Genomic DNA, 470,393 nt, shown 5'->3' on the forward strand with positions numbered 1-470,393 from the left:
TAAATGAAAGAGGATATATCAAACGACATTTGTTGTATAAAAAATTTGTCCACGGCGAACAGAAACAAAATTAGTTCTGATTATGTTCTGATATACTTAAGACATTAAATCTAGATTTTACAATGATATAAGTAATATCTGTGGGTCGTGGGAATAACGAGATAGATAGACTTAAACAAAACTATTAAGTACTTAATTATTATTTATTTATTTATGAACACTTTATTATTTTCATTTTCTAAAGTAACAAGAAACAAGAGCATAAAATTAAAAGAAATTCAGACAATGTACGGTGGCCTGCGCCTAAAAGTATACAGGCGGAGTTTTTAAAATAGCGATCCTTGATTATGAAGGGACCAGCTACATCTGTTATAAATCCGGGGACGTAATGTGTATGACGTGTGTGTTTATGTGGATGTGCTTGAGCAGCATGTGAGCTTGAGATCGCTATTTTATAAACTCCGCCTGTATACTTTTAGGCGCAGGCCACCGTACAAAGGCTAATTGCCAAAAATCAATTTCTTCCAGCCAACCCTTGATACTCGTAGTGGAAGAAGAAGATGATGATAATTAATCATCATTATTTCGTCTAAAATCACTGCAGGTGCGAGAAATTATTCTTGGTATACTGCCTAAGGTATAGGTTTGCAGCTTCACTCACACCTGTAATCAAAGAAAAATTAAGATTATATACTTTCATCACGACCCATCCCGTCCCCACTGCTGGGGTACGGGTCTCTCGGGAAAATATTAATAAAATTACATGTGAGTATATGGGTAAAATTATTCGTCATATTTGGCAACACTAACCTGTAACCACTGCAACTCGTTCTTCCAATTTTTCAAACGGAATTAATGGCGCCTGAATAACTACGTTATCCTTCTTGCATAAAAGCCAATATATCTACTATTACTTTTCTTGCATCAATTTTCAGCGCTTTTGGCATTATTACACCCAGAAAATCACAAAACAAATTAAATAACGTAGCGTCAGCCTCTTCGCAGAAATTGACAACTCAAATAACGCACAGAGTATGAAATGACGTTTGACAATGACGTCTCGTTAGTACACATTTTGACCACCGGAACAGATAAGATTGTGGCACTATAATTAACTCTAACGAGAAGTGGGCTGCGTCCCCAGTAGGAAATCTACTAGACACGCGTAACTAGGCTGCATATTGCGTAAAGTCAGCGCAAAACTAGTAAACTGTGAACATTTGACATAGGAACTATACTCCTATACCTTTACCTTTATAAACCGATCAGCGAACAGTTTGCACACTGGGACTGAATATTATATACAATACTCTTTATTTGTACACCAAAATGAATATGTAAAATTAACGAGTTGTAACTTAACTAGGGCATAAAAGGCGATCTTATCACTGAAAGCGATAGAAGTAGGTTTATCATCATCATCTTCACATCGTATCCGGCGACGGCGACTCCTGTATGTTCAATCCGGGTTGTTGTTTTGGTGGGCTCTGATGTGACTTGCAAAGCCAAACTTCGTCTTGAAAACACGGCTACAAGGCGCACAGTACAGTTGGCCAGACGAGTACGTTTATATAGGGGTAGGGAAGGTGTTTACAAACTTGTGGCGTCCTATCCTATAGCCATCCAAATCTCCATAGTAGGTATTATTATTAACGTAATTCCCAAGTACCTACATACCACCTCTCTACCTATAGGTATACATAGATATAGTAAAGCATAATTTATCTTCGCAACCGCTCTCACCACACTCTCTTAGACAAACCTCTTCATTTTACTAAACACTCCGGATTTAATGGATTGAACCTCACACTTCACTCGAGAGCAACATACAAGGCAATGTAGGGCGTCTACTTAGGTAGGTATAACGAGTGGAAAGTTATCAAAATGTTCAACTACTAACTAAGTTATGATATAACCTGACCACGCCTAACCAACGTAAAAAATCTCTCGACTTTCATCACTAAAAGTCGTAAGTATAACTTTTAAATGGCTTAGCGTATTTGGAATAAATATGGCTAAAAATACTCGGCTTACATAATCCATGACCCTATAAAGAAACAAAACGAAAATCGGTTCAGCAGTTTGGGAGCTACGCTACCACATACTGATACACAGACAAACTTATAACACCCCTCTTTTTGCCATCGAGGGGGTTAAAAAGGGAAATACGTCAATCGTCAACGCATGTTTACCTACATTTACAGCTATTAAACCAATAGTCTGTGTTCACAAATCGTTATAGCAGCCACAGCAATTAGTTGAAGTGACTACTCACGGGCTGTACAAAGGGCCAAACAAAGAGACACTTTAGGAGAAACCGGGTGCGAATAGGCAAAATATCTGTTTTCCAAATAAGTATTCCTAGTTACCTAGTTTTATTATATTTCATACACGAGTATGATGTATTGACGACCGAATGGCGTAGTGGTTAGTGAACCTGACTACTGAGCCGATGGTCCCGGGTTCGATTCCCGGCTGGGGCAGATATTTGTTTAAACACAGATATTTGTTCTCGGGTCTTGGATGTGCCCGTAAAATGGCAATAGGCCCGCCCCCTATTACATTGGGACTAACATAACACTCTGGCGAAAAGTGGGTGCAGCAATGCACCTCTGCCTACCCCGCAAGGGAGTACATTAGTACAAGGCGTGAGTGCGTGTTTTTTTTTTTTTTCATACACGAGTTAATTAAGCCTGAGGTGTTGAAGCAGAGCTTTTTTCTCTTTTCTTTAACTTTAAAACGTAGCCCAGTTTATGTACTAAGGCCTACCCACATTAGGTGAATAAGTAGACTTACATCCTTCATATCCAATTATCCAGCCTACTTCATATTATTAGGTATATTGTATGTATACCAATCAAACACATTACACCAGTTTCTCACTTGAATAAATCAACCTAAGCATGAACCTAAGTTCTAGTACCTACTTAAGGCCCGGTACAGGGTGACGTGCCGCGCCAAATTTGGGTTTTCAATGCTCTTCACACAGCACACGCAGTGACACGCACACATGTAAGTTTGCACAGTGGGTCATAAACTTTTACTCACCAACTTTATTGACAATTATTTTCAAGTAGTGATTTGAGGGTAAGTATAATTTTTAATTACACTGGTAAGCACCAGGAAAGAGTAGAAATTAATAGGGGTGCCACTTTTCTCCATACTCGGAACCGCGTGTTTTGAAACTATACAAGGCCAGAACGTACCCATAGTGTACTAGCACTGTATAGTTTCAAGTGAAAAAAAATATTATTTTACTTGAAAATATACACTGTTTGTGCGTACTAATCGCGTATACTTTCAAGTTGGGATTTACTGAATCGTTCTTGAAAATATACATTGCTATTACGCACATTGCTTGATTGGCGTACTTGTCGCATATAATTTATACCTACATGCTGATTCTGATTTACTTAACTATTTCGGTAAATGTACATGACTACAATTTACTTGTTCTGCCTGTCATACCTATAGAAAGTTAATAAATAAAGATTAACAAACTCTAATTTAATTGATATTAACAGCCATTATACTTGCAAGTAAGAATACTAATATCTTATTATTTATATGAATTAAGAGTAATACCTACTACACTCACGAGAAATAAAAAAGTTCCAGTGACGATAGCTCCTGAACCAAAAAGACTAGCTTAATGACGCCGCGCCGTCGGCAATATTAAAGTACATTTAACAACGCATCAAAATATTAAATAACCAACTAAAAACGTAAATTTTGATCAAATTCTAAATGAAATGTTTTTAAAATTGGGGTCATTTGGTGTTGACATTTTGCAACTTAGACTTATTGATTGCTCGTGAGTGTATTAGGTACCCTATAAACCTATTAGAGACATATTTTTCATCAAGTTTTTCATCAAGCCTACCCTGTCTATCTATGGGTATTAAATATAAAAACCTACTAGCTGGTAACTAATCACGTATAGTTTCAAGTGCTCCCATTGCCGCTTGGCACTTGAAAATATACACAATTAGTACGCAGTGGTAACGGCTGCAGTATATTTTCAAGCCATAATTTTGGCCCAACTTACTTGAAAATATACGCTATTAGTGCGTAATGGCCTTGTATACTTTCAAGTAAATCATGGCACCATTTTAATTTGAAACTATACGTGAGCAGTCCCACCCTCTGCGTTCTGGCCTTGTATAGTTTCAAAACACGCCTCGGAACCCGATTACCTTTCTAAACAAATGTAGTATTTACTTACTTGTAGAAAGGTAACTACAGGTATTAAAGTGTAGATACTAAGGGTATACTAGTCACGTGTCATCAAAGTTTCTATGAAAAAGGTTTTTTTTGTTAATTTTTAAAACTCGTAGAACAAAAGTTCAGAATGAATCCCTGTCTCACTTGTTTTTACCCGACTGCCGAAGGAGGAGTGTAATATTATTCGATTGTATGTATGTATGTTTGTAAGTATATTTTTGGTAGCCAAATAATATTATATTTTATTTTTAGGGTTTCGTACCTCAAAAGGAAAAAGCAACAGACCTCTTTGTTGTCCGTCTGTCTGACTGACTGTCTGTCACCGCCCTTTTTCTCAGAAACGGGTAAAGATATCAAGCTGATATTTTGCATAGATATGGGGAGTACCCCAAAAAATATTGGGGTACTCCCTCTCCCATACAAGTAAATTGGGGCTGATATTTTTTCCGGTTATTTTGATGGTGTAGGTAGGGTATCGTTGAACAGGTCTTTTAATATAATAGGTATAAAAAAGGTTAAAATATTATTATTTTGCTTTTACCCTTAAATTTGGGGACCACACCATAGACAAATCCTAAATAAAAAATGATTTCAATAGATGGCGTGTTTTTATGTTGGGTAACTCAGAATAAGAAGTGATGATATCTCAGAATAATAATGGTCAATGGTGCTATTCCGCTGAGCACTGAAACCGGTGGGACACAAGTGAAAAGTGGTCATGGAAATGCACTAGGGTAGACCCTGCTCCTAGAACAAGGCATGAGTTTGTGATTTGTGTGCGAGGATGGAAACTTTCAATATTTTCTTGTTTTTTTATTATTGATGCAATAACATATAGTATTTTTTCTGAGTTACCAACCGAAGTCACCCCGTGACAGGGTGACTAGATAGGTACTTCTGCAAATTACACCATCTATCGTTGGTTTTTTTAGTAACTACTGTCTATAGAAGAAATTCCGTCATTGTCAATTTTACGTTACGAATGAATTTAGTAAACCCAGTAAACCTAACTAATCCAGAGGAAACCTAAAATATCTTTCTGTCTCTCTGAAAAACATACTTAATAGCTCAAACTCGATGCTTTTAGCTATTAACATCTTTGAAATAAAATTCAGTCACCACCTTGTTACTGCCCTCATCAGATCCTCACGAGACCATACCTCAACCAGCACCATGAGACTGTGTTTTTGAATCCTAATCTAATGTTCCTACGTTTTGTCATCACTTAGATCCATTCGCTATATTCCAGCTCCTCATCGGTACTTTACGAGACTGTAATGTCACGCGAGAACATTGCCCACTATCTAATTTAATTTAATGTATTGAATATAGTGTAAGAATTATGCTTCCTCAATTTCAAATCAAATTATGTTGGTGTCATAAAAGTTGAAAAAGTGCAATGACAACCAATGTGCAGTGATTTTGTATCTGTACACGAAAAGATCGCGAGCTGTCAGTGCTGCCTAAACCGACGTGACCCTTCTTTGGAGGCCAGCGGCCGACTGAGTCAAACGTCGCTTGTGTTTATGATTTTATAACACATAAAGCCGCCATAGATATTTGTATGAAGATTTGAGGGAAAAAAATTGCTCAAGTTTGTTATTAATTTACACAAAATAGGTGTGTGTTTATTTAAAAACAAGGTATTTAGCGCCTAGTCCAAGCATTTATCTTTATAATTTGATAAGAATCATGTGAAAATTCTTTATAATTACGACACAGTTGTTACAATACGGGAGTATCATTTCCTGGTTTTTCGTGATATTCTGAATTTATTTTACAGTTATCCATAATCATTTACTTAAATTCGAATAATTCAGCACCTAGCTAGACTCTTCGGCTACCTGTGTGATTTTTTTCAAGGCTGTAGAGCATCGTTTACTACATAATTCTATGACAATGCCAACCCTCGATTCCCTATTGCAGACCCTTAAGTTAGTTCCGTTTTATCAAATAACCCCTTTTTGCGCTGTTTCCTAGAGGTAGATTATTATATAAGAACAATGTAATAATAAAAGTGTCCGCTAGTTAGTCTTTGCTTTAGTTAGTGCTCTAGGTCCGATGGAGTCCGTCTCGGCTGCGACAATCAATTTACTGAACCAACAGGAGGCCTCAGAATAAACAACTGCCGTCTGGGGTCACTGCAGTTTACGGAAAACTAACGAACAAAATAAATAGGCGTTCTCACACTGCCCCGCATTACAAATAATCACAATACAATACTCTTTATTTGCACCAAAAGTAACTAATACAAAAAACAACTTATAAACAAAACAGTACAGAAAGGCGGCCTTATTTCTTAAAGCAATAGGTATCTACCAGACAAATCTTCGCATCACACTGAACATTTTATCTCACATGGACTTGTTTGTACCTCAATGCACTACACACACAATATTAGTCTAGGCCTCAATGATGCACGATGTAGAACTTAGGTGCATTGTCTATATTGTATAATATACATGTTTGACGTCGATAAATTCGCCTTCCACCAACCACAAGTGCCTATTTATGGCGAATCGCGATATTGTGTCGTTTATCGGCGGCGATAACGAACCCGTGTAGCGGCAGCAGTCGTTGGGTGGTTTATCGTAAGCGAGAGTGACCCCGCTGGTACCTTCTACTTTACAGTTGGTTCATTTTTCAGAGTGCCTTCAAGGATATGTTTGATTTCTTTCGTACCTGTTCTTTTGCTAGCCTTTTCCTGCTAGCTTCGCTTTAATAATAATAATAAACGTTTATTTCAGCAAAAGCCATATTTTGTTAGTAACAATTAAACTTAACCTATTTTAGTATAATAAAAAAGACAATTTTAGGACTACATTAAACAAAACGAAAAAAATAATTACCTTGAATGCGGGATTTCTGTAAATAACCTAACTAACGTTAAAAACCCCAGACATTCAACACAAAAATTCGCATAACTTTTGAACGGCTAAGTCGATTTTGATAAAATATGGCTAAGAACAATCGGGGTAACATTCCCTATGACCCAAAGAAATTGGTTCAACGTTAAGCTTACAACAGCCCCCTTTTTCGTCAGGGGTTAAAAATATAAAATAGTTAGCAACATTAGTAAATGAATCCTGAAGTGGTCCATTACATCTCGCCTCTCCCAACCAATTTTTTCCTACGGTTCTTTAAATTCTACGATGAAAATTGGCGAACATCTACAGTAAAAGTCCCGAAAACGGAAGTGGATTCTAACTAATTGTTACAGACCATATTTAATCGATGAATTAAATTTTTCAAACGACAAATTCGTTAAAAAGCCATAAAGAAACGGTCTTTTATTTTTAAAATTTATGTAAATGTAAGTAAATAACTGATAGTGATAAAAAGTCTTAGCAAAATCGCACTTTTTATTGTCATGACTTTAGTTGGACTGTATCTAGTTTTCGCTAACGTAAATGATTTCACCAACTTTGCATAGAGTCCGAGAGCGCTACATTTGAAAACACTAACATGGGAAAGTAAATCGTATGTATATTTTCAGCTTTGTCGCGAACAAATTCTCTTGTTTTTGCTATTTCAGTACCCGCATGGGGCGATGCAAACATTTGGTTTAAGAGTAGGGATGGGGACGAAACAGATACCCGAGGGTTTTGTCTGAAACTGATATAAGTAGCTTACGAGTATTCAATATACACTTCATTAAGTATTTTTGTTAAGTGGTCGCTAAATTTAAATACTTACCTACTTCTATTGCTCTGGTTGACTGGAAGAGTACTTTTAGTAATAAGGCCCCCGATTGTACTTTAATGAAAAAGTTTCAGTGACATACCTACTACTAAACGAAAAAAACTTTTGCCATCTCTATTTTCACAGCAAGAACTGGTAGGTGAAGGTGGTTGATGAGGAAGGCCGAGGACAGAGTGCTCAGTGGTGTTCCTTGGGAGAGGCCTAAGTCCAGCAGTGGACTGTTACAGTGATGATGATACAAAAAAAGATAAAAAAACATTACTTTGACATTTTGTCAGCAACAAAATACAGAAAATAATACAACTCAAAAAAACAACAATACAAAAGGTTCTGTCCAGAGAATCAAAAAGGCACCAGCTCAGCCGGTGCTGTAGGCCCTTATTGATGATATAATGATGATGGTTGAGGATCCTCTACAGCCACAGCCCAGCCCTAGCCGCGAGCAAATATGTAAATAACGAGGGATTTATTCCCGCCGCGGCCGCGTGGTTCACACAATAAATAGCGCCAGATAAGAGAGCTCAGGCACCGAAAAACGGTTCGCACAATTAGAGTAGTGTGTGCGGTTTGCGAAGGCCTGTCAACACGATGACAAACCCTAGACTTGCTCTAGACTTGACCGACATGCTAGAAATATGACTTGACCTTGACGGCCGAATGGCGTATTGGTTAGTGGCCCTGACTGCTATGCCGAAGGTCCCGGGTTCGATTCCCGGCTGGGGCAGATATTTGTTTAAAGGCCGATATTTGTACTCGGGTCTTGGGTGTTGATATTTATATTTAATATGTATCTATCTATGTATTTGTGTAGATATTTCAGCTGTCCGATACCCATAATACAGGCTCTGCCTAGCTTGGGGTCGGATGGCCGTGTGTGACATGTCCCCACATATTATTATTATTTATTATATATATTAATAGTGCAATTTTTACAGTTATTGAAAACTATTACGTCGTATTTCGATTAGCCACAAACAACTAATTAAGGCCTGATTCAATGGTTATATAAATGTTATCTGAAGAATAAAATAGTTGTTGTCACTGTCTAACTCTAACACTAATGTTCAGACGCGATAACATCAGAATTATTATTCCTCTAAAGATAGGATAACTTTATTTTAGAAATTATCGCTACATGAAAACGCTACGCGGCGCTACGACGCGTCGTAGCAATGGTCGTAGCGGCTACGGCGCGGCGTAGGCCAATGGGAAACTTTTTTGTACAAGTTATTTTAGTATGATATCGATTGAAAGTCTATTAGTGTATGGAACTATACTATACCTATACCTACACAAAACACAAGTAGTATTTTTGCCAAATTAGACATGCAATTAAGTAATATACCTATAATATGCCGCTTCCATAAACATTTTAGAATTGTAATAAGTAAAGAACTCTCACATGGTTTTATAATTTTTAATGTAAGTTAAAATTACTTGTTTATTAAAAATTTACGAATATGTTGAGTATGAATAATGATTGTGGGTTTCAGTATTTAAAATTAAATAGGTAGATATTTTGTTTTATTTACATTTACAAAATAAGGTTAAAGTGGGTCACTACATGAAATAAACATTATACCTACCTTTTAAAATAAACATAAACACAAAGATTTTTAATTAAAAAGGCTTCGCAAGTAATGTGAGCATCAACATTATAAAATTCATTCGAATATAAAACCGGCCAGGATTTAATTACTCGGATTACAAAAAAGATTCCGAGTAAGTACCTTGTAAATGTATTTCATTACAAAATTATGTGGTGAAAATTATAGGTATATTAAAATATACAGGGTGGAATTTTGATATGGTACTTGCAAGAGAAATATTTATAATAATGTAGATAGAAATTTTTACTCAAAGAAATCATTATTTTATTGGTTTGGGCATGTCATGAGAAGAGAAGATGATTATGTGACAAAGAAAGTGTTGGAAATGAGACCCGAAGGAAGGCGCAAGAGAGGAAGACCAAGAAAGACGTGGCTTGATTGCGTGAAAGAAAATATGAGAGAGTGTGGAGTGAATGAGGATATGACAGAGGATAGGGTAAAATGGCGTGACATGACCAACAAAGCCGACCCTAAATAAGGATAAGGCAAGGAAGAAGAAGAAGAAGAGAAATCATTATTTTATTTTGGAAAATAAGGCTAAAGTGGGAAAAAAACTGCATTTATATATTTTTTTAACTTACATGTCTTGCCAAGACTCAAACATACAATAAAATAAAAATAAACAGATACACAAACATTCTCAAGAGGCAACAGACAAACACAGATACTCTAATCAAACTTACTTCACCCCTCTTACGCCAACAGCACCCATACCTGCCGCTTCGATTCTAATCACTCTCAACAATTCCCGTTCTACCAAGTTAGATGCAGTTGTGTGCAAAAACAACACGTTATCTGTAAATCTATGGCGGTAGATACAAATTGTGCGCCTAAAGTGTAGCTCTTGAGTTAATTACAGGCGCTCACGTGTTCAATCGCCGTTTAGATTGAGATCTCGGAATAAAGATGCGCGATTTGAGGTGTAGCCGCTGAGCGGGACGTTAAAAATAAAAATGAAATTAAAATCGGTTTAGCCGTTTAGGAGCTACGCTAGTACAGACAGGATTACACACAGTTGGCCGTGCCTGGCATAGGTATCGAAGAATGGTATTGGTGAAAATGACCTGTAAATTACTTAATTAAAACTCTTTATTTTGTTTGATCCATACTTTCAAGGTAACCCTATCTTATCATTTACAAATTAATGATTTATGAAATGGATATATTACTGAATAGGTACGTTGTCGTCTGAAGAATTCATAATTCGTACCCTTTTCGTATCCCTATCAGAATGACAATACTACTTGAAATAAGTAAGGTTTCTTGGCCCAAGACTAGGTTTTAAAATGCATCTAAGATGTAAACTTAGTCAATAAAATCATTATTTCATTAACAAAAACTCTGCTACCATTAGACATAACAATTGCATCTGGTAAAATCGCTTTCCCCCATAAGCTCGCCCCACACAACGCGGTTGGCCAACATTTTCCAACTGATAAAGTGAAGCGAGTTATGTTCCGTACATCGCGGCAAATTGTTAACTTGTCTTACTCTGTTGTGTGTCCGCAGGGGGTCAGGTGTCTCTACAGCCCACAGTACCTACTGACCCCCTGCAGCAATGTTACTTTAAGAGCGGCCAGATTCTTTGCAGGCCTGTAAAGTCTGTTTTTTAATCTCCAATACTAAATTGATAGATTCTGAACGGTGAAACGGCCTAAACGTCTAACGGTCCGAATAGAACGATGCGTCACTATGGCGGGACAATCGACTGTTGATAAACCGTTCAGAATCTGCATATTTACCCCCTTATTCAAAGAAAAGTTAGAGAACGTTTTAACTATTGAACTGTTTTGTCCCTATCTCTCAAAGAAAAAATTGCTCTTTGACCGAGAGGGACAAAACAGTTCAATAGCTAAAACGTTCTCTAACTTTTCTATGAATAAAGGATTTAGTATCTGACGTTAAAAAACAGACTTTAGCGCGATCGAGGCAATCTGGCTCTTAGCCTTCCATATAAATATGACATAAATTTATTTTTTCATGTAAGTACTTATAGAAATTCAGACCTAAACAATAGCTATAACTAAACGGTCGTCCGGAGCGAGTAGACTTGCTTCTGCCCGCATTCCGTGACACGCGAGTTGTACACACAACTCACTTCACTTGAACAAATCACGTCGGTACAGTGGGGTTATGTGCTAGGTGATTCTGTAAAAAATTGGTTCATTCGCAGACTTCGCGGCCATAAAAACATTGAAGTCTAGGGATAAAATATTTAAAAACATTGTAGGTAGCTCAGGAGCTGATTAACCGCCATGGATGCATTTACCCGTTTAAAAAGGTATCATGATTAGTTCTAGGAAGTTATTTGTAAAACACGTTGACAGTGTTGGCCAGTAACTACTGAAAAATAGTGTTTTTTTTTTTTGGTATGATCAGTACACCATAAAACCAGCTATAAACATTGTGTGTACCTTAAAACAATCATAATTGGTCGAATATGCTGTTTAGTGCCAGGAAACACAGTAACTGAATAAAGTAAATGATGATGTTATTACTAAGAAACTGATTCACTGTTCGCATTTTACACCGCCGTTAACCATCCGTGTAAAACTTTCTTGTCTTTACCTTTCTTACCCTCTTACCAACATAAATAATACACTTTGACATGGAAAAGTATACCTTAACTACATAACAACAAGAGCCGAGGCGAGATAAGGTGTAGTTTTGTCGATAAAATATAAATAAGTAGTGAACTTTTTTCTGAGTTTTTTCGATAGTTGGACACAATGTCGTTGTGTGTTCGTTTCTGTGTAATGATGTGAAGGCATTCTCAATGTTATACTAGAAAAGAGGACTTACACGTAACTTCCTTTCGTTAAATAAGATACACTCACAAGCAATGACTATTTTGATGCGCTGTAAAATGCAGGTACTTCAATATTGCAGACGGCGTCATTAAGCTAGCTTTTTCCGTTTAGGAGTAATTTGGTGCTATCGTCACTGAAACCTTTTCATTGCTCGCGAGTGTAAGTACTTACACAACTTAAATACAACATCCTGTATATATCTAGTTTATTTAGGTTAAAGTATCTTTTTCTCATTTATATGTATAACAATTCTGTTCTTAGTTACATTAACTTACCAATGAGTACGAGTAAACAAACCGTCCTAATCCGGTATTATCGTATCGCGTGCCTCGAATGTTCTGTCTGAGTTTTAGATTATTAACAAAATACGGACTAGATGGAGTGTCAGTGAAAAAGAAACGTCTCGACAAATACCCCACTTGTACCACTGAGCTCTTATTTTGAGTTAGTTCGGTTAGAAGATTTGTGACTTTATTCAATGGTTGTCATTAGGTTAACTTAAAACGCGTTGACAGTATCTAAAAAAAATGTGGGTGTTTTTGCTTTGTATGTAAAACACACACTCTCATCACATCACACCATATTTTTGTAATATTGTTAATCAAAGGTCCGAATACATAACTTGTAATATTGTACCTAATGTAATGTAGTGAAGGACTTGGGAAGGTTCTTTCAGGGCAGTTCGTGTGGTTGTTGCTGTTATGTAACTTTCAGGCAAGCAACAGGCACTACACGTAGAGTGTGCTAGGTCTGAAAACGCTAACTTTGCACCGTGTAAAAGATGGGCAACTATTTGTTTTCTTCAAATTAGTAATAGCCCAAAATTTCTTAAGCTCTTGTTTCTGTTGCAAAGCTATCGTTGTCCTACACTACACAGTATCATTTCAACATATAAGTTACAATATAATAGAATAGTATAGGTATTTTATGTGGCACTTGGAAACTGTAATTTGTAACAGAGATCACTATAGTTACCTACCTACCATGTTCCACTGAAGTAATACCTGGACAGCGTACAAATGTTGACCGATCATATCCGACAGACGATAAAAGGATATCTTTATCATCTTTATCACTGGTAACTATATTAACTGAACTGTATTAATAAGTCTGGTTTAAGTTGGTATAGCAAAGGTTATGCCATCTGTGCGGTCTGTGCCTGAAACATACATTAATTAAAAAAGGTGGAACTTTTTCATGTGCATTAATATGCCATGTACGTAAGGATATGTCTCTATCTGTGGTCTATGTATAGTATATATCTAAACAACAGCTTTAACCCTCCACACCGCCTCGCTGATTCGTTTACAATCGCCCATAGACAACGGAAATAGAACCAGAGACAAAGCGACTTCCTCCGCATTGTCTATGCATTTTACCACCGGATATTGCCGCTCTATGACGTTAGGGGGGGTTAAAACCGGTAATATTAATATTGGGTGTAATGTTATTTATCAGTCAAATTGTTCGCGAGTGCGGCGTCTCGGTAAATTAGTTTTATTAGGAGGTTAAGTAGTTGAGGGGTGTTGTTTTGACTGTGATGGAATACCTACATCCTAACTAATATTATAAATGCGAAAGTAACTGTGTCTGTCTGTCTGTTACTCATTCACGCCAAAACTACTGAACGGATTTGAATGAAACTTGGTATACATACCTTCTAGACACTGGGAAAGAACATAGGCTACTTTTTATCCCGAAATTCCCACGGGGAAACTTTTTAAGGCGAAGCGAAGCGCGCGGGAACGGCTAGTACAGGATATGTTTAACTATGTTATTTAAAAAAAATAGTATGTCCCAGGCTTGGCCGATGCTAGCAAGCTCAAAAATCTTAAGACAAATGAGCTGACCGATAACCATATTACCTATTAGGCTCTACCTAGCTTGGGGTCGGATGGCCGTGTGTGAGATGATGTTGGTAAGTATTATTATTATAACTGGTAATCAACGATTTCAAAAGGAAGGATACGCCCGTCAGAACGTTTTGTCAAAAGAAAATGACACCCGCGCGCTAGCCCTAATTCATACAAATTATGACCGATTTATGAGATTTTAGGGCCAACGCGAGGGTGCCATTTTCTAGAGCGGTTGGGCCTGTCCTTACGCTAGTAATATATAAGTCAATGCTGGTAATGTTTATTTTCGATCATCATCACTTACATGGCCACGCCGTATAATTATACGAATATTATTACAATTGAATGTAAGTACTAATCAATTACTAAAAGGGGCATGTAGAGAACAAACAACATGGGACAAGAAACAGAAATTCCACCCTTTCCCCGCTCATAATTACTTTAATTACTTTTAATAATATTGTCCAGATCCCGACAAACTTATTAATTAACGATCTAGAACGAACAGAATAATTATTAATTACGATTATGAGGAAAGGAAGGATTAAATTGCCACTTTCTGCTAAAAACCCTTTGAAATTCAATTTAAATTTTAGTTTTTGCCCTAGAATTTCTTCGCGTCTAGGGTTTGTCAGTCTGTCACCGTGGTAAAAGGATTAGGTAGGTACTGCCACTTTCTCCATAGTCGGTTAGATCATAACCATTAGGTGTTGACTTTTGACACACCTGTCAAGAATTTATATGGAGATGACGAATTAAATACAAATTGATCAACCTTTCCCTGGTTACGCTCTAACCTACTATGGAGAAATCGGCACTTAGCCAGTCAGAATAGCGCCAGTCGCTGACTGCCCAGCCGGGTGCGCCGGACGTATGTAAATACAGTTGATACATCACTCATAGAGACTCCTTTCCCTTTAAATACACTCACGTGCAAAGAAACAGTTCCACTTTCGAAATGCAGACACCAAATGGTATCTTTTTAAACAAATAATAGCATATTCGAACAAAATAATTACCTTTTTTAGTTGGTAATATTCTGATGCATCGTAAAATGTAGGTACAAAAATATTGCAAAAGGCGCCATTAAGTTAGTTTTTTTTCGTTAAGGAGTAATTAGGTGTTTTTCTCACTGGAACTTTTTCATTGCCGTTAGTGTATTATTTGACTGTTAAGTATCTCTAATATAGTAATAGAATCTAATATAATAATAGAGCTGGTTAGAAAACTTGTATTTCCCTCCCTCTCCCCCCTTCCCTAGGGATAAGAACTGTCTGTACCCATACACATTGACGGACGTAGCTGGAGGAAACAGTAGTAATTGTATTCCACTAATGTAATAGTAGAATAATTGTGTTTGCTTCTGTTTGGTCCGACATTGCAAATAATGAGGCTTCGTTATTTCGAACGATGGGCTGAAAAATAGGTGTTGTTAGTTTCATGAAAGTTTCTGTCAATTTACGAATAAGTATCATTATGAAAAATGCACGTAAGTATACCATTTAGGGCGGATTTTTCAATAATCAGATAAATCAGAGGATAAAAATTGATGCTGTCACTGTCTTATACCACAGATAATACAAAGACCCGACAGCATCAGAATTATATCGCAGAACTTTATCTGACTATAGAAAAATCTGCTCTAAATCAAAACAACTTACTAAGTACCTAGCATGTTATTACATAACTGAACATGTGAAACTAGGATAAACCAATAATTTGTTTTTGCCAGGCTCTGGCTGATTAAACTAACAAAGTATTAATATTATTTTATGTACCTAATTACGGGTTTCAAACATAGCTATTATAATTCATCGTAATTATGTAATCAGATTGGTTAACAAATTAAACCAGCAGCCGCTACACGGGTTCGTTATCGCCGTCGATATGTATAGTGTACTCGTTTAATACCTGTTCCACCAATCAGAGCCATATTTGTGTTGAATTTCGATATAGTGACGTTTATCAACGGCGATGACGAACCCGTGTAGCGGCAGCTAACAATTGAAAAATCAGCTCTACATTTAAACCAATTTATTATGTACCGTACCTTCCATAACTGTACAATCTATACATCTGAAACTAGGATAGTGCAATAATTAGTTTTTGTCAGGCTCAAACTAACCGAGAACCTAACGAAAACGAACTAAACTACGTATGTATATTAATATAGCTGTTCGCTTTAAAAAGTTTTCCTGTGGGAATTCCGGGATAAAAACTAGCCTATGTTCTTTCCCAGGGTCTAGACCGTATGTATACCAAATTTCATTCAAATCCGTTCAGTAGTTTTGGCGTGAAAGAGTAACAGACAGACTTTCGCATTTATAATATTACTTAATAATAATATATATTACAGTTAGGATTAATATTATTTTACGAGTATGTACCTTATTACGATGTTAAAATTAAAACAGGTAACTAGAGATGCCTCTCCCGGTATAGTTCAGATCTCTCACTAGTTCACTCGCTCTCTAGATCACCGGATCAGAGGGTCAGTGATAAATCACGCGGGCGATAAGAGAACGACCGCAGATAAGCAGCTATTTGTTTAATCGGACTGTGCTGTGTTGCAGCGGCGTGGTTTCAAAACGTATTGTACTTTGTGCAGTAAATTATATTATGTGTAGGCGTTTAGTATTTAATTGAAATGTGATGTTGGTTGCTAGCTCAGCTTCGCCTGAAATAGTTTTTTCCATGTGAAAGGCTGGTTGTTGGCTGATGATGATGATGATTTTTTATCGGCCATATTATCTGGTTAATAAGTAAAATAACAATATAGCTCATTTAATTCAGTGTGCACTTGTGCAGTGGATGGGCCCTACAGATGTGAAAGGAAAATGTTTCCCCCACTGTACCTAAAGCATGAATCAATCACTCAATCAATACACGATTCTTTCAAAAGACCCACTCAGAACCACGATTCGTCACAGACTCATTCCACGCACAATCAATCAACCAGGAAAGAAAAAAATCTACCACACACACTTTTGCTAACGACGCCAAATAACTTACCTTTTGTACCGAAAATGGTTCCCGCGTAAAATTCAAAAGCCGCCATTTTGAATCATAAATTTCTCGAATCTTCGAATCCCCAGATATAAGGCAAAGGAATCGGGCGGAATAATGCCAACGGTAAAGATTGAACGAGAATTCGATTCAACAGACAAATGGGGGGGACGGAGGGTGCTTAGCCAGTATTTATTGTCTTAGTCGCCTGTCATGGTTTGTCTTTGTAAATGGCTTAGGGAAATAGAATGTTCGAGACTTTACGTTGCAAGTGTCTTGTGTGACGCCATGTTTGTTTGTTTGTAATTAAGTTTGACAACCCTTGCAGATCAAAGATCTTGTATGGATGCATGGTAACTATCGTGCCGATGTAAACCCCACTTGTCATTAATATAATAGTTATATGTAGGGACATCTCACACACGGCCATCCGATCCCAAACTAGGATTAGCCCGTAATATTGGTATCAGACAGCTGATAGATAGGTACACAGATACATAGGTAGACTCATAGCCTCCAGTAGGTACATAATAATGTTAAACATCCAAGTACTTACACAAATACTTTAAATAATCATTTTGCCCCAGCCGGGAATCGAACCCGGGACCCTCGGCATAGCAGTAAGGGTCACTAACCACTACACCATTAGGTCGTCAAGTTGATCCTTAACGAAAACAAACTCTTTAGTACTTTTTGCGTTAGAGGCTAAAAACAGATAAGCTAAGACCGCCCTGTCTTTTCCCATTCCTTCGGGGAAGTCCCTAATATATTCGCGTGTCTTACTCTACTGGTTTATTGCCTGTTTAAAGCCGCAACGCCGACGCAAATGTGTTCATCCTCGTATCATTATTCCGAGGAATTTCTTACTCTGGTGTTTTGAAAACTGGTAAAAAAATATTCTACGAAGATGTAGCGGGGCGGGGTTTGCTTTGCAAGTTGTACTTAAATAGGGATGACCAGGCTGAAATAATGGCCTAAAGTCAAATTAAATCTACAATAAGGGTGAGAGTTAGGGCCTTATCACACTTATCCCTCAGTAATCAGATGCGTTTACTTAATCATCAGCCTGTAATCATCCACTGCTGTACACATGCCTCTCCCAAGGAGCTCCACAACACTCTGTCTTCGACCTTCCGCACCCAGTGACTACCCGTCTAAGATCATCGGTCACTAGGCCACACGGCGTCCCACGCTACGCTTTCCCGTTCCTCACTCGAGAATTAGTTTCCCCCCCGAAATCACTCCATTGGTGTACAAAAAAGAAACATTTAGGTCTTCCTTCTTCACCATTAACTTTATTGCACACAAAAAATACAAATGTCACACCATAGGTTGTGTGAACAAAAACAATTTTGCGTTCAAACTCTCATTACAAGAAAGCCATTTCCTCCAGCCAACTTCCCCTCCCCTTACTCCTCAGCAGCCCAGGTACGACTGCCGGCAGCAGTCCTTGCAGCACGGGTAGGTCCTCCCTTTACCCTCCTTCCCCGTGCGCGGGCACCGCTCCGGCCCTTTTGGATCTTTTTTACCGTCCTTGGTGGCGCCAGCTGTTGGGTGGAGGAAGTATTAAAATATTGGAGAAGCGTGGTGGAAAAGATTGCTGCTATCACTATGAAAATGATAGTGCGTAATGGTCATACGTATGGAATAACCCTGCAGTCTTGGAGGAAACCCATATATGTCCTTCAGCGGATTATTAAAGAGGCTGTGCGTGCGCGTTTTTACATATCAATACAGAATGTTGTAATAGTGGTAAGTATACTAAGCCGAAAGGGGCGACAGGACTCTTATTTATATCTAAAAAAAAGTTTGTTCTAAGAAAGTCAAAGTCAAAGTCAAATATTTTTATTCATCGTAAAAATATAAAATTTTCTGATGAACGTCAATTTTTACAAACTACTCTCCGTTCGGATAAGGGGGGGCTCTTTCTGTCTAAGGAAGAGTAAGACTTCTGGAAATTCCCAGAATTTAGACAATTTGGTATACCACTTTTGCAACACCCTGTATAAATATATATTTAGTTTTTAACGCCGACGACCGAATGGCGTAGTGGTTGGTGATCCGACTACTGAGCCGAAGGTCCCGGGTTCGATTCCCGGCTGGGGCAGATATTTGTTTGAACACAGATATTTGTTCCCGGGTCTTGGATGTGCCCGTAAAATGGCAATAGGCCCGCCCCCTATTACATTGTGACTAACGTAACACTCTGGCGAAAAGTGGGTGCAGCAATGCATCTCTGCCTACCCCGCAAGGGAGTACATTAGTACAAGGCGTGAGTGTGTGTGTGTGTTAGTTTTTAACGCATTAATTTACCTTTCTTCTTAATCTTCTTGGTCTTCAGCCATTCGTCGAACTTGAGCTTCACATCGCTCTTCGTCACTCTCTGTCGGAGTGAAGCCTTGTCTTGTAACGGTGAGTCAGGGACGGCCATTTCTTCTTCCGCTGGAGGTGAGAAGTGAGATTTTAACGCTGAGTTACAGAAAGGGAGAGTGTCGACCTTAAACGTATTGCTGCCTTGCTTTGATAGTGTACAGACAGAAAGAGACAGACATAGATTTAATGCCGACTTTAGCTTAATGTTCGTTTTTGTAACTCAGTGTAATAATGTTGGAAGTGATTCTGAACTTGGCATCAAGATAATGCTGGCATTAACTTCTTTTTTCAATTCTAAATTCCATTGCAAAATTTAGAAGAAGATAAGACGCTTATCGTAACTATGGCTATGTCCAACAGACTAGATGTATTTTTTTGCTGTTGATGATGATAATGAAGGTGAACCAGGGATAACGTGAACCCATTTTGTTAACTATTGCTTTCGAATACCTAATTGTAAAATAATTAATGAAAGTAAACCTGAAGGACTAGCACGGGGCGCTACGTGACAAAAGTTTTCCGTCGCGCTCGCTCTTGAAGGCTGCGCGATGTGAGTGAGCGCGATGCAAAACTTTCTGTTCTGTTTCCTTCTGTTCTGGCTTACCAATGTCACGTCGCGTGATATTCTCCGACTTGGATACAATATCTTTGAAGTCATCCTTAAGCAAGTCCAGATATTTCAAACCTATCTCCCCATCTTTTCCTGTAACATTCTCCAGAGCTTTTAGACTATCGTCTATTCCTGTTGTTATATTCTTATACAAGTCTTGTTCTTCTTTTTCTAGTGCTTGTATTTGTTTGTTTAATTCTTCATTTGTTAGTTTTGTTTCGTTTTTTGCTGTGTCGTTTTTCGGTGATGCGTTGGAGAGAGATAGATGAAGAGTGACAAAGACTACTACTGGCCTTAGTAGCGTTTTCATCTGTGAAGGAAAGTAGATACTTCGCAATCAAATTACTTATGATATATAAGATTAGGTGACAAATTAACAGTCCAAGTCGAAAACATTGAATCCAACAACGAAGCAGCTAGAGTCCGAAAAATCTTAGACTGCGGTCAAAATAAAAACCTTGGCTGCCTAAAAAAAGCCGATAAAACCTATACTAACAACGATAAAGAAACGTGCCAAGTACTCCTTGAAACGCATTTCCCAGACTGCCGCCTCGTTGATGATCTGACCTGGGATAATAGCGAGCACTCGAACCCGTCAATATCTGATTGGATAACCGCCCAAGAATTAGTAACCGTTGAAAAAATTGAATGGGCCATAAACAGCTTTCTACCTTTCAAATCAGCTGGTTTGGATGGTATATTCCCCGCGCTCCTAGTGTGGGGACAACAGGTTATCGTGCAAAGCTTAGCGAATATTTTTAAGGCTTGCTTAGCACATAACTACATTCCTAAACAGTGGAGAGAGGTGAAAGCAACCTTTATTCCTAAATCAGGAAAAAGTGACTACACGGATCCAAAGTCCTACAGACCTATTAGTTTAACGTCGTTTCTACTAAAGACCCTAGAAAGACTTTGTGACAGACACATACGAGATAATAATCTCAAACGAAAACCATTACATAACAGCCAACATGCCTATACCGCTGGCAAATCGACCGAAACAGCACTCCATAGCGTAGTGAACAAAATCGAGTGTGCGCTAACAAACAAAGAATCAACACTAGGTGCCTTTATAGACATAGAAGGGGCCTTTGATAAAACAAACTTCGATAGTATCAACATTGCCTTAACCAAATATAATGTTAATCCTACTCTACGGGGTTGGATAAATAATATGTTAAAGTTAAGAGCAGTACAACTCAACCTAAACGGGACAACCAGATGCATTGTAGCTAAAGGCTGCCCTCAAGGCGGGGTCCTTTCACCTCTACTGTGGAATCTGGTAGTTGACGACCTCCTTAGACGACTCAACAGCAGCGGCTTCTATACAGTCGGCTATGCAGATGACCTCACCATCCTCATTAGTGGGAAATTCGAGAACCTTCATTGTAGCGTTATGCAGGCCGCAATGAAGATTGTCGAGCAATGGTGCATGGAGTATCGACTAAAAGTCAATCCCAGTAAAACAGAATTAGTCCTATTTACTAACAAGAGAAAACTCAATAACATGAGCTTGCCTACATTATTTGGTACTCAACTAACACTTTCAACCGAAGTGAAATATCTTGGCATAACGCTAGATAACAAGTTGAACTGGAATAAACATCTCGATAACAAAATAAAACAGGCCACGATCGCTTTTTGGCAGTGTAAGCGAATGTTAGGAAAAACCTGGGGCCTTAAACCAAAATTAACATTATGGCTGTACAAAGCTGTCATACGACCTACCATAACTTACGGTTCTGTAGTCTGGTGGCCCAGAACAGAACTTAGCTCAGTAAAAAACAAGCTGCAAAAGCTACAAAGGCTTGCATGTGTAGCCATCACAGGATGCATGAAATCAACACCCACGGCCGCACTCGAGGTACTTCTCGACCTTCCACCATTACATCTCGTGGTGAAACAGGAAGCAGCTGCCGCCGCTTTTAGACTAAGAGTAGCTGGCCTGTGGGCAAATAACTCAACAGCGTCACACACATCCATTATGTTGGAAGCCATAAAACATCAACCAATGATGGCAGCGATTGGTGATCGAATACCGCTTATCCATATATTTAATAGGCACTACAACATTCAATTGCATGAAGAACCAAGAGATCAGTCCAGTATATATGAACTGAGAATATACACTGATGGATCCAAAAAAACGTCAGGTACGGGTGCTGGTGTCCACTCGGATGACCTAAACATCCATTTTTCACTGGCACTAGGCAAATACAACACAATCTTTCAGGCTGAATGTGTTGCTATTACACGGGCCGCTAACGCAGTCAAATCTAGAAAGGTTACGAATCAACGTATTCGTATCCTATCTGATAGTGCTGCAGTTCTGCTAGCTTTGTCTAGCAAAACTATAACTTCGGGGCTAGTACTAGAGTGTCACTCAGCTCTAGAATCGCTTGCCTCACAAAACAATACCATAACCCTCCAGTGGATAAAAGGGCACAGCGGGTCGCTGGGGAACGACGCTGCTGATGAACTTGCACGAAAGGGATCTGACACTGCACCAATAGGCCCAGAGCCGATAGTACCGATCCCTTTCAACCAAATTCGCTCTTGGTTGCGTTCCCGAACGACAGAATGCCACACCAATCTCTGTAGTAACAGTGCCGAGTGCAAACAAACAAAAGCTTTTGTACCACTAATTAATACTAAACTAACACGCAAATTATTATGCTTGGACAGAGCAAACTTACGTGTCGTGATAAGTACCATAACAGGCCACTGCCGGTTAAATAAACACCTATATCGCATGAAAATCTCCACCACTCCTCTTTGCAGAAGTTGCATGGAGGAAGATGAAACAGCTTCCCATGTCTTGTTACATTGCAAAGGCGTGGAGACACTACGATCAAAAATCCTCGGATCTCCGGGGTCCCTCCGGGAAGTCATGAGCAACCTAGGTCGTCTACTGGCTTTCTGGCGTGAGCTTGGGTGGCTTAATAGCTAGTCACCCCATAGGTATTTCACGCATAATGGCCCACCTTGGAGGCTAAATGCGGAAAATCAGCTCGCCATGATAGATAGATAGATAGAACAGTCCAAGTCACATTAAACTTAGCCCCTGTTTCACAATATCTGGTTAGTCGCTACCTGTCAGATAAAATACATGCTGACACTGTCTAACAAATAATAACAGAGATTGACAGCACCTATTTTATCCGTCAGGTAGCCTCTAACCAGATATTGTGAAACAAGCCCTTAATGTTATTAAAATTATTAAAATAAAGATAAAGATAAAAAGTCTTTATTCGGTGTCTAGCAATGCAAAGCAACTATTAATGTAGTTAAAGAAGGTAATGTCTTACCTCGACAATGCACTGGCCTACTGTATTATTCAAACATGATATAATTCACATCGAAACGAATAAAAGTCAGTTTTATGCGATTTTGAAATAAAAATATTTATGGTGCGCAGTAAAATGTTATTACTTCACTTTTTAACACCATCTACAGCGATATAGGTTTTAAACCATTTCCAAAACGAGGATTAGTGTGGCGCGAGTGAGTTCTGATAGTTAACGTATAGTTATTGTGAGAAATATTAAACCCTCATGTTTTTTTTAGAATACCTATATGTTTTTTAATTTTTTTAGATCTGCCTATATCGGATTGTGTGACGTAAAAACTACAGAACAGATATTCATGAAATTTGGTGTGATGATGTGGTGGATAAACATATTTATCCTACCTTTTATCTCTTACTAGCTGTTCCCGCGCGCTTCGCTTCGCCTTAAAAAGTTTTCCCGTGGGAATTCCGGGATAAAAAGTAGCCTATGTTCTTTCCCAGGGTCTAGACCGTATGTATACCAAATTTCATTCAAATCCGTTCAGTAGTTTTGGCGTGAAAGAGTAACAGACAGACAGACAGACAGACAGACAGACACAGTTACTTTCGCATTTATAATATTAGTTAGGATTAGGATAACCTTCTTATTACTTATTTAATTGCCATAGTTTATCCCCCTTATTCATAAAAAAAATTAGTGGACGCTTTAGATATTGAACTGTTTTGTCACTCTCTGACAGAAAACAATTTGGTATTTTAAGGGGGTATGTATATTACATTATAAACTAATAGGTACTGAGTATGTCTCTCGCACATTTTCGATATTAACAGAGTGATATGGGTTATCGTTAGGACACATTATAAAAATTTCAGTACTTACCCGTTAAAATAAATAGAGTAAGTATAGTTGTTCAGAAACTCTAAAGAAGTAATTATATACCTAGGTACATGTCACGGCCGGGATTCGTACCCGCATATCTGTGGTAAGAAGCTGGCGCTTACCCACTGAGCCACCACCGCTTCCCTGATTTAGTGGATGTCTTGTCAAGTCTTGTGTAAGCTAGCATTCATAAACTTAGAGCGACTTTTCAGTACACTATAAGTACACAGTTCGTTCCCGTCACACCCATCTAATTTAAGTACTGTCTAAATAATATGAAAAGGTCTCATATGCATTTTTTCTTCTCTTTAGCACCCAACGTTTAACTAAATATGTAATAAATGCATTATTTTTAGAACACGAATAGTTGCATGAATTATTATTATTATTAAATTCTTTATTGCACAAAACATAAATAATAATATGTACACAGGCGAACTTAATGCTAACAGCATTCTCTTCCAGCTAACCTTGGGTGTTGTGGAGAAAGTGATAGGTAGTGCGATAGACTGAGAGGAAAAGATAATTTGAATCAGTTTTACATAAAATTAGGCTTAACTTAAGTATGGAATGCAGCGCTGTGATTAACATGATGAAATTGTCGTTGTGTAGTATTACTTAAGTTCAAACTTGGCTAACTTTTATGCAATGCGTTGTTTCGTATTAAAGGAAAGCAAAAAATAAATAAAAATATGTAGAATTACACTCAAGTGAGAAACTAGTCATGTATCATTTAGGAACTAACCACGAATCGAAGTTTCTTATTATAAGTACTCGTAGGGAAAGTTGGTCGAACACCAATAATTGGAAAAGTTATTTTTTCCCCTCCATGATGCCCATCTTACTGAGAGCTTCGCAACAACATCACACAATGACCCACTAACCTATGAATAATAATTTGTCGTAACTCTGAACAACAGGGGCGACCGAATGGCGTAGTGGTTAGTGACCCTGACTTCTGAGCCGAAGGTCCCGGGTTCGATTCCCGGCTGGGGCAGATATTTGTTTAAGGACAGATATTTGTACTCGGGTCTTGGGTGTTGATATTTATATTTAGTATCTATCTATCTATGTATTTGTGTAGATATATCAGCTGTCCGACACCCATAACACAGGTTCTGCCTAGCTTGGGGTCGGATGGCCGTGTGTGAGATGTCCCCACATATTTATTTATTTATTTTATTTATTTATGTTTCAAACTTTTCATGAGAACAAGATAACAACGATATTTTAATACGGACTAGATAGTGTGTCAGTGCAAAATAAACGTCTAACGAGAACGAACCGTTGCCGAACCGCAGATGTCTTTTTCCGGTCTATCTATTCTATTCTATTCTATTCTCTGTTGGGGTGTAAGTACCTGCACCTGGCTCTCTCGAATCGAACCTTTGTGCACATCCCCAAGGTCTTAACTGCCTTCCTAAGCTTGGACCATTTTCCACCACGCTGGTCCACTGCGGGTTGGCGTGTTCACATATCTAGATGTGCTAAATAATAATAATAATTATCTAGATACAGATTATGCAGGTTTCCTCACGATGTTTTCCTTCACCGTAAGAGCGATGGTATAAATTGTAGGTATTTAAGTTAAAAGAACTCATTGGTACATGTCAGCGCCGGGATTCGAACCCGCACCTCTTGCGTGAGAAGCGGGCGCTTACCCGACTGAGCTACCACCGCTCGGTCTATATACCTTACCTACCTATAATCCGTTTTTATTTAGCATACCTATTATCTACTGTTGCTGCCCCATCTATCTTTTCCAGCACCCTGTACTGTATAGTTAGTAGGCATTTGAAAGAAAATATTAAATTAAACACATTGTATTCGTCGATTGTGCTGTCAAAGAGATCGGCGAAGCAAAAAAATAATGAGGAAGACACAGATATAGAGAGATGGCGATCAGAAGAGCCATGGGGTCCCGGGTTTGATGCCTTTTCATAATTATGTACTTACGAAGTTCCTGCTTATTGTTAATAGTTTTGTTTCTAAGAAAAAGTTGCATTCGGAACTCGAGGTCAAAAGTTTCGTAGTCCATTCCATTGGTAGGTACATAATTTACTAGGTATAAAATTTACTTTGTAGGTAATGATTAAAATAGTAGGTACATTACATAGCATCTTTATCGACGTTTAACTACGGCATTAAATGTCATCGTTTACATAATATTGCACGTTCCAATAATCAAATTGCCGTGTTTATCGAAGTTCGCCATATAGAGACGTTTATCTACGTCGATAAGGGTGCCAGGTTTAAAGATATTCTACATATTCGTATACTTACTCGTATACTTGAATAATAATAACATGTAGCGGTCGCACTGAAGTCTCATTACGGCTGTTCGATTGAGCGCAACAATTTAATCAAAAGAAAAACTATTGAAAACATTTTTAAGGGTACGGATAAAAAAGATTTTGAATAGAAATAAATGCTTATATTTTCTCGATATTTTGGCAAGACGTCATAACATAAGCATTAAAATACCTATGTGTTGCATACTTACAAATAATATGTAGTTGAAATCAGGTTTAACTGTTGTTTAACAATTTAACAAAATCAATATGATAGGTAAGAATTACAGACTAAGTAGTAAAAGATCCATGCATCTCAAAAATCTTTACAAATCTCATAAGTACTTACCTAACATCACTCAACAGTCAAATCTCCTTCAACAACACCAAAAAACGACCATTTAGAAATGCTCCTCCCCCTTATAATGAACCAATCGCATTCGCCCAATATGGCTGCTATCTCATGCTGCGCTGTGATTGGTCCAGAGGTGACAGGTCGACTAATAAATCACGGCCATTGGAGGGACTGATTTGGGTTGGGACGTGCGCGTGGGCATATTTTGTCTTATTTCTCATAACTCATAATAATTATGCACATCATCTTGTGTTATTTTTAGTCAATAAAGTAGTATTCTATTCTATTCTATTCTATTCTATCATCTATGTAAGAATGTCAGGGGAGCGTTGCTATAATATAAGAACACAATGGGCAGGTTAATTAAAGATATACCACTTAGAGATACTCAATCATGCACACAAAACAAACGTTTAAAAAATATTTGCTATTAGTAGGTAGTACCTTTCTAAAAAATAATTAAATAATATTTCAAGAGTGTTGGAAAAGGTTTTGACGGGTGTACTTAGACAATTTTTTACATAAATATAACACGTCTTTACTACTTACTTTTTGGACCCCGGACACCATTGATAAACGGTTATTAGGTACACTCGCGAACAATTAAAATGTTTCTGTGACAAAGCACCAAATTACCTACCTACTCCGAAACAGAAATGACTAGTACGTATGCAATATTGAAGTATACCTACATTTATTTATCGCATGAGAATATTAATAACTAAAAACGTTAGTACCCACTTGCGTCTTTTGTACCTACATACGACTATACGATATAAAGACATGCTGCTATGAAGCTTTATTGTATTCACTCAAGCAGTAACTATCTAGGGACACACTATCACAGATAATAATAATATAATATAATAATAATAAACTTTATTTCAAAAATTTTACACAAAAAGTACCACAATAATAGTTACAATTGCTAGAATGAACTTATATTATAGAAGTATAATAAATTACTTAATAATTAATTTAATCATGTAAATATTCCTTGTAACAATAAGGTTTTTAGATAATCACATAATGTAATAGTCCGTATGCGGTAATCCTCTGATGTCTAAACTAGGGAAACCCTGTAATATAGACATCAGTGACTTTCTCAGAAATAATCAATGATGCAGTTATCTATCAGATGTTCACACTCTTAAACAATTAATTAAACAATGTACATTCAGTAAAGTAGCAATAACAGTTGATAATAATGAAATTGTAATATAAACTTGTACTATATTATGGGTACTTACTAATTTAAAATTAACATTAAGGCATGCGTACAGAAAAATGAGAATTTAATAATTAATTTTAGCTAGTTGATGTTAGTAGACTTTCAGTTGACTGATAATCAAGGGATTTTAGGTATTTCGTTACAGTAATCGTAAAATTATGTCTGTTAAGATTAACAATATTCAATGCCCTGTTTAATTTGTTATAAAGAAAACTTTCAAGATAACACGAAAAATGTTGCGCAAATGCTGTTCTATAACACTTCAAATTGCAGACTTTGTACGATCTTCGGTTATTTAGGGAGGGTTGGGAAATCTTTTTGTGTTGGTCAGTCACAATTTTCAGAATGAAAAGTTGGCGAACGGTTAAAACATCAGCTTTTTTATACAAGGTAGAGGTTGAATAAAGGTTGGGAAGGGATAGCATCGCTTTGAGGTTCGCTCTTTGTGCTCTTTCCATTACTATTAGGCGTGTTTTGACTATACCACCCCAGGTACCAATGCAGTAGCTTATCAGTGACTGGCATAGCGCATAATATATTGACAAGAGGATGTTTTTGTTAGCAATGTCTCGAATTTTCCTAAAGGTGGCTATGACTTTACGAATTCTGTTGGCCAAACTAACTACATGATATTGGTAAGTGAGTTTGTTGTCAAGTAATATACCGAGGTATTTTACCTTAGAGGACCTATCAAGCTTTTCACATGTGCAGGCGTCGTATTGTCTACACTGAGGTTCGTGGGCAATAAGACTATAGTCAGCATGAGATGGTTGAGTTGATTCTGAAATTGAAAATGTTAGATAAGTTGTCTTGTTAATGTTTAGTTTTAGGTGGTTGTTATTAAGCCAATTAGTTACGATATTAAGACCATGTTGCGATTTTTCAAATACCTCATTCCAGTTTTTTCCTTTGAATATCAAGGCCGTATCATCGGCAAATGAAACAATTGAACCACTTTGTAGTTTCAGATTACAAAGGTCATTAATAAAAATGAGGAATAGTGTTGGTCCAAGAATACTGCCCTGAGGGACGCCCACTGTGATTTCATGCGGTTCACTTATAAAATCACCAACCTTCACTGTCTGAGTCCTATTCTTGAGATAATTTTCGAATAACTTTAATTGCAGCCCGCGCACACCTACGTTTTGCAGTTTCTGTAGTAGTAGAGGAGTTGATACGGTGTCAAAGGCCTTCGCGAGATCCAAAAATACTCCAAGGCATCTTTCACCAGCATCAAGCCCCTCGACAATGTTATTGTTAAGCATGGAAACTGCATCGGATGTGGATTTTTGTTTACGGAAGCCGAATTGGTTTGGGGATAATATATTATTTTTTTCCAAGTATTGTACTAATTGTTTATTTATTATGCGCTCTAGTATTTTTGATATAGTGGGGAGAAGGGATATGGGCCTATAATTTCCAATGTCTTTTTTATTTGATGATTTATGTATTGGTATAATAATTGATCTTTTAAATATGTCTGGGAAACTTCCAGAATTAATTGATAGGTTACAGATATGGACCAAGAGACCACTCAGTAATTCCTTGTTTTGTTTTAATACTATTGCCGGAATATTATCATGACCAGTTGAAGATGTAGATTTTAATGAATTAATTATGGATATAACTTCAGTAATGTCCGTCTCTAACAAAACTAATGAGTACGGAATAATTTTAGGCAAATTAAGAGCATTATTGTGAAATTCATCATTTATCGGTTGTAATGATACGCCAACTCTAGAAAAGTATTTATTAATTTCGTTGACTGATGCCAACGGAGAATGTGCCAAAGAAAGGAGCTCCGTAGAATTTTGTTTTTTATTTTTATAGTTTGATATATTATTTATTATTTCCCAAGTTTTTTTAATATTTGTTTTACCTGCTTTTTCCAATTCAGTTTTATGATATTGATTTTTGAGGTTTTTGGTTATGTTATTACAGTAGTTTCTATATCTAGTGTAAGTCAGCTTTAAAATTGAATTTTCGGGATCTTTTTTTAATTTCAAATGCATTCTGTCTCTATGTGAAATACACCGTAGAAGTCCTTGTGTGATCCAGGGTTTTATAGTTGACTTTCGTCTAGAGATAGTTTTGCAGGTGGTGTTAGCGTTCATTATGTCTGATATAGAGTTAACTAATAGTGACGTCGCTACATTGACATCACTAGATTCAAGTACGGGCCGAAAATCAAAGTTTTGTAAGTCTATCGAAATTTTTTCATAGTTAATAGAAGTTTTTGTTTGCTTATTTAAAATTTTATGCATTTTAGTATTTAAGGCAAAAAGAATAGTGTCATGATCAGTTAGTGAGTTTTTTACCACAAGAGTAGTGGAGGAAAGGTTGGTAAGTATATTGACGTGGTCCAAACAGGAATTTAATCTCGTCGGAAACTGGTGAGCAGGTAAAAGTCCATGTAAAGCTATGAGCTCTAGGTAACGTAAAGAATTATTATCATTAGTTGTCTGCTTTATATCAATATTTATGTCACCGGTTAGTATGATATTTTTATATGATTGAAGAGATATTAAAACTTGATCGAGGGATTCTAAAAATGGATCTAACTGATTGTACGACGGCGACCTATAGATTGATACCACCGCAATACTTTCATTTACAGTAGTAACTACACAGTTAGCTTCCTTCATAATATATTCATACGTAGATGACTTTAGGTCGCTTTTTTCGTATATAACGACACCATCATTTTGGAGAATGTTATTTTTAGAAGAAAATCTTCGAAAGTTACCAATTTCCGGCAGTGTAAAATTAGTTGGACTGTTAAGCCAGCATTCTGTAAAAACAATAATATCCACGTCTGTATCAATTCTTGCAAGTAGAGTATAGAAACCGGGTAGATTATGATTAATACTTCTAATATTTTGTGTTATTAATTTTAATTGTTTATGAGGAGCATTAAGGTACTTTCGGCAATTCTCCGGATCACATTCGAATGCATCAGATATTTTATATTGCTCAATTTCTTGCATTAAGTTAATTGTATCATCCATTTATATATTTTTAAAAACAAAAATGCATAGGAGAGACAACAAGTGGGTGAAAATCGATGGGGTTTTGAATTTCACGGTAAACAGAAACGTACAAAGCTGTGAAAGACCGAAAATATCTAGAGTAGTTTAGTGTTAGTGAAAGCTTTCGGCATTGGCACAAAATAATTTGGTTTAAATGACAAGTTTTGCATAGGTACGCAATTAAATTACTATTAACAGATAAGCATGCAACGTAAACAAGGTATAATATAGCTGGATTGACATAAACAAATTTATACAAGGCTAGTCACTTAGTAGATTCCTTTTTAATATTTTCCTTTATAATCCTAGATAAATCCTAGATAACCGTGATACCACAAAAAACTTTAAACACTGTTTAACAAGTGTTTAAAACGAAATTTGACAGATTTTGTAGGCGTTTGACAGCGGTAAACACCTGTTAAATACTGTCTAAGTTTTTGTGGTAAGGCCCTAATAGTTTTAGACACGCCAACGATTTTGACAAACTATCTTCGCTTTCCATCGTCGCTCAACGGTATGTCAACAAGTTCCGCAAACTGCCACTAGATGTCGCCACGAGTTCAAAATGGCCGCTCCTTCCTAGTGCAAACAAAGCTCAAATTAAACACGTAATAGTCAGGTGGAGACATAAATCCAGGTGTTAATGCGTTATACATTGATAAATGGGTGTGGGACGTCGGTAAATAAATTATGGCGATACAAGCTTGAAATATTTGGATTGGTGACACCTAAATTACTGTACTTAGCTTTAGCTAACATGTCAAGTACCTACCTATATAGTATATACCGATATTTGTAAATATAGTACGGTTTGTGATAGTTTGCGCAGCGTATGAAAGTTTACGATTTCTAGCTTAGAGACAGACAGAAAATGTATGAAACAAAAATATCCTATGTAGAGTTATAGCAACCACTGAAGTATTCCGGTAAAATCGGGAACCAATCTGCCTATCATACTATCTGACATACATATTATTTCTATGACTGCAGCCAAATAGTAATGATTACTACGTTGAGTACAGCGCCGAGGCTATTGGACTTAATTCAGTATTATAAAGTCTGTTTCTTAATCTCAGATACTGAATTGACAGATTCTGAGCGGTTTATCAACAGTCGATTGACCCGCGATAAGTGAGGAGCGACAATCGACTGTTGATGAACCGTCCAGAATCTGAAAATTTAGTATCTGTGATTAAAAAAACAGACTTTACCCAGGTTGTTTGTCATTTTTCAAAATGTCTATATCCTATAGTCATCTAGGTACACAAGTTAGGTAACCTAGGTAGTGTTGTGGTCACCATCTCATCTCGCAGGTGGGAGGTGGTTGTTGAGTACTTTGATAATTGAGTTCCGCGGCGCTCGGCGGGCAAATGAGTTTCTAAGACTTGGGGCGGATGTCCACTACAGTCGACACGGGGCGAGCATGGGAATTTAAAGGCTTTGTCAAACAGGACGCGTTACTATAGCGCGCGTCAGAGCACTAGCTTGACGTGTTGTACTACTATTGTAAAATAATGTAACATCAAACAGAGCATCAGTGCAAGCAGTAGGTACGCAAAGGAACGCTAGCGCTGGCGCTCTGTTTGACAAAACCTTTAATTTCCCATGGACGACGCCCCGTCGGCGGCGAAAAATACGAGGTTGCAGCAAACGATGTCCAAAACGTTACCAAATGCCATGTTATTGAGGTATGTCTTCTTTAATATCGGATAGCACACACACCTCAACATAACACAGCAAAGCACTGTGGTGGTAAGACCAATTTATTTATTATATTACTTTCTTACTGCTCTACCAAACTCTTCGCGTGACGGCGGCGGTGGATAAACTGACGCGATCCCGGCACAGAAGGGTTACTCTATACTGACGGTAAACGAACGAACGAGAGCTGTCGTGCAATCGGCACGTTTAATACAACGAGATAGAGTCGTGGCTCGCACATCAGCTCTCCGAAACTTCGTTTTTCGATATATAGAGTGACCCCGCAGTGCAGGAAAGGTTAACGTTTAAATTGTTTTATGTGTATGACATCAGAGTTATATTTCCTTCGTAAGCAAAAAACTCAAAAAACAGAACTTGGCCAAATTTGGCATCCCGCTTACACCACCACTTTTGCAAAACACACACACACAACACACGCACTCACGCCTTGTACTAATGTACTCCCTTGCGGGGTAGGCAGAGGTGCATTGCTGCACCCACTATTCGCCAGAGTGTTATGTTAGTCCCAATGTAATAGGGGGCGGGCCTATTGCCATTATACGGCCTTAATAGGTTTAAGAGCACTGTGTATATTATTAAGAAATATTATAAATAAATGAGCAATAAACAATAAACAAAACAATCCAAGACCCGAGAACAAATATCAGTGTTTAAACAAATATCTGCCCCAGCCGGGAATCGAACCCGGGACCATCGGCTCAGTAGTCAGGGTCACTAACCACTACGCCAATCGGGCGACTACTTTTGCAACACCCTGTAGCTACGTTTTTAAATTTCAGCAAAAAAATCAACGTAACTAAATACTGCAGTTTATTTCCATCCATTCCTCGTCTGGGCAAGGCCACGGGAAGTATTAAACTCATTTCTGTACCCATCTTACGAAGACCAGTTGTCCTTCACCTCAACTAGATACAAGCTATTATAGTCCGTATTCTAGAAGTAGAAGGGTTGTGGGTTGAAGCTATGAGGGACAAGGTTGAGGAATGGTGTATCGGTAAATTTATATTGTAGATTTGTGACGTTCGTGAAACGTGAACGAAACAGTTATGGATTTGAGTTATGTATAATTATTAGTTGGAAAAAAAATATTGGTACCTACCTAATAATATTAAATAAAATAAATAGGTATGGAAAATAGCAATACAGCAAGCCCAAAAAGACCAAATGAACTGATAAAGATTAAATACAGGATGCATCTCTGATAAGTTTTTGAATATCGTAAAAATAAAAAAATAAAAAGTCACGTGACTAACACAGTTTCTATGCAAATCCAAAAACAAAAGTTGATGGGAATGACCTCCTGCTTCTTGAGTCACCCCATTACAGCAAATATAGTATATAGGCCTTCCTACAGACCCTAATTCTGATAATTATTATGAACAAAGTTGCTGTTGAGTCGCAGTCTCACCATAATCTCAAAGTATGTATAACAGTCATGATGCCCAGTGACTTGTTTATTTATGACAGTTTGTCAATACCATTAGTGTAGGTAGTTTTGAAAGATTTTGGTCAGACTGTGACTGATTAATTAATTAAAACAAAAACAAAATAAACACTCACACCTTGTACTAATGTACTCCCTTGCGGGGTAGGCGGTGGTGCATTGCTGCACCCACTTTTCGCCAGTGTTATGTTAGTCCCAATGTAATAGGGGGCGGGCCTATTGCCATTTTACGGGCACATCTGTAAGGTTTTCTATATTTTATATAAATTATTAAATTACCCATTTAAAACAAACGCAAATTTAAAGGAAATTGTATATTTATAATACTAATACTTAATAAAATTAAATAGGTACGTTTTGTATTAGACCGTTGGTAGCACTGGATTGGAATGTAAAATTGCTATATAAGCGACGAGACCGTTTGCAACGGGCTCAGTCTTGTGGTGTATTTCGAGTGGAATTGTTGAAATAAATATTATAATCAGTGAACAAGTGGATTTTATTATACTTCAGAAGTGGGATAATGTAAGTACACGCACACAATTATTATTATTATCTTTTTATTCTGATTTTTACTTTTAATTTTTCAAAGTAAGTTTGTTTTTGATGTGATGTCTATCATGCTGAGAATAAAAAGCGAGGAGCAGATAGCCCACCAAATACAGCCATCGGTTAGCACTGATAAACATAGTGAATCGAGATAATTTGTTCCCAAAAGCAAAACACGTGTGAATTTTTTATTATGTCCTCGAAAGACTAGAGGGCTTATGTTTTCAGCATGCAAGAACCCTAATTTTAAAAAATGATAAATATCTCGAAAACCGTGCGTCGTAGGCAAAATCTGAGCAAATTTTTGATCCCCTTTGAAACCCCCTAGCTCGGCAAAATGCCTAAAATGAAATTGAAAAAAATTTAAAAGTACCCTCAAATATTTTTTTTTCCTAGATTTTTTTTTCCTTATTTTGCCAAACACGTGCTAATAACGTATTTCGTTCCACCCATCACACAATCCATTAAATTAAGTTAAAGAAAGTTATTTCGTGACTAGATTCTTATAAACTATTACTTTGGTGGTCATAAAAAGTGAATCACATGTAATTTCATCCTTCCCCTTTGTTTACTATTCACATCAAAGTCTCATTCAATATGTGTGCTATGCACGATAGTTATAGTTTGTTATTATAGCATTTACAATTGTTTCTTTTCTCTTTTTACGAGATCCTGGGTCATGGCGGATCATACCAGGTCTGCTGACCATGAGAATCAGCGCAGACTGCGAACACCTGGTGAAGAATCGTCCCGACACCGACGTGACGCATCAGTGGGACACTCCAGTCGTCCCGTCAACCCGCAGGATCTGAATGAGCACGAAAACCAAATACAACGTGAAAGGGAAAGCCGAACGAGGAACGACCGGCAGGTTGCCGACCACGTGGTAGCGCGCAGCCGCAGCCGTGGCCGCCGCTGCAGTCGCAGCCAGCGCCACAGCCGCCGCCGCGGCCGCAGCCGCAGCTGCAGTCGCAGCCAGCGCTGTAGCCGCAGCCGACGCCACAGCCAGCGCCGCAGCCGCAGCCGGCGCCACAGCCAGCGCCGCAGCCGCAGCCGGCGCCACAGCCAGCGCCGCAGCCCGCATGGCCGCAAGCGCAGTCGGAGCTGCAGTCTGGTGGCAGAAGCTGAGCAACGAAAGCAGCACGAGGACGACGTACCAAGGAATAAAAGGTCACGTACCCCAACTTTTTCTGTTAAGGATGTAGTTGATATTGTTAACACAATGAAGGGTGGCTTTGCATCTCAGCCGTTACCAGTTGCACAAGCACCGAAAAATATAGATACTAAAAACATTCTCCCAAATTTTGACCCATCGACAAAGAATCAACGTATAGATGTTTGGATACGTAAAGTCAACGAATGTGCTAGTGTATACGGCTGGGATGAAAGGACAACCATTCTGTTTGCTATGCAAAGGCTTTAGGGTTTGGCCAGGGTATGGTACGAAAGTTTGAGTACTATTCTACATACGTGGGTAGAATGGCAAGAAAAATTGCTAAGCGCGTTTCCCTGTGACCATAACTACGGCCAAATCCTGGAGGAGATGCTGAAAAGGAAAACTAAGTTCGGTGAACCAATCGAGAATTACTTTTACGAAAAACTCGCGCTAATTAATCAGTGTGACATTTCGGGTAAGCGAGCAGTTGACTGCTTGATACATGGTATTACGGATCGGACATTAAGATCCAGTGCTTTGGCCTTGAGTTGTTCTCAGCCCGACCAGCTACTTCAGTTTTTAATTAGCAACAAGGAAGTACAATCTTCAGATCACAGTTTCAATAGGAATAAAAGCTGGGCTGATAACAATTCAGGACAAAGAAATTTTTGTTTCAATTGCAAGGAACGCGGCCATGTCTACACGGATTGTCAAAAACCGATAGTCAAATGTCTAAAGTGTAATAAGGTTGGTCACATTAAAGAAAATTGCCGTAGTAGACCGGATAACTTAGCTAAAAATGAACCTTCCAAGACATTGTGCATCACAAGCTCTGCTCCAAATTCGAAATTCATTAAAGACATTCAAGTTAACAATACGTCAGTACAAGCATTTATCGATTTTGGTAGTGAGGTGACGTTAGTAAAACAAACACTAGTTGCAAATCTAGGTCTGGATCACAATCATTTACCGTCAAGTATGAAAGGTTTTGGGAATGGCATAGTTCAGTCGTTAGGTGCAGTTTCGTTAGACCTGGCAGTGGACGGAGTCGAGGCAAGAGTTGTTTGCAGAGTTGTCGATGACAATTTATTAGATAAACCAATTTTGATTGGCCAATCCTATACCGAACAACCTCATATAATTGTTATCAAAGATTCGAAATCTTTACAATTCCGAAAAATTGACTGTGAGATACCTACGTGTGATTTTGACACAAACGATCATGAGCTCCACGAGGTGAGGGTAGATGTTGATGTTGAGCTATTTGGGCCTGCGTCGATTAGGGCACGTGTAGATCCCGTGTATGATGGATGTATTTTGTTGAGCAACAAGGTGATTGGGAGTCCAACGAAGGAATGTGTTATATCAGGAGGTGTATATCATGTCCGTGGTGGTTGTTTGGACGTTTCTGTATGCCCAAGCTCACATCCGTACAAAATGTCTCAAAATTTTGTAATAGGCAGAGGAGAAAAGGTAGAGTTTGTTCAGCGTATAATGATACAAGCACCAGGAGTTGCCGAAACAGAACCGGTATCCACTTGTGAGAGGATTATTGGGGAGGATGAGGTTCGAGTAGGTAGTTCTACGACAAAGGAAGACAAAGAAAGATTGATGACTATCTTACACAAATACAAACACTGTTTCGCGGACAATCTTAAGGACTTGGGGTGTACAGATTTGACACAAATGACTATCGAAATAAATAGTCAGCGCCCCGTTGTTTACCGTCCTTACAGATTATCTCATCACGAACGGGACAAGGTACAGTCGATGATAGGTGAAATGATGGAAGCAGGGATAGTTCGGGAATCTGTGTCTGAATACGCAAGCCCAGTTATACTTGTGCGTAAGAAAGATGGCAATTTCAGAATGTGCATCGATTACAGGATGCTCAATTCGATCACAGTTAAAGAAAGATATCCGATGCCGATCATAGACGATGAAATTGCTAGATTGTCTGGTCAGGCTTGTTTTATATCTTTAGACTTGACATCTGGGTATTACCAAGTACCAATATCAGAACAGAGCAAACACCTGACAGCGTTTGTTACTCCGGATGGCTTATACGAATTTAATCGCATGCCATTCGGCTTAGCAAATGCACCAGCTGTTTTTCAGCGCTTAATTAATAGAGTCTTAGGATCTACCCGTTTTACTAAAGCTACTGCTTACATGGACGATATTCTCGTTTTTGGCAAAAATTCTGACGAATGTCTAGCAAGATTTGAAGAGGTTTTGCAGTTATTAGAAAAGGCAAAGCTAACTCTAAACTTGTCAAAGTGTGACTTTTTGCGCTCTAATGTTGACTATTTAGGGAATGAAATTAGTGCGTTAGGAGTTCGACCAGGTGAAAAGAAAATTCAATCAGTAATGAATTTTCCAAGACCAGAAAACCTGCACGCTGTCCGCCAGTTTCTAGGGCTCGCCAGTTATTTTCGGAAATTTATTTTGAATTTCGCTCAAATTGCTTCTCCATTGACAGATCTTTTGAAAAAGGGTCGAGTATGGGAATGGAGTGACAAACAGGAAAATTCGTTTCAGGTATTGAAATCCAAATTGATAGAGAGACCGATATTATCAATATATGATCGCGAAGCGGATACCGAATTGCACACCGATGCGAGTAAGGAAGGAGTGGGTGGTATACTGATGCAGCGGTCAAAGATCGATGGCAGTTTCCGGCCGGTAGCTTATTGTAGTAGGCGAACATCACCCGAAGAACGGTACTACCATTCGTATGAACTCGAAACTTTGGCTGTTATTCGTGCATTGGAAAAGTTTCGGGTATATTTGTTAGGCAAGGAATTTAAAATAGTTTCAGACTGCAGTGCTCTTCGATCCACGTTCATGAAAAGGGACTTGATTCCCAGGATTGCACGATGGTGGCTTTTGCTACAAGAGTACGATTGCTCGATCGAATACAGGCCAGGTACGAAAATGTCCCACGTGGATGCGCTATCGCGTAATCCTGAACTTGATGACGTCGTCGGTAGCGCAGAAACTACACAGGTCATGGTAATAAGCGATGAAGATTGGCTTCTTACCTTGCAGTTAGGTGACTGTGAGTTAGACAAGATAAGACAAATGTTAGACAGTGAATTAGATCCAAAAGGGCTTCAATATATGAGAGACAATTACATTTTACGCGATAATAGGTTGTTTCGATGTGTAGGTGGTGACCGGGAAAATCTGCGTTTTGTGGTTCCAAAGGGAGCGAGGTGGCAAATATGTAGGATGAATCACGATGACATAGGTCATCTTGGATTAGAAAAAACTTTAGAGAGGATTAAGAAAAGTTATTGGTTTCCTAAATTAAATCGTTTTGTAAAAAAATACGTGACTGCATGTCTTGATTGTGCTTACGCCAAGAAGTCTGCTACAGGCAATGAAGGTTTATTACACCCTATAGATAAAGTAGAGATCCCGTTTCATACTCTACGTATAGACCACCTCGGCCCCTTTGTAAAATCAAAAAGAGGCAATTCGTATTTGCTAGTAATCGTTGATGCATTCACCAAGTTCATCTTTATTAAACCCGTTCGAAACACAAACACTCAAAATGTGATTCGCATTCTTGATGATATATTTTATACGTTTAGAGTGCCGGACCGTTTGATTAGCGACCGTGGTAGTTGTTACACTTCAAATGCTTTCAGGAAGTATTGCTACCATAAAGGAATAAAACACATATTGAATGCTGTTGCGAGTCCTAAATCCAACGGTCAGGTAGAGAGGTATAATAGGACAATTCTCAATTCATTAAAAGCGCAGAACTTAAGACATGATGAGCGGGACTGGGATAATCAAATTGGTAGGGTACAGTGGGGTTTGAATAATAGTGTTCAAAAAACCACTGGTAGGAGGCCAACTGAAGTTATGTTTGGCACTTGTATGAATAGCGAGATCAATCCTTGTTTAAACGAGATATTAGAAGAAGTTCGTGACGATGTTGACGTATCCGATATTAGGTCTCAGGTTAAGGATAGAATTGATACGGAGCAGGAGAAGCAAAAAGAGCGATACGACCGAAATAAACGGCCTGCTCGGACGTATAATGTAGGAGATTTAGTTAAAATTACTAATGTATCGCTGAATAATGACGGGAAAAGTAAAAAACTTCTTCCATCTTATGTTGGACCATACCGCGTTATTAAAGTTCTAGGACAGGATAGATATAGAATTTCATCTATTCCTGGATTTAATGGTAGAACCATTAAACGAATATCCACCGTAGCAGCAGATCGTATGGTACCGTGGGTACACATAGCTGCATTACAATTAGATAACGATGAATCCGATGCCTATAAATCAAGCGATGACGATCGTGAGCAGAGCTCCTAAACATGCCTGTGTAATAAGCATTTCATTAATCGTAATTATTTACTGCAGACTTGTTATTATTGTAAGTCAAGAGGCGAGGACTTGCTGGCTCTCGTTCTGGTAGAAATAATAAACTATGAAGTGAACGACAACGAAGATTGATTGGTTCGTGTGTCGAATATTTATATTTATTATGAGTTAAAAAAAGAGATATGTTCTTATTGATAAAGTACAGTAGGTATTTGATTCTAGTGAAGATTGATTGGTTCACTAAAATTATAAATATTATGTAGCATGATTTCTATCGGTGTTTGATTAGACCGATAGACTTTAAACAGAAAAATTATTAATAGACGAAGACTGACTGGTTCGTCCATATTACAAAAAGTTGCATATATGTCTGATTATTGATTTATGATCATTAAGTTATTATTAGACGAAGACTGATTGGTTCGTCCATACTATAAATAATTCGTATATGTGTGTGATATTTATGAACGCTGTATTTATTTTGGATTTTTTTTTGTCAATCTTTATAGATCTTCTTACTGTATTCTTATACGAATTGTTATTTTAATAATACTTATGTATTTTTTTTTTCTCTTCATTGTATAATATTTGATGAACTGCATGTAATTATAGGCCAAGTGTAAGGTTGCCACCTGGCGCGTGTATGGGGACATACACGTCGTCAGGATGGTCGAGTGTAAGGTTTTCTATATTTTATATAAATTATTAAATTACCCATTTAAAACAAACGCAAATTTAAAGGAAATTGTATATTTATAATACTAATACTTAATAAAATTAAATAGGTACGTTTTGTATTAGACCGTTGGTAACACTGGATTGGAATGTAAAATTGCTATATAAGCGACGAGACCGTTTGCAACGGGCTCAGTCTTGTGGTGTATTTCGAGTGGAATTGTTGAAATAAATATTATAATCAGTGAACAAGTGGATTTTATTATACATCCAAGCGAGAACAAATATCTGTTAATTAATTAATTAGTAATATCAATTTTGTTCATCCGAGCATCAGGGCTCTGGAATTCCCAGAACCCTTTTGCTAGGACAAAGCTAGTCTAGAACTGGCTAGTACACGAGTATTTGAACACTGTAGTAAGTAAATTTAATCACGCTACTAATACATCCCTCGCGAAGTAATTGCACAACAGATGGTGTGTTGTGACGACAAAATATATTATGCTGCGCTGACATAAAGGTGAAAATTGGCGACAGACGACAGGAGGTTGCAGCAAACGACTGGTCACTACGATACTACTGATTTCTATAGAAGTATTTGAAAGAAAGAACGAAACATTTTGAACCTCAAGTCGTTCCGCCGCCAATTTGCAGCTTTAGCCTCAATTTCTCCATAGTCGGTTATCTAACCGACCAGGGATTAAACGTCATCTCCATATAAAATTCATGACAGATGTGTCAAAAGTCAACCACTAATACCTGGTTATGCTCTAACCGACTATGGAGAAATTGGCACTGAGTGCTATGGAATGACTTTCACTTAAGTGAACTTAATGCTTGCAATAACAGGCTACACTATTTATACAGGGTGTTTCAATTAAGTATAAATGACAGTTTAATATCGAGAACATAAGTCACCTCGTTCCATCTTCCTTTAATACTATTGCACCACGTAATGTACGAAGATAGATTACGTATTTAGTAGTGTGCAAATTTTAATTGCGAATTCCTTCCAAAATTATTAACAAACCGTCACCCTCTCACATTATCACTCGCTAATAACTAAAAACAACAGATGTGTGCGAGCGAGACGGCTGCACCTGCGTCTGTCTCTCTCGCTCACACCTGCGGGGACTATGACAGGTGCGGGGCGGCCGTTGAGTAAACAGCTGACGGGGTAACTCATCGTCTAGAGTCAAGGAACATATTCAATACTTCTCTAATGAGAAGCATAGTCATAGAAATTCATCCATTGCTAGTGTAATACCTTGAAGGGTAGGCAGAAGTGCAATACTTACTGCATATTTGCATACTTCCTATATACCTTACGATACGATACATAAACGGTAAGTACGAAAAATAAATTATTTATAAATAAAATCTTTTCGACAGTGTAAGGGTGCCTTACATGGATGGAGCATTCCTGCTAGCCTAGCACGGGGTGCAAGACGCTCGTGATGTGAATGGGCGCGACGCAAAACAACGACAAATAAATTTGACGTAAACAGCCTTAAAACATACACACAGCCAACTTATAACCTTTTTGTGTCCGGAGTTCAATACCGAATGTTACTCGTACCCTGTTATCCATAAAAAAGTTATGGAACATACTAGGTAGCTATTGACCTGTTTGGTCACTCTCTCAAAGAACTTATTGTTACGAATAACAGGGTTAGAGTTTAATAAAGTATGACAATACTTCTAGGTTCAATACACCATTAGCAACCTAGTTCTTAGACGTCTATATTTATCTAAAACAACAGGTGACATACGATACTAGCATTCTTCCACATTATAGAGACTCTAATATACCTTGTCCAAGTTACCGAAGAGTCCTAAGTCCTTTATCAACCATAATAGAAAAGCTTTAAGGGTTCTTTTCGCGTAAATTATAACGACAGGTGCGTGACGCGTGCGGCCAAGCGTGAATACAGGATGTTTAAAAAAAGAGGCACTTTTTTATCGGTAATTTTTTTATTAATACTTGATGTCTTTAGGGTGAAGACATAATGTAGAATGTCTTCTTGAGCAATTAATTTAGACAGATAGCCAGTGGCTGGGTGGTAAGGCCGAGGACCGAGAGGTTATGTTCAGAAATGAACTCTGATAGGCTTGACTTTACGTGGACACTTCAAAAATTTCGAATTAATATCCTATTCTATTTTGGTGTGCAGAGTAATAGGGAGAAACGTACAATACTCCTTAATTTCAGTTGGTCTGGAGGGCGTTGTAGGCAGCAATGGAAACCTGAGGTAGTGAGGTCAGCAGATGACACTAATCTGACAGTCTTACCTTCCCCCTGTAAAAACTAGTAAAAACCAAGTGAACAAAAAAACTACACTCACGGGCAATGAAAAGGTTCCACTGAGAAAAGCACCAAATTAAATCCTGCGAGGATTATTGTAGTATCTTTAAGCTTGTTTTTTATGTATTAATTCATACCTATAATTCAATAAATAAATAAATAACTCCTAAACGGAAAAGGCTGGCTTAATTATGGTTTCTGCAACATTGAATTACATATTTTAACAGAACATCACGATATTACCAACTAAAACGGTAGTATTTTGTTGAAATTTTAAATGGCATGTTTGAAAAAATGATTTGATCGTTTGGTGTGGGCATTTTATGAGTGGAACTATTTCATTGCCCGTGAGTGTATTAACCTTTAAAAAGTTACTTTTTAGCAGTTCTTAAAATGAATGAGAAGATACAAACAAGAAGGAAAAACATACAAACTTACTAATATTTACTTACATAATATTATTATTTTTTGGAGATTCAAAAAGTTGTACAAATATTCGTAAACTCATAAAACGCCAGCCAGCCCGTAAACATGAAAATCCCGTGGGAACCGAAATTCCGGAAAATCTTATGCCTTCCTTTTAAAAGCTTTCTGACATGCACTTGGGAAAAGTTTCCAAGCATAAAAGCAAAGTCATAATGATTCTTATTTGGTCCACAGTAGAATCTACTTTCGTTTGACTGAAAACCCCGGATCTACAAATGGTATTGTCAATCAAGAAGAAAAGTATTGTTGAAGGTTCTGTCGAATGGTTTTCACCTCTATGATCAAAGGAAAAAGGTCGAGTTTGGTTAAATAGGATATTTCCATTGTTGAGTCAATTGTGCGCTGTTGATTTTTTTATTGTATGTAAACGAAAATAGAATTATTTTATTTTAGGAATACGTAAATATCCTTGATATCTTAAGCTCCCGGAACCCGAAATAAACAATTATTATTATTAAACTTCCTTATTTTTTGTAAAATGCATTTGTTCTGAGTTATTTTAAAATACTGAAAATAAAAATCAATGAACATCCTACAGACACTAACATTTTATTAAGGACAATATATATATATTTTTTACATCTCTACATAATAATAATAATAAAATTCTTTATTTCAGGCAATAAACCATAAGTCTTACACTTTCTTATTTAAAGGTTGTTCAAAATATCCACCTGAGTCACCTCCTTCCTGCTCACTTATACCGTTTTTCTAACACCTTGTATAACGTCTAGCTTGACCCATATTGAGAGTACACCTACTTAATACTGTTTTTGCAATATTCCTCAAATAAATGGCTCCAAAATCTAGGTCCCTATTTATCTCTCTCGAAGTCTGGATCACAAGGGTGCTTAGGTTCAGACAAGAGTTTTTCAAGTATTATTCCACTTTATCCTTAGATTTACAATATATGAACAAGATGGAGTGTCCGTGCTAAAGAAACGTCTTGGCAAAATAACTCCCCAGTGACCTCTTATTTTGAATTAGATCGGTTAGACCATTTGTACCTTAAGTGCCAATTTCTCCATTCTCGGTGATGGCGAAGACTCGAAGACAAGGGTGACGTGCGGTGATGATGAAGATTGTAGATAGTGATAAATAATCTTGTTGTCTTGTTACTAGTAATAATAAATTTGTATTAAGGAATTTAAGATAGTATAATGTCTTCAACACTCGGTTAGAGCATAACCAGGGAGTAGTGGTGAACTTTTGACTCATCTGTCATGAATTTTATATGGAGATGACTTTTAATTTATAAATCAATCCCTGCCGGTTAGATAACCGACAGTGGAGAAATTGGCACTAATTCATTCTCATTGATGGTTGTCATTGAGTTGAACTTAAAACGATTTGACAGTAAACAAAATGCGGTCAGTTTATGGTTTGATTTTGTATGTGGCAAACCATCTAGTTCGTTTATTGTTAGTCCTCAGACATTTTTTCAAGTATTATTCCACTTTATCTGATATTTTGAAACAGATTTTTCTGCGACCTAATTCTGGGGTCTCGTACTTAATTAGGATTTAATATTATGTATACTTAAAGGCTTCAAAGATATAATTATACGCCTACCTGAGCCCAGTGCTTAATTATAATGTTTTTTTAAACATACGTACGTTTTTATTTAAGACATGAGCTTTGTTGAAGGCATACTTACATACAAAGGTAAACATTACAGAGTTACACATTAAAAAACACAGATAAATGTATACATATGCTATGGTCGGATTTGCCCTTATTTTCATAAATGTATGGAGAAACTGGATGCACAATCGCACTTGTGTGAATTTCTATACAAAGAATACTGAATGCGATGCGTCCGTTGCGTGTAATGCCGGAAGTTGGACGCTTACCTCAAATCGAACATTATTAAGAAAAATATGAAACGGTAAATCGTTGTGGAATTTAAGTTACAAACAAGAAAAATATTGTTTTCCTTTAATTAAGAAAGAGTTTAGAATTGCTAACAATGTCGACGGCGGTGGTGGAAAATAATTGTTTTCTTAATGGTGATTCCGGAAGGGAGGAAATAAATTTACATTGTCAACTTTTATCATTGAGCGTGGCTCAGGTGGCTTTTAAAAGCTCTGAATGCCCCATCGGGGATTACAGTCGTGGGCATAAATATGTGGGGGGCAGAGGTTTTTGAGCAATAACCTAATAAGGGAATGACACTATTCTCACAGGCTAAGTGCCAATTTCTCCATAGTCGGTTATCTAACCGCCAGGGATGTGTTAATCAATTATACGTCATCTCCATATAAAATTCTTGACAGATATGTCAAAAGTCAACCACTACTCCCTGGTTATGCTCTAACCGACTATGGAGAAATTGGCACTAATACTTTCACTTACCATGCACTTTGACTGTCGCAGAATAAAAGTTATTTATTCAAAATTACCCCTTAGTCACCCCCCTTTCAGATTACTATACCAAATTTTGCTACATCCTGTACTTATGCACAGATTCTCTGCTGAAAGATTTATACATTTTCCTTCAGCATATTCGAAAACAATATCAAGTTTTAAATTAAGTTTCTTTTAAGTGCTAAATTAGTACTTAGGCTAAGTATTAAGTTAAGTACGTAAGCTTTTGCTGGTACTTGCAAGAAAATCTTGTTAGTGCTTATAATTAGTTAAGTAACTTCAGGGGTTGCTAACGAAAAAATAACTAGAGCTTTCGGCTTATTTTGAATACAGAAAAGCTCAAGGTGATAAAAAGCTTCTTAGCTAGGAATTTCAGTATTTAAGTTCGTTTCTACAGAATTGCAATTGCAATGCACAAAGTATAGTATTATAATTCTTCATTCTGAACAACCTTTGTTGACACAGTCATATTGACTGACTGTATACGAAAGCTTAATGACAATAAAAAAAGCTCTGTCTTCTATTACTTAAACGTTTCAACATACGAGTCTCCAAGCAGAAACATAAAGCTCCCTGTTATCATATACCAATGCGATGACAACGAAACCAAATTACACCCCTGAAAAGATCCGAATCCGGGAACCCCATTTCGAAACCACTGCACCACCGGTCATCGTCAGTTCCCCACTCGGGGGTTAATACCAGAAGTCGAAGGTCAAAAAAAAATAGGACGGCAACTCTTGAAAACGCTGTCTTAAAATTGGTGACCTGTGAGCGCACACACACACGCCACTCCCGTGTATACACACAGATACACGACACCCACACACGCGCAAGGCCCAGGCGAGCTCAGTGTCGGTCGATCCCTCGCCGCGAACGCGCGCGCCAACGATTCCAAATTTTAAATTTCCGAACGTGATTCGAACGTCGCGTGTGTTTTTAAAGTGCGTTTTCTGAGGATTAACTCCCGAATACAGTGCAGTGAATACTCTTTGGATTACTGTTGTGACGTCGAATGCGTGTGAGTATTTTTTTTCCGTACGTTTTCACGGTTGACGTGACGGCGTGTGAGAGGTTAAAGACAACAGTGTGGGAGTGGGGTTTTTTTACGTTAAATGTAACGCTTCGGTAACGATATAATGCAGGTTAAAGTTTCAGGCTGGAAAAGCGTCGATGGAGCTCGAAATGCCCATTAATTCATAGTGTCACTGACATAGATACGCTCGCAATAAAAAAAATAAGTGGACGCTTTCAGCGTTTATTTTTGTAAATGAACCGATCGAGGTTGGAAAAAAAATTACATGAGAATGCGAGGAAACTGTGATAAATAATGTTTATTATTTAAAAACCTACGGTATTGAAATGTTTTACGTTTACCTGAGGTCCGATGGCAAGCTGAAACTTTCAGGAATTTCAGCAATGTTTCATTTTGAAAGCTGAAACTAAATTGTAGGTATTTCAAGATATCTGTATACCTTACCTTAAAAACTTTTATATAGAAGTATTATAAGAAATGTATTATTTTTACCCATATTATATGGCAGAGGTTTACATGTTTCTTTTTCACAATGTTAATACTTCGGACGAAAATAAAAAAGTCATAGATAGATAAATTGTCTCCTTTCCGTAGTGGAATTTGATAAATAGATAGATAGATTATTTATTTATTCGTTTATTGCACAATATAATACAGTAATTATGTATAATCAGGTGGACTTAATGCTAAAAGCATTTTCTACCTGCAGGAGGTACAGGGAGCAAATTGTATGGGAGTGCAAAAAAAACATTATTCATATATATACTTATGTACAAAATTAAACACGGTAATTGTCTTTATACTTAAAAACAAAATTTTAAAGTTATTACATTGAAAGATTCTTTATTTAATAACTATAAAGCTGCTCACATTCTTCGTAAATACTGTAAACGCAGTTTCATTGCTCAAACGCCGTATACAAATATGGAGCAAGTAACTTTGAATGTAAAGGAAAAAAGATACAGACCTACATCTTTCTGAGGTACTCGAGTAAACATTAATGTTCTTTGAAATATCACGTAAAAGTTCCAGACTCAAACACAATTTTAATAAGATGTTGTTACTTACTTTTTGTGACGGAAAAATCCTGCAATAAAAGTGTAGGTAGTTGAAATGTTCTTGTAAATAAACTTGGAAACAAATTATATTTGTACTTAAATTAGTTTTTTTTTTAACACTGTGTATGCATTTAATTATGTTCATATTCATTATGAATGTAGTAATTTAGGTGTGTTAGTGCAGGGTATAATTTTTGTAAATAGTTTATACGTATTCAGTAGGACACTCTTTAGCTGTAAAATGAGGCAAACTTTTTGAGACGGTGTTGAAATCTCTAGATCTACAAAAAACTATTTTAAAAACTCATACTTGTATTAAACCACGTATTTAAGCTTATTTTTACTTAGAAATATGGAAAACTTTTAAAGGGAAGTTCTTTTGCACATTATATTTTAAATTTAAAATATCACATGAAAATACCTACGAGGAGTTAATAGTTAATTTTGCTCTCGTTGTTGTTAAACTAAAATTTCCAATATAATTTACAACACAATTAATATGTAGCTTTAAAATAATACCTTGTTTACTGTATTAACAGGGTGATTCCCTGCGAAGACTTTGCTCTTCTCTTGTTTACTTCACATTTATATTTCCCGGGGGATTGTGACTTCTCTCAAGGTAGGTTACTTTACTATGGACACTATGTTCATCGTAAAAATTTACAGATAAAATATATTTTTATACATTCATTTTGTTACTCTATCGTATTCCATACTAATTGTATGGAATTCTGATTTCATGTTATAAATTGACAAGTTGCACAGGCACGAAGTACGGAAAAATAACCCCTTATTTTTTCAAAGATTTACCTAATTGAGAAATCGACAAAAATATTTACTATATTCTGATGCATACTTCAATATTGCAGACGGCGTCATTAAGCTAGCCTTTTCCGATTAGGAGTAGTTTGCTGCTTTTCTCACTGGAACTTTTTCATTGCTCGTGAGTGTAATTACATAAGATGGATCCTATATCAATGCGCCACCCTGTAGATAGTGAAGGCTTCAAATATTCATCCTCACACGGGAAATACTGAGAGAGTGCGATATTTCAACTACAACATGTGTGAGAGTGTTTCACTTGAGCGTGCATTATTAGTTATTCATGTGGCAGTTATAGACATGAAAAACGATGCTGAATCTATATACAAAAAGAAAATCGTGTAAAGGTAAGCGTCCACCTATCGGTATCCTACGTATCGGACCAAACGGATTGTTATAAATGTACGGAGAAACGGCTCGAAGGACCGCATGAAAAGACTTGTCTTATGATCGGATCGCTGATAGTAGAAGCAATGTTTATTGATATATAACATAGGGTCAAGATAACTTAACACCGCAATATAGGCTGAAGGATAGTGACAGTCATCTATTATAGCTACTTGACAACTGAACATTGTCCAACTACATTCGCAACCTATAAAAACGGTGGTTATTATTTGATATTTGATATATCAGTGCCTGTTAAAAATGCTTTTTTCCATTAAAATAGCTCTTAAAAGCTGTTTTGCTCAAACTGAATGCAGAGATTAAGTTAATTAATATTCCGAGCATTTGAAGATAAACTCCCTGAGTTTTGACTTTGACTGGGTTTCTCTCAGCTAAGAAAAAACTTCAGTTAGCGAGTAATTAAGTAGTGATTTTAATTATGTAGATACCTAAATGGGTTTAAAACTTCTTTAGAGTTAAAAAAAATTAGATTTTCTTCGTACAACTCATAATTATCTATATAAATATTATAATGTTTGGTTGCGTACAGATGTTTAAATTACCTACCTACTTAAAAAGTAATTGCAGTAATGTGCATCACGACTCCCTTGTTAGAAATTACAGGTGTAAACGTACAGTTTATAATAAAAAATTTACCCTTTTTTATATTGTGTAGCTTTTTATATCCTACTCTTCTGAAAGTTTCAGAGATCACGCTAAGCGGATAAACGCTGAAGCAATAGGTTACGGAATGTATTTTGCTGAAAATGTTAAGCTTCTTATACATAAACACTATGGAATAATATTGAGAAAGTCTAAGTACTAAAATATGAAATATGTTTAAAAATTAATAAGTCCCCAGTTCATCATCATCATCATCAGCATAATAGCAGTCCACTGCTGGACGTAGGCCTCTTCCAAAGCACGCCACTGGATGCGATCTTTAGCTTTCCGCATCCAATCATAACCAGCCACCTTTCGCAAGTCTCACTCCATCTAGCCGGAGGGCGTCCAACACTACGTTTGCCTAGTCGCGGCCTCCACTCCAGAACACGTTTACCCCATCGGTCATCGGTTCTTCGACTGATGTGACCAGCCCACTGCCACTTAAGCTTACTAACTCGGTGAGCTATGTCGGTGACTTTAGTTCTCTGTCCGATGCCAAAGTTACACTAGTGAAATATTTGCAAAAAGTCACCAAATATTTGCTTCCGAAAAATGTTTTCGTATAATCCGACGGGTTTGTCAATAAAATAATTTTCACAGGAAAACCTTTTAAGGCGATTAAAAAGAATAAGAAGAATGGAAAAAAAGAAAATACATTTATTTAGAAGGACACACAAAAAATGGAATACAGACAGAGAAAACTTAAACGACGTTAAAAACCCCCGAAATTCAACATTAAAAGTCGTATAACCTTGAAGAGCTAAGCCGATTTTGGTAAAACATGGCTAAGAATACTCGGGTTAACACAACATATGCGCAAATCGGTTAAGCCCTTTGGGAGCTACGCCGCTACATACAGTTGCACAGATAAGTTAATCTTACAAAAGCCCTCTTTTTAGTCAGTGGTTAAAATTGGAAGAACTCGAGAAGGTCACGCGAAAACCTAGTTGTTAATGTATCCAACTTTTCTTTAGAACATTCGGGTGACCCACATTCCCTGCCCGCCAGAGTCATCTCTTTAACACATTAATCTAAATAAGAATTTGTGTGAGTAATTTCCCCGAAATGTATAAAAGGTTTTACAACATACTCGTGTAACACAGCCGTATCTGTGCATCAAACAAATATGATAAAGGGAAAATTGTTACGTTATTTATAACCTTAAACCAATATATACTCATTATATGTATAAGAGGGTTTAAAAGACTACGGTATATATTATTTATATACAATGGCCCAGTGGCTGGCAATATAGACTATTCGATCTAAATTTACTGTTATAAAAGGACTTACTTTGTATTTTTATGCCCAATTTCTCCATAGTCGGTTATCTAACCGACCAGGGACTAACTAACCAGTCAGTAAATATACGTTATCTCCATATAAAATTCTTGACAGATGTGTCAAAAGTCAACCACTAAATCCTGGTTCTGCTCTAACTGACTATGGAGAAATTGGCACTTAATCTCAAATAGTGCCGGTTGATGTAACAAACAACGCATGTTAAACTACTACCTCTTTGGTGGCAGCAGCTTATGCAACCCAAGATTCGCCCGTTCACCTAACTCTCTCCAACTCCATATTCTAAGGATGCAGCTCTGAAATATTATTCCGAACGTGATTTTTTAAGGCACCGGTCGTCGTCCATTCCGCCACGCCGCCGCCGCCATATTTTCCCCTTTACTTCGCGCGCTTTGGAAGCTGCAGGGTTACTCTATACTGACGAAAAACGGACGAACGAGAGCTGTCGTGCAATCGGCACGTTTAATACAACGAGATAGAGTCGTGGCTCGCGCAGCAGCGCTCCTAGACTTCGTTTTTCGTCATATAGAGTGACCCGCTTTAGAAGCTGGGAAGTGTTTGAAAATCCGTTCGGTAAATCTGAAGATAAGCTGGAGAACAAGAACAAACAAACAGACCAAACTTTTAATAGGAAAAGTAGCTGTTAAGTTGGGAAAAAGGGTGCATAATTATGGAGCACATTTGCTTTCGAAATGGTCGTAAGCCGCGAAAAGAGTTTGGAATTTAAATGGTTCTTTTTTCAAATATTTCTCTAAATTTCCAGGAACAAAGTTTAGCAAAAAGTATAATTTCATATTTTACAAACGTAACCCTAAAATTGAAACGTATTTAGGGTCTTTCAGCATAATAGGAGTTCACTGAAAGTTTTATGGGGTACTTAAAATTGCAAAGATTCGTTCAGTCGGAAACCGTTTGAAAAAAGTTGAAAACATTTATATTTTTCTTCTTTTACGAGTTCAGTTTGATACCTAGTAATACCTACACATTATAAAAAGTTTTTTTTTATATTACTGGCCACTAAAGGACAAATTAAATAATATCCTAATCCTAACTAATATGATAAATGCGAAAGTAACTGTGTCTGTCTGTCTGTTACGCTTTGACCCCAAAATTACTGAACGGATTAGAATGAAATTTGGTATACAGATGGTCTAGACTCTGCGAAAGAACATGGGCTAATTTTTATCCCGGAATTCCCACGGGAAAACTTTTTAAGGCGAAGCGAAGCTCGCGGAAACAGCTAGTTATTTATAAATCGAATGTTTGTACTGCCATTATTGAATAAACTAACCCGAATTATTTGTACAACAGTGCAATTAGTAGTTCCTACCGATGTCTGACTATTTCAGTGTTAATTGTAACACCAACAGCCAGTTCACTCGTTCAATGATCCTTAACACATACATAATATGGATTAAATTAGCACTGAAGCTGTGTATAGAGTTTACCCCAAGTTGAGTATAAACTAAACTAATGTTTGTTGGTTGGAAAAGGAACTTTTGTGGATATTCTGTCGTTTTCAACAGTCAGTGAGAGGTGATGAACGAATGATGACCGGATGGTGTAGTGGTTAGTGACTACTGAGCCGAAGGTCCCGGGTTCGATTCCCGGCCGGGCAGATATTTGTTTTGATACACATTCAGGTGTGTTTTTTATTGTTTATTGTTTATTGTTCATTTATTTATAACATTTCTTAATAATACATGCAGTGCTCTTAAACCTATTAAGGTTTGAATGGGCACTCATCACTCATGGTTGCCATTCATAGTTAGGTAGGTAAGTATTATGTAGGTATCTAAAGGTACGATACAATATTAATATGGGTAGGTTCTTAATACAATACAAAATGCAAGACCAATACGTATTTGAACATTTTAAATATACAACACATTCTAGCCAAAGTAAATAAGAAGAATAACACATTAACAAATAAAAGCGTCATGCTCACGCATCTTCACTATAAATTACCTATGCATATGCACATATAGGTCGGTACACACGCTAAATATTTATCGTAGTTTTGGACACTGCGCGATCGGCACGGTGAGTGATACCGGTTCCTTATCAGCGCCGTGCGGGTTTCGTCGTCGCCGGGTCTTTCCTGTTTGGTCTATTATGTCTGTGGAATTATGAGCGGTTTTTTTTTTAAGTTTTAAGGTAATGATAGGAAGTGTTGTTTTAATTTGATTTTTAGGTTCTTGTTGTTAATAGTTTTTTTTAGAGTTTGAGGTAGGTCGTTAATAAGTCTAGGTATTAAATATTTATCTGTTCTTTTACCGTAAGTGTTTGTGCACCTATATGTTGTAAGTTCTTTATTGGTCACTTTTCTAGTTATAATTTTATGTTGTATGGGTTTTATGAGATCTTGGCGATTATATTGTTCAGCGAGAAGTGCGTATTTTACTTTTTTGGATATCGGAATAACTTTGCAATGTTTGAACAGTTTAGCGTAGTCGTCCCTATATTTAATTTTGACATGATTAGGAACTATTTGTTTAAGTATTCTAATCTGTAAGAGTTCAATTTGATCCAAATATGTTTTATATGTGCGGCCATAGCTAGTCAAGCCATAACTTACTATGGACTCGGCAAGAGATTTATATATGTTTAAAAGGATATTGTAAGGTGTTCTATATTTTATAATTTTAAGTTTAGCCATCAGCGCACGTAGCTTGTTACACACTTTGTTTATATGGGGGCCCCAATTGAACCGACTATCTACTGTGACTCCAAGGTATGTGGCCTCGTCCACTAGGTCAATTGTTGTACAATCCCTGCAAGAACGGTTGTTGTTGTGGAGGCACTTGTGGCATTGAGATAAAAGCTTGGGTGATATGTCACTCATATTGTGGCTGGATCGTATGTGCATCATCTGGGTCTTTTTAGCGTTGAGTACCAGACCGGCATCATGCGACCATGCACAAATAGTCGTGAAGTCTGACTGGAGTTTTTTCATCGCTACTCTGATATTCTTATCCGAAGCAATAAGACAGGTGTCGTCGGCAAACTGATACAGGGAACAGTGTTTTATAACTTCAGCCACGTCATTTACATACACTAGGTAATGTAACGGGCCCAACACTGATCCTTGGGCCGTACCTATAGACACGTCTACTTCTCTGCTAGATGAATTTCCGATTTGGACCATATAAGTGCGATTTTCCAAGTATTTTTTGCACCAGTTTAGTAACGGGCCGCGAATTCCGGTGTTATCTAGCTTCTGAATTAGCTGATCGTGTCGCAGCGTGTCAAATGCCTTGCTGTAATCTATGAAGACTAGCAGCACGTGTTCTTTATTGTCCAGGCATTTATTAATTTCGTCTGTGAATTTAGAGAGCAATAGGCTAGTGCTTTTGTTTTGTCTAAATCCATATTGGGTATCTGTTAGGGTATCATACTCGTTATAGTAACCATGAATCAAGCCCGCTATGTATTTTTCAAATATTTTATTTAAAATAGGTAGGATAGTTATTGGTCTATAGTTTGCGTAGTTACTTTCTGTACCATTTTTATATATAGGTCTGACTAGTCCTTTTTTTAGGTCGTTTGGATACACGCCTTTATTGACACTTATATTTATAAGTTTGGTTATGGTTGAGATTAAGTTGTCACAGGCGCTTTTAATATCTATTGGTCTTATGTGGTCCTGACCAGCTGATTTACGAACGCTGATTTTATCAATGATGCTTTTTATTCGTTTTGTTGTGGCTTTTTTAAAGAGTATTGAATTGTTGGACATTTTAGTTTTGCTTAGATTAAGTACAGGAGTATTACAGTTTGGTATTATATCAGCGACATTTTTTTCGAACGCATTTGCAAAGTTGTTTGCAATGACAGTTTCATCCTTCCTTTCCATACGGAAAGCTTTACTGATCACTTCATCAACAGACCTCGTGATACGACCAGTCATATTGTTTAGAATCTGCCATAGTTTCCGTGGGTTATTCTCATTTTCTTTTATTTGTTCTTTATAGTAATTATTTCGGGAGTTTTGTATAAGTTTGTTTGTTTTATTTCTTTGCTTATTGTATTCTAATCTTAAGATGTAATTGTTAGGTGTATTTTTTAACTGTATAAATAATTCGTCTCTTTTGTTACATTGCATTATAATTTTATTATTTAACCATTTTTCTTGCTTTCTAAATTTGTACTTATTGGTTTGTGTATAAGATGCTTTTTTATATGCGTTGTTCAGGGTAATTTTTATTTTATCGTATAGCTTGATAGGGCATTCTATTTTCTTTATTTCATCCCATTGTGCATGGCTGATTTCCTCATTGAATATTTTATTGTTTATTTTAGTTACCGTTTTAGGAACAACCCGAGCGCTCGGCACACCAATAGCCGACAGCACGGTCGCGCGGTGGTCAGCCAATACTGTGCCGAGCGCCGCGGAGTAAAGGTCTTCCGTGGAGTTTCTGATAAATATATGGTCAATACAACTTTTTGAGATTTTACCATCCCTTTCTTCTATTCGTGTGTAATCAGAAATTCCACACATAAGACCTTTTTCCGCCATTAAGTTCGAGTACAGCTCTTTGATTATGCTTTCTGTCTTTAAGTCAATGTTAATATCGCCCGCTAGTATGAAATATGGTGATTTTTCGTAGTGTGTTAATATTTTTGAAAGTTCATTTAGGAATTTGTGCTTGTTTTTATCCGGAGGTCTATAAAGTGCACACAAAACTAAATCGTGTTGTTTTGATATAGTGATTTTACCTAGTAGACATTCACAGTGTAATGTGGAAGTTTTATTTATGCATGGTTCAAAATTATATGGTTTCTTCACATATATAATTATACCGCCTCCTTTGCGTTTAGATCTTAGTTTCGTGTGCATTTCATACCCGTCGATATAAAATAATGTACTTATTGAATGGGGAATGTTGGCTTCTGTAATTATGATAACCTCTGGTTGGTACTTAGATTCATTTATGCATTGTAATAGTTTAGGGAAGTTTTTGGTAATTGAGCGTAGGTTGATGTGAAAAACAGTAAATTTATTTTTAGTTGTAGGGATTATGGATAAAAAATTACTTAGGTGGGGACAATCAAATATTTCTGTAATGTTAGCCATTAGTATAGTAAAAAAGTTAATACTGGTTGAGTAGGTAGTTAATGTGAACTATTTTATTGGGGAATCAATTTCTTAATATCGTCCACCGATTTAATATTAGAAATTTTGGCCTTTTCGTTTTTACGTACCAGAATTCTGCCTTCAGAGTTGCACCAAATAAACTTATAGTGGTCTTTTAGCGCAATCCTAGTCTCATACAGTAGTTTTTTGTTAGTGGATGTGAGAGCATGACGCACAAATATTCTGTTGGAGGCAGACTCGAGGTTAGGGTTAGACGGCAGCACATCGGACACGAGTAGCTCGGCGGCGCGACCTGCCCTCACCCACGGGCTGGTCTCATGCTCCTTCTTCAGCTCCACTTGCAGGATCCCGTCGCTCTGTCCAGCCTTTCCTCGTAATCTCTGTACCGTTTTGATTGCAGTGTGGTCCATTTTCAGTTTGATTGCTATGTCTTTGGTTATCGCATCGGCATTTTCATCTTCTTTGTATGGTACACCGGCAATTTCAATGTATTGATCAAGTTTTTTTTGTTCTTGTTCCTGCAGTTGTTGTTCATAGGCACACATTTTAATCAAAAGGTTTTGGTTTGTATTACCTAAGTGTTCATTTTTCTTTTCTAACATCTTGACCTTTGTTTTCAGTTCTTCCATATCCTCTTCATATTCTTCCATCTTACTGCAGCAGAATTCAACTGATTGTTGTAGTTCCGACATTTGTTTTTTTATTGTTTTTTCAATGTCTCTAGATATGTCTTGTAGAAGCTTCTTTATGTCGATAGATACTGGTTTAGACTTGCTACCTTGAATATTGCTATCAGGAACCTCATCATCCTGGTCTTCCTCCGGTGCAATGAATGATTTTCTTTTAGGTGAGCTACTGAGACAGGCGTCACAGGACCATTCGAAGTTCTCCACGGCACGAAGGGCAGAGATTTGCTTGTTCGTAAGACCAGCACATTCTAGCGTAGCATGTAGGGACATTTCGCACTTGCTGCATTCAAGGCCTGGTGCTCTCTTGGTGATGTTCTTCTGGCAGTTATCGCACTTGGGTAGTTTAGGTGGCATATTGCGGGTAGTTATGAGTATTCTGCAGATATATGACACACAACTTATCCGTACAAATGACAACCGACGAATGTGTGAACCCACCAACCCGCAGTGGACCAACGTGGTGGGAAATGGTCCAAGCTTAGGAAAGCAGTCTAGACCTTGGTGATATTATGCACAAAGGTTCCAATCGAGAGAGCCTTACACCCTCACATATATAGAATAGAAGTCTAGAATAGAAGTGTCAGTACATAATAAACGCCTCACCAATAACACCCCACTTCTACCACTCAGCTTTTATTTTGAACTAGATGTTCCCGCGCGCTTCGCTTCGCCTTAAAAAGTTTTCCCGTGGGAATTCCGGGATAAAAAGTAGCCTATGTTCTTTCCCAGGGTCTAGACCGTATGTACCTATACCAAATTTCATTCAAATCCGTTCAGTAGTTTTGGCGTGAAAGAGTAACAGACAGACAGACAGACAGACAGACAGACAGACACAGTTACTTTCGCATTTATAGTATTAGTTAGGATTAGGATTAGTTCGGTTAGAAGATTTTTTACTTTATTGGTGCAATGGTTGTCATTAGGTTGAACTTAAAACGGTTTGACTGTAAACACAATGCGGATAGTTTTTCCTTTGTTTTTGTATGTATATGATACACCATCTTGTCGTATATTGTTAATCTAAGGTCAATAGATATTCCTGGGAGTAGGTTCAACATAACACCACCTAGCAAATTTAACTGCGTGCCAGCAAAATTAACTTTAGCTACCGAAAGTTTGTTCCTAGCTGCCTGCTAACTAAACTAGAACTTTTACAGTAGGGTATGTAAAAGGTACAGTATACAGGGTGTCCCAGGTTAAGGTGGACAACCGAAAGATAGTGACACATCTCGTCATTCTAAACAACTTTTGTTTGTGACTTTATTGATTGATACAATGGTTGTCATTAGGTTGAACTATTTATCTCTGTTTGACAGTAAACAAGTTGTGGACAGTTAACTTTGTTTTTGTTTCTTATATTGTTTATCAAAATGCTGTGGTCTTATGGGCAGCAAATGCTGAGCTGGTGCCTTTTATGTTCTGTTTGTGTAATATTATAATATTTCCTATATTTTCCTTGTTGTCAGTGTGTAAAATACATATTCTTATCTTTATCTTCGTTAATAAAACTCTTCAATCCCTAGGGAATACCACCTTGCTCAATAACACATACTTTTTGTTCACATTTCTCCACGCTCCGCTGGTCGCGTGGGTAAGGACTGGCTCGAAGGTCGGGGTTCAAGTCCCGCGTGGGAAACATTCTCGTGAAGCAGTTAATAGGCTATTGTTTCTAAAGTTGATTCTAAGTTTACTGTCTATGGAGTTTCTTGGAACTGAGATTTGATAGGTTGGTAATATTTGAAAACTATCGATCAAGAGTTGGCTTGAAGAATTTTCTGTTCGGCAATAAGTCCTTCCTACTCCTAGACCTCTGTAGTTTCAGTGGGTGCGTATTGCGACGTATAAAAATGAAATGTATAATTTCACATTAATAACGTTCACAACATATAATGAACGTTACGTATAACAACAACATCTATATTTTCATGAGGTATAAGATTCAATTGGTATAACGTACATTTCATATAATATCAAAATAACTAACACTCACGAGGACTAATATCAATTCGTATAACATACATTACGTATATCAATTAAAATATATACTATCATTTTGTATAAAGTTCTTCTCATATCACATAATCTGTGTTTAATTAGCTAACGCCGTCAAACCCCCTAGCACCAAAACCTAAAGATAGGTGCGACGACGAGCCAAGCGAGGAGGAGCGTGTTAGGTGCACATGTTCGTTAAAAGCAAAGCGAAGCGGAGCGGAGCGTCTCCCAACATAACTCCAATAATAATATATTATTTTGTTCATTATACATAATGATATTATATCCGTTGAATAATATATGTTATAAACGTTATATATTATGAACTTTATGCATTTTAATCGTTATATCAATTGAAATTATACTTTTTGAACGTTATTCTTTACGAAATTATGTATTTAGTAATTATACCTTCCGTTTGTTATACACAGTGAACGTTATACTTAACAAATTTATATAATATGGGCGTATACCTTGTCAATGTTATACTATTCGTTTTTATACCTCGTATTACTTACCCTTTTTATAAATAAATAAACTTAAGACCTAACTGGTAATTACGTAGGTGTAGGCAATTAATTACCATCAGTCGCAATTCTTGCTTTGCAAGACTTAGAACCTTGGAATAAGGAGCGACCCAAAAAAATCATCCCTTAAAATCTCTACTATATCACCCCTTATAAAGAATAGACCCCCAAATAGACACACATTTACACAAAACTAACCTATAACGGATCTCTTTTTCGTCTGGAGTTAAACACTATTATGCGTCACAAGAGCCCATAAACCCCGTAATATCTTCGAAGCAAAACCGCCGATAAAAACTCCACTAATAAAGGATGCGCTATCACTCAATAAAAAAAACTATAATATCGAAGGATATTGAAGTCAAAAATAAAGTATAAAAAGCGTCAGTAACCGCACACCCTAGCAAGGAGGTTCAGTGGCGCGTGAAGGTTTTTTATACACTTCCGGACCTTAAGGTCTGGTGGGCCCAACGGTTTTGAGACGTCTCAGCAGAAATAGGGGTCGTATACGTTGAATGGCTACCATACAATTTTCTCCCTGTACTTCCTTCAGGTTGACTGGTAGAAAATGCTTTTAGCATTAAGTCCACCTGATTGTTCATAATTACATTTGTATATTGTGCAATAAAATAATAATAATAATAATAATGACGTTTGGGTGTTAGGTAGAGGGGGAGTTTGCTTGGTGTTAAAATGATGTACGCAATTTATATTATCATAAGAGTATATTTTTAACTTTGTATTGTCTTAGGTTTATTCCTTTCATAAGCTTAGTTGTTACTAAAGCAATGTTTAATAAAAAATACGGTTCATAGTTAGTACCTACCTTGTTTAATTTGGCAATTTGGTGTAATTTTGTATGGACGAAGGAAACTTTGGGAATCTTTGTGCAAAGCTCTAGTGAAATGGAACCGGATTTTTGAGGTTTATCAATAACTGCAAATGGCCATCTATTAACTGTATCAAAATTATATTGACAGTATTACTAAATTATTCTCCAAATTACCTACTGTAATGACAACATTTTGATACAGTCGTAATTAGTCGTGAATTTAATATTATGTTAATGCAATTTGTTGATAAAATAAGCTTTTATATACTTTGTGCGTTTTGCAAACTATAATTTTCAATTGATTGGCAAATGACTAACTTTCGGTTGAATATACACAAACATTTTTATTGGTGAAAATGAAACTACTACACACTAATAATACAATTTCATACATAAATATACAAAATGTCTTTCCATGATACATTATACATCCTAACTAATATTATAAATGCGAAAGTAACTGTTTCTGTCTGTCTGTTACTCTTTCACGCCAAAACTACTGAACGGATTTGAATGAAATTTGGTATACATATGGTCTAGACCCTGAGAAAGAAGATAAGCTACTTTTTATACCGGAATTCCCACGGGAAAACTTTTTGAGGCGAAGCGAAGCTCGCGGGAACAGCTATATTATTATGAAAATATATTAATTTAAAACATAGTTAAATTCGCAGTAATAACCTAGTAAGTACTCGTATATTCAATAATCATAAATCACTATAATTTCTTTACCTCAATTTATGTCCGTTCATAAAAATGGCTTCCACTAAAGAATGATAAATTATATTTTCTGCCATAACGTATCCTAAAGGGTCCCCCACTTCGGCCTATTGTATCTTCAATCACAATCCGGCGGACGTATGGCCGCCATTCGGAGTTAGGCTCCTAGGATTTCAATAGTCTACATCCTAGATCCGTTTTGTCAGACTAAAGAGCTGAAATACTGAAATATAGCCTCGTTTTCGAAGGTAATGCGAGGTGGTCGGATAAAGTGGCTTATAGGTATTTTATATGCCTTTAATATTATTGTGACTCTTAAAATTAAAACAGAAAATGTTTTTTTACAACTTGTATTTGGATCCCTTTTAACCCATGGCAAAAAGGGGGGGTGTTAGTTAAAGTTTAACGTGTCTGTGTATCTGTATGTGCGTCTATCTGTGATAATGTAGCTCCCAAACGGCTGAATTTGTTTGATTTTCAATGAATTTTTTTGGGTCTTAGGTAATTTTACCCTGAGTAGCCATAATTATTTTATCAATATCGATCTTTACCTTTGGTCAGGTTGTTTTAAAACTTGTATTTGTATCCCTTTTTTTATGAATTAGTTTCATGACATAAACTGAAACTGAATAAAAGCTATCTGAACAGCAAACACAACGATAATAATCTATCAGAACCGGCTATTAGTCATTTGAAGTTGAAATCAATGGTCTACACCTACAGTAAGAATCTAAGTTCAAGAGTAATGCTTGTTCCAACAGTGATAAATAGTCGTTGTCAGCTCATAGACGCTTGTTGAATAATCACGCTGACTGAAGCAGAAAGAGAGAGAGAGAGAGAGAGAGAGAGAGAGAGAGAGAGAGGTGGTAGCTCAGTAGGTAAGCGCGCGCTTCTCACGACAGAGATAGATATGTCTTCTTCTTCAGGTGCCATCTACTATCGTAGGTCGGCTATCATTATGGCCACTTGGGCCCGGGAAGTCGCAGCTCGGAATAGCTCTACGGTGGACATATTGAACCATTCGGCGAGGTTCTGTAGCCAGTGGGTTCTTCTACGGTCAGGTCTTCTTATGCCCTGTATTTTCGCTTGCAGTAGGTATGTCACTCAGGCGCAAACACTTTAAATTTTTATTATACACTGACGGGTGTGACATGGAAAATGCATAGATTACTACATAGGCTGTTTGTGTTTATCGATAAAATAGTAATTGATTCATCTATCTATGTATTTGTGTAGATATATCAGCTGTCCGACACCCATAACACAGGTTCTGCCTAGCTTGGGGTCGGATGGCCGTATGTGAGATGTCCACACATATTTATTTATCTTCCTTTCATTTAAATCTGTCGGCAGTTCCAAATGTATTAATTTGACACCCGTAATTATCGTCCATTCTACCTACTCCAGTTGGGTTAATATTAGGCCGAAATAAGTTTTTTTCTCAGCAAAATTACTTCTAAATCCGGGTATTTTCTGGGCTGAAGCTGAAATTTGCATGCGGGGATAAGATCGTTTGCGACGTCTTCACTCGAGCGCCCTTTTGTGCAAATTGTGGTGCGAATGTGGCAACCCTGGCCGGATTGAGAAAACAAAGGGAATTTGTGTCGCTTTTATTTTGTTGCAGCCGATTGGTTAAGGTAGGAGAAATAATATAACATAATCACCTACTTACTGCTGTAATTACATAATAAACACAAAATTTCTAAAATGATAATCTTAAAACATCGATGGGGTAAACGTGGCTGGTTATGATTGGATCTCTCTCTCTCTCTCAGCCTTCTGTAGTCCACTGTTGGACATAGGCCTCTCCTAACGATCGCCACCCCAAACGGTCACCCGCCATCTGCATCCAGCGGCTTCCCGCTACCTTCCGCAGATCATCAGACCAACGGGTTGGGGGGCGACCGACACGCCGTTTGCCGACACGGGGTCTCCACTCCAGAACCTTTCTGCTCCAGCGGTCGTCGGCTCTGCGGGCTACGTGGCCAGCCCATTGCCACTTCAGCGTGCTAATCCTTTTGGCTATGTCGGTAACTTTAGTTCTCCTGCGGATTTCTTCATTGCGAATCCTATCTCGCAGGGACACGCCTAACATAGCCCTTTCCATAGCACGCTGAGCAACTCTGAGCTTGTGGATAAGCCCTTTGGTGAAGCACCACGTCTCGGCTCCGTAAGTCATCACTGGCAACACGCACTGATTGAAAACTTTTGCTTTCAGACACTGAGGTATGTTTTCGGTGAAGATGTGTCGTAATTTCCCGAACGCTGCCCATCCGAGTTGGATTCTACGAGCTACCTCTTTATCGAAGTTGGATTTACCTAATCGGATCACTTGTCCTAGGTAGGGATACTGATCGACAACTTCGATGGTGACACCTCCTACAGTTACGGGCGATGATGAAACATGTTCGTTCGACATGACCTTTGTCTTGTCCATGTTCATTTTCAGCCCAACTTGTTTAGAGGCATCATTGAGGTCTGTGAGCATTTCGCCCAACTCCTCCAGCGTTTCCGCCATAATAACTATGTCATCAGCAAATCGTAGATGAGAGATATATTCGCCATTGACGTTAATGCCCAGTCTTTTCCACTCTACAAGCTTAAAAACATCTTCCAGTGCACAGGTGAACAGTTTCGGAGAAATAACATCTCCCTGTCTCACGCCCCTTTGCAACTGGATCGGTTTTGTGCTATGTTCGTGTAATCGAACTGACATTGTGGCAGCATTGTACATACATCTCAACACCTCGATATAGCGATAGTCTATATGGCACCGCTGAAGGGATTGAAGCATCGCCCAGAGCTCAATAGAATCAAAGGCTTTCTCATAGTCCACAAACGCTATGATTGGATGCGGAAAGCTAAAGATCGCATCCAGTGGCGTGGTTTGAGAGAGGCCTACGTCCAGCCGTGGACTGCTATAGGCTGATAATGATGATGAATCTTAAAACACACTCACAAGCAATGAAAAAGCTCAAGTGACAACAGCACCAAATTACTCCTGAACGGAAAAGGCTAGCTTAATGGCGCCGTCTGCAATATTGAAGTACATTTTAACAGTGCGTAAGAACCAACGAAAAACGTAAATATTGTGTTAAAATTCAAAATTAAATATTTAAAAAATGGGGTCATTTGGTGTCGACATTATTTTGTAAGTGGAACTCTGTCATTGCTAGCCAGTGTATATTTTTCAACATCTATAAAATTTACATTCTCCATCGTGAAAAATAACCAAAATTCCCTCGCGAATTTCTCCCAAAAGTGAATCAGGCATGTTGAATGAAGCTCCACAAATAGGTTAATGACTGAAGAAATACTAGAACTGGCAGAGATTGTGCCAAATTCAATCAACATTATAAATAACGCGCAAGGTCAACCGGTTCCGAGAAACTTTGAGGTTATGTCGTGACGTCACCGTTGCAACAGTTATAAATAACCTAACCAACGTTAAAAACGCCCGATTTAACAAGCCGTTTGAAAGTCGCATAACTTTTGAACGGGTACACTACATAATTCCGAATTACTTTTTTACGAATGTGAAAATAACGATTTTTATAATTACGAATTTCAAAGTTCCGAATAATTCAAAATCCCGATTTTCAAGTTTCCGAATAATGAAAATCACGAATGGTCGATAAAACTAAATTTCAAACAACAGATTTATTAGAATGACGAAAGTAAAATTTCCGAATGTTATAATTTCGATGTTTCAAATGTACGATTTTGTATTATATCGAATTGTTAAAATTACGAATCCCGAAGTTTTAATATTCCGAAAATACAAATCCCCGAATGTAATTTAGTTGACAAGAAATAAGTAGTTATCTATTATACATGTATTTTTAAGCTATATTATGTGAAACGCTCCGCTCCGCTTCGCTGCGCTCCGCTTTGTTTTTCAATATCTATGTGCACCTAACACGCTCCTCCTCGCTTTGCTCGTCGTCGCACCTATCTTTAGGTTTTGGTACTAGGGGTTTTGACATTATTATTATTATTATTGGCGCTATGGGGAGACGCTCCGCTCCGCTCCGCTGCGCTCCGCTTTGGTTTCGACGAACATGTGCACCTAACACGCTCCTCCTCGCTTTGCTCGTCGTCGCACCTATCTTTAGGTTTAGGTCCCAAGTTTTTTAAGGTTAAACACAATAAAAATCCGAGCAAACACAATAAAAATCCGAGCAATTGTATTTCTTTCTTGTGTTACTTAACAACAAATACTACAAATAGTTTTCTATTTAACAATTGTTTTGCTCTATATTTGAAACGCTCCGCTCCGCTTTGTTTTTCGATATCTATATGCACCTAACACGCTCCTCCTCTCTTTGCTCGTCGTCGCACCTACCTTTTGGTTTTGGGTCTAAGGTTTATAAAACGTTTATGTTTTTTTGACAAAATCACGAATTATCATATTTCCGATCGGGATTTGAATTTTTCGTGATTTTAATAAATCGGTATTATATTTTTCGTATATTAAAGTAATCGTATTTTTTTACGTTCGTATATTTGACAATCGTAATAACAAATCTTCGTGATTATAATATTCGAAATTATAATTTTCGTGATTTTTATAATTCGGTATTTTAAAAAATCGGTATTGCAATATTTCGTAAATTACATATTCGGTGTTATCAAATTCGGAAAAAAGTTTTTCGGAATATTTGGGTGTTCCCCTTTTGAACGCCTACACCGATTCTGATGAATTATTATGGCTAAAAAAAATCGGGATAACATTACCATGACCCAAAAATAAACAAATAGAATAGAATTGGTTCAACGGTTTGGGAGCTATGCTACTACAGACAGATACACAGACACGTTAAACTTACAGCACCCCTCTTTTTTGTCGTGGTTAATAATCTAACAATAACGGCCGCATGGCGCAGTGGTTAGTAACTCTGGTTGTGGTGTTGAAGGGCCGATTTCGATCCAGCCAGGACAGATATTTGTTCAAACACAGTACAGATTTAACCCTAGCTCATAGTTGGAAGATGTTGGGAGAGTAGCCGTCAAATTCATAGAGCGTATTGTAAATTAACAACAAGGTTAAAATTGACTTTGAAACACACGAGTTTCGACTCTTTATGTCAATCAAAAAGTTGCAATTCGTATATCACAACGTCAATTTTAAACCTATTGTAAGTGTCAAAGAGTTCTATGAATTTGGGGGTTAGAGTTTTGCTTCTCCATAGAAACTTATGGCCACGTGACTTTTTTACTATGGGGAAGCAACGTTTTTGTTTCGTGAATTCCCAATAGTCGTTAGGTAAAAGTTGTTCGGATTGACCCTCTGAGTCACCCCCTTTCGGCTTAGTATACCAGTTTTGCAACACCCTGTATAAGGTACAGGCTGATCATTATGCTATAGTCACAAAAGATGTAGGTATATGAAGTAGCTACATAATAAGACGTGAGTAGTGAGCGCGAGACTAAAGTCTGTCTATTTCAGTCTGAGGTGATATCACGCTTTCATATAGCGCAGGGCAGACCAAGCGAGGGCCGCGGGCTATTGTGTTGAAAAATAGAATATTGCCAGCCATATGTAAAAAAAGAAAGTTTTTGGAAGCTGATTATGAACACGTAAAAATATATTACATTTAAGTGTAAACAAACTTTGAATTTCTGAACAACTTAAGTACTTTATTGAGAATATATTAAATGAAATGTAAATAAACAAACTTAAATTGACTCATCAAAATTCTCACATCAAAGACAGCATATAAATTTGGATATGAACATTTAATTAAATACATTCACGAGCATTAGTGGGGAAAGGGGACGGAAATAATCTCACATCTCGTAACATCTGAAACACGCATTCATAATCACTGCAAACGCAAATATATTAAAATTACATACAAAACGCACCCCACGGTCGGTTTTCCACTGCCGCCGACATTTAGTTTATTTATTATTTTATTGCACAGTTTACAGAAGTGATAATGCTCAATTGGGTGGACTTAATGCTAAAAGCTATAATAAATAAAAATAAATACGATACTATCCTTTTCTTTCCAAAAGACCTAGGTGATTTGTGAAATGTAGTAAAAGTAATATTTTAGTTACAAAACTTTCTTTTATATGTTTTGTTAATTTTTTCATCAACAGAGCACAGAGACGATTTTAATAAAAAAATAAATAATTCAAAGTAGGTATACGATATGTTCTTTCTAATGACCTGCTATTTAGTCAATCACTGGTAATGCACCGACCCGTGTCGACCGCAGTGGACAACCGCCGCTACTCCACGAGGGTGCGTTTGAATACCGAAGCGCACATTTTGAATGTATTAATGTTTTTAGAGATTACATAGCAGTGTGGTCAGACAGACGTTCGAATACCCCGTACTTGCGTTATTACAGTCATAAATTGGTAGAGGTTAAGTCATCGGGTGAACTATGAAGTGGGATTAGGGGATATTTAATTATTGGGGAAGTTAACGATAGACTTGGACACACTTTGCTCAGTTATTAAATTATTCTATAAGTGAAAAAGATGCTTGTTATAAGTCAATATAATTTTTTAACATATTACCTACAGCTGAGTAAATACCTATAATTAACTTATTCAATTTTGGATTTGAATTTTGGAGTTTAATAAATAATTTGGTACGTAATTTCTTAATCAGTTCCTACTAGATTCAAATTTATAAAAATATCATATTTGGTATGGGTTATGATGTGCTACGTATTATAAGTATGTATAAGTGTACATAAATAGCATTTAGGTACTTACATTTATAAAAATATATTTAAAAAAAACAAAAGTTACGTGGCCCAATATTATTGAGCCTTGAGAACCCCTGTCGAGGAGAAATGTGTCCGATATTATTATAGCTCGCTCGCACCGACTTTTATATTTTCAACAAAATTACTTTTTACTTTTAGTATCTGCATGGGTTTCCGTTCGGCTCATGCATTTTGTATTGAATTTTAGATCAATCCTGCTGCTACTACACGAGGTCGTTATTGACGTCGATAAACTCGTTTAATACGCGTTCCACCAATCACATCGCCGTAGCTATGGTAAATCGCGATATAGTGACGTTTAACTGCTTCGATAACGAACCCGTGTAGCGGCTCAGGCGCTTTAGCATGGCACACGTGACAAAATGTGTTAAAAAGTTATTCGATTTTGTAGTTTGCAACAATTATGTATATGTCTTGTCTTGTGTTACAATATTTTATAGTTATATGAATAAGTAAATATTCAATTTTATTCCCAAACCATTAGGTATACTTTTTTAAACGAAAACTCTAAAATACATTTCTATCTCAAAGATTTTTTCTTTATTTAGCGAACAAAAATTCAATCTCACTTTCAGACTGTCTTTAACTCGGAGACAAATAACATTGAAAGGTTATTTAGTTCGATAACAATTTTATTTATTCCACAGAGGTTATTAGGTAAAGAAGACCCTTTTAATTTAAAATAATAAGGTCTTATAGACGTCCTATGATAATACTTTCTAAAGTTTTCCTTTTGTTCTGAATGTTAGAGTAACCTAAGTTGAATCCTAACTTAATTTTATAAATGCGAAAGTAACTGTGTCTGTCTGTCTGTATGTCTGTCTGTTACTCTTTTACGCCAAAAGTACTGAACGGATTTGAATGAAATTTAGTATACATACGGTCTAGACCCTGGGAAAAACATAGACTACTTTTTATCTCCGAATTCCCACGGGAAAACTTTTTAAGGCGAAGCGAAGCTCGCGGGAACAGCTAGTACTTCAATAAAAATAGACTTAGGCCTGGTTTCACTATACTCTGTTAGGTCATTAACACCACTGTTACATCATAGCAAAGGATTAGCTGTTGATTTTTGACACATCTGTCAAGATATTAAGACGGACATAGCGTATAATTTTATTTTAGATGACACTAACAATGTTACAGGGGTGTTAATGATCTAACAGACTATGGTGAAACTAGGCCTTATCCTATTATTAAATATTATAAACGTGAGGCGAATCCTATGTAAAATAAATTGTTTTTTGGGTGTTTAACAAAAATATTAAAAAGTAAGATTACTTTTCGTGACTTTTAAACGTCATTTAGACCGTGAAATCTAGTGTTTCTAGAAAAATTAGGCTAACAAACAATGCTACAATAGGGACCCGGCTTAACAAAACAATTTAGAATAATATCGTTCTTAATTTGCTTGTCTTAAGAGCTAAAATCGAACCACAAGTAGACACTTCGACTGTAGTACAAACAATACCTCTTTCGTGTCATCACAATGTTTAACTGCACGCGAATGTAAGCTTTGTGCAATGACGTTTGTAATCACTTTTGAATGACAAAGCAGTTGGCGTTTCCAATTTAATACTGATTGGGTTTTAATTGGCGATCAAAGTTTTTCCTGTTTTCCAAAGTTTCAGAATCAATTTTCACTGTGGAATATTGTTATTGTAAGTTTTATGGAACGGGGAATACCTTAGATGAGGAAGGCCTAGCAGTGGATGATTACGGGCTGATGATGATGATAATCATGAATAGATATTTTATCGGTTGTATACATATTCTCAAGAATATCTTGGATAAGGACATTAGCCCAGGAGATCAAGTCGATCAACATGAGCTGGCCAGAAGTTGTGGCTGCTGCCTCTGATCGTCGAAAGTGGAAAACTGTAGTTGCGGCCCTATGCTCCACTAGGAGTTAAAGGACTTAAGAAGAAGAAGAAGAAGAAGAAGATACATATGCACTCACGACTGTAATCCCCGAAGGGGTAGTCAGAGGTGGCTCACGAGCGAGCCACCCACTTTTCGCAGCACATTTGTACTCACGTGATAGTTTGCGAACCATATCGCCGTTTTGTAATAAGTACAATGCACTTAGGATACACATCCAGAATCTAGATGTGCAGGTTTCCTCACGATGTTTTCCATCACCGTAAGAGCACGTGGTATTATTGTAAGTACTTAAACTCCTTAATTAAAAACACAATTGAAAGAATTCATGATAATGATGATTAGATATTTTATCGGTTGTCTACCTATCCTAATCCTAACTAATATTATAAATGCGAAAGTAACTGTGTCTGTCTGTCTGTCTGTCTGTCTGTCTGTCTGTTACTCTTTCACGCCAAAACTACTGAACGGATTTGAATGAAATTTGGTATACATACGGTCTAGACCCTGGGAAAGAACATAGGCTACTTTTTATCCCGGAATTCCCACGGGAAAACTTATTGAGGCGAAGCAAAGCGCGCGGGAACAGCTAGTTAACCATATACGAACAAGATGAAGAACAGAAGTGTATGTCACATTTAAAAACAAAGCAAAAAACTGTCCGCATTTTTTTAACTGTCAAACCGTTATAAGTTCTACCTAATGACAACCAATGTACACAATGGATAAAGTTCTACATCTTCTAACCGAACTGATTAAAAATAAGAGCTCAGATGTAGAAATGGGGTGTTATTTTTTGTCGAGTGATTTCTTATGCACTGACACTATATCTAGTTCGTATATTGTAAATCTGAGCTTCACATGCTATTATTTCACGAGTGTAAAACGACTTCAAAGTCAGCCCTGTGAAGTGGATCTCGCGAGAACCATTAATTACTACAGCACACACAGCTTTCAGGAAAGTTTCAGTTTCAGGGTTACTTTATCCTCTTTCTATATCTTTTCTATTTCCTGTGTGTCTGGAAGAGATTACTTTTAGTAATAAGGCCGCCGATTGTACGCCGATTTATTTTATTTTCTACTAGCTATTCCCGCGAGCTTCGCTTTGCCTCAAGAAGTTTTCCCGTGGGAATTCCGGGATAAAAAGTAGCCTATGTTCTTTCTCAAGGTCTAGACCATATGGATACCAAATTTCATTCAAATCCATTCAGTAGTTTGGCGTGAAAGAGTAACAGACAGACAGACATACATAGTTACTTTCGCAATTATAATATTAGTTAGGATTAGGATTTTATGTGTGTCTTGAAGATATTACTTTTACTGCCAGTTTCTATAACTCTATCTATCTATATATAGTTTCTATAACTGGTAGTTACTTTCATACAATTTGACAGATTGTTATTTTTGATTATGTCAAAATCGTATGAAAGTAACTACCAGTTATGGATAGATAGAGATATAGAAACTGGCAGTTAGTAATAAGGCCGCCGATTGTACGCCGATTTATTTTATTTTCTATGTTTGTATAATTTTTTTCTGTTTGTGTGCAATAAATAGTATTTTATCTTTATCTTTTTTGTAACACCCGGCGCGCTTAAATTATGTTTTTCATAAGGTAGAGAAGCCCCCAGCGTCAGACGCGAAGTTATTTTAAGATTTCCCTCATTCAGGATTCATCAATAATTTAAGATCAATTTGTTAAGATTAAGTTTTGCCGCGAGCTTGTTGTTTGTTAATATAAGACGGATATGAAGTTCCCAATCAAACAAGCCGTAACTTTAAATCATTTTAATATTACTTTTTGAACTGTTGAACCAGTTTTCTTTATTATCTCTTGTCTTTTATATCATTTCACTAAATGAATACTGCATTCTTATCGGTTTCTGTCCTACATGGATGGCCACAGACACACACAGATATACACAATACACTCAGTTTTTCCTTAGTGGGTAAAACATGACATATTTTTGTTAGTGTCTAGTATATTAAACAATATTTCTTTTGAGTATGTACTTTGCAGTGTGTGCAAAGTTTGCACACAGTCTCAATCTCTTATTCAATCTATCCAAAAGTTGTCTGGCAGAGATCACTAAAGTAATAAGACCGCCTTTTGCACTACATGATAGTATCCATGCCATAACATAATAATAGCATGGAATTCTCCGTCGTATGTGTATTGAGGTCACAGCGGCTATTTTCCGCAACACGCATTCAGACTATCGAACTGGATCGTAGCGTGGGACGCCCTCCGGCCCGCTGGAGTTATGACCATAGACAGGTGCCCGGTGGTGGCTGGATGAGGAAGGCCGAGGACAGAGTTGTGGCGCTCCTTGGGAGAGACCTAAGTCCAGCAGTGGATGATTATTGACTGATGATGATGATGATGATTAACGATAAAGCCCTGGGGATTTCCTGGGTTCGATTCCCGCCGTGGCAGATATTTGTTTAAGCTTTAAGCGCAGATATATTATTATTTTGATACCAGACCTTTGTCGAGCCCTAAAACGTTACAGGCCCTATATGTAGGTACACAGTAACTTTAGTATGGCACGATTGTTTGTCCTGGGCGGGATTCGAACCCGCGTCCCATAAATCCAGATGCTTCACTACCGCCCGACCTACAAACGACCTACAAATACTCCAGCACCGAACAACAAACTGTCTACAAACATCCTGTTGCATTAAACACTAGCCAGTATTACACCCTGTATATGCATTAGCATAATCAGTATAATCGCACTTCAGTATCCATCATAGATAATCCGCCAATAATGCCCAGTTAAAAACAACACGCACGGAGCAGCCTGTATATCGGTGATCGCGCTTGCACAAATCTGTGACGCGCATACAACTATACAGGGTGTCCGTGTAAGTGTCAGTTGGAACAGTAAGTTAGAGAAGATGTGCTCATATTAATGTGATATAGAAGGTTGCTCATGAAAAGTTACCGTGGGTCCCGGTTGCTGTTTCGGCAGCAGTCGTTGGTCAGGGTCCTTCGGACAATACATCTGACAGTCGGGTTGCCCACTTACCCGACAACTCTCTCAGAACTAGCTTGCTTGTGTTGGGGTCCACCAACCCGCACTAGGCCAGCGTGGTGGACTAGGCCTAAAACCCTTGCTTCATTGGAAGGAGACCCGTGCCCCAGCAGTGGGGACGTGATGGGTGGTGATGTTGATGTTACTCTTATATCTTATCCCTAACCGCTGATCTCCCGTCCATGTGCCGGGCGCCAAACATAATTAATATCGTGTCAACAGTATTTACCCTTGATCAGCCTATATCTGTAACTACCCATCTTCGATAAACACCACCTATGTATAATATTACATCATGTACTTACGTATGTAATTACAAGCTCGACTTTACGTAATGTTAATCTAAATTAAGGACAGAGTCGTACGGACCACGTAGCATGGATGGCATGACGCGCACGACATGACAGGATAAAAGATTTGTTACGCAAATCCTGCTAAATCTCTAATACGTTCTTCAAGTGGTCGAGTGTATGCCATTGCCACCCCAAGTCTAAACAAATAAAATTAAAACAATAAAGTTGTATCAGATTTTATTCTATTTCACATTTGCACTAGTCAATTTAGTTTAGTGTCTGAGATAAAAGCATAGGCGTTTTAAATTTAATTTAAATTATATTAAGATTAGTGTATGTGAATTTTGTAATTATAATCAGGTTGAAAATGATTTTCCATACGTGGATGTTTAGGCAAGTACATAATATGTAGATGTATTTAACGACCTGAACCAACAAATCGTGTTTTCATTAGTTCGTAAATAAATTAGCGATCGCATACCGTTAGAGAAGGGTAAATATCATTTTAACGGGGTTTTATGTAACTAAGTGGGGTTATTTGTACTTAACACGAAATAACATTTGGGCGGGTAATTAGCAATTACAAATTGAATATTTGACAAATGGACCGTTGTGGCTGATATTACTTTTTTATTTACATAAATTATAGTACACTTTAATCAAAATATCCTTCCACCCTAAGGTTGTCTTGAAAAAATCGCTTTAAGCGATAAGACCGCCATTTTTGTACATAGTTTATAGTATTTAAGTTATGTAAGTTTCTTTTATGTGTGTATGTACAAATAAAGAATATTCTATCTATCTATCTACACTAATAAAATTTAATTGTGTGATTACTTTTTTAGGACTAGCCGCTTGAAACAAACTAAAGGTATAAATTGGTAGTGAGCGACATAATTACGTCTAGTACTTACGGGTTTCATAGTTTGTCGAAAACTATAAAAGTTTACGTTTTGTCGCTTACAAAGTGCCACCTGTAGCGGAAACTACCATAAGTACACATTTTTGACAGATAATGTATGCAGGTGACAGAAGAAAACGAAATACGTTTTCATTTGCGTAAATTTTTAAACCCTCTATAGGCTCTTATGTCGTCTACCTACTTCCAATTTTCACCTTAAGTTAGCACACCTTTTATCACAGGTACTCGCTCCATACCACGGTTTCTGTGTAAGCCACAACATTGATTGATCAATATAATTTATAACCCCGTATGTGTTAGGTGAACCACTTTATTCTGTTCTAGAAAATATATTTTTTCCAATATGGCGTCCGACCCTCCCGGGGGATCGCGTGAACAAAATAGGAAAATATCGGCGAAGCAAACCTTTATTACCTTTAGCCAACGATATTATAATAAGGACTAGATGGAGTGTCAGTGCGAAAGAAACATCTCGACAAATAACACGCCACTTCTACTACTGAGTTCATAATATATTTTGAATTAGTTCGGTTAAAAGATTTGTGTCTTTATTCATTGGTACAATGGTTGTTATTAGTTTGAACTTAAAACGGCTTGACAGTTAACAAAATGCGGACAATGATGTCGATTCTGAAGGCAGAAATTCTAAATTTAGAGCTGTCAAAACCTTAATTTCTTTGTTTAAAATTCGACTCTATGATTGTTTCCGTAAATGTCATTTTATGCTAGCAAATTTTTAAGTTTGACAGCGTTAAAATTAGAATTTCTGCCTTCAGAATCGACATCAATGTTTATCTTTGATTTTGTATGTGAAACACCATGTTGTTCGTATATCGTTACTCTAAGCTTTTAGCGTCAAGTCTAGTTTTGTTTTATTAACCCGAGAATAGTTCCTACTATAAATACGGGCTTGGCCAGTCTGACCTTGAAAGGAGTTTATTTTTGAAATTTGGAGATCCTGTTTTCCATTTTATCTTTAATGGAACGAAGTTAAAACTATTATTTACACAATATCCAGAAATAAACGATTTAAAATAAATTCATATAATTATGTTTATCTAACTATATCTGTTTCTTAGACTTCCTAAATAAAACAAAACCGTAAGCATCTAACGCTCGCTAACGGTCGCTGCGGAGTAAGTAAGTAAGCATCTAACACATTGAAGATCTAAGTAGGTACCTACTATCAAATAAAAACACACATACAGAATGCAAACACTAGTACACTTTACCCTTTGCATCGCAATATCCTTCCACCCAAAGGTTGCCTGGAAGAAATCGCTTTAAGCGATAAGGCCGCCATTTGTACATATGTGTTAGATTAAGTTTTTTGTAATTTTTGTCCATGTTTTTGTGTACAAATAAAGAGTATCTATCTATCTATCTATCTATCAAACACATAGCACGTCTCATTTTCGTTTAGTGGTAAAAAAGCTCTGCGAAAACAAAGCTCTTTGACACGGCCGCTGAATTACCGCCTCGCCCAATGAGAGTGCTTTGATAAAATTCGAAGGGACTTTATGAAGTTTTGAGCCAAACGTCAAAATTGACACTTCTGGATAAACGTCAGGAGTGAACTCGGAAGGAAAGGAAACTTGGCAATTAATTAGAGATGTTATTTTAGGCAAACCCTTCGCGGTTTTTGTAGGTTGGTTCCGTTATTTGCCGGCAGGATTGTACCTTATTTATTTATACTTTTATTTCAAAATTTACAAAAGTAGATCTACAATTAGGTGGACTTATTGCTAAGAGCATTCTCTACCAGTCAACCTACAAGAGGTTCAGGAGCAGAAAGTAGGGAAGTGCAAAAAAATTACAAAACATTTATAACCTTCATCGATTTAGGTATGGGAGGTTTTTCAAAGTGTTGTTCGCAGTATTGAAACTACACTAACGAGAAATAAAAAAGTTCCATTGACAATAGCACCAAATTACTCCGTTTTAAACGGAAAATATTAGCTTAATGACGCCGTCTGTAATATTGAAGCGTATCAGAATATTATTATCAACTAAAAACAACATTTTGATAGATCTACTTAATTCTAAATGAAATGTTTAGAAAAAATAGGGGTCCATTTTCTTTGTACAACTTTTTCTTTGCTCCTTTACATGTATTTTTAATATTTAAGTTAGGTACTTAGATTAAATAGGTATTCTAAAGCCACAAGTAGGTAGTGGCTTTATTAGTTAATATACTGTAGACATTTTATTATTTAGTTTAGTTAAAATACAGTTATTTGTATTTATTTAATAAGATTATGAATATATAACTAATACAATTTAACACAAAACTTATAACTAGTTATAAGTTTAGTATAGTTACTTGTTTCCAGAAAGAAATTATTGCTTTTTGCTCTGCTTTATATTTTGTAACAATGGTTTGTATACACATAAATTAGAATATCCTCTAATATAAACCCAACTCTGGAGCTCCAACCAGCCTTTGGTCCTGAAATGAAATGGAAGTGGCTGTAAGCCCTTAATTTTCACAGAGTTTTGACGGACTTTAGACACAACCGATGGATTCACTCAAGGAACAAACAATTTGAGAAGTGACAATTAAATACACAATTTGCATTATTTGCACACCATAAAACAACTTAAATAACAGAAATGCACAAATGGCGGTGTTATCGCTAAAAGCGATCTCTTCCAGACAACCGTTGTAACTAAGAAAATACGATTTCATAGTTAGAAGTTGATGATGATTGATGATCATTTTCCATTTAGACCCCAAACAAACGCGACGTCTTCGAGGCTACGTACAGAAAAGTTTATGTTATAGAATTAATGCAATTAGTAGTCTAGTAGATTTTCGGAATACAATAAGCCTTTTTAAAATCTTTGTTCGATTTTCGATATTGAGAAATAAAAGGGCGTGAGTGTTGCGTTTTAAAAAGCGTTTCTGAAACCTCCGTGAGAATGAATCTAGTTTAACGGTTCTATTATTGTCGTACAGCTGTGTTTGTGACATGAGAATCTTTTAGGTTTCAGTAAATAAATACATCCTAATCCTAACTAATATTATAAATGCCAAAGTAACTGTGTCTGTTTGTCTATCTGTCTGTCTGTTACTCTTTCACGCCAAAACTACTGAACGGATTTGAATGAAATTTGGTATACATACGGTCTAGACCCTGGGAAAGAACATAGGCTACTTTTTATCCTGGAATTCCCACGGGAAAACTTTTTAAGGCGAAGCGAAGAGCGCGGGAACAGCTAGTAAAATATAAATATGTGGGGACACCTCACACATGGCCACCCGACTCCAAACTAGGCACAGCATATGGGTGTCAGACAGCTGATATATCTTTAACAAATACTTATTTAGATGCATATTTAATAGACAAACGTCAACAAGAGAGAAGGCAAACAAATGCTCATCACACACATGTTTGCCCTGGGATTCGAACCCGCGGCCCCAAGCTTCGGAAGCAGCTTCACTACCGCTTTAGCTAATTCTCTTACTATCCAATGTTCCTGCCAACTCCTCTAAGTGAGGTTGTTTGATATTGTCTGGAGCTGCCAGTCTCTTTGAACTCCGAGTGAGGACTGTAACTTTCAACGGGGCCCTCTGTAACACGTATGCGTGTTTTAACTACGAATTAGATGGATTTCAGTAGTGTTTAGGTATAGTTTTAGGTGTATTACACTATGTACACTCACGGCCAATGAAAAGGTTGCACTGAGAAAAGCACCAAATTACTTCTAAACGGAAAAGGCTAGCTTAATGCCGTCTTCTGCAACATTGAAGTACATTTAACAGGATATTGCCAACTAAAACGGCAATATTTAGGTCAAATTTTAAATAAGATCTTTGAAAAAATTGGTTTGGTCAAGGTTCAGTTTTGCCGACGGATTTCGGCTTAATAATGGTCATATCATGGAATAGCCTAAAACCCTTCCATCGTTGGAAGGAGACCAGTGCCCCAGCAGGGGGGACGTGATGGGTTGTGATGTGTAATCATTTTCTTGATGATGTTGCGTGAAATTTTGTCAGCCTTTTACTGGACTGCCAAACTTTACTTGTGCTTATTGTGACATCTGTAGATTCACTCAACTGAAAAACTTTATAGATAGTACTCAATAGACCTCTAGAACTCCAAAAAAACAGTCCTATAATTCAAACCGTCACAACCAGTCACAACCATTTTAAACGTCAACACAAACAAACAAAGCAAACATGCGTCATTTTCGATCGTTTTAAAAACTCTCAAATCGCATGTGGACACCCGACATTGTCAAATACACAACGCAAACAGCACATTCGTATGGGCAAAAAGAATCCTCATATCGTGAACTCATTCGCATAGACATTGCAAACAAAGCTACAACGGTATGTTATCATTGCTTTTCAAATGGGCTTGAATAATAGACCGCTGGCTTTCACATTGGAAGCTCGCTGTAAAAATGACGTTTTAAAACTTGTGATGTCATGTGTAGCTTTGCAGATCATGTATGCTGTATGTTAAAATACAGGGTGTTTAACTTCGAAAGTTTTTTTGACACATTAATATGGCTGTGTGTGGAATGTTTTACGGCATTTTGAGAAATCGTTTTGGTTAAGACGAAAAATATAAGGTCACATATAAAAACAAAGCATAAAACTGTCAGCAAAAAAGAGCTCAGTGTCAGAATGCTTGGCTTACTACAATCTCAGAAAACTAGAGTCAGTAACATAACGTAAGATTTCTGTGTTTTATGAGCAAAAAGGTATGAAGCAACCTACTTACAGACACAAAAGTTATGAAATACTATCTGGGTTTTAGTGTTATGACAAAGAATACTTTTTCTACTTCTCTTTTTATTGTGTTGGAGGAATTTTATCATTGATCCTGACTTCTAACGATGAATAAGTTTCTTAGATTTATTGAGGTGAATTTAACGTCTGTCAGTTCATACAAAATCTAAGTTTATAGTCGTTCGGCTTCTCCAAACCTATTTTAACATCCTGTATACAAATCAGTGACAAATAAGATTTTCCGCCTCATCAACACAATAAAATCGGCAAGATAATTTTTATAAATAAACGCGTGAGACTAAAATATCAGTTCGGCGGCCAACCGCTCCGTAACCGCTATATATAACTGTGACAGACTGACAACTCTCAACCAGGGTTGCCAGCGATGAAAACTATAAACACTTTACTTGTCAATAATTTGAAAAAAAAGTAACAAGTTTTAAAACTACCTAAATTAAAAAGTCCAGTGTTAGGTTCCTTTTTAAAAGTTAGATACTTAAAGAGATAAAAGTTGTTTGTTTGAAAGGTTTTTTCGAAAATAAAACACTTAAAGTCATTATTTTCAAGGTGTCTCGGAAGATTTTTTCTTTTACCTTATTTAAGACCAATTAAGGATATCCAAGAATACATTGTTTTGTTTCCTTATTCTAGGAAAAACATATCCCAGAATTAGAAACTCAACATCGCCAATTTTTAAACTGGATTGTATTCTTTATTTATCTATTGATTTTTAATAAAACCGAAAATTATGGTAGCTCTGACAACCCTATACAGAAACATGTGTTTCAGCATAACTGGATCTGAATAATCTAGGCGGAAATCTAGATTTTCAGCGAATCTATGCGGGCTTCACGTACAGTTGTTGACATTTTTTTTCACTTCCGAGATAAAAATTGGCTTTAAATTGGACATAGTCATATCTACGGATATGTGTGTAGGTATCTATCTGTAACTATTTAGCTCCGAAAGTTGTTGAATTTTAAAACCAAAATTTCCTGTCATTTTAAGAGCTTTATTCAAATACGTATAAATACCATGTAACCCCAAAGTATTACAGTTCAGGAATACATTTTATGTTATTACTTAGAAGATAGTCATACTGTATACATGTGAACCAAAGTGCGTTAATACCTAATATCATTCAAACACACGTTACTAAAGTATAATTTAGTTCATGAAACACAAATTTTTGGTACCTTATTTGGGGCATAAATTACGCAAAATGGAGGTATTTTCTGACTCCGAGGGATAATTTAAGATAATTTACGCCAAGTTATAAAACTAAATCATAATTTCGAAGTAATAAAACAATTGCCCTGCGGTTTTTATTGCGAGTGTCGTAAAGTTTAAATTGGAATGCAAAAGGTACAAATTTAATTGTGATTGACGACGAAAATGGTATAATGTCCTAATATCGACGCTGGAACGGCAAAATGTATAAAGCAAATTTATTGATACACTCACGGGCAATGAAAATGTTACATTGATAAAATCATCAAAATTCTTTTAATTGGATAAAATTAACTTAATGACGCCTTCTGCAATATTTAAGTGTATCAGAATATTACCAACTAAAACGGTAATATTTTGTTAAAATTTAAAATTAAATGTTTCAAAAAATTTTGTTCGTTTGGTGTCGGGTTTGTGTGAGTGGAACTGTTTCTTTGCACGAGAGTGTATTTTTTTATCAAGATCATTATTATTATTATTATTATTAAATTATTTATTGCACATAAACCAATTTGTACATAGGTGAACTTAATGCTAAAAACATTCTCTTCCAGTTAACCTTGGGCGTTGTGGAGAAAGTGATAGATAGTGCGAAAGACAGTGAGGACAGTTTAATGTTGTTTAATAATAATATTGTCAAAATTAGAATAGGTAGGTACTTGTTTAGATTGTTTTTTATACTTGATATGGCTTAATGCGTCGAATGAGCGCCCTAACAATCTGTCTTCGGCCTTCCTCATCCAGGCACTACCGGCTACCTGCTTAAGGACGTCGAACCAGCAGCCCAGACGGTGTCCCACGCTACGCTTAAGCTTATAATAGAAGTTCCAGAACTAAGAAAACAATATGCGAAACTAAACAGCTAAATTATTATTTAGGTCAATACTAGAATTCACACTCCGGCTATTTGGGTCCGCTCCAGCGCACCAGAAATAAATGTGTGTACGCGGGTTGCCAGATGAAAAAATATTGCCGGATCAAAGAATTGATTTGCGGAATTTCTCCATGTTTTTTCTACTTTCTTATATGAGTTTTTGTATAATTTTAACATTGATAGACAAGGTGGAAAAGGTGAAGTAAACTAAGTTTAAGTATTCTATTTACGAAAAAATTAAGTAGCAAAGCCTATTAAGCAGGTTTTCTAGAGGAGCTCCGCATTAATAGTCAATGAGACTCAGAAATAACAATGTTTTATACATATAAGCAACAGCTACATGATAAAATGATTCAGTACATACTTCCATTGAACATTTTCTACCACACTACTCACAATCTTTTCCACTTTATTTGAGTATAATGTACCTATAAATATAGTTTTATAAACTTTTACTTTCTTTTGTTACAGATAATTGACCCGAAAGAAAAAAGCGACTAACCATGTTATAGTTTAAAAACCTTATTTTAAAAAGTGCAAAAAAGTAATACAATCGTAAAATAGTCTTTACAGTGATGTGTTTAAGTGTGATTTTGTAATGGTGTGACGTACGAGTGGCGAGCGCTGTGATTGGTCAGACGCTTCAAGATGGCGTCTGTAATCTTGACAGTTCTCTGTCTTTTGGCGGGAATATCCGGCGCGGTCTACGCTGAAACAGGTGAGTTTTTTAAACAGTTTTTTTTCTACACAGGTCATTAACAACTTTGTTGTTTCTAAAGTGAAAGTTTCTAGACGTAAAGCTAAATTGACCTGGCAACGACACTGATAAATCTCCACCCTGTATAGTTTTAGAAGGATTTCAAAGTTTCATCCCGAAGTCAGAATACCTTCAGCCTTCCATTATAATTGGACAGCGATTGGACGGAATCTACATGACTTTTCAGAAGGAATTATAGCCAAATAGTCTCTCAAACTAGAGGTTAATGAATGTGTCTGATTGCCATACTCCTGAAGCACGGAGGCTTCACTGAAGGCTGCATAACGTCCGCGTTTCACCGAACATTGAATCGGACCTGAGTGTTGGAATTATAAATCTGTTCTCTGTACCGTCGCTACACCGCGCCAGTTGCTGGCATGGTGGTGTGGTGCTAGTGGCATGGAAATTATGTTTTGAATTCTACATAGATCCACTCTAATATCTCGTGCCTGTTACCGACACGATAAAAAGAAGACTTATGAAAAATCTTTTTCATGCCACGGCGTCATTTTAAAGCTTGGCAATTTATGTCGTATTTCTGTATCATTACGGTAGAATGCACATTATTAAAAATTAAAATCCCTTGCCATGCCGTCCTGATCTGCGTAGGCCATTAGAAAAATGTAGGAATATAAAAAAAACAAAAACACTTACGTCACTTGTAAGTAGGTATTATACTGAAATCCTAACGCGTATAAACTTGACCCAGAAATTAGGCAGAAGGCGCTTAGCCCATTTTTATTTCATTTAGATTCCAGAAATACCTGATAATATTATAACAACATTAAAATCTCAATGCTTTAAAGCAAGTTACTAGCACCGTCTGAAACCGGCTGAAATCTGCAATGTATTCGTCATGAATACATATTCAAACGAGCAATACCATACGATCTATTGATGGTTCGAAATAGCTACTCACGCTAGCGAATGTAAATTTGCCGATAGACCTCAAATGGCCTTTCAATGTAGGTTCAAATTGTTAAAATTAATAATCCATGAGTGTTGGATTGCTTTGTTCAATCGGATTAGTCGTGATTAGCGTATTGTATGGTAGAGTCCGACAAAACTAACTTTGCAGCTACTCAATTGTCTGAGGGTCACTTTTACCAACCCAAGCGAGCCACCCGCTTTTTGTGTACATTTGTATGAATGAGTACAATGCACAATGCTTCTAGAATGTAGAGGTTTCTTCATGATGTTTTTACTTCACCGTAATTAACCGTAATACAAAAATTATATTTCAATTCCGTATTTCTAAAGGATTCATTGGTCCATGGCAAAATAATTATAAGTTTACATCGCCGTTGTATGGATGTGACCTCGTCATGATTTCAGTTTTATCTAAATTAGGCTCATTTGGAGCAATATCACTTGAATTCATATCAATAATGATTTCCGACATAAATTATGTAGATTTCACTTTAGCTCTTAAGTTTGTTAATCATATTGGTATTATAAGTACTTTCATGTGTATATAGTTTAACATAAGGATAGGAAGGTTTTAAGTAGGGTTACTCATATAGGTATCTACACATATATTTAATGTATACACTCACGATCAATGGTCTACATATATTTAATGTATATCAATACTAGTATATTCTTCAATGAATAAGCCAACTGTCAGACATTGGTAAATACTTTAGAATTAAACTCCTTAACAGACTACTCACGATACAGGCCTGGCCTAGTGTGAGGATCACTGACACACTCATAGGAAATACATCACCAATATTATTTTTTGTATAAAGTTTTCTTTTTGTTACACTCGCAAGCAATGAAACAGTTCCACACACAAAATGCCGAACTAAAAATTGCCGCAATTTTTTATAAAATTATTGTTTTTTAAACTTGGATACAATATTTACGTTTTCGTTTTTAACACTCTGATGCGCTGTTAAATGTACATGAATACTGCAGAAAGCGGCATTAAGCTTGTCTTTTCTGTTAAGGAATAATTTGGTGCTATAATTATTATCACTGGAACTTTTTCATGAACGAAAAAAAATACTTTTATAAATGAAATGTAATAATAATAATAATAAATATGTGGGGACATCTCACACACGGCCATCCGACCCCAAGCTAGGCAGAACCTGTGTTATGGGTGTCGGACAGCTGATATATCTACACAAATACATAGATAGATAGATACTAAATATAAATATCAACACCCAAGACCCGAGTACAAATATCTGTCTTTAAACAAATATCTGCCGTAGCCGGGAATCGAACCCGGGACCATCGCCTCAGTAGTCAGGTCACTAACCACTACGCCATTCGGTCGTCATGTTTTGATTGGTACCGGTATTTTGTTAGTGGATTGTGAAACTTTTCCATTGATCCTGAGTGTATACATGTAACACCGAAAGTAAATTCAGTTTCAGTCCCCGCCCCCTGAAACCAAAACCTCTGAAATAAAATGGCTGCTCCATTAATTTACGTTATAAATAAACATGGCGTCTTGATTGCTTCCCGTCTTCAAAGACTTCCCTAACCTGATGTAGTTAGCAAGGAGTGTATTGCAAAATAACTTTAGGTACTTACACTAATTTTGTATGATACACGTGAAATTGTATCAGTGATTGTTGAATGTAATTAATACTTTTGTGTTTATGTTGAGATATAATAATAATAATAATATGTGGGGACATCTCACACACGGCCATCCGACCCCAAGCTAGACAGAGCCTGTGTTATAGGTATCGGACAGCTGATATATCTACACAAATACATAGATGGATATATATTAAATATAAATATCAACACCCAAGACCCGAGAACAAATATCTGTGTTTAAACAAATATCTGCCCCAGCCGGGAATCGAACCCGGGACCTTCGGCTCAGTAGTCAGGGTCACTAACCACTACGCCATTCGGTCGATATGTGATCAACTCTGAAAAATCAACAAGCAAACAGCTATTTTTAAATAGCTCCCATTCCACGGGGAAAGACATCTGATACAAACAAAAACTACCCTTATTCGAATGTAATAAGGGTTATGTCAGATGTCTTTCCCCGTGACATAGGATATAACCAACGTCAAAACTCCCGACATTCAACACCAAAAGTCGCATAACTTTTGAACGGCTAAACCGATTTTCGTGAAACATGACTACGAACACTCGAGTAGCTTTCCTTATGACTCCAAAAATCAAAATCAAAATCAGTTAAGTCATTTCGGAGCTATGCTACCACAGACAGATACACAGACAAATACACAGAAATGTTAAACTTATAACCCCGTGGTATGGTTGCCTAACCCGGATGCCAGTTCATACTATGTAGTTCATACCTGGGGGTCACTCTCTAATCGACGATCGAACGAACGAGAATCGGCACGCTGAATACAACAAGATAGAGTCGTGTAGCTTTGTTTTTCCTAAGTTTCTAGGCTCTATCTCGTCTTACTCGTATCAAGCTTGCCGATTGCGTAATAATTCTTGTTCGTTCATGAGTTGTTTGACTGCCACAGTGTCAATAACTCTATCGATAGCTGACAGTTACCATCATACGATTTTGACACATAAAAAAGTAGCATTCCGTCAAAATCATACTATACAGGGTGTTGCAAAAAGGGTATACTAACTACTACCGTAACCTACATGTGCAGCATGTTATACCTATCTAAACCCGAAAATGAAATCAGAATTTCAAAATTCGCCAAAAAAAAACATTGTCCATAGTAAAAAAGTCACGTGACCAACAAAGTTTCTATGAAAAAAAACATTTTTTTTCTTTTGTAACACCCTGTAGTAACAGTCAGCTATCGATAGAGTTATTGAAACTGGGTGAAACTGGCAGATAGAGAGTGACCTCAGTATACCGGAGTGAGCGTCAGAGATATTCAATTCGCGATGTCGGCGGAATGCGCGCTTTCAGGGGTCCGCCGTGGAAACCGGCGTTGAACGCTGCAATAGAGGGATGTTGTAGGTTTGCAGTTTATGTTGGTTTGTGTCTGCGAAGACTCAGAATATTATAACAGCTGTGAGAGAAAATAAACTTTGGAATTTGACATTACTGAAAAATTTCCATCTGCCTTTGACGTTCCATATAATTATTATTCAATGACGAAGGAATTTATTATTATGTCACTGGAACTTCTTCATTGCTCGCAACTGTATGAATATGTACTTACCTCTAAGTATTTGTGTCTCAAATTATTATCACGATTGTCTATTTTACACATCGTTTCCCTCCACCCCCGCACCGCAGTGGCGGGAGTGATTCGCGCCGTCACGCCATTTATCGGATTTCGCACGAGACCACAAAATCATTCCAACTACACTCACCTGCGAAATAAGTACTACACTTATTCTACATTACTATTCTATTCTCTTTGGGGGTGTAAGTACCTGCACCTGGCTCTCTCGAATGGAATAGGTCTAAACTGCCTTCCTATGCTTGGACCATTGCCCTCCACGCTGGTCCACTGCGGGTTGGTGGGTTCATGTCTAGATTTGCTAGATCTAGCTATGCAGGTTTCCTCACGATTTTTTTTCTTCACCGTAAGAGCGATGGTATACATTGCACTTAAGTTAAAAGAACTCATTGGTACATGTCAGCGCCGGGATTCGAACCCGCATCTCTGGCCTGAGAAGCGGGCGCTTACCCGACTGAGCTACCACCGCTCTATATATATATGCAGGTTCCTCCCATGTTTACTTATTCTCGCAGGCCAGTGCACATTCATTTACTACAAAATATAAAACAATCGGGACAGAATGTCGCATTGTTAGTATTGCATTACCTTTGTTTATTCAATTCCCATGTACAATGGATTTAATTAAATTATTTTAATGTATCAACAATGGGTATTAATTAATTGAGCCAATAGAAAGGCAATTGTGGGTCCAAATAGCAGAATTGGATGACAGAAAATGAAGTGAACTGAAATAATTTCACCGCTTCAAAAAAAAAACAAACACTCACACCTTGTACTAATGTACTCCCTTGCGGGGTAGGCAGAGGTGCATTGCTGCACCCACTTTATGTTAGTCCCAATGTAAAAGAGGGCGGGCCTATTGCCATTTTACGGGCACATCCAAGACCCGAGAACAAATATCTGTGTTTAAACAAATATATGCCCCAGAAACTGCCTCTGTGGTCTAGTGGTAGAAGCTTCGCTTCATGACCCAGAGGTCCAGGGTTCGATTCCCGGGTGGGACCATCAATTTGTGTTTCTAAATTGTGGTTCTAAGTTTGGTTAGGACATAGAAGGCTGATCACCTGATGTCCGAAACAGTGAAACGATCCATGCTGTCGGATGGGCATGTAAAGCAGTCGGTCCTGCGCCTAGCTCTCTCCAGTCGTGTCGGTCAATCCGTCCCATGAGAGTGATGGAACAGAGAGTGCCCCTGTGTACTGCGCACACACTTGGGCACTATAATCTACTCCTGCGTAGATGGCTGATCTCAATTGAGATTGGCCGCCGTGGCCGAAATTCGGCTAGGAGGACACATGCCCCAGCCAGGATTCGAACCCGGGACCTTCGGCTCAGTAGTCAGGGTCACTAACCACTACGCCATTCGGTCGTCACAATTCACCGCTTCAGTGGCAATAGAATTTGTCAAAGCTAACTTTGCATTAGAAACCAGTGACCCAAAAAATACTTTTATCAGGGCAACATGCTTTGTAATGAGTCAAAGGAAAAATAATCTGCCATATTTTAACCTGTTGCATATTATTTAGCTTTTTCGGACTCTGTAATCATCGCTTCATTTATTTAGTAAAAGTTCATATTCTAAGATAAAATTTATTTTTTCTTAAAAAAGTCTCGCCTCACAAATTAAAATACACACTTGGCAGTTTTGCTTCTTTTTTCACAACGACGAGAAAAAAAACAACACCGTAGGAGGATGGATACAGATTCGTATGTAACTGTGTTTGTGTTTCATATTTTGGCTGGTGTTTTTTCACTATCGCCGCTTTTAACAACACTAGGGATGGGCCGAAATTCGGTAGACATTCGGTTTAACCGAACTTCGGCAGGTTTAACCGAACTTCGGTATTCGGCCGAAATTCGGTTCAAAAGCCGAACATTCGGCACACCTATTTCTACAATTTTGTATGAAATACAGTGTGAAATTTTGTCACCAACGTTTTTTTTATCGGTTACCGAGTTACCGACCTACCGAGTCTACCTGTTTAACTGTAAAGGCCGAATCGCACATATCAGTTTTGATTCAGTGCCGGCACAGGTACACCGCAGTTCAGTGTCAGTGATTCTATTCACACATGTCAGTGGAGCTTAATGATAATTTTACGTTAATTCATAATTTTATCAATTCAATTTTTTATTGTTTTAACTAAATCTTACTTGCACGCAACAAATGATAAAAAACACATATTTTCATTTCCTTCGTTGCATTTTTTAGTTTTTAATTAAATTTCAATCAATTTGTATTCATATTTATAATCAATGTACTTTGCATGCGACAAATCATACAAAACCACATTTTTACGAAGTCTATCAAATCCTTATCCTCGATTTTGTCAACAGCAGTGCTGCTACAGTGTTTCTTCAGTGCTCCGGCAAAGAATATCGGTGGCAAACAATCCTTCCGCGAATGCCAGCGTTGGAACTGACACTGACAGCACTGAAGCAACACTGACAAGTGTGAATACGTTCATAGATAATGTATGAAAGAATATTTATCTCTGACACTGAACTGCGCCGGACCAGTGCCGGCCTGAAGCAACACTGATATGTGTAAATCGGCCTCAATGCTTGGACACTTTTTGAATGGCTCGGAAATCGAAATAGCGAAAAAAACAATTGTTTCATAGTAAAGTTAGATACTTACTAATGTGATTAACAAACTTAAATTTATATAGAACTGTATTGTATTTTTTCGGGATTTTATTGTCAATTTATAAAGCTGTTCAGTATTTATCGGGCACATTTCCTTGCCTTCGGGAGCTTTACTGAGGAAATTCCACCCTGTATACCTACTAATTCTAATAATTTTCTAGTAATTCGATAATTACAAAGGCAACAAATTTAACCGAATGTTCGGCCGAACTTCGGCCGAATTTTTAATTTTAACCGAATGTTCGGCCGAAGCCGAACTTCGGTTCAAACCACATTCGGCCCATCACTAAACAACACACATAAACTAAGAAAACAAGTGTTGTTGTGTGTGTGTCACTATGTGTGTGTTGGTGGAATGACAAGAAAGCCATTGACAAAGGAATAAAGAGAGGACATGGCATATCCACAAAAAAAATGCGCCTACCTAAACTTTGGTTTCAGTTAAAATGGCAAAGACAAAACTACTGTTGTCCTTTTTTACGTAGGATTACACCAATAAGTTAAAAAGAGACGACGATATATTTTTAAGTACCGATTTTTATGCCAAGTCCTCTCTTTATTCCTTTGTCAATGCAAGAAAGCACACTCACGAGCAGTGAAAACAGTTTCACTTACAAAATGCCCCAATTTCATAAAACATTTAATTTAGAATGTGATTTAAATATTCACGTTTATAGTTGTTAATATTCTGATGAGCTGTTAAATGTACTTCAATATTGAAGACGACACCTTTAAGCTAGCCTTTTCCGTTTAGAAAGAAAGAAAGAAAATACAATATTTGGTAAAATACAAACATACACCACACACACAAAAAATACTTACAATTAATTTAGTTAGTTTCGTTGGAACATTTTTATTGCTCCCCAGTTTATTTTCGGTACAAATAAACGGGTAAACGGGGCCATAACCGGAGTATAAATACTGCACTGGACCCGTCGGACTTTGGAATTTGACCCGCATGCCTCGCGGCCTGCAAGACCTGACGAGTCACTTTATCTTCAACGTCAAAGTCAAAGTCAAATGGTTTAATCGACGTAAAATTTTAAAATTACTTGCCGATACTATACGATTTGTCTTTACTAAATCAACGAGATAAAGTAATAGTTAGTCTGATGGAATTTGTCACAATCACTTGGTAACACCGATAACCGTTGGGGTAGACGAGTTCTCGAGTGGAGACCACGAACAGACTAAGCGTAGGACGCTAGGCGGGTAGCCGGTAGTGGCTGGTTGAGGACTGCCGAGGACCGAGTGTTGTGGCGCTCCTTGGGAGAGGCCTATGTCCAACAGTGGATGGTTATTGGCTGATGATGGTAACACCAACTAGCTAAGAAGAAGTAGCGTGATAGCAAATATTTCTATTAATTTTAATAGTAAAAACGTTAAATATTAAGTTATAAATAAACAATTAGCCACAGTTCTCTAATTATGCAACTGATCTAGCTGCAGCCGTCTGCCAAACCGCATTGATGTTTCTGCAACTATTGTACATAATATTGCACAGGGTGGAAAATTATCAGTGATATTCCAGTAAGAAGCCTCCTCGAGTGACCTCATTCACTGAAACAATGACTGAAAAGTTGCTATGACTGACTCATCCTTTCTATAGTTGAATTTACCAATATTTCTAAGCAATTATCACTATTAATGTCCCTAGCTCAGTATAACACTAATTTTGCCACGATCTCAATAGGTATGAACGGTTTTACTGGTAGCCCTAAATTATTGAACCTAACTTGTACCACGTTTATGTTGAACTCGTACCACGTTTTTGTCGTCCTAGTAATTTTTTTGGCTCTAGAACTAATTGTTGCTACATTAACTGTGCCACACAGTATACCCCGGCCATCTCTATCACTGATAATCTCCCACCCTGTAGACCATCTAGTTATAGCTATCCCGGCTACAACGGTTAGTTCCACAGCCAGGGTTGCGCCCGGGTCCGTAGCATTGCTACTCGGTTAGAAACCACGCTCCGTCGGTATTCCTTGTGCATAGTTATAACGAGCTGTGTAGCTGGGAAGTTTCATTATTTAAATAAATATTGTTTAGGTATACACAGAGGGTATCATTAACTTAGTCTTAGGGTAACTTGCACCAAACATTTTAACGATTTAAACATTGCTCTCTATGCTTTGACAGTATACCGTCAGAGCAGGACAGCGATAGATTTAAACTATTTGAAATAACAACGAAATTCAAAGAACTAAGCAGAATGTTTTAAAAGCGGTTTATGAATTTCCAAGTCTTTGAATTGAAGTTGCTCTGATTTATGAACAACTAGCTGATCCCGCGCGCTTCGCTTTGCCTTAAAAAAATTCTCGTGGGAATTCCGGGATAAAAAGTAGCCTATGTTCTTTCCCAGGGTCTGGACCTTATGTAGGTATACCAAATTTCATTCAAATCCGTTCAGTAGTTTTGGCGTGAAAGAGTAACAGACAGACAGACAGACAGACAGACAGACACAGTTACTTTCGCATTTATAATATTAGTTAGGATATGTAACGTCTGCAATACTCCTTAATATAGATATAGGTATAGCTAGTAAGGTCACGATATTTCCCTAATTTAATATGAAAAATATATAAATTAAAGTACTGTTTCTACAGTTTCACTTAGTCTCAAAATACCAAAACCAGTAGCTGTGCGTTTAATAACTTTTACGGGATTTGAACTGGCGACCCCAAAAGGAAGACATCTAAATAGGCTCCGTGGCGATGGCCCGTTTGACCCAAATTCTTACACGAACACCCTTTGACTCAAATATGGAGTGGATGATGAAATATTCAGGATTTTCATTACCTCTACACCGAAAAATAGGAGACTTATTGCTGGTTCATAGTAAATTTAAATTCCTACTCTACCAGAATGTATGGAATAGAATTGTATTCAGAATTGGTCGCATTAAGCATAATTAGGATCCACTTCCTTTTTCACGACTTTGTGGCTGGACTGTACGTGGTGTAATTTACGTAGGTAACTTAATTGGACAATGTTTACCCAAGTAACAATAATTTTAATTTTAATAGCAGTAAGTAATGTTAAACTAACACCTATCTATAAGTAGAACCTATAAGTGTATACTAAATTAATTTGTAAAACCTCTGAAGCTGTCTGCGATAAAAATAAAATACTTACCTACTTAGGTAATGTTATGTACCTACTTACTTAGCCTGTACGAAACGTATATTCATTTTAACAGTTTTGATTTTACCCTAAGTACCTACGCGAAAGATGCCTGCTACCCATAGCACAGGGTATCCTAGTTTGGGAGCCAGGAACCAAAATGTAAAACTACTTATGGCAAATAAACGTTTTTCATTTTCATTTTCATTTTTCATGCAAGATGCTTAGTAATAAAATGGTGTAGTGGTTAGTGACCCTGACTGCTATGCTGAAGGGCCCGGATTCGATTTTCGGCCGGGGCAGACCCCCGTATTACATACAGGCTCCGCCTAGTTAGGGGTTAAGTGGCCGTGTGTGAGTTGTCCACACATATTATATTTTAGCTTCACTGACTCGCTAAAAAGGAGTCTTGTCACGGGCAGGTCATTTCAAAGTCAAAGTCAAAGTCAAAGTCAAAATTTTTTATTCATCGTACAAATATAAAATTTTTTGATGAACGTCAATTTTTACAAATTACTCTCCGTTCGGATAAGGGGGGGCTCTTTCTGTCTAAGGAGAAGAACGGAGGCAAGAAACTCCTGAGCCATCTTTTCAAAAAAAAGACTTAAAACTAGTTGGTATACAATAGGTACTTATAAGCTTATTGATGAAAGTATTAACCTCAAAATTTCACACGATTCTTTTACAGTGCAGCGATCACAGGATTCGATACTACTTTCGAAACTACACAAACATAATGGAAAAAACAGATGTCATTTTTGGAACTGACAAATTTGCCTTATATTTTGACAGTGACAGTTGACGATACTGTTTTTTACATATGTTTGTGTAGTTTCAAAAATAGTATAGAATTCTGTGATCACTGCACAGGTTATACCTGGTTTATTTTTACCTTCCCAAGTTAGTTGAAACATTTCCTCTCTCTCAATCCCCATCTATATTTACTCGTCAAAGGCTATGCGGACTATTGCGGACCGGGGGTCACTCTATACAGGGTGTTGCAAAATTGGTATACTAAGCCGAAACCTACATGTGCAGCATGTTATATCTAAGCCCGAAACTGAAATCAGAATTTGGAAATTCGCGAAAAAAAAAAAACCATAGTAAAAGTCTCGTGACCAACAAAGTTTCTATGGAAAAAGATTTTTTTTTTTCGCGAATTTTCAAATTCTGATTTCAGTTTCGGGCTTAGATATAACATGCTGCACATGTAGGTTTCGGCTTAGTATACCCTTTTTGCAACACCCTGTATAACGAAAAACTAAGTTTCGAAACACTGCTGCGCGAGCCACGACTCTATCTCGTTGTATTAAACGTGTCGATTGCACGACAGCTCTCGTTAGTTTTTCGTCAGTATAGAGTGACCCCGTCGATATTCCATCACGACGCATCATGCATGCGAGCTGAACCGACACTTACTTAGGGTTGCCACACGCTGTTGTGTTACAGTGGCTTAGGGTTGCCACTACTGTGACATTTCCTAGGGTTGCCACACGTTAACTGACCTGCTATCGTGCTACCACCGACGAATTAGCAATTATGGCTACTAATAATAAACCTCGTGGCTCGCCTGTCAAACATCTGTCAGTTCCAGATCCGTCCTGCGAAGGTGCGGTGGTGGTAGCCCCGTTGGGGTAGTCAGGGTGGTTTAGGATATTTATGCAAAGGACAATAACGTAGCTGACACCCATATTACAGGCAGTGTACTGACGTCAGAAATTTTTTCAAGTAACACTGACGCACAACCCGTAAATAATCCACAAGAGGGGTATTGCCATAATCTCCACGCTTGGTAGGCGGGATGAAGATGTCAGTATTCACCAAGACCCTATAATAATCTCTGCCCCGGCCGGGAATTGAACCCGGGACCTCCGGCATGGCAGTCAGAGTCACTTACCACTACACATTCTGAAGTCAATAGATCGGTCACAGTTTCACAATCAAGCGATACATGTCACTGTCACCACTGCATCTAGTCAGAAGGTGTGACAAGTTGGTAACCCTGACACTGGCAACACCATCCCCGCTGGGAAACCAAATAGTGTGACGTCACGCACTCGCTCCGACATGTCACCCGAAAAGATACAGGATGCTCGCGGAATTCAGAGTGGAAATTGACGCCGTGGGTGAAAATAGGGTTATGCCCGGAAAGGAAGGTTTAGGTATTTACATAGATAGGTAAGTGTAAAACATAAAAATAATTATAATCAAGTATTTAATTAATAATAATTAATCACAATGGCAATATATTCGATGTTAGTAGCCTATTTTATTACGATAGGAATAGGAATTTAGAATTACTAGTGCTGGGTCCAGGGTCGGATTCTTTAACGAAAAATAAAAATTAATCACTAAAGGTTTGTGTGTCCCATCTTATAGTGGAAGCCAGGTGCAGAATGTTGCCAACTAAAACAGTGCAGCAATTAACATATGATTAAAAATTTACCATTAAAATATTAATGCATATAGGATATTTTCGTTATTTAAACCATCCGAATCCAAAAGCACGTTATGTGATTTGATATTCACTGACCGTCCAGAGTACACCCTGTATATATGAACATTTATTTGGTCCGTGTTCCGAGGTTTAACCGACTGGCGTGTCAAAGCGACGTCATAATGAAATTTTGAAGCTCGCATCTCTCTTATTGGATTTTAAATGTCGATAATTTTTGGCTTTTTTAAACGTAAAATATGGTTTTAGCGGATTTGGGTAGGTGTGTGAGATGTTCCCACATATTATTATTATTATATTAATATAAAGGCTAATAGTTAGTCATTATAGATATATAAAGGGTGTTGCAAAATAGGTATGAAGGATGACTTTGTTTTCGCGAATTTTGAAATTCTGATTCATTTTCGGGCTTAGACATACCATGCTGGACATGTAGGTTTCGGTTTAGCATACCCTTTTTGCAACACCCTGTATTGCTTATAATCAGCATACATTATGCACAATAATTGCACATAATTATTATTCTTCATTTTTTGTGAACCACACAATCTGACAATCCTTGGTAGTTATGTGCGTACATAAATAAAATAAAAAAATTGTCGATGTTTATTCAGATAACTCCCCTATCACGCCACATTCAATCTTCGGATGAGCACCGCACCTAAACCACTGACAGTTGCGTTTTGTTGTAAAACTTCATCGATCAAAAACCTGTCAAAGTTGCTCTCAACTCGCACACACTCGACGCAACTTATAAACCAAACAAAAGCGTGAGTGGTGCTGTGTTTGAGTTTGTCTAGTAGCTTGAATACTGACGGATACCGTTTTGTATCATTTAATTGCGGCAACAGTTAGTGATACCTAGGTACTCAAAGTCAAATTCATCGCATAATTATTTTTTTTCTGATGAACGTTATATATTTTTTTATTATATATACATTTAATAGCTTTTCTAAGCTGTCATTGAAATAATATTTTTTTTCACATATAAAATTTAAAAGAGGTGCCTGACTTGTTTTGCTAAACATTAAAGAAAGAAGAACCTAATTAAAATTTCTCAACCAACCTTTTATTGCCTTCCGGTGCAGCGAGAGGCTCGACCTCTCTTATGAACTCTAGCGCTTGCTACCAGGTTAGTTACGTCTATTTACTATTTTACAATCACAGTTTAAGAGACAGTCCGAACTGGAGCAAGTGACTTGCCTCCATCACTTGCCTGTCTAAACGCAGCACAAACCACAGTGATGCGAAATAAGTTTAAATTAAACAATTCAACTCCCCTAAAATGTACGCAAAGTTTGGCTAATTTTAGTTTAATTACAGAACATAGCAAAGAACTTTATTGTGACAGCGCGAGGGTTGGTTTCACTTTGTTTTTCTACCGTTTCTATTAAGTAATGTATTAACACTTGCCTTGCAAAAGTTTTTAGAACACATTAGGTATTCACATTACATTAAAGTTTTATATTGATAAATAAAGCAACTTTGTAAACAGAACCATGCATTGTAAAAAAAGTTAAAACAGATAAAATAATTAGTAGCGTCGCATAACTTTCAAAGGCTAAGCTGATTTTGTTAAAATGTGGCTGTACCTGCGGGGTTAAATAAGTTTTTAGTTATTTCGGTATTAGGTAAGCTCTAATAAAACAAATTCTGCCTTGGTTGGGAATCGAATCCCCTTGTCAGGTTCTTGTTTGACACACTTCAGCGCAACACCTTGCTCCTAATCCTAAACTGGGTTTAGCTCAAAGGGTTCAAGTTTTAATCGTTCTAGTCTAAAGCAAACAAACTGCGCGACAGTCCCGTGGGTACCTCATGATTCGACCCTCTTTTTAATATAAGACCCCTCCTAGAGTGATATTGCTACTGAGAGGGGTCACTTTATCTAAATGCAGAAAATCTAATCTTCTTATTCTTCTTATTATGTTATAGGACGTTTTAGCTATTGAAATGTTTTGTCCCTCTCTGTCAGAGAATGTCTCTGTCCTCTAACTTTTCTATGATTTTTTCTTACATAGTACGTAAATCAGCTGAAATAAAAATTGGCCTGATTATCTACCCTAAATAACCTAACCAACGTTAAAAACCCCTGAGATTCATCATTAAAAGTAGCACAACTTTTGAATGGCTAAGCTAAGATTTTCATAAAATATAGCTAAGAAAACTCATTGACCAAAAAAAAAAAACAGGCGTTCGGGACCTACGCTACTACAGACACACTTAAATACACAGATACAGACAGACGTTAAACTTTAAACACCCCTCTTATTTGTCAGGTTTAAAAAAACCGTCATGTGCTTAGATTGACCAGTGGGTCATAGATTCTTACTGGTTAAATTTTAGATCGTAGAAACCACCCTCTTTTAACGCACTACGATTCATTGTGTAGTATTAAATTAAAGGAGCTAGGTACTTGCATTGCCGCAGTATTAACCTGAACAATAACACATAGCTAATAGCTAGGAACAATATTGTGACCTAGAATTTAGTTTCTCATACACACACATAAACACGGGTTCAACAATGCAACATAACTTTACACAAACATACAAACTAACTTGTAGTATTAAAAGTAAGCAGTATACGAAAATTACTAGGCACTATTGTTAATTTCCAAAAAGACGAATGGGAAACATTTTTTAATATATTATATACAGGGTGTTACACACACGGTATACTCAAAACTCATTTACTGCCTCTGTGGTCTAGTGGTAGAAGCTTCGCTTCACGACCCAGAGGTCCCGGGTTCGATTCCCGGGTGGGAACATCAATTTTTGTTTCTAAATTGTGGTTCCAAGTTTGATTAGGACATATAAGGCTGATCACCTGATGTCCGAAACAGTGAAACGATCCATGCTGTCGGATGGGCATGTAAAGCAGTCGGTCCTGCGCCTAGCTCTCTCCAGTCGTGTCGGTCAATCCGTCCCATTGGGCTATGAGAGTGATGGAACAGAGAGTGCTCCTGTGTACTGCGCACACACTTGGGCACTATAATCTACTCCTGCGTAGATGGCTGATCTCAAATGAGATTGGCCGCCGTGGTCGAAATTTGGCTAGGAGGACATTTATACTCAAAAGGAGGTGACTCAGGGGGTCGCTACTTGCGTCTTTTATAATACTAAACTTATTCTTCTTTGCTGCGTGTCGGTGACAAAGACTGCAGATAGACTAGGATTGGTCACCGTGGTGAAAGGATTGGTCAGACAGCCAAGGGTGCGACAAACGTATTGGTATACAGGGTGTTGCAAAAAGGGTATACTAAGCCGAAACCAGCATGTGCAGCATGTTATATATTAAAATATTAATTTTCCATACAAACTCGAAATTTTTCTCTGAAATTCTGATTTTAGATTCGGGCTTAGATATAACATGCTGCACATGCTGGTTTCGGCTTAGTATACCCTTTTTGCAACACCCTGTATTAAGTAACTCGCGGAGTCTCCTGTTCGCTTCTATATAACTTCCTAACACTGTGGTAATTCAATGAAAACAACAATACGTCATAATAAACATTTTCTACTGCAGTTGTTAGTTATATGAGACAAAGAATAGTGCTTAAATAAACTTGCATTGTATATCAAGTTTGTTGTACACTATTACAATAAATACACATACCGACACTAAATAGCCTTCACGCTCTTCGAAGGGCGTCCCACGCTACGTCACGAACCAATCCCAACTCTCCAATCCAAAGGGTTCAATCTCTTAGTCCCAGTTGGTTTCACACCTAAAACCACGTTGAACCATGGTGTACAGTTCTGTTCACTAGTTGGAGTTCGCGTCACACTCGCGATCACTCGCACGAACTGATAAGTGGTATACAGGGTGCTCGGGTGCGAGGATGCGGTTATACAGGGTGGTGCGAAATTAAATAGTCTCGGAAATTAGTGGGAAACTAAGTTAAGCGATAGAATATGATTTAATATTATTTTCCTGTATAGAATGTTTATACATCAAAAAAGTATACCAGAAGTGAAAAGTAATAAAGTAAGATTGGTGCTATAAACAAAAAAAGTACAGAATAGCGATGCTTAAACCTCCTGAAAATGTATGGAAAATATTATTAGACCGCCTTTCTTTGTTCCGAAATATGTTATGTACGTACAGACTGAACTGATTTGGATGGCAGATGATTAGGTAAATACTATCTATCACCATCGCATCATGATATAACCACTAAAAATTAAAACCGATCGTCATTATTATCTACAGCCACCACGACACCACTACTATGCTTATTTTACAAAGAGCCTTATTGCCAGGAGAAATGTCTCCCACCCAATCTTACTTATATTATTATTACCGTCAATACCAAATTTGCGACACCCTGTATACGAGGTGTTATCGACTATACAGGGGGAGCGGGTAATCAATATTGCAGAAACTTGGCAATAGTAAGTTGGCAATTGCTCAGTTTTGGGGGTTAATCAAGTATTCAACGACGCGAGTGTGTGGTGGTTTGAGTTTGACGAGCGAGGTGAAGGGTTCGATTCCCGGCCTGGGAATATTATATTTAGGAGCAATGAAAAAGTTCCAAATTACTCCTAAACGGAAAAGGCTGGCTTATGGCTGCAATACTGAATTGTAATTAACAGGGCATCAGAAAATAAACCAATACTGAACGTGAATATTTAGATACAATTTTAAATGAAATGTTTTTTTTATAATTGGGGCTATTAATTTGATGTCTGAATTTTCACTACTTGTGAGTGTGTTATATTTTTTTATCATTTATATTTTTTCGGGTCTATGCTTGTCCCTGATTGGAGACTACGAACAGACAATCGTAGCGTTGGACACCCTTCCACTGGATCGAAGACCTCACATACCACACAGATTGCAAGTAGTGGATGGATGAGGAAGGCCGAGGACTGAGTGGCCCAAGTTCATATCCTCTGTTTTGTGACATTAATTAAACGATATTTTCATTTACCATGAGTACCATGGTTACAATTAAGTAGATTAATTATTGAGTTTAATTAATATTTGTACGGTCCTGGCAATTGTTAGTAAATTTGGAGGTGTTATAATTTTGTCATAAGTTGTTTCTTTGCTTGATGGTGATATGATCAAGTTTCTTTAGGCAAGTTACATCCCAACCAATCAAGGGTTAGCTGGAAGAAATTGCCATTCGGCAATAAGCCTTTGTACATTCTCTGTATTTTTATGTTATATGCATGTGTTTTTTTACTTTTTATATTTTAATTTACAATACACCATAAGTAAATAAATGTTACCTAAATTCTCAATTTCTCACCTGATTTTCTGTAAAACGAATAACCTCAATACGTAATAATTTATTACTTTTATGACGAGATGTGCCCGGGGTGAGAGATTAGGAAGTCATTTTGTAAATATAATCTGTGGCGCTGACGCTGAGTTATTAAATTTATAAAATTTACGTTACAGATGTAGCTTCAGGCAAATTCTACATCTAGGGAATTTACGTATTTACTTATTTAATAAATTGAAAAGTATGTATGTTTGTGTATCTGCAAGATTTTTCTTCTTTTTTTTATATAACAATGTTTGCGTAATTATTTGTTGGCAGGGCACTTGCAGCTCTAACCAATAAAATCCAAGTAAAAACACCCTACTTTTTACTTTAATTATTGCACAATGCACACCTAACAGCAGTTATAATGTACAGTCAGCTGGACCTAATCCTACAAGCATTTTCTGCCAGTCAACCTACACGAGGTTCAAAGAGTGTTACCACTTCAGTAAGGGTGTGCAAAAAAAAATCATTTATTGAAGTTTTAAAGGTGTGTAAAAAATCATTATTTGAAGTTTTAACGAACAACATTACACGAGCGAAGCCGAACGCGCGCGCTGGTGCTAGTCCCCTGGAGGAGAAACTCCGAGTAATCGCATTTTTCACCGCAAGATGTCGCCAGGTTGTGTGTGTTTGATACAGGGAGGGCAGAAGTGGAGCTTTCAGTAAAATCTGCAAGAAATGTGAATGGGCAGAATGATGATGTCATTGAAATGAATGGTGTTATTACAGATAACGTGTCTGTGTACTCGTATTTGTGTCAGTGCAGTCTGTGATAGCGTAGCTCCCAAATGGCTTATCAGATTTTCTATTTGTTTTTGTTTTTTAGGGTAATAGTTTAATGTTGTGTTATTCTTAGCCATATTTTATTAAAATTTGCTTAGCCATTCAAAAGTTAGATGACTTTTTGTGTTGGATGTCGGCGGTTTTTAACCTTGGTTAGGTTAGTTATTTTATTTTAGTTTACCCGTCCCAATAATTAAACCAGTAAGCCCGGCCATAAGTGTTATTTACAATACGGTATTAAATTTGATTCTAATAATCCAAATTATAGTAGCAAGCATAACGTAAGCTTTACTTCTTTACTCTTTACTCTACAACACGATGCGATCAAGTTATATAAGTTAAAAGGTGAGGAATTCAACCTAAATATTTGATAAGTTATTTATATCATTACGTATTTGGATGCGCGCCTTGCTTGATTCAATTTAGGAATAAATTTACATGCTCACCCTCAATATGATGAGGAGTGGGGCGTGGGACGCCCCCCAGCTAGTTATGTTTACGTTTTGAGGAAAATGGCAGGTAAAGAATAGATGCAAGGAACTTTTGTGGGGTTAGCACCACCGAAATTGAGCAAAAATCCGTCGCTAGCTTATGAAATCTGACGTTACTTGTATGCATCTGACAGATGTTTGACTGGTGTATGATGCTGCTTATGGATTGTTGATTGCTAATGTGTAGGTGGTGGTACGGTAGCTGATCGAATTTTGTGCCTTATAAGAAGCCCACGTTCAGTAGTGCAATGGCATTGGGTGAAATAAATTAATCTCATTGTAAAGTTTACCTGATATGCGTAAATTAAAAATTATCATCTACATACCAAGTGGGCACTTTTATATCAGTACGCTTTTGGCAATGAGACTTCCCCTTATCCGAAGGATTAAACTAGATATTATGTAAATCCCACTCTATTAATATTTGGTAGCGCCTATACAAAGCTGTCTTACTATTGTGACATCTACCCTAAAATGTCTCACGAACAAAAACCTTTTTCACAAACACTCAAAAGCTTACTACACCCCCCCTTTCTCCCCTAAAGTTCCTTAAACATGCACCATCAGTAGTAGGTACCAACGTCACTTGACAAGACATTTAATTCAAATACCTTGTAAATCTCGAATCGAATAAATGATTCACCCCATCTGGAAATGTCCTTCTAAAGAGCACCTCCTATACAGGGTGTTGCAAAAAGGGTATACTAAGCCGAAACCTACATATGCAGCATGGTATATCTAAGCTCAAAAATAAAAAAAAGAATTTCGAAATTCGCGAAAAAAAATTATCATTTCCCATAGAAGCTATGTTGGTGACGTGACTTTTTAGGTACTATGGAAAATGAGATATTTTTTACGCGAATTTTGAAATTCTGATTTTAATTTCGGGTTTAGATATACCATGCTGCACATGTAGGTTTCGGCTTAGTATACCCTTTTTGCAACACCCTGTAGAATACGTATACTCATTTCACGCATGCATGTAAGCTGGTTGTTAACGGAATTTAGTCCTTAAGTCTGAGGGATTGGGGTGTGTAGGGTAAACATGCCTAGTGGGGACGTAAACCTCTTAATCAGGAAAAATGAAACACTTAGTGCAATGAGCGTGCATTGTGAGGGGTTCCGCATTTGTTTTTTATTTTTATTTTTCTGCTTAAGCCCTTGCAAAGCCGGTTGCACCTTAGTGTATTGGGGATTTCGTTTTATTTATCGTGTCAGGCAGAAGTGTTGGTTACTATTTATTTTACGTATTTTAAGCCAGTATTTTACACTCACGAGCAATGAAAATATGCGTGAGTGTATTTTACGTTCTAGTTTTTTTTACACGGAATGAAACACTTATCCTGTTAGTGTACCTACTCCCTTGTGAGGAAGGCGCAGGTGCATCGTCGCATGCAAAAATGCTTGGTCTAGGCGATTGTCATTATTTCTAGCTGTTTATAAGCGCAAGAACCCTGACTGTTTAAGAAATATTTCACCCGAACGAAAATAGAACAGTGATCTAATGATCACTGTATTGTGACGACCGATATAGTGTAATCACAATATCGGTTTTTACGGTGATAAAGATACAATACTCCTTATCGCACACAAACAGAAACAGTTTCACAAACATAAAACAGAAAAACAGGCGGCCTTATTGCTAAAAGTAATATTTTCCAGACAACTACATAGATAGGAAAAAACGTTAATAAAATGGGTAACGTATGAAAACAAGAGATATATAAATACCTACTTACAATAATACCCAAAACCACGATAAATTAAACACACACGTAGTATCTACAAAATATTAAGACACACGACGCCGACGCCAGCACCCCGCGATAATCTTACCCCGCCCGAGACGCCGTTGAACCGAGCAAGCGAAGCGGTTCCAGTAATGGCTACCTTCACCCTAGTCCGGTTGTAAAAGTGGGTGATAGCAGGCACTTTACTCTTGCGATTAAAAAATAATGTTCTAGGGATATACTTCTGTAGTTATAAACAGAGTTTTGTAAAAAACTGGGCCAATGTTTTTTTTATTTGCGTAATTATACTTTTAGAATCTTTAGATAAATAAGTAGTACCTATAATATTAATTATTATTTATTTGTACAAAAATACAAACAGAAGTTACTCTCCCACACAACAACCAAATGGTGGTCGTAGCTCAGTGTACCAGGATTATGCTAGAGGACAAAATCCTAGCAAAAGCGGAAACCATTAACGCTACCTGGAATAGCTGGACGATGCCCACCATCGCTTGGGTGAACGGGGTACCTGGATGTGGGAAGACAACCTGGGTGGTAAATAACTTCGATGTGAGCAAAGACACCATTATCACCACGACAACTGAGGCGGCCGTCGATATACGAAACAGGCTAGCGCATAGGATCGGGGACATGGTTAGAACTAGGGTACGTACGATGGCATCAGTCCTAGTAAACGGCTTTAGAGAACATGTCGGATGCCAACGCCTGATAATTGACGAGGCCCTGATGAACCATTTCGGGGCAATCGTAATTGCCGCCCGCCTGTCCCGTGCCAGTGATATTGCTCTAATCGGAGACATCAACCAGCTACCGTACATAGACAGAGAGAACCTATTCGAACTAAGGTACAGTCGCCCAACACTGGTAGCAAACATCACCCAGGAGCTGTTGTGCTCATACAGAAACCCCATGGATGTTGCATACGCCCTAAGAGAAGTATACTCAGGCATATACGCAGCCACAACGCGTATCCAATCCCTGCAGCTGAAAAGGTTTACAGACGCAGCAATTCCAAAATCCCAAACCAACACTCTATTCCTGACGCATACACAGGAAGAAAAAGAGACCCTGACCAGCCAAGGGTTTGGAGAAGGAACGGGATCACGCGTCTTAACCATACACGAAGCACAGGGATTGACGTACGAATCCGTCATTATCATAAAAACAAAAGATAAAATAAAGTTGCACGATAGCATACCTCACGCAGTAGTGGCGCTGTCGAGGCACACCTCCGCCTGCACCTACTATGCGGATGACACCGAGGACGCTATCGGCAACCTCGCTAAAACGGCAATAACAGCACCGAAGAAACGGATCCTCGAGTACAACCTAAAGATGGCAATAAAAAATCGGGACAAAGAGGTCGTTGCCCAGCAATCAAGGCTTTTGGCAACGCAAAATGGAGCGGAATAGGAGAATTTTGATTTTAATTTTATATTGACGGCCAAACCGTATTGCATGTATTTTATAGTTTTGTTATGTATAGTATATAGCATGTATTGTATAGTTTCGATATGTAGGTATTGTATAGTATATCATGAATTAATATTATCTGTATAAGAACTAACCAATAAAATTAAGATAGTTTTAAGAACACTGTCACACATTAACACCAGGCAAAACAACAGCGATGACAACAGGAGTGTGTGGCCACTGACAGGCGTCTGTTAAGTTCTCTGAAGACAGCTGACACTGGCCCTACCCTTCAAATGTTTGTTGCCATTATAATTGTAAGTGTGACTGTGTGAAACAAAGAAAAAAAAAAAAAAAAAAAAAACAAGAAATGCACAACTGGGGGTTTTTAGTCGGTTAAAGGCCGACACTACCTGGGTCCCCTTCCCAGGTGTCTATGTAGATTTTCCTCCAGGAGTGCAAAAAAAAAAAAAAAAATTATTAATAATATATAGGTATATATATATAAAAGATAAAATATATATATTATAAGCTTCCACATTGAGTAGTGAGTAGTTAAAAGATGAAGACAAAAAACAACCAAACTCTCACAATATATTGATCTCTCAAAAAGGCACGGACATAAAGTCTGTGGAGTGATAATAAAATCTTTAAAAAAAAAAAAAAAAAAAACAGAAGTTACTTACATAACTTATATATAAACATTAGTACAAAAATGGCGGCCTTACTGCTTAAAGTTTTATGTTTGTTTTTTTAAATTTACGATAAAAATATATAATGGTGTCCTCCCATGCATAGTCATCATCATCAGGTCCTGGGATCCCTAATCAGGGACATAGGGCTCGAAGTGTAGATTTCCACTCTGACCGGTCCTGTGCCATGCCTTCGACTTCGTGCCAGCTCATGCCGAGGGCGGCTGCCTCCTGCACGACAGTGCGACGCCACGTGGTTTTTGGCAGTCCCCTCTTTCGCTTGCCAGATGCAGCCCACTTTGTCAGGGCGATTTTGGATGGATGGTCTTCGGATCTCCGCAGCGTATGGCCAATCCAGCTCCACTTCTTAAGCCGGATTTCCGAGTCAATTCTCCTCTGGTTGGTCAGTCTCCATAACTCCGTATTCGAGATGGTTCGTGGCCAGAATATAATAATAATAAAATAATAATAAAATATTTATTGATCAAAAAATAATGTAAGATAGACATACATCGACAATGGAACAAGATTATATAGGGTAACCTTGCCACCTAAACTAGGTTTATGGCCTGTACGATAGGTGACAAGCTCTTCCTTTACAAATATTGATATGTAATTAACGTGAGAGTATGAAAGATATATGAAGCAGTTTTAATAGGTAAATATACTAAAAGTGAGTTACAAATTAACCTTAATTACTATTAAAAACTATTAAAAAATCTGATAGTTTACATACTTAGTTTAGTAAATTTTATCTTATATACAGAAAATTACCTTAATTTATAAGAGAAAAACAAAATAAAAGTTACTATAATATAACAATGATTGTGAAACTGTAGAATGTACGATCTTGCATGCAGATTTATGATAAAAGGTGAACTTTACAATTTTAAGAATTTTAAGAATATTAATTAATAATAACAATAAAGATAATGCTATTCCCGATATACGGAGATTAACAAATTCTCGGACTCAACATAATTTAACGGGAGGAGCCACTTAAATAGTATACTTTTAACTTCGTATCTGTTAAGAGTATGAATAGAATGGAGCTTGTTAGCTAAGTTATACAAAAAACCACCAAGATAAAATTCAAATCTTTTAGCAAAGGATGTCTTATAAAAGTCAGTAGATACCACTGCATACGAACGCCGGCTAGAGCAGGAGATTGTGGAAGATGGGAAAACGGAAGTTGAGTGAATCCTTAGGATGGAGTTCATGATAAATAGTTGTCTAACAGTTAAAATACCACATTCTTTATGTATTTTTGCGGTCGGGAACCGAATCGGTTTGAACGTGCTGACCTTCAGGATAGCTCTCTGGGCTCGTTCCAGTGGTAGTAGAAATGTCTTACATGTACCGCCCCAAGAAGTAATACAGTACGTAAGTATAGACTGACAGAGTGTGTAGTAAACCATTTTGAGTAAGCGAGGATCTGCTATATGTCGGAGAGTCCCGAAAATTGCCATCAATCTCCGGACTCTTACAGTGAGGGCGGCAATGTGAGATTTGAACGTAAGTTTCGAGTCAATGATTACACCTAAATATTTAATTTCATTTACTTGATCAATGTTTGGGCAGTCGCATCCTTGAGTGGTTGGGCGATTGAAGCAAGTGTGGGCTAGAATTTTAAAAGATGGGTTGATTACTCGCGGTTTCCGGATAGAAAACGTCATATATTTTGTCTTGTCAGCGTTTAGTGTCAGGGTGTTCGATAACAGCCAAGCATTTACTTTATCAAAACCGATTTGGGCACTGTTAAATGTATCAATCCAGTTTTCACCCTGGAACAAAAGCGCTGTGTCATCAGCGAATGTGACAATTTTGCCTTTATGTAGAGGAAGGTTGCACAATTCGTTAACATAGAGCAAGAACAGGGTTGGACCAAGGATGCTGCCCTGGGGGACGCCGTAAGTAACTGGAAGTGGGTCACTCACTAACTTACCAATCCTGACAACTTGCACTCGATTACTGAGATAGTCTCCAAATAGTTCCAGAGGGATACCCCGAACACCGCTATGCTCCAACTTCCTTATCAGTAACGGGACCGACACAGTGTCAAACGCTTTAGCCAGATCTAGAAAGATGCCCAAGCATTTTTTACCCCTGTCTAGACCTGAAGCTATAAAGTTTGTCAATTGGGACACTGCATCGGCCGTAGATTTACCGCTTCGGAATCCGAATTGATTCGCTGATAATAGTGATCTAGACTCTAGGAATGCCACAAGACGTTTGTTTAAAAGACGTTCCAATATTTTGGATAAAGTAGGCAAGATAGAAATAGGCCTGTAGTTATTTACCAAAGCCCTGTCGCCAGTCTTATGAACAGGTATTATTATAGCTTTTTTGAAGGCTGTTGGAAATTTTCCTGAAGTAAAAGAAAGATTGCAGATGTGAGCAAGGGGGCCTATCAATAACATTTTATTTTGCTTAACAACTGCCGCAGGAATGTTGTCCCACCCGACTGAACCAAGTGGTTTGAGCGAATCAATAACTAAACTAATTTCATATGGATCGGTGGGACTTAGAGAAAGGGAGTCTGAAGGGCTCGTGAGTTGGCAGGAATACTGAGGCACAACATCCTTGTGCTTGACTGCGATTTTATCTGCTAGGTTTTTGCCAATATTGGCAAAGAAAGCATTTGTTTTATTAATTGCAACTACCGCCGAGCTTTCGGATGATAAAATATCTTGGGCAGAAACCGTTTTTGATTTCCGATTTGTGATCTTATTGATTACTTCCCATGTTTTCTTAAGTCCAGAATTACCAGCATGTTCTAATTCGCAGCGATTATACTGCTTTTTCATTTTCTTAATCAATTTTCCAAAGAAATTTCTGTATCTACAGTACGTTATTCTTAAAACAGTATTATCTGGATCACGTTTTAGTTTAAGGTGTAGTTTGTCCCTATGTTTAACGCATCTCAGAAGTCCCGGTGTCATCCAAGGTTTTAAAGCTACTTTGTTTCTGGGTATCTTGACTAGGGTTGTATTTCTAGCCACTATTTCCGAGACACAGCGTACCATGTAATCCGTAGCAAAATTGCAATCTTCTGAATCCATAATGGGACCAAAATCTATGTTTGAGAGTTCATCACTGACAGCTGCATAGTTTATTTTCGGATTGGTCATGTCTCGTTTCCTTGTAACTAAATCAGAATTTAACGAAAATAAAATTGTATCATGATCTGTAATAGTGGTTTCCATGACCAACGTCAAAGTGGTGTTTACACTTTTAACAATGACATGATCGAGACAACTTTTATCTCTAGTAGGTACAGTATGAGAAGGCCAAAAACCATGAAAACTAAGCATATTTAGGTAGTCCTCTGCATGTCGGTCATTAGAATTCGGCTTAATATCAATATTTATATCGCCAATGATGATTTGGTTTTTGTACTTACGAAGGGATTCAAGTAGGGAATTAATTGAAGCTAAAAATTTATCAATGGATTTGTAGGAAGGAGACCTGTATATAGACACTATAGCAGTTGATTCTATGATTGTAACCAAACAGTTAGCTTCGTGAAAACTTGGTTCAAAAGATTGGCTGGGAATGTTATTTTTTATGTAAACGATTACGCCATCATTCTGAAGGGTGTTGTTATTCGAGATACTAGCTATATATCCATCAAGTGGAGGAGGGTGGTGGTTTATTGACAACCAACACTCAGTAAGGACGACGACGTCCGGAAGTAGACCAATTCTCGCTAGAACCGTAGAGAAACTATCAAAGTTACACCAAGCACTTCTTATATTTTGAGTGAGTATAGTTAGCGACTTATCCATAGTGGTAAGGTACTTAGGGCAGTCTTCAGGGCAACATACCAATGCAGAAGGATTAGCTAGGTTATCGAGAATATTAGTGTTTAGAGTAAAATTGTCATCCATTGGTGTTTTTAGTAAAATAAATAGTTACAAGGTGGAAGATCACTTTGGGTAATTCTAATAGGTTGCTAGCAAAATTTACATATAAAATAATAATAATATCATTAAGGCTGACCTCGCGATAACAACTAACTATAACAAGGCATCATTTGCACAGATCTACTGCAGGAACTGTAAAGGGTGGGGTAAAAAGTATGCACGGAACGGTATGTGAGGCGAGCGCCGTCGGATGAATCACTTGCTAACATTGTCATTAGTATCATTACAAATAAAAACAGTATCTCTGCATGAATAGTTTGACTATAGGTACATAATAATAATAAGTCAATATCAATAAGTTCAGGAAAAACTAAGTAGGTAATTATTGGCATCAGTAAAGTACTTAATTTGTAAATATTTCTATTACATAACGATATAAAAATTAATGAAATAAAAATTATCATGCAAGTTAATACTAATAAATCAATGTCCAGTCACTTTTCCAAATCATTGGCCTTTTTTTGAAGCTCTTCCAAGTGGGCTTCACTTCTTAATATAATATGAGGGTTACCCTCTTCCTTACGTAGGTAGACACGTCCGTTTGACGACCAAGCGTAGGCATAGTTGTGTCTCTTAGCAAACTCGCGGGCGAGAAAGAATAGGCGCTTGGTACTTGCAGTTAGAAGTTCGGAGGCATAAATCGTTTGCTTTTGGCTATTTATACCCAGGTGTAGTGAATTAAGCCTGTCATTAGCATTCGATTTATTGTACTGTTTTATTCCTTCTAGTACTTGCGTCTTCTTTAGTGTGTTGCATAGATCGATGCAGAGTGACGAAGAGGTTCTTTCCTTCTTTGAAGGTAATCTATAAACGTCTCGGATATCATTCTCTCCCAAGGTCACCTTCAGTGAGTCACAAAGTTTGTAGGCATAGTTGAATAAGTCATCCTTTTTTTCTTTGGAGACCTTAGGGACGTTTCGCAGCTCAATAGATGTTTTAAGTAACGAAATTTCCAGGTTATCTATTTTTGATTCCATCAGTGAAAAATTTACGAGAATGCTTTTCTTCTCCTGTTCAAGAGTAGTAAGTTGCGCCTCAATATTTTTGATGTCATCACTCAGATGATTCATCGCTTTTTCGATTTCCTTGTTAGATGACTGGATATTATTGTTTTGGTCATGAATGGAGATAAGGCGGTCTTCCAGCTTATCGAGACGAATAGAATGATTGGCCATCAGTGTTTTCATCGATGTAAGAAGTTCCTCCTTAAACGCATTCAAGTCCTCGTGAATATCCGTACTATCTGATCGCGGGCGTTTTGCGCTTTTTCGATGCGATGTGCTACCACCCAAGTCAGTTTTAGGAGAAACTGATGATGATGATGATAGCGTTTTATCGGTCTTGGATACAGGATTTTTCTGGGCAGGCGGCGATCTCTTAGTCATCGGCATTTTATGAAACGTAACTTTCTCAGTAACACTATTTGGTGCTGTGTCTATATTTACAGGCGCTGAGTTACCGTGCGGTAGTTGGCAAATAAGTAAACAAAATAACAAACCGTGTTATAATTTTCGATTTGAAATACACCAAAATCCACGAAACTGCACTTGTTTAAAATCACTTTACTTGGTACTTTAGGGTATAAAAACTTGGTTGTTATTGTTATTGCGTGACACTACTAACTATTATCGATGTATTAAAATTAAAACTGCAGGAGCAAAACAAACACGTCCAATACAAATGGGTGCGGGGGGGAGGAGAATACCTTTAGTATCTGTCTAAGGCATTTGTTGACAAATACTTGTAGCCTTCTTGTTAGGTCATCTCTTACGAACCACGTTTCGCAACCATATAAGAGTACTGACTTGACGTTTGACTCGAAAATCCGAACTTTAGTGCGGCGAGCGATGACGGAGGAGTCCCAGACGGGCTTGAGTTGCGCAAAGGCTGACCGGGCCTTGTTGATGCGGGCGTCGATGTCGGCCTCGGTTCCGCCGTGAGGGTCCACGACGCTGCCGAGGTACGTGAATTTGTTCACTCTCTCCACAGCCTCCCCGTTTACATGCACGGCGCAATCATCCGACGTGTTGAGACGCATCTCTTTAGTTTTGGAGCAGTTTATGCGTAGTCCATCCTTTTCTGCTTCTCTGGTGAGGTCGTCAATTTTGGACTGCAGGTGTTGGCGTTTAGTCGACAGCAGACAAAGATCGTCTGCAAAGTCGATGTCCTCTAATTGCTGTTCCTGTGTCCATGGCAGACCTCTCTGCGATTCGCATGTGGCTCTACGCATTACGTCGTCTAGAACCGTTATAAAGAGGAGGGGTGATAGTAAACAGCCTTGCTTGACGCCCGCGGTAACATGTATAGGTTCAGTGAGCTCGCCACAGTGCAGAACTCTGCATGAGGAACCTGTGTATAGGCATCGTATCATCGATATGATTTTCTCCGGGATACCTTTCTTCCTTAAGATTTTCCAGATGCTAGACCACTTCACTCTGTCGAACGCTTTTTCGAAGTCTACGAAGAGAGTAAACACTTCGCACTGCATTTCGCTGCACTGTTCCAGAACTGTGCGTAACAGGTTTATTTGGTCAGTACACGATCGACCTGCCCTGAAACCAGCTTGCTCCTTGCGCAGTCCTTCGTCAATAGGAGCCGCCATACGGTGCAATAGCACCTTGCACAGTATTTTTAAGCATGTCGGCAACAGGTTTATGCCTCTCCAGTTTCCACAGTTAGTCAGGTCACCTTTCTAGGGCCGTTTGATAATAAGGCCTTCTTTCCAACTTTCTGGCACCTCTTCTTTCTCCCAGATCTTTTGGAAGAGCGAAAACAGGACATCAGCAGACACATCAGCATTCGCTTTAAAAGCTTCTACTGGAATTCCGTCATTGCCTGGTGCTTTGCCATTCTTCAGTGATTGTATCGCTCTTGCTATTTCAATCTTCGTAGGTGGCCTTGTGTCAATGTTGAGTAGTGCCTGAGATTCCTCTGCCTCGCTTTCAACAGATGAGTCTGGAGCTTTGAAGACTTCGGAGAAGTGCTCGTACCATCTGGATAGCTGGTCCTTAACTGTGACTAGGAGATGTCCGTCTCTGCCTCTAATGGGTTTTGTGACTATAGGTCTACTGCATAACTGTTTCGCGGCTCTATACAGTTCTTTCATGTTCCCTGTTGACGCAGCGGCTTGTGCTCTTCGTGATATGCCATCGGCCCAGGAGCGCTTGTCTTTCTTCAGACTGCGTTTGATATCTCTTTCACACAGGAAATATTCGTATGCCAGGGACTCTTTCACATGATAGTCAGTTTCGGCGTTTAGACTAGCCTTGATGGACTTTCTTACAGCTATCTTGTTCCAAGTCTCCCTTGACATCCACTCTTTTTTGGACTGTTCCCTGTAGCCCATCAATTCCTGGCAGCAATTCTGAAGTGTGTCCTTGACGTGTTCCCAGTGAGTTTCTAGCGTGGAGTCCTCCACATTGAGCTGATGGTACCTGTTGTGTAATTCGACACTGAATGATCTCATGTTATCGGCATCCTGTAGCTTTGTGATGTCATAGCGTTTCGAGGGGGCTTTTGCTCTTGTTTGGACCCTTGCTATTTTGAGGTGGATTTTCGCGACTACTAGGTGATGGTCACTGTTGACATCTGCTCCTCTTTTGTTCCTTACGTCTTGTAGTGAGTGCCTCCACTTTCGACTGATCATGACATGGTCAATTTGGTTCTCTGTTTTGCGGTCCGGAGAGACCCAGGTGACCTTGTGGCAGTTATTATGTGGGAATATAGACCCACCAATGACGAAGTCGTTTTGACAGCAGAAGTCAATCAGCATGTTTCCATTTTCAGTTCTTTGACCAATGGCATGTTTGCCTAGCCAAGATTCTATACCTTGGTTATCGCTCCCGAGTTGCGCGTTGTAGTCACCAATACATATCACTATGTCTTGTTTCTTGACAGAACGTAATGTTGCTGTAAGCTGGTTGTAGAATGCTTCATGCATAGTAAAGAATAGAATATAAAAGTACCTACATAAAACAGAAAAAAACATCTTTAAAAAATATATCTTTGATTATTTTTCAAGAAAAGTAGCAGCGAGCCACATGGACACTAGCTTTTAAAACTCTAAACTATGTAATATAGAAGAAATATACGACATTTTGTCGTCCTAAAGCTAGAATGCAACGGACCTTAAACCCAAGCTGTTCTCAGTAGGGATGGGACAACACTGGGAATTTTCCACGATCTTTCCCGAGTAGAAATATTTGATTGCGAAGTAATTTTTACCTAGAAAATTATAGGAATTATTCCTTTGAACCTGCTGTAAATTGAAGATGCGATGTTTTGATTAAACAATATTTTTATTGTACATACTGCAAATAATGAAATATTTTAAAAAAAAAAACATCAAAATGTATTCTTTTTGGCAGTGTCTGACGGTGATCAACACTAGAAATGTTAGGGATTAGCCGGTTAAATTACCGTCAGTCACTGATCGTCCATGGGATTCTTTAGATAGAAATACATACAAACAAATCCTGATGTAGCGCCGTGTGCAGTCACCTCAAGCCTCCCAAATGGCAAATTTACGCTTAGTAATCAATAAAAGGATGTTATTATAAGTATTTTATATTATTATCTTTTTTATTTGTAAAATATATAGATAGTTTAGTATAAGTACTTTTACACATATTGAAGTATATCGTTATAATTAATTAAGATACCTAACTTTACCTATATCCATCAATAAAAGATCACACATTAATAAGCAATAAAACATTTCCTATAAAGAGTTAACAGGGAAATTTCCCGTAATTTCCCGCTACACCCACCCCTACTCATAAACCGCTCCCCCATGGTTTAAAGCAATAAAAAACGTGCTTTTGTTAAGAAAGTTTTATTTTTAAAACCCCTTTACGGTCTGTTAAGATCGTTGTATAAGCCTGTTTAAATGTTTAAACCAAGAAGCGTATACGCAACCTGTCGACATTCAAGGAAAAATTCCCGTCGTCTGAAAATTTCAGATGTTGTTTAATGATTTTATGAAAAACCAGCTACCGTACAACGTCTGACGTATTAGCTATCAACAATTCAAAGGCACTATCGCTTATCTGACATACACCTGTCAGATTCATAAAAGTAACGAGAGATTTGACAAGCGAGCGACGCTGTTTAATATTGTTAGATAGATAGATATTCTTTATTTGTACACATGGACACCATTACAAAAATTTAATCTAACACATATTATATTTAAAATGTTAATTGCAAATATTTGGTGGTGGTAGCCCCTCTGATTCATCTTAATGATATCCGTGGTACCAACTTACTGAAAAGGTACACATAAAATTAAATGCAGTCAGCGTATTTGAGGATTTTCCTCAAAACGAGTCACATTTTAAGAAAATTGCTTAAATATTTTAGGTTAAGGTGGAGATGGAATAAGGAAATTAAATATTTTATTATTTATTTGAAATAAAACAGCGGCGCACAGTATTCTGCTTATAAAAATACAAAACATTTAATGAAAATTAGGCGTTGCATTAGCATCGGGTAGGAATCGTATCTTATTATTATTAGTTAGGTTGGTAAAGTTATTAAATAAATGTAGGTATCAATCGTTTTGTAAAATAATATTTTTTTAATCGCAAAAATTTACTAGGATATCTAGTTGTATGATTATACCTTACATATAAGGTATTTGTGAAATAATCACAGTTAACAGAGGACTCTTACTTCTACCAATAGGCTATAATACTGTTCGTTTCTTTCATATTTTGGAATTCGAACCACGCGTTCCAAGTTTAAACCCGCGCGCTATGAATGGCGGGAAAAATATAACGACTTTTTGAATTCCTTTATTTTGAAGTGTTTGATTTTCCATGAATCTCTGCGAGTTTTATTTTTGGCCTCAACATTTTTATTGTTTCATTTTAGCAATGATTAGGTTAGACGGGCAAGCCAAGACATGAAAATAGAAAAGTCTTACAGGTTCCTTCTTGCTTGCATAGCGTAGCCATGAGAACGACATAAAACTTTTGTCACGTCTTATGCATCTTTCACCCCGTGCTTGATAGGTATGCAGGTATAGGACGGATAACAATAAATACAACGGTTCCGTTCTTTAACCACCGAGGATCTTTTTGTGGTAGCGTTACGAAGCTCCCAAACATCTTAACCGATTTTTGTTTTTTTTTTTGAGTCACAGCAATGTTACTCGGAGTATTTTTAGTCATATTTTATAAAAATCATCTTAGCCGTTTAAAAGTTATGCGACATTTAGTTTTGAATAACGAGGGTTTCTAACGTTCGTTAGGCTATACCATTTCTTCATTGCTGGATTTTCAACCATCGGTCTATTTAACCATACCTAAAGAACTGCTTGAGAATCACAATTATTGTACGGAACCCTAAAAAAGTATCAATAACGCCGAATAAAACTGATTTGTCAATAACCCCCCCCCCCCCGGGTCGTGTCATGTCAGGATTACACGGAGTTGTAGGACTTCGCCTTAAGCTGTTTAACAGAGATGCCGTACAAATGTTCACGAATAATATAAATCACTTTTTTCTTTGTCGATGACTTCCTCGTCCAAACACTACCGACCTATCAGACCATACAAAGTGTTGCAAAAGTGGTTTCCTATGCCGAAGAAAGGTTGCTCAGGAGGAAAATTAAACAAAAACTGATTTCCATAGTAAAAAGTCACGTGACCAACCAAGTTTCTAAGTAGAAGCAATATTTTTATTGCCAGTTTCCAAAAGTCGTAGACCAAAAGTTGCAAAGAATAATTGACCAATATTTGACCGGTTTGACTGCCCAATGTATAAACATTGGGTAGCCAAACATGTCGGCCTAAATAAATAATAGTTTTAAGTTATAAATATTTTAAGTACTTACTAACACACTGTATTTTAATATGTCTACTAACAAAATTGGATCTTAGTAATCTGAATAAAGAAATTATTATTATATTATAATGCCCCATGTCAACCCCTTTGGCCTAATATACCAATTTTGAAACAACCTGTATAATTGGCGCTGTAGTAACGCCTTTTAGGAGCACTAACTGAACATTATTTTGCTAAGCTAGTATATTTTGTAGTAATAATTATCAAAATATGGGCGCCCTATAATAATACAATAATAAACGATTTCCATAGTTCAAAACTATTAGGTTCACAAAACAGTTGCTAAGTACATAACCTAGGAAAGTTAGTATATAAGCCTATTTCCATATCATATGAAGCAACTTTAGGGTACTTAGCAATTACTTATATACTTTAAGAGTTAAGTTAGTTCATGTGGAAACTATGTAAGTATATAACAGGTAGACAGATACTGTCAACTCGCAAAAATAGGTCGACTTTTTTGCCTAAAAATATATAAAAAAATATATTTTTTTTTTTAGTTCTGAGAAAGTAACTTGTAAGTAATAAACTAAACCAGCTGTTGCAAAATAAACCGAACACAAAATTCTTGTTTTAATTTTTTTTCATAACTTATTTTAACAAAAAGTATGCTGAAATCCTTATGAAACCCAAACCTTAGACTTTTCGAATATAGTATGATACAGTATGTTTTTAACGCAGCAGTTGTTTTATTTTTTTGATTTTTCTAATTTTATTTGAAAATGATTTAGAGTGAGACAGTTTATTTGACATAATTTATAATAGAAAAGGCATCAAGTTGACTTTAACATTCTCTTGTATTTTTTTCACCGATATTTTTCTAAAATTATGAATTTTGACCTTTTGTCTCCAGGGAAAAAGAATTACGTATAATATTATTATACCTACACCGTTTTTCATGATATTTTCATGCAGAAATTATTTAATTAAGTTCCTTAAAACCGTCCAGCCACGGAAATTACGAGACATTTCCACCCACACGCATAAAACACAGGCCCAAAACTATCTCATTATACAACAGACATCCTGTAGGTAGGCAAAATTTTGGAATACGAAATTTATTAGTCCCTTAACCGACACCGAAAATTATGAGGCGCGTTTAAGTATCTTTCATTTATAAATGCGAAGCCATTTTGAGGATTTCCCAGAGGAACGGGGCGATGGGAAAGAATGTCGAAATTTGAATAAAAGTCCGTTAAGACGCGGAATTAAGAATGTCAGAAGAATTACCGATGTAATTTTTTTTCGTTTTAATAGATTATTTATTTTGGAATTGAGTCGTGATAGAGATTGCTGTGAGCTGTGGGGAAATTAAATTGACGACCGAATGGCGTAGTGGTTAGTGACCCTGACTACTGAGCCGAAGGTCCCGGGTTCGATCCCCGGCTGGGGCAGATATTTGTTTAAACACAGATATTTGTTCTCGGGTCTTGGGTGTTGATATTTATATTTAGTATCTATCTATCTATGTATTTGTGTAAATATATCAGCTGTCCGACACCCATAACACAGGTTCTACCTAGCTTGGGGTCGGATGGCCGTGTGTGAGATGTCCCCACATATTATTATTAGTTAAGTACAGTAAAAAAAAAAAAAAAAAATTTAATTGAAAACATTTTAAAATTTACATAAATAAAAAAGAAATTATTTTGCCTGTTTCTGCATCAGCTCCGTGGAAAGATTGTCCAAAGATACTTTAATAAAATAAAATGTATTATTTTAAGTTAGAATATTTTAGTATAATTTTAAATACAAAAAAAAATATGTAAAATATTATGAAACAACTTTCCTTTAATCCAGTTCTGGTATTCATCCCACAAAGCATTTTAATGACAATGTGAAACCCGCTGACCTCAAAAATAACTTCCTTTAAAGGGTTAAAATAACTAAGAATACCTTAAATATCCTGTATCCGGTATTAACAGGGTGTTCCAAAAGTGGTAAATAGTGAGCCAAAACGTTTTTCACGAATTTATGACGTCGTAGGACATAATATTGGATTTGATTTGACCCCCCGAGTCACCTTTTTTTGTCTATACCCTTTTTGAAACACCCTGTATTGTACTGTGGGTTCCTCGAAAGGGGCCAATGTCCATTAGATACACACATACACACACATATTGATCAAGAAAAAAAATCGAGGAGCTGAAATCTAATAATTATCTACCACGGTTGGGAATTGAACCAGGGACTTTCGGCACAACAGTAAGTGACTAACCAATGCGCTATCCGGTCTCTTATATTAACATGTTTTAGCTGAAATTTAATCAACCCTGAAAGTTTTATAATATAATGTGTAATATTTAACTCAATTTAAAGGGTCACTTTTGACGGACATACATTATAAAAACAGTTTGAAAAGTTTTCCCGTAACGTCAAAACAGGGTCTATTTTGAACATAATTACGTAACTAATTTAATTTTTAATCCAGCAACGAAATTAAGGCATTAGGCTAGGCACACACGAGTTAAATAAAGTTTTCATAAATGTATTCATATAAGAACTTTACTTGCCAAACTGCTGAAGTTTGTTGGCATCCCACGCTTGCAGTATGAAGTAGGTAATTTGTGTAATCTTATTTTTGGAGTTTGGCAATTTACGTTGTAGAAACGAACCATGAAGTATCATAAGGACATAAGACGCTAACCACACGTTTTTTTTTATGATTTTTATGTTTACGCGTATTTTGAATGGGGCTTCTATTGCTTATCTGTCAGTCTTACGTAACTTACATGGATCTGACCAGATCTGACTGATTTTTTACAGATAAACGGATTTATCAAAAGTGTAAGTGGTGATACGGTAGACAATCTACCTCACCACTGAGGCTCTAGTATTTATTATCCGACTTCAAAAAGTAGGAGTTTGTGTATGTGTGTTTTTTTGTTTAGAAAACTAGTTACATCCCTTTTTTCAGTAGTGAGATTAAAACCACGAAGTTGAGCTTCCTTTCAGCGGCTAAGTCCGCTCCAACCAGCGACCTCAATTTATAAAAGTTGTAGTGACATGTTTACGACGGAGCAGAACGTATAACCCTCCTTGTGAGTTCACCGGCAATGAATGGACGAGGGCATGTGGAGACAAGTTGGGAGGTTCTATTTGGGAGGTAAAGACTGGTGGTTGCAATAACTGACCAAAATGTGTCGTGGCGTGGTTAAAAGTTGTTGTGTGTCTTTTTTACCCGGCTGCCGAAGGAGGAGGGCAATGTTTTTCGATTGTATGTATGTATGTTTGTCTGTTTCTTTGTGGCCTCCTGTCGCCTAATTTGTCCGTATACTGCCAATGCAAGCAAGGCAGCAATACATTCAAGGTTGACATTAGATTACAGTTCCTTTGTGCAACTCAACGTAAGGTTATTATTGTTTTTCTTATAAAAAAATATTTAGATAAACTTATTAGGCTCTAACATGAAAATATAGAATTATTTAAAGGATTTTAAATAAATATAGATGTCTATAAATTGCACTTAATAAATAAACGAGAAAGCTAATTTGTTAGAAACCCTTCTAATGTCAAGCAATAGCAAACTGGCTACAAAGCTACTTTAAAATTAACGAGGTAATACTTACATTTATAATAAAGTTAATTATACTTTCATTTTCATTGTAGCCCTGAAACAATGCCTCGATCCGATCCATTCATTAAAAAACAAAGATCAGTAAATAGCTTGTCGTTGAGTTAATTTAATGTAAATAATTATTAATTAATAGACCACGAACAGGCAAACGCAGCGTTGGACGCCCTCCTGCCCGCTGGACTGACGACCTTAGGCGAGTAGTGGTTGGATGAGGAAGGCCGAGGACCGAGTGTTGTGGCGCTCCTTGGGAGAGGCTTATGTCCAGCAGTGGATGATTATTGGCTGATGATGATAATGATGAAATAAATAATGAAAAAGAGTTACTTAAAGAGTTACTCGGTCTAAAGGTGCTAATTGGCTGTTGGCGACATGAAGTTTCAGGACACGTATCGCAATACTCCCACCGTCACTACAGTGGGGTTATCGCGAAGTCAAAACGAAGTTACATTTACGAAATAATTAGTGTCCAATTGAAAGAATGAAACATTTATTTGACACACTTAAAACAAAAAAAAAGGTTACAAAACCACAACAAAATACCGATAATAATATAATACCGAATGCGATGAGTCTGTTGCGATACGACGCCGAAAGGTGGTCGCTTACCTTAACTCAGCTAATATTACTTTTTACAGTCAAATTACCTTAGCAATTTGCTTTAAATCTGTTACATAATATTGATTGATAGGCCAGTATCTCCCCCTAAAAGTAACGTCAGGTTTAAACTAAATGATTCATAAAATCAATCAAAACGGCCCCCTTTCTAAAAATGTGACCTCAAGGGAACGCAATATCTCGGATTACGCAATTTAGCAATTCTAAAGATTAAGTTATTTTACACCGACTTCCCCCAATGGGCCGATTCTAGTAATAAATTGGGACTTGGTTGTTACTTAGTGGAGTGGCTTGCATAATTTTAAAACCATGTTACAAAATGGACCTTGAAAGCACAAGAAGTTCCTTCTTCTTCTCTTGTATGGGTATTATTTTAAAAATGGTGATACGGTTCGCAATCTATCACGTCAGCGCAAATTTACGAGGAAAAGGGGATCGCTCACTTGCGAGTCACCTCTGACTATCCCTTCGAGAATGATATACTTAGTATATGTACTTCTTCTTCTTTCGTGTCAGTGAGTGAAATGCGATTTTTTATATTTGTCCAGACCAAAAAGAAGCAACTTTGATAGCATTCTGGTTGGCCTGGAGTAAGTCTTCCCGTGTGCAGGTGGAAGGGCACAGGGGACAGGAGAGTAAATGCTCCATAGTCTGGGGGGCGGTACCACAGTCGCATAGGTTGGTACCAACGGTATAGCCCCACTTACAGAGATTGTCCTTGCAGCAGCCTACCTCTGCTCGCAACCGATTTAGAGTCTTCCAGATGTGCCAGGGAAGACTGTTACCGGGAGCAAGTTTTTCCTCAAGAGGTAGGAAAGGATCCTGGGGCTGCTTTTATAGTATATGTACTATGTAGGTACTATGTATTCGTTATACATGAATACATACTATTGTAAAACTTCTTCCGTACCTACTTAATTTTTTTTGAGTATTTCGCTGACCGACCACTTTTTTATATAGTCTGGTTACTGCTGGGCAAAGGCCTCCTTATAAGGACCATATTTGGAATAACATAATAAATTCCTTATATTATTGTAACAATAGACCGTATGTTAGCTGTCTACCTGTTATATATAAATTAAGAATAGTTATTAATATGTTAATTTTATATATTTACCTTTAATACGTAGTTCGCATGGAAAAGCTAGTGCCACAGATAATAATTTAGCAGAATGGTGCGCAATAGTCGTTATGTTGGGGTTCGGTACAAAACGATCTCAAGTGACAATCGCGGGGGGGGGGGGGGAGGGTGTATCGATTTGTCACGTGCGCCTTATTTGAATTTGTCTTTAGTGTTTAGGCTATGTACAGTCAGCAAGAGAGATTTGTGTGCCACCGTTGTACTAACAGTTTTATGTTAATGTTAAGACTCATGGGTGGAAGAATATAATAGAATAATAATAATATTATGTGAGGACATCTCACACACCGCCACCGGACCCTAGGCAAGGCAGAGCTTTATTATGGGTATCGGACAGCTGATATATTTTTATACATATTAACACTCAAGTCCAGAGTACAAATATCTGTCTTTAAACAATCATCGGCCCCGACCGGTGATAGAACCTGGGACCTTCGGCATGTCAGTCAGGGTCATTAACCACCACACCATTCGGTTGTCGAACAGTTAGTGCCAATTTCGTCATAGTGGGTTAGACCATAACCAGGGATTTTTGACACATCTGTCAAGAATTTAATATGGAGATGACGTATAATTGATTAACCTTTCCATGGTTATGATTTAACCGACTATGGAGAAATTGGAGCTTAACCAAACCTATTTCATAACGGTGTCAGATAAATAAATAATCAATACTTAAAACACAGAATATTGTTTCATTCGAAAACAATAAATCTGATCGTCTTTTGTTTACGTAAAAGTCACATTAGAAAAGCGAAACTAAATCCCTCAGTGACACATACACTGTAAACTTTAGCGCAGTTGATACAGATCTTAATTCTTCCGGCATAAGAGTGATTTTTGCATTGCAAGTGTTGCATTTAGCGAGGGTTACTCTATACTGACGAAAAACGATTGAACGAGAGCTGTCGTGCAATCGGCACGTTTAATACAACGAGATAGAGTCGTGGCTCGCGCAGCAGTGTTTCGAAACTTAGTTTTTCGTGTTATAGAGTGACCCGATTGCACGGACCTCCCCTCGTTTCGCGTCACGGGACAAATCGGATCAACCTCCCCTCTCCCCTTCTTCAACTTGCATACTGACTGGACAGGAATTGGCGGTGCACTCCCGAATACTTCAATAATTGATGCATATTTTTGCTAACTAACGATCGAATGGTGTAGTGGTTAGTGACCCTGACTGCTATGCGGAAGGTCCCGGGTTCGATTCCCGGCCGGGGCAGATGTTTGTTTAGAGATATATATTTGCACTCGGATCTTGGGTGTTCATATATTATTATGTAGGTATATAGGTACCAATAATACGAGTATATGTATGTATCTATGTTTTTGTTGTGTAGATATTTCAGAGGTCAACAAATGGCATGAATTTGAATTTAAGTATTAAAGAAAAATAATAATAATTAGGTAACTATGTGGGGTACATAGACCTGTGGTCAGTAACTACACTGCTAAAAATTCACTCTGTTTACAGAATGTAGCAAAAGGGGGTTTTTAGTATCCCCATTATTACCTACTTTTCGGACACAAAGTGTATAGAATGTAGAGATAAAAATAAGTATAATAGCCTTAAGTCCACCTGATTGTACATAAACTCTTTGTAAATTGCGCTATAAAATTATCAATAAATAAATATATTTTTTTTTATTTAAAAATTTTAAAAAACCTAAACCTTACGCAAACGGGAAGCGCCCAAACCAAATCAAATTGTCTCAGTCTGCTTCACCGGAGATCGAACTCGGGACCGTGAGCCGAGCCGGTGCGCACCCACCCATTGTGTTGTTACATCTAATTGAGAACCTATTGAAAATTGGTTTAGCAATTTCGGGGGAGAGGATTTCGCCTCGCGCGTACCATCTATTGTGTTATCTTTGACTCTGTTGGTAAAAGAGAGGTGTTATACGATGGAAAAGTGTATCTGTGTACACTGTCCAGTATGGGTCACATAAACATAGGGCCTCTCAGAGGGACAATGCTGAAGGTCAGATTTCAGAAATATTGCAAAATGACAACGTATAAATAAAACGGTACAAAAAGGAACCCTACCCTTTGGAGTGGAATTATTTATGATATTATAAATTTTCACTGACATTTACATAATTTCCCTAATTTTGTTTCAGGTATGTACGAGTATAATTAATGTACTTCTAGAGAACACGAGTACGATATGTAAGTTATAGATAGTACTTAGTTTAAAGAATTATTTATTTACGTACACTTTATTATATTATTATGTATATAGTTATGGGTGCATTTTAAACATGGTGAAACCTATTTTATTTAAGATGAAAAATAAATCACAATGAATGCAGAATTATAGAGAAAAGCTTCATAACCCATTTTCTCAAATATCTGTCTATATACCTAGGGTGTAATTTTATCAATGACTATTCCTTTGTGTTATTAACGTACATATACTTACAAAAACGATAAAAAAATCATAAATTTATGTTTTGGATGAGTAGAGATATTTCTCTACCGTATTTTTATTTTAACATAATTCCTCCATTTTGATATATTTATTTCTAGGCTTGAAGTAATTAACTTTGATCATTAATTAGTTTCTATAAATACGCTTCTATTTACGTGCCTGTAAATAACATTATTGTGAATCAGGATAACCCAGTTTAGGTTTATTATAAATAAAGTTTTATCGATAGGTACCTAAGTAATTCAGTGCGTAGGTAGTTTTTATTATCAATGTTTTGATACAAAAACAAATATCAGTCGTTCATAGACTTAATTAAAAGTTATTGTTACCAAGTTTTTACTTATTATTCAAATAAACACATTTGTAAAATTTCATATTATACATATATTTATTAAGCCATCAGCATGTACAATGTAAAACACACCTCTACATGGTTTTAAAAAATAATGGTTTTAACTTTTTTCTGAACCACATTTATTTTCCTCTACTGTATTAAAAAAAATACTTTAAACTAAATAAACAGTTAAATACGTAAGTGGCCAAGAAAGTGCCAAATACTTATACATGAAACCAAAATAAAAGTATTTGGTGCACTTTTAATGCTCGTTAAGAATAGCCATGTCTGAAATTCACCCCCATTCGGCTAACAATAACAGCCCCCTGTTCCAACACCCTGTATATTCAATCGTCTCGGCAATGGGTCGCTCAAAGCATCCGTAATGTTCAATAAGCAGTGGGGTCACTCTATATCACCAAAAACTTACGGCATCGTAGCTTAGGCGGTAGTGAAGCTGCTTCCGAAGCTTGTGGCCGCGGGTTCGAATCCCGCCCAGGGCAAACATTCGTGTGATGAGCACTTGTGTTTGCCATGTGTCTGGTTGTCGTTTATCTATTTAATATGTATCTGTGTAGATATATCAGCTGCCCGACACCCATAACACAGGTTCTGCCTAGCTTGGGGTCGGATGGCCGTGTTTTAGATGTCCCCACATATTTATATTTATTTATTTACTTCAACAAGTTTCGAAGCGCTGCTGCGCGAGCCACAACTCTATCTCGTTGTGTTAAACGTGCCGATTGCACGACAGCTCTCGTTCGTTAGTTTTGCATCTTTATAGAGTGACCCCCCAGTGCCTCGTCAGCGCCCCGGCAGGGGGCGTGCATGAGATTTACCGCCCCCGTCTCTGCCCACTCGAAATAAATACAAAAACGTTGGGAAAAACGTGGTGCCTTATTGAGGAGAAGTGAGCGTTTTTCAGAAGTAAAAAATACTCACGAGTAAAATGAAAATTTTTCACTCTTTTTTAAGAATTTGATTAATATGTTTACTTACGTTTTTAATTGGCAATATTCTGATGCACAATTAAATAGGTATACTTACTTACTATAAAATTGCAGTTGGCGTTATTATATAACCTAGCCATTTCCGTTTATGATTAATTTGGTGCTATGTCACCGGAAGTTTTTAATTTTTTGTGTATTTACATTGTGGACCATAATATTACTATAACTATAAGGGCGAGTGTCCTTATTCGCGTTTTGGCGACAAACACAAAACCTAGACTAGGGTTTGTCACCGTGGTGACAAAATGAATTAGCCAGTCAAATTAGGACGACCGAATGGCGTAGTGGTTAGTGACCCTGACTACTGAGCCGATGGTCCCGGGTTCGATTCCCGGCTGGGGCAGATATTTGTTTAAACACAGATATTTGTTCTCGGGTCTTGGATGTGCCCGTAAAATGGCAATAGGCCCGCCCCCTATTACATTGGGACTAACATAACACTCTGGCGAAAAGTGGGTGCAGCAATGCACCTCTGCCTACCCCGCAAGGGAGTACATAAGTACAAGGCGTGAGTGCGTGTTTTTTTTTTTTTGTTTTTTCAAATTAGTTGTCAGTCGCTGACTGCCTAGGACCTCAACGATCCCCTTCTCTCACAAAATACCCCATTTGCCCCACAAAATAAAACCCCAAATCCGTATCTGTTTAGGGGCCAAAGTGTTAGGGCTTACGTTGCAGAATATTTATAAAACATACAATTGGAAAAGCACTTGGTTTGGGGCGAAAATTGGAATCGTATTCGTGATTTTCCCGTTTTTGGGGATACATGGGACAGGGTGGCGTGGTGTAACGGTTAAGTGTCTGTCTTCTCGTTTGAGAAGTCGTGGGTTCAAATCCTGGCATAGATTTCAAGTGTAATAAATTATAAGTAATCATAGAAAATGTTTGATACATGAATTAAATCTTATATAAAATTAAATTTTACTTAGGTACTAATTTGAATTATAACAAATGAAAATTTTATTTATTTATTTACACTTTATTGTACACAAAATTATATATTTACATACGAAAAAAATATACAAGAACATTTAATAAATATACAAATTTAAAATTCAATTGCAAAATAGTTGCTTAAATAATAGAGTAAGTGAATAAGTGCCTCTTTTGTGAGGCACAGCAGTTAAACTTTTCAAAGTAGGTATAAAATTCAAAACAATGACAGATGGTACCTACTTATGTACTTGTAATAAACTACTATCAAAGATTTTAAGGCTCCAAAGAACTTAAAAACTTAACAATTCAGACACGCAAGTTTCGAAAGTAGATATAAGTCTTATGAAAGTTTTTAACACCTTAACAGATTTTACATAAATATTTTATTGTAATACTAGCATATCCCACGAGCTTTGTTTCTCCTTACTACACACCAAATAAAAAATGGTCCAGCCATTTTATTGTCAACGAACCATCACCCATCCATGCAAACTTACAAACTTTATACCGTTTATAATATTAGTCGAATAGCTTAATCTATAACTCATGTCAAACTTACAACACCCCTCTTGTTACGTTGAGATAAAAACACGCTAAAATCCCCGTCTTGCATAAATGGAAGTTTCAAAATTGAATTAGTCACTTATTGTAGGGGCCCAAAAAGTATAAATTGAACGCATAAATTAAGAGCGCTCGAGATAACAAGATGAAATGAATTAATTGCCATTACGGATATTCGAAATTTTCTCGATAATTTTTAGATGTGGCCAGCACTGAATGGATAGATCAATTTTCATTATTTTTTGGCTTTTTAGCCAACTTTGGGGTGCACGACAGGAACCTGATGTAGACAACTGGGCAACTCCCATTGATTTATTTATTTAAGGATCCGCACATATACTTCTGTTCTTAGCTTCTCTACAGGGTGTTGCAAAATTGGTATACTAAGCCGAAACCTACATGTGCAGCATGGTATATCTAAGCCCGAAACTGAAATCAGAATTATTTCACATTCGCGAAAAAAAAATAATTCCATAGTAAAAAGGTCACGTGACCAACAAAGTTTCTATGGAAAAGGATTTTTTTTTTCGCGAATTTTCAAATTCTGATTTCAGTTTCAGGCTTAGATATACCATGCTGCACATGTAGGTTTCGGCTTAGTATACCCTTTTTGCAACACCCTGTATAGTTGTGTTATTCTTAGCGTGTCGGTGACAAACACTAGAGCGCGTGTACGGTCTGTTACCGTGGTGACAGATTAGACAGTGAGAATAGCGTCAGTCGCTGACTGCCTAGTGTACGCCTGACCTATAAGTATACACTAAACGTATATAAACTACAGTTTATAGGTCACTCGCCGAAGGTGCGTAAAAAATCGCTGGTATTTTTGGATTCTTCTTCTTCTAGTGCCGTCTTCTAGCGAAGGTTGGATATCATCCTGCTCATTTCCGTCTTTTTGGATGCGGTAAGCTATAGATCCCATCCAATGGCGTGCTTTGGGAGAGGCCTACGTCCAGCAGTAGACTGCTATATAAACTGAGCAAGAAGAAGGTATGTCACTCGATGCGTCTTTTGGGATCTAACTCAATTATTTCTAAAATAGACAGCCGCTCTATATGTATTAAGTATAGAAGATAGGTAATTCGCAGATATTCGGAATACGTCCGTTTTCCGATCCACTCCTAATATTTCAGGAATAAAGAAGAGGGAGACAAATCTAATTAGTCAATGTCCCTCCGTGTCGTGGAGACAGGACCAGCCATAACAATCTTTATAAAATGAAAATCCGAGTGCTTGACGAAAATATATTTTTTACTGGTAGGTAAAAATTGTTAATCTAGATTCTAAAGGCATAAATTTATAGTTTTTTTTTTACAAACGGATACCTACAGAAAAATATTACAAACCTTAATACCTAAAAAAACATACCTTATCAGTAATAAAAAAAAACACGCCACGGCAGGATTTACTAGTCAGACTAGTATGTATCAGTCGCCAACTTATTTTAACTCTTTAATGTAAAGATACATACACATACATTAATACAATTAAAACACGGCACAAAAAGTTCTTAGGTAACTGAGTAGGTATACAAGGATGGACTTATAGCCTAAACGCGTAATTTCTTTCAGTCAACCCTATACAAGTTTCTGAAATAAGGTTTTACGACACTTAAGAAGTCTCTTTCCGTTAATTCCACTGTTAGAGGATATATTACAGAAACTAAAAGCATTCAAGCAAACGAATCGAATTATTAACCTCAGAGTGAGAACATTATCTGAACAATACAGAGTGCTCCGAAAATGATCATTTTCTACTCGAATCCATCCAAGCGTTAACATGAAGACATCTTTACCTATTTATAAAGATTAAAGAAAAATCACATCAAAGATTTCGGACCAACAATACGAAATTTGCCCTTAAAACTTCACATAGAAGGCTCGAAATCGCTTGAGAGCTAAAATTGGCTCAATAAACTTGGATTCTTTCAGTATTTACCTATCAGTTTTTTCTCTCTTTTGTAAAAAATAAGTAGGTAAGTATAATAGAGCAATAATCTATCATTCGTCTGTTATGAATGCTTTTGAGGGTAAGTTTTTCCAGTGAATAGTCGGCAAGATATATATTATATTTGTTCGGGTGATGTATTTGTTGTGAAACCCGTATTTAGGTGAACAACAAAAGAGACTGTGATATTATAGCTACACAATGGCAGTCTGGGAATGTTATTGAATTGTAAATGTAAAGTGGTCAACAAAGAAAATAAATAAAAGCCTCATGTTAAGTTATACCTTTGTCACCAATACCTACTAACTAATATACTTACTTAATATTATAAATCAGACGAGGAGCGAGTCTAATCACCACAACATGCCCTAATAGTATACGTGCACCAATCCCCATCGTACGTATCGCACCAAACGGATTTTCATAAATGTATATGGAGAACCTGCGTCGGCAAATGCCGATGAACACATGTGTGTGTGCACATTTCTATACAAAGAATACTGAATCCGATGCGTCCGTTGCGTACAATGCCAATAGGCTCTTACCTTAAGAGTCCTAAGTCCAGTCTGTGCACTGAACCTGTCACCCCTCGCCGTAAGTCCGTCATTTCTCGGCTCACCGCACTCGGTATTACCGGGGGAGTATTCAGTTACTGTCACAGGCGATGTGGTTTTAACCGACGTTTTGAATTAACTACACAAATAGGCTTTACCTTCGTTTGCCTTCGATTAAAAAGAAGGGATTGTAATGGTGGTTGCAAAAAAGGTGTAGAATACTTGGGTACGCAAAACAGGTACACTTACAACGGTAATTTTTAGGGTTCCAATTTTTAGGGTACAAAAGGTAAAAATGGAACCCTTATACGATCACTTTGTCATGTATATGTCTGTTTGTCTGTCGACTCGAACCCTTTTATAGCGGGAACGCTTTACCAAAAAAATATATTTGATATTAACAAGTTGTCTTCTTTACCGAAGACTTGAGTGCTAATTATACATACGGCTGTATTAGCTAAGTACAAGATCACTATGTAGGTATCGGTCACGCTTCCTCGCCCTAAGCACTCGTTGTCACATAAATCTATTATGCTAAGTGCATTCATTATTATGGTAATTGGGATTAGCCACAAGTGTGTAGTGTGTAGTGTCTGCGGAGTCAAGCCAAAGGGGCTCAAAGCTAGTGTGTATAATATCTATAATGGCGGATGTAGGAGCAGATAAAGATATAGGATAAAGAAACTGACAACAAATACAGAAAATAATATAGGGTAACGTAACGTACCTAGGGACATTTTCGACTACCCCAACTTTGAATGAAGCTATCGCAGCGTACAACTAAGATATTAATGTGAAATTTTCTTTATTTGGTAGGATATATAATCTATTATCACTAGTATTTGTGCTAAAGCTTTAGTGTGGCCAGATTTTATTTAATTAAGATCAAAGTAAAAATGCTTGTTTTGACCCAAGGTACGTTACACGTTTGTACCTTGGGACACTGTTTCCTATAGCTTTGTACTATGGAAAATGCAAACTTCTAAATAACGCCTTATATCTCTGTTCTTATTGATTTACTGCATCTCTCTTCTGTCTAGTTTCACTCTGGCACTAATAAGAACAGAGATATAAGGCGTTATTTAGATGTTTGCATTTTCCATAGTACAAAGCCATAGGAAACAGTGTCCCAAGGTACAAATTTAATCGTGTCCCAAGGTACAAAAAAGCAATATTTAAACAAAATTTAAATATCTTTATTTTTAATTAATAGGAATCTTTCAGATAATTGCCATGTCATAAAATTAAATAACTGAAAAGTTATACGTGACATCCATGTCTTTATTTTGAGCATGCCTCAGTGAGATAAAGCAACACAAAAAACTATACAAAAGCTACTTTTGACTCCAAAAAACTTCATATTGTCTTCACCACACACTCGATGCTGGTATGATCACGAGACTCACTAGTTTTGCCAAGCGAGTAAAATACTATGCCTAGGGTAGAATTTTAATGTGTTTATTTAGCCGGTTTTTAAAATACAATCAATGTCCCGAGGTACAAGCGTCCCAAGGTACGTTACGTTACCCTAATGCTAAACAGCAACAACAACAAAAAATATAGAGAATAATACAACACTAAACAAACAATAACAGCATGTGCTGTAACAATAATGCCCATCGCTGGTTTTCAGCTGGACCTGGTTACTTCAGTCACAAATACGAGGTAGGTATTAATTTATCCCTTTAATTTTAGCTCAGCCAGCAGCAAGCCTGGGTGTTGCAATAGCTAAGATAGGCGCCCTGTAGAAAAAAACAGTTATGTTTTACCTATTTCAAAGTTAGCGTTCAGTGACTCTAGTATATTTTTTCCTATCACAGGAGTAATACCCAATTCTCTCCACCTTGCCGAAAATTGTAACTAAGTCACAGAAAATCGAGACGATACCAAACCAATCCAATTTAGTGAACACCAGGCTGGCAGCCGAGTTGAATTCAATTGAATTGGAATGAAACATTGATGTTGAGATTTACGTGGTTCCAGTATTTCGGGGAATTCCCGAAAGAAGTTCCTGTTAGATAAGTATCTATTGTGACGAAGTGTTAATGTAATTGAACAAGTAATTGTAGGATACAGTGTATACTTACATTATTGTAAACAGTTAGTGGAAAATTATAAACTAAACGTATAAGTCTTCGTAACCTAAGGTATTCCGCCCACTGGTCGAGGTCGCTAGGGTTATATAGTATAAGTATAGTATTGCCACTCCGAGTGTTTTTAGCTATATTTTATCAAAACCAGCTCAGCCGTTCAAAAGTTATGGATGATGGCTAAGAACACATTTAGTGTTTAAAGTCAGGGTTTTTAAACGTTTGTTAGGTTACATCACTGACTACTTCATCAGCCAATCACGGCACTAAATGTTACACTGAAGTTGTTAATTACTTAACAGTCTCTGTTGTGAAAGCATTCATTTTTGCTTTTAGAAAACCTATGTTTGTATCACGTTTGTATGATAAAATTCCGCGCGTTTCATATTCTAGAATTCTAGGATACCTGAGCTCCAGTTAATAACGTAGCTGGGTCAAATATATAAAAGTTTATAAGGAAATTCTCTTTATTTTAGTATGCACAAGGCATAAAGCACCTACAATATGCATTATATGGGCCACACGTGCATTCTCGCTAGACATGTCTGTTGGTACATACATAGTATATATATGTATTATACAGGGTGAGTCTTTCATGGGTGCACATCCGGAAGTATGTCACAGAGCTTTTCATCCTGAACAACTTTTGTTATGATGACCTTGGGATATTCCCGAAAAAAAATATCTACTCCCCATACACAGTGTCACGTAAACAACCAATTTTAGTATGGGGAAGCATCCCAAGGTCGTTATAACAAAATTTGTTCAGAATGAAGAGCTCTGTAACATGCTTCCGGATATGCACCTAAGCAAGACTCACCCTGTATATACGTCTCGCTTTTATATGGTTAGTGCGCTATTCCGGCTAACTCGGCGTTTCTAAAGCGAGAGTGCATTCGTAATGCATTTCTGCTCTGCAATATAGTGGTAGATTCTCCGTTCAATTGTGACGGTTGATCGACATTGTTATACGAATTCATTGTATGGTGTCTTTGATTTCACGCTATTTTAACCACTGACGGAAAAAGAGGGGTGCTGTAAGTTCAACGTGTCTGTGTATCTGTCTGTGGTGTTGTAGCTCCCAAACGGCTGAATAGATTTTCGTTTGTTTTTTTAATAAGTAAGTAATGTTACCCCGAATATTCTTAGCTAAGTTTCATGAAAATCGATTCAGCAGCTCAAAAGTAATGCGACTTTGACTGTCGGGGTTTTTAACGCGAATAAAAGCCCTATTTCACTAGTACGCAACGGACGCATCGCATTCAGTATTCTTTGTATAGAAATTCACACAAGGCCGACGCCGTTTCTCCAAACATTTATGACAATCCTTTTGGTACGATACGTACGATGCTGATAGGTAGAGGCTTACCTTTAGCCAGCAATTGCACATTGAGTAGGTATTAGGGCATGCAATACCGGTAATATTTTCAATACCGGTATTGAGTTCCGGTATTAGAACTCAATACCGGGATCCCGGTATTAATACCGGTATTAGACTTTCTTGTTATAAATGGCATATATTTTGTTTAAAGGTCGTATGGGGCAAAATACAACAAGAAAAAGCAATCAAATTCTGTATTATGTAATACCTATTTTTTACGAGAATTGAGTATTAGAGTTAAAATTTTAGAACGCATGGACAACAAGTAGGTTTCCAAAAGCCAAAAACCGCATGTAACGGTTGAAAACAAGTACACTTTCATAGTATATAGGAGCACAAGGCTAACTATATCTTAATCGCTTGATTTATAGCCTAAAAAATGTCCGATTCCGGTATTACATCAATACCGGTATTAACTTTCAATACCGTTATTGAAAAAGCGTGGATTTTGTCCGGGATCCCGGTATTACGCAATACCGGTATTGCGGTTTTGCATGCCCTAGTAGTCTAGTAGGTATTCCTCTGCCTACCATGATGCAGTGAATTCGATAGAATACCTCCACGGCAGGGCGTGCATCGTTCACCAGTATTATATTGCATTGCATGGCATTTGTCATGTGTATGTAAAGGTATGTATGATGTGCGTATATTGAAATGTATAGATAGACTGCTAGAGATAGAATAGTCTTAATTTGTACACCAAAAAGAATAATTAAATTTACCAGTTGTCACTTCATTAGGGTACAAACTGCGGTCTTATCACTTAAAGCGATCACTGCCAGACAGCCTGTATACTGTATGTAAAGAATACAACATGTATTGTTTCATATAAAAGTTGAACTATCACTATTTTTTTATATTCCATTCATCATCACGTAAATAATACTGATAAAATTTCTCTCTATACATTTTGTTGCAAAAGTGGTATAAGTACTTAAGCGAATTCCCAAACATTTTACGACGAAAATTGTTCAGAACGACCTCCTGAGTCACCTCGGCTTAGTACACCAATTTAGCAACACCCTGTACAGCGGTAAGACAGACGGACATCGCATTTTATAACACCCATAAACAAGGATCGCAGGGAGCATGCAAAGTGCAGGAGGTGACAACTTGACTAGTGAAGAACATAAATACTGTACTTTACCGCTCTGAGATTCAAGACCTAACGGACGGATGGACAGTTGGGTGTAAAGAGATGTGACGACACCATTTATAGTCATATACTAGCTGTTCCCGCGCGCTTCGCTTCGCCTTCAAAAGTTTTCCCGTGGGAATTCCGGCATAAAAATTAGCCTATCTTCTTTCCCAGGGCCTAGACTATATGTATACCCAATTTCATTCAAATCCGTTTAGTAGTTTTGGCGTGAAAGAGTAACAGACAGATAGACAGACACAGTTATTTTGGAATTTAAAATATTAGTTAGGATTAGGATACATACGTAACATTATATGCTCACGACTGTAATTCCCGAAGGGGTAGTCAGAGGTGACTCGTAAGCGAGCATTTGTACTCACGTGATAGGTCGCGAGCCGTATCACCGTATCGCTGTGGCTGTTTTGGAATGAGTACAATGCACTTTATGGTTTCCCACATCATCAGGAAATCTAGATGTGCAAGATTTTTTCCTTCACTGTGAGAGTGCGTGGTACGAGTACGTAATCCTAATCCTAACTAATATTATAAATGCGAAAGTAACTGTGTCTGTCTGTCTGTCTGTCTGTCTGTCTGTTACTCTTTCACGCTAAAACTACAGAACGGATTTGAATGAAATTTGGTACACATACGGTCTAGACCCTGGGAAAAAACATAGGCTACTTTTTATCCCGGAATTCCCATGGGAATTTTTTTAAGGCGAAGCGAAGCGCGCGGGAACAGCTAGTTATATACTTATGTTTATCGTATGTAGGTACGGGCTTTTGATACTGACACGACACCACCACAAATACGCATTTGTATACTGAAACTTGTGGTATGCTGAAACTATCGTGTATACGCGCCATAATATACTTAAGTCTGAAATCGTTCTAAGAAGAAGATTAGGTACACTTCTCCCACATCGCCTGTGCCAGGTGTCAACCTGCAAACTACTGTCAGTCTCTCCATTACTTTGAAAGCGTTCACGACCAAGTCAGAATGTTAAATAAAATTATACCGATTTGCACTAGAATATAGAACAGAATATCATTTATTTATGAGTCTACCACCATTTCACAAAGGCTAGGTCGATGAAATGGCGAAAAACTATTATATATTAGTACTACCTCAGTTTTGTTATAAAAGTTATAGTCTTTTAAAATGGTATTACAGTAAGCCAAAAGAGGGTTACGTACTAAGGCAAGATAAAAGGTTAGGTACACTACTCCAATAGTACCTACACATTACACGTAAAACTTATAATTCCCCTTTGTACGTGGGTGGTTAATAGATTGCACAGGAGATTAGATCCTCCTTTGTCAAAACTTCATGACTGACTTCGGATTGTAAAGAAAATAAACTTATGAAACTTTTAGTTTAGGGCTGTCTAAACTAAGATATCGTAGTGGTTGTATTTACGATTCGACAGAACCTAATATGGTTGATAACATAATTATAATGGTGTATTACAATAACGAGTTTCATCATCAGCCTATGTCAAACCACGGCAGGGTTAAGGATACGTATTAAAATTTTAACTGTAATTTTAGTTCCACAGAATCTTTCTAACAGAAAGTCTGTATACAGGGTGTTGCAAAAAGGGTATACTAAGCCGAAACCAGCATGTGCAGCATGTTATCCTTACTAATATTATAAATGCGAAAGTAATTGTGTCTGTCTGTCTGTCTGTCTGTCTGTCTGTCTGTCTGTTACTCTTTCACGCCAAAACTACTGAACGGATTTGAATGAAATTTGGTATACATACGGTCTAGACCCTGGGAAAGAACATAGGCTACTTTTTATCCCGGAATTCCCACGGGAAAACTTTTTAAGGCGAAGCGAAGCGCGCGGGAACAGCTAGTACCTATATAAGCCCGAATCTGAAATCAGAATATCAAAATTCGCGAAAAAAAAAACATTCTCCGTAGTAAAAAGTCACGTGACCAACTAAGTTTCTATGGATATTTTTTTTCACATGCTGGTTTCGGCTTAGTATACCCCATTTTGCAACACCCTGTATACATAGGCATAATGTAAGTGTTCCCTCGACTGAGCTAATCTTCTCCCGATTTCCGAATGGCGGAGACAAAGAAAAAACCAATTCACACATTGCGGAAACCTTATTTATTCGCTAAACAAATAAACAGATAAACAGAAGAACGGAGGAAATCTTCTAAAAGGAGGAATTGAGAAAACATAACCCAACTTTATTTCTGCAATGATTGAAACTGAAGTCCCTTATTTTGGGTCGTAGGGGTGGGACAAAAACAGTGAAAACAAAATAATGAATTTTTTTTTAAAGAAAAAGCCATTTGTTTTAAAAAATATAAACCTAAAAAAAACTTATAAAGGATCTATGTTTACGATGGAATAAGCATGTGCATTAAATGTGACATTAAAAAAAGTAAACCACATTTTAAAGCGTGTTAACATATTTATTTATTTGGCGTTTGACGGCAAAGTGACAGCGCTTAGCAGGTGTCTAAGTTATTTATTTATTTATTTATTATTTATGAAGCTAATAAGATCCCAATTTTCTAAAACAGAGGGCCTCTGCTGGTCTAATGGATTTATCATCATCAGGATGCTGAACATAGGCCTCCTCGGCCTTTTATAGATCCATTACTTAACTGTCTAAGGTTTTCGGTCCAGCCGGAGGGCGCCCCACGCTACGCTTGCCTGTACGAAAGTACGTGGTCTCCACTCAATAACTCGTTGACCCCATCGGTCATACATTTATTTGGCATATATTTCCGGGTAACTACCACTTCAGCTTACAGATGGCTAAAAGCAGATACAAATTAATTTATACTCTACCAAAAAAATAACAAAACACAAAATAGCAACTTGCCCCATCCCTAAACAGAGAAAAATACTGCCCCACAAATATACACTCTAAACAACTGTCCATAAAGTCTACATCCCTCTGACACCAGCCTCACAATACGATGTCGAAATCTCGTTCTTTCCTCAAAATTAGGTCATGTCTTGTGAACGAACCAATGCACTTTGCGTCCCATTGTTTTAGCGTCCTGTGGCCTTTATTAGTCACGTACAGGGTCGGTTTTAGAATGACAGGATTACGTGAGAGGGGACTAAGTATTGTGAACAGTGGTTGGGGGCAAGTCCAGTGCTTTATTGTTTTTCTAATATATTTTTCGTCTGAAAATTTTCGTGAGGAATTTTGTGGTTAGGTTGAATAAATAGATTTGTTACAGTTGAGGTTTAGATAGAAAAATCGTAGGCCTGTAAGTATTTAGATGGTAACCTTTTTCAACTACTGCAGTAATGGAATATTGGGAAGCCAGATTTTTTTTTAAGTTAAAAAAATGCGTGCAAATTTAATAGCCATAGCTATTGTTCCAGCTACCGTTCCACCACAGAAATATTAGTAATTAACAATCCAAGAGCAGCTTCGCTCGCCTCTCAAACATCTGTCAGATCCTTACAAGTTACGTCAGATTTGACAAGCGAGCGACGTTGCTAATGTTCGATGGTGCTAACCCCACAGGTAAAGCGAAGTACACAGAGAAAATTTTTATTTATTTATTTATTTATTTATTTAATAACTTAAACCTATCATTACAGCTACTCCAATGCGATAGGCAAGCAAACAATTTTTAGTTAAAATTAAACCCTATATCTTATTATTTATAACATAACACAGCACGTATGAACAATTCCTATTGAATTCGACCAGAGAACAGTGAAACAAATCCACCCCCTCCGCTACAATGTTAAGCGCGCGCAGGGCGCGGGTGAGGGGGGCCTCCCGCAGCAGGTTGGTCCTCGCCGCCGGCTCCGCCAGCAGCCGCGGCCGCCGCCGCCGCTCCACGTACCTGTCCGGGACATTTAAACTAATCCTACCCAATATTGCAGAGTTTGATGTTCTACCATTTAATAATCTAAATAAATATGTCATCAACGCTAGTTCCCTTCTTACCCGTAGTTCGTTGTAGCCCACCATGCCTAATACGAACAGTGTTGGATACATCAGGGGATAAAAAGGGTAAACTCCATACTGTCTTAAGTATATATACCGAATAAATTTATTTTGAATTCGCTCCAACATAAGACCATACTTCATCTCATGTGGGGCCCAGATGACTGCATTGAACTCTAAGTGGCTCCTTACCAACGCATTATATAGCGCGATAATGGTTCTAATGTTATTAAAGCCCTGCACCCGGCGCAGTACGAAGCCCAAATTTCTAAATGCCTTTTTACAGATATTAGTGATGTGATCACGAAACGTAAGCTGTGCGGTCAATCGTACTCCTAGATCTCTCACCTCTGAGACTCTTGCCATAGGTGTACCGGCCACCAGGTACTTGTGGCAATGTGGTGATTGAGCTCGACTAAACGAAATGATGACGCACTTCGCAGAGTTGAACTGTAGCTTGTTGCGCTCGCTCCACTCCACCACCCGGTCGATGTCCTGCTGCAGTCTCTCGCAGTCTGCGCGCGAGCTCACCCGCAGGTACAGCTTCAGGTCGTCTGCAAACAGGAGACATGAAGCGTTCTGGACAACCTTGGGCAAGTCGTTTATCATTAGGATAAATTCTAGAGGCCCAAGGTTGCTTCCTTGGCTCACCCCTGATCTGGTTTTATATGGCTGCGACTGATGTCCTCTGTATTCGACATACTGCCGACGGTTCCGCATATAGCTCGCAAAGAATTGCAGCAAGTGTGGGGTGCAGCCGACGCTCGCTAACTTCATTAGCAGCACATCGTTGTCAACGACGTCAAACGCCTTACGGAAGTCGAAATAGGCGGCGTCGACCTGCACGCCCGCGTCCACGGCCGGCAGCACGTCCGCCATGTAGGCCAGCAGGTTACTGCTGGTGCTGTGTCCGGGACGGAACCCGTGCTGCGCATCCGACAACTGAGATCGTACCTGGAGAAACATATTTCTTTGAATAGCTGCCTCAAATACCTTCGCCGGGGTTGATAACACAGCAACCGGCCTGTACCCATCTACGTTAGCAGACGCACTTCCTTTCGGAACCGGTATTACTCGCGTGAGCTTCCATACTTCCGGGTACTCTTTAACCCTGAGGCTTAAATTAAAAATATACACTAGTGCATCCAAAAGTGCATATCTACAATCTTTAAAAATGAAGGCGGGTATGTGATCGGGCCCGGCGGAGCGTTTGGGAGGCAAGCGCTGCAGCGCGGCGCGCACGTCGCCGAGCTGCAGCCGCTGCAGCTGCACGCGCGCGCCCGCGTTGCCGCCCCCCGCGCCCCGCACCGCCGCCTCCACGTCCAGCTCCGGCTCAGCACTGCTATACACGGATTGGAAATATGTAGCAAATTCTATGGCGCACTCATTCTCGGTTAGTGTTACCCCGTTCTTTTGGATATTTTGAGTGCTACGTGATCCCCGTTTCGACTTTACATAATTCCAAAATGATTTGGGATCTTCTATCAAGTGGTTCTCTATTCTACCTAGGTACTGCGCTTGTACTGTATCTATTAGAGATTTGACGTTGGCCCTATAATCAGAAAACGCCTCGTAATCACACCTCAACTTGGATTCTTTGTAACGTTTATGCAGCTTTGCTTTAATTCGAATGTTTCGGATTATATCTGGCGTGTACCACTCGGGGTAATTGTATCTCGAGTTTACACGCTTCCGATTTTTTTTGGGAACACAGTCATCGAAAATTTTGTAAATAGTATCATAAAAATAATTTAATGCCAATTCGATATTATCCAATTCATACAATGGAGACCAATCAATCGAAGCTACCGTGGAATATAGTAAAGGGTAGTTAGCCTTATTAAAGTTCCAACCCCTGTGTGTTGGTACGGGAATAAGTTAAAAATGTCAAAATAATAGCTTTCTTAGCAATTATTTTTAATTAGCCTCTTTTATGTTGTCCCACTGGACACATATACCTAGTTTTTTTTTATAAATAAATAAAAATAAAACGGCTACGACTGTTTTCGGAACACCCTGTATAGCAACTCAATAAATGTGAGTTTCATTGCTGATTGGTCGAAGTGCGCGCCGACTTTTTAAACAACTTGTGCAGTCAAGTCATAGTAGTTTGTCACTGCTACTGCTTATCATCAGTCTGGAAGAAATTACTACATATACATACATATGCTCACTACTGTAATCCCCGAAGGGGTAGTCAGAGGTGACTCGCAAGCGAGTCACCCGCTTTCCGCTGTACATTTGTACGCACGTGATAGGTCGCGAGCCGTATCGCCGTTTTGATGAGTACAATGAAGAGATTACTCTTACTAATAAAGCCGCCAATTGTACCGTCTATGTTGTGCATTTCCTGTTGTAATTTCTGTGTTTGTGTGCAATAAAGAATTATCCATCTATCTATATATCATCATCATCATCTTCATCAGCCAGGGGGTACGAAAGGGGCCTTCCCGACGTATCAGCGCAGTACTTCATTATATGTTCAGCGCACCCTGTTGCCGCTTCATAGATTCTTTATAGACGTACATAAACGTCACTATATCGTGATTCGCTATAAATACGTCTCTGTGAATGGTGGTATGCGCATTATACGCTATAGTTTATCGACGTCGATAAAGAACCCGTGTAGCGGCTGCAGGCTTGTAAATAGAAATAAAGTTAATTTGAGACACGGCATCTGGTGCAACCTCTTGTAATTAGCTACCCACTTAAATTTTTCTTTAAGGCGGTTTCAGAATCGATCGGACAATATTGACAAGTGACAATGCCCGGCCTGCACCGGGACTCAAACCCCTAACAGTGTTGTGGCGAGGCGTTAAGTCCGCTTGTTTGTGTTCACACCTATTCTGTTAGTTTTGCTGACGGTACCGGTTACTGCACTGGTCTAGCGTGCTTGCTGACGGTATTGGGGGTCATTCTCTAATGCCTAGTTGCAGAAAGTAATATTAGCCCCAGTTTCGTCGTACTCTGTTAGATTACAAGGTTAGTTCATTCATCTTCGTATTAAATTCTTGACAGATGTGTCAAAAGTCAACAACTAGATAATGTCTGGTTATGATCTAACCGAGTATGATGAAACTGGGGCTAAGGTATGGATTGGGATTAAATGTATGTGTATCTTTCTGTCTGTATACTGTCAATAAAAGACAGCAATACATTTGCATGCAACATTAGCTTAAGTGCCAATTTCTCCATAGTCGGTTAAAGCATAACCAGGTATTAGTGGTGGACTTTTGTCACTTCTGTCAAGAATTTTGTATGGAGATGACGTATAATTGATGAACCATCCCTGGTCGGTTAAATAACCGACTATGGAGAAATTGGAGCTAAATTCCTTGGGTTCGTTCGTCGATTTAGAAAGTAACCCCCTGGACCTAGCGGTGGGAATCAAACTAGTTTGCTATTTTATAAACTTTGTTGCAGCTTTTTAACCCCTAGCGTGCAGAGGGGTGCTATGCTATAGAGGTATATTATTGTGTGGTCAATGTTTTTGAGTGATTATTCAGGGACTGTCTTTAGATCTCATAAAGTAAATTAAAAAGAGGCAAACAAACAGGCAAGTCAACAAAATAACTTAAAAATTCAGAGAGTGAAATACATATTTTTTTTATCCCACGTAAGTGTACATCCACAAACCCTACATTACTTCTAGTCTTTATCACAGACACGGTTACAAGAAAAATCAACCCAAAATTTCCAAAACTCACTTACATTTACAACCAAACCAGAGTCGAATGAAAGGTTTATAAACGAGTACTTTCCAATAAAAAAGGCTTGTTTTCCCATTTTCCTATCATCGTTGGGATCACGTTTTTCATATAGAAAAGGAAATTGTGTTGATCGCTAAGATATAGCCTGTGCGTGACCAAAGAAAATAACTTGAAAAGAGACGTTTTGTTTTGTTTAAAATTGTTCAAATATCGGAATTATGAAAAGATGCTCGAGTAGTTTCTTTCGCCGTTTCTTCTCCTCAGTGACTGAGCCTTTGTGAAATGTGAAATTAACAAATAATTGCAAAATTTTACGTTGAATAAATATTATTAAGTAGTATTCTATTCGGTAATGAATATTATTAGAGTCTTTGTGGCGTTACGGATAAGGTTTCGGCTTTCCTTCGTGAGGCCTGAAAATCATGTCATGTACCGATGAATTCTTTAGAAACTTTAATAAGGATTTACATACATACATAATGCTCACGACTGTATTTCCCGAAGGGGTAGTCAGGGGTGACTCGCAAGCGAGCCACCCGCTTTTCGCTGTACATTTGTACTCATGTGATAAGTTGCGAGCCGTATCGCCGTATAAGGAATTATATAGGTACAATTGCACCGCGTGCACTTACAGTGAAGGAAAACATTGTGAGGAAACCTTTATATCTAGGTTACAGTTCTTAAGAATTAAATATCTTTTCGCTGTTCAACACTTCATTCTTGAAACTGATGTGACTTACATACAAACCAAGATCAGCTGTTATGTTTTTAGGATTTCAAAGTCTTAGTGATAGTATTTAGAGTCACTGATAAATTTTCACCCTATACAGCTAGTGTGAGTCAATGCACGATTCTCGTTCAACATTTTAAATTTATTTCCCGACGTCATTTAACTTTCATAACCCACAAAATGGTAGGCAGTTAAGGAAAACTTTGTGATGGTAACACATAAAAATATACGGATGAAACTAACATTAGTTGGCTGGAAGAAATGGCTTTTTGGACATTATCAAAATATATAATATGCTACGAGCCAGTGATAAGTTATTATAAATTGGCCATCAAAATAACTCAAAAATATTATAGCTTTAACCCTCACGGATAAAGAGGTGTAGAGGTGAGGTTATAAGTTTTACATGTCTGTGTATCGGTCTGTGGTAGCGTAGCTGCAAAACTGCTGACCCGATTTTCCCGATTTTCAATTAGTATTTTTTGGGCCATAGTTTATGTTACCCCCTAGTGTTCTATTTTATCAAAATTGGCTGAGGCGTTCAAATGTTATGCGACTTTTGAATTTTGCGTACTAAATGCCATTTTTTTATCGTTGATAAAGTGCAGCGAAACCCTGGGAAAATCGTATGTGTATATGTATATATATAGCAACGTTAACTAAATGAAGTAAGTAGTTTACATTAACCCAAGCGGGATCTAGTAAATCGATGTTTTGTTTGGTTTAGACACGAGGACCTGTTTTTGTTGGACCCACTCTGAACCGGCAAGGGGTTAATGTTAACACTGCCGGGTTTATTTATATTATTGCTGGTTTCTTGAGAAAATATCGGTACCTTACTATCTTTATTTAAATTTTAGGTTGCATGATACATTGTTTTTGGCCAGTACTTAAAAAAATTAGAAGTTGAGACTTTAGTAATATTTTAAATCATTGAGTAAATATTGATTTATGTCTTAAGCGAGATTTATCGTGAATAAGACTATTTATTGCATAATTTCCTGTTTATAAAGGAACATCAGTTTATTCCTTACTTTACTCACCCATTTGTTCGTATACAGGATGTAATTTTCTGCATACATAGAACAGTAGAGAGATAGTGACGTTGCGACACCCCGTTTGTTACATCCTCATGTTGACAGCCGCCAATTGGCACCTTTAGGCCCAGTTTTACAATATTCTGTAAGATCATTAACACCCCTGTTACATGGTGTCATTTAAAATAAAATTTTCATATTTTCATATTCTTGACGGATGTGTCAAAAGCCTACAACTAACAAATCCCTTTTATAATGTAACAGGGTGTTAATGGTCTAACAGACTATGGCGAAACTACGCCTTAGTCAGCATACTAACCGTTGTATTATACCTATAATTTGTATCAATACATTTCCACATACGAGTAGTTAACAAGCAATGTACACGGAATGACATAAACACACAATTCTTATGGGAAAGCAGTAACCTAAAGGTTTTTTTGCCCCGTAACTCCGACATTTAAATTCAAATCGTATTCTAAAAGCCATAGACCATAAAATCGTTCACATTATAGCTCACCGGACTATTACATTGCAAAATAGACATTAAGATTAGCTGGTTAGAGTTGATTTATCTTGGCTAGATATTTCTATGGGTTAGCAGGGTGGACGTGGGAAGTTTTAAGCATTGTTTTTCCAGCACTTTCTATGACTTTGGGTTCAATAAAGTTCATTCACATGTTTCTAGGTCTATTTATAGAAGTCTAGGAAATGTAGGGATTAAAATGAGGGGTTATTATAACGAACTTAAACGGTGCAAAAAACCGACAAATGTGTATGATATAAAATGAGCCTTAACCAATTTTAAACTTTCTACTAATTATTATTATTATTATTATTATCTTTATTATCAAAAATACATGCTGAGTATTACAATTATTAAATGTCTGCCAAACTGTGAAAACAGTTTGTTGGCAGGTTACTCTCATTTCTAATTAAGCACAATAACTAATGACACTTATATTTATGTAGCACGGTACAACACAGTTGAAATAGGTATAGACAGGTAATTAAATAGGCATAGCTATGTCATTGACATTTGATTCAATAGGTGTTTTTTAACTTTGGTTTTAAACAGTTGGCTATTATTGCAGTTAAATAATTCTAATGGTAGCTTGTTATAGATTTAATATAATAGGTAATCACGAAAGTTTGTGAGTATGTTTGTCGCTCTTTCACAAAAAAGGCTGATTCGATTATTTAGATCAAATTTGGTATCCAGGAAGATACCCAAGATTCATTTTTATCCTGAAATTTGCAAATAAAACTATTTAAGGCAAAGCGAAGAAGTTCGCGCGTTAGCTAGTATGCGTTAAAACAAATTTGAAAGGGTACCCCAACTACACAAACTTAGATAAGTGGCCGTTAGTGGCTGGACGTGGAAAGCCGAGGACAGAGTGTTGTGGCGCTCCTTGGGAGAGGCCTATGGCCAGCAGTGGACAACTACTGCAGACACATACCCACAGACACGACTATATAACACCCCTCTTTATTAAACATTGCTCTTTAAACGCAGCACTTTGGTTGTACGGTAATTTTAATTATCAAAATACTTAAAGAAGGAGCATTTACTGTTATCAAGTCGAATAGAACGAGTTATTCAACAGGACATGAAATTATTTGTCTTATAATTTTTGCAAATTGCTCGAGGTGAATTTTATCACTAAATTATTTGAAACCAAGGTGTCGGGGTTAATATTAATATTATATTTTCACAGAGAATCTCTGAGAACTCTAGCAGTTTTGTTTAGATAGATAGATAGATATTTTCTAATACAACTATACAATACGCTTGAAACTTCGGAAAACCAAATCTGCTGCGCTTGTAGTAGTATAGTAGTAATTTTATTATTATTATATCGACTGGAGCGAGTGACTCGTCCGCGAGAAGCCGTCACGGCTTCACCTACAAACTTAATCTTGATTTAACAAGTGATTAATCAGAGTTAGTGGTTGCGCGTAAATTGTGTATATTGTCTAAAGGCTGTTCACCGAGGCTGTTGGTGGCCTTGATGGGATATGTGTTGTTTAATATGTTCACGATAATATAATATGGATATTTATGTATAATACATAATAATATTATATACCTACATGTGGGTCTTGAAATAAAATACTTTTCACGTAACAGCTAACAAGTTATTTTAGAAAATAGTAGTAGTATAATGCCAATATAAGTTTCTCCTAACTCTTTATACCTAACTAGCTGTTCCCGCGAGCTTCGCTTCGCCTTTAAAAGTTTTCCCGTGGGAATTACGGTATAAAAAGTAGCCTATGTTCTTGCTCAGGGTCTAGACCATATGTATACCAAATGTATATTTCATTCAAATCCAATCAGTAGTTTTGACGTGAAAGAGTAACAGACAGACAGACACAGTTACTTTCGCATTAATAATATAGGATTACTTATAAGAGTTCCTTCTAAACCCAATCGAATTTCCATGGAAGGATCAAAATAAATTATAGATTCACCAAAGTGGCTGAGAAATCTAAGATACTGGCAGAATGGGAGATTTTCTTTCGACGTTTAAAAGTACCAAAATCGACCAATAGATGGCATCCGGCTTGTCGTTTTTTATGAGCTGCATTCTTCTGTGAAGACGAAAGAGGTCATAAACTCAAACTCAAACTCAAACTCAAATTTTTTTATTCATCGTACAAATATAAAATTTTCTGATGAACGTCAATTTTTACAAATTACTCTCCGTTCGGATAAGGGGGGGCTCTTTCTGTCTAAGGAGAAGAACGGAGGCAAGAAACTCCTGAGCCATCTTTTCAAAAAAAGACTTAAAACTAGTTGGTATACAATACATATAAGCTTAATAATTATTATTATAATAATATGAGCAGAGCTAACTACTTATCACAGCCATGCATTAACGTCCTCTAAGTAATCATCAATTTTATAATAAGCTTTTTTACTGAGTTTCTCTTTAATGTAACACTTAAACTTATTCTCTGGCATTTGAGCAACTTCTGCTGGAAGCTTATTATAAAATCTAATACAGTACCCTAAAAACGATTTATTAACTTTCGCCAGACGCATCGCTGGAAAAGCCAGCTTATGCTTGTTCCTAGTATTAATGTCATGATTACTGCCAATTGTATCAAAAGTTGAAATATTCTTTCGTACATACATTAAATTGGAAAAAATGAACTGACATGGAACTGTAAGGATGTTAATTTCTTTAAATAGTTCTCTCAATGAATCCCTGGAACCAAGTTTGTATATAGAGCGGATGGCTCTTTTCTGTAATACAAATATAGTTTCAATATCAGCTGCTCTACCCCAAAGCAAAATGCCATACGATAATAAGCTGTGGAAATAACTAAAGTAAACTAATCTGGCGGTTTCAACGTCGGTCAGCTGTCTAATTTTCCGTACAGCAAAAGCTGCGGAGCTCAACCTTCCAGACAATTTTTCAATGTGAGGTCCCCACTGTAACTTTGAATCTATAGTCATCCCAAGAAAGACAGTATCATTAACTAGGTCCAATTTATTCCCATCTAGAATAATGTTAGTATCGCATTGTCTAACATTCGGCAGTGTAAATTTAATACATTTCGTTTTCTTAGAATTCAATAGAAGATTATTAACGGTAAACCAATCGTGTATGTCAGATAGAATTGAATTAATTTCATTAAAATTATTTTCTCTTCTTTTAACTTTAAAAAGCAAAGAAGTATCGTCAGCAAATAAAACTATATTAGTCAATTTTTCAACCATAAAAGGCAAGTCATTAATATAAATGAGGAATAAAAATGGTCCTAGAATAGATCCTTGAGGGACGCCTATTTTTACATGAGCCCCCTGTGATTTAGTATTGTTAATATCGACCCTTTGTTGTCTCTTGTCTAAATATGAAGATATCAAATCTAAAGCCTTTCCTCCTATTCCATAGTATCTAAGTTTCGAAATTAAAGTCTGATGGTCTACACAATCAAACGCCTTCCAGATCACAGAAGACTCCAATAGCATCGTGATGGTCTTCCCAGGCGTCAAATATGTGCTTAATCAACGCAGTACCGGCATCGGCTGTTGATTTGCCTTTTGTAAAACCATACTGCTGGCTATGAAACAATCGAGCATCATTGAAATGCAAAAGCATCTGACTGAGTATGACCCTCTCAAATATTTTACTCAAAACTGGAAGAACCGAGACAGGCCTGAAATTTGCAGGGTCCTCCATATCCCCACTTTTGAACAGAGGTATAATTTTACTAAATTTCATAAGATCTGGGAACACACCTTCAGCGATACATTTATTAAAGATGTTAGCTAAAATTGGGGCGATTTTATTAATAATAGAAAGAACAAATTTAACTGACATTCCCCACAAGTCTTCAGTTTTCTTCATATTTAATGACTTAAATGTTTTTATAATAGTTAATGTATTAATATATCTGAATTTAAATTCCTTATCGGTTGAAGGTGCGTTCTCCTTCGTCAGGGTTTCAGCTGCTGCAGCCGAAGAATCCAGGTTACACGTAGTCTCTAAAGGAATGTTCGTAAAAAACTCTTCAAATACCCTCGCCACCGCATCATTCGATGTTATAATGTCATTGCCTACCTTCAAAGATAAATTTGTCTCGCGTGTTCGATTCTTCCCCGTTTCGTTATTAATAATAGTCCAAACGGCCTTAGATTTGTTAGCAGAGTCTTTAATCTTGTTATTAATAAAAATTGTCTTCGCACAGTGACAGACACATTTATACATCTTGCTATATTTCTTCACATAAGATTGAAAGTCAGGTCGGAGTATGAATGTTTTCATCTCATACAGATCATATAATGTCGCCCTGCTTTTGCGAATACCCTCTGTAGCCCAGTCACAAAATTTAATTTTATTGTCAATCAAAACTTCCTTCGTTTCAAAATTACTCTCAAACTCATCAGCTATTATCTTAAACAAGTTACTATACATCTCATTAGAATTGCAATCTAATTTAACATTCGGAAGTTTTTCGTCTAGTTTCTTTAAGTAATTGTCAATTTTCTTTGTAGTAATCGGTCTGCATCTCACCTTAGTTTTATTTGTCTTGTCAGTGTTTACTAAGGTAATGGTCTGCCCACTGTGGTCTGACCTCAGACAATTAATCACACTACTGTCTTTAAACTCACAGTTACAGAATATGTTATCTAGACAAGTGGCTGACGTGGGTGTAATTCTAGTTGGTTCCAGAAAAACATTAAAAAGATTAAATGATTTAAAAAGTAACAACAATTTCGACCTATTAGGAGAGTCACCTAATAGGTCAACATTAAAGTCACCACACACTATTACTTCCTTTTTACTATTGGAAGCTAACCTTAGAACATCCTCCATGACAGTCTCAAAGGTAATAAAATCACCAGTAGGTGGCCTGTAGGTACATACTATTATATACTTATTAAGCTCTGCACATGAAATTTCTATATGGTGTTTAACAGAAAGAGCAACTATATCCTTTCGTTCTTTACATTTACAATTTTCTTTAAGAAATATAAGTGACCCACCATGCTCGTTGATATTTCTGTTAAAACAGCTTATAAGTTTGTAATTTTTTAATTGGAACATCATTTTATTCTCGTCTAACCAATGTTCTGTGATACATAAACAATCAATGTTAAATTTTTCCGAAAATAGTTCTATTTCTAACAATTTAGAAGAAATACTCTGAATATTCTGATGTACCAATTTAAATTCATTCTTAAATGTCTTGTCCTTCGATAGTTTTGAGCCGAGAGAGCAGTGAACTGAATCAATCTTTATATCAACGCTATGATGCTCTCCCGTTGTCTGAAAATCTAATTTAAATCTACTGTACTATTTTCAGTATTACTACTGACGGTGTCAATAGGGACACAAGTTTTCTTCGTTATAATGCTTATAACTGAGTTAATAAGAGGAGCTACTTCTGTAGCTAAACGTCGTTTCTGATTTAAGGACAGAAATAAACTGTCCCAGGTCAACTTAAAATTATCTACATACAAATTAGTATCAAAGAAATTGATACAGTCAGATTTATAACACGCATTGTACATATTTTTATTTAGGCTACATGTCATATAATTGTATTTGTCAGGCAGTGTGCAAGAATAAGGAAATGCACAAACAAATATATGTTTTGCAGGAATGCTTTCTAATATAGCAAAACTTCTATTTATATCAGAATTTGACACACCTAAACTATTTCCCACCATAATTAATATAGTAGTTTTTTCGGTGTACGACCTCTCTGAAATCAGTTGTACTATTTGTGCGAATGAAAGCTCTGGGTAACAATGATTAACAACATTTCCAGTTACATGATTACCCAACATGTGCCCGAAATCCTTGCCAAGCCTATCGGAGAATACAACTGTGCTGTAATCCTTGGCTGAACTGCTACTACTTGTATCAGTAGTAAGCCTTGTCAAGTAAGTGGGTGACATCTTAGGTAACTGCTTATTACCTACTATTCTACTAGCTGCCTGAGCATAGGTGGGTATCCTATGTAATTTATTATTGGAGGTCGGAAAAACATCTGCTGTAGCCGATTTACTCTGGATGACCCTTGAGGATGGCGTGGCCGTCGGGAGGCTGGTGGTGGCCCTCGGGAGGATGGTGGTGGCCCTCGGGAGGATGGTGGTGGTCCCCGAGAGTCTGGTGGTGATCCCCGAGAGTCCAGTGGTGGCCAACGGGATGCTGTTTGTGGCCTCCGAGGTGGTGGTGGCCCTCGGGAGGATGGTGGTGGTCCCCGAGAGTCCAGTGGTGGCCAGCGGGATGCTGTTTTTGGCCTCCGAGGTGGTGGTGGCCCTCGGGAGGATGGTGGTGGTCCCCGAGAGTCCAGTGGTGGCCAGCGGGATGCTGTTTGTGGCCTCCGAGGTGGTGGTGGTGGCCTCCGGAGATGCGGTGGTGGCTTCAGCAGGTGAAGACTTCTCCGGCAGCATCTCAACCCGAACTAAGCCCACACTACTCAGCACCAGCAGCTGGTTTTCGTATTCCAGAGTTCTCTGTTCTAGGGCAGACTTCAGTGTGGCCAGCCTAGACTGTAGCATGGCAATGTTGAACTCGCACTCCTGGTTGTTGTCTGCGAGCTTCTGGTTGTAGTCTGACATCTCTTGTTCATATTTATTCACCAGTAGTTGAAGTCTCACTCTATCCTTTGTCAATGGAAGGTGCGTCTTATGCTTTTTCAATGCTCGCTCAGACTTCCTGATATATTTCTTTATTTTAATATATTTTTTAAGCCTGTTTGCACCTGTGATATTGGTTGATTTTCTTGGAGTTGTGAGGTCTATTGTTGGCATAGGGGTGGGGTGTAGGGTGACTAATTCATCGTACAATGCCATTGTCTTATCTGTTTCCTCGCTTGCATGTGCTTCATTTATTTGCTGGATCTCTGCGTGTGCTTCAGCCAATTGCTGCTCTAGGCTATAGATCTTAGACAAGGCAGCTTCATGTAAATCCTGACACTCTTTGTATGATCTAAGTACAATCTGTAGCTCATCACATTTGCCTTGCAAGTCTTGGTATTGGATGTCCATTTCAGCTATGTCATTCTTTAAGTCCGAGTTCTTTTTTAAAAGGGAATCAAATTCCTTTTCATTGTCCTCCCGCTCTGCCATCAGTTGGCTTGAGAGGTCACGAGATGCCTTGAGATCCTCCAAAGCTGGTAAATGGTACAAAGCTGCCTTAATCTAGTTAACACTTAAAATTATGCATAATATAACAGCTTGTTATTGCATATGGTTGAATTTACATCCATTGGGTTTTTGTATTGGCTGAAAGGACTGGAATCCAAGCCGGATAAAAAAAAATGCAGTGCTCTTGAGTATGAAGTTTACTAGCGCCATCTATAATCGGATTTTGTCTATGGTTGTTGTCTATGGTTGAAAATCTCCCATTATTCAAAATCTCCGTTGAACGAAGACGTAACTTTCCGTCCTGAAACTTTCATAAACCCAACTTCCCTGAAACAATTGATCGGCCATTAAATGTGGTGGAATTGAGGGTAGGTTTATAAAAAAAACAAAATAAATCGACGGCCATTCTTGGAACAATCGCGCATAAGCTGAGGCCACAGCGTTTTGCAGTAGACCTACTTAACCACCGTAAAAAATAGGGGTATTATAAGTTTTACGTATGTGTATCTGCATTTGGTAGCGTGAGCTCCTAAACGGCTTAACGATTTTCGTTACGTTTTTTGGACCTATTTATTTATTTATTTTTATCTTAGCTTAAGATATAATATTGACTTTTTGGTTTTATTAATACCTATAATAATAATAATATTAATGTGCGGACATTATCTCATACACGGCCATCCGACCCCAAACTAGGCAGAGCCTGCGATATGGGAATCATGTTTGCAACCTGCCTCCACTATTGACTACTGGCGCTGTAACGCGAGTAGGTATGTTGTTTTTTATTGCTTTTTGATGGCTTCGCCATAATTCCCGCAATTTTCAGTACATTTCCCGAATGATTTATAAAAACGGCGTCCCACGGGAACGTAACGTTTGCATGAATTAACACTAACATGTGAATGGAGGGATTCTTACTTACCAAGGTGTTTTTCAGCTAAGAAATAACGTAATTTAACAAAAGACCACAAATGGGATACACAGAGAATAAATATTATCACGACTATAATATTATAGTCAGAGGTGACTAGCATAGGCTGCGAGACGTATCGACGTTTTTGAAAAGTAATATTCGCATGTTTAGTGACACGAAAGAAGAAGAAGAAGTACATTGCACTTAGGGATCTAGATGCAGGTTTCCTCACGATGTTTTCCGTCACCGCAAGTGTACGTGCTTTACTTACTTAATAGGTTTAAGAGCACTGTATGTATTATTAAGAAATATTATAAATAAATGAACAATAAACAATAAACAATAAACCAATAACATAATTGTACTTAAGTAAATTCCTAATTTCTCTTAAGATTTCATTGGTACAAGGTAGGTCGAACTCACGGCCTCACGAATGAGAACCTTGGACTATCCGTTACACCACCACTACTATTAGATATTAGAACTCATATTTCGTGCCCTAAACTACTATACAGGGTGTTGCAAAAAGGGTATATCAAGCCGAAACCAGCATGTGCAGCATGTTATATCTAAGCCCGAAACTGAAATCAGAATTTCAAAAAAGTTTACCGTTTTCGAGTTATTGACGATTGAAGTTTCAAAAAATCACGCAGAAAAAAAGTGGTCTAACAACCCTAAAACAGCTGATGACAAGACCCACTGACCTACATGTCAATGAACTCTGTCTCTGTTACTAGGACATCATGTACAAAATTTGAATAATTGCCATTTTACCCCATTTTCTCTTTTCCCTAAAAGTAGGGAAAACTAATTCACAACAGAATTTGAACTTAGCTACATTTAAGTAAGGGCTTACATGTAGTGTTCAGGAAATGTAAAACTAAGATAATTTACGTCATAGGTACCTAGACTACCTACAATTGCCTACTACAGCCTAGAATCAAATTAATCGTGTAACTAGGTAGGTACTTACGTGCGACATCCAACATCCCGAATATTCTGATAAACACAAAACACAATCACACTTACCCACTATCACTTGGTTTTAACGCACAATAAATTTACCTACCTATTTCTTCCATAGTAGGTACTAAATAAATTAAAAACTGTCTTTACAACAAACATTTCGCGACAGAAATATGTAAAAGCATTACACAGTCTACACTACACTTGTGTATGCTTAAAAGTTTGCAATGTGACTAAATCAAAGTACCTAAATAACAACAAAATGTGCATTTGTCAAAGCCGCCGCCCTTGGCTTTGATATCGCCGCCTGACGCTGCCGACCGCCGCGCCGCGCCGCGGAACTTCTTTGATCTAGTTAGAAGAGTTACGTATTTCCTATTCATACCTACCTACTGATTTTCTGTTAATCGCGAGCGCAACACACGGGTCAATGCAGGTGTGTGTACTTTACTTACTAATTAATCATATCTCCCAACGATCGGGTTCTGCCAAAACTAGTTTCAGGTAATTTATTTATTTGATTCTGGTATCCCATAGGCACTATCTTATCTAAAGCATTATTAAACAAAGATAGAAAGAAGATAAAAAGAGAGACGAGAGTTTTGACCAATAGAAAAACCAATAAAAATTTATTACTTTTGACCAATGGCTCTCAAACTTTAAGAATTCGCGCGCGAGCAGCGCATAATGGTCTCCTGGTAGTCAGTCGCCACGCGACGCTTGTTCAAACTGATAATCACCGAAAGAATTGCATGAAAAAAGGCATTGAGCTCGTTTCATAGCACAGTGACGTGAGGGAATATTTTGATTGGTGATGTAGGTACTTAAGGATAACTCTGCTACTAAATAAGCTTTCACCACTTAGGTAACAGAACAATGTGCAATGTACTATTGTAGGTATTTTATTCACGAATTCGATTCGATTGAGTGAATTACTACTTACTTTCATAGTGTGAGTAATGAGTATTAATACGTACTTTTACCTTCATAATCATAACCAATACCAACACGACAGTGACAAACCCTAGTTCAGCTCTAATATTTTCACCGACACGCTTAGGAGAAGAAGTAGGTACTTACCTACCTCAACGTATCTACGGTATCCACTTTACCTGAAAAAACTTTGAGAACCAATGAACTCAGATTGTCCTAGTAAAAGTAACTACATTATTAAGATAAAAAAAGAAAAAAGATATAACTTATCTATGAAGTAAAAGAGAGATAGATACTTCTTTATTTGTATTACTTTAAAGTATTTTAATGTCTAATTGTCTATGTATGTGTTAATATGATGATTTGCGTAAGAAAGAGATAAAACTTATCGTTGTTAATAGCCTTTGCGTGAAATAGAAAGAAACAGCATAATAACATGCATTTTCGTCCTTAAAGCTAAGCCATTTGTCAACACAACTGCATTTCCTCAGTGACGCTATGATTGGTTCGCAGCGCGTCAATATTTTCGGCGCGAAATTAGAAATCAAAGGACTCAAAGGAATGCCGCCGGCCGCCGGGCGGTCTCTCAATCAGTTCAGTTGCCCTGGCGCATAGCACCGCGAAGCATTGTTTTGCTAATTTAATTAGTTATTTGGGTTTCTTCGCGTAATATTGGTGGCGTAATCCGTGTAATGTGAAGTGAGAGTTCATAAACAACCTGATTGTGTTATTTGATACGGCGATAATTAGGTATCTAAGCATTATCTTTAAAAGTGTAGTGAAAAACCTAATATCGTATGGTAGACCTTGGAGTGAAAAGGAAAAGGACAATTAAGTGTCCAAGTTCAGTTGTAATGTGAAGTGTTAATAATGATAAACAAAATCAATGTGCCGGCCGGCGTTATTTCACGGTTACCAGAGGATTTTCCTCTTACCTACTATTGGATGTAAGAGGTATGTTACCTATCTTTATTTAATGTACGTAGGTAGTATTTTTTTATTATCTATGGTAATTATTTTGGTATGAAATTCGTTTGATGAAGTCATTAGTAGGCAACTGGTTAGGTATCTAAGGCTTGTCTAATGCAAATCCACGTTTAACGTAAAAAAAATGGTAGGTACCAGGGTGGTTGAGCCGTGTCCGCCAGCCAGGAGATGCGTGCTTGTGCTATAGTGCATCTAATACTTATACAGAAGTGGGGTACTAGGGTTATAGCGTATAAGGTCGTCTGGTATGTCATGTTTGTAGTTATACGGAAGTAGGGTACCAGGGCTACCAGAAACAATCATCAGGGTTGTCAAAAAAGTTACAAGTAAAATATGGATTAAGTTTTGTATGGAACTTTTTTTTTATTCGTGAGCCCAAATCTGACATCGCCAATGACTTTTCCAGAACGAGTTGTGTGGACCCTTTTCGGCTTGATATACCAATTTTGCAACACCCTGTACATATTTGGTGTCGGCACTTATTTCTGTTGCTAAGTTAGCGAGGTTAGATTCTAGATTCGTTTTTATTTATACCCACTTATCGTTCAAATACCTCACAATAGTATTTCATGGAAAAATCTAAGAATACGTATTGTATTGCAACGTCTGTGCTCAGATATAAATTGGAGGACATTGTTCAGAATAATGTCGAGAAATAAATAAAAATGATAGTTTGGAATGAATGAAATTGGAGATATATAACAGATATACATCCCTATCTATTTGTATGATGATTTTAAAGGTGATGTTCGGTGTATTTTTTTTAAATACATACATATATACCTATGCACTTACGACTGTAAACCCCGAAGGGGTAGTCAGAGGTGGCTCACACACGCAGCACATTTGTACTCACGTGATAGGTTGCGCACCATATCGCCGTTTTGAGATAAGTACAATGCACTTAGGATACACATCTAGAACCTAGATGTGCAGGTTTCCTCACGATTTCTTATAAATAAGTAGGTACATTAAATTAAAATAAGGGCTAAGAAATCTTCGTTGACCGTACAATACTACCTTAAGTCTTGGAGGTCCTACAAATTATGATAGTCGCCCTCTTGGGAAGTCAACTTGATAGGCAGTGAATATACTGGTTTCAGTGACTGTAATAGCTTAGCATATTATAGTTAGAGGGTGGAAATTTATCAGTGAACGAAGGCAGGTGCGGAAACGATGTATTTAAAACTTTGAGTACTTACGTAAAAATACAGTTCCATAAACGTTAAATATTTGTACCCAATCTAAATACAAAGAATAATTATTTATTTTATCGCAATCTTAAAATGTGTCCCATCCCATTATTGTGTCGGTAATATTGACCTACTACCGTATAATCCCGGCACATTATAGCGATTAACAATCCATAAGCAGCGTCGCTCGCTTGTCAAACATCTGTCATATTGATACAAGTTACGTCAGATTTGAGAAGCGAGCGACGAGCGACGCTGATTAAGGAATGTTAATGGCTGGTGCATGGAAGTAAAAAAAAATACGGAAGGAATTTAGCTTACTAAAACACTGAGGCACCACAATGGCGGCGACATGAGAGTGTCTGGGTCCGTAGGTGCGCCGTGATTGGCACGCGGCGGCGGACTGACTTACTTTGAGTGTGAATGTGTGTGTGTGTTGGGCTCGTCGTAACAAAGAAAGTGACTTACTTATGGTGCCTCAGTTTTTAGTTTGCGATATTCCTTCCTCCTTTTTTTCTACTTCCATGGGGTTATGTTTATAATGCCGGTAACATTGACCTGTCTTCCGAAAGCCCACTGATAATATCCCACCCTAAATATGATGGCGGATGCAAATGAGCGCCCTCGAGACCGGCAGGTGCTACAGGGCGGGCGGCAACTTTTGCGCTTCAGGAGGACCGGGCCCTTCCCATACAACCCAATATTCTGAGTAAGAAAGAAATAATATGAAGGGTACAGAAAATTCTGAAGGCATATTGCTAATTTTAGTGCTGTCAAACTATTTTTTTTTTTGAGAAAAAAGAGATTTACGGAGACATTCATAGAGTCGAATTTTAAACAAAAACTTAAGAATTTATGCCTTCAGAATCGACGGCCCCGTCTTTTCCTGTACCCTTCAAATAAATTTATTTTGTACCATGCCAGTTAAGTATGCCATCATTGACGACCAAAGCGGTGGTAAGCGACAGAATGGTGTAGTGGTAAGTGCTGACTCTCACTGTTTTGTCAAATGTCCCGAGTTCAATTTCAAGCCGGGGCGGTATTTGTTTAAAAATATATATTTGACCTCGGGCATTGAGTGTTAATATTCATATAATTTATATCTATCTATGTATTTGTGTAGATATATTAGGTGTACGATACCTATTTGTTTGTGAAAAGTATAGACTCATCCATAGACTAACCACACTGAAATTTTCATATTCCCTCCAAAAATGCAGAACCAAGTCGATGCAGCGTCAGGAACGACCCGCAAAATTGGGAGACTTCAGATAATTTATTCAAAATGTCCACCAAGGAGCGGAGCTTACGGACTGAAGTGTGGATTTATGTGTCTCCGTATGTTCTGCTATGAGACGGAGAGTGGACCAATCAGAAGACGGGCTTCTGAGGGGTTATTCTATACTGACGAAAAACAAATGAACAAGAGCTGTCGTGCAATCGGCACGTTTAATACAACGAGATAGAGTCGTGGCTCGCGCAGCAGCGCTTTGATACTTTGTTTTTTGTTATATAGAGTGACCCCCCAGGAAAGCCGCAAGTCTCTTGGCTGTAGGACGTCATTATGCAATAATAATAGTGACCATTATGCAATGATTTTTGCATAAAGGCGTTTGGAAAGGCCTGTGCATGAAAATGTAGGCTTGATCATCAAATAAAAACTAGCTTTATTACGTCGTTTGCAATATTGAAGTACATTTTTACAGCGCATCAGAATACTACCAACTAAAAACGTAGGTAAATATTTTGTTCAAATATTAAATAAAATTAAATGTTTGAGAAAATTGGGGTTTGGTGTTGCATTTAGTCAGTCCAACATTTTCATTGCTCGTGAGTGTCATATAGAGTCATAATAAACCAACGTTTCAACTTTATTTTGTTTTACCTGTATGTTAGGTAAAAAAACCGGCCAAGTGCGAGTCGGGCTCGCGCACAAAGGGTTCCGTAGCAGCAAATATAATAAACTTATTATGTCACCTATCTCAAAAACTATAAGAGATACTTTGATCAAACCAAAAATCGTTGAAAGAGTTAATTAGCATGCATCACCTCTATTTTTTTTAGAATTTTATACCCCGTAGTTATAAAAATAGAGGGGGGGGGACATACTTTTTACGACTTTGAGAGCTGATATCTCAAAAACCGTTCACTTTAAGAAAAATGTTTTTAGAAAACTTTATATCATTTTAAAAGACCTTTCCATTGATACCCCACACGGGTATGTACATCGAAAAAAAAAATTTCATCCCTCAGTTACATGTATGGGGGGCCCCACCCCCAATTCTTTTTTTTACTATTTAGTGTCATATTTTTGTAGCGGTTCATACAACACATATTCCCATCAAATTTCATCACTGTAGTACTTATAGTTTCCGAGTAAATCGGCTGTGACAGACGGACAGACGGACAGACGGACAGACGGACATGACGAAACTATAAGGGTTCCGTTTTTGCCATTTTGGCTACGGAACCCTAAAAAGTACATTGACAGATTCTGACCGGTTATTCAACAGTCGATTGTCCCACGATTAAGTGACATATCTTTCTATTGGCGGGACAATCGACTGTTTACGAACCGTTCAGAATCTGTCAATTAATTATCTTAGATTAATTAAATAAAATAATAATTAAAAAAATTAAAAAACCGACTTCAAAAAACCACTAAAATTTAAGAAATAATTTAAGGTTTACACAAATTCTACTCGTATGAGACAGTACAAATATACCTAAGCAGGAACTGTTCTTTTTTGATGTTGGTGCGGTGACAAAGTAATCTGAAGAAATATGGCACCAACTTCAAAAAAGAACAGTTCCTGCTTAGGTATATTTGTACTGTCTCATACGAGTAGAATTTGTGTAAACCTTAAATTATTTCTTACATTTTAGTGGTTTTTTGAAGTCAGTTTTTTATTTTTTTTAATTATTATTTTATTTAATAGTTTTTAGTTTATTTGTAATAATTTTCAATCAAAAGTAAGGTGCAAATGATACCAAAAAGTCCTACTAATCAATACGAATCATTCAAGCCTAAACACGAAGTAGTTGCTATATACCGTTGAGGAGTTCCCCTGACTGCCTTCCGTTTCCATCATCAGATCAGCTCAAGGTCACCATCATATTTTTTTGTTATAAGAACTATATTTACGTTCTTAATTTAATTAGAATCGGTTAATATGTGCCCAAAATGGAAATTCATACCCTGTTTTTACCCCTTTACCCACCCTTGGGGGTGAGATGAAATTCTGGAAAAAAAATGGGACCACCTGGGAGCTCAACCCAATACAACAAAAAAAGAATTTTCAAAATCGGTTCATAAACGGCGGAGTAATCGGTGAACATACATAAAAAAATATATATATAAAAAAAAAAAGATCCCGACGAATTGAGAACCTCCTCCTTTTTTTGAAGTCGGTTAAAAAACCAGTACTTTCTAGTCAGTATCTCCCCTAAATCTGCAAGGAAACCATCACCTCCTCCACTGATCTCCACCGCGCCTCCCCTCTCGGCAGATTGGGGGCTCCACTGGATGTAAATCTTGCTCCGTGGCGGGCGGCCAACTGTATATACGTAGTCGAGAGGTTCTGGGTTTGGACCCGTTGTACCATGGGGTTGGGATCGGGTGTATTATTTTATTTACGTCGCAGGTCTTGAAAACATAAACCTTCTTATTATAAAACAAAGACTAGATATAATTAAGTCTAGTTTATTTATTTATACTTTTATTGCACAATTTGACGACCGAATGGCGTAGTGGTTAGTGACCCTGACTACTGAGCCGATGGTCCCGGGTTCGATTCCCGGCTGGGGCAGATATTTGTTTAAACACAGATATTTGTTCTCGGGTCTTGGATGTGCCCGTAAAATGGCAATAGGCCCGCCCCCTATTACATTGGGACAACATAACACTCTGGCGAAAAGTGGGTGCAGCAATGCACCTCTGCCTACCCCGCAAGGGAGTACATTAGTACAAGGCGTGAGTGCGTGTTTTGTTTTTTTTTTTTTTTTTTGCACAATTTACAAAAGTAGATGTACAATCTCTACCAGTCTAGTTCTAGTTTAAATCCGGATTTAGTCGACTGATTTATATGAAATCTCTGGACTACAACCGGTTCTAAACCAGAACTATCTTTAGTCTACGTTTTACAATAAGGGGCAAATAATTTAAAGTGAAGCAAAAGACTAGAGCAATTTACATTTTGTAGGACAGGACAACTCTGTTCGTTTTGGAGGTATGTGGTTTCAATGTTGGCAAATAAATAATTAAAAAAGAATACAAAAAGGTTTTATGGTGAACGAAAACATCTTCTTGGTAAATTTGTGAAATAACTTCATAAACATGTACAGAGATTTAGGCTTTAGAAAAGCAATTTTTTTATGATATCAAAAGATAACAAAAAAACCATACTTATGTATCAGCAATTAAGTGTTTTCAGGGCACAATAACTTCATCCGACACAGTAACAGCCCAAGAGCTTAACTTTGCTTGAAGACTTGACTAGTTTAGTACCGTTGGCAAAAACAGCTGCGCAGAATTGTCGACTTAATTATATAAGTTTTAGTGTTTAAAACTATTTCTAGTTTTGTTCTCTCTTGGTCGGTATTTCCGGGCGGCTCTGAGCGCCATCTTTAAATTATTATTTTTTATTTCTTATACCTTTTTTTTCTGAGACCCCCATGAAAGTATAAGCCTACAGATACCTAACCCCCTTATTCCTAAAAAAGTTACTGGACGCTTTAGTTATTGAACTGTTTTGTAACTCTCTGTCAAAGAACAAATTGTTCTCTGTCAGAGAGTGACAAAACAGTTCATTAGCTAAAGCATCCAGTAAGCTCTTAAATCCTAGGTAAAAAAGTTACCGACGAATTTCCCCAAGGTAGAATGACCCAATATACCTACTCAAGAACTTTTGTTATGGGACCAACCATGATAACGTTAAAGACAAAACAGCTATGGTGTTTATACTTTAGACTAACAATATACGACCAAGATGTCCGCATTTAATTTAATGTCAAACCATTTGACGTTAAACCTAACACTCACAACCAAACACACAAACATTCTAACCGATCTGATTCAAAATAAGATCTCAGTGTTAGAAGTGGGGTGTTATTTTTTAAGAGGTAGGTTTTAATATAATAAATTTTCTCTTACGGGAACATAATATATTTAAAAGTAACTCTATATCGTATCTGCATTGAATACGTATAAATCACCGAAGCATTTCTCAACCGTCTCTAGGATAAGTCTCGATTTATTCTGCATTAGGCAGTATTTTCTGCACAAAATAATTCTTCTTTAGGCAAAATGCTGTTAGCATGTATCTTTGAAAATTGAGGTAAAATTTATCTAAAGCTTGCCTCTATTCTATTCTAAAGTATTAGTGGCTACATTTGGATCAATCGAATGGAACCTTTGAACATATGCCTTTAAGATAAGCGTCCATCTTTTGGCATCGTACGCAACGGACGCATCGCATTCAGTATTCTTTGTATAGAAATTCACACAAGTGCGTCCACTTCATCGGCATTGCCGACGCCGTTTCTACATACATTTATGAAAATCCGTTTGGTGCAATACGTACGACACCGATAGATGGTTTACCTTTTAGTTTCCCTTGGAGATGGAGATGCAGCAAAGGTGCCATTATGTGTCAATATGGGTGTAATATGATACCTATGAATCTTTCTATGTATATCACATCTGTGTAGATTCATCAGCTGTCTGATACCCATATTTCAGACAAGATAGGGGTCGGATGGCCGTGTGTGAGATGGCCCCACATAATACATTTTTCGTATTAAAAAAACCGCGCGACGCCATTGGTCGTTGACACGCCGCTCGGCCGCTATTCGTCCATTGCTTGGACGCATTCCGAATCCTCTCTTATCATTCGCTAAAACCAGAAATATTAAAACGTTAAAATTGCAAAACACTTTATCTCATTCAATTAAAAACACTGGTCATTTGCAGAAGTCACTTATTAAGAACTTAACAGATTGCAGCAACCAAGTTTTCTCATCACCGTGTTAGTACCGTCGGCAAAAAAGGCTGCGAATGAGTAATGAGCGGAGACGGGCGTGGCGGCGACGGATTCTATGACAAATCGCCGGTATGGTTAGCAGATAAATTGGCACGGAACTGCAGAAGTGGAAAAATATTTTTTAGGAGAAATTATTCTTGAATTTTTAAATTTTCAGAAATTTTAGAAGTCATTTTTCTAAGGTTTTCTTGATGAATAACTAGTATTCAATAGCAACATACCTAAATGATATTGTGAAAATAAAGATTACTTTTAAGTTGTACACAAAACGACGTCCAATGTTATGTTCTTATGAGGCTAATGCAATGAAAAACAAAACCTATTGTATGCATAATCATTAATTAATGCTTATATAATGTAAAATATTAGTCGCAACGCAACGTCTAAGTGCGTTTAGACAAATTTTGTGACTAATATTTTACAATCGAACTGTTTTAGTTTGTATGTCAACTGCAATAAATATAAACAATTTCCACATAACCCAAAACTCTTGAAGACCCATTCACACCACCTAAACTCTAAAAAAACAGCAGTGAACCTAAACACACACCCCCCACAGTTAGTATCTTAATGTAACATGTTGGGAATGCGAAATGCAAGAAGGCAGGGGAACGGAGGAGAGAGGGGGGGGAAGAGATAAGGAGGAAATGGACAGGTACTTACAGGGGGGGGTACACTTGTACATAAGGTGTGCAGTAGAGAGTTTTGTTCAGGTTCGTACTTCATAGGAATTTGAAGGAGATTTTCGGAGAGAAACCAAGCAATAAAACTTTGTTGATGGTTATTAAAATCAAAATTTGACTAATTTATGAGGCTTTTGACAGCCAACTGACAGTTTTTCTTCTTATAGTGCCTCTCCATCATTGTAGGTTGGCAGTCAGCTCTTTGCAGCGCTCTCTTTTTCTGGCTAGTTTAAAGATTTCTTCCACGGTTTTTATACCGGTCCACTCTTTGATGTTGCACAGCCAGTTTTCAGCAGTGTCTAAGTTTTGGTGGTAAGGCCCTTTATGTTTTAATTTCTTTATACACTCTGTAGAAACCAAACCCAACTTTATTAATGAACATCCCTCTTTATTAATCACAGACCACGTTTCCCCTGAAACGACAAAATTCAAAAATAAAGTTATTCGAATATTATTTTAATGACCCCTCAACCGTTATTTGTGATAAGGCGCTAAACGCCCGAAGTGCCCCGATATCCTCATTCCCAATAATAAATTATTTCGCGTCAACTTCCCCATTCTCCCCTAATCGCTTGAGCTTCGCCAAAGGAATTTGAGCCCTTCGCCGTCAATTATAAAGTCAAAAATCCCACGTCGTAAGCCTGTCAATAACGCGCGACCTAAATTTTACAAAATTGAACCTTCTTTTTAACGGTTTTGTAAAAATTCTATGAAGGTGTTTTTTTTAAGTACTTACAAAGAATTTGGAGGGGGTGTATTTGTATAAAAAATTACAATGCAAAGAATAAATTTTTTGATTATTTGTTGTAAGTTTCTTGCTAGACTTTTTTACTATATTTTACACAAAACCAGATCCCAGGCAGCTAATTTGAAGCAAGTAATATGTAAAGTAGGTATAAGAAGTTATTTAGTTAAACGTAGAACTTAAATAATAAAACATATTAGGTACTTCTAAATTAAAATAAAATATTTTTTTTCTTTTTCGAGATTGCTAAGTAAATGTTATTACTAATGTTATGACGACTTTAAAACACATTATTTTAATAATAATCCGTATAAATGTTGTAATTAGTGACCGTAACACACGCTACCGTCACATACACAATGTAGTAAAGCCTCAAACCTCAACCCGGCAAAAACACAAAAGGGCGGAATGTTCACACACCACGCGACATTTATCATCCTCGTCCCAGAAGCCCTTATTAATAGAAACATTTGGCGAACTTTAACCGTGGCACGGACAAAATAACAAATGACGCAATCAAGTGTTTAACCGCCGCATGATATGCGGGCTATTGTTATGAATAATTGTTGAAAGGCCGTTTCTTGTTTGTGTGATACGGTGGTCGTTTCCACTGACATTTTGTATACGTTATTATATTTATTTTATCGTTGGTTATAGGACTCATTCGTTAGCCTATACAGTCAGAGGTCTTCGGGCAACTTGAAAACATCTGACAGTCGGGTTGCCCACTTACCCGACAACTCTCTCAGAACTAGCTTGTTTGGGCCATTATTTTATTTTGGGTACAATTTGACATACTTTTACAGATATTTTTTTCAAAAATAAACTTCTTATTAATTAACCTTTTAATATTTATTTATGTTAATTAACATTTATATTATTCATTAAATACATTTGCAGCGATGTTTTCTTGCTATTTCTTAAAGTTATTGACGTTTAATCGAGGAACGATGAGAAAAAAATACTACTGCGTTACTTTCATACAAAATTATGTTTTATTGTTAGGAACATATATTTTGGTTCGTAAACATATACCAGATAAAAAGTAAGAAAAAAACATTAATCTAACAGTTTAAATTACAAAATATTCTCAGTTTTGTTATTCATTCTATAATAAAGTTTCCCACTGCGTTACCAATCAATAAGTTTTAATGCAATACTTTTCGAAAAAAGGACAAAATAATCATAATTTTTTGCTCAAAGTTTTAGAAATAGCTCTAAATAAGGTGAATTATAATTATTATATTTAGTTTAACATTCTTTCTAATATAGAGTAGCTAAAATGTTTGTGAATACTCTCAGGAAACGAGGGACAAATAGATAACGCAGTGGTTAATTGGTAACACAGTGGTTTCTCAATCACAATCTTTATACTTTCTTCAATTAAAACTAATCATAATGTGAAAAAAACTATCAAACTAAAATTAACAGAACTCTTTGTTTAATATCAAACATTAAAATTGCTGAAAATATAACAACTTAATACTAAGAAATATTTCTCATTTTTTTTGCCTATAAAGCCGTTGTTTTTCAGCCGCTGTTTACGCCATTGCGTCTGAAATGTTATACTGTAACAATATAATATGCTCAAATGTTATATTTGTACCATAAATTGAGTAACAGATACCTGAAAACTATAAGAAAAACCCCTGAGTTACTATAGCTACAACTGCGTTACTGAAAAAGTAACGAAGTGTAGCGGTAACGCAGTTGTAAAACAATAACCTATTTGAAGTTAGTACTTAAATGAATTCACATACATGGGATATCAAAATGCCCTAATAATTGTTACTAATTATTACATATATTGCATGAAATAAAATAATAAATATCTATAAAACTCACCGTATGTCGCCGGTAACTCAGTGGCGTCACAATAAATACACGCGCTTCTCTCCAGGACTCTCATCCGAAAGACTTGTTCATTTTATCCGTCCCGCTCTCCTTCCTGCACTCCGATACAAATACACAGCCATTCAAATGATCTTAGGTGTAAGAAAGTGAAAAAAAGTTTATTTATGATTGAATTTCCTAGGGTAACCTAGTGTAGGTGGATTTTTTCTTAGGCTTGGGGACTCGGCCAGGAATATTTATTGTCCCATAATATGTTCATATAAAATCATGAATATTACCGTGAAGTAAAGTTTAAATAATGACAAATTCGTTATAATATTCAAAAAAATTGTTTCCATTATAATTTTTTACACACGTTGTGCTTGTTTCATATGACTCGCTCCGAGGGACAGACAATTTTTGTATGAAAAGCAATTGCGTTACCAAAAACAACAACAGAGTTACCGTAATTTGTAAATAAATAAAGTATTTTACATAAATTCATTATATTTTCTGTGACCGGTGTCTTATTTAATTGCTACAGACGGTAGCTATATTCCTGAATTTCATTATTAAATTTTTTAAAAATGTTTCTTTGTAGGGGACCGATAATTGTCCCTAAAATAAAATAATGGCCCGTTTGTGTTGGGGTCCACCAACCCGCACTAGGCCAGCGTGGTGGACTAGGCCTAAACCCTTCCTTCATTGGAAGGAGACCCATGCCCCAGCAGTGGGGACTTGATGGGTTGTGATGATGATGCTGATAAGACTCATGCTATATTTTACAAAGTAGGTATAGTATAAAGGTAAGCGCCCACCTAACGGTATCGTATGTATCGAACTAAACGGATCGTCTTAAATGTATGGAGAAACGGCGTCGGCAATGCCGATGAAGTGGAGACACTTGTGTGAATTTCTGTACAAAGAATACTGAATGCGATGCGTCCGTTGCGTACGAGGCCTAAAGGTTGACGCTTACCTTAATTTCACAAACATACAATATCAAAACAACGTACCCCGTGTAACGGAATAACAATTAGTTTGACGCCTAATCGCACAAATATTATTAAATGGCGGCGCCAGCCACAAATTGGTTCACCGAGTTTTAATACGAATGTAGTGTTTATTTTGAAACGTTGCGATATAATTTTGTTTCGCGGCGGTTTTTAATGATAATTGCACTAGTTTTGGCGATAATTTATTGCGATTGCAACACTAAATTTGGATTTAAATGTTTGTTTGGTGATGCGGCGTTGTGATTGTAACATTTATAACTAAATACGTGAACAGGAATGATTGGCGCAGTGGTCTGATAAGGACACATTCAAATAAAATATTAATTTATTGGTGCTCATCAATTAATACTACTAAGTACAGTCGTCGTAACATAATAGGCCCGTTTGGACACAAATGGTGGTGGTGGCTACACAAATTTCCTGTTTACTCTTGATTTACTTGATGAAATACACAAAAAGACACATATATATTAATGGTCTAAAGGAAAAAGAACTTTGATGCACCAAAAGTTACTTATTGTTTAGATATTTAATGATTTTGATTTGATATTAGCTGTCATCCCATACATTTTGTAGCTGACCAAACGGGCCTATTATATTTCGACGACTGTAATAGTACCTATCTCTACTAATAATTAAAAACTGGTATATACGAGTATGTTGCAAGTATAAATGAATATTTATATATTGCAAACACGGCGTTTCAAATTCCGAATAATTGGATTGGAAAGTTTTTTTTAAGTACCTAAAAATATTGTTTCTTGAACCCTGATTGAGATATAGAGCTGTCATAAGTTTTACATCGGCAATTTTTTTTTAGCTTGTTTTTCACTTGATCTTTATTTTTAAATATTAAAATTAATATATGTAATCAGACGGTCGAATGGCGTAGTGGTTAGTGGCCCTGACTGCTATGCCGAAGGTCCCGGGTTCGATTCCCGGCTGGGGCAGATATTTGTTTAAAGACAGATATTTGTACTCGGGTCTTGGGTGTTGATATTTATATTTAATATGTATCTATCTATGTATTTGTGTAGATATATCAGCTGTGCGATACCCATAACACAGGGCTCTGCCTAGCTTGGGGTCGGATGGCCGTGTGTGAATATGTCCCCACGTATTATTATTATTATTATTATGTTGTGTCTTTACCATCACGGGACCATGGGGTCCCGGGCATTTGGAAGGCGTGCATGGGGCCGAAACCAACATGTAGAGGCCCGTTTGACAACATTAATCTATATGAAATGTGACACCAACCGACGATTTTCCCTGTGTAAACTATGGAGTAAACCCAAGGAAAATCCCCGGTTAGTGCAGAACTATTGTAGGATATGGCAAAGCTAATACAGGGTTATGGAAGGGGGTGCTAAATGGACTGGGTAACTGGGACTATGGAAGGACTATGGCCCCTGCCTGACCTATATGTTTCACACACGGATAAAAAGGCAGGGGGTGACTCGCACACACAGTAAATGGGCCCCCCAAAACAGTCGCTAGCACATAACAGTGACGTAGCAACAAGGGGGCAACATGGCATGAGGTGCTAAGGATGGAGAGGTATTCCACGGCTCTCAGGACAATCGCGTTATCGGTCAAGATCCCTACAAGCACCTTACTGGGTAATACATCCTTCCTCGAATTATTATTATTGCATATTAATATATTTTTTGCTTAAAAACTTAAAATTTTATTTCAATTGTTTCAGGTATGTGCAAATTCTACGACTACAAGTCTACTTCATTTATTTAATGCCGAGTTCCAAATTTATGGTGCGTATGTATGTATACAAAAGTATAAACATAATGTCTTCAGTAGTTGATCACATAACATATTATATTATTGACTTTTACTGTTGAATATTTAGGTTATTCGTGATATTTTTAGACTATTAATATAAGTACATATAAAAAGGACACTAAACCATACACCATAACAGGCCCACATAAATAAAATGAAAATAATGATGGCAAACGTAAGTACCGTTAAAGTTTTTATGACGGAAAAAACAACGATTTTCATGTTAAGTTTGAACATTCCATCATAGTAGTTTACCCGTAACATGGGTTTATTATTAACTTCCCAAAAACTTCTGTCAGAGAAGGGAAGAAAGTTGGACTTTTCGACAAAAAACCAGATTATATTTTGATGCTGGCTTTTGTAGTTATATTAGTTAAAATGATTGATCATGAATATAAAAGTACCAATGTAGTGTAGACAGCTTCTTAGGGAAAAAAGGTTTAAATACCTAGGTATTATTATGATTGTGAAGAAATAATACTATATATCTATAGCTTTAGTAATAGTGTAAATGACAGATATAAACGTGTTTACGTAACTGACCGAAAACAAAACAGAGTAACCAAACTAGCCCCCTAACAACAATAAATCAATAAAAAATAACCGGCTTAAACTGGAAAAATCCCCTTCAAAGCGGTTATAGCCAGATCAAACCAGCCAGCACGTGAGTGGAATACACTGCGCCATAGTGCTGCCCTTAGATTAAAAATAAACGTACAAGATGGCGTGGCTCATACAAAAACAAAACAAAAAAATGTCCGCATCTAGTTTACTGTCAAACTGTGTTAATTTCATCGTAATGACAACTATTTTACCTATGAATAAAGTCACATATCTTCTAACCGAATTAATTTAAAGCTCAGTGATACAAGTTGGATGTTTTTTGTCGATACCTTTGTTTTAAAATACCGTCGATCGAAACTATCGAACTATCGATATTCCTTCAACTATCGACATTTTATCGATAGAGGACTCAGCCAACACTACCACAGCCATAAGATAGCACTCCAGTGGGAACATATAAATCATACATTTTCATAAGAATGAAACGTTTGGAAAACGATAAATTTGCGCGAACAATTCAACGGGCAAAAGTTTTTTGGGCGGAACTGTCAAAAGTTTCCCACTGTGTACTGTGGAGGACACATCCTGTTGCCATTTCCACAACAAATTTTAGCTCTATTCACACACAGTTTAGTAAGAGTGTTTACCCAACAAGCAAACTAGTCTAGGAGTACGACGCTTATAACATTCTTATATTGATATTGGTGTTCGCAATTACTCTAGATGCGTCTTAGAAAATGTTATTTAGTATTTGATCACGATTACTTATTTTGCTTGCACACACACATGAAATAAACTTGTATAACTTAAAAAATGCACTTAACCACTCTAAATACATATCGTTTTTTGGCGCTCGGGAAATACGAGCGCTGCCGAACAATGGCGATGATTTCTATGCGCATTATCAATTTTGGGGAACTGTACCTATGTATGTAAAATTTCGAAAAATTTAAAAGACTATATTAGACGTGTATGTCAGACAGTATTTAAAAAAAATATATGTAACAATTCAAAATATCATCCTCAACTGTACGCATACGTGTATTGATGGGAATAAAATTGTAATTTCAGTTGTGAAGTTTATATTTGTGCTCTACTTTGTACCTATTGCATTGGATTTATGACGAGTCTTTTTAAACCTTGACCAAAATGGCTTCTTATATTTGCCAAGTTTATTTGCGAGAATGTTCTTTATGTTAAAATAATAGAATACAGCATAAAATTCGATTTTATCTTTAAAATGTTAAGTAAGTATAACACTAAGTACTGACAGTGGACGAAAGAACAAACAACACCAACCATTTCTTGCCAGTAATAACTTTTTACAATTGCTACTTCCTCTCAAAATGCCGGCTTCTACCAATTTCCTTAGCTTCAACACTTCACAATTAACCGGGACGCAATCAGTCAAAAGTTAAAAGTCTACTTTATTCAAACAATTTCGTACCGAATGACTTTAGGACGGAAAATAGAGAAAAAACAGCACCTATCAGTTCTTATTTAAAAACAATAACTCAACGGGTAACTTTGTGAAAACTCAGTTAAAATTTAATAGGCATAGTAGCGTTGGCAAAAAAAGTGGATTGTTCCAGCGATATATCACCGGCCGACGCGGTAGGGTCAGCAAATCCGTCGGCCTAGGTCATGGAATAAAGTTGTTTTTATTTATTTTTTGTACATTCGTTTTTTAGTGTCAGGAATCTGGACCTCGTGAGTTACTATTGGGGTATGATTTTGGAATCTTTTAACTATGGTCTCGATAAAAGTAAGGGTTCCGCTTAACATAATTTTAATTCTTTCAACTATAATTAAAATGGATCGTAATTTACCTACCTACAATCACTTTCTGTAAAACTAAGTCGGTTATTTTAAAAGGCAGACTGGCCTCTACTCTACTGGACATCTACAGTGTCCGTAAGCAATTTTTTTCCACATTAAAAAAAACTTTTTTTATTTTTACTAACTAACCTACACACAAAAGTGATTAATAATAATAATAATAATAAGTTTATTAGACAAATAACAAAACAATAAAATAAATGCCCAATGTGTATTTTACAAATACGTAGGTACAAAGTAGGTAATTGAATTATACCCACACAATACCATATACATAAAGAAACCGACGCCAAAGGATCCCTAAACCCGACAGCCGAATCACCTATCATATTGAAACTGCGAAGTTATTTTTTATTCAAAGTTCTTTTTTCCTTTTATCTGTCATGTCTGACCACTCGTCACTGGGGGTTACTCTATACTGACGAAAAACGGACGAACGAGAGCTGTCGTGCAATCGGCACGTTTAATACAACGAGATAGAGTCTTGGCTCGCGCAGCAGCCTTCCGAAACTTCGTTTTTCGTCATTATAGAGTGACCCTCCTGGACGGGTTATACGCGATTCTTTCTAAAATTATCTTTCTTTTTTAATCCAATCCGTCTGTCCTTCCCTATTCATGTTTGCTTAGTGACATTGTTATTTTTGCAAAAAAGATTTTTTGTACAAAAATATACCGATGTGTGTTTGGGTGGAAACGTTTTGTGACATCCAGGAAATTTCTAGAACTGTTTAAAATCAATAAAAAAATTAAAAAACCGACTTCAAAAAACCACTAAAATGTAAGAAATAATTTAAGGTTTACACAAATTCTACTCGTATGAGACAGTACAAATATACCTAAGCAGGAACTGTTCTTTTTTGATGTTGGTGCGGTGACAAAGTAATCTGAAGAAATATGGCACCAACTTCAAAAAAGAACAGTTCCTGCTTAGGTATATTTGTACTGTCTCATACGAGTAGAATTTGTGTAAACCTTAAATTATTTCTTACATTTTAGTGGTTTTTTGAAGTCGGTTTTTTAATTTTTTTAATTATTATTTTATTTAATAGTTTTTAGTTTATTTGTAATAATTTTCAATCAAAAGTAAGGTGCAAATGATACCAAAATGTCCTACTAATCAATACGAATCATTCAAGCCTAAACACGAAGTAGTTGCTATATACCGTTGAGGAGTTCCCCTGACTGCCTTCCGTTTCCATCATCAGATCAGCTCAAGGTCACCATCATATTTTTTTGTTATAAGAACTATATTTACGTTCTTAATTTCATTAGAATCGGTTAATATGTGCCCAAAATTGAAATTCATACCCTGTTTTTACCCCTTTACCCACCCTTGGGGGTGAGATAAAATTCTGAAAAAAAAATGGGACCACCTGGAAGCTCAACCCAATACAACAAAAAAAGAATTTTCAAAATCGGTTCATAAACGGCGGAGTAATCGGTGAACATACATAAAAAAAAATATAAAAAAAAAAGATCCCGACGAATTGAGAACCTCCTCCTTTTTTTGAAGTCGGTTAAAAACTAATAAGAGAATGCACTAGATAATTAGAATTTTGAGCCATTTTCATTATTACCGTACTTGGGTTACAACATACTACTTTTGCAATATTCTGTAGATATATCAAACAAATAATCTTCATCTGCTTTCAAAATCTTGTGCTTAAAACTGTATTTTATAGCCATTTACTTGACAGGAAACAATACCCATTCACTAATTCCTGGATAAATATCAAAGTTAATAAAGCTTCTAGAGATAACTTTTCTATAGATTTCTTGTTATAGATTTTTAGCGTCTTGTGTGTGTGCAAAATGAATAAATTATGTTCTTACGACCCTTACAAATAAAAGAGGTATTATGATGTTTGTCATATTATAATCTATTCTAATTATCTGTCTGTTTATGAAACTTGTTAGGGGAATCATCTGAAAAAGCAAAAATATAAGACTTCTTATTTCTTCTTATTTACTCAGTTTTTTAAATTACTTATTTAAAAATTAGATAATTTTGCATTAGAATAAAATCTTTTTATTTAAGTAGGTAGTCAGTTTTTAAAATATATTACATATTTAAAAATTAGCTAATTTTGTTAACCCTACACATCTGTCACAAGGCACGGCCGATCAGTGGCAAAATGTCGATGCCGCGACGATCGATCATGTCGCGACGAGAAAAAAAAATGACAACCCTGTGAGTGTACTCAAACATAGATTCCTCGCGTGACAACCCTGGACTAGATGGATTCCAATGATGATTAATGGCGAGGTTATATTGCCAGCCCTAGTGGCGTGATTTGAGACTTTGACAGGTTTTGAAAATGCACTCGGGAGTTAATACAGGGTAGACCTCGACAACGATAATTTTGCAACAAAACAAGACGTGACAACACTAAAATAAATTATTCTTTGTAATTTCTTACACTGACATGGTACGTGTAAAGTTATCTAAATCTTCTAGAGTAATTTAAGGCTACCAGCTACCGTTAACACCACCAACACATTAGCAATAAAACTAACAATCCATAACCTGAGTTGCTCGGCTGTCAAACATCCGTCAGATCCATACAAATTACGACACATTTGGCAAGCAGACGACGCTGCTTCAGGATTGTTAATGGCTAATGTTCGGTGGTGGTAACCCCACACTGGACGATTGTTAGTTGGGCCATTATTTTATTTTAGGTACCATTGTCGGTCCCCTACAAAGAAACATTTTAAAAAAATTAAATAATGAAATTCAGGAATATAGCTACCGTCTGTAGCAATTAAATAAGACACCGGTCACAGAAAATATAATGAATTTATGTAAAATACTTTATTTATTTACAAATTACGGTAACTCTGTTGTTGTTTTTGGTAACGCAATTGTTTTTCATACAAAAATTGTCTGTCCCTCGGAGCGAGTCATGTGAAACAAGCACAACGTGTGTAAAAAATTATTATGGAAACAATTTTTTTGAATATTATAACGAATATGTCATTATTTAAACTTTACTTCACGGTAATAATCATGATTTTATATGAACATATTATGGGAAAATTAATATTCCTGGCCGAGTCCCCAAGCCTAAGCAAAAATACACCTACACTAGGTTACCCTAGGAAACTCAATCATAAATAAACTTTTTTTCACTTTCTTACACCTAAGATCATTTGAATGGCTGTGTATTTGTATCGGAGTGCAGGAAGGAGAGCGGGACGGATAAAATGACCAAGTCTTTCGGATGAGAGTCCTGGAGAGAAGCGTGTGTATTTATTGTGACGCCACTGAGTTACCGGCGACATACGGTGAGTTTTATAGATATTTATTATTTTATTTCATGCAATATATGTAATAATTAGTAACAATTATGAGGGCATTTTGATATCCCATGTATGTGTATTCATTTAAGTACTAACTTCAAATAGGTTAGTGTTTTACAACTGCGTTACCGCTACACTTCGTTACTTTTTCAGTAACGCAGTTGTAGCTATAGTAACTCAGGGGTTTTTCTTATAGTTTTCAGGTATCTGTTACTCAATTTATGGTACAAATATAACATTTGAGCATATTATATTGTTACAGTATAACATTTCAGACTCAATGGCGTAAACAGCGGCTGAAAAACAACGGCTTTATAGGCAAAAAAAATGAGAAATATTTCTTAGTATTAAGTTGTTATATTTTCAGCGATTTTAATATTTGTTATTAAACAAAGAGTTCTGTTAATTTTAGTTTGATAGTTTTTTTCACATTATGATTAGTTTTAATTGAAGAAAGTATAAAGATTGTGATTGAGATACCACTGTGTTACCAATTAACCACAGCGTTATCCATTTGTCCCTCGTTTCCTGAGAGTATTCACAAACATTTTAGCTACTCTATATTAGAAAGAATGTTAAACTAAATATAATAATTATAATTCACCTTATTTAGAGCTATTTCTAAAACTTTGAGCAAAAAAATTATGATTATTTTGTCCTTTTTTCGAAAAGTATTGCATTAAAACTTATTGATTGGTAACGCAGTGGGAAACTTTATTATAGAATGAATAACAAAACTGAGAATATTTTGTAATTTAAACTGTTAGATTAATGTTTTTTTTTCTTACTTTTTATCTGGTATATGTTTACGAACCAAAATATATGTTCCTAACAATAAAACATAATTTTGTATGAAAGTAACGCAGTAGTATTTTTTCTCATCGTTCCTCGATTAAACGTCAATAACTTTAAGAAATAGCAAGAAAACATCGCTGCAAATGTATTTAATGAATAATATAAATGTTAATTAACATAAATAAATATTGAAAGGTTAATTAATAAGAAGTTTATTTTTGAAAAAAATATCTGTAAAAGTATGCCAAATTGTACCCAAAATAAAATAATGGCCCAGTTGATGATGACGTTTCAAATCGCAGCAATGATTGTAATTGAATATAGAACTACCAAAATTGTCACATAACGAATGTAATTAACTAAGTATTTCATTAGCTGTGAAAACGGAGTTTCGCTATATAAATAGGTATAACTACAAAGTGCATTTCACAGAATCGGCCATTTTGTCACATCATCGGGACATGACCTGGCTGTTTGTGCTATCGGATATCCTTATTCTGGATTACCTAACCAACGTTAAAACCCCCCCAAAATTCATCACTTTATAATTATTATACAACTTTTTAACCGCTAAGCCGATTGTGATAAAAATATGTCTAAGAACACTCGAAGTAGTATTAATTACCTATGACCCAAAACAAACAAATAAAAAATCAGCTCAACCGTTTATGAGCTATGCTACCTACCACATAGTACCTACAGACAATATACAGACACGTTAAACTTATGTATTTGTGATACCCCTCTTTTTCGTCAGGGGTTAAAATTCCAGAATATTCTCCCTCGAAAAGTAACAATTCCGCACAATGCAGCTACAATTACAGTTACAATTACAATTAAACTACGTGTGAAGTTGTTTTCGCTCGCGAGGCGCCTTTGAGAGCTCCAATTAATAGTTGCATTATAAAATAACCTGAGTCCTTATTTAGGTGCCTTTAAAAGATAAAGAAAAAAATAGTTTACACATGGACAAAAACCAAAATACAGAAAAGAATGAGTTCTTTTAACTAAAGTACAATGTGTACCATCGCTCTGACGGTGAAGGAAAACATCGTGAGGAAACCTGCATATCTAGATTTAGCACATCTTGATATGTGAACTCACCAACCCGCAGTGGACCAGCGTGGTGGGAAATGATCCAAGCTTAGGAAGGCAGTTTAGACCTTGGGAATATGCACAAAGGTTCCACTCGAGAGAGCCAGGTACTTACACCCCCACAGAGAATAGAATAGAATCGAATAGAATAACATAAAACCTGGCTGTCAAAAGCGCTAACTACAGTAGTTTTTTCCGGTGTAAAATGTAGCATTATAAAGGTATCAATTAGACGCGTCTCATCTTCACTATCTGATTTCTATGTAGGTGTAACAATTTGCATATATATATGTGGAACAATTTACAAAATTTTCCATCTCAAGAATTATAGACACCTACCATTTATTCATTCTAAAATGGTGTGAGCATTAACAAAACATGAATTACCAATCATTCTAATACCTTAAGTTCTAATTTCTCCATAGTGGGTTAGAGCACAACCAGGGATTATTGCTTGACTTTTGACACAATGACGTATATTAATATTAATCAATCTTTCAGAGAAATTGGAGCTAATCAATAGTGTTTAAAGGTTACAAGATGGTCACTAACATAGTTACCCAAATGCAGTTACCCAAATGCTGTTATAATAGCAATTAATTGCTTATTTGCACTAACTGTTAGCTAAGGAAGAGCGGTGCTTCCTGTCACAGGCTCTGCTTAAAAGGAGGCACCAATCACGGTTAATGTATGCATGTTCCTATTTATCGCAAATAAACATTTTTGAATTTTTTTTTTGAATTTTGAACATAACTATGTTTGTGAAACTAGAATTACCCTTCAGATTTAAAGCGATATCAAATAATAGTGATAGATATTTCAATGAAACAATAAGGCTGCTGATTCCAACTGACAATTAAAATGACTCGCCAATAACCAGGCACAAACAGGCTGTAAAATTAATTGAATTGGACCGAAATCAATGTAATTGTTTTCTGGTGCAGGTATTTATGCCAGTGGATGAAGAGGTAACGACTGACGTTTATTATTATTATGTTTTTCCAGAAATAATCTGGTTCAATGGGTCACGAGTTCGTGAAATTGATTGTCAGTGGAGGGACGTACAGTCAGCTGCATAAGTAGTTATACACTTTTGTACCTTGTCAAACTCACTAACTGCCTATTTAAACATTTTATGTATGGTTCGTTATGTAGATAGTTTCCAAGGTACTAAAGTAAATAGCTACTTATGCAGCTGACTGTACCTAAGAGTCCATTCACACTATTCGGCTCGGATAGGAGAGCAGATGTCAGTAGGGCATATAACTAACAGAATTATACTACAGTCACGGGCAATGAAATATGTAGTTCCACTCACAAAAAGCCGACACCAAACGACCCCAATTTTTTCCAACATTTAATTTAAAATTTGAACAAAATAATATGATTGTTTTAGTTGGTAATATCCTGATGCTCCGTTAAATGTACTTGAATGTTGCAGAAGGCATCATAAAGCTAGCTTATTCCGTTTAGCAGTAATTTGGTGTTTTTCTCAGTGGAACCTTTTCATTGCCCGTCAGTGTATTTGGAAAATTAATGTCAAAGCACTGGTACACCAGCTAAAACAAACCTTGCTGAAATGGTAGGGTTAGGCAAGGTTCTATTTAAAATTTGATGAAAACATTTTCCCTTCTCTGACTCTCTCTTATAGTTTTAAATACTTACATTGGACTTACATTGATAAAATTAATATAACTAGTTAGTAAATAATAAATAAACACTCACACCTTGTACTAATGTAATCCCTTGCGGTGTAGGCAGAGGTGCATTGCTGCAATCACTTTTCTCCAGTGTTATGTTAGTCTCAATGTAATATAGGGCGGGCCTATTGCCATTTTACGGGCACCTAGTTAGTATACTTACATAATATAATACCCATTATGTAAGCTATAGGTACATAAATATACAGCGTGTCCAAACTAGGCATGCTGAATCATGCCTTCAGAGGATATCGACTGACCCTGGATCAAAGAGGAATGAATAGCTTACGAAGATTTATTATCACCCTTTAATATATCTTGGAGGAAACGAGACGGCAATAGCACAAGCTTTATTGTAAGAGTGAGACATAAAACGTAAGTAACACAGTCACTATTTCATTTTCCGCCTTGCCTTTGGATTGACTGGTAGAGAGTGCTTATAGCCTTAAGACCATAATTTATATTGTGGAGGCTATTGGTAATGTAATAAAATACCTACCTCAATTTATTCAATATATGAACTTACAATTTTATTATACGTATGTACATAATAGTCCAGTGATAAGCTAGTGTTTGTCGCCACACTGTAAGAAGATACTATATGTAGGTTCTTACTATTTTGTACAACTATTGGATGACTAGCTGTTCCCGCGAGCTTCGCTTCGCCTAAAAAAGTTTTCCCGTGGGAATTCCGCGTTAAACTGAAGAACTTTCATCCTCTATTTTACCCCTTTAGGGGTGGAGTTTCTAAAAATCCTTTCTTAGTGCTCACCTACACTACCTAAGGAACCTACGTGCCAAGTTTCATGATTGTAGCTTGAGCCGTTTGTGCTGTGCGTTGATGCCCAATCAGTCACTTTCTTCTTTTATATATACAGATTATTTAAGAATACATTACAAAATGTACCTACATCCATATTACTATACAGCTTTTATATACAAAATCAGTAATATACCGCTTTTTTCCCGTGTTTTACCATCAAGAAGTATTGAGACAAAAATAATGTATGTCTTTCGCCCTCTAATCACGCGTCATCGCAAAACAGTAAAGATAAGTAACGGGACATCCCCCCTCGAGGGTGTGAGTGTGATAAAGAACGCGATATGTGATAAATGGGATCGCGTTAAGTGTCTTGCTGTGTACAGGATGTTGCAAAAAGCCTAGTGATTCAAAAAGGGGGGCTTTACATGCCTTTTTTGAGAGTGAGCGCAAAACTAGCAAAATGTTAACACTCGGCATACTCAGTTTAGACTTCAGAGTGGTGTAGTTATAGAGGCCCTGATTGCTAAGCTGAAGGTCGCGGGTTCGATTCCCGGGCAGATATTTGTACTCGGGTCTTGGGTGATAAATGACATAGATATGTAGATATGTCAGAATCAGATGTCTGATACCCGTATGACAGACTCTGACTAGCTTGTGGCCGGATGGTCGTGTGTTATAATAATAAACTCAAAGGCAATGAATAATTAATCCTAACTATCCTAATCCAACTTCTTAACTAATATTATAAGTAAATGCGAAAGTAACTGTGTCTGTTTGTCTGCCTGTTACTCTTTCACGCCAAAACTACTGAACGGATTTGAATGAAATTTGGTCTAGACCCTGAGAAAGAACATAGGTTAATCCCGGAATTCTCACGGAAAAACTTTTTAAGGCGAAGCGAAGCTCGCGGGAACAGCTAGTAATAAATAAAATGACAGGTGGAACTGTTTCATTGCTCGTGAGTGAACATATTATTATTATTATTAAACCCATATAACAGTTTGCCTACTTGAGACACAGCCTGAACAGTAAAGAGCAAGAACGAATTACCCCCACGAAGAAAATATTCGCAAATTGCAAAACACTTTCCGTTCAAATGTAACTCTTGCAACGCAGGTATTAAGATCCATGCGAGACTGTACTTAATAAGATTTATAGTATTGGGACAATTTATTTCCTTTAGGGGAAACTGGGAGAAGATATCGCCATAATGTTTTTTTTTTTCATGGTCAGTGCCGAAATGCCACATAAAGTGTCAAGAATCACGACTGTTAACATCACATGAAATGAAATATAGTAGGGCCTTTCTGATTCGGACAATAACCTTACCAACTTTTGAACAGCTGGGCTATGATTTTGATAAAATATGGCTAAAAACACTTGCAACAATATCTACCTATGACCCAAAAACAGAAATCGAAAATTGGTTCAGCCGTTTGTGAGCTCCGCTACCACAGACAGACACAGGCACCTCAAACTTATAACACCCCTCTTTTTGTCGGGGTTACTTTACCTAATTAGCGTGACCACCTTATAATCAGCTCTCCTACACATTGCCTTAGAGAGGATCATTGATAAAAGTCCTCCTTACCTAATAGAGAACATAATGAATAGTACAATCACGTCCGTAAGAGAATCAGGTCATTGACCTCCCGCAGGGCGTCCCACGGGACGGCAGGTCGATAAGAGGATTAGCCTAATCTCTCACTGCTAGATAGTTTTGGATGGAATCAGCTTAAAGCCTTAAATGCTTATACAAAGGACGGCACACATTTGATTTAAAACTGCCAATAGATGCCAAAGTGCTACGTAAAGACGATAAAGCTACGTCAAAACAGTATAATTTTGAGGGGTAGTATAATTTTGACTTGTGATTTATATCCACACTTTTCATATTGTTATGAAAGTGCAAATCGATATAATAGTACCTATCGCTATCTACTAACTAGAAAACACTGACCATCTAAAGGTAGAAACATAAATAATTATATGAGGTATAATTATTCTGCAAGAAAAAGTAACATAATTTCAAACACTACCACTTTTAAGCAAAACCAACGTATAACGCCATTCTTTTTAGCCGCTAAAGTAACAAAAGCCCAGGTCACTGCCCTGTAGGGGGTGAGAGAAAGTGGGGGGATGATAAGAAGATCTAACTAATCCTGTAGTGATGGATCGCCTCTCGAGCCCTCGCCATTTTAGGTGTAAAGCTAATAGCTTAAAAGAACGGTTATTATGAGAAAGTGTTGTTTTAGGTTGTGTAAAACGATGGCCAATGATGATGTTTTATTATAAGACAAGATTATTATTATTATTTTTATCTTCTTTTTTTTGTTTATAGTTAGGCTAGGTACCTATAGTCATATTTTTTCTTAAGTTTAGAATAAGTTATTTAGATTGTATTGTGTACATAGATATTTACAGTTTGATTAAATGATTTAGATAACCTAAGATAAGAAAACTTTTTCACAGTCAACCGACACAGTCACAAAGAACCTACAATGAATACCCAAGACCCGAGAACAAATTGGTTTTTTAACGAATATAATTATCTGCCCCGGCTGTTGATCGAATCTAGGGCCTTCGGCTTAGTAGCTAGGGTCACTAACCACTACACCATCCGGTCTTCCAGTATTTTGATGTGCCCGAAATCTATCTATCAATTTAACTAACATAAAACTACGATATAATAGGGTAAAAGGTGGCAGGCGTGGTCTTTTCATCAAAAGCATACAATACTAAACACGAACCCATAGAAATATTCCATCGGTCATTCATACGAACACAAATAAACTCCCTCACATTACCCGTAAGTATTAGACCATTGCCATAATAAATCATAATTAATTTAGTACAAAAGTATCTATTATCGTATTAACATGTTACTTGGATGTCATAAACATAATATACGTATACACATGGCTGGTCTTTACGATACTTTGGGTATCCAACTTTACCCCTTACGACCCTCAAATTAAGGTGGTTTACAGTTTTACAAATTGCCCCGCATTTGGCAGCGTGCTGCGTGAAATGAGAAAAGAAGAAAGACTAACCCCCTTATTCAAAAAAAAATATTTATAGGACGTTTTAGCTATTGAACGATTTAGTTATTGAAGGAACTAATATCAGTAATTTCCAAGGTATTTGAAAAATATATTTATAATTCTTTGACATCATTTTTTGACAAGCACAATATTATTATAGACGAGCAAAAGGGGTTTCGAAAAAATATGACTATAAATTTAGCAATTTTTGAATTCTTAAGTAAAGTAATGACATGTATAGATGAAAAAACTCCCGTATGTGCCATATACATGGACTTGACTAAAGCCTTTGACTACGTAAATCATAATATATTAATTAGTAAACTGAAATCATACGGTATCAGGGGCAACGTTATTGAACTCATAAAGTCATACTTAAGCAATAGGAAACAATGTACACAAATAACCAAAATGTGTCCTAAAACTAAAATGGAAATAAAATACCTTTCGGATAATAGAGAAATACTACATGGAGTTCCTCAGGGCAGTGTACTGGGCCCACTGTTATTCCTGACTTATATTAATGACCTTCCTAAACATGTTTCCAATCCCATGATCCTTTTCGCAGATGATAGCACTGTCATAATAAAATGCACAGATAAACTCAGCTATGAGGAGACAATAAATAAGAACCTGTCAGAAATTATAAACTGGTTAGATGACAATAGCTTGGTAGCTAATCTCGGTAAGACTAAATTGATGATGTTTCATCAGAGAAAAACCATTCCTGATGTTACAATAACTTACAACAACCAGCCCGTAAATGAAACACGAGTAACTAAATTTCTAGGTCTTAATATAGACAACCAACTAACGTGGAACGATCATGCGAATGATCTTTGTTCAAAGCTCAGTAAACACTCATATATGCTTTTCAGACTGAGAGGTATTGTTAATATGGATACACTTATAATAGCCTATCATGCATATGTGGCATCCACACTTCGTTATGGGATAATTTTTTGGGGCAACTGCACTAAAAAAGATACAATATTTAAAGCGCAAAAAAGAATTATCAGATCAATGTGTGGTCTTAAAACGACAGACAGCTGTAAGCCGTACTTTGAAAAAAATGAAATATTAACTCTAACAAGTCTTTATATCTACGAAGTCGCGTTATTTGTAAAAACAAATCCTAATCTCTTCATCAAAGCAGCAGAGGTACATCACTCCAGTAGAATCCGTTCGATCCATAGAAATAGGATATGTATCCAAAGCTCAAAGACTGCTTTAATGAATAAAAGTGTTTTCTGCATGTCACCACTTATCTATAACAAAATACCGAACAGTATTAGAGATTTAGATCTAAAATTATTTAAAAGAAAATTATTTAAATTATTGACTGATAAATGCTATTATACGATAACAGAATTTTTTGGAGATACTACAATATAGGTAACGAATGAGATTGACAATGACTACTCGGTTACAAATTATTTACTTTATGACATTGACTTTTTCTAATTACTTACAATCTATTTATTTACTCACCTTAGCTATTATTTAATACCTATTTAATTTAATTATTGATTGATAATATTGTTAATTGGATACCTTCTTTTGTACATTTGCCTGTTACTATTAGTTTGCATGTATTAACTAGTGTGCTATATCACTAAATGTTCGTATGCTTAATAAGCAGTACATGGAATGTACCTACTACCAATTGTATAAGATCTCCATTTACCTGTGTACACGAATAAAGAGTTTGATTTGATTTGATTTGATTTGATTTGAACAAATAAAATTGTTCTTTGACAGAGAGAGACAATGCAATTGCTAAAACGTCTTCTGTTTTTTTATGAATAAGGGGGTAAGTATTAGTATGCATGAACGCATATAGATTATAGATGTGTTTTCTATGTATTGCACTTTTCAGGCATAACACAGAGATTTATAAGGTTAATTTATAACGAAAAAAACAGTTATAAAGTGTGCAATAGAGTTTATAAATACACGTGACTGAAATAATCTGAAAAGTTCTGACGTTATGAGACTTTCCTGTAGACGGTTTATTGACTGTGTGGGTTTTAAGCTTCAGATTTGGATTTAATTTAGACTTGAACGTCATAAACAATCTGTAAGTAGGCTGCGTAGGTGTACCTACGCAGGTGTGTAGGTATTGAAGGTGTAATGAAAGGTAACATTTACCTACGTCAGATGACAAAGTCAAAGGCGTAGGACACACTCAAAAGGCGCAATATGAAGACGTATCTCACTTACGTTTGTTCTTTTAAACTCCAACTGAAAAATAGGGATTTACAAAATTGTTAAATGTATTTTTGTTGTCATGTAACTCCAAACGAATTTATTTGATACGTAAGTGACGTTATTATGGTTTATAGAACCAAAATCTGTTTATCTGTTTAGGTACTACAAAACAGCTACAGACAAATTAAATTTTCGATCGGGATTTATAAAATATTTTTGTGTTATATCGACGTCGATAAATTCATTTAGTGCGCGTTCCACCAATCACAGCGCCGTAATTATGGCGAATCGCGATATGGTGACGTTTATCTTAGTCGATAATGAACCCGTGTAGCGGCCCAAGTCCATATAAGGCAGATAAAACGCAATGTCATTCTTCCTATTTAAAAAACTATCAAACCCAATAAAAGTTTTCCCATAAACCCCGTAATTGTATACAGAACAAACACAGGACACTTTCCAAACTTGCCTCTGTCCAGTGGGTCACTGTGGGTCACTCCCGAAGCCTCATGACCCTGGAGGGTCACTCTATATAACGAAAAACTAAGTTTCGGAGCGCTGCTGCGCGAGCCACGACTCTATCTCGTTGTATTAAACGTGCCGATTGCACGACAGCTCTCGTTCGTTTGTTTTTCGTCAGTATAGAGTACCGTTCTGGGTAATTGCTACAAAACACAGCCCTAACTTCGCTTATAACTCAATTTTAGTTCCAACTTTGACCGCTTGAGGGCGCCAGCTAGATAGTAGAGTGTATTGGGGTAGGCTCTGGTTTATTTATATTAAGTACTATGATACTGCAATTCATGAAGGAAAAACATCGTTAGGAAACCTGCACCTCTAGATTCTAGTTGTTTACCCTAAGAGCATTCTACTCACATTCGACCTTTATTAACTACTAGCTGTTCCCGCGCGCTTCGTTTCGCCTTAAAAAGTTTACCCGTGGGAATTCCGGGATAAAAAGTAGCCGATAGTAGACCATATGTATAGCAAATTTGATTCAAATCCGTTCAGTAGTTTTGGCGTGAAAGAGTAACAGACACACAGACACGGTTACTTTCGCATTTATAATATTAGTTAGGATTAGGATACATTTCACGAATTGTAAATAGGTACATATTATGCTCACGACTGTAATCCCCGAAGGGGTAGTGAGATGTGAGTCGCAAGCGAGCCATCCGCTTTTCGCTGTACATTTTTGTACACTCGCGATACAGCTTTCATAAAAAATCTATCAAATTATGAAATCAATATACTCTTATTTATTGAGAAAACTCATGATCAGCCACGTCTTGTAAACAAGAAATAGTATTACCAATGTACGCCGAAACTACCACAAACCCTAAAATTAATGGTCGAAAAACCCCGGCCAAACTGAGACAACAGCCTGCCAGGGCCCCATATTAATCATATTAGCTGTAAAACTAAGGTACCACCTGCACTGAATTAGTCCAACTTTGCCCAAGTAAGTTTCAGTAGTTACAGGTCGATATATTATGTGGCGTGGCCTGTCGATGTTGGGGTGTTTTACCCTACTTTTTGACAGGGCTGTCGGGCGAACGGGATTTTAGATTTACTGCTCAAGGTCTTGGGTTCCGTACCGTTATTTACAGCGAAAAGCGGTGTGTTTGTTTGGTATTTTTAAACCACCGACTAAAAAGAAGTGTTGTGTTATAAGTAGGTATAATGTATGTGTGTCTGTGTTTCAACCGTTCGATTTGTTTTGTTTTTGGGTAATAGGTGATAATACCCCCAGTGTTTTTAGCCATATTTTATGAAAATCGGCTTAGCCGTCCTAAATTTATGCGACTTTTAGTGTTGAATATCGGGGGTTTTAAACGTTGCTTGGTTAGGTTATTAATTATCTTGTATGTAATAAGTGTATACATTTGGTTTGGACGTAACGATATAATGTAGAAACCTGCTTATCGTTCGCACGAAATTATCCCCATAAAATGCACCTGAAAGCTGAAACTTGAACTGAAATAAATTCACGGAAGATCTCCCTGAAACACTGCGTTTCCTGAAATACGCTGTTAACCCTATTTTACTGTGAAAGTTTCACAACTTAAACATTAGAAGACAAATTGTTTTGGCGTTTACAGGATGGAAATTCCGACGCTGTGGTTGGTGGGGTACCCTAGACATTGATCATAGATATTTCAGTGAAACTGTTACTCAATCTTATGTTTAATTTGCTTCAAGGTTGGCTGTAGGAGAGTCGCTGTTAGCAATAAGGTCGCCTATTTTTCATTGTTAATAATCTATGTTTAATTTACGATAAATATTAAATACTCATAAAGGTAATTAGTTATAGGTTTACGCAATCATTTTGTATTACCTACTGTATCATCAAAAATACATGGATGGAAAGATAGTTGTAAATTTTTCACAAAAAACAGCTCGACCGATTTTCATTATTTTTTTTTATGTAGAAAGCTGACTTCATCCTGTCTTCTTTGAGGCCAGCAGACCCATTACTTTATACAGGATGTTCTCCATACAAAAACCCTTTTTTTTCTCACTAATTTCCAAATGTCGTAGAACAAAAGTTGTTCAGATTGTCCCCCTGAGTCTCACCCTCTTTCGGCCTAGTATACCACTTTAGAAACACCCTGTATATATATATGTGTGTGTGTGTGTGTGTGATCTATCGGTGCTGTGCGTGATGTATGAAGCGTCCCGCGGTGGCGGCTCCATTTGTCATGTGGACATACGCCCCGGGTCGGGACTGACTCGACACTTTTCTAAACATAAGACCTTGTTTAATGGGTATTTAAATTAAAATTTGACACGTTTATAAGGATTTGATAGCCAAATGACAGCGTTTAGCATGTGTCTTTTTTATGGTAAGTAGATACAATACAATACAATATAATTTTATTGAAAAACACACAATATACAAAAACGGAGTAGACACAATAGGCGGCCTTATCGCTAAAAGCGATCTCTTCCAGGCAACCTTTGGGTGAATGAAAGACTTATGGAGTAAAAGAGGAAGGTGTACATGTATTGCATTCAAATAAAAGTACTTACTAATTAGTGATATTTTTATATTTTAGATAGTGGGTCACAAACTAAAACAAAGCAAAACTGACCTTATTTTGTTTTCTCTCAAACCGTTTTAAGTACTTACAACCAATATGGTACCAATGAATAAAGTCAAAAACCTTCAAACCAAACCAATTCAAAATCAGAGCTTAATAGTAGAAATGGGGTGTTATTTATCGAGGCGCTTCTTTTGCACTGACCCACCCTCCATCTAGTTCTTATATTGTTAATCGAAGATTTTATACAACATATCGAATATCTTCACAGAAACCGCTCGCAACCAGCCAGTCCGCGCGGCATAGAAATAAATCCTTTTTCCCAGTGCCGTGGCGTTTTCGATTAGGCTACACTCGGCGGCTGAGTCATGACGTCATGGGCGAGTCCATTCATGCACTGACTGGGATGTTTCATAATAGTGGACTCGCCCAATCGGGTACACTGCGAGGAGTGTGCAGTGACGATGCAAGTCTAGTTTTAGAAATCGTTACAAATAGGTAACAAAATGGAAAAGTATTTAAGGCTACAGTCGTCGTAATATAAGAGGCCCGTTTGGACAGCTCCAAAATGTATGGGATGACAGCTGGTGTCAAATCTAAATGATAAGAAATCTAAACGATAAGTAACTTTTGGTGCTTCAAAAGTTATTTTTTCTTTCGGCCGTTAAATAATAAGCCAGATTATGTATCTTTTTATGTATTTCATCAAGTAAATCAAGAGTAAATAGAAAATTTCTGTAGCTGTCCAAACGGGCCTATTATATTTCGACGACTGTAGTGAAAACTAATATTCTCTAATAAAAGTTTCAGCTAGATTTTATTAGGTAATATGAAATTCGCGCTCTTTAAATCATCAGTAATTCTTCGTTACATTTGGGTATGATAACGTACCTAAGTGCTATTTATTTTAAAACCTTATCAAATAAATAATAGAATTACTTATACTAAACTATCTATATATTTTACAAATAAAAAAGATAATAATATAAAATACTTATAATAACATCCTGGCCTGGAAATATTCTACCCTTAATAAACAGGAGTTTATCAAAGGTAGAATATTTCTTTCTCTTTTCCTAAGTGCTTGGGTTGGACACTGAACTTTTTTGCTCAAGGTACCAAGTTACTTTGCCATCATCATCATCAGCCCGTGTCAATATGCTCATTAAGAGAGTCCTATCTCCTTCAGTGTACGTTAATTTAATGAACCACTACGGTCCTTTTTATAGCTCTTAATACAGAAAACATTACAAAGTATAATAGCCAATTTAAACCTCCAATATTCGCCGAGCAACAAATCAAAATGGTGATTGGTATAATCAAAATAATTTAAAGCAAATTCACTTTCAAGTTAGTTTGCTCGCGGCTACGAAAAGATTATGCTGTCAATATAATAAAATTTGTTCCGTTCACCAAGTCCACAGCTTAAGTTGTCGGGGTTTATCGGAAAGTAACTAAGGGTATTTAGTTGTTAGATAGATAGATTTGTGTGAGATGACGTGTAATAAAATTTATAAATCAATCCCTGTCGATTAGATTTTTACTTTGACTATGGAGAAATCGGTACGTAGACGTTTAAAATATACGTAAAGCTCCTACTGCCAAAGAATTACTGTTGTTTTAGATGAACACCTAAGCTTTTTATTTAATTAACCGTTCGCTGTCTACATTTCCCATAAAAACAAAACCGGGTAAAGTCCCCAGCAAAATAACAACCCAAACTCTTTTAATATCCCCGAGAAAAAAAATCCAATTAACCGACACTTAACCCCATCCAATTTACAGGGTGTTCAAATTATTCAGAGCACCCCTAGACACACAGGTGGGTGAGTTTAGCCCACAACTTTGATTTATAGACACCCGACGGCCGGCAACAAATCACGACACCCTGTATAGTGAGCTCGTAAATTTAGAACGTTCTGTATATAGGGAATTTGAGGTGAATGGTGTACATATACATGGTGTGCTCTTTTTTGTGGTCTCACAAAGGGAATTGTTTTGAGTGGAGTGAAATCTCCGGGTAGAATTTCGGTGAAAATATTTTTCACATTCACTTAGGCTAGGTACTAAAATATAGGTTCCAAAGTCGACAAAGCTGATTATCAAAACGATAATAATACCACAAAGTAAAAACGTAATTTCAATTAAACACATCTTACTTACAATTTTGTAAATCTTACCTACCTCCATATATTTTGAGTTCTTTACTGACTTTTTCCATTTTGACTGTGTTTATCACACAAGAATTACAGATGACTGTTATCTTTATTTGTTTGTAATAATTTGCTTTTATTGACAAACGCACAGTTAACACACACTAAATTTTAGCTTATGACTGTGATAAAAAATTCAAATCCTTATAAAAATGGTGCATACTGCATACTGTCGTCAAGAATCTATTGAATATCTTAGCCTGAAAAGAAGTCTAGCATATAACCTACAAGTCTAGAATGGAATAGAACTACTGACCCAGTTGCGTCGTTGAAGAATGACATCGAGGATAACTTTATTTCATTCTATGCATAACTTGAGCTTTGCTTTGTAAATAATATTTAAGTTAGAGTTAAGTCAAGTCGTTTTCAAAGAACATGAAAGGAGCCTTACTGAGTGACGTATCAACCGTGCCTTATTTACGGCTACGGTGACAAACTTTAGTACGTAATGTTATGTACTAAAAACCAGTGTAAGTACCTAATTCTATTATTAAATAAACCTTCCATTTTACTCGTAGTTTTATGAAACTACGTCCCAACACTATACTCAGCCAATAACAACTTCCAATGCTGTACACAAGCCTCTCCCAATCATTGCCACATATTATCTTTCCTCAATCAAACTCACTTAAACACTACAATTAAATAATCTTTATTAGCCTATAATAACTAAACATCCATGGCTAGCCAAAGCCATAGAGTAAGATAGAAACACCCGCGACCATAGATTACGAAATAAAAATCTGGCATAAACAAAACACTCCCTTTGCCTCGCCCAGCGCCGATTAAAAGTAAAAACAAAAACAAAATGGCCGCTGTCCACAGAGACTGAACAAAGGAAGGACCATTAATATTGTCCACCTGGAGTCTATAAATCTGATCAGCCATTGTGCCAATTGGACGGTGGGACGAAGTAAAAATATAGAAGTAGGCTGACTGGGCTGAACCAGCTATTGTCATAACATTAACAGGCAAGTCTGTCGTATGAATGAAAAGTTTGTGTGTGTTAGCCTTTCACGGGAAAACGGCTGAAGAGATTTTATTGAAATATGTCGTGTGCACCTGGAGTAATATAGGTAGGTACTCTAGGTATAGCATAGCTTTAATATTATTATTTAATGTGTGCGTATGACACATACAGTGATAAAAATCATATTCAGTACATCATCCCTGTCATTCTACTGTCATTTCTCTACTCTGGTACATCGGAGCACGCATTTTGGTGTATGCATTGTCATATTCTTCCCCCCGGACCGCCGTATGGTGTACTCGTGCTAACTAGTCCGCGCAGATTATTTTCAAAAAACTAATCAAAATTTTGTAAAACTTAAATCAAAGTGAAATAATAGGAGTGCAGAAACGCTAAGGAGGTCAACTTGACTGTGACGTCATCCAATCCCCGCGCTTGGCGTAAGTGCTGAATAACTCTAAGGACTGTCCAATCAAGGGTGTGCGCAGGAGTAGCCATCTTAAACACCCCGCATTGGCCCCTCCCACTTTGTGCTAATTGAACGCTGCAAGCCCCGCCCAGTCGAGTCACCACCATCTAAGCCACGCCCCGCTGTCTCTCAATTGGCTATTGCGCTCGACGGACACGCCCCGTCGCCTGCGCCGCTATTGTACCCTCACTTTAAGCCACGCCCACTGCTATTGTGCCCCGATACCGCACTGAGCTAGTGACTCACTCCTAACGATATCTGCTTTCCTGGTACTTTGACTGGCCGTTCACTGCGAAACATAATGCACAGAAGTATGTCGGATCCTGATATGTCTATCTGCCTATCGGAAGAGAACCGATCGCCTTTGCAGGCGGTTTCTACTCGCCGTCGTAGGCAGGACTTCGCTGTATCGCAGGAGCGCGACCACTTCGAGTCATTTAAACTGGAAATGCGACAGTTAATATCGAGTTTCATGATATCGCAAAGGGAATCAGCAAATGAACTCAGGAGCACTATGAAAGAACTGCAGGAGGACATAAAGCACATACAGGGAAGTCTTGAAATTGTCACAAGCCAAAACAAGGAGTTAAAGTCCTCAGTCGGCAAGCTGGAGACCGTAGCCAAAGCGAACCGGGAATATATTTTATTCCTGGAAGAAAAGCTGGAGGAAGTACAGCTTAGTTATCGCAAGACTAACTTTGAGCTGAAGAGTGTTCCTAGGAAGGAGAAAGAAAGCAAACAGGATCTAGTGGAAATGGTCCTTGCGCTATCTGATACTGTCGGCTGTACACTAAGTAAATCAGATATTAAGGACATTTACAGAGTAAAAGGCAAGAATCATGAGCAACGTAACACTCCGATTGTGGTTGAAACTGGCTCTGCTCTTCTGAAAACTGATCTACTGAAATTGGCAAAGTCATACAATATTCGCAATAAATCAAATAAGTTATGCGCAAAACACTTGGGTTTTAAAACACAAGAGGACACGCCAATTTTTATCTCTGAGAATTTGACACGGAAGGGTGCCCGCCTACATTTCCTGGCTCGTGACCTCGGTCAATCCAAGTCATATAAGTTCGTGTGGACATCTTATGGGAGGGTCTATGTGCGGAAGAATGAGCAATCGCCTATTATTCAAATCAAAAGTGAACAACAAGTTCAACAATTGCTTAATAATCAAGACTGACTATACATTCTTCTGCACATAGTACACCTCATCAATTTTTTGCTTGTAAATTTGCTAGTAAATCTTTCACTCATAATTTTTTTGCTGTGCGTTATGATTATTCAGCTATGTACTCTAACAACACACAACCACTGCACGTTCATAATCAAACTACTACTCAACGAAAACTCACACACACACTCACTAACACTCTACATCACAAAAACGAAAACAAAAACACGTATTAACACATATAACGTTTTACCAGGTATACCACCTCTCACCAAGAACTCACTCACACACTACAACTCAAAAAAATGTAGCTCTACACACCTTACACCACCTTCTACTCTTACAACCATTGCCGCCACTATAATGACTAATTTCATATGCTCTACAAATAATGGGTGACACTCTCAAAACTCTGAACGACTTAGATGATATTGAAATAGCCCGATCACTGGAATGCTCTGCTGATGAACTTGAAAAACACGTCAGTATTAATAACAACGATTTCACACTTATTGCTCAAAACATAAATAGTATCTATTGTAATCTAGACGATTTCCTCATTACGTTGTCAACTTTTTCGTTTAAAACAGATGTCATTGTCCTAACAGAGTGCCGACTTGACCCAAGTAAACCCATACCTGAACTACCCAACTACGCCTCATACCGTACCGAGCATCTCCTTAATCAAAATGATGGTGTAGTAGCGTATGTGAAAAAATCTCTTAGACATACAGTAAAGGAAATTAATCTTACTCATGCTTCTTGTCTGGAAGTCAATGTATTAAACAATACAATCCTCGGCATTTACAGATCACCGTCTAACTCAAACGCAGAACATTTTATTAACTCCTTAGGTGCCCACTTAGATAATTATCCTTCTCACTCCAGTATAATAGTTGCAGGTGATATAAATATAAATATTCGACCTAAACTAATAGAGCCTTCAAATGAATATAAAAATAGAATGAGCTACTTAAATATGTTATCAGCCTACGGTATTCTGGCAGGTCATACCTTTCCAACAAGGGAACGAAACTGCTTAGACCACCTCATGTTAAAAATAAATAGAGTTAAGTTCTCAGCAACCATCGCCATCTTAGATACCACAACTACCGACCATTTCTCTACGTTTCTTACAATCGCTAAAATAAAATTCAAACACAAAGAATCTAAAACTAAAACCACTATTAATTTTGATGAAGCCTTAAAATATTTACTTAATAAAAACCTGTCTGAGTTACTGTTCTGTGATGACCCTGTGTCCCTAACCACTATATTAATAGATAAAATTAGTGAAAGTCTAAAATTGCATACCAAGGTGACGATGGTCCCATGCAGTAAGCAAATCCTAAAGCCATGGATTACTCCTGGGCTACTTCGATGCATTCGAAACAGAAACAAGTTGCAGAAAAATCTACGACAAGATCCAAATAATGACATACTTCGCATTACATATCGGCGTTACAGAAATTACTGCACTAGCTTAATTAAAAAAATAAAAAGGAAATTTGATCGAGAAAACATTATTAACTCACTCCACTCTAATAAATTACTGTGGGAAAACATAAAAAACATTACATATACTAGTAAAAAACATGACTCCAATATTGAACTACTTAATATAAAATCTTCAATCTCCAAATCTGCTGATCACATTAACCACTACTTTGCCAACATTGGAAAATCATTGGCAGTTCAAATTAATCCTGATCAAACAAATAACTCTAGCCCGCCACTGGACCACATATTTACACCTCCGCAATCTTTTGTCCTTCTGCCAACTGACCTGGGTGAAGTAACGTGCACCATAAATAACCTAAAGCTGAATAGTGGAGCTGGTTGGGACAATATCCCTAATAAATTCCTGAAAATAATGGTTCATCAGATAGCGCCGATCATTACTCATCTTACAAACCTATGTTTCGCCAAAGGCGTTTTCCCAAATCTACTAAAACAAGCTGTGATAACTCCTATATATAAGGGAGGGGACAAAGAAGACATTAGTAATTATAGACCAATTTCGGTCCTACCAGCCATCTCAAAAATATTAGAAAAACTAATCAATGTCAGACTTATGAACTACCTCAATAAATTCGACATTCTATCCCCAGCTCAATATGGTTTCAGGCAAGGAAGATCGACTGAAGACGCAGTCCATGAGCTAAGCTCCTTTGTAACACAACAGCTTGATAGTGGCCGCAAATGCTTATCGGTCTTCCTTGACCTGAAAAAAGCGTTTGATACGGTGTCCATTCCAATCTTAATACGCAAGCTTGAAAGGATTGGAATAAGAGGGGTCCCACTTTCACTTTTCACTGACTACTTGTCTGAGCGGAAGCAAAGAGTTAAATTACCGGGTTGTATCAGTGGAGAGGAGCTGGTGTCTTACGGTGTACCACAGGGTAGTGTGCTAGGCCCAACGTTGTTCCTTATATATATTAATGACCTCTGCGGAATAAAGATCAACAACGCCCAAATCCTGTCGTATGCGGACGACACTGCTATCACTTTTGCTGGTACATCCTGGTCCGAAGTAAAAGTATGCGCTGAGCGGGGTTTGGCCCAGGTTTCCCTTTGGCTGACACATAATTTACTAACGTTAAACACAAGCAAGACCAACTATATTTGCTTTGGTATTTACAATAGTTCGCAACCACAGGGCGACTTCACTATGAAAATCCATAGCGAAGGTTGTGACGACGTAAATCGCAGTACAGGTATTTGTGATTGTCCAACCATAAATAAAGTTTCCAAAGTCAAATACTTAGGCGTTTTCGTGGACCAGCGACTATCATGGTATTCTCAGTTGGAGCATGTTGGTAACAGAATAAGAAAACTCACATGGCTGTTTAAAACACTTCGACATGTGATACCTGATACACCTGCCAACCCTAACGATTCTCCAAAACTTTTGCTTAACCAAATATATGTAACCTTGGCCCAATCAGTTATCACTTACTGCATATCAATATGGGGTGGCGCGGCAAAGACCCAGTTCCTAAACATAGAGAGATCACAGCGAAACCTCATAAAGACCATGTACTTCAAAAAGAGACTTTTCTCCACTGACAAGCTTTACAACATTAGCAACCTACTTTCAGTTCGCAAACTATACATTCTATCTGTTATACTCAAAACTCATAAATGTCTTCCATTTGACCCTACTCTGTTAAAAAAACGAAGAAAAGACATAATATTGAAACTTCCAACTGTCAGAACTACATTTGCCAGTATACAATACAACACACGGTCGGCATATCTATATAATAAATTAAATAAACAAACCTATATATATAATAAAAACTTCAGAGAGTGCAAAAACTTGGTGATAAAATTCATTCAGACTTTGACCTATGACGAAACAGAGAATTTACTTATATGTAACACCTAAACATACAAATACATTCGCGAATAAGCAGACTCACACATGCCCACGCAAGCTTACACACTACATACACCCACACACAACACAAAATACACACACTCACACTCACACATACGCGCACACACACACTCACACACACACACACACATACACACACAGTCACACGCAAACACACACACACCAACCAAACTAACTACACATGCAAATAAATACACGCACTAGTAAACATAGATACGCATAGCACTTTAACTTGACTATGTATACCTTTAGTTACCTTTATCAATAATTAAATTTATTTTTCTTTTCTTTTCTTAAGATTATGCTATGTATGCCATTCGGCCATTCTTAGTTATTAAGTAACCTATTATTATGGAAGAGCGGTATCTCCAAACACAGGCCTTCTAGCTTAAATGGGGATACCGCACGCACTTGTCAAAATTAGGCTAAGTGTTATGTAAATAAACATTTTTGATTTTTTTGATTTTTTTTGATATTCGCCTATCTATGTGGTGTAGGGGATCAGAGTTTTATTCAGGGGTTTTTCAGCTAAAACAGGCACATAGCACATCTCTATATCACGCTAGATCCATAGCAGTGAGCTAAAGACGATTTTCGTAATACATATTTTTTTTACGAGAACCAACAATCCTTAGCATAGGAAAGTTCTCGAGTCTATGAATGGAGAAACGGAAGCGTCATTCGAAAACAGACAACATTAGGCTTATTTTTTTCTATCTACTTCATCGCCATTGCCGACGCTGTTTCTCCATACATTTATGACAATCCGTTTGGGCCGATATGTACGATAGGTGGACTTTAGTACTTTAGTACATATTTGTGATGGTGGAATGTGACGTCATTACGTTAAAATCTCAGATCGGTTGCGTTGCGGCTTGCGTGCGGTCGTTGTGGGTACGTGATCGATTTTCATTATGTACGTTGTATATTAAATACATAAATAATTATATGGGGACATCTCACACACGGCCATCCGATGAGAAAGCAAATATATTATTTCCTCTATTTACAAAAGTGGTAGAACAAAAGTTGTTTAGTATGACCCCCTTAGTCACATCACACCCTTTATGCAACATCCAGTATAAGGTCGTCGGTCCAGCAAAAACACCAATTTAATTATGCAAAAAATCATAAGAAATTCTATAACTATTCAAATAGTTCTCGTTACAGTCTAAGCTACAGTATGAATAATTTTAAAATAAATCAATTTTAAACTGTCGATTAATGAACTATTGTTAAGGGTTTATGCACTTTCTATGTACCTACTATTTTACCAACGTTGAGATAATATTATTACAGTACAGTCATATTGAATGTAGTAAAAATGTACGCCGAAATCATAGAACAAATTATTATTTTGCAAGCGTCTTGCAAGAGTCAATACTCAAAGTTTGACTCTTTGACATTCGACTACGGAATATGTAGTGTCACAGTTAGGGTCACTGACACCCTGACTGCTAAGCCAAAGGTCCCAGGTTCGATTCCCGGCCGGGACAGACACTCATATTACAGGGTCTGCCTAGGTTGCATTCAGACGGCCACGTGTGAGATGAAAATTAAAAAAAAAAACTTTACTTAAATTATATTATTTTGTGTTACCCAGAAAGTCATAAATTGAGTATCATTCAAGATCGGGTCGATGTTTTCGATCTTCTTAGCTTTAATTTGACATACATTTTCTAGCTGGACGGACCTATTATAATATTTCCACCAACTCGCACTAGGCCAGCGTGGTGGACTAGGCCTAAAACCCTTCCTTCATTGGAAGGAGACCCGTGCCCCAGCAGTAGGGACGTGATGGGTTGTGATGATGTGATGATAATATTATAATGGACAACTTTTCAAACCACCACCACTATTCCCACACCCCTCTGTATCTCCATCGCTGTGATCGGCGCGTGATGACCGGTCGCTGTCGAGGCTTCCTTTTTATTTACAATTTTAGTGGAAACGTGACGTTGCTATGTCCAATTCGATTAAAATGCCCGCACTGGTGGCGAGTCATAATCGCGTGGTGTTACAGCGGTTACAATGGCGCAGTGGTTAGGGAGTGACTGATGTGGCGGTTCCGGGTTTGGTTTCCGACCGGAAAAGAGTTTTTTTACCGTGTGGATTTGGTGTTTAGTTCTTTAGAAACACTGAACTTCACGTCAATTCAAAAATATAATTATAAATTATAATATCTTGTAACAAAATTTAACGTGATAAATACAAAACACTACATATAAACAAACAAGTAAAATAAGTTAATCTAAAACTCTTGTGAGATCGTCCCTGGTTTAAAGGTTCCCATTATGCCTACCGCGTACGCTCATATTATAACTAAGTATATTATAAAGTACAGAAAAGTTAAGTATTATTATTATATATATATATATATATATATATAAAATATTATTTTAGTTAAGTATAGTATGTATTAGGTTTATGTATTGTACAGGTAACCTATAGGTATATATTTATTATACATGTATTATATACAAGTAAGTGTATTCTAGTGTTTGTAGGTATTTTTACAAAATTATCTTTCCTCTCAGTCTTTCGCACTACCTATAACTTTCTCCACAACACCCAAGGTTAGCTGGAAGAGAATGCTGTTAGCATTAGGTTCGCCTATGTACATAATTTTATTATTGTGCAATAAAGTATTTAATAATAATAAGTTCCTCAGAAACACTGAATTCCACGTAAATTCAGTAAAATCGAATGTCACATAATAACTACATTCATAAAATACAGGAAAAAATACAAGTTCTTAAAGATTCAAAGGTACCTATTTATTTACAAAGTCAACTAGTTATTAGTTTGTTTGTAGCAATATTTGCTACGGCGCGGCGTAGCAGCTACGCTTTCGTAGCATCGTAGCGCGTAGCAAGATAAATAAAATTACATTTTGTAGGAGATTAAAAACCGATGCATTATAATGAATGCCTAATGATTTCATTTTTAAATGGCTATATACCCAATATGGTTACTACAATAATAATATTAGTACGTTCTCCTTGTAAAAATATAAGCCTCAACCAAATTTTCGGCAGGAGGTATAATTTTTTTTAGCCGCAATGCAATATTGAACATCCAAGACCCTTAAACTAAAATCTCTGTTTTAATAAGCCCTACCACGACCAGGCATTGAACTCAGGACTTCCACACTATACAAGGTTCACTAACCGCTCCCATCACGGACGATCATTCAGTATTCATGACAATTGGGACCTAGCTCATCTAGTCCCAGACCTAGTTCTAGGCTGTATTGCGTGAACAAAGAGCCAAATGATACAAAGACCTATCATACGATCAGAGGGTATTAGGTAAGCGATATGAGTGGTTCAATATTCGAGGTAACTGAGCAATTCTAAAGCTGTAGGGAATTATAATATGTAACTGAGCCTATACAATTGTTATGTTCTGCCTATTGGCTACCCACAACACAGCTTTAGATAGTGCTATGAACCTGCTTATTAATATATTCTATTTATTTTGAATATTTTAAAGCACCTTATGGCGTAACATTTGTTTAACTTGTTTGGTTTAAACATAAACAAATGGTTTTAATAGTCATTTATCAAATTAATTTTATCTTGGAGCGAAATGTATTGTGTTAAATAAACAGAAATTGGTATAAAAGGTAAGGTTAATAGTATTTTTGTTGATTTCACTTATTGTAAAAGAAAGGTAGTCCCTACATGATGTGCACTAATCGTTGGCCTAAAAATCGTTTACGCCAACGATTATCGGTCTTTCTGTAGACATGCAGTTAGCAAAGCCTTTCCTTAAGGAGAAACAGAAAGCTTCATCCAGCAAAAGCTTTGATAAGTTCAAACGATTTCAAATTGACTCCGATTTACAAGAGAAAAGTTCAACTTAAAAAAAGGATAACAAAGCTGGGCCTCAAATGATGTCGTTTGCTTAAGCAGGCCGTGGAGGTGGTCCCGTAGGACCTTACAGTTCACCCCTACTAAATTCTAACAATATTATAAACTTGAAATTTTGTAAGTTTGGATGGATGGATGTTGCTCTTTTATGGTATAACGGCTGGATGTTTATAAAATTGGACAATGAGTAGGTATGTAATTTAAATTTACGCTAATTAATTTATTTTTTTAGTAACTTAAATGAACACATAGGCAATATATTACTATCGCTTATCAGTTATGCCTGATATATTAAAACGCAACAGCCTCTCAAGTTGACCAAATAATTATAGTATTCAGCAAAATATCGCATTCACAAAAAAGTGATCCGACAGAGTAATAAAGTCACCGACATAGCTCACCGAGTTAGTAAGCTTAAGTGGCAGTGGGCTGGTCACATCTGTCGCTCCGATGACCGATGGGCTAAACGTAGTGCGGGCCCTCCGGCTAGATGGGGTGACGACTTGCAAAAGGGGATTGGATGCGGAAAGCTATAGATCGCATCCAGTGGCGTGCTTTGGGAGAAGGCTATTTCCAGCAGTAGTGGACTATTTTTTATTTTATACATTAGAAAAAGACAAGCTTAAGGATACTACAATAATCCTCGCAGGATTGTGCGCAGCACCTTCATTCTGCGTTATAATTTATATACAATTAACAACTTGTGTATATTAGTAGGTATCTATTTGAAAGTTTGTATAAAATTTATGATTCAATTACTTAACATTCATAGCAAGCAACAATTATGTAGATATCGTAAGTAGGTACGTAGGTAGGTAGTACCTTTGTATAAATAAAATATAATTTATACTATTACTGCTATGGCCTGATGATGATAATTTATTTCTAGACCTTGCCAATTTATGACACCACATTTTTTCCTTGCAGTTAAGAAACTTATAGAAACCTAGGTCTTACGAGGTCAGACCCTCTCGATACTGACGACAGGAAAATAAAGTTTTTTTTCAGACTTTCACAAAGGCTTCAGCATCCTTCCATTTACTAAATAAAGGAGTAAATAAGGACCATTTGGGCATTATACTTTTTACTCGCTGGCTCTGCAATTTGTAAAGATATTTTCAGGCTGTGTTTTGTTTTGACAGCCCGATGGCTCAGTGGTTAGTGACTTTGTCTACTGTGCAAAGGGTCCTGGGTTCGATCCCGGACAGGAAAAATATTTTGGAGGAAGATTATTTATGTTTTAGTGCTGTGTTCTACAGAGATAAAACTAAAACTTGAACGGAGAGTAGTTTGTAAAAATTCTTATTCCCTGTAAAAATTGAGTTCATCAGAATTTTTTTATGTTAATTTATAAGGCCAAGGACAATATTTTTTTACACTTTATATTTAGCCTATATCAAGCTGCTTGTCACTGCGAAATCACCAAACGATATCGATTTAGGTTTTATTTGCACAATACTGTAATAAGTTTTACTAAGCTTTTATTAGTGCCCATTAGGAAAACTCAATGTTATATTCGTTTTTTCCAGTGCCATCCTGTATTTCCGATACCATTTTAAGTACTTAACAGCGATATCTTCTAAATTGAACTTTTCCCTCGAGGGTGACAAAAACTACGAATTCTACGTACGGTCTTTTACTTGCAAGGCGTCAGCGAAAATAAGGGTTGGACATAGACACTGAAAAATGGAGTTAGGTCTTCGGGCGAATGTCTTTTTTGTTTTTTTTTTAATCACAGTTCAGTATCTGTTTCCCAAAAGGCCTCATTGGACATTGCACAGAAGGAAAGTCTTACTGGCCTGACTAATTTCATAAATGGAAAGAGTTTTTCACTATTTCTCGTGGCAATGGCAACGTATCGAAGGAATTGATTATACAGGGTGTTGAAAACTAAGCCGGAAGAGGTAATTTTCAAAAGTTAGATAGATAGATAGAAAGAATATTCTTTATTTGTACACACACATAAAATAAACTTACATAACTTAAATACTAACAAATATGTACAAAAATGGCGGTCTTATCGCTTAAAGCGATTTTTTTAAGACAACCTTAGGGTGGAAGGATATTTTAAAAGTTGTAGAACGAAAGTTGTTCACTATGACGAGTTTAACCACTCTCTTTCTTACAATACCATTTTCACAATAAGCTGCCAAATACAAATAAAAAGCTATTTTGAATTCTGAGATAATGCCTACGTAGACTATGTGTGAATCTAAGATGGCAGCTTCCAAATTGTTTCAGCCGTATTCCCGTAAAACAGCAGTGAAACACACTGACAAACTTTCTCCTTTCTATTCTATTCTATTCTCTGTGGCGGTGTAAGTACCTGCACCTGGCTTTCTCGAATGGAGCCGTTATGCATATCCCCAGGGTCTAAACTGCCTTCCTAAGCTTGGACCATTTTCCACCACGCTGGTCCACTGCGGGTTGTTTTGGTTCACATAATTATCTACATGTGCTAAATCTAGATAGGTATGCAGGTTTATATTCAGTTTGATTCCTCGGGTGAACATTTTTAGGCAAAGCGTCGCGCAAAAGCCATAAGTGTATAAATTTGCAGCCATTTACAAAATGTATCGCAGGTCGCGTTCGTTTTATATCGAAAATGTACCAATACGGCGTAAATGCTTTGACCCGAATTCGCGATATTGCATTTAATAATGGCCTTTGTTGGTAAAGGAATAAAGGCGGGGTTGTTTGTGAACTGATAGTGCGAGGATATTTGCCATTTCAAAATTGGACCCGCCAGATTCCAACAATCCTGATACGTCTGACGGATGGCTTTGATAATGTAGCTTTTTTAATGCATAATAAAAAATCACAAAATTTTAAATGGAATTTTCAAATCATCGCAACAATATGTTAGTTTCTACATACATGAATGCCTACATTATATATTGTATTTATCATAGCGCGTTTTTGGCTGACCGTATTTAAGAGTACTTAATGTTTTTTTTGTAACTGTAGGCAGACATTCACAACTGTAGTGATATAGTCAAACATATAACATACCTTAAGTCGGAGAGGTCAAGTATCTTTCTATTTGTAAGATGCAGGATGTTATTTTATTTTGTCGATTCAACACAGTGCAAACGGGAATCCTTTCTGAGAAAGTGTATTTATTTAAGGAGCTGACTCTCAGTTTAAGTCTTACAATAGATAACGCTAGAAGGACACATAAAAATTAAGCCAAAAATATTACTGCGAGATTTTGCTTTCGTGATTATTTTATTACTTATAATTGCTTTCTTCGACGAGGTACAGGATTATGCGATAATGGTAGATTGGTTAGAATCTAACCTCATGCCTGGTCCTGGGTTCGATAATTGACGAAAGAGATGTATGATTCATTAAATCTGTATTACTACAGCCCAAGTACTACTACAAAGTTATCTTCACTGCTGGACACAGGCCTCTCCCAAGGAGCGCCACTATACCCTGTCCTCAGCCTAAAATAGACAATAATTACGTTAGGTTTCACTCAGAATTATGTTTACTTCACACTTATTTAAACAATGTATGGGTTCGAATCCATGAATAATTTACACTAATTTCCCCGTTGTCACTTCACTCCTATGACCTTAGTAGTTTGACCCAATTCTGGTGTAGTCGATATGGTCGGCGGAACGACCTATAATACGGGTTATGATGTTATTATCAACGTTATAGGCCATAGTTCTTTATGGGTTTAGATGAGAAAACAGATTCAGGTCAACGGGGAGGTTAAATGTAAACAAATACTATAGTGTATGCAATAAAACTATGGTTTGGGAAAATACAGACAGTAGCAAAAATAAAATTAACAGTGAATATATATTACACCATTTTAAAGTTTTGAGTTTCAAGCTAATAAAACGCAAGCTCATTTAAACATATAATTTTTGCGCTATTTGGTGTATTTATTAAGTACCTAAAATGTGGGATGCTGACTCTAAAAACCTTTTGAGATCGTTTAGGAAGCAGTGGGCAAACAATTACCTACTTGGTATGATAATAATATCGAACAAGTAGGTAGCTGAAAGTTTTCAAAATGATAAAAATGCCAAAATAAAAGTATAAGACCGATCCAAACGAGCGCGTGAATTCAATACTATGTTTAGGTAACATAGGAGGCATTCAAATGATAAGAAAATACCCACAAAATGCCTTCCACACCAAATCGCGACTTTTACAGTTTTGCAAATAGAATAAACGAAAGTTGAGAACTATTACTAAAGCGCTCGAGGTGACCGGTACATTTAGTTTGAACTGCAGTCGAGTATCGCACTTCTCAGCTACAGGGTGTATATTTGTATAATCAAATCACTGTGTTCAATATGAAAATGATTCTACAAGCGAGCAGAGCACTGAACAATTACATTTCTGAATGTTACTGCGTTTCATAAAAGTTTGTTTTACCATTAAAAATCTTAATATTTATGAAACTAGGACAAGTTGACTATGAATAGGCAGCATGGGACGCCCTTCGGCTGGCTGGAGAAGCCTTAGACAGAGGCTGGATGAGGAAGGGTGAGGCTGAAGACAGATTCATGTAATATAAGTGGCATTGGGAATGGCGTCCATAGTATACATATCACCTTCTGTCAAATACACTCAGAACGAGCAATGAAAAAGTAGAAAAACAAGCCTGATGACGCCGTCTGCAATATCAAAGTACATTTAACAGCGCATTAGAATATAATCAACTAAGTACGTAAATATTTTGTTTCAATTCTTAGTGAATCCTTTTAACAAATCGAAAGAATATTACCGTAGTAAAAGGATTGGACAGTCAATGACTGCTCAAGGTGCGCCGGAGGTAAGGGTTGTGACGTCAATTGAGTGCAGCTAATGTTATTGATGATAATGACCCGAAATTACGCTTGCAAGCCGCTTGTAAAGTGACATTTTGAAAGAACATTGCCATTCGGGAAGTTACGAAGCGTCTTCACGTCCAAAATTCCCCAGTGTCTCAAGACGAAAGTCTTTGCACAGTGCGTGTTGCCAGTGATGACCTACGGTGCCGAGACGTAGTCTCTAACTTCAGGCCTCTTGAATAGGCTCAGAGTCACCCAGCGAACTATGGAAAGGGCTATGCTCGGCATATCTCTACGTGATCGAATCAGAAATGAAGAGATCCGTAGAAGAACCAAAGTAACCGACATAGCCTATCGAGTCAGTAAGCTGAAATGGCAGTGGGCCGGACACATTGCTCGAAGGTCTGATGGTCGGTGGAGCAGAAGAGTCCTAGAGTGGAGACCACGTACCGACAAGCGCAGCGTTGGGCGGCCCCCCGCGAGATGGACGGACGATATAGTGAAGTCCGCGGAGAAGCACTGGATGCGGGCTGCCTCCGATCGGACAAGGTGGAAATCATTGGGGGAGGCCTATGTTCAGCAGTGGACGTCCTATGGCTGAGATGATGATGATGATTGTCATTGTGACACGCAAAAGCTACAGGATAGCCTGACAAAATAGTTTTAACAGTTGGTCGACGTAACGTTTTAATGATTTCAAATTTATTCACGCCCCCGGGGGAGCTGTCAATTATTCTAGTAATAAAACGTGTAGTTGTGCATTTTGTAACGTTTCCGAATAAATCTGATGCTAATTTATCGCGTGTTTTTAACGGGTTGAGAATTGAGAACACAACCAAGCTTGTGCAGAGAGAGTTGTCGGGTAAGTGGGCAACCCGACTGTCAGATGTTTTCAAGCTGCCCGAAGGCCTCTGACTAGGCTTAACGACTGCTGCCGAAGCAGCAACCGAGACCCACGGCCTAACGTGCCGTCCGAACCACGGACATAAATGATCAGTTGATTTTAGTTAATCTCCATGTATTTACGTAGGAAATAGACTTCAATCTAGGTAATTTGGCCAGTATGGGCTAATAAAAGTGAATTACCTAATCAACATCGCATCGCCTCCATTAGGTTTAAAATTCGTCGAGTTAACTATGATAACGACTTGGCCGGCCGCCATCTTGACTTGCCCGTGTAGGGTGACCATCATACATTCAATATCATTTATAAACTACCTTCTTACATCCAGAGGTTGTCTGGTAGAGAATGCTAAGTAAATTAAGTACTTAATAATGCCGCAAATAAAGTAGGTATATTGTTTTTTTGGTCTTATAAAAAAAACAAACGTACGAAGTGACGGTTGAGTTAATAAATAAATTGAACAAATTCTAAATTTAGTATGTAGCTTCACTAACTACAGGCTTCTATATGCTTCCAATAACTTGATAAACTGGTTGGATGCAAGCACTGTCTTTAGTGAATAGAATTTTATTAAATTTAATATTTTACAATTTTTAGTTGATTGTCAAGATTAGAAGACTACCACTATAATTCTTATCTACTATATTCTAAATAAATTTAAATGTGTGTGTGTATTCTCGAATGTCCCGCAACGGCCGCAACATATGCACCCTACACTTCAGACAAAAATGTACATTTCACCCGAGTTTTTACCATTAATTTCATAAAACAGGCGTGTGTATGAACCATTACACGGATATGGTTTCGCTATTTATGGATATGGCGGCGAATAAAACTGGAATATTGGAAAGAGGGAACACTTTTAACTTACGTTTAGTGCGATCCCGTGGCAGGGAGTCTTATTGATGTTTGTGGGATTTGATTTACCAATATTATAGTTAGTTTATTAAAAAAAATACAAACTCTCACACCTTGTACTAATGTACTCCCTTGCGTGGTAGGCAGAAGTGCATTGCTGCACCCACTTTTCGCCAGAGATTTATGTTAGTCGCAATGTAATAGGGGGCGGGCCTATTGCCATTTTACGGGCACGTCGAAGACCCGAGAACAAATATCTGTGTTTAAACAAATATCTGCCCCAGCCGGGAATCGAACCCGGGACCTTCGGCTCAGTAGTCAGGGTCACTAACCACTACGCCATTCGGTCGTCTGAAGTTAGTGTGTAGTATATTAATGAATCTACATTCTCTTTTAACATGTACACTACACCCAATCTTAATCTCTTATTTCCTCCATCCAAAGGTTGTCTGGCAGAGATCGCTTTTAGTGATAAGACCGCCATTTGTACCCTAATTAAGTTGCAATTTGTTAATCTTATTATTCTTTGTTGGTGTACAAATAAAGTGTATTCTATCTATCTATCAATGGGGGTAAATGAAAGAAGCTTCGGGACGTATTGACTGTGCCGGATGCAGCCAGCGACTGACTACTGATCTAGGTCTAGCACGGGGCGCAAGACGCGCGCGTCATGGTGACAAAAGCTTGCGAAGTATATTAGTAAAAATAATATAAATTACCTTGTCATCATTTTTTGCCAATGTATAGACAGGTCCGTCACAAAATTAAATTTTATTGCTAGGTACCTACCTATTATTAGCACGCTACATATCCAAGTCAAAACACTATTTAAACCTAATGAACTTATGAAAGGAATTAAGGGCGCCTTCAAATTAGTCGCGAAGTGTCGCGCGACTGCAGCGCTGCAGTCGCGCGACACTTCGCGACTAATTTGAAGGCGCCCTAAGAGTCAGGTGCAAGAACTAACACCCAAACATTTATTAAAATTATAATTAGTACTTAAGTATACTTAGAATAAAAAGAGAGGCAAGCTTAAAACAGTCATAACAAGACCTCTTCATCACCTGAAACATATCACAACGTGAACTGTGTAAACTGCTATTTAATTTCGGCCGGTGCTGCAATAGAAAACACTACAATTCTCGCCCCAAAGCTTAAAATTCTAGCGAATATCCACGAGAAAATACAGAATAACAATATTACCAACTGCACTAGACCAAGTAATACTATCTGAATCGCATAGCCTTCTCCGCGCGAAAATAGATTTAAAAACCATCGCACTTAAACTCCTAGTCGCTTGGCACGCGGCGTCGAAAACGATTTCACTCAAAATCGAGTTTACGCCGCAGCTTTCAAGGCTCAATTTCAATTGCGCTATTATTTCTAATTTCGGTGGAACACTTGTAAATACGAAAAGGATTGTAATATCCCGTAATATCACTAGCACAAGGTGCAAATTTCAACGCGGACGAGTTAGTACCGGCTTTTACCGCTAGATGGCGTTGGCGGCGCTAGTTTTATGAAACAGTACACGGAATTAATTTAAATTAAATTTTCAACTCGCCCGTGTCTTTGTTTGGTAAAGTTGTTTCGTGGTCGGATGTAAATAAATATATTGTTACGGGTCGAAAATCTGTTTTTCTTGTTTTATAGTATTTTGTGCAAAAACTGTAAGAAATCAAAAACCTTATTGCCATAGTTATGTTGAAAACTACGACCAATGAGCGAATGAATAATTGAAAAGATGGACCAATTTCAATGAACCATAATAAATATTTTAACACTCTCAATCAAATTTCATTAAAAAATACACATAACATCCCTTGTACAACCTCCACTACAAACCTCAAACCCGCTGCATTTTTTTCACCCGAGCAAAAATAAAAACACCAACAAAGTAAAAGAGCTCTCATAAACCAGTTTACCAGCACAGAGGGTTCACAGAGTAACCTCATCCGCGTCGTGGTCGCCACATGTCTTCGGCTAGTGTCGATCGACCAGTGTTACTTGAGCTCCGGGTTGCTCCTGAATTGGTAGAGATAGGAACCGTGGATTTTTTTGATTGCGTTTACAATTTTATTAAGTAAAATAGTGTAGTTTATAAGCGACTATGATTATTGTTGATATTTTCTGGATTAATTAAATACATGTACTTATAGTTATTTTACCAAAACTCCTGAAAGTGACGAACTTATAATCTGCCAGGTTCAATAAACAAAGGTAGGGCATTAAAAAAAATCCTTTAGAAATAAAAATACATTCTCTAGACTGAGTGACAAATGACCCGCACACACGTGGGTTCGGCTTAGTTTACCCTTTTTGCAACACCCTGTATGCGCCGGCATGCAAAAAATACTGTGAATGTTCTTAGTTTATTTATACGCGTATTAGGGTGCTTACATAAAGAATCGGGTTCCCTGTACCGGTAACTTGATTAGGTATGCGTACGCGCTCACTGAGAGATTTAAAACCAGGAAATGCTCTAGCGCACTCATAAAAAGCAGGTTACATACAGGGAACCTGGCCTGTAAGCACCCTTACTGTAAAAACCTACAAAAGTACCGACCATCGTGTTGTGTCCGGAACACACCTAAAACGCTAGGACATCGGTGGAACCTCAAAGATCGTCCGTAAATAGCCGACTGCCACCCCGAGGTACCCGGGGTAACTGGATACCTGCGAAGCCTCTCGAAGCATCCTGCTGTTACTCTCTGTGGGAAGAAACAGGTAATTGTCACATCAACAGTGTTGTAAAAGCGAAAGTTTGTCAGAATGCATTTTTATCTAGGTAAATTTCAAAAGATTTCTGTAGAACAAAATACATACATACATAGGTACATACATATGCTCACGACTGTAATCCCCAGAGGGGTGGTCAGAGGTGACTCACAAGCGTGTCAAACAACGAAAGGAAGTAGAACAAAATATAATAATAAATATGTGGGGACATCTCACGCACGGCCACCCGACCCCATGATCGGAAGAGTCTGAAATATGGGTATCGGACAGCTGATATAATATACCTACACAGATACATAATAATATCATAATGCATATTAACATCCAAAACTCGAGTGCAAATAGCATTCTTTAAACAAATATCAACCCCGGCCGGGAATCGAACCCAGGACCTTCAGCATAGCAAATGTAATCAGAAAGATCATAAACACATCCCTTTTTGGCTTACAATAATAACTTTATCTAACACCATCTGTATTTAAAAGCAACTTTTAAATGACACCAAATTCTACCATTCGCCGTAATCTTAAGTTTACATCTTGCCCGTGACTTGCACATGTAAAGTTGTACACTTCAGTCTTCAGGAAAGCTTCAGGAAAGCTTCAGGAAGCTTTGAAGAACAACTCATTAGTAAGCCGACGAGCAAAGCTAAGTTTATGAATATTATGTTTCATTATGTCTCTTATAAAGTTGTGAATAAGAGAGGTACAAATTAAGACTGACATATTGTTTGGCAACCTTACCTATTAATAATACAACTACTCACAATGAAAAAGTTACAGTGACATATAGCACCAAATCCTGATCCTAAACGGAAAAGGCTAGCAATGACGCCGTCTGCAATATTAAAGCACGTTAAACATCACATCATAATAATTTAATTAATTTCTAAAAACGTTTATAGTTATAAAATTTAAAATTAATGGTTTTTTAAATTTTGTGTCATTTATGGTGTTGGCTCGTCAGTGTAGGTACCTATATAAGAAAAAAAAAACTTTGTAGTTAGGTAGTAGGTACACCGCCCTCAAATGTTCTTTACTTCTATTTCTTTATGTTTAAGCTTGCCTGTAAGAGATCGCTCTTAGCGATAAGGCCGCCTATTGTTCATTGTCTCTAGTTTATTGTCTGTATGTTTCTGTGGTGACCAATAAAGTTATATTGTACTTATTGTATTGTATTGTATATTTCATGAAAGTCGTCTCATTTAATTGGGTGTATATAAGACTGAAGTAGAAATAAATTATTCATATAAGATTTACCAATATTGGCAACAGCTGCAGAGTATGTCTCCTAATTCAGTAATTTAAAAACTTACATGAATTTCACACATCTGCGATTGGCAATAAAATAAATTAAAAAAAAGTCCAGTGTCCAGACTCTCATAAGGTTTGAATCTAATAAAGTTTTTTTGGCAGTAAGACTGTACAGATTTCGGGGTAATCATAATAACCATCGCACGAAATTGAAGATCTCAGCAGATTCAAAATATTTTATCTGGATTCAGCAAAAATGTTCAATGTACCCATGATGGAACCTTTTCATATTAATTTTAATTTGAATTCATCTGCCGTCGCCACATAGGCAAAAAAATACAATAATTTTTTTTTATCTCGTTTATTTATGGAGGATTTATTTTCATATGAGAATATTATATATATATGGATTGTTCCGAATGCATGTTTATGTTTATTCTAATGTTGTGTGCTCTAAGTTTTATTTCATCGAAATCGGTAAATTTATTGAAACCTGAATAGCATTCTGCTTATAAAGTAAGAAGTATCCATACTTTCAGATCATCTGTTTTTCACAGAGAGACAAATACACAAACTTACACTTCCCTTTTTAGCGAGTTTAAAAAAATACTGAAAAAGTTCAAGATTAAAATTCTTTTTTATCTGAAGCAATACCGGCAGATCGCTGAGATAAATAGATGGGGACGGCGGACGTTGCCAATTTTACCATTTACGCTTCCCGACGATATGGCAACGTGTCAATAGCCTCTCAACTGATCTTGCAGCAACTTTACTGGAGTTGCAACTGATCATGGATACTGATTATGCTGAAGATGCAAGATTTTAATTGGTATTATCTTTTTGGTGAGCGCTCAGTCGTTTGTTTTTCTCGTAAGAGTTTGCGGTTAAAGAACCTATGATAAGATCCAATCTTTTTGCAAAAAAATATATCTCAAATTATGTTAGCTTTATAAATGGAAGTGTAGTGGATCATCATTAGATTATTGACTCTTGAGCTGTTATTATAAGGAAAAAATATATCGTTGAATGAAACATTTTGTGTGTCTTACAGTTTTCATGGGTCAATGGACGGTTGATGATCGGTTCAGATTTCAGACAACCGATAAAATACCAAACTACCAGGAACATGCGATAATTCTTGTAAATCATTTAATTCCATTTGTTATGAACGCGTATTGAAATTCCTACCCACTAAAGGATTAATAAAATTCACCTTTAAAAGTTTAAATACATAAATATGCTCACAACTCACAACTGTAATCCTAAGAGGTAGTCAGAGGTGAATCGTAAGCGAGCCACTCGCTTTTCGCTGTGCATTTGTACTCACGTGATAGGTTACAAGCCGTATCGCCGTTTTTTAATGAGTACAATGTACTTAGGGTACAAGTCTAGAATTCAGATGTGCAGGTTTCCTCACGATGTTTTCCTTCACCGTAAGAGCACTTACGTAACTTATTGTAAAAGTATTGACCCAAATTCCAAATAGGTATTCCTCGAATCAATTTATTTAAAATGTAAAGGTTAATGTTTCGTCCATTGTCTGAACTTACCGTTTCCATGAAACTTGTTGAAAGTTTGTCATAATTGCTTTCTAAGTAGCAAGTTTTTCAATCAACTTTAATCGTAATTTGGTTGAACTGCTACTCTAATTGACTATAAAATGGATTATTTTTTCTGCACATTTATTCAATGCACACAAAAGTAGGTCAAAAATCAAAAACAAAAACAATTTTTTTATCCACCCGATGAAAAAAGGAGGTGTTATAAGTTGAACGTATCTCTATATCTATATCTCTCTGTGGTAGCATAGCGTTTTAGTGTTGAATCTCGGATTTTTAAACGTTACTTAGTTATTTACTCTGAGGTGCTATCACTGTCCAAGAGACGACCGAGATCAGTTGGGAATCGAACCACGGTTTCGGCCAAGGAACCAATTTAGCTAAAAGCCGCTTTGCTTAATATCGGTGAAGCGCACTCCGCTACATTGATGCTGTGTGACGACGGCGAATGCGAAGAAGCTATGAAAATTGGCACATCATCTGACAGGTGAGGTTGTAAAACGTCAACGCGTTCCAAGTTTGAAATTTTTGCGAATATGGCGGCTTGAAAACCGTTGGACGGGAGGGACGGGAGAGTTTTTTCTGTCAAAAACTACCAGTTTCGCTTGTTTCAAAGGGTGGTTGAAACGGTATTTAGGCCCGGGTCTCCTATTTACGCCGTAGGTCTCGTCCAGCGTCACACCGTGACATGACTAATGCAACATAACTACATATAATGTAAAAATAAAGATTTTCCTATAAGAATTATTTGATGAAAAGGAGATTGTATACACACAAATCTTTCCTCTTCATAACATTATCAGTATTTGGTAATACAAGTAGTTCGTATAAACAAGTAATTAGTATTGTAGTCTTAACAATATCAAACATCAAACAATGCTGCCAAACTTACAGTACACATTTACTAACACAATATGAACGCCCCAAATATTATTAAGTATTTAGGCGGACTGCGGGCCAATCTCGCACTGGTGCATATCTTACACGGTCGGACGTTACGCCACATCTGTGCATGGCAACTATTGTTGCACGGAAAATGGATGCAACAAATTTTGTTGCCATCTTATCTGAATTACTGAGTGCGGGCCTTGGAATGGGTGCTGGTCGCGTTGGGGCTTTAACTTTGGACCCGGGTGAGGAAATTTAAAGTTTAATGTGGTGGGGTTACTTTTAAGAGCAATATTTTCTTGGAGACTAAAATAATAGTACCTATGTCACTACTTATTGATTTAAATGATAAAGTTAGGGCTGTGATCGTCAATCTAATATTATTTATGATACTTCCCAATTCATAGAGATTTGTTTAGATTTTTTGTCGTAAAATTTTATATACATAGGTAATCAAATTGACTGTTAAGTATTAAATAAATTACTTAAAAAATAACAATAGTAACCTAAACTAAAAGAAATTACTAAATTCGTAAGTTATATATTATTATATTAACATTTATACTTATCCCTGAAAACTTGATCCGACCAAATTTCCCGAACCAAACTGAAAAGGTCAACGATAATATTTTGCATAACACCAAATTGCAAATGGCGCCAAAAAGCCCATTTCTCGTCTCCCAACGGGTTCAAACCCTTTTTTGTGCAGTTTGCGCTTAATGTCGTGGTTAACGAGGTTTTGTCCCGTGAATATATTAGCGACTGCAAGAGTGGACCCGGTTATGTTAATGTTGACGGTTGATATGTTTGCAGGTAATTTTTGGGGGTGAAATACGATTGTTTTATGTTTTTAGTCCGACCCGTTCGCGGGCTCACCGCATGTTTTTTTTAATATATGGGACCTAAGCTTGCACTGACCTAGATAGGTAAATGTGGGTTTTGGAATTTTGGTACGATATAAGTAAGTTCTAAAACATACCTGTCTAATGTATTGATTCTAGACAATTTTACTGTCGTAATGTTTAATAAGCCTAAAAACAAACCTGTTGTTTTAAACAAATTTCTACTTGGGGTATCAGGGTATCAACGTAGCTATAGATCCGCAAAAAACAAATAAGGCATCTAGAAAACTAAATAACAGAACACAATGTTGACTTGAAGGCGAGTCTGGTGTTACAAAGAGGCGAGTACAATTGTAACATTGTAACATCGTCCCGTTACAAAGACTTGAAATCAGGAGTTCGCTTCACAGTATCAATGGGAAGAAATTCTATTTTACCAAAAACCCTCGGGCTGTAGGGCTTAGTCCGCTATGAACGTGGATAGTGGGCCTTCGGCTATTTTTTATTAAATTAGTAGGTGCGTTCTGTGTAAATAGATAGTGTAAAAATTAATAATTCTACTGATATTTATTAAGTAACTAACTTTACAAGACTGGCATCATAACGAAATAAGTATATTTTAGCAAAAACACTTTAATTGTATTCTTTCAAGAAAATCTAAACTCAACTCCTATGACTATTATATTTATAATGTCACCTATATAAAGCATTTAAATTTATATTATCCAGATCAATTAACTACATGCAACCCATCCGGGTCCACCCCTGCAGGACCGCTACGTCAAAACCCGTCCACTTGAATATTTTCCGGGTAAAAGTTTTTGAATAAAATATCTCGGAGTATTTGAATGGAAATCCTCCGAATTAGCCAATACTTTTGGAAACTTTCTGTATAGCTGAAGTGGCTATTCATGAATGTAGCACGGAGAGAGACCTCGGGGGTCACTCTATGACGAAAAACGGGGTTTCGCGCGAGCTAAGACTCTATCTCGTTGTATTAAACGTGCCGAGTGCGGCAGCTCTCGTTCGTTCGTTTTTCGTCAGTATAGAGTAACCCTCCTTGGCTTAATATCTTTATGGGGTTCGAAGCTCGCAAGGATTTCTTCAAAAATCTCTTGAGATTTTATGTCAATTGTTTAAGATGACGGGAATAGGTACCGAGCGAAAGGACGCCACGAGTCTTAGATTAATAATATACTAACTAGATGGTCAGTAACATACAAAAACAAAGATTAAAACTACGCATTTTGTTTACTGCCAAACCATTTTAAGTTCAACCGAATGACAACCATTGTAACAACGAATAACGTCGCAAATCTTCTCATTCAAAATAAGAGCGACGACCCATCACGTCCCCACTGCTGGGGCACGGGTCTCCTTCCAATAAAGGAAGGGTTTTAGGCCTAGTCCACCACGCTGGCCAAGTGCGGGTTGGTGGACCCCAACACAAGCAAGCTAGTTCTGAGAGAGTTGTCGGGTAAGTGGGCAACCCGACTGTCAGATGTTTTCAAGCTGCCCGAAGGCCTCTGACTACTTGTTGGTATATTGTTAATCTAAGCCACGAATCCACTAAATACGAGTTAAAATGAGCCTTACTTACCTCTACGTAGAATAGGGTTGAATAATACGGAGGAGAATTCTCGCCCTCTGGTGGACTCAGGCTTGAGAGGTCTCAAGTATTTGTGTTTAAAAAAATTGTTATAATTATGTCTTTTATTTTTTTGTAATATCTTAAACCTTGGTGAAATACGGGGCTTTATGTTTATCGTGTAACGTGGTAAGCATTTAGGTAAATTATATTTTTCACTAGTAAAAAAACTCATAGTAAAAGAATATCTATAATATTATATAATAGAGAATCCCAATAGCCTACGTGACTCAAAATCATACTTTAAATCAGTTTATATATCCAAAGACAAATTCTCTTTATAATATTTTAAACATACAACTATAAAATATAACCTAACCAACGTTAAACACCTCCGAAATTCAACACCAAAAGTTACATATAACTTTTGAACATCCAAAAAAAATAACGAAAATCGGTTCAGTCTTTTGGGAGCTACGCTCCCACAGACATACACACACACAGATGATACACAGAAACTTATAACACCCCTCTTTTTCCGCCTGACGTTCAAAAAATAACCTCCGACGCAAAAATATTCCCGGACTAAACACAGTCACTCTGCCAGGCCTGTTTACCGGGCCAACAATGAATGAATTACAGGAAAAAAAATGGCTACGTCGTTCATAATAGCCACTTGGATAGAGAACTTGCAGACTGGCTATTCAGCTCTGTATAGCCACTTAACTTAAGGGGCCTATAGACTAGTCGCTCGGTGTATGCGTAGTAATGACATATCTTTGTGTTTACTAAACAGTATGGCTGCACGTTTTTAATTATTGTAAATAGAGGGGGATGTTGGACGGTAGTTTTTTCGACCCCTGACGGTAAAGAGGGGTTTTAACGTATCTGTGTATATTTATGTGTGTGTATATATATTTGTCTGTGGTAGTATTATAGCACCCAAACCGCAGAACAAAATTTAGATTATTTTTTAAAATTAGGTCGTAGGTAATGAGAGAGTGTTCTCAGCCATATTTCATCACAATCGAAATATATCCGATTTTTATTGATGAATTTCTGAGGTTTTTAACGTTTGTAAGGTTATTTAAATTGTGAGACGTTGAAATAGGGGTGTTGTTGTAGGTGTTTATGTGGTATCTTGTATATCAATAAATGGCTTGGGGCTTGATTTTTTCGACAGAGTGTAATAATATGGCTTTGTTATTACCCTGGAGTTACCTTACCAAATAAATCTCTTCTATGGCACTAAATTTCAGTTCACGAAATGTATAGTTAAATCGGACATATTATTTACTAGCTGTTCCCGCGCGCTTCGCTTCGCCTTAATAAGTTTTCCCGTGGGAATTTCGGGATAAAAAGTAGCCTATGTTCTTTCCCAGGGTCTAGACCATATGTATACCAAATTTCATTCAAATACGTTCAGTAGTTTTGGCGTGAAAGAGTAACAGACAGACAGACAGACAGACAGACACAGTTACTTTCGCATTTATAATATTAGTAAGAATTATGTTTATCATTTGAAGCTTAACGAATTCGAAACTGAATTTCATTACAACTTACGAATACAGCTCAAAAGCTTATGAATTATTTCAAGTGAAAATTCAATTTGACTGCTTACATATGCGTGAAGTTTTTGATAAGATATATATAACGTAATCCTTGTTATTTTAGACATTACATTTTCATGTCTGCTTTGCTGAGGGGTGGTTAATTCAATATGGTGGATTAATTTGCATTCATTTCAGAACATTTTAGAATATGGGTCTTTGATCGTCAATAATTCAATATGTCTAGTGCAGGTTGTATAGTTTGTTTAAAACTATAAAAGTTTAAATTTTCTCGCATACAAAGTAGCGTCTAGCAGAAACTATCATGAAACTTTTGACAAATAATATATGCAGTAGACTTTTTTCTTTTTCGTTATTTGCTAAACCACTTCTTCTCTGAATGACGAAAACATAATTGGTATTTATTAGGAGATTTGGATCTCCTCATAGCTTAAAATAATATTTATTTAAAATATAGGTCTACGCTTTAAGCTTCTTACCTATCGTACGTATCGCACCAAACGGATTGTCATAAATGTATGGAGAAACGGCGTCGGCAATGCCGATGAAGTGGACGCACTTGTGTGAATTTCTATACAAAGAATACTGAATGCGATGCGTCCGTTGCGTACGATTCCGAAAGGTAGACGCTTACCTTTAATCTGAATCGTCCAAGGTTATGAAAACTTTTGGCAATACAAACTGATATAATAGGAATGTTATAAATGCGAAAGTAACTGTGTCTGTCGGTCTGTTACTCTTTCACGCCAAAACGACTGAATGGATTTGAATGAAATTTTGTATAGGTATATATGGTCTAGACTCTAGACCATATATCTAGACCCTTAGAAAGAACATAGGCTAATTTTTATCCCGGAACTCCCACGGGAAAACTTTTTAAGGCGAAGCAAAGTTCGCGGGAACAGCTAGTATTGTATATTTTTCATATTATAATGAAATTGTACGTTTTTAAATCAATTTATAAACGGGCGAAGCTACGTCCGTATTTTCATCTCCATATCTCATTAACTGAGCGAAAATGAAAACTTATTCTGAGAAAAGGAATGCTAAATGAAAATAATGAAATTTTAGCGATCGAGGTTCTGTAGGTGCCAAATATTATTTATACTGAAAAAATCATCAAGTTTTTTTTTTGTTATATTGTTTTAGACCTTTGTTGACATGTATTTTAATTATTTTTGTAACTTAGATTAAATTTTTATTGTTTATAGTTTGACGTAGTTATATATTTTTTTAATTTTAATATATTATTATCTTTTGCATGTAGGTATATAAGAAAATTTGCCTTATCAGGATTTTCTTTTTAAGTCATGTATTTATTTTAACACTATATTGTATACATACCTACACATACATTAGTACCTACAGTAAAAAGCAGGCACATAACAGTTATAAACTAAGCAGGTATACAAGTTTGGACTTATCACCTAATTTCTTCCCGTCAACCGTCAAATGGACTGACTACAAAAGTGGAAGTCATAGTTTACTTGTGAGCAAAGTACCTTTTCTCATTAAATAACTTAAATTTTATTAGTACTTAAATTTTATGTCACCATATTGCAATTCGCAATGACACCTAACTATTCCTAATTTTAGTATTAAAGATACCTAAATGATTTTCCGCTATCCACCGCATAACCCCAAAACAAAACTTGAGAAAAAACCCAAGCATTTACAGCCAATACTGAGGGTTACTCTATACTGACGAAAACGAACGAACGAGAGCTGTCGTGCAATCGGCACGTTTAATACAACGAGATAGAGCCGTGGCTCGCGCAGCAGCTCTCCGAGACTTAGTTTTTCGTCATATAGAGTGACCCCGCATGGATCGCATCCGTGGATTCCAAATTGTTTTTCCTTTTTTTTTCGAGGCTTGAAAAATTGTGAACCCTCTTTCATATAATGTGAGGAAGAGGCTTTGAGTGCCCACTTCTTGGGCAGAGAGGCAGTCGTATTGTAAAGGGGGGAGAACTAAATAGGGGGAATAACGAAGACACTTAAAATGCGAAATTTGTAATTAATTTAAAATTCGTGGTTGTGCTTTTAATTTTGTAACAATACCTATTAATTAACGTGTTTAGTTATTGGCTCTGCCATGCTAGACCAATTTAGAGTGGTTTTAATTCATAAAATGCAACCCTCATGAATGCTTTCATATACAGGGTGAGTCTTGCTTAGGTGCATATCTGGAAGTATGTTACAGAGCTCTTCATTCTGAACAATTTTTGTTATAATGACCTTGGGATATAACGAAAAAAAGATGCTTCCTCATACAAAAAAATATTGATTACGTGACACTGTGTATGGGGAGAAGATATTTTTTTTTGGGAATATCCCAAGGTCATCATAACAAAAGTTGTTCAAAATGAAAAGCTCTGTGACATACTTCCGGATGTGCACCTATGAAAGACTGACCCTGTATATTTCACACAGTAACATCCCTCTTTTGTGTCGGGGGTTAAAAATAATAAAAACCGTACAACGGCGTTCAAAAATATATATAAAAAAAACTATATGGTTAAATAAACAATATCCAGACCACTTAAAAGCCATCGATAAGCTTATTACAGAACGCAGAGTCGAATAAAAACGGACGGATGAAAGAGGATGAACCTGGATTACTATACTCGTATTGTATTCGATTCGACGGGAACCTTAGATGAACAATGTACGAACAAGATGGTGTGTATACAGGGTGTTGCAAAAAGAGTATACTAAGCCGAAAGGGGGTGACTCAGGGGGCTATTCTGAACCACTTTTGTTCTATACGAGTTTTGGAAATTCACGAAAATAAAATCCTTTTTCATAGAACTTGATGACCTCCTGAATCACCTCCTTTCGGCTTAGTATACCCTTTTTGCAACACCCTGTATAAAAATAAAAAAATATTGTATTCTATTTACTGTCACACCGGTTTATGTTCAACCTAATGACAACTATTGTACCAAGTCACAAATCTTCTAACCTAACTCCTAACATTCAAAATAAGAGCTCAATGGTAGAAGCGGGTTGTTATTTGTCGAGACGATTCTTTTGCATCGATAATACTCCATCTAGTACGTATAGTTAATCTAAGACGGGATATATCGATTTTTACCTCTCGAATACACACTCGATTACTCTAGCACTCTTGATTTTAACTCCAGTGAAAGCTAATTAATTTTGTCATGGAGTTTTGCAAGTGAATTATTTGAATAAACTACATCCATACATAAATATAATATATTATGCTCATGACTGTTCTATTCTATTATATTCTCTGTTGGGGTGTATACCCCAAGGCCTTAACTGCGTCCCTAAGGACCATTTCCCACCACGCTGGTCCACTGCGGGTTGGTGAGTTCACATATCTAGACGTGCTAAATCTAGATATGCAGGTTTCCTCACAATGTTTTCTTTCACTTAAGGAGTAGTAGTAAAAAAGATAAAGATAAAAAATATTTATTCGGTGACCAGCACAACACACCAAAAATACACAAGGAAACAACAAATAAAACAAAAGGCCCGCGCCTCAGCTTACACCGCTTCAAGTGAGGTGGCATCCACCTGACGCGGCACTGATTTTCAGTCGCGTAGTAGTATACATTTTACTTTGTAAAGTCATAGAACTCATTGGTACATGTCAGCGCCGGGATTCGAACCCGCATCTCTGGCGTGAGAAGCGGGCGCTTACCCTACTGAGCTACCACCGCTTTGGGATTAAAAAGGTTAGAAAAAAGTAGGTACATGAGTAATAATAATATACATAACAATAAAGTCCGGTGTGTAGGTCGTAATTAAAAAAAATCTGGTCGCATTCCACAAAATAAATATAAAAACAAGACAGGTTTACACGCCACAGTGGCATCCGAATATCGTTTTTATACCGCAGTGAATAAAAGCTTTATTTTATTGGCTGTACGCAAATATTTTGTTTTTATTTTGCAACTTCGTGAATGTATGAATGAAATGTGTATTTTTTCCTGTAAGATTTATTCCTGTTGGTCCTTTAAACTTTCAGAGGACAGTATTGTAACAGTACGAATTAAAAATGATATTTGACGTAGGTATGTAATAATTTACACGATATTTTTGCAATATGCATCCTAATCCTAACTAATATTATAAATGCGAAAGTAACTGTGTCTGTCTGTCTGTCTGTTACTCTTTCGCGCCAAAACTACTGAGCGGATTTGGATAAAATTTGGTATACATACGGTCTAGACCCTGGGAAAGAACATGAGCTACTTTTTATCCCGGAATTCCCACGGGAACACTTTTTAAGGCGAAGCGAAGCGCGCGGGAACAGCTAGTTATAAATATATTGAAAGTAATCTAGGTCATCTTGAGATAAAATAAAAGGCTAGAATAAAAATAATTATCCCAGTGGGTAGCTACGGCTCATTTGAGATTAGAGTACAATTAATTGTAATTTGGAAACCTTCCAAAGGCTTGTTAAGGTTATATTTTGTCTCATAATTATTGTGGAAAGGCTAGTACACAATAAAAATTACTAATGTTATGACTAATGCTCTTGACACCTCTCTATTTCTTAATCATCCACTATAATAGAGATGATAATATGCAGACGGCTGAGCCAATTTTCATAAACCTTGGCTAAAACCACCCTCCCGCTAACATTATGGCATTAAACACTAAACATAAATTGGACGTTTTACAGCTTTGTATACAGACAAATACAGAGACACGATAGATTTATTACACCCCTATTTTTGCGGTGTGGGTTAAAAGGAAACACAGTGGTCTAAATGGGATGAAAACCGGTACCTGTACTTTAAATTCAAATAAGAATTAACAGTGACAGCGGCAACACAACTCTTGTCTCTCTTGTCTGATATACTCAGGCTGAGGTTATTGTTTTTTATTCTTTGTTTTGTTGGAATTTGTGGGGCACGTGGGAAAAATCGTAGGTATGTTGTATCGTTGGTACATATACGTATATAGTATACAATGGCCCAGAAAGAGTGGGCTCATAATATAAAAAATAATAGTAGTACCCCTTGTTCTTTTACATATACAATAATATACATACGTCGAGAATAAGTTACTGAAATTATACCTTAACATTTTATTTATTTCATAATAATATGTTGATTTGGCAAATTATTCGCTTTTATCATATGACATATTTTATACAAGGTGTCCAAAGACAATATCCATCTACTTTAACTTGGGAAATCCTGTAAGCTATTAATTCATTCTAGCTTTATCATTCCTTCAATTATTTCCTTTCTTTCTGAACTTCTATGTTGGAGACATACATAACTACCTACTACAAAATATTCTAGGGTCCTTTTACATAACAGCTTTAACATATTTCAGTATCATAGAACTCAGTTGAGCTAAGCACACTAACGCAAAACTTTTATATTTCAGGTAAACAAAATGAGTTCCGGCTAAAATAGTTGATGTGACGTTTTCCGGAATTTTCAGTAAGTACGGTGTAAATAAACGCCCTTTGAAAGTTTTTCAGGAATTTGTTTGAGTAAGGATAACATGTCATGCACATATAGATAATATACTGAAGAGCAATGAAAAAGTTCCTGTGAGAAAATCACAAAATTACTCTTAAACGAAAAAGCCTAGCTTATAGACTGCAATAATAATAAAATGTGGGGACATCTCACACACGGCCATCCGACCCCAAGCTAGGTAGAACCTGTGTTATGGGTGTCGGACAGCTGATATATCTACACAAATACATAGATAGATAGATACTAAATATAAATATCAACACCCAAGACCCGAGAACAAATATCTGTGTTTAAACAAATATCTGCCCCAGCCGGGAATCGAACCCGGAACCTTCGGCTCAGTAGTCAGGGTCACTAACCACTACGCCATTCGGTCGCTAATATAACAGCGCATGCAAAGATGAGCCCTTTGAGTCGGCATTTTATAAGTGGAACTTTTTCATTGCTCCCGAGTGTATTATTATGTGAACCCACCAACCCGCAGTGGACCAGCGTGTTTCGAAATGGTCCAAGCTTAGGAAGGCAGTTTAGACCTTGGGGATATGCACAAAGGTTCCACTCGAGAGAGCCAGGTGCAGGTACTTACACCCCCTCAGAGAATAGAATAGAACTTATTATATACATATTAGCACGAAAAAAGGGATGGATCGTGTATCTGTTTTTAGCCACGTAGCTATAGCCTAAAGTGACAATGCTGCCTAAGTGCCTATATACATTTACACACCAAAGTCATTAGCCAACATGCGTCCACTGCTAAACATATTATTCTCCTAAGAAGGACCAAAATAATCTATCTTCTAATTTCCACATCCATAGACTACGGGTCACCAGGCTAAGGTTCTTTGCCTGTAAGTGGTTTCTACTCGCAAAAACCCGAAAAAATTTACCTCATGATTTACGTATCCAACTAAACAAATTTCCTCAAGAAACATTAACGGCAGGACGTTATGACTTTTAATTTACACCCTGTATCTCAGGCCAAGAGTACTAAGTATAATCTAGAAGTGTACATAGAATACCTACGTCTGTTGTCAAAAGTGCCGCCCGGGCTACAATCTTACACACTTCAGGACGTCGAAAGTTTTCGCCCACAATCCTACTGCAACGACACTTCGACAAGTAAAACTTTTTACTAGAGATTCAGCGATCCATCTATTCAGCTTTCGGCTATTTTGTGATCAAGATTTATTCACACCAACAAAAAAAAAAACACGAACATACACAGGCAAATAAAAGGCACAATCGGCGGCTGTATTACTAAAAGTAATATCTTCCAGGCAATCACATAGATAGTATTCCAGGAGGTCAGAAACTTAGTTGGTTCGTGAAATTTTATTATAGGTACTCTATTTTTAATTACTTAGGCCCCGAAATCATGTAAGAATTGTCTAAAAAGGGCATGAAAACAAGCACTTCATGACAATTAACTTGTATTCACGGTGAAGGCCAATCTTTTTCCTTAAATCTCAACCACAAAAATGGCCGAAATTAAAGCCGCAGACACATCTACGCCACAATACTTTACTGAATTTATAATACGGGCGAACAGGGAAGTTTTTAGCATCATAAAACTTGAGAGATTTATCGACACAACTACATACATTCGCAACGTCTGACGATACAACATTCCCGGGAAGTAAGTATTACAAACATACTTTTAACTGACTTCAGAAGTGTTATTCGTTTTGAAAATGTATGACTTTGTTGTTCGGTATTAGTAAGTATATTATTTTTTGTTGTGCTTATGTTATGTTTTGTTTCATGACGTAGGTCATCATCATCACGACCCATTACGTCCCCACTGCTGGGGCACGGGTCTCCTTCCAATGAAGGAAGGGTTTAGGCCTAGTCCACCACGCTGGCCAAGTGCGGGTTGGTGGACCCCAACACAAGCAAGCTTGTGCTGAGAGAGTTGTCGGGTAAGTGGGCAACCCGACTGTCAGATGTTTTCAAGCCGCCCGAAGGCCTCTGACTAGGCTTAACGACTGCTGCCGAAGCAGCAACCGGGACCCACGGCTTAACGTGCCGTCCGAAGCACGGAAGCGTCCAGAAAAGCACCACTTGAAATTGGTCACCCATCCAATGGCTGACCGTGTCAGTTGTTGCTTAACCGCAGCGATCAGTTACGATCACTGAGGCCCGCTCGACTACGGACGCTTCAATGACGTAGGTACTTACATTCATTGTGTTTTACACTGGATGTAATTTTTATAACTATACTGCTATACTTAAAAGTTTGTAATGTAGATTTATTCACCTATATTTGTAATGATCAAGGAAACATGAACTTAGTAATTAGCCTCATTATCACGGAATTCCCATGGGAAAAGTTGTAGAGCAAAAGCTGTTCAGAATGACCATTCAAGTCACCACCTTTTGGCTTTTTATACCACTTTAGCAACACGCTGTATAACCCGACAATACTAGGTGTGCAAAAACATTACAATCCCAGTGACAGTGGAAAATTACCCACTCGCAATCCTGAGACGCTTTCACAGAAAACAAAAACGTACTATTCCCCCGGGCGCCATTTTCTTTTCTCTCACACAATAAAGATAAGTAAGCTTACAATAAAAAGATCGTTTAAAAACCATCACGGTTACAAATCCTTTTTTTCTCCCGTAAATACTAAAGAAAAAATGTTATAATTCACGTTCAGAAATCGCAACATAAGCGTTCGATTCACAAAATGGCCGACGCGAGCGGCGAACCGACAAAACTATGCCTATCTCTTTTTAACACGCAGCATCATACATCGCCGCCCCGTCAGCCAAATGACACCCGCTCCAAGTGCGATTTGACTAAAAGCAACCATTTATAATGGTGGAGTCCGTGTAATATTCAGAGTGTGTTAGCAGAATTGATGAAATAAAATGGCGTTCGATGACCCATCACGATATTTATTCTCGTTTCGCCGGCAAATGTTGCGGATCGGTGAAAAAGTGGATTTTACGCGCTTACGACGCGGGAAATCATTTTTTTACGGCCATCGCCGAAAGGGTTAATATAAATAAGTGATATTTGTGGTGACAGACGCTTTTAAGGGTTATTGAAAATAAGTTTTGCCTTTTCTGATAATAAGTAACAATTTTTTCAAAATTTGTTTTATTAGCTACTTGTTTTAAGCACACACCTAGTTGTTACATAATATGAATATCAGATTGGGCCAAATCATAAAATTTTAACACAAACACTACACGTAATGTTCATTTACTATTTAAAACGATTTAACAAGTTCCCCTTTATTGTACGTATAAGTTAAATCGCTTTTGGCCAGTCAAAAATAATCAACTTTTAAATTTTTTGTCTGCTTTTAAATGAAATGCAAATTTTAATGTGAAATGTATGTTCGGCGTCGTTTAACTTCGTTTTATTTTTGAAAATAGTTTACACGAATATTTAAACAAACTATGTGAAGTGGAAGCAGGCCACTGGTAGAAAAAATATACAAGAAAGTCACTAAAAATATAATATCGATACCAACAAAAAGTATCCCAATTCCAATGAATAATACTTACGGGGTTTGACAGACGTTAGGTAGGTATTTATTTAATGCAACGATTTCATAATAGCTACTTGACTGAAATATCCCTACCCCACCCTGACTAACGTCTGATGACTATATAATTATTTTCATGGTTTACCAAAAGTTATAAAACTTAAGTTCTTCAGAATGATCCCCTGAGTCCTTTTGGCCTACTATGGATGAATAACTTTTTAACACCCTGTATTAATTAGTGTCAGAAGTAAACCAGTCTTATGTTTTCGTTTAATGTTACTTTAAAGTCGCTCAGCGTGCTATGGAGAGAGCTATGCTTGGGGTTTATCTGAAGGATCGTCATTCGGATCAGAAATGAGGTTATCCGTCAGAGGACTAAGGTTACCGACATAGCTGTCAAAATATGCAAGCTGAAGTGGCAGTGGGCTGGTCATATCTGCCGAAGAACCGATAACCGTTGGGGTAGATGAGTTCTCGAGTGGAGACCACGAACAGGCAAACGCAGCGTGGGACGCCCTCCTGCCCGCTGGACTGACGACCTTAGGCGGGTGGCGGGCAGTGGTTGGATGAGGAAGGCCGAGGACCGAGTGTTGTGGCGCTCCTTGGGAGAGGCCTATGTCCAGCAGTGGATGATTATTGGCTGATGATAATGTTACTTTAATGACTAGGTACATAATAATAAACCTGAAATTATTTGACTCACTTCTAAGTAAACACAAGCCAACCCAAATCACCTGAAAACGTGCGAAAGACATTAATTAATTACGCACCATTCGGAAACCAACTTTATAATAGTCTTTATTACATAGCTAGTAAGTAATAGTTCCCGTGTAATTTGAGGCTTTCAGCAAAATTAATTTTGGAACGTATCTTCAAGACTTTGATATCTTGAACGCAGCGGTAAGAGAGAGACAGGTGCTGGGAATTGGGAAGTTGGAAAGAGACATAGATACTTCACTAAGCTACTCGTAAATAGCTTGTTTATGGTAGGTGTGTCAGAATAATGTCTTTTAATATACCGGGGCGGTTTTGGTTGTAATTTTGAGCACGTTTTCGGTAATAATTTTGAATGTTCTAGTAAAAAATATCGTTTTAAGCAGTTGTAATATAATGTAATCTTTGTTTATTGTCTAACTTTCTCTTCAATAAAGGAAGCTATATTTTCAAGACGACTTAATATACAGGGTGTTGCAAAAAGGGTATACTAAGCCGAAACCTACATGTGCACCATGGTGTATATCTAAGCCCGAAAATTAAATCAGAATTTCAAAATGAGCGAAAAAAAAGTCGTTCTCCATAGTAAAAAGTCATGTGACCAACATAGTTTCTATATTTATAAATGAAATTATTTTTTGCGAATTTTGAAATTCTGATTTCATTTTCGGGCTTTTTTTTATGGTTTATTGTTGATTTATTTTATAATAATATATACCATGCTGCACATGTAGGTTTCGGCTTAGTATACCCTTTTTGCAACACCATGTAGACGAGGTATACATGTAGATTGTTGCTAAATTGCTATGGTAAGTCTGCAAGAGTCAACTCAATTTCTAAATTCACTAGGTATAGGTACCCTATACTTAAAAGTCACATAGTAAAAGTTATGTTTAAGTTATGTAAGTTTAATAAATGATATTCTTCTATTACAGTAAATATATACGTCCAAAACGTTGAATATATTTTCATAAAACAATCGCGGCAGCTCGAAACCTGCTTATATCGCATACTACCCAACACTATACTATCCAGATAAACCTTTCAAAATCTCAGCACCTCAATACATCCTCACATTAACATGCCCGGCCGGGATCGAACCTGCTTACAAATTGTGTTAACCCGCAGCCCACAAACTAGACGCCACATTTATTCTGACCAGGGAGGTAACAAAGTGTAGTAGGTAAGGTAGCTTTCTAACTGTAGCTTTTAAAAACATATAGATTTTATACAAATCATTCTACTTATGAATATTATAAACGGGAATGTGTTTTACGGACAAATAGCTGGACGTTTTTTATGAAATTTGCCATATTATACAGAGTGTTGCAAAAAGGGTATACTAACCCGAAAGGGGGTGACTCAAGGGGTCATTCTAAACAAAAAAAACTACGAGTTTTGGTATACCCTTTTTGCAACACCCTGTATAGTAAGGCTACTTTTTAACCCGGTATTTCCACGAGAAAACATTACTTTACACAGTTACTTTCGCCTTTATAATATTAGTTAGGATAACTATCCTAACTAGGATAAAAATTTATTTTTTGTTAGGTTGTGTCGTAAAATTAACACTATCGGCCTGTATACTGTTTTTGTTTCACTCGATCAAAGGTCCAAAGGTGCCCGTGTATTGGAATCCTGTTTATGGATTAAACTGCGGGGTTTATACGGAAATGTAACAAAAAAGGAGGATAATATAGGAAAAAGGCTAATATATTCGTTTGATGATAACATGTTTATGTTTACGTCGAGTCTGATATAAAAGGATAAATTATTGTACAAATAAATGTGTATAGATAGATTATTCTTTATTTGTACACAAGAATAGATTATACAAAGCTTAAATATAAACACATAGGTACAAAAAAGGCGGTCTTATCACTAAAAGCGATTTTTTCAAGACAACCTTTAGGTGGAAGAATATTTATGTTCAGATAGGGTCAAGTGTACTAAATAATTTATTAATTAAATATAAATACCTACAAACTAAACGATATACTTACGTGAAATTATACTTATATACCCATAACAATCATATATATCATATAATAAACTACATATACCTACATAAATATAATTATCAGATTTTATAGGTGTATGTTTGTATAATGAAGTTAAGGTGAGGTTTCTAGAGTATGAGTCACTGCAAAATCTATTTATTTCATTTATTTAATAAGGCACAGTTACCTACTATCTGTTAGTATATACGTTTAGTAATTTCCTTTGTACTTGTTTACAAATAAAGAATATTCTATGTTTACTAGGTTAGTGGATAGCACCAGACGAAAAATGCTCAAATTATGTTATTTTAAATACCATAAGTACAATAAAGACTTAAATAAATAAATAAATAAGTGTCTTGCACAATAAAGTTAATCAAAATTAAATCTATGACCTCTTTCTCTGACATTATAGTCAGAGCAAGAGACAAACTATTTAATCTTGACTAACTTTCTTGTGCAAGCCACCCTTAGTTAAAAAAATACAAAGATACAAATTCACTCCTTTCATATATTTTTACCATGCGTATTACAGTACCTGTTAATAAGAACCACGTAATCCGATCACGTAACTAAAATCATTAGAAACTAAACTCTTTATCTAAGAACACTAAGTTCAATATGCATTGGACGCCTCGTGTAGCTCCAACTAACTCCTTATGTTGCTTTGCATGAGATTACTTCAGGAACTTAACTGACGGATTCTGGTTCAGTTTGGCATTTCCGAATGAGTTCGGAAAGCTAAAGATCGCATCCAGTGGCATGCTTTGGGAGAGGCCTACGTCCAGCAGTAAACTGCTATATGGGTTTGGGTAATTTTATAAATATTTTAATAAAAATAATAATTTTAAAAAAATTAAAAACCGACTTCAAAAAACCACTAAAACGTAAGAAATAATTTAAGGTTTAGACCAATCCTAGGTCACAGTATAAATATACCTAAGCAGGTACTGTTCTTTTTTGATGTTGGTGCAGTGACAAAGTAGTTAATCTGAAGAAATATGGCACCAACTTCAAAAAAGAACAGTACCTGCTTAGGTATATTTATACTGTGACCTAGGATTGGTCTAAACCTTAAATTATTTCTTACGTTTTAGTGGTTTTTTGAAGTCGGTTTTTTATTTTTTTAAAATTATTATTTTATTTTGTTATTTTTAGTTTATTTGCAATAATTATCAATCAAAAGTAAGATGCAAATGATACCAATATGTCCTACTCGTTAATACGAATCATTCGAGCCCAAACACGAGGTAGTTGCTATATACCGTTGAGGAGTTCCCTTGACTGCCTTCCGTTTCCATCATCAGATCAGCTCAAGGTCACCATCATATCTTTTTGTTATAATAACAATATTTACGTTATAAATTTCATAAGAATCGGTTGATAAGTGCCCAAAATGGAAATTTATACCCCTGTTTTTACCCCTTTACCCACCCTTGGGGGTGGAATAAAATTCTGAAAAAAAAATGGGACCACCCCTGAGCTCAACCCAATACATCAAAAAAAGAATTTTCAAAATCGGTCCATAAATGGCTGAGTAATCGATGAACATACATAAAAAAAAAAAAAAAACATACATACAGACGAATTGAGAACCTCCTCCTTTTTCGAAGTCGGTTAAAAAAGACTCTTTATTTTGGACCTTATAAGGAAAATTGCAAAATAACTAACCACTTATAAATAAAACAGTACAAAAAGGCCTTATTGCTGCCAGACAACTTATCAGATCAGACAACCTTGCATTGGGATGTGAGAGTCAATGTTAACATAATTAAAATTTATGGGAGTAGTAAAAGGAACTCGTTACGGTAACGTTTCAATACATAAAATAAACACTCAATAGTCTGCCCAGGTCCCCTAAGTTAAATATTATATTATAGGTAATACCGTAGTGTACCTTTAGACTATTATTATCACATTGATGGTCTATGCAAAGAAGCAAAACCTAAATAAGTTGATATCATCCATTTTCCAAACAAATATTTCCGTCCTGAACCGGAAATCATTCCGAGCGAACCATCATCATCATCATCATCAGCCTATAGCAGTCCACTGCTGGACGTAGGCCTCTCCCAAAGCACGCCACTTGATGCGATCTTTAGCTTTCCGCATCCAATCATAACCAGCCACCTTTCGCAAGTCGTCACCCCATCTAGCCGGAGGGCGTCCCACACTACGTTTGCCTAGTCACGGCCTCCACTCCAGAACACGTTTGCCCGAGCGAACCAGAATACTGTAAAATGGAGGGAAGTTTTGGATTCACTTCATAAAATCTGGAGGCTGCCGTTTAAGCAACGATGTTAAAAGTTTTAAGGTTTTGCGGTTAGTCCCTCGATGAGAGGGGAAATTGGATATTACATTTGTAAAGGTTTAGGTGGTCATTTTCAACCCCGACAAAAAATAGGGAGTTCTAATTTAACGTGTCTGTGTATCTGTGTGTCTGTATCTGTTTGTGTGTATCTATTTATGTAGCGTATCTTTCTAAATGTAAATTGCTAAACCTATTTTGGATTTGGGTCATAGATGGCGTTACTCCGAGTGTTCTTAGTCATATTTGATCAAAACCGGCTTAGGGCGGATTCGACCAACGACGAGTAACTTTTTACTCACGAGTAAACTACTAGTTACTCGCGAGTAAGCAGATTTTGCATTCTACCAAACCTGAAACCAAGATAAGTAGCTTATCCCAAGAATAAAAGGTTATACCGCCAAAATTGACCGTGTAACGAGCTTATCCGAGAGTAATTTTGTAATGGCGGCGGCACATCAACTGATTAGAAAACCGTCATAATGTCATGTAAACACATCTGTCAAAACATAAACAAAAGTACTTTAAAAGGCAAATTCTCAGAATAACAACAGCGAATAAAATATTAAAACATAAACAATTTTATCCTATTATAATCCATTCAAACTAAGTTGGCATGTCATTTCTTTTGCATGCTTTGAAACGCAGCTATTTTTATTTTAGTTGCATTACAATTTCGTTCCTCGTTCATTCAATTTAATCATGGTATAACTTGGTAGAATGCAAATGTTCTTATCCCAGATATTTACTCGCGTATAAATTTTATTCCGGTATAGTTATTCTCGTGTAACGTAAAGTTTGGACGAATCCACCCTTAGCAGTTCAAAGTTATGCGTCTTTTAGTGTTGAATTTCGGGGGAGAAAATCCCATGACGCTGGTAAGGTTAGGTTATAATTCATAATATTTATTAGGAGTCGTGGTGTCGTAACAAATAAGGTCACGGCTCTCATTCATGAGGTCGTGGGTAAAACGATTTTTGAAAATACCCGAAAAAAATATCTAAAGCTTTGGCCAACAAAGGTGACTATTTACCATGGAGAGGCAAAAAAATATCAGTTTCATCCACTGAATCACCCCCTTTCAGCTTAAAAAAAAAAAAAAAACACGCACTCACGCCTTGTACTAATGTACTCCCTTGCGGGGTAGGCAGAGGTGCATTGCTGCACCCACTTTTCGCCAGAGTGTTATGTTAGTCCCAATGTAATAGGGGGCGGGCCTATTGCCATTTTACGGGCACATCCAAGACCTGTGAACAAATATCAGTGTTTAAACAAATATCTGCCCCGGGTTCCGCTCATCTGGCATAATCTTTATTGACCAAAACTCATTTCGCATAACTCGTATGGTCTAAACTTTTTAGGCCGAACCATCACTTTGCCAAGACTTATGTGGCATAAGGCTCGTTTCGTCTAAAACTCTTTAGGCACAATCTTTAAACACCTAAGTTTCGTTTGCTCAAATTTATGTTCGTCTATACCTATGTATAATCTTGTTTCTCCTAATGTTATCTTAATAAATAATATATTAAGTATGTAGTAAATGTACAAATTGTGGTATTTTTCTCCTACATCCCGAAAATTACGATATTGTATGATCAAAAAATCGAAAGTTAACGACCAATATAATTATTACAAACCCCATGAGATCGAAACCTAAAAATAGGTGCGACGACGAGCAAAGCGAGGAGGAGCGTGTTAGGTGCACATGTTCATCAAAACCAAAGCGGAGCGCAGCGAAGCGGAGCGGAGCGTTTTCCAAACAGCGGAAACAATACAAGGCACCAGTTTGCGCTATGTAGGGAGACGCTCCGTCAAAGTTAAAGCCAAACGAATATTATTACTTTGTATAAACCTAATAAACCTATGCCATAGCATTATTAGGCTATTCAAGATTTGGCCATACCATTATTAGGCTAAACAATGTTATGCGAAATAACTTTTTACTAAACGAGATTTATGCCATACGGTTTTCGGCGTAACGAGAGTTTGACCAAACGTTACTATGCAATACGAGATTAGGCAAAAAAATCTTATGCCAAAAAAGGTAGAACCATCTGCCCCAGCCGGGAATCGAACCCGGGACCATCGGCTCAGTAGTCAGGGCCACTAACCACTACGCCATTCGGTCGTCACTTTCAGCTTAGTACACCACTTTCGCAACACCCTGTATAGTCGGTTATTTCATAAACTGTGGGAATGACTGAACTATAACGCGTAACCCACTGAGATAAGAGAAAGCGTTGCTTTTACGACTTGTGCACCATCGGACGACCTATTCCTTCAGCAGTTGATAACTACCGCTGGTTGCTATCACAGTATTGACAAACCGAAAACATAGTTTCATAATGTATAATGACACTGACAACTTTTATTAGAAATATTCACAGAATTTATTGGCTGCAATTGGCCATGCTACAAATTTATGATATGTATTTTTTATAATTTATTTTGAAAATATAGACCATTTTAAGAAACTAATTTCGTTATTTTTGATTTTTATTCATTACAACTATTTTAAATATAATTTTAAAATTTGGCCGGCTGAATGGATGTATGACGTCACAGAACCAATACTAAAATAAATATCTTTGCCTCCGCCAAAAAAAAAGCAAGTGTCACTTAACGTCAGTGAGGTAGAATGTCATTGTCATCTGTCATCTAACTCTTAACCTTCAAATAATACTCTGTGAAGCAATAATACTCACTGAAGAAATACTATCTCTGTTCTTGTTGTCATCGTAGTATCCACTGGTTTATTATTTATTCGTAGTAGAGATTCAAAACAAGGTAGAAAATAAATAAATTAAATCAATAAAGAGAAATAAACACACGGGCACCTACTCTGTGCACACGGGTGACACGGGCTGTGAGGTTCACAGAGTACATGAGGTTTGCGTTTATTGACGTTTGACGTTTACTTTTATTTTGTAGGCAAATGTAATTATACTCCCTGATCCTAATCGTCGTCATAGAAAGGACAAATGAAGGTTATTAGTTTTTATTGAATAATGAAAAAAATAGAGACTTAATTTAAAATCTGATGACCAGAAATTGTACTGGAAGCATATTCCTCGAAACGGTTTTAAGCATTTCATTCTTGTTCAAAAAGTTAGCATGGCCAATTCTAAAAGCATCAATTTGTTTTTTTATTTTAAGACTATTGCATCTGTGCTAAAATTATGTATTTTGCTTTCAGAGTCGACCTGATTGATTGCGTAACCGTTACACGATTTTTATGAACACATGAACTATTATTATTATTATACAATCTTTTGAGTTCAACTGCCCAATCCTTTCACCGTGGTGATAAACCCTTGTCTACAGCTCTGGTCTTTCTCACGGATATGAGAAGAAGCATTACAACACAACAGAAAGAGCCCCTTATCCGAACAGAGAGTAGTTTGTAAAAATTTACGTTCATCAGAAAATGTTATATTCATACGATGAATGAAAACACTTGACTTTGACTTTGACTTTGCATTGACAACAGAATAGGGCGCCCGGAAACCAGCATTTAACGAGCTGTGTTATTTCTCACCCGATCTCGGTTCATTGCGAGACAGTTCCTGCTTTATGATGACACGCACTGACAGCGCTTTACTGAGGAACTTTGTCATATTTGACCCGTTGTGTGGAGTCGAGGTAGCTTTGCAATGGAAGTTAGTGCCAATAACAAATAAAATATATAGGTTGTTGCAAAAAGGGTATATACTAAGCAGAAAGGTGGTGACTCAGGGGGTCATTCTGAACGAATTTACAAAACTCATAGAACAAATGTTGTTCAGAATGACCCCCTGAGTCACACCCTTTTGGCTTAGTATACCCTTTTTGCAACACCCTGTATATCTGGGAATCGATAATTATTCTTTGTAATTCGTAATAGTGACGTGATATGTCTTCTTCTTCTTAATTATTTGGGGGCTAGTAGTGAAACAAAAACCCCTGACTTACAACGCCAAAAGTCGCATTACTTTTGAACGGGTGAACTGATTTTCATGTAACATGGCTAAGGCAGGAAGAGCCCCCCCTTATACTAACGGAGAGTAGTTTGCATAAATTGAGGTTCATCAGAAAATTTTATTTTTATACGATGAATAAAAACAACTTGACTTTGACTTTGACTTCAGGCGTCCCACGCTACGCTTGACAGTTCGTGGTCCCAAGTCCCAACTCGAGAACTCGTTTGCCCCTTAATTATAAAAGCTAAATATTTTTTGAAATAGTTTCAGTAAACTCAGCTCGCAGGAAAAACGAAAAAAACTAATTTTACATTTTATTAAACTGAAATAAAACCGTAAGAAAAAGAAACCTTATTTACAAACAGCGAAATCAAATTTACATTTACAGAGCGCACTGGTCAGAGGCGGGCTTATCGCCAAAAGAGATTCAAGCAAGACCCCAAGAGTCCACTTCAATATATTGTTATCATCTCGTCCCGATCTTGGCGTTCCTTTGTGAGTTTTACGACAAGCTTAGGGTTCCGCTAAGGAATTATAGAAGCCTTCTTTCTTAAAGAGATACTAGTTCGTATGTATACACTATCAAGTATCATCTGCTTGCACTCAAGGTATATTATGTGTTATATTATCTATAAATTTTTCTATGAAAGGGTAAGAAAATAGTCAAAGAACAAAAGTTTTTCATAATGAGTCATCCCCATTATGAAAAACTTATATATATAGGTATTAAACATAGCCCCTTATATTTTAGAGGTTAAGTTGTGTTGAAAAGTTGATCTTATTCTACCTAATATATGTGCGTTCACAAGCGTCACATTATCCTGGAGCCACCTGTACAAAATGTTGGCTATTTTCTAAAAAGCGCCTTACACAGGGCGAAATCTGATAATTTTATTCTAATACATTTGTTCTATCTCTCGACTCACACAAGATTTTATCTATATTAATTAATCTGCGTTGAATTCACTCGCAGACGATGTCAAAGAGATTCGTTGAACTTGTGTTTAACCTAACCAAACAAGTGGGGTGTTATATGATGTAATGATGTATATTGTATCCCTCTTATTATAAACGATAGAGCAAACATATTCTCATTTAGAACCGGGGAACAGATTTCATATTATAAATAAGTAAAACTTAAACCAGAACTATATGGGCCATTATTTTATCTTAGGTACAATTATCGGTCCCCTACAAAGAAACATTTTAAAAAAAATTAAATAATGAAATTCAGGAATATAGCTACCGCCTGTAGCTATTAAATAAAACACCGGTCACAGAAAATATAATGAATTTATGTAAAATACTTTATTTATTTACAAATTACGGTAACTCTGTTGTTGTTTTTGGTAACGCAATTGTTTTTCATACAAAAATTGTCTGTCCCTCGGAGCGAGTCATATGAAACAAGCACAACGTTCAACGATATATATATATATCAGCGAGGAAATGCCGCTAGCATCATGGGCACATTTTCGTCGGTTATGTCTCGGGGCGGTTTATTGACTTAGCAGGTATGTAAGCTTAGTTATTTTTATTTTGCCTGTTAGTTTTAGTTATGTTTTGTATTTATTAACTGTAAATTCCATCAATAAGTGAGCCGATAGATGTCGTAACAACATAGTGTACAAAACTGTAAAATTAATTTATAAATATATTAGCGTCAGTCGCTGACTGCCCAGTACAGTACCTATTCTATTCTCTGTGGGGGTGTAAGTTCCTGCACCTGGCTCTCTTGGGTGGAACCTTTGTGCATATCCCCAAGGTCTAAACGGCCTTCCTAAGCTTGGACCATTTCCCACCACGCTGGTCCACTGCGGGTTGGTTGGTTGACACATCTAGATGTGCTAAATCTAGATATACAGGTTTCGTCACGATATTTTCCTTCACCGTAAGAGCGATGGTATACATTGTACATAAGTTAAAATAACTCATTGGTACATGTCAGCGCCGGGATTCGAACCCGCATCTCTTGCGTGAGAAGCTTGTACCTATTTCAGCCGTATTGTTTCTCACTGATACGTTACTAAGAAGATCACCCTGCAACCTCAAAAACCTCCTTATCCTATAATGATAGTACTCACATAAGGTCAGCGAATCAGTGTGGGCCAACTATGTAAGTTCTACAAACCTAACGCCAAGACAGATTAATGTCTAGCTCGTGCTAGATGCATTAAGGTTTTTTTTTTTTTTTTTTTTTAAGATTTTATTATCACTCCACAGACTTTATGTCCGTGCCTTTTTGAGAGATCAATATATTGTGAGAGTTTGGTTGTTTTTTATCTTCATCTTTTAACTACTCACTACTCAATGTGGAAGCTTATAATATATATATTTTATCTTTTATATATATATATACCTATATATTATTAATAATATTTTTTTTTTTGCACTCCTGGAGGAAAATCTACACAGACACCTGGGAAGGGGACCCAGGTAGTGTCGGCCTTTAACCGACTAAAAACCCCCAGTTGTGCATTTCTTGTTTTTTTTTTTTTTTTTTTTTTTTTCTTTTTTTTTTCTTTGTTTCACACAGTCACACTTACAATTATAATGGCAACAAACATTTGAAGGGTAGGGCCAGTGTCAGCTGTCTTCAGAGAACTTAACAGACGCCTGTCAGTGGCCACACACTCCTTTTGTCATCGCTGTTGTTTTGCCTGGTGTTAATGTGTGACAGTGTTCTTAAAACTATCTTAATTTTATTGGTTAGTTCTTATACAGATAATATTAATTCATGATATACTATACAATACCTACATATCAAAACTATACAATACATGCTATATACTATACATAACAAAACTATAAAAAACATGCAATACTGTTTGGCCGTCAATATAAAATTAAAATCAAAATTCTCCTATTCCGCTCCATTTTGCGTTGCCAAAAGCCTTGATTGCTGGGCAACGACCTCTTTGTCCCGATTTTTTATTGCCATCTTTAGGTTGTACTCGAGGATCCGTTTCTTCGGTGCTGTTATTGCCGTTTTAGCGAGGTTGCCGATAGCGTCCTCGGTGTCATCCGCATAGTAGGTGCAGGCGGAGGTGTGCCTCGACAGCGCCACTACTGCGTGAGGTATGCTATCGTGCAACTTTATTTTGTCTTTTGTTTTTATGATAATGACGGATTCGTACGTCAATCCCTGTGCTTCGTGTATGGTTAAGACGCGTGATCCCGTTCCTTCTCCAAACCCTTGGCTGGTCAGGGTCTCTTTTTCTTCCTGTGTATGCGTCAGGAATAGAGTGTTGGTTTGGGATTTTGGAATTGCTGCGTCTGTAAACCTTTTCAGCTGCAGGGATTGGATACGCGCTGTGGCTGCGTATATGCCTGAGTATACTTCTCTTAGGGCGTATGCAACATCCATGGGGTTTCTGTATGAGCACAACAGCTCCTGGGTGATGTTTGCTACCAGTGTTGGGCGACTGTACCTTAGTTCGAATAGGTTCTCTCTGTCTATGTACGGTAGCTGGTTGATGTCTCCGATTAGAGCAATATCACTGGCACGGGACAGGCGGGCGGCAATTACGATTGCCCCGAAATGGTTCATCAGGGTCTCGTCAATTATCAGGCGTTGGCATCCGACATGTTCTCTAAAGCCGTTTACTAGGACTGATGCCATCGTACGTACCCTAGTTCTAACCATGTCCCCGATCCTATGCGGTGATAATGGTGTCTTTGCTCACATCGAAGTTATTTACCACCCAGGTTGTCTTCCCACATCCAGGTACCCCGTTCACCCAAGCGATGGTGGGCATCGTCCAGCTATTCCAGGTAGCGTTAATGGTTTCCGCTTTTGCTAGGATTTTGTCCTCTAGCATAATCCTGGTACACTGAGCTACGACCACCATTTGGTTGTTGTGTGGGAGAGTGAGTTTCGGGATGTTGCGTTCCCAGGGCACGAATCCGCATTCCTCGCTATAAGCCGCCATATACGCTCCAGTCATTTTGCCTCTGAGGACTTGGCAACTACTGTTATCGTATATGCAGGCTTCGGCCTCCTCGAGTAAAACTTTTAGCCGGCTTTCGTTCTCTTGCCTGTAGGTCTGCATGATCGTTTTGCAGGACAAGAGATTTACCTGCTTTGTGGCGGTTGTAATTGCCATAAATTCGATGGCGGCATTCTCTAGATGGTCGTTTGAGGTGGTAGCTGTTTTCAGCTTCGGTGGGACCACCTGGCCCATATCCGCTCGAGTAATTTTCCTCTGGGCAAGCCTTTTTCCAGTTTTAGGTTCTCTGGAGATTTGGCGCCTCTCGGGTGTCCTCTGTGGTTTTCCTATAAGGCTTGAGGCAGCTGCTTTAAAAGCCTGGAGGAACCCTTGGACACGCCCTTGCGATGTTAAATTGTGCATCCTCCTTTCCATGCTCCGTTGTTCTGAAGCGGCGACAGCCCCAGCGGTCATCCTCTCCTGTAGGCGTTCAGATCCGGTGACCAAGTATTCGGCTTGTTGGTGGCAGTTGTCAATGCCCCTCGCAAGTATATGACCTTTGAGAAAGCTTAGATCTTCGCCTCTGTCCTCGTACACCACTATTTCATGATGTTTTGAGGCTTTTAGGCAACCCAGCTGGTCAACAATTTCGCCTTTCCTATACTCGATCACCATTGCGTCTACGCTTATTATCCTGGGGACGTTACTGTCTAGCGCTATCTCTCCAAGCTTACTGAGCCATGAGCATGCCTGAACGAACGGGGTGTCGTCGGCCCACTCGAATAGTGCGATGGTCTTGTTACGCCATCGCACTAGTCTGCAGGGCTGATTTCCCACTAGGGTTACTGGCAATGCGTCGTAGGCTTTACGCTTCATGGTAGCCTTCGATGTGCTCCCATTTAGGAGAGAGGCTAGGCCGGGTGATATGGCCACGCTCTTTCGCGCCCCTGAGATACAGAAGCTGATGCCGAGTCTTTCACTGCTTCCGTCCATGAACAGAGCCACGCTTCGGAGTCTTAGTCTAGCTTCTCCTTTTTCTCCACAATCCAACAGCTGATGTGTTGCTGTTTCTTTAGGAGTTGCTTGTGGTGGTGCTGTGATGGTTGTGACTGAGGCTTGATATACTGGTATTGATTGCGGGTCGGGGCGGGGTATGGTGCTGTTTCTCCTGGCTGCTACTCTGAAGACACGATCTGAATAAGATAGAAAATGAGGTCTATGCTTGGTGTCTGCCAGAATATCTTTTAATTCTGACTCCACCAAATTCCTGTCTATCAATGTCTCCAGATCTTGTCTTGCAGCAAGGAAACGGGGGCAGTCGAGAATTATATGCCAGACCGATTCAATGATGTTGGGGTCGCATTCACATTCTGGGCTTTCTTTGAGTTTAAATCTGTACAAATACTCTCCCATCCCCCCATGTCCAGTCAGCATTTGTACGTGAGCAGGGGTCAGTTTGGCACTTCGCGTAATCCGGTAAGCTTGGTTGACATCCGGTAAGAATTTACGCGTGACTGCTCCTGTACTGGATGTCGCATAACGGTCTTGCCATTTCCGGACCGATTCCTCTCTGATCTTTTTCCTGACATAGGACAGGGGGACTTTGTCATAGTCGTGGGAGGTGCTATGTAGAGCTGCCGTTTTGGCGAGCTCATCGGCTCTTTCGTTCCCGGCAGTTCCAATGTGTGCCCTCAGCCAGAACATTTTTATCTCCCTGCCCTCGCACACGACCCTCGCAATGTTTTCCTTTATGCTTCTTGCCAGGGGGTGGCTCAGTTTCGGATTTCGGAGCAGATCGAGTGATGATCTCGAGTCGCTCAATATGTTCACTTTGTTATCCGTACTAGAGCTCACCAGTCTTGTTGCCCTGTGAAGGGCATAAAGTTCCGATTGGAAGACCGTGCACGACGGGTGGAGACCAAAAGTCTCGGACAGTTTTTCTTTTCCATCCTCCCACCAACTTAGGGCGGCGCCGACTTTTCCCTCTATCTTGCTTCCATCCGTGAAGATTTGGGAACCGATGCATTAAGGTTTCCAGTGTATAGGTATCGGAACAACCGAATACCCAAGTTTACCAAAACAATCAACTGTAGAACCAACCTCACATCGTATGACCCAAAGCATTCCTAGGTCTCTACATACAAACCTACATACTTACTTATGCAGGGGGGGAAATTTATTAGTGACCGTAAAGTTGCCAGGTCAATGTAACCGACAAACTGAGCCAAAGTTACTATCAGAGCAACGCATACAGACGTGGTGGTGTAACGGATAAGGTCTCGGCTCTCAATTGTGAGGCTGTAGGTTCAAACCCTGCCATGGCAATGGGTTCTTTAGAAATAAGGAATTTTAGTACACTCAAATAACGTGCTATTGTTGTGAAGGAAACATCGAGGAAACCTGCATAATTACAGATTCTAGATGTGTTCCTTAAATGCATTGTACTCATTCAAAAATGTATACACTTGTATTCTGGGTGCCCACGATACGGTTTTACTAGTGCGGGGCCCGCTGTTATAATGTAAATTGTGGTATACAGGGTGTTGCAAAATTGGTATAATAAGCCGAAACCTACATGTGCAGCATGGTATATCTAAGCCCGAAACTGAAATCAGAATTTGGAAATTCGCGAAAAAAATAATAAATTTTCCATAGTAAAAAGTCACGTGACCAACAAAGTTTCTATGGAAAATGAAATATTTTTTTCGCGAATTTTCAAATTCTGATTTCAGTTTCAGGCTTAGATATACCATGCTGCACATGTAGGTTTCGGCTTAGTATACCCTTTTTGCAACATCCTGTATATATTTTGTTAAATATTTTTTTTTTTAATAATCTCATTTATTTTATTAGCCATACATCCTAAGATTAAGTCGGCTATTTTTGAATTTGAATTTGAAAAAATGGCGATACGTCTCCGGACCTAATACCGGACTAGTTTTCTTCCCAAAATGGAAGTTTTTCAGTATTTTGACGTGAAGTATACTGATAAAATGCCACCCTGTATAAACATACATACGGAGTTCAGAAAACTATGTCGATTTGGAGAACACATTGTGTGCGACGTAGTGATGCACTTTTGTTTTCTGTTTTTACTTCGGCCGAAATGCTATGAGTTTTCTTTCGGCTTTTGAAAAGAATAACATAATTATAAGGTATTTATCGAAAAAAATGTCGCATCCACTTTAAGGCGCAGGGAATTATGTCTCATTTACAATGTCAGGTTCGTGCCTCACCTCGACTCTCCTAAAGTGAGCAGAGTCGCGAGCACAAGTTTCGAACCTCCGTTAACGTTGCGTATGTGTCACTGTCAAAATGTAAGGCAAAGTTAGTTCCAAATGTGACATTTGTTTTTTCCATATGTTAGGTGGAATTTCACCAATCGCTAAACGTATTTAGTAGCCTGTCATACGTCTGTCAGTTAGTACAAAATGTATTTAAAATTTGATTTTAATACGTTTAGCGTTTGGTAAAAGTGGCCCTTCGTGTAGATTCGAAAATAGTATCGAATCCGGTGCTCGCTGCACAGAACGCTTTAATGGCTAACGTGCGACGGCAGGTAAAGCCGAATTCCAGCCGAAAACCAGCTCACACGTCCCAACACTACACAAAAGGCATTTACTGCATACTTGACTCTTGAAAACTCTTGTCTAAAGACTCTTTCCAACAGAGAAAACATGCACTGGGGCCTTCAGTTTTACTTACAAATGCATTTGTTGGAAAATTCAAAGGTATCTTTACCTATAATATTGTAGGTACTGAAAAGGTTACTTGATTGATTGACTGTTCTTTTATAAACTTTTTACTACCGCATCTGTGGGATTAGCTAGAGCCAGCCCCCATAGCGAACGATTATCGGATTCAATTGAATACTCGTAAATACAATTTTACACTTCGTAATTATTGTTTCTTCGTTATGATTTCGCGATAAGCCCGATACAGATGTGGATTTGTCACCGTGCTGATAGCATTGTCAGTCACTAGGTAGTCCTTTAAGGAGGGGTGTTATAAGATTTACGTGTCTGTGTATCTTTCTGTGGTAGCGTAGCTTTCAAAAGGTTGATCTGATTTTCGTTTTATTTCTTTAGAGTTGTATACCGTAATACAGTGTTTTTCAACCTGTGGGTCGCGACCCCCTGGGGGGTCGCGAAGCTTCTGTAGGGGGGGTCGCGAAGCTTCTGTAGGGGGGGTCGCCAGCTCACAGCTGTTATAACGTACCTAAATAAATATAAATAAAATTATCTTTACATAAACAATTGTACGGTGTACTAAAATGGCAATATTTTTTTTCCTCAAATTAGGTTTAGAAAACCGTGTTTTTTTTAAACATACGGCATTACTAGAGATGGGCCTAAGTTCGGTAGACATACACATATAGATATACAAAGCGACGAGGCGAGCCACGAGCGTCTGTACACACTCGCACCTCGCCCCTCGCCTCGTCGCTCGCCTCGCGGCCCGTACAAGTTTTGTGGCCAAGAGGCCAATGTCCAGCACTAAGCAACAGATTTAACCGAATATTTGGCTGAACTTATGAAACCACATTCGGCCCATCACTAACTATGATCAATAGTAAAAATATATACAGGTTGATGCAACATAAAAAAAACCTAACAATATGGAATTTTGTATCTCGAAAATTCTCGAATTTTTACTAAGGTCATATTAAGATATCCTCGCCACTCCTGAGCTGGCCTATAAGCCCTTCAAGGCATGACATTGACCATTTTTAGAGCATGTTATGCCTTGATGTTCACCTCACAACCGACTTTTTCAGTAAAAGATTATGTCGACGAAAAAGCATCAAAGTTATTTTGATTCAAAGACGACGACCACACTTTTTTTTCTGTAAAGCCATGTATTTTGTTTTTTGTAGTGATGACATTTCATTTTGCCCTTGAAGACTTTTAATTGTAAAATAATGTGTTTTTATATCCGATAAGTATGTACCTACTTATATCCGAATATTAACCATGGAGACCATAAATACGTCGTATGGAATGAATATTGGTTATACTGTGTATCATACACATACCCCGAAGGGTCAAGGGGGTCGCGAAATATTTTTTTGTACCAGGGGGGTCGCATCCTGAAAAAGGTTGAAAAACACTGCCGTAATATTATCCTGAGAGTTCTTATCTATGTTTCATGAAAATTGGTTGAGTAGTTCAAAAGCTATGCTACCTACTTTTATTGTTATTTTTTTAGTTTATTTAGTTTATCTTGAAATAATTATAAAGTGTGAAGTCAGACAATTTACTAAATTGTCACCAAAGATCTCAAGACATTAAAGAGTTAAAGACAACTTCTTTATCGACTGTCAAAGGGTTATGTAAAGTAGGCGTAGAATTAGGGGATCGTTGTTAAATACTGACCTGCGAAGGGTTAAATGTAAATTTTAATTGTTATCATTTCCGAGGGCCGGCGGAAGGGTTAAGATGTTTTGCAGGCTATCAATTTGTGAAGTTCTACATGGAATAATGCCAAAAACTGAATTTAAACACTTACATAATTATGTATATAGTTGACAGTAAATGACTAAGTTTAACCAACAATATTTATCTGGATTTGAAATTGAATGATAGGATAAGGAATAGTATTATAAGAGAGCGAGTTGGAGTAAAAGAAGACGTAGTGACCAAAATTGAAAAAGGAATGTTGAAATGGTTTGGTCACATTGAAAGGATGGATGAAAGAAGACTGACGAAAGAAATTTACTGTGCAGAGATGAATGGTTGTGTCGGTAGAGGACGTCCTAGGCGAAAGTATGTCGACCAGATAGGCGACATACTCAAGAAGAGCCAAATTAGAAGTTTCCGAAACCGACGTGCGTGTATGAAGAGACTAATGAATGTTGAGGAAGCGAAAGAAGTATGTCAGGATCGTGGCACGTGGAGATCCATAGTCTCTGCCTACCCCTCTGGGAGACAGGCGTGAGTATATGTATTTATCTGGATTGTGCAGGTTTCCTCGCGATGTTTTCATTCACTGTAAGAGCTGATGTTCTACTCAGGTACTTCAATTTCTCACTTCTAAGAGTGTTATTGTCCGAATCAGCTTAGCCGTTCTAAAGTTATGCGACTGTTAGTGTTGAATTTCGGCGGTTTTATAGTTATTTTACTCTGAGCTTAGATTCTAATTAGACTTTTGTTAATTTCAGTGTAAAACTAAACCTATTGTGAAGCTTTTTCAGTTCTCTACGCACGGCTGAGCCTGAGTTGTATTTGAGTTAGTACGAAACTAGTTTTCAGGTGAGCTACGCTAAAAAGTAAACGAAATTATCTACCCACTTGTCAGTAGGGTTGCCGCTAGTGAAATGTAATTATAAATAAACATACTTTAATGTTATAAACGCGAAAGTTTATGGGTAGGATCCTAGGATCTTCACTCTTTCACGTAAAACCTACAGGACGGATTTTTATGAAATTCGGTAGATATGCATGAAGCTGATATCCCGGAATGGCACATAATTATGCTATACGGCCGTAATTCTTACGAGAAGACTTAAGTCGAAGGTTAGTGAGCGGGCAGTGGGTAGTTTAAAAATATATATTTGGGTAAAATATACTTACTTTTCAAAAGGGATAAGCCTTAATTTAAAAGAGCCCATTACAACACGGTCGTGTTGAAAAAAAGTTTCATGATGAGGTTTTTCTTATTCGTGTCCCCGGTGGCAGCCCTGACCAACAAACAACAATAATAAACTAACGCGTGCTATTCAAAAAGTTTTAATTAACAAAATTTTGACAACCCTCGTCCGGTAGCGGGTGGACTGTAGCCACCTTTTTTTTAATTCGGTACCTTTTACAAAGTTATTTTTTTATTCAACGTAAAATTTTACAATTATTTGTTGATTGTCAAGATTTTGAAACTACCGCCATTCCACAAAGGCTCGGTCACTGAGAAGAAGAAACGGCGAAAGAAACTTCTAAAGCATCAAACTCATAAAACATCTTTTCAACTTTTTGCTTATATCTAGTACAACTAAAGGGTGCATAGTTACACGAAATATATTATTGAAATGTATGAAATCCAGGAACTAGCTGAGTACTTATTTAAGAAATGTATAAAATATTCATATATAAATTATCTAGTACCCGCATTTATCCCAGGAAATGTATCTAATATAATAATTTAGTAAGTCCCACTTAACATATTTCCGGGTGATTTTAGGAATAAAATACCTACCAACATTTCTTAGGAATTGTATACAATGACGGATTTTATGCATTTCCTGTAACATATTAATATTATGCACAAAAGAATAATAAAACTGATACCTCTTTAAATTAAAAAAAAAAAAAAATATATTACCAAGTTATAAAGTTTTTAAATTCTGTGTTCTTACACAAAAACGTAATAAATACTTACATACTAGTACTTACATATTTTCCTTCACGTATACCAGGCATACATCCCCTTCTATCAAACTGAACTTTATAAAATTTAAGCCGTATTACACACAAGGGTAAACCTTTTATAAGGAACCCTTTACACCGAGTTAATGTGATGTGAATGTGAACTTTTTGGTCGTTTGCCTCTTTGCTATCAAGTCTCATTTTTCGCTTTCATCTAACCTCTTTTTATAATGAAGGGTTAACATGTTTTCGATGAATTTATTAAGGTTCATTCCATTTAAATATCCTTGTATCTCATTCGAAAGGAATCCAATCCAATAAAATTATGTGCCGATTGTTAGTGTAAAAGTGATAAATAGTAGTAAGACGTGTGTGGGCGTCATTCTAATCAACTTTTGATTTACTTAATCTGAAAAAAAATTAACAAATATCGGTTCAGCCGTTTGCTAGCTACGTTACCGCAGACAGACAGATACACACAACGTTTGTACTACGTTAATCGCCACCTTTTTTATCAGGGGTTAAAAAACAAAATAAGATACTAGCTTCCGTATAAACGTCTGATACACTTGATTAACTTTAGAAAAACGAAAGAAGGGTCTAATTTTCCTTCCACCATCTCGGCATTTAACGGTGCGTATCCTTCATACAACAATACAGCTACAAAATAAACCAAATTGGGTGTAAATTATTTATGAATTTCAACTTTGCTCAAAAGATTAAAGAACACGGAATACTGAAGTTTTCCTTATAATGTACTTACCGCGCTGCTTTGTGCGTAAATTGTGAAAATACGTATAGTAATATTATGTTTATTCAGTTACGTTCTTCATGGTTATAATGTTGGTTTACGGTTTTGAGGAAATTCACTTGCTTTATGCAGTGACTTTAATGATCTGGTAAGTTGATTTTTTTCCCCGTAAATACAATAGTAAATATTTACTTATACAGAATGACTTATAGCTTTTGTCAAAAATTAAAAGAAAAGACTTATCGTATGGAATTGTTTGATTTTGAGTTGTATGCAGATGCTATATATTTTTTCCCAAAAAATTTAAGAAAGGAGTTCCTTTTAAAGAAACGTCAGATTCTCCAGCCAGTAACATTCCAATCATTTAACCTCTGTCAAAGCGCAGTGGGCGCGGCGAATCAAACTGTATTCCGAATTTGAATTTTAGCCAGTATTTTAAACTGCAATGTAGTCTTTTGTTTTACCGGTTTTGAATATTTTATTTACCTAGCAGCTAACAAAAGTTTTGGGCTGTTTGGGAAGCGGCCTAGCCACTCAACGGTTAAAATAAATGCGGATATACAGGTTTTACGGTTTTGAATGTGAAATTTGGCGTTTTCTAAACTATTTCGGGGAAGTTGGCCGGTTTTGTTTCGCTTCGTGTTATTTCCAATAAAATAAATATATCTGGTAGATTTACTTTGCCATGTTTCTATACAACTTTTTAAATATTTATTTATAAGCTATATTTTTAGATAGGCAAAATATTTTTAATAAAATTCACGATAAAGTAATCCTTGAGACGACCAAAATTTTGTACATTATATGATATTTAGTTTACTCAATTAAATAATAACCTTATTAAGGTTGCAGACATCTCGTAAGGTTAAAGAGGTTATATTGAACACTCAATAGATGAAGCCGTTTATCAATTTTACATCGATAGCACGAAGCATTAATACGAGTATCTTCAAATATGTAAATTATTATATAGAAACATATTATTTTCTCAATTTTTGTCCCCGTATAAAAATTTAGTGGTGGCCTAGCATCGTACAATATGTACCCTTTAGGTCAGAGGATTCTATTATATTTTTTGTGAGGGTGTTAGTAACTGCACCTGGCTATCTCGAATGGAACCTTTTTGTATATCCCCGAGGTCTAAACTACCTTCCTCAGCTTGGACCATTTCCCACCACGCTGGTCCACTGCGGGTTGGTGGGTTCACATATCTAGATGTGCTAAATCTAGATATGCAGGTTTCCTCACGATGTTTTCCTTCACCGTAAGAGCGGTGGTATACATTGTACTTAAATTCAAAGTACTCATTGGTACATGTCAGCGCCGGGATTCGAACCCGCATCTCTAGCGTGAGAAGCGGGCGCTTACCCGACTGAGCTACCACCGCTCTTAGAATAAGTTATCTATCTATGTATCTGTGCAGATATATTATCTGTCCGATATACGTATTACGCTAGCTCTGCCTAGTTTGCGGTCGAATGGCCGTGTGTGAGATGTCCCCACATATTATAATGCTTTTACTAGCAAGCAGCGCTCCTGAAGAACAATTGTTAGAACCCACTGTAAGTTTTCTCTTGAAAAATCTATTTAAACAACACTTGTTTTTATTTACTTAGCGGAAACATTTCCAAGTTTTCAACTCGTATCAGCTGTTTTCTTATCGACTCCCGGCTCGAAGTGACATAGTCTTGGTGCATTTCCAAAAGTTGGTGACTCCTTACTTATTGCTGCGCCAGATAAAATGTTGGCCGCCTCTGACGTGCATCTTTAGTTATATTTAATATTAAAATGCCATAGTTTTGGGTTGAAAGTACTCTTTGAAATTGCTATGAAAATTATGTATCCCGGGTTGGTCATTGGCAACATAGAAAGATTACAAAGTTACAGTGCATCTTTATTCTGTTAAGTCATGGAAATAATATAATAGAGCTGTATAATGTATATAGCGGAATAGAGCGGTGGTGGCGTAATGGATAAGGCCTCGTCCTCTCAATCGAGAGGCCGTGGGTTCAATCCTGGCCTGTACCAATGAATTCTTTCAATTGTGTTTTCAATTAAGGAGTCTAAGTACAATAATACCACGTGCTCTTACGGTGATGGAAAACATCGTAAGAAAACCTGCACATCTAGATCCTAGATAAATAATTATATATACATACAAAACGTCTTTGCAGTCTTTATTTTCATGATATATATACAGGGTGTTGCAAAATTGGTATACTAAGCCGAAACCTACATGTGCAGTATGGTATATCTTAGCCCGAAACTGAAATCAGAATTTGAAAATTCGCGAAAAAAAATATTTTTTTTCCATAGTAAAAGTCACGTGACCAACAAAGTTTCTATGGAAAATGAATTTTTTTTTTCGCGAATTTTCAAATTCTGATTTCAGTTTCGGGCTCAGATATACCATGCTGCACATGTAGGTTTCGGCTTAGTATACGCTTTTTGCAACACCCTGTATATATGATATATATATATATCATAAATAAAGACTGCAAATACGTTTTGTAATATTCAGTTACTTCAACATGTACAAACCGATACCGTTCTTACATAAAAGTAACTACATAGTACATTTCCGTTTTCTTGATGTAGATGAGCTGTTCGCACCCCAATGTTTAGTGCGTGCATTGAACATAATAATAATAAACTTTATCGACTAGAAAAACAAGATAGCCACTAAGTTTAACACTTGTATATCAGAACACCAGTCTTTGTCCATTTACACGCGGGAGCTACATCCATAAATAACCTAAATAATGCCATTAAGGAGATATCGAAGTTTTATCGACAATTTATGGGAAGATATCAAAATAGGGACCCGAACTAAACTGACATTATACGGAATAGGACCCAGGAGGGTTAATCTATACTGACGGAAAACTTACGAAGGAGAGCTGTCGTGCAATCGGCACGTTTAATACAACGAGATAGAGTCGTGGCTCGCGCAGCAGCGAACCGAAAGTTAGTTTTTCGTCTTAGAGAGTGACCCCTTGTTTATGTGGGGTCACAAGTTATTGGGTGGATCAAGCGGGGTCGTGGGTCAAATGTGTCAACAATACTCGTAGTGTTTGATATTTACAGGGTCACTAATAGCTGTGTTTTGTTGAAATAATGTACAGTCATCGCTATAGACACGGATTATATAGATACATTGAAAAACTAACAATTACCTACTTAATCAGTTGTTAGAATAAAAAAATAATTATTCAAGGTACAATCAAATGTAGAATATTTTTTTTATTAAGTATACAAGGTACAATCAAATGTATTTGTAATGCCTGTATGACTGTAGGTTATAAACATTTATACGGCGTCTTCCAGAATAAATATGATTTAAACGACCAACCTTAGAATATGTTTTTAGTAAAAACTATTTTTCTATAAAAATCTATAGTAAACTTTTGACCATATTTTTTTCTAGCGTTGAACGATATAAAATAAATTCTTCCACGAAATTTCATTGTCAGCAAGAGCACTTTGTCAAAGTAAACACAACGTGGCTCGATCAAAGTACACTTTGTTATTTACGTTTTGACAAAGTTCTCTGTAGAGGTTGCTTCTGAGCATGACCTTGTAGACATGACTAGTATAAAAATAAATTTGATTTTTGTACAAAGCTTAGATTAACAATATGTGAATAGGATGGTGTGTCACATTTTTTTACTGTTTAAGCGTTTTAAAATCAACCTAATGACTACCATTGTACCAATGAATAGGGTCCCAAAGCTTCTAACCGAACTAGGTATAAGTGGTAGAATTGGGGTGTTATGAAATTTTGTATAAACTTTTTTTTTGTACTGACACTCCATCTAGTTTGTACATTGTAAATCTAAGTTGAACAGGTACCACATACATACATAGATACATATGCTCACGCCTGTCTCCCAGAGGGGTAGGCAGGGAGGTAGGTAAGGTACCACATCTTATGTAGTTGATTAAAATCCTGACTAGACAAAATTCTATGCAACTTTTACCACATTTACCAATTTATAGTTTAAACTTAAAATCTCTAAAAGAAAATTACCCTCACTTTGTAATATATATTTAATAAAAGTAATGCTGATTTATATACAAGTTCCATTACAGTTGGAGAGACATAGAATTGAATTTGTTTTGTCAAGTTGAGTGAAATGTAGGTAGTTGAGTTTGCGAGGCGGTGTTAAAAAGTTGGAACAATGGAATAAGGAAGATATGATATATACGTAGATACGTATATATGTAGATTAGACGAAAATGGTATAGTAAGCCGAAAGGGGAGACCCAGGGACTCATTTTAAACCCACTTATGGGTAAAAATTACCTGTTTTATCACCCTTTAAATGTGATTTAAAAACGGTAACCAGCAAAAACGTAATGTACCTAACTTACAGCAAAACCTTTTTTGTTTTTTATCTATAGTATAACTTTTTTTTTATTATTTTATTTCATTTTTATTATTTTTTTTGTGTGTTCTTTTATTTTATTTTTGATGTGTGGTGCTGGACACCGAACAAAGAATTTTATCTTTATCTTTTGATTCAATTTTTACTATAAAATGTTAATGACATTTCTCTTTTTTTGTTCCATCAAAGCTCCCCCTTGTATATTGTTATTTAATTTGCGTAACACAAGTAAACTTCTTAACGTTGTTTTAACGACTTTATGTATATTCCTACTTAGGAGAAAGTACTTTTAAAATGATTGATTTGATTGTATATAAGGTGTTGCAAAGGTACAGTAGGATTCCAAAAGCAGTAGAACAAAATGTTGTTCAGAATGAATATGAGTCACCTTGTTTCTGCTTACTATACCTATAACACGTATAATCTATTAGTATTTGTCTTTGTTTGTATTAAGCATTATTGTATTTTTATAAGATTCCACATTAAAATCGTGATTAATAAATTAAATATTAATCAGTTTTGTATTTTGTTACAGGTAACACCCGGCGAAAGACAGTAAGCTAAGAAAAAATGTGATATATTTACGGTACGGTGGCCTACGCCTAAAAGTATACAGGCGGAGTTTTTGAAATAGCGATCTCGAGCTCACATGCTGCTCAAGCACATCCACATAAACACCATTGCTACACACATCACACACAACACGTCGTAGATGTAGCTGGTCCCTTCATCATCAGTGATCGCTATTTTAAAAACTCCGCCTGTATACTTTTAGGCGTAGGCCACCGTACATAACCCCCTTCCCCCCATTTATTTTAAACCGTTGAAGTAAAATAAAAGTATAACTTATTCTTTGGGGCAACTTTGACATCAGAATCTGCCAATGTTTACAATACAATGTTTGCCACAACCATGCATGGTACATTTTTAAGAAGCACCTCTCTTAAACCCTGTGTGAAGAAACCTCAGTTTATATCTGCATTAAAAGTCAAGCCCAAACGCCAGGAAGGAAAAATGAACTTTTACACAAAGTTTTAAGAGTTGTTTTGTGTTATCTAAGAATTTCTTCTTTGTATTCATTTGTTGCATATAATTTTACTTGAAAAAGTTGTAAGAGTTTTACAAAGTTTGGTCTTGAATTTAAGTTTTAAAGTTTAAACTTGAGGGCTACTCAACAAAAGATCTTTATTTAGTTGAAAACATTAAAGTGTACGTAATTCAGAATAATTCTTGAAGTAACTTATTTAAAGCGCAGTGGTAAAAGCTATCATAGTAACATGATATGACACTATAATTATTATAATGATGGTGACAAACCAGTAACAAATTTAAAGCAACCTAAATCTATTTTGAGTCATGATTTTCTATAAGTGCTACGAAAAATCGTAGCACTACCTACGTAATTTCGTAGCAAATGCTACGCTGAGTCGTAGCACGTTTCCGTAGCATGATAATAGGGAATATGCATTATTTTTTTTATATTCTTATTCGATAGATTTACATTGCTTAATTCTAGTATAAATAAATTTAACGCCAAAAAAGTAATTAAAGATATTTTAAAGAAAGTTAAAAATTTATAACCGACTCGACCACATAAAACACACAAAATTTGTGTGACGTCATCACCTCGTTATTCAGCTCAGAGTAATGAGTTTCTCCAGTCGCGCGGACGCTTAGTTCTATGGGCATACATTATTCTGAGATTGACACATCAACATTGTTTACGTCAATTCGCTCTATGAAAAGGCATCATGTTTCAAAGATTTGAATTTACGAGTTTATTTGTATTTTTCAACAATTATTTACTCGGTTAATAATAAATTATAATCTTAAATATTGATGGAGGCATAATTTTGAAAAAACCAAGTTTATTAAAAATAATATTTGACCTTTATTTGAATCGCTTGCATATTCCCTATTATGTATAATTAGATCATATTGTACAAAAATTATTATTTATGTTTCTTTTTATATTTTAAATAAAATACCTAATTCTATTTTTCTTTCACCACGGCAACGAACTCTAGTCTTGTACTAATACTTAGTTCAAAAGTGCCACTACAAATAACACGGGGCGTACGTTTTACTTTGACCGTAACATTTTCGAGTTAAATGTTCCCGAAAATGACATTCGGGTATGTTGGCGACGCTTTGCTTTAATGTTTATGTTTGTGGTGCGCGGTATATAGCTGTTTCAACAAACGCTGCATGGGACACCCCCCGCTTCACCGGACTTTTCATTCGATACTTACTATTCGAGCTATACTTCGTCACGTGACGTTTTACTATGAAAAACGACATTTTTTTTCGCGAATTTTGAAATTTTGATATCATTTTCAGTTTTCGGGCTTAGGGATACCATGCTGCACATGTAGGTTTCGGCTTAATATACCCTTTTTGCAACACCCTGTATAACTGTTTCAACAAATGCAGCGTAGGACACCCCTAGCTTCACCAGGCATTTCATTTTTTTTTTTTTTTAATAGTTATTTATTCAGTAGAAATAAACACACTTAACAAAAAACAAAAACGCCAAACTGTACAACAGTTTGTTGGCGTGACGCGCTCTTAACATTTGTTTTAGCAAATCTTACAACTAATATACCTACTTAAATAACCTAACCATAATATATACATAGATACAGTGAGTATGTACCCACATCAACAATCTCCCGCGGAGAAGCGCGAGCCGGCCGAGCGCAGAGATGACCGCCCGGCCCACACCTATCCGCGAGCGACCGGGTTAAGGACCCGCTCACTGTACCTACAACTTTAAAAATGCTTTTTTTAATTTAGATTTTAAACAGGGCAAATTCATTTTTTCAGAGCTAAGCAAAATTGAATGAAAGTTCTTATGATTACATATTTTTGGTGTCATGTACTCTCTGGTTCTTTCACCATAATAGTTTTTAGCGGTAGGCTGCATTAGCTTTCCTTTTTTTACAGATCTTGTTAAGTATCGGTGATTTATTTTCGTTTTATTTTCGTCACTATAATATACTTATTGACTCAAGAGCATTGAAAAAGTTCCAGTTGCATAGCACCAAATTATTCAAATCAAATTTAATTCATTTATTCACACTAAATCACAAGATATTTTCAAAACAATAATTAACATAGTACTTAACTAAACTATACGTAAAATAATTATATTTTTTTTATATTTTATTCACAATTACCTACTATAAATGAAAAACAAAAAGATTAATGACGGCTTGTGCAATATTGGAGTTTATTTAACAACGCATCAGAATATTATCAACTAACAACGAAAATATTATGTTTTTTTTAAATTGTAAAGTAAAGGTACTTAAGGCCTCCCTCATTTATCCATAAGTCTTTCATTCACCCAAAGAAAGAGATCGCTTTTAGCGATTAAGCCACTTATTGAGCGTACCTTGTATATTAGGTGTGTGTACTTTTCAAAAAAGTCACATTGTATTGTATTGTAAATACCATCAGAAGACTACATTATTACTGAGACCCACTTAGAGCCAAGACAAAGTTCGCAACGTTTAAGACGCTATAAAAAAACAAAAACAAGGAATTTGCTTGGATATGCTAAACTCTCGACTGCATAAAGTACATTTTGCATTTCATTAAGGCTAAGACACACTGAAGCGAAAGCTAAAAAATAACGACTGTTTATTTTTGAAACTTTCGGAGTCTTATAAGACTATAAGCTAATATAAAGCCCAGATAGGTGTTATCAAAAGCGACAAATTTAAGTGCATCATTATTTTCCTTATCCACAAAAAATATAATAATAATAATAATAACCACCCACCCGATGCCGGGGCCACCCACCCGATGCCGGGGAGAACCCCTGTTCCTCATCTCTGGCTTGCCTTTATTGGTTGTCCAGAGTGAACACTGACGAGGAACAGGATCTCCCACCTCTTGCTTGCCTTCATTGGCTGGCTTGAGTGGTGTACCGCTAGAGCAGCAATGCTCGAGGAAGGATGTATTACCCAGTAAGGTGCTTGTAGGGATCTTGACCGATAACGCGATTGTCCTGAGAGCCGTGGAATACCTCTCCATCCTTAGCACCTCATGCCATGTTGCCCCCTTGTTGCTACGTCACTGTTATGTGCTAGCGACTGTTTTGGGGGGCCCATTTACTGTGTGTGCGAGTCACCCCCTGCCTTTTTATCCGTGTGTGAATCATATAGGTCAGGCAGGGGCCATAGTCCTTCCATAGTCCCAGTTACCCAGTCCATTTAGCACCCCCTTCCATAACCCTGTATTAGTTTTGTCCATATCCTACAATAGTTCTGCACTAACCGAGGATTTTCCTTGGGTTTACTCTATAGTTTACACAGGGAAAATCGTCGGTTGGTGTCACATTTCATATAGATTAATGTTGTCAAACGGGCCTCTACATGTTGGCTTCGGCCCCATGCACGCCTTCCAAATGCCCGGGACCCCATGGTCCCGTGATGGTAAAGACACAACATAATAATAATAATAATAATAATAATACGTCTCAGTAGAGAAACCATACCAACATAACAAAATTCTTTATTGGCACGATAAACGAAAAAATAGAAAATTGATAATACAAGTAGCTATTGCTTGAATCAATTTCTGCCACACAACCTTTGGATGGATGAAAATGAGTTCATAAATTTAATATGAGGTTCATTTTTTTGCATTTGTATGGCCACACCCTAAGTGTTGTCTCTTAAAGCGGGTAAATAAATAAAAAAGATAACTAACTTGGCCTTATATCAAGCTTTTTGAAGTCGAGCTTAAAATTACCGTTACGTTTTGTGGTGAATTGTGGTGGGAGCTTTTATTGTCTAAAAGCAGTTCCAGCGCGCTTCGCTTCGCCTTAAAAAGTTTTCCCGTGGGAATTCCGGGATAAAAAGTAGCCTTTATTCTTTCTCAGGGTTTAGACCATATGTATATTTATTTATTTATTTATTTGGCTAACAAAACGGTTTACAGACAAATTATGAGATAATTATGTATGTAGTAGTTGTGTACTGGCCTGTAGACTAAAGTATGAAAGCACATATATAATAAAAAATAAATGTTCTAGATCTAGACTCTCATCATATTGCTAGTGTCGATCTTCAACGCTTGCCTGGCTAATTGTATCTTTCCCGACATTTGGAAAATTGCCGACGTCATAGGCTTCCCTAAGACTGGTAAAGATCGGAGAAATCCGACCAGCTACCGTCCTATAAGCCTACTGATATCTTTAGGCAAAGTCTACGAAAGACTCATCCAAGCCAGGCTCAAACAATTCGTTTTCGCCAAAGGCCTCATTCCAGCTGAGCAGTTTGGCTTTCGAGCCGGTCATTCTTGCACTCACCAAGTGCATCGAATCACCGAGCACGTACTCAAGGGCTTTGCTAGGAGGAAGCCAAAGGGCACTGCTGCCCTCTTCTTTGACCTAGCCAAAGCCTTTGATAAGGTTTGGCACAACGGCCTAGTCTACAAACTCTACGATTTGAAGTTACCAGACAGGCTCGTTCTGATTATTAAGGACTTCCTCTCGAATAGGCTTTTTAGGTATCGCGTCGAAGGCACTCGCTCTTCACTCAGGACGGTCACCGCTGGTGTCCCTCAGGGCTCGGTTCTAGCACCTCTGCTTTTCTCACTTTACACAAGTGACATTCCGAGACATCCACAAGTCTCGCTCGCACTCTATGCGGACGACACGGCTATCTATGTCACAGACATTCATAACCACACCATTCGCCGCAAACTACTCCAAGACGCAACCGATGCCTTAGGCGATTGGTTTCGTAAGTGGAGGATGGATGTTAACCCCGAGAAAAGCACAGCAGTGTACTTTTCCCGGACTAACGCCTATTACAGATCGATCCAGCCGAACATTCGCATGTTCGGCAAACCTATTCCATGGGCTAACAAAGTAAAATATCTTGGAGTCACTCTTGACTGCAGATTGAACTTTAAAGCCCACATCAACAAAGTGAGGAACAAGGCGGCATTCTATTTATGCCGACTTGCTCCTCTCATTCGCAACCCCAAGCTCTCACTACGCAGCAAAGTACGCTTGTATCTGACATGCATTAGACCAGTCATGACCTATGCTAGCGTAGTGTTTGCCCATTCGCCCTCCATTGCTCGACTTCAGGTCATTCAAAATCGTTTTCTTCGTCGTGCCACTGGTGCTCCCTCCTTTGTCCGAAATTACAACTTGCATAAGGACCTTCAAATTCCGATCAGGAAATTTATTAAGGATTCCTCAACAAAATATTTCGACAAAAGTTCGGAGCATCTTAATCCGCTTATATCCTCATCATGTGATTATACAGTTAGGGTGGACGCTCCAAAGGGCTGGAGACGTCCCAAAAACATACTTACAGACCCAGATGACAGACTCACTGCTAGGTTGGCGACAGCGCCGTTAAACTTCAGATCTCCCCACTCCCAAGTCCGAGTAGCGGCATCATCATCTCTATTAGAGGAGGCTACCCGGCGCAGACGCCGTAGCCTCCAAACTTACAATCGATTTAGACATGTGCCAGGGCGCTTCACGCCACCCCCCACCCACCGCGACGTCCTAAGCTGAGGACACTTCAGGAGGCAAGCCTCCTGAAGTGACCTCATCTTAGTCGCTTTATAACGGGAGAAGGCGCCTTACGACGCCTTCCCCAAACGTTAGGCAAAGTTGCAGAGGTCGCAGGACCGCAACAAATAGGTATCCCTTAGAAAAAAAAAAAAAAAAATCTAGATCTAGACGTTAACAGTTTTAAGAATTATTCTTATTCTATCTTAAAAATACTTATTCTAACATGCGTAAAATTATACAAAAAAAAGTAAGTATACTATTATTGTTACAATTGAAATGTAATATTGAAATTGAAATGTTGTTGAGGACATTAGGCAGGTATTATTTCCCTTATTATTTTAATAAATGCGGAAGGTCTCCTTTCGAAGATATCTAGCTCTTGGTGTTTTAAAGACAAATCATTGTACAACCGACACATTCTACTAATAGGATTATAGAATGATGTGTTGTTTTTATAAACTTTTAAGCTAAATGTCTTGTATAGTCTGGTACGGGTAAAACAGTTAATATTTAGTTGTTGTAGTAAAGCAGGTGATTTTATGGCATAATGTAAAATTTTATGTAACAATTTAAGATCTAGGATTTTTCGACGGGACTCAAGGGATATCATATTAAATTTTTCGAGCCTTTGCGTGTAGTTAGTAAGAGAACGGCCAAGGTTGCAACGGTAGGATAAAACTTTTAACATTTTGTTCTGTATATTATCTATGTTTTTTATATGAACTTGATAGAACGGTGACCAGACTTGACAACCATACTCTAGGATGCTCCTTATAAGCGTGGAGTAAAGGTAGATAAGGCTACGTTCTTTTTTGAAGTTTTTAGTGGATCTTATGATGAAACCTAATAACTTTCGGCCTCGTTCTACTATATAGTCATAATGTGATCGGAATGATAACTCAGAGTCAAACAGTATTCCCAAGTCTTTTACTATGACTTTGCGCTCCAGGGTAATGTTGTTAATAGTGTAATCGTAAATAATTTTATAGCGTTTTTTTGTAAATGATATAACAACACATTTTTTTGCGTTTAGTTGCATAGAGTTATCTTCGCACCACTTCTGTACTGCCATTAGGTCAGACTGAAGTTTTATACAGTTCCGTATATCGTATATATTAGTAAAAATTTTTAGGTCGTCAGCGTATAAGAGGCAGGGATTGTAAATATGATCCACCAAGTCATTTATAAACAAAATAAACATTAAGGGCCCTAAGTGTGACCCTTGAGGGACCCCAGAAGTTACAGAAATTGATATTGAGATATATCCCTTCAGAGCAACTAATTGACTTCGGTTTTGTAGATATGATCCTATCCAACGTAGAAGAGACCCATGCACACCAAAGGATGAAATCTTTCTGTAAAGAATTTTGTGGTTGACTTTGTCAAAGGCCTTACTGAAATCCATGTAAATGGAGTCAACCTGGCCACTGCTTGCGAAAGAAGAGCATAGGAACTGTTTATATTCAAGAAGGTTTGTTATAGTTGATTTATTTTTGACGAAGCCATGTTGATTATCAGAAAGATATGGTTTGACGTGATTGTAAAGATGTTCATATACAAGTGACTCAAAAAGTTTAGCTATACAAGACAATATGCTAATTGGTCTATAGTCTTTGCAATTAGATTTGTCACCAGATTTAAAAACAGGAATTATGTGCGCTGTATACCACATTTCATTCAAATCCATAGAGTAGTTTTGGCGTGAAAGCGTAACAGACAGACAGACACAGTTACTTTCGCATTTATAATACACTCACGGGCAATGAAAAAGTTCCAGGTAGAAAAATAACTAATTACTCCTTAACGAAAAAACTACCTTAATGGTGTCTTTTGCATATTTTTGTACATTTTACGGCGTATCAGAATATTACCAACTAAAAACGTAAATGTTTTGTTCAAATATCCTATTAATTGTTTTAAAAAATTGGGATCATTTGGTGTCTGCATTTCGAAAGTGGAACTGTTTCTTTGCACGTGAGTGTATTAGTTAGGATAGGCGTTAGTTATGGTTCCCCGGTCCGCAAAAACAAGACACTGTCTATTCGATATTCGACTCTATAGACATTTATTACATAGGTAGTAGAAATTAACATAACCTAACCTTAGCTGCCAATAGCTACCTTTAGACCTAGTTTCACCATAGCCTGTGAGAGCATTAACACCTTATTATATTATAACAAGGGATTAGTTGTTGACTTTTGACACATCTTTCAAGAATTCGCAGAAAATGAAAATAATAAAATAATTTTAGACGACACTTACAATGTAACAAGGGTGTTAATGATCTAACAGACTATGGTGAAACTAGTCCTTAGTGTATTCCATACATAATTAACCGGGATACTACAAAGCGATTCGTAAAGGACTTAATTACAAAATGTCTAATTATTAATATATGAAAGCGATTGTGTGTGATAATTATAGGTGTGGCGGCTGAAAGAGCTATTATGTTCAAAGATATTAAATAGAGGTATAATTGTAAACCAGTATATGCTGAGTTGGAATTGTGTACTGGTTTATTAGTTAATTAGCCTAGTAATTGTAAGTTTCCCTAGATTATATGTATTTATGAAGGGTTCCGCTCATCTCGCATAATCTTTATTGACCAAAACTCATTTCGTATAACTCGTATGGTCTAAACTTTTTTGGCCGAACCATCACTTTGCCAAGACTTATGTGGCATAAGGCTCGTTTCGTCTAAAACTCTTTAGGCACAATCTTTAAACACCTAAGTTTCGTTTGCTCAAATTTATGTTCGTCTATACCTATGTATAATCTTGTTTCTCCTAATGTTATCTTAATAAATAATATATAAAGTATGTAGTAAATGTACAAATTGTGGTATTTTTCTCCTACATCCCGAAAATCACGATATTGATATCGATTCTGAAGGCAGAAATTTTAAATTTAGCGATGTCAAAACCTTAATTCCTTTGTTTAAAATTCGACTCTATGATTGTTTCCGTAAATGTCATTTTATGCTAGCAAATTTTTTAGTTTGACAGCGTTAAAATTAGAATTTCTGCCTTCAGAATCAACATCATTGTATGATCAAAAAATCGAAAGTTAAAGACCAATATAATTATTACAAACCCCATGAGATCGAAACCTAAAAATACGTGCGACGACGAGCAAAGCGAGGAGGAGCGTGTTAGGTGCACATGTTCATCAAAACCAAAGCGGAGCGCAGCGAAGCGGAGCGGAGCGTTTTCCAAACAGTGGAAACAATACAAGGCACCACTTTGCGCTATGTAGGGAGACGCTCCGTCAAAGTTAAAGCCAAACGAATATTATTAGTTTGTATAAACCTATGCCATAGCATTATTAGGCTATTCAAGATTTGGCAATACCATTATTAGGCTAAACAATGTTATGCGAAATAACTTTTTACTAAACGAGATTTATGCCATACGATTTTCGGCGTAACGAGACTTAGACCAAACGTTACTATGCATTACGAGTTTAGGCAAATAAATCTTATGCCAAAAAAGGTAGAACCATTTATGAAGAATTTAGATTAAGAAAGATGAACAAGATGGTATGTGACATAAAAAAACTGTCCGCATTTGTTTACGATCAAACCGATTTTAGTTCAACGTTTTAATGAAAACCATTGTACTTCCTAATAAATAAAGTCACAAATCTTCTGACCGAAATAAGAGTTTAGTGGTAGAAGTTGGGTGTTTACTGTCAAGCCGTTAGAAAGAAAGAAAGAAAGAAACATTTATTTGACACACTGAACAATAAAAACAAAACAAAAACTAAAAAAGAATACTACAAAAAAACAGAAAATAATACAATACAATACAAACAAACAAGGTTGCTGTCCAGACACTACTCACTGTCACAACTCTGACATTATAAAAGTCAGTTATTATTATATTTAGGGCTGATTTTTCAATAGTCAGAAAAGTGTTATCTCAGGAATAAAATTGTGGCTGTCACATCTGAATGTTTGTATTAGACAGTGACAGCGACAATTTTATTCTTCCGATAACACTTATCTGACCATTGAAAAATCAGCCCTAACAAAAATAGATACCCGAATAAAATAAAATAAACTTTTTTTATGAATACAGGAAATAAAACAGGAAAAAGCAACGTAAAATTACAAAAAAGATTCAAATTTAAATCCCGCGCGCGTACTTAAAAACGTACCTTCTGAAATCCTTTGAAATTACACACAAGTGTAAAACCCGTCGTTTCATTTTCGCTTATCTGTGTAAAGACCGAAACGGAGGTATTTTTATTTACAACACAACCTTTATACAGGGTGACGTTATTACGTACTAAAATGTGCTCATTTCGCGTTATTTTTATTCGAATGACGTAAGTGCCCAGACTTATATAAAACGCAGGCAGTGTAGGAGTTAAGCTTCGTAATTATTGATGTGATCTTTAGTATAAATCAAGTAATATTTAAAAGGGTGGATTATTGTCTATAAATTTCTGAAAAACATGGAATATACGCGGTATACCTACTAACGAACTAAAATTTTACAGTAAATATTTTCTTTGAATAGGTATGTACTGTAATTTTAGTATGAAATGGAGCTATGTGCTGTCTAAAATGGTACCTAAAATACCCAATATCTAGGCACCAAAGGGAGTTGTTACGGTAATTTAGTAGCAGGCTCACTTGTTGTCGCTTATTAAATAAGCATATTTTTTATTCAATTACTGAGCTACCTAAATATCAACAAAATAGAATTAATATTTGAGCTTGACTTCTGCTCTATCTCTACATTCTGACTGAATGTTTAACTTTATTCGTATGTCGTAAAACGTCAAATGTATTTTGACACAATGTCACTTTATGTCTGTTTTTAGTGACGGATGGGGGAAAGGGACGCAAGAACTGTGAGTGATAAGGACAGCTTATATGGGAAATTGACTCATCGAAATCACCTACTATACATATACATATATTATGTAGTATTAAATTTATTAGTGCATAACCAAAGAACCAACAATTGATTGTTGCATATTTTTTTAATAAATTTAATATACTACGAAAGTTACAGAATAATAAAAGTAAATATATTGTAGTGTTCATACCTAGGTATTTTAACAAAAATTATCTTGTTCCCCTCAGTCTATCGCACATATATATGTTTATATACATATATTTAGTATTGGGCAATAAAAAAAATAATAATAATAATAAAAAACGTACAAATTTGCGACATAATAGCATATAGCGATGCTTCTTTTCACAACAAGGAAAACACAACCACATATCAAATATTCACTTTCAAGGAAAACATTTCAACGGTATTATGTTCAGTAAAGTATTAATATTAATTAAAACATTATGACTTCGAAATTCATTACGTCACTGTCACTTATTTCGGGACGCTTTCGTTATTAAAAACGTCATGGTAATAATAATATATATACACATTTTTGTCACGTTTTACCATATTTATACGTCACTAAGTGACGCATGACGTGACGTCACACGATATGAGGTGTCACGGTGAACTTGACGTGTGTCATTCGTCGGAACGAAAACAATCACTTTTGAATTTCCGTAAAAATATTCAATACATACAGGATGTGCCACGGAGAAGCCACGTGAACCTTAACTAAAGGTAATTTGACTGAAATGATACTTTTCAGGAAGTGGTAGAAATACTAGTTTAAACATCGTTCTTTCAACTGGGATTAAGTTTCACAATACGAATAGGTAGCTAATGCTAAAATAAACAAAAAATATGAATTGCAAAATAAAAATAAAACACCAACTCAATAAAACACGAAAAAAAAATTGGTAGGTACCTACCTAAAATCCTTTTAATTTAACTCATAGCAAAAAGCAAACTCATGCCAGACCGAATGGCCACTCAATACAGGTTTAAATAAAAATAAATATAGCTAAAACTTTTAAAAACTATTAACAAAACATTCGAAAAGCACTTTAGCTGGGGGTTGCGTGAAAAACATGTTTTTAATTGTATGCAATTTCCCTGTCCAAGAGAGTTTGCGTCAACTATTCATAGTGAGCGAAACCGGATATCCGAATGTTTTTATTTACGTATCCGAAACGGATCTTTTGGCTACCTACCGGAGGACTATATTCTTAATAAGGTTTTTTTTTTATTGTAGGTATTTCTACATAAAAAATAGAATACAATACCATCGCTTCCATTAGGGGTGTTATAAGTTTAACTGTATTTGTCTACCTGTGTGTGTGTGTGTGTGTGTGTGTGTGTGTGTGTGTGTGTGTGTGTGTGTGTGTGTGTGTATGAGTGTATTTGATTTTAGTTTGTTTTAACAGACATGATGATAGCTAATGTTAGTTATATTTTATCAAACTTGGCTTAGCCGTTCCGAAGTTATGCGACTTACCATTGAATTTCGGGGTGTTTTAACGTTGGTTAGGTGATTAAAAACAAGTAGTGACATTACGACACATAGGTACATAGCCAGGCAGGTGCGGACGTATGTCGTTTGCCGCCAATTCGCACCTTTATAGTCTGTGTGTATGTTTGCGTTTCATGAATTTCGGATTTCGAATTATCCGTCACATCACTAGTCAGTAGCGTGACTCGTTTCACATGAACTAGCTTTTTTAATTAGTGAAAAAAAAAACAATCAAAACCGACATTTAAATTCTTCAAACAACACCGACACTTATAGCGTTGTAGAAGTTGTGGACTTTCTGTAACACACTCGTCGTTATGTAATTAGTAAATATTGAAAAAAGTGAGGGCTGATTTTTCAAAATTATAGTTAAAAATTTCACCAGATGTAAAGTAAGCGTTCTTAGTCTTCACACAGTAAGCTAGGGGTTACTTCATATGACAAAAATCTAAAACTAAAAACAGTTTCGGAGCGCTGCTGCGCGATCCACGACTCTATCTCGTTGTATTAAACGTGCCGATTGCACGACAGCTCTCGTTCATTCATTTTTTGTCACTATAGAGTAACCCTACTGATCTGAATAAGATTTGCCGCGACTGTAATTTGGCTCAGACTTTTATTATTATTATCTTATGTAATGTAACACTGACCGACACTGAAATTGTCTTTTATGTGTTTATTATTCTTGGCAGAGCTGTGAGAAAACTACAAGCACCCTCGAATTAACATATAAATTAAGTGAAGAAACACATTTGAGACTGTGTGCGGTGGCCCTAATTACTATAATATTATTCTTACTTGAGCTTATTAGAAAATGTGATACAACTGTTTGTTTTTCTTCGCTAAGTGCACTCAAGTGTGAATTAAATATGTTTAAAACCCCCAAAAACACATTTTGATTCTATCCTAATCCTAACTAATATTATAAATGCGAAAGTAACTGTCTCTGTCTGTCTGTTACTCTTTCACGCCAAAACTACTGAACGGATTTGAATGAAATTTGGTATACATATGGTCTAGACCCTAAGAAAGAACATACTTTTCATCCCGGAATTCCCACGGGAAAACTTTTTAAGGCGAAGCGAAGCTCGCGGTAGCAGCTAGTTATTAATAAGCGTAATATAAGATCGTAAGCCGTTTTAGAAAAACCTTACTTAATAAAACAAGTAAGTAAAGTCTGTGTACACTTATTTTTATATTTGTGCAATAAAGGATTAAATAAAAAAAAATATATATATATATATATGTTTTGCCACAAACAAAATAGGCAAACACTAACTTTATGCAAAACCAAAATGTATAAAAATAAATTTGTTACACATTAACACCCTGTATAATATATTTATTTCGTTGTCTGTACACTATAGTGTAGGCCCCATTCAAAAGACACAACAATTTGAAACTAGCCTCGGCCACATCCTCCCTCGGGTGAATTGGGCCATTTAATCCGATAGAAGCTAATAAGTTGCCGAAACATAAGCAAGATTCCACTAACATAGTTATAAACTTCAAACTTACTTAACTTAACTTAACTGGGTATGGTACGCGTATGGAAATGTTTTGTGCCTTCGGATAGAATTATTCTAGAATGGAATTGGTCTTGTATTACAAATATTTCCTTATGTCTATTTTCCATATATTTTATCAAGAGATATTAAATTATGACCCTGAAAAATATTATGGCTAACAATGCAACGCAGCGCGTCAATGGGGACTAGCCTTAGCGTGTCAGTGAAAACTTATATTACTGGCTTTTGTTACCGTGGCAAAAGGATTAAGTAGATAGATAAGTTGCTCACTACCCAAGATGCGGGGGGTCGCGATTGCATAGAGGTCGTCATTCTGAACATTTTTTGTACTTGGACAGTGGAAATGTGAGTTTTGTTATACTACTATAACACTCTTGCATTAACCTTTTTCATTTTCATACATATTTTCTTAAGGGTTAAAAAAATATGTAAAAATTTAGACAAAAATATATTTATACTTCTATATCTATATAAATAAAAATTATATTTGTGTATTTACTCTATGCACAGGCCTTTTTTGCCTGATGATAATGATAAATAATTATAAGTTACTGTTATTATTAATTATAAAGGATTCTGCAGACTATACAATCGCTCCACAACCACCCTGTATAAGAACCTTATAAGAAAGTCATTTCCTATTCGGTCACGAAAATAACTTATCCAATGTAGTTTTCCCCATTCTGTTTCTTTCTATTGTTTATTTATTTACTTAGCGAACACTTAGCTTAACTTCAAATGGAATACACTTTACTTAATTCTGGGAGAGAAAAGTTACAGGTTTGCTTAAGTAAACTATACGGAACGACAAAAAGTGTTATTAACGGTTAAGAAAATAGGAGTACTTATAGTCACGAGCAATGAATATAGCTTTTTCCGTTTAGTATTAGGTTTAGGAAGGATACAATAATCTTGTATGTCTGCCTGCCAATAATCTTGTTATGTTGAGTGGGAAACGGGTAGCGCTTACAAAACTGCTAACTGGGTGGTAAGATATCTCCGTAGCAGTCTGTACTCCAACTATTGCGAGACCGACTTAATCCTACCTTCAGTAACCTGTTCTGCAGACATCATACCTTCACATGACCTTTAGAAATCACCTCTTAATTCAGTTAATCTCGCTGTGTAAGGCTGAGATTCAGTGACATGCGAGTAGAGATTATTACACTCACGGCCAATGAATGTGTTCTGGAGTAGAGACTGCGACTAGACAAATGTAGTGTGGGAAGCCCTCCGGCTCGATGGGGTGACGAATTACGTATAATGTGGCTGCTAATGATTGGATGCGGAAAGCTGGCCTAAGTCCAGCAGTGGACTGCTATAGGCTAATGATGATGAGCAATGAAAAAGTTCCACCTGCCATTTCCGTTTCATATGTCACTGGAACTTTTTAATTGTTCGCGAGTGTATAAGTATTACTTAACTTTTAATATTTTTTTTATTTACCTGATCTGTATACGAAATCGCTGACTGCTCATCTCTCCACTATCGTCTAAGCCTAAGGCCAGGGCTGTATTACACTAGGGCAGCCGTTTAAACGACTAGATGGGCCTTAAGCTTCGAAGTTGGGATAGTGGCCATCTTACAGTAGGTAATGTTGGCCTTGGGAGGTATATATGTGGGTATATTTTATTACAGCCTAGTTAAGTTAACGTTTCATATGATTGTGTAAAACCTAAATCATTGAGCGACTAAATTAATGTAGGTTAGATATAAAATCGATAATTTTGATTATAATTAATATAGAAGAGTCTATCTGGGTTAGCTTAAGGCTTTAGGATAGCACATGACCATGTGTTAAAATAGTCCGATTATTCAATGTTTAAGGTCTAACTAAGAGTGCCATTCAGATCGCTATAAGTACTTAAAAATAAGGAAGGCTAAGCACAAAGGCGTAGGTGTCACCATCATCATAAAAACACACACACCCAACCACTAAAACGCGAGCCAATTACTCTCTAGTCATCTGCTCTGACACTCAAAAAACCTAACCTCCCTTTTCCTTCCAGGCCAAGCGTCAGCCATAGTTGGCTCACACTTTATATGTGACACCATAATATATTCTAATCTCCTGGCTCTCTTGAGTAGAACCTTTGTGTCAAAACTGCCTTCAGCACTACGCCACGCATCTCTGGCGTGAGAAGCGGGTGCTTACCCGATTTAGCTACCACCGCTCTTACACGCCATCTTGTTCGTATATTCAATCAAGACCTAACCTCCCTTTTTCCTTCCAGGCCACGCGTCCGCCCTAGTAGGCTCCACAGCCCGGCTCCGCTGCCGCCTCGACGCGGCGCTCTGCGGGGCCATGCACAGCGTCAAGTGGTACAAGTCGGAGCGGCGCGTGTACGTGTACTCCGCCGCGCGCGACGCCGCCGTCGACCGGCCCGAGGGCGACATGATGGACAGGTGCGTCGAGTGTGGGTTTAAGGAGGAATTTTGAGTTATTAATAGCCGAGTAAAACAAGGCAATACAAACCTAACCGGTATTTCCCTAACAGTAACGTACGTAAAAGCCGTACATCTCCACCCTGCATTCCCTAAAGCTTGGAGAGCCGAGCGAAGCGAGGCCATATAAACCAACCCCGCATTTTCTTAACCCTTGAGAGCCGAGCGAAGCGAGGAAATACAAACATAACCGGCATTTCGTAAACCGTAAAGAGCCGAGCGAAGCGAGGCCATATACGAGTACTTCAGCCCGGCATTCCCTAAAGCCTGATATTATCGGCATTTTCTTAACCCCAAAGAGCCGAGCGAAGCAAGGCCATTCAAACCGTTCCCGTATTCCTAAAACCTAGAGTGCCGAGCGAAGCGAGGCAGCACAAACATTACCAGGATTCTCTAAAGTGTAAAGTGCTTAGTTAGGTTAGGTACATCTCAATACAGCATTCCCTAAAGCCTAACCTTATCGGCATTATCTAAACCCTAAAGAGCCGAGCAAAGCGAGGCCATATAAACCAAACCTCGCATTCTTAAACCCTTAAGAGCCGAGCGAAGCGAGGCAATACATACTCAACCGGCATTTCCTAAATCTTAAAGAACCGAGCGAAGCGAGGCCATACATCTCAACCTAGCATTCTCTAAAGCCTATCCTTATCGGCATTTTCTAAACTCTAAAGAGCTGAGCGCAGCGAGGCCAATCTTACCAACCCCGTATTTCTTAAAACCTTGAGTGCCGAGCGAAGCGAGGCAGTGCAAACCTAACCACGATTCCCTAAAGTGTAAAGAACCGAGCAAAGCGAGGCCATACATCTCAGTCCTGCATACCCTGAAGCTTAGAGAACCGATCGAAGCGAGGCAATACAAACTTAACTGGCACTTTTCAAATTACTAAAAGCCGAGCGAAGGAAGGCCTTACAAACTTACCCACATTTCTCAAAAATAGCCAATCCCGTAGGTACTAGAGGCTCTGGATATTTATAATGGGTAGAAAACAAGCAAGTTTAGTATTTCATAAACAAGACGTCAAACCGAATTATATTTCAAATGTCAAACACACATTCAAAACTTAATTTCCGTTCGTATAATAAATTGATCGATTCTATTCACTCGACTCCCACTAAGGCATCCCATTTATTTTTCACGAATACAAAATGCCAAATAAACAACAAAGGAATAAAAAAATCCATCAAACACAAGAGCGCTTGAGAATACCGTGTCATTCTATAGACATGCGACCATCATGAGACCTTTGCAATTGAATCCGTGTAATGAAATACCAGTTATATGACTCAGCTTTTAGGGTTGAATTTCAATGTGCATTACAATTTACGTGCTCATTTTAAATGCAGGCTAATAGAATGTCTAATGATGGTAACGTTCAGTTTTGAGGGAGGTATTCTGGTCGGATTCGATGGTAATTATTAATTTGATGTGAATTGAATTGACGTACCGATACCGTAGCATTGGCATGTTATTTGCTAGCTCCCGTATTCAGGGAACTTAAAAGAGGTTTGTAGAGGTTTCGGATCTTTATCCATTGACCTCAGACATTGTCAAAATTGCTGTTCCATGGTTTGGTAGTCTTCGTCTTAGTGTTATCCCATCACAACCCATCACACGCCACTGCTGGGGCACGGGCTCCTTCCAATGAAGGAAGGGTTTAGGCCTAGTTCACCACTTGTGCTTGTGCTGAGAGAGTTGTCGGGTAAGTGGGCAACCCGACTGTCAGATTTTGTCAAGCTGCCCAAAACCTCTGCTCTGACTAGGCTTTACGACTACTGCCGAAGCAGCAACCGGGACCCACAGCTTAACGTGCCATCCGAAGCACGGAAGCGTCTAGAAAACAATCTCTTGAACTTACTAATACTTACTATTACTAATACGAGGCTCATTTCGAGCACATACGGTTCGTAATAACAACCGAATAAAGCGAGCCAGAATAAGGCGGCTGCCACACACGGTATGAATTTCAATCAAAGCGAGTATTTATCAGGTGTCTATAATCAGACGCTGGAAATTATTTACTATTCGGGGATTGACGAGCTCCCCCTCGAGTATTAGTACTGAGGTATATACAGGGTGTTGCAAAAAGGGTATACTAAGCCGAAATTTACGTGTGCAGCATGTTATATCTAAGCTTCTGAAATTAAATCACAGTGTCAAAATTCGCCTTTTTGCAACACCCTGTAGAATGAGAGGTTATAGGTAATGTTACCCAGAGCGTTATAAGCAATATTTTATCAAAATCAACTGAGCCGTTAAAAATTATGCGACTTTTAGCATTGAATTTCGGGGGTTTTTAACGTTGGTTACGTTACGAGTATGGTAGGTACAATTTCAAGCGGTATTTTTGAATTGTAACATTTAATGTAACAATCGGTTTTATACACATAGAAATGTTTGCAAACTTTCATTTCAGGTCATATTCTATGGCCATTGTTCGGTACAGTCAATAAAAGAGATAAAAATTCAAACCCAAAACAACGCATAAAAAAATCCAATGAAGAGTATCATATTTTATCGATAGACGAATACCGAATGGTGTAGTGGTTAGGGACCCTGACTATGCTGAAGGTCCCGGGTTCGATTCATTGCCGTGCAGATTTTTTTGAGAGACATATTTTTTACTCGGCTCTTTGGTGTATCTATCTATGTATCTGTGTAGATATATCATCTGTGTCAGATGTGTCCACATAATCCTAATCCTAACTACACTCGCGAGCAACCAAATCGACTCAAGCCTTGACGGCGCAAACATACATTAATACAAGTAAAATTATGAATAGAAATAATAAAAATGATATGTCATTTAAAAGCTTAAGATGTCAGCTTTAATTTGATATCATTATTATTGAAATCCATTCATCATTTTTGAAATAAATGATGTCTGAACGCAATTGTAGGAAAAACGGGAATTTAGGAAAAAAGGGTATGGGTATCGTATTATACAAATTAAACAAAAAATGTTAAGATAAAAATTTATTTATTTAAATCAATACTTTGTATTGCCCCCTCTTGCCCTAATTACAGCCTGCAGCCTGTTTCTCATAGACCTTATCAACTTTTTGACAGTTTCCTGAGGAATGCCGTCCCACTCCTCTAATAAAGCTGTCTTCAGCTCGTCCACGCTTGCAGGGACTGGATTCCTGGCCCGAACTCTTCTTTTGAGCTCGTCCCATAAGTGTTCGATGGGATTCAGGTCAGGACTGAGCGCAGGCCAGTCCATCGTGCGCAATTCCTTCTCTCTCAGAAACTGCCGACTGACTCGTGCCGTGTGGCAGCGGGCATTGTCGTGCATTAGCACGAAGTCTTCACCGACAAATTCTGCATAGGGCACAACATGACCGAGTAGAATGTCGGTGATGTACCGATCAGCTGTTAACCCGCCTCCTCGGCCGCCTCCAGGCACGAAAACAAGTGCGGTTTTTCCCTCTAGAGAAATACCAGCCCACATCATGCAGGAACCGCCGCCATATGCTACTGTTTCAGCGAAACAACATTGGGCAAATCGTTCCCCCGGACGCCGGTAGACCCGGCCTCTCCTGTCACTGCCATGCAGACACACTCTGCACTCATCAGTAAACAGGACCGACCGCCATTGCGCAATGCTCCAATCGAGATGCTCTCGAGCAAACTGAAGACGCGCTTGTCGGTGGCCTGCAGTCAATTTGGGGCCTGATGCAGGTCTTTTTGGTGTCAAGTTGGCTTCCTTCAAGCGTCTTCTCACTGTCCACTCGCTGACAGCCACTTGTCGTACACGTCTCAGTTCTTGCTGCACATCAACGCCCGTAAGGTGTCGATTGCGCAGCGAGGTTGAGACAATGAAGCGGTCGTCTCTCTCTGAAGTGCAGCGGTGGCGGCCCGTTCTTGGTCTTCGATTGAAGGCACCAGTCTCTTGGAACCGTCTGTATACTCGGGATACAGCAGACTGGCTCAAGTGGAGCTGGGCAGCGACTGCTCGCTGACTTAACCCTTGTTGCAGCAAGGCAACAACTTGAGCAGCTTCTTCTGGTGTGGTATCCATGGGTTTGCGAAAACAAGGAATACAATGCAACGAGATGTGTACCGGTCAACTTGCAACAAGCGACTGATAAGGTACACCGGATGTGGAAAGGTTTTATAGCGGGATCAGGTAGCGCAAGGCGTGGATTCCTAATGAGGTAATTAACACTGACGGGCAATTAAAATGCGTCATTAAATCTGCGCTTAGTTTTTTTTTATGGTATTGATCTTAATTGAAAGCCTAATTCTTCAGCTTTCGAATGACATATCACTTTTATATTTACCATTTATCGTTTTAGGAAAATCAATGTATATGTGCGCCGTGAAGGCTTGAGTCGATTTGGTTGCTCGCGAGATATAATATTATAAATGCGAAAGTAACTGTGTCTGTCTGTCTGTTACTCTTTCACGCCAAAACTACTTAACGGATTTGAATGAAATTTGGTATAGATATGGTCTAGACCCTGAGAAAGAACATAGGCTACTTTTTATCCCGGAATTCCCACGGGAAAACTTTTGAAGGCGAAGCGAAGCTCGCGGGAACAGCTAGTTATTATATATGTTTTACCTGTACGTGTCTCCTAGGCTCAAACTGTTACCAAAAGCGGTGGACATTTATCTCTCCTGTGGACTGTACTCTCTCAAAATAGTTCGGCTCTCAGATTGCTTTAGTTCAGGATAGTGTATGCATTTTACTAGTCACTGAATTTTGTATAAGCTCACGTCTGCATAGACGATGGGACGTGTCTATGATAGAATAGAATATACGGCCGAATGGCGCAGTGGTTATACTCTGACTGTTGTGCTGAAGGTTCCAGGTTCGATTCTTGGCACACGTTTGTTTAAACCTGCGTACAGACCGGCCCAACGAACGCCCAACGATGGATATTTATCATACATAATACAGGGCAGATTGCAGCAACATACGTCAACGAAACCCGTTCGTTGGCGTTCGTTTGACCGGTCTGTACGCAGCTTAAATTTAACTCTTTCAGCTTACTACCTAGGTATATTTTACCTACTACATTGCTTTTCTAACACTGAGTTGCAGAAAGGATCTTTAAGTTAATGTCGGCATTAAATGTATTGTTGCCTTGCTTTGACAGTATACGGACAGAAAGAGACAGACATAGATTTAATGTCGACATTAGCTTAATGTCCCTTTCTGCAACTCGGCATAACAACCTTTATAATATCCGGCATACTCTAAGCAAACTAAGTAGCCAGCGACTGACGCAAATATGACTGTGGCTCACTCACCACGGTGACAAAGTTGTGACAAACCCCAGCCCTAGTGCTTGTCACCAAAACCCTAAGAATAAGCAATAACTTCCCCATTTACCGCGCCACCGATCTGTATCGTTTAACTCCGTTAGTCCGAACCACACAAAACACATTATTTGCTGGAAAATAAATCCGAGAATAAAAAGGGTTTGGACAAATACCCGGGTTTTCGATTCTGGGGTTTATTCGCGTTTCTATTACGATTTGCAACTTTCAAGCGAAAAATGGTACATTGTTACCCAAGGGTTGAAAGCCGCCTATTTAGTTTAAGAAGGCTTTTACTTGAATTTAATCGTAATTCATCGCTTTTTGCCGGGCAACAAAACACCTATTTTCATGGTTCTTTTCAGGCAATTCTCACCTACTTTCAGCGATGAGTAAAAGTAAAAGAGTATGTATTAAGTACTCTACACTCATCTTACTTCCAAAACTCGTACCTCCTTATTATAAAATGTAGAACCGGCTACTACTCTCTAGACTAAAACAAAGACCAGAATATTTCCGACCAAAAAATGAATCCCATAAACACACTAAAAACCAAACAAAAACCGTATCGCAACATTTTCTTCTTCAAGAATAAGCCGACCGAAATAAAATGTATGCTAGGAACGTGACCCGAAATGAATTCTGGCTCTTTTGTACGTAGTAGCTTTGCCGCCTCCCTGGCTGATAATAAACTGATCTCGCGAGCAGTATGAGGCTGTATTTCCAGTAGGCAAATTGTTCACCACTGACTGAGTTAGGTGTCGGTTATGCCGAGTGTTCATAAGTTTACTAGTAACGAACGAGTGAAAATTCCGTAGTCGAGCTTTCATCAGTAATCCTAACTGATTATGGAAGTCAAGCAACACATGGCACGGTCAGCCATTGGATGAGTGACCGATTTCAAGTGGTTCTTTTCTGAACGCTTTCGTGCTTCGGACGGCACGTTAAGCCGTGGGTCCCGGTTGATGTTTCGGTAGCAGTCGTGATGATGAAATTTATGAACTCTAAAGTATTGAAGTTTTATGAGCATGTCATTTACATCCTGTACAATATTATGTACATATATGTATACAGGGTGTTCATGTTCATGTACAGGGTGAAATGTAAATCTCGTGTAAGAATGCGGTTGACGTTGCCAGCGCGTGGTTGAACTGAAATGTGAATTGTGGTTTGTGAATTGGGCTCGTTCTGGCCTGAAGTGATTTTTAACCCACGAGGAAATTAAGGGTGGTTTGTATGTATGGGGGATTCGGCACCGTTGGTCCGAATTCAATGGGAGTTATTGCATAACGCAATAGGTAAATTATGCATAATATACACTCAAGAACAATGAACAAGTTCCAGTGACAATACCAACAAATTACTCCTAAACGGAAAAGGCTAGCTTTATTATGCTGTCTGCTATATTGAAGTAAGTACATTTAACAGCACATCAGAATATTACCAACTCAAAACATACCAACTAAACTTTAAATTACTTAATATAACTTAACTTTAAATTGAAATGATTGGGGTCGTTTAGTGACGTCATTTTGTATGTGGAACATTTTCATTGCTCACGAGTGTATTATAGATAATATCCATAATATTCCCAATCTAAAGGTGTCTAAACCACCACCTTATTCATTCAATTAATAACCCCGGATACTAAATTCAGACAGTAACAGTTTCTGATGGCCCCATTCTCTGAAATTCTATCCTGCATTTTCATTTACCCCCTCCATAACTATTACTGAACACTCTCTATAACTATTACGGAACACTCTGTATAACGGGCACATATCTCAGCGAGATTAGATGTACGTGAGACGCCGGCATCTCCTAACAAGTTGTCTAAGATTTAGTGTGAATGTGATTCGGCTTATGTGTGCCGAAAAACCGATTACCGTTGGGATGGAGGACTCAAAAACCTGTGTAAAAGTTTTGGTACTAGTGAATGAAAGAGGATAGGCTGAGGATAGAATGTTATGGTTATATTTGAGATCGGCCTATGTCCAGCAGTGGACTTACAATACCTATTAACAAAAAAAAAGGTTATTGTATATTTATTCACAAGCATAATCTAGAGCATAATCACTGATAAATTGTCACCCGCTACCTAATGACTGTGACTAATAAGGATGTCCCGAGACAGAACTTTGATCGAATTACAAGAAAGTCCATTAAAAGAAGTCTAGTCGAACAGAATCAGCCACAATACAGGGCTAATGATAATTACTACGAAATAGCCAATAACGTGGACTCAAGTTAATATCAATATTAGTTGGGCACAAATAGTGTTGTGAAAACATCGATAGTTTAGACTCATATATTTTTAAACCTGATAAAAAATATGGGTGTTATTAGTTTAACGTGTCTGTGTAGATACACAATGACACATTGTGTGTGTGTGTGTGTGTGTTTAGTTTAGTTTAGTTTTATTTATTAGGGAAACAAACAGCTTAAAGTTTAATAATTAGTATGTATAAGGATTAAATTTAACACTCATGCCAACAGATTCAAAACACACATTAAAAGTATTTGGTGAACAAAAACAAAAACATTAAAAATGAAAAATAACAAATGAACAAAAATTACACTATTAAAATAATGACAAACATGAGAAGGTTACAAATCAATTAGTGCTGTTTTTATACATTTTTTGAACTGTGTGTGTGTGTGTGTGTATCTGTCTGTGGTAGCGTAGCTCCCAAAAGGCAGAACTGATTTTGGATTTGATATTTTTGGATCATAGGTAATATTACCCCGAGTGTTCTCAGATATAATTTATCAAAATCGGCTTAGCCATTCAAAATATATGCGACTTTTTTGTGTTGAATATCGAAATTTACCCGACAAGTGAGCAAGTTTAAATTATGAGAACAAATTTAATTTGAATCGATGTTACGTTACGATGGATTATATCGTTACTACACACCTTACTATACAGGTAGCACAAGTAATATATTTTGTAACGATTATTTATAGAGAAGCCTTTTTTGCACAATTCATATTTTTTATATTATACTAGCTGATGCCGCGAGCTTCGTTTCGCCTTAAAAAGTTTCCCCGTGGGAGTTCCGGGATAAAAAGTAGCCTATGTTCTTTCTCAGGGTCTAGACGATATGTATACCAGATTTTATTCAAATTTGTTCAGTAGTTTTGGCGTGAAAGAGTAACAGACAGATAGACAGACTTAGTTACTTTCACATTTATAATAGTAAGTTAGGGTACTATCGATAAAACCCTACTAAACGACATCACTAGCATAAAACTAGTTTAAGCTAGGACGTGCCCGGTCGGACAGTCACGTTCGGGTTTTAATCACCCTGTGAATGAAACCTAAACGGCTTTGATATCCAGCGGCACGTGTTTTGCTGAGCGTCAGCCGCGGACGGTAAGGTTGACTGGAAGAGAATGCTGCTAGCATTAAGTTCTTTTATACTCATTTACTTTGTGCAATAAAGAATTTAATAATAAGTAGCTAGCTCTAGTATACATAATTCGGTATGTTAAGTAAAATTTTTTGATGCTAATTCCAAAACCGTTTCGAGATATAATCTTCTTAATAAGTGTCTCATTCTTAAAAAAATAAAATATTCAAGGATTCCGATTATTTTATCAAAAATTAAAATATAATTTGTCCTTCAAGACGCTGCGCAAGGTTAAAGTTTCAACCAAAGAGAATAAAAATGTTTAATTGTTAAATGTCACTTCTGTCAATCTAAAGTGTAAATATTCACAGAGTTACGATGTTGATGACGTCAGCGGCTGCATGGTAGCGAATGACGTCATAAAATCGTCGAAGAGCCGATCTTTAATTATTTTTTATTAAATTAACGAGAGCAGTAAAATAAAAAATATTCAAATTAGTGTCTCAAATTCCAACATACTTCAATTTAAAATTATAAAAACAATCACCATAAAATTACTTAACATACCGAATTGCAAAAGAGGTATAATAAGCCGAAAGGGCATCTGTTAGGGCAATATAAACGACTTTTATTCAACGCTTTTTGGAAATTCGCGAAAAAAATGGGTTATCCATAGAAACTGTGAAGGTCACGTGACTCTTTAATATAATAGGTATTCTTATTTAGGTATATGGTGGTCATACATACAGTATAAAAGTAAAACCGCTAAAAGCCATTATGATGTAAAATTAAATCTTATGAATTATTATTTTACCAGCCGCAACCAAAAAGGGTCTGAATTACAATTACAAAGAAAATGAACTAACAAAATATTCCAAGCAAAATCTGCTAAAAGTTTAATAAAGCATACAATTACAAAAACAGTAAATCTGAAGTTCATAATTATGTGATTTGTCAATAAGACGTCATAGGACTCATGCTATTATGTATATATCCTAATCCTAACTAATATTTATAAATGCGAAAGTAACTGTATCTGTCTGTTAGTCTTTCACGCCAAAACGACTGAACGGATTTGAATGAAATTTGGTATACATATGGTATAGACCCTAGGAAAGAACATATGCTACTTTTTATTCCGGAATTCCCACGGGAAAACTTTTTAAGGCGAAGCGAAGCTCGCGGGAACAGCTAGTGCTATATATTATTTTACGTGTAATACAAACTAGTTTACCCTTTACGTCCACAGCTCAATTTCTTTTTCCAATATTTTAAAAACAACCGTTAAAACCAACGCGGAGATCCCATCACTACGGAACCCCATTTCGCAACGTTTATATTCAAATCAAATATTTTGATTTCGTACGAAAACAGAGTATTTACATATAGAAAGACCGTTTTGTGGTTGTCAGTGTGGAAAAGGTCAATTGGTGAGAAAAATGGCACTCGATTCTTGTGAATTGGGAATTTGGAGCTCAAAACTTTATTTATTTAGAATAGGTTTTTCCTTAGATTAACAATATACGAACCAAATGGATAAAGATAAAATATAAAAGATAAAATACTCTTTATTGCCCACAAACAGAAACAGTATTACAAAATATGAAGATAGAAAATAAATAGCACAATCGGCGGCCTTATTACGAAAAGTAATCTCTTCCATGGATCATAAATGGAGTGTCAGTGCAAAAGAAACGGCTCGACAAAAATATAACACGGCACTTTTTCCACTGAGCTCTTATCCTAATCCTAATCCTAACTAATATTATAAATGCGAAAGTAACTGTGTCTGTCTGTCTGTCTGTCTGTCTGTCTGTTACTCTTTCACGCCAAAACTACTGAACGGATTTGAATGAAATTTGGTATACATAGGGTCTAGACCCTGGGAAAGAACATAGGCTACTTTTTATCCCGGAATTCCCACGGGAAAACTTCTTAAGGCGAAGCAAAGCTCGCGGGCACAGCTAGTTTAGAATAAGTTCGGTTACAATATTTGTGAATTTATTCATCGGTACAATGGTTGTCATTAGGTTGAACTTAAAACGATCTGACAGTAAACAAAATGCGGTCAGTTTTATGCTTTGTTTTTATAATTATGTGGCACTACATCTTTTGTTTATTGTTAATCTAAGGCTTTTTCCGTGAAAATCGGCACTGGATAAATAAACTTTGAATACAAATACACTAGAATTATTCGCAAATTTCAACTGAAACATAGATGCAGTGGTTAACAGTGAACGGGCGAACGAATTCGCTGAATCGGCGTTTTTGAATTCCAGGCAGTCACTGACTTCCTGTTGGCCGCTGGGAAATGTAAATGCACATAATATATTTACTGGGAAGTAAATAAATAGAAAATCAGAATAAATAAATTATTTATTCACTATAAACACAGGGTTTTGTATACGTTTATACTAACAATTTTGAAAAAATAAAACTATTTTACTCTCGTTAAAATAATTGTATGCAGGGTTAAGCCTTCGACGATCAAATAGGACCTTATCCAAATTAGCGGTCACTGCGGAAGTCCTAACTGTGAGGGGAAAGGTAGAATCGGCTTAATTTGAAACGGTTCTATTTAAACAATTTGATTTCTGTTTGATAGGCCCAAATTACGGAGTACGCAGTTTATTTAATAGTGTTAAACTAATAATGATTCATTTCACCTTTGGGTAGAGGTGAGTAAACTGTAGTGTGACTAGGTATTCATTTATTTTGATCGAACTGAGCTACTAAAATGATTAAGTTTTTAAAATTTGATCCTAGAAGTTTTATAGAAAATAAAAGAAAGAAAGGAATATTAGTTTAAATGGCTTTTTATGCGCGTCTGAAAAACCATATTTTCATTATTTCTGTTAAATTCTTATTGAACCTGGGACCCTCGGTACTAAATTAAAAGCAACTAACTACTACGCCATCCGGTCTTCTAAACTTTATAATATTTTATAAACATCAACATTTTTATATTCCGAGGCGGTGTCTTGTCTGCCTACTTATTATTCTTTGTCGTTGTCTCATAGTACCTCAGAATAATAACTCGTGGTGAGAAAACTTGTAGCATTTTAACACGTTGAGATTTTGCTCTTACTGAGCTTAGAGTGAAGAGGGGACATTGTGAAAATGCTGTTACAGAACTTATAGTGTGATACGGAATTTAAACCATATTGGATAAAATATGAGCAAACATCATTTTCTGATAGCTGTTTATAATAGAATATATATAAAATGAAATCAGAATTGCAAAATTTGCGGAAAAAAATCATTTCCCATAGAAACTTTGTTGCTCAAGTGACTTTTTACTATGGAGACTGATTATTTTTTTTCGCGAATTTTAAAATTCGGATTTCAGTTTCGGGCTTTGATATACAATGCTGCACATGTAGGTTTTGCAACACCCTGTATTGTTAATTTATTGTTGTATTGATCAGAAATATGAATACTGTAATTAATGTTTACGAAGCGTCCGTAGTCGAGCTGGCCTCAGTATTCGTAACTGATCACTGAGGTTAAGCAACAACTGGCACGGTAAGCCATTGGATGGGTGACCAATTTCAAGTGGTTCTTTTCTGGACGCTTCCGTGGTTCGGACGGCACGTTAAGCCGTGGGTCCCGGTTGCTGCTTCGGCAGCAGTCGTTCAGTCTAGTCAGCTGCCCGAAAGCTTGAAAACATCTGACAGTCGGGTTGCCCACTTACCCGACAACTCTCTCAGCACAAGCTTGCTTGTGTTGGGGTCCACCAACCCGCACTGGGCCAGCGTGGTGGACTAGGCCTAAACCCTTCCTTCATCGTAAGGAGACCCGTGCCCCAGCAGTGGGGACGTGATGGGTCGTGTCTACAATAGTTATGTAATTATGAAAACTACGATCTTTATGTTTACAAAACTTATTGCCATACTCATATAACTTTATTCTTGTGTATTACATTGTTATCGCTTAGTTAGCCTTCGTCTATTCAACATTTAAAGATGCAAATTACAAAAAAATATGATATTTACTGTTTCTCTCAGTTAAACTTAGGTACTTTAGTCAATAATGATGATGAAAAAATGTATTACAAAACGTAGTTTATAAATAAATAACAAAGCAGGGAACGCTTACTTTTTCCTTTTATTAAATAAATATCTGTCTGTCTTCAGTCTTGTAGTATCTTTCTGCTACGAAAATAGAATAAAGAAGAAGTAACTTTTTATTATGCATATACAGTAGGTAGGTAGGTGAAGCGTCCGTAGTCGGCTTCAGTGATCGTAACTGATCACTGAGGTTAAGCAACAACTGGCACGGTCAGCCATAGGATGGGTGACCGATTTCAAGTGGTGCTTTTCTGGACGCTTCCGTGCTTCGGACGGCACGTTAAGCCGTGGGTCCCGGTCGCTGCTTACGCAGCAGTCGTTTGACAGTCGTGACTTACCCGACAGCTCTCTCAGCACAAGCTCGCTTGTGTTGGGGTCCACCAACCCGCACTAGGCCAGCGTGGTGGACTAGGCCTGAACCCTTCCTTCATTGAATGTGAGACAACTATTCATATTTAACACTATTATGTATCAGCATAAAATCACAACGTACCAAGAAATAACAAAGCGCCGCAAAGATCTGGTCTGCAGTCTTCCCCACCCTTATTTCGAATTTACTAAAAGATTTCTTCCTTATATCGGTCCATATGTTTACAACAAAACCATTTCTCCCTGACAGGGGACTGGGGCTGTTAACTCCTTAATACAGGCTAACAACCTACCTAGGATAACAGATAACAGCAAGCAACTAACTTTATAAAACCTCACCATGTAACCTACTTTTAAAACATACACAAAAATTGTTAATATCTGTTAAGTTAGTTTAAGTTTACTGTAACCTTTTTTGTGAAATAAATACATTATTTATTATTTATTATTTATTATTGAAAGGAGACCCGAGCCCCAGCAGTGTAGACGTAATGGGTCGTGATGAGCTCGACTTTGCATGCGAGTAATTTTAGTCTGCTGTTTAGCCTATGTTTATATTTTGTGTTCAGTAAAATTGTAGACAAAATACCTAAATGAATAAATGTCCGCCATGTTCTCATCCTTAATATTCAGTGTCCAGCACACAGCAAGGAAGTACCGAATAGCTCTCTATTTTCTAACAAAGTGCTGAGTTGGCAGCTCTTTGCAAACTGTTCCTTATTGACTATACTATGCAGTTTTTCACCTCCTATCTATAAAAGTGGTGATCTGATTTTGACATAATTATGTGTATCTGTGTGTGGCATCTTAGAAAGACTGGTCTACATGGTTTTTTTTTTAAAGCTGAATTGATGGCTATGGTATGCTATGACGACCCAATAGTGTAGTGGTTAGTGACCCTGACTGCTATGCCGAAGGTCCCGGGTCCGATTCCTGGCTAGGGAAAATATAAATTGAATCGGTATCTCATTTCAATTGTTTTTATTTGTAACAATTTAAGAACAAATATCTATAGGTAACTAGATGCATTCAAAATAGGTAAGCTTAAGATAAATTGGCTAAACATGAGCACTTCGATAATTGACATCTATGTAATACCATGTTTTACGCAAATAAAGTATTCTGAATTCTATTCTATTCTATTAACTAAAAGGCGATCAAATAATTAAAAGCGATTTCTTGCAGTCAACCCTAACACCATTTTATAGCAATAAAGCGTGTTTTTAACCGTTTTTTTTATTATTTTCAAAAGAATTTGCAAGATATGCTAGTGACTTAACAGAATTTTCGTGTCGTGGATCGAAAGAGCGTCTTGAAATTCAAATGTGTTTTTATCAACCTCTAGGTACATGGATTTGATATGCAAACTGTGTTTGTGGTACACTCGGGTGAATTATGTAGTTCTATTCTATTCTATTCTCTGTGGGGGTGTAAATACCTGCACCTGGCTCTCTCGAGTGGAACCTTTGTGCATATCCCCAAGGTCTAAACTGCCTTCCTAAGCTTGGACCATTTCCCACCACGCTGGTCCACTGCGGGTTGGTGGGTTCACATAGCTAGATATTCTAAATCTAGATATGCAGGTTTCCTCACGATGTTTTCCTTCACCGTAAGAGAGATGGTATACATTGTACTTAAGTTAAAAGAACTCATTGGTACATGTCAGCGCCGGGATTCGAACCCGCATCTCTGGCGTGAGAAGCGGTCTTACCCGACTGAGCTACCACCACTCTGTTATTATGTAGTGTAATATTTGTTTTATAATTCAAGCGTTTGTACCCATCTGACTGAAATATATATATTTTTTTAATGTCATATTTCTTTAGTAAGGATCAAAATAGCAGGATTCATAATGGACAACATTTCATTTTCTTTACCCTATATTTTTACTAGTTATTCGGAAACTTTATAGAAAATTAGTGGACCCGTATTTTTTTATTTTGTATATACATAAATATTTGCATGTTATTTTTAACTTTAAAGTTAACTATTTATAAACCGGAAGTGACGTCACATATTAGGCTCAATTTTTATTTTTGTCTATTGCCTGAGTCTAGAAAAAAACATAAATGACACTGACAAGTGACATTTAAACTTTGTTTACATGCCAACCAACGAATGGGTCATTTTCAAATGACCTTGATATTTCCGATGATGGAAAGTAGGTACTTTTCATGTAAAAAAATAAGCAGAAGCATTTTTTCAGCTGTGTAGGCGGTGGCATGCTCTGGGACATATTATATAGAGGTCATCTCTTAATAATAAATTAAAAAAATAGTCAGAAAGTGTCAGAACAGAATTAATGAAAATGACCCAAATAAACAACAACGACTCGATAAAACGTCAACGTCAATCAAAAATGAAAGTGACAGTTACTTTGTTTTTAAATCTATGGGCTTTGATCATCAAAATGCATCGCACCTGATGCATGACGTCATCAGCACTTTTTTACTATTTTATGATTTTCTCGAAAATGATACATCCAAAAAATACAAAAACATTTTTTTTGTGGCCTTTAGAGCTAAATCTCGAAATGGTTTTCGATTTATAGCAGCTTTAGTTTTTTGAAATGTTGTCCATTATCGGCGTTTTTTTCTACCGCCATCGTTTTTTTTTTCTTTTATATAAGAAAAAACGCAGTGACCTTTTAAAGATTCCCCATCACACAGTGGGTTAACTTTTTATTAATAATCAAAATCATGTTTTTAATGTGTTGTTGATCTTACAAAACTTCTCTATTATTTGGTGTGACCTACTCTTGCGTCCCACTGTACCTGTCTTCGACTGCAGCACAACTCCGCTGATAGCACTCACTTCTCACTCAGTAAATAGCACCGCCTTGCTGTATACAGGGTGGAGTTTTATCAGTGGACCTCATGAAGGAAAGTTGTTGGTAACCAACGTACGGAGCAATTGTGATTATGGGAATAATTCTGAAATGGCGAAGAAAATATACTCACAGGTTTTTCATACATTTTGATTGCGGAGGTTTTTGAATGAAGGTTTTTACTAGGGCGGGGAAATTAAAAAAGGAATATTGTGTTCGAAAGCGTTTTTTTTTTTTTAAGTTTATTTATTTATAGAACATCCTTCCTAATGATACGCAGAATAATAACTAGTGCTAATAAATATAAAGAGCTTAAAAGTTAAAAAACGACATATCCACTTCCACATAGGGTCCTATTGCAGGTACCAACCAGGCGATACAGGGGAGATTTTGAATTCTAACGTCAGTTTAACTGAAATAACTGCACCCTGTATAGTATATCATGTCTTGTTGGTAACATATAATGTGAAGCTAAGTGCTTTTAGATAAAACATTATTATAGCTCGACGCCTCGTGTAGGCTTGTAGGTAACCTTGTGCCGGAAATATAAAGGTGTTATACGTTGAATATTATGTCAACTCATTTTATGACACCGTTTTGAAAGTACCTAAATTCACATTCGTAGTGTATTTCTGAACAACTTATTTTTAGTGTTCCAACGAAGCGTGGGACGCCCTCCAACCCTCTGAACCCACGTTGATGTTTACTTACGTTTGTTTCAGGTAAACAACATGGTGATAATTACAAAATCAGCGACTAAAACTGAAGTTTGCTAACGGTAAGGCTTCAGGCAAAAAAAAATATACCTATTCCTAATTTATTACAAGGCTAAGTGGAAAACGGTAGTGCCAATTTGTCCATTCTCGGTTATAACCAGGGAGTAGTGGTTAACTTTTGACACATCTGTCATGAATACACCCAAGACCTGAGTACAAATATCTGTCTTTGAACAAATATCTGCCCCAGCCGGGAATCGAACCCAGGACCTTCGGCATAGCAGTCAGGGTCACTAACCACTACACCATTCGACCGTCTGGAGATGGACCATATGGAGATGACGTTTAATTTATAAATCAATCCCTGTTGGTTAGATAACCGACTATGGAGAAATTGGCACTAAGGTTACTTGAAAATTAAAAAAAGCCTGATGGAGAACGGTCCAGGCTTAGGAAGAGAGTTTAGACCTATAAAACACGCAGGTTGATTCTTATACAAAAGTTTTAACACAAATATTGACTAAGTATTAGTTTCTTCAACGGCCAAAGGGTACAAAGCAAATCTTATGATTGAATAAACGACTATAAGACCATTTAAATTAATAAGTAGGTATATTTTTAGGCAATTACATGTTAGGTTCAGGTATAAACACACTAGCAGACTTTAAAGTAAGAAATTAAATGAAGAAACAAAGCAACCTACCAAACAACGCACCCAAACCAAATGCACCCCACTTTAGCAGCTAAACTCAAACACAATAGCCCAGCTGTTGCCCGCTATCTAGCATAGCCTAGGCCATCCAGCATTGCCTAGGTCCGGAATTAAATCTGTACAGAGCGCAATGGAACAGTGTAACGGAGTTAACCTAATTTTGCCTCCGATTTATTGGAAAACCGGTTTAATCGCCTATTAGAGGGTAGGGTTGTCACTCAATAAAATAAATATTTTCTATAGATTGTTTAGATTAATAAAATATGAAGAAGATGGTGTGTCACATACAAAAACCAAGCAAAAAACTGTCCGCATTTTGTTTATAGTCAAACCGTTTTAAGTTCAACCTAAATAAAACCATTGTACCAATAAATCAAGTCAGAAATATTCTAACCAAACTAACTCAAAATAAAAGCTCAGTCATAGAAGTGGGGTGTTATTAATTTGTCGAGATGTTTCTTCTGCACTGACACTCCATTCAGTTCGTATCAAAATATCTGTGACGCAACCCTTCGATACAGCGACCTCACATTTAAGTAAATCTTTTTGATTGTTTATAAATTGTGTATGTAATGACGATTTCGAACTTATTTTTATTTTTAAGTAGGCATACCTTTCTGAATTTATTTATTCTTGTGAAAATAAAGAGTATTGTAATAGTAATAACGATAATATATCTTTCACCCGTTGTATAGTTGTCGTTGTAGGACTATATCAGGTTTTTGGCAACCCTATGAGAGAATGTGTCGCGCACAGCTATTGTGGTCAAGAAATTCAGGCTCATTTGAGTCGCTAATATGAACTGAATTTGGGGATTTGGAGCTATTTGTATGTGTATACCTACTATGTTTTAAATGAATATGCATCTAAAACTCCGACAAAGGTAAGATTGCTGAATGACGGCCGAATGGCGTAGTGGTTAGTTACCCTGACTACTGAGCCGATGTTCCCGGGTTCGATTCCCGGCTGGGGCACATATTTGTTTAAACACAGATATTTGTTCTCGGGTCTTGGATGTGCCCGTAAAATGGCAATAGGCCCGCCCCCTATTACATTGGGACTAACATAACACTCTGGCGAAAAGTGGGTGCAGCAATGCACCTCTGCCTACCCCGCAAGGGAGTACATTAGTACAAGGCGTGAGTGCGTGTGTGTGTGTGTGTGTGTGTGTGTGTTAGGTAAGATTGTTACAACTAAAGCATTATGTAGAGATAAGTTTCTCCTTTACGCAAAAAAAAAGTTTACTAGGCAACTATTATTCTATATAATTTGAGAGTTTTGTGACACTATTTAGGGATATAATCAGGTTCTAACTATACTTACACAATGCACACTTAGCATTGCCGGACTCTAACTCGCAAAATTTCAACCCAAGAAAACACCGATGACTCAGCGAATTCTGAAAACGAAATTCTCAACATTCAATTTCAAACTCCGAACATATACCGACCTTGCAGGCTTCCTAACTCGAACAACCAATCAGGGAGACGAACCGCAATGCTGCAGCCAATCAAAACGCGCAATCTCCGGCTATCCAGTGTGACGTCACACCGGGTCAAACCGGTCTTATCTGGTTACTGTGACGTAGGTGCATTTTGTACTTTGATTTGTGATTTCCTACTGTTTGTGTTTATGTATTGTTTGGTTTATTTTATGTGTTAGGTGTTATGTGAGAGGTTTAGAATAAAGAGGGGGAGGCCTTTTTATTTTGAGAGTCTTGTCTGTTAGCTGTTGTTTCTTGTCTTGTGTTGGGGTCCATCAATTCGCACTAGGCCAGCGTGGTGGACTAGGTCTAAACACTGCCTTCATTGGAAGGAGACCCGCGCCTCAGCAGTGGGGACGTGATGGGTCGTGATGATTATGAGCACAGACCATTATGAGTCTAATAGCACCTTTATTTGGTAACGCTATCTGGTTAAATTTAATCAATTTTTAATTCGTATAACACTTTTAAAAGACAAAGGTGTTTGTTTCGGAATGAAAGTCATGTTTATTTTTGTTACAAAAGGTTAACATTTTTGTATCTATTTTCGCACAAAACAGTCATTACAAAAGATTTTCAGGACTAGTACTTACTTCAAAATTAACTTTTGCCATACTATAATACCACCTTTGCAACACCATATTATACCTACCTCCATAGATAAGTACCTAGCTTTACAAATTCATCAAACACGAAACCAAATTTCTAAACTCCAACTCTATTTAACCCCCGACGAAATTTAAAGCGTCTGTGTATCTGGGTGTGTGTATCGTTCCGTGTTAGCGTAGCGTAAACGGCTGAGCCGATTTTTACACAAGCGTAGAGACAATCAACGAAACTTCGTATAGCGACAATCTTTTTCAAGTGGAGTTATGTATTCGCATGTATTTGAGTACCTTCAGTTTGTCAGTTAGATAGGCCGCCTGGTGCAGAGGGGTCACTTTAGACTACGAAAAACCAAGTTTAGGGCCTGTTTCACAATTTTATTTACTTTGACTTTTACTTTAAACTGCTGCGCTAACCTGGATTCTATCACGTTGCATTAAACGTACCGATAGCATGGACGATCTCATTCGTTACTTTATTATATTACTATTATGTGGGGACGTCTCACACACGGCCATCCGACCCTAAGCTTGGCAGAGCCTGTAATATGGGTATCGGACAGCTGATATATCTACACAGATACATACATAGCTAGATCATTATTATAATTATAGGTACGTACTCGTATTAATTAACGACCAAGAACCAAGTACAAATATATGTGTCGGTTAAACAAGTATCTGCCCCAGCCGGAGATCGTACCACGGACCTTCGGCTAAGCAGTCAGGATCACTAACCACTACGCCATTCGGTCCTCCAAAAGTTTTTTTTTGCTAAAGTAGAGTAACCCTCTAGGTAAATAGGTGAAGATTTAACTTGTTAATGTGAACACATTTTGTGTGGAATCGGAAACGTATTTTAAACGTCTGAATCTAATGGGCGTACAGATTTCTTGGTTTTTTAAAAGGAATCAAGGTACGAAAGGGTAAATCGAAAACGTTTTATTTACTGGTTGCAAATGAGTATCATCATCACGACCCATTATGTCCCCACTGCTGGGGCACGGGTCTCCTTCCAATGAAGGAAGGGTTTAGGCCTAGTCCACCACGCTGGCCTAGTGCGGTTTGGTGGACCCCAACACAATTATTTGACTGATGATGATGAGGAATAAAAAGTAGTTAACCCTCAATATGGTTAAGGATATGGATCAAACATTAATTAATTGGAGTTTTAACCCATAAATAGCTCAAAAATCAATTCAAACGTTGTAACACTAGAGTGTGACCATTTTGTATTCAGTAACTAACATGCATTTGCCAAATCCTTAATATAATAAATGCGAAAGTAACTGTGTCTGTCTGTCTGTCTGTTACTCTTTCACGCCAAAACTACTGAACGGATTTGAATGAAATTTTGTATAAGTACAGTATACGGTCTAGACCCTGACAAATAACATAGGCTATTTATCCCGGAATTCCCACGGGAAAACTTTTTTAGGGCGAAGCGAAGCTTGCGGGAACAAAAAAAAAAAAAAAAAAAACACGCACTCACGCCTTGTACTAATGTACTCCCTTGCGGGGTAGGCAGAGGTGCATTGCTGCACCCACTTTTCGCCAGAGTGTATGTTAGTCCCAATGTAATAGGGGGCGGGCCTATTGCCATTTTACGGGCACATCCAAGACCCGAGAACAAATATCTGTGTTTAAACAAATATCTGCCCCGGCCGGGAATCGAACCCGGGACCATCGGCTCAGTAGTCAGGGTCACTAACCACTACGCCATTCGGTCGTCTTGCTTGCTTGCGGGAACAGTAAGTAAAAAATAAATAATACTATTATATACGCTATTTGCATTTCCCAATTGCCGTACGTAAATAAAATACAATCGAACATCAAACATCAAAAATTCCATACACAAAGAAAGGATACAATTTTGTGAAAATGATGTCAAAGCTTTCTATCAATTCCTATTTTAATATACGAAAATGTATGCAAAAGTCGTCCTTATCTCGTTTAAATACGAGCTATGAAATGCTCGATCATTTCCATAGAGTGAAACATCACGTAGGTCACTCTTGTCGTTTGAAGTCGACTCGTACTTGACCGTTTTTTTTAATGGCGTCACTAGGGTTGTCATAAATTTTCAATATAAGTAACTCAAAGTAAAAGTTTTATTTTTTAATTAAAATTGTAATTATAATAGCTTAGTTAGTTTTATTTTCTCTGTTACTTTTAAAAGTTTTGTTATGTATTTATTAGATTTAACTTTATTTGGAAATGAAATAAATCCCTACTTCTACTTGAAACAGAAAAAAAGAAACATTTTAATATACAAAGGTACTTTACTTTACCGGTACGACACTTTACTTTTACTACAGTTTAGCGGGTACCATGGGAGTAGCACAAGGTTTTCAGGGTAACCAATTTCGGGATAAGCTACTCTCATGATCATCTCTTGAACCTAACAACATAATATAAAAACCATAGGTAGAAACAATGTGCATTAATTCATTTTTCTAGCGTCTTAAATTACCGTACAAAATCTGTTATATTTTTACATTGTTATATATTTTGTATGCTAGGTTTATTTTTACCCTGCATTTATTACAATTCTTACGTAGATCACAATAATTCAGGCAGACTCGTTACCAAAAAAATACATTAATTAATGGAATACAAGTTACCGCTAGTGACAACCCTAACCCAACCCTTGACACCCAAAGGGGTCGATTGGACCGGTTGCACGGTTTTTCCTCAACTTTTTTTTTATCATAATTGCACCGCAAATTCAAGGCGATGGAAAGGGTTAACATGTTTTCTTTCATGTGTATCTGTGGATGTGATAAATTATTCCTCTGAAGATATGTGAAAGTGTGTGAAATGGGGTTTATTATTTTGATGAGTTCAGGGGGGTCATTCTATATAAAGAAAAACTGTTATGGAGCGCAGCAGCAGTCACAACTCTTTCTCGTTGTATTTAACGTGCCGATTGCACGACAGCTCTCGTTCGTTCGTTTTTCGTCAGTATAGAGTGACCCTCCAGTTCTTGAAGGTGTTGTTCTGGATGGGATTTTATCGTCGAATTTCCCAAAAGCTGGTCATTTTGACCGATACATTGAACAACTCTGAAAATTCAAAGTTTACTCATAAACAAATTCTAAAGTAAAAATAATAATAAATAAAATAATACTTATAACTAAGCCTTATCATATTTACTTAAATAAAAATAATAAAAACGCAACGAAAAGCAAAATGTAGGCGATAATAAAAATTACAGCAAGGTGTCTCAATAAAAATTACTATAACACTGACGCATTTGAAATTAGAACAGAGGTTAAATCTAAACATAAAAATAACTGGCATAACGTAAAATACTTGTGAGATGCGTAGGTATTAGTTTCATAACTATATCAACGCGATAACGTGACACAATACTATTAAAACTTGTAGAAAACTTAACTATGAAATAAACTTAGGATTATTCCCGTGACACAACTGTCAAAAGACAAAAGTTTACAAACATTTTGTTTTGTTTCGCCATTTTAATGTAAATTTTTGATAACTTTCGAGTCCCTTCTAATTGAATACTGAAAGTTTCAGTGCCATTTTATTGTTAAGTTCCTCAAGTTTGAATTCTACGGAGCTTTAGTATTTGTACATTATACAGGGTGTCACAAAAGAGTATTGTCTTTGGAAAGAAATTCGTAGAATATGTTTCTGTAAAAATAATGCAAATTTAAATTATTTGTTTGTATGGCTTTTTGTTTAGGTATTATATTTGGCAATATAAGTATTTTTTTTTTTGAACAAGCAAAAATATTTAAATATATTTGAAAAGAGAAAGGCCAGATCTGACCCGATTTGTATAAGTTAGCAGCCACTACGCAAACCTATTTTAAATTATTAGTCTTCTACTTATCCGAAAATTGGGATTTTGATAAATATTACGAGATAGAGAGTGACCCCCTCAGATCAGTCAGCCACTTAAAACTTATCTGGCCAGTTACAATAGCCTTACCGACACGCTAAGGAAAAGATGACAAATGTGCCATATTATTTTTGATTAGGTACTCCAATTTAAGGTAAGCGTCCAACTTTCGGCATCGTATACGGTCACAAAGGACAACCACTTCATTGTCATTGCCGACGCTGTTTCTCCTTTTATGAAATCCGTTCGGTCCGATACGTACGATAGGAAGACGCATACCTTTAATAGCCAACAAAAGTTAAATTTCAGCTCAATCGATCGATTCTATTCACTTTGATTTCCGAAAGTCCCTAGAGCTGAACTATAAAGTCCTGACATTAAAGAGTGCGATTTTGCTAAGACTTTTTATCATTGTCAGTTAGTTACTTACTTTTACATACATTTTAAAAATGAAGTACCGATTGACCATGGATTTTTAACGGATTTGTCCTTATATAAATATAAAAGATAGATTAAGTTAAGTCCACCCTTTGTACTTTTATTTGTAATATTTGTACAATAAAGAGTTAAATAAATAAATAAATAAATACGGCCTTTAACAATTAGTTAGGATCCACTTCCGTTTTCAGGACTTTATAGTTTTACTGTACAAAATAATACCGGAAGGATTTGCTATTCATGTCTGTTGGTCCACCGTAGTTTCGTATTCGGGCGGCGTGACCAAATATCCGAGTGTTGTCTGTCACTATGTTTGTCATCGTATGGAGCCTAAACAAACACGGGTGGTTTTATGGCCGGGCCGAGAAGTGTTTTTCCGTAGCTAACGGGTAGTATGTAGATTTTTGTGGGTAGTTTTGTATTAATCTCGACCAGTGGAGAAGGGTTTTGGAATAAATAAAAAACTAAAAGAAATGTTTTCAGGTCACATCTAAAATCTAGACGTGCAAGTTTCCTCATGCTGTTCTCCTGCACCGTAAGAGCACGTGGTATAATATTATTAATATTAAACTCTTTATTGTCCGAAGTGAACTTAATGCTTTGTAATATCTCTTTTATTTAGCCCTTGGTGTTAAAGTTAGAGTGCGATAAGTTTTATTAGTATTTTTTCGAAGCATATAACCAGGTGTGTGAAGTTAGCAGCCTAAAGTTAGCAGCCTTTAAATACCCGACCAAATTAAGATGGTCACTTCAGTCATTGCATACTTTATCTATTAAAACACGTAAAAAGCCCCAAAAACATTGGAATAATAATGCTAGGTATTTATATAAACACTAAAATATGTTCTAAAATAAATAAATTCTAAAAAATACGACGTTTACTTACTGACGCTCTTGTTGGTTAATGGATATTTTGTATGGGGGCACCAAGATGCTATAGACCTGCCCGCATCTCACCTGGTTTATTATGTGTGTTGTGTCATTAGAAAACACTGACAGAAGTTTCATCAACATTGAAACGGGATAGCAGGTGTCCAGGAGCCACTTTCTGACGGATTTTGGGTGAAAAATTGACAATATTTCACGAATATTCAAGTTTGCAGGTGGAGCCTAAACAGGTACAGCTGCAAATGATAGTTCATATGAAAGGTATTATTAATACCTAGAAACGGTTTTCAGCAATTTCAGATTAAATGACTTTTGGTGAATATTCAAGATGAAAACCAAAAAATAAAACTTAGCAGCCCAAGATTAACATTTTGTATGGGGGCACCAAGATGCTATAGACCTGCCCGCATCTCACCTGGTTTATTATGTGTGGTGTGTCATTAGAAAACACTGACAGAAGTTTCATCAACATTGAAACGGTATAGCAGGTGTCCAGGAGCCACTTTCTGACGGATTTTGGGTGAAAAATTGACAATATTTCACGAATATTCAAGTTTGCAGGTGGAGCCTAAACAGGTACAGCTGCAAATGATAGTTCATATGAAAGGTATTATTAATACCTAGAAATGGTTTTCAGCAATTTCAGATTGAATGACTTTTGGTGAATATTCAAGGTGAAAACCAAAAAATAAAACTTAGCAGCCCAAGATTAACATTTTGTATGGGGGCACCAAGATGCTATAGACCTGCCCGCATCTCACCTGGTTTATTATGTGTTTTGTGTCATTAGAAAACACTGACAGAAGTTTCATCAACATTGAAACGGGATAGCAGGTGTCCAGGAGCCACTTTCTGACAGATTTTGGGAGAAAAATTGACAATATTTCACGAATATTCAAGTTTGCAGGTGGAACCTGAAGAGATTCAGCTGCAACTGATAGTTCATATGAAAGGTATTATTAATACCTAGAAATGGTTTTCAGCAATTTCAGATTAAATGACTTTTGGTGAATATTCAAGGTGAAAACCAAAAAATAAAACTTAGCAGCCCAAGATTAACATTTTGTATGGGGGCACCAAGATGCTATAGACCTGCCCGCATCTCACCTGGTTTATTATGTGTGTTGTGTCATTAGAAAACACTGACAGAAGTTTCATCAACATTGAAACGGGATAGCAGGTGTCCAGGAGCCACTTTCTGACGGATTTTGGGTGAAAAATTGACAATATTTCACGAATATTCAAGTTTGCAGGTGGAGCCTAAACAGGTACAGCTGCAAATGATAGTTCATATGAAAGGTATTATTAATACCTAGAAATGGTTTTCAGCAATTTCAGATTAAATGACTTTTGGTGAATATTCAAGGTGAAAACCAAAAAATAAAACTTAGCAGCCCAAGATTAACATTTTGTATGGGGGCACCAAGATGCTATAGACCTGCCCGCATCTCACCTGGTTTATTATGTGTGTTGTGTCATTAGAAAACACTGACAGAAGTTTCATCAACATTGAAACGGGATAGCAGGTGTCCAGGAGCCACTTTCTGACAGATTTTGGGAGAAAAATTGACAATATTTCACGAATATTCAAGTTTGCAGGTGGAACCTGAAGAGATTCAGCTGCAACTGATAGTTCATATGAAAGGTATTATTAATACCTAGAAATGGTTTTCAGCAATTTCAGATTAAATGACTTTTGGTGAATATTCAAGGTGAAAACCAAAAAATAAAACTTAGCAGCCCAAGATTAACATTTTGTATGGGGGCACCAAGATGCTATAGACCTGCCCGCATCTCACCTGGTTTATTATGTGTGTTGTGTCATTAGAAAACACTGACAGAAGTTTCATCAACATTGAAACGGGATAGCAGGTGTCCAGGAGCCACTTTCTGACGGATTTTGGGTGAAAAATTGACAATATTTCACGAATATTCAAGTTTGCAGGTGGAGCCTAAACAGGTACAGCTGCAAATGATAGTTCATATGAAAGGTATTATTAATACCTAGAAATGGTTTTCAGCAATTTCAGATTAAATGACTTTTGGTGAATATTCAAGGTGAAAACCAAAAAATAAAACTTAGCAGTCCAAGATTAACATTTTGTATGGGGGCACCAAGATGCTATAGACCTGCCCGCATCTCACCTGGTTTATTATGTGTGTTGTGTCATTAGAAAACACTGACAGAAGTTTCATCAACATTGAAACGGGATAGCAGGTGTCCAGGAGCCACTTTCTGACAGATTTTGGGAGAAAAATTTACAATATTTCACGAATATTCAAGTTTGCAGGTGGAACCTGAAGAGATTCAGCTGCAACTGATAGTTTATATGAAAGGTATTATTAATACCTAGAAATGGTTTTCAGCAATTTCAGATTAAATGACTTTTGGTGAATATTCAAGGTGAAAACCAAAAAATAAAACTTAGCAGCCCAAGATTAACATTTTGTATGGGGGCACCAAGATGCTATAGACCTGCCCGCATCTCACCTGGTTTATTATGTGTGTTGTGTCATTAGAAAACACTGACAGAAGTTTCATCAACATTGAAACGGGATAGCAGGTGTCCAGGAGCCACTTTCTGACAGATTTTGGGTGAAAAATTGACAATATTTCACGAATATTCAAGTTTGCAGGTGGAGCCTAAACAGGTACAGCTGCAAATGATAGTTCATATGAAAAGTATTATTAATACCTAGAAACGGTTTTCAGCAATTTCAGATTAAATGACTTTTGGTGACTCTTCACGATTTGGTGATTTTCACCTTGAATATTCGTGAAATATTGTCAATTTTTCACCCAAAATCTGTCAGAAAGTGGCTCCTGGACACCTGCTATACCGTTTCAATGTTGATGAAACTTCTTTCAGTATTTTCTTATGACACACCACACATAATAAACCAGGTGAGATGCGGGCAGGTCTATAGCATCTTGGTGCCCCCATACAAAATGTTAATCTTGGGCTGCTAAGTTTTATTTTTTGGTTTTCACCTTGAATATTCACCAAAAGTCATTTAATCTGAAATTGCTGAAAACCGTTTCTAGGTATTAATAATACCTTTCATATGAACTATCATTTGCAGCTGTACCTGTTTAGGCTCCACCTGCAAACTTGAATATTCGTGAAATATTGTCAATTTTTCACCCAAAATCCGTCAGAAAGTGGCTCCTGGACACCTGCTATACCGTTTCAATGTTGATGTAACTTCTGTCAGTGTTTTCTAATGACACAACACACATAATAAACCAGGTGAGATGCGGGCAGGTCTATAGCATCTTGGTGCCCCCATACAAAATGTTAATCTTGGGCTGCTAAGTTTTATTTTTTGGTTTTCATCTTGAATATTCACCAAAAGTCATTTAATCTGAAATTGCTGAAAACCGTTTCTAGGTATTAATAATACCTTTCATATGAACTATCATTTGCAGCTGTACCTGTTTAGGCTCCACCTGCAAACTTGAATATTCGTGAAATATTGTCAATTTTTCACCCAAAATCCGTCAGAAAGTGGCTCCTGGACACCTGCTATCCCGTTTCAATGTTGATGAAACTTCTGTCAGTGTTTTCTAATGACACAACACACATAATAAACCAGGTGAGATGCGGGCAGGTCTATAGCATCTTGGTGCCCCCATACAAAATGTTAATCTTGGGCTGCTAAGTTTTATTTTTTGGTTTTCACCTTGAATATTCACCAAAAGTCATTTAATCTGAAATTGCTGAAAACCATTTCTAGGTATTAATAATACCTTTCATATGAACTATCATTTGCAGCTGTACCTGTTTAGGCTCCACCTGCAAACTTGAATATTCGTGAAATATTGTCAATTTTTCACCCAAAATCCGTCAGAAAGTGGCTCCTGGACACCTGCTATCCCGTTTCAATGTTGATGAAACTTCTGTCAGTGTTTTCTAATGACACAACACACATAATAAACCAGGTGAGATGCGGGCAGGTCTATAGCATCTTGGTGCCCCCATACAAAATGTTAATCTTGGGCTGCTAAGTTTTATTTTTTGGTTTTCACCTTGAATATTCACCAAAAGTCATTTAATCTGAAATTGCTGAAAACCATTTCTAGGTATTAATAATACCTTTCATATGAACTATCATTTGCAGCTGTACCTGTTTAGGCTCCACCTGCAAACTTGAATATTCGTGAAATATTGTCAATTTTTCACCCAAAATCCGTCAGAAAGTGGCTCCTGGACACCTGCTATCCCGTTTCAATGTTGATGAAACGTCTGTCAGTGTTTTCTAATGACACAACACACATAATAAACCAGGTGAGATGCGGGCAGGTCTATAGCATCTTGGTGCCCCCATACAAAATGTTAATCTTGGTCTGCTAAGTTTTATTTTTTGGTTTTCACCTTGAATATTCACCAAAAGTCATTTAAACTGAAATTGCTGAAAACCATTTCTAGGTATTAATAATACCTTTCATATGAACTATCAGTTGCAGCTGTACCTGTTTAGGCTCCACCTGCAAACTTGAATATTCGTGAAATATTGTCAATTTTTCACCCAAAATCCGTCAGAAAGTGGCTCCTGGACACCTGCTATCCCGTTTCAATATTGATGAAACTTCTGTCAGTGTTTTCTAATGACACAACACACATAATAAACCAGGTGAGATGCGGGCAGGTCTATAGCATCTTGGTGCCCCCATACAAAATGTTAATCTTGGGCTGCTAAGTTTTATTTTTTGGTTTTCACCTTGAATATTCACCAAAAGTCATTTAATCTGAAATTGCTGAAAACCATTTCTAGGTATTAATAATACCTTTCATATGAACTATCATTTGCAGCTGTACCTGTTTAGGCTCCACCTGCAAACTTGAATATTCGTGAAATATTGTCAATTTTTCACCCAAAATCCGTCAGAAAGTGGCTCCTGGACACCTGCTATCCCGTTTCAATGTTGATGAAACGTCTGTCAGTGTTTTCTAATGACACAACACACATAATAAACCAGGTGAGATGCGGGCAGGTCTATAGCATCTTGGTGCCCCCATACAAAATGTTAATCTTGGTCTGCTAAGTTTTATTTTTTGGTTTTCACCATGAATATTCACCAAAAGTCATTTAATCTGAAATTGCTGAAAACCATTTCTAGGTATTAATAATACCTTTCATATGAACTATCAGTTGCAGCTGTACCTGTTTAGGCTCCACCTGCAAACTTGAATATTCGTGAAATATTGTCAATTTTTCACCCAAAATCCGTCAGAAAGTGGCTCCTGGACACCTGCTATCCCGTTTCAATGTTGATGAAACTTCTGTCAGTGTTTTCTAATGACACAAAACACATAATAAACCAGGTGAGATGCGGGCAGGTCTATAGCATCTTGGTGCCCCCATACAAAATGTTAATCTTGGGCTGCTAAGTTTTATTTTTTGGTTTTCACCTTGAATATTCACCAAAAGTCATTTAATCTGAAATTGCTGAAAACCATTTCTAGGTATTAATAATACCTTTCATATGAACTATCAGTTGCAGCTGAATCTCTTCAGGTTCCACCTGCAAACTTGAATATTCGTGAAATATTGTCAATTTTTCTCCCAAAATCTGTCAGAAAGTGGCTCCTGGACACCTGCTATCCCGTTTCAATGTTGATGAAACTTCTGTCAGTGTTTTCTAATGACACAACACACATAATAAACCAGGTGAGATGCGGGCAGGTCTATAGCATCTTGGTGCCCCCATACAAAATGTTAATCTTGGGCTGCTAAGTTTTATTTTTTGGTTTTCACCTTGAATATTCACCAAAAGTCATTTAATCTGAAATTGCTGAAAACCATTTCTAGGTATTAATAATACCTTTCATATGAACTATCATTTGCAGCTGTACCTGTTTAGGCTCCACCTGCAAACTTGAATATTCGTGAAATATTGTCAATTTTTCACCCAAAATCCGTCAGAAAGTGGCTCCTGGACACCTGCTATACCGTTTCAATGTTGATGAAACTTCTGTCAGTGTTTTCTAATGACACACCACACATAATAAACCAGGTGAGATGCGGGCAGGTCTATAGCATCTTGGTGCCCCCATACAAAATGTTAATCTTGGGCTGCTAAGTTTTATTTTTTGGTTTTCATCTTGAATATTCACCAAAAGTCATTTAATCTGAAATTGCTGAAAACCGTTTCTAGGTATTAATAATACCTTTCATATGAACTATCATTTGCAGCTGTACCTGTTTAGGCTCCACCTGCAAACTTGAATATTCGTGAAATATTGTCAATTTTTCACCCAAAATCCGTCAGAAAGTGGCTCCTGGACACCTGCTATCCCGTTTCAATGTTGATGAAACTTCTGTCAGTGTTTTCTAATGACACAACACACATAATAAACCAGGTGAGATGCGGGCAGGTCTATAGCATCTTGGTGCCCCCATACAAAATATCCATTAACCAACAAGAGCGTCAGTAAGTAAACGTCGTATTTTTTAGAATTTATTTATTTTAGAACATATTTTAGTGTTTATATAAATACCTAGCATTATTATTCCAATGTTTTTGGGGCTTTTTACGTGTTTTAATAGATAAAGTATGCAATGACTGAAGTGACCATCTTAATTTGGTCGGGTATTCAAAGGCTGCTAACTTTAGGCTGCTAACTTCACGCAGGTCATATAACCTACCTCATTACAAAATAATTCATAGTTTCATGACACGATTATTTTTATTTACAAGTACTAGTTACAGTTTCTACCAAAATTAAGATTATGAAGATGACTACAATACCCATATTTAAAACCCATTTCAATATTTTTTAGTCACAAACAAAAGGCACCCAAAACAAAACGGTATAACATTAAAATCATCAATTTCCCAAAAGCGCGCGTCCCTCTCTCCCAATCCCGCATCCACAAAGAAAGCATAGATAAGATAAAGGGTCGGTATAAATCTTCATACGACTGGTTATTTCGTGCAGGGCCCTTGATAACAACGCCTCGGGGATGCCAGTTATATGGGGTCGTGTGGGGGATGAAAAAAGTGAGGTTTTGTGATTGCGACGTTTTACTTCTGAGGCCATGAGGGCAGATGATTTTTTGTATTTAGGTAGTCTTTATGGTTGAATAAGAGAGGAGTGCTCAATTGAAATTTATTGTCTGACATTTATTAAGAATAATAAGTTTAATTATTGCACTTTACTTATACATTAAAATAAGACAAACATTCAGTATAATATGTAATAAAAAAACGAATTCTAAATTATTATAAATACTACAACAAACAATTATCTCGGATCTCTCATCACTAACGATGGAAATTGCGATAGAGAAATCAAAAGACGAATCCAGATTGCTAAAAGCGCCATGACCAAACTTGAGAAAATATGGAAGAATACAAATATCACCAAGCGTACCAAAGTGAGACTCGTCCACGCACTTGTCTTCCCTATTTTCTTGTACGGCTCCGAAACATGGACAATCAAGGCCAATCTAAAAACAAGAATCGATGCATTTGAGATGTGGATCTGGCGCAAGATGTTGCGCATACCATGGACAGCCTTCAGACGGAATGAATCAATCCTGAATGAGCTCAAAATCTCTGTGCGCCTGTCTGATATCTGCCGATCCCGCATGCTGAAATTTCTTGGGCATATCGCACGTAGTGGCCCAGAATCCCTTGAAAAACACATTTTGATGGGTAAAGTGGAAGGGAAAAGACGAAGGGGTCGTGCTCCTGAAAGATGGTGTGACCAAACCCAATCATATCTGCAACTCCGCCTGCACGAAGCTCTACACACTGCTGCAGACAGGAGCACTTGGAGGACACTGTCCCGGCCCAACCACAATGCTGTCATTGACTGATGATGGTCACGATCCCCATTCATTGGGGTACCGACTTTAATGACAACAAACAATAAAAAAAACGATTGAACCTATTCATTAACTAGGTACCTAGTAAATATTTTTATTGCCAAAATTCATACATATAAAATTAGTTTCGCTAGTCGGGTTTTTAATAGCTTTTCAAAAGTCTGTAGAGAGACCGGGCGTTCGTAAATAATAGTTAATAACAGTCCATTTGCAATAAAAAACGATGATCAAAGCTGAAAATCCTTTCAGTTGGACAAAAGGCAGTTTTCAGTGTTAATCACTCTGATTAATGATTGGATTACGTTGATTGGTGCACGCCTGTGATTGGTCAATAATTTTCACGGAGTAATAGGCGTGTCGACAGTATTACATTATCAAAGATTTAATGACTTTAGAGGAAAATACACATTCAAAGGATTTAAAAAACTGATTTAGTTTTATTTAAAAAATTGAGATTAATAAGATTTTCAATAAAATAAAAGAGTAAAATACTGCAATCGGCCATTTTGACTGAAACGCCAATCACAGCGCATGACGTCATACTTATGTACGCTTCACTGTGTTTTGATTACCTTACATACTGATTGCGCGTTACGATTGATATATATTTGTTTTTGTGATTTATCGACTTTATAACACGAATCTATCTTTAACAATGGAACCAGGTTTTGTTAAGGCAAACAGTGCAAATTTGCCCAGGATCGATTTATTGATGTTGGGCGAGTTCCTTGCAACAAATAAAGAATTTTGCTCTTCCGAATTTAGAAACGTGAAAACCTCTCTGTAAGTTTATTTTATTAGTATTTATCTTTAACTCTCTCTCTCTCTCTCTCTCTCTCTCTCTCTCTCTCTCTCTCTCTCTCTCTCAGCCTTCTGTAGTCCACTGTTGGACATAGGCCTCTCCTAACGATCGCCACCCCAAACGGTCACCCGCCATCTGCATCCAGCGGCTTCCCGCTACCTTCCGCAGATCATCAGACCAACGGGTTGGGGGGCGACCGACACGCCGTTTGCCGACACGGGGTCTCCACTCCAGAACCTTTGTACTCCAGCGGTCGTCGGCTCTGCGGGCTACGTGACTAGCTACGTTATCTTTAACACTAGATATAAATATGATTAAGTAGCAATCAAACTCGTTTTAAACTCGTAGAAGTTTATTTCGTCGAAGAAGTTTGTTTCGTAGAAGTTTGTTTCGCCGTGCAAGCTTTAACAATTTATCTCTTATTATTTTCTTGTATGGGACATGTACAAACACCTTGTTGGGTGTCGTTATTGATGTATTTTGCACTGAGGCACTGCACACCACTTATAAACTTTAGAATTCATTTTTAACACAAAAAATACGCAGTGTTTGTTTACTTTGCTGTTGTAAACAAATTTGACGTACGTAAGTGTGACGTCACACACGACGCCATGACACGGCGAGCTGTTTTCGCGCAGTATTTAAAAATGATTATAAAAATGGCTTTAAATTTCCAAAATCTTAAGTTTATTACCGAAATAAAGGTTTTGTTGTAAACAATACATGGTTATCTGCATTACGGAAGAGGATTTCAAAATCTTTCGCCTTGCCTATTATTCACTGCGTCATTGGCGAATAGCTGCAGCAAACTTATAGCACCTGTGTTTTTCTGTAGCCAATTAATTTAGTGTCGTTTTTGATCACCATGCCATTTTTAGACCTTTTTTGTTGATTTTTAAACAAACAAAATAAGATAATTAAGTTTTATTACGTCAGAGTTTCCTCACAAACATTTCGAGAAAAAACGCCAACACCAAATAATACAGTCATAAAAACAAGTTTCGGTAGCGCAAAATTATTGTTATTACGCCATTATGTAAAGCCAACCATTATGACGGCATTTGCTACTGAAAAATACACATTCACGTGACTGTATAAACAAACTTGGTCCGCACACATATCACTATTTGGTGGACGTGTGAAAATTGTAATATTTCCGTAGAAAATGTCCACCCTAGGGCAGAAGTTGGGGTAGAGATGGGGTGGAAGTGTTGTCGATAAAAATGTGGACTCGATAAATTCTGGGAAATCCATGTGTGTTAATTACCAAGAGTAAATTCTTATATGGGCAGCTACATAGGCATAGGTACACTTTTAAACATTGACAAAGTTTGTGAAATAGACAGGCAGTTTTTGACTTTGACTAGTTATCTTAAAAAGTGTATAGCTGTATGTTCTCAGTTTTCCTTATCCATCCTCCGCCAGTCTTGGCCTAGGTCTCTGCTAGGTAAGTCTGCATGCCGTCTCCTCTAGAGAACTCGTTTTTTGTGTTTGCTCCTTTCTTCCTTAAATAGCCTTCCAGGCTCTGCAAAACAAACACAGCCTTTAGGGTAATATTAAATGACCGTGCGTTTGCCTGGAAACCAGAGCATTCGATAAGATCTAAAGTTCTATCGTCGGAAGCCATTTTGTCAGCGGTCTGCCGAAATGGGGATTTTGCGGATTATATTGCATCCGGATTATGTACTTATTAGGAGGTAGATGTAAGTTTTTATTAAAGAACGAAATGTTATTCTATTATGAAGATATAATAAAGGTATTATACTGTAATGAGTGTATACTTAGAATATTTTATCAATAAATGCTTTAAGATTTTACGCAATTTTTTTGTTTATCTGTAAGTATATTAAAGTAGTATTTATCTTTACCTAAATACATTTACATACAAACTATTTTTACCTCAGAATAAAATTCCTATTTACAAAAATCATAACATCATAACTTGATGGTCAATAGTTTATCGACACAGTGGAACACCACTAAGGCCAAAGGGGGAAATATAATAATGTATATTATTATTTATACCAGGTTCGGGCCGACCGGAACTCCATAAAAATCGGACGTGCCTGACCACATACACTGACCAAGTATAAAAGAATATAAGTACACAGAAAGGGAAAAATCGTATACGAATATCTTTTGTTTACAATATATCCCACTTTCACACTTTAAAATACGGGGTGTTTTTAAAATACAGAAACTTTGTTCGTCACGTGACTTTTTACTATGGAGAACGTATATTTTTTTCGCGAATTACCAAAACTCGCAAAAGTTGTTCAGAATGATCCCCTGAGTCACCCCCTTTCGGCTTAGTATACCCTTTTTGCAACACCCTGTATACTAGACTGCAAGAATAGGCACTTATAAATTCCTTTTTCCTTGTAAGCTATACCACATAATTCATTATTGGTAGTTAATAATACAAGCCGAAACTAATCCAAGATTTAAAAAGGCTATTAAAAGTAGAATATTTTCGAGCCATTATCATCTAGGTACCTAGTTACTTTTATTTTATAGTTTAGCAAATATTGACTTAAGTAATACTGTATATAACTATTCTTTAGGCATATATACCTACCTACAAATTTAAAAACCTATCTTAGAAACTTAAAAAAAATAATATACCTAGTAAGTCTTACATATTTATAAAATTACTGCCATTTTAAAATATGTTAGGTTAGGTTTCCTATTTTTGGTGCTGTCAGTGTATATTCTTCATATTCACACGTTGAAAAATTTAGCTGACAAAGACCGAACGGTGGATGGTTTTTAGCATTTTAGTATTTTTTTCTTTGAGTTATTTGTAGCACTATGATAATGGAATAGGATCGATCTTGATGATGGTAGGTATATAGGGTGGGATTTTATGATTACTTGAGTTATCTAAACTGACATTTTATGATTCCTTGAGTTAGTTAAAGAGCTTCTTTCGCTATTTCCTACCCTTTGTGAAATGGTAGTAGACTAACCACCTTATTCATATAAAAAAGTTAGTGGACGCTTTATTTTACCTATTGAACTGTTTTGACCCTCTCTTTCAAAGAACATGTTGTTCTATGGTCAGAGAGTGACAGAACAGGTCAATAGCTAAAGCGTCCACTAACTTTTTTATGAATAATGGGGTAATATTATTACTATAGAAAAAAAATGTAAATTTTATGTCGAATACCTTGACAACATTTGATTTCATGAAGCCTGATATTCTATAAATTCATTGTTACTGACCATGACCATTAGCCACACATTATATCGTGATATTCGTAAAACTAGAATAATATGTTTTACTAGCGGTTCCCGCGAGCTTTGCATCGCCTTTAAAAGTTTTCTTTCCCAGGGTCTAGTCCATATGTATACCAAATTTCATTCAAATCCGGTTAGTAGTTTTGGCGTTAAAGAGTAACAGACAAACAGACATACACAGTTACTTTCGCATTTATAATATTAAATTAGGATAATATTTTGCACATTTTCCTAAGTAGTGTAGAATCTCGAACAATATATTATGAAGATTTCTTTAGGATGTCCCCGTTATCAAAACCTTTTTGCTCACATAAAGAATAACATTGGAATTAAATTCAAATATTTCATAGTTATTATACCAACCTAACTTTCAGAATCCCAGTAAATAAATACCTATATCTACTTTCTTTTTATGTTACAATCACATAAACTGCGGTCAAGTTATGATATAGTTTTCCTTGGACCATAATGTTCAGTATGTAATATGTTAGACCCTACTGTGTACATAAAGTTTCCTATTTATTGCACACTAAATGTTTGACATATATTTTGATACTTCGTGGTTACCATGCTGGCTTTTGGGTATCGATAAACTATGTATTTTATTATACATGTACTATGTACTAGTTCTGTAGGTGTATATTGACCACAGCATAATCTTAGGAATCGCGGAAACGTAGCGGTTAAGGCTCTCATTCTTGAGACCGTGGGCTTGAATCCTGCTATGCACCAATGAATTGTATATAAATAAGGAGGTACGGTGAAGGAAAACATCGTGTGGAAATCTGCACATCTATATTCTAGATGTGTACCCAAGTGCATCGTATTATATATAATATTATAAAGCTGCGATACGACGCGCGACCTATCACGTGAGTACAGTGAAAAGCGGGTGACTCGCTTGCGACTCACCTGACACCTCTGACCTCAACTTCGGGGATCACAGTCATGAGCATAAAATATGTAGGTATGCAGAAATACAAAAAAAAACAAAAGTAACGTCAGGTGCAACTTTATGTCGCAAGCCGCCAATTTTCACCTTAATTCAGTTAGATATAGGACAGAGTGTACTATGGCTTCTTGCGAAACGCTTAATGAACAGCCACGGATATTATTTGTCTACTGTGGAAAACCAAATAATATGTGTTTAACTGTGGCGCTTTAATTACATAATAACATACTTACATACACTGTAATTAGTAATCTTACGGAATTCTGACAGTTATCAATTTTAGACAAATCAGAGATCACAAACCTTTTTGGGCTGGGCACTTTTTCAATACGAGTCTGAACATCTGAGACTATAATAGACGCATTTTTCCTGAAATAAAAATGACATATTATGTATCTAGCCTATCTGAAACCTAGTTAAACATTGTGAGATATGGCGTTTCGACTTTCTCCGTGTTCGGCATCATAAGGGTCACAGTGACAGTTAAATAAAGTCAATTTTTCTCTCCACCTTTAATTTGCAAGGTGCGGGTGCCTATATAAATAGAGTGAGTCGCCCGCGCGACTCAGTTGTACTATCACCATGCAGAAATGACTAGGTTTCAGATAGGCTAGATACATAATATGTCATTTTTATTTCAGGAAAAATGCGTCTATTATGTAGTCTGAGCCTATCTGAAACCTAGTTAAACATTGTGAGATGTGTTTATTATCGCATGGTGGAGAGAAAACCAACTGTGACCCATAAGCTACTGATGAGTATATCAGTAGATAAATATTTGAATCTATAAATTTATAATGCATAGATTTCTAGGTAATAGATATACTAAAAAGAAAGGTATAAGTATACATAAGACTTAAGTACTTCCTTATTATTCCTAACTTGTCAGAAAGTTATGGAAGGTATGTACCTATACATATAGGTAGGTATTTATACATATGGATACACACAGTGCCTCTTCGAAAGCAATACTTATAAGTAATTATTGATCAAAATCTTGTTATTGTCAAGGCAATATTTTTAACATACACTAGCCGAATGGATGGAACCAGTGAAATACTTTGCAACAATATTAAAAGCTGTAAAATGTAGAATATCGATCCAGGCCGCTGGGGCTCAGGTCAGCACATGCTGACTAGGGTATGTAATTCTGGACTGACCTCAGAAATGCAGCAGCCGACCCTGGAGCCTCGTGGATCTGCTCAGTCAGCCCTGTACGACGACACGGCCTGCAACACCTGGCGCGGCATCTAGTCCTTGGAACGAGGAGTGGTGCTTGAAGGGAAGATAATTTTACTAAATATCTCAGCCTCATCAGCTACTGGAAAATATTAGATGAAGGCTGTGACACTGGCGGATAACTAAGTATTCAGTTTTTCAAAACATGATGCAGGTCACTATATTCATATTCTAGATTGACAAGTAACACACAGTCTAATTTTGTATTCTAACTAACTCGGCGGTTAACGAGTTCCTGTGCAGTCCTACTAGGAAGGAAAGTTATTTTATAAGCCTTTGCACCCATTTTGTGGGCTACTATCATTCTGTATCATCATGTGTGAATATTATGAGCTCTGGCAGCATTCCTTGGTAGATGACATCAATTAATAAAGATTGATTAACACAACAATAACAATTATAATAGTTGATAAATGAAACCCGGCTAACATGTCTTAACTGGGTAAGTAAATGATCAGTCATGCCACCAGGATAAGTAAAATGTTCAGTACTTCATATGAAAAACATTAACAAGGTCACCTTTAGGTATGTTCGTCAACACTAAGGGCAGGTCTCGGCCAAAACCTTAAGGCTTCGCCTTGTTGCAACTTCAAACCTACTTACATTGTTGTAGGTTCGATTTTGAAACCATTAAGTCAACCTAGATAAAACAAAATAAAATAGCTCGATTAAATAAAGATGGTACGTAAAGATGTTAGTTGTACCTGATCAGACCTGATGCAACGACAGCCAACATAGACTCTCTAATCTGTGGAAGCAACAATCATGGTGGCGGGAACATGGACAGTTGGACGAGCCACCTCGAGCCTGACTTATCAATTAGAACTGACAGTTCGCCAACAGCGGATAGCTTGCGGCTATCTATAGGTAAACTTAGGTAGTTAGCTATACCCAAGAAAAAGTCCTTGGACATCGATATGACAGTGGAACGGCGAATAACTGTGACATTATTTAAAACAAAAAGGCTTCTTGTTGTTGTTGTCCAGTTAAGGAAGGTTACCTACTTCAGCGACCTGGTATTGCATTCTGAAAGAACTGCAAAGAGTTAATATTATGACTAATAATTATTACTTATTTAGAAAGTTTTCAGCAAACTCTAATAAATCAAGCAGCTGCCACGTCACCGCTGCCCGGTTATAACTCTGTACTAGCTTAGTAGATATATATACCAGTTCTAGCCTTCAGCTAGAGGCCAGAGAGCTCCTAAATGAGATGCGAGTACGAGCATGACACAAGTAATTTTTTACTTGGTAACTAGTTACGTAACTAACTGAAAGATCCATAAAACAGTTGAGGATTACTCAAAATGGAATTGTGAAAACGGCACGTCTGCATCTTAACCAGTCAGTCTAAGTAGTTTCAGCAGATACAGTGTTGAAAAATAGTTATGAAACGTTTGCGCCAGAATCGAATTAAAAATACATTTATATTAGAGAAGCCGTTTAGGCATGAATAGGTACTTACACACTTTGGATTGTGCTCCAAATGATGACCTTCGAAATTCATAGAAATTTAATGACGACTGCCATTGTTTATTATCTAGCTCCGTACATTGAGTAGGGCTGCGGCTACACGTGATGTGATACACAGTACACAGTACGTACATATATGCATGTTCCCAGAATAGTGGAAGTTATAATTTTACCAAAAGGTAGTCGTCTCGTGCAAGAGCACCGTTACTCGATTTATTCGATACACAACTAGAAGACAGCTGCTGCGTAGGAGGTTCACGCATTTTTCAACAAAGAGCTCGGATACACACTCACAATCCACTGGGACATATGGAAGACAGCTAATATGGTGCCACTCAGAAACCGCGATGACACTCCGATCATGATCACCCGACAGTAGGATCATAATAAATTCGGTAACTTGTGAAGCGGTATGGTATAGCAACAGCGACTTTCACGAAATCAGGAATTAGCTCAGTGCTTTTAGGTTGAACACTCGCCGGTGGGATTCACTTTGCTCACAGCCGAGAAAAGAAAAGACTCAAAGCTGGAATCTGCCGATGTGTCATGATACTTAAGATAGTGTCTGGGGGGTCACTTTATATGACGAAAAACGAACTTTCAGTGCACTGCGGCGCGAGCTATCTGTTTGTATGTATTAAACGTGCCGATTGCACGACAGCTCTCGTTCGTTCGTTTCTCATCAGTATAGAGTAACGCTCCTGTACTTACCGTGCGTCACCATTCCCATGAGCAGTCCAATGATCTTTAGGCAGTTTAGAACAAAAGCTGCATTAGACAGTTTCTTCAGCAGAGACATCGAAATAAAAAATTGATTGCACAACTATCCCCAGGAGCAGTCTACAGGTCACTTTGGGCAGTTCAGAAGAAAGCTGCTTTAATAGAATACCCTACCTCAGCGGAGGCATCAAATTGAAGTGCTATAACACTTTTAGAAGCGGTGCACGTTACCCGATTTGTCGTCATCCATGCCGATGTGGCTACGGCGACTGCAGGTGGTTACTCAGGCTTCGTTGGTGTGCCCTTGTATGGCTAACATGACCTACCTTGGCAGTAAACGTTCGTCTGCATATGCCAAAATCACTGATGAATAGCGCACGTTACTCGATACCTTCTAAATAAGCTCATAATGATGGCTGATGATGATGATGACCGTGCTAGCAATAGTGCAGGCGTTTCCGCTGAGCATAAAATCTCTTCCCAGACAGGGGGCGTTTGGATCTGGCAACCAGAACAGGAGTGCCAGGTGTGCGAAGCGATGCAGGTGGGACAACACAGCCGCCAGGGCAGGAGTACATGGCTGGGTCTATGCAGCGATGCAGGTAGCACAAACCAGTGGCCAGGGCCAGGACCGGGTGTACGCTGCGATGCAGGTGGTACAAAACGGTGGCCAGGGCCAGGACCGGGTGTACAGCCGCCAGGGCAGGAGTGCATGGCTGGGTCTATGCAGCGATGCAGGTACCACAAACCGGTGGCCAGGGCCAGGACCGGGTGTACGCTGCGATGCAGGTGGCACGAGACGGCGGTTAGCGCAGGAGCACAGGGCCGGGTGTATGCTGCGATGCAGGTGGCAAGAACCGGTGGCCAGGGCAGGAGCGCAGGGCCGGGTGTACGCTGCGATGCAGGTGCCACGAGACGGCGGCCAGCGCGGGAGCACAGGGCCGGGTGCAGGTTACACGAAACTTAATTTCACCGAATCGGCCTGCCTACCCTCAGCGGGTAGGTACCGGCGGATCACATTACTCGCCGCACATGCCACAATGTCCCATCATACTGAAACTCGGAGCCACGTGCTTCCTGTAAAAAATCCTATGACGGTCCTGGAAAGCTCCTGTTTGTAAAGCCTTACATAAGCTATAATCAAGTGCATTATTGTAATAGCAAAGTTTTTATCAACTGTTTTCTAAAAATATTAGAAATTGAGGGTAGAAAAATATATTTTTATAATTTTTTCCTGTATAAAATTAACATATGCTTTACTTAAAGCGGTCATTAATGTAAGTATCTAGCTCAAGCGCCACTAGTAGGACCGGAATATGTGATCAATCATCACCACGACTATTGAATCGGACCCTACTGCGTGGGATAAAAACCCCAAGCGCCGGAGCATTATGACCAGTGGCTGAGCTTTTAAAAGCAGTAAATAATAGCATTTTACTCACGGCTTATCAACTCAAACCTTCGTTGCGAAATCCTCAGCAATCGCTGCGTGCGCAGCAGCCGGCAGGCCCCGCGCCGCCTGGTCCGCATCACGCTACAGCTCCCGGCAGCGAGGACTCCGCAAATTCAATATTATATTTTTCCCCGTCGGAGCGAAGCCGACGAGAACCGTGGCTACATTGAGCCATTTTGCCGAAGTGTTCACTTCAAAAATCAAAAACCAACTGAGGCGCGCGGGCGACTCACTCTATTTATATAGGCACCCGCACCTTGCAAATTAAAGGTGGAGAGAAAAATTGATTTTATTTAACTGTCACTGTGACCCTTATGATGCCGAACACGGAGAAAGTCGAAACGCCATATCTCACAATGTTTAACTAGGTTTCAGATAGGCTCAGACTACATAATATATTTTTTTTAGTCCCTGTATCCATTTTATTAAGTGCGGCGCTCCAAATTAAAAGGGGATTTACCTACGGTGAGAAATAATTACCGTACCTAAATATATCACAAACAGTGAAAATACAATTAAAGATAATCTCAATTATCTTATATAATTATCGCTGTCGTAGAAAATATATCTAAAAACAACTAGTTATTCTTTTTGAAACGGTAGCCGTAGTACGCCGATGTCAGGCCGATGTTGCATTCGTATTTGAATAGAGGTGAAAAAAAGAGATGTCGCTCTATAAAATTGTATTGTGTGCACTGACTGGCTTGCGTGACGTCACAGCAAACTGTGCGTCTAAAATGTGCGGTGGTGGTACCAAATTAGCGATACAGGTGAAATTGTGTCAGCGACTCATCGCTGGGAGTAAGACAGGCTTGGTGGCGCTAGTGTCACGGTAAACATTGAGTCCGCGTAGTTTAATTATAAAAATAACTAAAAGTACTTATTACTATGAATTTTGAGATTTAAACTACTTGTAATAGTATATTAAATAAGTGCAAATAATATCTCAGTGAATTCTCATTCTTAATCAGTAAAAAAGTGTTGTGAAATAATCGAACTGAATAAACTAAAACCAAAACAAACAAAAACTGAGTAAGTGCATAGTGATAATATTATCCCAATTTTGATGCATAACACAGTTACTAAAAAGTGATATATGTTGCTATTAAACCTAAAAGAACTATATTTACAAATATCATAATATTGTGACCTTTGGACTTAACCGATTCAAAATTCAAACTTTGGAACCAATAACACGATTCAGCGACATCTTGTATTGAATATCGGAACTACATAAAAGATACCACAGAGCGACACCTAGCGAAAACTCCAGTGACTTCCTAAGTAAACCAATAACTAGGCAACCTCCTATTTATGCTACTTGATAAAAGAGGGCGCTGTGCTGGAAATCTTGATGCTGAATATGGATAATATTACGTTAAGAAAAAATCGTAATAAATCAAGTTCGAATCCAGATATAACGAATTCATCTACAATGCTTGATGAAACTGTATGGAACTCAACTATTCTGGACTCAACAACCCAAAGTTTACCACCAACTATACTGGACACTTCTCAAGTCAGTGAACTACTTGAAGAAATTAAATTGATTAAAATAAACTTGGAAAGTGCAAATACTGAAATAGAGAAGCTTATAACGGAGAACTACGATCTGAAATCTACACTCGCGAGCAACCAAATCGACTCAAGCCTTCACGGCGCACATATACATTGATTTTCCTAAAACGATAAATGGTAAATATAAAAGTGATATGTCATTCGAAAGCTGAAGAATTAGGCTTTCAATTAAGATCAATACCATAAAAAAAAACTAAGCGCAGATTTAATGACGCATTTTAATTGCCCGTCAGTGTTAATTACCTCATTAGGAATCCACGCCTTGCGCTACCTGATCCCGCTATAAAACCTTTCCACATCCGGTGTACCTTATCAGTCGCTTGTTGCAAGTTGACCGGTACACATCTCGTTGCATTGTATTCCTTGTTTTCGCAAACCCATGGATACCACACCAGAAGAAGCTGCTCAAGTTGTTGCCTTGCTGCAACAAGGGTTAAGTCAGCGAGCAGTCGCTGCCCAGCTCCACTTGAGCCAGTCTGCTGTATCCCGAGTATACAGACGGTTCCAAGAGACTGGTGCCTTCAATCGAAGACCAAGAACGGGCCGCCACCGCTGCACTTCAGAGAGAGACGACCGCTTCATTGTCTCAACCTCGCTGCGCAATCGACACCTTACGGGCGTTGATGTGCAGCAAGAACTGAGACGTGTACGACAAGTGGCTGTCAGCGAGTGGACAGTGAGAAGACGCTTGAAGGAAGCCAACTTGACACCAAAAAGACCTGCATCAGGCCCCAAATTGACTGCAGGCCACCGACAAGCGCGTCTTCAGTTTGCTCGAGAGCATCTCGATTGGAGCATTGCGCAATGGCGGTCGGTCCTGTTTACTGATGAGTGCAGAGTGTGTCTGCATGGCAGTGACAGGAGAGGCCGGGTCTACCGGCGTCCGGGGGAACGATTTGCCCAATGTTGTTTCGCTGAAACAGTAGCATATGGCGGCGGTTCCTGCATGATGTGGGCTGGTATTTCTCTAGAGGGAAAAACCGCACTTGTTTTCGTGCCTGGAGGCGGCCGAGGAGGCGGGTTAACAGCTGATCGGTACATCACCGACATTCTACTCGGTCATGTTGTGCCCTATGCAGAATTTGTCGGTGAAGACTTCGTGCTAATGCACGACAATGCCCGCTGCCACACGGCACGAGTCAGTCGGCAGTTTCTGAGAGAGAAGGAATTGCGCACGATGGACTGGCCTGCGCTCAGTCCTGACCTGAATCCCATCGAACACTTATGGGACGAGCTCAAAAGAAGAGTTCGGGCCAGGAATCCAGTCCCTGCAAGCGTGGACGAGCTGAAGACAGCTTTATTAGAGGAGTGGGACGGCATTCCTCAGGAAACTGTCAAAAAGTTGATAAGGTCTATGAGAAACAGGCTGCAGGCTGTAATTAGGGCAAGAGGGGGCAATACAAAGTATTGATTTAAATAAATAAATTTTTATCTTAACATTTTTTGTTTAATTTGTATAATACGATACCCATACCCTTTTTTCCTAAATTCCCGTTTTTCCTACAATTGCGTTCAGACATCATTTATTTCAAAAATGATGAATGGATTTCAATAATAATGATATCAAATTAAAGCTGACATCTTAAGCTTTTAAATGACATATCATTTTTATTATTTCTATTCATAATTTTACTTGTATTAATGTATGTTTGCGCCGTCAAGGCTTGAGTCGATTTGGTTGCTCGCGAGTGTAAATTAGAGGAAAAGGGCAAGGAAATTGAATTGATTCGGAAAATCTCTCTTGCATCCCCATGCATACGAACCCCAATCAAACATACTCCGACCAAAAAAACACGGAAAATCGGATCCCACCAAAAATCCCTACTAGAACGCCATCTGACCTATGTATCTGAATCAAGTAACTCAGTACAAGGGAATAATGAGCCAGATATGACCAACACACACATACAGGCCTCTAGTCCTACAACAGAGGGCACCACTGATCTGAACAAATCAATGATGAAACGGCAACTGCAACAAAAACCAACGGCCAAACCCCTAAACAAGTGTATGGACTCAAAAAACCAAATATATACATTATTGGCGACGAAAATTTACGAGGACTAGCAAGTACTATGCATGATTGTCGGAAGAATACCTGGAATGATATATATAAGATATCATCCACTATCAAACCACATGCTGATAGTTCTCAAATTCTACACTCTGTATATAATAATTTGTCTGGATTAACTAATGATGACATTTTTGTATTATCTGCTGGCAACCATGATAGCTGCAATGAAATGTTTTTATGTGAGCTAGGAAAAACGCTTAAAAGTTTAGCAAATAATCATGTATTCATACTAAGTGTTACCGATAGCGAAAATGAAACAACATTTAATAAAATACTATTGAAATTAGAAAGGCAATATCCGAATTGTAAAATAATAAATACAAAAAATATGCAAGGTGATCAAGGTAGAAATTGTATTATTGATCAAATGACAATAGGCAGATTGGGACCACCCTCCAATAGCAGTAAGACTAACGTCGTTGGATAGGTCTTGTCAATAGGAATAACTTTTGCTATGACAGCTTTGTTGTCACAGTTGTCCGTTCAGAGATATTTGACTTATAAGTTCCGATACTCGTCAGTTCATCTTACTGCTATTGGAGGCTGGACCACCCTCCAATAGCAGTAAGACTAATGTCGTTGGATAGGTCTTGTCAATAGGAATAACTTTTGCTTTGACAGCTTTGTTGTCACAGTTGTCCGTTCAGAGATATTTGACTTATAAGTTCCGATACTCGTCAGTTCATCTTACTGCTATTGGAGGCTGGACCACCCTCCAATAGCAGTAAGACTAATGTCGTTGGATAGGTCTTGTCAATAGGAATAACTTTTGCTTTGACAGCTTTGTTGTCACAGTTGTCCGTTCAGAGATATTTGACTTATAAGTTCCGATACTCGTCAGTTCATCTTACTGCTGTTGGAGGCTGGACCACCCTCCAATAGCAGTAAGACTAATGTCGTTGGATAGGTCTTGTCAATAGGAATAACCTTTGCTTTGACAGCTTTGTTGTCACAGTTGTCCGTTCAGAGATATTTGACTTATAAGTTCCGATACTCGTCAGTTCATCTTACTGCTATTGGAGGCTGGACCACCCTCCAATAGCTGTAAGACTAATGTCGTTGGATAGGTCTTGTCAATAGGAATAACCTTTGCTTTGACAGCTTTGTTATAACAGTCGTCCGTTCAGAGATATTTGACTTATAAGTTCCGATAGGGGGTTAATTAAATATTTTCTTGGGAAATAATACACGGTGATTATTTAATTATTTATTATTATAATTACACTATCTACACTATCAGACGAGATCTGGGCATATTGGATGACAATAACTGACGATAAAAAACAAAAAGGGCAGCGGTGGAGGTGTATTCTGCCCGTAACTTAACTTAGAATACTATGTCAGTTTCGGGAACAAAGCTACTGTTTTTAAGGCAGAAGCTGCCAACTTATTTGACGGAGCTACACAAATAAAAGACAAAGCTGTCAAAGCAAAGGTTATTCCTATTGACAAGACCTATCCAACGACATTAGTCTTACTGCTATTGGAGGGTGGTCCAGCCTCCAATAGCAGTAAGATGAACTGACGAGTATCGGAACTTACAAGTCGAATATCTCTGAACGGACAACTGTCACAACAAAGCTGTCAAAGCAAAAGTTATTCCTATTGACAAGACCTATCCAACGACGTTAGTTTTACTGCTATTGGAGGATGGTCCATCCTCCAATAGCAGTAAGATGAACTGACGAGTATCGGAACTTATAAGTCAAATATCTATGAACGGACAACTGTGACAACAAAGCTGTCAAAGCAAAAGTTATTCCTACTGACAAGACCTATCCAACGACATTAGTCTTACTGCTATTTTAGGGTGGTCCAGCCTCCAATAGCAGTAAGATGAACTGACGAGTATCGGAACTTATAAGTCATATATCTCTGAACGGACAACTGTGACAACAAAGCTGTCAAAGCAAAAGTTATTCCTATTGACAAGACCTATCCAACGATGTTAGTCTTATTGCTATTAGAGGGTGGTCCCAGCTCCCATATATTTTTGCCCATCCTCTTTTGTTTTAAGCTTAACGTAGAAATTGACTTTTAAAATACAGGAACGATTATATTATAAATTGGAAAAAAATTGTAAGAAATGGCAAGAAAAACGAAAAATTGTTTGTGAAAGGAACTATACCCTATTTCTTTAACAAACAAAGTATGAAGAACATGGCCAAAATTGACTGTAAAAGTGAACCTGAACTTGTAAAGGGTACAATACCCTATTTCTTTAATAAACAGAAAATTAAAAATATGTCTGCTGTACAGTCCCAAAAAAATGTTGACCCTAGGGTTCATTCAATGGTAGAGACCAGGGCCATTGTTGAGACAAGCTCTAATGTTGAAACAAGCGTTAATGTAGAGTCTAGAGTAAATGTAGAGCCAAGAATGAACAAAACTGAGTTTTTTCGATCATATTAATATATTTCACCAAAATATTAATGGTTTAATTAACAAAACTGACATATTAACATTGCATTTAAATGAATTTACTAATGACAAAATGAGTCTGGATGTGTTATGTATAACGGAGCACAATATGGTAAAATCTGACTCTCCGATCTTGCATGTACCAAACTACAAACTGGCTACTTATTCTGCTAGAAACAATAGGCATGGAGGGACATGCATTCTTGTAAAGAATAGGCACAGATACAAGGAACTTGATTTAAGAAGTTTTAACACTCCCGTTATTTTTGAATGCTCTGGCATACAGCTGCTTGAGCATAATATAAACATAATATGTATATATAGGTCACCTAAGAAGGCAGCAGGCACATGCAACTCCTTCCTTGAAAAATTGGATCGCCTATTATCAATAATCTGTGATAAAAATAAAAAAACTGTATTATGTGGTGATTTTAACATCGATCGACTATCACGAAGCCGAGCGTCGGTTGAATTTGAGAGTTTGCTACTTACATATAATTTAAAACTCATAATTAACGAACCAACAAGGATTAGTAGTGGAACCTGTCTGGATAATTTCTGTCATCATAACATACGAGGCTGCGTAGGTAAAGTTGTAGAGTTGGCCATATCCGACCACACAGCACAAATATTAAAGTGTCCTGTCAAACAATATTGCAACCTTAGCCATTGGTTTATAGAAAATAGAGACTATAGTGACCAAAACATACAAAAATTTGCTAGGTATCTGTCTCAACTAAGTTTTAGCCATGTGTATTCATGTCAAGATGCAAATGAGGCATTTGATAATTTCCACAGTACATTCAAACTGTTTTATTATCTTTGCTTTCCTGTTATTAAAGTAAGAGTTACATCATCTAAAAAACCTAAATGGATTTCTAATGGAATAAAAATATGTTCTAAACGAAAAAGAGAATTGCTGTGGAAGTATAGACTATCACCTAATCAAGAAAACAAAATTACATTTCAGAATTATTCCAAACGATTTAGGAAAATAGTCAAACTCACTCAAAGATCGCAGAATGACTATTATATAAAAAATTCAAGCAACAAATGTAAAGCAACCTGGAATATTATTAATGGAAACAAATATCAACAACCTATAGAGGACATAAAACAAATCAAAGTTGACAAAAGAATTATTGATGATCCTCAAGAAATTGCCAATTCCTTTAATGACTTTTATATAGATCAAATTAAGCCTTTAGCTGGTCCCAGTATTTTTAATAATACAAAAACATCCTCTAGTGTCCATTCAATTTTTATGGGCCCTACTACAGCTGATGACATTGTTAAAATTATTAAAAATCTTAAAAATAAGTCTAGTACTGGTTTTGATGACATTTGTACTAAGGTTGTTCAATTCGTTTCTGAAATAATATCACCGATTTTAAGCTACATCATGAACCTATGCATAGAGCAAGGTTCATTCCCTAATCGTTTGAAAACATCAATTATTAAGCCAATGTTCAAGAATACTGATAAAGAGAATATGGCCTACTATAGGCCAATAGCGCTTATTCCAATATTTTCAAAAATATTTGAAAAAGTAATCTATAATTGCCTCTACTGTTATTTTGAAAAATATAATATATTCGCAGCGGAACAAAAGGGATTTCGAAAGAACAAAAATATAAATCTAGCTTTGTTTGATTTTTTGTCTGACGTAGTAACTTCATTGGACAAAAAAATATTAACAGTAGCTCTATATATGGATATGACGAAGGCCTTTGATCATGTTAAACATTCAGTCTTAATACAGAAATTGCAAGACTACGGAGTTAGAGGCAATGTGTTAAACCTCATCAAATCATACCTTAGTGACAGGAAACAACGAACTGCAGTAACAAGGCTCAGTGCAGAAAATAGAATTATAAAAAAATATGTTTCTATGGATAGGTCTGTTCAATACGGTGTACCACAGGGGAGTGTTTTAGGCCCTCTACTATTTTTAATTTACATAAATGACCTACCTAGAAAAACAAAAAACACTATGGTATTATTTGCCGACGACAGTACAATACTATTTAAAAACAATAATATAAATGCTTTAGAATCTGACATTACAAATACACTATCAGATGTGATTGAATGGCTCACCTCAAATAATCTACTAATAAATATTGACAAATCAAATATAATGACATTTAAAAATAATTACAACCATAAATCAGAATTAGATAATCTTGACATAAAATACAATAATAAAAATATAAATTTAGTTGAATCCACAAAATTTCTAGGTTTGTACATAGACTCACATTTGACATGGAAGAACCACGTAGAAAGGGTTTGCTCTAAAGTTAAATCATTCGCCTACGCTTTACATATGCTTGCAAAAGTGGTCAATCAAAAAGCAGTATTAGCTGCATATTATGCGTATGTGGTCTCTACTCTGAGATATGGTCTTATCTTCTGGGGTAATTCTACAGATAAACATATCGCCTTTAAGGCACAAAAAAGATGCATTAGATCAATCTGTAAATTAAAACCAACAGACACATGCAAAACGCACTTCATACAACTGAAAGTATTAACGTTGCCTTCATTATATATTTTAGAAATAGCACTCTTTGTGAAAGGAAATAGCGATCGTTTTGGAAAATTCAAAAGTAAAAGGTGTGGAAATAAAATAAGCGCTGCCAGCTGCTCAACAGCTCTTTTTAAAAAGAGTGTTTTTGGTATGGCCCCTATAATCTACAATCATTTGCCGAGTTCTATAAGAGAAATCAATGTACTCAATTTGTTCAAAAAATGCTTAGCAAAATTTCTTATTAGAAAAGCCTATTACAGCCTAGAAGAATTTCTTCAAGACCATGTGTAATAATCTTTTCGGTGTAGCCTAGTCACGTTCCTTGTAGCTGTGTCAAAAGTTTATATGTATAAATATTTAATTAGGTATATCTTTGACATGCATGCATTCATTGAATTTATCACTGTTTCTTAATTTTAATTTATTTTTTTATTTATGTTTTAATTTTAATCTAATTTATTTTTAATTTTAAAACTTTGCAAACCCTCTTGGGTGGAGTATAGTTAAGCGACTTTCCTTTACTTTTCATACACCAAACCAATGTACCTATATTCAGCAAAATAAATGATTTGATTTGATTTGATTTGATTTGATTTGACAGCAGAACACGTTTACCCCATCGGTCATCGGTTCTTCGACAGATGTGACCAGCCCACTGCCACTTAAGCTTACTAACTCGGTGAGCTATGTCGGTGACTTTAGTTCTCTGTCAGATTACTTCGTTCCGGATGCGATCTTTCAGAGAGACTCCAAGCATAGCTCTTTCCATAGCTCGCTGAGTGACCTTCAGTTTGTGAACCAGTCCCACTGTAAGTGTCCACGTTTCAGCCCCATCTACTCAAATACAGGTCTGTGTACGGAACCCTCAAAAAGAATAGTGACAATCGGATCAATCGTTTCGGAGATATGCGTGGACAAACATACATACCAACAAGCATATAAACATACATAGGTACAAAAACATTTATAAAATTTTGAATATTTGTTTATTAGCCCTAATATATTGTCACATGTCAATAATAATATGGTGCAGTTCCAATAATCTTACATACATTCCGAACATATATGTACTTACCGAATAGACAATCTTTTTTTGAAATTGATTAAAAAGGTTTATTATCCCTGAATTTAGTAGGAAGTGATGCCATGCTAAAGAATAAAATAAAGCAATTAAAATTAATTCGATACATTGGTCGTGAGTCGTGATCCTACTTCATATTATAAATGCGAAAGTTTGTAAGTGTATGTGTGTATGTATGTATGTATGTATGTGTGTATGTTTGTTACTTCTTCACGTCAAAACGGCTGAACCGATTTTAATGAAATTTAGAATGGAGTTAGCTGACACCCTGGATTAACACATATGTTACTTTTTATCGCGGAATTCCCACGGGAAAACTTATTAAGGCGAAGCGAAGCACGCGGGAACAGCTATTATATTGAAATATTTGTTATTTTTTTATTAGTTTACTTGAGCAAGTAAATATTTAGATTTATCTTTTTGTATAAAAATATTAAGAAAAAATTATTGCCCAGAAATGGGTCGCAATTTTTCCTTTTTTCGGTAAAGAACTTTTTTAGTAGCATCACTTATAAAATGTCAGAATTCTTTCCAATAAAAAATTAGAGATTAGGTATGTATACTCACATAATTTGGCCTTCCCTTTGAAATTAGAAGTATATGAGGATGTCACCTACATAGAGTTACATAATTATGTACAAACTACCTGGACAAATAACATCCCAATTCTACCATTGAGCTCTTAATTTGAATTAGAAGATTTGTGACTTTTTTCGTTGGTACAATAGTTGTCATTAGGTTGAACTTAAAACGGTTTGACAGTAAACGAAATGCGGAAAGTTTTTTGCTTTGTTTTTGTATGTATCTTGCCATCTTGTTCGCATATTGTTACTCTAAGTTACCAGTACATGCCGTTACAGAGGTACATGTATACATGACCACAAATATTCCTGTCCGACCCTCAGCGAGTGTCAAACGATCAATTTGAAGATTGCAAGTGAATGCAATAAACTGACGTACCGATAGCAAAAGAAGATCAGGCTTTGGTGCAATGGAAAATTTAGTTAAAGTGTACAGGGTGTTTCAAAAGGCTATACTAAGCGGAAAGAGGGTAACTCAGGGGGTCATTCTGAACAACTTTTGTTCAACGAACTTTGCATATTTGCGAATAAATAAATCCTTTTCAATAGAAACTTTGTTGGTCTCGTGACAGTTGTTGTTGTTGCAGTCCTATGGCACCCCAGAGGTGCAGAGGGTCTCCACTAACGTCCGCCACTTCCGCCTATCTTCGGCTGTACTTTTGGCCTCACTCCAGCTTAGTCCAGCGGCTCGCAGCTCGTTTTCGACGCTTCGGCGCCATGTTTGGACAGGGCGTCCCCGGGAGCGCTTGCCATTTGGTGGCCTCCAGTCAAAGGCTATAGTTGCGGCATTCGTAGCTCCTCTCCGTACAGTGTGCCCAATCCATCTCCACTTTCGCTTCGCAATTTCCTTGCCGATGGGAGATTGTCGGCACAGCTTCCACAGATCTTCGTTACGTATTGTCTTCGGCCAGAAAACGCGTAGGATCGACCTGAGGGACTTATTGACGAACACTCGTGACAGTAGTGTAAGAATATTTTTTTTCGCGAAATTCGAAGTCACCCCCTTTCGGCTTAGTATACCTTTTTTGCAACACCCTGTGTAGGTGAAAGTGCAAATAGAGTTGTGGTAAATTGTGGTGTATGAGAAAAGGTCGATCCTTTCATCAAATTCTTACATGTACCGATGTAGATATTTGATTTCAATCTAGAAGTTTAACTGCTGTTATAAATATAATTCCACTCGTGTTTTACGGTTACGTAAAACATCGTTAGGAAACCTGAAAAAACCCATGCAAATATACATTGACATCTACCAGTTCTACCAGTTATTGATAATATGTATATGTTTTTAAATAAAATACTTGTGTAATAAGAAACTTTGTGCTACACTAAAACGATGTCATTTTGTTGCCTACATTTTCGTGTTTCCAACACACGCATATCCAGAAGTATGCTTTAAAAACAACATTAACACTTGTATGCTAACGGTACTGTACTAATTGCCGGCCTGCAGTGAAGGCTTTCATGCTTCGAGAGCCTGAAATACTATTCAGGAAAACCAGGTTAGGCCGCAGCGACTGAAAAGCGAAGTGTTATAAGTTTGCTGTGCCTATTTGTAGAAAGGAACCTATTCGATTGAGTGTATACGTAACCGATGTTAAAAACTGCCGATATTTAACACTAAAAGTAGCATAACTTTTAAATGGTTAAGCCAATTTTGATAATATATGGCTAAGAACACTCGGGGTAACATTAACCACGACTGTAAAAAACAAAACTAATAAAATAGGTTTCACAGTTTGGCTGCTATGGTACCACAGACAGATACACAGACACGCAAATCTTCCAATACGCCTTTTTTAGTCGTGATCTAATAAATAAAGATACTTTACGATTCAAATGACTTCTCTATCGCAACCAAAACGCAACAATGTCTTTTTCAAATCGAAACAGCTTTTGTGTCCTGAGCAGGGTGAGGTTGTGTTTTTCATTTTCGGAGGCAGCAGTCTAATTGCAAGGCAAAAGTAATTTGAACCTGACCGGACATGTCCTACAGTCTATTAGCAGTTAATTTCAACATGTCTCTTACTTTCTTTTGGGGACACTCGTGTGGGTTTAGTGAATTTTTCAGGTAGCATTTTTGTTTTTTTCATGCGAGCTTTTACTGTTGGGAAAGGGTAATTTTTCTGTGAGCATAGTTTTGGTTGTGTAGTAGGTATGTAGGTATCTTGTTCTGTAGGTTTATTTGTGTGGACCGAATGGTGTAGTGGTTAGTGACCCTGAATGCTATGCCGAAGGTCCCGGGTTTGATTCCCGGCCGGCAGATATTTGTTTAAAAATAGACATTTATTACTCGGGTCTTGGGTGTAATATGTATAAATATGTATGTATCGGTATGTGTAGATATATTAGCTGTCCGATACCCACATTACAGGCTCTGCCTTGCTGGGAATGGGTTCGGATGGCCGTATGTGAGATGTTCCCATAAATTATTAATATACCTACGTACAAAGTCCTTACAGTTGACACATCACTCCAGGAGGCTCTATTGGATATGCATTTACGTTAAAACGTCGTTGTTAAAGAGACTTTTGAGCATTATTCTGATACTGAATTTCAGCGCTCAATATGCTTTGAGCACTGAAAGTGGGAATAAAAGGAAGTGACGCTTAGAGGCTGTTAGCTCAGCAGCAAAAAGATAGGAAAATTTCAATTTCACGTATAGTTTTTCTGCAGGAGTTTTCAAAAACCTGAAATCTACGGGCGCTTCAATCATATGCATGCCCTAGGGTAACTTTGGGTCTAGACCTAAAACGGTTTGTGTAGTTTTCGTCAACTATGAATTTTTCGTTTTACTGTAGTTTGTGCAATTTTACAAAATGTAAAGTTTTGTGAAACTTTTCGTAAATTATTTAGTAAATACTAATATTTGGAGAACGTAGTTCACAGTTCTTTATTATTTTCGATTTCCATTTGATTACTTAATCATATTAAGTTGATTAAATTACTTACGGCCACCGATAGTGGTATTTATTTTCTGTTCTATACCTTTTAGTATAACTTTTTCTGTTTGTGTGCAATTAAGACAATCTTATCTTTTTGTTTCACACTGACTTCCCACCTCTCCCTCAACCCCGCAATATTCCTAAGACCTCCTACTTATACCCTCACATATTTCACACCTTCACTTCGCGTTAAAAAAACATGGTCGACCCACGTCCCCAACTTTGAGCAAAGATTTTGAGTAACGACTTTCACTTGAGATCGGCAAATCCTCTTATAAAACTCGGTAATCCGTTTGTTTTCCCATTTAATCCGGAGGTTTTAGCAGTTTCCGAGGTGGGCTTAAGGCTGACGCAAGTTTCTTCCAGTCGAGAGCCAGTTTACGTGGCCGGTGTGCTAAAGACATGTAGGGGTTTTGTTCTATGCGGACTGTATGGTTGGGCCTTTTTGGAAGGCTCATAGGAGTTTACTCTGCAAGGAATACGAGGATATTAAAATATATGTTATTTATTTCTATAAAATCAATAAGTCTAGTAAAACTAACGACAACACGTTTTTTTTGTGTGTGGTGGGTGTAATTTTTTAAAAACAACATACAGTGTGTTTCAAAAAGGGTATACTAAGCCGAACCTTTATCGGATATCTAATAAAATATTTATAGTCTGTTGTTTAAAAATATTTACTGCATTTTACGTTCGATTTTGTGTTATTACCCGACTGCCGAAGGAGGAGGGTAATGTTTTTCGATTGTATGTATGTTTGTCTGTTTCTATGTTCCCTCCTGTAGACTAAACGGCTTGATAGATTTTGATGTATGAGGTATCGTTAGAAGCGTATTAATTTCGAAATGGTTATTGGCTATGTGATGTTACATTAAAATGTATATAGCGCCCTCTAGAAGACATAAAGTGATGATCGAAAAAATAATATTTTTCCAACTATGCCGTGATGCGTATCAAATGAAAGGGCTTGATTAGCACATTACAAAAATATGCATATTGTAGGTATTCAAATTAAAACACCAAAAAAATCGAATTAAAAAATGATCATAAACTAAAACCGGACTACTGACATAAAATTTCATAAAATAAAAACAACTAAAAAGTTACAAATAAAAAAATATAATTATAAACAAACAAAAAACCCGACTGCACGCTAAAAAGATGAAAACAAGCCCCAGTGTTAATGGAAAGTATCGCAGTCCACTTGACCGCCACACAAGGTACCTATCTAAGTAAAATTCAGCTAAATGGTGAACCCTCTGCTGGTCCCCGCCTGCGATACTTTCCATTATCACTGGGGCTTGTTTTCATCTTTTTAGCGTGCAGTCGGGTTTTTGTTTGTTTATAATATTATTTTATTTATATATTTTTTGTTTAATGTTTCCGTGACCTCCATTCATTACTGTCAACTGAACTACTTAGTATACTGAATAACTTTAACAAACAGCCTGCTACAATACATAAATATTGTGGTTTTTTTGGTTGTATTTTTTGTATAAAACGCGTTTCGTAATCTAACCAAGCCTTTTTTCGTTTCAGGTAATACTAGTCAAGCTCTGACCTGTCTTCAAACTTCAACCAAAATATGGAGAGTATGTAAAGTGTGTTTTTAATCTCAGATACTAAATTGATTGATTCTGACCGGTTCATTATCATCTAGGATAGGATAGGATTCTTATCAAAAGTATTAACTTACTGACATACCTACTCGTAATTAAACAAGAACAAAGTCATGAGGATTGGTTATAAAATAAGCCAGTATTAGCAACCTAGGAATATTACCTATTAAGCTACATTGATTGAATCACTCATACGTTAACACGCTCGGTTGTCACTCAAATACACACTTGGATACCATATCAAGTATATACCTACATTATATACACTCACTTGCAATGAAAAGGTTCCACTGAGAAAAACACCAAATTACTTCTAAACGGAAAAACCTAGCTTAATGACGTCTTCTGCAACATTGGAGTGAATTTAACAGACCATCAGGATATTACCAACTAAAAACGGTAAGATTTTGTTACAATTTTATATAAAAAAACTTTAAAAATATTGCGGTCGTTTGGTGTCTGCATTTTGTGAGTGGAACTTTTTCATTGCCTGGGAGTGTATATTATAATATATAGCAACCTATTTTTGTCGAAAGCCAAAACAATACCGAACGTAAGCGCCTGTCATTATTTGCATTAAAAAGCGTAAGTCAGACTTTCGCCGAACACCGAAATCGTTTTAACAATATCGAGCTTCCATATTCCAATTTCAGGATTTTCACGAGCAAAAAGCAAAGTTGCCATTCATAAATAATATTGAGAGATGGAAATCGTACACTTCTTTTATTTCATCCCGGCATTTAAGTCCGAAAAGGCGGGAAAGGAAGGAGTCTAGAGACAAAAACTTTATATTCCCGTATTAAAAACTTTTAAATGGATTTTTTGTGTGAGGAACGCCCGTTCTTAAGTTCTGAAATCTGAAAATATGTCCTGTTTTCCAGGGTTAGTCCGCTAAGATCTGTAAAGTTTGGTCCTTGTATTATAATTAACTACAGACCAGACAATATAGATAGTACAATTATTAGCTTATACATATTTTATATTAGCATTTAAATTTGTACCGTGTCAAATTCACAAATCTTTGAGCTATTATTCTTGCTTGGATAAACTACTTATGGTCGCATATAAATCTGGTAAATATTAACCTTATAAGATTTTATTATCCGTGAGAAAACTTCCTACAGACACACATACATTCAATACTCTTACTTTATAAGAATTGGTATTACATGGCCCAATACGAAATGCCAAGTGCAAACAAACTTTTATTCTGTGAAGGAATGGTAACGGTTTTTATCTGTCTGCAAAAGAACAGGACGAAAATTAAAAACACCCTTTGTCTGGAGCAGTTGATAAAATGGCCGCTTTTTAATTAATATCGCTATTTATAGCCTTTTAGGGATCTTATGTGGAAATAGTTGTGTATTCAAAATTATCGTAATTTATTAACAATAAAAATTTTGGAATGAATCAAATCGCGGTTTGTGAGTTTGACTAGATATAGTATACAAGTATTCTTATACCTGGCTGTACTATCTACCGTTTCAAAAAAATAATGTATTCAAATTAACATCCTGTATAGTTTTAAATAATTTTAGCTGCTTGTGTAGGTAATTTTGCCTGAATTCACCCACATTTTTTTATTTTGTTGAACATTGACGTAGTAAAATAATACATTCTACAATAATAATTATATTGCCTATCATCTCAGGTAGGTATACACTAGCGGCTGATTTTAAATTGAAAGTAGATATTTTTCTTTTCAACAATAAATAGAAAGAAGTAAATAACACAACAGAGAAATGAGTATTTCTGAATCAGCACTTGAGAAGATTAATTCTTTTTTCTCCGTTCTATCAATGCCCTCTCCATTTAAAAGGTTCTTTTAATTTGAATTTGTTAATGGAAACAAGATGGCTGACAAACGGTTTTTTATTTTATTGTGACAATTTTATTTTGTATTTTTTTTATAAATTGATATAGGTCCTACTTTAGTGAAGTTAGTATTTAAAGATAAGCGTCCTACCTACCTATCAGTATCGTAAGTATCGGACCAAACGGATTGTCATAAATGTATGTAGAAACGGCGTCGGCAATGCCGTTGAAGTGGACGCACTTGTGTGAATTTCTAGACAAAGAATACTGAATGCGATGCGTCCGTTGCTTACGATAACGATAGGTGGTCGCTTACCTCAATAATAAATTTATATTTAGTGTTTAACTCATCACATAAAAATTATATATTGGAAAGTACCTACGAGTACCTAAGTAAAGAAAACTTTACCTTTTTTCTCACCCTCGATACGCACACAATCATAACCGAACCGAATAAAAAAACCAAATAATATAAGTACGTAATATTCGGTTTACCGCGTCACGTAATCTTTATTTAGAAAACCGCCATAACCCGACCCGCACCAACCGTCGAATCCTTCACAACAACTTACGGATTTCCCGAATATGGTGGTTCAGCTTACGCTGGTCATGTAAGCCGAAGTGTCATGCAAGATGATTTCCTGTCTAGCCACGCGATTCTCAGCTATATTGCGTATGTAATAAGGTCGGTAGGATTGGTAGCGTCAGGCGTTACCCAAGTCACGTTTCTAAGCCCTATTCATGATTACAATTCATGTTTTGCCAGTAAATTGTTATCACATAATGCTGTGGATCACAGTAATTCCGAAATGGGTTTATTTGAGTTCTACTTTCCTCATAATAATGTATTATTAAACTTAGCTTTATTGGCACACCTTTTTCTATTGGTTCATACGTTAACACATGTCATGTGCTGTTTGAATGCATCAACAATACAGCACATATAATAATAATAATAATAATAAATTCATTTATTTCAGGTAATTTTTCATAATTACAAAAATAACCCATAGTTGTTGTTAGTAACAATAGCTATTATGCTAAGCTGGAGTCTTTTTTATCATGTTTTTAACCTTTGTATAAAAATTTTGTAGCTAACGTGTCAAAAAAACATATTAATAACTTTATTTTTAAATGATAAAAATTGCAGCAGATATTTTTCCATTTATTACGTCTCACCTCATCTCATAATACAAATGATTGTAAATTTTAAATTCGGTCCTTTCCGATACTCCTAAGTGAAACAAGGCATTGAGATCGTTCCCTGATGGTAGAATAGAATATAACTTTATTGGTCACCACAAATATTAAAACATACAACATACGACTTATAATAGGCGGCCTTATCGCTAAGAGCGATCTCTTACAGGCAACCTTAAACACAAAGAAATACAAAGTAAAGAAAATTTGAGGGCGGTGTACCTATATTATAATATAAACACTCACACCTTGTACTAATGTACTCCCTTGCGGGGTAGGCAGAGGTGCGCCCACTATTCGCCAGTGTTTATGTTAGTCCCAATGTAATAGGAGGCGGGCCTATTGCCATTTTACGGGCACATCCAAGGTCCGAGAACAAATATCTGTGTTTAAACAAATATCTGCCCCAGCCGGGAAACGAACCCGGGACCTTCGGCTCAGTAGTCAGGGTCTCAACTTAACATATAACTAAATAAACCATACATACTATAGCTACGTCATACGAGCGTACGTCACGTATACCCACGACCCCCGACGATATTAGCTCAAGACAAACAGACAATCCAATATTTTATATATCGAAAACCGTGACTTGAGTTTTTTAAGTTTTTATTTTCTATGGAAGTGTATCTGGCCCAATAACTTGGAACTTTTAATGTACCATACCATACTTAGAAACATAACTTTGTTAGTTGATTGCATAGCCTTACTACGAAAAATGTTAAAACAACATTCAAAAGGTGTGTAACATGACATTTGCAACCATTGTTTTAACTTGGGTCGATCTTTGTGGAAAGACTTAACTACATTATAATAATTTTATGTATGTCGACAAATTGGTCTATTCTGATTGCAACAATTTATACTTACCTACTTACACACACAAGACATAACCACATTATGTTACTGCATTTAACTTATAACACCCCATAATTTCTGTACCTACTGGTAAATGTTAATAACTATCCAACGCTCAAACCTCCCTATCACTCTTTCCTGAAGCCATTTTGTCATACAAATAGCCAAAAATGGATGCTTAATGTAATAAGTACGCCTTCAGCACTGAAGCTTTCCCTACTAAGGAAATAAACTATGACGGCTGCCCTGCCTTTGTAAAACACACCGTAAGGCTGTGCGATTTAAGGTTTATTTCTTAATGCAGTGTCGGAATTCGTACGGGTTACGGGCATGTAGGTCGTAAGTGACGTATGGCGTTAAGGTGCAATTTCCCGTGAACCTTGGGGGTAATTCAAACAATAATTCAAGTACAGGGAGCAGAGAAGTGATATAATTTATCACATCTTCTTGAGTGTACTGTCGGGTTCAAGTGAGATTATTTGTATAAAAAATGGTTGTATTATGTGTTGGTATGTTAAAATACCTGAATAGTTTTAAAATGACACTGGGTAGAAATTTCAAGTATCATAAATATTGTATTTTTTGTGTAAGTATAAGATACTGTACTTATTGAACAACCTTCATGTATTTTTCTCGGCTGAAAAATATGAAAATATTCTGATCTGTATAATAATTATAATCACACAATTAGGAAATGAATACATGCAGAATAGCCGTGCGAAAACGATGGGTGTTATAAGTTTATATCTGTATCCTGTATTCGTTACTCTAATTCTTTCGGATCGCTCGAATCTGCATTTTAAATTTAAGAGGTTTCGTTTTTCAAAGTTGTTTTAAATAATATAGTATGTGGGGACATCTCACACACGGCCATCCGACCCCAAGCTAGGCAGAGTCTGTATTATGGGTATCGGACAGCTGATATATATACACAAATGCATACATAGATACATATTAAATATAAATATCAACACCCAAGACCCGTATTTAAACAAATATCTGCCCCAGCCGAGAATCGAACCCGGCACCTTCGGCATACCAGTCAGGGTCACTAACCACTACACTAGTCGGCCGTCTAAATGTTAGTTAGATTGCGCTCATGGCCGACTGTACATCTTAAGTTAACCTCTTAAGGCCCCCACAATATTGTATAATTTTATTAGACACTTATGTGGTCTGTATTTCTTAGATACGCCCGTATATCAGAGTGTCTCTTTTTATAGTACTGTCTGATATATTCCTATCTCTCTCTGTATATGTATAAATATTATACAGGATGTTGCAAAAAGGGTATACTTAGATGAAACCTACATGTGCAGCATGGTATATCCAAGCCCGAAACTGAAATCAGAATTTCAAAATTCGCGAAAAAACATATTCATTCTCCCTCCATAGTAAAAAGTCACGTGACCAACTAAGTTTCTCAGTTTCGGGCTTACATATTATAACATGCTGCACATGTAGGTTTCGGCTTAGTATACCCTTTTTGCAACACCCTGTATAGAATTAAATAAATTGCATAATATTTTCTTCTTCTGAAAAATATAACGTAGATAAGATAAGAAGAAAGAAGGGGCCTTTTGGGTGATGAATGCAAACGTTGCCATTTGAGGGCAATTTAAATTTAATATTTTCGTGAGCTCATTTTATTATTATTTTGATTAGGTACAATTTGTACTAACTACTTTTTGCGTGTGTAACAAATACATTAAATGAATACTTGACTGATCTTACAAAGATGCTAACTTTTTATGATTAAAGAGATAAGATATTTGTATTTCGTCATATAGCATTATTTTTCATATAAGTACATTACATGACATCTTTCTTTTAGACAAATATTAATATTAAGAACCTTAGAAAAAAATATTTTTTCTTTCTACAAACAAGCTATCCAATTACCAATCTCTTAAAGAACAAAAACACATTAAAATAATAAACTAAAAGACCCAATCTTGTCGGGAAAACTGAAAGTTCAGTAGTTGGTCCATTTCACCCCTCGGGTCGAAAAGGTTCTTGTAAAATGGACAACACCCAAGGGTATTGTCAGAGAGTATCCCTGAAACTTACAATGTCATGTAAGACGACGAATGTTGAGAAAAATTGGGTATTTTTTTATTCGGACATAATGTTATGTAGAGTTTGAACATATTATTGTTTTGTAAGATTGTAGAGTTTAGCTTTGCAGCGGGTATGAAATGATAGATTATACATGTTTTTCAATAAATGGTGGAAAGGTAAGACGTACCAAGACAACTACACAACTTCTTCTTCTGTGTTGGGTGTTGGCTTGTCGACTACCACACACAACCTTAAATAACCTAACCAAACGTTAATAACCCCCGACATTCTACACTAAAAGTCGTATAACTTTTGAACGGCTAAGCCGATTTTGATAAAATATGGCTAAGAACACTGGGGACACATTACCTATGATTATGTCCAAAAAATCTATCAAAAATCGGTTCAGACATTAGGGAGCTACGCTTCCACAGACACACACTCAGATACACACACACGTTAAACTTACAACACCGCACTTTTTCGTCGGGGGCAAAAATAACCATCTTTACTCCTTTACAAATAATAACTAAGTAGCTTTTCAGCAGTCAACTAGTTTGTTGTAATATTCATTTCCAGTTGCAACGGAAACCAATGTCGCTCGTAATAATTATAATCATCGACGTTCAATTGTTTGTGTATTTGGCCGCCATTGTGTTTGGAATATTTTGACCTTTGTTTTTGTTTTGTTTGCAATTCAGTTACAATTCAGCAGATAGTTTTGGGTATGACTGCTACATAAATGACTAGCTGGTTGTCGAAACGATCCAAAGTAATTGACGATATAATTTATAATTAGGTAGTTTCCATGCCATGGAAATCAAAATTTAACCTAGTCCATATTTTAAAGAATGGAAAAATAGCAGAAAATATTGTTTTGCCTTTTTCAGTTAAACACACACACGCACTCACGCCTTGTACTAATGTACTCCCTTGCGGGGTAGGCAGACGTGCATTGCTGCACCCACTTTTCGCCAGAGTGCTATGTTAGTCCTTTTTCAGTTAAGTAAATAAATAAACTACTTTACACTTAGGTAGATAAAGTTGCGAATGACGTCTTTCTAATCTTCTTGCATACTGTTTGAAGGACTTACATCACACAGTATTTCAACTGAATATACTCATTAATTACTTTTACCTCATTACAAAAATCAACATCAAGATTTCCAAGAAAATATCCCCTTACAATTTCAAAAAAAATCCTAAACTGACCGTCCAAAATGTAACACCCTACATTATTCATAATATTTGTATTTTAGGTTATGTCGGCATATGTAGTTGGACAGAGCGGAGATAAATCAAAACTACCCTCAATCTAGGACGAAGGCTTGTAGGAAGCGTCACAGGGAAAAAATGAAATTTATTTCGGTGGTATGTTTCCTATCCGATGCATGGCTTCAGATCTTTGTGTGTTTAAATTTAAATAACAAGATTTTCTTTATGTACACTCACGAGCAATGAAAAGGGTCAAATCACAAAACGAATCGATTTAAAATGTATATACTTATATATATTCAGCAAATATTTTTATTGTTACTTGAATGGTAGCATGCTGATGATGCGCTGTTAAATGTACTACTACTTCAATATTGCAGCCTGTGCACTCAGAAACTGACGACGACGCTTATCTGACTGAGTAATCCTTTCACCCACGGTGACAAACCCTAGTCCAGTAGAGCGATCCGGAAAAAACGCAGCACATTCTATTCGATAGTCTATCCGAAAGTGCTGTCAACCTGTCAACAACAAAATGGCGGTGTATAGATTTGCGAAAGTTTGACAGCTATCATTCCATAGGTCATTGTCAGAATAATATTATGTACTCTGTGGTCATTCTTTTCGAAACTCATTCGAAAGGTAAAAAGTGTTCGAAAGTGCTGTCAAGTTGACAATAGTCGCACTCGCATTCGATTCTATTCGTTAGCTCGAATTTTCGTGATACGGGTACTGCTCTTGTATTTGTCACCAGTGAATGATGTCGATTCTGAAGGCAGAAATTCAAATTTTAACACTGTCAAACTAAAAAATTTGCTAGCATAAAATGACATTTACGGAAACAATCATAGAGTCGAATTTTAAACAAAGAAATTAAGATTTTGACAGCTCTAAATTTAGAATTTCTGCCTTCAGAATCGACGTCATCGACGTCGACGACGTTTTCTTAAATTAGGTGCGTGATAAACTATAGTCCAGCTCTCTTCATAAAAGAAAAAAAAAATGTTTTATCTTCTGACATCTGCATACATTATTTGTCAAATAATTCATGATAATTTCTGCCAGTGACGCCACTTTGTATGCGAGAAATCGTAAACTTTTATATTTTTCGACAAACTATCAAACCTGTTCTAGGAGTAGATAGATAGATAGAATATTCTTTATTTGTACACCTAGAAAAAAATATCAGTTTTACATAAAAAAACTAGGGTACAAAAGGCGGTCTTATCGCTTATAGCGATCTCTTCCAGACAACTTGTATCTGGGGGCACGGCAGTGCCCCCACCAAGTCGAGCAAAAAAGCTATATAATAACAGGATAGTATAAACGACTTACTTGTATATGACACCTTTAGTCTAAAAATAAGAGTAAATGTGGTGCTTGACCAACTCGGCACAACCCAGCCTGCCCTATCTATATAAATCTCTGGCCGAGTGATGTGTGGCTACATGCAAATTTGGGTCCCGATCGTGGGTATTGCCGACGATGAATTATTATCACCCGATCGGGACCACAAGAATCTGTTGAGATTAGTTTTATTGGAATTCTCGTAATAGGTAGAGGGGAGAGGGTTAGTGTAGTACCTAGTAGTAGTATAACTTTATAATACATAAAACAGTTAAAATAACATTTAAGACTTAAAATCTATAATACGTTGAGGGCGGCCTTATCGCTAAGGGTCAATTTATACTAGTACAGAGTCGAAGCGCATCGAAGCGTCTATTCAATACTGAACATTACAAATACAACATGAACTCCACGGCGTAACGCACACATTGCTACTGAGATTTTAAAAAGTCGCGCGCATTCTTCGTGATTCGCGCGTCTACGCGTGACCAACGCAACCAACCATTCGTGCGGCTTTGCTTTAGTTGTGAAGAATTTGACGCTTCGACTCTGCCCCAGTATAAATTGACCCTAAAAGTGATCTCTTCCAGGCAACCCTACGAGCTAAGAGAGACAATTTTGAATATAAATGAGGAAGAGGGGTATGTCTAGTAGTGGATGATGATGATGATTGTATTTGATAGTAAGTAACCATATCAAAATCAAAAACATTTTATTTAAATAGGTACCTTAGAATTATTTAAATTATAGAAGCTATATAGTACCTAAGTATCATTATTGTACTTTACAAAAGGTAATTATAGTAATGTAAAAACAGGTGGATAATGCTAAAAGCATTTTCGTAGTCATTTTGCCATAGGTTTCAATTATTTTTTTATTTTAATTTTACCATATTATTTATATTACTTTTTGGGTAGAACCATATTTTTTAGTAATGAGACCTCCTTTTGAAGTACCTAGGTATTAACATTATATAAATTTTATGTATGTACACTATGTACCTAGGTATATATAGCATACTTTTACCGGCACAGGATACATTACACAAACATCAAATTTATAACCCTCTTCCTGTCACAGATAAGGGTTAAAATTAGGTCAAAATAAAATACCAGCATGCCACAAACTCCTACCATAGGTCGTTCCAATCCTTAGATTAACAATATGCGAACTAGATGGTACATAAGAAATCAAAGCAAATAACTGTGCGCATTTTGTTTAGTATCAAACCGTTTTCAGTTCAACTAAATGACAACCATTGTACCAATGAAAAAAGTCGCTAATTTTCTAACCGAACTAATTCAAAATATAAGCTCTGTGGTAGGTATATGTGGGGTGTTATTTGTCCAGACGTTTCGATCACACGGACACTCCATCTAATTCGTATATTGTTAATCTAAGTTCCTATCTGACTACACGACCCCGCCTCTTTCCGAATAACTACAGTGAACAACCATTTAGAGGGCCATTAGAGCGATAGCTTAGATCTGATAGCTGAATACAAGACTTGGCTTGCGTATTTCACACGATATGTTTTTAACTACCCACCTTTTACGGTTGAAACGTATTGTGGATTGGTTTTCATTCCAAAATCGAGTCATCATCACAACCCATCACGTCCCCACAGCTGGGACGCGGGTCTCCTTCCAATGAAGGATGGGTTTTGGCCTAGTCCACCACGCTGGCCTAGTGCGGATTGGTGGACCCCAACACAAGCAAGCTTGTGCTGAGAGAGTTGTCGGGTAAGTGTAACCCGACTGTCAGATGTATTCAAGCTGTCTGAAGGCCTCTTCCTAGGCTTAACGACTGCTGCCGTAGCAGCAACCGGGACCCACGGCTTAACGTGCCGAAACACGGAAGCGCCCAGAAAACAACCACTTGAAATCGGTCACCCATCCAATGGCTGACCGTGCCATGTGTTGTTTAACAATGATCAGTTACCATCACTGAAGCTAGCTCGACTACGGACGCTTCTCCCACTATTGAGTCATCATCATTAGCCTATAGCAGTCCACTGCTGGACGTAGGCCTCTCCCAAAGCACGCCACTGGATGCGATCTATAGCTTTCCGCATCCAATCATAACCTTTCGCAAGTCGTCACCTCATCTAGCCGGAGGGCGTCCCACACTACGTATCTTTCTATTTCCTGACACGAACTTGGCATAAACCTTCCTTCTGACAGAATGGAGTCATATCAGGCTGATTCTGAGAAGCAATACATTTCGAGATAAATTCTAAAGTCATTCTGCTACTTGAATCTCGGGTTTTTTACGGTGAAGGGTGCATTTTAGCAGTGACCTTTCCGAAGCTTTGATTAAGATTATAATCATACATAGAAAAGTAAGTCGTATCACATCAGATTTTTAATTCAGATTCATAATTCATTCATTGTTATATTTTACAATTATTCGTTGATTATTAAGATAATGCGTCTACCACCATTCCACAAAGGCTCGGTCACTGAAGAGATGAATAGCGTAAAAAAGGTTACAAGTACTCGTAATACAGTAAATATTATAAGAATCGTATTACAATCGCTTCCCTGCGTCGAATAGAACAGGTCAAGATTGACAAATGTATACGTTTTCTGGCCACTTCAATCTCACATGATAGATGGCGCTACGAGGAATAGGCTAAAAGGGTTGCTTATATTACATTTCTTATGAAAACAGCGGAGGTTTTCCGGTTTTAAGGCTCTATTTTTTAAATGAATAAATGAATAAATATATTTATTTCACAAATAAGTGTTTGGTATTTTTCGATAAAATTTATGATAAGCTGGAGTTTAAATTAAAATTATGCTACAAGTGGTGCCTGTTAACACAACACACAATTGATTAAACGATGTTTAAAGTAAATTTGACAAAGTATTTGCCAGATGCATATGATATTTGACAGCGCTGTTTATTTTCCACCTGCGTTTAGATTTGTGGTAAGCTTATTATTTGTAATTAAGCAGTAGGTATCTAAATGACAAGAGTGCATTGAACTGTCTTTGGGTCCATCAATAATAATTTTCCACCCTCTATAATATCTTATTCTTTTTCATGGTAGCGTTTTTGCCGACTCACCGTGTAGGCGTGTGACAAACTGCAGTAATATTATATTTTGCCGAAAAGGGCGTCCCACGCCGTAATTCATTATGCGATAATCCTCGGAATAACACGGTATGGTTTCGTGGGGCTAGGAAAATTGCGATTTTTGTTCATAATCTAGCATATTCTTTGATTGAAAAACACATGAGGTAAAACGGAAAAAGTTATACTTTTGCCCCATTATTATAAAATGCAGACTAGAGATAGTTCTGGTTATAGTCCAGATATTTCATACAAATCAGTAGTCTAAAGCCGGGTATAAAGCATAACTATATTATAGGCGGCCTAATCACTTAAAGCTATCCCTTCCAGGCAAGCTTTGGGTGAATGAAAGACTTATTTATTGCATTTGAATTTACATAGGTAGGTATAAAACGTAAAGTTGTCACGATATCTCCAACCACGCATGTCATAATTTTAGGGTTCTATTCTATTCTATTAACTGTGGGGGTGTAAGTACCGGCACCTGGCTCTCTCGAGAGGAACATTTGTGCATGTCCCCAAGGTCTAAACTGCCTTCCTAAGCTTGGACCATTTCCCACCACGCTGGTCCACTGCGGGTTGGTGGGTTCACAGATGTGCTAAACATCATTTTTGGGTTTAAATTTGTGTTATTGGGGCCTTTTTGTTAATTTCATCAACAAAAAAGCCGCTCATTTCACGGCTTCTCACAAAGGCTACATTATCACCCACTGTGATAAGCTCACGGCGAAATATAAAGCTTTGAAGAACACCCTGTATGTTTCAGGTGACGAAAAGAACATATTTTCTCACGATCACAAAAACCGAGCTGATTTATAGAGCTTTTGGTACGCGAGCTTTGTGCGAGCTTCGCCACACCTTATAAGGTTTTGTGTTAGTGGAGTAAAAAGTATCACAGGTTGTTGAAAGAATCGTGGTGGAACGGAGACCTTATGTCTCGGCTGTCATTCGTTAGGCCGTGGGTTCGAATCCTGCCATGTACCAATACATTATTATAAAAAAAAAAAACTTTCTTTCTTTTCTTTCTTATTTGAAAATAAAGAATTAACATACTACAATATATCCTATACAATATGATATGAATATACAATACATGTATAAACAATATATCGGGTGTATTAAGGTATAGATTCTAGCCCCCTTATTCATAGAAAAGTTACAATACGTTTTAACTAATAAACTGTTTTGTCCCTCTCTGTCAAAGAACAAATTGTACTTTGTCGGAGAGGGACAAAACAGTTTATTAGTTAAAACGTTCTGTAACTTCTCTATGAATAAGGGGGTAGATGTGTACCCGTAGTGCATTGTACTCATCAAAACTGCGACACGGCTTGCAACCTATCACGTGAGTACAGCGAAAAAGGGGTGGCTCGCCTGAGAGTCACCTCTGTTTATCCCTTCGGTGATTACAGTCGTGAGTATTATGTATGTATGTTTTCTCGGCAAATTGTACTAGATCTCCGTTGGATTCCCACCCCGTAAATCAGGTATATAACCAAGTATATTATATACTGTAAGCTATTCTCTCTAACCGCACGATTTGGCTCTATACTCGAGTGGACCAGATGGTTTAGACTATATACATGCAGTCTGGTCCAATAATTGATACCAATTTGTACTTTGAATGTAACACGGAGGGTTAGAGAGTCGAAGCTAACGTTGCAAAGTGTAAAAGACGGGAGATTATTTATTTCTTTACCTAGTAGCCTTAAATTAAGCATTGCAGGATTTGAATCCATAGCTTCTCGAATGAGAACAAAATGACTTATCAGCTAAACCTGTTGTTTTTCATTTATTTTATGTTTTGTTTCATTGACTTTTTTACTTTAAAAAGTTAGTTAGCATAGGTATAATTTATAATTGAGGTATCATTCATATAAGTTCTTAGGTATTTTATACTAGGTCAGGATATTGTTATACCTATTAGTGTAAATAGCAGAAATTAAATATAAATACCTATCTGTTGTTCAAATAAATATCTACCCCTGAAGGGAATCGAACCAGAGATAAACAATAAACTTAATTAGTAAGCGCGAACTGTCACAGGCTTTTCTTCGGAAATCCGGTAGCGGACGTGACGTCATTAATCAAAACCGGAAGTAAAGGAAACCGGAAACGGGCCAGGCCGGATCATTAAGATAATGTCGCTAGATTAAAAAAAGCAATTTACTTCGCTAACGGGGTGACTGATTATTTTTGATACATTTACATGTATAGGTACCTGAAAGATGATAAAGCCTCTTATATCATTTGGATTACGTAAAAGTGTATAAGCATATAGCATAATAAATACAATTAGAATACATTTATTAAAATAAAAATTTTCTGTGAAACTCTTTCTGTATTCTCCTTTCAAAAGGATACACCAACTTTGATGAAATTAGTTCGTCCTATCGCTTTTAGTAAATAAAACTTTAGGTCATGATTATTATTTTAATTTAATCTGCTATAGATTTACAATGCAGAATGATTTTCACACCTTCATGATTCTACGGTTAAAACATCAAAAATATCACAAGTAAGAAAAAAAATATATAAAAAAAAACATTATTTACAAGATAACAAAGCTGTATTTCTTGAAGAAGATTTAAAAAAGATAAAAATCTTAATAGTCCTATAAAACAGAGCATTCTTTCAACTTGGGAATTTAAATTAAATTCATGACGCTAATTAAAATAATCCCATTTTTCTTTTGTAGCTACATTGACCTGAAGATTATGTACTTTTCTCCGTTTCATCTTAATTGAAGTATAATTACATAAAATATATTTAAAAAATATATTAGTTGGAACGTGACTTTTTTAGTATTTTATACGTCTACACTTTTGAGCAAGTTTTTGATAGTAAAACTGGTGGAATGTTAAAACTTGTTTAAAAAGACAATAGAGACGACCGAATGGCGTAGTGGTTAGTGACCTGACTACTGAGCCGAAGGTCCCGGGTTCGATTCCCGGCTGGGGCAGATATTTGTTTAAACACAGATATTTTTGTTCTCGGGTCTTGGATGTGCCCGTAAATGGCAATAGGCCCGCCCCCTATTACCTGCACCTCTGCCTATCCCGCAAGGGAGTACATTAGTACAAGGCGTGAGTGTGTGTGTGTTTGTGTGGATGTGTGTGTGTGTGTGTGTGTGTGTGTGTGTGTGTGTGTGTGTGTGTGTGTGTGTGTGTGTGTGTGTGTGTATGTGTGTGTGTGTGTAAAAAGACAATGTTGCTGAATGGGAAAACACCCCTCTTTCTTCCACGCGGGTCCAACCTTATGACAAACGTGTGGGGTAGTAATTTTGGTTTTATTTCTATTTGCGAAAGTCCACACGTACTGCCCTACACGGCTATGTTCTTATTTGGCGTCGTTAAATTTTTATTACCTTAGACTTTTCTACACCTATGTACTACAGGGGTCCCTATTGTGGATAGAGAAGCGGTTGTATAGCTAACGTGATTCATTGCAATATCCGCCTTGGGGCTTATGATAAGATAGGTGACGACCGAATGATGTAGTGGTTACTTAAGTACAATGTATACCATCACTCTTATGGTGAAGGAAAACATCGTGAGGAAACCTGCATATCTAGATCTAGAACATCTAGATCTGTGAACCCACCAACCCACAGTGGACCAGCGTGGTGGGAAAACTGGGAAATAGTCCAAGCAAGCTAAGGAAGGCAGTTTAGACCTTGGGGATATGCACAAAGGTTCCACTCGAGAGAGCCAGGAGCAGGTACTTCCACCCCCACAGAAAATAGAATAGAATGGTGTAGTGGTTAGTGATCCTGATTGCTATGGCGAAGGTCCCGGGTTCGTTTCGTATGATACCCATAATTACAGGCTCTGCCTGCATTTGTGAGATGTCCCCACATATTCCATAATTATTTATAATTATATTACGTGTCCGGCCGTGAACTAAATTGCTTGTTTAGCAGAATTAGTGCCAATTTCTCCATAGTCGGTTAGAGCATAATCAGGTATTATTGGTTGACTTTTGACACATCTGTCAAGAATTTTATATGGAGTATAATTTATGAACCAATCCCTGGTTACGATCTAACCGACTATGGGGAAATTGGAGCTTAGTTAGTCAATTCAAATGTCATGTCGATTGTTTTCAAATAGTGCACTCGTACAGAATAGTTCGCCTGGTCACTCTTTTATCTTAAACCTGCAGGATCTAACTTTTATGTACCTCTAGATGGGAGAATGTTGGTCAAGGAAAATTACTGAATGCTGGTAATATTGTACGTACACCAGCAGTAGTTTATACCACCTTGCACTGCCGCAGTGACACACAATTTCACTCCATTGACACCAAAATAATGAGCTCAGACAGTGGTAGTGTTTTTTTTGCACTGACGCTCCATCTTGTTTGTATATTGCGTATCGAATATTCTATCGGTTGTAGGTACAACCTAAATCATCCCAGAACGAACAAACCTGAAATTCAGCAATTAATGTCCAACAGCGCAATTTAATACATGATCAACAAATTCGATAAAAAATAAATGTTTTTTTCCCATTGCGTCATAAAATCTGAAAAAAGTAAAGCCTTCTAGTAACGGACGGCCGTAAAAAGGTTCGAAAAATAAAATGGATGGCCGTTAATGCTTTTTTTTTCATTATTTTTATGCTTTACGAGTGTAGGAGTTTCCGTTTTCAAATAACGAAGTAAACACACATGCGCAAAAGATAGGTGTTGTAAGTTTCGTGTGTGTGTTTTGTGATTAATTGTGAGTCTGAATGTGAACTCATGTATAAAAAATATGTGTAATATTGTTTGTAATATTAATTATTCTTGTTTGACAGTTTATGTACACAAGACATACTTAGTAAGTATTAATATGTGACAGAAAACATCGTTAAAACTTTGGGTAGGCAAACTTTCAATTAGAATAGAATAAGAATAGAATAGAATAATAGGTATGCTAAGCCGAAAGGGAGTGAATCAGGGGGTCATCCTGAATAACTTATGTTCTACGAGTTTTGAAAATTCGGCTTTGTGTACCATTTTTGCAACACCCTCTATAAAACTCTACGTGAAGATGGTACAACACAAGTTTTCACCAGCACTTTGAAAGACGAACATCAAAGTCGTATCTCCAATAATACTTAAGACTCGTTTTCGACAAAAATGGCGTACACACACAAATTCACGCACTTCTATCGACTGAAAGCAGACGTGTATTTTTGAGGAGCTGACTCGTGAAATCACTCTTGAAGCTGAAGTTCCACTGCAAGCTATAAGATATACAAACATAATAATATGTGTACAAAATAAATGTACTGTAAAAAGTGGGTGGCTCGCTTGTGAGCCACCTCTGACTACCCCTTCGGGGATTACAGTCGTGAGTGCATAATATGTATATACATAATAATAAATACACTCATAAAATAAGCAGAGAACTATGAATATTTAATTAAAAAGCCACTATCGGGGCAAATTTGATGTTAAATGTAAAAATAAAAAGTTTTATTTACAAAGTTCCGACGCCAAATTTAGGTAGGTACTCGTATATCCCCAATTTTTTTTAAAGTTTATTTTAAAATTGAATGCAATATTCACGTCTTTGGTTGGTATTATTCTGATGATCTGTTAATATCGTACTTCAATATTGCAGACAGCGTCATTAAGCTAGTCTTTTCCATTTAGAAGTAATTTGGTGCAATTGTCATTGAAAATAGTCATTGCTCGTGAGTGTTTTTACCAGGTCACAATAATAATTTATGGGGCTGAGAAGTGACTAGCTTCAGCCTTATCCGTAATAGTATAGCTCTTACTGGAATTGGACCTTTAAAAGGTCTCCACTCTTCCAATTGGTTCCTTCAATGGAAACGGCAGCTATAATTTCCAACTTTAAATTATTATGCGCACTTCAGCTGACTTGGAGCTATTTTTGCCTTCGTTTATAATAACTTTAACTTTTAGGGATTCTTTGGGAATAAATTTTATTATTAAACTTATTCACTGTTGTAAAAAAAGTTTGTTAAATGGTTTTTTGTGTACGTAGTTATCAAAATAAACTTCTCACTGACCGAGGCTTTTTGAAAAGGTGGTATACTCACAAACATTGAAAAAGTTCCACATACAAAATTTTGACACCAACTTTTCTAAAAAATTTAAAACATTTTAGGTACCTATTAAGAATTCAATCCAAATAATATATGTTCTGATGCGCTGTTATTATTTATTATGTTCTTCAACATTGCAGACGGCGTCATTAACGTCTTTTCTGTTTTTGATTATTTTTTCTATTGTAGCCGGATCTTTTTTTCTATCACTCACGTGTACCTATTTTGACAATCGCTGCCACTTGTTATAAATTTTACTTATCTATAATTCACCCCTGTGATTCACCCTAAATCATACCATTTTGACAATTTCCATATTTTTTTTACCGAACCAAATTTATTACACCAGAGATCGAGGTGGGAGATGCCAACTTATATTAAAAAAGAATTAAAGAAGGAAATATGAAAAATGCTCTTTTTCAAATATTAAATTTCAATTATGGTTTCCCACTGGCTTTTCGAATGTTTATCTGGATATTATAAAGAGGAAATCGTGAAGTGAAAGGGAAAATTTGGAAGGAGACCGTATGATTTATTTCTTTTAGAGTTATATTTCAGTTTCTTACTGTTTTTCAATTAAATTTATTTATCTTTTATGGAAAATCATAAGTTGTTTGGAATTGGAGGGTGCACGAAATTAGCATCCGCGAATGACGTATCAACTTAACTACATCAGTCAGGGGCAAAGATACCTGACCTGTGCAGCGATCACAGGATTCGATACTTTTTTTGAATCTACACAAACATATAAAAAAAACAAATGTCACTTTTGGAACTGACAAATTTGCCTTACATTTTGACTATGATAGTTGACGATACTGTTATTTTTCCATATGTTTGTGTAGCTTCGTGGACGTCAGAGAATGTTCAGATTTCATTGAACCATACAGCACATCATTATGTATGTACATTACAGTACATAACATTACATGTAATATCCTGTAGGTATAATAAAACTACGGCGTGTGGCTGAATTCTTGTTCAATGACATGCTCTCATTTCTGATACGATCCATCAGAGAAACCGCCAGCATAGCTCTCTCCATAGCACGCTACTTCAAATCGGTGGACCAGTCCTACCGAGGTTATCCGTCAGAGGACTAACTGCCAGTTTCTATAACTCTATCTATCCATAACTGGTAGTTACTTTCATACGATTTTGACAGATGGTTACTTTTGATTATGTTAAAATCGTATGAAAGTAACTACCAGTTATGGATAGATAGAGTTATAGAAACTGGCAGTTAGTCCTCTGACAGATAACGTTATAGAAACTGCCAGTTAGGGTACCGACAAGCTGTCAAACTATGCAAGCTGAAGTGGTAGTGGGCTGGTCATATTTGTCGAAGAACCGATAACCGTCGGGGTAGACGAGTTCTCGAGTGGAGACCACGAACAGGCAAACGCAGCGTGGGACGCCCTCCTGCCCGCTGGACTGACGACCTTAGGCGGGTGGCGGGTAGTGGTTGGATGAGGAAGGCCGAGGACCGAGTGTTGTGGCGCTCCTTGGGAGATGCTTATGTCCAGCAGTGGATGATTATTGGCTGATGATATATGATACATGCCCTTAATTTAAATGTTATAATACATGCATTTAACGCTTGAACTGGCGACACGTGAATTCACCGCTGCCTACCCTTTAAGTGACTACATATATTAGCGTTCGTTCGTATTCTTTCTAAAATCATACATAAAGTATTAGTTTTAAGCTGCCAAAGCTGGAGTATATTTCCCATTTCCCACAGTATAAAACTTTTAACAGCCCACCCTGTATATGTTTTAACAGCTTCACTTACAGGGTGTAGTGGCTTTTTACAGGTTCACTTTATTGTCCGGGCGAAGTTTTAATAGCCCAGGCTAGTGCGTGTGGGTTATAAAACATCCTGTAGTTATTACCTGCCTTTAAGATAAGTTATTCTATTGCTTTATACAGGATGGTGAGTTATCCGTGTGGATTGTTTTATTGCTTTCATCTTTGGATGTAGTATATTATTTTCAGATTTAAGAGAAATGAAAAAGGTACAGTGACATAGATAGGTACCTCTAGCACCAAAATAATCCTAAATAGAAAATGCTAGCTTATGCTTATGACGCCGCCGACGTTATGAGATATTTGTTCTCGGGTCTTGGATGTGCCCGTAAAATGGCAATAGGCCCGCCCCCTATTACATTGGGACTAACAAAACACTCTGGCGAAAAGTGGGTGCAGCAATGCACCTCTGCCTACCCATTAGTACAAGGCGTGAGTGCGTGTGTGTATGTGTATAAATTAAATGTTTGATTAATTAGGTGCTATTTTATTGGTGTTGGCTTTTTGTAATTGGAACCTATGGAGTAATATCGACTGCTTTAATTGTTATTTGTGTCATGTTAAATCATTAAATAGTATTCTATTCTACTTACTAATATTTTCATTGCTCGTGACTGGAGTGTATTTTTTGTGAATATATTTTGCTGACTGTACACTACTCTCAACCCAGGGCTAATAGAAGCCAGCATGAGATCGCATATCAGTTTCTGTTTTAGACATTTGTAATTAACTTTTGTTGGTGTTTTGTTTCTGTTGTCGATATTGTTCAGTTGCGGTTTCCGTTTCCGTTTCCGTATCGGGATTTGCGGTAACGTGTGTGTTTGTAGCATCGTGATACGGGTGAACCAATTTGAATGCGTTCTTTGAGGCTGTTTGTCCACCAGTGAAAAAAGTTGGTGAACTAACAGGGTAAGCGTCCACTTATTGCTATCGTACGTATCGCACCAATCGGATTTTCGTAAATGTATGGAGAAAGGGCGTCGGCAATGCCGATGAAGTGGACGCACTTGTGTGAATTTCTATACAAAGAATACTGAATGCGATGCGTCCGTTGCGTACGGTGCTGAAAGGTGGTCGCGAGCCTTTGAGGGGAACGTCATGAGATGCTGAATGAAGTCTTATGAAAGTAGTTTTAGATATTCAAAAGTTATATTGCTTATGTTTCAGGAAAGTAAAATTCACAATAACAAAATATATTTTTTCTAATTTATGGAATAGGTACCTACTAATCAAATCATAACTTGATATTTCGTGTGTAAATTGTACCATAGTCATATTTAGTAGGTCTGGACATAGGGTATAAACTACTTTGTGAGACTATAGCTATTACAAACTTTTTAAATGCATTAAGGGTGACTTGCACCAAATATTTAAAATATCCTTGCACCAAATATTCAAAATATCCTTCCACCCTAAGGTTGTCTTGAAAAAATCGCTCTAAGCGATAAGACCGCCATTTTTGTACATAGTTTATAGTATTTAAGTTATGTAAGTTTATTTTATATGTGGGTGTACAAATAAAGAATATTCTATCTATCTACATATCTATCTATTTAACCAAATTGAAGTATACTGCTCTCTTGCTGACTGACTGACAGATCAGGACAACAATAGATTTAATTTCCTCTAAATGTTTGGTGCTAGTCACTGTAAGACTCAATACTATTTCAATTTCTTAGTTTATTTTTACTCCACTTTTCTTTCACTTCTTTTCTTTCAACACATCCGACTTTTGCCTTTAACAAAACCGACCTTCTTACAAGATGACTTTTGTCGTAAAAAGTTGGCTAACGTTTTTTTTTAAGGCAACTTTGGAAAGCGCTGACGCGTACTACCACCGTTTCAAAGTTAAAAGGAGCTTTTTAACGTCAAATTCGAAACTTTATTTGCTGACGGTGCTAAAGTTTTCAGAAGTATTGGCGTTGAAGCCACTAGGGTGTACCTAGGTTAACTTTTAATGAGTAAGGTTCCGCTTTTAATTTTAATAAATTATTGTAATTTTATTTTTTGTGTATTTTTGTATTGAATTTTAAAAGATGGATCCAATTAAATACTTATTTTAAATGAATAGTTTGTTCTCTAAAATCCAGAATAACATTGTAGTGCAGAATACAATGCTCATGCTAAACTTATAATAATTTAAAAAAATAAAAAACCGACTTCAAAAAACCACTAAAATGTAAGTAATAATTTAAGGTTTACACAAATTATACAGGGTGTCCCAAAAGTCAACGTCATCCCTTAAAGGGCTGATAGGTCAGCTCATGAGAGGCCAGAATATCACAATATGACCTTAGTAAAAACTCGATAATTTTCGAGATATTGACACTTTTATAAATTTGCTGAAAATCGACACCTTGGATCAGTTTTTTGCGTGCCGCCGGTACAAAAATCCATATTGTTAGAATTTGTTTGGTGTTGCATCACCCTGTATAGCCCTGCTATTGATCGCAGTAAAAAAAATATCGAGTAATGCTGTATGTTTAAAAAAAACACGGTTTTCAAAGTCATAAAAGGTAATCGTATTTTTTTATAAATAACTTTGACTCTACATACTGTAAAAAAAATATACCACGCAAACCTGGCACCTTATTTGAAAAGATTGCTCATTTAATGCAGTTTCCAAAATGGTATGAAACGTTGCTATTGTTTCAATTAACAAAAAAGTTATTACTATTTTAGTACAAAACGACCTCGATGTAAAATTGTTTGAAGGAATTTTATCTGACTGAATTTATTAAGGTTAAGTCATGTTGGAATGAGTAAAAGTAAAATAGGTGGTGTGGCCGGGAGTGGGAAAAGAGACAACGTTGTCACAGTTAATAAAAAAACGCATTTTGAATATCTTTCTCGAAAAAAGTGGACTATAGCAACTCCACATTCCCCATAAATGTAGCGCATGGTAACGTACATTCCTGAGTAGTGCTAATGTGTGATATTGTTCAAGTAAAACGCTTACACATGTACATGGTACATCCACAGTATCCAAAAAAGGGACGGATCAGTTTGTCATAAACATTACCTCTAATTACTTGTTATTTATTTTAAAGTTATTGTTAAACAAAACCAAACTCTCAAAATTATTATTATGACCATTAATGAGTATTATTTTTTGCTGATTATGTACTTAATATAATAATGTGGTGTTATAATTTTGAGAAATAAAAATAAATGTTTGTTTTTTTTAAATAAGGTGTAAAAAACGCAAAATATGTTTTATAAGAGTTTGGTAAGTTTTTTCTTAGCTATTTTTGCGTCATCTATGTTGCCACAGCTGACCCCACCACCTATTTTACTTTAACTCATTCCAATATGACTTACCCTTAATAAATTCAGTCAAATAAATTTCCTTCAAACAATTTTACATCGAGGTCGTTTTGTACTAAAATAGCAATAACTTTTTTGTTAATTGAAACAATAGCAACGTTTTATACCATTTTGGAAACTGCATTAAATGAGCAATCTTTTCAAATAAGGTGCCAGGTTTGCGTGGTATATTTTTTTTACAGTATGTAGAGTCAAAGTTGTTTATAAAAAAATACGATTACCTTTTATGACTTTGAAAACCGTGTTTTTTTTAAACATACAGCATTACTCGATTTTTTTTTGACTGCGATCAATAGCAGGGCTATACAGGGTGATGCAACACCAAACAAATTCTAACAATATGGATATTTGTACCGGCAGCACGCAAAAAACTGATCCAAGGTGTCGATTTTCAGCAAATTTATAAAAGTGTCAATATCTCGAAAATTATCGAGTTTTTACTAAGGTCATATTGTGATATTCTGGCCTCTCATGAGCTGACCTATCAGCCCTTTAAGGGATGACGTTGACTTTTGGGACACCCTTATGTGACAGTACAAATATACCTTAGCAGGAACTGTTCTTTTTTGAAGTTGGTGCCATATTTCTTCAGATTACTTTGTCACTGCACCAAAGTGGTGCAGTGACAAAGTAGGTAATCTGTTTTTAGTTTATTTGCAATAATTTTTAATCAAAAGTAAGATGCAAATGATACCAAAAAGTCCTACTAATCAATACGAATCATTCAAGCCTAAACACGAGGTAGTTGCTATATACCGTTGAGGAGTTCCCTTGACTGCCTTCCGTTTCCATCATCAGATCAGCTCAAGGTCACCATCATATTTTATTGTTATAAGAACTATATTTACGTTCTTAATTTCATTAGAATCGGTTAATATGTGTCCAAAATGGAAATTCATACCCGGTTTTTACCCCTTTACCCACCCTTAGGGGTGAGATAAAATTTTGAAAAAAAAATGGGACTACCTGGAAGCTCAACCCAATACAACAAAAAAAGAATTTTCAAAATCGGCTCATAAACGGCGGAGTTATCGGTGAATATACATAAAAAAAAATAAAAAAAAAAATATCCCGACGAATTGAGAACCTCCTCCTTTGAAGTCGGTTAAAAACATGTACCATTGTAATTGGTTTAGTTAATAAATTAATTACACTAATTCTATTTACCGACCTGTGAAATAATGAACATTAGGTATGAATGTTTATGCTATACACGCAATGATTTCAAAAGGAAGGATACGCCCTTCAGAACATTTTACTCAAACCTTCTTCATACAAGCAAAATAACTGCCATCTGTCATAATTTGTTGGAACTATGTCAGAGCCGAGCTACTTATCCTGACTATTCCTGACGACGCAACCTTGTACGTGCGTTCATATTTTACCGTCACCGGACTGTAGGTACATAATAATATGAGTGAGTTGCATGCGGACGTCCGTACAAGGTTACATCGTGCGGCCATTGTAGACTTTGGTAGTAAAATAATTATCGCTTTAAAATGTGTTTATTTATTAATTAAGGATGATACGATATTCCATATTCCTTTTTGACCTTCGTATCATAGTTTTTGTAGCCTTTCACAACAAAAATAGGCATATTTACACAAGAAACAAAGACTCATTTCTCCGTCACAGACAACTGTCGACTGAGGACCGTTGGCCCTAAAATGTCTATTTTAGGGCCAACGCGCGGGTGCCATTTTCTTGAGTGGTTTGGCCTGTCCTTACGCAGTAATATATATGTCAATGTATACACGTGTGTGTTAAGTACCCAAGTATTGTCTAGTCGCTCTAGAGTAGTCGCGCCATTTTTTGTGACGCGAGTGCTCGCGTGGCGGCATTTTGCCGCCCATATTAAAATGTATTATTTGGACACTTAATAATTACGAAAACTTATAAATGCATATAATTTGAATAAAATGAATCATATGGTATTAGAAAAAGTAATATTTATAGTTTTTATATTATAATTGTTTAATATATGAGCTATCGTTCATGCTTTGGGAAAAATTTTGACCTTTTAGGTATAAATTTGTCTTAAGCCACACAAAATCAACAAATCTCAAAATTATTTAAAAAATTAGACGTTATCGTCATCTACAGCATTTATTTTAGCAACACAGTACTGAAACATGAACACAAAGTGTTCGTTGCACATTAACTTTCTTCATGTATTGCACCCTTTTTTGACCTGCTATTTTTCTTTTATATGGACATAGTTATAGGCATGTACCCTCTCTTCTTTAGGGTGTTTTTTGTCGGTCCGGTAGTACGAAACGGGAGATTTGTACCACTGGACCAATAAAAAACACTTATGTACCTACTGTCCATATTTAAGATTTTATTGTTATACGTGGTGTAGTTATAGGCAGAGCTATTTTTTCCAGGTAAATTCTTCGTAAAATTAACTTGTTAGTAAATTAACAAAGTTATATCGTAAATCGAATGTAAACTAAAATAGACACATACCTAAATTAATAAACATTATTATTACCAAAAAAGACTGAAAAACTAACAATATTTCATAACAAATGTAAAAAAAATAACTTTAATTTCACTGACGCTCGCGCAGTGAGCATTTTGCCGCCCCGGGCGACACACTCTCTTCAATTCTCTCTTCCTGCTGTAACCTGTGCACTGAATTTCTCCAAATTTACGTAACATGTAGGAGAAGACCGAGAGGGCAGCTACATGGACGCTGGAGCTTGAGGAAAGTATAGTTCACAAAATAATAAACATTATTTGCTGAGGGCGGCAAAATGCCCATAGCGCGAGCACTCTAGGGTTAAATCAAAAAACAAAATTTCTAATGAACCCCGCACACTTACAACTTTTCACTGCGGAAGACTAAAACAGGGAAAGAGCAGCTCTCTCGCGACAATACATTGTAATACGGCGTTTTAATTAGTTTTTCTATACATTCGTAATGAGCGCCATCTATTTGCCTCGGGAGGAACTTGTTCTAAACCTAATTTATTTTTTGTTACGTTCTCTCTCTCTCTTTTTATTTGAATCTGTAATTAGGTATTTTTGAACGAAACTGTGGTTTGATCGTAGACTAATTGCTTCGTCCTGGAAAGTTTATTTCAGTAGCCAAAGCTCCATTAATGGGAGCTTATTTTCTATACTTTACGCATTTTTCAGGAAACAATACCTTAATTTTTTAGCTAAAATTTAATAAGGCTCAGATCCTTTTGACGATATTAAGTAGTTTTCTGGTCTTGATTAAGGGATATTATGCATTTACGATGCGATTTGCGTAACTGTTCGTCTATTATACAGGGTTATTGGTAAGTAGACCGGATCCTTTCAGGAGGTGATACAGGAAGGCATTTCCAGTCGATTGAACCCAATAATGAATTATCCTAAACTTAACCATTTTTAAGATATTTAATATTTAAGGTTTTTTTAATTTTTTGCCAAAATTTTATGCTTAAAATCGAAAATAAGAAAAACTAGCCACATTTCAATATATTTTTTGGTTGTTTTGCATAAGTAACACCTTAATAAACTAATTAAAATAATCAAATGTGCACTATTCGACTTAAATTAGACATAATACCTCAAAATAGTTAAACATTTTGAAAAAATATTCAAAACGCAAAAACAAATAAATTAAATTAAAAAAGATTTTCATATGACATTTTTTTGTGCACTTCAGCTTAAAAACATGGTCAACTAATAAGCTTTTAAACAAGATAATTCAATACCAAATCGATTAAGGTATCACCAAGATATGGCCAAAACAACCAGCACAGACGGACAAAATTCAACAGGAAAACTAACAAAATTAGCCCAATTTAAAGGTAAAAAGTGTGATTGTTTTCAGTCCTGTTAACTTTAGTATGGAAACCCCTGCTCAGTTTTCTCCGCTTTCTCTGGTTGTTTTGGACATATCGTGGTGATACCTTAATCGATTTGGTATTGAATCATCTTGTTTGAAAGCTTATTAGTTGACCATGTTTTTAAGCTGAAGTGCACAAAAAAATTTCATATCAAAATCTTTTTTAATTTAATTTATTTGTTTTTGCGTTTTGAATATTTTTTCAAAATGTTTAACTATTTTGAGGTATTATGTCTGATTTAAGTCGAATAATGCACATTTGATTATTTTAATTACTTTATAAGGTGTTACTTATGCAAAACAACCGAAAAAAATATTGAAATGTGGCTAGTTTTTTTTATTTTCGGTTTTAGGCATAAAATTTTGGCAAAAAATTAAAAAAACCTTAAATATTAAATATCTTAGAAATGGTTAAGTTTAGGATAATGCATTATTGAGTTCAATCGACTGGAAATGCCTTTTTCTAACACCTCCTGAAAGGATCCGGTCTACTTACCAATAACCCTGTATAACGTTTCAAATACAAATAAAAAAAAAAAAAAACACGCACTCACGCCTTGTACTAATGTAGGTACTCCCTTGCGGCGTAGGCAGAGGTGCATTGCTCCACCCACTTTTCGCCAGAGTGCTATGTTAGTCCCAATGTAATAGGGGGCGGGCCTATTGCCATTTTACGGGCACATCCAAGACCTGAGAACAAATATCTGTGTTTAAACAAATATCTGCCCCAGCCGGGAATCGAACCCGGGACCATCGGCTCAGTAGTCAGGGTCACTAACCACTACGCCATTCGGTCGTCATTCAATACAAATTTAGTAAACACAAATTACGTTTTGATATAGGTACTAACTTTGACTTTTTGACTGACACACCTCCTTATTATAAAACATATACTAAAGATGGTTCCGATTAAAACCAGGGGTTAGACAGCTGATTTAAATGAAAGCTAGCTTCATAACCGGTTCTAAGCCAGTACTATCTTTAGTCGACATTTTATTATAAGGGGGAATGAGTCTAAACTCTTGCGTTTCGGAGCCATTTATTTAACCGTTTAACTTAAATTATAGTCTATAAATTCAGGGATATTTATTGAAACTGACAGTAAATAATGACGTCATCATGCAGTGACACTAGTGACAAGTGGCAACACCAAACCCGATGTCACCGAGCCGTCAAGTGTCTCCGATTATAGAACTACAGTTCAGTGGAGTGTGGTGAACCAATCACAATCAATTATGTCTTACAATACCGAGCTAGGGTACAGTGTAGTGAAATATACAAATACAATATGACTTTATAGTTTATAAGCTGTTCCCACGCGCTTCGCTTCGCCTTAAAAAGTTTTCCCATGGGAATTCCGGGATAAAAAGTTGCCTATGTTCTTTCCCAGGGTATAGACCGTATGTATATCAAATTTCATTCAAATCCGTTCAGTGGTTTTGGCGTGAAAGTGTAACAGACAGACAGACAGACACAGTTACTTTCGCATAAATAATAATTTATATAGTTAGGATTGCAATTGTAGTATGATAGTAAATATACAACAAGGTAAAATTAACTTTGAAACACAAGAGTTTCGACTCTTTATGCCACTCAAAAAGTATAAATTAGTTTAATATATTGTAACGTTTTACAATTTTAAACCTATTTAAAGTGTCAAAAAGCTTTAAGCATTCGGTGTTAGAATAAGCACAACAGTCGTCCTTATCGCTAAAGCGATCTCTTCCAGGCAACCTTTGTGTCGATGTAAGATTTATCCAAAAAGGCGAACACGTATTGCATTTGAAAGTACGATAGATATTTTTCAGTTTTTAATAATAAATACATAGAAATGTAAGTTGCGATTTAATCAAGTTATCTAGAAAATCATGAATTCACTGTTTTTGTTATTATACTGTATTTATAATTAAGTCGTACCATAGACGAAACCACAAGATATATGGTGTTATGTACAATGTATGTAACGTAATGTACTTACACGTGTATAAGGTATTATAATTAGGTATTTGGGCTCAATGATTCATACTATATTGGGGTTATAATTATATTTCAATTGTGGTTTAAACTTCAGCTAACCAAAACTCCAACTTTTCTGCGTATACTTTTTTATAATTGTAAAGAACTGCCCTCTAGACTTGCTTTTTCGATGCAAATTTTGTACTCACGTGATAGGTCGCGAGCCGTATCGCCGTTTTTGAATGAGTACAATGCACTTAGGGTATACTTCTACAATCTAGATGTGCAGGTTTCCTCACGATGTTTTCCATCCACGTGGTAGGTACATGGAGGGATTCAAACCCACAGCTTTACCAATGAGAACCGAGATACCACACCCTCGTAGCTGGCTAGTTAATACTAAAGTTAGTACATAAACATAATGTACAGGATGTTCAAAATGCTACAACACTAAGCCAACGAGCACCCTGTGTGTGAGGTAGTGTTGTGCAAATGATGCCACGGCGGTGCAACTCTCTTGTTTATGGTGGAGGCTTACTACAGACTGCGTTTGTTAGTTAGGTTTTAGTTGCTGTGTGCCTTTTGGATGGTATCATTATTTACCCTATATTATTGCAAACTAACCTGAACAACGTTAAAAAACCCCGACATTCAACACCAAAAGTCGGACAGCTTTTTGAACGGCCGAACTGATTTTTATAAAACTTATTGGCTTGAACACTTGGGGTGACATTACCTATGACTGGTTCAGCCGTTTAAGAGCTGCACTACCACAGACAGATACACAGACACGTTAAACTATAACACCACTCTTTTGCAGTCGTGGATTAAAACATTAAATTAAATGAGTGTTGTCGAATAATTTATTTTGCTTCGAAGCATTATACGAACTTTATTTCTTTGTATTTAAGCATTTATTACATGTTTCAGGAATAAGGTGAAATTTCACCAAACGCATTTATTTAAAATTTAATACCATTTGAAATACGTTTGGCAAAATTCATCCAGTACATATAGGTTTGAATCTTCTCAATAGCGAAGTAGATAATTATATAAAAAAAACACACACTCACGCCTCGTACTAATATACTCCCTTGCGGGGTAGGCAGAGGTGCATTGCTGCACCCACTTTTCGCCAGAGTGTTATGTTAGTCCCAATGTAATAGGGGGCGGGCCTATTGCCATTTTACGGGCACATCCAAGACCCGAGAACAAATATATGTGTTTAAACAAATATCTGCCCCAGCCGGGAATCGAACCCGGGACCTTCGGCTCAGTAGTCAGGGTCACTAACCACTACGCCATTCGGTCGTCTGTAGATACTTATGTGCCTTGGTTTGAATTTTTACATAATTTAATAAATTTATTTTTGAAACAAAATTCTAACCCCTCCCCTTTTCCCCACAGGCTCTCCATATCCCACGAGCCTAACGCCTCACACGCCGAGCTGGTGATCCGGCGCGTGCAGCCGACAGACGAGGGGTTATACAGATGCGAGATCACATACCTGCAAGTTGGAGAAGACTGTATTACGGTGCAGCTGACGGATTTTCATACTTATGGTAAGTAGATTTGGAAACTGTTTTTGATTAAAAAAAAATATAGAAATAAGATAGATAAACGACAACCAGAAAAAGCAAAAACAAACGCTCATCGCACAGAGGTTTGCCCTGGGCGGGATTAGAACCCGAGGCCCTAGCTTCGAAAGCAGCTTCACTACCGCCTTACCTACGGTACCGTTGATTGTCATTTGTCTTTCTGTAGCTATCCTTCTAATATACGTGAAAGTTCCTAAAAGTATAGATGGATATATCTACAAGTGAGACAAGACTGCAAACATTAGTGGGACAGTTTTGTGGGACTCATTGTAAAACTACAACTAATATGTAAGCTTAATAAATAAATAAATAAAAATAATAAATAATAATTACGACTTTCACACTTAAGGTGAGTGGATTGAGAGAGTGTTTTTAGAGCAATTATCTTTGTGTAGTGATTCAACATTAGTAGTCATCCTCTGCTAGACATAGGTATCTCTTAAGCATCACAACACTCTGTCCTCGACCTACCTCATCCAGCCACTACCGGCTACATGTCATGTCTGAGGTCTTCCACCGTTTCTCTATGTGGTCTTTATAAGTCGAGTGTAACATACATGCACATGTATATAAATCACAAAAGGTTAAAGTATTATTTTCTCATTAGATATAGATTTTCGAGATCATCGAGTATATTTCAGAGAGTTAATACTAGTACCTATCAGAGACAAATCTAATAGGCTCAGACTTATTCTCGTATCCTCATTCAACAGTACGCAAAAAAACCTACAACTCTACACCATAACTGTGTTTGTAACAAACTCAATCAACTTTGAGTCATCCGACAAAAACTAGTCAAACACATATTAATGACTAAAGTTGGTCCTCCGTTGTAATCACGACAACAATAGGTCTAGTCTAAGCACATGGGAGCAAAGGAGATGAGAATTATTATTTTAATTGATTGAAAAAAAGTTACACATGCGTAGGTTTTTATACAGGTTTATATAGAGTGTTCCAGAAGAGCTATAGTAAGCCGAAAATGGGTGACGCATTAATATATTCGAATAAATATAATTATACACTGCGTTCCAAGAGTTCTATAGTCAGCCGAAAAGGGGTGACGCAAAATTCTATTCATAATTGACTACTGGACATTCGAGTGTTTTATCAGCCTGAATAAGTATGTAATTTAACTAAGTTGCAACAAACTTTCGTAACTTTGCACTAGTGAAAGACCGACTTTATAAATAGTTTTGGCCAGCAATGACTCTTTGATATAAAATAAATAGGTACGTTTGTGTATAAAAAATTATCATCGTTTACATTTTGGCAAAAATTGCGAATACTGCTATAAGTGCTACTAAAAGGATAAAGTAAAAAAAAAATACACTCAGTAAAAAAATTACCTTTACACTCCACAAAAGACCCTAAAAACCTCGGCCTATCTCCTTTCACTACTTATTCTAGGCAGGTAAGTTGAAGTGGAAATCCCTAGCGATGGAACATGGCACATAGGACTGCGTATTGGAAACCGAATGGGACGTTTTTTTAATGAAAGCCTACTGTTTGATGCACACACTGATTGAAGCTGGTTCGTTTCTGATCTGAGGAAGACAGAATAGCAGATTGTTCTGTGTTTTTGATATTAATGATACAGTTTTTGCAAAGAAAAAAACTATAATATATGAATCAAAATGATTGATCATCAAAATTAACTCTTAGAATAAGAATATGTTAGGAATGGATAAAGTTTCTTAACAACTCAACTCTCACTAATATATTCGCAAAAATCCGATTTTCTTGTTGTCGCATATCGGTTAAGTACCTACGTTTTTAACATTATTATAATAATCCACATTAGGCCATATTATTGTGTAATAATAATCAAAGTCGTCTACTTTGATGATAATAAAATATCTATATACAGAGTTCATTTTGAAAGTGGTGCACACTCATAGATATAAACATTATATACATATGCACACACACGTCCAACGCGTAATAAACGTTACAGCCTTTATTTTTCTATTAATATTGAACAAAGATGGAAATAAAATGGGACATCCAGTAGCTATTAGTATACATTACGGAATATTACTGCTTATATTTTCTATAAGAATGTATGTATGTAATTATGTGCTTATACATTGCGACCCACCCTAGTAGCTAACTTGCAGTTGAAATGTGACTCTTATATCTTTACCAATAAGAACTGTACAAAGTGGAGTCGTCTGAAGAATTGTACAGTCATTTCAAACCTAACCTAACCTAACCAACGCTAAAAAACCCCGACATTCAAAACTAAAAGTCGCATAACTTATGAGCGTCTAAGTCGATTTTGATAAAATATAGCCAATAATACTCGGGATAACACTACCTATCACCCTGAAACAAAATCGGTTCAGCCGTTTGGAAGCTACCAAATACAGATTCACATACAGTTGGAACTTATTACAGCCCTCTTTTTCGTCGGCGGTTTATAAAAAGATACTTTTGCAGCTGACTGTACGTATAAAGGTGTGAAAGCAGGGTTGCTCAGTAATTAAGAAGGGTCTCTACTATATAGGCAGGTATATTAAGTATGTTGTATATGACAGAAAAGTATGTTTCTACTTCACCTAGTTCCTAAATTAAGAATACCTTTATACTTTGTAGAGTACGAGCTACGTAAGTGTTAGAAAGATTTTTTTTCCAATAGGTATATGACTTTTTTTTTAACAGTAACCTAAAAAGTACCTTCATTGTAACTACACTCGCATCGCGAGCAAATAAAAAGTTTGAAAATGTTGACACCAAATGACCCCAATTATTTAAAACATTGAATTTAGAATTTGATCAAAACATTTTGCTTTTTAGTTGGTAATATCCTGATGCGCCGTTATATGAACTACCAATATTGAAATATTGCAGACGGCGTCAATAAGCTAGTCTTTTCCGTTTAGTAGTAAAGTTATTCAGCGCTATTGTCACTGGAACTATTCCATGGTTCGCATTTATATATGATGTATATTATGTATCCGAGTATATTATCATACGCAGATACCTCTTTCTCCGTTGAAGGTTAAACAAATATTATACATACTTGTGTTGTACCGGTATTCGGTAACCTATATTCTTGACAATACCGGTTAATTGAAAAGCCCCCCGGGCATTATCAGGCCTGTCTGAAACGGAGGTGTAGGGTTTCCGTCATTCACCATTTCGCAGGACCGAATATATTATGACAGAGCTTATAGTACGGGTTTTGCAATTTATGACAGCGAAAACCGTTTTGTTATTTTTTCTGTCTTCTTATATATATATAAAAGATAAAATATATATATTATAAGCTTCCACATTGAGTAGTGAGTAGTTAAAAGATGAAGACAAAAAACAACCAAACTCTCACAATATATTGATCTCTCAAAAAGGCACGGACATAAAGTCTGTGGAGTGATAATAAAATATTTAAAAAAAAAAAAAAAAAAACGGAAAGCTTGCTTAAAGACGCTACTATCTGCAAAAAATAAGTACATTTGTTATATACCTATTACCTACCAACTAAAAATGTTAATAATACCTATTTTGTTCAAATTTTAAATTAAGTAAATGTTTTAAGAAATTAGGGATTTTTGGTGTCGGCATTTTGTAAGTGGAACTTTTTCATTACTCGTGATTGAAGTTAAGTATAAATCCCCACGATAAACAAAATCATAGTCACCCCAACCTACGAGGTATCAAAACCTTCATACATCCAGGTTTCTTTGTTGTGTCGGCGCGTACAATTAACCGGCAGAATTGAATATAATTTACGAAGATAGAATGTAAATGATCGTTTTGTGAGCGTTTCGTTTGATGCCAACATTGAATTGTACTTCAAAGGGCGAGTATGATTGTCACCCTACTTTGTATTTACAATTTAACAACAACAAGAGAGTCGAGTGTTGAATGTTGTAAAAATAAAATTTTATTTCGGAATAACGTTGAATCGAAATTAAGACTATCTTAGATAAAGAATACACGAACAAGATGATATTGTGTCACATCTCATTCAAAAACAATGCAAAATACTGTCCGCATTTTGCTGACATTCCATCTGCTTCGTATATTGTTAATTTAAGCTATAAAAGGCACCTCTTAAATGCCAATTTAGGTACCTGGACGTTGCACCAGGTACCAGGGCAACAGAGTGAGACTACAACTGAACTGACAAATGAAGGCTTCTGGGGCTGTGGTTATATGTATAAAATAAGCGACTGGGATTAGATATAAAGTTAAGAATTAGGATAAAAGCCAGGGACTTTAAAGACTACTATAATTTATGGTAATATCAGTGAAAAAAATAGTTTCTGGTATATTTTCTATGTATAACTTGTAAATTTAGAGTATTATGTTCCCATGTTCTAAAGGTAGGCATTACTTAAAGAATATTTTTTGTATTTTTACGCTTTCATAGAATGCTTTTGATTAGAATTTATGCTGGTTTTAACTTTAAATTTTGGGATTTGTTGCGTTTTAAGAGCACATGGCTTATAGATACCATATAAAGATATATAAGGTTGCCTGTAAGAGATCGCTCTCAGTGATAAGGCCGCCTGTTGTACATTGCTTCTAATCTATAAGTATATTTTTGTATATATGATTTATGTGGTGTTCAATAAAGTAATATTCTTTTCTATAATATTCTACAGCGTGTTGCAAAAAGGGTATGTGGCTTAGTATAGATAGATAGATAGATATGATACTCTTTATTTGTACACCAAGAAATGATTAACAATTTTACATAGACACTTAACTAGGGTACAAAAGGCGGTCTTATCGCTTATAGCGATCTCTTCCAGACAACCCTATATACCCAGTATACCCTTCTACAACACCCTGTATATGACGAATACGCTCCGCTTCCACAGTAATAGCACCTTTACACTAGCCACTAGAACAGAATGGCCGAATGAAGGCTCTCCCTAATTGATTGGTCGACACTTGACTGGCACGCCGGTAGAGCCTTGATAGATGCAAGTGTAGTGGACGAACCACGAAACATGACCAAAACGCGGCCATCTTGGATTTATCAACAAATGGGAGAGAGTATTCTTATCCCGTAAATAACTATGCTGGCGACGCGACTGTAATAGTCGAAGTGGTGGTCAGAGGTGACTCGCAAGCGAGCCACCCGCTTTTCGCTGTACATTTTTTGTACTCACGTGATATAGGTCGCGCGCCGTATCGCCGTTTTTAAATGAGTACTATGCACTTTTAGGATAAACATCTAGAATTAAGATGTGTTTTCTCTCGATGTTTTCTATCACCGTAAGAGTGTGTTATATATGTACTTATAGATATAATTATAATGATTAATTTTAATATAGGTAAAATGTATACATTTAATAACATAGAAATAATGTATTCACACTTCGTATTGTTGGTCCGGTACAAAGTACGGAGTGGGATTTTTACTATAAAAGCGGTACGACTGGTCGTTAGATTCTCAGTCTTGGTTGAGACGTGGACGGAGACAGTCGTGCCGCTAATGCAGTGTGCTACCAAATTATAAGATAAGTACTACTTTTGATTGTTGTTATATTGGTTTAATAATAAATTTATAATTATATATTAATCACTGTTTTTACTTATTAAATAATTTAATTGATTTATCTATTTATTTCATTAAAATTAGTTGTTTGATTATTGTGATTTTACTATTTTCATTAATGGTTAAGGTAACTATTATACAATACAAATATTAATTTTAATTAACTGGCTTTTATTATTATACCTCATTATCTATGTGTTACCTGATTTAGATCATGTCTATCATATCACAGATAATCAGGTATCACATAGATAATGAGGTATAATAATAAAAGCCAGTTAATTAAAATTAATATTTGTATTGTATAATAGTTACCTTAACCATTAATGAAAATAGTAAAATCACAATAATCAAACAACTAATTTTAATGAAATAAATAGATAAATCAATTAAATTATTTAATAAGTAAAAACAGTGATTAATATATAATTATAAATTTATTATTAAACCAATATAACAACAATCAAAAGTAGTACTTATCTTATAATTTGGTAGCACACTGCATTAGCGGCACGACTGTCTCCGTCCACGTCTCAACCAAGACTGAGAATCTAACGACCAGTCGTACCGCTTTTATAGTAAAAATCCCACTCCGTACTTTGTACCGGACCAACAATACGAAGTGTGAATACATTATTTCTATGTTATTAAATGTATACATTTTACCTATATTAAAATTAATCATTATAATTATATCTATAAGTACATATATAACAAGTGCATGGTGTATTTTTTCTTAAAATCCTCATTTAAGTATAAGGAATTCTTTTATTTATTGGTAGGTTTTGCACCCACGGCCGCCTAAAAAGCCGCCTGCCCATTGGTCAAGTTAAGTGATTCGTAGTGCACCTTGCCTTGATAGATGCAGGTAGCTTGCGGTGCTGTTTCCAGTCTAAACGGGCGGTGAACAGGGAATTTACTGTCTAAATTTAACAGCTGTCGAATTGTACATGTCTGCGCAGTGAGCCATGAGACAGTGGGAGCCAATGTTGTTTAGCGCTGACGAATGGGTACTTTAAACGGTCGAATGCATTCGTTAAGGGCTGATTTTTCAATAGTCAACTGAATGTTATATCTGAGGAATAAAATTGTTGCAGTCACTGTCTTTGTGTATTTTTGCTAACATTCTGACGCGACAGCATCAGAATTATTCCCAGATAACTTTTATCAAACGTACGCATCGCATACAGTATTCTATGTATTATAGAAATTCACACAAATTCTTCCACTTCAACGGCATTGCCGACGCCGATTTTTCAGAATATATTTATGAAAATCAGTTTGGGGACCTTTACATTTAGGGGATAAAATATGATTATTAAGTATTATTAATAAAAAATCACAACTTAAATTATAAAACTACCCAAATTGATAAATAAAGTCAAACCTAGTAAAAAACACTTTGTAAAACTTTGTTCAAAGTCAGTATTAATTTAAATTTAAATGCTACAGATCTGATAGCCAGAGGAAACTTTAATAAACCATATTGCGGCACTTGACGGGAAATTTATTAAAATCTTCATCATTTTAATAGCGAATAGTGATGGGATTCGAACTTAGGACGCCGAGGCGGCGTAACGAATCAGGCTCTACTCTACTCTATAGTGACAAAAAACTAACGAACGGGAACTGTTGTGCAATCGACACATTTAATACACTCACGGGCAATGAAAAAGTTCCAGTGGCATATGGAATTTCAATGGCAGATGCAACTTTTTTATTGCATGTGAGTGGAGTGGTGGAAGCTCAGTCGAGTAAGAGCCTGCTTCTCACGCAAGAGATGCGGGTTCGAATCCCCGTAACATGTACAAATGAGTTATTTTAACTTAAGTACAATGTATACCATCGCTCTTACGGTGAAGGAAAACATCGTGAGGAAACCTGCATATCTAGATTTAGCACATCTAGATATGTGAACCCACCAACCCGCAGTGGACCAGCGTGGTGGGAAACGCACAAAGGTTCCACTCGAGAGAGCCAGGTGCAGGTACTTACACCCCCGCAGAGAATAGAATAGAATAGAATAGAATTGCCTGTGAGTACATAACGAAATAGCGTCGTGGCTCGCGCAGCACCGCTACGAAACTTAGTGTTTCGTCATATAGTGACCCCCCAGAGCCTCAAGTACGGGTTTGCAATTTACGAGAACGAAAATCGTTTTGGTTTTCTTCTGTCATCTGTCAAAAATTTCATGATAGTTTCCGCTAGATAACACATTTATAAACTTTCAACACACAATGAAACCTGTAGGTTGAATATATCAAACCAGGAGTATATTATAATGCCACGCATCTAGAATCTAAATACAACCTCCAGTTTCCATACCATGTTTTTCTTCAACATGGGCACATTATGGCATAGTAAAAATTAAAAAACCGACTTCAAAAAACCACTAAAATGTGTTTTTTAATTTTTTAAATTATTATTTTATTTTATTGTTTTTAATTTATTTTCAATAATATTCAATCAAAAGTAAGATGCAAATGATACCAATAAGTCCTACTAGTCAATACGAATCATTCAAGCCTAAACACGAGGTAGTTGCTATATACCGTTGATGAGTTCCTTTGACTGCCTTCCGTTTCCCGCTGCCCTCCATAGTGATTTACCAGGTAGCGATGTACGTCCGAGACAACTACGACTCCTACCAAACCCACGGCGACGTGCACCATCGCAATACGCGCCGGGCCAACAAACTGATGGCCCTGGGCCGCGGGCTGGCCAAGTCTGGGAAGCTCACCCATGTCATGGGACCCGCGGTGTATAATAAGCTGCCTATTGCCATCACGGAAGCACCTAGCCATGATCGGTTCAAGTCCGCACTAAAACGCTGGCTTGTCGAGCAAGCGTTCTATAGATTTGACGAATTTATCAATTGAATGTTCGACCTAGTTAATCTTTTATTGAATTTAAATTAATTAAATTAATTTTATTAACTTATTTATACATTGTGTAATAATGATTATTTTTATAATCTTATAATTATATTGTGACATTATATCTACTAAAGGTAATTAATTATTGGTAATTGTAAACTGCGGGGCTTGTCGCTCACGTCCGTAGGTACAAACCCTAGTTACCCTACACGTGTCCCCTGGGTGGTGCTAACGAGTGACAACGCCGAATGTCGGGCGGCGGTAAATCGACCCGACCTCCTCTCCTAGCAGAGGCGGCGATCTCCCGCCGTAAAAAAGGAGAATCACCAACACGCCTGCCAAGCGCGGTGATTATGGCAAATAAACCTCCTGATGGAAAAAACAAAGCCCCGGCCCCCAGTCCCCGGCAGCCCCGCTATCCCGGACTCCGGTAGCGGTCACGGTAACGGCGGGGCAGGGGGTGCGAAGAATCTCCGGCAGAGAGTCGGCTACCAGCCCAACCGACCCTTGCACCTGGCAACATATAACGCACGGACACTGAGGGAAGACGTGAAGATAGAGGAGCTGGAAGAGGAAATCAGCAAGCTAAAATGGGACATTATAGGGTTATCCGAAGTCCGACGAGAGGGAGAGGATACGGAAATTCTCCAGTCCGGAAACTTGCTGTACCACCGGGAGGGCGACCAACTGTCCCAAGGGGGTGTCGGGTTCATCGTCAACAAGTCCCTCGTCAACAACATCGTTGAAATCGGAAGTGTGTCGGCACGGGTTGCGTACCTCATCCTGAGAATATCTAAACGATACTCAATGAAGGTCATACAGGTTTACGCACCCACATCTAAGCACACCGATGATGAGGTCGAACTTGCGTATGAAGACGTATCGTCTGCCCTGCGTAAGTTCACTACTCATTTCACGGTGGTGATGGGAGACTTTAACGCGAAACTCGGAAAACAAGAAGGCGGCGAGACGAAAGTGGGGTCACATGGATTTGGAGTCAGGAACCATCGTGGGCAAATGCTGGCTGACTTCTTGGAGAAGGAGGGCCTCTATATGATGAACTCCTTCTACAAGAAGAAGCCACAAAGGAAGTGGACGTGGATTAGCCCCGATGGGAAGACTAAAAACGAGATCGACTTCATATTGACGGATAAGAAGCACATATTCAATGATGTCTCAGTGATCAGTAGGGTTAAGACCGGCAGCGATCACCGACTCGTAAGAGGCACTTTGAATATAAACTGCAAAATAGAACGCTCCCGTCTAATGAAGTCCACGCTCCGCCCTACTCCTGCTCAAATCCAGGATCCCGAAAGCTTTCAGTCTGAGCTTTGCGACCGCCTGATATGTTTAGAGAATTGCGTTACAGTTGACGATTTAAATAATAGGTTTGTGGAAACTGTCCGAGAGGTAGGATCGAAATATTTTTCGTCCCGAACCAACCGAGGACCTCAAAAACTCTCAGATGGGACTCTGAGTCTCATAAGAGAACGGAGAGAAATGAGGTTGCAGTCTTCAGTTGATATGGTCGAATACAGACGTCTAAACAGACAGATCGCCAAAGCAAGACGTTGCGATATGAGACGCTACAATTGCAAGCGCATTCAAGACGCAATAGAGCAAAACAAGGGCTCCAAAGTCTTTGCTAGAGATCGACCTGTTCGGCAGACTCTGTTGACCCAACTGAAGACCGACACTGGCAACACCGTTTCATCAGTGCCCGAAATTCTGGGAGAAATTGAGAGATTCTACGGACAGTTATACACCACAACACAAAACCCTATTACCAGCGGTGCTCACGACAGCCGAGCGCCACTCACCCGACACTATACCGAAGATATTCCGGACGTCAGTCTAGACGAGATTAGTATAGCTCTCAAACAGCTAAAAAACAACAAAGCTCCGGGAGATGATGGAATAACGACAGAACTTCTGAAAGCCGGCGGTAGACCGATTTTAATAGCACTTCGGAGGCTGTTTAATTCCGTCATACTCGAAGGCACAAGCCCGGAGGCATGGAGCAGAAGTGTAGTGACTTTGTTCTTCAAGAAAGGCAACAAAGCCCTATTGAAGAATTATAGACCCATTGCACTTCTGAGCCATGTGTACAAGCTGTTTTCGAGAGTTATTACGAATCGTCTCGAGCAAAGACTCGACGACTTCCAGCCACCCGAACAAGCCGGGTTCCGAAAAGGCTATAGTACCATAGATCATATACACACGCTTCGGCAGGTTATACAGAAGACCGAGGAGTATAATCTACCTTTATGTCTAGCGTTTGTGGACTATGAGAAAGCCTTTGATTCTATTGAGCTCTGGGCGATGCTTCAATCCCTTCAGCGGTGCCATATAGACTATCGCTATATCGAGGTGTTGAGATGTATGTACAATGCTGCCACAATGTCAGTTCGATTACACGAACATAGCACAAAACCGATCCAGTTGCAAAGGGGCGTGAGACAGGGAGATGTTATTTCTCCGAAACTGTTCACCTGTGCACTGGAAGATGTTTTTAAGCTTGTAGAGTGGAAAAGACTGGGCATTAACGTCAATGGCGAATATATCTCTCATCTACGATTTGCTGATGACATAGTTATTATGGCGGAAACGCTGGAGGAGTTAGGCGAAATGCTCACAGACCTCAATGATGCCTCTAAACAAGTTGGGCTGAAAATGAACATGGACAAGACAAAGGTCATGTCGAACGAACATGTTTCATCATCGCCCGTAACTGTAGGAGGTGTCACCATCGAAGTTGTCGATCAGTATCCCTACCTAGGACAAGTGATCCGATTAGGTAAATCCAACTTCGATAAAGAGGTAGCTCGTAGAATCCAACTCGGATGGGCAGCGTTCGGGAAATTACGACACATCTTCACTGAAAACATACCTCAGTGTCTGAAAACAAACGTTTTCAATCAGTGCGTGTTGCCAGTGATGACTTACGGAGCCGAGACGTGGTGCTTCACCAAAGGGCTTATCCACAAGCTCAGAGTTGCTCAACGTGCTATGGAAAGGGCTATGTTAGGCGTGTCCCTGCGAGATAGGATTCGTAATGAAGAAATCCGCAGGAGAACTAAAGTTACCGACATAGCCAAAAGGATTAGCACGCTGAAGTGGCAATGGGCTGGCCACGTAGCCCGCAGAGCCGACGACCGCTGGAGTAGAAAGGTTCTGGAGTGGAGACCCCGTGTCGGCAAACGGCGTGTCGGTCGCCCCCCAACCCGTTGGTCTGATGATCTGCGGAAGGTAGCGGGAAGCCGCTGGATGCAGATGGCGGGTGACCGTTTGGGGTGGCGATCGTTAGGAGAGGCCTATGTCCAACAGTGGACTACAGAAGGCTGAGAGAGAGAATTGTAAACTATCATTATATTATTATGTATTTAAATTTTGACATGTAATCGTAATATTATGAATAAATGACTTATGACTTATGACTTATGTTTCCATCATCAGATCAGCTCAAGGTCACCATCATATTTTTTTGTTATAAGAACTATATTTACGTTCTAAATTTCATTAGAATCGGTTAATAGGTGCCCAAAATGGAAATTAATACCCTGTTTTTACCCCTTTACCCACCCTTGGGGGTGAAATAAAAATCTGAAAAAAAATGGGACCACCTGGAAGCTCAACACAATACAACAAAAAAAGAATTTTCAAAATCGGTCCATAAACGGCGAGTAATCGGTGAACATACATAAAAAATATACAAAAAAAAGATCCCGACGAATTGAGAACCTCCTCCTTTTTTTGAAGTCGGTTAAAAATTGTACTTAAATTCCTTATTTCTAAAGATTTTTTTGGCACATGGCAGTATTCAAACCCACGGCCTCAAGAATGAGAGCTGAGACCTGATACATTTCTCAACTATGACATTATCGGATATCGGATATTCGAAGTACATTCTCACTGCCCATCACTAGCTGTTAATATTCAAGAAAATTTTCTTCAGCTGACAAAGTTTTTCAGTTACAATATTTATGATATCGCCTGTCTACAAACTGTTTTGATTATATTAATGGAGTATTTTTAACCACTGAGTGAAAACGAAGAGTGTTATAACAATACAGAGTATCAGAATATTTTATGAACCAACTCTAAATTAAATTATTTAAAAAGATGGGGTAATTTTGGTGTGGACATTTTATATCTTAGTGGAACATTTTAATTGCTCGTGAGCGTACTTATACAGCAGCCAACCCTTTCTGCAATACCCTTTTTACACCCACCCACTCGTACGCTATGCCACAATACGCGGCCTTAAGCCAAAAGCATTGTCTCCCAGTCGACCTACTAACTGAAAGAGTCCTACTATAAAGTATAAACGAAGATAGATCGTAAAATGGAGACTTATGTTTTAGTAAAGTTTTTTTTATTGTGAAATCTTCGCAGATAATCACAGCTTATTAAGGGCCGACTAAAACCGCTAATTGTAAAAAAAACCTATAACTTCTGTTGAAAAGCGTTTTTTTTTTTCAGAACTAGGAACTAGGTTCATCTTGCAATCATCATTACCTTACGCATCTGTCATCAACTCATCATCTGTTTGACAGATGCATAGGTAGTTACGGCATTTTAGGTACTTATTTTTTTAAGTGTGATCATGGTTATTAAAGTTAAATTTCCACCTTTAGTCGAGTTCAGATTGCTACGAATCTACACTATCGCTGGGTTCAGGAAGGAACTTTAAGCTTATGTCGGCATTAAATCTATGTCAGTCTCTTTCTGCCGTTATACTGTCAAAGCATGGCAGCAATACATTTAAGGTCGACATCAGCTTAAAGTTCCTTTCTGGAACTCAGTGTATGTCTCTCTGATAGTACATTTGTGACAGTACCTCGAGGCAACGCGTACTCTTTGTATTCGACCCCCACCCCCCACTCTCTGAGAGCAAAGAATGCAATAATATGAATGGCGAAATTGTAACTTTCTTTAGTATTACATATTATGCGTTATTACGCTGGTTTGAGGAATGTTTTTAGTTTGTAATAATGGGCTTGAAACTTTTATTTACTATTAAGTACCTATCCTATATAAATTGGAGACTTCTTAACTTTCGTTAAACTAATTCTTTTGAAGGTAATTCACTCACAAAATAGAAATAAGTAATAAACAGATTTATCGTTACATTCGGTACATAACACAAATGTAATTTTAAACATTAGAATCACACACTTTAATGTAATATCCCACACCCCCACGGGAAAACCATTTTAGGCAAATAAAAAATTAGTTCATCAACATTTTCCCTTTTTATTCACAACATCGATCAATATCCCACGCATTTTTTTACACAGAATAACTCCGAAACGCTTAACATACATAGTAGACAATTTCATAAGTTATTATGCAAAACTCAGACAAACAAAACAGAGGAACCGGATACAATATCCAGGTGCCCCGGAGCCATTTGAAAATCTCTTTGCCTGGTTTCTCGTTCACAGGAAAATACTACAGAAATACTGAAAAGACGCTCTAAATAAAGTGGTTGTCAAAATGTCATCGTCATCAGTCCGTTATCAGACGACCGAACGGTGTAGTGGTTAGTGATCCTGATTGCTACGCCGAAGGTCTCGGGATCGATTCCCGTCCGATGCAGATATCTATCCTAAGGAGTGCCACAACACTCTGGCCTCAGCCTTCCTCATCCAGCCACTAACAGCTACCTGCATAATAAAATCTGCTGATCACGTATATAATACACAGTAAAATAAGGATTAGATCAGTTCTTATCTAAAGTATAAAAAGACGGACTTATCGCCGTAACTTAATTTCTTCCAAACAACGCACAACTGTCTACGTAGATATATCATCAGAGACAGTTATAAAACTTATAAAACCTCGTTTTTTCGATCGCTTTTTCTATAACACATTTTGTCTTTTCTTGAGTTATGTTTTATAAATCTTTATGTATTTTATGTAGCTTTATGGATTGACGATACTACTCAATAAAACATCATATTGCTTTTAGTGCAAACATAATGTATTTACTATGTGTGCTATAAGATCTTATAAGGTTTTATTTAAGCGATAAATTCTTTAGATTTTATATAGGTCGTTAGTCTCTTATTGATTTTATCAATAACGAAATCCATTTTTTATGTACTTATTTGTGTTTGTTACTTTATTAACAATCATCACAAAAATATAGATCAGTTTTGCTGTGATTTTACTGCTGTTGTATAAGGTAGTGGAGACGAACTTTAGATTTAAAAAGAGCTAAGGATTTTGTTTGGACTCTCTTCTTAGATATTTCAAGTTTCATAAATAAGTATACTATATGCTTACCCCGCGTGGTTTCAGCTAACATCGTAGATTTTTAATCAAGACTACCGTTGAAAATGTTTTAGACCAAACTTCATAAAATCTGGCTTTCGCGTTTCCCTTCAAAGGAAAAGCTGTATTAAAAACATTACCCTCTTTTTGGCGTCGCAAAAACTAGTCTTTCAAGGCGAAAATGTTGTGGAAACATGATATTTCTCTTTTAATTTTTCAACTGATATTATTGAGTGTGACTTTTGATATTATTATTTATACTGTGAAAGCGAGATTTATAAATTTAAAGTACATCTGGTTTCATTGAGTATTATTATTGCGATGTGTTTTTCATTGGAAAATAGTATGTTTGATATATTATCTTATGTTTGGGATACTCGCATTTATATCGTTTACTTACTAGGCGGTCCCAACCTTGTATGTAATCTAGGCTAAGCTTTAAACGAAATAAACGTTATTTTTTTATTTTTATAATCAACGTTTTTCGGTAGATCTATAGTTTACATAAACATTGTTCTTAAGTCGACCGAATGGCGTAGTGGTTAGTGACCCTGACTACTGAGCCGATGGTCCCGGGTTCGATTCCCGGCTTGGGCAGATATTTGTTCTCAGGTCTTGGATGTGCCCGTAAAATGGCAATAGGCCCGCCCCCTATTACATTGGGACTAACATAACACTCTGGCGAAAAGTGGGTGCAGCAATGCACCTCTGCCTACCCCGCAAGGGAGTACATTAGTACAAGGCGTGAGTGCGTGTTTTTTTTTCTTCTAAGTCAGATCCAATCAAAAAAATCTAAATAAAAATTTAAGAAAAAAATCATTGAAATAATATTCAAATAAAAACCGGCCAAGTGCGAGTCGGGCTCGCGCACAAAGGGTTCCGTAGCAGCAAATATAATAAACTTATTATGTCATTACAGTTAAATCAACCTATCTCAAAAACTATAAGAGATACTTTGATCAAACCAAAAATCGTTAAAAGAGTTAATTAGCATGCATCACCTCTATTTTTTTTAGAATTTTATACCCCGTAGTTATAAAAATAGAGGGGGGGGGGACATACTTTTTACGACTTTGAGAGCTGATATCTCAAAAACCGTTCACTTTAAGAAAAATGTTTTTTAGAAAACTTTATATCATTTTAAAAGACCTTTCCATTGATAACCCACACGGGTATGTACATCGAAAAAAAAAATTTCATCCCTCAGTTACATGTATGGGGGGCCCCACCCCCAATTCTTTTTTTTACTATTTAGTGTCATATTTTTGTAGCGGTTCATACAACACATATTCCCATCAAATTTTATCACTGTAGTACTTATAGTTTCCGAGTAAATCGGCTGTGACAGACGGACAGACGGACAGACGGACAGACGGACATGACGAAACTATAAGGGTTCCGTTTTTGCCATTTTGGCTACGGAACCCTAATAAAAACCGGCCAAGTGCGAGTCGGGCTCGCGCACAAAGGGTTCCGTAGCAGCAAATATAATAAACTTATTATGTCATTACAGTTAAATCAACCTATCTCAAAAACTATAAGAGATACTTTGATCAAACCAAAAATCGTTAAAAGAGTTAATTAGCATGCATCACCTCTATTTTTTTTAGAATTTTATACCCCGTAGTTATAAAAATAGAGGGGGGGGGACATACTTTTTACGACTTTGAGAGCTGATATCTCAAAAACAGTTCACTTTAAGAAAAATGTTTTTTAGAAAACTTTATATCATTTTAAAAGACCTTTCCATTGATACCCCACACGGGTATGTACATCGAAAAAAAAATTTCATCCCTCAGTTACATGTATGGGGGGCCCCACCCCCAATTCTTTTTTTAGGGTTCCGTAGCCAAAATGGCAAAAACGGAACCCTTATAGTTTCGTCATGTGCGTCTGTCCGTCTGTCCGTCTGTCCGTCTGTCACAGCCGATTTACTCGGAAACTATAAGTACTACAGTGATGAAATTTGATGGGAATATGTGTTGTATGAACCGCTACAAAAATATGACACTAAATAGTAAAAAAAAGAATTGGGGGTGGGGCCCCCCATACATGTAACTGAGGGATGAAATTTTTTTTTTCGATGTACATACCCGTGTGGGGTATCAATGGAAAGGTCTTTTAAAATGATATAAAGTTTTCTAAAAAACATTTTTCTTAAAATGAACGGTTTTTGAGATATCAGCTCTCAAAGTCGTAAAAAGTATGTCCCCCCCCCCCTCTATTTTTATAACTACGGGGTATAAAATTCTAAAAAAAATAGAGGTGATGCATGCTAATTAACTCTTTCAACGATTTTTGGTTTGATCAAAGTACCTATCTCTTATAGTTTTTGAGATAGGTTGATTTAACTGTAATTTTGCTGCTACGGAACCCTTTGTGCGCGAGCCCGACTCGCACTTGGCCGGTTTTTACTATTTAGTGTCATATTTTTGTAGCGGTTCATACAACACATATTCCCATCAAATTTCATCACTGTAGTACTTATAGTTTCCGAGTAAATCGGCTGTGACAGACGGACAGACGGACAGACGGACAGACGGACATGACGAAACTATAAGGGTTCCGTTTTTGCCATTTTGGCTACGGAACCCTAAAAACGACCGCTTTTTAAAATAATTAAGAGAGCGGCCGCCGCGTAAACGTAAAATAAGCAAATAAGTTATTAGGGTCGGCGTTTGAATACGGCACCCTAATTATCACAGCACAATGGACGGAGGCACCACTGCCCTTAATTTGGACCTATTCTTGGGCAGATTACAACGGTATTGGGCATTGTGGGCAGGAATAGGGTAAAAGGGAGATGTGCTGGTAGTAGCTGGATGAGAAAGGCCGAGGCCCGAGTGTTGTGGCGCTCCTTGTGAGAGGCTTATGTCCAGCAGTGGATGATTATTGGCTGATGATGATGATGAGATGGGAAGGTGAAAATGTTTTTTTTTTATTACAAGTAGGCAGGTATTTGATGTTTTTGGAAAAGTCAGGAATTTGATCGCTATTTGGAAAGCGATCTAGGCCTAAAAAAATGGGGACAAGGTTTTTCTGGCTGAAATCCTTATTTTGTAAAACCTCTTTTAGGGTATTTTTGATATGACATGAGTTACCCCGCACTTCTACCAAAACCTCATGTTTTAAGGTAAAGCCCCCATATTTTGGCCGAAAAGGCCGATTCCATTGTTTCAGCTGAAATTATCGCTGGGCCGTAACTTTTTATAGAAAGGTTTCATTGGCCGAAGCATAAAAAACCGATTCGGATCTGTGATAGAGCGATCTATAACCTGAACAAAACTGCTTTGACCTCCATAAGGGGTCACTCTACAGAGTGTTGCAAAAAGCGTTTACTAAGCCAAAAGCTACATGTGCAGCATGGTATATCTAAGGCCGAAAATGAAATCAGAATTTCAAAATTAGCAAAAAAATATATATAATTTTCCATGAAAACTATGTTGGTCACGTGACTTTTTACTATGGAGAATGGCTTTTTTCGGATTCTCAGATTTCATTTTCGGGCTTAGATATACCATGCTGCACATGTAGGTTTAGGCTTTATATACCCTTTTTGCAACACCCTGTATAAATCAACAAACGTACGAACAAAATTGTCACTCAATCGCCCGTTTAATACAATGAAATATGGCCGTGGTTAGCACATAGCTAAAAAAATTCAAAAGGGAAAATTTGCAGCGCTAAACACGGCTCTATTTGGTTGTATATGGTTGTATGAAGCGTGCCTATTCAGTGACAATTTTCGTTACTTCGTTCGTAAGTTAGAGAGTGACCCCCAGAGCCTGTCTTGAACTATTTTCTTGTGGTTTACTGTGTCCCATATAATAATTCTACTCGCACGAACATTACGAACGAAATACACAAAATAAACAATGTCTATGACAAACGCTAGAACTGAAGTAGCATGTGTAACAGTATGATGGTGAAGTAATTAGCCAGTCAGATTAGTGTCAGTCCCTGACTGCCCAAGGTACGCCGCACATAATTACGTAGAGTTGATATTGGGGAGGCACTCACATTTTTATTAATACAATATAAATAACTCCACAGTAAAAACCGCATTTCCGTTCGTTCGCAGTTCCCAAAGAAACTGTTCCAAATTCTATATAATCTATGGTATTTTAAAAAGCAAAACAGGACCATAGACAGCAGCTGACGCGGCGAGTGGCGCCGTAGATCACTTTAGGTATATCGTGCGAGAGAACCGGCATTGTATGCGAGCTACTGAGCTTCCTGCTTAGTACAGGAAGCGGTGCGGGATGGGCCGGCACTGGGGGGTTTGACCCTGCGGAAAAATCCTTTGGGATTTTTAACTCGCTGTAAAAAAATTAGAATTTTCTTTTGTTTTGATGCTTATTGTATTACAATAAGCAAAAACAGGTATAAATAGCATCGCACGTAGTAAATGTGTAAAGATATTGTGTTGTATTGTGGTGGTTGTGTTATTACCTATATTGATTTGTCAAGACAAATAGTTCTGATTGGCTAGACTTTAACAGTGAAAACAGTAATATTTGTGGCTGTAAAACAACGTAACACCATGAATTACGAACCATAATATTCGTAATTAAACCGCAAAATTAACGAATAAATTTAATCGGTTTAAAACAATTAATTTACTTACTTTAACAATAAATAATAAGCTTCATAAACCACAACTGAACTACATGTTACGTAGCAAAATCTAGGGCCCTATGCCAAAGTCCCAAGCAGTTTCGCACCAACTGTGAAGAATAAATGGTGTGGAAAAAAAATGCATTTTTCCACCAACAACATGGTGGTTCCTTCCTGAGCAAGTTTTGTTGTGGAACAGATATTACAGATATTTTCCGCAACGCAAAATATGCTCACTCTTTCGCTGAGGAATTTCCCAGTTATACTTTTATTATTTCTAACAAGTGCGGAAGGATGTTATAAAGTACTCACTCTTGTCTCGCAATCTGTCTTTAAAAGGGGGAAAAGAGTACGGAAAATATATTTACGGACGTTCATACGAACCGAAGGCCTAGTGGGAGATTTTCTCACTATTTGAGCAGATGAAAGTTTACATGCGTTTCTATAGCGCGAAGCTAGTTTTGAGAGAGTTGTCGGGTAAGTGGGCAACCCGACCGTCAAATGTTTTCAAGCCGCCCGAAGGCCTCTGAGCAACCGGGACCCACGGCTTAACATAACATCGGCGAAAAGTGGGTGTAGCAATGCACCTCTGCCTACCTTGTAGGTACTTTCTTTTCTCTCTCCGTAAACGCTGTAGTTTTTATCATGTACCGTAATAGTTATAAAATCCAATATTCACATTCACAATACTTTACAATGTAAAAAATATGGATAAAAAAGCGTCACAGCACTTTTTATAATAATTTCAGACTGAAATTCAACATTTCACTGCAACAATAATATATTCGAGTTATCCGGGATATAAGAATTAATGGCATACGTTTGTATTGTATAAATTCTAGGCCCAATTCTGATAGGTCGATGGAAACTTATTGTGATAGGTACAATAGCTCAAAGTTATTATATCTGTACGACGCACCGCCCGGTGGTGTAGTGGTTAGTGACACGGATTTTTATGCCAAAGGTCCCGGGTTCGATTCCCAATGCAGCTATTTGTTATATACATATAATTATACCTACATAAGTGTTTATAATAATATGGTGCAGAGCTAAAGCGTTGAAGGTTCCGGTGTCAATTCCCGCCCTAAACAGAATTTATTGCATTTATATTATTTAGTCATAAATAAACACAGGGTGTATAAATTCTTTCGCTCTTTCTTTGTAAGCTGAGCTGTCAGAAACGGAGCCAAGAAAGGCGTTGCGGTGCACCCTGTATATAAACATAAATATTGCGAGACTGCAAAAATACCTTTAAATGTATTTTGTGTCGTATTTTACCATTGACAAATAGAGCTCCATTTGGAGGTTCAATGGCGTTTGCAGTTAAAATGTGCATATTGAGATTTTTTTGTGCTGGCTTATAATACGAAAACTAAATGTAAAGTCAGTTTTTTTATTTTAGATACTAAATTTACAGATTCTGAACGGTTCAACAACAATCGATTGTCCCGCTAATAGAACGATACGTCACTAAATCGCGGGACAAACGGAAAAGACTAGCTTAATGACAACGCGACGTCTGCAATATTGAAGCACATTTAACCACATCATCATCATCATCAGCCTACTACTATAGCAGTCCACTGCTTGACGTAGGCTTCACCCAAATACATTTAACCACGCATCAGAATATTACCAACTAAAAACGTAAATATTTTGTTAATTTTTTTAAATAATTGCTACAAGTAGAGCCCCTAAAATTCCAGCTGAAATACGGAACCCAGTAGGTACTTAAACTGCTGCAAAGAACCCCAAAAACTATTAAAACATTTAGCCGGCGTGGTTGTGAGTGCGAAAAATTGTCTTTTAGCGAAAGAAAGAAGTTGGGTTTCTGCCAATTGCACTGTCTGTGCGTCTGTGTGGGCAAGATACTGATGCTGTACAGATTGAGTCATTTTGTTTTTGCTGTGCATTTTATGTTCATGAATCATGTATACGAAACCGAATGGTATAGTGGTTAGTGACCCTGACGCTGTAGATCCCGGGTTCGATTCCCGGCCGGGCGAGATATTAGTTTAAAGCCAGATATGTATCATATAGGTACGTAGACTACGTAGTATCTGTGTAGATATACTCGTATCAGCAGTCCGATACCCATATTACAGGCTCCTCCTAGATTAGTGTGGGATGGCAGTGTGTGAGATCTCCCCACACATTTAGCATTTGGGCACAGCACACGCTGAGCTGGTGCCTTTTTGACGCTCTGGACAGCAACCGTGTTTGTTTGTATTATTTTCTGTTTTTTTCTTTTCATATAAATTATTTGTAGTATTCTTTTTCTTTTTGTTTCTGTTTTTTATTGTTCAGTGTGTCAAATAAATGTTTCTTTCTTTCTTTCATTTATTTATTTATACTGTGTGGTTTAAAAAAGCTTAAATGAAAGCACCCACAAATAGAAGTGTCTAGTCTAGTCTCAGTTCACTCTAAATAAACTAATTAAGGCCGTGACTCGTAAAATAACTCGCATTTTACGGGTTTTTCTGCACTTCAGCCACTGAACTGGTTTATGGTTAACGATACGGTTTGAAAGACAAATACCGTTTTAAGAGATCTTGGCATTTTTCGTCTAATATACGTATTTATCATAGTAGTAATTTGACTGGTAGCGTTTGGCATAAATAATTTAAGTATGTCTTTTTCTTCTTCTTCAGCATAAAGCAGTGCAATTTTTATCAGTGATATTCCCGTCGAAAGTGAAGTTCGAGTGAAGTGTCACACTAAGCAAAATCTCTCACTAAGCTCTTACATAGAGTTGATTCTACACTAAAAATAATAATTAAAAATAAAATTATATTTGGTGCAATGGTAGACCAAATCTTTAGTTTTGCAAAGACATGTATATTAGGCTGTCCCGTCAGACCTTTTTTTTATTTTCCTAGCACAAGAACTCTCAAAAGTTGGGTATTGTGTCATATATCATCACTATAGTTATGTTATTTAAAAAAATATATCTTTAGGGCTCTACCGATGCTGAAATTTTAAAAATTGAGCTTTTTTTTAAATATAGTTTACTAGCTGTTCCCGCGAGCTTCGCTTCGCCTTAAAAAGTTTTTCCGTGGGAATTCCGGGATAAAAAGTAGCATATGTTCTTTCTCAGGGTCTAGACTATCTGTATACCGAATTTCATTCAAATCTGTTCAGTAGTTTTGGCGTGAAAGAGTAACAGACAGACACAGTTACTTTCGCATTTATAATATTAGTTATAGGATATACAGTGTATATGTTACTGTAAAAGCCCGAACAACGGTAAATCCTAGGATTTACCAGTAAATCTTAGGATTTACCAACATGAGTTGGTAAATGTAAGGATTTGTGAAAATGGGTCATTTTTTCGGGCTTTTACTATTAGAATTTGGTAAATGCTAGGTTTTACCACTGACACCTAGTAAAAGTTGGTTTTGGGAATAAAACAAAGATTAATTATTACTATTCATTTATTTCAATCAAAAACTTAAATTATTTTCTTTCAGAATTTATATTATTTTTTATGAACAGTCATTTTAAAACCTTTAAATGAACATAATTATTTTAACAATGTGTAATAATCATATATTTTTTCATTTCATTTTCACGTATTATTATTGTTGACCTCGAGTAAAGTAATTGCAATATTAAATATTTCTTAAGTTCGGTTAGTTATAAGTTATCATCATCATCACGACTCATTACGTCCCCACTGCTGGGGCACGGGTCTCCTTCCAATGAAGGAAGGGTTTCGATCTAGTCCACCACGCTGGCCTAGTGCGGGTTGGTGGAAGCTTGTGCTGAGCTAGTTGTCGGGTAAGTGGGCAACCCGACTGTCAGACGTTTTCAAGCCGCCCGAAGGCCTCTGACTAGGCTTAACGACTGCTGCCGAAGCAGCAACCGGGACCCACGGCTTAGTGCTCAGTTACGATCACTGAAGCCCGCTCGACTACGGACGCTTTGTTCGACTACGGAGGTTATAAGTTATAACCTGGCTTTTTCAACATTTACCGTGCCTTAATGTAAATCCTAAGATTTACCAAGTGAATAGTGGTAAAAGCGCGAATCGCAAAATCTTTCGGGCTTTTACCATTAAGAGTTGGGAAATCTTAGGTTTTACGCGTAAATCTTAGGATTTACCGTTGTTCGGGCTTTTACAGTAACATATATACAATATATGTAAGAATGCCTTCTATAAGTAAAAAATCTTTTACCCAAGTGATTTCAAGCAGTCTCCGCTACGTCTAAACAAATGCGTTTCCGAACTCAAAACACTTGGAGGAAACCATTAGAATATCGGAATATCCACTCCACGTTGTAAAATCAACTCTGTAGTTATTGCAATACATTTTACATTTAACTGCGGGTGTCGGTCGTGTGTTGTGTATGTGTTTTGGCGTGTAGCCATCGTATTTACACTTGGACTAATGTGTTGGCTATGGAGTGTTTACTGGCTATGATCGGCACTGGAATCAGTGACAAACTCGAAAAAATCTTGTTAAAGGAATATATTGCCATATGCTTACAAAACAACTCAGAAAAACTGTACCATACATTTTTTAATTGAATTTTTCTGTGTAATGAATTCACCTTAGGTCACTTTTCTAGGCCAAATCTAGCTCAACCCTTATATTATTCAAAATAACGATAGGCAAACTCATACACGTAACCCGGAATTCATACAGCGTTTTGGCCCTTTAAAATTGACGTTGCATTATGATAAACGAATTTCATTTTTTTCGCTGACGTAAAGAGTTGGCGAAACTGGTGTGTTTGAAAGTAAATTTTAACCATGTTGCAAATTAACAATACGGTCTATGATTTAAGGAGTAAAATGTAATCTTAGGTATAATATAATACCTACACGTAATGATATTCGTATTTACAATAAGTCCATCCAAGTTTGTCAGTCAAAGCTTTATATTCAAACCGTCCCTAGACCCAGAACTAGGCTATCTAAAACCGCTTACACAAATAAATTAGTGCCTATATTTATTTAAGTACCACTCGCAACTGGAAAGCCATTACCCGTGTAATAGTGACCAAGTCCCTTGTCGACAATCGCATCACTATTTAGTTTATCGACGTTCCCGCTCTGAATTATCGCCGATCCCAACACTAGTTAAGACTGTCTTGTTTATGGAATTGCAAGTTTAGATGTGTGGGTGTGTATGTGTAAACTCGATTTCTTTATTGTGCTGCAGTGTTAGTTGTCTTTTCTTGCGAGTTGTGTTTTGCGTTGCATACTCTTCTTTTTTCTACTTCTATAGTTATACGTTCACGAGCAGTGAAAAAGATCCAGTGACATAGCACGGAATTACTCCTAAACGGAAAAGGATAGCTAAATTACGCGGTCTGCAATATTAAAGTACATTTAACAGCGCATCTGAATATAACCGGACTAAAAAAGGAAATATTTTGTTCAAATTCAAAATTTGGTTAATTTTTTTTGTAAGTGGACTTTTTCATTGCTCTAGTATAATAAATATAACTTAAAGAAAGCGCTCCATTATTTTTAGACCGGATAAGAAGGTACAGAAAATAAAAGAAGTACAGGTGATCCCCTGACTAAAATATTATTTATTAGGTATAATTATTTTCAATATGAATATAATACTTATAAGGTATTTATAATTTTATCTATGCGTCAATTTTTTTCTAAAAGCAGTTATTCTTATTACTATACCCTTTTTAAACCATGGCAAAATAATAGAATAAGCTGTGAAAACTTGAGAATTGCGAATTGAAATAAATCCTACCGTTGGGCGTTTGGAATTCAATAACAGGAAGTGCATAGCATAAAGTTTGACGTTTCCGCCCCGACCGGATGCGAGAGACGCGGATCTTCACTTCCGGTCTGTATTACTATACACCTACCTAATAAGGTTTTCAAAATCAGAACGTTATTCGAATAGCGGATATTCGTATAATGTCCTATTGAGGGTTTGAAGCGGAAATAAATTTACAATGTTTCCTGTCCCAGCTGCATGGAGGCGTTATCGATGTAGATAAACTCGTTTGATGCGCGTTTCACCAATCACAGTGCCGTATTTATCGTGAATTGTCGAATATATTAATACAAGTTTATTTCTTAGTTAAGTGTGTGTAGTCAGAAGTAGATTACCAAAAGCCACTATGTAAAAAAAACATAGTCAATCTACTTTACTCAATACCGCTTTACATAATGCTACAAAATTAAACTATACAGTATGCTCTGGAATATTGTAAATTTTCCGATTAACCTTATCGCTGCGTAAATAGTTATGACAACGCTGTATACAGGGTGCTATTATGTTGAGGTTGAATAATGTGGTGAAATTTTGATTGATTCTGCGAAAAGGTTATATTGGTTACAAAAATTATTATAGCTATAGCTTTAAATATTGGATTAAAAAGGTATTGGTCAGGACATTCTAGCCGCCTTTCAACTCCTTTCAAACCAAACTAGTTTTTGCTTTTATTTATTTAAGAAACGTCCACGTATTAATAACATTTTGGTACCAAACGGATTGTAACGGCGTCGGCAATTCCGATGAAATGGACACACTTGTGTGAATTTCTATACAAAGAATACTGAATGCGATGCGTCCGTTGCGTACGATGCTGAAAGGTGGAAGCTTGCCTCAAAACAACATTATGCACTCTATATTGTGTATAGTACGATACTTATATAAATAACCCACTTATTACGGGAAAAATAAAAAACCCGAAAAATGCCACTGAAATATAAATTTTAACTACTTGTCTGTAAACTTATATTTATGTAACTTTTTTGACATGTGCGTGTCTTTAAAGGAACAGTATGCATAAGTGGAATAAGTACGTATTTATATCAACACAATACGTTTCTTAAATAAATAAAAGTAAAACCACAGTTTGGTTACTTTGGTGGCAAAGATTATAACTATTATAAGTTAAATGCCACCAAAATAAATATCCCAAACAATGAATAAATCGTTTGTAACAGACAACGTGGATAGAAAATCTATGCATAAATACCTATTTGAAATAAATCGATCTCTCAAACCAAACCTCCCGTAAAAAAACACAAAAAAACCCCAAATGCATTTGCATTCCTAAGAATTATTCCGCGCTAATGGCCGTCTTAAAAACACAAGGAATAAAAAGCGAACACCCTGTTTAGTATTCGTCCCGGGTTCGAGTCCCGGGAGGTCACTCTATAACACAAAAAACAAAGTTTCGAAGCTGCGCGAGCTACGACTCTATCTCGTTGTAATAAACTTTGACGGCTGAATGGTGAAGTGGTTAGTGACCCTGACTGCTATACCGAATGTCCCGGTTTCGATTCTCGGCTGGGGCAGATATTTTGTTTAAAGACAGATATTTATACTCGGGTCTTGGGTGTTGATATTTATATTTAGTATCTAGTTATACATTCTCATGGCTTAGTATCCATCCAAACATAAATAGCACATTCCATTCCCATGCTACAATGTAGTCACATAATATTCAAGAGTGCTGACAAGCCAAGAGGATGTTATGACTAGCCACGGTGGCAACGGCGTCACCGCAGGCGATTCTTAGATTTAAGCTTAGCAAGTAGTTCAGTTCCTGTAGAGACTCCGTCGAGATTAAACGTAATTAATCAAAAATTCTGTGTTTTTAAAAACGGCCTTCCGCGACGCTCTAACTTAACTGGCGCAGCCTTCCGGATATTTTCATGCGCTTTTCTCGCGTATAGAGGACTATATTTTGTCTTTCCGCGGGGAAAATAGCGACGTTTTCGCGAGTGTGAAGAAGAACCAGAAAACAAATAAATTTGTTAAGTGCGTTGGGTACGTTTTTGAGACACATCATCAGCTGACAACTGGAGGATATGGCGAGCGGTGTGTGAGTAAACCTTTTCACTATCCTGTCTTGTCCCATCTATTCCTTTTTGCTGGTAAACCTAATCTGATAGTTATCTGATTTTCATTTAGAGTACAAAAATAGACTCTCTATGTAACTGGTAGTTATCTGATATCATTTAGAGTACAAAAATCGACTCTTTATGTAGTTAAGTTTATAGTTTTAGGTGAATTAGATTAATTATTGTGACAAAAATAGCACGGTAGTTATCTAATATCATTTAGAGTACAAAAATCGACTCTTTATGTAATTAAGTTTATAGTTTTATGAAAATTAGTTTAGTTATTGTGACAAAAATCGCACAAAAAGTAGGCTAGTAATTGTGACATACATAGCACAAAATTAGATTAGAAATTGTGACAAAAATCGCACAAATTAGGATTAATTTAGTTAAGATAATTAGATTAAATATAATAAAATGGCAACTGCCCAAGAAAACCATACAGAAGAGCAAATAAGAATTATCCCGAGAGATCTTTTGTGTTTGATACCTAAGTTCAATGGTGAACCGGGACACCTAAACCTATATATAAGAAAGTCTCAGTACATTTTGAGGAGCTTTTCCATTCAGGGAAATGCAGCTCAAAACCTGTATGTTTTTCATGCCATTACAAGCAGGCTCGAGGGCAAAGCTGCGTCTTTGCTCAGCGAACGAGAAGATATAACAACTTGGGAACAACTGTGTGCATTGCTACTACAACATTTCGGTGACCCTAGATCCGAAGAATGCATCGCGATTACGTTAGAATCGTTAAAAATCAAACCTGGCGAATCGTATATAGATTTTTGTAGTAGAATTCAATTAACGAAGAGCGCATTACTGTCCAAGGTTAATTTAATTGTAGACGAAGGTGTAAAAGCTGCAAAGATGATCATTTATAATAATTCGGCATTAAATGTCTTCCTCTACAATCTACCAGAGGACATGATACGAATAGTTCGTTTAAAGGGATGTACCACCCTAGAGGCGGCTTTAAGCGTCGTCACTGAGGAAATTAATTTCCAATTTCAATACAACTCGAAAAATAATAAATCCACCAAATTAACTTCACCCCACTCAAATACACCTAATGTTGTTATTCCACAGCAAAACCCTGGATTTAAGTTTGGAATTAATAATAATAATAATAACCAACAATTCCGTGGCGGCCTAAACCAAAATGCAGGATTTAGACCACAACAAAATTTCAAATTTGGTATACCTAACCAACAGATAAATAACAATTTCAGACCCAATAACCCACAGCAAAACTTCCGTTTTGGAATTCCAAACCAACAAAATAACTTCAAGTTCGGCATACCGAACCAGCAGTGGCGTCCACCGATGCAACAGCAACTTAACGCGCAACACGGAAACCAAAATAAATTTAAATTTGGTATTCCACCTAACAACCAAAACAATAAACCAATAACCACTGACGTCTCCATGCGCACAGCTGCACCCCTTCGACAAAACATGTTACAAGAAAATAACGTCTTTTATTCCAACGAACTAGACGCGCAGGAAAATCACCTTTCCTCGGAAAATTACTGTTCACCGGAAAATTACTATTCACCGGAAAACGATGAACAGTACGGCTATTACTCGGATTTTACACAATCAGATGACGTAATTTACGAACTAAATGATGAAAACCAGGATTTTCAGATAGAAGCCTCGGAAATAAATCAGAAATAATACATTTAAACTGCGATAGCATTTTAAAATTACCACACATAGTACTACCTGAAATAGGGGCTAGATTTATGATAGATACCGGCAGTACTAGGTCTTTCATAAGTCCAAAGCTTGTAGAAAAATATTTTACCGACTATAAATTTGAAGAACCCTTCGAAGTCATCAGTACGCATGCCCGTAGTACTCACAGTGAGGCTATATACATCCCTCTACTGAAAACTTTCAGGAGCACCCTACGACACAAATTCTTTATCTATGATGTAGACAAGAGATATGACGGCCTCATAGGTTCAGATTTGTTAAAACAGTTAGGCGCTACCATTAACATGGATCACCAAGTGCTACAGACGCGCGATACGTGTATACCTATTATATATACACCACCTCATGAGATATGTCTGGAACCGCGAACAGAGACACGCGTTAAAATACCTACCAACTTACAGAACGGTACAGCCATCGTAGACTTCCTTTGTTTCGGTGAAGGCGTTCGTATGCCTACAGCTTTAGTTACATGTGTTGATTCGTTTGCCCATACTGTAATCCAAAACACAACAGATAAAATTGTCCATTTAAAGTTTTCCGAACCCATTAAAGTCACAAAATTTGATAACGAGGAGTGCCTAGTCAACTGCACACCGATGGAGATTGACGAAGTAGCTCCCAGAGAAATAGATGACATGCTAAAACAGAACTTATGTAAACTACGTTTGGAACACACTAATAATGAAGAACGTCATTGCATACAGCAACTCTGTTATGAATATAGAGATATATTTTATTGTGAAAATATACCACTCTCATTCACAAATCAGGTTAAACACCAAATTAGAACCAAAAATGAAGATCCAATCTATATTAGACCTTATAGGCATCCACCCGTACAAAACGAGGAAATTCAAAGACAAGTCGATAAGTTGTTAAAGGACAATGTAATAACTGAGTCACACTCTCCGTGGAGTGCACCCGTACATCTTGTGCCCAAGAAAATGGACGCAACAGGTGAAAGAAAATTCAGAATGGTTATCGATTATCGGCGGTTGAACGAGATAACTACCGACGATCGGTACCCACTTCCGAACATTACGGAACTTTTTGATAAGTTAGGAAAATCAACATACTTTTCCACCATTGATTTAGCTAGTGGTTACCACCAAATTGAGATGGAAAAGGCTGACAGACACAAAACGGCATTCACTACCCAGTCCGGTCATTATGAATTCACGCGCATGCCCTTCGGCTTGAAAACCGCGCCGGCAACATTCCAAAGGACTATGGATAATGTACTTAGGGGACTAAGTGGCATACATTGTATGGTCTATTTGGACGATATTATTTGCTACTCAAATAGTTTACAGGATCACCTGGAAAAACTCCGGAAAATTTTCGATAGGCTCCGGGAAACAAATCTTAAAGTGACCTTAGATAAGTGCGAATTTCTTAGGAAGGAAGTACTCTATTTAGGACACGTGATCACAAAGGATGGCCTTAAGCCAAATGACGACAAAATAAAAGCAGTTTTAGATTTTCCGATACCTAAAACACCCACAGAAATAAAAAGCTTCTTAGGCTTAGTCGGCTATTACAGGAAATTCATAAAAGACTTTTCCAAAATAACTCAACCGTTAACTTCATGCCTCAAGAAAAGAAACAAGGTAGAAATAACGCCGCAATATATAAATGCCTTCGAAAAATGTAAAGAGCTTCTAGTAAATGCTCCACTCCTTCAATTTCCCGACTTTTCCAAGCCTTTCATACTTACTACCGATGCATCAAACTATGCTGTTGGTGCTGTGCTTTCTCAGGGACCCGTAGGATCCGATAGACCCATTGCTTACGCAAGTAGGACACTTAACGAAGCCGAAAAGCGTTACAGCACAATAGAAAAGGAGCTACTGGCTATTGTCTGGGCTACGAAGCATTTCCGCCCGTATTTATACGGCAGAAAATTCATTATATACACAGATCATAGACCACTTGCCTGGCTCAACTCATTTAAAGAACCCAATAGTAAGCTAACGCGTTGGAAGTTGCGACTATCTGAATTCAATTTTGAGGTAATATACAAAAAGGGACGTCAAAACACAAACGCTGACGCGCTATCGAGAATTAAATTAAATGTACTGGATAAAGACAACATTTCAATGGATGTTAATTTAGATCAGGAAAATAGTATACCCATAATCGAATTATCATCAGACTCGGAAAAAACATTAAGCATACCAACAAATAGGCCTAGATCTCCGTTTTCCATTCCATCACCCACTTCCAGCACAATTACAGGTAGCGAAGGTAAAGAGACAATTGCATCCGTTACAGCCCATTCAGCAGATGACATAGACACCGTAGGTATTCCCATTCTGAAAGAAGCCGTAGATACAAAACAAAACCAAATCCTTGTCTATTCCTGGAATAGAAACGAAATTTCAGTGAAAAACCTATCTAATAAAAAACAATCGATTTTGGAAGTACACTTACCGTTAGATGCACCAAACCTCATCAAAGAATTCCTGAAAACACATATTAAACCAAAAAAGAAATATTTCCTTTATTTCGACGAAAAACAACATCGCATCCAATTCACCCAAGCAACAATATCATTATTCCAAAAAGATACGGTAAAATTATTCGAATGCACGGAAAGAGTAATTTACGTCGAAGACGAAAATGAACAACGCGAAATAGTTCTCAAATACCATCAAGGGAAAACTTGCCATCGGGGGATTAAAGAAACCATAACCCATCTCCGTCGTACGTATCTCTGGAATAACATGAATGAAACGGTAGCAAGCATTATTAATGCATGCGAAGCTTGTAAAAAATTAAAATACGACCGAAAACCGTTTAAACCCGAATTACAACTCACCCAAACTCAAAACCGACCTTTTGAGGAAATCTTTATCGACCTTTTTTCCATAGAAGGAAAATCATTTCTTACTATAATAGACGCCTTCAGCAAACTTGGTCAAGCATTTGAAATACCTAACAAATCCACACCTGAAGTAGTAAGAGCGCTTATTAAATACTTCTCTATATATGGAGTACCCGGAAAAATTAGTTCTGATCCTGGATCAGAGTTCAACAATGTACTTATGCGCGAGACCTTAGACTTTTACAAAATCCGTTTACACATAGGGACACCTCATAATCCGACCTCTATGGGTTTAATAGAGCGATTTCATTCAACCATCTTAGAAATATATCGCCTAGCCAAATACGAACACAAAATCACTGACGCAGCAACAGTAATGACGTATGCAGTGATGTCATACAACCAAACCATACACTCAACTACAGGTCTTACACCATTCGAGGTTGTTTTTGGACACACAGACGCTTATAGTACATTTAACGTGAAATTCGAACAACAGTATCACCAAAAACTAATAAGCGATCACGCGAAAAGGACTAAATACCTATATAAATACATAACAGATCATATGATCAATAAAAAGGAGAAGATTATTCAGAAACGCAGCGGTGAGACCGACTTTAATATAGATTGCGGTGACACAGTCTTTGTTAAAGGGATAAATAACCGACGTAGTAAGGATAAACCCCGTTTTGAGAAAGTACGAGTGGCTGGAGACATCTCTAGAAACATCGTACCTGTTATCGCGAAAAGGGACCGCTTTAGCAAGGTACCTATTAAAGATGTCAAACGCCCTCCGCAGGTTTCTCCACCTGCTACTGGCCGTGGTCCTCACGACCCAGGCCCTTCGACTTCAGCGAGTCAATAATGGCGCTGGAATTCTGCCCGTCCGAAAAGGAGAAGCAGTTATTAGTTCCGATAAGTGGATAGTTTTTAAGGTATTAAATATAAGCTTATTATGTAGAGATTTAGAATTTAACGTAAATAGATACGCGAACTTGAATAATCATGTTCTTAGTTATTTTAAAGGAAAATTAGACGTAGGAATTGCGAATATAAAAACGCAAACAGATTACATAAAGGATACAACCATCGGAAAATTAAGACAAATTTCCCCATCTAAAAGAATAAAAAGAGGTATTTTGAACCCTCTTGGTTCACTCATTAAGATATTTACAGGAAATCTAGATAACGATGACGCCATTAGGTATGATAATTTAATCAGCGAAGCAAAATTACGCACGGAAAACGTTGCGAAAAAACTATCATTGGTTACCGAAATGGTGCAGTCCTTTGTTAATATTGCAAATAGTACACAGAACAATTTCATCCAATTAGATAAAGCAATTTGGGAACTTCGTAAACAAATTAATATAACTAAATCTGTACAAATACGTGAACAAATCATATCAGTGTATAATCTTTTCTTTCATAACTTTCAAACACTTTTTATCAGATTGGATGAGTTGGAAACAACCATAGCTTTTAGTAAATTAAGGACTCTACATCAGTCAATATTAGATTCAGATGAATTGTTACAAATACTGAAAAAGATAGAGGAAAATAATAAGTTAGTATACCCTGTAAACGAAGCAAATTTAGTAAAGATAGAACAAACAATAGAATTTAAATCTTATTTTAAGGAAAATCAGATAACCTTCATTTTAGAAATTCCATTAATTAAAAAAGATACATATACATATTATAAAATACTCCCCATTCCTACCACCAACGAATCCAACCAAACTACCCTTATAATTCCCAAATTCCCTTACCTTATTATGAAAGGGTTGAAAACTCAGTCACTCTCTCAGCCCTGCAAGAAAATCGACGAACAATACTATCTATGCAATGAAAACGAGATGTCTGCATTCATTGAGGACACATGTGTCATAGACTTGATGAAACGCACCCCTAACGCCACGTCATGCCGACCAACTTATGTAAAGCTGGAAAATATTAAATTAACCCCCATACAACTTAATCGCTGGATACTCTATTCCAAGGACAACTCCGTACTTACCCAAGTCTGTAAGGACGAGGTTACACACCATAACATTCAAGGAACATACATACTCACTATGAATGAAAATTGTATAATTGAAATAGAAAAGTACAAACTGAAAAAGCGAACTCTACAATTTGAAAAAATTAAGTATTCTGACTTACCCTTACTCAGCTTACCAGAAATTCTACCCCTACAACCTGAAAAGGAAAGCTACCCCATCAACCTGGAGGAAATCGACCTTTCAGATATCCGTCTTATGTCATACCTATTGAAGAAAAGTGAAAGTGAAGTGATATGCAAAGTCAATGAAAGTGTTATCAATGTGAAAAGCATCAGTGTCGGAACAGTAATCATTTATGTAATCTTAATTTTAATCATTATTATTGTATTACTTTACCTTTACAGATATAAGAAGGATATTCGAAATCATCATTCGGAAAAATCCCCAAATGAGGATTTCGAACTTAAGGAGGGAGGAGTTATACATTCTCATGGCTTAGTATCCATCCAAACATAAATAGCACATTCCATTCCCATGCTACAATGTAGTCACATAATATTCAAGAGTGCTGACAAGCCAAGAGGATGTTATGACTAGCCACGGTGGCAACGGCGTCACCGCAGGCGATTCTTAGATTTAAGCTTAGCAAGTAGTTCAGTTCCTGTAGAGACTCCGTCGAGATTAAACGTAATTAATCAAAAATTCTGTGTTTTTAAAAACGGCCTTCCGCGACGCTCTAACTTAACTATCTATCTATGTATGTATTTGTGTAGATATATCAGCTGTCCGACACCCATAACACAGGTTCTGCCCAGCTTGGGGTCTGATAGCCGTGTGTGAGATGTCCCCACATATTTAAACGTGCCGATTGCGCGACAGCTCTCGTTCGTTTGTTTATCCTAACTTCCTAACTAATATTATAAATGCGAAAGTAACTGTGTCTGTATGTCTGTCTGTCTGTCTGTTACTCTTTCACGCTAAAACTACTGAACGGATTTTAATGAAATTTGGTATACAGATAGTCTAGACCAGGGTCAGAACATAGGCAACTTTTTGTCGCGGTATTCCCACGGGAAAACTTTTGAAGCCGAAGCGAATCTCGCGGGAACAGCTAGTATACAATATAGAGTGACCCCCGGCGGGGGTTATTCCAGTAATTGTGGCGCGTGCGGAGTGCTCCCGTTGTTTATGCGATTTGTTTGATTTTCTTGTCTATCTTGGAGTTTACTTAACCGCGCAGAAAATGGCCGGTGTTATAAGTTTGGTTTGTTTGTGTCGTTGTGGCGTGGAATTTGATTCTTTGTTATTTATAAGATATTTTGACAAACTTTAAGGGTGGATTCTACGAGTAATTTAATCGAGAAAAAACCCCCTGTGGGGTCTAAGTATCTTAAATTAAATTTTCTTCTTCTTTAAGAAAATCATAGCTCGAGATTTAAACGGGTTACGGAAATGAAATAAATTTCTTTTATCCGCAAAAAGTCATCTGTATCCAATAAAAATGTCCACAACTGCTTAAAAGTTACATAAAAAAAGTTCAAAGCAACCTTAAAATGGCCGCCATTTCTAAATTATTGAGATTTGACCCCACATATGGAAAGGGCTATGTTAGGCGTGTCCCTGCGAGATAGGATTTGTAATGAAGAAATCGCAGGAGAACTAAAGTTACCGACATAGCCAAAAGGATTAGCACGCTGAAGTGGCAATGGGCTGGCCACGTAGCCCGCAGAGCCGACGACCGCTGGAGTAGAAAGGTTCTGGAGTGGAGACCCCGTGTCGGCAAACGGCGTGTCGGTCGCCCCCCAACCCGTTGGTCTGATGATCTGCGGAAGGTAGCGGGAAGCCGCTGGATGCAGATGGCGGGTGACCGTTTGGGGTGGCGATCTTTAGGAGAGGCCTATGTCCAACAGTGGACTACAGAAGGCTGAGAGAGAGAGAGAGAGACCCCACATATGGGGGTTTTTTCTCAATGAAATTACTCGTAGAATCCACCCTTAAAGTCTGTCGGGTCCGAAAAACAACATACTGTATAATACAAGTTTCAGTTACAGTAGGAAACACAGAAATAGAAGTAATCGTGTCTTCACACCATTAATCAAGAGACATATTCGTTTCGTGACGTTATGTCGTGAAAATGGCATTCGTTTAAGTTTTTATTTCGTAAAACCGGTTATTTTTCACACACACCCCATTTCTCACTGTTATAGAATTCGCGATATTGTCGTTATAACTTTCAAATGGAATGGGAAAAACGAGTGTTAGTTGAAATAACTTTTAATTTTTTTTTATATTAACGTTTCCTTGAAGCAAAGTAAATATGATATAAATAGGTCACACTAAAAAATACAAAGAGTGATTTATTTATTTATATAAGGCACATCAACAGTACATGTTACAATACACGTATACAAGTGATGACGTTGCGTCAAACATATATTTCAGTGTGACCAGTTTATCTTATACAGTTGTACAGTATCTTGTTTTGGATTTATTATAAGTCATTTGACATCAAAGTCGACCATTTTTAACTTCGTTCAAGTTGTATTATATCAGTTTAAACTATCTGAACTAAGTTGTAGTGGTGCTGTAGGCACACGAACAAAGGAGACAATATGAATTAAATCGTCCTTAAACAATGTTGTATTGTTTGCAGTGTTCTAAACTAACACGTTTCTTCCTCGTGAATTTGTCCAGGTTTTTAAGTATAAAAGGTGTGTGAAATTACTGAAGTTGTTGTATTGTATTGTACATAACCTAACCTTTCTAACAATAAAAACCATTGAGTACCCGAGGGTTCTACCTTTTTTGGCATAAGATTTATTTGCCTAATCTCGTATTTCATAGTAACGTTTGGTCAAAGTCTCGTTACGCCGAAAATCGTATGGCATAAATCTCGTTTAGTAAAAAGTTATATCGCATAACATTGTTTAGCCTAATAATGGTATGGCCAAATCTTGAATAGCCTAATAATGCTATGGCATAGGTTTATAAGGTTTATACAAAGTAATAATATTCGTTTGGCTTTAACTTTGACGGAGCGTCTCCCTACATTGCGCAAACTGGTGCCTTGTATTGTTTCCGCTGTTTGGAAAACGCTCCGCTCCGCTTCGCTGCGCTCCGCTTTGGTTTTGATGAACATGTGCACCTAACACGCTCCTCCTCGCTTTGCTCGTCGTCGCACCTATTTTTAGGTTTCGATCTCATGGGGTTTGTAATAATTATATTGGTCGTTAACTTTCGATTTTTTGATCATACAATATCGTGATTTTCGGGATGTAGGAGAAAAATACCACAATTTGTACATTTACTACATACTTAATATATTATTTATTAAGATAACATTACGAGAAACAAGATTATACATAGGTATAGACGAACATAAATTTGAGCAAACGAAACTTAGGTGTTTAAAGATTGTGCCTAAAGAGTTTTAGACGAAACGAGCCTTATGCCACATAAGTCTTGGCAAAGTGATGGTTCGGCCAAAAAAGTTTAGACCATACGAGTTATGCGAAATGAGTTTTGGTCAATAAAGATTATGCGAGATGAGCGGAACCCGTACCCGAGACTGCGTTGTTCTATGTTAAAACCCACAACATTTATAACACTAAGGCCTTGTTCCACAATGTCTGGTTAGTGGCTACCTATGAGATAAAATACATGCTGTCACTGTCAAAAAAATAATAACAGAAAGTGACAGCATGTATTTTATCTCACAGGTAGCCACTAACCAGACATTGTGGAACAGACCCTAAAAGTCGGGTAACTTTTAAATGGGTAAGCCGATTTTGATAAAATATGGCTAAGAACACTCATGTTAACATAACCAATCATCCTGAAATCTGTGTATGCCTTTGGGAGCTAAGTTACCACAGACAGGTACACACACAGAGATACACAGATACGTTTATCTTATAACACCCCACCACTCTTGGTCTATAGGTGCTGGGCCGTCAGCGACTTACAACAAATTTGACTGACTGGATCCTTCAATCACCATCGACACGCTAAGAAAACTTTCTTGATCTAGATCACTCATAAAAGCTCACCCTGTACATTGTATTCCACTTCAAAGATCCGAGACGAATCTTTCATAGACCACTAGTGGAGCACAACAGTAATGAGTTCTAGTAATGGCTTCATTCATTACGCGAATGGGTTTCGGTTCTCATTAAACCGTTAATTCAGTGGTGGCGCGTCTTGCTTGGAGCGGCTAGAGGTGTGCCTAATACCGGTTTAGGGAAAATTTTGTTAAAGAAACGGAATAAAGTGGTAATATTTATTTCATGGTAGGAAAATTTACGGGTAAGTATTTTTTTTCGTAGAAGTTTAAAAGAGACGTATTTTCTGTCCCCTTTGGCGTGACTGGTGCAACATGTCGTCACATACCTACCAATTTAATACGTTATCATTGGAGTTCTAGGACAAAATTTTGTCAGACATCATCATAACCTAGTTTTTTTTTTGGAAATAGGTTTATTACATTTTTTTCCTTCTTTTTTACAATAATAAATATAAAGCATCATTATGCCTCAATTGGAAGCAAACACCCCTGAATCTTTACTTCTTTATACTGTCTCCTAACATCTCTCATCCCTTCTAACCTTCATCGTTTCTTAAAACCGTATAGTATTTCGGTACAAAATCATAACGTAACGTTACAACAACCGTTACCAGCACATCCCTAGGCGTCCAGTTGCAAAGCAATCCGCGGTGGTATTGCGAAACTTGGTCAAGAGATGTCCCCAACTTGCTCGGTTTACTCCCGAATAGAATATTGAAACTTGAGTTAGTCGAGTCCGTGTGAGTTGTGTATTAGTTTCCGTTGACTTTGGTTTTAAATTAATTGGGTTTGCGGAAAAGGGTGGCGTTTTCGTGCGGACATTTTGTCTCGTTGTCGCTAGAATGTTTTCAGATAAATAAATAGATATATAGAATACGCTTTATTTGCACAACAACAAAGAATCATAGGAATAACAAATTGCAACTTAATTAGGGTACAAAAGGCGGTCTTATCACTAAAAGTGATCTCTGCCAGACAACCTTTGGATGGAGGAAATAAGAGATAAGATTGGGTGTAGTCTGTAGTGTACATGTTAAAAGGAAACGTAGATTCATAAATATACTATATACACACTAACTAGGCTTCAGACTAGCCTATTAATGTATTAATAAACTCAAGAGCTATGGAAAAGCTCCAGTTACGTAGCATCAAATTACTCCTAAACGAAAAAGGCTAGCTAAATGGCGCCGTCTGCAATATTGAAGTACATTTAACAGCGCATCAGAATATTACCAAATATTGGGGCCATTTGGTGTCGGCATTTTGTTAGTGGAACTTTTTCATTCCTCGTGAGTTTACTATACTTAGATATAAGATAAATAAAAACACTCACACCTTGCACTAATGTACTCCCTTGCGGGGTAGGCAGAGGTGCATTGCTGCACCCACTTTTCGCCAGTGTTTATGTTAGTCCCAATGTAATAGGGGGCGGGCCTATTGCCATTTTACGGGCACATCCAAGACCCGAGGACAAATATCTGTGTTTTAAACAAATATCTGCCTCAGCCGGGAATGGAACCCGGGACCTTCGGCTCAGTAGTCAGGGTTACTAACCACTGCGCCATTCGGTCGTCTATACTTAGGTAGGAATAATATTATAATTATGCAGCACTAACACCGAAAGCATTTTCCACCAGCAACGCTTGCAACGAAAACTAATTAATATGCTTATTACACCCATAACCGTATCTCAAAATTGTAACGTTATTATTTAAAATAACGTTTCGTACGTGAGTCAAATTGGCAATTGAAATTACATTGAAAATTGCACCAGGTACTTACCTAGTGCTGCTTGATCTCCATTTCCATACACATTTACATACAAATGTGTATGAGATTTATACACGAGAAACTATTTGTGAAGAAGTAAGAATAAAAACTTTAATTTTAACACACATTTAAACATTATGTAATATTTCAGCTTACTTACGCTTAAAATAATAATATTAAAACTACAAATAAGGTTAGACTTTATATTTCATTCACAGTTTAACCTTTATTCGGGGGTTAGTGTATAAATAAACAAATTAGATATATTACGATATATTTTACGATAGATAGATAATGTTAAATAAGCACATTAATGAAGGCTTTATAATATTTTTTTTCATACTTATATTATATTATCAGTTCAATATACCTTATTAACATGGTCAGTGAATTAAACTGATACTTTAATTGTTTTGACCTACCAAAGACCTGCCAGTCATTTTCATAAGGCGTTTGACAGCTTCTAGACAGTGTTTAGCAAGTCACTAAAGCTTTGATAGAAAGTTAGAGCAGGGTAAGGTAAGGATCAACCTATTAGTATCGTACCTATCGGACCAAATGGATTTTTCATAAATGTATGGAAAACAGCGTCGGCAATGCCGATGAAGTGGACGCACTATGTGTGAATTTATAATAATAACATAATATAAAATTATCTATACAAAGAATATTTAGCCATGAGTCCGTTGCGTACGATGCCGAAAGGTGGACGCTTAACATACAGGGTGTTGCAAAAAGGGTATACTAAGCCAAAACCAGCATGTGCAGTATGGTATATCTAAGCCCGAAACGCGAAAAAAAATATTTATTTTCCATAGTAAAAAGTCACGTGACCAACTAAGTTTCTATGGAAAATGAATATTTTTTTTCGCGAATTTTGTAATTCTGATTTCAGTTTCGGGCTTAGATATACCATGCTGCACATGCTGGTTTCGGCTTAGTATACCCTTTTTGCAACACCCTGTAAAACACTACATAATCTTTTACAAAAAAAAAATGATTTTCTAAGGTACACTCGAAAATTTAGTTTTAGTTTTTAAAAAGTTACTTGTAAGAGTTGAAAGTAAAGTATATCAAGTTCCGTAACTTATCTATGAGAGCGATTTCAGTCGGACTTTTGCATTCAATTTTCTGCATTGCTTACTGCGAAATTGTCGGTTCTGAACGTTTGTTATATTCTGGTGGGGTTCCGTTGGTTTTTTTGTTGTAAATAAGATTGTTTTAAAGTCTTACATACATCACAGATGCGCAACGTGTAAATGTGTTAAATGACTTTCTATAAATGCCCTGTACCTACGTCACGTTAATTTAGGATGGTTAATTTATTATCTAATCATTACAAAGTTTTTTTGTGATATCAAAGTTGGTTGGCTTGTTAATGCAAGACAGAAATGTACATATTGATAAATTCAAACCATGTATGAACAAAATAAAACAGTTATAAAAAACATTACAGTTAAATTATTAGCACAAATAAATTTAATATTTGTATTTACTTTTTCAAATTATTCTCTTATACAATTTCCTAGTGAACCCTGAATTATTTTACAGGAACAAATAGAGAAATGAACCTAATTTCTTATGCAGTAGGGTCCATATCTTGTAAAAAGCTTATCACCACAACATTCGTTTGGACGATATCATAAATAATATTTTCAGGGAAACTTTAAAATACAGAGGTTGGTTTCAGTGGTGCTTCGGTTTTGTAAATAATAATAATAAAAAAACAAACACTCACACCTTGTACTAATGTACCCTTGCGGGGTAGGCAGAGGTGCATTGCTGCACTCACTTTTCGCCAGTATTATGTTAGTCGTTAGTCCCAATGTAATAATGGGCGGGCCTATTGCCATTTTACGGGCACATCCAAGACCCGAGAACAAATATCCTGTGTTTTAAATAAATATCTAAATAATAATATTTAAGTATTTTTTAGCTTTGATATCAATAATCGTAATAAGTTTTGTTGGTAATCAAGTAGTTAACTACTTATCTAAAGAAGTATAAATAAACACCCGATACTACTAAAACAATATTTGATTATATTACATTCATCCAGACAAGCCAATCTTTTTTATTAGAGTTGGTTTGTCTAGACATAAGTAGGTAGGTAGGTACTTATAATAATTATTACCTAAAGTTTTTCTTTTTTCTCACTTGCCCTCCTTAAAAAGTTACGACATTTTTGTAATCATAATATTCAATAAATTATTTAAGTTAATCCTTTAAATATTTTTTTACAATTCACCACTCACCGTCGCCACTGAAACAGCACCAAAATAAACTACTTATAACTTGGGCAATGGCTGAAAAAGTGAATTGAAAAGTTTCACTGTGGACTGAATGTAAATGGTTGAAGTTTTCACGCTCAACCGAGGCTTCCATCCTGTGAAATATCGCGTTTCCGTTTCCGTTTTGTTTAGATGCTTGTTTTAAGCATTGAAGGAATAGGCCCAAGTTCATACTTGAGTAATGGGTCGATTTGATAAAAGATAAAAGATAAAAAATCTTTATTCGGTGTCCAGCACCACACACCAAAAATAATAATCCGACAGTATCCTCGGCCGATCCTCGACCAATGAACGGCTAGCAAGTGACCGAGTGCTCGGCCGAGGACACTGTCTCGCCACTGTACTCGTTAGGTGTAATCGACCCATAATTGCGAAGACCCATTGGTTTGTTGCATTGTCGCAGCGTTGGCGCCGTTACATTATTAAAATGTTAGTTTTTTAAAACGTTCCTTTGGTACGTGCATCGCAGCTCAACGCACAAATGGGGCCTTAGGTCAACTTGCACAAACATATTAAATCTAGATTTAGTGTTAAATCTCGATTTAACCCATAAATTTATATGGATTGACGTTTCTTAAATCGAGATTTGACACTAAATCTAGACTTAATATGTTTGTGCAAGTAGCCCTTAATCTAAAGTTGTCTGAGCATAAACTGAGATTAAAAGTAAACGTCAACATCTTACTCTTGTCAGTGCCGATGAATTGGACGCACTTGTGTGAATTTCGATATAAATAATACTTAAAGCATGCATCCGTCGCGTACGATGTAGGTATTATGGTGATCAATGTTCTTTAATCAAGTTTTACTAAACTTCACCTCAATTGAATAGAATTTAGTTGTTCATACCAAGAAAACAACTATAATAATACTTTATGTGCGAGCAGTGTCATTTGGCTCCTAAACCACTATTGCAACTCGTGAACTCTCAAACTGCCAAGACGAACCCGATAACTTCACCCAGTTACTGGAGGGTCACTCTATACTGACGAAAAACGAACGAATGAGAGCTGTCGTGCAATCGGCACGTTTAATACAACGAGATAGAGTCGTGGCTGCGATCTGAAACTTTGTTTTGCGTCTTAGAAAGTGACCTCCCTGCCGGTCCTAATTGGATGAAACCAGTTAGATCCGACTATGAATGCGGTTGCAACCGCTTCGAACCGGTTGTTACCGGTTTCAATCGAACCGTTATTGGTAGTTTGGGCGGAATAGCGAGTCAATAATTGCGTTATTTATTTACTCTTATTTGTATGGGCGGGGTTTTGTTTTATTGGAAACTATAACAAAGTTGATCATAGCCGGTTTGGGATAAAAGTTTTTTGAGGAAAATATTTTATTCATGCACTTAGTTTTTTATTTTTATTTATTTTAATTCTTTAGTGCATTAATAAAAAACATAAATTGTACAAAAAAGGTGGGCTTCTTTTTCTTCTTAACTTTTTACTCCATTGTTAAAGTACGCTAGAAAATTTACCTTAAACATGACTGTACTTAAAAACTTTATTAGTCACATGACTTATAAGTGACTACAGAGGCAAACGTTGTTGAAAATGTCGAACTGAATCTTTGCAACATCCTGTATAAATAAATAAATAAATATACGCCACGCCAAATGTGGTGAACAATCAAAGTGACAATTACCCGCAAATTTAATTTCACACACGAAACGAAGTCAGATTACGAAGTAAAGTTGTTGATGCGGTTACAATTTGGGGACTCATAACCGTTGTTTCAACTGACAGCTGTCAAGTGACGTGACAGCTACTGTCACGCAGGGCTGGTTTGTGTCAACACGTTGGTTAAGCAACGAGATTTTTATGAAAGAAAGGTATATAAGTATTCTCATATAACGCGACGAGACCGATTATTATATATTTGTACAACAACAAGAAATAATATTTCAAAAATTGCGGTCTTATGGCATTAAGAATTTTTTACAAGACAACCTTTGTGTGGAAGTATATTTTATGATTAGATCTGATAAAAGTCCAGGATGTTACGAAAGTGGTTTCAGAAGCCGACATGAGGTGAATCAGGCGGTCAATCTAAAGCGTCTTTTGGAAATGGTAGAAAACAAATCTAGTCATCACAGTAATATCATCATCAAGTGACTAACAAAGTTACTACCCCCGCTCACCATGCTCTTACCTAACACCCTGTATATACATACACTGTTCGTACACTACAGAACACTGCACTCAGGAAGTATATAGGACGCGAATAAAGTCTTCTATTTACTATCGACTCATTGCATTTTTCACTGTAACGTACAGAGCTGTTCTTGAAATCCTAACTAATATTATAAATGCGAAAGTAACTGTGTCTGTCTGTCTGTCTGTCTGTCTGTCTGTCTGTCTGTCTGTCTGTCTGTTACTCTTTCACGCCAAAACTACTGAACGGATTTGAATGAAATTTGGTATACATACGGTTTAGACCCTGGGAAAGAACATAGGCTACTTTTTATCCCGGAATTCCCACGGGAAAACTTTTTAAGGCGAAGCGAAGCGCGCGGGAACAGCTAGTAAGAAATGTTTCTTTGACGGTTGACTTAAGAGCTTTGTTATTTACAGAAAATAAATAGGTACATTGTTAAGTTAAGTAGTACTTTTTTACTTTAAAAAACATTCAACCTTATAAGGCTAGACCTTGTAAGGCTAGATTTAAAGCTCCCTATATTAAATTTCTCAATGTGTCGGATATATTAACCTGGAAGAAAAAACGCACTGATAAAAATTCACCTTATAAAAAGTATGTTTATAAATTTGAATAAGAAGGCACACTTTCCGTCTTCATAAGATTCTTATGTAAGTATACACAGTTGAATAAAATAAATGATACAATATTTTTCATCTTCAACAAAACAAGGTTTATGAAATCGTCTAATAACAGATCTTTATTGTGTGTTCTTGATCAATATTTCAGTAAATATTTTATAAGTACAGATTTATATTGAACTAGCTGTTCCCGCGAGCTTCGCATCGCCTTATAAAGTTTTCCCGTGGGAATCCCGGGATAAAAAGTACCCTATGTTCTTTCTCAGGGTCTAGACTATCTGTATACTAAATTTCATTCAAATCCGTTCCGTAGTTTTGGCGTGAAAGAGTAATAGACAGACAGACAGACACAGTTACTTTCGCATTTATAATATTAAAGTTAGGATGTAAGAAAAGAGCAAGTCGAAAGTTGGTGAATATGATTCACCATAGAATCTACATTTTTTTCTACTATTGTCACGAGCAATGAAAAAGATCCAGTGCAGCGAGCATAGGATTCGATACTATTTTCGAATCTACACGAAGGGTCACTTTTACCAAACGCTAAACGTATTGAAATCCAATTTTAAATACATTTTGTACTAACTGACAGACGTATGACACACCACTAAATACGTTTAGCGATTGGTGAAATTCCACGTAACATGGAAAAAACAAATGCCACTTATGGAACTATCAAATTTGCCTTACATTTTGACAGTGACAGTTGACGATACGCAACGTAAACGGAGGTATCGAATCCTGTGCTCGGGCAACGTAGACTTATGGAACGACAATGGCATGTGGAACTATTTCATTGCTCGTGAGTGTATTATTGGTAGCACTGCACTAAATTTTCACTGATTTCCAAAAGCCTTTCTACATAAAATGTATTGTTTTGGCCTGTTCCTAGCAGTCACTGTCGCGTGTCGCTTAGTGTACGCGTCGCCTACACTAAGGCCCTGTTTCACAATGTCTGGTTAGCGGCTACCTGTTAGAAAAAATACATGGTGACACTCTCTGTTATAATATTTTTGTCAGTGATTGTGATACCAGACATTGTGAAACAGGGCCTAAGTGCCAATTTCTCCATTATCGGTTAGAGCATCAAGGATTATTGGTTTACTTTTGACACATCTGTCAAGAATTTTATATGTAGATGACCTATAATTGATGAACCAATCCCTGATCGGTTAGATAACCGACAATGGACAAATTCGCACTAAGTGTTGTAATTTACCGACATAGTATGAGCCATAGACTTAGTATATACGAGCCCAGATTCACTTCTTTCATTACAGCTCAGCTTAGTTCACGTGCGACGTAAAATTTCAACATACCCAGAGGGCAAACGTCACTTCAGCTTCAAAAATAAGCTGCTACGCTAACCACGACCTTATCGCGTTGCATTAAACACACCGATTGCATGACAGGTCTTCGGAACTACGTATGTTGTCAAGCAAAAGAAGCCCTACTGAAAGTTTCATATCACACCGTTGCAGACACTTTGTAGACGAAGGAAGAAGGCTTAACTTTAGTTTTTATGTCACTGGCGCTAGTGGGACATTTTAGATATAAAAAGATGGCGGGTTTTGGGGAAATAATGACAGCAATCTTAATGGTTAACGTCATTTTCACAGTTTTCACTTTATAATTCCTTGATATTTTTTTAATACTTAATCAATACAATATCATCATTTTATGTATGTTTCCAACGTAATCCGGTTAAAGTTATTAATTTAGCAGGTTGTATTGTCTATTAATCGAAATATTTAACAATCAGTAAAGTAATAATATACTTTTGGTTTATAATTGCTATATGCAACACTATGTACTCTAAACTTTCGATCCAATTATGCCATGTCAATACTATCATTAGTTCAACTACAAAACTGTTGTTAACATCAAGTAAACCAAAGTTATTTAGTTCCGCTCACCGCCACGACATCAAATCTTGGTGGCGCTGCACCGCAGTTTTTGACAGCTCAGCAAATTACGCGCGAAAACTGACAGTTCTGCAATATTGTCGCCATTTTGATTTTTATTACTTTTTCCCTCGTTCTGTCATCCAATTGATATTTTGTCAGTGTGTGGAGTGATACGGTTTTCGGGTAATATTAAGTTTTTTGTGATGACGTCTACGTCTAACCGTTTCGTTTTTATTATGGGAATATTACAGATTATCTTTTTTGGAAATGTATGAACATTTTCTTATTGAAAATGTATGAAAATGTTCTTATTGAAAAGATTGCAATGACTAGTAGTGTTTGCGTCTATGTTAGACTGATTTTACTCTCATTTTTAAACCCATATCAACAAAAACACGTACCTACCTGAATTCTTTTTTATAGTTTAACCCCCTTATTCATAGAAAATTTACAATACGTTTTAACTAATAAACTGTTTTGTCCCTCTCTGTCAAAGAACAAATTGTTCTTTGTCGGAGAGGGACAAAACAGTTTATTAGTTAAAACGTATTGTAACTTTTCTATGAATAAGGGGGTAAGTCTCATATTGATATTTTAACGAATTCCTTTAGTTTGTATACTTTCTTATTTGTCATGTATTATAATTGTAGTAACGTTGGTTCCACAATGAAATTTGTACACTGTCGACTCAGGTCCATACATTTACCTAGGTCACTAATTAAGACGACCGACTGGTGTAGTGGTTAGTGGCTCTGACTGCTATGCCGAAGGTCCCGGGTTCGATTCCCGGCTGGGGCAGATATTTGTTTAAACACAGATATTTGTACTCGGGTCTTGGGTGTTGATATTTATATTTAATATGTATCTATCTTTATATTCGTGTAAATATATCAGCTGTCCTATACCCATAATACAGGCTCTGTCTAGCTTGGGGTCGGATGGCCGTGCGTGAGTTGTCCCCACAATAAAAAACACCCACTTGTAAACAAAATAACCTAAAAAAAACTATATTTTGTCCACAGTGAAACCGAAATCAGTAGAAGTCCTGTTCGAAGAGACGCCACAACCCAACGGAGCGATTATAGGCCCTCTGCTCGAGAGAACAAGGGTGGATATCACGTGCGTGGTGCGCGAAGGAAAGCCTCAGCCTAAGGTTGTGTGGCTGTTCAACGGCAAAGAGAGGCTTGATGGTGAGTACTTTTAAATATATTTTTTTTTATACAGGTTGTTGCAAAAAGGGTATACTAAGCCGAAACCTACATGTGCAGCATGTTATATCTAAGCCCGAAACTGAAATCAGAATTTCAAAATTCTTTCAAGACTTTCTACTATATAGAGAATGATATTTTTTTTTCGCGAAGGGCTTAGATATAACACATGCTGGTTTCGGCTTAGTATACTCTTTTTGCAGCACCCTGTAGAAGTACCTACATGTTATATACCCACAAATCCGTAGAGCGTATGTACCTAAATTTACAACAAGGTTAAAATTTACTTTGATACGCAAGAGTTTAGACTCCTTACGTCACTTGACTGTAGACACTTACGACACTTTGACTTTGACTTTGAAGTTGAAATTCGTATATTTCAACGTCAATTTTAAACCAATTTTTAAGAGTCAAAAAGCTTTAAGAATACGGGAGTTACACTGTATTGCACACAAAAAAAAAATTTTACACAAAAGTTTTGCTACCAAAGGTACATAATTCGCAAATACAGAACTTATAATTATTAACATTACGTAAGCAAACATAACGGAACAAAACTTTAAACTTCTGTCTATCTTATTGATGTCTTATAGATTACTGAAACACCAGTGCTGTGTCCTTCGAGTTCCTCTAAGGCGCAGCAATAGCTGAGTGGATGTGCCTTTTTGACACGCAGCATATTGTTCATTGTTTTGTACTGGTACATTCTTTTTTTACAATATACCTATATATTTTTTTGTTTAATTTAATTATTACTTAAGTTCTCTTTATATAAACTTAGCTGTTTTTGAAAGTTAATGTATTTTTGTTTATTCTTTTTTTTTGCTGTGTGTCAAATAAATGATTTCTATTCTATTCTATTCTATTATTACAGAAATACTCATAAGACCACTTAAGTTTCAACAATAACACCAGAAACTCGTTACCTTCGCTTTACACTTCTGCACCGAAAGCAGAATTGTACCTGCGAACCCTTAGATTGACGATATACCAACAAGATGGAGCGTCAGTGGAAAATAACGTCTCGACAAATAACACCCCTCTTCTACCACTAAGCTCTTATTTTAAATAAGTCTTTTTTGTTGTTTTTAGAGATTTGTGACCTTATTAATTGGTTGAAATTAGGTTGAACGTAAAACGGTTAGACATCAAAGAAAATGCGGACAGATTTTGCTTTATTTTTGTACTAGCTGTTCCCCCGAGCTTCGCTTCGCCTTGAAAAGTTTTTCATAAGAATTCCGGGATCAAAAGTAGCCTATGTTTTTTGTCAGAGTCTATAACCATCTGTATACCAAATTTCATTCAAATCCGCTCAGTAGTTTTGGCGTGAAAGAGTAACAGACAGACAGACACAGTTACTTTCGCATTTATAATATTAGTTAGGATTAGGATGTGGCACACTATCTTGTTGGTATATTGCTAATCTAAGTGCAAACCTGTTCTAGTCAGTCGATGAAGTGTAAATATTTGCAAGGATCGCTACGCCAGCTAGTTTCATAGATGCAGTAACAATTTCGCTTCTCTACGTACGTATATTGATTGTATTTTCCTGTGATTGTTATAAAACTTTCAATTGCTCCTTTTATACCTTGCGGAAAAAGAGGGGTGTTATAAGTTTAACGTCTGTGTATCTGTGTGTGCACATCTGTCTGTGGTAGCGAAGCTCTCAAATGGCTGAACCGATTTTCGTTTTCTTGGGGTCTTAGGTAATGTTATCCCGAGTGTTTTTAGTCATGTTTTATTAAAATAAGTTTAGCCGTTTAAAATTTAAGCGACTTTTAGTGTTGTATGTCGGGGGTTTTTAACGTTGGTTAGGTTATTAAATTATATTATGTGATTGTTATAAAACTTTGAATTGGTTATTTTTAAACTTTCGTGGAAAGTGTGAAAGGAAATCAGCTTTATCAATACATTTGTATACGGACAACAAAATTGTCACAAATATATTTATGTACGTATTAAATGGAATCATTAAACTGAAATTCCCTTTCGGATCGGGCTGTCGGATTCGCAAAAGCTCCTTTCCCGAAACAACAGTTTCCAAAACATGAGTTTCCCAATATTAATTCATTAACTACTTGATACCTAGAAACCTACGTAAAAGAACACCTAAATACATTTCCTTTTAACATGTACACTGCACCCAATCTTAATCTCGTATTCCCTCCATCCAAAAGTTGTCTGGCAGAGATCGCTTTTAGTGATAAGACCGCCTTTTGTACCCTAATTAAGTTGCAACTTGTTGATCTTATTATTCTTTGTTGGTGTACAAATAAAGTGTATTCTATCTATCTATCTATCTAAATGAGGAGGGTGTACAGAATATTAATACAAATTACTTCCCAAATGTGTCATTGTTTTGAGGAATTCCCAGTGTAATAATATCTAGACATTCTAGACTATCTCGACTGTCTGTATTGGATGGCGAGACAGACCGAGGTATTTTAATTTAGTTTGCTAGTGAATGAAAGGATTGATCAGACATAGCTGTGGAGATAGCTGCCGTTGTTCCCACATGACTGCTTCGTTGGGCCTTAAATTGTATGCTAATCTGAAAATTTTAATGAATGAGAAAGGCATTTTTTATTCAATCGAGACCTTTAGTTGCTGGTTTGAGGGGTAGTCTAATATATTACTAGTTGGTTTATGAAGCTATTGTTCATCACCAACAATAATAAGATAAATTTTATAATTTTAATGACATATTTTCTAAACCTGTGCAGTTGTAAAAAGTGTCACAGCACACCTAAAAAAATTTAGTGCAAGACAATTTCAAGTGGAATTTTGTAAAAAAAAGTTCCAATAACCTAAAAATACCCATAAAATTTTAAGTTAAATTAACAGTTGATACGTCACTCGAAATGGATCTTTTCATGCCCTGAGGCTTCTCTTTGCGGCAGTAACACTGCAATGCAACGATATGCAAATATACAGGGTGAGTCTTTCATAGGTTCACATCCGGAAGTATGTCTCAGAGCTTTTTATTCTAAACAACTTTTGTTATTAATACCTTGGGATATTCCCGAAAAATATCTAAGTACTCCCCATACATAGTGTCACGTAAACAACCAATTTTTGTATGGGAAGCATCTTTTTTTTCGTTATATCCCAAAGTCATTATAACAAAAGTTGTTCAGAATGAAGAGCTCTGTAACATACTTCTGGATATGCACCTATGAAAGACTCACCCTGTATTTTGTAATGCAAAAGCCATTTCAGATGGCCCAACGGGTTACAACCTAAATGCGGTAGGAGGTTCTAGTCCAATAAATTAATATAGACATACCCGCAGTTCCAGCTTAGATGTACTAACTAAAACACGGTTACTTATGGTATGTAGGGAAAACTGCTATTCCAATCTAAATTTCACTAAAGATACCTAACTAAACTGATTTTAATGTAACTACTAATTGTTTTTATATCAAAATTTGGTGTGCAATATAACATTAAAATTTGAAAGCGTGACCTTCCTTAAAAATTCTCATTCGTCTAATGTACTATATAGCTACATATTTGACCGTCTTGTCGTGCGTGAAAGTAAAATAACATTATTCTTAACGAAAGCAAGGCAAATAAACTACTCACCCTTTTCAGGGCCTCTAGAATTTATGTAAACGAAAAAGTTTTGGTTTTCTTCTGTCACCTGCATACATTATCTGTCAAAAGTTTCATGATAGTTTCCGCTAGAGGCGCCACTTGTCAGAAAACTGAAACTTTTAAAGTTTTCGACAAACTATCAAACCTGTACTAGGGGCAGGTAGCTAGTTTACTAAACACAACTACCTAACTAACCGTAATCAAAAACAAACCTTTGGTGAGAAATTCCAATCAGTAGAAACCAAAAACCAGAGGTGCGAAACCATTTTAGTTTTAGTTTGAAAAACCGCAACCTGAAACTAAAGCCCTAGGGGCACATTCGAGTGAATTTAATTAAAATTTTAGTGAGAAGATGTTGTTCATTAAAATGTTCTGTTTGTTTCGGCCATAATACGTTTTAATTTTTTATTCAATGTCTCTTCATTATAAAGATAGCTGTAAGTACCTATAATTAAGTGAACACTTTATTAAGTATTTTATATATGTAGCTTAGATGTATGTAACAACTGTATCATTTGTTGGTCTTCAAATAAATAAATATATTTATTGTAAAATATACAAAAAAATATATATGCCTGCAATTAAATCACACGCTTACAACAAGTTAAGTACCTACGGATCAAAACACTGGCCCTTAGATGACCGAATGGGGTAGTGTTTATTGACCCTGACTGCTATGCGGAAGGTCCCGCATTCTATCTTCGGCCAGGGCAGATATCTGTACTCGGGTCTCTAGTATTAGCCGTCCCATATTACATATTACAAGCTCTGCCTAGATAGCCATGTGTGAGATGTACCACATATTCTATTCTATTCTATTCTCTGAGGGGGTGTAAGTACCTGCACCTGGCTCTCTCGAGTGGAACCTTTGTGCATATCCCCGAGGTCTAAACTGCCTTCCTAAGCTTGGACCATTTCCCACCACGCTGGTCCACTGCGGTGGGTTCACATATCTAGATGTGCTAGATCTAGATATGCAGGTTTCCTCACGATGTTTTCCTTCACCGTAAGAGCGATGGTGTACATTGTACTTAACTTAAAAGAACTCATTGGTACATTTCAGCGCCGGGATCCGAACCCTCTTGCGTGAGAAGCGGACCTTACCCGACAGAGCTACCAGCGCTCTTTAGAATAGAATAGAATGTGTGAGATGTGCGACATATATTTATTTTTAGTACTTAAAACTAAATTTCGCCATTTTATTGTTAGTCATGATGAGACCACAATATTAATTATAACTGTAATATTGGTGCACTATTAGTTATTTTATGGATACCCAGTATTTCATTATGACTTTCATCAAATTTCGTTTCATCAAATGTTCTAAGTTTTTTACAACTTTTTCGGCTACTGTTAGTCTCATGCCTATAAATTGTTTCTTAATGAAATCTCGCTTTGCCTAGAATATTTCGCAACTGTTTGTTGAATATATTGGTATGTATATTTAAAGATAAACTGAACTTATTTATTTTGCTGTGAATGACCTCCCAAATATTAATAGGTTATTGGTATTTTTGTATTTCAAGAGCTTTTTCGAAGAAGAGGAATTGGAATACTTAGAAAAGTAATATTAATTTAATAGCTGAGGATCTAGAAATAAGCAGACATATTTATTTCTGTTGTTTGTTTATTGAGAAATAATAAAATGTGTATCATATTTGTTTTCGATAAATTTACCAATTTATAGGTAAATGTTTGCTTAAAAATGCCAAAAAAATTACAACTTTTATGCTGGTGTTTCCTGGAAGAATTAATAATTTCTGTAAATATTATCCTCAATCACCCTGTGTCATTGCATCAATAAACACAGGACACCCTGTATACGACCCGCAGTACACAAACTATAAACCCTTACTTATCTAGCTCCATAAAACCTGATGATGATTACTCAATTAACCACACGACACAAGAGCACCTATTACCTAGTTAATACATGTTTAGAGCATCACTTTCCCATCCCTACCCTTCCCCCTACTTTTTTACGTAACGACATGTCTTTAACTCATCATTATTTACCCGGGAGTTTAGCTTTTAAGCACTGCTTGAGTAGGTGCAAAATCTATTGAAACTTTGTTATGTTATTATGTAGAGTTGTAGACTGTTTCCTGATTTTAGCCCATAAAGATAAACTAACTATTTAGGAAGTAATGAGGTTATTTCATCATAATTATCATTGTTACCATCCCGTTATCGTCCACAGCTGGACATAGGCCTCTCCCAAGCAGCGCCAAAACTCTCTGTCCTCGGCCTTCCTCATCCAGCTACTAAGTCGTCTAGTCTAAGGTCGTAGGTCCAGTGGGAGCCTAACTTTGTACTGCCTACTAAATGTGTGGAAAGTGATTCATTACATTGGAAATAGCGTAGTGTTTGCATTTCACGCAATAGAGTTCTAAAGTCAAAGTGAAAGTCAAATGTTTTTATTCATCGTATAAATAGGTATAAAATTTTCTGATGAACGTCAATAACTACACACAACGTCTACAATCTATACATATTCCACAAGATACTCGAGTTTGGTATTGAGCCGTGTAGGGTACAAAAATATGCGAAAGGCACAAGTCTTTACGAAAAACAACGACTATACGGGGTGATTTATTTAAGTGCCTCGTAGTAGTGTAAGCATGTCTATCACACTTTCGCCAGCACAGCGATAATTAAGACCTTTCCGCACTAAGGGTAGGCAAAAAATCTAAATATATTCGCTAGAAGGCTAGGGGTGAAGTATTCGCAAAGGTTTGGTGCTTTGAGGGAGATGCGACTTTGGTAACATTAAGGAATAGGGTATAAAATAGAACCTTTTTAGACCGCAGTTTTTTTTAAATATCAGTTTATCTTATTTACCAATAAAATACTCATCGTCAGTAAACTAACTGTGATTTAAATGAAAACAGAATGACGTAAAAATACTCACACGTTTATACATTTTATAGCCGTGTAAAGTTTTTTTAATGGACTTGAAACGAACCTGGATCAACGTTATATTAATCAAACTACCCTCATATCATTGGACCATCAAACGAAAAAATATAATTATAAAACTATTTCCCACTATCTCATAAACAACCGTTTAGCGCTCATAACATCGGCTTTCAAAACAGTAGCGTTAAAATTTAAATGAGAAAGCTTTGAATAACAAAAACAGGGTTCCGCTACAGAAAGCGATATTGCACTGAACTAATTAAAGAAAATTTCTTGTTTAAGCTTCAGCGGACGGTAGAGGACACTAGAATAATGAGATGTGATAATTTTACCGAGTATCAGAAAGTTTGGAATATAATGTTAATGAATATAAGTTTTTGTTGTAGGTATTTAGTTTTTTTTGCCAAAATTGTCTTAGGTTTTTTTTGCACTCCCATACAATTTACTCCCTGTACCTCCTGCAGGTTGGCTGGTAGAAAATGCTTTTAGCAATAAGTCCACCTGATTGTGCATAATTTGTGTATTGTGCAATAAAGAATAAATAAATAAATGTTTTAATGATCACAGAAATAACAGAATAGACATAAATACTTCTATACTAGAAACAATGAACGATAGACGGCCTTATTGCTAAGAGCGCACTCTTTTTTTTTTTTTTAATTATTTAAGGACTACAAAAGGACTCTTATTTATTTTTATTTATTTTATTTATTTTATCGTATTCGGAAAACTTACAGCTATCTTAAACTAGTTTACTTACAGGCAACCATCAAGTACATAAAAAAGTAAAGAAAATAGAGGGTTGGTACCTTACACAAATTCATAAATAAACTATTTAATAATATTTATGTGTATTTTTTTGTATATAGGTATATGTTTTATTTAAACTTATATAATCCTTCGGCCTACATGACTGACAGGGAATCAACACACAGCCTAAACTACCTAATAAACGTATATTTGAACCTATATTCCTGTAACTTGGATATAAAAAAAATGAGTATTTGTAAATATGGGACCTGTGCAATCATCATCACCATCACGACCCATCACGTCCCCATTGCCTGAAATAAAATTATTTAATTTAATTTTATGTATTTATTTATTTATTAGGACTGAAAAGTTTTAAAGATCATAATTACATTTCTCTTCCACTATTCCAGTGTCCCTACTCCGGATGTACATTGTACAACGTTGAATTGAAATTCTTGCAGAAACTTGCTCACTGGGCGTCTGAATTAAAAATGTAATTTGAGTGTGTAAATTTAAATTTTGTAATTAATAAAAATTCCTCCGTTTGTCTTGAAGAAATACTGTACAAGTTGAACAAAAAAAACTTAAGTTAACAATTAAGTAGGTCAGATCTTTAGCTTTATATAGCGTTGAGTTAATGCAGCTCCAGAGCTTGACTATAGGTAACTAAGACAAGTGTTTTAAGATAAAATATTAGGTAACATTATAATTATGTTCCTTTTTAAAATGTTGGCATACAAATTAAAATAATTAGTATTGTTTCATCATAACGCTACGGGCTACGAACTGCTACGAAAAGTGCTACGCCGCTACGAAATCATATGCTACGAAACCATCCTAACTAATATTATAAATGCGAAAGTAACTGTGCCTGTCTGTCTGTTACTCTTTCACGCCAAAACTACTGAACGGATTTGAATGAAATTTGGTATACATATGGTCTAGACCCTGAGAAATAACATAGGCTTTTTATCCCGGAATTCCCACGGGAAAACTATATATATATCTCCTATATATGTATTTCTCAATTCTCAAAACTTATAGATACAACCCTTTATATGATATAACATCTGCATACCCGTGAATACCCATAACCCACATCATAAACCGGGTATAAATTACATCGTGCAGCCTAACTTCAAATGTACTCAACTTGGGAAGTTTGCCTCAACTTGCTCGCCAGATGGCGTATGTACTCTAGTACAATAACATGTTTGGGCTTGTTTGATTTGAGTTATTATATGTCACTGTTGCTGAATGGTACAGGAGTTAAACGATGGGTTGGAGGTTTTATTTGCGGCTGGGGCTGTGTGGGTTTCGTACCTCAAAAGGAGAAAAGGAACCCTTATTGGATCACTTCGTTGTCCGTCTGTCTGTCCGTCTGTCTGTCTGTCTGTTTATCTGTCTGTCAGTCACAATACCCTTTTTCTCTAAAAAGTTCAACGCGCACTTGGCCGGTTTTTTTTTGTTTGGATATGGATAATTATCCACAGGTTTTGGTAGTGCCGGAAGGAAGGCATGCTTGCCCACTACAACCGTTTCTTAATAGTGTTTTATTGACAAACACTAAACACTACAGATCGTCTACAGGGTGTTGCAAAAAGTACACTAAGTATACTAAGCCGAAACCAGCATGTGCTGCCTGTTATATCTAAGCCCGAAACTGAAAACAGAATTTCAAAATTCGTGAAAAAAAAACATTCTCCATAGTAAAAAAGTCACGTGACCAACTACCTAACTTTCTAAGGAAAATGATTCTTAGATATTAAAGATTTTTCTTAGATATAGCATGCTGCACATGCTGGTTTCGGCTTAGTATACCCTTTTTGCAACACCCTGTATAGGTTTAGTTAAGAATATAATATCATTAAATTTATTCGACTTAAAACTGCCCAGGGAACGCCGTTTTAAATGCAAACAACCCATTCTCATGGTTATTCTAAGCTCACTATGTTTTGTTTCACCACCGAACCTGAGTCTCACATATCCGAAATTCCTGCAACTTCAGTAACTATCTAACTTGTAAGACCTAACAATGGCTCGACGGATGAAGACTTGGGAACTGAGAGCATCAACAGTTGATGGAAACTACAGTGGTTGTGTTGTAAAGGTTGCCTGGATGAAATCGATTTGAGCGATAAGGCCGCCATTTGTACATTTGTGTTAGGTTAAGTTTTTTGTAATTTTTGTCCATGTTTGTGTACAAATAAAGCATATCTATTCTATTCTATTCTACAGTGGTGCAGGTCTTGGATATTTCGCCGAAACTTGTCCGAAGGTCCCGGGTTCGAATCCCAATCGTGGTTTTATTATGTGCCTAGCGTGGAATAAGGTCACAGTCCTTATGGGCCAGATTTAGATTACTGAAATACCAATTTACTATATATACCTATTTAGTTTTAGTACCTCTTAAATATAATACCTCTCCTCATAATACCTCTTAAAAGAGAATACGTATCGAAAAAAATTCAAACAAATGCCAGAACCTTGGATATACAATTTTCTTTGATTCCTTTTACCAATATTTTCATTGAACGGTACCCACTTTTGCAGTTTTTATTCCGAGGATCTGACTGGTGACCTCTCGCATGAAGCGTCCGAGTGACGCCGGGTGAAAGAGTTAGTTCTGCTTTGCAGCATGTGCGGATAGGTTTATGCCGAAAGGTTTTATTAATTCCCCTTAAAAACTGGGAGATTTTAAGTGAGCGGTGTAAAAATAGAGGCAAATAAAAAAGACACGGTTACCTACTCGAGGATATGTATATTAAATCGCAATATTTAAAAAAAAAATATATAATAACACTAGTCCTAATAATATATATTATGTATTCTGGAGCGAAAAAATTTTAATGTATACAAAACTGCAGGACTGATAAAAAAATCATTCCTCATTGTAATATTTTTCTACAAGTGTATTACAATTACTAGCTTGGCTAGATGGGGTGAAGACTTGCGAAAGGTGGCTGGTTATGATTGGATGCGGAAAGCTAAAGATCGCATCCAGTGGCGTGCTTTGCGAGAGGCCTACGTCCAGCAGTGGACTGCTATAGGCTGATGATGATGATGATGCCATAGCATACAGTTTATTCCTGATTTCCCACTGGAAGTACACGAAAATAATGGTTTTACTTTCTTACTAATCTCTTATATATAAAAATGAATTGCTGTTCGTTAGTCTAAAATTCGAGAACGGCTGAACCGATTTAGCTAATTTTGTTGTTTTCTATTCTAATTTTATTAATATAATATATTATAATTATATAATATATCCTACTCACCCTCTTACATTTTGCTCCCAGAAACTCCTGCATAAACAGTCTGCAGTAAAGCAAGAATACCTGAAAAACCTAAAATCTTTTTAAAGCAACACTTTTCAATTCTCACCTCAGTAATCCGATAGTAGAACTATAAAAGCACACTGCGCTCTTGCATACTGCCCTCCTCTAGACAGTAAAACTTCTTGGTCGAATGGCTACTTATTTAATTTCGACCGACCGGCCCGGGTCAGGGGGCCACTCTACAGGGTGTTGCAAAAAGGGTATACTAAGCCTAAAAAAATCATTCTCCATAGTAAAAAGAGACTTGACCAACAAAGTTTCTATGAAAAATAAATTTTATTTTTCGAGAATTTTGAAATTCTGATTTCAGTTTCGGGCTTAGATATACCATGCTGCACATATAGGTTTCGACTTAGTATACCTTTTTTGCAACAACCTGTATATAATCGGTGCAAAGATAAAATCTCCTACGTGCAGTTTTTTTTTCCTTAATGAGTTATAAGCATATGTTGTATAGCTCTCAAAATGTTTTATCATAATATATGTTTGTTTATTCAAATGACAATTTTTTGATTGAGCTTTTATCTTTACAACGAAGACGATACGACGAAAAACTTAGTGCCATTGCACGACAGCTCTCGTTCGTTAGTTTTTCGTCAGTATAGAGTGACCCTCCAGACTATGCCTTCAACCATTGTTCTCTTTTAAGACTCTTTTAAAAGTGCACGCTTGAAATACTCTTATAAGATCTGACAGCTGTTGTAAAAAACTTATTTTTATCATTTTAACCTATAAGTAGAGGCTTGTTTATGAAGCTACTCGTATCGTGTGCGATTGCACAGAAGGTACAGCTTGGATTATAAGTTTAACTGTAACTTTTGTTTAAGCACAAATCTAAAAACACAACAAACAACAAAAACTCACACCTTGTACTAATGTACTCCCTTGCAGGGTAGGCTGAGGTGCATTGCTGCACCCACTTTTCGCCAGTGTTATGTTAGTCCCAATGTAATAGGGGGCGGACCTATTGCCATTTTACGGGCACATCCAACACCCGAGAACAAATAGGTATCTGTGTTTAAACAAATATCCGGGAATCGAACCCGGGCTCAGTAGTCAGGGTCACTAACCACTACGCCATTTGGTCGTCATGCACCTTTAGTTGAGCCGAAATGCATGAAAATCTAAACTATATCGAAAAAAGGGTACGGTACATAAAATCCTTATTTACGTAGAAATCAAATTAAGTACCTACATGAAGAAAACTCGCTAAACCGAACCTTCTAAACTTCTAAGTGATAGCTTGTGTTTGCAAATTTTTCCGGTTTTTCAATTCCCCCAAAACACACAAACTTTTTTTTGTTTTAAATCTTTGCAGCCATTAAGAGGGCAAAGGTTGCACAACAAACAGCCAAGCCTGATAAATGCGTGGTCGTTTTTAAGGGATTATTGTTAACTGTTTTTTTTCGTTACTTTGTTGTCAGCCTGCATTTCGTTTTTGTGTAAATATTTTTCTGGTGCCAGTTTTTTTAGGGTTCCGTAGCCAAAATGGCAAAAACGGAACCCTTATAGTTTCGTCATGTCCGTCTGTCCGTCTGTCCGTCTGTCCGTCTGTCCGTCTGTCACAGCCGATTTACTCGGAAACTATAAGTACTACAGTGATGAAATTTGATGGGAATATGTGTTGTATGAACCGCTACAAAAATATGACATTAAATAGTAAAAAAAAGAATTGGGGGTGGGGCCCCCCATACATGTAACTGAGGGATGAAATTTTTTTTTTCGATGTACATACCCGTGTGGGGTATCAATGGAAAGGTCTTTTAAAATGATATAAAGTTTTCTAAAAAACATTTTTCTTAAAGTGAACGGTTTTTGAGATATCAGCTCTCAAAGTCGTAAAAAGTATGTCCCCCCCCCCCCCTCTATTTTTATAACTACGGGGTATAAAATTCTAAAAAAAATAGAGGTGATGCATGCTAATTAACTCTTTCAACGATTTTTGGTTTGATCAAAGTATCTCTTATAGTTTTTGAGATAGGTTGATTTAACTGTAATTTTGCTGCTACGGAACCCTTTGTGCGCGAGCCCGACTCGCACTTGGCCGGTTTTTTTTAAATGATATGATCTAATTTAGTTAGTAGAAAGTTACTGAATTAAAATAGTATGATGTGATGGTACCGTCCGTCCGATAACAAACCGAAAGTTATTTTTTTACATATTTATAATAGCTTTGTAAAAATATTTATAATCTTTTTTTATAAAATCGTGAACCGGTAATACTCCTGATCAAGCCATATATTAAAAAAACCGGCCAAGTGCGAGTCGGGCTCGCGCACAAAGGGTTCCGTAGCAGCAAAATTACAGTTAAATCAACCTATCTCAAAAACTATAAGAGATACTTTGATCAAACCAAAAATCGTTGAAAGAGTTAATTAGCATACATCACCTCTATTTTTTTTAGAATTTTATACCCCGTAGTTATAAAAATAGAGGGGGGGGGACATACTTTTTACGACTTTGAGAGCTGGTATCTCAAAAACCGTTCACTTTAAGAAAAATGTTTTTTAGAAAACTTTATATCATTTTAAAAGACCTTTCCATTGATACCCCACACGGGTATGTACATCGAAAAAAAAAATTTCATCCCTCAGTTACATGTATGGGGGGCCCCACCCCCAATTCTTTTTTTTACTATTTAGTGTCATATTTTTGTAGCGGTTCATACAACACATATTCCCATCAAATTTCATCACTGTAGTACTTATAGTTTCCGAGTAAATCGGCTGTGACAGACGGACAGACGGACAGACGGACAGACGGACATGACGAAACTATAAGGGTTCCGTTTTTGCCATTTTGGCTACGGAACCCTAAAAACATAGAAACTTAGGTACAATTTTAGTCGGCGTGTTTGTTGTGGTTTTTTACGCCAAAATACCGATCTTTGTTTCAAAAACTCAAGCAGATCATAGTAACAAATACATAATTTATATAAACACGTAATGGCAAAACAAACTATCCTAACTAATATTATAAATGCGACAGTAACTATGTCTGTCTGTCTGTTACTCTGTCACGCCAAAACTACTGAACGGATTTGAATGAAATTTGGTATACATATGGTCTAGACCCTGAGAAAGAACATAGGCTACTTTTTATCCCGGAATTCCCACGGGAAACCTTTTTAAGCGATGCTCGCGGGAACAGCTAGTATTAAATAAACACGTAATGGCAAAACAAACTATATTTCTTTAACGACTTCATCCGTTGTAACCTTTTTGCGTCATTAACTGCGAACGCGACCACTGGTTCATAAACCAATAAATATTAACCAGTAACCAGCCACCGACGTCATTATTCTCCTATCGCATGGGAATATGGGGCCCATTCCACTATTTCTATCTATGTATCTACATGGTATATCTATGCACAAAACTGAAAAGAAAAATTCAAAATTCGCGAAAAAAATAATCCATAGAAACTTTGTTGGTCTGAATTCTGATTTCAGTATTCTTCTTCTTCTTCCTTGCCTTATCCTTATTTAGGGTCGGCTTTGTTGGTCATGTCACGCCATTTTACCCTATCCTCTGTCATATCCTCATTCACTCCACACTCTCTCATATTTTCTTTCACGCAATCAAGCCACGTTTTTCAGTTTGATTTCTGATTTCAGTATTGGGCTTAGATATACCATGCTGCACATGTAGGTTTCAGCTTAGTGTTCCCTTTTTGCAACACCCTGTATATCCACCAACCCGCATTAAGCCAGCGTGGTGGACTAGGCCTAAAAACCCTTCCTTCATTGGAAGGAGACAGTCCCAGCAGTGGAGACGTAAAGGGTTGTGATGATGATCTGTGTAGATATATCAGCTGTCCGATACCGGTATTAGAGGCTCTGCCTAGCTTGGGGTCGGATAGCCGTGTGTGAGATGTCCCCACATAATAATATTACTATTATTATTATTTCAGTCAGTCACCATAACATTACTAGCCGCAACTTATTATTTTTTTGTTTATTGTAAAAAACACTCCAAGATCTGTCAAAGAAAGCTCAGTTATTTTATTTTATCAATTTGTGATGAATTTATTCGTAACTCATTACCATTATAACATTGCATGTTTCTTTGAAAAACCACTAACTTCAATTGTAATAATGTGAAAAACAGAGCAAATGATTTTCTATTCAACTCAACATTTTCCCTACAACTATTTCTATACTCAGCGTAGCGAAAATCCACCCTTGTTTAACGTATAAGTAACATACAGCCCGAGGCTCTATTATGTACAGGGTGCTCGACGATGCTCCATATTCCTCATACCTACAGGGTGTTTCATTAACGAGCTAGGTTGTTCGCTACTTGTTAAGAAGGAGTTGGTTTGAAAAAACTTTGGCTGGAGTTCTTGTTTCTCCTTCACGATGTAGTGCTAATATTAAATAGGTTAGCTGTTGTAATTTATAACTGTTTCTACTGTGTGTTTTATTTCACTGTTAGACATAATACCTCCCCAAAGTTTGGATTATTTTTATGACTCTTCCACTGTTAAGCCTGCTGCTGATAAACAGATAAATTAACCCCTTACGCATAAATGCCAAAAAAAATTATGTATATCTTTAAACACTTTTATAACCACTAAAGTTTGGTGCCCCCAATGGGGAAATTTTCATCCCAATATACATATTTTTATAGGGCGCAAGACGCGCATGCCAAGACGTAACAAAAGTTTTGCGTCGTGCTCACACACATGCCTTGAGAGCGAGTGCGACGGAATACTTTTGTCACGTCTTGGGGTAGTAGCACGGGGCATTTAAGACGTGACATAAGTTTTGCATCGCTCTCACTGAAATCGTGCAGACTCAAGAGCGAGCGCGACGCAAAACTTTTGTCAGGTCTTAAATGCGCCTTGTACTAGCCCTTCTAGCGTGACTTGTACCCGGTGCTATGCCCTCAAGCTTGTTACAACATAAATCCCCTGAATAACCTCTTATCTCCTTCCAGCTAAGACAACCACCCCGGACAACTCAACAGTGCAACACACGCTGCAACTGACAGTGACGCGCGGCGAGCTAAGCGGACAACTGCGGTGTAGTGTCACTTCGGCGGCGCTAGATGGCGCTATGACTAGTGATGTGGCTCTCGATGTTCGAGGTTAGTACTACTTAGTACCTCGCTGCTACGCTAGATGGCGCTAAGATAAGCTTTGTGGTTGTTAGAGGTAGTCGTACAGCTGCGGTGCAGCGTACCTCCTCCGCGCTAGATGTCGCTATGACCAGCGATGTGACGCTCGATGTTAGAGGTTAGTAACTAAAGATAAAGATAAAGAAACATTTAGTGGACACACAGACTGCAACAACAAAATAATACAAAACCACAATAAAAACACAGTAAATACAATAGTACACTAGATGGCGCTAAGATAGCGTTGTAGATGTTAGAGGTAGTTTTTTGTAGCTCACCCAAAGATCATAATATAACCCAGACACTGTTAGCGAATTTTATACAGAAGTTTGCATTAAAATATTGCTAATTATAATAGTCTGACTTTGAGAAGGACAGCTGCGATGCAGTGTCACCTCGGCGGCGCTAGATGGCGCTAAGACTAGTGACGTGACGTTGCGCGTTAGAGGCTAATTATTTCAAATTTACAATGTCAAGTTCTCGCCTCACCTGCACCTCGACTTCTTCAGTATGTGTCGTTCGGGCTTGCATACCGAAAAACAGGGAAGACCCGCCTTGCCGCCGCCGCCGCGACGCCGCCTCGACTTTAGCAGTGAGCTGAGCGCCTAAGGCATCAGTGACACGTCACTCAAGGAGCCCCTTTCGTGCATGCAATTTCCTCCTACAGATAACCAGCAAAAATGTGCAAGGCATTCCTGCATCCAAGCCGGTTTCCTTTCATTTGCAAACATGGTGTCGATATCGGGAGACACGATTTGTATTACAGCCGCGCGTGACCCGCGTACTAGGAAGTAGATTCTGTTGGAGACACGGGGTCACTTTCTAAATCGAAGAACGAATAAATAAAGAAATATGTAGGGACATCGCACACACGGCCATCCGACCCCAAGCTAGGCAGAACCTGTGATATGGGTGTCGGACAGCTGATAAATATATGTACAGAAATACATAGATAGATACACAAATGCTCATCACACAAATGTTTGCTCAGGGCGGGATTCGAACCCGCGGCCCCCAGCTTCGGAAGCAGCTTCACTGCCGCCTTAGCTACGGTGCCGTCAATTGAACGATTTAGGGAGTAACCCCCTGTGGAGATACAGTAGCTACTTCCTAGTAGCCTGGTGAAAATCTGCTATTCCATGTAACTACTAAAGGTAAAATGAAAAAGTAATTAGTTTTTTTGGATTTCATAATGAAAGTTGACACGAGCAATGAAATAGTTCCAGTGTCATAGGTAATATAATAATTATATGGAACGTCAATGGCAGGTGGAACGTTTTCATTACATGTTGAATGGTTCAGCAACAACATTCTCTGATGCCCTACATGCCATGGCTACAAGTATTTATGTTCCATGAGCAATGCAGAGTTACTTTTTACAAAATACCGACCCATGGCTTCTTCAAATTGCAGATTAAGCCTAATAGGTATGTACGGGAAATCTTAATCAGTAACATTTAGTTCTATGACGAACCATCTCATTTCTTACGCGATCCCGCTAGTAAGGTTTAACTAAACTAAATTTATAACTCCGTTGTCAGTCGGGGGTTTAAAAAACCCCTATTTTTTTTCTCTCAACCCCAGCTGCGTGTTATCAGAATTCGCCGGGCGTACTTGTGGAATTAGAACCATTAATTAGCCGTATCTCCGTTTAGGTTCTTAATGAAAATTTATTTGTCGGCCGAATTAAATGGGCAAAAGTTTGTGTCGCCGGCGCGGCGGCTGGGTGGGTCTCGTTTTTAACCACTGGCGTAAAAAGAGAGGTGTTATAAGTTGATCGTATCCGTGTATCTGTCTGTGGTAGTTAGGCTTGGCTTCGAGGGTTTTTAGTTTTGTAGAGCCAACATCAAATGTAGGTAGAGTCCGACAATACTAACTTTCCAACGGTTAAAAACCTGTAGATTTTATTTTATTTACTTGTCCCTTATATGGCGTTTAAGACGTCACTCGTTGAGGTCTTTTTATGCACCCCATTAAACATTAGCGTCTACCTATCGGTAGCGTACGTATCGCACCAAACGGATTGTCATAAATGTATGGAGAAACAGCTTCGGCAATGCCGATGACATGGACGCACATGGGTAATTCTACCGTACGGATTAAAAAAATAAATAAAAACAAAATCAACTTTTACGCATATTGAAGTAGATTTTTAACTTTTACATAATGATGGGAACATTAAATAAAAAAATCAGAGATATAGTAGAATTATTTTAGGAAAAAATATGAACTTTTTGTTTTATTAAATAGACACGAGTGACTATGAAGTCGACATGGGTGATACAATCCATGTTTTTTATCATAAAATAATCATTTAAGGTTCTCAACTTTATTCTATAATATTATTCTCATTACATATAAACCATAATATGTTTTTGTCTATTGAAATTATATATTGAAAAAAGTTTAAAAAATATATTAAAAATTTCGACAAAAGTGTCTTCACAAATGTCGAAATTTTTTGATGGTGGAAATTTAGGTTTTATTAGGTGACCACAAAATAAATATGAATCAAGGTCATCGGAATCATATTAAATGAAAATAATACATTATTTGGGACTATTATTCCAAATATTTTATTTTTATTTAGATCAATAATCTCAGAATCGCTTTTTTCATCCTTGTCTTTTCCTTAGCACATTTTGTAATAAGTTTGATTTGATAATCGTAAACCTTTAATGGTCTAAAATAATCTGCATTAATCCTGGTGCCTCCTTTTTTTTAAAAACTTTATTTTTTTAAAGTATTTTCCATAATTACTGTATTGTTTTTGTCAAATTTCTTATTCTAGCATTAATTTACTCATTTTTAATATTTATTACTTAAACCGTGTATTTCTTGTGCTTTAACTTCGTCTTTACCCCTATTTTGGTAAAAACCCTAAACCTAGGTAAAAAGATCGGTACATTATATAGTATAATTAACAGAAATTTCACAACACACTACAAGCTACAGTCACTTGTGTCGATCAAATAAAATCACAAGTGTCGACAAGACATATAATAACGCCTGCATCGCATGTTTGATACATCTGTTAACTTTTTTGACATATTTATCTCGGTAAACAATTATATTAGTGAATGCAATAAGCAATAGAAAAAAAAATACACAGTTAATAGATATTTGACCAAAGTCCTAGAAGCATCTGTCACCTCGTGTCGAACAAAATCACAATTGTCGAACAATTTTTCATCACGCGTGACATCGACATTAGTGAGAACATCGACAAAATACGCCATATCAGCTTCAATATGATGTTAAACTTGTGCATGTTTTAAAAATGTGCTAAGTACTCTCATACTCACTAAGTCAAGTAACAAAAATTGTAATTGAATGATCCATTTATTTTTTATAGCCTCCTCATTTGTGACAGGTCAACTTTGACACAGGTGTAGAACGTATATTGAATTTTGAATTACAAAAAAACTATTAATTCCCCACGAAAATTTTAGACTTGGCAATGACAGGTGTGGTTTAGAGTTGCCATTAATAAAAAAATATGTTCACAGAGTAAAATATTTACCTTCATAAAATCGTGATTTATGAACGTCGACATTTGTGACTATTTTTTTATAACGGTTGTAGAATGGTCTGTATTTTTTTAATTAATTGTTGGAAAAATATAATATTTAACTATGAATAAGTAAAAGTATTGTAATTTATTTTATTATGTGAAATATAATCCTATCTCTACACAATATTTTTTTATAGCTGCTCAAACCGTGCTACCACGCTCGCGAACAATCGACACGACGTGACAAATCACATAGTGTCGATATGGTTTTTTCAATAAATAATGAAAATTTTCATTATATTTTATGGAGAACACATAGAACACGATCCCGGCTTGATTGTGATAGTACATTATTAACGTCTAAGTATTATATTTTAAGAGTTATTTCACGCGAACATAAAAATCGATGTTTGGTAGAATGACCCACATGTGTGAGCTATACAAATAATACCGACCTTTAGACCCAACTTTCATTATAACTTCATTTAACAGGTAAAAAAAAAATTAAAATATTAAATAATTAATATATTTAAGCATCTCACGGCCCATCTCCCCTTGAAGATTATAAAAGTTATCTTAATTCAATCTTCCATCTAAGAAATGATTCATTTTATGTCCTTCCGATTAATATCTAAAAAGGGGAGAACAGGATTTTCTGAAAAGAATATACTTAATTAATTTTAAAATCCTAGTACCTAGTATCTTACCTAAATTCGTGGAATCCGTTCATTATAAACTTTCTTATCAAAATACTTTTTTAGGTAATTCATTTCCTCTTGTATTTCTGATAAAAAATATGTACCTAGGTAGTTACTCATTTTATGGGTACTTGGTATGCTTATCAAGGAATGTAATTAATACAAAATCCAATTTTTGTTAACTAGGTACACCAATTTCTTTACAAAATAGAAACTATAAAATTAGATTATAATAATTAACAAATGAATATGCAATCTACAAACTACTTAACCTAAATTATATCAAAAAGACCTCCTCTTATCGTACCTGCTGGCTCAAAAACATATATGTATTTATGTACTACTGTTACCTTAACCTTAAACCTTAAAATCCATTTCCTAGACCTGGAATGCCCCGCTGTCAAACCTTCATGTCTCTGAATAATATATTCAACATTCCCATACAATTCTGACCCAAATACAACAACACAATACAGTCAGTTATTACTTAGGTATTATACTTAGTAATAGCTAATAAAGCCTCCTATTATTGTCATACCTTAGTGTAGAAACTTGTGAGTACTATCTATCAAAATAACCGTTGTCATTATCAAGTTACACTCACGAGCAATGAAAAAGTACAAATAGCCCAGTTTTGAAACATTTAGGTACTTAATTGAAAATATGAACTCAATATTTACGTTGTTAGTTAGTAATATTCTGATGCGCTGTTATAGGCCCGGGTCTCCTATTTACGCCGCAAGTTGCGTCCAGCGTCACGCCGTAGGCCGCGTCACGATGCTCACTATAGAAATGTACTGATGCGGTCTCCCTCACACGCCGACGTTGGCGCGTAGACGCCGTAGGTAGGCCATAGGACGTTGATCAAAACGTTTACGTCAAAGTCGGACGCCGCATATAGCATAAAATAGGAGACCCAGGCCTAAATGTACTTCAAGATATAGCAGACAGCGTCATTAAGCTAGCCAATTCAGGTTAGGAGCAATTTGATGCTATTGTCAGTTGTCACTGAAACTTTTTCTTTGCTCGCGAGTGTAAGATCCCTTCGCGTTCACTGACAAAACTCTACCCTCTATAATAAGTAATCCTTTTCGGTCCGTAGAACAATAACAAATAGAGTCTCCCATTTCATTCACAAACAAATCTTTGGTGATTACGCCGAGTGACCGCCTGTCTCCACTAAGTCCTCATAAGCCTTCATAGGCACGTTAATCTGTTGGTTTCGGCCTCTGTCACTAGATGGCGCTGGTATTACGTAACCCACCGTTGTGTTATGAAAACTAACTGTACAGGGTGATTCGGGAGCCTAGATAGGGTGTGCATTTTATCGAAAACGGGAACAAACATGATTAACCTTTAAAAAATATAGCAATATTCAATGTTAATAAATCCCGATATTCAAAGTCACGTAACTTTTGAACGGCTAAGCCGATTTTGATAAAATATAACTAAGAACACTGGGGTAACATTACATGTGACCAATAGAAACAAATCGAAAATCGGTTCAACCGTTTTGGGAGATACGCTGCCACAGATAGATACACAGACACGTTAAACTTATAACTCCCCTCTTTTTCTTCGGGGGTTCACTAAACGCCGCTCCAAATACTTTATTCTCATTTTAATTAAAAGAAATAGAGTCATGCAATAATAACAACAAATAAACGACAAAAAAAATTCAAACGGAAATGAAAACCATTATACGGAAATTGGAAATAAGAGAGTAAGATATTTTGTTCCATATTTAGGTATCAATTTAGAATTTTTGGTCATACCTATCTATCCAAGGAACGAAAACGGTTTTGGTTTTTGTGTACAGTTTTTGGGTACAGACCTACGAACAGGCAAGTGTAGTGTGGGACGCCCTTCAATTGCTGGACTAACTTGTCTTGTTTTATATATTTTGTATATTATATTTTATATGTTTGCATAGATAGAGATAGATTGGACCTTGGAATGATATACCTACCAGATTTTTTATTTAAGAATTCTCACGGGAAAAGCTCTCAATATACAAGCCATCATTATACCCATAATAAGGCAATCAGTATCTCATATCGGGGATCCCAATGGCACAAATAATTATTATTACCGAACCATTCGGGATATTAGCAATAAAATAATGTTTTGTATTATTAATATTACAATACACTGAGGTGCGATGTGGCTTCATCAATACAATGTATACTTACTCAACTGGGGCCTTATCGTGAAGTCAAAAAGAAGTAACATTTACGAGATAGTAGTCTCAAATTCAAACAAAATACCTATTGAATTTGTCACTAATTATTAGGGTCACTACTGCCGTCCTAAGCTTGGGCCAATTCCCACCACGCTGGTCCACTGCGGGTTGGTAGGTTCACATTAATCTAGATATCATAAATCTAGATATGCAGGTTGCCTCACGATGTTTTCCTTCACCGTAAGAGTACGTGGTATAATTATACTTGAATTCTTTATTTTTAAACAATAAATTGGTACATGGCGGGATTGGAACCCACGGTTACGCCAACGCGACTCTTGAAAACATGGCAATAATCGACAACCAATTAATCCACATAATATTTTACCCTCACACGAAGTCAATCAGCAATAATGACGGATTAATAAACAAAACACCCTGTAGCTATAGACTCAATCTCGACCGAAATTGTTCAAATTACGCCCTCGATCGAGCGTTAAGTATACAGGCTGTTCTCGAGTTAAAAGGGTATTTCTTGTTTCTCTTTCTGTATTTGTGTTCAAGTGAAGTGTGTGAGGATTCCCTCAGAAGAGGGGTTAAGAACTTTTTTATTACTTTTTTTGCTTCGGATTTTATTTACCATGCATTTTTGTTTTGAATTTTTTCGAGTTCTTAGAAGAAGATTTTTTTTATTTTATAAATGACCCTTGCATCCGGAGCGCCACACAAAAACAAATGAAAATCGAAAATACGATAAGTCATTTGCAGTACCTACTACCTTCATTTATGTACCTACATCAACTATTAACTTTACAAGGTACTTCACAATCATCAGTTAGTAATCGTCAACTGCTGGATATAGGCCTCTCCCAAGGAGCGCCACAACCCTCTGTCCTCGGCCTCCTTCCAGATCCTTCCTCATCCAGCCACCACCAGTTAAGGTCGTTAGTACAGTAGGCTTTAGGGGGTTCCCACCCTACTTCTGTCTGGTCGTGGCATTGACTTATATATAACTAGCGTAAGGACAGGCCTCACCGCTCTAGAAAATGACATCCTCGCGTTGGCCCTAAAATCGAATTTATCTGTTATAAATTGTATAAATTAGGGCCAGCGCGCGGGTGTCATTTTCGTTTGACAAAACGTTCTGACGGGCGTATCTTTCTTTTGAAATCATTGGGTTGTGATATCTGCTCGAGAACTTGTTTACCCCACCAGTCATTTGCTATTCAGCATAATATACCGGCCGGCCCATTGCCACTTCAGCCAGCAGAGCTATGTCATATTGCATAGCTTAGTCATAACGTCAGGACTTTCAAAATCAACAGCAAATAGAGTCTACCTGGGTGTCTATGCCTCCTGACCGCATCCAGTAAACTATGTTTGACGGACCACATTGCATAGCAAACACAAGATATGCGATTGCGTTGTAGGTTTGTTCATCCTGTACATGATTTCAATTTCAATCAAAGGTGGGTTTGCAGTGCGGATCTGTCCAGTTACTCAGAATATGGGGGTAGTTCCTGTTAGCTGAATAACGCAGCCTATAGCTACAGGAACCGTGGTGGTGTAACGGATAAGGTCTCGGCTCTCATTCGTGAGGTCGTGGGTTCGAATCCTGCCGTGTACCAATTAATTATTTAGAAATATTTAATTTAAGTACAATGATACCAAACTCTTAAAGTGAAGGAAAACATAGAGAGGAAATTTTCCAGCACATCTAGACTAAATCTATGTGTACTCTTGTCTATAAATTCCCTAAACACGGACAGATTGAACTGAAAATAAATGAGAAACTAATTAATCTACTAGCCATCCAATCAGGGCCTAGACTAATTTTTAGGCAACCTTAAATTAAACCTTACACCCTAACACATACATTAGGTTGGGCATAGGTATTAGACGCATATCGATCTCTATATTGAAAGGTTTAAATTGGACACCCCTATTACGAATAGGGATGGGTCTTGTTATATTTGAAACAGTGACAAATTTGTTTATTTTTATATCTGTATCTTTAAAAATGTTTTTTGGCTGAAATTTAGCTAGGTCTAGGATACAATTTTGACAAACCTGTTAAGAACACTGTCATTTTTTGTCAGTGATATTCATTGATGAGTCTACGATGAATGCCTTTTATCAACCAGTTTTTCCAAATCTACTACTAAAACAAACACAAACCTAATTACAATCCTTCCTCCAATAGAAAAACAGATGTATGCACATGTCAGAAGTATGCAGCCATTTTTGGTTAATTAGGTATATAACTTTATTTATTTACCGTTTAACTTTATTTAACTTTATTTTTTATAAATTAACCAATGTTGCCAACATTTACCGTGGATAGCCGATTTATCACATTTTTCAATACCTTTTGTTAAAACAAAATTGATAATACGTACCTCCATTTCCACCCCATTGTTAACCTTTCACGAAATAATTAGTTTTGAAGGGGTTTTGTTAAACAGAATGGACGATCAATCAAAAGTTTATTGTATTTTGAAAAATAACTTGATTGAACAGATTCCTGTGTTTTTTCATTGTTTGATAAATGCCGCTGTCATTTTCATTTAAAGGGGCATATATAATTATGTGTGGCATAAGGTTATTGCAATCCATCATAAAAAATACTTTAAAAAATTTCATAGAAACTTTGTTAGTCACGTGATTTTTTACCATGGAAAATGTATTTTTTTCTCGAATTTTGACATTCTGATTTCATATTAGATAGATTCCGGGCTTAGATATAACATGCTACACACATAGGTTTCAGCTTAGTATAAGCTTTTGCAACACCCTGTATAAAATACCAGTATTGAAACATCGATATATCGTTACGTCCCCATCACTACGACTAGTTACTCATTAGCCAACACTAGCAATTTCCCGGGGCGGCCACAACCGTCCCCCAATGGGGGGTTAATGGTGTAAGTGATAGGTTGAAACCTTGTATGTAAAGTATACCTACGTTGGACAAAGGGTACTAAATTGGAAACATAGTTTTTGATCGCTTTTCTGAGTGGAACCAATTCTGAAAACTTATTTTTATGGTTACTTACTGTCAAAACCTAAGTTTTTAACAGTAATATTTTATGGAAAAATATATTTACAAAGCCATTCAAAAAGTCGAATTCCAAAAAAATATTACAGTGTTTTACATTACCTACATTAAATAACAAAAATAATAATATTATTTAAAAAAAATACTTATTATAATATTTACAACCTATTTTCATGATCAACAATCAAAAGTTTGCCTAGCCTGCCCTAAGATAATGTACATTAAGATAATGTACACTCGATGGCGAATACAGGTAATGAAATAAAGTATTTGATTTGATTACGTTTAATTTAACGTTTTCTAGTTTAACATGCTGCAGAAAAATATAACAATACAATCTAGAGACTAAGTCAGCCTGTAAAATACTACTTCAAGTTAATACCACTTTTTATATCTTTACTTTATACTATCACGCGCACCCTCTCTTAGGATAGGCCATTTAAAATAAATTCACTTAACAATATTGCCCTTGGGGTGCAATAGTACTAAACAGAGGACTAGGCTACACAATAAAACGAAAGACAAATAAGTACTTTGCCATAGAGAATTGTAAAGTTGCGAATAGCTTGTTAGAATTAAGATGTCTACTTGAAAGTATTAATTTATGAGTCACTTAGTTTTTACTGCGATTTTAGTGTCCCTTCCCATGGGAATCCCGGGATAAAAGTTAGGGTAACCTAGACAAATAACTTACCTTTTATTCAAATAATTTTCAAAATCAGCTTTCAAAAAGCTAGCTAGTATTACTGAAACTTGGCTATGTAAAACAAAAACAAGAACAAAACACATGTTATTATTGTTTCTGCCATGAAAGTAAAATCACCCAAAAAGTAAACATTTCCAAAAAGGAGGTTTCCATTTATTTTTTTAATGTGTGGATTTTCTTAATTGTTGTTCATCGTTATCTAAACGTGTCGGTGGCAAACACGAGAACGGTACTAGGGTTTGTCAGGATTAAGGATGATTCACGTGAATCATCCTGTAGCTAGTCTGAACACTGTCAGTCCGACTACCCAGGCTGCGCTCCACACATCTTAAGTTATCCTTTTACCCCTTAAAACCCAACTTACTTATTCTTATATATAGCACATGCTGAGTCTGAACCATTTCGCTATCACTGTGCACGACATGGAGATTGGCAACCATAGAATATTGTTTTATTATTTATCGTAGGTATAAGCTGTGTAGGTACCTAATTTGTGTTGTTATATGTTTTCCTTGTTCTGTAATCTGTAGGCGAATAAACTCTTTCTTTCTCTATTGCAGTGCCTCCCAACAAGATCTCGGTGTCTGGCGTAGGTGAACACGTGACCCACGGTACCCTGGTCACGCTGGTGTGCGCGGTCAGTGGCGCTAAGCCCGCCGCCACCCTCACCTGGTTCAACGGGTCGGAGGCCGTGGATCACACTACGCGCGATGTCAAGGTATGTTATGATCTTGTTCTTCAATTTAAGAGTCTTGCTCTTGTTGGTGTAGTGCCCAACGCCATGGTCTGTCACAAGCCAGCACTGGCATTGCGTTTTACTAGCGGTGGCACCGTCTGTTTGACGGTATTTGTCCATAGTAGACTATTAGTAGTACAACACATCTTAGCTCCAATTTCACAATAGACGGTTAAATTGTAACCAGGGAAAGGTTGATCGATTATACGTCATCTCCATATTAAAATCTTGACAAATGTGTCAAAAAACAAGCAATAATCGCTGGTTATGCTTTAACCTACTATAGAGAAATTGGCACTTAGCGTCATTTCAATTAGGTCAAAGTAACAAAGTCAATACTTGCGACTTGGACAACACACCCTGTATAATTTCTGCCCCGAACCGACAGAGTAATACCTAACCTTAGGTTACCTTATTAGGTATACATATTTTTCTTATTTTAGATCATCTACAAAAATGGCAGTACCTAATAGGCACTAAGTCCCCATCTATTAAATATTCAAGTCGCGCGAGCCGCAATTTCCGAATTAGGAAGAATCTGGGTCAGATTTTGTTCTCCCTTATAACAGAATCAAAGATCTGCGCAAAATGTTAACTTGATAAAATCCCGGAAAATCCAATCTTGTCAAGACAACACCTTTTTTGCTAAATTGCTTAAAAGTTTCAGCTTCTTGCTAATATTTTTCAAGATTTTCTTGCCATAATGTGTTTTAATAGCAACCTAACAGTCTAGTATACAGGGTGTTGCAAAAAGGGTATACTAAGCCGAAACCTACATGTGCAGCATGTTATATCTAAGCCCGAAACTGAAATCAGAATTTGAAAATTCGCGAAAAAAAAAATCATTTCATTCATTTTCCATTGAAACTTTGTTGGTCACGTGACTTTTACTATGGAAAAACAAATTTTTTTTTCGCGAATTTCCAAATTCTGATTTCAGTTTCGGGCTTAGATATAACATGCTGCACATGTAGGTTTCGGCTTAGAATACCTATTTTGCAACACCCTGTATAAATAGTTGTATGTAGCTGTAAAACTGTAGATTTACAAACAAATTACCTAACTATTTCTGTTCACAAATGAAAACGTTTAAAAATAATATAAGTCATATATTTTATGGTCCATAAATTAAAAACATATCTTACTCAGCCATTACGTTCTTATTTACCATTCACCGTCAGCTCACGACCGGGAGAGCAATTCATTAAAATCGTAATAAAATTAAAAGATTCCCCTTTCCTGAAACAAGCAGACACAGTGCAGATGTTTTGTAGAAAAGATGCTGTAATTATTTGTTTGAGTTAGTTCTGGGGTGCGCCGATAGATGTCACTACGCTGACTTGTAAATTTTACTTAGCATTATGTTGTTCGAAGCTGAGTTTAATAACTCAAGTTTAGCATATTCTTATATTGCAGTGCCTACATTACCAGTCAATCAATAACATACTTCAGTGTAGTTTATGCATGAAAATGACTTTCTAGGCTAGTCGTATCCCGTTCCGTCCGTCACCATTGAACCAAGCGTATGTATACCTATTGTATGCGTATTCATACCATTTTTAATCCCTTGTTGTAATTAGTATACCTACTTGTGTAGCAGCGACCATACAACTGACTGGGTCATTTTTACGCTACTCCACCTGCTATCTCTTATGTTTGTCACCGACAGGATAAGAACAAGATTGTAACATCGCCACTGTCAACCCACAGTGCTGTGCCACTGAACATTCAGGCTCTAATGTTTGATCGGAACCATTTAATCAGGATTTCAGCACCAAAACGGAACCGGAAGAAACAAAAACGAGTTTAATTGGTAACGTCATGTTATCTAAGCGATTTCCTAAATAAGTACTTGATTACTTAACCGAGTTTTGATTCTGCTTTCCTTCATTCTGGTGAATGAAGGAAATTAGAGGTGACTGAATGATACAGGGTAAGTTAGGATTGGACGACCGAATGGTGTAGTGGTTAGTGGTTAGTGACCGAGAGACTGCTTTGCCGAAGGTCCAGGTTCCGATTTCCGGCCGGGGCAGATATTTGTACTCGGGTCTTGGGTGTTAATGTGTATCTGTGTAGACATATCAGCTGTCCGATACCCATATTACAAGCAAAGAAAACTTGGGGTCGTGTGTGAGATGTCTCCGCATATTAATTAACTTATAAATTTTTCACTAGTGGTTATTAGATTTTAACTATCCCATTCCATCAATATAAACTCAAAAACAATCACCTCATTTCTCACGATCGCAAAAGCCTTCTAACTTTAAGCATTTTAAGTAACTTATCGTACCTAATACGTCTAGCTATACGGGAGAGACCCGTCGGCCCAAGGCGAGTGGTCCCTGTAATTAATTATACTTCAGTTTAATTACTGTGGGCCCTCCATCTGGGGTTAAACGAGGAAATACGGGGATGAATTTTTAACTTGCGAAGAAACTGGGTGTTGTACTTTTGACGTGGGTTTCTGTGTGGTTGTCAGTGGAGACTTTAGGTTTGAGGTTATCTTTGTTTGATAGCTGATGCGACAGATAATGTTGTTAAGAACCTTTTATCAAAATTGGTTAAGCCGCTTATCCAAAATATATGCGATAATTTGGCGTCATAGGAAGGTGTTAGTTTAGAAAAATAAAATTATCAATAGGCTACTAGTATCAAGTTTAATAATAAGTTGAATAACCGAAAACAGCTGAATATCGGAAGTTTGTCTCGAAAATAACTCAAAATGTCAGTAAATTGGCTATGTTACCTACTTCAGTTTTTGGTTGTATACAAATAAAGAATATTGTATATATAGTGGCCTACTTTAATACAACAAAAAAAAACACACACACTCACACCTTGTAATATTGTACTCACTTGCGGGGTAGGCAGAGGTGCATTGCTGCACCCACTTTTCGCCAGTGTTATGTTAGTCCCAATGCAATATAGGGGGCGGATCCAAGTCCATTGCCAATTTACAGGCACATCTAAGACACAACAAATATCTGTGTTTAAACAAATATCTGCCCCAGCCGGGAATGGAACCCGGGACCTTCGGCTCAGTAGTCAGGGTCACTAACCACTACGCCATTCGGTCGTAATACAACAGGTAAATTACGAACGCATAACACGCGTACAACCTTCGTCAAATTAAACTTCATGTAACCACCCTATTAATTATTATAGAGATAAAATATAATATACCCTCGGATTTACCCGCCGGTTTATACAAAGAAAGCTGAATTATGGGATTACCTTTAGTACAGTGGAAGGCAATTTATTGTATAATTAAAGCATTTTGCTGCAATATAATGGCAAAATTATGTTCGTAATCGACTCAGAAATTTTTGAGTTCAATAGCTTTATTATATAAGCATAAAGTACAAACACAAAAGATTGATATTTCGACTTTAAAAGTTTTATGATAAAAATACATATTTTTTGAACAAACTGAGAAATGGACTGACTTTGTAGGATACGTCAGCTTAATTTAATATCAGCTTGGCACATTAGAAATCCCAGCATATATCTGATTAATTAGTTCAAGATTTAATCATTTCAGTTTGCGTTAATGTACGTTTCAGTATCCAATGTAGCTCAACTGATCATGCGATGTCTGAGCTATATGAAACATCTAGCCATATTGTGAGGTGTCTCGAATTCCCCGCAAGCCATTGTACCAACATTTCATTGTTTTGTACCGTATGAATAACTGAGCTATTAATATCGGATTGTACAGGTGTTTTTGAGACCATGCACAGGCAAGCGTAGCGTGGGAAGCCTTGAAAAGTCCGCTGGCCCGACAAAATTAGATATGTAGCTGGTAGTGGCTGGATGAGGAAGGCTGAGGACAGAGGGTTGTAGTGATCATTTGGGCGTTACGGGGCGATAATGATAACGTTCAGAAGGCCTAGCACGGGTCGCAAGACACGCACACCAAGACGTGACAAAAGTTTTGCGTCGCGCTCAGTCACATCGCTAGGCTTCGAGTGCGACTGAAAACTTTTGTCAGGTTTTGAAGTGCGCGCCTTGCGCCCTGTGCTAGGCCCTCTGGTTTTCCTAATTTATAACTTTGTCTTTTTATATAGATCCTTTGTACCTACCAATTTTTACTAATAAAGAGACTTTTTGTAAATTCCTCACTATGAATAAAACAATTTGAATATTCAGTAATTTATATTATGGATTCAAAGAACAAGGGGAATTTAGCAATAAGTTTACAGTGTTGTCTACAGTTTAATAAAACAAGGTGGATTTTTATCAGTGTGTGTGATGCAGGCGATATAAATATAAACACTCACACCTTGTAATAATGTACTTCCTTGCGGGGTAGGCAGAGGTGCATTGCAGGCGACTTGTATAAAACAAAAATGCAGCTACATATAAAACGTAACGCAAAAATGAGAAGGAAGAAAAACTAATTATTATTATTTCTTTACTGGGCTAATGATGTAGGGCTTCAATTTATAATATTATACGGATTATAGTAATTATGAAGTAAGCTGCTTTATGCGCCCAGATTTTCTTTAAGATTTCTTAGAAATACTGCTTAAAGTTGCTATAAAAATAAATCTGAAACGTAAACTTATCTCATGCCAATAAATAAACTCGCGGGCAATGAAAAAGTTCCACTCACAAAATGTTGACCGCCTAATTTTTTTTTAATATACATACATAAATTTTAATTTGAACACAATATTCTACCTTTGATAAACTCCTGTTTATTAAGGGTAGAATATTTCCAGGCCAGGATGTTATTATAAGTATTTTATATTATTATCTTTTTTATTTGTAAAATATATAGATAGTTTAACTAAACCTAATTATACATATTATTACACAATCCTATTAAATATTTCCGTAAAAATTTCATATCTTCGTTTTTAGTTCTTCAAAAGATAGTATTCTCCGTTTATGAGTAATTTGGAGCTATTTTCACTAGATCTTTTGCTTGTTTGTTGTAAGTGTATGTAGGAAGCTAAAATTACATACAGTTATAAACTATAGTAAGAATGTTCACTACGGAACCCCAAGACCGTAGCATCGTCTCAGTGAAGTACCTCTCGGGCATTCAAAGTGAAATACAAATATTATTATTAAAGTGAAATATAAATATTAGTACAAGTTCCTGGAAGGCTCTCAAAGCAAGGCCCTTTCATGTCTTTTCATTCTCCGTAAATGAACGTAAAATGAAAATATAATCAAGTATCTAGCCGTTTTACTTTTTATTTTCATTTCCAGTGCACATTCTGCCTAGCTCTAGGTATCTCAGTTACATTCAGAGACAGACGACCGGATGGTGTAGTTAAAAAAAATATTTAAAAAAAAACAAAATTGTTTATTTACGTTAATCAAAAATATGCTTAAATGCTAGTTGCTGAAGCCACATTTTAAGTATTAGAAACACCTGTGCCAGGAGACTCCGCTCTTCCTATAGATACTTATTTAGTACGCATATACAGGTTCTAGTTTTATCACATAAACAATTTTGCTATGAATTTACTAATAAAACTTAAACTAATTTTTTTTAATAGTGGTTAGTAACCCTGACTGCTATATCAAAGATACGGGGGCATATATTTGTTAAAAGACAGATATTAAATTGGTTCTTGGATCTTCGGTGTTAATATGTTTATAATTGAATAATGTATCTATCTATGTATATGTGTAGATAATATATCAGCTTTCCGATACCCATATTACAGGCTCTGCCTAGTTTGGGGTCAGATGGCTATGTGTGAAATGTCCCCATAATACTGAAATTCGGGCAAAAATAAGTCAAACCAAAACAGTATTCGGCATGGTTATAAAATAACTATAATATTAAGTCTTTTTTTGAAAAGATGGCTCAGGAGTTTCTTGCCTCCGTTCTTCTCCTTAGACAGAAAGAGCCCCCCTTATCCGAACGGAGAGTAGTTTGTAAAAATTGACGTTCATCAGAAAATTTTATATTTTTACGATGAATAAAAAATTTTGAGTTTGAGTTTAAGTTTAACTGATATTTAAAAATAAAATAAATCACTTGAAACAGTTTTAAATACCAACGTGCGAGAGCGAACATCTCTATCTCTTTCACTCGTAGGGAGAACTCGTTAAACAAACGACGAACGTGGAGCAATCACATCTCTTCTTTAGTGATGGGAAAGTTTATTTATTTATTTAACTACTTATATTATCTTACAGGATAATATATAGAAAAAACAACAAACAAAACAAAAATTTTCTTAAAAAGATAGAAACAACTACTTAATAATAAACAACAATAAACTAATCCACACATATCATACTGTTTGATTTGAACTGACTATTGATATTTAAAAAGTAGATAAATTGAAAAAATAAATATGTGCCACAAAAAATGCTTTTCTATGGAACATGAACATGACATGCTCATGTGAGTTTTAACTATGGAGAAGCAATTATTTTTACTTATTTTCAAAATATGAGTTGTTTCGATTGACCCCCTGAGTCACCCGTTTTCGGATTATAATTCTACAACACCCTGCATACACAAGATAACTACTAAACAGCGCTACAAAATAACTTTCAATATAACTTTATTTCAGACCCTAAACGAAGACAAAAGTATTAAATCCTAACTAATCCTAACTAATATTATAAATGCGAAAGTAACTGTGTCTGTCTGTCTGTCTGTCTGTCTGTCTGTCTGTCTGTTACTCTTTCACGCCAAAACTACCGAACGGATTTGAATGAAATTTGGTATACATATGGTATAGACCCTGGGAAAGAACATAGGGTACTTTTTATCCCGGTATTCCCACGGGAAAACTTTTTAAGGCGAAGCGAAGCTGGCGGGCACAGCTAGTATATTATAATTCATAATGTAAAAAGGTCTTGCCGACAGTTTAATTACAAAATCTACATTTAAGTTCCTTGTTTCCAATTTTTTACCTCATTTTCCTTTCCCCGAACCTTAATTTGTAAGATATCTTAATTACCAGCCCACTTCTCAATAGAACAGGCGAATTTCATTAAATATTAGCGAATATTGTACCTCGGGCGAGAGATGAAAGTTATATCTCTATTCTCTAATGAGGCATTCAACCTTTCACTATAATGATTATTTATAAAAACGTGCTTTGATTATCACAAAATTTGAGAAGAAATGAGCAAAATTATAACATAACATAATAAAATAATAACGACCTAATTTTGTAGATGGGATGGCGTCAATAAAATTGTTATAATTATTACAAACTCCGCATAGAAACATATTTTGAAGTGAGTGTTATAAAGAGCAGTTTTATTTAGGAATACCTAACGACACAAAAAATTTACAGCTACTGTTTCGTCTAAAAATATCAGGAAACTTTAAAATGTCTATAATTGCTCTATTAGACCAAAAAATTAGGGAGTAATTTTTAGACCTTGCAAATCGAAAAACTTTTACTTAAAAGTTCTACTTTTCATAAACAGGCGAAAACGGTGTCAGCCATATTTGTTTATAAATTATCACTTCTGGACGTCAATTAACCAATGCTAACAAAGCTACGAGAAAAGATAAAATATGTCAGAGTGACTTTAGTCATTTTCAACCTTTCTGACATCACATCCTGTTGTGATGGCGGATAGCGTTTTCAGCATTCATTTTTGTTTATGTATTTTTTTGGTTTGGTAATTCAATTTATGCAACCATCTTAGACATTTAATTCGTGAATTCGATATATTTCGGTTTTGTAATGTAAATACTACAGCAAATACTCATTTATGGCGCCAAATTTGATATAATTCAAGTAGCCTATTTTAACCTTGTTGTAAATTTATAATACGGTTTGTGAATTTGAGGGTAAAACTACTAGAGTCTCCAATTCGCGCATACCTTGTCGATATTGTCCCATCACTATTATCAGATAAAGCAATGCGACAGTCCCAACATTTACAAACATTAAAGAGTACACAGTTTAATTACAAGATTAATTCATTTTCTTTTAAACATTCTTCCTCCGTTTTGTGCTTTCCTTCGATGTTTCTCTTTGTTAGTGAAAATATATTGTTTTTATTCTTACTGTCTGTTTGATAGTTTGTAGTTATTGTAACTTATAGTGAATATGCCAAGAGAACGGCTGTCATATTAATATATATTTCTATTTTCATTGTTTTCTAAATGTATGACAAATTTTAAAGTCGTAGAACAAAAGTGGTTTAGAATGACTGACCCCCTGAACCTTTATCACATCTAGATATGTGAACCCACCAACCCGCTGTGGACCAGCGTGGTGGGAAAATGGTCCAAGCTTAGGAAGGCAGTTTAGACCTTGGGGATATGCACAAAGGCTCCACTCGAGAGAGCCAGATGCAGGTACTTACACCCCCACAGAGAATAGAATAGAATAGACCCCCTGAACCACCCCCTTTTGGTTTACTATAACACTTATGCCACCCCCTGTAGGTATAAGCGTCAGTGGATACGTCACTCGGTGAGGCTTTTGTAGGCTTTCATGTACTCTGTCAATCCCAATGACAGCCAAAATGCCCACCACGCTTCAGAAACATCTCAACCGAAAGTGTCACATCAAAAATGGCTAAGAAGATTCTAAACACATCATTATAAACGGCGCAATCACAAAACGGCGTAACGGAGAAAATATGAAAGTGTTGGAAAATAAAGCTTAAAGCTAAGCCAGTAAAAGCTGTGCCTCGTGAGACTAATAGAATTTATCCCCTACCATTCGTCATCTCGACTTAAGTTATACTTAAATTTCCTCTCGGATATAATATATTGTAGGCTATGCTCTTCCTAATCACCAGTCAGCTGATAAGGAAATTTTTTGCTAGCGTTTCCATAAATTAAATGTCATTTTTTAATTGATCATGGCTCAACTTCATGCCTCGGTAGATTTCCCTCAAATGAGAAACATATTCATTTTAGAGCGATTTCAGACTCTGTATTTTTCAGCATACGCGCGTACACGGGCTTACGTGCTTCATAATACCAGACTCGCACAATTACCCACCCACATCTATACGCGCTTCTAAAAACGACCATATACACGGCGCAGCGTTAAATAGCAAGTCTGAAACCGATTTTACATCACCATCACGACCCATTACGTCCCCACTGCTGATGCACGGGTCTCTTACAATGAAGAAAGGGTTCATTCCACCACGCTGGCCTAGTGCGGGTTGGTGGACCCCAACACAAGCAAGCTTGTTTCGAGAAAGTTGTCGGGTAAGTGGGCAACCCGACTGTCAGATGTTTTCAAGCTGCCCGAAGGCCTCTGACTAGGCTTAACGACTGCTGCCGAAGCAGCAACCTGGACCCACGGCTTAACGTGCTTTTAATGTATTCTATCCAGACTTTGTGAAACGCACCCACTATGCGGTATAACATCGCTTATAGCAGATCGCTATTAAGGCAGGTATGCATACCATGCCACTTAACTGTGGTTTTTCAACCGGAGCTTGCGAAATGAGCTGTTATAATCGTTAATTGCTTTTAGTCTCTGTGTTGATAGATGGGCTTACATGTGAGTTTCAGTTTATTTACTTTCATTAGCTACAGACGAAAAGAGGGGTGTTAGAAGTTTAACGTGTCTGTCTATCTGTGTATTCTGTGGTAGCGTAGTTTCTAAACGGCTGAACCGATTTACTATTTTTTTATTTTTTGGGTCACAGGTTATAAATTACCCCAAGATCAGCTTAGCTGTTCAAAAGTTACACGACTTTTAGTGTCGAATGTCGGAGGTTTTTGACGTTGGTTAGTTTCAGAATGATCCTTAGACTCGTCCCATTTTAGCTTATTATACTACATCTCTCCGTCTGTAGGTCTAGTAGGTACAGGTTTGATAGATTGACAAAAACTATAAAAGTTTCAGTTTTCTCGCATACAAAGTGGCACCTCTAGCGGAAAGTATCATGAAACTTTTGACACTTTTAATCTATGCAGATGACAGAAGAAAACCAAAACTTTTTTCGTTTCGTAAATTGCATAACCCGTACTAGAGGCCCTGACAGATATGCTTATGACGTCAGAGTCCCAAAAATACACGGTATTTTATAACCAGCGGTTAACACACGGTATCTTACGTCGTCAGTTAAACCGGTGTGAATTTCCCAACGCGTCGTAAAGCTCTTAAGGCGCATTTCGACACTCTCTCGCATAATATGGCGTCTTATTAAGGCGAAGCAGTGACAGTGTGAAAAATTACAGTTACGACCTATTTCTTGTGGGCCATTAGGGGAGGGCGGCGGCCGCTGTATTCGACATGTTTCTGTAATTGTGGAGAAGCTTTCGGTCTTTATAATAAAAAAAAAAAAAAAAACACGCACTCACGCCTTGTACTAATGTACTCCCTTGCGGGGTAGGCAGAGGTGCATTGCTGCACCCACTTTTCGCCAGAGTGTTATGTTAGTCCCAATGTAATAGGGGGCGGGCCTATTGCCATTTTACGGGCACATCCAAGACCTGAGAACAAATATCTGTGCTTAAACAAATATCTGCCCCAGCCGGGAATCGAACCCGGGACCATCGGCTCAGTAGTCAGGGTCACTAACCACTACGCCATTCGGTCGTCTTATAATTAAGATTCTCTAAATATGGTACTGATTTAACAGTTATTATTTTTATATTGACCAATTATTTTCTCATTTGACTAAACCCAGGCACGAATTTTAATCCTGCTCTACCTACGACTTTTTAATTTAACATCATCAGTTGTAATATTTGCCGAGTGACCCTTAGATAACAAAATCAGTTCAACACAAAATATCATAAATTCTATCAATGCCGAGATCAAATCCCTTACATCAATCGCTCCCATAAAAAATGATGTTATTCAAATATTTTGTTATGAATACAGATACCTATGTCCGAGTACCACCATGAAATATAACTATGGGCTGTATAGTATATTTATTTATTTATTTATTTAAAGTGGGTTGAATGTATTTTTCATGTGGGGTCCACCAACCCGCACTTGGCCAGCGTGGTGGACTAGGCCTAAACCCTTCCTTCATTGGAAGGAGACCCGTGCCCCAGCAGTGGGGACGTAATGGGTCGTGATGATGATGATGATGAATGTATTTTTAACTTATTTACTTACTTACTGCCTTACCACCACCGACACCGTTTATGTAGCAGCAAATAACAATGCATAAGCAGCATCGCTCGGGTGTCAAACATCTTTCAGATCCGAAGCGGTCGATTTTCTCGATGCTTTAGGTATATGGTAAGCTGATACACTGGATTAAAATTAACAAATAGGCAATTTTTTGCTCTAATTCCCAAGAAAAAACTTAAGGCAAAGCGAAGTTCACGGCAAACAGCTAGTTCTACATAATTCAAAAAAGGAAAGCAATAAATTATAAATTTACAATCGTGTTGATTTAGCTCGAACCCGCTACCTAATGTCGACTGCAAAATTTAATCTTCCTTTCGCTATCTTTTTAATTAAACATCTTTGAAATGTTATTCTTGCGCCAAATTTTAAACGCTATTTTGGGAATAAGTATAATATATTAAATTACTTGAAGCGGTACGTAAGTAGTATAATAGTATAGAGTAGCAATTTATCTCATACAAAATAATCAAATCTCAACCGAATAATTTTACAGTACCTATTAATTTTTTTAACATTTTCAATGGACGATTTTATGTAAGTATATACAGGGTGGCCCAAAGAGTGACGTCCAAAGGAAAATGTTTGATTCCTTAGGTCAAGGGGTAGCCAAATCACCCCCATGTATGTTCAGCAATTTTTAGTAGTTTAGGAGTTATGATTTTTTAAACTAATTTTCTACGAAAATCGACCTCAGTGGATCAATTATGTTTTATTATTTTTTGGATAACTTTTTAAAATTATTTTTTATTTTTGTGTCATCCTCTTAAGTTGTTCTTTTAACCATAAAAGTTTCAGCTTCCTAGCTGTAATGTAAGTTAGTTATTTTTATGTCGAAAGTTCAAATTATATCATCGAGCTAGACTGCTTTGAATTTTCAACTTGAAATTAAAAATTGAAATAGATATTCTCATGGTCCCTTATTAATTTTAAAAACTCCGCAATGTTCCAAAATAACATAAAAATAAAAATAAACTATTGCTTAATGGGGTATTATTTGCAGAAAACAGCCTTCAAAGGTACTTGGGTGGAAATTACCTAATTAGTAAATTGTTTCAGAAAGTTGAAAGATTCCTGTTATGTCATTACTAAGGACTAATTCAGTTAGAAAAAGTATCAAATTAAAGGGAAAATAAAATTATTTACATTTTTTATTTATTTAAGTTACATTTTTGAATGTAAATTCTTATTAAAATGTTTAAGTCTGAGTTGTAAGATTTATGAGATAATTGTATTATTAATACTAAGTAAATAAACTCAAATAATTATTTTACACATTTACTCACAATAAATTTTCAAAATGGCGACCTCCCACAGCAATACACTACCTACATCTACGCAAGAAATTTTCTTTAAGTCGCCTATACGCTTCTCTGTTTCATTCAGATTTCACTTTTTGACAGATGTCACATTTTTGAGAAAAGATACTTTTTTGACATGTTTAACTTTTTGACAGATGTCATATTTTTTACATTTATCACTTTTTTGACTTAAAGAAAATTTCTTGCGTAGATGTAGGTAGTGTATTGCTGTGGGAGGTCGCCATTTGGAAAATTTATTGTTTGTAAATTTGTAAAAGAAGTATTTGAGTTTATTTATTTATTAATAATAATACAATTATCTCATAAATCTTACAACTCAGACTTAAACATTTTACTAAGAATTTACATTCAAAAATGTAACTTAAATAAATAAAAAATGTAAATAATTTTATTTTCCCTTTAATTTGATACTTTTTCTAACTGAATTAGTCCTTAGTAATGACATAACAGGAATCTTTCAACTTTCTGAAACAATTTACTAATTAGGTAATTTCCAACCAAGTACCTTTGAAGGCTGTTTTCTGGAAATAATACCCCATTAAGCAATAGTTTATTTTTATTTTTATGTTATTTTGGAATCTTGCGGAGTTTTTAAAATTAATAAGGGACCATGAGAATATCTAGTTCAATTTTTAATTTTCAAGTTGAAAATTCAAAGCAGTCTAGCTCGATGATATAATTTGAACTTTCGATATAAAAATAACTAACTTACATTATAGCTAGGAAGCTGAAACTTTTATGGTTAAAAGAACAACTTAAGAGGATGACACAAAAATAAAAAAATATTTAAAAAAGTTATCCAAAAACATAATAAAACTTAATTGATCCACTGAGGTCGATTTTCGTAGAAAATTAGTTTAAAAAATCATAACTCCTTAACTACTAAAAATTGCTGAACATACATGGGGGTGATTTGGCTACCCCTTGGCCTAAGGAATCAAACATTTTCCTTTGGACGTCACTCTTTGGGCCACCCTGTATGTACACGTGTACAGATCTCTGTAAATCATTTTCTGGTAGACATTGCTTTAAGCCATAAGGCCGTAGTTAGATAATATATTACTGTTTATGTATAAGTTCTAATTTGTATTTTTTTATTTCATGGTGAAAAATAAAGATATTTTTTATATCTATAACATTCATAACTGTATCCAGTTTAGATAGTTGTTAACGCAAAATAACACGTGACATGTCAACTTCTAAATAAAATAATTGATTACCTGCCAATTCAACGGCACAAAAACCTCGCAAGCCTTCGCATTTTTTTCAGTTTTATTTTTCAGTACAATTCAGTGTAAAGGCTGTATTAATTAGCAGCTTATTCACGAGCTTTTTGTGATGAAAAGCTCTTCGCCTGAGGCCAAAAGTTATCGCACAACGGATTTTATTTCGTGAAAATTATATTGTTTTCAAAACTGGCTAAAATTTTTTGCTCTCCGAAATTGCTAACAATTTTAAATACACTCGCGAGCAACCAAATCGACTCAAGCCTTCACGGCGCACATATACATTGATTTTCCTAAAACGATAAATGGTAAATATAAAAGTGATATGTCATTCGAAAGCTGAAGAATTAGGCTTTCAATTAAGATCAATACCATAAAAAAAAACTAAGCGCAGATTTAATGACGCATTTTAATTGCCCGTCAGTGTTAATTACCTCATTAGGAATCCACGCCTTGCGCTACCTGATCCCGCTATAAAACCTTTCCACATCCGGTGTACCTTATCAGTCGCTTGTTGCAAGTTGACCGGTACACATCTCGTTGCATTGTATTCCTTGTTTTCGCAAACCCATGGATACCACACCAGAAGAAGCTGCTCAAGTTGTTGCCTTGCTGCAACAAGGGTTAAGTCAGCGAGCAGTCGCTGCCCAGCTCCACTTGAGCCAGTCTGCTGTATCCCGAGTATACAGACGGTTCCAAGAGACTGGTGCCTTCAATCGAAGACCAAGAACGGGCCGCCACCGCTGCACTTCAGAGAGAGACGACCGCTTCATTGTCTCAACCTCGCTGCGCAATCGACACCTTACGGGCGTTGATGTGCAGCAAGAACTGAGACGTGTACGACAAGTGGCTGTCAGCGAGTGGACAGTGAGAAGACGCTTGAAGGAAGCCAACTTGACACCAAAAAGACCTGCATCAGGCCCCAAATTGACTGCAGGCCACCGACAAGCGCGTCTTCAGTTTGCTCGAGAGCATCTCGATTGGAGCATTGCGCAATGGCGGTCGGTCCTGTTTACTGATGAGTGCAGAGTGTGTCTGCATGGCAGTGACAGGAGAGGCCGGGTCTACCGGCGTCCGGGGGAACGATTTGCCCAATGTTGTTTCGCTGAAACAGTAGCATATGGCGGCGGTTCCTGCATGATGTGGGCTGGTATTTCTCTAGAGGGAAAAACCGCACTTGTTTTCGTGCCTGGAGGCGGCCGAGGAGGCGGGTTAACAGCTGATCGGTACATCACCGACATTCTACTCGGTCATGTTGTGCCCTATGCAGAATTTGTCGGTGAAGACTTCGTGCTAATGCACGACAATGCCCGCTGCCACACGGCACGAGTCAGTCGGCAGTTTCTGAGAGAGAAGGAATTGCGCACGATGGACTGGCCTGCGCTCAGTCCTGACCTGAATCCCATCGAACACTTATGGGACGAGCTCAAAAGAAGAGTTCGGGCCAGGAATCCAGTCCCTGCAAGCGTGGACGAGCTGAAGACAGCTTTATTAGAGGAGTGGGACGGCATTCCTCAGGAAACTGTCAAAAAGTTGATAAGGTCTATGAGAAACAGGCTGCAGGCTGTAATTAGGGCAAGAGGGGGCAATACAAAGTATTGATTTAAATAAATAAATTTTTATCTTAACATTTTTTGTTTAATTTGTATAATACGATACCCATACCCTTTTTTCCTAAATTCCCGTTTTTCCTACAATTGCGTTCAGACATCATTTATTTCAAAAATGATGAATGGATTTCAATAATAATGATATCAAATTAAAGCTGACATCTTAAGCTTTTAAATGACATATCATTTTTATTATTTCTATTCATAATTTTACTTGTATTAATGTATGTTTGCGCCGTCAAGGCTTGAGTCGATTTGGTTGCTCGCGAGTGTAGTATATTGTCGAATACATAAATATGGGTTATTAGAATAGGCTAAACATTGAGTGATATGAATATGACGCATAAAACGACCGACCCAAGTAGAAGAATGGATTTACAATGTCCTGATAATGACTACCTGTGGGATAAAAAACACACGGTCACTCTGTATAATGCGTATTTATCCCACAGACGGCCGAATGGCGTAGTGGTTAGTGACCCTGACTACTGAACTAAATGAAGAACTATATGAAGGTACCCAGTATCCAGACATTGTGAAACATATCCTAACTAACAATTCCGTCGCAGTCACTCAAAAATAATGTTTCCAACACAGTAAATATTTATGACGGCGCATGCAGAATGTTCAATTATTCACATGCAATTTATTTTAAACATAAATTTTAATCCTGTCTTTGTTTGTTACATGTGCAGACAATGGAGATAGCATCGGTAAGTACCATTTTTTTTACATTTGTAATTTATTGTAAAAACGATCTCATTCCAAAAATTATTGAGTTGGATTTCGGAGGGATTTATAACCATTGAATGAAATAACCAACGTTAAATATCCCCGAGATTCAACACTAAAGGTTGCATAACTTTAAAACTACTGAACCGATTTTCATGAAAAATTGCGATTGTGTTGCTTCCCGGTGTAAAACTTTTAACCTTTTTTAGAACTCTTACTTGTATAAAAGTGAATTTTCTAATTTATTATTTTAGTACAACTACGGGTTTTCAAATACCAAAATAATAATACCAAGTCTAAATCATACATTGAAAATATGCAAAAAAAAAAAATTCAATGCGTCGTCAATTAAATTCAGAAACTGTTACAATTGTATTGTTATGTTAAAATTATCTCTTCCATCCAAAGGTTGTCTGGTAGAGATTGCTTTAAGCAATAACACCGCCTTTTTACACATTTTTTTTATATATAAGTTTTAATATTTCGATATTTTCTTTAATGATGCAAAAAATGAGTATTCTATTCTAACTGTAACAATGAAAGTAACAAGTACAATAAATGCAATTATACCTTTCCGTTGAACGAACACCACATTCGCAAGTTTAGTTGTAAAATTTTAATCCTACTTCCGCCTTCTAGGGGGCGCCTTAAGTAATAAGTAAGTAAGGAAAGTAACTTTAAATTTGTCGATGTAGGAGTGGTGTACGACTAAAGTACTTATATACACTCACGGGCAATGAAAAAGTTCCACTCACAAAATGCCAACACCAAACTACGCATTTTTTTTCTAACATTTAATAAAAAAAATAAACTAAATATAAACTATTTACAAAGTTGAACGTCGTATAAATTATAATCTAGGAAGGTAATTTAAGCGAATAAAAAAAATTAACAAAATATTACCATTTTTAGTTGGTAATATCCTGATGCTCTGTTAAATGTACTTCAATGTTGCAGAAGGCGTAATTTAGCTCTTTTCCGTTTAGGAGTAATTTAGTGTTTTTCGCAGTGGAACCTTTTCATTGCCCGTGAGTGTATAACTAAGTACAAAAGTGGTATTTAAAAATGGGGTTTAGTTATAGTAAGCCAAAAGGGGTATATATTTGCAACACCCTGTATTTTTACAGACAATATTGTTAAAATTAGAAAAAAAATATAGTTACGTGGTACCAGATAACCACTGACATAAGACTTTAAGAACATCCAGGGCTAACTTAACTAAATTATAATGATATATATAATATAATATTCTATAAATAATCGTTTCGAAAAGTTTTAAAATATATAATTTACTAGCTGTTCCTGCGAGTTTTTCTTCACCTTTATAAGTTTTCCAGGGTGTGTCAGCTGACTCCATACCAAATTTCATCAAAATCTGTTGAGCCGTTTTAACGGGAAGAATTAATAGACGAGTAATAGTCGGTCGAATGGCGTAGTGGTTAGTGGCCCTGACTGCTATGCCGAAGGTCCCGGGTTCGATTCCCGGCTGGGGCAGATATTTGTTTAAAGACAGATATTTGTACCCGGGTCTTGGGTGTTGATATTTATATTTAATATGTATCTCTATCTATATATTTGTGTAGATATATCAGCTGTCCGATAACTATAACACAGGCTCTGCCTAGCTTGGAGTCGGATGGCCGTGTGTGAGATGTCCCCACATATTATTACATACCTATTATTATTATAAACATACACACACATACTAACTTTCGCTTTTATAATAGTAGGATTGTAACTGCGACAAATTCCTACCTCTATGTCCCACGGCCGATGTCCCAAGCCTAACCTAAAATGTCTTTACCTATTTGCAATGTAAATTATATAATGTGATTATACATGCAAGCAAAATAACAGGGGAGCTGTATAAATTGTTTTAATAGCGCTGTTAGAGTAGAGCAGAGTACATCCAAGTACTTTAAAATACTTATTGTAGAAGAAATTTTAGTAAAATAATCCTTTTGGGGTAGGTTACCTACTTTTTTATGCATTTGTTTTCCGTTATAAAATAAAGTATAGTATTAAACTAAATTTAATAATAATAATATAATAATAATAATATAATATGTGGGGACATCTCACACACGGCTATCCGACCCCAAGCTAGGCAGAACCTGTGTTATGGGTGTCGGACAGCTGATATATCTACACAAATACATAGATACTAAATATAAATATCAACACCCAAGACCCGAGTACAAATATCTGTGTTTAAACAAATATCTGCCCCAGCCGGGAATCGAACCCGGGACCTTCGGCTCAGTAGTCAGGTCACTAACCACTACGCCATTCGGTCGTCAACTTAAATACTTTCAGTTAAGTAATAAATATGAGCAAGTTATGAAATCGTTACCTAACCGTTTAACTTGTTAATTTCCGTTTTATGGCAAAAACGCGCATAAAACCCCTGCAAAATTGGGCAGATCAAAGAAAAACCAACTTTTGACCGTTAATGTTTTCAGCAATTCAACACTTTGTGTAATTATCAGACCTTAAATAATTTATAATAGCGGTCTGTTTCAGCTATGGACGCTGGAGTTAGCCCCACAGTCGCCCCATGGGGTTTCAACTGCTGACCAAAAAGGCAATTAAGCACTTTGGAAATTAAATATTGAATGAACGGATAACGTTTTGGAGTTACGAAACTTGGCTTTTTAACTTCTTTTCTCGTCATACGTAATTAAAGTGGTTAATTAGAAAAAATCCTTCCTGGATAACCGCATTTTTAAGAAAAATTGGAGTAAAACTCAATAAAAATAAATAAACGCACTTTACTCTGAGGATTTAGATATTACTAATAGTATATACCATGTTTTATTCGCTTATTCCGTCCATAAAAGGATCGCCGTCATAATAGTTAGTTATAACCAATCAAGCTACTTTATACTTAATATTATCATATTTCATACTTTTTAGAGCCAAAATTTCTATAAGGTCAAGCGTGTTTGAATTTATCTTCTGTTTACAGAACTTCACTTTAGGTCCAAACCTGAAGTCCAACGAGTTTTAGCCTCTAGCTTCTGTTTCAAGTGCTTGGCCCTCTTTCATGGTTGCAGCATCCGGCCCTTTTAGCTGTAATTTAATAATTACAAGATACTTTTAAAGGGGAATTAAGTATATAATTTAAACCGGTGGTTAAAGATATGGCCTTCTCTGGCGTTGGACGGAAAATGAACGTGTTCTACGTTTGAATGATGTGGTAGTTGTGTTTTAAAGGAATATGGTATCATGAAAATCGCTCCTTATTATCAAAATATAAACTTCGTTTTAAAATGCCCAAATCTAAATTATTTTTATGCTAAACTGTTGAGCGAATAGTACAGACGTAACTGTAAAAAAATATTTTCCATAGAAACTATGTTGATGACGTACTTAGGGGTGTTATAAGTTTAACGTGTCTGTGCATTTGTGTGTGAGTATCTGTCTGTGGTAGCGTAGCTTCCAAGCGGCTGAACCGATTTTCGTTTTGTCTTTTAGGGTCATAGGTAATGTTACCCCGAGTGTTCTTAGCTACATTTTCAAAAGTATCGTTCACAATTTATGCGATTTTTAGTGTTCAATGTCAAGGATTTTAACGTTAGTTAGGTTAGGTTAATACACTCACGTACAATAAAAAAGTTCCACCTGCCCTATGCATCTGCCATTGACGTCCCATATTTCACCGGAACTTTTTCATTGCTTGTGAGACTTTCGTGTACTAATCATGGCTGAGTCTGTTGCCATTTGCTTCAGAACCATTATTATGTGTAGATATACCTACTAAGGTGTTAATCTATTAATAGGTTGAGATTAAGGGCTGATTGTTCAATGGTTAGATAAACGTTGTCTGAGGAATAAAATTGTAGCTGTCACTGTCTAATACAAACATTCAGTCGCGACAGCATCAGAATTCCTCAGATAACTTTTATCTGACTATTGAAAAATTAGCCCTAAGTTTAATTGTAGGGTAAGTTTTAAGTACATCTTTAAAGTGTATAATTTCGTCTGTGGCAATAAAGTATTTTTTTTTCTTTCGTTTTTTATCTAACTCATGTCACAGTTCTAAAATGAATACTACTATCTTCTCTCCCAGGGCGACTCCACATTCGAGACGGTCTCCAACTTCACGTTCGAGGCGACTCGCTTCGAGAACGGGCGGCGCTTCCGCTGCGAGGCTCTCAACGATGTCATGCGGGAGAGGAAGGAACCAGCTATTCATGCTACTAGGGAGCTGGAGGTCTGGTGTAAGTATGGCATACTTAAATGAAATTAAATGATGTATGGCATAAATGAAGTGAAATGAAATGGCGTAAGGTTTGAGATTCTCCTTTGTTAGCATTAGAGTTCCTTTCCACCAGGGATATGATGCAGGTATGCAGGTATGCCAATAATTTTACTTTACAAATTACTACCAATTATGACTCCTACGCTTCCATGTTTCGGACGGCACTTTAAGCCGTGAGTCCCGGTTGTTGCTTTGGCAGCAGTCGTTAAACCGAGTCAGAGGGCTTCGAGCAGCTTGAAAACATCTGAATCTGACAGTCAGGTTGCCCACTTACCTGACAACTCTCTCGACACAATCTTGCTTGGGATCCACCAACCCAAACCTTTAATAGCAACTTTATTTTTAATTAATTTTGAACGGTCAGCTGGAAAAGTTGCTATACACTTCTGTACCTTGTCAAACTGACGAACCGTCAATGCTTCAATGAATTGATAGGCGGTTTCAGATTGACAAGGAACAAAAGTGTATAGCTGCTTATGCAGCTGACTGTACCTACCTAGAACCTTTTATTTCAAGTGTATATTTTGCACATTCCAGACCCGCCGATAGTCCATGTGGAGCCGAGCAACGTGACGGTGGTGGAGGGCACCAAGATCCTGCTCAAGTGCAACTACGAGAGCAACCCCTCCTCGCTCACTGAGGTTATATGGTAAGACTCTATTTTACATTAGGTACATTAGAGCGGTGGTAGCTCAATCTGGTAAGCGCCCGCTTCTCACGCCGGAGATGGGGGTTCGAATACCGGCGCTGACACCTACCAATGAGTATTTTGGAATGCTTGTAATAGCTCGTACAGTGAAGGAAAACATCGTGAGAAAACCTGCACATCGAGATTCTAGATGTGTACCATAAGCGCATGGTACTCATTCAAAAACGGCGATACGGCTCGCGACCTATCACGTGTGTACAGTTTTGTGCCTGTGCAGGTGTGCAGCGAAAAGCGTCGTGTGGCTCGCTTTCAGAGATTACAGCCTTAAGAAAAAATCTATTTACAGCCTAAACGTTACCAATAATCAATAAGATTCTCTCGATCCTAAACATATTTCCAGCCTCTCCTTTCAAGAACCTTCGATACCTAAAACTCCTATAAGCACCATAACTTGCTGACTCCAAATACTTTCAATCAAACAACTGCCATAAAAACCTCGTCTTTAAAAATCCGCAGGTTCATAGACAACAAGCGCATCGACACCAACAACACGGCGCGCTATGAGGGCGGCTCCACGGACCAGCAAGCGCTCATCATCACCAAGTCCACTGGCAAGGACATGGGGAACTACAGCTGTCTGCTGGCGAACGCTGTGGGCAACGGGACCAGCGAGGGGACGATTGATGTTAATATTTTGTGTGAGTATAGGGTACTGGAGCCTTTTCCTTGAATTATCAGCAGAAAGTAAGATAAGCTTCTTGCAAGATTGCGTTTTGTTAGAGGCGCCACAATACTCTGAACTTGAATTTCTTCTCCTGATCTCCAAGTTTATAGGATGAAATTTTACCAACAAACACCAGTTTGTGAGTGAAAAATTAAGTGAATCAATAGGAGGCTAACCAACAACTACTCTCTGTTTAACATCTTCTGTCCAAGTGTTGAAAGCCATATATTTCACGTGTAGATTGTGTCGTATGTAACGAAAATCTGGTTGACCGGAGTGTACAGTGGTTATTACGCAGTCAGCTTGCCTTTCCAGTCTTGCACTTAGATATTGGGTGTTCAGCGTGGAGATTACAAAGTATTACAACAATAACCCTCAAGTGTTACAACAAGACTTTTTTCCTGCGCTGCATAATCTTACCACTATCTCTCTTATTCAAGCAACAAACCTTCTTCAACTCCACAGACAAGCCCAAGGTCTCCCTAACCATGTCGTCTCCATCTCCCATCCTCGAGACGGATCACAAGAACGTGACTCTGACCTGCGAGGTGGTCGCCGGGAACCCTCGTGTGCTGGAGGAGGTCATCTGGTACTTGGATGGAGAGGTCTTGAAGCATCTGCCTGAGTGCAACGGGACTGATGGTGAAGGTATGTGATGGTGGAAAAAGATCATCTTCAAAAGCCTGTTATCGTCCGTACGCTATGCGTTTCATGTAAAAGTATGTGAATTGGGGATTAGCAAAAAACTAAAATTTTAGTAGATAAATTGCCAGTGTCTCGTAATCTCCTAACCAGTTTAGACAAATACCGATTTCGACATCAAGATAGATAGATAGATAGATAGATAGAGTATTCTTTATTTGTACACACACACATAAAATAATTTTAACTACAAAACTTATATACTAACAAGCTTTTTGATTGAAACCAAAATTGAAACTGGGTCGGTAGGTTAGTAAATTTTCTGTCAATTTCGATTTTCATACGTTCATACGTTAGTAATAACTGAAAGTGCCTTTATTATCACGACTACCATTTTAATGGTATGCGAAATATTTAATATCAAGCTCATTCATACATCACATCAATATAACCCACTCATACATAATTTTCAATACAGATGAATGTTAAATATTATTCATTTACTGAATTCGCAACGGTCAATATGGTTTAATTATTTTAATGAAGGCCTTTGCCGAGTCCCAATTGTGAGAGAGTGCATACCTTTGGGTGTTTAACATTATTCTTGATTGTGTAAAATATTTTTAATTCATTGGACATTCAGAATGTATGTGGCTTATAAAATGTGCAGTGTGCATTATTGAATTGATTGCACGTTTGAAGAAAATAAAGTTGCAAATACTATTTATGTTGTGTTGATGATTGCAGTAATATGTGCCACTTCGTGACCCTTTGTAATAATCAATAAACTTTGCTCCTTAGTAGCGATCCGATCATAATCATCATCATTTCACCATACTCTGTTAGATCATTAACACCACTGTTACATCAAAACAAGGTATTAGTTGTTGACTTTTAACACATCTTTCAAGAATTTTATATTGAAATGGCGTATAATTTTATTTTAGATGACACTTACAAAGTAACAGGGTTGTTAATAATCTAAAAGACTATGGTGAAACTAAGCCATTTCAATTAAATTATTTCTCTGCCCCCAGACAACCTATGCAACGAGGTGGACCCGTCCATGCTGCTGCTCCAGGACACGACGAAGAGCTTCCACGGCAACTACTCGTGCAAGGGCAAGAACTCCGCCGGCTGGGGACCCGAGAGCAGGAAGACTGAGCTGGTGGTCTACTGTGAGTTTCTATTCTATTATCTTTTTCTTTTCTAGGAAATGGCTAAGGTTTCATACTTGGCAACTGCCGCATCGAACACTGCTTCAGTATTTAGCTGGATCCACATGTGTAGATTTGGTAGCGATGAATGTAATTAGCCACCCAGGCCATCTTAGCCTTGGATTTTTCTTCTCCTCCGCTTTAAGTTGAGACAAATTTCGGCACGCGCATGGACAATTCTCTGCAGTTTACTCACAATAAACCCTTCCCACATTCCAGACCCCCCCGGGCCGGCCAAGCTGACGTACTCTCCGTGGCGCGTGGTCAAGGGCAAGTCGCTGCTGCTGACGTGCAGCATACAGGAGACCGGGCGGCCTGAGGCTAACAGGTGAGTGTGTTTTAACTTCTAACTGGATATGTTGTATTTTATAGTCCTGCTACTGTAGCATTATGGACAGAATAGGAATCAATGATCCGATAATAATCCGATGCAAAGCATTGTTTTTAAATATGTCAAAGATCTATCAGATTTCTAAAAGTTCTGTCAGATTGAAATAAGAAGCTATGCTAAATAGGGTATTTTGATTTGCTAATTAACATTATACATATTTCAAAGCTTCTGAACTAACATTCTTCTTCATCATCTATCCCACTACTCCTCCGGGGTGTCTGGAGCTGAAAACAGGTGCTTCCATTTTTCTACAGGGTATACTAAGCCGAAACCTACGTGTGCAGCACCTAGTATACCCTTTTTGCAACAGCCTGTATATCAGTGGCCAGCACGTTGTGCTCTTTACCCTTCATTGACTGTTAACTGATAAGGTATTTCATAAAATTATATATTTCTCTCCAGATTCCGCTGGCACCGCGGCGGGCGGCTCGTCACCGACATCGTGGCGTCCAGCTGGCTGCTCGACCCCGTGTCTCTGGACCACCGGACCAACTTCTCCTGCCGAGGGTTCAATCTGGGCGGAGATGGGGACCCGTCTTATGTGTCTATTGATGTTATGGGTGAGTAATGGTGGAGTTAGAATCGTGCCTTGTGGAGAGCCATATTCCGGTAGGAATTGTACCTGTATTTATACAGAGTGTTGCAAAAATAGTGTGCTTAGCCGAAAGGGGTCATTCTGAAAAACCCTTTGCTCTACGACTTATGAGAATACGCGAATAAAAATATTGATGCTGCATAGAAGCTTTGATTGCCAAAAGCAAAGCTCACGCCTTGTGGAGAGCCTTATTCCGTTAGGTATTGAACCTGAATTTATACAGAGTGTTGCAAAAATGGTATACTAAGCCGAAAGGGGATCTATCTAAACGACTTTTAAAATATATTCGCGAAAAATATATAAATAAAAAATAAATAGCTTCTTTACAGAAAATTTATGATTACGTGACTTTTTTCTATAGAGAAGCAAATTTTAGTATACCAGTTTTGCAACACTCTATAAATATATACTCCCGACCCGTCTTACGTGTCCATTGATGTTATGGGTGAGTTGTGGTGGAGAGAAAATCGTGCCTTGTGGAGAGCCGTATTCTGCTAGGGATTGTACCTGTATTTTACAATATATCGTCTTTTGTGTACGTTGACCGATTCTTCAGCAAATGAGCTATCTGTGTTTAAATTTTCCTTCTGATCCATTTGTTTCGTTACATCTTCAATATTTTACTGTGTCTCTTTTACATACTTACATTCTAATTTATTTTTTATATTTCAGCGCCTCCAAGCTTCAAAAAGGCGATGAATCAATACAGCGGCGCTTTGTACAAGTCATCCGTAAGTTTCACTTATTTTACTACCTACACACAGTTTTTTTAAAACGGGAAATATATCAAGTCAATCAAAATCATCTTCTGACTTATCTACCCTTTTCATCTGATCAAACTTCAACTGTTGCCAAAATTCAATCCTTTCAAAACACACAACTCAATTAATTTTGTCAATGATTTCTCAAAACTCTTTATAACTCTTCCAGAACATATCGCTAACCTGCACAGTAGAGTGTGCTCCGCTCTGCAGCGTGCAATGGCTGAAGAACGGAGAGGTCATCGACCCGGAGAAGACTGATAGGTACTACGTGGTGGAACGCAAGATCGAACCTCAAGTTAACAGGAACGACTTTGAGGCTACAGAGAGCACTTTGGTAAGAAAGAAGGCCTTTCATCACACTAGAGTAGAGGAAGTTTAAAATACGGATTAGCGAAATTCAATTTAATTTACATGCAATCACAATGTGCAAAAGAAAGGAGGCCTGGTAAATCAGCTAAGCAATAAAAAAAACTAAAGAACTTATGGTGACTGCCACAAAAATACTTCTTCTCATTTTAGAGATTCGTTAAACTTCATAATCGTTGTGTCGTTCAATAAATAATTAAGGCTCTTAGATTATTTTCTACAGAGTATTGTACAAGGGGTATATCCAAAAGGGGGTGACTCTGGGAGTCATTCTGAACAAATTTTCAACATTACCAAAGGTTAACTGGTAGAAAGTGCTACTAGCATTAAGTTCGCCTTTGTAGCAATTTACTTTGTGCAATAAAGAATTTAATAATAATAACTTTTGCAAGAACTTGTATAAGTAGGTTTATGTTATTTGTATTTCTCCCCTCAGTACTGGAACATGACAGCGTGGCCGGGCCACGTGCTGGGCCGAGACGACACGGCGCGCTACATGTGTCGCTCGTCGCGCAACGACGCCGGCCCGGGCGTGAATAGCACTACGAAGTTTGCTGTTGAGTGTGAGTTGGTTTTGTTCTGCTGTTTCTCTTAAGTTTTTGATGTCTAGGTTTTTTACGTGTGACCTGATACGATCAATAACCAATTTTACTGCTGAAAGGTTAAGGAACATTGTATTACTGAAGGTCACAATAGACTAATATGGATTAATAGCAATTTGGTGGTTTAACGCAATTGTGGCGTCACTGGGCTTACACAGATTCCGCCAAAGTATCACAGCTCACCTCCAAGGGTCAGAAAGCTTTTGAGCCATTTAACTGATGAACTTTACTTTGTGTTTTCAGATGAACCAGAAAACATCACGGTCACTCCAACAGTGGTGCAAGTTATTGAGACTGAGATTCCCGGCAAAGTCGTCTGTCAAGCCAGGTAAATAAATGTGAAAAGTGACTTAAACTTTTCTTTTAAAAGGGTTATTTTCATTTAGGGCCAGTTTTTTGATCCGTGGTCAACTTTAACCATTAGTCAACTCACTTGTCAAGCATGACAGCTGCATACAAATTTGAGCGGTTTTTAACTAATGGTCGCCATTTTTGACCAATGGTTGAGTTAACTAGGGATCAAAAAACTGGCCCTTATTCTAGGATATTTTGCTTAACTTTGTGGATTGTTATGCAGGTTATGCTTGAGGGTCTCACCACAAAAGTGGTAGAATCTTTTCATCATAGTATACATAGATCATTCAAAACTGTACTCTACGTTTACTGTGTGCTCTGCGACTACTTAAATCTTTCCTTTAACACGCTGCATAACTTCTTCAACAGCGGTTTTCTCTCTCCCCTACATTGATATTATAGTCTAAGTTTTCTTTTACAGATTTTCTATAACATCACATTCTATTTCTTCTTCCGCAGCGGCTTCCCCGTCCCGTCCTACTCGTGGCGCCGCCAGTCCCCCTCCAAGTCTACCTCCAAGGAGCACTCCAACTCCTCGCTGGTGCTGTCCAGCTCCAACACGCTCTTACTGCCGCCGGCTCAGAGGAAGGACGCCGGGAACTACGTGTGCGAGGCGTATAATAGACATGGGGCTGTCAGCACTAGCGTGTTTGTTGATGTGCTGTGTGAGTATTGATGTTTTGTTTTCACAAGACGTATATAGCGTATAAAACGCTGCTATTGTTCATAATCACCAGATTTTTACTAAGTAAGCTTTTGAGCGATTCAACATCATCATCATTCTCTAATAATGCACTGATAGACAGACGCCTCTTCCAAGGAGCACCAAAGGTTGCGGTTAATACTTGGGAAAAATTTTACACGACAAAATAAGAGGACTGTCTGAGTCTAGAAAAGTTGAGTGGATGAATAGACAGACTTAAATACTTATAGACTTTAAAAAATATTATATTCAGGGTTACATTTTTTTGGAGTTTATGTCATCCTTCATCAAATTTTGTTCAACAGTTTAAAATACACTGAATACTTAATAATATTTTTATTAATTCGATCCCACTTGCAGTTGTCCCTGAATGTGGAATCAAGCAGATAGAGCTGGACGGCTGGCAGGTGCTTCAGTGCTCGGCGCATGCCAACCCGAGCGAGGTTAGTATATCATCAACATAAAACTCTGAATCATCATCATAATATTGATATATAGTTCATTGATTTAATGAATGTTTTTTTCATTTGCACAAAAACTATTTACAAAATAAAAACAAAATTGACGATTAACTTAACTAATTCATGAAAATATGAGTCACTACTAGGTATTTCATTACAGGCTGTCGCCAGATCAAAGATGTCATTTTGCAATATATTTATGGCACTTGCACATAAGATAAACACTCTCATCTTTCTTATGTGCTTTTTAGGTTAGGTAAAGATGTAAGTATTAAATAATACGGTACATTGATGGACAATTTCTTTCCAGGTGTCTTTCACGTGGAAGCTAAAGAACGACAACGACAGTCTAACCGACGAGAAGATCTGGAAGAGTGGACAGCAGAGCTACTTGCGCCTCAGCGAGAGTGTCGACGTCTACAGAACATACCTCTGCTATGCCAACAACTCTGTCGGCATTTCGAGGGCTTGCGAACGAGATATACCAGGTAAGAATTTAAATTTATTGGAAATAACTTACAACTTAAGTATGTAATCTTTTAATGTTCAATCACTGATACTAAACTTCTATCAATGAAACACACAATCAGAGACAGTGTGAATAAATAACATTTCCTGAGATAAATACCAACTGTAAATACTGTAAATTAAAATACTAAAACAAAATCTTATTTCTTCTTAGCCAACATGGAAAGTTATGGTAAGTTACTACGTAAAGAGTTTGGGCTTTTTTGGAGAGGAGACATAAGTAGGCTGCATTTTTTATGATAAAACAAATTTAGCACTTTGCTCAGCTGCACTTTTGGGGAAGAAACGCTTGTCGCTGTACCTGGAATTTGAAAATGCATTGTTTTTTGTCCGTCCATTTTCGTCTGTCCGTCCATCTTTATTATCGTCACTCAAAATACATCGGGAAAGTAAATTTATGCTCAATAATTTTCAATTTGAATAGTACTCAATGATGGTGCAACGCAATCCGCGATTGGAAACCAATTGATTAATGCTTCAAGATCAATATACAATTTTATTGTGCTACAAATTATCCATAAGGTTTGTGTTGCTTCTGAGCTTCAATAGAAAATCTTGAATTATCTTCCTTAGTATTTCCAAAATTGAATACCTACCTAGAGAAAAAGAAAACGTTTTCAAATCAACTCAGGCTAGATCAGTTAATAACTAAAGACTATCTATCTAAGGAGAAAATCCATCCCGTATGCAGCAACCTTCGCACAATTCACATTTGACCTATGTCTAAATCTGTTTCTACTTCTACAGCAACACCAAAAGTCTGGTGGCGTGACCAACAGCAGTTGATTCTGTTCGGAGGGATCGCTCTGGCGGTGCTCGTGTTGACTGTGATCCTCTGCATCATCATTATCTGCGTCTGCAGGCGGATGCGGGCAAAATCTAAATGTAAGTTATTTTTTTCATTAACAGTCTTTTACACACGCGAGCTATGAAAAAATTCCACATGGAAAATTCTGATTTCTGATACCAAATAGCCTCAAGGTTTTAACCATTTCATTAAAATTTGAACAGAATATTCTGATGCGCTAAATGCATACTTTAAATATTGACCACGGCGTCATTAAGCAAGCCTTTTCCGTTTTGGAGTAATTTGGTACTTTTCTCACTGGAATATTTTCATTGTTGGCTAGCGTAGTTGGCGATAGGTACTAGTATGTTTCCTCGTTGTTCGTTAAGTGTAGTTGTTTAACTGTTGTTTGTTTTGTTTCATTTCATTGCACCGTATCGAATCATCATTATAATGACTATCAATATTTTACTAATTAATAACTCAAATCATATACTTGAATTCATTGTTTCGTATTGCAAGATTTTATAATGCCTTCTTGTTTAGTTTCGTTTGTTGCATTAAGTATTAAGTCTAATTTATGTTTGAAAATGTTTTGATTTCGTACTAATTTCGTTTGTTTTCTAATTATTTTCCCGGAATGCCGCTAACCCGCACTAATACGTCACGGATACCGTCAATAACACATAACATCGTCGACATATAGACAATAACCCTCTGGAGCTAGAAGAGCGAGAAAAGTAAGTTGTTGTTTTTTGTGGATTATTATCATGTTTTTCTCAATTTTAATTTTAATAATATCGAATGTTCCTTTTTTCTTGTGCTCTGTCTTAAAACAAATGAAAGTGAGTAGGTATCATAGTAGTTACAGAAATTAAATTTGATTTCTTAAAACTTTATTATTGTGTTGAAAAGACAGAGTGCAGGATAAAAGTATGCAGACACCAACTATTTTCCCTTTATCATAATATTTATATTCCATATTCACATTTTATAGTATTGTACTAACATTACCTTTATTTTTAGTTCTTCTGAACTTTAACACTATCTTTATTTATTCATTAGCTATGTATTTCACAAATTTTATTTGTAGTTATTGAACATTTTGAACTATTTATTTTATGTTGTCAATATCATTATAGTATTAACTAATTATATACTTAGCCCCCATTAGATAATAATATTTAGCTTTGTAGGGCATTCAATAGTAAAACATAGCTACTTGCCCTAATACATCAACTTTCAACTCTCGTCAAATGTCAAGGTCATACTAATAATGAATACTAAAGGTTACGTGGCAAATTTTCAGCTACGCCATTGGTCCGAGCAGACTCGTGGCACACTTTGTCTATGCCTCCGTCCAGGTCCCCCCTCGTAGTTCCCATGCCGAGATAAACGTCACGCAAAGGTTATAATGAACTGTCAAAATTGTAAACGTCACTTTGAGTTTTCGCCTGTACTTTTGCCAATGTCGATTGTCCAGTTTTTGTGTGCTTGGACCAATGGTTTTTTAGAAGTTTAGGTTTTTTAAACTAATAGTTTAGTGGCATGCTTTAGAATTAACTATGCAATCCATTGAAATGCCTTCTTTTATTTTTCCAAAAATACTAATACAAAAGTATTTAATACTTCTGTATCTTACTTAACTTTGAAATTAAGATATTTGACTTTTATGTTTATACTAACAAGTATTTTTCTAAAAATATACAATATTCCTGTATAGGTTCCTAACAGCATTAACACCCGATGTACTAAGACTGACAACTATCAATACAACAGGTATTTTTACTAACAAAATACTTATTTTATGTATATTGTCAAACGTGCGTGGAGAATGCTTTCTTAGCTGTGCAAGTTGAAGTCTTTGTTTAAAAACGTTATTTCTATCTATATCGACCTCTCAATATCTTCAAAACGATATATCTTTCACTTCTGTTAACTCTTGAAGCGTCTAACATCCCGAACCTAACAAACCCGAACATAAAACTTAATGATTAGTGACTAGCTGGAACTCATGAAGAGGTTACAGGTTTATACTTAAGTATTTTATTTCTTTTTGAAATAGTACCTACCTCATAATTACAAACAAGGACTTCAACAATATTCGGCATTATTTTGGCGCTACAGTGTATGATTTTTGCTACTAGATTTGATTGTATCACGTGAGCTAATAAAATTTGTAGATTTATTCAAAATTTTGGAAATTTTGTTGCATGAAGAATTATGTGAAACCGAAAGCATTCTTCTAGATATGCACCGTTTTCTTTGGAGAAGTTTTATAGTGTGAGCTATTTATGTACGTATATTTACATTAACAGTTCAGTAATTGTGTCATTTACCTAGTATCAACGTATTATCAGTATTTTACATAAATCCTTAAATTTTATACGAAATATTATTATTTAAGTAGATTTACAAACATACCATTGTAAATCCATCACAGAACATAAATATTATTTATATACATATAAGTTTATAGTTTTAGTTAGTTTCATTTCATTGCATGAATTAACTTTTTGTTTTATTTTCATTTTTTAAACAGTCCGGATGGTAGCTGTATAAATGAGGTTTCAATTGCTCAGTCTATCATATCTCAAGCATTGCCAGCTTTGTCACCTCGGCTTAACTTGACATTTAGTCCACACAAGCCTTCAGACAAAACCAGACTAGTTGACAACACAAACTACTCACAAAGCAACTTGGAAATGAGCAAATTTAACTTGACCAATGAGATTCCGGTTACAAGTAGCTTACAAGCCAATCTTTCACAATTGCAAGCAACAATTGATGCTAGTCAAAGTAAAAATGAAGAAGCAAATCAGTCTGAATGTAAAACTGACGAAACTAAACAACAGACAGTGGTAACACCAAATAAGTGGCCGTTGAAACCTGGGGTGCTCGTTCATGTTAATTCAAATCATACATTGAGTCCGAAAAATCAAGCTAGACTTCAAACTATTGCCAAAACAACCAATGATGAAGTTAATGATCAAGAAGACGCCAATCTAGGCCTACTCGAAAGAAACAGGACTAATAAAGATGAAGACACGGAACAAAGTGGCTGCACCGTGGAATATGCAAAGATAAATAAGCAGAGAAAGCAACCAAAAAATAAAGTTACTGATATTCTAAAGAATTTAAGAAAAAAATATTCAGATTCTGATGATGAAAGCGGAAAATATAAGAAGATAAACAAAAGTAACAAACGAGCAGTGTCATTAGTCAATATGAACAAGTCTGGTTACATGGTTCCCAAAAACAGATTAAAATCGTTTTTCCAAAGTGAAACTCCAAACGTTATAGTTACAGAAGGAGGTAGTTATTTATTTCTTTTTTTAATTATTTGTTTCCATATTACACATACATACTTTATCATATACATCAGTTATTCAATCACTATGTTCACGTCCTACATATTTACTTACTTCTTTAAGAAATATATAAATGTTTATACTATTTTTTAATTACTATGATTGCTTAGATAGTAGAGTGTCATAAACTGCAAATATAAAGCTTGTGCATGTTTTTTATGTTTTTGTGTTTCTAATTTGCTTATTGCATGTGTTTTTTAGTTGTTACCTTTAAACGGCCAGATAAAATGGCTTTGGCTAGTGTACACGTAAAACCTTTACAAAACGAGACTCCAACAATACAAGAAGGAACGAGAAAACGGAAAAAGCCTGGTGACAGTAAGTTTGCACGATAATTGAATTCTATAAGTCTCAACTTTATATGTATGTATTGCTTTTAAACCCAATTTTAAAATATCAACGTTAAATGACCATTAATACCTAGTTGAGGCCCTTTTAAAATGTTGGTCTTATAAAAAAAAAACCTATTCGTGGTTTCTCAAAACTAGCAACATCAATCAACAAATCAACAATTACATCATCTAGATAAACTAATCGTAACATTCGTTAAATTTCCTCAGGCCCACCCACGAATGGCGTAGATAGTGCAGCGAACGGGCAACTCGGAGCAGACAATCCTGGTCTGTACGAGAATTTGCCGTTCCACGGACTTCAACAAGCACCGAATAAGGTAAAATTCACCATAATAATAGGCATTGTTAAATGCGCTGTGTTCATATCAAAATTATGTTAAAACATTAAAAGTGCATTCGTTGTGTTGTTGTGATCAGTCATATACAATTTTGCTATACTGATATAATTGTTTGATATCAAGCTGTTGTTAATAAAAATATTAATTATCCAATTGATCAACAATATCACTGGTATAAATCCAGTTCTTGTTTTGTAAGTGCTTATACCAGTATTGCAAACTATTTAAATTAACATATACACACATCGTGTTTTTTGTTTGCTTGTTTTATTGTTTTAACTTTTATTTTTATTCTTTTCATGTTTTGTTTTGGATTTTTTAACAAAGCCCGTACAAGCTATCCAACCGAGAGTTGTCGACACAAGGAAAACTGCTGATGGGATTGAAGCTTTACAAAAACAACTGACTACTAACCCGTCCTTTACACCAAGGATCGTGTCGTGTCCACCTTTTGTGCAATCTCCTTTATCGTATCAAGTGGGATCACCATCAAGTTCTCAATATTCATATGGAATGCCGGTAATTTCACCGATTCAACCAATGTATCCAGCATTACATCAAACGGTGTTATTAAACGCTTGTCTGCCACCAATGCAGCCATCTTTTTTAAAGCAATTTCCAACTATTGATGAAGAAAGTGAACCAGAGACCCGAAAGTTTGCATCTCTGAATACTAGAAACAGTAAAAAGCCGCAACGGTTTCAATCGATGCGAGCCATCAGAAAGAGAAATATAGAGAGATTCTATCCAAATACGGAATACGGTGAAAATTTCAATGAGATTAACAATAATAAAGATAACCAAGATAATTCCGATAGAGAACATGGTATTTACGCAAACTATCCTGCATTCCTAAATGGGAACACTAATATTAGTGGAGTGGAAGTGTTTGAAAATTTAACTGACTCTATACAAGTATGTGAACTACCCGATGAATCAGTGAACTTATCAACCGAATCTTTAAATCGGCCTGTGCCTGCTCCACGAACTAAAATAACACCTTATTCCTCTCCAACCAAGACTGACCATGTTTACATGAATTTGTCAATGCCCTTGATAAATACGACAAAATTCTTTAAGTCCCATGATGTCATAGATGCTCCAGTGAGACCTTCAAGGTCTGTAAATGACTTATCAAAGCCCATAATGACTTTGCCGAGAAGAAAAACCAAAGATGACGAAGAGAAAAAAATACCTCCTCCAGTTGCTAAGAAGCCAGGTATTGAAAAAGCTGAAGCAAGTATTCTTGATGAAGACGCAAATGATGAAAATGAGGATAACAACGATGATAAACCAGTCTTGACGAAACCAAATATTATAGGAGCTACACCAAAGAAAAATACATCAATTATATTGCCTTCTACCTCTTTAGTGAAATCAGTTGATGATTCATTAAAAGCTGGATCGAAACAAATGAACAGAGTTGGTTTACCAGTCCGTCAAGTTATCTTACCGGATAAAACTTTGAAAATACCAAAGCTTCAAGAAAAATCTGTACCAAAGAAATCATTAGTACGTCGTAGCAATTCTGTACAAAGTAATTTAACTGTTTCGTTGGATAGTAGACAGTTTCAGGTATAACTTTTGTTTGCTTCTTTCATGCTTTTCTGTTTTTCATTATTTCATACTTGCCTTACCCACTAACTGCTTGTCTGACTAACATTGCTCATGTTTCCACTTTCAGGATACTAACATACTTCAGCAGCAATACCTTCAAAAACACAATCACTTTGTAAATTTAAACTCCAAAGGCAAAAACAAAAAGAATTTCCAGATACCACTGCAAAAAAATCACAGCTTTTGTTATTTTCAGCCAGTAAGAGTAGATAAACGAATACCCGTAGATCAAGAGAGAATGTATAACAACACAATTGGACCTCTCATCTATCAACCAGCTGACGTCCAATATTACACTAAGACCCTCAATAGAAGTAGAGACAAAAATGAACAAAAACTAAGTAGGCTTAAGAAGTCCGAAAGTCTCCGGGAAAAGTTATCTTGTGTAGGAGTATACGATCATTATCAAAAGCCAGATTACCCTGAACAGGACTGTAGTGAGCCCGAAAGAAGATCCTACCTACAACTACTGAAGGGCAACTACATATCGAACTCAACAAGAAATCTAGGCCCAGAGTTCTACAATCCAAACTACAACAAAACTCTAAGAGAAGACAGAAATAAAGAGTCAAAGCATAAAAAACTAGTTTATGCAGATTTAGCTTTAGGTAATCATAATTTAAAATTTAAAAATACAGTAAACTCTAATAGACATTTGTATGATACTTATTCGATACCAAATGCGGATGAATCTAACCGAGAGCCTAACCAAGTTAGTAACACAAATCAAAGAAAAAGCAGCCACGGCCAGCCGCGGAGCGAATATGCGACGCTGAAATTCAACGAGATAGACGTTTGAAGGTGAGCTTGCTTTTGTGCATCAATAACACTAATCTTAACACTTTCAGCTACCGTATCACCACTGACACATTAGCAATCAACAATCTTTAAGCAAGGTTCAATCCATACATGGGATTGTCGATTGCTAATGTTTGGTGGTGGTAACCCACAGGTAACGTTATGTCTGATTTTGGATCTTTTGAACCTTATTTACGTTCAAAACAATGTGTCCCTAATATAATTCGAATGAAATAAATTGTAGAAATCTTTTAAGTACCAATAAGTAGTACTAAATTCCAACTCTATCTACCTAGCTTTAATTATTTTGGTAAAATTATTATTCCCCCATTTAGTGATTTCAAAAAGCTTTATGCTTTAACAATCTTGGCTTTGATGATAGTCAGTTATAATTGGATCCTATCCAATGGAAATGAAGCTTAAATTTTGGGCATGTTGTGATGTGACGTTTTTGTTTTCTATTTCTAGGCGTTTACCAAGAGCGACACATACATATTTTAGAAGGTAATTAAATCTTTTCAAAATTTCTAACTACAATTTAGTTTGGCTTTTAGTGGTTTTTATCTTAATTTCTTTAATAGCTAGGTACAAATATAAGAACGTCTGCTTACTACTCTAAGGTGATATAGTTAAGGATTTAATCATAATCAAAATCGAGGCTTATGAATGAAAAGGTTTTACAAATTACTCTAACACTTACCATAAAATTTGTAGACTTGGCTTTTCTTATCTTCTCTAATTAGGTACTCAGCCACTAATAACAGATTAACAAAGTTTACAACCACCAATAATTAAAGCTAGATAGTAAAAAATACAAACAATCTAGAAACTTCCGTAGACAACATTAGTTTGGCAATCAAGAAAGCTGTAGGAGACAAAAAAAAAACTTCAAATTTGTTTTTTTTTCCACAGCCGTTCCAACTGGATGATCAGCTGATCTACGCTGATGCAGACCTGAAAGACTACGGACCTATTAACTACAAGGCAGCGTCAATCTACTCACAAATGAAAAAAATAAAAGAACAACAAAGAATGCAAGAGATCTATGAGAAGAATAACCCTCAGGATGAATTGCTTTAGACGACATTTTGAATTTAAATTAGTGCTGAAAAAAGACGGTAGGTAAAAACGTCTGGATTTTTATACTTTGTCCGTTATATTATTGGTTTTTTGACATTCGAAATCCCATACATATTTGATGACTGCAAAGAAAAACCAACTTTTCTTACCACACATAAGGAAATGTAAAAAATCCAATAACATAGTGAAAGCTCTAAAAAAAAATGAAGACCAACTTTATATTACGCCTTTTTCAGCGCTATTTTTATGGATTCTTTAGTTTGGTATTTATTTTTTTGTTTTTGAAATGGACGTGATTTTGAATGATAAATTCATTCCGGTTTACGGTTATCTAACTGCAAAAAAATAACAATAAATACCAAACACCAAAAACGTCGGTATAGTAAAGTTATACTAATAAAATCATCTAAATTCCTAACTCTATCTAATGGCCTAAAATACCTAAATGTGTCTGTCAGCAATAATTTAAAAAATAACTTTGTTGTGATTGTCCGCTAAAACCTAAAATAAGCATACCTAAATTAACTTTAGTGATTCAATTTAAACTACACGATAAGAACTGAGAAAATCAAGCCTAAACTATTACATGTAAGAAAACATTTTGTACATAGTGCCTAGGATATACATAGATACTGTTGTATATAAATTTGTAATTACAGGTAATGATACGTGTGTAAACTGACCCGTATTTACGACATGTTAGGACAATGTAATTTATGCACTTTCCGATAAAATTTTATATTTTGGTTGCAGTTTTTGCATTTTAATAAGAGTCAGTCGAAATAATGTAAAATAGTTTGTTTAAAATAGTTTGGGAACATGCGATTGAAAGCTACAATACGGTACGTAGATCTGTATTTTTTAACATACTTTATTAAATAACTTCAGTAACGTTTTTCCTAAAAGTCCCAATAGATGGCGCTTATGCTTAAAACTATAATATCGACAATAAAGCGCGCCATCTAGTGAGCATATTTAACTACTTCTGAAAACCCTGTACCGGTCTTTCGATTAGTTAGCCTAATGTAGCTTTGAATCGTGTCCTAAACATATATACGAATCTGCCAAAACAAAACTAATTGTTTAGTTTGTGCTGTAATTTTCATTGTACCTTCGTGGTAGAGATTTATAAGAGGGGCATGAAATCACAGCACTGACTTACGTCATGAGTCAGGGTGCTTACATAGAGAATCGGGTTCCCTGTATCTACCTGTACCGGTAACCTGATTATGCGAAAGCGCTCACTCACAGAGCATTTCTCGGATTTTTAATGTCATGAGCGCTTTCGCATAATCAGGTTATCGGTAGATACGGGGAACCCGATTCTCTATGTAAGCACCCTTAGGCTTATAGTCGGCGGCATTGAGCGGCAGAGTGTGAGCGTAATTAACTATTATAGTTATTATGTATTAAAATATAGCTTGAGCTTTGTGACAGATGTGTTAATGTTAAAATGCATTTGATATTACAGTCAGTAAATGTGCTTCTACATACCTAATAAGGTCTATCTTTATGTAGAAAATGATAAAGATTTAACGTAGCATTATAATGCTGAGATATATCTTACGCTAGCAAACTAATTCTCCGTGAGCAATGATTTCAATCAGCCCGTCAGAACGTTTTGTCAAAAGAAAATGACACCCGCGCGTTGGCCCTAATCGTTCACATAAATTACTTATGACAGATTTATGAGATTTCAGGGTCAACGCGAGGGTGTCAATTTCTAGGGCGGTTGAGCCTGTCCTTACGCTAATAATATATAAGTTAATGGTCGTGAGGACGTCTTGTTATACCTACTTACTGTACTTTAACCAAAAATACCAAAGTTACTTCTGCTTTAAACCCGGCTCAAAAGTAGTCTAAACTACTGATTTATTGTGTATGAAATCTCTGGACTATAGCCGGTTATAAACCAGAACTACCCTTACCCCCTTGTTCATAAAAAAAGTTACTGGATCCTTTCGCTAATTCACTGTGTTGTCACTCTTTGACAGAGAGTGACAAAACAGTTCAATAACTAAAGCGTCCAGTAACTTTTTCTATGAATAAGGGCGAAACGCCATAAACGAAATAATAAGGGGCGAATATTTTTGTCACAAAGTCTCAAGCTATGTTTGATAAGTTGTGAGCTAAAATTGTAAATTATTATTATATTTATGCAGGTGTTAGCAAATTGTCCGTCTTTGTAACAAATACAGTCAGAGTAGATGAAATTAGATCGAAACTCAGTGTCTATTAATAGAAAAATGTGTTAATAAATGTAAATTATATATTAACTAATTAATTATTTAATATAGTTGAGACGTCAAAGACTCTTTAAGAGACTATAAAGGTTGATAAAAATCATGGTGTTGTTTAAGGGGCTGTCCATTAATCACGTGAGGCTCAAAGGGGGGGGGGATACTGAAAACCTCACGAAACATCACGAGGGGGGAGGGGGGGTTCTCGTTAGACATCACGTGTATTAATTTTTTGTCAAGAATTAGTTATTTCTGAACCGATATTTTGGACGGCGCAAAAATTTTAACGATTTGTAGTATGACCTATATTTTTTCTAGTCAAAAATTGCCTTTACATAGACTTCCAAAAAAATACACGTGATCCAGGGGGGGGGGGGGAGAGGGGGTTGGTCCCAAACCTCACCAAATATCACCAGGGGGGAGGGGGGGGGGTCAAAAAATGAGAAAAACGACCTCACGTGATTAATGGACGGCCCCTAAGCACAACCTAATGTAGAATTGCATTATACAGGATGTTGCAAAAATCGCGAATTTTGAAATTCTGTTTGCAGTTTCGGGCTTAGATATACCATGCTGCACATGTAGGTTTCGGCTTCGTATACCATTTCTGCAACACCCTGTATACAGGTGAAAACTATTGAAAAAATGCTTCATACTTACGTTATGTTTCCATTTTGCATTATTAGTTTGACGACGTGTCACAACACAACGACACTACAAGTTATAATAATGGATTCATTATACCATCTGATGCAAAATTTTGGTGCAATTTTGCATTGGGAAGTGTAAAATGTATAACAACACCGTGTAGATGTGTTCACTGATGTACTTAGGTCAATAGTTCAAAAAATCGGCATTTATTTTTTGTACCTACTTATTACATTTAGTTTTGTTAATAAACATAATATTGTTAAGCGAGCAACGAATCACGTACTTACAGTTTTTTTTTAACAAATAACTACTTTTATTTAATTTACTTATTTATTTAGTTTTTTTTTGCCAATGCTTTTAAAATATTTTTATACAAGTAAGTACCTAATTACGGTATTATGAAATAATTAATTTGAAGAGATGAAAGATCAATTACCTATTAGCCATTCAATTTTATTCTGAATAAAAATTGTCAAAAATATTTGCAGATCTTCCATTTTTTTTTCTTTTATACCTAATTAAAGAAATAAACATTAACATTAAATTCAACGCCATCTGTAGAGTAAAACTATAACTACTTCCACCTTCATGGCCTAGCTACATAATATGCACCGGCGACTATTAATTATTAAACTATGTGACTAATGTAAATAGAGAGTCCTCAAATATGGGCAAATTACCGTCCTCTGTTTAGATAACTTAGTTGTAGCTCAATTAACGAACTTGGAAGATAAATTTGCCTTTATTTAACGATTTCACCAGTGTGACGCTCAAATAGAGAACTGCTCCAAACTTTTCGCGAGATGGCTCTGCTGTAACACACCAAATATAATTTTCCTTTTTTTAGGTCATAGGTTTTGTAAAAAAATACTTCAGTTATGTATGTTTTTTAAACCAAAAATATTGTTAGTTTTTTCAAAACAGTGATAACAGTGGAGACATCTATCGGGAGTACAATGCACTAGTTCTCTATTTATAATTAAAATGTTGTGTATTATTTAATTTCAGAGGCTTTGCTTATTATTGGTAAGTAAGTTTTAATTCAACTTTACCCAATAAAAGCACAGTCTCACGGTAATATAGTAATGAATCGTAAAGTAAACGTTTTTTACATAAGAACAGATTGTTATGATATTGTGAAAAATAGTGTTAATAAAATTAATTTATGGATTTTTATTTTTTGTTTCTTTTGTCTCACATCAAACACCTACATTAGGCAACTTGAAATTAAAATGCACAGTGGTCACTAAAACCTCCTTATTACTTATGGTATCCTGGTACTTTATAGCAACATGTAGGGTATGATATCCAAGGATTTGCCTATAAAAGTTTTAGTAAAACCTCGTTCATAATAATATGTATGGTGAAATTCAAGGATTTGCTCATCTTTAAAACCTCCTACTTATGTATAGTCTCCTGGTACTTGAATGAAACATGAGGTATGAAATTTTATTCTAGATTCGCTCATCTATAAAACTAAGCTCTTAGTAAAAGCTCCTTCTTATGTATGGTCTCCTGGTACTTTTTATGCGACATGAATCCCAAAACTTACTTGCAATGTGGCGAATCTGAACTTAAACCTTCTAGGGTTTTTCACCGTTTAGCCAGTCTTATAAGCGTCGCTGATTAACCTAAAGTTAAGCTAAACCTAAATTGATATGTAATCCTATCGTGCACCCAATTAACAGGGGATAATTGGTTAAAAATTTGTGTCAGGGTAAAGTCTACTAATAAAAGATGAAAAATTAAACAAAATAATTTATTTTGTTACATTTATTATTTTCGTACGTTTTAATGTAACAACAAAAGAGTTCACACTCTATATACACTTATCGTTATACAAAAGCAGTCTTTAACAACAAGTCGGTAAAGATCAAAACTGCTTGCCAGAAAGACTCGCTTTGCAAACTTCGGATGGATTTTTTTATAATTAATTTAATTAGTTTATATCAAAAACAAAGCTCATTACAAAGAGATCTTATATCGGAATTATCGTTATTTTAACTTATTTACAAATGGTTTTAAATCAGTCATTATAATATAGAGAGTGGATGTCATTATCAGACAATTAGAATACAACTAATCCTTCATGGCTATTTAAAAAAACACAGTTTTTTTATATTTTAATTGTCTAGATAGAAAACAACAGGTAAGTATTAAGTTAGTTACATTTAGATAACTTAAGCGAATACAATAATAATTAATAAACTTTGGTATTTGTACATTATTGTAATAAAACAAAAAAAGCTTTTACGAAATCTGGAGGGGGGGACATTCTTGAAATATGTTAGACTGAGTTATTTAAATTACCACTTAATTTAAGATTTTATCATCTAAATTTCCCTGATATTAATAAGTAGTAACTTACGACAAAACACACGTTTTGAAGCAAAACTTTACGCTTACAATAGACAAAAATAGTTACAAATATTACGTTTTAGTCGGGATATGAACCCACAACCTTTAGCTTAGAATGACCCCCTGCCTGTCGAAAACTTATTTTTAAATTACTTACTTCAAACTTCAATTTTAAGATGAAAAATACGTTTTGACAGACAATCTTAAATCAATTTAAAATGTCTACAGATCAATCGAGTAACATATGTATGGGTAAACTTATAGTTATTGTCAGTTCGCAATTGAGTATTAGTTTGTATTTTTATTTATTAAATGCATAAATAATCTCGTTATGATTATCATAATAATGAGTTAATTAAATATTCTAAGAATCAGCATTAAAAATTAAAAGATTAAAACTACAAAAGTAGGAATTTTAATAAAATTTAAAAATTATACCTATAAATAAGGCAACCAAATATGTACAAAATGTCTTTTTTCATGTATTTAAGTATAATTATATCGAAAATTTTCCACTTTAACAAGAGAATAATATGAGAATTATTCGCAAAAAAATATTTTCCAGCGATAAAAATCGCGTTAAGTATATAATTTTAAATCGACCAAGCGATGTACAAACTTAATATTTTTAACTAATTAAATATATATAAAATGAGAACATATTTCAATAATTATCTCTATTTGGCTATCTACAGTGGACAGTTGTGTCATGAATAATAGTTTGCAGTTGGTAAATATGTACATATTTTAAAAAATACATGTTTTTATCAATTGAGCAATATAATTTGACACATATAGTAGAAGCATGGGGATGATTTGTTAGACAAATGATGTAAGTATGTATAAGTACATAAATATTTATTTGGC

General features: G+C 36.9%; 2 protein-coding genes and 1 long non-coding RNA gene across 3 annotated transcripts; 2 read left to right on the top strand and 1 right to left on the bottom strand.

Moving 5' to 3' along the window:
- Nucleotides 1-18,483: 18,483 nt before the first annotated feature.
- On the bottom strand, nucleotides 18,484-20,573 carry LOC105391119. Its single transcript, XM_011562539.3, has 3 exons — nucleotides 20,186-20,573; nucleotides 19,522-19,650; nucleotides 18,484-18,755 (listed from the first exon to the last, which is right to left on the bottom strand). The coding sequence occupies exons 1-3, from the start codon at nucleotides 20,499-20,501 to the stop codon at nucleotides 18,625-18,627; spliced, it is 576 nt and encodes a 191-aa protein (XP_011560841.3). The 5' UTR covers nucleotides 20,502-20,573; the 3' UTR covers nucleotides 18,484-18,624.
- Nucleotides 20,574-47,171: 26,598 nt separating this feature from the next.
- Nucleotides 47,172-464,199, top strand: LOC105393096 (hemicentin-2). The gene is made up of 28 exons (XM_048632261.1): nucleotides 47,172-47,341; nucleotides 81,649-81,895; nucleotides 265,887-266,058; nucleotides 353,220-353,374; nucleotides 400,920-401,087; nucleotides 416,653-416,802; nucleotides 427,551-427,708; nucleotides 443,637-443,654; nucleotides 447,746-447,896; nucleotides 448,475-448,586; nucleotides 449,103-449,284; nucleotides 449,776-449,958; nucleotides 450,990-451,130; nucleotides 451,389-451,497; nucleotides 451,963-452,120; nucleotides 452,828-452,886; nucleotides 453,086-453,253; nucleotides 453,722-453,848; nucleotides 454,131-454,215; nucleotides 454,701-454,906; nucleotides 455,305-455,387; nucleotides 455,716-455,893; nucleotides 456,681-456,818; nucleotides 460,652-460,761; nucleotides 461,110-462,357; nucleotides 462,467-463,200; nucleotides 463,666-463,701; nucleotides 464,110-464,199. The coding sequence occupies exons 2-26, from the start codon at nucleotides 81,826-81,828 to the stop codon at nucleotides 463,196-463,198; spliced, it is 5,061 nt and encodes a 1,686-aa protein (XP_048488218.1). The 5' UTR covers nucleotides 47,172-47,341; nucleotides 81,649-81,825; the 3' UTR covers nucleotides 463,199-463,200; nucleotides 463,666-463,701; nucleotides 464,110-464,199.
- Nucleotides 283,029-299,367, top strand: LOC125491109. The gene is made up of 3 exons (XR_007268119.1): nucleotides 283,029-283,040; nucleotides 297,764-297,766; nucleotides 298,874-299,367. It is a non-coding gene; the product is annotated as an uncharacterized LOC125491109 (long non-coding RNA).
- Nucleotides 464,200-470,393: the final 6,194 nt, after the last annotated feature.

This window comes from Plutella xylostella, chromosome 31, assembly GCF_932276165.1.
Source record: "Plutella xylostella chromosome 31, ilPluXylo3.1, whole genome shotgun sequence".
Lineage (NCBI taxonomy): Eukaryota > Metazoa > Arthropoda > Insecta > Lepidoptera > Plutellidae > Plutella > Plutella xylostella.

What these genes read in the sequence shown, in the direction of transcription:
- LOC105391119 (XM_011562539.3), bottom strand. Translation starts at nt 20,501, where the DNA reads ATGAAAACGCTACTAAGGCCAGTAGTAGTCTTTGTCACTCTTCATCTA. An exon ending in TATCACGCGACGTGACATTG is followed by an intron (nt 19,651 to 20,185) that starts GTAAGCCAGAAC and finishes TCTCACCTCCAG; the next exon opens with CGGAAGAAGAAATGGCCGTC. An exon ending in CAAGAAGATTAAGAAGAAAG is followed by an intron (nt 18,756 to 19,521) that starts GTAAATTAATGC and finishes TCCACCCAACAG; the next exon opens with CTGGCGCCACCAAGGACGGT.
- LOC105393096 (XM_048632261.1), top strand. Translation starts at nt 81,826, where the DNA reads ATGGCGTCTGTAATCTTGACAGTTCTCTGTCTTTTGGCGGGAATATCC. An exon ending in GACGGATTTTCATACTTATG is followed by an intron (nt 353,375 to 400,919) that starts GTAAGTAGATTT and finishes TTTTGTCCACAG; the next exon opens with TGAAACCGAAATCAGTAGAA. An exon ending in AGGCTACAGAGAGCACTTTG is followed by an intron (nt 453,254 to 453,721) that starts GTAAGAAAGAAG and finishes TTCTCCCCTCAG; the next exon opens with TACTGGAACATGACAGCGTG.